At 50.9% G+C, this 568,876-nt stretch overlaps 7 protein-coding genes and 1 pseudogene across 26 annotated transcripts; 5 read left to right on the forward strand and 3 right to left on the reverse strand.

The window, feature by feature from the left end:
- The first annotated feature begins 48,086 nt into the window (after positions 1–48,086).
- YY1 (YY1 transcription factor) lies at positions 48,087–93,682 on the forward strand. The gene is made up of 5 exons (XM_030931020.1): positions 48,087–49,018; positions 72,524–72,686; positions 85,771–85,831; positions 87,561–87,719; positions 88,519–93,682. The coding sequence occupies exons 1-5, from the start codon at positions 48,340–48,342 to the stop codon at positions 88,699–88,701; spliced, it is 1,245 nt and encodes a 414-aa protein (XP_030786880.1). The 5' UTR covers positions 48,087–48,339; the 3' UTR covers positions 88,702–93,682.
- Positions 93,683–102,317: 8,635 nt separating this feature from the next.
- SLC25A29 (solute carrier family 25 member 29) lies at positions 102,318–116,513 on the reverse strand. Of its 10 annotated transcripts, none has more exons than XM_030931023.1 (6): positions 116,195–116,350; positions 109,989–110,032; positions 106,799–106,870; positions 106,109–106,194; positions 104,494–104,577; positions 102,318–104,232 (listed from the first exon to the last, which is right to left on the reverse strand). In XM_030931023.1, exon 6 carries the CDS (start codon positions 104,194–104,196, stop codon positions 103,483–103,485), a length of 714 nt encoding a protein of 237 aa, XP_030786883.1. In that variant the 5' UTR covers positions 104,197–104,232; positions 104,494–104,577; positions 106,109–106,194; positions 106,799–106,870; positions 109,989–110,032; positions 116,195–116,350; the 3' UTR covers positions 102,318–103,482. The 10 variants fall into 10 exon arrangements, with proteins under 10 accessions (XP_030786883.1, XP_030786882.1, XP_010351958.1 ...); XM_030931022.1 differs by having other exon boundaries at positions 106,799–107,188; XM_010353656.2 differs by lacking the exon at positions 106,109–106,194 and having other exon boundaries at positions 116,195–116,440.
- A 2,299-nt stretch (positions 116,514–118,812) lies between these two features.
- LOC104654455 lies at positions 118,813–119,193 on the forward strand (annotated as a pseudogene). Its single transcript, XR_004057355.1, has one exon. The product of XR_004057355.1 is annotated as a 60S ribosomal protein L23a pseudogene (transcript).
- A 15,585-nt stretch (positions 119,194–134,778) lies between these two features.
- On the forward strand, positions 134,779–142,229 carry SLC25A47 (solute carrier family 25 member 47). Of its 2 annotated transcripts, none has more exons than XM_010353651.2 (6): positions 134,779–134,878; positions 137,248–137,291; positions 137,617–137,688; positions 138,972–139,154; positions 140,535–140,853; positions 141,172–142,229. In XM_010353651.2, the coding sequence occupies exons 1-6, from the start codon at positions 134,851–134,853 to the stop codon at positions 141,450–141,452; spliced, it is 927 nt and encodes a 308-aa protein (XP_010351953.2). In that variant the 5' UTR covers positions 134,779–134,850; the 3' UTR covers positions 141,453–142,229. The 2 variants fall into 2 exon arrangements, with proteins under 2 accessions (XP_010351953.2, XP_030785564.1); XM_030929704.1 differs by having other exon boundaries at positions 134,785–134,878; positions 137,248–137,534.
- Positions 142,230–146,543: 4,314 nt separating this feature from the next.
- On the reverse strand, positions 146,544–194,878 carry WARS1 (tryptophanyl-tRNA synthetase 1). 5 transcript variants are annotated; one of them, XM_030929868.1, is made up of 12 exons: positions 194,333–194,379; positions 193,338–193,461; positions 186,553–186,726; positions 178,436–178,649; positions 177,281–177,389; positions 169,995–170,114; positions 169,236–169,418; positions 162,029–162,129; positions 160,192–160,304; positions 159,319–159,492; positions 149,289–149,429; positions 147,026–147,187 (listed from the first exon to the last, which is right to left on the reverse strand). In XM_030929868.1, the coding sequence occupies exons 3-12, from the start codon at positions 186,661–186,663 to the stop codon at positions 147,026–147,028; spliced, it is 1,428 nt and encodes a 475-aa protein (XP_030785728.1). In that variant the 5' UTR covers positions 186,664–186,726; positions 193,338–193,461; positions 194,333–194,379. The 5 variants fall into 5 exon arrangements, with proteins under 5 accessions (XP_010351948.1, XP_010351951.1, XP_030785728.1 ...); XM_030929869.1 differs by lacking the exon at positions 194,333–194,379 and adding an exon at positions 194,149–194,165; XM_010353647.2 differs by lacking the exon at positions 194,333–194,379 and adding an exon at positions 193,581–193,597.
- Positions 194,489–349,395, forward strand: WDR25 (WD repeat domain 25). The gene is made up of 7 exons (XM_010353650.2): positions 194,489–194,577; positions 198,928–199,765; positions 289,346–289,493; positions 302,364–302,494; positions 344,512–344,682; positions 348,167–348,307; positions 348,916–349,395. Exons 2-7 carry the CDS (start codon positions 199,730–199,732, stop codon positions 349,135–349,137), a joined length of 849 nt encoding a protein of 282 aa, XP_010351952.2. The 5' UTR covers positions 194,489–194,577; positions 198,928–199,729; the 3' UTR covers positions 349,138–349,395.
- A 6,939-nt stretch (positions 349,396–356,334) lies between these two features.
- On the reverse strand, positions 356,335–406,504 carry BEGAIN (brain enriched guanylate kinase associated). 4 transcript variants are annotated; one of them, XM_030929747.1, is made up of 7 exons: positions 406,387–406,504; positions 386,878–386,906; positions 365,587–365,748; positions 364,199–364,265; positions 363,085–363,192; positions 359,708–359,791; positions 356,335–358,508 (listed from the first exon to the last, which is right to left on the reverse strand). In XM_030929747.1, exons 1-7 carry the CDS (start codon positions 406,426–406,428, stop codon positions 357,162–357,164), a joined length of 1,839 nt encoding a protein of 612 aa, XP_030785607.1. In that variant the 5' UTR covers positions 406,429–406,504; the 3' UTR covers positions 356,335–357,161. The 4 variants fall into 4 exon arrangements, with proteins under 4 accessions (XP_030785607.1, XP_030785609.1, XP_030785608.1 ...); XM_030929749.1 differs by lacking the exon at positions 406,387–406,504 and adding an exon at positions 388,398–388,514; XM_030929748.1 differs by lacking the exon at positions 406,387–406,504 and adding an exon at positions 387,870–387,926.
- Positions 406,505–548,144: 141,640 nt separating this feature from the next.
- DLK1 (delta like non-canonical Notch ligand 1) lies at positions 548,145–556,395 on the forward strand. Of its 2 annotated transcripts, XM_030930571.1 has the most exons (6): positions 548,145–548,418; positions 549,680–549,743; positions 550,217–550,347; positions 553,320–553,461; positions 555,415–555,694; positions 555,914–556,395. In XM_030930571.1, the coding sequence occupies exons 1-6, from the start codon at positions 548,352–548,354 to the stop codon at positions 556,160–556,162; spliced, it is 933 nt and encodes a 310-aa protein (XP_030786431.1). In that variant the 5' UTR covers positions 548,145–548,351; the 3' UTR covers positions 556,163–556,395. The 2 variants fall into 2 exon arrangements, with proteins under 2 accessions (XP_030786431.1, XP_030786430.1); XM_030930570.1 differs by having other exon boundaries at positions 555,415–556,395.
- Positions 556,396–568,876: the final 12,481 nt, after the last annotated feature.

Below are 568,876 nucleotides of genomic sequence, written 5' to 3' on the forward strand. Positions count from 1 at the left end.
TGGGAGGCCGAGACGGGCGGATCACGAGGTCAGGAGATCGAGACCATCCTGGCTAACACGGTGAAACCCCGTCTCTACTAAAAAATACAAAAAACTAGCCGGGTGATGTGGCGGGCACCTGTAGTCCCAGCTACTGGGGAGGCTGAGGCAGGAGAATGGCGTAAACCCGGGAGGCGAAGCTTGCAGTGAGCTGAGATCCGGCCACTGCACTCCAGCCTGGGCGGCAGAGCGAGACTCTGTCTCAAAAAAAAAAAAAAAAAAAGATTCAGGAGGCCGGGTGCAGTGTCTCATGCCTGTAATCCCAGCACTTTGGGAGGCTGACACGGGTGGATCACAAGGTCAGGAGTTCGAGGCCAGCCTGGCCAATATGGTGAAACCCCGTCTCTACTAAAAATACAAAAATTAGCCGGGCGTGGTGGCATGTGCCTGTAGTTGCAGCTACTCAAGAGGCTAAGGTAGAAGAATCCCTTGAACGCGGGAGGCGGAGGTTGCAGGAGCCAAGATTGCACCACTGTACTCCAGCCTGGGCGACAGAGGGAGACTCTGTCTCAAAAAAAAAAAAAAAGAAAAAGAAAAAAGAAAAAAGATTCAGGAGCAGAGGAATAATCTAAAGACAGAATTTAATCATTAAAAGGAAAGCAGAGGCAGGGCCTGGTGGCTCACACCTGTAATCCCAACACTTTGGGAGGGGGAGGTGGGTAGAACCCTTGAATCTAGGAGTTTGAGACCAGCCTGGGCAACATGGCAAAGCCTCATCTCTACTAAAAATACAAAAAATTAGCCGGGTGTGGTGGTGTGCACCTATATAGTCTCAGCTATTCTGGAGACTGAGGTGGGAGGATCGCTTGAGCCCAGAAGGTTGAGGCTGTAGTGGCCTGAGATCACGCCACCGCATGCCAGCCTGGGACACCACAGTGAGATCCTGTCTCAAAAAAAAAAAAAAAAAAGCAAGCAGAGCAGGAGGATTTGGAGTACTCTCAGCCTGGCCATATAGAGGGTAGAAAAGTGCATTCAGGAGAGGAAACCATGGGTGTAGCCCAGTGAATATTTGCTAAAGAGATTAGCACGTAGAAGGAAGCCAGGTGCCATGCCTCGAGACGACAAAAGAAAGACACTGCCAAAGGCACGCACAGAGCCCTGGGGCATAGAGGCTGCCCCTCCTGTCACAGGCCCAGAGACCAAGGAGGCAGAGTGGTGTCAGGGGACAAGCCTGGGGGTGGGGGTGGCTCTCCAGAGGCTTGCTGCCCAGGGTTGCCTTGGGACTCTGTTCCCCACACCCCTGCACAGCGCTCCATGCTTGGTTCACCTGTGGCTCCAGAGGGCCCCAGGTGCGGCTCCTGTTGCAGTATCAGAAGGTACAGGTCGAAAACCTTGGCAGAGGTTCACACGGCACTCATTCTGCAGACTTTTTTTTTTTTTTTTTTTTTTGGAGATGGGTTCAGCTCTTGTTGCCCAGTCTGAGTGCAATGAAGTGATCTCGGCTGCAACCTCTGCCTCCCAGGTTCAAGCGAGTCTCCTGTTTCACTGCTTCAGCCTCCCAAGTAGCTGGAACTTCATGTGCCCACCACCACGCTCAGCTAATTTTTCTTTTTCTTTTTTTTTGTTTTTGAGATGGAGTCTTGCTCTTGTCACCCAGGCTGGAGTGCAGTGGCGCAATCTTGGCTCACAGCAACCTCTTCTGCCCAGGTTCACGCCATTATCCTGCCTCAGCCTCCCAAGTAGCTGGGACTACAGGCACCTGCCACCACCTCTGGCTAATTTTTTTTGTATTTTTAGTAGAGACGGGATTTCACTGTGTTAGCCAGGATGGTCTCGATCTCCTGACCTCGTGATCCTCCCACCTTGGCCTCCCAAAGTGCTGGGATTACAGGCATGAGCCACCGTGCCCAGCTTCATTCTGCAGACTTGCAAAACACAAGAGCTATGAAGCTTGGCAGCCTCCACCCAGATTGCAAAAGAAAGCCTGGGAACCCAGGAAGAGACTTGTCATAAAGGCAGAGCCACCATAGACAACCCCCCGTAGAGCAATGTCCAGAGGAAATGTGGGGTCTGAGCTGCAGCACAGAGTCCCCACCAGGCTAATGGCTAGTGTGGCCATGGGAGTGGGACCACTGTAGGCCCCCAGAACTACAGAGCCCCAGCAGCATGCCACATCCACCTGGGAAAACCTCAGGCACTGCACTCCAACCCAGACAGCCAGACATGCTTCCAGCAAAGCCATAGGAATGGGCTGCCTGGGCCTTGGGGCCCAACCTGTCCTAGTGTGTCCAGGGTGCAGGACATGGAGTCAAAAGAGATCATTCTCCAGCTTTAACCTTTAATGTCTGCCCCGCTGGGTTGCAGAGCTGCGTGGGACCTGTTCCTCCTTTCATGTAGCCTCTTCCTACCTTTGGAATGGGAGTGTCTGCCTTATGCCTGTGCCACCATTGTATCTGGAGAGTAGATAACTTGTTTTGATTTCATGGGATTACAGATGAGACTCTGGACTTTGGACTTTCGAGTTGGTGCTGGAATTAGTTATGGCATTGGGGCTACAAGGATGGAATAACTATATTTGTATGTGAGAAAGACATGATTTTGGGGAACTTAGGGGCAGAATGCTATGGTTTGAATATTTGTCCCCTCCAAAATGCATGTTCAGACTGGGCGTGATGGCTCACGCCTAGAATCCCAGCACTTTGGGAGCCCGAGGCGGGTGGATCATTTGAGGTCAGAAGTTCAAAACCAGCCTGGTGAACACGGTGAAACCCCATCTCTACTAAAAATACAAAAATTAACCAGGAGTGGTGGTGGGCACCTGTAATCCCAGCTACTCGGGAGCCTGAGGCAGGCGAATCACTTGAGCCAGGGAGGTGGAGGTTCCAGTGAGCCAAGATCGTGCCACTGCACTCCAGCCTGAGTGACAGAATGAGACTCTGTCTCAAAACAAACCAAAACAAACCAAAACAAATGAACAAACAAAATGTATGTTCGAATTTAATTCCCAATGTAGCAATAGTGAGAGGTAGGGCATTTAGGGTGTGACTGGGTCATGAGGGCTTAGTGTGCTATTGGATTGACAGGTTATCATGAGAGTGGGCTAGCATGCTCAGCCCTCACCATGTGATGCCCTGCACTGCCTTAGGACTCTGCAGAGAGCCCCACCAACACGAAGGCCCTCAACAGATGTGGCCCCTCGACCTGGGACTTCTCAGCCTCTGTAACTGTAAGAAATAAATTCCTTTTTAAAATAAATTAGGCAGGGCTGGGCACAGTGGCCCAGCCTGTAGTCCCAGCATTTTGAGAGGCTGAGGCAGGTGGATCACTTGAGCCTAGGAGTTCAAGACCAGCCTGGCCACCATGGTGAGGCCCTATCTCTACTAAAAACACAAAAATTAGCCAGGTGTGGTGGCACCAGCTGAATTCACAACACTGTACTCCAGCCTGGGTGACAAGTGTGAAACTTCATCTCAAACAACAAAAAAGAATAATTAGTATAAGTCACCATGCAGCTCCATCTCCATTTTGCTAATGTGAAAGTTGATCATACAACCAGGTTACTGTTGCTAGACCCAACTAAAACAGAGTTGAGAGGCCAGGAGGTAAAAGCACTGGGGTCACATAACATTGCTGCAAGAACGTCATTCTCTGCAAACCTGGCTGCTGAAACTGCCTGCTGTAACCTGACACCAGTTTACCTACTGCTCACTGGAACAACTTGGTGCAGCGCTTAAGACCAGTTTTGTCAGCTCCTCAAAACTTGACTAATAGCCATGACCTTCCTTTTAAAACAACGTGTAGCATTTCTTTTTTTTTTTTTTTTTTTTTTTTTGAGGCGGAGTCTTGCTCTGTCGCCCAGACTGGAGTGCAGTGGCCAGATCTCAGCTCACTGCAAGCTCCGCCTCCCGGGTTTACGCCATTCTCCTGTCTCAGCCTCCCGAGTAGCTGGGACTACAGGCGCCCGCCACCTCGCCCGGCTAGTTTTTGTATTTTTAGTAGAGACGGGGTTTCACCGTGTTAGCCAGGATGGTCTCGATCTCCTGACCTCGTGATCCGCCCGTCTCGGCCTCCCAAAGTGCTGGGATTACAGGCTTGAGCCACCGCGCCCGGCCTAGCATTTCTTTTTTCTAAAACCTCCAACCTTCTCTTTGTTCTTCAGACATACTGAAAACTACCTGGTCTGCTTATATGCCCCAAATTGCCATTCTTGCTTCTCAAATAAAATGTTTTCTTTTTTTTTTTGAGACGGAGTCTCGCTCTGTCGCCCAGGCTGGAGTGCAGTGGCCAGATCTCAGCTCACTGCAAGCTCCGCCTCCCGGGTTCACGCCATTCTCCTGCCTCAGCCTCCAGAGTAGCTGGGACTACAGGCACCCGCCAACTCGCCCGGCTAGATTTTTGTATTTTTTTTGTAGAGATGGGGTTTCGCTGTGTTAGCCAGGATGGTCTCAATCTCCTGACCTCGTGATCTGCCTGTCTCGGCCTCCCAAAGTGCTGGGATTACAGGCTTGAGCCACTGCGCCAGGCCAAAATGTTTTCAATTTAGAGATTTGTCTCCATATTTTATTTCACTTCACACTTAGAAATTTCTTCTGGCCAAGCAAGGTGGCTCAAGCCTATAATCCCAGTACTTTGGGAGGCCGAGGTGGGAAGAACACTTGAACCCAGGAGTTCCATACTAGCTTGGGCAACATGGCAAGACCCCGTCTCTACTAAAAATATAAAAAATTAGCCAGCCATGGTGGCGTGGACCTGTAATCCCAGCTACTGGGAGGCTGAAGTGGGAGGATCACTTGAGCCCAGGAGGTGGAGGTTGCAGTGAGCTGAGATTGTGCCACTGCACTCCACCTGGGCAACAGAGCTAGACCCTGTCTCAAAAAAAAAAAAAAAGAAAAAGAAAAAGAAAAGAAAAAAGGAGAAAGAAATTTCTTCTGCCAGATACCTAAATTAATTACTCTCAAGGTTGGCCTTCCATCAAGCCCTCCGGCATCTATGTAGTTCTACTCACATGCTAACCCATTAATTTATTAATCCATGAATGGATTAATCTAGTCTTTTATTTATTTATTTATTTGTTTGTTTGTTTATTTATTTATTTGAGAGGGAGTCTGGCTCTGTCGCCCAAGCTGAAGTGCAGTGGCACGATCTTGGCTCACTGCAACCTCCACCTCCCAGGTTCAAGCAATTCTGCCTCAGCTTCCCAAGTAGCTGGGACGACAGGTATGCGCCACCACACCCGGCTAATTTTTTGTATTTTTAGTAGAGACAGGATTTCACCATGTTAGCCAGGATGGTCTCAATCTCCTGACCTCATGATCCACCTGCCTCAGCCTCCCAAAGTGCTGGGATTACAGGCGTGAGCCACCGTGCCTGGCCTGTCTTTCTGTCTTTTTTTTTTTTTTTTTGGAGATGGAGTCTCATTCTGTTGCCCAGGCTGGAGTGCAGTGGCGTAACTGTGGCTTACCAAAACCTCCGCCTCCTGGATTCAAGCAATTCTCCTGCCTCAGCCTCCTGAGTAGCTGGGACTACAGGCACGCAGCACCATGCCCAGCTAATTTTCGTATTTTTAGTAGAGACGGGGTTTCACTATGTTGACCAGGCTGGTCTCGAACTCCTGATCTCAGGTGATCTGCCCACCTCAGCCTCCTAAAGTGTTGGGATTACAGGCATCAGCCACCGTGCCCAGCTGGATTAAACTAATCTTTAAAGGGAAATGCCTGCTGACATTCAACCCTAAGCAGGAAGCAAAAGACACTCCCCAAGCGAGTCAACTCAAAAAGAATGCAAATAAAAAGATGGCACAAGAGGTAACAGGCAAATGTGCACAAACAGAAAGCAGGGATCAAATTCAGGACAAAACATGAGACCAAGAAGAGCGCTTTTAATAATAATGAATGTAAGTCACAGTGACTTGCATTCATCATCTACTATGTACCATCATCTACTATATTCCAAACAACATGCACTAATATGCACCAATAACACAGTATCTGCATTTATACACCAAAAGAAATACAAAGAGAAAGAATAAAAACACCAGTGGTAAGAAATTTTAATTCACCTCTCACAGAGTATGTGTACAAAAAGTTAAGTAAGTTTAGGGAAGACCTAATAATATAATTATTGTGATAGATTTATTTATATCAAACCCTCTACTCTAAAAACAGACTACACCTTTGCAGATGGACAGTTCAACATTCAGAAAGATCAACTACATATTAAACTATTGTTTAAAAATCAATATATTCTAAATATATGTAGAACAGATTGCATTAATCACAATGCAAATCAAACTGGAAATTAATAATGAAACTAGAAAACAAAATGACCTAACTACCTGTAAGTTTAAGAATCGTCTCTAGGCCGGGCGCGGTGGTTCAAGCCTGTAATCCTAGCACTTTGGGAGGCCGAGATGGGTGGATCACAAGGTCAGGAGATCGAGACCATCCTGGCTAACACGGTGAAACCCCGTCTCTACTAAAAAATACAAAAAACTAGCCAGGCGAGGTGGCGGGCGCCTGTAGTCCCAGCTACTCGGGAGGCTGAGACAGGAGAATGGCGAGAACCCGGGAGGCGAAGGTTGCAGTGAGCTGAGATCCGGCCACTGCACTCCAGCCTGGGTGACAGAGCAAGACTCCGTCTCAAAAAAAAAAAAAGAAAAGAAAAGAAAAGAAAAGAAAATTAATGAACGATGCATCTAACTCAACAAGTTAGGGATAAAAAAAAACAAAAAAAAAATCAATGGAGACAAAAGGAAAGAAATAATAAAAAGTGTAAAATGATGATTTAGAAAAGAGGTAAACAACATAACTTCCCCGCCCCCCGCGAGGCAGAGTTTTGCTCTTATCGCCCCGGCTGGAGTACAGTGGCGTAAGCTCAGCTCACTGCAACCTCCGCCTCCCAGGTTCACGCCATTCTCCTGCCTCAGCCTCCCGAGTAGCTGGGACTACAGGCTAACAAAAAAGGCCACGCCCGGCTTTTTTTTTTTTTTTTTTTTTTTTTAATTTGAGACTGAGTCTTGCTTTCTTGCCAAGGCTAGAGTGCAATGGTGCAATCTCTGCTCACTGCAACCACTGCCTCCTGGGTTCAAGCGATTCTCCTGCCCCAGCTTCCTGACTAGCTAAGACTACAGGCGCCCACCACCACGCCCAACTAATTTTTGTATTTTTAGTAGAGATGGGGTTTCACCATGTTGGCCAGGCTGGTCTCGGACTTCTGACCTCAGGTGATGCGGCCACCTCGACCTCTCAAAGTGCTGGGATTGGGCGTGGCGGCTCACACCTGTAATCCCAGCACTTTGGGAGGCTGAGGTGGGCGGATCACCTAAGGTCCGGAGTTTGAGACCAGTCTGACCAACATAGAGAAACCACTTCTACTAAAAATACAAAAAATTAGGCGGGCGTGGTGGCACATGCCTGTAATCCCAGCTACTCAGGAGGCTGAGGCAGGAGAATCACTAGAACCCGGGCAGAGGAGGTTGCAGTGAGCCGAGATTGCACCATTGCACTCCTGCCTGGGCAATAAGAGCAAAACTCCGTCTCAGAAAAAAAAAAAAAAAAAAAAAGGCTGGGATTACAGGTGTGAGCCACCACGCCTGGCCAACAGAACTATTCATGCAAAATATGTATATGTGTGTGTATAAATCAATAGTTAATGTAACTAGTCAAGAAAAAAAATGAGTAAAATATAAAATACGACACTCGATAAAATGGTAACAGGCCGGGCGCGGTGGCTCATGCCTCTAATCCCAGCACTTTGGGAGGCTGAAGTGGGCGGATCACCTGAGGTCAGGAGTTTGAGACCAGCCTGACCAACATGGTGAAACACCGTGTGTACTAAAAATACAAAAAAATTAGCTGGGCATGGTGGCCATTACCTGTAATCCCAGCTACTGGGAAGGCTGAGGCAGAATCGCTTGAACTCGGAAGGCGGAGCTTGCAGTGAGCCGAGACTGCGCCACTGCACTGGAGCCTGGGCAACCAGTGAGATTCTGTCTCAAAAAAAAAAAAAAAAAAAAAAAAAAAATATATATATATATATATATGTGTGTGTGTGTGTGTGTGCGCGCGTGTGTGTATATTTATTTATTTATTTATTTATTTATAACAAGGGATAGACTTTTCTTCCCTTTTAGAGCTGACCTTCTCTGGGAGAAGCTATCACCAAGATAAATAGGTAAGGCTTAATTTCATGTCCAGTGTTTTCGGCAAAACCCTTGCTGCGCCCGCGGGGGTGAGTGGCCTTCCCAGCAGGCTCTGCTGCATTCTGGAAGAGCCTGTTTCCAGAAGCTTTATTTTGTGCATGTCTTGGCAAATTATCACCCCCCCACCCACCCACTTCCGAAGTGGTGGAGAGCTTAAGTTCAGATGGGGACAGGCTCAGGGCGCGGTGGGAGAAGTCAGGGGACACTTCTCGGCTCCCCAACTCCCGCGCCTCGCGGGGACCCCAGGCCTGGGCAGGGGCCTCTCCCTTTGCATCTCCTAGTCGGCTGTGGATGGTGATGGCCGGTGCCAAGTTCATGGCCTCAGCCTGACGAAAGGCGGCCTTTACCAGCCTCAGGACCCCCAACGAACCTGGGGCCTTGGCTGAGGAGGGGGCTCTGCCCAGGCTCTGCGTTCTGGGACAGTCGTCCCCAGATGACCATGCGTCAAGGCCCAGGGGCCTGTTTGTGGGCCCAAGAGCACGGGGGTCAGGGGTGGGGCTCGAGTGGGACAAGCTTCCTGGAGGAAGCAGCGTGAGCTCTGGGAGGTAGAGGTCAAGACCTCAAAACACGGGGGGACATGGGCGGAAGGGGCGTTTTGTAACTCCTACGTCCCTGCAGAAGCCCAGACCCTCAAGAGACTAGGAACTGAGGCCTGGCAGAGCGGGGTGGGCCAGCAACCACGCGCCAGGCCACACAAGGAGGGCCCACTGCCCCGGGGATGTCAGACGCGGGGCAGCCTCGGCGACCACGACACCATAAAAAGGTCACTTAACTTGGTCGTCCGGCCGTCCCGGAAATCGCTACTGCCCGGTAGCCGCGAAGCCTCCCCAACCGCGTCCCGGCGGCTCAAGTTGCCCTTTGTCGCCCCCTGCCGGCCAGTCTTCCGAAGGCTCCCGCGCGGGACAAACAGGCGGGCCAGGCTCCGGAATAGTGGTCATGGGTCCCTGAGGCGCGGGGATTGGCCGCTCTGGGTCATGTGTCCTCTGCTCGGGCCAACCAGAGAGGGAGGCAAAGTCTTTTTTTTTTTTTGAGACGGAGTCTTGCTCTGCCGCCCAGGCTGGAGTGCAGTGGTCAGCTCTCAGCTCACTGCAAGCTCCGGGAGGCAAAGTCTTAACCCACGCGTCCCGTAGCCCTTCAGCGAGCTGTGGGCGGGGCGTCAGGCCTGACACCTCGGCCAGAGGGCGGGGCCGGAGACCTGAGCGGCGCCGCTTCCGCTCTTCCGGGCCCTCGGACTTGCGCTCAGGTGCTCTGGAGCCGCTGCTGTTGCCTCCCTTCCCTACCTAGCGGCGGTGCCTCACACCCCGGAGTAGCTTTTTGGGGATAAAGACACAAATCCTTTCCAGGCCTCCCGCCAGACCCCCTGGCCTGCCACGTGCCCCTTGCCGGCCTAGATTCACCCAGACTGTGCCCTCTGCTCAGAACGCCCTTCCCCCTTTCCCTCCCCCTCGCTTGCTCGGACTGTTCTTTGCAATCCCCGCTGGGGTTGGGTTAAGGGCCTTTTGGGGCTTCTTCATACCCTGTGCACCTTCCTCCTACTGGGACCGATCACCCCACCCTGTGCTGCCATCTGCTTGTCTACCTACACCCACTGACTTTTCATCTCTGTATCTCCCCAGTGAGCAGAGTGGCTCACAGAAGGCACGTTAATACCTGTGTGTTGATATAAACCAAGGAGCGGGACGATGTCTAAGGAACTAACATCCCTGGGCATCATCTGAGTACCAGGCCTCTGCCAGGCACTTTAGAGGCTTCTTGATGTTCAGGCCCATGGCAGCCCTGGGAGGGAGGCACAAAGGCTCGTTTGTTCCTGGGGAGTCAGTGGAGGCCCCAGAGGCTGAATGACTGCCTGGGTCCCCCAGCTGGACTGTCTGGGGACAGGCCTGGGGAGCTGAGGGCACCCTCATACCAGGCAGCCTGGGGCCTGAAGCTCTGCTGGTGAAAACTGATGGGCAGGCCTCTGGAAGGGAGAGTCAGGGCTTGTGGGGGCGGGGGTGGGGGTGGGAAGGAAAGTGGAGAGGAGAGGTGAGCATAGACAGGCATTTGTGATGGCCACAAGCCTTCGCTGCTACCCTGATACCAGGGCCAAAGGGACCAATGGCAATCTGCAAGGCCCTTCAAAGCCCTGCTTCCGTCTCTGCCCATCTCTCGCTGCAACCCCCTGGTTCTCCCACCCTGTGCTCTATTCTCTAGCTACACTGTCCCATGTCAGCTCCCAGGCCATGCACCTGAGCCTTTCACATGCTGCTCTCTCCAGGGTCCATCCAGCCCCACCTCCACCACATTGCCAACACCAGGCCGCACTTTCCAGACTCCGTGTACTTCTCAGCACTGGCCCCACCACTGTGCTGAGGATCATCAGGTACTGAGACCTGAATTCAAACCCAGACCCTGGGTTCAGACAAGTGAAAAGGGCTTTCTGTTTCATAAAGGCTCATCAGGTTAATGTCTCCAACAGGCTCTTACATCAGCAACATCTCATAGCAGAAGGTGATCTGTCTTCAAGGTTGGAGGCTGGTCCGTAGACCCCAACTCCAGCAACAGGCCAAGGGCTGGGCGAGGCTGCAGGGTTGTGGCTATCCCAAGTATGAACTCAGACACACCTAGCTCTGAATCCTGTGTTACCTTGGGGAAATCACTTCACCTCTTTGATCCTTCATTTTCTTCCTTTTTTACTCACGTCTGTAATCCCAACACTTTGGGAGACTGAGGTGGGTGGATCACTTGAGGTCAGGAGTTCGATACCAGCCTGGCCAACATGGTGAAACCCCGTCTCTACTAAAAATACAAAAATTAGCCGGGCGTGGTGACCCACACCTGTAATCCCAGCTACTCGGGAGGGTGTGGCAGGAGAATTGCTTGAATCCGGGAGACAGATGCTGCAGTGAGCCGAGATTGCACCACTGCACTCCAGCCTGGGTGTCAGAGCAATACTCTATCTCAAAAATTATATTCAAAAAATATATATACAAACAAAACAAAACAAAAATAGCCAGACGTGGTGGTGTGCACCCATAATCTCAGCTGTTTGAGAGGCTGAGGCAGGAGAAATCCGTCTACCCGGGAGGTGGAGGTTGCAGTGAGCAGAGATTGCACCACTGCACTCAAGCCTGGGTGAAAGAATGAGAATCTGTCTCAAAAAAAAAAAACAAAAAGGTAAGTTTTACCAAAAAAAAATTTATTTGTTTCTTCACAGGGAGAGGAGAGGGAGATAGGAGGTTCAAGTCTTTATTTTTTAAATTAATTAATTAATTAATATTATTTTTACTAATTCCTAACTCAGAATGCAAAAAATAACTTTTTAAAAAAAATATATTGGCCGGGCGCGGTGGCTCAAGCCTGTAATCCCAGCACTTTGGGAGGCCGAGACGGGCGGATCACGAGGTCAGGAGATCGAGACCATCCTGGCTAACATGGTGAAACCCCGTCTCTACTAAAAATACAAAAAACTAGCTGGGCGAGGTGGCAGGCGCTTGTAGTCCCAGCTACTCCGGAGGCTGAGGCAGGATAATGGCGTGAACCCGGGAGGTGGAGATGGCAGTGAGCCGAGATCCGGCCACTGCACTCCAGCCCGGGCGACAGAGCAAGAGTCCGTCTCAAAAAAAAAAATATATATATATATATATATATATATATATATAGTTAGTCTGGGCAACATAGTGAAAACCTGTCTCTACCGAAAAAAAAAAAAAAGAAAAAAGAAAAATCTAAAAAGAGGCCCGAGCATGGTGCCACACACCTGTAATCCCAGCTACTTGGGATACTGACAGGGGAGGATAGCTTGAGCCCTGGAGTTCGAGGCTGCAGTAAGCTACAATTGTCACATTGCACTCCAGCCTGGGTGACAGATCGAGACCCAGTTTCAAAAAACAAACAAACCCATAGTAGGAAGGTGACATGCATATGTTATTGCAGGCAGCACTCCCTGCAATGTGAGCCCAGGGAAGTAGGACCTTTGTTTTGTTCCGTGCTGTGTCTCCAGAACCTGCCCAGCACAGTGTCAGGCACATAGTATCTGCTCAGTGATGACCTGTCGAATGCATGAAAGTTAGAAAAGAAAAACAACAAACGAAAACCCCTCCCAAATAGAATCACCATTAATACTTTCTGGTACATCTTTTCAATCTTTTTTTGTTTGTTTTTTTGGAGACGGAGTCTCGCTTTTGTTGCCGGGGCTGGACTGTAATGGCGTGATTTCAGCTCACTGCAACCTCCGCCTCCTGGGTTCTCCTGCCTCCCGAGTGGCTGGGATTACAGGTGCCTGCCACCATATCCGGCTCATTTTTTTGTATTTTTAACAAAGATAGGGTTTCACCATGTTGACCAGGCTGATCTCGAACTCCTGACCTCAGGTGATCCGCCCGCCTTGGCCTCCGAAAGTGCTAGGATTACAGGCATGAGCCACCGCACCTGGCCTCGATCTGTTCTTTTCTATGAGTACTGTGGGGAAAAGAAAGAGAGATCAGACTGTTACTGTGTCTGTACAGAAAGAAGTAGACTAAGAGACTCCATTTTGTTCTGTACTTGAGATGCTGTTAATCTGTGACCCTACCCCCAATCTTGTCCTTGCAAGAGACATGTGCTGTGGTGACTCAAGGTTTAAAGGATTTTGGGCTGTGCAGGGTGTGCTTTGTTAAACAAGTGCCTGAAGGCAGCTTGCTGGTTAAAAGTCATCCCCATTCACTTAATCTCAAGTACCCAGGGACACGTACACTGCCAAAGGTCGCAGGGACCTCTGCCTAGGAAAGCTAGGTATTGTCCAAGGTTTCTCCCCATGTGATAGTCTGAAATAAGGCCTCGTGGGAAGGGAGAGACCTGATCGTCCCCCAGCCTGACACCCGTGAAGGGTCTGTGCTGAGGAGGACTAGTATAAGAGGAAAGAAGGCCTCTTGGCAGTTGAGATAGAAAAAAGCATCTGTCTCCTGCTTGTCCCTGGGCAATGGAACATCTCGGTGTAAAACCCGAGTATGTTCTGTTTGTATGTCATATGTTGTATGTTCTGTTTACTGAGAAAGGAGAAAACCGCCTTAGGGCTGAAGGTGGGACTTGCTAGCACAGTGCTGCTCTTTATGCACTAAAAAGGTTTATGGAGATGTTTGTATATGCATATCAAGGCATAGCACTTTTCCTTAAACTCATTCATGTCACAGGGATCTTTATTCATGTGTCTTACTGCTGACCTCCCTACAATGATCCTATTATCCTGCCACTTCCTTTTTTCTAAGATGGTAAAGATAATGATCAATAAATACTGAGGGAACTCAGAGACCGGCATGGGTCTTCTGTATGCTGAGCGCTGGTCCCCTGGGCCCACTTTTTCTTTCTCTTTACTTTGTCTCTGTCTCATTTCTTTTCTCAAGTCTCTTGTTCCACCTAACGAGAAACGCCCACAGGTGTGGAGGGGCAGGCCACCCCTTCAGAGTACTTGTTATCTTACATTAGAATCACATTGTAGGCCGGGCGCAGTAGCGCATGCTTGTAATCCCAGCACTTTGGGAGGCCGAGGTGGGTGGATCACTTGAGGTCAGGAGTTCGAGACCAGCCTGGCCAACATGGTGAAACCCCCGTCTCTACTAAAAATACAAAAATGAGCCGGGTATGGTGGCGCATCCCTGTGGTCCCAGGTACTCGGGAGGCTGAGGCAGGAGAATCACTTGAACCCGGGAGGTGGAGGTTGCAGTGAGCCGGGATCATACCACTGTACTCCAGCCCAGGTGACAGAGAGAGACTCCTCAAAAAAAAAAAAAAAAAAAAAAAAAAAAAAAAAAAAAAAAAAAAAAATCACATTGCATATACTATTTCGTAACCAGCCTTCTCTCTGGGGACTTAAAACTTGATTATCTTTCTATTTATCCATTTCCTGCTCATGTTTCCCTCGGCCTAGGGGACCCAGTCCCAGGGCTACATCTCCATTTACTTAACCACAACCCCACTGCCCCAGTTCTGTGCCCCCCTTCTGTGGACACTGAGTTTTTTTCCAATTTGAGTGGAAACAACCCTGGGGGAGCATCTGAGTCTCTGGTTTATGACCCTGGGAAAGTCCTAGAAGTGGAATTGCTGGGCCGAAAAGTGCATGTGTTTTTAAGGTTTTGGACTCAAGAGTTCTTAAAATGAGCTTCACTTTATTCTGGGTTTTCTCTGCAGTTTGGGTGTCCTATCTACCAACTCCCAGTGGAGCTGCTCCATTTAGAATCAGGCTGTTTTTCTCCTGAGTTTTTACTATGGGAAGTTGAAAGGATGAATCGTAGACTTCAGTATCGCGGATTTCAGAGTATGAATTCAACATGGCCATTGTTCAGAGTCACAAGTCAATCACCAATCAGCATCCCATACCTAAATTCTGTGCCAAGGAAGCTCTATAAATGAAAGACACCCATGGGTGATGAAGTTTCAGAAGCATCCCTGGGTCACACATTGTGAAAACAGTTGGTCTACACTCACACAGAGTACTTCTGATACCACGTGTGTGAATTTTCCCCACTCTGACCAACACTGAGTGTCCTAGAATTCAATCCAATTCTGACACTATGTACCTGGAATTAACATCAGACTCCACAAGTTAAGGATTCAGTCCCACAAAACTGCCCCCATTTCAGAAGCCAAATGTAAATCCATCCTCATGTATTTCTGACTGAGCGACTGTAAGCTGGAGGTTTCCAAGACCACTTCCTCTGGTTCAATTATTGGCTAGAATGACTCACAGAACTTAAGGAAATAGGACCAGGTGCGGTGGCTCATGCCTATAATCTCAGCACTTTGGGAGGCTGAGGCAGGAGGACCACTTGAGATCAGGAGTTCAAGACCAGCCTGGCCAACGTGGCAAAACCCCGTCTCTACAAAAAATACAACAATCATCCAGGCATGGTGGTGCACACCTGTAATCCCAGCTACTTGAGAGGCTGAGGCACGAGAATCGCTTGAATCCAGGAGGTGGAAGCCGCAGTAGCTGAGATTGCAGCACTGCACTCCAGCCTGGGTGACAGAGCAAGACTCCTTCTCAAAAAGAAAAAAAAAAAACTTAAGGAAATAGAGCCAGGCAGGCATGGGGGCACCTGCCTGTAGTCACAGGTAACAGAGAAGCTGTGGGAGGATCACTGGAGCCCAGGAGTTTGAGACTGCAGTCATTGTGCATGACCATGCCTGTGAATAACCACTGTACTCCAACCTGGGCAACATAGTGAGACCCCATCTCTAAAACAAACAAACTCAAGGAAACAGTTTATATATGCTGGTTTATTATTATGAAATTAAATAATTCAAACCTAAAGCTATTGGAACTTTAAGTTATTATTATTATAGAGACAGGGTCTCACTCTGTTGCCCAGGCTGGAGTGCAGAGGTGTGATCATAGTCACTGTGACCTTGAACTCCTGGGCTCAAGCTATCCTCCTGCCTTGGCCTCCAAAAGCATTGGGATTACAGGGTGAGGCACGGCACCCAGCCAAAACGATTTTGAGCCTTGAAAGGAATGTGGCTATGTGGCCTGAGTCAGGTAGCAGCTTCTACAGCTTCTGCCTTTTCCTATAAATGATTAGAAAAAGCACTGTGGCTCCAGAAATAGATCCCCTCAAATCAGCACCCCTCCTCACGGAATATTAAAGCAATCTTCCTTGGAATGTGACAAGCTATAACCAATCAAATTGCCATAACATATGTACTGACCTTGCATGGAAAATGTTGCAATCCTGTTAACTGCCTATGTAAACAAAACCTTCCCTTCTCCCCTTTGGAAGCTGACCTGACCCATTCATTCTTCTGAAGTCAGTGTTCCCCAGGCGGACAGCCTCAAGCTTTGAGCTGGAGTAAACTCTTTTTTCTTTTTTCTTTTGAGACAGTATCTCACTCTGTCGCCCAGGCTGGAGTGCAGTGGTGTGATCTTGGCTTACTGCAACCTCCACCTCCCGGGTTCAAGCGATTCTTCTGCCTCAGGTTCCCGAGGAGCTGGGACTACAGACGCATGCCACCATGTCTGCCTAATGTTTGTATTTTTAGTAAAGACAGGGTTTCACCATGTTGGCCAGGCTGGTCTCGAACTCCTGACTGTCGTGATCCGCCTGCCTTGGTCTCCCAAAGTGCTGGAATTACAGGTGTGAGCCACCATGCCTAGCCTGAAGTAAAGTCTTAATTCAATCATAATTTTTTTTGAGACAGAGTCTCATTCAATCACCCAGGCTGGAGTGCAATGGTGTAATCTCAGCTCACTGCAACCTCCACCTCCCAGGTTCAAGCAATTCTCATGCCTCAGCCTCCCCAGTAGCTGGAATTACAGGCATGTGCGACCACACCCGGCTAATATTTGCGTTTTTAGTAGAGACGAGGTTTCACTATGTTGGTCAGGCTAGTCTCGAACTCCTGACCTCAGGTGATCTGCCTGCCTCAGCCTCCCAAAGTGCTGGGATTACAGGCATGAGCCACTGCGCCTGGTCCAATCATAATTTCTGAATGTCATTATTTAAGGTTGAGATTATAAAGGTGAACACCCTATGAAGAGGTGCATAGGGCAAGGTCTGGAAGGGTCCCAAGTGCAAGAGCTTCTGTCCCTTGGAGTTGGGGTGCACCACCCTCCTAGCACCCTAGTGTACCCCAATGGCCAATGACACAGCCAGGAAAAGTGAGGAAGCTCTGTGCTGTAATATGGGAAGATCTCCACTCCAGTGTTATGAAAAGCAAAGTGTAGAATATTACGTATGTTTCTTTTTTTTTTTTTTTTTTTTTTTTTGAGACGGAGTCTCGCTCTGCCGCCCAGGCTGGAGTGCAGTGGCCGGATCTCAGCTCACTGCAAGCTCCGCCTCCCGGGTTCACGCCATTCTCCTGTCTCAGCCTCCCGAGTAGCTGGGACTACAGGCGCCCGCCTCATCGCCCGGCTAGTTTTTTGTATTTTTTAGTAGAGACGGGGTTTCACCGTATTAGCCAGGATGGTCTCGATCTCCTGACCTCATGATCCGCCCGTCTCGGCCTCCCAAAGTGCTGGGATTACAGGCTTGAGCCACCGCGCCTGGCCTGTTTTTTTTTTTTGAGACAGAGTCTCGCTCTGTCACCCAGGCTGGAGTGCAGTGGCACGATCTCTGTTCACTGCAAGCTCCACCTCCCGGGTTCACGCCATTCTCCTGCCTCAGCCTCCCGAGTAGCTGGAACTAACTACAGGTGCATGCCACTACACCCAGCTAATATTTTGTATTTTTAGTAGAGACGAGGTTTCACCGTGTTAGCCAGGATGGTCTCGATCTCCTGAACTCGTGATCCACCCGCCTCAGCCTCCCAAAGTGCTGGGATTACAGGCTTAAGCCACTGTGCCCGGTCTGGATCATTATTTTTAAAAAGTCTTTATTGTCTTTTTTCAAAGGTAATATATGCTCATTATCAAATTTTACAATAATTCAGAAATATATAATACAGAATGTGAAAGTTCTCTGTCCATTCTGGGCAACATGGCAAGACCCTGTTGCTACAAAAAAATACAAAAATTAGCTGGGTGTCGTGTGCACACCTGTAGTCCCAGCTACTAAGGAGGCTCAGGTGGGAGCATCACTTGAGCTCAGTAAGTTGAGGCTTCAGCAATCCCTGATTGTGCTACTGCACTCCAGTCTGGGTGACAGAATGAGACCCTATCAAAAAAGAAAGAGAGAAGGAAGGGAGGGAAGGAGGGAGGGAGGGAAAAGTAAAAAGAAAAAGAAAATTCTGTTATTCCAGCTCAGATCTAAATGCATCATGTTTTTTTGAAAAATGAATAAACTTTCTGCCTTCTTCATAAGATGTTGGGTGAATCCAATGAGATAAAAGGTCTGTACCCATTGGGTAGGTTGGTGGGTATGGTTATTACCCAGGATCCCCATGCTGGGCTCTGGGGGCAGCAGGAGCTCTTCTCAGCCATCCTCCACACAGTGCTAGAGTATCCAAAGGCCTCTGCAGCTCTCCCTGTACACGTGCCCTCCTGCCCGCCAGCCCCAGGTATCCTGCCCCAGCCCAGCTGTCCGGCCTCAGTTGTCATTCTTCCTCCAGCTCTGAGGCACCAGGCAGCCTCACTCCTTTACTCCCAATCCAGTCTCCACTCCTGTGTCCAGGTTGTGTCCTCTACCTGGGGTGCCCTTCCCTCTCCCATCACTACCTTTCACACCCGAGGTCTGGAGGCTCACAACCATGGACTCTGCTCCAGGATTCTCTCCGCAGGAAACCGCCTCATGGTTCTCTCAACTTTACCTGCATGGGTAGAAGCAGCTTAACACCCACTTCCTGGTTTTGTGGCCGACTGGTTTTGTGTGCTATGCTGGAGGCTCCTGAGGGCCGAGCTCCCCAAGCTGAGCTCAGTTGTCCAAATGGGACTTACAGGTTCACCCCTCCGGCCTTTGGACCACTGTGTCGTCCTCCTCCCTTCCATCCTCTCCTGCATACAGGTAATTCCTACTGACCTTTAGGCCTCACCCAAGCAGCACCTCCTCTGTGAAGCCCTTTCAGCCTGCCCCAGTGAACCCCGCCCTCCCCTTCCCACTCCAGCTCACACCCCTGACGCCCCCACCATGCTGGGAGCATCAAGACAGTGGCTGTTCTCAATCCCCTGCATCACCGAGTCTCCTTTGGCTGGGGTGACCACGAGTGCACAGGGTGAATGAAATCAGAAGTGTATTTGTTTTTTGTCTTAATGATGACTTAACCATTTTAAGAAGTGTTATCACTCAAAGTAGAGTCCCCTCCAGAGGGCATGGGCTTATTCTCACATGTGGCCAACTCTCCCATCACCTTGGCCTCTGCAGAGGCCCTTTGAGCTGATGTACCGGATAGCAGTGTGGCCAGGGCCGGCTGGGTGGAACCCAGAGAACCTCATGCACCACTTGCCAGCTCCCAGACCAAGGGAGCTCAGCCTCGACCTTTCCCAGGGTCAGGTTCCCCACTGGTGAAATGGGCTCTTGGGACACGACCTGTGAGAAAGTATGCAAGACCCCCCTTGGGAGCATGGTTAGAGGGATTGGTGACACAGCCTTTGCTGTTGCCAGGGGAGGGAGCCCAAAGATGAGTCAGGCAGGGGAGCGCAAAGATGAGTCAGGCGGCTGCTGACTGCAAGGAGCTTAGAGAACATGGTGGGCATGACCTTTTCCATCCATTCAATAAACATGCATTGAGCACCAGTATTGAAATGGGCCCTAGTGATGGAGCAGCCCCAGCCCAGGCCTTGCCTAGCTCAGCCCAGCAGGAGGCCAGGCGTGAACACAAACCCCTGAGATCAACACACAGGCTCTGAGTGGAGCTGGGAAGATACTAGACAGCAAGAGAAGAGAGGAAACCCCATGCTGGGGGTGGTGTGAGGTAGGGTATTTTCAAGGAGACAGGAGGTTGGGGTCGCAGAGGGGGCAGGGGGCTGGGAAGGCCCAGCAGAGGGAAGAGCATGTGCAAAGGCCCAGAGTATGAAAACTGGCTTTGTGCTTGTCTTTAGGCAAACACCTGGGTCGGGGAGGCTCTTCCTCTCTGCCCCTCCCACTGAGCTCTTCACACCCTGTCACCTGGGTGGAGGTTCTTAACCTGGGATCCACAGAGAGAGGGGAGGGGAAGGGAGGTCAGAGGATAGAAGCCAGGGAGGTTCTGAAGTTGGGCTGAAGGAATGTATGCGATCTCATTTTCACCCACCTCTAACTGATATTAAATTCCCACCGTAGTAGGTGTTAGCTGTCCCTGTGACTTTTGTCACCAAGAGAAACCCAGATATATTCATATCACATTTCAGCTGTTGCAGAAATCTCTAAATATCATTTATACTCACTGGTATTTCAAAATCATGGTGAATATTAGACTTGCAACTTTAGTCTTGTTATTTAATGTGTGAATAAAATACATTATTACATGTGTGTTAAGAATTTTATTAACTGTGTTACTGTATTTCTTTTTCTCTCTTTCTTTCTGCAATTCTCACTCCGTCGCTTAGGCTGGAGTGAAGTGGCACCGATCTTGGCTCACTGCAGCCTTGACCTCTCTGGCTTAAGGGATCCTCCTGCCTCAGCTCCTGACTAGCTGGGCCCACAGATGTGCTCCACCACGCCCGGCAAATTAAAAAAAAAAAAAAAAAAAAAGTTTTTGTAGAGATGGTCTTACTATGTTGGCCAGGCTGCTCTCCAACTCCTAGTCTCAAGCGATCCTCCAGCCTCGGCCTCCCAAAGTGTTCGGATTACGGGCCTGAGCCCCGCGCCTGGTCAACTATTTACCATAGTAGGCTTCCTTCCTAATCTTGTTATTTTATTCACTTAAAAATATTTTGAAAAGGGCTTTGTAGGCTTCCCCAAACTGCGTCAGGGTCGGGATCTAGGGCGAGGACCAGGCTGGGGCGGGGGACGGCGTGTTCCTAACCGCAGGGCCTGAAGCGGGGCGAGAGGGCAAGGGCGCACACTACCCAGGCAGGGACGGGGACCCCGCAGAGCCTGCCAAGGGGCGGCCAAGCGGCCCACGGAGCCGGAGAGGGAGGAGCCTGGCCCGCGCCCGGCCCCCGCTTGGGTCGGTGTAGCCCAGCCCCAGAGTCCCAGCTGCCGACAATGAGACGAGGGCCACGGCCTTCGCCCGGAACAGCGCTTGCGTTCCCGCCGCCCTTCCCCGTGCCCACGAGGAAGCCGCGGCAGAAAGAAGGACGGAGGTGCCCCGAGCGCCTGAGACGGCCTGGCAATGGCCCCGCTACTCCCGCCGCGCACAAGCGGCAAAGCCCCTTCCCAGGCAGTTGCGGAGTTCGGGGCCCGCTTCCTCTCGGGCCGGGCCTTCGCCGGCCGCTGCCTGTACGGGTGTCCCCAGCTCCGTGACTGCGACTCTCCCAGCGGAGAGGGTCTCCCAGGAAGCAGGGGCGAGAAGCCCTCGAAGGCCCCGGGCGGCGGCGGCTCTCGGCGCGGAGGGCGGAGGGTGCGACCGTGGCAGAAGCGTAGCGGCGACGAGCTCGCAGGGTGCACCCGGCACAGGCCCCGCCCCGCTCTTCCGGCTCTCAGAGCCCCCGTGCCGTGCCCCGCCCCGCCCTCCTCCCCGGGCCCCTTGCCTCCCGCCCCCCGCGCCCGCCCAGCCCTGCCCCCGCTGTGCCGGATCCTCGACGCCCATCGCGCGGGAATCCCAAACCCGCCTAACACAGGTGGAAACAGGCGCAGAGAGGCGGAGTGATGAGCTGGAACCGCAGGGAGTTGGTGGCAGCGCCGGGAGAGCCCAGGCTCCGGACTCCCGGACTGGGTTCTGCCCCCACAACCCGAAAAGAAAGCAAGGGAGCCGGTGAGGGTGACACCCAGATAGGGGCGAGATGCACATTTCGTGTTCCCAAGGTGGTGTCTATAGTAAGGTAAGTGAAACTCGGGGCCCCAAATGAGGACACAGCCCAACACATATTTTTTCAAGAAGGCAGGGAGGCTCCGAGTCAGGCTGCTGAGTCAAAATCGAGACCCCAAGCATTCCTAAGTCGGGCCGGCTTCAGCCTCAGTGCCCCACGCCTCGGTTTCCTTATCAGTAAATTAGGGTAGTGTGTAGCTTGTACCTACTCAGGTAGATAATTACACGCCTTTTTAAAAGCAGAGAAGAAATGCTGTGATCCGTTAGCAGTGGGATTCTGGGTGATTAAAACTCGTTTTTCAGTGCTCACCTGTAGAGTGAAAGCTGTCTTATGTCCACTCACTGGAGAGCTCTGGAGACTGGAAGCTGGGAGTCTTGGTTATTGATGTATTCCAGCTCCACATGGTGCCTGGAGTTTCCTATGTTTTGTTGACAGAATAAGCAAATGATTGGAATCATATACCCATCCTCTCGGATCACTTACTTGAGTACTCAGGGAGTGATTCTAATTCTACCTCACAGCGGTTTTGATCATACGTGGAAACTGGGAACTATAGGAGACAGGGCCCTGCAGTTAAAGGGAAGGGGGCAGGCTTCCCGGAAGAGGTGGCCCTAGAGGCAGGAGGAGTCTGGATGGGCCACATATGGGCGGAGGCTCCAGCACAGGAGGCCCAGGCATGCCTCCAGTTCAGCAGGACACAGCAGAAGGGTGGGATAGTCAAGTGGTTTGGCCACAGGTGAGGGCCCTGAGTCTGACGGTAAATCTAGATTTTATCAGGGGACAGTGGGGACCGGTAGAGAGAGCTAGGATCAGGATGACAGGCTGGGGAGGAGGCCTGGGGCAGTGCCCCTTAGGGTGCCACCATGTTCCACTGGTGAGGTGGTCTGGTCTGGGAGGATGGGAGGTTCATGAAAGAACAAGCTCATCAGGAGTTGACCTTCCTGCAGAGCAAACTCCAGGCCCAGACGGCATCCCCCGTGAGTTTTAATATACATGTATGGAACAAAGAGTTCCACTTTTACACAAACTCAGAACAAGAAAAAGGGGACTGCCCAACTGGTTCTGTGAGGCAATTATAACTTTGACACCAACACCTGATAAGGGAAACATGAAAAAAAAAAAAAAAAGGACAGGGCAACTCATTCATGAAAAATAGACACAAAAATCCTACATGAGTAACAAACTGAATCTGGCAGCTTCTAAAAAAGACAATACAACACAGTCAAGTCTGTTTTCTCCCAGGAGCACAGGGTCCGTTCAGCATTGGAAAACTCAGCATCATCTATCACTTTAATGGAAAAAAGGAAAAGTCACACCATCCTGTCTAGGCTCGTAGAGAAAACTAAAAGATCCACTCATGAGAAAAACTCTTAGCAACCTAAGAATGGAAGGGACTCCCTTGCCCTGACAAAGGGTAGCTGTAAAACCCCATAACAAACATCACAGATAGTGGAGGAACAATGATAGCTTTCCCTGTGAGAATGGAAACGTGACAACGATGCCCATTGTCACCACTTCCAGTAGGGTGCAAATTGTACTGGAAGTCCAGGCCAGGGAAGAAAGGCAAGGATAAAAAAAGGATATAAAGATATGAAAGAAAAAAAAAAAAGCTGTCATTATTTAGAGATGATATAAAAGCCAAAGAATCACAAGGTAAGTTACCATGAGAGTTTCGTGAGCTTGCTAGATATAAAAATGCACACAAATTTACTGCATTTTCATTTTAAAATTTTTGTCTTTTGAGATGGGGTCTTGCTCTGTTGCCCAGGCTGGAGTGCAGCCTCTTGGGCCCAAGCAATACTCCCACCTCAGCCTCCTGAGTACCTGGGACTACAGGCACTCTCAGCTGCATTTTTAAGTTCTAGCTGTTAACAGTTAAAACATCCAGCAAGAAAAATCATTTATAGGCCGGATGCAGTGTCTCACACTCCCAGCACTTTGGGAGGCCGAGGTGGGCAGATCACGAGATCAGGAGATCAAACCATCCTGGCTAACATGGCGAAACCCCATCTCCTCTAAAAAATACAAAAAATTAGCCAGGCATGGTGGCGGGTGCCTGTAGTCCCAGCTACTCAGGAGGCTGAGGCATGAGAATCGCTTGAACCCAGGAGACAGAGTTGCAGTGAGCCGAGACTGCACCACTGCACTCCAGCCTGGTCGACAGGGTGAGACTCCATCTCAAAAAAAAAAAAAAAAAATCATTTTTAATAACATCACAGAACTCTTTTTTTTTTTTTTTTTTTTTTTTTTTTTTGAGATGGAGTCTCGCTCTGTGGCCCGGGCTGGAGTGCAGTGGCCGGATCTCAGCTCACTGCAAGCTCCGCCTCCCGGGTTTACGCCATTCTCCTGCCTCAGCCTCCCGAGTAGCTGGGACTACAGGCGCCAGCCACCTCGCCCGGCTAGCTTTTTGTATTTTTTAGTAGAGACGGAGTTTCACCGTGTTAGCCAGGATGGTCTCGAACTCCTGACCTCGTGATCCGCCCGTCTCGGCCTCCCAAAGTGCTGGGATTACAGGCTTGAGCCACCGCGCCCGGCCTAGACCTCTTAATAAAACAAGTACATGCAAAGATCTCAGGAAAGAAATAAAACAATTTTTTTTTTCTTTTTTTGAGACAGAGTCTCGCTCTGTTACCCAGGCTGGAGTGCAATGGCACGATCTTGGCTCACTGTAACCTCTGCCTCCCAGGTTCAAGTAATTCTCCTGCCTCAGCCTCCCAAGTAGCTGGGATTACAGGCATCCGCCATGATGCCCAGCCAATTTTTGTATTTTTCTAGAGTCGGGGTTTCACCATGTTGGCCAGGCTGGTCTCAAACTCCTGACCTCAAGTAATCTGCCTGCGTTGGCCTCCCAAAGCGCTGGGATTACAGGCGTGAGCCAGCACACCTAGCCAAGAAAATAATTTTTGCTAAAGTACAAAATCTCTATGGAGAAAATCAGAAACCTTGATTGTGAGCTAAAGAGGACATTGTAACTAGAGAGATATACTACCGCGTTCATGGATTAACATTAAAAGTCCACTTTCTCCATGTGATTTATAAGATCAATGCAATCCCAATTAAAACTCCAATGGTGCAAAGCTATAAAGAAATGCAAGGCTGTGAGTATCACAGAACTGCACTAGGACCTGCAGGGAGAAGAAAAGGTCATGGTCAGGCTGGGGCACAGCCTCTGGGATGCTGGCTGTGTTTATATCTTTACCTGGGTGCTGATTCATGATACAATTATTCTCTAACTTCTTTGCACAGTTTATGTATACACTTCTGTATACCTTTCTCACCAAATTGAAAGCAAAGGAATAAAATGTAGAGACGACCAAAAAAAGAACAGATTTGGTGACTCAATGTGAACGCAAGAGGGGCTTGAGGAGTCAAAGATAACTGTATAATAAAGGGCCATTTTATTTCTGGACTCAGAACTAAGGTTGAATTCCCCCTGCTTGCCCATGCTTCCAGGAGTGCACTCTCCTGATTTGATACAGCCAGCAGGGCTCTGGCCACCAGCCTTAGTGCTTTGGAAACAGGTCCCCCCACTTCTGCCCTTCTCAGTGACTCATCTCTGCTTCTTGCCTCCTGCACCCCAGCGCTGTTCTACTGGCCAGCCCGTGACCCTTCTGCTTGCCAAGTGCCAACCTCTGAGCCCCATCCTGAACACCCGTTGCAGCCCAGCAAAGTCCCCTGTGCCAGCTTCGATGCCTCATTGGAATGGGAATGGTCAGGCTGGTCTTGAACTCCTGACCTCAAGTGATCTGTCCACTTTGGCCTTCCAAAGTATTGGGATTACAGGTGTGAGCCGCCACACCCAGCCCAGTTGTGACTTTTTAGGGCACTTTTCATACATATAAATCTATTTCAACCCAGAGGGGACGCACCCAAGGTCACACTGCATTGGCAGCAGTGGTGAGTAGAATTCGGGTCTCCTGATTGTTGGCCAGTGCTCACCCCTCCTATGCTCTGCTCTGTGCTTCCACAGCAACGTCCCACTGCTTTTCATGGAAACACACTTAGGATATACCAGGAAGAAGGCACCAAGCTAAGGTGTTTTATATGTACCATCTAACTTAATTCTCACAATCGCCTTGAAAGCCAGGCCTGCTTCTCTGCTGGGGCTGAGAGGTTAGGTCAATTGTCCTAGGTCACACAGCTAGTAAGAGTGAGGACTGAAGCAGGAGCAGTTCTGTGTTCTTTCTATTCATTTCTAGCCCAGACACCATTTCAGATGCAGCAATAGAAGCAAGGAATTTGAGCTGAAGGGGGCAGGTGCTGGGAAGACACAAGGAGCACCAATGTTATGTTGCCAGTTTGTTCAAATGTCAAAGCACCACCAGACTCGGAGCTCTCACTCCCCAAAAGGTGAAGCCATCTGAGGCTCTAGGCCCAAGGCCCAATGGTATACAAGGCCATGAGCTAGTACAAGCCTAGGCTGCCGGGCCTTGTGTTCTTTTTGCCTGGTGGTGTCAGTTTCCTTTTCTTCATACCTCTTTGTCCCAGTTAACTCCTGTGTTTTCGTTGCAAAGTCTAAGGTCATTTTAAAGGCAGACACAGGGCTGGGTGTGATAGCTCACTCCTGTTATCCAAGCACTTTGGGAGGCCTAAGTGGGAGGATCCCTTGAGCCCAGGAGTTTGAGACTAGCCTGGGCAACACAGCAGGATCCTGCCTCTTTTTTTTTTTTTTTTTTGAGATGGAGTCTCGCTCTGTCGCCCAGGCTGGTGTGCAGCGGTGTGATCTCGGCTCACTGCAACCTCGGCCTCCCGGGTTCAAGCGATTCTCCTGCTTCAGCCTCTGGAGTAGCTGGGACTACAGGCGCCCACCACCATGCCCAGTTAATTTTTGTATTTTTAGTAGAGACAGGGTTTCACCATGTTGGCCAGGCTGGTCTCAAACTCCTGACCTTGTGATTCACCCGCCTCGGCCTCCCAAAGTGCTGGGATTACAGGCGTGAGCCACCGTGTCCGGCCAGGATCCTGCTTCTTAAAAAAAATATATGTGTGTGTGTGTGTGTGTGTGTGTGTGTGTGTGTGTGTATTCAAGTCATGGTCTCACTCTGATACCCAGGCTGGAAAGCAATGGCACGATCATGGCATATCTCTATTTATTTATTTATTTATTTGGAGAAAGAGTCTTGCTCTGTTGCCCAGGCTGGAGTGGTGGCGTAATCTCGGCTGACTGCAACCTCCACCTCCCAGGTTCAAGTGATTCTCATGCCTCAGCCTCCCAAGTAGCTGGAATCATAGGCATGTATCACCACTCCTGGCTAATTTTTGTACTTTTAATAGAGAAGAGTTTTCGCTGTGTTGGCCAGGATGGTCTCAAACTCCTGACCTCAAGTGATCCAGCCACCTCGGCTTCCCAAAGTGCTGGGATTACAGATGTGAGCCACCATGCCCAGCCTACCAAAAAAAAAAAAAAAAAAAAATATATATATATATATATATATATATATATACAAAATATATATTATATATATATATATATTTTTTTTTTTGAGATGGAATCTCGCTCTGTCGCCCAGGCTGGAGTGCAGTGGCAGGATCTCAGCTCACTGCAAGCTCCGCCTCCCGGGTTTACGCCATTCTCCTGCCTCAGCCTCCAGAGTAGCTGGGACTACAGGCGCCCGCCAACTCGCCCGGCTAGTTTTTTGTATTTTTTTAGTAGAGACGGGGTTTCGCTGTGTTAGCCAGGATGGTCTCGATCTCCTGACCTTGCGATCCACCCGTCTCGGTCTCCCAAAGTGCTGGGATTACAGGCTTGAGCCACCGTGCCCGGCCAAAATATATATATTTTAAAAATTAGCCAGGCATGGTGGTGGTGTGCACCTGTTGTCCCAGCTGCTAAAGAGGCTGAGGTGGGAGGATCACTTGAACCCAGGAGTGCCAGGCTGCAGTGAGCCACGACTGTGCCACTGCACTCCAGCCTGGGAGACAGAGTGACACCATGACTGTTGGAAAATAAAAAATAAAATACAGGCAGACACAGAATAGCTGACACTGGAGGCAGCTGCCCAGTAGGTGCCCCAGGAAGTGGGCTCCCCCACATCTGCCCTCACCTCTTCCAGCTCGTCCAGGAGGCTCTCCATCACCACGGAGCTTCCGAGACAGTTGCCCACTCCAGCAGCAGCCTTACTGCTTTCATAACTTTTATGATTTAAGGCTGAGTTGTTACTTTGCCCCCAAGGTAGGCCCATAAATCTGCCCTTAGGACAGAGTTACATCCATGACCCAGGCCCCACTCTGCTAAGGAGTTCTTTTGGTTGTTTGTAGGATCTGACCCTTGTAACTTGGTTTAAAGCAGGCTGGACAGTTTAAACTAAGCCCAAGCATACGCAATGTGTAAAATACAGGCTGAATTTACAGCAGGAAGTTGGTTCTCCTCCCGGGAGAACCAGGGCCCTTGAGTTTTGGGAACTGGAAAAACAGAGGCTCCCAGAGGGGAAGTGACTTTCAATCCAGTTCAGACATTGAGCACCTCTCTGTGCAAGGCTTGCGATACTAGCTGTTTGCTAACAACCACAGCCCCAAAGGCTGCTTTTAACTGGGCGTGGCCTCACTGCCTTGGCAGGCTTTCACTTCAGGAGCATTGATTGAGCCGCTCTTTGTAAGCAACAGTGGAATCAAGTAGCAACCGACACAACCAACAGGGAGAGATAACCAAGCACCCAAACCAGCACAGAACTGCAAACTGCGCTGCTATGAAAACACAGATGGGGTGAGGGAGAAGGAACATTGGTGAGGGTGGAGCTGCCCAGCTCGCGGTAAGCAGAGGCTCTTTGCAACGGAGATATTTAAGCTGAGACCTGGAGAAGAGGAACTAGCAGAGCAAAGAAACAGGAGAGCAAGGGAAGAGCATTCCAAGCAGAGGGAACCACATGTGCTAAAGCAATGAGGAAGGAGGAGTGTGGTGTGTTCGAGGAATCTGGCCTGCGTGAGGGGCATACGACAGGAGTTGAAGCAGGCAGGGGAGGAGTTACACCTTAAGCCTTGGTCAGGGGGTTCCATTTCCTTTTCAGTAAAACTGTCTTTTGAAGGGTTCTCAGCAAGGGAATTCCATGATTAGATTTGTCTTTAAAATGCCATGGGCTGAGGGGGTGAGTGATGAGCGGAAGCTGGGAGGCCACAGGGGAGCTCCGGGGGTGGGGCTTGGGGTGCAGATCTGATGTGGGAAATGTAGGAAATTACTCTCAGTATTTAAACTGACAAAGGTTAATACAGGGAATTAGGAGCTTATGGGGTAGGCTGAAAACAATGGGCTGGGGATCCAGGAATAGCTGACCTACCAAAAAGAGCCCAAGTCAGGAAGGTGGGATCAGGGGCCCTCCACTGGCATTACTGAGTTCAAGGGTGTGCAGCTGCGGGGTGACCAGGGGGTCAGAAAACACTGTGACCACTCCTGCAACAACTTCCTCCTGGCGCCCACAAAACCGAGGCACAGACACGGAATGAGCTCCATGTCTCCATGAACTTGCCAGAAAACAAGATAGGTGGAAGACTATTAATCCAGCTGACTTCAGCCTTCCAAAATTGGACATCTGATTGAAGGAGCCCAGTTTTCTCCTGGGACCCCAGTTCCCAGAGAGTTTGGGAAACAGTTTTTACCTTGCCAGTCTGCAGACCCAGAGGAAATGCTGAAGAGGAGGCCCAGCCCATCCCATTCCCAGCACCCAAGAGGGGAGAAGGAGAAACACCGCAGAGACCTGGCTTGTCTGTGGAGTAGGTGTGGAGATGCAGTCCGGCCCCCAAGGCTCTGATTTGTACAGTGGGTGGATGGGGGGAGGGAAGGAAGGAAAGATGACAGAGTGTGAGGGCAGGCTAGGGGTTCAGCTGTGGGGGCCCATGCAGAGCTTCAGAGGCTCTGGCCTTTTCCAGCCCTGTGGTTCAAGGGGACTGGGACGCAGTGCTTCTCTATAGATCACTGACCCACGGGGAGAGAAATCAATTAGAGCCTGTTTACTCACTGAAAAATAACTTAGGCTGGAATTTTTCAAGGGGGAAAACAAAGCCCCAAAGCACAATGCATCTACTGGCCACTGGCTCTATTAATAACACATAAAGGCACCGCCAAAAAACAGAGTAAGTGTGAAATACACACAGTGCCTCTATTAAAAGGGAGGAGGGGGTGAAGCAGGGTGGGCAGACAGACATACCAGGGACAGGAAAAGAAAAAACTGACACACCATGAGGAGGACAGGAAGAGACTGCAAGAGACCTACAGGGGAAGACGGGAGAGCTGGGTCACAGACAGGATGAGAACTAGTGAAGAGGCAGCTGCAGTCAAAGACACAGAGATGCAAGGAGGTGCGAGGAGTGATTTTGCTCTTTGTCCCCTAAGTAGGAGCTCTGTTTGATTCACTGTAAAGGCTATCCCATGCTTCTGGAAGCAGTCTAAATCCTCAGCTGAGTTGCTGACGTGACCTATACCAGCTGGAACAGCCTACATGCACTTCTCAATCCGCTTCCCAGTGACCCAAATGTGGCCACGTCTCCTAGCTTTGAAGGCTGAGCTCTTATTGCACACACTTACTGGGAGGTCAGTGGATGAGTTTCATCTTTAATTCTTTATTCTCTCCCCTGCCTTGCCTAAGTTAACCATTATTAACTAATGAGTGTGTATCTCCCATTCCTTTCTTTGTGCTCACGTAACATATCAACACAGCTAGCTGGACTGATAGGAGTGGCAGGTTTCAATAGAGACATACAAGTACAGTTCAAAGCCCAAAGCCATGTGTAACACACATACCATGCTGATCAGGGAAATACGGTCGCTCAAGAGGGAGGGCTTATGTCGGGCTGGAATGCTGGGAAAGTGGGATCTCAGGCGGAAGCTGAAGGATTAAGTGTCCAGAGGCAGAGTGTGGGGAAGAAGACATTCCAGGTAGAAGGCAAGGCAAGGAGACAGCTGGGACATGGCAGATAACATGGTGTAACTGCCAGGAAAATATATACAGAAGGGTGGTAGCTTTTGAGTAGAGGAAGATCAGGGCCAGAGAGCCAACTTAAGAAAACCAGCGTTCATTACGGCGCACTGAGCAACCAGGATGAAAGCAGAAAAAGCCCTTGCAGTTCAACAGTGGATCTCAGGACCGTGCTTACAGATCAAGTAACTGGACTAAATCAGCTCCAGGGTCTTTTTTCTTTTCTTTCCTTTTTTTGACATGGAGTCTTGCTCTGTCGCCCAGACTGGAGTGCAGTGGCCGGATCTCAGCTCACTGCAAGCTCCACCTCCCAGGTTCCCGCCATTCTCCTGCCTCAGCCTCCCGAGTAGCTGGGACTACAGGCGCCCGCCACCGCGCCCGGCTAGTTTTTTGTATTTTTTTAGTAGAGACGGGGTTTCACCAGTGTTCGCCAGGATGGTCTCGATCTCCTGACCTCGTGATCCGCCCATCTCGGCCTCCCAAAGTTCTGGGATTTCAGGCTTGAGCCACCGCGCCCGGCCCAGGGTCTCTTTTCACTCAAATTCTATGATGCCCACCAAATCAGTAAATCTAAATACCACCTCTTCCCACCTTAAAAAAGAGAGGTTCCATTAAGAGTGTCTTGGTACCCAGTTGGCTCATCATCACTGAGCTCTGGGTGCCCAGTGGTGGCTGCCACATGGGAGCACTTGATATTCAGTGAACTGAATTGGTTGCTTTTTTGGTCTCCTATATAGTTCACTGGGGAAACAGACTGATGATTCCGTTACAACATAGTCAGTACAATGAAGGAATGCCCAGACTATGGGCACACAGTGACTCTCCGGGGAACAGTTTCACAGACAAAGAGGCAAAGAAGGCCAACATTTTTTAGAGAATTATAAAGGCGGTGAGAAGTTAAACTTTTTAGCTATGAGGGAGGGAGGGAGGGAGGGAAGGAAGTAGGAAGCAGGTAGAGCTCTTGAATTCAGTTAACCACAAAACACAGTTAACCATGTCACTACACTATTAGGTTTCAAACAAGGAGACCAGCTTTCTGCTGTAATTTTTCCTTCTGGCAGGGAAATGTTACAGTTGGCTAAAGTAGCTGAAAGATCAGCTCCAAAATGAGAAATCAGGGAAAAAGCATAAACTCAAAATAGATGATTTGGCTTCAACAAGCTTTTATTTTTTATTGTTTTTTTTTTTTGAGACGGAGTCTCGCTCTGTCGCCCAGGCTGGAGTGCAGTGGCTCACTGCAAGCTCTGCCTCCCAGGTTCAAGGAATTCTCCTGCCTCAGCCTCCCAAGTAGCTGGGACTACAGGCGCCCGCCACCATGCCCGGCTAATTTTTTTTATTTTTTAGTAGAGATGGGGTCTCACCGTGCTAGCCAGGATGGTCTCAATCTCCTGACCTCGTGATCCACCCATCTCGGCCTCCCAAAGTGCTGGGATTATAGGCTTGAGCCACCGCGCCCGGCCGCTTTTATTTTTTTAATTTTTTTTTTTTTTTGAGAGACAGGGTCTCACTCTGCCCTAGACTAGAGTGCAGTAGCACAATCACAGCTCACTGCAACCTTGACCTCTTGGGCTCAAGGGATCCCTACCTCAGCCTCCCAAGTAGCTGGGACCATAGGCACATGCTACCATGTCTGTCCGATTTTTGTGTTTTTTGGAGACATGGGGTCTCATTATGTTGCCCAGGCTGGTCTTGAACTCCTGGACTTAAAGTGATTCTCTTGCCTCAGCCTCCCAAAGTGCTGTGATTACAGGCATGAACCACTGTGCACAACTGGCTTTCAGAGCTTAATTTTTTTTTTCTGAATATAAAACATATAAAAACTGTATACATATAGACCCACATTCGTAACAGCATGATTCACAATAGCTAAAACATATAAGCAACCCAAGTGTCCAATGACAGATGAATAAGCAAAATGTGGTATATACATACAATGAAATATTAAAAAGGAAGGAAATTCTGACACATGCTACAACATGGATGACCTTTAGGACATTAGGCTTAAGTCCTAATAAGACAGTCGCAAAAAAAAAAAAAAAAAAAAAAGACAGTCGCAAAAAGACAAATACTGTATGAGTTTACCACTATAAATGAGGTACCCAGGGTAGTAAAAATCATACAGATAAAAGTTAGAATGGTGGTTACCAGGGCTGGGAGAAGGAGGGAATGGGGAGTTCTTATCTAATGGGTATACAGTTTCAGTTTTGCAAGATGAAAAGAGTTCTGGAGATGGATGGTGGTGATGGCTACACAACAATATGAATGTACTCAAGTCATGTTGTACTGAACTGTACATTTTTTATTTTTATTTTTATTTTTTGAGACGGAGTCTCGCTCTGTCACCCAGGCTGGAGTGCAGTGGCCAGATCTCAGCTCACTGCAAGCTCCGCCTCCCGGGTTTATGCCATTCTCCTGCCTCAGCCTCCCGAGTAGCTGGGACTACAGGCGCCTGCCAGCTCGCCCGGCTAGTTTTTTGTATTTTTTTTTTTTTTTAGTATTGGCGGGGTTTCACCAGGTTAGCCAGGATGGTCTCGATCTCCTGACCTTGTGATCTGCCCGTCTCGGCCTCCCAAAGTGCTGGGATTACAGGGTTGAGCCACCGTGCCCAGCCTGAACTGTACATTTTAAAAATGGTTAAGATGGCCAGGCCTGGTGGCTCACACCTGTAATCTCCCAGCACTTTGGGAGGCCAAGGTGGGCGGATCACTTGAGGTCAGGAGTTCGAGACCAGCCTGGCCAACATGGTGAAACCCCATCTCTACTAAAAATACAAAAATTAGTTGGACATGATGGTGTATGCTTATAATCCCAGCTACTTGGGAGGCTGAGGCACAAGAATTGCTTGAACCCAGGAGGTGGAGGTTGTGGTGAGCCGAGATTGTGCCACTGCACTGCAGCTTGGGCGACAGAGACTCTGTATAAAAAAAAAATAGGCTGGGCACAACAGCTCATGCCTGTAATCCCAGCACATTGGGAGGCCGAAGCGGGTGGACCACCTGACATCAGGAGTTCGAGACCAGCCTGGCCAACATAGTGAAACCCCGTCTCTACTAAAAATACAAAAATGAGCTGGGTGTGGTGGTGTGTGCCTGTCCCAGCTACTTGGGAAGCTGAGGCAGGAGAATCGTTTGAATCCCAGGAGGAGGAAGTTGCAGTGAGCCAAGATTGTGCCACTGCACTCCAGCCTGGGCAACAGAGCAAGACTTCGTCTCAAAAAAAAAAAAAAAAAAAATACATAAAATGGTTAAGATGGTAAATTTTGTTATGTTCACTTTATAATAAAATTTTTTAAATGCATGTTTGATTACTGCACACATACGAAGTAAAAACCAATAAGTGCAGTGTCTCATATCTGTAATCTTAGCACTCTGGGAGGCCGAGGCAGGAGGACTGCTTGAGCCCGCCAGCCTGGGCAACATAGGGAGACCCCGTTTCTACAAAAGAAATTTAAAAATTGGCTGGGCACGGTAGCTTATGCCTTGAATCCCAGGACTCTGGGAGGGTGAGGCGTGAGGATCTCTTGAGCCCAGGAGTCCAAGACCAGCCCTGGCAACATAGTGAGACCCTGTCTCTAGAAAAAAAACAAAAAATTAGCCGGGCATGGTGGTGTGTACCTGTGGTTCCAGCAACTCAGGGGGCTGAGGTGGGAGGATCGCTTGAGCAAGGAAGGTCAATGCTGCAGTGAGTTATGAAAATGCGACTGCGGCCGGGCGCGGTGGCTCACACCTGTAATCCCAGCACTTTGGGAGGCTGAGGTGGGCAGATCATGAGGTCAGGAGATCAAGACCATCCTGGCTAACACGGTGAAACCGCATCTCCACTAAAAATACAAAAAAAAAAAAAAATTAGCCGGGCATGGTGGCAGACTCCTGTAGTCTCAGCTACTCAGGAGGCTGAGGCAGGAGAATGGTGTGAACCCGGGAGGTGGAGTTTGCTGTGAGCTGAGATTGCGCCACTGCATTCCAGCCTGGATAACAGAGCGAGAATCCATCTCTAAATAAATAAATAAAATAAAACACAACAAAAAAACATGACTGCACTCCAGCTTGGCTGACAGAGTGATACCCCAATCTCAAAAAAAAAAAAGCTGGGCAAGGTGGTGTGTTCCTGTGGTTCCAGCTACTCAGGAGGCTGCATTGCTTGAGACAGGAGGATCACATGAGCCTGGGAAGTCAAGGCTGCACAGAGCTATGTTCAAGCCAGCCTGGGCAACAGTGCGAGACCCTATCTCAAAAAAATAAAAATAACAAATAAACCCAATTACCGAAATCCTAGTTTGCAGAAGCAAACTACATTACATTATTGCTCATTTTATCATAGTCCCTTTTCATGTTAAAACCATTTATAAAATCTATGGTTATTTATATCCGGTGGATTGCACATAGGTAGCCCATAAAACTCCCAAGACAAAACACTTTTGCCATACAGAAGAGTTAGCTTCCCTTACAATGCCCCATCCCCCATTTCCACAGTAGTTCCACAGGGAACTACTGACAGTCTGATGTGCATCACTATCAGTTGGGAATAGGTCCATTTTGAGTTTCCAACACCTCTGTACAGTGGCTCACATGTGCAGCCCAGTGGTAGTGAGTTCATGATTGACAGTGCCTGAGCAATGACTGTCATTTTCTTAGCCTTTTCTTTAGGTGGCGGCCATCACCCTGGCCATCACACAGGTTTTCAGGCAGGCAAAAAGAGGGCTGTATTCTGACGTTCTATCTTTTTATTAGGGAAGAGAAGCTTCTCTAATAACACATTTCCCTTTACATTTCACTGGCCAGAAATGGGTCACATTCTCCCCCACTCTGCAGATCCATCACTGGCCGAAGGGAATAAGATTGCCTTGGTTGTTTAACCAATCAGGATTCATCTCTCAAGCTAAGGTAGATTCTTTCCCTCTCCTCAAGGGATCAGAAGATTTCTACTCCATATCTGAAAAGAAAAAAACGGAGGCTCTGTAAGGAAGGAACATTGGTTGTTGAAAGAGTAGTTGGGGTTGGGCACGGTGGCTCATGCCTGTAATCCCAGCACTTTGGGAGGCCGAGGCGGGAGGATCACGAGGTCAGGAGATCGAGACCATCCTGGCTAACACGGTGAAACCCCGTCTCTACTAAAAAATACAAAAAAACTAGCCGGGCGAGGTGGCGGGCGCGTGTAGTCCCAGCTACTCGGGAGGCTGAGGCAGGAGAATGGCGTGAACCCGGGAGGCGGAGCTTGCAGTGAGCTGAGATCCGGCCACTGCACTCCAGCCTGGGCGGCAGAGCGAGACTCCGTCTCAAAAAAAAAAAAAAAAAGAGTCAAGACACCTCCCCCCAACATCAATTAAGTTCATATGACAGATATATCCAATAAGATGAAAATATACACATTACATTTATTATGTAATACATAAGCTACTAAATTTGGACCCTAAAAGAACAACAGTCCAAACACAGGATGAGGAAATGTGATTTAAGAGTTACACATGTGTGAGGGCAAGCAGTGGCTAGTTTGTGACTCTGAAGACTGGAAGAGATGGGTACTAATGAATCTTGACAGCATGAACTCACTGCTGGACACGGCTACTTACTCCAGGTAGAAGCCAGAAGTGGAACAGTTCTATTCTCCATCTAGGAAGCTTTGCATCTAGAGTTTAAAGGTGTGAAGAAAAAAAGGGATGAGCAGAGTCCAAGGGAAATTACTACTTAATGGCTAGAAGAGGTATGTGTGAGCAGATCTATAAAACATCCCTAACTACCTGCAACACAAATTGCACACTGTTCCCTGCTAATGACTGGCTCCTTCTTTGTTGTGGTACTTGTAATACCATTTGCTTTCAGGGGGCTGTACGGAAGGTTGTGCCAGCTGAATCTGAGCAGGTCGAAATGATTTTCCCAAAACACAATCTACTTTACGGATTTCCGTAGCACTAACTCCTTCTGGAATATCCCTTTAAGAACATAATTAGAAATATGTATCACTTTCATGTAGTTTGGGGCAAGCAATTTTCTTTACCTTCATCACATTATAAACGAATTCCAAGACTGATTTTTCATTGTGTTTGCAATAACAGATTTTCTAGAATTATGTCTAATTTCCAGAAATTGTAGAGATTAATACCACTCGGGCCGGGCGCGGTGGCTCAAGCCTGTAATCCCAGCACTTTGGGAGGCCGAGGCAGGCGGATCACGAGGTCAGGAGATCGAGACCATCCTGGCTAATACGGTGAAACCCCGTCTCTACTAAAAATACAAAAAACTAGCCGGGCGACGAGGCGGGCGCCTGTAGTCCCAGCTACTCGGGAGGCTGAGGCAGGAGAATGGCGGGAACCCGGGAGGCAGAGCTTGCCGTGAGCTGAGATCCGGCCACTGCACTCCAGCCCAGGCGACAGAGCGAGACTCCGTCTCAAAAAAAAAAAAAAAAAAAAAAAGTCTTAAGGAGCAGTAAGCTAAAACTGAGTCCCCAGAGAGTCTGATTCCTTTAAGACTCTGAAGACACTGTTTAGCCAGGTTGAGAAGCATTTTCCTATCATCCCCCAACTCCCTGGCCTTAAGTGAACAACCATTTATGTAACACTTCACATGTTCCAGGCCCAGAGTGCTCAGAACCACAGTGAGCTACAAAAATGCAGAAGAAATATCCTTTTCCCCCAGAACCTTCCAGCCCAGTTAACTATCAAGTGATTAAAATAATACAGCTGACTAATAAATTAGAAATATTACATGCTATAGGGAAATAAGACCAGGAAAGGAAGGAGAAGAAATTCCTTTTAACTGCAGGATCTGGGCAAGCCTTTAGTTCAGGCAGGATCTGAACAGAGTAGAGGTAGGTGGATGTGAAGAAGGCATCCCTTAATGGAGGGATGAAAAATGGAGGGATATATTCACCAACAACGGAGTATCTGTGACTTCAGTGTGTGTGTGTGTGTGTGTGTGTGTGTGTGTGTGTGTGGCGGGTGGTGGAGACTGCTCAGAATAGTGCAGGAGGGAGGGAGAAAAAGAGTAAGAGATGAGGAAATGTATTTAGCACCTATTACATGTCAGGAGTGTTGTACATGTTATTTCAATCACACTTTATAACAATATTGAACAGTATATATTCCTTTTTTACAGATGAAGAAATTGGCCCAGAGAGATTCAGAAACTCCTCTAAGATCATTTAGCTAGTCAATGGACTAAACAGTCAACAAATATTCAGATCAGGTTTTTTTTTTTTTTTTGCCATACCATGTTTGCTTAAAGCCCAGCTAAGGATTCTGGACTACCCTACAGGCAATAGGTGGTGAAGGGGGGCAGAGGCAGTAGCATCAGCAGGTATCTCTGTTCAGGTGGCGCTCACCGTGTGTGTCCAGACTGGGCTGACTTTTCCCTCTGGACATAAGCGGCAAATGAGACACCATCCCTGCCCTTGAAGAACCTGAAGAACCTCCTGCGCTTTTGTGGGAAAACAGAAACATTAACGGACACAAGTATTACAATGTAAGTACACATGTATTATAATGTAAAATGACAACAATTTGGGGAGAGTGCTATGGAAACACCCTTTCAAGGAAAGTGTCCTAGAGAGGTCATCCGGGCTGTCTTGGAAGTTGAAGAAGGTGGGAAAGGATATTTTAGGCAGAGGAAAAGATCGGTCTGAAAACAAAGATAGGAACTGTAATGGTCCACACACCTCGAGGTAATAGGAAGGATAGGGAATAAGGCTGGAAGGCTTGGGAATGCCTTGCTAAGAAGCTGAAGCCCTGGGAAGCCCCTGAAGATTTTGACCAGGGCAGTGATATGGCTACATGTTAATGCTAGGAAAAGCCAGGGGTGCCTTGGGGAAGGAAGACTGGAGGCCGGTAGAGCAGCTGGTCAGCAGAGGTGAGGGGAGACAGCCAGAGCCCGTGTGAGCACAGCAGTCACAGGCATGGAGAAGAGTTGGGTTTGAGAGATACCTAGGAGGTAAACACATCAGGATTTGGTGGCTACATATGGAGAATTAGTGAGCAAAAGGAGTCAAGATGATTTCCAGAGTTCAGTCCTGAGCAACTGGATGTGACTGGTGAGAGCAAGTGCTGGAGCATAATTTCCAGAGTTCAGTCCCGAGCAATTGGATGCGACTGGTGAGAGCAAGTGCTGGAGCATGATCTCCAGAGTTCAGTCCTGAGCAACTGGATGTGACTGGTGAAAGCAAGTGCTGGAGCGGAAGCCGGTCTCCTGCAGAGGGGACGGGAAAGCTCAGGTCAGCTAGATTCAGCAAGTGTGAGATGTCTGTGGGACACTGAGTCTGGTGAACTAGAACAGTGGGACATGGATTGAGAGCTCTGGAAATACTCCAGACTAGACAGAGAGGTTTAAGAATGGTCAGCATGACCAGACACGGAGGCTCACACCTGTAATCCCAGTATTCTGGGAGGCTGAGGTGGGAGGACTGTTTGAGCTTAGGAGTTGGAGACCAACCTGGGCAACATAGTGAGACCTCATCAATACAAACAAAACATAAGTAAAAAAAGTAAAAAAAAAAAAAAAAACAAAAACGGTCAGCATGTAAGTGGCAGTTAATGCCACAAAAATGGATCAGACAACCCAGGAGATCATGCAGAACAAGGTGAGTGGCAAGAGGAGGAAAAGCTAGAAGCGAGAAAATGGAGAAAAATGAAAAAGCAGTTAAGATAGCCAAGGCAGGAGCCCCAGGGATGGAGCAACAGATAATATGAAGTGCAAAGAAAGGAATGCGGTTTGCTGGAATGTAGAAAAGACTGAGGTGTCTTCCTCTTTCCTTGTCTCACCACTTCTAGGCTGCTCTGTGCCTGAGGGCAGCTGATGAACCCCCATCATGAAAATGCCCTTGTGAAGTCTTCTTGGGTTTACCCTCTCTAGCCAAAGCACCTCTGCGTCACAAAGGAAAAAATACCAGTCAGACCCCAACAGCTGGATCATAGACATAGAAACACTTCCAAAACGAACTCCAACGTTGAGAAATTGACTGTCACAGAACACACTAAAACAGATCATTTGTTCCATTTTTAATAGTAATTCACCTTGCTCAGACATTAAAAACTTATCACTAATACAGCAAATCTCTTAAAAAAAGGGGGGGTCTGGCTAGCAATGTGTCCTCATCTACCTTAAGAAACTAAGTGGGCCGGGCGCAGTGGCTCACGCCTGTAATCCCAGCACTTTGGGAGGCTGAGACGGGCGGATCACAAGGTCAGGAGATCGAGACCATCCTGGCTAACACGGTGAAACCCCGTCTCTACTAAAAATACATTAAAAAAATTAGCTGGGCGCAGTAGCGGGCGCGCAACAGAGCAAGACTCCGTCTCAAAAAAAAAAAAAAAAAAAAAAAAACAAACTAAGTGAACACTGGGTCCTCTCTATAAGCATTAGTCTTGAAGTCAGCAGTGCCTGAATGCAAAGAACAAACACAGATGCTGAGATGTGAGTGGGCAGGCCAGTTCACCTAGGAACAAGGGTAAGGAAACAGAACCAGTCCTGGGGAGTACAAACACTATGCCCTCTTCCTTAATTTGCACACCTGATTCAGGTATTTTACTTACCCTTACAGATTTCTATAACCCCCTGAAGACTGGTATTATTATTCCTGTTTTATTTGTTTATTTATTTTTTGAGACAGGGTCTCATTCTGTCGCCCAGGCTGGAATGCGGGGGCGTGATTTTGGCTCACTGCAACCTCTTGGGTATGAATGATTCTCCTGCCTCAGCCTCCCAAGTAGCTGGGACTACAGGCATGTGCCACCATGCCCAGCTAATTTTTTTGTATTTTTAGTATAGACGGGGTTTCGCCATGTTGGCCAGACTTGTCTCAATCTCCTGGCCTCAAGTGATCTGCCCACCTCAGTCTCCTAAAGAGCTGGGATTACAGATGTGAGCCACTGCACAGTTTATTCCTCTTTTACAGCTGAAAAAATGACGAGTTGATTAGTTATAAGTTTTTCTGATAGTTATACAGACAATAAATGGCAGAACCAGGACCTGAACCCAAATTTGTATGACTCCACGTTCTGTTCTTCCCATTTACCAGTTTTGCAGCTAAGTACCTTTCTAATTTCCTTGGCAGCTGGTCTACCTTCCAAGGCCCAGAACTCCAAAACAATTTCCACTATCGACCCCCAAATTCAATGGGAACTTGGAAGAAGAAATGGCTTATAAAAAACAAGTAGGACCTAATGTTAATCAAGTGCTGAGAAAACCTCAGCCATCCTCAGTAGCAGTTTCACTGAACTAATTTGTTGATTTTCCAAGGCTAAATATAGCCCTTTTATACTGAGCGCTCTGGGTTTATTCCAGATATTTACAGATCTATCACCTGATTTATTTTACCTACTCCTGTTTCACACAGATATTAACACTAAAAAAAAAAAAAAGCCAAACATTGGGATGGGCACTTCATGTTCTGTTCAACTTTCAAGTCACAGTTGAAATGTCCCTTTCTCATAAAGGCCTTTACCTTGCTAGGCTAGGCTAGATTCTCTGTCTCTAAACTCTCACTTCTTTGTAGGACTTCTATAAATGAGTATTAGGTGTGGGCTGGGCGTGGTGGATCATGCCTGTAATTCCAGCACTTTGGGAGGCCGAGGCAGGTGGATCACTTGAGGTCAGGAGTTCGAGACCGACCTGGCCAACATGGTGAAACCCCGTCTCTACTAAAAACACAAAAAAATCAGCCGGGTATGATGGTGTGTGCCTGTAGTTCCAGCTACTCTGGAGGCTGAGGCAGAAGAATTGCTTGAACCCAGGAGGCAGAGGTTGCAGTGAGCTGAGATTGTGCCACAGCACTCCAGCCTGGGCAACAGAGTGACACTGTCTCAAAAAAAAAAAAAAAATTGTAGATATGTATTTGTGAACTCCCTGTTCACAGCTGAACTCCCTCTGGCCTGTAGACTTGGTGAAGACAGGCGTGCTTGTCTTGTTCTTGTTCACAGTTCTATCTATCCTTCGGATACTAGAGGATACACTGCAAGTGCAAGAAATGGTGACTGAACAGCTGGTCTCACCTAATTCCCTGTGGGGCGTCACTCCTTTCTGACAAACAGAAAAAAATTCCTATCAGAAAGGTTACTGCCCAGTTTCATAGAGAGGACAAGTTAACTCCCAAATCACATAAGCTCTTCCCACTCCACCATGCTCACCTGCCTCACACACACAAATACCTGAATCAACTTCCTGCATTTTCCACACTGCAGTAAATCTGCTTCTGTGAAAACAAGTGTGGCTATCAAAGCTACCATGGATTAAAGATTGGCCAGGCTCATGCCTGTAATCCCAGCACTCTGGGAGGCTCATACGAGCAGATCCCTTGAGCTCAGGAGTTCAAGACCAGCCTGGACAACTTGGCAAAACCCTGTCTCTACAAAAATGAGCTGGGCATGATGGTTCATGCCTGTAGTCCAAGCTACAGGGGGGCTGAGGAGGGAGGATCGCTTAAGCTGGGGAGGTCAAGGCTACAGTGAACTGAGATCCTGCCGCTGCACTCCAGCCTGGGCAATGAGTGAGACTGTCTCAAAAAAAAAAAAAAAAGTTCAACTCATTCTGTTTAATTGTGTATTCCGTATTTGTTGGGATGGGCAGGCAGTAGGAGCAACTGCAGTACAAGTAAGTTGATTTAGCTTCTTCTCTGGAGGGACGTTATACTAGCAAAGCAGAGAAAAGCAGAGGCTAATCTGTTACTAAAGATTTCAACTTTCTTTACATTTATGGGCAATAATCAGGTTCAATCATTGTAACAAACCACTTGGCCTAAGAAAAAGAATTTGGCTAAGATCTTATAAAAGGACATAAAATACTACATGAAGGGTATCAGCTTTATAGACGTGAGAATTCACCTATTAACATATAGTTAGGAGGCTGGGTGCCGTGGCTGGCGCCTGTAATCCCAGCACTTTGGGAGGCCAAGGCCGGTGGATCATTTGATGTCAGGAGTTCAAGACCAGTCTGGCCAACATGATGAAACCCTGTCTCTACTAAAAATAAAAACGAAATAGCAGGGTGTGGTGGTGCGCGCCTGTAATCCCAGCTACTTGGGAGGCTGAGGCAGGAGAATTGCTTGAACCCGGGAGGCGGAGGTTGCAGTGAACCAAGATTGTGCCACTGTACTCCAGCCTGGGTGGCAGAGCGAAACTTCATCTCAAAAAAACAAACCAAAAACCCCCATATAAACATACATAGTATATAGTCAGGGGTCGGGCACAGTGGCTCATGCCTGTAATCCCAGCACTTTGGGAGGCCAAGGCAGGTGGATTGCTTGAGTTTAGGAGTTCGAGACCAGCCTGGGCAACATGGTGAAACCCCGTCTCTACTAAAAATAAAAAAATTATCAGGGCATGGTGGTATGCACCTATAGTCCCAGCTACTCAGGAGGCTGAGTTGGGAGAATCACTTGAGCCCAGAAGACAGAGGCTGCAGCAAGCAGAGATCATACCACTGCATTCCAGCATGGGTGACACAGCGAGACCCTGTCTAAAAAAAAAAGAACAAACACAGGGTATTTCACCATAATTTAAACTCCAAATCTAATATATGAATTGATTTGGTGGGAAAAGTATCCCTTTAATAGCTCAGGTTTCAAAGATTCCACAACCAAGAAGGATATCTGTAGTTTAGACAGTTAAGAACATGTACATACCTAGTTTTTCATTTAACTTGGATCCAAACTAGGGGTAACTAATTTAGATGCATGCACAAAAATTTTCATTCTGATTTTTGTAAACATTTCATTGAAAACTGGGCATGGATGTGAATTGGAACAGGATCACACTACTGAAACTTACATAGGTTTTGCAGTCTCACAAAAGGCAGGAAAGTCAAGCTCTCGCTTTTCACCTCAATCACTACCTTTTTACCACACTGCCATGTGACCTTGAGAGCGTCTCCTCTCTTAGGTGGTTTCCTTGTCTGCAAAATGAAGTCTGGACTAGATGCCCCATCTGGCTCTAACAGTCTCAATACTGTAACTGATGCAGAGCACCTATTTCCTTCCTACTTGAAGGAACTGCAAAAGAACTAAACATTAGAACCAAAAAGCAATTTTATGAGGCAGCCAAATTAGTTGTGATAAGGAAAATTATTTAGCATGAGTTCCTGACTTGAATCAATCCCAATCTGTTAGAGATATAGCTGAATCAGATTTAATAGCCTCCCTGTAATCAATAAAGGAGAAGACACTGTCTGGAGTAGGCAAGGAAGGAGCGGTATCAGCATCTCTTAATAGCCTTTATTCTTCTGCTTACTCTCAACCCTCACCCTCCTTCCTTGAACCCAAGTTTGAGTATTTAATGAAAGTGTCAGAAAATGAATGAATGGGAAATGAGGGAGGTGAGGAGATGGCAAAGGAGTTGTCAGCTAACAGTCCACATCTTTGTCCTGCTGCTGTGCTGAGAAGATAGTCAACAGAATATTCCTTGTAGAATATTTGTCACTGCATCTCCTCAGCCATTAGTGAGCTCTGATTTCTTGGAGATTCTAGAAAGCTTTGCACAACTGTTGTGATATATCTACTATCATTTCTTCCATAGTTGTTGATGTTCAATTTCTTTTTCTTTTTTTTTTTTTTTTGAGACGGAGTTTTGCTTTTGTTGCCCAGGCTGGAGTGCAGTGCAATGGTGTGATCTCAGCTCACCGCACTGGGAATCGCTTGGGCCCAGAAGATGCAGGTTGCAGTGACCAAGAAATGGTCAAGCAGGCTGGGTGTGGTGGCTCACACCTGTAATCCCAGCACTTTGGGAGGCCGAGGCAGGCAGATCATGAGGTCAGGAGATAGATACCATCCTGGCTAACACGGTGAGACCCTGTCTCTACTAAAAATACAAAAAATTAGCTGGACGTGGTGGCAGGCGCCTGTAGTCCCAGCTATTCGGGAGGCTGAGGCAGGAGAATGGCGTGAACCTGGGAGGCAGAACTTCCAGTGAGCTGAGATCGCACCACCGCACTCCAGTCTGGGTGACAGAGCAAGACTCCGTCTGGGGGGAGAGGTGAAGGTCAAGCAGTATCACACAGAATTCCCCTCTAAAAGTTAAAGCACGTGGTGCTTTAAACTTCATCTTCTTGCATGAATCAAAAAGCAAGCAATCAGCAGGCATGGTGGCTTACTCCCGTAATCCCAGCATTTTTGGGAGGCTGAGGTGGGCAGATCATTTGAGGTCAGGAGTTCAAGACCAGTCTGGCCACCCATGGCAAGACCCCATCTCCAATAAAAATGCAAAAATTAGCCAGGTGTGGTGGCGCGGGCCTATGGTCCTGGCTACTTGGGAGACTGAGGCAGGAGAATCGCTTCAACACTGGAGGCGGAGGTTGCAATGAGCCGAGATCGCACCACTGCACTCCAGTCTGGGCGACAGAGTGAGGCTCCATCTCCCAAAAAAAAAAAAAAAAAAGCAAGCTTCATATACAAGGCATCACTTCATGTACAAGGCATTGAGCTGACAGACACAACCATGGCCTTTGCTCAAATAGGTGTTGAGAGACAATAATTATTGCCAAAATAAAAGGACTCTAGGAGTTCAGAGGGAATCCCAATGCATTTTGTACAAACAGAACAGAATAAAAGTAGGGAGGCTAGGTGCACTCCAGCACTTTGGGAGGTCAAGGCAGGAGACCAGACTGGGCAACAGAGCCCTTAAGACCTGATATCCAAAAAAAATTAATAATCAAAAAAATATTTTTTTAATTAGCTGGGCATGCTGTGGTGCACCTGTAGTCCTTAGTTCTTTGGGAGTCTGAAGTGGGAGGATTGTTTGAATCCAGGAATTCAAGGCTGCAGTAAGCTATGACTGTGCCACTGTACTCTAGCCTGGGAGACAAAGCTAGACCCTGCCTCAGAAAAACAAAAACAAAAAAACACAGCAGTTAAATTATCCTCACTTTTATTACTTTTCTTTTGTTTTTTTGAGGCGGAGTCTCACTGTTGCCCAGGCTGGAGTGCAGTGGCGGGATCTCGGCTCACTGCAAGCTCCGCCTCCCGGTTTGACGCCATTCTCCTGCCTCAGCCTCCCCAGTAGCTGGGACTACAGGTGCCCGCCACCACGCCCGACTAATTTTTAGTATTCAACGTGTTATCCAGGATGGTCTTGATCTCCTGATCTCGTGATCCACCCACTTCGGCCTCCCAAAGTGCTGAGATTACAGGCTTGAGTCACCACGCCCGGCCTTTTATTACTATTTTTTTTTTGAGACAGAGTCTCACTCTGTCACCCAGGCTGGAGTGCAGTGGAGCAATCTCGGCTTATTGCAACCTCGGCCTCCTGGTTTCAAGCAATTCTCCTGCCTCAGCCTCCTAAGCAGCTGAGACTACAGGTGTGCACCACCACGCCCAGCTTATTTTTGTATTTTTAGTAGAGACGGTGTTTCACCATGTTGGCCAGGCTGGCCTGGAACTCCCGACCTCAGGTGATCCACCCACATCAGCCTCCCAAAGTGTTGGGAATACAGGCGTGAGCCACCACGCCCAGCCTATCCTCACTTTTAGAATTTCATGATTCTGAAACCGCAATTTGACCTGTCCTTTTAAAATAATTTTTACCTTTAGCAAGTGCAAGCAGGCGAGAGTCACACAACACATTATCTTTGCATGGAAGACAAGAATATCTCCCACTAGAGAAAACTTAAGGCCTAACAGGTAACCTCCTATGGGGCAAGTTTAAAAAGCTATTTACTGGAGCAGGTACTAGGATGGCCTTCAGGAGCATCTTAGTGCTTTCTGACCTACCAGCGTTCCTCACAGCTTTGAATCCTTTTCCGCTTTCTCCACTTGAATGTGAACATCTACAGATCTACAGCTCAGAAGCCAGGATGCTTAAAGGGTAATTCCCTCATTTCTCTTGCTCTGACAATTGGTGTTTATGGGGATGTATCAACTACTTGCAATGCCATTTTCCCATCAATTACTAGAGAGTAGGGAAAGTGAAATTTAAAAAGCATTAAGACATGTAAAAGTTCTCCCACAACTGGTTTTCATTCATGAAATATTTATGCAGAGTTTATAAGCTATAAAGCCAGAAATGACTTAATTCAACAGATTTGACTTTTCCAAACTGTGTGGGTGCAGTACTCCAAGGAGAATTACTCAGGTTTCAAAGCTCAGATTCAAAGAGAAAACGATCTAATTTGTCACTCCTTCCACTAATATTCTCAAGAATCAAGTCCTATGCCATTTAGCAATAAGAAGGGGCTAGGATTTACAAAGTCGCCTTTTAATGAGAATGTATAGTCTACTTGTTTTAAGAAGTTGAGCCTAAGATTAATGTATTGCGTACAATTCAGAATAATCATGGGCCTCAACTGCATGAACACTATTACAAAACAGTAAATGTTGAGAATATTCAAGTTGAACAAATTCACAGAGGCGTTAAATCGGCCAAACGAGTACAACAAAGACACACCTGGCCAAATCTTCAATTGTCATAGTTTCCTTAAAAATCAGGAAATCTTTGTTTTGCTTTAAGGCAAACTGTCAGGTCGACCAAAAGGACAGATAAAAGCAAAAACACTTCGCTGCAGTATACCTCATTCAGGAAGGTTTAACTTGCTGCTAATCCGTGCCACAAAAAAAATAAATAAATAAATCTATGCTCTGTTGCAGGTATAATGGAGGACACGGCCGAAGCACTTTGCACTTTTCAACCAGACAAATGCAAAACCTGGTGGGCGTAAGAAGGAGCACATATGAAAGTGACAAATAGGGGAAACGGTGGGCAAGGAAAACAATGGCTGGTTGGAGAGCGAAAAAGGGGAAGCTCAGGAGGAAATTTTAGAAAGCCGCCAGGACCCTGTAGTTCTAAGATCTACGGGGAAACAGGCACCCAACGGCTGCGTCTCAGGTTTCCGCGGGTCACAAAAGAATAACGGACATCCTCCCAACGGTGGCCCAGGGGCTCCGCGGGCGCTTCCGCCGAGCTCGCGCCGACCCCGCACCCAGCCAGGCGCTCGCGGCGAGATGCGGGACGCTGCCCGCGTCGCCCGTCTTTGTCCGTTCGGCCCTCCACACTCACCCCGCGGCCATCGCTCGCCCGAAGACAGGCGCCAAGAGCAAACGCCGCCCGACGCGAAAAAGGAAGCACAGGCGTTTCTCGTCAAAGCAGACTTTATTGGGGCGACTGGGCCGCCCTGCACGCGCCGGCCGCTCCCCGCTCGGCCCCCGGGCCGCCCACCTGCCTCAACCCGGCGCCCGGTCGGCCCCTCCCTCCCTTCTCCTCAGGCTCCCGCCCCCCTGGTGCCCGGGGCCGCGCGGACCGCTCACCGGCTCCCAAGGCGGCGGCTGCAGCGGCGACGCCCCGCTCCCGAGTGCGGCCCCGGCCCGAGGCGGCGTGTTTTGTGGCTGTAGCACCGTGAAGGGCGGGAGCCGCGCGACTCCGGGCGGCGGCTGCGGCGGCGGCGCGCTGACGTCACGCGCCGCGGGCCAGCCTGCGCGCGTGCGAGCCGCCCCGCCCCCGGTCCCACCGGCCCCAATCCGGGAGGAGCCCGGCGAGTAGGCGGGGCCGCGGAGGCCAGCGGATAGATCGATTGGCCGAGAGGGAGAATCGAGAGGGCGAGCGGGCGAGTGGCAGCCAGGCGGGGCGGGCTGAGGCCAGCGCGGAAGTCTCGCGAGGCCGGGCCCAAGCAGAGTGTGGCGGCGGCGGCGGCGGCGAGATCTGGGCTCGGGTTGAGGAGTTGGTATTTGTGTGGAAGGAGGCGGAGGCGCAGGAGGAAGGGGGAAGCGGAGCGCCGGCCCGGAGGGCGGGAGGAGGCGCGGCCAGGGCGGGCGGTTGCGGCGAGGCGAGGCGGGGAGCTGGGACGAGCAGCGGCCGAGCGAGCGCGGGGCGCACCGAGGCGAGGGAGGCGGGGAAGCCCCGCCGCCGCCGCGGCCGCCGCGCCCGCCCCTTCCCCCGCCGCCCGCCCCCTCTCCCCCCGCCCGCTCGCCGCCTTCCTCCCTCTGCCTTCCTTCCCCACGGCCGGCCGCCTCCTCGCCCGCCCGCCCGCAGCCGAGGAGCCGAGGCCGCCGCGGCCGTGGCGGCGGAGCTCTCAGCCATGGCCTCGGGCGACACCCTCTACATCGCCACGGACGGCTCGGAGATGCCGGCCGAGATCGTGGAGCTGCACGAGATCGAGGTGGAGACCATCCCGGTGGAGACCATCGAGACCACAGTGGTGGGCGAGGAGGAGGAGGAGGACGAAGACGACGAGGACGGCGGCGGCGGCGACCACGGCGGCGGGGGCGGCCACGGGCACGCCGGCCACCACCACCACCACCATCACCACCACCACCACCCGCCCATGATCGCGCTGCAGCCGCTGGTCACCGACGACCCGACCCAGGTGCACCACCACCAGGAGGTGATCCTGGTGCAGACGCGCGAGGAGGTGGTGGGCGGCGACGACTCGGACGGGCTGCGCGCCGAGGACGGCTTCGAGGATCAGATCCTCATCCCGGTGCCCGCGCCGGCCGGCGGCGACGACGACTACATTGAGCAGACGCTGGTCACCGTGGCGGCGGCCGGCAAGAGCGGTGGCGGCGGCTCCTCGTCGTCGGGCGGCGGCCGCGTCAAGAAGGGCGGCGGCAAGAAGAGCGGCAAGAAGAGTTACCTCAGCGGCGGGGCCGGCGCGGCGGGCGGCGGCGGCGCCGACCCGGGCAACAAGAAGTGGGAGCAGAAGCAGGTGCAGATCAAGACCCTGGAGGGCGAGTTCTCGGTCACCATGTGGTCCTCAGGTGAGCGCCGGCCGCGCGCCCCGGCCCCGGGATGTTTTTGTTTTGAAGGGAAGCCATGTTTTATGTGTGTGATGGGCGCCGCCATCTTCTTCGCCAGGGCAAGTATGGCGGCCCCAAAAGATGGCGGGCCGTGCGGCGGCGGGGGCGCGGCGGCGGCGGCGGCCGGCGGCGGGCCGCGAAGATGGCGGCGGGCCGCGGGGGGAGGGGCCGGCGCCGCCCGGCTAGGCCGCAATGGCGTAGTTTCTCCGAGAGGGGGAAGCGCCGCGCGGGGCGGGGACGGCTGGGGGAGGGGCCGGCGCGCTCGCTCCCCGGCGCCCGCATCAACGGGCGCGCCCGCCGGCCCGTTGTGGTGGCAGCCGCGCGCCCCCGGCCCGGGCGGGAGGCGGGCGGGCGTTGGCGGGGCTGCGCCGCGGCCTCGCGGGCCAGGGATTGCTGCCTCCGGGACGCGCGCCCCCTCCCGGCGCTGCCGTTAGCCCGCCGGCCGCTGGAGGGCGCCGCGGGCTCTTGCCCCGCCCGGCCCCAACTTCCCCGGACTCCCAACTGCTCCCGGGAGGCACCTTCCAGAAGGGGGGTCGTGCCACGCGTGGGCGCCTCCGGCCTCCTTTTTCCCCGCCCACCCAGCGCCGGGCTGGACCCTGCCCCGGCGGTCACGCTGGCCCGAGGCGTCGTTTGCTGCGGGGCGGGACTTGGGGCTGCACGTAGGGCTCGCGTGTGCGGGCTCCGAGCGTCAGTCGTAGCCTGTCACCGCCGTTGCCAGCGAATTCCTGGCCCTTTAGTCTTCCTGCGGTACCTAGTGGGAAGGGCCTGTGAATCTTAGCGGATAATTCTTAGTCACTTACGTTTTGGGAAAGCTTTTTTTTTTCCCCTCAAGTATTTAGCTCTTTGTGAGTAGATTGGGTTAGTTTACTCAACTGTGGACATTTGCCCGTAAATAAAATCGGGTAGTTTAATTTTAAGCCTCTATGCTTTTTACTTTGTAGAAAGGTATCTATTTTCCCCACGAAAAGAAAGATTCTAGAAAACGAGTTTTTTTTGGGTTTTGTTTTACTGTTTTAATACTACTTTTAACGAAGGCCGGAAAACCCATCTACGGCAAAAGGATCCTATCTGCATGTGTAAAATCTTTGTTTTTACTTAACAAAGGCAATTATTCAATGCTGTTTTTTAGGGTGTTCTATTAGTATATTCATATGCTACCTAGCTAAATTGCTGAGATACTAAATAGACTGAGAATAATCCTGCCATCGTAGTTAATCTAACGCCTGTGATGGTTACGTTTAGTACTCCATATAAGCGGTGGAGTCCCTTCCCCTATAATTACTTTAAAGCTATTTCATAAATTCTCAGAACTGAATGGAGACTCAAAATATGGTGACCTTTGAGTATTAAAAGATCGTTAAAATTCAGAGGAATGAATGAAACAAATGAAAACGCTGGACTGAAAAAGCTAGATTGTATGTATCTGGTGAAAGCCTCAAGGTGAGACAACTACAGCTGGAAGGATCTGTGATTGAAAGAGGCCTGAGCAAAGGGACTTAGGAGCTGTCAAAATCTAATAGGAAGTGCTAACAGGCGCTGTCCTGCATCCAGTGGGTGCGTTGTAGAATTCATAGTAGTTTGAGTTTAGCAGAAACTGTGTTTAAATGAAGCATGAATACTTTAGTACTTAATGGTTATGAAAAGATAACTTCCATGTATTTTGGTAGCTCAAGAGATTACACACTGATCATGTTGGAACTGAAAGTCAATGGTTTTGGCAGGGCGCGGTGGCTCACGCCTGTACTTGGGAGGCTGAGGCTGGCGGATCACTTGATGTCAGAAGTTCGAGACGAGCTGGCCATCATAGTGAAACCCCGTCTCTACTAAAAATACAAAAATTAGCCGGGCTTGGTGGTGGACGCCTGTAATCTCAGCTTCTTGGGAGGCTGAGGCAGGAGAATCGGTTGAACCCAGGAAGCAGAGGTTAACAGTGAGCCGAGATTGCACCACTACACTCCAGCCTGGGCGACAGAACGAGACTGTCTCAAAAAAAAAAAAAAGAAAAGAAAAAGGGGGGGCATTTTTTTTTTTGTTATTAACAGTGAGTAAGGGATGGGGGTTTTAGTTACTGATTAATTTGCAGAATTCAGAATATGATTTGAAATTAGATATTTAGATAAAGATACATTAACCACTTAAAAATAAACTGATTTTCTTCTCATAGTGTGTGGAATTAGAGTAATTTAGAAAACCAGCATACTTTTACATGTTCTGCATTTTAACAAATTACTGGTCCACTTTTCCACATCCAGAGAACTTGGTAATGTGTGGCTTTGCGTGCTGAAGTGCTATGTGTTAGGTCAGCCAGTTAGGGGAGAAAGTCTGAGGGGCTTGACTGATGGAAGTCAATTTACAATTAAGTGAGCATTTTAAAAGTCATTACTTCCCCTGTGCAAGTTTTTTTTTTTGTTTGTTTGTTTATTTTTGTTTTTTGTTTTTTGTTTTTTTTGGAGGGAGTCTCGCTCTGTTGCCCAGGGGCTGGAGTGCAGTGGCGAGATCTCTGCTCACTGCAAGCTCCGCCTCCCAGGTTCATGCCATTCTCCTGCCTCAGCCTCCGGAGTAGATGGAACTACAGGCGCCCGCCACCATGCCCGGCTAATTTTTTGTATTTTTAGTAGAGACAGCGTTTCACTGTGTTAGCCAGGATGGTCTCAATCTCCTGAATTCGTGATCCGCCTGCCTTGGCCTCCCAAAGTGCTGGGATTACAGGCGTGAGCCACCGCCCCTTGGCCAAGTGGCTGCTTTTAAGGTGGCACAGTTTGGGGTTGTTTTCACATCCATTTCTTTTCTTTTTTTTTTTTTTTAATTTGATACAGAGTCTTGCTCTGTCACCCAGGCTGGAGTGCAGTGTTATGATCTTGGCTTACTGCAATCTTCACCTCCCAGGTTCAAGCGATTCTCATGTCTCAGCCTCCCAAGTAGCTGGGATTACAGGTGTCCACCACCACCCCTGGCTATAATGTCCATTTCTTTAAAGCGTTGGTTGTCTAGTTAGTGTGGTAGAGTATGCTGTGCATAAAGGTGGTTATAAATATTTGATGGCAGTAACATAGGATTGTCTGTTTGTCAGACATGTGTTTTGTGGTAAACTATCCCCCTTTTCCTTGTGATTTGGAATTATTACTAAAGAGAAGCTAAAGAGCTTATGGATAACTCTGCATTTCCCAAGTTCAAATTCTGAAAATGATTTCATCTTCAGAACTGAAATGACATGATATAGTCAGTATAATTCCATAACGTGGAGAAATGTGAAAGTGGGTTAATTGTTGGATAAATCTGTATGTGTGTGTACATACGGGTTGAGCATGGTGGGCAGCATTACTGCTTTCATGTATGATCTCATTTGATCCTAGGCATGAAGGTTTTAACTACACTATAGTTTCACTAAAATAGCCCCTTAGTTTGGAATGAACCGTGAAGTAACAGTTTTGCATAAGCCCCAAGCTGAGTTACTTGAAGTACTTATAAAAACAGTTGTACATACAGGGTATTCCCTGAGGGTCTAGTTACTTCTTAGACCCTCTTGGTTTAAAAAACAAAAAAATCAGGCTGGGTGCAGTGGCTCACACCTGTAGTCCCAGAACTCTGGGAGGCCAAGGCAGGAGGATCACTTGAGCCCAGGAGTTCTAGACGAACCTCGACAATATAGTGAGACTCCGCTTTGGGAAGAAAAAAAAATAAAAAATAAACAGAAAAAAAAAAATTAGCCAGTCATGGTGGCACATTCCTGTAGTCAGTCCCAGCTACTTGGTAGGTTGAGGTGGGAGGATCACCTGAGCCTGGGAAATCGAGGCTGCAAGTCAGCGGTGATTACACCACTGTACTCCATCCAGCCTGGATGAGAGTGAGACACTGTGTCAAAAAAAAAAAAAAGTGGGAGTCAGCATATTTCTGGAAACCAAATGGGTTTCTTTTGCTTGAATGCCATCTTCCTTTAATTTCCCACAGTAACAACACTCTGGCAGGCATCTTTTGAATGTAATATCAGCATAGGAATCTAATAGTTTTTTAGTAGTTTTAGGCCTTACGGGATCCTTAAGAGATTGGCTTTTTTTTTTTTTTTTTTTGAGATGAGTGTCTCACCCTGTCACCCAGGTTTGAGTGCAGTGGAGAGATCTTGGCTCACTGCAACCTCCGCCTTCCAAGTAGCACGTGCCACCATGCCCACCTAATATTTTTGTATTTTTGGTAGAGACGAGGTTTCGCCATGTTGGCCAAGCTGGTCTTGAATTCCTGATCTCAGGCGATTCACCCACCTCAGCCTCCCAAAGTGTTGGGATTACCCACCTACCTGCCCCTCGACATCTCCCGCTTTTTTTTTTTGAGACAGGGTCTCATTCTTTCACCCAGGCTAGAGTGCAGTGGGCCTCAACCTCCCAGGCTGAAGCAATCCTCCCACCTCAGCCTTCCAAGCAGCTGGGACCACAGGCTAATATTTTAATTTTTTTCAGGCATGGGGTCTCCTTATGTTGCCCAGATTGGTCTCAAACTCCTGGGCTCCAGCAATACTCTTGCCTCAGCCTTCCAGAGTGATGGGATTATGGGTGTGAGCTACTGCGCCTGACCTCTTTATTTTTTTCCTAAATTTTTAATTCTCACACAAATGTTTAGTTTCTTCTTTATTTGTTTATTTTTGAGACGGAGTCTCGCTCTGTCACCCAGGCTGGAGTGCAGTGGTTCACTGCAAGCTCTGCCTCCCAGGTTCACACCATTCTCCTGCCTCAACTTCCAGAGTAGCTGGGACTATAGGCGCCTGCGGCCATGCCCGGCTAATTTTTTTGTATTTTTAGTAGAGACAGGGTTTCGCCGTGTTAGCCAGGATGGTCTCCATCTCCTGACCTGGTGATCCGCTTGCCTCAGCCTCCCAAAAGTGCTGGGATTACAGGCGTGAGCCACTGCACTGGCCAGTTTCTTCTATATTTAACCTGAATGAATATGCTTAGCTGTTTAATGTGTCAAGAGAACTCTGTGCATCTGGGAGTTTTTTAGTTGTTGCTTTTTAAATTAGAGATGGGGTCTTGCCTTGTTGCCTAAGCTGGCCTTAAATTCCTGGGCTCAGACTATCTTCTCGCCTCAAATTCCTGAGTAGCTGGGACTACAGACACTCAGCTTCAACTATGTTTTGAATAATCTTAATCAGTTGCTTTAATGCCAGTGTTTACTTTGGCCTTTTTCACTATATATAATTAAACATTTCAGTGTTGACAGATTTGGGCACAGTACTATATATTTTTTCCGTAGATATTAATGCTATTACATAGGAGTAACAGTTGTTGTGGGGTTTTTTGTTTGTTTGTTTGAGGCGAAGTGTCGCTCTGTCGCCCAGGCTGGAGTGCAATGACACAATCTCGGCTCACTGCAACTTCTGCCTCCAAGATTCAAGCAATTCTCCTCCCTCAGCCTCCCAAGTAGCTGGGATGTGCCACCACACCTGGCTAATTGTTGTATTTTTAGTAGAGACTGGGTTTCTCCATGTTGACCAGGCTGGTCTCGAACTCCTGACCTCAGGCGATCCTCCCACCCCAGCCTCCCAAAGTGCTGGGATTACAGATGTGAGCTACCGCACCCACCCAGGAACAACTGTTTTATAACTTAGTTAATTATAGACTAAGCCACTTAACCATTGCATTTAATAGGGAAGATAATGATAAAAACTGAAATTTAAAACGTTTAGTTCAGAGATAAATCTAGGTGATTTTAAAATCTTGAGATTTCAGGTGGTGAGAAACTGACCCTCTCTAAGGCTGTTGATATTTTAATTCAGAGCATAAGTTGCACTGCCATGTGTATAAACTGCTACATAGATGTCTGGAATCCTGGGAACAAGCCAGCATGTCCATGGTCACCCCCACCCCGTTTCCATTTCCATACATGGGTTTTGTGAGGCGAGGCCAGCATGTGCATACTGCCTGCCCAGTGGCTAATGAGGATAGCACAGGTGTGGGGACAGTATTCCTCCCATTCTGTCCCCTGCCAGTCAGTACAGCTTGGGTTGCAGGGGCACCTGTGCCTTCTCAAAGTGCTGGCAGCTGAGTGGCACCTCCTTCACGCCTGGGAGTCAAGTCCCTCCCCTGGTGTGCCCAGGTCGGCCTCATGTTCCGGGTGGAGAACTCTTGCTTGGACCTTGTTGGGATATGGGGTGGTGAGACCTCACCTGAGCTGTGACCTTCTGAGAGCAGACAAATTAAACTGCTGAAGGAGAGGCAAAAATAATTATTATTATTCTGTTACACTGAATAGAGAAGCGGCTTGTGCTGGATTAAGCAAAATCTTTAAGACCAGAAAGCGATTAATATAAAATCAGTTAATGCAAGGCAGTTGAAATGCATTGAATTTTTCTCAATTTTATAGGTTCGGAAGATGCAGGTTTGCCAAAAATCACTAGTCATGACCGTTTGCCATTCCTCTGGGTTTTTCACACCCTCCCTCCCCGGTAAAAACTGTGCTATTTATCACTAAGTAGAGATGGAATAAACATGAACTTCCATGGAGCCAAGCTCAAAAAGCCCTCCAAAGTAATCACTTCAACCTCATGACCTACATAGGGCAGCCTAAGTCATAGATCTCGAATCCTGATCTGGTAGCTCTGAAAAGTTTAGCTTCCTAATAAAACCTCTTGTGCTGTCAGACTCTACTCCAGGTTAACCTTGCCTTTTCCCTGCCACTATCAACAACTGACTCCCCCTACTGGGCAAAGAAAAATTCATATCAGGAAAAGGTCAGGGTTCCTGTCCTATCTACAGTTAGAATTTTAGGCTTTTGGAAGAGGGTAAATTTTTTAAAACATCCATGTCGGGCTCCTAGGTGGATATTTACAAAAGGCATTCTATTTTGTTTTTGAAACCTGCTTAACAAGGTCAGTCTGTTTTAAGGCTGGGAAACTTATATTAGCAAAACAGTTATTGCAATGGATATTACTTAATATTTGCATTCTTTTGTTTAACTCTTGATCTGCTCAGGTGACCATTTTTATTCTCTTTGTGCTGTTACTACTTACAATAGAAAGAGTAAGCAAAAGTGAATTTTCCTTTTTTTTTTTGTTTTTGTTTTTGAGACAGGGTCTCACTTTCTCACCCAGTCTGGAGTACAGTGGCACAGTCTCAGCTCATTGCAGCCTCAGCCTCCTGGGCTCAAGCAGTCCTGCCTCAGTCCCGCAAGAGCTGGGACTGTAGGCAGACACCACCAGGCACAGGCTAATTTTTTGTAGAGACAGGGTTATCAGAATCATGGCTTGGATGTAGAAAATAACATTAATGTAATTACTGTAGAGTATTAGGAAGAGCCAAGGGAGATCTTAGAAGTTAGCTGACTGTTGGATGGGCTTGCACCTTTTCATGTGTGATGGACTTTAATAACAGCACATAAGGGGAGCCAAGCCATTTCCTAGTTCTACGTATCTTCTCAGTAGGTTCTGTTCTGTTTAACTTCATGAATAATTATCAAGAACAGAAAGCCAGCAGCATCATATTTCCTCTCTAGAGGGGACTGACCTTGGGATCTTTGTAAAATGAGTTGGGGTAGCAGTATCCTTATTCTATTCCTTTATGAACAGAACAATATACTCAGGCCGGGCGCGGTGGCTCAAGCCTGTAATCCCAGCACTTTGGGAGGCCGAGACGGGCGGATCACGAGGTCAGGAGATCGAGACCATCCTGGCTAACATGGTGAAACCCCGTCTCTACTAAAAATACAAAAAACTAGCCGGGCGACCTGGCGGGCGCCTGTAGTCCCAGCTACTCGGGAGGCTGAGGCAGGAGAATGGCGTGAACCCGGGAGGCGGAGCTTGCAGTGAGCTGAGATCCGGCCACTGCACTCCAGCCTGGGCGACAGAGTGAGACTCCGTCTCAAAAAAAAAAAAAAAAAAAAAAAAAAAAAAAAAAAAAAAAAAAAAAAAAAAAAAAAGAACAATATACTCAATTTCTTTCTTTCTTTCTTTCTTTCTTTCTTTTTTTTTTTTTTTTTTGGGGGACAGAGTTTTGCTGTGTCGCCCAGGCTGGAGTACAGTGGTTTGATCTGGCTCACTGCACCCTCTGCCTCCCAGGTTCAAACAATTTTCCTGCCTCAGCCTCCTGAGTAGCTGGGATTACAGGTGTGCACCACCATGCCCGGCTAATTTTTTGTATTAGTAGAGACGGGTTTTACCTTGTTGGCCAGGGCTGGTCTTGAACTCCTGACCTCAAGTCATCTACCCACTTCGGCCTCCCAAAGTGCTGGGATTACAGGCATGAGCTACTGTACCCAGCCTACTCAGTTTCTTAAAGCAAGCGTCTTCCATTTTAAGGTGACCTGGCAAATGAGATATTAGGAACCCTTGAGCAAAAAAATACATTTTTGAGACAGGTTCTTGCTGTGTTACTCAGACTGGAGTGCACTGGTTATTCACAGGTGTGATCATTGTGCACTACATCCTTGAACTCCTGGGCTCAAGTGGTTCTCCGATCTCAGCCTCCCTGGTAGCTGGGACTAGAGGTGTGTGCCACTCCACCCAGCTTGAATAAAATTTTTTTTTTCTTTTTTTTTTTTTGTTTTTTTGAGACGGAGTCTCACTCTGTCACCCAGGCTGGAGTGCAGTGGCGTGATCTCAGCTCATTGCAAGCTCCACCTCCCGGGTTCACACCATTCTTCTGCCTCAGCCTCCCAAGTAGCTGGGACTACAGGTGCCTGCCACCACTCCCGGCTAATTTTTTGTATTTTTAGTAGAGACAGGATTTCACCGTGCTAGCCAGGATGGTCTTGATCTCCTGACCTTGTGATCTGCCCGCCTCCGCCTCCCAAAGTCCTGGGATTATAGGCATTAGCCACCACGCCCAGCCACGTTAAATTCTTAATAGCCGTTCAGTTACTTTAGTTTTACACAGTGGTTTCAGATATGGTTAAGCATTAAAACAATATAAATGGTTATTTGTGATGGACTCTTTCTCGTGTAATTTTTTTTTTTTTTTTGTAGACAAGAGTTTTGCTCTGTTGCCCAGGCTGGAGTGCAGTGGCACGATCTCGGCTCACCTGCAACCTTCACCTCCTGGGTTCAAGCGATTCTCCTGCCTCAGCCTCCTGAGTAGCTGGGATTACAGGTGTGCACCACCACACCCGGCTAATTTTTGTACTTTTAGTAGAGATGGGGTTTCACCATGTTGGCCAGGCTGGTCTCGAACTCCTGACCTCAAGTGCATCAGCCTCCAAAGTTCTGGGATTACAGGCGTGAGCCACAGTGCCCAGCTTTCTTGCATAAATTAATTCCCCTCTTCAAATAGAAGATCTGTGAGTCAGGGAAAGTGGCTGCCATTGCTGTGCAAGAAGCTGTTGTTTGGTGTCAGGATCTGTCTTTTCAGGAGAGTATTGAACTTTGAATATTGAGTAAATGAATGGATGGAATTTGTACTGTAAGGCAGAATCAGGGCTTATGCCAAAATGCTATTTTGGTCTATTCCTGTATTGGTGGAAAAGAAGTATTAGGGATCGAGAGAAGGTGGAGAAGCGTACTGTTTTAGAAGCAGCATGGGCTTTAGAGTCAATTCTCAATTCAAATCTCAGCTTTGCTACTTAACCGCTTTTTTTTTTTTTTTTTTTTTTTGGTCTGAGATGGAGTCTTGCTGTCGCCCAGACTGGAGTGCAGTGGCACGATCTCAGCTCACTGCAATCTCCGCCTCCCAGGTTCAAGCGATTCTCCTACCTCAGCCTCCAGAGTAGCTGGGACTACAGGCTCCTGCCACCACGCCCAGCTAATTTTTGTATTTTTAGTAGAGATGGGGTTTCACCATTTTGGCCAGGCTGCTCTCGAACTCCCGACCTTGTGATCCGCCCACCTTGGCCCCCCAAAGTGCTGGGAATACAGGCACGAGCCACCGCACCTGGCCTTTTTTTTTTTTTTTTTTTTTTTGAGATGGAGTTTTGTTCTTGTTGCTCAGGCTGGAGTGCAGTGGTGCAATCTCGGCTTGCCACAACCTCCACCTCCCAGGTTCAAGCAATTCTCCTGCTTCAGCCTCCCGATTAGTTGGGATCACAGGCATTCACCACCACACCTGGCTAATTTTGTATTTTTAGTAGAGACAGGGTTTCTCCATGTTGGTCAGACTGATCTTGAACTCCTGGCCTCAGGTGGTCTGCCTGCCTCAGCCTCCCAAAGTGCTGGGATTACTGGCGTGAGCCACGGCGCCTGGCCTACTTACTGCTCTTTAGATACATTGCTTGTCATTTCTGAGGTCAGTTTCTTCAGCCAAAAACATAGGGTTTAATACCTTAAAGATAGTGTTTGGATTGAGAAATGTGATAGTTGCCAGAATGAAACAGGTACTTAATAAAGGATAGTATCGTTTCTTAAGGTCTTTATTAGTAGAAAAACTGGGAAACAACCTATGTCTGATTTTTACCTATTGCCTAGCAGTGAATCATAAATGTTTAGCTCTCCCCTATTTCAGTGAAAGGTCAGCTGATGGCAGCTGTGACTCTGTTTTGTCTTTTTTGCCAGAAGTAACCTAGAGTGGCCTAAGATAGGAGGTGTGGAGAAACAAAATATAGCCAAACACGTGCATGCATGCATACATACATACGTAGATAAATATGTCAGTTGGTGAAGGTGAAAATAGAAGATCGGGATCACAGGAAAAATTACCATCAACTCTAATGAGGTTCCTGGCAGTCAAGATAAAAAAGGAACTTATATTACCTTTATCTGATATTAATTCTGAGTAAATAAAGCATTTCTTAGGAATGAATTCCTTCGTGTATGAAGGGGGCCACTGAGTGGTAGTGCTGGCATTTTTCAGCCAACGTAGTGACAAATTTCACAGTGCTCTCTTAGAGATGCCTAAAAAATGTATTATAGAACATGACTGGGCATGGTGCACTTTGGGAGACTGAGGTGGAAGGATCTGAGGCCAGGAGTTTGAGACCAACCTGGGCAACATAGTGAGACCTTGTCTCCACAGAAAATTAAAAAAAAAAAACAAGCATGGTGGCATGTGCTTGTGGCCCCAGCTACCCAGGAGGCTGACGTGGGAGAATCACCTGAGCACCGGAGGTCAAGGCTGCAGTGAGCTCCACTCCAACCTGGATGATGACATAGTGAGATTCTGCCTCAAAAAGAAAAGAGAGAGAGAGAAATAATATATAAGGCCTTTGATTTTTCTGATTAACATACTGTGGTTGACTGAATGACGACTCCCAAGATGGCCAGATCCTAATTCTTGGAACCTGTGAGTGTTAACCTTATTTGCAAGTGTGATTAAACCAAGGCTCTTGGAATAGGGAGAGTAGCCTGGATTATCCAGGTGGGTACCAAATGTAATCACACAATGTCCTTGTATTCACAGGAAGGCAGTGGGAGATTGACTGCCAAAGAGGAAATAGGAGAGGTGCAAGAGGTTGGAGTGAGGTAAAGAGAAGAGGTCAAGGAATGTAGGCAGCCTTCAGAAGCTAGAATATGTGAGGGACCAGGTTCTCCACTGAAGCCTCCAGAAGGAACCCACACAATGACTTTATAGCTCTGAAACTGATTCTCACTGCTGGCCTCTAGAACTAGAAGAGAATAGATTCCTGTTGTTTCAAACCACCAAATTAGGAAACTAATACATGTGCTAGCACCCCCTGACCTTGGCAAGTCCCTATTAACTGTGCAAGGCGCAAGATCCTACTGTCCCCCCTTAAAACTAGGAGAGAGGGGAAGTGGAATAAATGTGCCTTTTTTTTTTTTGCACACTACTGAATTTCCCAGACATGATGGTTGACATTTAACACATTACCTTGTTTCAGCCTTGTAAGATTGGTGGTATCCTTCCTCCCCTCCCCCCTTTCCCTCTCTTTATTTCTTTTTTTTTTTTTTTTTTTTTTTTTTTTTTGAGACGGAGTCTTGCTCTGTCGCCCAGGCTGGAGTGCAGTGGCCGGATCTCAGCTCACTGCAAGCTCCGCCTCCCGGGTTCCCGCCATTCTCCTGCCTCAGCCTCCCGAGTAGCTGGGACTACAGGCGCCGGCCACTTCGCCCGGCTAGCTTTTTTTTTTGTATTTTTTAGTAGAGACGGGGTTTCACCATGTTAGCCAGGATGGTCTTGATCTCCTGACCTCGTGATCTGCCCGTCTTGGCCTCCCAAAGTGCTGGGATTACAGGCTTAAGCCATCTCTTTCTTTATTTCTTTGTAGAGAGCAGGGTCTCTCTTTGTTGCTCAGGCGGGTCTCTTAATTACTGGCCTCAAGAGATCTTCCTGCCTCGCCTTCCTAAAGTGCAGGGATTATAGGTGTGAGCTCCTGTGCCTGGCCTTATTGTTTAATAAATGAGGAAACCAGGCAAGGTTAAGAGGGGAGGCTGGGGCCGGGTGTGGTGGCTCACGCCTGTCATCCCAGCACTTTGGGAGGCCGAGACGGGCGGATCACGAGGTCAGGAGATCGAGACCATCCTGGCTAACACGGTGAAACCCCGTCTCTACTAAAAAATACAAAAAAACTAGCCGGGCGAGGTGTCGGGCGCCTGTGGTCCCAGTTACTAGGGAGGCTGAGGCAGGAGAATGGCGGGAACCCGGGAGGCGGAGCTTGCAGTGAGCTGAGATCTGGTCACTGCACTCCAGCCTGGACGACAGAGCGAGACGCCGTCTCAAAAAAAAAAAAAGAGTGGAGGCTGGGCCGGGTATGGTGGCTCAGGCCTGTAATCCCAGCACTTTGGGAGGGGGCGGGCGGATCATGAGGTCCATCCTGGCTAACAGGGTGAAACCCCGTTCTACTAAAAGTACAAAAAAATTACAGGACAATGGTGTGAACCCAGGAGGAGTAGCTTGCAGTGAGCCGAGATCTTGCCACTGCACTCCAGCCTGGGAGACAGAGCGGGACTCTGTCTCAAAAAAAAAAAAAAAAAAAACAGTGGAGGCTGGAGTGACAGGAACGAATGGCTTCTTGAAGGGAAGATACCTTAATTTGGATTTTGGAGAGTGGACTGGGCTTAGATAGGTCACAAGAGGAACGCAGGAGGGTAAATTGTATTGAGTACCTTTTACTAGACACTGAGAAAAGCACTTTGCTTGGAGCTTGGAGGGGAGGTGAGACTCCGTCTTTTTACTTCTCTGGACTTGTAGAGTGCTTCTCACCTTTCCATTTATTTAGTTCCTTAATTATATCTTTTTGACTGGAAATTGGAGTCTACAAACTCAGTCTTTTGCTTTGCTCCTCAAACTAGACTGGGAGTGATTATTGCTTTGGTAACATAGAAGGAAACTGAGCAGCTGGGAGATTGGGATGGGCCAGGGGTTTATTTATATAATACCTTCAACCTTTTGAATAGTACCATATGCAGAAATAGAAACTATTAAATGTGAGTTAATTGTCCTTCCCCATATATGACTAGTGTTGGCTAGATTTTGTTTTTCCACGCGTTGTATCTTAGGCCAATTTAGTCTTGGTCTAGTTGTTTTAGGTCATTGCATTTAGCCAGAGTATTAGTGAGCACTGTAGTCACCTAATGGACAGTTGTGGGTAGAAGTTCCTAACATGATGGTTGCCCACATCACCTTACCCCCTTGAATCAGTGACTTGTATTCTCAGCTTTTTCCAAATAGGAATTCTGAGATTTGGCTTTAATTTGCCTTGCCCAGTTGTGTTCTGGTAATTAACAATCATAAACTTAAGTTATATTGGTTAAAGAAACCCATTTCAGGCCAGGCATGGTGGCTCACACCTCTAAACCCAGGGATTTGGGAAGCCAAGGCAGGAGGATCGCTTGAACCCAGGAGTTCAAGACTAGCTTGGGCACCATAGTGAGACCCCATCTCCACCAGGAAAAAAAAAAAATCAACTGGGTGTGGTGGTGTGGTGCACCTGTGGTCTCAACTACTGGTGGAATGGGGTTGCTGGAGGAACACTGGAGCCAGGGAGGTCGAGGCTGCTTTGAGCAGTGATAGTGCCACTGCACTCTAGCCTGGGCAACAGAGTGAGACCCTGTCTCAAAGGAAAAGAAAGAAAGAAACCCATAGAGACTTTTAATAAGGGTTAATTATGTCCTGTGAAACAATAAAAGGGATCGTTAGGTCCTGTCCTCAAGGGAAACTCAGCAAGGAATAGATATACAACAATTTTTAATGACCTATAGTGTCTCCAGACAATTTTTAAAGCAGATTTAGATATTTGCTTCCTGAACATGTTTTACCTAGATGTACATTTGATAGTACCCCATTGCTAGTCAATAGAAATCAGTAACATCATAGCATAATTTGACATTCATAGTGGATCAGTAAACACTCTCCTCTATGTAGTAAATTTTTTTCAGTAGTAATTATGAAGGGAGAATGGTATTTTTAGTAGCAATGGAGTTTTGCCATGTTAGCCAGGCTCGTCTTTTTTATTTTTTGAGACGGAGTCTCGCTCTGTTACCCAGCCTGGAATGCAGTGGCGTAATCTCGGCTCACTGCAACCTCTGCCTCTCAGGTTCAAGCAATTCTCCCACCTCGGCCTCCCAGAGTGCTGGGATTATAGGCATGAGCCACCGCACCTGGCCGAGATATTTTTTTGAATAAAGAAATTTATGTGTATGTATGGCCTGTAATGTAATAAATAAAAATTACTAGCTGCTTTTGTAGCATCATAAATTTTTATTCTATCTGGTAGAAACTTCTGATTTTCTTTTTGCAAAAATTCGTAAAATGGCCAAATGATAGCAAATATTGATATTATTTAATATATTGCTTTACTGTGTGTCCAGCTTTTGAAAATGAGGCAGGTCAAATATTGTCCTTTTGGTTTCTTCTGGGAACAAAAGCTAGTGTCTTTTGTCGTTTCTCTAGAAGTCTTCTTTGCAGCTTGATTTTTTTCCTGTATGATTCATTTCTTTTCCTTTCCTATCCTGTCCTTTCCTTTTTTTTGAGATGGAGTCTTACTCTGTCACCCAGGCTGGAGTGCAGTGGCACACTTTCAGCTTACTGTAATCTCTACCTCCCAGGTTCAAGCGATTCGTTTGCTTCAGTCTCCCGAGTAGCTGGAATTACAAGCGTGTGCCACCATGCCTGCTAACTTTTGTAGAGATGGATTTTTGCCATGTTGGCCAGACTGGTCTTGAACTCCTGACCTTGGGTGATCAGCCCGCTTTGGCCTCCCAAAGTGCTAAGATTACAGGTGCGAGCCACCAGGCCCAGCCTATTTTCTTTTTTACTTTTTTCTTTTTTCCTTTCTTTTTTTCTTTTTTTGAGTTGAAGTCTCACACTGTCGCCTGGGCTGGAGTGCAGTGGTGTGATCTCGGATCACTACAACATCCGCCTCCCGGGTTCAAGCGATTCTCCTGCCTCAGCCTCCCAAGTAGCTGGGATTACAGATGCCTGCCACCACGCCCATCTAATTTTTTTTTTTTTTTTTTTTTTTTTTTTTTTGTATTTTTAGTAGTGATGGGGTTTCACTATGTTGGCCAGACTGGTCTCAAACAATCCTGACCTCGTGATCCACCCGCCTTGGCCTCCAAAAGTGCTAGGATTACAGATGTGAGCCACTGTGCCCAGCCAGCCTATTTTCTTACATTTTCTTGTTGACCCTCTTCACAATTTCTGTGCACTGGTCTTCAGAGAGTTGCTCTAGTTATCTTCCTTGTAGGAAACACTGTTTTTTAAGGAATAAGTCATAAACGTGATAATGTGTGTCTTAAATCTGTATCTTACGAGAACGTACAATAACCACAAAAATTATTTCAAACTTAGACCAACAAAAGATTTTTTTTTTTTTTTTTTTTTTTTTTTTTGAGGCGGAGTCTCGCTCTGTGGCCCGGACTGGAGTGCAGTGGCCGGATCTCAGCTCACTGCAAGCTCCGCCTCACGGGTTTACTGCCATTCTCCTGCCTCAGCCTCCCGAGTAGCTGGGACTACAGGCGCCCACCACCTCGCCCGGCTAGTTTTTGTATTTTTAGTAGAGACGGGGTTTCACTGTGTTAGACAGGATGGAAGATTTTTTTTTTTTAAGGCAAGAAACTGATATTGTTTACAAGTGTGGGAGGGCCAGGCATAGTGGCTCATGCCTGTAATCCCAGCACTTTGGGAGGCTGAGGTGGGCGGATCACCTGAGGTCAGGCGTTAGAGGCCAGCCTGGCCAACATGGTGAAACCCCATCTCTGCTAAAAATACAAAAAATTGCTGAGCGTGGTGGTGTGCCCCTGTGATCCCAGCTACTTGGGAGGCTGAGACAGGAGAATCGCTTGAACCCGAGAGGCGGAGGTTGCAGTGGGCCAAGATCGCACCACTGCACTCCAACCTGGGGGACAGAGGGAGACTCCGTCTCAGAATAGATAGATAGATAGATAGATAGATAGATAGATAGATAGATAGATAGATAGATAGATAGATAAAGTGTGGAATGTGGTAATGATCAAGAGTACACTTATTTTCAGCCAGTTTTCTTACGGTTTTAAAATTATGTACAGACCATACAGCCCTCTCTTGTCTGTGCTTAGGGCAGACTGCTTTTGCTGTATGCCACTTAGCACTTGATACATCACTGAGTACAATTTTCTTTAGACAGGACTAGTTGTCTCCCTACCTGTGGACATCTCTCTTCAGTCTCCTTTGCAAAGTCTTCCTGATTCTCTTAATACTAGAATTGTTCAGGTTTTGGTTCTAAGCCTTCTCTTCTCTGACTATGTTCTTTTTCAGTAGATAATCTTACAGTGTCTTTCTGTGGCTTTCAGTGCAGTCTGAGTCAGGCATGGTATTGTGGGCCTGTAGTCCCACCTACTTGGGACGCTGAGGCAGGAGAGTCACTTGAGTCCAGGAGTTTGAGGCTGCAATGAGCTGTGATCATGCCATTGCACACTCATCTGGTCAACAGAGCCAGACCCTGTCAAAAAAAAAAAAAAAATCTATATGCCAGTGATTCTCACAGATTCCCATATAATTCTCTGTAACCTAGGTTTCTTGTCCCCTATACTTGCATATCTAGTTGCCTTTTTGAGGTCTGCCCGTTAGATTTTGCACAGATACCTCAAACCAAAGAGGAACTCTAAATCTTCTGCACATCATCTCTTTCCCGCTCTTGTCCTCCGTCTCAGCAAATGACACCACCATCTTCTATGAATTACAAGCAAGAAACTCAGGTGGCATACTTGGCATCCCTGTTCCTCCCCAACCCATCTGATTCATTATCTAGCCATGTTTATTTCTCCATCCGTTAACAGATGGACAAAATGGTATGTATGTACAGAATATTATTCAGCCATGAAGAGGAATTGAATGTTGTTACATGTTACAACAGGTGGGTCTTAAAAACATTATGCTTAGTGAAATAAACCAGGCATGGATGGCAAATACTGTATGATTCAACTGGTATGAGGTACCTGAAATAGGCAAATTTATAGAGACAGAAAGTAGACCTGAGATTAGCAGGTGCTGAGGGGAAGTGAAAGTTCCTATGTAATGAATATAGAGTTGAGGAAGGAATGAAGAAAACATTTGGGTATAGAGAGTGGTGATGGTTACACATTCTGAATGTATTTAATGGCACTAAATTGTACACTTACGTATGGTTAAAATGATAAGTATTATGGTAATGTATATTTCACCACCTTTTTTTTTTTTTTTTTTTTTTTTGTGAAAACCGTGGAAATACAGAGTTTGGATTTGGCCAACTGGCTCTACTGGCTGATTCCTGATATAGGTCAAAGTCTTGTCAGCGTCTACTTTAGGCTTCTTTGGGTTTTTTTGAGTTTTTTTTTTGTTTTTTTGGTTTCTGATTCTGAATTATTTTAGTGGCCATCCTGAGGGTTCTTGATATTCTTCGGTGTTGATACTGTACGCCACTTGCACTTGATATGTCTCTGAGTTAAATTCTCTTTAGACAGAGCTAGCTGTCTCCCTACCTGCGGATATACCTCTTCAGTCCCCTTGCAAAGTCTTCCTCAGTCTCTCAATATTGGAATTGCCCACATTTGGGTTCTGAGACCCACTCAAGTATTTCCTCATTTGACTTCCCTCACTGGACTGTAAGTTCCTTGAGAGCAGACTCTTTGTTTCCAGCTTTTATTCCTAGTACCCAGAACAATGCAGGCACATATGAGGCCCTCAATATATGTAGAACTAATGAAGAAAATCATTTAGCCTGTGATTCCTTTATGCCATGAGTTCAGTCTTCTGTCTCAGCACACTTGAGACATGCCCTCTGGGGTGGACTGCATGTTTGTGTCTCTCCCAGATTCATGTGTTGAAATCTTTTTTTTTTTTTTTTTTCTGAGACGGAGTCTCGCTCTGTCGCCCAGGCTGGAGTGCAGTGGCCGGATCTCAGCTCACTGCAAGCTCCGCCTCCCAGGTTCCCGCCATTCTCCTGCCTCAGCCTCCTGAGTAGCTGGGACTACAGGCGCCCGCCACCTCACCCGGCTAGTTTTTTGTATTTTTAAGTAGAGACGGGGTTTCACCGTGTTAGCCAGGATGGTCTCGATCTCCTGACCTCATGATCCGCCCGTCTCAGCCTCCCAAAGTGCTGGGATTACAGGCTTGAGCCACCGCACCCGGCCATGTGTTGAAATCTTAACCCTCAATGTGATGGTATTAGAGGGTAGGTCCTTTGGGGGGTAATTTAGGTCTGAGGGTGGAACCCTAATGCATGAGATTAGTGCCCTATAAAAGAGACCCCAGAATGCTAGCTCTCTGGTCCTCTCTACACTGTGTGAGAAGACAGTGTGAAGATGGCTATCTGCAAACCAGGGAGTAGGCCTTCACCAAAAACACTACCATGCTGGCACATTGATCTTGGACTTCTAGCTTCCGAACTGTGGAAAATAAATGTTGCTTAAGCCACCCAATCTATATTTTTGTTGTAGCAGCCCAAATGGATTAAGACACTTTCATCAGTAGCTTATTCAGAGTAGTACTGATTCTCAACATTGCTATCATTCTGTATCAGAAACATGAAACATGTCTCACACCTGTAATCCCAGCACTTTGGTAGGCCAAGGCGGATTGCTTGAGCCCAGGAGTTCGAAACCAGCCTAGGTAACATAGTGAGACCACATCTCTACAAAAAATAAAATTACCCCAGCATGGTGGTGCCTGTCTGTGGTCCCAGTTACATGGGAGGCTGAGATGGGAGGATTGCTTGAGCCTTGGAGGTCAGGGCTGCAGTGAGCCATGATTGCTCCACTGCACTCCAGCCTGGGCAACAGAGCGAGACTGTGTCTCGAAAAGAAAAGAAAAAACAACAGAAATATAAAACATGAGGACAAATAGCTCCCTTGGCCACCAAAGTATTTTTGTACCACTTGAAAGTTTTGATGTAGAAGTAGATGTGCCCAGGCTAGAGGGATAGGCACATGAAAGGGGTGTCAGTAGGAGCAGGCAGCCCTGGGAACAGGAATGAAATTAAATAATTTGAGTCCTGCCGGGCACGGTGGATTACAATCCCAGCACTTTGGGAGGCCGAGATGGCGGATCACGAGGTCAGGAGATGGAGACCATCCTGGCTAACACAGTAAAACCCCGTCTCTACTAAAAAATACAAAAAAAAAAAAAAAGTAGCCGGGCGAGGTGGGGGGCGCCTGTAGTCCCAGCTACTCAGGAGGCTGAGGCAGGAGAATGGCGTAAACCTGGGAGGCGCAGCTTGCAGTGAGCTGAGATCCGGCCACTGCACTCCAGCCTGGGTGACAGAGCGAGACTCCATCTCGGGAAAAAAAAAAAAAAAAGAATTTGAGTCCTGACTTTGTGACTTAGGGTCAGTAACCACATTTCCTGTCACTTTTTCTAAATACATCCAGCTATTTTTTTCCTAGGCCCCACCATCCATCTGTGTGGATAGATAGTCTTCATCTGTGAATGGATAACCCTGGGTATATTATCACTAGTGTTTCTGGTTCCAAACAAGAGGCAGCAGAGCTTAACAGTTAAGTGTATAAATCTTAGGGGTAGACTTCATGAGTTTACATCTGCCACTTCCTAGCCAGTTAACCCTGAGCAGGTTACTTAACATCTCTGTGCCTGCACATTCTCCTCAGTAAAATGAAAAAATCTGTGATTCCTTGTAATGATGTATAATTATGTTTCCTAGAATGAACGGTGGTGGAATTTAGAGAGGCATTTAAAGTTTACAGTTGTATTCAGTGCTTTTGATTGCTGAGAGTTATTGAACTTGATAATGACCACTTGAATCAAATGGAACCTCCGTGCTATCTTGATCTTCCTCTCATACTCCAGCTTTGCTCTGAAGTCAGAAAGCTGTGTGTTAAAGCAGTTATATGTAGTTTTTGATGGTTGTAGATTTTGTTTTGGTTTGGTTTTTGGTCTTGATTTTTAACCCTGGTGGAAAGGTAATTCAAGGTAAGCATTGAAGCCAGTTTCCCTTCTGAACGATTTTATTTTACTACTTTTGGTGAGACAGACAATTTGTTTGAGAAACAAAAACTTGCAGTTAGCCTTGAAAATTGTGGAGTACCTGTTTCTAATTTAGGCATCAAAGGTAGAAGAAGACTTGTTTTTGGCCTTTGGGCACTTGTACTCTACCTTAAGAGGCAAGACCGGCCAGGCACAGTTTCTCACCTGGAATCCCAACGCTTTGGGAAGCCAAGGTAGGTGGATCATGAAGTCAAGAGATTGAGACCATCCTGGCCAACATGGTGAAACCCTGTTTCTACTAAAAATACAAACAATTAGCTGGGCATGGTGGTGTGTGCCTGTGGTCCCAGCTAATCAGGAGGTGGAGCCAGGAGAATCGCTTGTACCCGGGAGGCGGAGGTTGCAGTGAGCCGAGATTGCGCCATTGCACTCCAGCCTGGGTGACACAGTGAGACTCCATCTCAAGAAAAAAGAGGCAAGACCAACAAAAATTTAAACTAAAGTGATTGAGTCAGGAAATAATCTAGGAGCTCAAAGAAAAGGTAGGAATCAACACTGGACTGATAAAATCAGCACACCCTCAAATTCTCTGGAATTTGAGCTAGACTTTGGAGGGGAGGCTGGGTTGAGAAGAGAGGTGGTAAGAGAGAGCAAAACTCACACTTACTGAAAACCTCCTGCCATGCACTTGTGAATTTAACCCGTGAGAAAAGCTGGTTAGAATATAGAAGGCATGTGCAAAGGAGAAATAGAAGGTAAGACCAGGTATGTTGTTAAAGTGGGACCAGACAGCATCGGACCCAGAATGCCAGACTGAAATATATTTACAGCAGCATTGAAGGGATTATACCATAGGTGAGAATATATCAGCTATATTTTCTGTGGCAATTTATCCTTTGCAGTATCACTAGAGAACATAATTGTGAAAATCAATTAAGAAACTACTACAGTCATTTTGGGTTGCGATAATAGGAAATAAGTTGATGGCAGTGGATCAAAGAGAAGACTGGTGTTTTTTGGTTTTGTTTTTTGTTTTTTTGTGTGTGTTTTTTTTTCTTTTGAGACGGAGTCTTGCTCTGTTGCCCAGGGTGGAGTGCAATGGCGCAATCTTGGCTCACTGCAACCTCCGCCACCCGGGTTTAAGCGATTCTCCTGCCTCAGCCTCCCAAGTAGCTGGGCTTACAGGCGCCCACCACCACACCTGGCTAATTTTTGTATTTTCAGTAGAGTTGAGGTTTCATCATGTTGGCCAGGCTAGTCTTGAACTCCCAAAATGTGGGGATTACAGGTATGAGCCACTGTGCCCTGGCCGAGAGATCTTTTAAAGGGGATCAGTAGGAATTGGTGTCTGAGATGTGGAAAATGAATTATATGGAGTCTGAATATATGAATAAATATATATATAAATAATATATATACTTATATATTAAAAAAATATATGGTTGTTTTGTTGTTGTTGTTGAGACAGTGTCTCGCTTTGTCACCCAGGCTGGAGTATACTGGCACAATCTTGGCTCAGTGCAAGCTCCGCCTCCCAGGTTCAAGCGATTCTCCTGCCTCAGCCTCATGAGTAGCTGGGATTACAGGCGCCCGCCACCCCGCCTGGCTAATATTTTGTATTTTTAGTAGAGACGGGGTTTCATTGTGTTAGCCAGGACGGTCTTGATCTCCTGACCGCGTGAGCCACCGTACCCGGCGCCCTCCCCCCCAACCTTTTTTTTTTTTTTTTTTTTTTTTGTGGCAATCTTCCTCTAGGCCGAAGTTGCAGTGATGTGGTCACGTCTCACTATAGCCTCAACTTCTTGGGCTCAAGTGATTATCCTGCCTCAGCCTCCCAAGTAGCTGGGACTACAGACATGCACCCCATGCCTGGCTAATTTTAATTTTTTTGTGGAGACAGGGTCTCTCCCTTTGTTGCCCAGGCTGGTCTCGGAACTTCTGGGCATAAGTGATCCTCCTGTCTTGACCTCCCAGAGTGCTGGGATTACAGGCCTGAGCCACTGCATGTGGCCTATTTTTTGTAACCTGTTGGATTTGAGATGATAGTAAGTCATGCAAGTAGAGATGTTGTACATTTGTTTGAACATATGCTTGTTTATTTTTATTTTTTGTTTTGTTTTTTGAGACAGAATTTCACTCTGTCACCCAGGCTGGAGGGCATTGGCACTATCTCAGTTCACTGCGACCTCTGCCTCCTGGTTCAGGCAATTTCCTGCCTCAGCCTCCTGAGTAGCTGGGATTATAGGCATGTACCACCATGCCGGGCTAAGTTTTGTATTTTTAAGCAGATGGAGTTTTGCCGTATTAGCCAGGCTGGTCTCAAACTCCTAACTGCAAGCAATTCACCCGCCTCAGCCTTCCAAAGTGCTGGGATTATAGGCATGAACCACTGGCGCTGGGCCGAACATATTTTTATTGAAGGCCAGCTATCTGCAGATTTTGAACAAGGCTCTGTAAATCCATGGGATCAAAACCGACCAACCTCCATGTCCTTATGCAACTTACAGTCTAGTGGGAAGTTGACAAAAACCACACAGCTATAATTACAAATTGTAGTCAATGGAAATTGCATGAATAAACACCTTGAGGTTAGGGTAGATGGACCATGATACAGTTGAGGCGCTAAAGGGCCAAAATAGAGGAGTGAAGAGGAAGGAGGCTGGAGAGGTAGCAAGAGTCTAGCTAAGAGGTCTATGATATCATATTTGAATCAGTACCACAGAATTGGTAGTTGCCAGGAAATGTGTGTGGTGTGAGTAAAAAGCTGAAATCTAGCCTGGGTGTGGTGGCTCATGCCTGTAATATCAGGACTTTAGGAGGCCAAGGCAGGAGGATCACTTGAGTGCAGGTGTTCCAGACCAGCCTGGACAACATTTTGAGACCCTGTTTCTACAATAAATAAAAATAATTAGCTGGGTGTGGTGGCACATGCCTGTAGTCCCAGCTATTCAGGAGGCTGAGGTGTGGGGATTGCTTGAGCCCAGGAGTTTGAGGCTGAATGAGCCGTGATCATGATTGGGCCACTGCACTCCAGCTGGGTGACAGTGAGACCCATTCCCTAAAAAAAAAAAAAAAAAAGAAAAAACAATTGAGCTGGTGGCTAAAAATCACCCATTTAAGAAGTTACTGGTGAAAGCAGTTTTTGTAGTTTTTAAAATCTATTTACTCAGCTAAAGATAATCAATCTCATGATGTGTTTCAGATGAAAAAAAAGATATTGACCATGAGACAGTGGTTGAAGAACAGATCATTGGCGAAAACTCACCTCCTGATTATTCAGAATATATGACAGGAAAGAAACTTCCTCCTGGAGGAATACCTGGCATTGACCTCTCAGATCCCAAACAACTGGCAGAATTTGCTAGGTAAGTTATAAGAACTTTACTTTCTTTTAATTATAGAAAGTGCTTGAGTCTTGCCAGCTATGTTTTCCTGTGCCTAAGTCAAAATGGTGGTTTGTATTCTTTCTCTAGGGCAATTCCTGAACACAAAAGCAGTCCGCTTGGTTTGTTTGTTTTTTGTTTCTGTTTTTTTGAGATGGAGCCTCCTTCTGTCACCCAGGCTGGAGTGCAGTGGTGCGATCTCGGCTCACTGCAACCTCTGCCTCCCGGGTTCAAGCAATTCTAACAGTCAGTTTTAGTTTTAGTAGTAGCTATGCTATTAATGTAAGTGGCAGCATTTTAGATCCTTGCAGTAAGATGAAGCAAATAGCCTTTATTTATAGGCATTGCATGTGAGTAAATAAAATTGCCCGTAATTTGTTTTGGAATGGGTATCTTCCACACTGCCTTATGGCTTCTTTGTACACATTTTATTATTTATTTATTTATTTATTTATTTATTTATTTTATTTATTTATTGAGACAGAGTCTCGCTCTGTCTCCCAGGCTGAAGTGCAGTGGGCGCGATCTCGGCTCACTGCAAGCTCCGCCGTCTCCCGGGTTCACGCCATTCTCCTGCCTCAGTGTCCCAAGAACCTGGGACTACAGGCACCCGCCACCATGCCCAGCTAATTTTTTTGTATTTTTAGTAGAGGCCGGGGTTTCACCGTGTTCGCCAGGATGGTCTTGATCTCCTGACCTTGTGATCCGCCCGCCTCGGCCTCCCAAAGTGCTGGGATTACAGGCCTGAGCCACCGCGCCCAGCTTATTTTTTATTTTTATTTTTTGAGGCAAGAGTCTTGCTCTCTTGCCCAGGCTGGAGTGCAATGGTGCGATCTCAGCTCACTGCAACCTCTACCTCCCTGGTTCAAGCGATTCTCCTGCCTCAGCCTCCCAAGTAGCTGGGATTATGGGTGTGTGCTGCCACGCCCAGCCAATTTTTGTATGTTTAGTAGAGACAGGGTTTCATCCTGTTGGCCAGTCTGGTCTCGAACTCCTGGTCTCAAGTGATCTGCCTGCTTCCGCCTCCCAGAGTGCTAGGATACAGGCGTGAGCCACTGTGCCCAGCCCGTAGTACACATTTTAAATTTGGGTGTGTTGTATTCGTCTATGCTGCTGGAGACCTGAGTCTGTACTAGATTCATCCAGCTGACCACTGGAAAGGATTTCATAAATTTGTATTTGTCTTGTCATCAGTTAAGCTCCTGGTATGTTAATTTAAGCTGGCATGACAGGAGGAGATGAAGTTATTTATGGCTTGGACATGGCGAGCAGTGGAGACACTCTGAACCCATTGCTTGGGTGTGTTTGTTTTGCCTAAAGTGGGTTGGGTTCTTATAGAAGCCTACTTTTTGTATTACTTTCTAGTACTATTTGGCAGTTTGTACAAGGAGTTGAAAATACCCACAAAGATGTAAACTTTTAAATTAAATGAATTAATAAACTCTGGAGCAGAAAGCCTAATGCCTTTCCATACCTGAGGTTGAATGGAACCTGGAATAGCTCAGGAAATTTCGGCAAGGGCAGGATCAAGAAGAAAGAAATCCTTTTGATCTTGCACATTCTAAGAACAGAGTGAGTTGCATTCTTTTTTTTCTTGTGAGAGCAGAGTGGTAGAGGTGGAGACCCTTCAGTGTCCTGGCTTCCTTCTTGGCCCTGCTGAAAACAAGGTGGGCAATTCCTGCCACCTGGAGCTCGTTTCCCCACTTGTCAAATGGGCGTTAAGAATTCCATTGTGATTTGATACATGGGGGTTCTCAACCCTTTCTTCTCTCCAGTGAAACTATAGCTATAATTTATAATATATGCATTATTTCTAGTTTATCGTGACTTAAAACAGTGAAGACTCTATCCTTTTGTTAATGACATTCCAGCTTTTATTGACATTCGTATTTCAAATACAGTTACGTAAATATTAACTACCCTTTCCCCAAAAAAAGTAACAAAAATGGAATCTGTAGGGTTCTTAGTCAACTGTGAAGTTTTTGGACAGATTGAGTCAAGTATTATGCCAGTGTTTAATGTTGTCATGTGTTCTGTTTTTTTTCTTTTTTGAGAAGGAGTCTTGCTCTGTCGCCCAGGCTAGAGGGCAGTGGCACGGTCTCGGCTCACTGCAACCTCCACCTCCCGGGTTCAAGCAATTCTGCCTCAGCCTCCCAAGTAGTTGGGATTACAGCCGCCTGCCACCATGCCCGGCTAATTTTTTTGTATTTTTAGTAGAGACAGGGTTTCACCATGTTGACCAGGCTGGTCTGAAACTCCTGACCTCAGGTGATCCACCTGCCTTGGCCTCCCAAAGTGCTGGGAGTACAGGCGTGAGCCACCATGCCTGGCCTGTCATATGTTATTAACGTTAGTTAGTCAGTTCTTCATTATGTACTTATTGAGGATACATATGGAGATGTAACAGGAAAACTATGTGGAAGGGTGGCATTTGAATTTGATTTGGGCCTTGAAGAAAGTAGGAGTTTTTTGGTGTTTTTTAAAAACAGAGAGAGAGGTTCTTACTATGTTGCCCAGGCTGGAGTGCAGTAGTATGATGATAGCTCACTGCAGCCTCAAGCAATCCTCCTGCCACACCTCCCAAGTAGCTGGAACTACAGATGTGCGCCACCATGCTTGGCTCATTCTTAATTTTTTTGTTTTATTTTTTGGTACAGATGGGGTCTCACTATGTTGCCCAAGCTGGCCTCAAGCTCCTGGCCGCAAGTGATCCTCCTGCCTCGGTCTCTCAAATTGTTGGGATTACAGGTGTGAGCCACTGCACATGGCCCTAGAGTTTTTGTTTGTTCTGTTTTTTGAGACGGATTTTCACTCGACCCCCAGGCTGGAGTGCAGTGGTATGATCTCGGCTCACTGCAACCTCCGCCTCCTGGGTTCAAGCGATTCTCCTGCCTCAGCCTCCCAAGTAGCTGGGACTACAGGTACACGCCACCATGCCTGGTTACTTTTTGTATTTTTAGTAGAGATGGGGTTTCACCATGTTGGCCAGGCTGGTCTCGAACTCCTGACCTCAAGTAAGCCACTACACCCAGCTGACCCTAGAGTTTTGATAGAGATGGAAGGTTTCCTGGGAGTTAGGGCTCTTCCGGGGAAATGATTGGAGTTGAGATAAACTGGAACCAGATCATTACGGTCGATGAATCCTGGGCCAAGCTGTGCAGATATTTCTCCTATGCAGTGGGCAGCTACTGCAGACTTTGAGCTAGGGAGAAGGAGCTGTGTGAGTAGAGCTTTAACTTGGGAGAAGTCCTTTGCATCTGTCTGTGCAGGCTAGATTCCTACAGGCACGGGAAATGAGAGAGGTCAGTTGAACAAGAGTTAATGAAGGCCTGAGTTAGAATTGTGGCAGTCAGATAACAAAGGAATAAATGTGATAGAAATTACAAGAGACCAGCTGGGCTCTGTGGCTCAAGCCTGTAGCCTCAACATTTTGGGAAGCTGAGGTGGGATCGCTTGAGGTCAGGAATTTGAGACCAGCCTGGGCAAAATGACGAGACTCCATCTCTAAAAGCTCAGTTTGGTGATGTGCAGCTAGCTACTTGGGAGGCTGAGTGGGAGGATCATTTGAACCTAGGAGATCACGGCTGCAGTGAGCTCATGCCATTGCACTCCAGCTTGGGTGACAGAGCAAAACTGTCTCTAATAAAGAAAGAAACTGAGCCAGGCATGGTGGCTCACACCTGTAATCCCAGCACTTTGGGAGGCTGAGGTGGGTGGATCGCCTGAGGTCAGGCTTTCGAGACCAGGCTGGCCAATATAGTGAAACCCTGTCTCTACTGAAAATACAAAAACTTAGCTGGGCTTGATGGCGGGCGCCTGTAATCCCAGCTACTAGGGAGGCTGAGGCAGGAGAATCGCTTGAACCCAGGAGGTGGAGGTTGTGAGCCGAGACCACGCCATCGCACTCCAGCCTGGGCAACAAGGTTGAAACTCCTTCCAAAAAAAAAAAAAAAAGAGGGAGAGGGAAGGAAGGAAGGAAAGAAACTACAAAAGATAATGGAAAAGATTTAGAAACAGATTGGCTGTGTGCTTGGTGGGGCGCGTGGGGGAGGAGTAAGAGCATGCTTACCATTTTCATCATGCTTTTAGCCACTGCTCATTAGATGACTCTAGCCCCAGCTTATTTCCTGAAAACCACCTCAAGTCCAACATGGATGTTTTATTATTAACAGCATCTCAAACCAAATACGACTATGAGCCCCAAACGAGAACACTGAAGTTTTTTGAGATGGAGTCTCACTCTTGTCACCCAGGCTGGAGTGCCAGTGGTATGATCTCGGCTCACTGCAACCTCTGCCGCCCGGGTTCAAGTGATCTCATGCCTCAGCCTCCAAAGTAGCTGGGATTACAGGCACCGCCACCGCACCCGGCTAATTTTTGTATTTTTAGTGGAGATGAGGTTTCGCCATCTTGGCCAGGCTGGTCTTGAACTCCTAACCTCGTGATCCATCTGCCTCGGCTTCCCAAAGGGCTGGGATTACAGGTGTGAGCCACCGCGCCTGGCCTTTTGAAGCTTTAAATTACAATTGTGATTCTCCTCTTTCCACATGGCTGGGGAGGCCTCAGAATCTTGGCAGGAGGCGAAAGACATTTCTTACATGGTGGTGACGAGAAAAATGAGGAAGAAACAAAAGTGGAAACCCCTGATAAACCCATCTCATCTCGTGAGACTTAACTATCTATGAGAATAGCATGGGAAAGACTGGTCCCCATGATTCAGTTACCTCCCCCCGGGTCCCACCTACAACATGTGGGAATCCTGGGAGATAGAATTCAAGTTGAGATTTGGGTGAGGACACAGTGAAACCATGTCATAGGGTAAGAGAGCCCAGTGGCAGAGTAAAAGCATCATTCAGACAAGTAGAAGGAGACTCAGGAGGTACGAGAGAGGGGAACAAAACCTTTAGGTTATACATTGTGAAGGAGTTGCCGTGGAGGGGCAGAGGGCTGAGGGAAAAGGTTTGAAGAGAGAAGGAGTCTATGTGTGGTGAGCAGTGAGCCATTAGCTGTTGGTGACCCTTGGCACTGCTTACCCTCCTTGGAGCGTTGGAGCAGCTGATCTAAAAGTTTGTCCCCAGTCTTCTGAACAGAAAATCCAGGGACACATGTTACTGCGGGGAAGGTAACATGGCTACCTTAGACCAACTCCTTAAGAAGGGAACCACCGGCCAGGCGCGGTGGCTCAAGCCTGTAATCCCAGCACTTTGGGAGGCCGAGACGGGCGGATCACGAGGTCAGGAGATCGAGACCATCCTGGCTAACACGGTGAAACCCCGTCTCTACTTAAAAATACAAAAAACTAGCCGGGTGAGGTGGCGGGCGCCTGTAGTCCCAGCTACTCGGGAGGCTGAGGCAGGAGCATGGCGTAAACCCGGGAGGCGGAGCTTGCAGTGAGCTGAGATCCGGCCACTGCACTCCAGCCTGGGCAACAGAGTGAGACTCCGTCTCAAAAAAAAAAGGGGGGGGGACCACCCACAGAGACTGGCACCCGGGTACCAGCTAGCCATCCAAAACACCAACACTGAAGAACCTAAAAGTTTCAATGAGATAGGCCATCGACTAGAAAGAATAATAGACCTGAATGAGACTTTTCTTCAGTAGCAGAGGATAATTAGAGACAATAAAACAAGGCTTTGAGAGGAAAAATTTCTGTAAACATCATAGAGTTCTTGATCCAGCAAAGCTATCAAGTCAGATACAAGAACAAGAGATGACAATTTTAGAGTCCCAAGGATTTATGTTGCATGTACCCTTTCTGAGGAGGTAAGTTGAAGATACAATACAGCGAAATGAGGATGAACGTCAGAAGGAAGATTTCCTAGTGCACAACAACCAAGAGGACAGCTGTGCAGCAGGCTAGAAAATGTATTCCATTTAGAATAGAAAGTTGGCTGGCTGTAAGAATTTCTTAAGGAAAAGTCAGTTTCATTCAGTAGTGGGTAGAGTGAGTAAGAAGCTTGGTAGTATGGAAAAGGGTCTTCTGAAAAAGAAAAGGCAATTGGAAACTCCATGAAAAGGGGTGAGGGGGTAGGGCAAAGAAGCCATAGCCTAAAAAATAGGGCCTAATTTTGACAGTATTGAAAGAGAGAGCTCCTTTGACCTGACTGGGAAGATTCTCTCCTTGCAGCTCCTATGTTGTACTATGTTGCACTTGTAGTGCGATCCTAGCACACTGTTTTAATATTTGCATAATCACAATGTGAATGTAAATAGCATCTTTTATTAACCTGTTAAAAGATTTCATTTTTGTATAGAAGAGAATGAAATCTTGCTCGTCTTGACAGTGTAAAAAGTAAAGTTACAGAGTTTGGGCCCTGTGAGGTGGGTCAAGGGTTGGGCTCCCTCTCATCCATATTCTACATAGTAGCTCTTTTTTTTTTTTTTGGAATGGAATCTTGCTGTCGCCAGGCTGGAGTGCAAGTGGTACAATCTCGGCTCGCTGCAACCTCTCTACCTCCTGGATTCAAACTATTCTCCTGCCTCACCCTCCCAAATAGCTGGGACTAACAGGCGCATGCCACCACACCCGACTAATTTTTGTATTTTTAGTAGAGACAGGGTTTCACCATATTGGCCAGGATGATCTCTATCTCTTGACCTCGTGATCCACCCACCTTGGCCTCCCAAAGTGCTGGGATTACAGGCATGAGCCACTGCACCTGGCCTCTACATAGTAGCTCTTGAAGCTCATGTTCATCTAAACAAATCTCTGTATTTGCATAGTTGTGTTGGTGAGAACTGTTTGCACCTAGGTGCCCTCTTTTGTTAGATCTTCACATTTTGAGGATGTGTGTAACAGTTGAGTGGGATTTTCTGGAGGCTCAGGAATTGATGCTGGGGACTCTGAAAGCAGAAGATACAGAGGCACCAAGAGTTTTAACAAACTCTTGGGGACCAGACCACATCTTCGCTAATTACGGCCCATAGAACTTGTCCTGCTGGCCTCGAGTCTTCACCCTCCTGCACTCACAAAGTGGCATTAGAGCTGCAGCTGTTGGCTTAAGGTAGAATGTAAGCTGCTTTTCTGCCTCCTCTGTGCACTGGGGTGATGGCGTGCTGGACTGGACTTGAAACTGTCCAAAGAGTATTTCAGGCTCATGCCACACTCAACCTAGACTGCCTAGTAAACCAGTTACATATGCACGTGGGCAAAATATAAGCAATAATGACTTTAATTGGAAAATCTGACATTGGGAAGGTGGACAGGCTGTGGATGACTTTTTTTCCCGAAATGTCTGTTCAGTATTTCGAAAAGTGGTCAGTGAGTGGGGTCCAGTGAGTTCTGTTTCCTGTAAAGTGACCACCTTTGTATGTATTTCACTAAATAAAGTTAGACCTTTGAAAACCTTTGGTCTAGAAAGATTAAAATAGAATGGTTAGGCCAATCCCAAACTGGGTTTTTTTGTTGTTGTTCACTGCTTACCCTGAGACCTTCACAGTATTAACATATAGATAAAATGTGATAATGGAAATGAAAATACCTCAAAACTCTTAAGTATCATCACATGAATATTAATATTTAAGAGATAATTCATTGAACAAACTTTATTTATCTAAGGCAATATTACCTTTTCACAAAGAAGGGAGGTGAATCATGCTTGCAAATGGCAGCCGTATTACACAGAAACTTCTGTACCAACAGCACACATCAGAGGATGGTTCTGGTCTGGAAGTCAGCTAACCTCGTTTTGTATGGAAGAGGCTTATTTTCATTAAAGGGTCACTGTTCCAAAAATGTTTCATCTCCCTTTCTGGGATATTTGCAGATCTGTTGGTTAGAACTTCGGTTTACACAATGCTCTGCTGATACTGTGCCAGAAGTTTGGGTTCTGAAGTCCAATCTTTACAACGTTCTTCCCACGTATGCCAGAATGAGCTGTTATACATTGGGCAGTCATGTCATTAGGAGTGTATTCTCTCTCTTTATTTGACAGGAAACTTGAGTCCTTGGGTGCCTGACTCCTCCATGTAACAGGTACTGCTTTGAGGGGTGTGTTCCTCCTAGTGCCATGCTTTCTCCGGTTTCTCAGTCCTTTATCAAAGGGTGGTTAAGAATGAACTCATTTTTAGCTAGACCCGTTTAACACATAGCCAATGGTAATAAGAGCTATCATTTCCCAAGTGCTTAACATACATCTCTTAAGTAGGTAGCATTATACCTTTTTACAGAGTAAGAAACCGAGGCTGAGAAGTTACAGTTTGCTCAAGGTCATGAAGCTAGTAGAAGTCAGCTCCAAGTCACACATTCCATACTGCCTCATTCATAATGTCTATGCTGTTGTCATCATTGTCTCCGGGTTCAAAAGGACTCTCTGGGTTCAAAAGTGCTCAGCTGGTGAATGGAAGACTTAAATCTTAGTTACTTCTGAATAGTTGAGGAGGGTGAGAAGATGTTCTCAGTGGTAGTATATGATTTTTACTCTTTACTTGTAAAATGAAACACTGTTTTAACCTAAGTGTATTTTTGGAAAATGACCTTTTTCATTGTTGGCATTCAAATAAAATGTAAAAAGTACCAACGTGTACTGCTGCATTTGCCACTCTGTGTGAAGGAGGATGATTTGTGAAGGAGCTTAAGAGTGGCTGCATTTAAACCTTCCACTTACTCCTTAAATCCAAGGGTATTTGTCCAAATGCATTTTAAACTCTCATTCTAAAATTAAATATGTTTCTAAATACTAGCACACATTTTGAAAATGACATTTTAAGAAAAAATAATACCACTTATAATAACAAACGAAGAGTTGGGTAAATGGTACCTGAGACTTTTCTCTTTACTTTGGGGGCATATTTGAAAATTTCCATGATAAAATATCTTTTAAAAAATGAAGTTACTAAGAATAACTCTAGGAAAATGTATGGGGGACCGGGTGCCATGGCTCACACCTGTAATCCTAGCACTTTGGGAGGCCGAGGTGGGTGGATCACCTGAGGTCAAGAGTTCCAGACCAGCCTGGCCAACATGGTGAAACCCCGTCTCTACTAAAAATACAAAAAAAAAAAAAAAAAAAGCCAGGCATGGTGGCACACGCCTGTAATTCCAGCTACTTGAGAGGCTGAGGCAGGAGAATCGCTTGAACCTAGGAAGCAGAGGTTGCAGTGAGCCAAGATCGCACCACTTCACTCCAGCCTGGGCAAAAGAGTGAAACTCCATCTCAAGAAAAAGAAAATGTATGGGAGAGGACCCTTACTAAGCCATATTTACTAAGATTTAATTTGCATATGGTAAAGTCTATTCCCTTTTAGGTATGTATGTACTATTTTGTGAATCTGGACAAGCACAGTCATGTAGCCATCTTCACAGTCAACATAGAATGTTTCCATGGAGTCCTAGGCGGGGTGGATTGCTTGAGCTCAGGAGTTTGAGACTAGCCTGGGCAACATGGCAAAACCAGATCTCTACAAAAACAAAACAAAAATTTTCACAGAATAAATACTCTTAATTGGGAAGATTGAAACTTAAAAAAAAAAAAAAAAAAAAAGGGCCGGGCAGCAGTGGCTCACGCCTGTAATCCTAGCACTTTGGGAGGTCAAGGCGGGCAGATCACGAGGTTAGGAGATCAAGACCATCCTGGCTAACACGGTAAAACCTTGTCTCTACTAAAAACACAAAAAATTAGCCGGTCGTGGTGGCGGGCACCTGTTGTCCCAGCTACTCGGGAGGTTGAGGCAGGAGAATGACGTGAACCCGGGAGGCAGAGCTTGCAGTGAGCCGAGGTCGCCCCATTGCACTCCAGCCTGGGGGACAGAGCGAGACTCCGTCTCAATCAATCAATCAATAATAAAAAAATAATACTTGAGTGGAATAGAAACCTTTCATATCAATCACTGTTGTTTTCCAAACTGATGTAACCTCAAGGTGGCGCAGTGGCACCAAATTTTGTCCTACCTGATTTTGTGAACTCAGACCAAAACTCCAGGATTTATTTGTATTTAAAATAAGAAAGGCTAGTTCAGAGTCCTGTTTACAACAGGCACTTATGAAATACTTGCTAACTGGTGTTACAGGTTGAGCATCCTTTATCCAAAATGCTTAGGAACAGTAACACTTTGGATTTTGAGGTTTTGCATATGCATAATGAGTTATCTTAGGGCTAGGACTCAGGTTTAAACACAAAATTTGAAATTAATTTATGTTTCATTACACCTTATACACATAGCCTGAAGGCAATTCTATACTTTTATTTTATTTTTTTGAAACAGGGTCTTGTTCTGTCACCGAAGTTGGATTGCAGCCTCGAATTCCTGGGCTGAAAGGATTCTACCTCTTCAGCCTCCCAAGTAGCTGGAACTGTAGGCATATGCCACCACGTCTGGCTAACTTTTTATTTTTTTAGAGACAGGGTGTTGCTTTGTTGCCCAGGCTGTTATACAATATTTTAAATAATTCTGTACATGAAACAAAGTTTTGACTGTGACCCCATCACATGAGTGTGTCATGTTAGCACTCAGATAGTTTCAGATTTTGGATTTTGGATGTTCAAGGATGCTCAATCTATAATCCATTTACAAGAAAGGACAAATATCTACAGGGTTGGGATAGGGGAGGACACTGAATTGAAAATGTTCTCGTAGAATTTAAAATAGCAAATATGTACAGTCTCGAACCAACTCCATGGAGATAAGTGATAGTTACCAGATCTGTTGTTCCTCACATACTCCTCCAGGGCATGGAAAGTTGAACCAATGATTTCATGTGTTCAGGTTACAGATCAGGTAATCCTTTTCCCAGATTGTAAGTGAAGAAGGACGTTGTTAGGGCCTTCACAAACTTAAAAGATCACAGAATTAATTTTTTTTAAGGAGTTTTTTTTTTTTTTTGGTAACAAAAGAGTGGTAGTAAATTAGCTCTTGCTTTTAAGGATTCACTTAAGTGGGCTTTTTTTTTTTTCAACTTTGACTTTTTAAAAAATGTCAATAGCTTTTGGTGTATAAGTGGTTTTTGGTTACATGGGTGAATTCTGAGATTTGAGTGCACCCCTCACCAGAGCAGTGTACGCTGTATCCAGTATGTAGTCTTTAATCCCACACCATTCTTTCCCCGCTCAGTCCCCAAAGTCCATTGTATCACTCTGTATGTCTTTGTATCCTCATAGCTTAGCTCCCACTTATAAGTGAGAACATACCCCATTTGATTTTCCATTCCTGAGTTACTTCACTCAGAATAGTGGCCCCCAGCTAGTTTTTTATAGGTTTTGTTTTTGTTTTTGTTTTTGTTTTGAGACAGCATTTCATTCTTGCCTCCTAGGCTGGAGTGCAATGGCACGATCTTGGCTCATTGCAACCTCCGCCTCCCTGGCTTAAGCAGTTCTCCTCCCTCAGCTTCCTGAGTAGCTGGGATTACAGGCGTCTGCCACCACACTTGGCTATTTTAAATCCAAGACAGAGTCTCGTTCTGTCACCTAGGCTGGAATGCAATGGCACAGTCATGGCTTACTGCAGCCTTGACCTTCTGGGCTCAAGTGATCTTCCTGCCTTTAGCCTCCCAAGTGGTTGGGACTATCGACACACACCACTATGCCTGGCTGATTTTGTTTTTTTGTTGGTTTGTTTGTTCATTTGTTTTTGATAGAGACAGGGTTTTGTCCATGTTGCCCAGGCTTAATTTTTTTATTTTTTGTAGAGAGAGTCTTACTGTGTTTCCTAGGGCTGGTCTTGAACTCCTGGACTCAAGCAGTTCTCCCACTTTGGCCTCTCAAAGTGCTGGGATTATAGGTGTGAGCCACCACACCCGGCTGATTTAGTATTCATTAAATATGAACCATCATGGAGGGGTGTGAGATGGGTAAAGCTAGGGACAAAAAGAAAATCTGTTTCTGAGATTTAAATTTATTTTCTAGTTTTTTTTTTTTTTTAGAGATGGAGTCTCGCTCTGTCACCTGGGCTGGAGTGCAGTGGCCGGATCTCAGCTCACTGCAAGCTCCACCTCCTGGGTTCACGCCATTCTCCTGCCTCTGCCTCCCGAGTAGCTGGGACTACAGGTGCCCGCCAGTTTTTTGTATTTTTTAGTAGAGACGGGGTTTCACCATGTTAGCCAGGATGGTCTTGATCTCCTGACCTCGTGATCCGCCCGTCTCGGCCTCCCAAAGTGCTGGGATTACAGGCTTGAGCCACCGCGCTCCGGCCATATTTTCTAGTTTTTTTAGGAACCCTTAATTTCTCACCCCCCTGCCACGAACAGATCTATAGGGAGTATTTGGAGAGAACGTTTTGACAAAAGTCCAAAGCCTGATTCAGTGGCAAAAGCAGATAGGTAAGTTACCAAACCAGGAGGCTCTCTGGATAGTAATTTCACATAGGGCTCTGCCAGACGGTTACCACATTACCAGGACACTTGGTACAAACGAGAACTTCCAAGCCCCCATCCAGAAGCAGGGTAACAGTATGAGAATATGTGGTGTTCCCATCTGTCCAGCAGGCCCTAGAAACTCTTTCCCCAAAGTAACTGGTGCTAATGGTTTGTTGTGTGTCCTTCCAGAGATATTTGATATTTAATGTCTATAAATCTTGATTTAAAAGGACTCTTCTGTACCCTTTAAAATGATACATTTTAAAGATCATTTATGTCAGTACTAATTGGACCCATTCTGTGTATAGAGATGGATATTTTAGGACACTCCTGTGTTCACAGCTCCTTTTTCATAAGGCACTTCATCATTGCAGCAGCTGCTTTTGGATATCTTCCCTTGCCTCTCATGAGGAGATTCGTCTGTGATTGTCTGAGTTGATTTTTTGTGTTTTTTTAAAGGGGTTGGAGTTAAGAACAGGTATGTGAATCACACAGATCATAGTGCCATTCTAAGCTACACCAGCTTATTAGCTATGAGAATGTAGGCAGCAACTCGATGTTTCTGAGCCTCAGCATCCTTATCTGTAAGATGGGAAGAGTGCTTCACAGTCTTTGGTACTTAGTGAATGCGAGTTGTCTCATTCTTTCTCCTTCATGGAAATGTATCATTTTAGTTTGGGTACCTATAAGGAAAGTATTTTAGGGACTATATGATTTATGCCAGTTGAGTCTACCCACTCCTACAAATCTGTCTGTCTCTCTTTTTCTTTTGATAAGAATGAAGCCAAGAAAAATTAAAGAAGATGATGCTCCAAGAACAATAGCTTGCCCTCATAAAGTAAGTAATGTTAGGGGGAGAGTGTTCATTAAACTGTTGATGAAGTTTTAGAGAGTTTATAAGAAATTTGCACTTCTGTTTCTGCTTTTGATAATTTAAATGAAGCAAAGAATTAGAATCTTTGGTTTCTAAATCCAAGAGATGAAGTTTTGTTATTTAGTAAAGTCCACTTAAATTTAAATACTGTTAAATGGGATGACTGCAGGGAGCCGATGCTTGATTACTGTGTTGACTCTACTGTTAGCGTTTCATTTCTTTTTGGATTATATTAACAAGTCAGTCTTAAGATCCTGGGTTGTGTCTCACCCTTGACCTTTATGGGAATGTAGGCTTGTAACTGAAATTTGGAAATTATTTTGGATGTTGCTAAAATAAGCCAAATAAAGACTTAATAATAATTTTGTGTTATTAGAGAGGCACTTAATTGTTTTCAAATGTAGTTAGTCTTTAAAATAAAAGGATAACCTGAAAAGTACTTTCGAGGTATTTGTTGGGGGCTGTTTTCAAACTTAATTGGATATAAGACTAACAGAAAAATCAAGTATCACATAGGTACAGAGAACAAAGTAGGAGAGATTGAGTGGAATAAAGAATGTTAAAAATGAACAATTGGAGCAGGCTACATTTAGTTTCATAGTCTCATCCCTGTAATGACTGTGCACTTCCTGTTGTTTGTCAGCGCTCTTCATGTGGCGATTTGAAATGTAAGCCTATCTCCATCAGGGCCAAAATAACAAGCATTTGAGAACAGTTAGGCCGGAAGTACCTGCCATCCCTTTAGCTTCTCTGTATACTTCTTAGTTTTCTTTATAATGGACACAGAATACTTGTACATATTTATGGGGTACCATGTGATGTTTCAATGCATGTATACATTGTGTACCAGTTAAATTTTTAAAATTTCCATTTTCTAAATGGAAATTCAACCTAGGGGTCAAGGCGGAAAAACTGTGGCTTCCCTCTCCCTTCTGCCTGTGAGCTGTCTAGTGACTTGTGCTGTCCTTCTGTCATGCTGTCTTATCATTTCCCCATTCACTCCATTACTGGGCAACAACTGCAGAAGAAATTGTTAAGGACATGCTTCTCGAGCGCCACACATCCATCTGCCTTTCCCGCCCTGCACTGGTATCAATTTGCCTGCTTCTTCCTTTTCCTAGTGTCTCACAAAATAAATTTCTTCTGTAGTTGCCATTCCTTGGAGACCCTCTTGCTTCTTTCTCTGTCAAGAAGGGGAAAGAGGCAAAGAGAGAAGAGGGAACAGTAGGCGATGGAGAATGACAGTCCATTGTTGCAGCACAGAATATGGGGCCACCAAAGGTAGTGGTGGACTACCGTCATTTTAACTCCATTTGCTTAGCAGTGCTTCTGTTACTTCATTTTGGGGGACATAGTCGGGTGAGGCGGCTGTGGTATAGCTGGAAGCCAGGGTGTTGGGTTCTATTCCCAGTTTGGCTACTACTAGTAGTGTGACCTTGGGCAAGTCTACTTAAAGACATCTCTAAGCCTCAGTTTCCTCATCTGTAAAACTAGGGTTTGCATTAGATGACTTTTTCAGCTGTCTGTTTTTTGTCTTAAATGATATTAATGTTCTACCGTAATACTAAGTAAAATTAAAATGGGAGGTTGGGGAGGTGGTTTTGTTTTAATACGTCAGTAAAGGCTGTTAAATGGTTGAATCCTTTCTAACAGTTTGCAATGTGAACCTCTAAGCTGCTTTCTCTGTTTTAAGGGCTGCACAAAGATGTTCAGGGATAACTCGGCCATGAGAAAACATCTGCACACCCACGGTCCCAGAGTCCACGTCTGTGCAGAATGTGGCAAAGCTTTTGTTGAGAGTTCAAAACTAAAACGACACCAACTGGTTCATACTGGAGAGAAGCCCTTTCAGGTAGAGCCAGTTCCCTCTCTTCCCCACACTGCCGTGCCTGTCTGAACACTGCAAGTGTAGGATGGTGTGGTGATGAGGCAGGAGGTGCCAGCCCAGAGATTCGGGGTCTTATTACTCCTTAGTGAGAAACGAAACTCCTGGGGAGTCGCTTGGAAGGGTTGCCGGGGATCTGGACTTCCTTGTCTATAACCTCTGTGGTGCTGGGTACGGAATGTATTGGTGTTGATGGAGTACACTTTATGGCAGGAGGAGAACAGGATTGATCAGGACCATACCTGAAACTCAATTTCTACTTCATTCATTACAGGATTGAAGTCATGTATTTTTGGTAGTTAATAGTACAATTACTAATTGATAAAGTTTCTAAAATTTTGTTGTATGAGTGTCAGTATAGGTAATATTTTGTCTTGTTTTTAGCCCATAAATAAGTGAAAGAACTAGCAGTCCAGTTAGTAAATCTAACATGGTTCTTTTTTTGACAACTGACACCAGAACCCTTAATCATTTGTATTTTACTGTTGCAAATGTTTACAGCAGCAGTAGAACTCTAGCCTGCATTTAGGAAGATTTGCCATTTTGCCAAATGTTTTAAACAGTTCATGAGGGCTGTCCTTGGGTTTTCGGGGTTGTCCAACCTGCCTGCTGATTCTAAAATATATCTACAAAGTTCACCCAGGGCAGGAATGAAAAGTGTTTGGTAAAATAAATAGGCTGTTCTCTAGCAAAGCAGTGAGCTACTTGACTCCCAGGGTCTGGTCAACGTTGCTGAGTGGGTTCATCTCTGGTCTTTCCTCGACAGTGCACGTTCGAAGGCTGTGGGAAACGCTTTTCACTGGACTTCAATTTGCGCACACATGTGCGAATCCATACCGGAGACAGGCCCTATGTGTGCCCCTTCGATGGTTGTAATAAGAAGTTTGCTCAGTCAACTAACCTGAAATCTCACATCTTAACACATGCTAAGGCCAAAAACAACCAGTGAAAAGAAGAGAGAAGACCCTTCTCGACCATGGGAAGCATCTTCCAGAAGTGTGATTGGGAATAAATATGCCTCTCCTTTGTATATTATTTCTAGGAAGAATTTTAAAAATGAATCCTACACACCTAAGGGACATGTTTTGATAAAGTAGTAAAAATAAAAAAAATAAAAAAAAAAAAACTTTACTAAGATGACATTGCTAAGATGCTCTATCTTGCTCTGTAATCTCGTTTCAAAAACACAGTGTTTTTGTAAAGTGTGGTCCCAACAGGAGGACAATTCATGAACTTCGCATCAAAAGACAATTCTTTATACAACAGTGCTAAAAATGGGACTTCTTTTCACATTCTTATAAATATGAAGCTCACCTGTTGCTTACAATTTTTTTAATTTTGTATTTTCCAAGTGTGCATATTGTACACTTTTTTGGGGATATGCTTAGTAATGCTATGTGTGATTTTTCTGGAGGTTGATAACTTTGCTTGCAGTAGATTTTCTTTAAAAGAATGGGCAGTTACATGCATACTTCAAAAGTATTTTCCTGTAAAAAAAAAAAAGTTATATAGGTTTTGTTTGCTATCTTAATTTTGGTTGTATTCTTTGATGTTAACACATTTTGTATAATTGTATCGTATAGCTGTATTGAATCATGTAGTATCAAATATTAGATGTGATTTAATAGTGTTAATCAATTTAAACCCATTTTAGTCACTTTTTTTTTCCCAAAAAATACTGCCAGATGCTGATGTTCAGTGTAATTTCTTTGCCTGTTCAGTTACAGAAAGTGGTGCTCAGTTGTAGAATGTATTGTACCTTTTAACACCTGATGTGTACATCCCATGTAACAGAAAGGGCAACAATAAAATAGCAATCCTAAAGCAAGAATATGGCAGAACAAGATCTGTAAGCACAGTCTTATTTTCTTTTGTTGTCCAGAATACTTATAATTCTTGAGCCTCCCAGAAATTGGAAGCTAAATAAAGCAACTCAAGTTTCCTTTATTTTGCACTCAATTACAGTGATTATTGATGAAAGCGATGCATGGATATTTTAATACTTCCTACATGTCCTGACATCTGAAGGAGAGTAGGTAACAGGCATCCCGAGTTCAGGAACTACCTCAGAACACCCCAGGCCAGGTTGGTCATAGGCTGTGATTTTAGCCCCCGGCAAGTGTGAGTGAAGCATCTACCACTGTGCAGCCTGAGCGCCTGTGTGAGGTCGGGTGCCACCTGGCAGTGGGGCACACAGAGGGAAGGCCAGGCCTGTCCATCACCCTGCCGCCTTCAGGGGCAGCTCCAGCAGGGCCTTGGCTTGTGTCGCTGGTTATTTGGTTTGAGAGCCCTTGTTCCTCCATCTGGTGGAGTCCTTATTAAATACTAGCAATGTGGCAATTGAGTACCAGTAGCATAATTTCATGTTTCTAAATGGACACTGGGTGCAAATCAGCAAGGTGATTAGATTATTAGAAAATTGTGCTCAATGAGTACCTCTCACATTGTAACCTCTTAAATGTACAATTACAATGTTGGATCTTACGGTCAAATAACAGACTTGAGAATATTTTATAAACTGCCATGATACAGCAAAATCTCATTTATTCAAAGTGCAAACATACTGTGTCTTTCTGTTTTGTGTATGCTTGACTGCAAGACAAATGACAAACTAGCTAATATCCGAGATTTATTTACAAACGGCCAGGGACTCCATCAGGTGAAACACATAGCCCGATGTCTTAGAGCTTCTCCATTGGTCCCATACAGGAGGACTGGAGACCTAATAACAGTGACCCTGTGGCTCTGGAATTTTGAAGTGCCTTTTGTGAATCATGAATGAAACATTTAACTTGAGACCCTTTAAAAAGTTATCCAGAATCTGTTACCCCTTGGGTAGTTTGATGGAACTCAGTTAAGCAGAAGACCCCAGCTGTTTTCTGGGTAAGCCAGGCTTTGCTGTATCTGGCAGTCAGGAGAGAGGTCAGCCCATGGTGGAGGTCTTCAGTGCCGAGGGCTCGGATGAGAACGTGTAGTTCTTTGACTTCGGCCTGAGCAGGGGCTTCTATGGATGCCTGCTTTGTGAGCACCCACACCTTCCCTCCCCACTGTCGGGTTGAGTAGCCCCAGCGTGGCTGTGTTAGGAGTCCTTTGCCCAGCATTGTGATGCACTGGAGCTTGGCCCTGGCACTGTCCTCAGGACCTTGCCCAAGGGCCCACCGCAGAGCATACCTATGTTATGGGGAGCCCCGCTGGCAGCCCCGAGAGCCATGCCATGGCCTGCAGGAGCCCGGCTCCTGTATGGATGAAGTCCCTCTTCCTCTGTGCCTTGATCCCTTGGGGGTGCCTTTGGTCATCTCTTCTGTTCTTTCCTGTCTCTGAAATAGTCATCACTCCCCTTGACTCTCTCTGTTCACGTCTTCTCAGTCTGCAGAGTTAACTTCTGTAAGGAGTTTAATCTGGGGTTCCAAGAAAACAAGTTCCTTGTTAACATAGCACTGACTTTGCAACAATAGGAAACTAACAAATGAGCAACAATATAAAGAGTAGAGGTAGTTCTCACTGGGTGTAACTTCAGTCCATTCTGCTTGTGGTTAGAATTTATAACTTTGCTAACGATGTAGTTTACTAAGGTTTGAAATGGTGTTCTAACAGCGAGTCCATTGTCTTGAGGATTAATATGATTTATAAGTAATACTGATAGACATATTTTCGTATATCTGAGCAGAAATAAATGCATGTTTCTAGCATATGTAATATAAAAACTCCAGAGGATAAGTTTACACTTAACAAGATGTTGTTTTCTATTTTTGAATTTCTTATTATTTCCCCCTTTTTGGTAGTGGGGTTGAGAGGGGGAGCATACTATTTGTATAAAGAACTGTCACCCCAGAGTGACATTTATTTTCCAAGATGACCCTGAACTCATGCTATTGGTTACATATGGTGTTTGTGTGCTTTGCCTAGTTTCAAGGCCTGAGGACTTGAGGAAAATCGGGATTTTTTTTTTTTTTTCTTTTTGGTTTTCATGTAAAAATTCTAAATGTCATTTATTTTGCTAAATAAGACCCTTTCACAGGATAGTGTGCGCTATGCCTGTCCATGTTTCCAAGCAGAGTTCCAGTTGGTGGTGTCTTCACAAGTAGATGAGAATCACTTCCAGTCGGGGGAAGCCTGCCTGAGCAGTGTTTTGAGATTGCGTACATTGGAGAACTGCCCCCGTCCGTTTGCACTCTGCCTTGCAAAACTTACTATGGAGACGTGCTGCAGATTGGTCTCAGACCAGAGTTTATGTTTGTGGCACAGGAAAACCTGACCTCCTAAAGGAAGTTTTTGAATTGGAAACCTGATCATTCTACCCACCTCCCACCCCCACTATAGGCAGAGAGAGTTGATTGCTTCCAGGGTCTCTGACTTCTGTGACCTGGAAATCAGCCTGGCTTGGGAAATTCATGTTGTTGATCTTTAATTCTTTAAGTTTCTTCTATTTTCTTGACATCGGACCCCCAGCAAGAGTAAGGATACCAGAGGTGAAAACAGTGGTGAGAGCCAGGCTGCTCACAGACACCTACCTACTTGATGCCTGCTCTGCTGGCTTGCTGAAGCCAACTCTGAGTCACAGGGTTGCCTTAGACCCTAGGCTGTAGGGGGCAACTGTCTGGCTCCGGGCCCTTTGTCTTGGATCGGCTGACAGTAATGTGATCACAGCATTTCTTCAGAGTTCAGGCCCAGCAGGTCCTGGCAAGTGCATTCTACTCGAACTTTTAACCCAAGTGGTGGGGAAGGAAGTCGAAACCCCAACCTGCACTTTCTTGGGGTTCTGGCCATGCACTTCTTAGCCTGCTCTCTGACTTTACAGGACAAAAGGTACCCTACGCCTTCAGAATCATACTTACCTGCACGGCAGCATCTGACTGGATGGCTAGCTAGGTCTCATCCACCCCATATTACTGACCCTTGATTTATGTTGTTACTGCTCAGGTTATGCTCAGATGCCCTGGTTGCCTGAAGATGGTTTAAGTGCAGGCCCTTCAGACAAGTCACGTCAGGCAGGAGAGGGCTGGTGTCTAACCCACAAGAGGACAGATTTGTGGCCAAGAGGCTTCCTGGCATCCACCCCAGGCCCGAGGGATCAGTGTGGTGTCAGAGAGGATCTTTAAGCTGGGACTGTATTGAGGGTTAATGGGAAGTATGGGCAGCAGGTACTTGACACATATCACCCAGGGCCCTTATAAAATCTGGAACGGAGCCTTTAAGTTGAGCGTTAGCATCAGGTCAGCAGGCAAAGCAAACCTCCCACCTGGGTGCTGTAAGGTGGGAGCTGACACATGGAGAGCTTGGTCCTGGCTGAGCAGGCACCCAGCCCCATGTTCCCCACCAGCATTCTGGATGTCAGAGGAGAGTGTATATGATAGTGTCACATTCATCTGAAGCACACTGATTGATTTTCCACAGGTGTGGCAAGTTCGATCAAATTGACCGCTTTTCATGAGACACCCAGACGCTGTAAAAAAACCACTGGGATGTGTTGAGGAGGGGGCAGTTTGCTGTGCTCTGTTCTATCTGCTGCTATCTCTGGGGGCCGCATAATGTCCACGCACATCATGGAGGGGAGAAAGGCATCAGTACCAAACGGAGTAACCTCTTTTTTCTACAATGTCCATACCCGACATGTGAGGCTCTATTATCAACAGGTGGTGAGAAAAATTCTGTTTTTATTCGCTTTCTGGTAACTTCTGTAGGCCCTGGCTCAAGGACTTAGCATTTCGTCTCATGTACATCTTTTTCTTAAGTGTTCTTTGCCATTTCTGGAATTGTCCTTGGTTTTTCCTTAGCTCATAGGTCATAGATGCAGAAATATAGTATTTAAGGCATCCGCATCCAGCATCAGATGGCTTTGCATCCAGAAAAACATTGATAACTCAGTTTGAAGCACCAAGCATGTGTAATATGGCTCTATAAAATATAATAAATGCATAATGTTAAGCTTTTTAATGCCTGTGGTTCTTGTTTGTTCCTCAGTCCTCTAAGCTGCTTCTTTAGTGTTTCATTGCACATGAAACCAGGCCATGAACCCTTCCTGGTCTTAAGAGTTGCCTGAACTGCCTGGGGCAGTTCTTGTGGCTTGCTTTCTCACACAGGAATGGGAACTCCCAGGATTTGGTCTCTCACCAGCAGGCAATGCTTCTGTAACCTTTCAGCTCCAAGGTGGGCTCAGGAGCCAGAGGGTGTTTTAAAGAGAGCCTCACCTACTGTTCAGAAAGCACAGCCCAGTGAAATGCCCATGCAGCCAGACCTATGAGCCCATGTCAGCCCTGGAAGCTCCAGAGCTAACTGGGATGAACTCACAAGAACTGGTCCAAATACACTGAGAGCTACTTAGGATTTAGCCAAAAGCAAAATGCAGAGCAGAGCTTCTTCGCCCCGGCCGGGGCCTTGGTGTCTGATGTTCTGCAGAGCAAGGTTCAGAGCAAGGCGTGACATTCATTATTACTTGGATACATGTGACTCCCTTTTTGCTAGTGACAGAAGGGGCTGCTGACAGAATGCTGCTGAGGTGGCAAGTCACAGGCCTGTGCAAGCCCAGAACTGCTGAGTGAAGGCCCTAGGTAGGGCTGAGCTGGGCAAGAGCCTGGGTGGAAAATCTGTAGATTTTACATGGGAAGGAACTAAGGCTTTGGAATTGCTTTTTTTTTTTTTTTTTTCCTCCCAGGCTGGAGCACAGTGGCACGATCTCAGCTCACTGCAACTTCCGTCTCCTGGGTTCAAGCGATTCTCCTGCCTCAGCCTCCTTCCTGAGTAGCTGGGATTACAAGTGTACAGGTGTGTGCCACCTCACCCGGCTAATTTTGTATTTTTAGTGGAGATGGGGGTTTCACAATGTTGGCCAGGATGGTCTTGAACTTCTGACCTCGTAATCCACCCGCCTCAGCCTCCCAAAGTGCTGGGATTACGGGCATGAGCCACCGCGCCCAGCCTGGAATTGCTTTCTTTAGAAACCCCTAGATAAAGATGAAACCAGCATCTCTCCTTTATACTTGCCAGTGTCTCTGCCTGGCTGTAATTTTTTGTTTTTTTTCTTGGTAAGAGACAGGGTCTTGCTATCATCTAGTCCAGAGTGCAGTGGCACGATCATAGCTCACTGCAGCCTTGAATTCCTGGGCTCCACTGGTCCTCCTGCCTTGGCCTCTCAAGTAGCTGCGATTACAGTGAGCCACCATGCGCAGCCCGTAACATTTGTTGAGAATACAGATGGATCCAGTGCCCTCCTCCAAACCACCCTTTGATGAATTAGCTAGCAATATCACCATGCTGTGAGAGAGGAACAGGCTCAGATTTATTTGCAAAGTCCAGGCAGCCAGAATTCAAAGCCCAAGTCTGCCTGGCTTCCAGAGTACTCTGCTTGCCACTGGCTCCTTAGCCTGAATTCTCCTGTCCCCTTTCAAAAAAGTCCTGGCCCTTGTTTATGGAGCAGTGCATCGGCCTCCCTGGTGTGCGGCCCTTTCTGTACTGGCGCAGTGGTGCCTCCTGGCCTTGGAAGGGCCCTCAGGGCTCCCCGACTGCCTGCCATTGCGGCCGTTCCCCTCGGGCCTTGCTGACCTCCCCACACTGGGCCTTTCTGCTAACGGGGTCTCTCAGCACTTGATTTGAACTGCAGCGGTTCCCCACTTCCTACCGAAAAATCCAATCCCACCCACGCTCAGAGCCCAGTCCTGGCTTTATCTCATTTTTCAGCCTTTCCTAATCGATCACCTCTTGTCCTTTCCCTCCCCTCCCTCTTGGAGTTTTCGTTTCCAAAGCTTACCTCTCCACCTCCATGGGCACTGATGCGATCAATGCAGTTATGTGCCAGACCCTGTTTTAGGCAGGAATGGCATTGCCCTACTGGCACTGGCATGACATCTGGAGGAAGTAGGGTAAGGCTGTGATAAATAAGGGCTAGGGGCCAGGCGCTGTGGCTCATGACTGTAATCCCAGCACTTCTGGAGGCTGAAGCGGGCAGATCACCTGAGGTCGGGAGTTTGAGACCAGCCTGACCAACATGGAGAAACACCTCCCTACCAAAAATACAAACTTAGCTGGGTGTGGTGGCACATGCCTCTAATCCCAGCTACTCGGGAGGCTGAGGCAGGAGAATCGCTTGAACCAGGGAGACGGAGGTTGCCGCGAGCTGAGATCGCACCACTGCACTCCAGTCTGGGCGACAGAGTGAGACTCCGTCTCAAAAAAATAAAAAATAGGCCGGGCGCGGTGGCTCACGCCTGTAATCCCAGCACTTTGGGAGGCCGAGGCGGGCGGATCACGAGGTCAGGAGATCGAGACCATCCTGGCTAACACGGTGAAACCCCGTCTGTACTAAAAATACAAAAAATTAGCCGGGCGTGGTGGCGGGCGCCTATAGTCCCAGCTACTCGGGAGGCTGAGGCAGGAGAATGGCGTGAACCCGGGAGGCGGAGATGGCAGTGAGCCGAGATCGCGCCACTGCACTCTAGCCTGGGCAACAGAGCGAGACTCCGTCTCAAAAAACAAAAAATAAAAATAGGGGCTAGGGAGGGAGAAGAGGCAGGACGGGGTATGAGCACGCTCCTCAGGTGTGTGCATGGCTTCTTGCCTTGGCCTGCCACGTGCGTCTGTACCCGACTTTAGGAATATCCCGGTCGCTGGTGGCCATCCCTAGCCACTGCACGCCTGGCCTTTGCCAGCACTTAGCGCGGGCAGCCCCGCCCGCCCCCAGACCCTTCTGGGGTCTTGGGCCGCGCCTTTGCCCCAGCCCTTCCCTGCCACCCTGCAGTGCTCCATGGCCTGTCCGCCACGCTGCTGTGGCGGGCGGCGGGCGACCCCGGGGGCCTTCAGACCCGCGCCTGGGCCTCCGCCCGCAGGGTGCGCCGCCGCCGCAGGCCGCAGAAGAGCGCTGTTCCGGTCGGCCCCGGAGCTGGGCCGCGTCCGCTGTGGGGAGGGGCTGCGCGTGCGCAGCGCGGAGGGGCCGGACCTCGCCGGGACCCGAGGCGCGGTGGGGGCTGTCCAGCAGCCCTGAGTGTCGGGTTCCCTCGAGCCGCCGCCGCTTACGAGCGTCCCCCGCGCGGAGTGAGCTCAGCGCCACGGGGGCGCGGAGATTCAGGGCCCGAAAGACGCGGAAGGAGGCTGCGTGCACCCCGCCTGCCCGAGGCCTCGGGCGGAGGACACTCCCGCCGCCAGGGCCGCAGGGACGCGGGGCAGGGCGGTGCGGCGGCGACGCCCGAGGAGAGAGGGGCCACATACTACGAGGCCCCCGCTGAACAAGGTCCTGGGACACGCTCCCCCACCAACCTGATGGAGCAGCGCCCCCTGGAGGACGGGGTGGGCGAGGCCGCCGTCTTGGGATTAGGGGGCGGGCCCGGGAAGCGGTGAGACAGGGCCTTGGGGTGCCGGCCCGAAGGGACGTCCTGGAGCCCTCCAAGCTGGGGCTGCTTTTCCTCTCTCCTCATACTACAGATGTGGCGGGGGCTCCTACCATCACCTTGCCTGTAGGTGCTGGAGCAACTCCTGCCGCCCCAGCCCCTCTCCAGCCCATCACCGCTTCACCCTCTGCCCCCAAAGCGTGTTCTGGCCTCACAGTGTACATTGTCTTCCCTGGCCCGTCTCTGTATTGCCTGGCAAAACCCAACCTGGCCCTGTACTCAGCAGCCTCTGCCCTCACGCATTCATTCACTCATTCATTCAGCATGCTGACTTTGCACCCCTGGCTCTCATGGAGCTAAGGTAGAGGTTGGGGAGATAAACAAGAAACCGGCCAGTACTGTCACCACAACAAACAGAGCTCACCATGTTCCCGTGTCTGCTCTTTGTCCTGTGTCCTGACCATCCCCGAGGACATTCAAGCCAAATCTGAACTTACTCGTTCACCCAAACTTTGTGGGACATCATTACAGCTGGCATGGTGTCAGCTGGCCTGGCAGAGCATGGTTGGGGAGGGTGTTGCTTGCAGAGGGGCACTGGTGGGGGGGGGCTGGCATTCCCCACGAGCCTGGGGGAGGTCAAGTTGGAGGAGAGCGAGGCTGAGCAAGGAGCCGCTGGAGCACAGGCCCATTCCCTTCAGCCTCTGCCCTGTCTCTGTTGTGCCCTGATCAAGGTGGACACTGGCCCCACCAAGCCTTTCCCAGTTCCCTGGGAAGTGGCCTCTGGACCCAGCAATGCATCTGCCTCTCCATGGGTGGGTACCATGAGGTCAGGGGTGTGTGAGCAAGAAGCAGCAAGGAAGCTGAGACCCGGGAGCAGGGGTCCTGGACCCTGGCCCTAGCCAGGCCCCCTCTGGTGCTTGCACTGCCGCTCCAGGGTTGCCGGCCCCAGCTGATCCTGCTGAAGGGCGAAGGATGGACTGACCGGCTCCCAGCACTGGCTCCAGCACCAGCTAGCCGTGTGGCCTTGGACGGGGGTCCTCCCCAACTGGTATCCTGCACTGCAAAATGGGAGTGCCAGCACCAACCTTGTAGGGCTGTTGGGAGGATGAAGGGATGGGTGTGCAAAGGGCTAGGCCATCCCTAGAGTCACAAGAACGTGCCCAGCACAAGGAGGGCTGGTCAAGGTCCCAGGTCAGTGTGGCCTCACAGGTGCTTTTTATGAGAAATGACTCACTAAAGGCTCAGGCCGGTGATGAGAGGGGCACAAGGAGGTTTACGCTCCGTTTGCTCCGGACACCTGATGTCCAAAGGGATCAAAAGAAAAGGGAAGGGGAAGTCTGTGTGCAAACCTGGTGTGGGCTCTGAGATTGGAAAATCAGTTTCTCAGATTTGGACTCTCCAAAATGCCACTGCTTTGCCTGAAGTCTGCACCAAGGACCTGAGAACCAGCCCTCACGAGGCCTGTCCCCTTCTTTCTGCCCTTCCACGCTTTAAGCCTCCCTCTTTCCCATCCCAGAGACAAATGCCTTGGCAGTGCCATTTCGTAGCCCTTTCCCTTAAGGGGTCAAGGAAGGAGCCATAAACTCCAGATCCATGCGGAGTTCAGACTCTAGCTCCTGCCACATAGTTTTGCCTCCCTTGGGCGCACCCCCGACACCTCCAAGGGCTTCTTCTGCCGTTTATTCCCCAGAGTGGTCTCACTCACCTGCCACTGGACTCCCCTGCCCCATTCCTGGCCTCAAGGTGTCCTTTGGCTCAGACACCCTCATGGCCTCTGCCCGCCACCCTGGCCTGCCTCTTATTGCCTCCTAACCTCCTGTGGGGTCTCCAAAGCATAAATTGGATCTTGTCACTCCCCTGGGTAAAACCTGCTCACAGCTGCTGATACAATGAAATAAACTCAGTTCTGCATGGCGGCTGGTGGTGCATTTGGCTGCAAATGACAGGAACAGTGTGCTGAATGAGAGGGATATGACCAGCCTTCCAAGGCCAGGCTGACTCGGTGGCTTACGGCCGTGGTCTCTCCCACTGCACCTCCAGGCATCCTATCCCGTTTTCAGTGGGAGGCAGAGAGCAAGGTCAGAGATCAGAGGTCAAGCGGTGTGCCACAGTGTGTTTTACCTGTTTCACAGCTTTCTCAGAAGCTGTCAAGACATATGGCCAGCTCCGGCCGCAAGACAGTCTGGGGGCCGGGTGCGGTGGCTCATGCCTGTAATCTCAGCACTTTGGGAGGCCAAGGTGGGCGGATCACCTGAAATCAGGAGTTCGAGACCAGCCTGGCCAACATGGTGAAACCCCATCTCTACTAAAAATACAAAAAATCAGAAGGGCGTTGGTGGCTGCGCCTATAATCTCAGCTACTCAGGAGGCTGAGGCAGGAGAATTGCTTGAACCTGGGAGGTGGAGGTTGCAGTGAGCCAAGATGATGCCATTGCACTCCAGCCTGGGCGAAAAGAGTGAAACTCTATCTAAAAAAAAAAGACAGTCTGGGAAGGTGTTTTGATTGGACATACTGAAGCCCAGAACAAGTTGAGATTTCAAGAGCAGTTGGTACTTAGGAGGATCTGCCACTGTCCTCAAGGAACTGCCATGTGGCCCTGCTGTCCTCCAGGCCCTGCCTCGCCTCCCTTCCCAGCCCCCACTGACCCCTTCCACCTTGGGACCTTGGCTACATCTGCCCTTCCAGCTACAGCCTTGTGGTCCCTCTGCGGCCCCGTCTGCTGCTACTCTTCCTCTAAGACTCTGCTCAGACGTGTCTCCCAGTTACTTTCCCAAACCTGACTGGAAAAGCAAATCAAGCAAAGTTTATCCAGTGAAATATGCCATGCAGCTGTCAGCAGGAAGGAGGACAGTTCAGACACACTGATACAGAGCCCTGTTGAGGGTTGGATTGTGGCCCCAAAAAGATCCTTTGAAGTCATAACTCCAGGCAACTGAATTTGGCCTGATTTGGAACCTGGTCTCTGCAGATGTTTTTAGTTAAGATGAAGTCATACTAGCGTAGGGTAGGCCCTTAATCCCATGTGACTGGTTCCCTTATACAAAGAGAAGACATGGAGACACAGACATACAGGAGAAGGGGGCAAGAGATGGAGGCAGCGATCAGGGTGATGCGCTTGTGAGCCCAGGGAGCCAAGGATTGCCGGCCGCCACCAGAAGCTTGGAAGAAGCAGGGAACAGTTCATCCTTCAGAGCCCCCCAGACGAACCAACCCTGCCTGCAGCTAGAGTGTGGCCCTCAGAACTCCCAGAGGACACTTGGCTATTGTTTAGCCACAGTGTGTGGTGTTTTGTTACAGCAGCCCTAGGAGACGGATGCAATCTCCAGGATCACTGTCAAGTGAAGACAGCAAAGAACAGAACAGTCAGGACCTCGGCCACGCTTCGTGGGGGGTGCAGATGTCCCCCTGCCACTCCATGCTGGCACTTGCCCAAGATGTGTTGGATGCCTTCCGGGAACTGGAGACTGTCCTCGGCTCAGAAGAGGCTGGCCCCAGGGAGGTGGAAGGAGGTTTTCCTCTTCACTGCATAAGCCTGGGTTCTGGGGGTATTTTTAATCACCTTCATATATCACTTATTTCAAATAAATTCAAATCAGAGGCCGGGCGCAGTGGCTCACACCTGTAATCCCAGCACTTTGGGAGGCTGAGGCAGGTGGATCACTTGAGCTCAGGAGTTTGAGACCAGCCTGGTCAACATGGTGACACCATGTCTCTACTAAAAATACAAAAATTAGCCAGGTGTGGTGGCGGGTGCCTGTAATCCCAGTTACTCGGAGGCTGAGGCAGGAGAATCACTTGAACCCGGTAGGTGGAGGTTGCAGTGAGCTGAGAGAGCGCCACTGCACTCCAGCCTGGGCAACAGAGCGAGACTTCATCTCAAAATAAAAAAAAAAGTTCCAATCAGGGAGAAAATAAAATGTAAAATAAATTCATTAAAAACAACGGCTCCGCTCCCTGCCTGGCAGATGTGTTGGTCGTGTGAGGCGGCTGGACTGGGAAGCGTGAGGCGGCTGGACTGGGAAGCGTGAGGCGGCTGGACTGGGAAGCGTGAGGCGGCTGGACTGGGAAGTGTGAGGCGGCTGGACTGGGAAGCGTGAGGCGGCTGGACTGGGAAGCGTGAGGCGGCTGGAAGGCCCCCGCCCCTTCACCTTGCTCCTTGCCGCACCACCCCTCACTTCTGAGTGGCTGGCCTGTCTGTGTGCTGTCCCCAGAGGGCAGGCAGCAGCAGGGGTCATGGAGAAGACCCAGGGTGAGCAGGGCTGGAGAAAGCTTTGTGCTCAAATCAGTTCCTGACAAGGGTCACGTTGGGGCCTTTCCAGAGAGTGCAGATGTGTGGAGAGATCCAGGGTGATGGGGACCACAGCCACAGGCGGACCAAAGCTGCCCTGAGAGATTCAGCCACCCAGGCAAAGGGGCTGCCAAACTGGACATGGAGGAGCCAGGGAAGGGGCCCCTCTCTGTGCCCATGGCCAGGGTGTGTCCCTCACCCCTGGGAGCTTCCCCTGGTTTATTTCAGAGTAAAGAGGAGAGGCAAGGAGACCCCAGGGGTCAACAGCCAGCTTCCTCGCAGCCTCCTGCCTCCCTGGAAGGCACTAGGATTAAACAGGCACAGGCACTGGGGCCCCTCCCCGACTCTCCCTTGTCAGTGGGCAGAGCTTCTTGGTTCAGCAGTTGGGAGGGAGACCCTCCAGGGCTGGTGGTTGCAGAGGCTCAGGATGCTGAGGGCTAACTCCAGGAGGCTGAACAGAACTGCAGGTGAGGTGGGCAGTGAGACCCCCACACCACACCTTTGGCAAAGCTCCAGGAAGCGCTCTCTGACCTCCTAGGTCACGTTAGGTACAGTTGTGCCCAAGTTGCCCGGGTGGCTGAAACAGTCAGCTCCACTCAGACCTCCCCTCCTCCAGGAAGCTGTTTTTGGGACACCCCCATCCCTGCTGCCCCACCCACCAGTGTCCCTCACCACAGGCCTCTCATTGCTGGGATGATAGCAGAGGCATTTCTGCTGGATGGCCAGGCTGCACCAGCGTGTTCATAAGCTTTACATTCCAATCCTCACGCCCTGCATTAGCTTGCCTTACAGATGAGAAAACAGGTTCTCAGATGTATCCGCAACTGCCCAAGTCACATGGCCAAGGCCGCTGTCAGGATCCGAGGGCACACACACCCCTGAGCTGGCCCCTTCGACTCCAGGGCAAGGGTGTTGAATGAAGCCCTTTCCTCCACCATATGCAAAGGCAGCCTCACCACTTAAAAAACAAAGAAAACTTTATTCGCTTGACAGTTTCTGTACAGCGACACCAGGCTGTGCAAAGCCCAGTGTCGTCTTCATTAAGCATATTCCCCAGGATGCCTGGTACCGCCTTCTTCTGCCCCAGGCCCCAACTAGCCACCCCCGTGCCCACTAGCTGACCCTGTGCCTTCACAGGGATGAAGCCCTGGCTCTGAGAATGCCTAGGAGGCACCGTTTGCTGGGGAGCAAGGGAACTGACCTTTGGCTTCTTTGTGGCTGGAGGTGTTCCAGCCCTGGTGAGGGGGATCCCATATTGTTTTCTGCTGAGCCCTCTGCACACCGTGGGGGATCCTGGCTGGCGGTGATGGCTGGGCCAGAGACTCAGTTGTCCATCAGCTGGCCATGTCCCCATTTTACGTACAGGCAGCCTGAGGCTCAGAGGTGGAAGGATTTCTCCTTGCCACAGCTGCATCACACTTGAACTGTCGAGACCTCCACCCACTGGTCTGTCTGCTCCCCACTCTAGTCCCGTTGGCTGATATGGTGCCTCCAGCAGACTCCATGGCTTCCCGGAGGGTGGAGGGTCCCCAGTTCACCCTCCAGCAGGAGTGGCAGCAGCTGGGGTACCCCTAGCAGTGGCATGTGGAGAAGCTGGGGTATGCAGAGTATCCAGTTCTGCGACACCAGGAGGCACACCAAGTTTTCCTCTGTCCCTAACACAGACCAGAGGTGGCCCACCAACCTCCCGGGTGGAGGATATGTGGAGTCAGGTCCCTGGGCAGCCCCTTGGTGGGCCATCAGAGACCCCTGGGAGCCAGCCTGCAGGGCAGGAACACAGTGGCATGGCCAGGATCCCAGAAAGGGACTGGAGTGTCTGCCTCAGTTTCCAGGATAATGAATGGTGCAACAGCCTCAGCCAGGCCAGGTGCTGGCTGCCGCTCAGAATCATCTCTGACCTTCGTGACTCTACAATGTGGGTATGAGGGTCCTTATTTCACAGATGAGAACACTGAGGCAAGTGAAGTTCTCGGCCAAAGCCACCCAGCTGATCAGCAAAATTCAGCCCAGGTCTGAGAGTCCACGGCCCCGGCATCCGAGCAGGAGCACCGCAATCGACTCAGGGGCCAATTTATGTCTCAGGTTTCTGAGAAGGGGCCCTAGGGAAGGAGGGCGGGGTGAGCCTCACAGGCTGGAGGGCTGCGCCAGAGCGGGCCCCGCAGGGGCGGCGGGCACAGCCTCGCCCTCGGGCCCGGCCTCCTCGCCGCGCGCGTAGGTGAGCACCACGGTGACCGTGGCGAAGGTGGCGGCGTTGACGGGGAAGGCGCGCAGCAGCGTGGACGCCAGTCCCCGTGTGAAGACGCGCCAGCCCTCGGCGCGGTAGCTCTGGCGCACGCAGTCCAGGATGCCGCTGTAGCGCGGGGCTCCCCGCAGCCCGTCGGCCTGCAGCCGTGACTTGACCACGTCCACAGGGTAGGTGGAGAGCCAGGACATGATGCCCGACGTGCCACCTGCCAGCAGCAGCTTGGGCACCAGCAGGCGGTCGCCCGGCTCGCAGCCCAGCGCCCGCGTGAGCGCGTCGTAGGTGAGGAAGTAGACGCCAAAGCTGGGCGTCTCTCGCAGCAGCGTGGACACCATGCCCCGGTTGACGCCACGCAGACCCTCGTGCCCGTAGATCTGCACGAGGCAGTCCAGCGAGCCCTTGTAGGTGCGTGCCGGGCCCGCATCCTGCAGCTGCAGCCGCGTCTTGGCCAGCTCCATGGGGCAGCAGATGACGCACTGGATGGCGCCCGCCGCTGCGCCTGCCAGGAACTGGTTGAGAGGCGAGTCGTGGCCCAGGGCCCGGAGGGTGTTGCCCTGTACCCCAAACACCAGCGCGTTGATGAAGGTGAGCCCCATGAGCGGCGAGCCCAGGCCCTTGTACAGACCCAGCACCTGCGGGGGCAGAGACGCCATCAGAGCCGGCAACACGCACCTCCTGGGCCCTCCACGCGGAGAGGGGTCGGAGGATGGCAGCCCCAGCCCACCTCAGGGGCTCCTGAGGACCAAGCAGAATTTCGTTGGAACCTAGGTCCTGATTGGCCTCCTGGCCATCCTGACACCTTCCTTCCTGGCTCTCTGGTCTGGGGCGGTGGCAGCCTGGAGGCTGGTTCCCCATCCTGTGCCTCCCGAGCCCTACCAGCCCAGGCCACTTACACTCTCTTGCTTGATGATGGACTTGAAGCAGTGCAGCGTCCCGCGGTACTGAGGCTTCTCCACGCTCTGGACCTGAAGCCGCACCTGGAAGGAGAGGGTCCAGTGAGAGAGGCAGGCAGGCAGGGCCAGAGCACCCAGCTCCCGGGTCTGGCACTCAGGCTGCCTGGGAGGGTCTCCTAAGGAGGCTGGGCACTCAGGCACAGTCTAAGACTTTTGTAATTCCAGGGCAGGGCGGACCGGGTATCTATGCCTTTTCAGGATGGGGTGCCGGTGGGCAAACAGCTACAGGGTCAGGCTGCTGGAGACAGGGTAGGGGGTCCCCAAGATCTCACACCAGTTGAGGTTAAGCCTCCTGTTTACACTATGGCTGCACAGTGCACTGCCGGTGGGGCATGAACGACCTCCTGAGACCGGCCCGTTCTCCAGGTAATGCCTGTCATACTGCTGAGTGGGCGGCCCATGTCCCAGACCAGGCTGAAGGTCCCCTGCCCTAATGTCCCGTCAGACTGGCTTCGAGGCAATAGGTGCAAAAAGTGATGAGCCTGGCCGGGTGCAGTGGCTGCACCTGTAATCCCAACACTTTGGGTGGCCGAGGTGGGTGGATCACTTGAGGTCAGGAGTTTGAGACCAGCCTGGCCAACATGGCGAAACCATGTCTATAAAAAAAATTAACCTAGCGTGGTGGCACACGCCTGTAATCCCAGCTACTCAGGAGGCTCAGGTGGGAGAATTGTTTGAACCGGGGAGGCAGAGGATGTAGTGAGGTCACGCCACTGTATTCCAGCCTGGGTGAGAAAGCAACGCTAAATAAATAAATAAATAAATAAGCAATGACCTTGGCTCCAGGAGTTCCTGCCTGGTCTCTGCCAGTAGCCTTTAGTGAGAACAGCAGTTATGAGTTAACAGAGCAGTGGCAAGAGAACAGCCAACAACCTCCTTGGGGACCCACGTCAGCAGCGCTGGGGCCTGGGATGCTGCTCAGGCCCCGCCGCCTCCGAGCCCAGTGGCCCAGAACCTCTTCCATGTCAAAGCGCTCTTTGTTGCCTATGAGCTTCTCTCTGCTCGATAGGAGGCTCAGACTTGCAGAGCGGGGGGTGGGAGTAAACTAGGTCAAGTCACATTCTCAGGGGCTGATTCCCTAGGTCTGACTCAGAAATGCTCATTCTTACAGCCGGGGCCACAAAGCAAGTGCCTTCGGTACTAGGCAGCCTGGGACAGGGGAAGGCTTCACACTCAGTTATCTTGGCATTGGGACAACTGCCCCCATTTCCAAGATGGGAAGACTGAGGCTCAGAGATGTTTTATAACTTGGCCAAAGCTGTCTTCTCCAGGGACATGAGTGGCTGTGTTGGTCAGAGTGAGGGTGGGAGGGAGTGCTGGCAAGGGAGAGCCCTCATCGGGAGCAGCCAGGCTTCTGCCCAGATTCTGGAACCTTTTCCAATTCTCTCCACCAGAATAGGTGGGCCCTCTATTGGTGAATGCACTTACAAAAAATGTTTTGTTAGGAAACAAGTACAATCTCAGTACACCCAGGACCTCAACAGCTGGAAGCCAGCGCTTTAAGATTGGCCCGAAGCACCCCTCCCACCCTGGAGGCCCAGTTCTTGGCCAGCACCTTGATGCGAGGTTTGCTGCTTTCCCTTCAATGTTCTGGGGTCTCTCTCTGTTCCTCCTGCAGGCCCAACACTGGGACTAAGAGGGCTGTGTGAATAGAACCGATGTGACGTGTAGCTATTCCTTCCCAGGTTGGATACTCAATGCCACCTGGGTAGTGTTGTGAAGTCTTTGCAGGTCACATACACTAGTGAACGCCCAAGTCCAGATGCTCGGGAACGTCAGGCTCAGGTCAACTCAGCTTTTCCCACCAATGTGGGCAGAGGTCTCTCCCTACTTTGTTTCTGACCCCTCAGTCTGTGACGAGCCCTCGCTCTCTGGGAGAGGAACTGTGGCCCAGCATCCCAAGTCTTGTCATCTACAGCTCAGGCTCTTAAAATCTTGGGGTGACAGGCTCTCCTTTGAGGATTGATGGGAACGGACCCACCCCTGGGAAACTAGTCATTTGGACACAAGTTTAGGAAGCTCCCAGCTCCCCATAGGGCCAAGAGACCCCCACATGAGGACCCCCAATCCAGAGGGGGCTGCTTTTTTTCGACTAGCCCGAGCCCCCACCCCAGGATCTGTGCTGGGCCCAAGCTTGTCTCACACCCTCCCTATCCCCTGCTACGGAGGGAACTCTGGGGTTGGGGAGATGGGCACGACAGGGTGGGGTCCAGGCTGGGGTCTGGTTCACCTGGTCTGTACTTACTAGCGCTCTCCAGGGTGAGGCTTACGCCCATCTACAACAAAGTTACACTTTTGCTATGGATGGAGACAGCCCCTAGCTCAGAAAGTAAAGGCGGTTAAAGCAACACAAAATTTCAACATCACATCCAGGCACGGAGCCCCCACAGCCAGCCCCCACCCACCCTCCCCATCCCCTGCCCCGGGATAGCCGGTCACCCCCTCATCACAGGTCAAGATGACTGCTCCCTGATGAAAGTGACTGTTTCCTGATTATTGTTGTGTCCAAGGAAGCAGGACAGAAAATTCCCTTCGTGCAGAACCACGTGTGAAGGCCATGTGCTTCAGGACGGGGGCTGTGGTTCTGGGCGCTATAGAGGAGATCCAGATCTTGGATTCTTTCAGTCCCAAGGGTCTGGGGGAATAAACTGTGACTGTCCCAGCCGTGAGATAGTCTGTGGCCATGTGACAGTACAGACTGACATGGACTCGGGTAGCCCCTGATGATTCTAGGGTACAGCTGCAATTCTATTAAGTTCAAACCAGGCAAAAGGGGCCCGTGGTGTTGGAAGGGAGGACAGTGGGCCAGGCCTGTCATCCCAGCATTTTGGGAGGCCAAGGCAGGAGGATCACTTGAGCCCGGGAGCTTGAGACCAGCTGGACAACGTATCAAGACCCCGTCTCTACTAGTAACTTAAAAAAAAAATTAGCTAGACATGGTGGTATCTGCCTGTAGTTTCAGCTACTTGAGAGGCTGTGGTGGGAGGACTGCATGAGCCTGGGAAATCAAAGCTACAGTGGGCTACTGCACTCCACCTGGGGTGACAGAGCAAGACCTGTGTCTCAAAAAAAAGGAGGAAGTTAGGCCAGTGGAAGCCTCGGAAGAAGGGGCGGGAGGAGTTGATAGGAGCAGGAGTGAAGACTTCCAGAGGGCTGGCCATGTTCGGTTTCTCCTGGGTGGCGGCTCCCCACACCTGTGCTTTGCGATGACTTGTATACCTAGGATGTGTGCACTTTCTTTTTTTTTTTTGAGACGGACTCTCGTTCTGTCACCCAGGCTGGAGTGCAGTGGCGCGATCTCAGCTCACTGCAAGCTCTGCCTCCCAGGTTCACGCCATTCTCCTGCCTCAGCCTCCTGAGTAGCTGGACTACAGGTGCCCGCCACCACGCCAAGCTAATTTTTTGTATGTTTAGTAGAGACAGGGTTTCACTGTTAGCCAGGATGGTCTTGATCTCCTGACCTCGTGATCCGCCCACCTCGGCCTCCAGAAGTGCTGGGATTACAGGCGTGAGCCACTGCGCATGGCCGGATGTGTGCACTTTCTACATGTGCTGGACCTCAACTAAAAACAAACAGTAGCCAGGCGTGGTGGCACGTGCCTGTAATCCCAGCTACTTGGGGGGTTGGGGAGGTCTGAGGCAGGAGAATCACTTGAACCCAGGAGGAGGAAGTTGCAGTGAGCCAAGGTCGCACCACTGCACTCCAGCCTGAGTGACAGACACAGACTCTGTCTCAAAGAAAAAAAAGTTCAGCTTTTTAAGGTAGGTATGTCCAGATGTGATGCTGGAGTGACACAGTGGCAAAAAAAAAAAAAAAAAAAAAAAGGACCACAAATAGATCTTCTCAAAGACCACCCTCCAGACAGTGAAGTAGGGTCTGGGGAGTAAAATTTCATAGGCTGGAGAAACTCCTGTCCCTGAGTCACATCAGGGATGCTGCTTGAGGGCTCAGTGGCTTAGGACGGCGGAGCACCAGGACAAAAGTGCTCCCCGGCCTGCTGGGGGCTGCCTGAGGGGGCCGGGCAGGAGCCCAGCAGGTCTGGCCGATTCGTAGCTCAGAGAGCCTAGGCCTCCGCGGAGCTGGAAAGAGGAAGTGAACGCGAGAGGCATTCACAACACATGACGACGAGATATAAACACAGTGCAACGTGGACACTGCCAGGCTGTCCTGGGCTGCTGCGGCCTGGGGGAGGCCTCCCGGGTGGCCTGGCCAGGCAGCGCGTGGGCGCGGCTGGGGCCCGGGGCTGTGTGGGCCGACTCTGCACAGCCTCACTCTCGGCAGGCTGGTGCAGGAAACGTGGGGCCGCTGCCTGCCAAGAAAGCCTGGCCCTTCAGCCTCCTCCACACATGGGCCCACAGTGGATAGAAGAGTTGTGCTTTTCAGAGCTAGCATTTAATCCAACATAAATCATGCTGTTGAGCACTGGCACGATGACAACGTTTGAGCCCAAAGATACAGGGACCTACCCAAGGTCATGTAGAAAACCAGCTGGCAGAAGGGCCCGGACCTGCACAAGGCCCAGGGACAGCACTTTTTAAGGTCACAGCCAATGCATAAGGCTGGGCCCTCACTCTTGTGCTGGATGCAATCCAGCCTTATGGTAAGCAGTCACTGTCTCTGCCAACAAACACCTGGGCTCTCTAGAAAAGGAGACCGGAAGTCTCCTGCAAACCCAGCTCAGAATGCGCATCCTGCCTTCCTTCCCTCAGTGGGAAGAGGGGCCACGTGTAGTGCTGCCGGCAAACACAAGGCTGGTCTAGTGCCCGCCACTCACAGTTTGCCCTGGGGCCCAGGGAAAAGGGTGAGGAAGGGCCCCACTGGGCTACTTTCAGAACATACAGCCCAACCACAAGTGGAGGGTGGGGGATTTATTTGGGAATTTCCAGCTGGAGGACATAGATTTCCTTGGTTTCTGTTCTGGGGGGTCTGAGAACCTGGAACTCCGGTTTATGGAGGTGTGGGGTGTTGTCAAGGAACTGGCTAACAGAGCCCTTCCTCACGCCTCTGGCACCTGGGAAACTATCACGGGGACTCTCCGTAAGGGTGATCACCACTCCGTGAAGATCATGTTCATGGGAGGTTCTAGTTTTGGCTTTTTTGTATTTTCTCTCTGAACTTTTCTTTCTTTCAAGGAAGTGTTTGGGGGAGTTCCGCATGGGAACAATGTAGGTGCCCTTGCTCTGGGTGGGAGGAAACCTCAGCACCTCGGTCCCAGCTGGCCAAGCCCAGGATGAACTTGGCCATGAACCCAGAATGTGGATCAGCCCCAGCTGGGAGATGCCAGGACGAAGCAGCGAGTAAGGTTCAGCCCGGCGCCGTGTAAAAGCAGCTGCCCACCCGGGGCTGTCCATGGAAACGGGATTCTAGCCACCCCAACCCTGTGAGCCTCTTTCCAATGTATGCGCCGAGAAAAAAAAGCAGTGATGAGACTCACCTTGACTGTGTCAAACGGGTGTCCCACAAGCACGCCTGCCACACCTGGAGGAGGAGAGGGGGACTTGTGACCCACATACCTCAGAAATGCAGTGCAGGGCACTGGGCATGAGGGGGTGCTGGCAAGGAGGACTGGCAGGAGCTCCTGCAGGGGAAAGGGGCATTGCCCACGCACCTGTGGGTGCAGCAGGCAGATCCCATGAGCCCCTGGAATCCTCGTGTCCAGTGGGGGGGTATGCATGTGACATCCCAATGCCATGCCAGCATCTGTCCCATTGAGCGCTGGTGACCCATCTGCAGGCTGCTGCTCTCCACGGCGGACTGGTCTGGGTGCCTGACAGTGGAAGCTGTCCCCTGGGAGGCTGCACACACTATTTCTGGGATGTCCCATTAATCCAAACACCTGACATGGGCAGGACGCTCCAGGGATGCTGGACTTTGGGGTCAGACCCTCCCCAGATTTGAACTTTCCCCCTGCCACGCATCAGCCTGGCGTGCTCACAAATGACTCTGTCTCTAGATCTCACTTTCCTTACCTGTAAAGGTTTACCTCCCTCCCCCAGGAAGTGATGACCTCAGGTCCTGATGCAGTGGCTGACACCCCCGTCCCCTTCCCTGAGTGGGAGCCACCTCGAGCCCAGGGAGACAGCTTGTGACTGTGCGGTCTTCCTTGGTTATTATTTCAGGTCCTGCCAAAAATCCAGCCCCTCTTGAAGGACAAAGGTTCACCCCTCCAAAACGGCTCACAAACACTTCTCAGAGTCCTAAACACTGTGTAGGTGGCAACCATCTCTGACTCTTGCCACCACTGTGAGTAAGGCAACCTCATTATCCATTTCACAGGAGAAACAGGCTCAGTGAACTGACTCTGACTCCCTTGCTCCTCTCCCTGGAGTTTCACCTGGACATCTGTTCAAGCTCTCCCTTTACTGCCAGTAGTGTTTATGTATAATTAAAACAGCTAGCATCTGTTGAGTAACAAACTAACATTACAACCCATTCTCACTTTTCCACTTAATGCCTGTGGAAGTTACTATGCATCTCTACAAATTGAACTTTGTATCTTTACCTAACATCCTCTTCATCCTTTAACATTTTGGATCTGGCCAGGTGTGGTGACTCATACCTGTAATCCCAGCACTTTGGGAGGCCAAGGCAGACAGATCACTTGAGGTCAGGAGTTCAAAACCAGACTGGCCAACATGGTGAAACCCCATCTCTACTAAAAATACAAAAATTAGCTGGGTGTGGTGGCGGATGCCTGTAATCCTAGCTGCTCAGGAGGCTGAGGTGGGAGAATCGCTTCAACCCAAGAGGCAGAGATTGCAGTGAGCTGAGATGGCACTACTGCACTCCAGCCTAGGTGACCCACAGAGCGAGACTCCGTGTCAAAAAAAAAAAAAAAAAAAAAAAACCTTGGACCCTAAAATCCACTTGATATTAACTTTAACTTTGCCAATTCTGCTTTCTCTTTGGTTACATGTGACTGGTATGATTTTGTCCAACTTGTAATTTTGGTGTTTTTGTTGAGACAAGATCCCACTCTGTCACCCAGACTGGAGTGCAGTGGCATAATCTCGGCTCACTGCAACCTCCATCCTCTGGGCTCAAGTGACCATCCTGTCTAAGCCTCCCAAGTAGCTGAGACAACAGGCATGAGCCACCACACTCAGCTAATTTTTGTAATTTTGGCAGAGACGGGTCTTGCCATGCTGCCCAGGCTGGGTTCAAGAAAACTCAAACTCCTGGGTTCAAGAAAACCCAAGCCTCCCCAAGTGCTGCGATTACAGACATGAGTCACCATGCCCAATGTGTAATTTTGAACCTTTTCTTACTATCTTGTTTTAGATGTTTTTTGTAAGCAACTATAACTGGATTTTGTCTAAAGCAGTCTGATTTTGCTGGAACAACTGAGGGATCTGACATTTTTATGCCACTTTATTTTATGTGAATGGTTTATTTTACTCCTTTTTCCGTATTTTTGATGGTTTGGGAAAATTACTATTCATTCCCTTTCTTTTTTTGAGATGGAGTCTTGCTCTGTCACTCAGGCTGGAGTGCAGTGGCGCAACCTCGGCTGACCGCAACCTCTCCCTCCCAGGTTCAAGTGATTCTCCTACCTCAGCCTCCCGAGTAGCTGGGAGTACAGGTCTGCCTCACCACACCCAGCTAATGTTTGTATTTTTAGTGGAGAAGGGGTTTCGCCATGTTGGCTAGGCTGGTCTAAAACTCATGACCTCAGTGATCTACCTGCCTTGGCCTCCCAAAGTGCTGGGATTACAGGTGTGAGCCACCACGCCCAGCTATTTATTCCCTTTCTAATTGTTAATTTGTAATTTCAGCAAAGGGTTACTTCCTGTTTCTAATACTTCTAATCATTATATAGAAACAGGATAAGCACCGCCTCCCCCATGACTCTGTCTGCCTCCTTCTGTCCCACCCACCCTAGTAAGAGCTACCTGAAGAAGGCTCCCATCCCTGCCACCTTCCACTGACATTTTCCTAGAGACCGTGAGACTCAATTCACAATTCCCTCTCCTTCCATCTTGGGGTCTCTACTCATCAACTGCCATTTCATTAGAGCCTTTTTTTTTTTCTTTTTCTTTTTTTTTTGAGATAGAGTCTCACTCTGTCACCCAGGCTGGAATGCAATGGTGTGGTCTCAGTTCACTGAAACCTCCAACTCCCAGGTTCAAGTGATTTTTGTGTTTCAGCCTCCCAAAGTGCTGGGATTACAGGCGTAAGCCACCGAGCCCGGCTCAAAATCTATTTCTTAATCTGACTGGGAAACAGTATGAACATTCTGGAGTGGTGGAGAATCCTGGGCCCAGGCCAGCCTTGGTCCTCTGGCTTTCAGTGCTACAGATGAGAAATCTGCTGCCAATGTGTTTTTTTTTTTCAATTCTGTGGGGAGGTCGCTGAGATTTTATCTGTGGATTTCAAGAATATCACCAGGAGATGCCAAAGGTGTGTCTTTTTCTTTAAAGTAACCCTGCCTGGAACAATACCAACACTTTCACTGTGCAGACTCATGCCCTCTTCTGATCAGGGAAAATTTCCACTATTATTTATTCATCATATTCATCATCTCCAGACCTGCTCCCTCTTCTTCCGGAGCCTCTAACATTCACAGGCGGATGAAGCAACCACCAAGCCTATCTTTTCTTTTGTGGCTTCCATCTGGGTTTCTAGTTTTCTAGGCCTTTGTATCCTGGAAACAGGAAATCCATCCTCTTTCCCACTTCAGCTTTTTAATTTTCTAAATTTGAAAATCCTAGTTCCAGAACCTCTTTTCTTGGGCATATCTGGGTTTCTCTGGGTTTTGGAAACTGAACACTTGCCCAGGATGTGCCGCTGGACTTGACTTCTCCTTCCAGCGGGGGACGCCTCGAGGCCCCTCCATGTCCCCTGAAGCTAGGTCCAGCTGTGGGGTCCCCTTCCTGTGGGTGCATGGTCACGCCTCTGGCCCCAGACCTGCCCAGGTGACAGCAACAGCAACAGGGCAAAGGACGGAGACAGCAGAAAGACCCTTACCCCACTTGTCTCTGTTGGGAGGCCCCACTCAGGTCTCCCAGGACAGGCACTGGTTCCCACTTTCTCTTCTGACTTGTTTCAGCACCCTTCAGCAAGGGGCTTGGTCTCCTTCACCCAGAAGAACCCATCCTCAGGAACGGCGTGGGTTGTGAGGCCAGCCTCCATCGGACCAGCCTGCTCACCACCTTCCGGAGCACACGAGGCCTCCAGTCACACCAGAAGCAGAACCCTGTCTCCCAACTCCAAAGCCACTGTCTACTGTCCTCCCTAAGCTTGGCTCCAGGGGCAATCCCCACCCAATGGTCCTCAAGGGCTGGGGCGGGTGGGGAGGAACCACTGTCCTGGGGATGGCTGGCAGCAGAGGTGGTGGGAAGAGGCACACTCCCTTCTCGGGGTTTTCCTCTCCTCCCAGGTTCTCCCACCCCCGGCTGAGCTTTTCTCTCTGTGCCTGCTTCTGTCCATGCCCCATCCAGAGCCCAGTGTTCATGTGGCCTCAAGATTTGGGTTGATCCCCCAACAGGGGAGAGGGGGGAGGCATTCCAAACCTTCCACCATGCAAGGCCTCAAGGATGCTGTCAGTCAAAGAACTGGCCCCGCCTCCCTGAGAAGTTAAAACACGTGACCCACACTAAGCGAATAGTAGGGAGTGGATAGTCCCCCTCCCCAGCCACCAAGGAGAAGCACTGGTATCATCTGCCCTGAGCCTGCAGGTCCCAAGGTGGGGTGCCTCTGGGCAGGCTGTCAGGGACCTGGAGGCTGGGACACGGTCAGTTCACTGTCCTGAGGGCCTATCCTGGCCATCAGGGGAGCACGTGGTGTGACTTTGCTCTAGTCCCTCCACCTCCCTGGGCCTAGGTTTCTCCGATGAGACCAGGAGTGAGCCCCCAGGTGACTTCTGTCCTTGTCCACCTGGGAGGCTCAGGCTTACGCTTGTAGAGCCTTAGCTGGGTGGCCATTATGTGCCTGGGGGCTGCACGAAAAGTAGGGCCTGGGGGCGGAGGGGTGGCCTGTGCCCCAGTGCTACAGCACCAGACAGTGCCAGTCCTTGACCTCACCCACAAACCTGGGGCAGGGGGCATGGATATGATGTCTCCCAGGTGGGCCCATGAGGATGGACAGCGAAGGACATTCCAGGCAAGGAGGCGGAGGAAGGGCAGGCCAGGCAAGGAAGGGCAGAGGAGACCACAGGTGTGCCTGGAGGCGTCAAGCAGGCCTGCCTTCAGGGAAAGTGTTCCTGCCCCAAACCCTGGTGTTTCCAGGAGAGCAGCACCGACGGTAGCGCAACTGCAGAAGGAACTCTGCCCCTCCGGGGAAAGAATCCCCACTCCCCAAAGTCTGGAAGGAGGTGTTGGCCTGGGGACAGCCCCTCATCCCCCACCCACTGGAGCTGGAAGTGGGTGGGGAGCAAGGGTGGAGCAAATAGCGAGATGGGAAGCGGGAGGGGAAGGTGAGAATGGAATCTGCAGAGGACACGCCCCCTCTGTCTCCAGGGCACCCGGCACTAGGGAGAAACTCCCCAGCGATTAACAGCAAACTCTGGGCTTTGTGCCCCGCAGCTTCTGACTGGGTGACCGACCGGGAAGTTCTAACTCCCTTCAACGCACATCACTTCCCCAACACATTCCCTTTTCAACGAGTCTCTCGCCCAAGAAGAAGCAGGCTCCGACGCCACAGGTTTAAATACTTAAGGCCACGCTAGCCACTCCCGCCAGGGCTCTCAGCGCTGGCCAGGAGCTGAGGCTTTATTCAAGCTAAATTCAAGTAGATGAAGAGCGAACAAGGGCAGGTGCTGGGGAGAGAAGTGGGACCAAACAAGGACAACCGGCCGGTCCTCTCTGTAACTCCCGCCGCCAACCACCCTTCCCCCCCGCGATATCTAACCTAGCCTCCCGATGAATCCTGGTGAATAAATTAACCCTCAGGGTAAAAGCAGACAAGCCAGAGGCCCAAGAGAGAACTACCGTGCTCGACGCCTACGGCTGGGGCACGGGAGAGCCTGGACTGCACGCCCTCCCGGGGACAACGGCGTGGGAGAAACCCCAGGGCCGCGGCCTGGCCTCGGAGAAGGTGCCCCACACCGGCTCGCCCGGCCCACCTACCATCCCCCTTCCGCCCCCAGTAGCTCACAAAACCGCGTAGGAAGGGGCGGAGTTCCAAGGCGTGACTCGGCGCCTAGGGTCTGGCCAGAGCGGTTCAGTGCCCTCCAAGGCCAGCCGAGTAAGGGGTCGGCCCGGTAGCCCGAACCCCGCTGGACGGTTGCGAGGGACGGGGTGGAGTCAGCCCCCAAATATACAGCCGGGGGAGGGGACCCTGTTCCCAGTGCGCGCCGGACGGGGATGGGGGAGGGGAGGGAGATGAGCCCGGGACCTCGGCGCGGGGGGCAGTGGGGCATCCTCCCGGCAGTCCTGGCCTCCGCCCAGCCACGGTGCTGCCCCGGCGCCCCAGACCTCCCGTCCGAGCGTGCCCGGAGAGAATAAAGACACCTGCCACCGTGGATAGCCCGGGCCTGAAGTCAATTTACGCCCACGAGAGCCGCCCGAGGCAAGAGCACTGTGGTCCCCATTCACAGACGCGGCGACCCTCGCCAGCGGGAAGGCGCGAGGCCAGGGCGTGCTGGTGGGCCGGCCTCCCTCCCCGGACCCCTTGCCCCGGCCAGGCCCACCGTCTCCTTACCCCCAGCGCATCCAGCCAGGAAGTCCAGCGCCATGGCCGGGTCCCCGGCGAGGCTGCCCTTCCTCCTCGTACTCCCCCTGAGGCCCCTTGCCGGGCTGGGCGCCGTCGGGGTCCCCGAGCTCACGGTGCCGAGGCTGGGCCTGGCCGCCCCTCCTGGCGCGGAGCCAGGGCAGGCGCGGTCGGGGACGGTGGGGACGGCGGCAGCGGCGGGGTCCGCACTGGTCCCTCGGCGGCTGCGGACTCGCTGGATCCCCTCCGGCCGGCGGTCCCTCACCTCGGGCCGCGCGCCCCGCCCCTCGCTCCTGCAGGCAGGGCCGGGGCAGGGGCGCCGAGCGAAGCCAATGGGCGGGCGCGGCGCGGACAACACCCCGAGCACTGCGCTTCGCCGCCGCGCCTCATTGGCCGGTCGTGCGCGGGCGGGCGGGGCGCGGGGGACGTGGCGGGCGCGCGGGCGGGGCGCGGGGGCGCCTCAGACAAAGAGCGCGATGGGTGCGCTGGTCCGGCGGGAGGGGACGCGCAGGGCTGCGGGGTTGGGCCGAGGACCCCCCCGCAGTGCCAGAGGCGGTGCTGGCCCGGATCGGGCCGGGAACCGGACCCTGGGTTCGGAGTCCGGCGCCGCCGCAGAACCTCAGCGCCCTCGCCTGTGCCGTGCGGACACTGCCGCGATAACGGCAGTGGAGAGCCTGGACCCTCCGAGACCCGCAGGCTGGGACGCCGCTAGTTGTGAAACTCCGCGAGCGGGAATCGCCCCTGGGGAGCCTCCGCCCGTCCCGCCTGCGCGCCCGCTCGGCGGTGGCCTCCGGGGCTTCTGGCCTCCTGGCCGAACCCGCCGCGTTCTGAGGGTCGGACGCACACAGGCGCTTCCGGCGGGGCCTGAGGCTGGGATTTGGGCGGAGAGCCGGAAACCTTAAAAGGGAAAGGGACCGTGGGACAAAGGGTGCAGCCAGGCCTTCGCGCGACCGCTCCTTCCCGTGGACTGCGGGTCGCGGGAGCCACGGAAGGTTGTGGAGGGAAGGAGAGTCCTGGACAGGGCTGCAGGCAAGGCCACACTGTGTGCCACGTTTCCAGGTTTAGGGTCCCATGATTCTTTTATACGAATTCCAGTGGGTATGTACCTCCTGGAGGGGCGGGGTCGGAAAGGTTCTGTGTATTTGGTACCAGGACACACAGGTAGGTGGTGTCAGTAGTGCAGCCTGGTGCTAGCGGCAGGGGTCCCCACTACTCATATTAGTTTCCTTTTAGAGTCTAAGTAGAATGTTAAGCAGAGACCCAAACCCTAGGTCGGCTGACTCCTAGTCCAGGGCTCGTGATGGCTGGTGGGCCCTGAAGGAGGGGTCTGGAGGCCTGGGTTTGAGTATCACCAGCCTCTCTGACCCACTTGGGTGCCTCAGGGAGGCAGGTGGGGGGATGGGGGAGAGTGACCCATGGGCCAGAAAAGCAGTGGTATGGGGGCCCCAAGAGAAGCCCAGACCCAAAAGGACAGGAGCTGGCTGTGGGGCTACTCAGGTGGCTGGAGGCCTCCTGCAGACACGGTGATTACACTGGACAGCCTACATCTAATCACTTACCTTAGGAACAGGGTGTCCTTGGGATGCTGGAGGGCTCATGAGGTGAACCACAAATCCCTGCACATTCATTCCTGGTTGAGGTTTGGGAGGAAAATCCAGTACCTTAACAGCATGTGGCAATAGTGAGAAAATGATGGAAACCGATAAGGAGACAAGCATGACCTGTTTTGCTTTGTTATTGAGAGACTGCACATGCCTTTAAAGTTATGCTTGGGGCAGGTTGCACTGAGCTCTGAGTAACCTTGGGAAGGTTACTGGGGTCCTTGGGAAGGGGCCTAGTAGCCTGGTAAAGAGTAGGCACTCCATAGTTGAGCTTAGAAACCTCCTGGGGTCGACCGGGCGCGGTGGCTCACGTCTATAATCCCAGCACTTTGGGAGGCCGAGGCGGGCAGATCACGAGGTCAGGAGATCGAGACCATCCTGGCTAACATGGTGGAACCCCCGTCTCTACTAAAAATACAAAAAAAAAAATTAGCCGGGTGTGGTAGCAGGTGCCTGTAGTCCCAGCTACTTGGGAGGCTGAGGCAGGAGAATGGCGTGAACCCAGGAGGCAGAGTTTGCAGTGAGCCGAGATCGCGCCACTGCGCTCCAACCGGGGCAATAGAGAGCGAGACTCCGTCTCAAAAAAAAAGGAAACCACCTTTTCACAAGATGGCGCCGAAAGCGAAGAAGGAAGCTCCTGCCCCTCCTAAAGCCGAAGCCAAAGCGAAGGCTTTAAAGGCCAAGAAAACAGTGTTGAAAGGTGTCCAGCCAGACGCGGTGGCTCAAGCCTGTAATCCCAGCACTTTGGGAGGCCGAGACGGGCGGATCACTACGTCAGGAGATCGAGACCATCCTGGCTAACCCGGTGAAACCCCGTCTCTACTAAAAATACAAAAAACTAGCCGGGCGAGGTGGCTGGCGCCTGTAGTCCCAGCTACTCAGGAGGCTGAGGCAGGAGAATGGCATGAACCCCGGGAGGTGGAGCTTGCAGTGAGCCGAGATCATGCTACTGCACTCCAGCCTGGGTGACAGAGCAAGACTCCGTATCAAAAAAAAAAAAAAAAAAGAAAGGTGTCCACAGCCACAAAAAAAAAGATCCGCACGTCACCCACCTTCCGGCGGCCCAAGACACTGCGACTCCGGAGGCAGCCCAAATATCCTTGGAAGAGCGCCCCCAGGAGAAACAAGCTTGACCACTATGCTATCATCAAGTTTCCGCTGACCACTGAGTCTGCCATGAAGAAGATAGAAGACAACAACACACTTGTGTTCATTGTGGATGTTAAAGCCAACAAGCACCAGATTAAACAGGCTGTGAAGAAGCTCTATGACATTGATGTGGCCAAGGTCAACACCCTGATTCGGCCTGATGGAGAGAAAAAGGCATATGTTCGACTAGCTCCTGATTACGACGCTTTGGATGTTGCCAACAAAATTGGGATCATCTAAACTGAGTCCAGCTGTCTAATTCTAAATATATATATATATATCTTTTCAACATAAAAAAAAAAAAAAAAGGAAACCTCCCGGGGTCCTTGGGAAGAGGCCTAGTAGCCTGGTAAACAGTAGTTATTCCATAGTTGAACTTCAGAAACCTCCTTGAGGGTTCAGTGGCTCGTGCCTGTAATCCCAGTATTTTGGGAGGCTGAGGCAGGAGGATCGCTTGAAGCCAGGAGTTTGAGGCCAGCCTGGACAACATAGTGAGGCCCCATTTCTCAACAACACCAAAAAAAAAATCAAAAAAAAATCAGCAGGACATGGTGGCGCATGCCTGCAGGCCTGTAGTCCTAGCTACTCGGGAGGCTGAGGCAGGAGGGTCGCTTGAGCCCAGGAGGTCAGGGCTGCAGTGAGCTATGATCGAACCATTGTGCTCCAGCCTGGATGACAGAGCAAGACCCTATTTCAAAAAGAAAAAGAAACCTCCTTGCAGGGAGGGTCCTTCGGTGAGAGAGCTGAGGCAGGCCGTGTGAGGGAACAGTGGGATTGTGCCAGGCCTGGGAGATGAGTAGTGCGGTCCCTTAGCTGTGCACTTTGCAGGGAGAGCTTGGAGGAAGAGCTGGTTTGCGGGGAGGGCAAGGTTCTTGGTGTGTGTGTGTTTGGGGGGGCTGTTGCATTTGGGGACTAAGGTCAGCATGTGGGGGACAGTGGAGGACTGGGCTCTGGGACAGGTCTGCCTGACCTAACCTGCCGAGGGAACCTCAGGATGTGGGTGCCAGGGGGCTGCCTTCAACTGGAAGCACCCTGAGGGCAGGTCTGTCCCCTTCATCTTGGTGTGCTCAGGGTCTGCACAATTGACATTGGGTGGGGGACATCAGGGAGGGGGTGAGGACAAGCACTGGGAAGGGAAGGGGTCACGCGGGTGTGCTGCTGGGTTACTAAACTTTGCAAAGCCACATCTTCCTGAGCACCCTGTTTCCCTGCTGCCTGGGAATCATGTACTCAGCCGGCACACTGCCCTGTGCCCTGTGCCTTGTGCCCTGTGCTGGGGAGAAGACAGACACAAATCCCTGACCTTCATGTCAGAGCTGAGGAGAGACCAGAAAGGAGGAGTGAAAAAGTTAGAGCCAAGTAAATGAATCTGTGTGCCCACATCTTGGAGTCTGCGGTATTACATCAGCAGTTGGGATCAGTGTCTATTGTTTTATTTCATTTCCTGAGGATAAGGTTACAGCACAGAATGTGCTTTCTCAAACTCCCATGTTCCACAGAGCCCTGGACCTCCCATGCCAGAGGAGGCAGGGCCCTGTGCAGCCCTGAGGACCCCAGCCTTTAAGGGGCAGGGCAGGCCCAAGGCCAGCACAGGAGAATCACAAGGCCGGAGGGACTGTCACGGGGCACCAAGGGTCAAGCCAGCTCACTGGAAAGGGTGTGTTGGGAGTTTTCCTTGTGTACAGCTTTTATTCTTCTCACGCAAGACAGGTTCAGTTTGGAGAAATCAGAAACACCAGCAGGTAAAAAGGAAACGCAAGTCTCTGTCCCCACCCTGGAATCTTAGAGCTGAGTGACCCCCTGCAGGAGCTGTTTGGGCTGGGAATGGGGAGGGTGGCTGCAACTCAGGCTGCCAGAGGGTAAGTTGAGGGGGTGGGGATGAGGCACCAGCTGTGTATAACTTCCCAGGAATTAGGCTGTGCAGGGGAGAGTACACAGAAGGGCTCTGGCAGCAAGCACTGGTGTAGACTTGGGATGGGAGCCACCTGAGCAGGTTGCAAACTCCTGGCCAAAGATTGGTGGGGCGGGTGGGCTATCAATCACCTCCTGTCTCATATGGAATATGAGCTCAGTGCCATGGTGTCTGAGGCCCAGGGTAACCAGACTATAACCTCATCTCCCACCTTTCATGCCCTCTGGCCTTCTTATTGGAGCCTACCCTCTAAATTTGTGCCCCGCTCAGGACCTTGGCACTGGCAGCTCCTCTGAGTCCCTGGGGTTCTTGGAAAAGGGCCTAGTAGCCTGGGATTACAGGCACCCACCACCATGACTGGCCAATTTTTGTTATTTTTAGTAGAGATGGGGTTTTGCCATGTTGGAAGCTTCTGCCTGGCCTGTCATCGTTATCTCTAGAACTTGGGTTCCGGACGGGCGCGGTGGCTCACGCCTGTCATCCCAGCACTTTGGGAGGCTGAGGCAGGTGGATCATGAGGTCAGGAGATCGAGACCATCCTGGCCAACATGGTGAAACCCCTTCTCTACTAAAAATACAAAAATTAGCTGAGCGTGGTGATGCGTGCCCGTAATCCCAGCTACTTGGGAGGCTGAGGCGGGAGAATCGCTTGAACCTGGGAGTCAGAGGTTGCAGTGAGCCGAGATCACGCCATTGCACCTCAGCCTGGCAACAGAGGGAGACTCCATCTCAAAAAAAAAAAAAAAAAGGGATTTGGGTTCCTGCTCAATTCAATGCTTACCTCTTCAGAAGGGCCTTGGCTGACCTGCCATGGTCTGAATGTGTGTGTCCTCCCAAAATTCATATGTTGAAGTCTTTTTAAAAAACTTTTAAGTTGAGGGGTACATGTGCAGGTTTGTTATATAGGTAAACCCATGCCATGGGGGTGTGTTGTGCAGATTATTTTGTCAGCTAGGTATTAAGCCTAATGCCCGGTGATCCTCTCTCTCCTCCCTCCACCCTCAGGTAGGCCCCAGTGTGTTTTGTTCCTCATATGCTGAAGTCTTAACCCCCGAGGTGATGGCGTTAGAAGTAGGGCCTTGGCCGGGCGCGGTGGCTCAAGCCTGTAATCCCAGCACTTTGGGAGGCCGAGACGGGCAGATCACGAGGTCAGGAGATCGAGACCATCCTGGCTAACACGGTGAAACCCCGTCTCTACTAAAAATACAAAAACTAGCCGGGCAAGGTGGCGGGCGCCTGTAGTCCCAGCTACTAGGGAGGCTGAGGCAGGAGAATGGCGTAAACCCAGGAGGCGGAACTTGCAGTGAGCTGAGATCCGGCCACTGCACTCCAGTCCGGGTGACAGAGCGAGACTCCGCCTCAAAAAAAAAAAAAAAAAAAAAAAAAAAAAAAAGAAGTAGGGCCTTTGGGAGGTGATTAGGTTATGAGGGAATGGGATTGGTGCCTTGTGTGTGTGTGAGAGAGAGAAGGATCTCGCTCTGTTGCCCAGCCGGAGTACAGTGGTGCAGTCACAGCTCACTGCTGCCTCAACACCCTAGGCTCAAGCATCCTCCCACCTCAGCCTCTTGAAAAGCTGGAACCACAGGGGCAGGTCGCCACGCCCTGCCCCGCCAGTTTTGCCTCCTCCCAACCCAATCAAGGGGCGAGCAGGCAGCCTTGGAGCCCAGCCTGGTGAGGGGACCCAGACTCTGCTCTGTCCTGCTGCGTGGCCTTGGCCACAGGTTTCCCCTCTGTAGACCTCTGGGGTTGGAGTTGGCCAGTGGATCCCTCTGGGGCTGAGTCGCCACCTCCTTGGCAAACAGCTAGGAAGTCAGATTTCCAGGCCCTGCCCCAGACCTAAGAAGTCAGCCCCAGGGAGCAGGTGGAGATGAAAACTGCATTTAAACCACGCTCTTTAGTGGTTCTGAGGTGACTGTGAAACTGGGTTGAGACCATCTCTGAGGATAGATTCAGGAAGATCCAACTCAAACAGTTCTACTTTTAATTCTCAGCTGGAACGCTTCCTGGCCGTGCTGACCCATGAGCCTTCCTGCCTCAGTTTTGTCATCTGTGAACTGGGCTGGGGAGAATTCTAGGGGCTGGTCTATGCATGTGGGGGCCTCACACCAAGCTGGCACGGAGCAGGGAGAGTGCCCGCCCTGCTGTTGTAGGGCAAGATGCTCTGGCTGTCCACCCATAGCTGTCCACACCTTTGCAGGAAGTGGAAGGTGAGTGTGAATGTAATTAATCAGCTGAAGTCCTGAAGGCGTCTTCCTAAGGGCATCTTCGACTGTCTAGATGGGTTGGGGGAAATTGTGGCCCTGCAGTGGGGCTCCTGGCCCCAGCTAGCAAAGGACCCAAACAGCTGCCGAAGACCCGTGAACAGGTCAGGTGGCGTTGTGGCCAGGGGCTGGGGCCCGAGCTGTTGGTTTGAGGCCTGGCACTGGCAAGTCATGACTCTGCCTGACTGGTCTCTTTCTTGCTGTGAATAAATATTTGGCTCTGTCTCCAGAGTCCCCAGGCCCCTAAGCCTTTTGCCAGGGGCTGCTTCTGGATTACTCTCCAGCCTCTCAGCCACTCAGTGGGAGTGGCCCCTCCTTGCTAGGGGATGCCCTCTGGGCCTCAGAGGGTGAAGGGCTTGGGACCTCTTGGCACAACACATTCAGCCCCACAGTTGCCACCATGATGTGTGGGTTTCTTGTATTGCCATTGGTTGCAAATGTTTAGTTTCCCAGAGCTACTGTTTGGGCGAGTTGTGGGCTCTGGGCAGGCTGGGTGCCATTCAGAACCCACTTGGCCTTCAAGGGGGCCACGAAGCCTGAGGAGGCTTGGGCCAGATTATGAGAGGACCAGAAACTCAAGATGGGGAGTGACATAAATAACACATGGCGAGTGCCTCTGGGATAAAAATAGAGCTGAAGGAGGCAGGAGTGGGGGCAGGATATGCTCCAGAGCCAGAAGGCCAGAGGGATGGTGTAGCCACCTGGCCAGGACACAGAGGGGCCGGCAAGAGGAGGTCAGCCAGGCATCTGTGGAGACAATGTGGGCTTGCGGCCCTTGGCCTTCCTACATTGCCCAGGGCTCACAGAATTCAGCCTCAGGGCCAACCCTGGGCCGCTGCAGGGGCCTGGCTGTGCCTTCTCTCAGGTTCCCATCGTCACAGTGGGTATGGCTGGGTGAGCAGGCAGTCCCAGGCCTCCAGTTAGGGCAAACTGGGTTAGAGTGGTAGAGTGAGCTGGAGATGGCACCTGGAGGCAGGAGTGGGAGGGAGAGGGCGGGGCGGCTGGCAGAGAGGACAATGTGTGCTGAGCCCGAGGCGTGTTGGGACCAGTTACCTGCCCAGCACGTGCCAGCATCGGGCAGGGCTGCGTCTTCCTGGGGCAGCTATGCAGGGCTCTGCTACCTGCCCCTGCTTCGGGCTCTGTCCTCTGGAGTTCCCACCGCAGCCCAATTATTGAGCGCCTCTGCTGCTTGACTCTCCAGTGTCTGCGCCACACGTGGTAGCATGAAGACCAGCTGGGAGGCGGGTTCACCTCTGCAATCACTCGTTAACAGGCCTTGCTGTCCAAATGGAGGGTGGTAGGCAGCTTCCCGTTCACCCTGTCCATGCGTGGATTTTTTTCCTTTTTTTGTTTTTGTTTTAGAGACAGGGTCTCTGTCACCCAGGCTGGAGTTCCGTGGCCACAATCACAGCTCACTTCAGCTTTGAATTCCTGGACTCAAGGATCCTCCTACCCTAGCCTTTCAAGTAACTGGGGCTACAGCATGCACCACCATGCCCAGCTATTTTTTCTTTTTCTTTGTTTTTTTTTTCCTTTAGAGACAGGGTCTTGCTATGTTGCCCAGGCTGGTCTCGACCTCCTTGACCTCAGAGCAATCCTCATGCCTTGGCCTACCAAAGTGCCAAGGTTACAGGTGTGAACCACTGTGCCCATGCATTTCATAAGCATCTTTGTGTGCGAGGCCTGGCTAGCAGGGGCTCCTGGAGAACCTGCCTGCAGGAGGCTTCCCTTGGAAGCTGCCTGTCTTTTCCCCTCCAAGGCACCTCCTGCCTGGGATTCTGTCCTGTCTTCCCTCCTTCATCTGCCACTGCCCCACCAGGCTCACTGCCTTCCCTGGATGTGCTGTGCTGCTCCGACCTGGGAGCTCCAAGCCCTTCCCAGTCCTTGCTGGCCTGCCAGCCTCACCCCAGCCACTCCCTGCCAAGCACGTCCAGGTCGGTGTGCCCATTAGGCACGCACTCCTACTGCTGCCTGCGAGGACGTCTCCTTCCACTTTCCAAAGGGCTTATCTGTCTTCTCTTCGCTGAAACCTCCACAGCAGCCAAGACTGAGACAGGCTTCCAGGGTCCTTGCAGGGGCCTGTCACATTCACTTGTTTCCATTCCTGGCTCTTTGTGGTGACTTGAAGATATGTCCACAAGTCTTTAGTGCTCCCCCATTTCGAGAGGTGAAACCTCACTTCCCTCCCAGCAAGTGTGGGCTGGACTTAGTGACTCGCTTCCAGTGAATAGAAAATGGTGGCAAAGACAGTGCATTGCCTCTGAAACTGGGTCCTAAAAGGCACTGCAGCCCCTCCTTGCTCTCCTGGATCACTCATGCTGGGGGATGTTTGGTGCCATGTTGTGAGGGTGCCCAAGCAGTGCTATGGGAAGGTCGGCACTGTGGTGAGGAGCTGAAGCCTCCAGCCCACAGCCATGTGAGTGGGTCGCCTCGGCAGGGGTCCTCCCAACACAGCCCAGTCTCCAGATGACTGCAGCCTCATGAGAGCCCCTCATCCAGAGCCACCCTGCCAGTTTATTCCTGGCTTCTGGACCCTCAGGAGTTATGTGATCATAAATGTCTGATTTTCTTTTTTTTTTTTGGAAATGGAGTCTCGCTCTTTTTTTTTTTTCTTTTTTTTTTTTTTTGAGACGGAGTCTGGCTCTGTCGCCCAGGCTGGAGTGCAGTGGCCGGATCTCAGCTCACTGCAAGCTCCGCCTCCCGGGTTTACGCCATTCTCCTGCCTCCGCCTCCCAAGTAGCTGGGACTACAGGCGCCCGCCTCGTCGCCCGGCTAGTTTTTTGTATTCTTTAGTAGAGATGGGGTTTCACCATATTAGCCAGGGTGGTCTCGATCTCCTGACCTTGTGATCCGCCCGTCTCGGCCTCCCAAAGTGCTGGGATTACAGACTTGAGCCACCGCGCCCGGCCTCTTTTTTTAATTTTTTTTGGAAATGGAGTCCAGCCCAGGCTGGAGTGCAGTGGCACGATCTCGGCTCACTGCAAGCTCCACCTCCCAGTTCACGCCATTCTCCTGCCTCAGCCTCCTGAGCAGCGGGAACTACAGGTGCCCGTCACCATGCCCGGCTAATTTTTTGTATTTTTTGTAGAGACAGGGGTTTTACCATGATGGCCAGGATGGTCTCGATCTCCTGACCTCGTGATCCGCCCTCCTCAGCCTCCCAAAGTGCTGGGATTACAGGCGTGAGCCACCACACCTGGCCAATGTCTGAGGTTTAAAGCAGCTAAATTTGGGGGCAATTTGTTATGCAGTAATAGATTACACACTCTTCAGCCAGGCTGGGGCCACAGGTGGGCGACAGTGGCATCTCTGGCTCCCCTGCCCAGCGTGGGGCCTGGCATGAGAAGGTGCATGCGAGTGAATGCATGAAGGAATAACTGACAGAAGTCAATCCCTTCCTTTGCCCACATGAGGCTGATGTGATGGGCCCCAGGCCCTGCTCTGGGGAAGGCCTCCCTTTCCTCAGTCCAACCTGCCTGTGCATTGGATCCAGGTGAGAACCCTGAGGTCCAGGATAAGTGGCCTTCTCAGCCCTTGCAGCCAGTGGAATCCAGGTCTGAGGTTGCCTCCTGGTCAGGGCACGAAGGGCTGGAAAGTGGAAAGCAGGGAGAAATGTGGGCAGCAGGAGGTTCTGCAAGAAGCAGCCCCTCCAAAAGGCTTAGAGACCTGGGGACTCTGAAGAGAAAGAGCCAGGGTGTGGTGGGGGGCTCAGGAACGCCAGCAGCAGGGCCTGGTCTGACCTGCGTGGTCAGCCCTCTGACTTCACTTCTGCCTCTGATTGCTAATACCTTGTTAACCCTGCTGCAGCTGGCTGTTGTCCCTGTTCACAGAGAGGGAAACCGAGGGACAAGAGTTAAGTCCGTTGGCTACGGAGTCATCTGTGGCAGAGCTGGGCCTCAAGTTCCAGGTCATTTCCTGAACATTTTTTTTTGTTTTTTTGTTTTTGGAGATGGAGTCTCACTCTGTCACCCGGGCTGGTATGCAGCTGCACGATCTAGGCTCGCTGCAACCTCCACCTTCCAGGTTCAAGGGATTGTCCTGCCGAGAATGGCGTAAACCTGGGAGGCGGAGCTTGCAGTGAGTTGAGATCCGGCCACTGCACTCCAGCCTGGGCAACAGAGCGAGACTCCGTCTCAAAAAAAAAAAAAAAAGAGAGATTATCCTGCCTTAGCCTCCCTAGTAGCTAGGATTACAGGCACCCACCACCACGCCCAGCTAGTTTTTTGTATTTTTAGTTGAGATGGGGTTTCACTATGTTGGTCTGGCAGGTCTTGAACTCCTGACCTTGTGATCTGCCCACCTCGGCTTCCCAAAGTGCTGGGATTAAAGACATGAGCCACCACACCCAGCCATTTTTGTTTTTTTCCAGAGAGTCTCGCTCTGTTGGCCAGGCTGGAGTACAGGGGCACTGTCTCACCTCACTGCAACTTCAGTCTCCCAGGCGCAAGCAATTCTCCTGCCTCAGCCTCCCGAGTAGCTGGGATTACAGGCGCATGCCACCATGACTGGCTAATTTTTGTATTCTTAGCAGAGATGAGGTTTCACCATGTTGGCCAGGCTAGTCTTGAACTCCTGACCTCAGGTGATCCGCCTGCCTCGGCCTCCCAAAGTGGTGGGATTATAGGTGTGAGCCATGGCGCCCACCCTTTTCCCGAACTCTCATCGGCTGCTTTTGTCTGGGCTGCGGTGTCCTCACCTGTAACACAAGCAATGCCAATGGGCACAGGGGGTGGGGTTTGATGCCTGCAGTGAGCTCAGTGGGAAAGGTGGCATCTAGTGCCTCTTCCTGCAGGAGTGGGAGCTGAAGTTGGGAGGCAGCCCTACCTCTGCACCCTGTTTCCAGGGAGGGGGAGGCAGCACGAATGCCATGTGATAGGCTTTGTAGCTTGAAGGTCTGTCCCAGGGGCCACACAGGCTCAGAGACCCCAGGCCCAGGGCCCTCGCCTGTCAGGATTTCAGAGGGAGGCTAGAGTGTCTGGGAGGACTGAGTGGGGGCTCATCCCGCTCCACACACCAATCTCACCCCAGAGGCACACCTACTCCCTTCCATAGTGGGTGAGACTGCACCCACCCACTGCCTGGGGTTGTGTGGTCTGCAGCAGCCAGCTGGGCATTGTATACACCCAAGCAGACAGGGGCCAAGCCTGGAGCATATAGGCTGTCATGTCCTGGGCACAGGGCTGGCTTGTTTCATTTTGCTTATTTATTTATTTTGGGGATCAAGGTCTCACTGTTGGCAGGCTGGAGTGCAGCAGTGTGATCATGGCTCACCGCAGCCTTGACCTCCTAGGCTGAGGTGATCCTCCCACCTTGTGATGGTGAATACTGAGTGTCAACTTGATTGGATTGAGGGACGCAAAGTGTTGATCCTGGATGTGTCTGTGAGGGTGTTGCCAAAGGAGATAAACATTAAAGTCACTGGACTGGGGAAGGCAGACCCACCCTTAATCTGGCTGGGCACCATCTAATCAGCTGCCTGGGCAACATAGCAAGATCCCTGTCTCTACAAAAAATAATCCCACCACTGTAATCCCACAACTTTGGGAGGCCGAGGCAGGCGGATCACCTGAGGTCAGGAGTTCAAGATTAGCCTGGGCAACATGATGAAAATGGCAAAATCTGTTACAATAAAAAATAACTCAGGATTGGGTGCGGTGGCTCACCCTGTAATCTCAACACTTTGGGAGGCTGATGCAGGTGGATCACCTGAGGTCAGGAGTTCGAAACCAGCCTGGCCAACATGGTAAAACCCTATCTCCACCAAAAATACAAACATTTCCCCAGCGTGGTGGCGGGTACCTGTAATCCCAGCTACTCAGGAGGCTGAGGCAGGAGAATCGCTTGAACCTGGGAGGCGGAGGTTGCAATGAGCCGAGATCACACCACTGCACTCCAGCCTGGGCAACAAGAGAGAAACTCCGTCTCAAAAAAAAAAAAAAAGCCGTGTGTGGTAGCTCACGCCTGTAATCCCAGCACTTTGGGAGGCCGAGGCGGGCGCATCACGAGGTCAGGAGTTCAGAACCATTCTGGCTAACACGGTAAAACCCCATCTCTACTAAAAATACAAAAAATTAGCCAAGCGTAGTGGCGGCGCCTATAGTCTCAGCTACTCCGGAGGCTGAGGCAGGAGAATGGCGTGAACCCGGGAGGTGGAAAAAAAAAATTAGCCGGGCATGACAGCGGGTGCCTGTGATCCCAGCTACTTGGGAGGCTGAGGCAGGAGAATCGCTTGAACCGGGGAGGTGGCTGTTGCAGTGAGCCGAGAAAGCGCCACTGCACTCCAGCCTGGGCAACACAGTGAGACTCTGTCTCAAAGAAAAAAGAACCAGGAAAAGAAAGGAAAGGAAAGGCTAGTGCTGGCCGGATCGCTGCAGGTGGGTCCTCAGGCTGGGTGGTGGCACTTTCACTTTCCGTGCTGGCTCCATCACTTCTGTGTGGATGAAAAATAATCATAACCTGTAGTTATTCCTTTCGTTATAAAAATAAAAGGGTATTTTAGAATGTGTGGCCCAGCCAGCAGGGCGGGCAGGCTCCCTCCCGAAGCCCTCTGCGGCGTGCGGCTTGGTTGCTTGGGCAACGTCTGCCGCCCCCTAGGGGACAACGCAGCCTTCCCGCAAGGGCAGCCCGGGCCGCGCACAGCGTGGGCTCAGGCGCGGGTGGAGGAAGCCTGCAGGCAGCCTGGCTCTGCTAGCAGTCACCATGCCTGTCGGAGGAGCAGCCGGCTGGCTCCAGTGGACTCTCCCAGGCTCTGCCTCCTGCTGTCCGCCGAAGACCCCAGGTCCATCGACTGCTGGAAAATTCAAGACCCAGAGAGGTCATGCCACCGGCCCAGGGTAGCACAGCTGGGAGAGGCAGAGCCCCGGGCCAGACCCTAGGCTGAGGGCTCCTCCCCTCCACCAGGCAGGATCGATGAGGCCTGGAAGGAGGCTGGGCAAGGTATAAGCAGCTTCATTCTTGTTCACTGTTCTTTTACTACTTATTTTTAGTTTTGAGACAGGAGTCTTACTCCTTCACCCAGGCTGGAGTGCAGTGGCCCTTTTACTACTTTTTTTTTTTCTTTTGAGACGGAGTCTCGCTCTGTTGCCCAGGCTGGAGTGCAGTGCGCCATCTCGGCTCACTGCAAGCTCCGCCTCCCGGGTTCACGCCATTCTCCTGCCTCACCCTCCGGAGTAACTGGGACTACAGGCGCCCGCCCCCACGCCTGGCTAATTTTTTGTATTTTTTAGTAGAGATGGGGTTTCACCGTGTTAGCCAGGATGGTCTGGATCTCCTGACCTCATGATCCGCCCGCCTCGGCCTCACAAAGTGCTGGGATTACAGGCATGAGCCACTGCGCCCAGCCCCCTTTTACTGCTTTTTTAGTTTTTTGAGATGGGGTCCCACTCGCGATGTTGCCCAGGCTGTAGTGCGGTGGCTATTCACAGGCACAGTCCCACTACTGATCGGCACAGGAGTTTTGACTTGCTTCATTTCCAGCCTGGGCCTGTTCACCCCTCCTTAAGCAACCTGGTGGTCTCCCACTCCTGGGAGGTCACTATGTGGATGCTGACTGTAGCCTATCGGACAATCAGCCCAGCGCACTACAGCCCAGAACTCCCGGGCTCAAGTCGTCCTCCCACCCCAGACTCCTGAGTAGCTGGGACTACAGGCATGCGCCACCACATCCTGCTACTACTTTTTATCACGGACTGCAACAAAGGTCACATACTCATAATCTTTCTCCTTTTCTTCCTTTGTTTTTTTTACCAGACGATGTGAAATTACATTTCAGCCATCATGCCATTTTACCAGCATGTACTTCTGTTTGTGTCTCTAATATAGGCATTTTCTCACAGAACTTTGGTGCTATTATTGCACCTAACAAGAATAATAATGATTGTTTAAAGTCATCTAATGCCAGCAGGTGCGGTGACTCATTCTTGTAATTCCAGCACTTTGGGAGGCTGACGTGGGTGGATCACTTGAGGTCAGGAGTTTGAGACCAGCCTAGCCAACACGGTGAAACCCTATCTCTACCAAAAATACAAAAAAAATTAGCTGGGCATGGTGGTATGCACCTGTAATCCCAGCTACTCAAGAGGCAACTCACTGCAACCTCCACGTCCTTGGTTCAAGGAGAATCACTTGAATCCAGGAGATGGAGGTTGCAGTGAGCCAAGATTGCGCCACTGTACTCCAGCCTGAGCGACAGAGCGAGACTCCATCTAAAAAAATAAAAGTTAAAAATAAAAAAGTAAGTAAAGTCATCTAATGCCATTGGCTATCTCCAGCTGAGGACACCTGGGAGCGCAGGGCCTCCAGGTGAACACCTTCAGGGATGAGGAGGTGCTTGGTGGAAAGGATGGATGGGGTGATGGGGGCAGGTGGGTGACATCCTCTTGCGGTCCCTTTGATCTTTAGGGCCTGGCACAGTGTGGGTGCTGAGGATGTGGACTGACTGATGGGCTGTCCCAGATTCTGCAACACTGTCTCACCCCTTTCTTGTGGGGCCCCTGCCAGCCTGTCCATCCTTCCATCCATTTTTCTGTCCATGCCTTCATCGCTCTACCCCTTCATCCAACCACTCATCCGTCCGTCCATCGTCCACTCATCCATCTGTCTGTCCAGCCCTCCTCCCATCCATCCATTTGTCTACCTGCCCATCCCTCCCTCCTCCATTTGTCTCCCATCCATCCATCTGTCTCTCCAGCCCTCCTCCATCCGTCCCTCCATCCCTCCATCCATCCATCCATCCTTCCATCTGTTCACTGACTCATTTTCTCTCATACTTATTTACCTGGCCTCCCCAGGGTGCCCGCCTGTGCTGAGTGCCGTGGGTGTGGAGACAAACCCAGCAACACCCTGCCTGCCCAAAGCCCACAGCTGAGTGGGGAAATGTTGAGACCTGCACGAAGCAGCCTAAATGGTGGGGTGGCCTGTTTTCTATTTCTGCCTTGGAGAAGAGGGTCAAGCTAGGGCATGTTTGTTCAGGAGACAAAGAGCAGGTAAAACCTGGCTGCAATGACTGAGAGAACAGGCTTGTCTCAAATGTCACCTTCTGGGGCCTCCCTAATACCGCCTGCAAGTCTCCCTCTCCCCAAGACCTTATTTCTCTCCTGGCACTTGCTGCCATTGGGGGTACTCTGTATTTTGGCTATTCATCTGTTGACTGGCTGTCCTCCTCCCTGAGCATAAGGTCCACCAGGGCAAGGGCTTTTTTTTGTTTTTTGTTTTTTTTGAGACAGAGTCTTGCTGTGTCTGCCAGGCTGGAGTACAGTGGCCCAATCTCGGCTTACTGCAACCTCTGCCTCCCAGGTTCAAGCAATTTTCCTGCCTCAGCCTCCCAAGTAGCTGGGACTACAGGCATCCACTGCCACACCCGGCTAATTTTCGTATTTTTAGTAGAGATGGGGTTTCACCATATTGGCCAGGCTAGTCTTGAACTCCTGGCTTTGTGATCTACCTGCCTCGGCCTCCCAAAGTGCTGGGATTACAGGCGTGAGCCACCGCGCCCAGCCCAGGGCAAGGGTTTTTATCCGTTGTGTTTACTGATGTGTCTCAGTGCCTAAAGCTTAACAGGCAGCCTTGGTTTCATGAGTAGAGGGCATGGGCAGGGCAGGCTGCTGTCCGTGGGGTGATGACACGGCTGGGGCTGTGCAGACGGTGCCAAAGGGATCTGAACGTGAATTTAAGAGGTTGACACATAGGACTGGGGACTCTGGATGTGGGGTGGAGAGAGAGAGGTGTCCAGGGCAACTCCTGGACTTGTGGCTCAGGAGCTGTGGGTGACTGGCACTTGCTACATTAGATGCTCTGTAGGAAACATGGATCTGAACGGTCCCTGTTCTCTCAGTTAGACACCATACTTCAAACTCCCTCAGCACCCAAGGTACTGGCTTCTCGAGTGCATCATCAGCAATTGAACCCAAGTCTCAGCTGTGTTTGCCCTGCCCAGAACAGGCCAGTCACCTCCTTCCTTCCAGACTCTATGCTTCTGTTAATGCAGCCTTGGCATTTAGCTGGCCACTCTCACAAGGACACGCCCGGACCTTGCCCTGAGCAGTTGCAGATATGAGGCAGGTACTCTCTTCATTTCATGGATGCAAAAGTGGAGGCACGGAGTGGTCAAGGAGCTGGCCCATGGTCTCAGCTATGAGTGGCAGAGCTGGGCTTTAAAGTCAGGCAGCCAGCTTCTAACCAGACGCTAAGCTTCATCCCCTTGAGGACCAGGACTAGCATCAGGACTGGCCTTGGATGGGCCACTTCCTGCCCTTTACCCTCTGCCATAGCAGCTGGCACTGCTAACCCTGTGTCTCCCACTTGCCTACAAACTGTTGGGCTGGCAGGGGGCTGTCCCTCTGTCAACTCTCAGCCTGCTCAAGGCCAGTCTGCAGGTCTGGCCATTAGAGGACAGGAAAACAGGTAGACAAACAGCCTCCTGGCCCTGCCACCTGCCCCAAGGGCCACCCAGATGGGCTGCCTGGGCCTATGCGTCACTACCTGCCCCTCCCCTATCCTGCTGGCATTCCAGTCTGCGGGGCTCTCATTTAGAGTCTGTTGCTTAGCAGGTGTGTGACCGAGGCACCTGCACAGCCTCCCTGAGACTTGGTGTCCCCTGTGGAGATCTCACAGGGCTGTGGTGCAGGTCACGTGGGGCATGCACTGAGTCCCCTTGAGAGCCCACTGGGGCCTCCCCAGGTGGGCCCTGGATATCCCAGAGGGTGGGTTGTGTGAGAGCGTCTGGGAATCATATCCAGCCCTGTCATCCTCGTGGATTGAACAAGCCCGCTTTCTGGGTCTCAGTGGCCCCATCTGTGAAATGGGCAGCACTAATGCTGTGCTGTCTCCCTTCTGGGGCGGTAAGGAGGATTGTAGAGCCTGAGAGTGAGAGAAGCTTGGTGAACTGTACGGTGGGGTGCACAGGCGAGAAAGTCCCTGTTTTTACAGTGCCCAGCAGACAGAAGTAGCCTCTTAGTGGAGAGGTCTCCCCCTCAGGAGGGGCCCAGCCAGCTGGTTCAGAGGCTGAATCGGCAGAGCCTCTGTCCTCGGTTCATGCAGGCGTGGGGGCTTGGTGAGGCAGCCCTGACCTTGGCCTCTGGGTCCGGGGAGACGCATTCCCATGGAGCAGACAGCAGGGAACCGGGGCAGCAGGAAGGGCAAGAACAGATGGTGGGTGATGTTCCTGGGTTCAGGCCTGTTCCCCCGACCCCCTCCCTCCCTGACAACTGGAGCACCTTGAGGACAGGGACTGGCTGTCTTGCCTGGGTGTAGCGTCAGCAAAGGAAGTGTTTGTTGAGTGAGTAAGTGAGGGAGGTTTGCAGGTTTCCTGGGCAAGGGGTCCTGAGCAAATCCAGGGGAGTCAGGAAAGCCCAGGGGACACAGTGAAGGCTCGAGCTTGGACCTGGAGGGCGGGAGCTGTCACAGCCCCATCTCTGGACCTCCCCAGGAGGGGTTTGGATGTAGTGGGGCAGTGACCCTGCTCCCTGGTGTCTGCCACCTCCTGTGCTCTCTCCTGTGCTTTCCTGACACCTGGGTCCCGAGGGCACTGGGACAAGGGTCCTGGGGGCAGGGGAGGGAGTCCAGCTGTGTGCCACGTGGCCTCAGCAGGCTCCGCTTCCGGTCCCCTCCCCTGCCGCAGGTATTTAAGGTCTGAGAGGGGCCAGCTGGGAGCTGTTGAGGCCACCCCGGTGGCACCAGAGCCCTCTCAGGCAGGCAGACCCAGGGCCTCCCCACCACACCTTGTTCATGGATTTTGTTGCTGGAGCCATCGGAGGTAACAGACAGGATGGTGGGCTGTGCAGACACTGCTGCTTCTGGGGGTAGCAGGAGGAGCTGAGGCCCAGGAAGGTGCTGGGCAGCAGGGCGGGGGGCTTTGAGGAGATCCCCAGCTCCCAGGATCTGCCAGGACCTGGTGTGGGCCATGGGTGCCAGGAGCAGAGAACAGGTTCCTGGGAGACTAAGGCTGGATGAAGGGTGCTGCAGGGCCTCGGGGGCTGTAATGGCCTGGGAGGCTCAGACAGAAGGCTGAGGGCAGGCTGGGGATGGGGCTGTGGTCCAGGCATGGAGGTCGCTTGGGAGGAAGAGTTAGGGAGGCTGGGAGTTCTTGGTGTGGGGAGGGGTGATTGAATCACTGGAAGGGAAGGAAGACCCCAGGAGAGGATTGAGAGGGCGGGGAGATGGGTAGGGAAGATGGGGCCTGGTCCTGCAGCAGGTACTGGAAGGGGCGGGCAGAGGACGGTAAGGGACCTGGCGAGCTGGCTGCACCTGCCCCGCTGGCTGTGCGCGCCTGGCTGGGCGTCCGGAACCTGCTTCTCAGGCCAGACTCTGCTGGGGAAACCGTTGTCCCTCCCGGGGAAGGGCTCCTGGTGAAAGACTGATTCAGGGAGATAACCAGGCCCTGGGACACGGGCTCAGCTCCATCCCATGGGCTGTGGGGACTGTTTTGAGTGGGCACCCCTGGCCTTGCTGGTCTTGTGAAACAGCAGTGGGTGGCGTCAGTACTTCTGGGAACAGCATGGGGGTTGGGACAGCGGCCAAGCTCTGGGCCTGGGAGAAGGCAGGGTACCTGCCCCATTAACAGGCTTTCTTTTTCTTTTTTTTCCTTGAGATGGAGTCTTGTTCTGTCGCCTAGGCTGTAATGCAGTGGCATGATCTTGGCTCACTGCAACCTCTGCCTCCTGGTTTCAAGTGATTCTCCTGCCTCAGCCTCCCAAGTAGCTGGGACTACAGACATGCACCACCATGTCTGGCTAATTTTTGGGTTTTTAGTAGAGGCCGGGTCTTACCGTGTTGGTCAGGCTGATCTCAAACTCCTGACCTCAAGTGATCTGCCCGCCTCAGCATCCCAAAGTGTTGGGATTACAGGTGTGAGCCACTGCGCCCGGCCTCCATTAGCAGGCTTTCTGAGCCCCAGCTAGGTGCCAGCCTGGGCCATCTGCTCCCTTCTCAGGGAAGTTACTGGACTTGCCTGAAGTCACACAGCTGGAAAGGGCTCCTGAGTCTGGCATCTTTCCTCCGAAGCCATGGGGAGGCCTAGGTAAAGGGCTCTCACTCTGTGCCTGGCCCTGGGTCATGGGGTGTCAGCCCTGGGCCATGTCCTTGGAGAACTCCAGTTCTGGAGGTGGCGGTGGCATACAAGAGCAGCAAGGCCATATGACAAGGCCTCTGCTCAACATGTTCCAGGCACAGAGGCAGCCCAGAGTACAGAGGTCAGAGAGGGCTCCAGAGAGGAAGTGGTGTTGTGGCAGGGCTTTGATGGATGAGTAGGAGTTCGGTGAGGTGTGTGAGGTGTACGGGAGGGTTAAGAAGGGTCATTCTCTCCAAGCCACCTGGTCTTTTGCCTTACTTCATTTATTCGCTTCATTCTTTCATCCCGCATATTTACTGAGTCCTGGGCCACAGTAAATAGGGTACAGTCCCCATGTGCCTATTGTCTTCCATTGGCCTTTACCACTGACCCTCAGGGGAGAGAATGATCCCCCCAGGGACCAGCCTGTTTCCTGTCTGACTTCCCTGTGTCAGTGCTGGGGCTTGGATGTTGAGGCCTGGCACCTGAAGCCTCTGTGCAAGGTGTGGACTCCTGGCCCTTTCTCTTCCACACACACTTGTGATTCCTGGCAGTCCTGGCTCTTCACAAACCCTGGTGTGGGCTTGGGCTTCCCTCCTCCTGGCCTTTGCCCAGGCTGTGCCTCCCACTCCTTCCACCCATGCAGCCAAAACACAGTTACTGCCTAGCTCACAGGCAAACCCTCCACGGACTGACGGCTCGAGGGCAAGGTCTGCCTGGCTCAGAGACAGGGCCCAGCCAGGGTTGGATCAGACCTTCTCTCAGAACATGATGCCCGTGGGGAGGCCGGGGCATGTCTTTGGCTCAAGGCAGTGAAGATGAGGCAATCCCAGGCCAGGACTCAGGGAAGGTGAACTCGCTTGCAAAGGGCAGAAGTCACTCGGAGGTTCAGTTTCCTCATCTATAAAACGAGGGTGCCCTCAGGGGATGAGGCCTGGTGCAGACCAGAAGGGCCAAATATGGGTCTGCCCTTGGGGGAGCCCAGTTGGTGTGCACCTGCTTCTTCTTCCCTGCAATGGGGTTGAACTGCTCGCTGGCCCCACTCTCCTCACCGTGGGCCTCTGCTTTCCTTCCAGGCGTCTGCGGTGTCGCTGTGGGCTACCCCCTGGACACGGTGAAGGTGTGGCAGCAGCCAGCCCCCCAACCATCCCAAGGCCCCTGCACCCATCCATGGCCAGAAGACTTTCCAGAATGCTAAACAGACCCACCCCTTTCCTGCTCAAATGCCTTCAATGGCTCCCCATAGCCCCTGGGACTATGTCAGTCCCACTTTCTCGCCTCTGCACCTCAGGTTTCTCATCTAACACAAGGCTCCCTGTCCCTGCTGTGCCCACAGTCCAGCATGGCTGGGACAATCAAGAAGGTGACTCTGCCCCTTCCCCAAGGCCTGCTGGCCTTGCCCTAGGCCTGGAGCTACTCCTTCCTGAAGCTCACTTCTCCCGCAGGTCAGGATCCAGACGGAGCCAAAGTACACAGGCATCTGGCACTGCGTCCGGGATACGTATCACCGAGAGCGCGTAGGTCTGGGGCCAGGGTGTGGGCAGGGAGACAGGGAGGGGATGCTGGGCCTGCCTCCACTGCCCAGCAGGTGATGCTGGGCTCGCCACTGGGTCTCAGCTCTCTCACCTTCCACATGGGAATGGTTCTGCCAATCTCATGGGTTCCTCTGAGGACTGCAGCCAGGTCATCTGGCAGCAAGAGGGGCCTCAGAAGGAGGTTCCCACCTCCAGCAGAGGGTCTGGAGGTAGCGTTCAGGCCTTTGAAGGTCAGAGGAGGGACCCATGCACTGCATTTCTGTCTCCTTCAGGCCAGGTACCCCTTGAAGGCAGTGTTGGGTGGAGTCTTCAGGGTCTAGCTCGGAGACCTGTCCAGAGGCAGGACTTGGTGACATTCTCCAAAGTGAACTTGGGGCTTGGTGCAGGCCAGGAGCTAGCTTGTGAAAGCAGTAGAGGCATAACATGCTGTTTTTTTTTTTTTTTTTTTTTGAGGCGGAGTCTCACTCTGTCGCCCGGACTGGAGTGCAGTGGCCGGATCTCAGCTCACTGCAAGCTCCGCCTCCCGGGTTTACGCCATTCTCCTGCCTCAGCCTCCCGAGTAGCTGGGACTACAGGCGCCCACCACCTCGCCCGGCTAGTTTTTGTATTTTTAGTAGAGACGGGGTTTCACCGTGTTAGCCAGGATGGTCTCGATCTCCTGACCTCGTGATCCGCCCGTCTCGGCCTCCCAAAGTGCTGGGATTACAGGCTTGAGCCACCGCGCCCGGCCAACATGCTGTTAATAGTTCATTATCAGGCCCGGTGCAGTGCCTAACGCCTGTAATCCCAGCACTTTGGGAGGCTGAGGCGGGCGGATCACCTGTGGTCAGGAGTTCGAGACCAGCCTTGCCACCCTGTCTCTACTGAAAATACAAAAATTAGCTGGAGGTGGTGAGCAGGCAGCTGCTGAGGAGGCTGAGGCAGGAGAATCGCTTGAACCTGGGAGGTGGAGGTTGCGGTGAGCTGAGATCCGGCCACTGCACTCCAGCCTGGGCAACAGAGTGAGACTCTGTCTCAAAAAAAAAAAAAAAAAAAAAAAAAAGCTCATCATCATCAAGCAGCTGCGCTGGGTTTGGCCTGGTCCTCTGACTCTTCAGGTTCCCCCTCCGTGACCTCCATCTTACAGCAGAGGAAACGGAGGCCCTGAGGCCGTGAGCGGCCTTCCTGAGGTCCAACAGCAGAGTGCAGAGCAGGGCTGAGTGTGGGCTCCCTCGCTTGGCTTCCTTCTGGCGGGGCCCTGGCCTGACCTAGACCCTGTCTGCTAGGTGTGGGGCTTCTATCGCGGCCTCTCGCTTCCCGTGTGCACAGCGTCCCTGGTGTCCTCCGTGTCTTTCGGCACCTATAGCCACTGCCTGGCGCACATCTGCCAGTTCCGGTACGGCAGCCCTGACGCCAAGCCCGCCAAGGCTGACATCACACTCTCGGGATACGCCTCCGGCCTCGTCCGCGTGAGTAGGGGCAGCCAGGGTGGGGAAGGCCCAAGAGAGACTGCGGAATCTGTGAGGTTCTCCACCCTGGCAGGTGGGGAAACTGAGGCTTGATGAGGGCAGACACTGGAGGCCATGCATGGAGCCAGGGGCTGTGGGAGAGGAACTGGCATCCTGCCCAGGCTGGGCCCAGAACCCCTAAGCAGTACACAGATGAGGGGCTCACTGCTGTCCTGCCCAGCACGGCCCCCTGGGGAAGGGGGCTGTGACCAAAGGGACCCTCCCCGTCACGGTCAGAAGGTCACCTAGAAGCCACCATGGGGAGCTGAATAGGCAGGCCCTGGGCACTCATGGCTCCGGGCACAGAGATGCCTGAACACAGTCAGCTGTTGCCGGACGCGGGCATTTCTGCATCCTCAACTGTGCATGGAGCACCTGCAGTGCCCGCCTGCCCTCAGGGAGCCCTTGCTCCCGCAGTGGGGACAGACTTCTGCACACGGTGACAGCACAGAGGCAGCTGAAGCAGCCCAGTGGCTGAAGGCCTGGCCCAGGGGTCCAGATCACCAGGCCCAGCTCTCCGCTCTGACTCTCATGAGCTGAGCAACCTTGGGCAAGCAAGGGAGACTCTTGGAGCTTCTGTCTCTCCATCTGTAAGAGGCATGATGAGAATTCAGTGAGATCATGAGGGTAAAGCCCCCAACACACATATGTGGAGTCCGACATGAATGAGTACCCACGAAGTGGCAGCTAGTATGTCTAGTGATTTTTCTTTTTTTTTTTGAGACAGAGTCTTGCTCGGTTGCTCAGGCCAGAGTTTAGTGGCACCATCTCGGTTCACTGCAACCTCTGCCTCCCAGGTTCAAGCAATTCTCCTGCCTCAGCAGGAGAATTCTCCAATTCTCAGCTGGTCCCCTGAGTAGCTGGGACTACAGGCGTCCGCCACCAAGCTCAGCTAATTTTTGTATTTTTAGTAGAGATGGAGTTTCACCCATATTGGCTGGTTTCAAACTCCTGATCTCGTGATCCGCCTGCCTTGACCTCCCAAAGTACTGGGATTACAGGCTTGAGCCGCTGTGCCCGGCCATGATATTATTTTATTGCTGATACGTTATTAAATACGTTCTTGAACCTGGGTCACCGACATTTTCTTACCACCTCCCAGGAGAAGCCCGGCAGGCTGGCGCCTGGGAGAGATGTGGCTGCCGAGGAAGCATGAGCTTTGGCCTTGGGTGGGCAGAGCAGGCTTTGGACCCCGTGGACCCCCAGCTCTGGGCCAGCCTGCAGGGTCTCGGGGCCCAACCTCCTGAGGTCACCGTGGGCAACATGAGGCCGGTGGGAGGCCAGGTCCAGGCTGTGGGCAGAGCCACAGGTGGCTGACCCCTGCCTCCTTCTCTGTTCCAGGTGTTCCTGACGTCGCCCACTGAGGTGGCCAAAGTCCGCCTGCAGACACAGACACAGGCACAGAAGCAGCAGCGGCGGATCTCGGCCTCGGGGCCCTCGGCTGTGCCCCCCGTGTGTCCTGCGCCCCCAGCCTGCCCAGAGCCCAAGTACCGTGGGCCGCTTCACTGCCTGGCCACAGTAGCCCGCGAGGAGGGGCTGCGCGGCCTCTACAAGGGCAGCTCGGCCCTGCTGTTACGGGACGGTCACTCCTTTGCCACCTACTTCCTCTCCTACGCCATCCTCTGTGAGCGGCTCAGCCCCGCTGGCCACAGCCAGCCAGGTGAGCAGGGGCTGGAACCTGGCAGGGCGGGGAGCCCGGCAGGATGAGGAGGCCAAGGTGAGGTCTTGCTGCCCGCCAGTACCCGAGTAGGGGCTTGAACTCGGCTTCCTGCCTCCCAGGGTGGGCTCCTCAGTTCCCCCAACACCAAGAGTCAGGACAGACTTGCTGTGTCAGAGTCAGTGTGTGGCTGGGGACAAGTTCCCTTCCCCTCTCCCAAGCCACTTGCAAATGAGGATGGGCCGAAAGAGTGAGTCCAGGGCACACTGCCCTGGGCGCCCCGATCAGGCTCCCAGTCAAGGCACTGTGGTCTCTCTGCAGATGTTCTGGGCGTGCTGGTGGCCGGGGGCTGTGCGGGAGTCCTGGGCTGGGCTGTGGCCACCCCCATGGACGTGATCAAGTCGAGACTGCAGGCAGACGGGCAGGGCCAGAGGCGCTACCGGGGCCTCCTGCACTGTATGGTGACCAGCGTGTGGGAGGAGGGACCCCGGGTCCTTTTCAAGGGGCTGGTGCTCAACTGCTGCCGCGCCTTCCCTGTCAACATGGTGGTCTTTGTCGCCTATGAGGCGGTGCTGAGGCTCACCCAGGGTCTGCTCACATAGCTGGTCCCCACACCCAGCGGCCCACCCGCCGGCAGCTGCTGGAGGTTGTAGTGGCTGGAGGAGGCAAGGGGTAGTGTGGCTGGGGTTGGGACCCCACAGGGCCGTTGCCCAGGAAAACGAGGAGCCTCCCTGCAGTGAGTCGGCCGAGGCCTGAGCTTACCCTGCCCAGCTACTGACCTCAGGTCGAGGGGCCCGCCGGCCATCAGCCAGGGCTGTCCTGGGGTGGCAGGAGCCAGGGAGGAGGGGGCCTCTTTGATGAGGGCGTGTGTCACATGGAGTCAGTTGTTCATCCCAGCTTCCCCGTGGCCCCCACCTCCCATGTCTTTGGAGCAAACTTCTGGGGAGTCAGGTGTGTGCTCAGCCAACCTCTGTCCCATTCCCAGACCCTCGTCCCCACCACTGTTCTTGTCTTGACGAGCTGTCCCTTACAGGCAGGGGCTTCCCACAGGCTGGGGGCCTTGGGGCAGGGAGCATGAGCTGGGCTGGCCCACCATGACTGAGGGCTCCCGGCCCGGCTTGTTCCCCACAGCAGGCCGCTCCCAGGGGTGCTGCCGGGACTGCCATGCCCACCTGGCAGGGGCCCGGGTTGGCCGTCCTCACCCGGTTAGGGAATTTGGGGTGAGGTTCCTCAGGAGCCCACACTCTGCCTGTGGATGCTGCAAAGACCCCAAAGACTCTGCAAAGACCCCAAAGACGCTGCAAAGACCCCAAAGACACTGCAAAGACCCCAAAGACTCTGTTGGGAACTGTTGTCAATAAAATGTTTCTGAGGATGTTCAGGGCTGTGGCTCCGTGGCCATGGGCTGACCGTTCCCTGCCCCCAGCAGGTTTGTACCCTGTGAGGCCTGCCCACCTATCCTGGGAGGTGCAGGGTCCTGGTCCTGTCCTGCTCCCTTCCTGCTGGACAAGCCCCCTCCAAACCCAAGCTGCCAGTGCTCCCACTGTGCAGATGGGCACACTGAAACACCGCCTGGCACTCTGGCGGGCTCCACCCTCTCAGCCTTCTGGGTTGTGGGGCCTGGCCTATGGTGCTGAGTCCTGCTGCAGGGGGCTGTTTAGCAGGGTACTTGCTCTCCTCACCACCTCATCCCAAACCCACCCGCTTTCTGAGTGAAAGCTGGTTCCAGCCAGGCCCTCCCACCCACCCTGTGAGCCAATCCTCCAGAGGGGGGTGCCCGTGGGAGGGTGCTGGGCACCTTGCACAGCTCACCACAGCCACCGGATGCCAGGCGAGCAGACAGCTCCAAGAGGGAGGGGGCCTTGCCTGCAGTCACGCATCAGGAGGGGTGGGTGGACTGGAGCCCATGCTTCTGGGGCTCCAGCACCCTCCTCCTGGCATCATGTGGCTTCCACTGATGGGGGCTATCAGGGGCTAGGGCTGGCAGGTCCAGTGTAAAGCCATCGGGTCTCCACCACAGCAGCCCTCTGGCAGGGCTGGAGGCCACCTGCATTGACTATAGTCACTCACGGACACTGACCTTGACTGTGTCTGTGCACTGAACGCTGTCCTCTGTTCTGCCGAACAGAACTCTTCTGCTCCCAGAATAAGGGGTGAATCCCCCTTCCTGGGTCTGCTCCTTTTATGCCAGTCCCCATATGTGTGGTGCTATGGACACCTGATCTGATGCCCTGTGCCAGCAACACCCTCCCTCTGCTCTGCCTGGCTGGCTCCACACCCCAGGTGCCACTTCCTCCAGGAAGCTCTCCCTGCCTGACCACTGGGCTGCTCCCAAGCATCTCCTGCTCTGCTCCCGTGGGGACCTAGTTGGGTGTGTGGTCACTCTTCTGCCTCTCCCCAGCCACAAGAGCCTGCGAGCTGCGCAAGGACTCCATCTAGCTCCAGGGCTGCTGTACAGTAGCGGGTGTGGGATGAATGAGTGAGTGAGTGAGTGAATGGATAAGTCCTGCAGTAGATTCCAGGAAGTGCGTCCAGCTTAGGAGTTGCAGAGGCTGAGATGCTGTGGCCAAATGCTGGGAAAGGGCAGGTGCTAACCGGTTTCCATCGTTCATCAAACACTGACCCTCCAAATGCTGGGAAAGGGCAGGTGCTAACCGGTTTCCATCGTTCATCAAACACTGACCCTCCAAATGCTGGGAAAGGGCAGGTGCTAACCGGTTTCCATCGTTCATCAAACACTGACCCTCCAAATGCTGGGAAAGGGCAGGTGCTAACCGGTTTCCATCGTTCATCAAACACTGACCCTCCAAATGCTGGGAAAGGGCAGGTGCTAACCGGTTTCCATCGTTCATCAAACACTGACCCTCCAAATGCTGGGAAAGGGCAGGTGCTAACCAGTTTCCATCGTTCATCAAACACTGACCCTCCAAATGCTGGGAAAGGGCAGGTGCTAACCGGTTTCCATCGTTCATCAAACACTGACCCTGGGACCATTTTTGTTGAGAAGACCCCACCTGTTCGGCCTTGGCAGGAGGGTTCCTGGCAGCACTCCTGGCCCAGCTCTGGCAGCGGCTGCACTCTGGGAGGTGGGGGCCTTTGGCTCTCCCTGAGCCTGTGTCACTGAGCAGCTGGCTCTGCCTGTCACTGGGGAGGGGGTTTGCAGGAAGGGCCTCTGTCCTCACTGTCTTTACAACCTCTATGGTAATTATCAGAGAGTCCTGGGCCTCAAGGCCCAGCCAGCGTGACCCTGGGGAGGGCACAGCTGCTGGTGCTGCAGGCAGGCACTGGGGGCCAGAGGCAGGCCTGTTGCTTGCCGAGTGCTGTCCTGGAGCAGCAAGCTGTTCCACTGCCACCTGTGTGCTCAGCCACCCTCCTTTCTGGCCCTGCTTCCCCACCCAGTGCTGTTTTGTGTGCTTCTCAGGCCTCATCTCCTTTCAGGCAGGCTCAGCTGGTCTCTCCTCCAGGCTGGGGGCCACAGGGCAGAGAGGCTGAGCTGGGCCGGCCCCACATCTGTCTGCCAGGTAGACATCACCAGCTGGAGAAGGAGTGCTCTTCTGGCAGAGCCTATGGCACCACGGTGCTGCTGGCACCCAGCCTCATGCCTCATCCCCAAACACCCATGGGGCCACTGCAACCTGTCCATCCTAATCCAGACATGCCCGTGTCTTTCAGGGAACATTTCTCTCAGAAACCACTGGTTTTTAGCAAAATGGGGGAGGTTTGGGAGACATGCAGCTCCCCTGTGTCCTGACCAGCAGTGGCCTTGGACAAGTCACCTGAGTATTGGACCCAGGGCAACCCTCCTAAGACCCTAAACAAGAGGCATCACTGCTTTTTACAGGGGAGGAGATGGAGGTCCTGGGAGGTTAAGTGACCTGGCCAGAGTCACACAGCCGGTGAGGGGAGAAGCTGGTCGGTATTGGCTCACTCCTCCCTGGGGCCAGGGTCTCACCAGGGCCCTGCCAATAGATGCTCTGGCTGGGTGGACAATGATAGCAGCAGCTGTTACTGACGTCACTTGTCATCCCCTCACTGCACTTGCATCACAGGTGCAGTAGAGCTACAAGGAGTCATATTAGTTGCCCAGGGCAACAGGCTAGTGAGCTACATGGCCTCTGTGGGTGGCTCACCCCCACTGGCCATAGCCAGCCAGGTGAGCAGGGGAGGGCAGGGGTGGGGCCCAGCTCAGCAGGAGTTGAGACAGGGAGAGGAGGCCTAGGTGAGGTCATGGTGCACATGGGTACCTGAGTGGGACTCGAGCCCAGGCCTCCAGCCTCCCAAGAGTCAGGACAGACTTGCTGTGCCAGAGTCACCCTATGGTCTTGGACAAGTCATGTTCTCCTCTCCTAAGCCTCAGCTTCCCCACCTGCAAAATGAGGATGAGCCGGTAGAATGAGCCCAGGGCTCCCTTGCAGCTCGGCGCCTGCCCTGGGCCTCATGTGAACGGGGCCCGGCCTGGCTCCCGGCCTGTGCTGTCACTACAAAGCACCACCAAGTACCCCACGGCCAGCCCCTCCTCTGAAGAGTGAGGACAACCTCTGCTTGCGTTCTCCATCAGCTGCTGGAGATGAGAAGTGTGGTGTGAGAGGGAGCCCGCACCGGGATGCTGCTAAGGGCTCTCCCAGCACAAGCCCATTCCTGGGAGCTGTGACACAACACCACGGGGTTCCCAGGACTGTGCACTTTCATCCCCAAATTTTGACTCCAGCAGACTCAAGGTCATACACAGAAGGGTGAGGGGAAGGGTCTCTGCTCCCTCCTCAGACCTCCCAGACAGAGCACAATGACAAGAGCGGGAGCCAAGGAAGTTTATTTACTCTACTGGGTGACAGCAGGGCAGAGTGCTCCAGAGGAGACCCAGATACATCAACCAAGGGCTTCCCTGAGATTTGGCTTTGCTCTTCCAGGCCTGCTCATGGTGCGTGATGAAATGAGGCCTGCCTAGACACCCATGAGGGCCTCGAGGGCTGCTGCCTCGACTTTCTCCCTAGCTGTGTCCCTGGACACAGCCAGGGCACTGCTCTGTGCTGACTTCCACTGCAGCCAAGGGTCAAAACGAAGCATCTGCAAAGGCCAGGACTCCTTGGCATCGGACACAGTCAGGGGAAAAGCCACCCTGATTCTGCAGGACAGAGGGTCTAGGGTCATTTGGCGGGAGAAAACTGGTATGCCAAGGGAAGCGAGCTGATTTCTGGAGTGGAATACATGCATGGTCTGGAGTTCAGTAAACTGGACAGTTTCACCCCCAAGTCTCAATTAATCAAAATTGCCCAACTCTATTCAATCTTCAATCTTCATTGTTAAAAGCAGCTTTAAAGCTGGGTGATTTCTTAGTCAAATGTATAGCAAAGCTTTTACTTACCAATTTCTTTTGGGAGGGGGTGTGGGCTGAAATACATCTTGTGCTCAATAAACCTCCCCACATCGATGTTTCAAAGCACTTTCTAGGTTACAATAATGACATTTCAATTCCATATATGCGTACATAGAATATATATATATATATTTTTTTTTGAGACGGAGTCTCGCTCTGTTGCCCAGGCTGGAGTGCAGTGGCCAGATCTTGGCTCACTGCAAGCTCCGTCTCCCGGGTTAATGCCATTCTCCTGCCTCAGCCTCCCCAGTAGCTGGGACTACAGGCACCCGCCACCTCGCCCGGCTAGTTTTTTTGTATTTTTTAGTAGAGACGGGGTTTCACCGGGTTAGCCAGGATGGTCTCGATCTCCTGACCTTGTGATCCTCCCGTCTCAGCCTCCCAAAGTGCTGGGATTACAGGCTTGAGCCACCGCGCCCGGCTAGAATATATATTTTTAAACAGAGTGGGTCATAAGAGTATACTTGGAACCCTCGGAGTCCTCCACGGACCAGAACAGGGTGGCCCATGGACTTCCAGACAAAGGCGCCACTCTTTGGGGCTGCTCTGGGGAGAGACTCACAGCTGGACTTCTCTATCTGACCATGCAATGTTAGCCAGCACCAATCACCCACAATGCTTTGCCCAGAAGAGACAGAAATAATGGAACTCACAGGAAGAAACAGTATTGATAACATACACAGGCTTACAGAGACCAGGCCCAATAATAATCATGAGACAGAAGCCTACGGGTGGTGGTGCTTTGACTGGGCTGGGATTATTGATACATCACTTCTTTTATAAGCATATGTAAAACGAGTGCTACTGAAAGTCGAAGGACAGCTCCCGGGGAGTCATGAACTCTTTTGCTATCTCGTCCGTGACCTCCTTGCGCCGGGCCTGGTGCTCTGCGATCAAGGGCTGGAGAACCTCTATGAGTACCTTCTTGAGCTCACCGGTGAGCATGGCTCCGCTGGTGTAATCCTGCCCAGAGGGAGACAGCCATGTGAGAGATGGCTCCACATGTCCTGAGCGGCTCCTTCCTGCCTTGGGCACCAGCTCAGCCCACACCACCCAAGAAGAGGCTGGCATGTGGGTGGCACTCAGAAGTAAGATGTGTTGTTACCACAACAATAACCTATACCTTCAGCTACACTTTTCCTAAAACGGCTAGAAACCTGGCTCTGACGGTAGCCATGACTTGGTCTCTCACAGTGAAAGGGCCAATGGTGAGGGCAGTCCCCAACCCTACCGACGCTAGGGGCCGTTCCCCCAGGCACTAAACAACAATTCCTGGCAGCCTTACGGCTTCTGTAAAATCTTGCTAATTTTTTTTTTGAGACGCAGTCTCGCTCTGTTGCCAGGTCAGAGTGTAGTGGCGTGATCTTGGCTCACTGGAACCTCCGCCTCCCGGGTTCAAGTGATTCTCCTGCCTCAGCCTCCTGAGTTGCTGGGATTACAGGTGCCCACCACCATGCCTGGCTAATTTTTGTATTTTTAGTAGAGATGGGGGTTTCACCATATTGGCCAGGCTGGTCTCAATCTCCTGACCTTGTGATCTACCCGCCTCAGCCTCCCAAAGTGTGAGGATTACAGGCGTGAGCCACTGCACCTGGCCAAATTTTGCTGATTTTTTTCTCTTTTTCTGATTGTAATGCAGGCTCATTAAGGAAATTTAATAAAGTACCCAAACCACAAAGCCGCAGCAAAGTAAAGAAAAATCACCTACAAATTGCCCACCTAAACAGTGCCCAGAGGTGGGGCCTGCCACTAATATTTGGTGAATTTTTTTACATTTCTTTTCATGTGCATTTCATTTAAACATAGTTAACTCCTCCCTGAGTTTTCATTTGGTATCCTTTTTTCACTATCATAGGCATATTTTCCTGTGTCACTAAAACTTTTTTTTTTTTTTTAAAAGAAATGAGGGTCTTGGCTGGACGCAGTGGCTCACGCCTGTAATCCCAGCACTCTGGGAGGCCGAGGCAGGCAGATCACAAGGTCAGGAGATCGAGACCATCCTGGCTAACATGGTGAAACCCCGTCTCTACTAAAGAATACAATTTAGCCGGGCGAGGTGTCGGGAGCCTGTAGTCCCAGCTACTCGGGAGGCTGAGGCTGGAGAATGGCATGAACCTGGGAGGCAGAGCTTGCAGTGAGCTGAGATTGCACCACTGCACTCCAGCCTGGGCGACAGAGCGAGACTCCGTCTCAAAAAAAAAAAAAAAAAAGAGGGTCTTGCTATGTTCCCCAGGCTGGATTTGAACTCCTGGTCTCAAGGGCGCCTCCTGTCTCAGCTTCCCAAGTAGCAGGGACTACAGATGTGTGCCACCTTGCTTTGCATATGAACACTCTTAAAAGAGTTCATGCCTGCATAATAATCCACCCTGTAACAATTCTAATTTATTTAACATTTCCTCTGTTGTATCAAGCCTGTGTTGAACTTTTTGCTATTATCATTTTTAACATCTTTGTGTGGAAAGCTTTCTCTTATTCAGGATTATTTCCTTGGAAAAAAATCTAAGAATGAGAAAACCTGAGGAGAAGCTCTGAACATTTTTGGGCTCTTTGCACCCGTTACCAAACTGCTTACGAGGCTGTGCCGACAGACACTCCGCTTACGAAGCTGTGCCGACAGACACTCCGCTTACGAAGCTGTGCCGACAGACACTCCGCTTACGAGGCTGTGCCGATAGACACTCTGTTCACATGAGTGTGCCTTGAAGCGTCTGCTTCCCAATCACTGAAAACAGTCAATGGCAACACAAAAGCCCCTACTGATTCTGTACTCAACTGTCTTAGCTTTGATCACGTTAACTGATATTTCTCTGATGACTAATAAAGCAAGACTGTTTTGTGTGACTCCCAAATGAACAGTAATTTGTATCTGCTCTTTCGTGATTTGTTCATGAGGCTTCTGAGCCCAGGTCTAAAAACCATGAGGGCGACTCTACTCAGTTTTCACCTTGTTTCAGTTGAGCACTTCCCACCAACCCTTCATGCCTGGCTGCTGGAGCCTTCCAGGCCCCATGGGCAGGAGTGGCTGGCTGGAGGCAGCTGTGGGCCCTTGGGGCTCCCTGCTTACCTTCCTGATCTGCTCGAGCTTGTCGTCGTCCTCGAGGAAGAAGGTCAGGTACATGAAAGACACGTCCACATCACAGTTGCCCCCAAACTGCCTGTGCTCCTCGATGGTGTCTCTCCCTCCAGAAAATGCATGCTTATTGACCTGCACCAGAAGAGGACACAAATACGCTCGTCAGTCCTGCCCATCCTGTGCCTGGACGCTGGCTAGAAGCCCAAGTGCGGAAGTCAAAGGTGTGAGTGCTGCCAGATTCTGGACCACAAAAAGGCCAAGGCACACAGCTGGTGGGACCCACTGCTGTTCTTCCTGTGAGGCTTGGGTGTGAGCTGCCATGGGGCCCACTGCTGTTCTTCCTGTGAGGCTTGGGTGTGAGCTGCCATGGGGCCCACTGCTGTTCTTCCTGTGAGGCTTGGGTGTGAGCTGCCATGGGACCCACTGCTGTTCTTCCTGTGAGGCTTGGGTGTGAGCTGCCATGGGGCCCACTGCTGTCCTTCCTGTGAGGCTTGGGTGTGAGCTGCCATGGGACCCACTGCTGTCCTTCCTGTGAGGCTTGGGTGTGAGCTGCCATGGGGCCCACTGCTGTTCTTCCTGTGAGGCTTGGGTGTGAGCTGCCATGGGGCCCACTGCTGTTCTTCCTGTGAGGCTTGGGTGTGAGCTGCCATGGGGCCCACTGCTGTTCTTCCTGTGAGGCTTGGGTGTGAGCTGCCATGGGGCCCACTGCTGTTCTTCCTGTGAGGCTTGGGTGTGAGCTGCCATGGGACCCACTGCTGTTCTTCCTGTGAGGCTTGGGTGTGAGCTGCCATGGGGCCCACTGCTGTTCTTCCTGTGAGGCTTGGGTGTGAGCTGCCATGGGGCCCACTGCTGTTCTTCCTGTGAGGCTTGGGTGTGAGCTGCCATGGGGCCCACTGCTGTTCTTCCTGTGAGGCTTGGGTGTGAGCTGCCATGGGGCCCACTGCTGTTCTTCCTGTGAGGCTTGGGTGTGAGCTGCCATGGGGCCCACTGCTGTTCTTCCTGTGAGGCTTGGGTGTGAGCTGCCATGGGACCCACTGCTGTTCTTCCTGTGAGGCTTGGGTGTGAGCTGCCATGGGGCCCACTGCTGTTCTTCCTGTGAGGCTTGGGTGTGAGCTGCCATGGGGCCCACTGCTGTTCTTCCTGTGAGGCTTGGGTGTGAGCTGCCATGGGACCCACTGCTGTTCTTCCTGTGAGGCTTGGGTGTGAGCTGCCATGGGGCCCACTGCTGTTCTTCCTGTGAGGCTTGGGTGTGAGCTGCCATGGGGCCCACTGCTGTTCTTCCTGTGAGGCTTGGGTGTGAGCTGCCATGGGGCCCACTGCTGTTCTTCCTGTGAGGCTTGGGTGTGAGCTGCCATGGGGCCCACTGCTGTCCTTCCTGTGAGGCTTGGGTGTGAGCTGCCATGGGGCCCACTGCTGTTCTTCCTGTGAGGCTTGGGTGTGGGCTGCCATGGGGCCCACTGCTGTCCTTCCTGTGAGGCTTGGGTGTGAGCTGCCATGGGGCCCACTGCTGTTCTTCCTGTGAGGCTTGGGTGTGAGCTGCCATGGGGCCCACTGCTGTTCTTCCTGTGAGGCTTGGGTGTGAGCTGCCATGGGACCCACTGCTGTTCTTCCTGTGAGGCTTGGGTGTGAGCTGCCATGGGGCCCACTGCTGTTCTTCCTGTGAGGCTTGGGTGTGAGCTGCCATGGGACCCACTGCTGTCCTTCCTGTGAGGCTTGGGTGTGAGCTGCCATGGGGCCCACTGCTGTCCTTCCTGTGAGGCTTGGGTGTGGGCTGCCATGGGGCCCACTGCTGTTCTTCCTGTGAGGCTTGGGTGTGGGCTGCCATGGGGCCCACTGCTGTCCTTCCTGTGAGGCTTGGGTGTGGGCTGCCATGGGGCCCACTGCTGTTCTTCCTGTGAGGCTTGGGTGTGAGCTGCCATGGGGCCCACTGCTGTTCTTCCTGTGAGGCTTGGGTGTGAGCTGCCATGGGGCCCACTGCTGTTCTTCCTGTGAGGCTTGGGTGTGAGCTGCCATGGGGCCCACTGCTGTTCTTCCTGTGAGGCTTGGGTGTGAGCTGCCATGGGGCCCACTGCTGTTCTTCCTGTGAGGCTTGGGTGTGAGCTGCCATGGGACCCACTGCTGTCCTTCCTGTGAGGCTTGGGTGTGAGCTGCCATGGGGCCCACTGCTGTCCTTCCTGTGAGGCTTGGGTGTGAGCTGCCATGGGGCTCACTGCTGTTCTTCCTGTGAGGCTTGGGTGTGAGGCTGCCATGGGGCCCACTGCTGTTCTTCCTGTGAGGCTTGGGTGTGAGCTGCCATGGGGCCCACTGCTGTTCTTCCTGTGAGGCTTGGGTGTGAGCTGCCATGGGGCCCACTGCTGTTCTTCCTGTGAGGCTTGGGTGTGAGCTGCCATGGGGCCCACTGCTGTTCTTCCTGTGAGGCTTGGGTGTGAGCTGCCATGGGGCCCACTGCTGTTCTTCCTGTGAGGCTTGGGTGTGAGCTGCCATGGGCCCACTGCTGTTCTTCCTGTGAGGCTTGGGTGTGAGCTGCCATGGGGCCCACTGCTGTTCTTCCTGTGAGGCTTGGGTGTGAGCTGCCATGGGACCCACTGCTGTCCTTCCTGTGAGGCTTGGGTGTGAGCTGCCATGGGGCCCACTGCTGTCCTTCCTGTGAGGCTTGGGTGTGGGCTGCCATGGGGCCCACTGCTGTTCTTCCTGTGAGGCTTGGGTGTGGGCTGCCATGGGGCCCACTGCTGTCCTTCCTGTGAGGCTTGGGTGTGGGCTGCCATGGGGCCCACTGCTGTTCTTCCTGTGAGGCTTGGGTGTGAGCTGCCATGGGGCCCACTGCTGTTCTTCCTGTGAGGCTTGGGTGTGAGCTGCCATGGGGCCCACTGCTGTTCTTCCTGTGAGGCTTGGGTGTGAGCTGCCATGGGGCCCACTGCTGTTCTTCCTGTGAGGCTTGGGTGTGAGCTGCCATGGGGCCCACTGCTGTTCTTCCTGTGAGGCTTGGGTGTGAGCTGCCATGGGGCCCACTGCTGTTCTTCCTGTGAGGCTTGGGTGTGAGCTGCCATGGGACCCACTGCTGTCCTTCCTGTGAGGCTTGGGTGTGAGCTGCCATGGGGCCCACTGCTGTCCTTCCTGTGAGGCTTGGGTGTGAGCTGCCATGGGGCTCACTGCTGTTCTTCCTGTGAGGCTTGGGTGTGGGCTGCCATGGGGCCCACTGCTGTTCTTCCTGTGAGGCTTGGGTGTGAGCTGCCATGGGGCCCACTGCTGTTCTTCCTGTGAGGCTTGGGTGTGAGCTGCCATGGGGCCCACTGCTGTTCTTCCTGTGAGGCTTGGGTGTGAGCTGCCATGGGGCCCACTGCTGTCCTTCCTGTGAGGCTTGGGTGTGGGCTGCCATGGGGCCCACTGCTGTTCTTCCTGTGAGGCTTGGGTGTGGGCTGCCATGGGGCCCACTGCTGTTCTTCCTGTGAGGCTTGGGTGTGAGCTGCCATGGGGCCCACTGCTGTTCTTCCTGTGAGGCTTGGGTGTGAGCTGCCATGGGGCTCACTGCTGTTCTTCCTGTGAGGCTTGGGGTGTGAGGCTGCCATGGGGCCCACTGCTGTTCTTCCTGTGAGGCTTGGGTGTGAGCTGCCATGGGGCCCACTGCTGTTCTTCCTGTGAGGCTTGGGTGTGAGCTGCCATGGGGCCCACTGCTGTTCTTCCTGTGAGGCTTGGGTGTGAGCTGCCATGGGGCCCACTGCTGTTCTTCCTGTGAGGCTTGGGTGTGAGCTGCCATGGGGCCCACTGCTGTTCTTCCTGTGAGGCTTGGGTGTGAGCTGCCATGGGGCCCACTGCTGTTCTTCCTGTGAGGCTTGGGTGTGAGCTGCCATGGGGCCCACTGCTGTTCTTCCTGTGAGGCTTGGGTGTGAGCTGCCATGGGGCCCACTGCTGTTCTTCCTGTGAGGCTTGGGTGTGAGCTGCCATGGGGCCCACTGCTGTTCTTCCTGTGAGGCTTGGGTGTGAGCTGCCATGGGGCTCACTGCTGTTCTTCCTGTGAGGCTTGGGTGTGAGCTGCCATGGGGCCTCACTGCTGTTCTTCCTGTGAGGCTTGGGTGTGAGCTGCCATGGGGCCCACTGCTGTTCTTCCTGTGAGGCTTGGGTGTGAGCTGCCATGGGGCCCACTGCTGTTCTTCCTGTGAGGCTTGGGTGTGAGCTGCCATGGGGCCCACTGCTGTTCTTCCTGTGAGGCTTGGGTGTGAGCTGCCATGGGGCCCACTGCTGTTCTTCCTGTGAGGCTTGGGTGTGAGCTGCCATGGGGCCCACTGCTGTTCTTCCTGTGAGGCTTGGGTGTGGGCTGCCATGGGGCCCACTGCTGTTCTTCCTGTGAGGCTTGGGTGTGAGCTGCCATGGGGCCCACTGCTGTTCTTCCTGTGAGGCTTGGGTGTGAGCTGCCATGGGGCCCACTGCTGTTCTTCCTGTGAGGCTTGGGTGTGAGCTGCCATGGGGCCCACTGCTGTTCTTCCTGTGAGGCTTGGGTGTGAGCTGCCATGGGGCCCACTGCTGTTCTTCCTGTGAGGCTTGGGTGTGAGCTGCCATGGGGCCCACTGCTGTTCTTCCTGTGAGGCTTGGGTGTGAGCTGCCATGGGGCCCACTGCTGTTCTTCCTGTGAGGCTTGGGTGTGAGCTGCCATGGGGCCCACTGCTGTTCTTCCTGTGAGGCTTGGGTGTGAGCTGCCATGGGGCCCCACTGCTGTTCTTCCTGTGAGGCTTGGGTGTGAGCTGCCATGGGGCCCACTGCTGTTCTTCCTGTGAGGCTTGGGTGTGAGCTGCCATGGGGCTCACTGCTGTTCTTCCTGTGAGGCTTGGGTGTGGGCTGCCATGGGGCTCACTGCTGTTCTTCCTGTGAGGCTTGGGTGTGGGCTGCCATGGGGCTCACTGCTGTTCTTCCTGTGAGGCTTGGGTGTGAGCTGCCATGGGGCCCACTGCTGTTCTTCCTGTGAGGCTTGGGTGTGGGCTGCCATGGGGCCCCACTGCTGTTCTTCCTGTGAGGCTTGGGTGTGGGCTGCCATGGGGCTCACTGCTGTTCTTCCTGTGAGGCTTGGGTGTGAGCTGCCATGGGGCCCACTGCTGTTCTTCCTGTGAGGCTTGGGTGTGGGCTGCCATGGGGCCCACTGCTGTTCCTTCCTGTGAGGCTTGGGTGTGGGCTGCCATGGGGCCCACTGCTGTTCTTCCTGTGAGGCTTGGGTGTGAGCTGCCATGGGGCCCACTGCAGGAGAGGTGGGGGCAGATGAGCTTTGAACTCCCTCATCCTCACAGACACAGGAGAATAGAGTTGGGAAAGCAAAGGCACTGATTGAACTGAAACCTGGGGGAGACAAGTGCCTCAGGTGACAAACTTCAGAGAAAGGATGGGTAAGGCTGGACACAGAGGCTTGTGTACAGTAATCTCAGCATTTTGGGAGGTTGAGGGGGGAGGATCAGTTGAGGCCAGGAGGTCAATACTAGTCTGGGTAACTTAGTGAGCCCCCCTCTCTGAAAAAAAAAAAAAAAAAAAAAGGAATAGCTGGTGTGCTGACGTGCGCTTGCAGCCCTAGCTACTCGGGAGGCTGAGGTAGAAGGATCGCTCAAACTCAGGAGTTTGAGGTTATAGTGGACTGTGATTGCACCACTGCACTCTAGCCTGGGCGACAGAGCAAGACCTTGTTTCTAAAATAATAAAAACTAAAAAAATAAATAAATAAAAAAGGATGAGTAAGTCATCCTCAGAGTAAGGGAGATGGCAGGAAGGGCAGCCTCTCTTAGGGATAGGTACTGCAGTGTTAACAGGGACAGGGAAGCAGCGGCCAGCCTCCCACAGAAAGCAGAACAAGAAGGCACAGGCAGGGTAAGGCAGTAAGGGAAGGCAAACCCACGGGAACTGCGCGGGTAGAGGGGCCTGCAGGCAGGTCTCCACTTACAAATAGGCAACGCTGTCAGAGCTGAAAAACTCAGAAATGCAATGCGTTTTAGGAATTGTTGAAGATAATCACGGAGTAATTAGAGCTACTAAAAGCCAGAAAAAATAGGCAAAACTCCTTCAACATTCTTCCAGTGAGCATCTGAGAAACCTCCAATGCACAAATGTCACCCTAATTTTTTTGTTTTAGATAGGATCTCTAGACTGTTGCCCAGGCTGGAGTGCAGTAGTGCGATCATGGCTCACTGCAGCCTTGACCTCCTGGTCTCAGGTTTCCTTCCTGCCTCAGCCTCTTGAGTAGCTAGGAGTACAGGTGTGTGCCACCAGCCTGGCTAATTTTTTGGTATTTTTTGTAGAGGCCGGGTTTTGTTGTGTAGGCCAGTCTGGTCTTGAACTCCTGGGCTCAAGTGATCTGCTTGCCTTGGCATCCCGAAGTGCTGGGATTACTGTGCCACGAGTCACTGTGCTCGGCCCCTTAACTTTTTTTTTGCCACCATGCCCGGCTAATTTTGTATTTTTAGTAGAGACAGGGTTTCACCATGTTGGCCAGGCTGGTCTCAAACTCCTGACCCCAGGTGATTCACCTGCTTGGCCTCCCAAAGTGCTGGGATTGCAGGAGTGAGCCACTGTGCCCAGCCTTAACATTTTTTTATGGGAAAAAGGGTAGGCAGAGTCAATAAATTCTAAGTTGTTATGTTTAGTAAGTCTCCTCAAAAGAATTCCAGAGTAGCCGGGTGGAGTGGCTCACACCTGTAATCCCAGCACTTTGGGAGGCCGAGGCAAGCGGATCACCTGAGGTAGGGAGTTTGAGACCAGCCTAACCAACATGAAGAAACCCCGTCTCTACTAAAAATACAAAATTAGCTGGGCGTAGTGGCGCATGCCTGTAATCCCAGTTATTTGGGAGGCTGAGGTAGGAGAATCGCTTGAACACGGGAGGTGGAAGTTGTGGTTAGCCGAGATTGTGCCATTGCACTCCAGCCTGGGCAACAAGAGCAAAACTCCATCACACACACACACACACACACACACACACACACACACACACACACACACATTCCAGAGCAGATTCCTAACTAGGTAAGTTGGGATCGTGCAAAAGGAGCAGACGAGTGTTGGGGCAAAGGTGCCAGTCTCCATTGTGGCACGGCACTGCTGAGAGGCTGGGCAGGGAAAGCAGTAGTCACGCGAGAGGCTCAGGCAAGGCCCATGCGAGGGGCTGGCGCTGTGCGGCTGGCTGGTGGGCAGGCCTGGGGGGCTGAAAGAAAAAAAATAACGAATGGGACGTTTACCGTCCCTTTCCTAAAAAAAAAAAAAAAAAAAAAAAAAAAAGAAAAGAAAAAAGAAAAAAAAAGTTACAGAACCAAAAACTATGGAACATACTAATAAACAGGAGGAAGAAAAAACCACCTAGTAGTGGTGTCTCCTAGCATTTAAGTGCCTGATGGAGTCACTGCTGTGTGGTGGCCACAGCCCTCCCTGCTGGGCCTTGGAGAAGAAGCTCCAGTGTCAGGAAGAAAGTCTGAGAACACAGGTCCTGGGCTCCAGGGGCAGTTTGAAGAGGGTATTGAAAGGCCAGTTCCCAGCCCTTTATCTGAGAGGAGAACAAGGAAACTGGTGACTGCTGCACGTTTTTCAAGATGCGCTGGTGTCACCACCACCTGCACACTCCCCCTCTCCAGGCGAAGCCCCTTGTTCCATGGTAGGCACACAGCAGATGTGCCATCCATGTTGGCTGTTAGGGTTGTGACATGTATTTTATCCCCAACAACCCAATAACCTCTGTAGTGCTTTCACCATCTTACAGGTGAAGGAAATCAGGCCCAGAGTGTCAGGAACCTGCCATATGTGACAGGGACTGGCAGGACCAGGCTGGCTCCTGGGACACCAGGCTTCCAGGTGGAGCTCGAGAACTCAGTGGCTCAGTTCTGCCTCCTTGATGTGACCGGTCCTCAGTAATGCAGGAAGCAGCCTACCAGGCCTGACTTACAGGAAAACAGATGGAGGGACGACTTGGGAGTGGGTACGGAGCAATGCTGCCAGCAACTAAGATGATGGAAGCGGGTGACCAGTGCGACTTCTGTGCGACAGGAAATGATGCTGAGTGGACACGGCCAGCTAGGGTGGTAGTTAGATCACACAGGCTGTGATGCAGTTAGATCACACAGGCTGATTCTGTGCAGGTGGCAGGTACTCACTCAGCAAAGCCACTTGAATCGTCAGCACTGTGCTACTATTTTATTTTTTTTAGTTTTAGAGATGGGGCCTCGCTGTGCCACCCCAGCTGGGGTGCAGTGGCTATTCACAGGCACAACAGTAGCTCACTGCAGCCTTGAATCCCTGGGCTCAAGCCATCCTCCTGAGTAGCTGGGACTACAGGCACGTGCCACTACCCTGCCTGAACCTGTTATTTTTAGGAGGAGGCTGGAGCAGACGTGCCCTCTTCTCTAGTGTGGAGATTCTGATTTTGGAGCCGAAGTCAGGCATGGGGATTTAGAGTGAGGGCCTGGCCGGACCCTGTTTTTGCCCCACAAGAAGCCTGCAGGCCCAGTGACCGTCTGTAGGCCTCTGTGTTTCCTGACCTCACGCTAACTGCTCACCTCGAGGGCTCTGCTGGTCCCTAAGTGAATGATAAATGTCCCAGATCCATAAACAAGTTTTTCTCTTCTTTTTGTTTTTTGAGCCGGAGTCTCGCTCTGTTGCCCAGGCTGGATGGAGTACAGTGGTGTGATCTCACCTCACTGCAACCTGCGTCTCCCAAGGTCAAGCAATTCTCCTGGCTCAGCCTCCTGAGTAGCTGGGATTACAGGTGCCTGCCAAATTTTTGTATTTTTAGTAGAGACAGCGGTTTTACCATGTTGGCCAGGCTGGTCTCAAACTCCTGACCTCAGGTAATCCCCCTTGCCTCGACCTCCCAAAGTGCTGGAATTATAGGTGTGAGTCACTGCACCTGGCCATGAACAACTTCTCAGAAACAAAATCGAACAGCAGACTTTTCCAGTGGCACTTCCCTGCCCATTCTGCACCCTGTGCTCTGGAAGTTTTGGCTAGAAGTGAAAGGGAAAGAAAAGTCTCCAATTATACCAGCTTCCAGCTGAGTGGGGAGAGCTGGTGGAGGCCACGTCTTAGGAAGTTTTGACATGAAAGACTTCCCCATTGTCAACCAGAACCTGCCTGGGACTTTCCAGAGGGTCAGGGGCAGTGACTCAGAGGGCATGTGACACGCCTCAAATACAGTTCCCAGCATTTCCACTGCAATCTTCAAGCCTGCAAACACATACTTAATTCCAAAGAAAATGTCAACTGCTATGTGTAACAGTGAGGCAATTAAATAGACACTGGCAGGTGAGGAACCAGGCAACAGAACTGGGGCCATGCAAAATAAGGAAGCTCAAACTAACTTCTCCTTTTAGTTTCTCTAGTGATTTGTCAAATGTTTGCGGAATGCCTGCGGCGTGCATCCCTCCTGGGGCCAGCAGGACTGTCCTGTGGAGGGACTCTTCTCAATTCTGTGTCTCTCAGTGAGAACATTCTCTGGGAGAAAACCAGCTCCTAACCCCTGCTTGGCTGCTCACGGTCAGCAGAGCAGTGCTGCTGATTCCTGGTGGTGGACACTTGGTCAAGTGGCTGGGCTTCTCTAAGCCTCATCAACTCATCTTTAAAGGGAATAGCACCACCACCTCCCAGTGAGAATGAAACAGGAGAAAACATAAATAAGGCACCGGGTCCAGCCACTGGAACACAGCTGATGATCAGAAATATACACAAATCTTTTCCACTGTTTAATAACATCCACAGTAATTGTAACTTTAAGGAAGTTGCCATGACTTTGCTTCCAGAACAGTGCTGGTAAGAAAAGCAGAAAAGGAAAAAAAAAAAACCATTCCAAGTTTTACCTAAATGAAAGGACACAAAAGCAATCCACCTGACTCATGCGGGAGGGACAGGCGGCCTTGAGTTCTGCAGGGAGCATGGTTGGCGCTCCTGGAGTTCAGCATTGCTTCGGTGGCTGAGGCCCAAAGCGCTGTGCAGTGGTGTGTGTGTGCATGTGCCCCCCGGGGCATGTTTCTACTCCCACTGATTGCCCTCTGCCCGGGCCACTGCTCACCTTGGTTTTGATCTGCTTTGCCGTGTCAGTGAGGAAGATGGAGGAGTTGGGGTCGCTGGCACTCATTTTGGTCTGGGCGCCCTGCAGGGCAGGGAAGAAGGTGGAGTGCAGCAGGGCTGGTTTAGGATAGCCGATCCTGGGGGCGACGTCCCTTGTCATTCTAAAGTAAGGATCCTGTGGGGGAGAGTAAGGACCCTGATGAGGGTGGTTGGAAAACATGCCAGCTTTCAGCTGTAAGCAGTCCCTCTGAGCATCTTCACAGAAGGCTCTCATGCTTCCAGCTAAAGAAATTCACTCCCTCCTCCCCTTCATATCCTTTCCTTTTTTTATTTTGGTTTCAGTTCTGGGATACATGTACAGAACACACAGGTTTGTTACATAGGTATACATGTGCCATGGTGGTTTGCTGCACCCATCAACCCGGCATCTAGGTTTTAAGCCCCGCGTGCATTAGGTATTTGTCCTAATGTTCTCCCTTCCCTTGCCCCCCACCCCCCAACTTTCTTTCCTTTTTTTGAGACAGAGTCTTGCTGTGTCGCCCAGGCTGGAGTGCAGTGATGCGCTCTCGCTGCAACCTCTGTCTCTGGGGTTCCAGTGAGATGAGCAGCTGGGATTACATGTGCCCGCCACCACACCTGGCTAAATTTTATATTTTTAGTAGAGATGAGGTTTTGCCATGTTGGCCAGGCTGGTCTTGAACTCCTGGCCTCAAGTGATCCGCCTGCCTTGGCCTCCCAAAGTGCTGGTATTACAGGCGTGAGCTACCCTGCCCGGTTGCCTGTCATATCTTTCAACACTTCTCCCCTGCTGAAGAGTAAGAGGAACCTGCTGTCAATGCCCCAGACTTAGAGAGCCTTGGTTCTGCCTGCTGACCTGGTCAATGGCACATGGGATAAGGCACTGGATATCTGTCCTGTCTTGGAAGATCTGTGGGAATGAGTTGCTGAAGGAGGGAGCAGCCTGGATGGCAGGAAAACTGATCTTCCCTGAAAGTGAGAAAAAAATATTTTTACACGTGAGATGAGTTCCTGTTCTGTTTAGTTAATAAAGGAATGAACAAAAACAGGTTTTCTCCCCATTATAAAATAATCATTAAAGAAAATCTAAAAAATATGGAAAAGTAGAAAAAAGAATAAACTGTATAGTTGTAATGTGTCTCACTTCATCCATTTTGTTTATATATCTTACTCTATGCATTTTCATTGTGACTACACTATATTTGGTCTTTCCTTGGCTTTTTCTTTTTCTTTTCTTTTCTTTTTTTTTTCAGGAGTCTCGCTTTGTTGCCAGGTTGGAGTGCAGTGGCTCGATCTCGGCTCACCGTTACCTCCGCCTCCTGGGTTCAAGCGATTCTCCTGCCTCAGCCTCCCGAGTAGCTGGGACTACAGGTGCGTACCACACCCAGTTAATTTTTGTATTTTTAGTAGAGACGGGGTTTCACCATGTTGGCCAGCATGGTCTCGATCTCCTGACCTTGTGAAATGCCTGCCTTGGCCTCCCAAAGTGCTGGGATTACAGGCATGAGCCACTGTGCCCGGCCTTCCTTGCCTTTTTCATTGTAATGACTGTCCATGTTGTTACTAAGTATATTCTATCCTGTCAATGTAACATACTATTTAACCATTCTCTAACCACTGGGCATTCAGGTTGTTCCACCTTTAATTATCATAAGTTATGATGAATGTATTTTGCTATTTAAAAGTTTTCAGTGTTGTGGATGTTGTGGCTGTTATTACTGTCATTAGTATTTGCTTAGGCCTGCAGAAGAACTTTTGGCCTCTCCAGGGCCCCTGACAGATGGTGCCACGCCAGCCCCCACCGAGTGGCGGTACCCAGGCCCTTGGGTGAGCTCAGATGTTTCTGGACTCTGGGCACGCGGCTTGCCCAGCGTGACCCTGATGCTGTGGAGCACACACCACTGTGGCTCTGGCTCCAAGAAGGGCGAATGCTCCCCATGGAGAGCCCCAGCAGCACATCCTAGGGAGTTGTCTCGGCTGGCAGCTGACTGAAGGCCTCAGAGGCCTGCTAGGACTGAAGCCATGTGGCAAACATCAAGTAGAGGAGGGGATCAGAAGGCCCAGCCATAACTCTCAAGGACCAAAAGTCTAAAAGTCTACAAGGCCAATGCATCTGAAAGACACATGGAAATGTACGGAGAGGGCCAAGAAGGCATGCACGTGGGAGGCAAACCATTTGCACGTCTGCTGGGGTAGAGCCATGGAAGGAGAGCAGGGCAGGGATGGGAAGGCTCCAGAAGACCTCGAGTCAAGCCCCTCATCTTACATGTGGGGACATTGAGGCCCAGGGAGACAAAGACTCAAAGGCTCCCTCATGGGCAGCAGATCCAGCTGTCCTTCTCCATCACCCCTGGTTCCACCCAAGGGCGCCCTACACCGACTGGGGTCCCACCAGAGCTGTTGGAACTCTAAAATCATCCTTAGATTTTTCTTTCTTCTAAACCTTAAGATGGGTGACAGGAGGGGGACAGACTTACATCCTGAAGTGCAGCTTCACCCAACCCAGAGAAGCTGCTCAATGCATTACACTAGCTAGTCAGATTCCAGGACGATGATGACCAACCCATACCTGGGTGTCCTACTTAAAGAGACAGTTGCAAAAGCTAACATCTCAGAGATATTTAAACCAGACATGTGTCTCCTCCAGAACTCTGCTCCATTTTGAAAGGCGCAGGCAGCAGTGGGCCCCTTACCGATGCTGTCGCTGTCAGTGAAGCCGAAAATGCCTTTCACTTGGTTGAAGGTAACATGCTTTTGAATCTTCACCACATTTTTGTAGAAACCTGAGCTCATCCTGCAAAGACAATGGGAATGAAATCCCAAACTGGAGGGCGGCCTTCACCGAAGGCAAAGTTACAGTTGTTAAAATTGGATGCCAGTGAGTAGTGGCATGGGCCAGACTTGGGGCCACATTGTGGTCAACACATAAGTACCAGGAAGGTGCCAAGAAGTCATCTGTAGGCAAAGATACCTGCACCAGGCAAAGCAGACACACGTTTACCTGTGGAGTTGACTGGGAAAGGCAGAAACCAGTGTGAAACCAACGTGAAGGAGACATACCAAACAAGGCAGGAACGCAAGCAGATTCAGAGACTCGCAGCTAGCATGAAAAATTTCAATTCTGCCAGGGTCAGCAGTTCAGTGGGCTGTGGAGCTCAAGTCTGGGAGCCCCCGGGAGCTTCTTAGTTGAGACATACTGTGTTGCGGGAGACTATCTGCTTATTGTCAGATGAGCATATGGATAGAAATCCATGGCCCGAGAAGGAGGAAGGCCTGTCTCAGTGCAGCTGGTCCTCCTAGCCTCTGGCCACTGCTCCCCATTGGTGTTTGGGCAGAACTGACCCTATCCCCAGCAACAGGGCTAGGCCATAGTGGCTGATTCAAGCAACCCAACTCTCTCTTCTGGATGGTGAGGGGTGTGGGTACCAGGCCTGGATCTGTGGCAGCCATTCTGATACCAGAAGGAACTAGGCTGAAGACGAAGCAAACACAGCAGGGTGTAGGGGTCTGGCAGAACCCAGAGTGGCTTCTTTTTCTTTGTTTTGAGACGGAGTCTCACTCTGTAGCCTAGGCCGGACTGCAGTGGCACAATCTTGGCTCACTGCAACCTCCACCTCTTGGGTTCAAGCGATTCTCCTGCCTCATCCTCCTGAGTAGCTGGGATTACAGCTGCTTGCCACCAAGCCTGGCTAATTTTTGTATTTTTAGTAGAGATGGGGTTTCAACATGTTGTCCAGGCTGGTCTCAAACTCCTGACCTCAGGTGATCCACCTGCCTTGGCCTCCCAAAGTGCTGGGATTACAGGCGTGAGCCACTGCACCGGGCCAAGTGGCTTCTTATATTGCATCTTTGCATTACTATATTCAGTAGCTTTCCCTTTAGGCCCTACCATGTGTCAGACACTACAAGGGAAAAGGGGGAAGGCTGGTGTCTTTTAAGTATTTGCACCACGTGGCAGGAACTGTGTTAGGTGCTGCATACGTGTCAATACTGCCAAAATCCCCTTCAAAGTAGTAGCATTGCCTCCACCTTACAGTTAAAGACTAGGCTCAAAGAAGTTCAGGGTCATAGTCACAGGCCAGTGAGTACAGGCGCTGGGATCCCCACACGGATTCACCTGGACCCAAAGTCTATGCTTTTCCCACCACCTCTTATCCTGTAGAACAGTTTAGACCTTTGGGATAGGGAGGAGAACTACTGAATGTCTTTGTGCAGGTGGGGTGGGGTGTCAGGAGTGCAGGGATGGACTGTGTCTTTCGCCTAGCAGCTGGCTGAGTTTCAGGCCCTGTGGGGCACTGGAGAGGGCAGGTGCAGTACCATAAAGGGGCATGCCAGGAGAACCCAGCATCTGTGTCACCCACTCAGCATAATGGAAACAAGAGAGAGCAAGAGCATAGCCAACGACACCACCTGGGAAGATGCAGCCTTTGTCTTCCTGCTAAGCAAGCCAGGAACACCGCGGGCAGGGAGGGTCCCGCCTAGGCACCGCAGCAGGCCTCACAGCCATTAAGGACAGCAGCTGTCTGTCACCTGGGGAGATGGGCTGCAGCAAAGACTCCATGCGCCACTGGGATTGAGGCACCTGGGACACCCTAACCCCTACAAGGAGGGAAAGTCTCCCGTACTCCCAAACTGTGGCAGGACTGTAGCTCCACGGTGTGTGACTGTTATTTCTGAGTTAGAGCACGCTGCCCTTTCTTATAAGACTGGTCATTACTTGCTGCAAGCTGCTGCCACTGTGCTGGCTGGCTGCAGGGTGAATGCGGGCACTGCACCGTGAGCATGCGTGATCCTCCCCTCAAGGGACAGCTGTCCTCCGGCACAGCTGGGATGGACCCACCACGCAACAGCAGCCATGCCAGTGCCGGCACATGGAGGTTTCTCACTGGCTTCAGTGAACACACATAACTGTATACCACATGTGGATGAATGACCAGTTACTCCAGGGAGGACACCTGCCTTTCACTCTCAGACAGGGTTTAAAGTCCAAAGAGATTTTAGATTACAACATTTACTGAGCGCTCCCCAGGTGTCAGGCGTGGCTTGAAGCACTTTATATGCAGTGCAGGCACTATCATCTCCTGACCACGGTCTTCTCTAACCCTGCTCTTTGTCCCTATTATCACCATAGAACTCATTATCACCTGATTGATCACCTGTTAGCTGATTCTCCCCATTAGAAGAGAGGCTCTACACAGCTGCTGAGATAATGGTTTTGCTCCCTGCTGTACCCACAGCATGAGTCTGGCATATAGCAGATGTCCAATAAATATGTGTAGAACAAATGAGCAGAGTGGAGAAAGCAGGCAGAGAGGAGCTCCTCCCATGCCCAGGCCACACAGTGGACGGCCGTCAAGCAGAGCACTTGCAACCTCTGCTATGCCGTCCCCCACTAGCACCCAGCTCCCTTCCTCACAGGAAAATGGAAGCTCAGAGATTTAAGGACTTGCCCAAGGGAACAAGACCAGGCAGGGGCAGAGCTGCGTCTCGAACACAAGTTTTCAGACTCCCAGCTCAGTGCCTGTGCATCCCTCAGGGCCCTGGGTGGGAAGGCCTTTCTGGGGCCACATGCAATGTGCAGGGGGAACTGTACTGGCTTCCTCCCTCATGGAGGCCTTCCCACCTCCCCCCGACTAGAAGAGGGCGATGGCTGGCTTTGTTGAATTTCCAGCTCCTAAACACCAGGAAGGAGCTTTATTAAGCCAAAGATACAGATTTTGAGTTAAATTCAAGAAAGAAAAGTAAAATGCTCAAATGTTTACAAGAAACTCTTAAAGTAAAATGTTTGAATAGAGGATTTACCCTTTAAAATGTCTCTCCTCACTTTAGGTTCAACATAAAATGCCTTTCAAGAAAAGATATCATAGAGTCTTTTGGTTGACGTACCGTCTGGGTTTCATCTTTACTCCATGCTTGTAAAGAAAAAGGAAGTTCCTGGCCAGGTGCAGTGGCTCATGCCTGTAATCCCAGCACTTTGGGTGGTCGAGGCAGGCAGATCACTTGAGGTTAGGAGTTCGAGACCAGCCTGGCCAAAATGGTGAAACTCTGTTTCTACTAAAAACACAAAAATTAGCTGGGTGTGGTGGCGGGCGCCTGTAATCCCAGCTACTCAGGAGGCTGAGGCACAAGAATTGCTTGAACCCAGGAGGCAGAGATTGCAGTAAGCTGAGATCGCGTCATTGCACTCCAGTTTGGGCGACAGAGCAAGACTCCATCTCAAAAAAGGAAAAAAAAAAAAAAAAAAAAAAAAACCACACAGACACACACACAAAACCAAACAAACAAAAAGGAAGTTCTTACTTAGTGAAGGTGGAGGCTAATCAGGAGCTGCAACCGCAGTTGCCAAAGAGACAGCACGGGGAACAGCGGCCTCACTCCACATTGAGAGAGCGCTGACAGTGGGGTTGCTCAGGTGGTGGTCTTTTCACGTGGACTGTTTCAAAGTTCATCTACCCCATCACACATCTACTGGCTAAATCAGCTTCGTGGACTATTACGGGCAATTGCTCCTGCCTTGCCACCAGCATTTATATCCATCGAGGAAGGGGCTCAGCTTTGCTTCTGCTGTGTCTGTGGGGCCCAGTAGGGGATGGGCCACAGACGGCAAATTCAGGAACTGTGTGTCTTACTCAGCTAGCGGGGAGAGGGCCAAGCTGTACCAGATGTGGCAGAGGTAAGGCCCAGCGTGATGGAGGACCAGAGAGGGGCATCTAAATTTGGCTGTGGGGAGGGAAAGCTCCTAGGAAAAGGTGATGCTTGATCATGCCTTTGGAAGAAAGTGTTAATAATTGGCTGGACATGGTGGCTCACGCCTGTAATCCTAGCACTTTGGGAGGCCGAGGCGGGCAGATCACGAGGTCAGGAAATCGAGACCATCCTGGCTAACACAGTGAAACCCTATCTCTACTAAAAATACAAAAATTAGCTGGGTGCGGTGGCGGCGCCTGTAGTCCCAGCCACTCGGGAGGCTGAGGCAGGAGAATGGCGTGAACCCGGGAGGCGGAGCTTGCAGTGAGCAGAGATCGTGCCACTGCACTGCAGTCTGGGCGACGGAGCGAGACTCCAACTCAAAAAAAAAAAAAAAAAAAAAAGAAAGTGTAAGAATTAGCTAAGCTGGGGGTGGCAGGGTCAGGAGAGTGGGTGGGAATTCTGGGCAGCACAGAGCACGTACAAAGGAGAGGAATGTGGAACTGCAAGCTGTTCCACTGAGCTGGAGGTAGCAGTGACGCTGGAGAGGAACACAGGGCCAATCACGAAAGGGCTCATGTGCTAAGCGAAAGGTGAGAATTCTCACTATCATCTAAGGAGGAGAACTGGGAAAGACCCGCAGGTGGAAGATGAGATTAGCTCTGAGTTTTCGGGAGATCACTGGCTAGTGGGGGCAGCGGTGGTGTGGGAAGAGAATAGCAGCTACTGGGCAATGCCAGCAGCACTGCCTGATTGGAAAGGGAGGAGCAGAACTCACGGTTGTCTCTGCAGAGGTTCAATCAGTTGAATCATTGTATGGAATGGGGTGAGAACAAGGAAATAAAGTGACATGAAAATTATACTAATACGGCTGGGCACAGTGGCTCACACCTGTAATCCCAGCACTTTGGGAGGCCGAGACTGGGGGATCACTTGAGGTCAGGAATTCGAGACCAGCCTGGCCAGCATGATAAAACCTGTGAGTGAGACTCTGTCTCAAAAAAAAAAAAACAAAAAAAGAAAATTATACTAATGACAACACCTATGTTCTTGTTTGATCCCATTTCATGGACATGGCTGCTATGACACGCAGCCACTAAACCCAGGTGCCAGGATCTGGATCTCTATTTCCCTTCCTTCAAGGATGCCACAGGGCCTCCATGCTCACATGGTTGAACAAAGAGAATTAATTTTAAAAGATCTACTAGGTGCCGGGCATGGTGGTTCACGCCTGAAATCCCAGCACTTTGGTAGGCCAAGGTGGGCGGATCACAAGGTCAGGAGATCAAGACCATCTTGGCTAACACAGTGAAACCCCGTCTCTACTAAAAATGCAAAAAACTAGCTGGGTGTGGTGGCGGGCACCTGTAGTCCCAGCTACTTGGGAGGCTGAGGCAGGAGAGTGGTGTGAACCTGAGAGGCGGAGCTGGCAGTGAGCTGAGATCGCGCCACTGCACTCCAGGATGGGTGACAGAGTGAGACTCCGTCTCAAAAAAAAAAAAAAAAAAAAAAAAATCTAACAGGTAAAATTAGAAAGCTAACAGTTTTACTGGCTGATAGAAGGGGAAGATTTCCTATCAGGGCATACATTGCTCTCAATGGATATAAAACCACTACCCAGTTTTGTTTTCTTGTTTTTTTTTTTTGAGATGGAGTCTCACTCTGTCGCCCAGGCTGGAATGCAGTGGCATGATCTCGGCACACTGCAACCTCCGTCTCCCAGGTTCAAGTGATTCTTCTGCCTCAGCCTCCCAAGGAGCTGTGACTATAGGAGCGCGCCACCACAACTGGCTAATTTTTGTATTTTTAGTAGAGACGAGGTTTCACCATATTGGCCAGGCTGGTCTCGAACTCCTGACCTCCTGACCTTGTGATCCACCCACCTCAGCCTCCCAAAGTGCTGGGATTACAGTTGTGAGCCACTGCGCCTGGCTGCTACTACTCAATTTTAAGGTATTATAAAAGGGAACGTCCTGGGGATGGAGCTCTAAGCAAGTCCGCCTGTGCTCAATGCTCACCTGCCCCTCTAGTATCTCTCTTATCCTGCCTCAGCCTGCTCTCTGATGGTGAGCTAACATGGGAGGGCCTGCTCAGAGCCCAACCTGGGCTGCAGGAGCACAGCAATGAACGCACTCCTCCTGGGGAATCACCTTAGGGGAGGAGTAACACGTCTTAGGGGAATGGAGTACCTTGCCTTAGGGGAGTACCACGCCCTAGGGGAGTACCACGCCTTAGGGGAGTACCATGACTTAGGAGAGTATCTTATCTTAGGGGAGTACCACAACTTAGGTGCTCAAGAAATATCTGTTGAGCTAGATAGCATCCTTCTTGTAATGGTTGACCAAAGTCTTATCTTTCTAACACATTTCTTGGTATTCATTTGGGATGAAACCTGAAGGATTTTCAGAATGAAATATTTTGGTTTATTAAATGGCTGATTAAAAGAACTAGACTGAGGGAACTGTGTAACCACTGAGTCTTTTCTCTGTGAGGAAAAGGTGCGTTGAAAAGGAGGAAGACATAACTCTGGAAGCCTGACTATCCTTGGTGAGAAATGGCAAGGCAGGACTTCCTGGCACAAATGAGGATGAAAATCTGAGATGCCATCATGCTGCGGCTGAGCCCATATTTTAAATTTTTGTAAATGTAATAATGGAGAGAATAATTGAGTCTTTAAGATACTGATATCACTTAATCCTTTCTATTTATATACACAGCTTTTTACTTTCAAAATTATTGGCAAATAAAACCAATAAACCAGCTCATAGCTTTTTTTTCTTTTTTTTTCCTTTTCGAGACGGGGTCTTGCTCTGTCACCCAGGCTGGAGTGCAATGGTGCGATCTCGGCTCACTGTAACCTCCACCTCCCGGGTTCAAGCGATTCTCCTGTTTCAGCCTCCTGAGTAGCTGGGATGACAGGTGCGTGCCACCACACCTGACTAATTTTTGTATTTTTAATAGAGATGGGGTTTCACCATGTTGGTCAGGCTGGTCTTGAACTCCTGACCTTGTGATCCGCCCACCTTGGCCTCCCAAAGTGCTGGGATTACAGGCATGAGCCACCATGCCTGGCCGCTCATAGCATTTAATAAAGGAAGAAGAACATTTACCAGGTCTTAAGACCATTTCAGGTGTTTCGAATTTAGCTGTGGTCATGACAACTTGACATCCACCTCTACATACTGAAAAGGCAGCCAGATGTTTTCTCCTTACCCCATGTAGTCCAGGTCAGAGAATATGAAAGTCTTGTTGATGTCAAAGCCACAGGCAATGATGTCCTTGGCATTCTCCACTGCATAGCCATAGGCCTGGTCCAGGGTCAGGTCCTTCCACAGATACTTCTCGTCATCCGTCATCTGGATGACCAAGGGCACGTTAAACACATCCTGAAGCCACCTAAAGAAACACAGGGGAAGAAAGCTAATGTCTCATCCCCCCTGTGGAGGAATGCCATCGTGCATCTGAAAATACAGTTCCTACTTACAATGTATGTTAAAACTTCCTTGCCTACAAAATCACAATTTGAATCATGATATGAATTTGATTATGGATAATGATAAGGTCTACTACCACTTATTGACCAAGATGGCCCTGTATGCTCTGTGTTAGCTGCTCTACATACTTTGTTTTGAAGCCTTACAATAGTTTTATGAGGTAGATATCTTCACTCTCATCTTGCAGATGTGGAAACTTAGATTCAGAGAAGTAGCCGGCCCACGGCCACGCGGACAGGGAGCAGGATGAGAAGAGGAGCAGGCCTGGCTGACTCCAGAGCTTCACTCTCCCCATCATCCCATAGTCCTCTAAAGTGAGCCCAGGAACAAAGTGAATGGAAGCCAAAAACATGCCAACTCTTGGTATCTTGGTTGCTCAGCAAATGAACTAGCATGATCTTGTCAGTTCTAAACATGGTTTATAAGCAACATTCTCAATTCACTGAGAGTAAGAAAAGACATAAGATCCAATACTTACTTTGTGAAAATAAACGGAATGAGGTGACCCACATGCATGGCTTCAGAAGAGGGGCCCCGGCCTGTGTACAGATAAAACGGCTTCTTATTTTCATAGGCATCGAGAACCTGATTCATGTCTCTAAAGGAAAAAGGAGAAGAGGAAGACTGTGATTTTCTGAGAAAAATATCAAGGCACTAGTGTACTTTTGGAAATGAAAAATATAGACAGAGACAAAACAACATGAATAACTAGAGTCTGTTACCTTTGGTGCTTATGATATAAAAATGACAGGAAACTTCTACTGAAATAGTTTCTCCTGTGAGTGTTTTAAAAGATAACATGTATAGGTTTGCAGCCAGGCGGGGTGGCTCACGCCTGTAATCCCAGCACTTTGGGAGGCCGAGGCGGGCGGATCACGAGGTCAGGAGATTGAGACCATCCTGACTAACACGGTGAAACCCTGTCTCTACTAAAAATACACAGAATTAGTTGGGCATGGTGGCAGGCGCTTGTAGTCCCAGCTACTTGGGAGGCTGAGGCAGGAGAATGGCGTGAACCCGGGAGGCGGAGCTTGCAGTGAGCCGAGATTGCGCCACTGCACTCCAGCTTGGGTGACAGAGCGAGACTCCGTCTGGGAAAAAAAAAAATGTGTAGGTTTGGAATAATGTGTTGAAAAGATGGATCCAGCTGTGTAGTTACTGGGATTCTTGGAATCCCTCCAAACATCAGTGCTGACACACTGTGACCTTGGTACACTTCCCTGGGGACACTAGGCCAATACCATATGATCTTCGCTCAGAATCACCTAGCCCCGAGGACTCTCAGACCAAGACCAGGCAAACTGCATGGGACCAGACAGTCCTGGCTTAGTAGGGAAAGTAAGAATTTTCTTCTGGGAGTTCAAAGGTCATGTCCCCAGTTGGAGATCTATCTAGGCCCCTCAGCCAGCTTGGGACTAGGTATCCTCATCTGCAAGTCACTCTAGAGTCATCCCCCTCCCCACCAGGCTGCTTCCAATGACAGCTGCCTGCGCCCCACCTCCAGAGACTGATTCAATGGATCTGAGGCGCTCTCTGGGACTGTGTTTGTTTGTTTGTTTATTTATTTATTATTTATTTATTTATTTATTTAATTTATTTTTGAGACAGAGTCTCACTCCGTCATCCAGGCTGGAGTGCAGTGGCACGATCTCTACTCACTGTAACTTCCGCCTCCTGGGTTCAAGCGATTCTCCTGCCTCAGCCTCACGAGTAGCTGGGATTACAGGCACCCGACACTACGCCCAGCTAATTTTTTGTATTTTTAGTAGAGACAGGGTTTCACTATGTTGGCCAGGCTGGTCTCGAACTCCTGACCTCGTGATTCACCCACCTTGGCCTCCCAAAGTGCTGGGATTACAGGTGTGAGCCACTGCACCCAGCCGGGAATGTGTATTTTTAAAAAGCTCCATGAGGGGTTCCAATGTTCAGCAGGGTGGGAAACCAACACGCCAGGATGAATGTCCTTTGTTTCTGGGTAATGTGTCCCCAGATACAAGATGAATAACTACCTTTTCCAGAGGTCTGGGTAGGAGAATCTAGAGAACGGTATTCTGAAAGTGACTTCTCCTTATATTCCCCAAGCCAAGGGTCACCATTGCTTATCTCTGGACAGATACAATTGTGGGTGTTCTGGTTTTTGGGCTTAGTTTTCATTTTTTTCCCATGAAATACTCACATACTGCTTTTGAAATAAGGAGGCCGGGCGCGGTGGCTCAAGCCTGTAATCCCAGCACTTTGGGAGGCCGAGACGGGCGGATCACGAGGTCAGGAGATCGAGACCATCCTGGCTAACATGGTGAAACCCCGTCTCTACTAAAAAAATACAAAAAACTAGCCGGGCGCGGTGGCGGGCGCCTGTAGTCCCAGCTACCCGGAGGCTGAGGCAGGAGAATGGCGTAAACCCGGGAGGCGGAGCTTGCAATGAGCTGAGATCTGGCCACTGCACTCCAGCCTGGGCGACAGAGCGAGACTCCGTCTCAAAAAAAAAAAAAAAGAAACAAGGAAAGAAAATAACCTATAATTTTGGAAGGAAAGAATCTTTCTTTGGTTCTCACAACTAACCAAATTAAACTTTTATGGGCTTACAGAAGAGAAAAAAATGCAGTTGTCCTACGAGCTGCTTTTTTTGTGTTTATGGGGAGCAGCTGAGAACTCACTGTGTGCTTGGTCCTGGGGTGAGGTGCTTCTGACAAGTGTGCAGCAATTTACTGGGCTCCAATTTTGAGCTCCTGTTTTATGAGGATGGGTTCCAGCAGAGGCTCATTCAGCTACTGAGGGAACCCAGTCACCTGCCCACCACCTGAAGCTTGACTGTGCATGGTAGATCTCATTTAATCTCTAATTTTACAGATGACAAAATCAGACAGAGGAGCAGTATGAAATCTGAGAATGGGCAAATGCCTCAGGTCCTATGCTTTCCTAAGCCAAGAGGCTACAGGATTACTATACTGCAGTCAATAAATAAGTCACAAAGGCAGTGAGAAGAACCATGCAATGCTAAGATAAAAAACGTTGACTACAAACCAATAAAATTAGTAAACTTTGAACCAAAGTGACTGGGTGTGTGTGTGTCGGGGGGGTGGAATAAAAGAGAATACTCAAATTACCAAAATCAGGCATATAAGAAGGGGCATTACTACTGATCTTATAGGAATAAAAAGGATTACTGTATAAGGGAATACTATGAATAACTGTATGCCAATATATTAGATAATCCTGATGAAATAGACAGATTCCTAGAAACAAACTACTGAAACGAACCCAAGAAGAAATAGAAAATATGAACAGATCTGGAACAAACAAAAAGACTGAATTAGTAATGAAAAAAATTTCTACAAAAAAAAGCCCAAAACCCCATTTTCACTGGTAAATTCTATCAAATGTTCAAAAAAGAATTAACACCAATTCTTCCCAAGCTTTTCCAAAAACACTAAGAAATACTTCCCAACTCATTCTATGAGGCCAGTATTATTCTGATACCAAACCAAAGACATTAAAACTATAGACCAATATCCCTTATGAACACAAACGTTAAAATCCTCAGCAGCTCACAAACCAAATCCAGCAACATATAAAAAGGATTATACACCATGATTGAAAATCAATTTTTTTTTTTTTTTTTTTTTTTTTTTGAGACGGAGTCTGGCTCTGTCGCCCGGGCTGGAGTGCAGTGGCCAGATCTCAGCTCATTGCAAGCTCCGCCTCCCGGGTTTATGCCATTCTCCTGCCTCAGCCTCCCAAGTAGCTGGGACTACAGGCGCCCGCCACGTCGTCCGGCTAGATTTTTGTATTTTTTTTAGTAGAGACGGGGTTCCAACGTGTTAGCCAGGACGGTCTCAATCTCTTGACCTCGTGATCCGCCCGTCTCGGCCTCCCAAAATGCTGGGATTACAGGCTTGAGCCACCGCGCCCGGCCTATCAATTGATTTTTAACACCATGATTAAGTGGAATTTGTTCCAGGAATGCAAGGTTGATTCAACACACAAAAACCTATCAATGTGCTACACCATACTAATAGAACAGAGGCCAAAACCCACACGATCATCTCAACAAACACAGAAAATGCAATTGATAAAATCTAACATATTTTCATAATAAAACCACTAACATGTTGAAGGGTATATAGAAAGCCCACAGCTAACATTATACTAAATGGTGTATATTCGGTCTTCACTGAAAGCTTTTCTCCTAAGATCAGGAATAAGACAAGGATGCTCACTTTCTACACTACTATTCAACATCCTATTGAAAGTTCTAGGTTGTTGGCCGGTTAGCTTAGTTGGTTGAAAGTTCTAGTCAGAGAAATTAGGAAAGAAAAAAATCCAAATTGGAAAAGAGGAAGTAAAACTGTCTCTAATCATAGGAGATACAATCCTATATGTAGAAAATCCTATAGAATCAGCAAAAAGAGAAAAAGCATTAGAGCTAATAAACTCAGCAAAATTTCAGGATATAAGATTAATACACAAACATCAATTGTATTTCTTTCTTTCTTTTTTTTTTTTGAGACAGAGTTTCACTCTGTTGCCCAGGCTGGAGTGCAGAGGCACGATCCCCGGTCACTGCAGCCTCCGCCTGCTGGGTTCAAGCCATTCTCCTGCCTCAGCCTCTTGAGTAGCTGGGATTACAGGCGCTTTCCACCACGCCTGCCTAATTTTGTATTTTTAGTAGAGACGGGGTTTCACCATGTTGGTCAGGCTGGTCTCGAACTCCTGACCTCAAGTGATCCACCCGCCTCGGCCTCCCAAAGTGCTGGGATTACAGGCGTAAGCCACCATTCCCGGCCATCAGTTGTATTTCTATATAGTAGCAACAAACAATCTGAAAATGAGATTAAGAAAATGCCATTTACAATAGCATTAAAAAGATAAAAATTCTTATGAATAAATCTAACCAAAGAAGTGCAAAACCTATACACTGAAAATTATAAAACATCAAGGAAAGAAATGAAAGAAGTGAAAAGACATCCCATGTTCGTGGATTAGATGAATTAATATTTTACGATGGCAATACTCTACAAATGAGTCTACAGATTCAGTGCAATCCCTATCAAAATCCCAGCTGCTGCTTTTGCAGAAATGGAAAAGCTGAAATTCATATGGAAATGCAAGAGGCCTAGAATACCTAAACAATCTTGAAAAAGAACCATGTTTGAGTACTCACATTTTCTAACTCCAAAACTCACTACAGAGCTACAGTAATCAAGATTATGTAGTACTAGCATAAGGATAGACATGTAGATCAGTGGAATAGAATTGAGAGTCTAGAATGAAATCCTTAAATATATGGCCAACTGATTTTTGGCAAAAATGCCAAAAGATTCAGTAAGGAAAGAATAGTCTTTTCTTTTCTTTCTTTTTTTTTTTTTTTTGAGACGGAGTCTTGCTCTGTAGCCCAGGCTGGAGTGCAGTGGTGAGGTCTGGGCTCACTGCAAGCTCCACCTCCCGGGTTCATGCCGTTCTCTGGCCTCAGCCTCCCGAGTAGCTGGGACTACAGGCGCCCACCACCACGCCCGGCTAATGTTTTGTATTTTCAGTAGAGATGTGGTTTCACCGTGTTAGCCAGGATGGTCTTGATCTCCTGACCTCGTGATCCGCCCATCTCGGCCTCCCAAAGTGCTAGGATCAGAGGCGTGAGCCACTGCGCCTGGCCAAGAATAGTCTTTTCAAAAAAGAGTGCTGGGACAATTGGATACCCACAAGCAAAAGAATGAAGTTGGAGCTGTACCTCACAAATAACAAAAATTAACTCAAAAAGGATCAGAAACTGAAATGCAAGAGCTAAAACCACAAAATTCTGAGGAGAAACTATAGCTATAAATCTTCACAACCTTCGATTGGTCAGTGGTTTCTCAGATATGACACCAAAAACACAATCAATCAAAGATAAAATAAATTGGACTTCATGAAAATAAAAAACTTTTATACTTCAAAGGACTTATCAGTAGAGTGAAGAGACAACCTATATAATGAGAGCAAGTAATATATGAATAAGAAACTAGTATCCAGAATATAGAAAGAACTATTATAGCTAACAATAAAAAAAAACCACAATTAAAAAGTAGGCAAAGGATCTGAATAGACACTTCTCTAAAGATATAAAAATTATTAATAAGCACATGAAAAGATTCTCAACATCCTTGTCATTAGGGAAATGCAAACCAAAACCACAATGAGATACTATTTCACACCCATTAGGATGGCTATAAAACACAACGACATGGAAAATAACAAGAGTGGATGAGGATGTGGAAAAATGGGAAGCTTCCTATGTTGCTGGTGGGAAAGTAAAATGATACAGTTGCTGTAGAAAAGTCTGTCAGTTCCTCAAAGAGTTAAACATGGAATTATTATATAAGTCATTAATTCTATTTTGAGGTATATGCCCAAGAGAATTGAAAACATATATCCACCCAAAAACTTGTATTCAAATGGTCAGAGCAGCATTGCTTATAACCGAAAAGTGAAAATAACTCAAATGTCCATCAACTAATGAATGAATAAACAAAATATGAGGTATATCCATTCAATGGGATATTATCTGGCAATAAAAAGGAATCCAGTATGGATACATGCTACAACATGGAGGAACCTTGAAAATGTTATGCCAAGTAAAAGAAGCCAGACACAAAAGGCCACATGTTATATGACCCCATTTATATGAAATGCCTAAATCTAGATATAGAGAAAGCAGACTAATGGTTGCCAGTGGGGAGGGAGAAGTGGGGAATGACTGTTAACCCATTTACACCTAGTGTTCCATAATTGGAACGCTAAACTTGTGGGAGTTATTTATATCTTATTGCTCAAGGTGATTGCCAAGGTCTGATTTTTCACAAAAAATTTTTGCAACTTCTGGCATAAAGGGGTTAATGGGTAGAAGTTTCCTTTTGGGGTGATGAAATGTTTTGGAATTAGATGGCCATGATGGTCTCACAACCTTGTGAATATACTAAAACCCACTTAGTTGTATACTTTAAAAAAGTGAGTTTTATAGTATGTGAATTAAGGAAAACTTTTTGATTATAATCTGCCCAGAAAGTGGGTTGAGCAAGGCCTGGAGCTCTTTGCAGGTAGAATTTGAAGTGTTTGGGCAGACTGCTGGGCTCTGTCCTGGGGGTGTTCTCCTGTAACCGTGACGCGCCAGTAGAACAGAACAATCCTACCTCAGATCATAAATTCCATGGACGCAGCTTCAAAAATGGGGCTGCCTCAACCCAGATTAACTGTAGGTTGGGAGAGGCACAAACTCTTTTGGAACCTGCCCACATCTTGATGTTATCTGCATGGAATTTACGGCCTAAGGTACAGATAATCTGTTCCATGCATTCTCTGTTGGTTCGTCTTTTGATATTATTTATGAGCAAGTTGATACAATAGGAGGAAGAGGGTTTGGAATTTTAGGAAGCCTACTGTTTGTCGTGTGGGAAATGCTGAACTTGGACTTATTATTCTCTTTTGTTTTCATGACATTTTATAATTTATTCACAGCAAGTAATCTGGGAAGAATTTCATCTGCTATTAATATGATTCCCACCTTGTGAGGTAGGCAGTCTACAAATGAAAAAACTAAGAGCCTGAGGGTGAATGGACAAGCATGATCCCACAGTGGGTTACTGACAGGACAGAAGATGGGTGTCAGTCTTCCGACAGCTGGCCATCACTTTCCCACAGTACCAAGTGGCTTATGAAGGGAGTGTCTTGTGACTTTTTGAACTAAAAGAAGAGGACAGGTGAGAAGGCCTGTGGTGAAGAGCCCCTGACCTGTGTGAGAAGAAGATGCCTCTGCGCAGGAAGCGGTGTGGTCTTTGGCCGGTGGCTCTCTCTATTCGGTTTATTAGCTCTTTGTCAATTTTACTGCTTCCGAACCGAACTGGAAGAAAGGAAGAGATGACTTTCTTAGGTGGCAGGAGGTTTAGTGATTAGATATTACTGAAATGAAGGTGAAAAGTGAGTGATCCATGCACAATCTTAATGAACACAAACCTGTTTAGGCCTTCTGCTAAAGGTCCTTACCCCCAACATAAAGTAAAAGGTCTTTGTATTAAAACAACAGCTGAGATCAACACAACCAACAAAACAGGAAATAAATTACAACACAAAATGCTGTTTTGCCTGAGACTGGATTCTGATGGGAAACATACCCACAATGCAGTCCAGCTAGCAACTTTTGAATAAAATATAAACATATATAAATATGTATATATATATGTATATATATTTATTTATTAAGGTAAAATTTATATTCATTGGCAACCATGATTGCTCACACTCTTTATTTGTTGAACTGAATTAATGTCTGTCTTTAAGTGAATTTTCCCTCATTGATAGATTGATAGTCTATACTCAAATCATGGAAAATGGCTTTGACTTAGATGAAAACATTTTAGTTCTGTTTCTTCTCTGACAATTAGTAATGATCTCAGGCGAAAGACTTCAATGGAATGGCAACAGTCTTTCCTGAGCAGGAAGGCCCTCAAGGAAGGGCCTGATGTTGAGAACTGGTCCGCTGTGAGAAGTCACCGCTCTTAAGCTGACTTCCAGCCTTCTAGGTCCATAGTCAGTATCACTGGAGGTAAAACCTAAGTAATCTATGATTGACTTGTAGCTACTAAATGTTATAAACGGCCACTTCAACAGACCTTTCCCAAGTTCTGAAGTGCTCAAAAAAGGGGAAAAGCTTCTACTAAGCTGTCTACTATAGATCATTATTTTGAAATATATTTTGTTATTTTATTTTAAAATAATCCTTTGGGAATATAATGCACAATCAAAAGGTTTTAGGATCCATTTTTACTTGGCATTGAAGCTTCACTGAATTTATGATTACTTCAAAATTTAAAAACATCAACGGAATCAACTCAATGGGACCACTTCTAAAAGTTGAAGCTTTTTCTGGGAAGAAAGCAGAGGACGTACCAATGAGCTTATCATAGTCTATGCCTTTTGCACTGCTCGTCTGTACTGTCCATGGGTCCACAAAATCCTCTTCAGCTTCTGTGGCATCTGGGCCATGATTACTGGTAGGTGCTGGATTCCCTGGAGGACAGTCAGCCTTGTAATCCTCCCCCATGGCAGCTTTGTAGCTCATTTTTAACGACAGCAACATCTTTACTGCAGAATCAATTTCATCCTGAGAAAGGAAACAAAAGTGATGGCTAAAAACATTACTAATCGCTGATATTTGCTGAATGCCTATTCTATGGCAGGCACTATGTTAAATGCTTTCACACACGTTATATTAGTTAGTGTCACAACCCTACAAGGCAGTCACCATTGTCACCGTCCTTTTCCAGCTCAAGAATCTGAGACTCAGAGAGGTAAAGGAGCTTACCCATAGAATCACAGCAAGTCATCGGCTCAAAAACACGTCATTTTCATCTGTTATTCTAGTGCTACCACGAACACTTTGGGACAGTAGCAGTGACACAACATACACTGTCATTTATGACAAAGTTCATATACTAGAGATTTCTCAAACACCACTGATGCCAGAGAATGTGTGTGACAAGCTCCTTTAACTGAGTATCCTGGAGTTCTGCGTTGGAACTAGTTTTTACATTCCACACAGGTTGAGATGAATATTTATGGAAACTTAGCCAATGATGACACTAAGGACAGTAAGAGCAACTAAAACAGATAGAAGTAAGGACAAAAAATGTAGGCTCTCAGGTTATAAATTAAGGAGGGATTCATTGGGAAATAGTTATATCACCACATTTTAGAGTCTTACCAAACTATCTTGAAAAAAAAAACCAAAAAACCAAAGGTAAAATGTACCCTTGGGTAGTCTGGAAGTCTATTAAAGACTCTTTTGCAGGAGTCCATAGTGGCCACCCCTGGAAGCCTGGAGTTTAGAAAAGCAGGCCCAATTAAGCCCATTAGTCATGCTATGCCCTAAAGCTCTATTCTGGTAATTGGCCTTGCTGGATTAGATCACAAACAAAGAATATACACAGTCCAATTTGCTTACCAAGGGAAATACAAACATTTCCACTTATAGTTTATACAGAACATTCTTTCTTTTAAATCTCCTTAAATTCCTTTTACCATATACAGAATGTTCTATAAACATCAACCTCCATTCAGAGATAACAGTTCCATCAGATACAGCACCTGGGCCATACAGGATTGCGATTCTGGAGTGATCTGTGTTTCAAACTACAAAATTATCTGAGACTCATCATTAAAATGAGCCAGATTTGTGGAATCAGTAACCCAATAGATACAATTCATAGATGAGATGTTTGCCCAGGTTAGACAGGTAAGTATATTCCACCCATCTCACTTCTGTAGCACCTAGGCTCAGTACTTGCAAAAAGTAAGTTTAGTACCTATAATCTATCCAATTATCTATGGGAAGGCTTACCTTGGTTTGAAGTACACTGCGGTCAGTATCCCTTAATAACTAGCTTTGTTGACATTTCATAGTCTATCTGGTCTAATTCTGCTTGTAACTAGGAGGCTGTGCGAAAGTCAAACATTTAACCAATGTCCCTGCTCAAGGACCATCTGCATTTTGGAATAGCACTGAAATAAGACAAGCAGGCTCACCTTGTCTATTTTCTTATAATCAGTCTTAATCAGTGTCTGAACCAGGACACTGAAACAGGATTCAAAAGCTGATGTTAGCTGGGTGCAGTGGCTCATGCCTGTAATCCCAGCACTTTGGGAGGCCAAGGCGGGCGGATGGTCTGAGCTCGTAAGTTTGAGACCAGCCTGGGCAACATAGCAAAACCCCGTCTCTACCAAAAATGGAAAACATTAGCCAGGTACGGTGGCACACACCTGTGTTCCTAGCTAATCGGGAGGCTGAAGTGAGAGGATTGCTTGAGCCTGGGAGGCAGAGGTTGCAGTAAGCAGAGACTGTGCCACTACACTCCAACCTGGGTGATGAAGTGAGACTCCTACCCCCAAAAAACCCCAGAACATCAGTTTTTTTTTTTTTTTTTTGAGACGGAGTCTCGCTCTGTTACCCAGGCTGGAGTGCAGTGGCCAGATCTCAGCTCACTGCAAGCTCCGCCTCCCGGGTTCATGCCATTCTCCTGCCTCAGCCTCCCGAGTAGCTGGGACTACAGGCGCCGCCACCTCGCCCGGCTAGTTTTTTGTATTTTTTTAGTAGAGACGGGGTTTCACCATGTTAGCCAGGGTGGTCTCGATCTCCTGACCTCGTGATCCTCCCGTCTCGGCCTCCCAAAGTGCTGGGATTACAGGCTTGAGCCACCGCACCCGGCCTTTTTTTTTTTTTTTTTTTTTTTTTTTTTTTTAAAGACAGGGTCTCACTTCAGTCTCCTGAGTAGCTGGAACTACAGGCGTGTACCACCATGCCACCATGTCTGGCTAATTTTTAAATTTTTTGTAGAGACAGGGTCTCACTATGTTGTGAGTCCCAAACTCTTGGCCTCAAGCGATCCTCTTGCCTTGGTCTCCTAAGTGCTGGGATTATAGGCATGAGCCACAGAGCCTGGCCAAAAGCTGATGTTCAGAAAAAAAAAAGCCAGACACAAAACTATATACTACCTGATTACATACAGTTCAAACACAGGTAGAGCTACTCCTGGTGGGAGGAGTCATGGCAGAGGCTGAGGGGCGTGAGGGTGGCTTCTAGGCGCTCTATGCTTGCTCTTGATTTGGGTGATGGTTACACAGGTGTGGTCATTTTGTGAAAATTCAGTGAGGTGCCTGCTTATGATTAGCATATTTTTCTGTATGAATGGTATAGTTGGATTTTAGAAGTTACTTAAACAAAAAGGAGAAGAAAAAGGCTCTGCTTTCTTTCTTAATACCTAAGACCTAGCATTGTTTCTTCAGTCCCGTTCAAACTACTTCCCCTCAGATTCCGACTTATTCCTCCCTAGGAAACTCACCGCTCTAATGAGCTGCTGCTACTGAAGGACGTGGATCTTATTCTTTAGATACACGGGAGCAGAAAAGACCGTCGAGGTCCATGGCCTAGATAAACGGCAGGCCAAGGAAGAGCTGGTGGTGCCCTCTCAGAGAACTGGCACTCCCAGTGTGGTTCAAACTATTTTGCTAAAAGTTAATTTTTTAAATTTCCAAAACATCAAGTGCTTCTACTACCAAGACATTTCAGGGTCAGATACAAATGTACTTCTGAACTTTTCATCACTTAACTCTGGTGTCATTGTGTAACCTCTGATGTCTTTAATGTGTGCCAGCTAACTGCATTAGTCAAATGACACACTTGGAAGAGTTATTATAAAATGTATGGGCCGGGCGCGGTGGCTCAAGCCTGTAATCCCAGCACTTTGGGAGGCCGAGATGGGTGGATCATGAGGTCAGGAGATCGAGACCATCCTGGTCTACACGGTGAAACCCCGTCTCTACTAAAAAATACAAAAAAAAAAAACTAGCCGGGCGAGGTGCCGGGTGCCTGTAGTCCCAGCTACTCGGGAGGCTGAGGCAGGAGAATGGTGTAAACCCGGGAGGCGGAGCTTGCAGTGAGCCGAGATCGCACCATTGCACTCCAGCCTGGGCGACAGAGCTAGACTCCGTCTCAAAAAAAAAAAAAAAAAAAAAAAATGTATGAAGTTGACTAAAATAATGAACATAACTGCAGTCACTAAGAATTACAAACCAAAAACATTTACTAAGTGTTATTCAAATTTGATATTAATGGACAAAAATATCACTGTCAACTTCCCAAAATGATGGGCTTACATAACCCCACTGGGTCTTTTATTTATTTTATACTTTTGTTTTAAAACAACTTGGTTTAATCTTTTGAGCCCTACCTGGTGAGTAAATCTGTTTCTGTGAAAAAGTAACTTCTTTTTTTTTTGACATTACTTTCTGTCAGTACTGTTTATTTCCTTTAAAATATGAGCTGGGTGCAGTGGCTTGCATCCATAATCCCAGCAACTTGGTAGGCTAAGGTGGGAGCCCAGGGGTTCGAGGGCGCACTGAGCTAGGACTGCGCCACTGCAGTCCAACATGGAAAGAGCAAGACCCTGTCTCAAAAAATAAACACACACACACACACACACACACACACACAAATAATGGTTTAAATCAGGGTCCCAAATAGTCAAAGTAAACTATTGGGGACTGTGAGATGGTTGACACCATCTGGTGACAAGCAAGGTGTCTGAAAAGATAACAGGTAACAGGAGTTGAAAGTGATAGAAGCTGGGCTGGGCGTGGTGGCTCACACCTGTCATCCCAGTACTTTGGGAGGCTGAGGCGGGCGGATCACCTGAGGTCAGGAGTTCAAGATTAGCCTGGCCAACATGGCAAGACCCCGTCTCTACTAAAAATACAAAATTTAGCCGGGTGTGGTGGCGGGCGCCTGTAGTCCCAGGCTACTTAGAAGGCTGGGGCAGGAGAATCGCTTGAACTCAAGAGGCGGAGGTTGCAGTGAGCTGAGACTGTGCCAGTGCACAGCCTGGGCGACAGAGTGAGACTCTGCTTCAAAAAAAGAAAAAAAAAAGGGAAGTGATGGAAGTCATGGAGAAGCTGGGGGACCAAGGAGTGGAGTCACCTCGGAAGGAAATGAAATGCTTATGTTCTAGTTAAAGATGCATATTGATGATGATACTTCTGAAATCTACTACAACAAAAGCACAGACTTTTCTTTTTTTTTTTTTTTTTTTTTTTTAAGATGGAGTCTCGCTCTGTCGCCCGGGCTGGAGTGCAGTGGCCGGATCTCAGCTCACTGCAAGCTCCGCCTCCCGGGTTTATGCCATTCTCCTGCCTCAGCCTCCGGAGTAGCTGGGACTACAGGGGCCCGCCACCTCGCCCGGCTAGTTTTTTGTATGTTTAGTAGAGACGGGGTTTCACCGTGTTAGCCAGGATGGTCTCGATCTCCTGACCTCGTGATCCGCCCGTCTCGGCCTCCCAAAGTGCTGGGATTACAGGCTTGAGCCACCGCGCCCGGCCTTTTTTTTTTTAAAGCATAATCCCACAAGGACAAAGGAAACAAGAAGAGGACAACAGCAACAAGGTTTCAGAAGCTGAAGAGCTGATGAATGACCAGTGCCTAACAGCATGAGAGAAAAACAAATGCTAAGACACCGCGGAAATACCAGAACGAGATCGAGTATACACTGCTACGGAATCGCCCAAAGGTTCAGACCTTAGTGACCTCGGGCGCTTACAGGAGTTGGGGGAAAGCGGGTTATGAAAACAGGAGTGCTGGTTGAAGTCTCTTCAAGAAGCAGTTATTGAGACCCCCTTGGGAGTGTCATAGTTCCTCCTCCATTCCAAGGTTTCATGTCGAGAGAGGACAGAGTTACAGGTCCCCAGACTGGGGACAATCTGCATAGGTGGGGCACCGGCAGCACACAGAGAATAGGGAGCTTCAGGGAAGGATCCCACAGCCCAGCCCTTCTCTCCCACTCAGCTGTAGAATGCTGACTCACCCCCTCTGAACAGTGGACTGGGGGAGCTCTCTCTAGGGAAACTCACTTAACTAAAGAAAAGATCTAGGCCGGGTGCAGTGGCTCACGCCTGTAATCCCAGCACTTTGGGAGGCTGAGATGGGCGGATCACAAGGTCAGGAGATCGAGACCATCCTGGCTAACATGGTGAAACCCTGTCTCTACTAAAAATACAAAAAAATTAGCTGGGCGTGGTGGCAGGCACCTGTAGTCCCAGCTACTTGGGAGGCTGAGGCAAGAGAATGGCGTGAACCTGGGAGGCGGAGCTTGCAGTGAGCCGAGATGGCAGCACTGCACTCCAGCCTGTGGGCGACAGATCGAGACTCCGTCTCCAAAAAAAAAAAAAAAAAAAAAGATCATCTAAAGACCTTGACACGAAAGATTCCCCAACAAAAGGGGAGCAGCCTGATCACTCTCCAGGAAGTGGAACCCATGTTGATAAGCTCCTCCCCAATGAAAAGTACATCCAGCAGTTTTTAGTGCACCCCCCAAAACACAAGCAAACAGCCAAGAAACACCAAACATTTGAGAATTACCTCTAATATGAAAAGCAGGTAGGAAACAAATTAAGATGGAAGAAACTGAGATTATAAAGGATGTAGAGGACTTATGGAAAACTACCATTAAGATCTCAGAGAGAAAAGGGTGGCACTGTACTGTAAGTCAGGGCAGAGTGCTGTGAGGAAACTACAGGGAGCACACATGCTCCTGGAGGTTAAAAATGACAACAGAAATGGAAAATTGGAGGGTTAGAAAATCAGAGAAACAGTCTCCGAATTAAAAAAAAAAAGTCTGTGAAGAGAAAAAATGGAAGAGATCAAAGAAATCATGATTTCTGAGAATTAACGGTTATGAGTTTCTAGTCTAAAAGGCAGGCTGAGTGTGGTGGTTCACGCCTGTAATCCTAGCACTTTGGGAGACTGAGGCAGGCAGATCACGAGGTCAGGAGTTTGAGACCAGCCTGGCCAACACAGCGAAACCCCATCTTTAGTACAACACAAAAATTAGCCGCGCCTGGTGGCACACAACTGTAATCCAAGCTACTTGGGAGGCTGAGGCAGGAGAACTGCTTGAACCCAGGAGGCAGAGGTCACAGTGAGCCGAGACTGTGCCACCACACTCCAGCCTGGGTGACAGAGTGAGACTCCATCTCGCGGGGCGGGGTCGGGGGGTGGGGCGGGGAAGAAAGGCATACTGAGCCCACATGCCATGAAATTCCAGACCACTGGAACAAAGAAGATCCTGCCAACTTCCAAAAAGAAAAAACAAAGGAATCGCAGCTGACTTCTCTGCAGCAAGCCCAGAAGCAGGTGCCAGTAGATCAGTGGCTTCAGCATTTCCAGGGGAAATCACTTCCATGCTAGAACCCTACACCCAGCCTGGCTATCAATCACATTTTAGGTAAAATACATACACTTTCAGATGGGCAAGATCCCCCTAGAAATATTTCCTTTGCAGTATTTTTTCAGAAACAATTGGAAGATTTGCTCTGCCCGAAGAGTAAAGCAAAGAGGAATAAGACGCAGGAGCAGGAAACGGGGCACCCAATCGACAGGGGTGAAAGAAACCCCTGGGTCAACAGTGAAGAAAGACGCCAAGATGGGCAGTGTAGGACGCAAGAGTCACCAGTCCAGACAGAAGCAGGCAGAAGGTTTTGGGAGAGATCTCCTCAAAAAGATGAACCTGATAGACTAGTTGATGTGTGTTGAAAGGAGATTCATTGGACAGGGAAAGGGCTTGGAGATACATTATCATTAGTATCACTGCCATAAAAGTCAAGCAAACAGATATTAAGACAAATATTAACTCCAGAGAAAACAAAAGCTGGGCGAGAAAGTGCGAGTACTCATTCTATCCTTGATGGTTCAGCTGTCCACGTCTATTTCCATGGTCATAATAATGTCAGTGTACAGATACTGACCTAACTACAACCGCAATACAGACGGGGAGACTGCCTGGATGGCAAGTGGTTGTGGAAGTACGAATTCTTCATTTCCACCTGAAAGTTCCCAACTTGAAAATCAACAAGGAACAATACAATAAGCAGAATATTTACAGATACGGGGCGTACATAACCAAAAGATCAGCTAAAAGAATTGAGCAGGAAATAGGGAGAGGTGGGTTGGAGGGCCACTGTACTTCACAAAGGCTTTGAGAACCCCTGACTCTTTAGACCACAGGCATCCCAATGTTGATAAAGGGAAAAATACATTTAAAATGATAACCAAGGCTGGCGTGGTGGCTCATGCTCGTAATCCCAGCACTTTGGGAGGCCAAGGTGGACAGATCACCTGAGGTCAGGGGTTTGAGACCAGCCTGACCAACATGATGAAACCCCATCTCTACTAAAAATACAAAATTAGCTGGTTGTGGTGGCACATGCCTGTAATTCCAGCTACTTGGGAGGCTGAGGCAGAAGAATCGCTTTAACCCGGGAGACAGAGGTTGCAGTAAGCTTAGATTGCGCCATTGCACTCCAGCCTGGGAAACAAGAGTGAAACTCCTTCTCAAAAAAAAAAAAAAAATTATAACCAAAACACCTCAGTCATTGAGGAAACCACCTATTCTAGAGTAACACAACCCTACAGACTTGGGAAGCTCAGCTGCCTTCGTGGAGAATCCAGCAAAATCATGTACCTTTGATGCATTTCCCGCTTTGAGGGACCTCACGAGTTCCCCTTGTGTGGCGATGCTGTTGAACAGCTCCAGCGGAGAGGCACAGGGCTCGCTGTTGGGCATGCTTGCCATCTCTCAGGAATTACGTTCACGGCCGGCCTGAGGTCAGAGGCTTCGCTCAGCAGACAGTCAAGACTGGTGGTGGGGTGGGGCGGGGGGCACGGGGAAGGAGAGAGAAGAAAAATGAGAGAATAACAAAACATCGCAGTTGTTTTTCCTTTCCCGTAGAGTCCTTTTTTCCAAAAAGGTTGTGAGGTGAGTTACAATAAAGGACGTGGATAATATAATAAAAAGAGAAGCAGAAATTTGGGGCCATGAAGAAGAGGAAAACCATCAAATGCCAATGCTGAAGACTAAAGGAGTGGCTAGGATTTACTAACTTAAGGTCTGCAAAAGAGGGGCCTCCTAGTCAAGATCAAGTTTGCACCTGGTGATGCCCCCTGTGTCCCAACCAGTGCCCAGAGCACTGGAGGACTCTTGTTTGCTCAGGGTCTAAATACCAATATGTGTTTTTTTTTTTTTTGAGATAGAGTCTTGCTCTGTTGCCCAGGCTGGAGTGGGCAACTCGGCTCACTGCAAGCTCTGCCTCCTGGGTTCATGCCATTCTCCCGCCTCAGCCTCCCAAGTACTGGGACTACAGGCGCCCGCCACCACGCCTAGCAAATTTTTTGTATTTTTAGTAGAGACGGGGTTTCACCGTGTTAGCCAGGATGGTCTCGATCTCCTGACCTCGTGATCCGCCTGTCTCGGCCTCCCAAAGCGCTGGGATTATAGGCGTGAGCCACCACGCCCGGCCAATACCAATGTGTTTTAATAAACCTAAGTTCACTAGTGCCAAAAACTTCTGGCAAATTACTATTTTATGTTTTTTTTTTTTTTTTTTTTTTTTTGAGATGTAGTCTCGCTCTGCCACCTAGGCTAGAGCGCAGTGGCGCGATCTCGGCTCACGGCAACCTCTACCTCTGGGGTTCAAGCGATTCTTCTGCCTCAGCCTCCCAAGGCTGCCTGTCACCATGCCCAGCAAATTTTTGTATTTTTAGTAGAGGGAGGGTTTCACCATGTTGGCCAGGCTGGTCTTGAACTCCTGACCTCAGGTGATCCTCCCGCTTCAGCCTCCGGAAATGTTGGGATTACAGGTGTGAGCCAAGGCACCTATCCTCTATTTGCTCTTTATCTTAATTACCTTGGGAATGAATTCTTGGGCTTTTGGACCCATAACTAATATATCGCTGAGCAAATGTCTTCCACTGCTGGCCAGCTGCTCTCAAAGTGAGCTCTGGGGTGGAGGACAGGGCCTTACCTGTCCTAGGTTCCACATGGGGTAAGGACTGTCTCCAGTCTCCACATGCTGCCTTATTTAACTATAAACCTTTGGAGAAGGTGTGTCTGTACCTCTTATTAGTTATGATTCACTATTACCCTTGCAGAAGGTGAGGACAGGGCAGACAGAGACTGTGCTGCCATCAAACCCTTCTTGGCTCAATCATTTCCTCTAAGTGTCAAGTTTTCTCACCTATAAAATGGCACCGTCAGGAACTTCTTCCTCTACCCCAGGCTCTTATGAGAACAAAATGAGGAAAAAAGGCACGGTAGCACTTTGTAAACTGTAAAGCAAGATGTAACTATGTTACGAGTACTGTTATTAAATTTCTGTGTTTCTTGGGGTTTCAAAGACTGGCTGAACTCCAGCTTCATTTTAGCTCGCTGTAAAACCTTGGAGGAGAAGGAAAATGACAAAGCTAGTGCCTGAGCTGCTAACTTTGAACACCTCTGTACCTGTTATTGTTCTAAGCACCTTATATGTATGTATCAATTCACTTCGGCCTTGCGGCAGTCCTGTGAAATAGATTTCTTATCTCCATTTTAAAGATGAGGCACAGAGGGGTTAAAAAAAAACTTGCCCACGGCTGGGCATGGTGGCTTATACCTGCAATCCTGGCACTTTGGGCAATATAGTGAGACTCTACAAAAAAATGAGAAAAAAAAAAACATTAGCTGGGCATGGTGGTGGGCCTGTAATCCCAGCTACTTGGGAGGCTGTAGTGGGAGGATCATTTGAGCCCGGGAGTTTGAGCCTTCAGTGAGCTATGTTTGTGCCACTTTACTGCAGCCTGGGTGACAGAGTAAGACCCTGTCTGTAAAAAATAAAAATAAAATAAAATAAAAGCTTGCCCACGTTAACAAGGAAATGGCAGAGGTGTGCTATAAACTCTAGTAGTTTGACTCTAGAGCCTACACTTTCAACCATTATCCTACAAATGACTTATCTCTATGAATCAAACACATACATTTGTGGTGTCATTTATTTTACTCTATCCTATCCTTTGTTAAATATTTGCTGTAAAAGTATGTAAATTGGCCGGGCGTGGTGGCTCACGCCTATAATCCCAGCACTTTGGGAGGTCGAGGGTGGATCACCTGAGGTCAGGAGTTTGAGATCAGCCTGGCCAACACGGTGAAACCCCATCTCCAATAAAAATACAAAAAAATTAGCTGGGCATGGTGGCACACACCTGTAGTTCCAGATACTTGGGAGGCTGAGGTGGGATAATTGCTTGAAACTGGGAGGTGGAGGTTTCAGTGAGCTGAGATCATGCCACTGCACTCCAGCCTGGGTGACAGAGAGGTTCTGTCTCAATAATAAAAAAAAAAGTATGTAAATTGGCCAGGTGTGGTGGCTCATGCCTGTAATCCCAGCACTTTGGGAGGCCAAGGAGGGTGGATCACTTGAGGTCAGGAGTTAGAGACCAGCCTGGCCAACATGGTAAAACCCTGTCTTTACTAAAAATACAAAAATTAGCTGGGCATGGTGGCATATACCAGCTACTTGGGGGGCTGAGGTATGAGAATCACTTGAACCTGGGAGGCAGAGGTTGCAGTGAGCCGAGACCACGCCACTGCACTCCAACCTGGGCAACAGAGAGAGAGAGAGACTCTGTCTCAAAACCAAAAAAATCCCAAAAAGTATGTAAATCATGGGTGCCCTGAGAGGTGGCTCACACCTGCGATCCAAGTGCTTTGGGAGGCCGAGGCGATTGCTTGAGCTCAGGAGTTCAACAGTAGCTTGGGTAATGTTAGGCCTCTGAGTCCAAGCTAAGCCATTATATCCCCTGTGACCTGCACGTACACATCCAGATGGCTAGTTCCTGCCTTAACCAATGACACTGCACCACCAAAGAAGTGAAAATGGCCTGTTCCTGCCTTAACTGATGACATTACCTAGTGAAATTCCTTCTCCTTGCTCATCTTGGCCCAAAAGCTCCCTGGATGAGCATGTTGTGACCCCCGCCCCTTCCCGCCAGAGAATTACCCCCTTCGACTGTAATTTTCCTTTACCCACCCAAATCCACCCCACCTCCCTTCGCTAACTCTTTTTTCGGACTCAGCCCACCTGCATCCAGGTGAAATAAACAGCCTTGTTGCTCACACAGCCTGTTTGGTGGTCTCTTCACACGGACACGAGTGACACGAGTGAAAGGTAACATGGATAGTGAGACCTTGTCTCTCCAAAAATTTTTTATAAAAAAAAAAAAATTGAAAAAAAAGTATGTAAATCAAAATTTATTTAAGTCAATGAAAGTATAACACTGAACACCAGGATAGGACAGCAGCCAGTTTCTTTCTCTTCCTTGATGAGAACCACCTCAATTCCCAGAAGGGGAGGTTTGGTGAGATAACTGGCTCAGACAAGAAAGCATCCAGTTTAGGGAGGAATGCAGAAGTACCCTCTGCCTAGGGCTAGACAGGAGAACTCCCAGACTCTCCTGTTCCCTCCCCAGCAACAAGCTGAGCAAATCAGTCGTCATCCATTTCTCTCTAAGGTCTTTGCCCGTATGAAATAACAGTCAAACTCATGAAAATTACTTCTAGCCACAAATCATCAAACATCATGTCCAGATACTTATCCTGAATTCTCCCAACTCTCAAAGTTGGGTGTTACTCTATACACCCTGCAATAGCAGACAAGAGGCTGACGGCTCCACTGCTAGGGAGTAGCTAAGCAGAATCTGATTGCCAAGCCCCCTCGCTCATGTGCTTTCTCAGAATCCCTGCAGCTCCCTGCTGCCTGCCTGCCTGAATGTCTCACACCCTTCTCTGCCTGAACTCTGCTGATTCTTTCCAATTGGAACTCAGCTCTTCACAGCCTCTCCTGACACCTGTGCTTCTGGGACCAAGTTGGTTGCTCCATCCTCTGTGATCCCCAAACACTCCTTTAGTAACTTTATGAAAGTACTTACACTGCAGTTTAGTTATTCATGTCTTCCCCAGCAGACAGAAAAGGTAAGCACTGGGTTTATTCTTCCGTGTAATTCTAGTACCTAGCACACAGCTTATCAAAAAATATTTACCTAGTGAATGAATCTCCTTAGTCATCTAGTTCAACTTTTTCCTCTAAGGTTTATCTGTAGAATGTCTTTACTTGTTCCAGTTGAAGTCTGATTCCCCCAGCTGGACTTTAGTTGGCCTCTTGTTTAATGTACTGGTACTGAGTTGAGCCTTCCCAGATCTGTGGAGAGCCAGGCTGGTCTCCTGGGGTCTTCTCCAGGTCTCCCATCCCTAGTCTGGTTTCTTCACCCTCTGTTAACATCTGCCCACCATCCTGGTCACTATTTTTGGAATTCCTTTTGGTTTACCCTGTCCTTCCAAAAAAAGCAGTGCCCTGCATGGAAGGCAACAAAGCAGCAGCAGTAAGGTTTTGAAGTTAATCAAGTATAAAAATTATTCTTAAAAATTCCTGGAGAAAGTGCCAGGTAGAATGCCTGGGTGATCCCAGGAGAGCCAATCTCCCATTGCAATAGAATAGATAACTGTGTCTTTGCTAGAGGATCAGCTAGATAAACTGGACTTGCATTTAGGGTCCCTGTTGCAGGGAAAAACACGTGTCTATAAATATCAGAACTCCATTTAAGAAGCACATGGGACCGAGGCGGGCGGATCACGAGGTCAGGAGATCGAGACCATCCTGGCTAACACAGTGAAACCCCGTCTCTACTAAAAATACAAAAAATTTGCCAGGCGTGGTGGCGGGTGCCTGTAGTCCCAGCTACTTGGGAGGCTGAGGCAGGAGAATGGCGTGAACCTGGGAGGCGGAACTTGCAGTGAGCCGAGATCGTGCCACTGCACTCCAGCCTGGGTGACTGAGAGAGACTCTGTCTCAAAAAAAAAAAAAAAAAAAAGCAGCACATGGGAATGAAATTAGACTGAGGAAACAGCAAACTGATTATGATCACAAGGCATATATTTTGTGTGGGAATCATCCACACTATTGAAATCGTCTGTGTGTGTGTGTGTGTGTGTGTGTGTGTGTGTGTGTATGATGCAACTTTCTGTGTGGTCAGGGACAAGAAGAATGGAACTACCATCTTCCTCATTTCATGCATTTATCAGTTTATTCCATTTATTGTGTAAATGTTCTTCTTCCCCCTACCTATCAACATCCTCTTTTATTTCTTTGTTGACTTTCAGAATTGAGTTGAACTTCAGAGGTTTTTCAACTTGGAGTTCATGAACATCTGAAATTACATTAATGCTTGCAAGTACATTGGTATGTGCATGGTTTTGAGCAGAGTCTCCTGGCTTCGTTACCTTTCCAAAGGAGGCTGAGATGCCAAAAGGTTAAGGACCATTGTCTTCAGTGTTTACCAAATAAATTGCAAATAGAATATTAAGTGTTTGTTAAGAGAATTAGATTTACCTGTTTAACAAATACTACACTCTGAAACAAAGAAATGCAGTTATAACCAGTGAAGTACTCTATTATCTTCCCTAAACAAAAGTACTGGGCGTGTAAAGAGCAAAACCGCCTACTCCAAAGCAGATCACAGCAGACCTTCAAGGAGAAAGCTAAAAAGGCTCTTGAGAATTAACCCCCAACCCCCTTTTCAAGAACTTGAGTCTTGTGCTCATTGTGAAATTTTCCACTGTTGTGGAGGAGCATAATAGGCACTTAAAGAAACTGGGTATTGTATTGGGATGAGGAGTGGAAAGAATTACAGAATTGTTTAACAGAACAACATGATAAAGACTTGGGTTGCATCAAAATCATCTCACAGAGAAGATCACAACACACTGATTCTGCAATCTGGGGAAGGGTGGCATCAAGACAGCCAATTCTGGAGCAGCTGAGAAGAAAATGTAGCCCAGGAGTGTTTCTGAATCCCTGGAATATCACCAGGAGGTGGAGTACCATCCTTTACATCTTGGCCCCAGAGTGTAAGTGACTATGCCTTTGGACTGGCAAGTTCCCAGAGGACAAGAAAATGACTTCTTTAGAGCAAGGATTTCTTGACACCTTTTGGGACCCATTATGTTCCACTTTTTAAAAAAAAAAAAAAAAACACTAAAAGAAAGATTGCTTTCCCCTCCAAATAACAAACGAACATTATCTTAAAAGGCAAAGACATTAATTTATATGAAGCCGGGCACTAGACACTTTGGGGTGTCACAATAAGAATGACAATACGTTCTGATGTTGAGCACAGAAGGAGGCTGCATCAGTGAAAACTATGACAGACAGCATGAGAGTGCTGAGAGGCAAGCTACGAATCCAAGCACGCGACTGCTCAGTCAGGATCTCTATTCCCTATGGGAGCAGTGAATTACCTGAACTTTCAGTCAATGGAAGAAGTAAAATGCATAACACCCTAATCCTAAAGACACAAGACCTGACCCCCTAAACCAAGGTTTTCAGCACTTTGGTAAAAACACTAACAAGCTCTAAGCCTGGCAAAGATGGCAATACATACCCACGTTGTGGAAGACTCTGCAGAGGTGGCCACTGGTCACGCTGGGCAGTTGAGCAGTTGAGAATGCCCAGCCCAGCCAGAAATGGTCTTTAATATTCTTCCCCTCTTTCTTTCAGTTTCCCTTCTGAAAAAAGAGGCTTTTCTCTTTCTTTTTCTTTTGTTTACCAGTCCCCACCCTGCATTCAGCTAAGCTTTTCTCATAAATCGCCCTGATTCTCAGAAACACTTGAGCTCCTGACCAACCTTCTTGATGAGACTGTCCAATCAGAGGTGGGCTGCCTGGTGCCAGGCTGAGACCAATGAAACCCTCCTGAGAATAGAGCCATTAGCTGGGCATTGCATCAGCCACCCCTCACCCCCCGCTGGCCTTCAAATAACCTCCCCACCCTCTTCCCGTTCCCCACCCTCAGTGTCAGTGTGACTGATTTTGTGTAGTCGTGGGCGTTGGAAAAAGAAACCGTAAATTCCCCGCATCTGTTCACCCAGGCGGCGCAGTGTAGTGGAAAGATCGGGAGTTCTGAGGTCACAGACGCCTGGGTTTCAATCCCAGCTTGGACTTATTCGAAATCTTGGGCAAGGGTCACATTACTTTTCTGCTTCCCTTCGGTTTCCTCATCTGTGAAATGGGCATGGAGAAGCCTGCTAACATTACCATTGAGCGGACTAAGTGCAACACTAGGCAAAGTCTCTGGCACATAGCAAGCGCTAAATAAAAATGGGGGCCTCTCTTCTCGGGAAAAGGGAAGAGGTGGAGATGATGAAGGGTTGGTGCCGGTGGGAAAGGGGGACGGGGTGGGTCGGCGGCGCTCACAGGAAAGGAGCAAGAGGTCGGTGGCATGCTCCGCGCCCTTCACGGTGCCAGAACGCGGCGAGCAGCAAGCCGGGCTCTCAGGATACTGCCGGGAGTGCCAGGCCGCTGGGCGCCGCGCGGGCGTCCCTCCATTACTCCCTACCTTGTTCCCTCACTCCGCCCCGGCCTCACTCCCCTCGCTTACCCGGCCCAGCCGGGCCCGTCAGCAGTCCCGGCTCAGCCACGGGTTGTCTTCGGGGCGTCCGTGGAAACGGCATCCGGACGGAACAACTTCCGGCCCGACGGCACCATCATTGGTTGTTCACGCGGGGGCGGGGCAGAGGCCTCCACTGATTGGCTGGCGGCCCCGGGGCCGCGTCGGAACGTGATTGGACAGTGGTGTGCTAGCCGGTCTGCCTCCGGGAGAACCGAGCGCTTCCGGTGCGTGTGGTGAGTGGCGGGCCCCGGGCTGGAGGGGCCGGGACTGGGTAGCGTCCATAAGCGCCCCGCGCCTCTTAACGCGGTCTCTCATAGCCGCTCGCCTTCCTTTCACTTCCTGTTCCTTCAGAAAGCGCTGTGCCTTGGACCAACCTTACTTCTTACTATTGACAGCTCAGCTAACTCCTATTCATCTTTCAAAACCCATCTCTGGTCGTATCTTGTTTATTGCCTTCATCAGTCTGGGGCCTCTGGGGGATCTGTGTTTTGTGTTTAATTTCCACCCACACAAGACCCAGCATAGGGCTTGACAAAGAGTAGGTAATCAGGAAATGTTTGTTGAATGGCAATATCCTATTTCATTTACTTCCTCAGCATCTCCCCCTCCCACCTGTTTGCATTCCAGAAATATTTTTGGACCCTGGGCATTGAATAGTGAACAAAACACAGAAAGTCCTGTCCTCATGGGGCTGACATGCTGATAGTGACTGTCAGAGTCACTCGCTTCTTCCTTAGACTCTTCTCCAGTGTCCCTGCCTTCCCTTCCATCTGTCTCAGTTCCTCTTAGTTTAATCCCTCACCTCCTTCCAGAGGGAGCATGGGCATTCTGGTGATGGGAATCTGTGGGATCCTTTTGACAGCAAGGAGTCGGGTGCGTGGTGGGTGGTGCCTGGGCAGAGGAGTTGAGAGTGGCCTGGGGACCAGGTTTAGCATTTGGAGAACAGAAATGCCAATGCCAAATTATTTGCAGTGCACGGTTCCATTAGTTTATAATTAGTCTTTCATATTAGTTCCATCTGAGATGAGCTGGCTGGCTGGCTTTAGAAGTGTTTTTTTTTTTTTTTTTTTTTTGAGACGAAGTCTTGCTCTGTAGCCCAGGCTGGAGTACAGTGGCATGATCTCCACTCACCACAACCTCTGCCTCCCGGGTTCAAGCAATTCTGCGGCCTCAGCCTCCAGAGTAGCTGGGATTAGAGGCACGTGCCACTGCACCCGGCTAATTTATTTTTATTTTTTAAAAATTTTTAGTAGAGGCGGGGTTTCACCATGTTGGCCAGCAGGTCTTGAACTCCCGACCTCAGGTAATCCACCCGCCTCGGCCTCCCAAAGTGCTAAGATTACAGGCGTGAGCCACCGTGCCCAGCCATTTTATCTGAACTCTGGCTTTGTGTGTGGAAGTTGTTACCTGCCTGGAATGGGCTGTGAACAGGGGCGGCGTTACTAGAGGAGACTGACTACAGACATTTATGGAATGATGACCTGACTTGTAGACCAGTGGAACCTTCAGGCGAATGGTGCCATTTGGGGGAAAGGTGTGGAAGGGGTTGGATGGTTGATTCCAGGGGACATTGAAACCCATTGTCTAGCAGAAGAGATGGGTAATAGGCTGTCTGGAATGACTTAGCAAAGGACTTGGAGGGAATCTGTTTAATATGATCTGACTCCACTTGTTGGGAGATGGAGGCGGACCTTGGCCTGTTTGATTAAGTTTGGGTGCACTGGATTTTCTTGGAAGTTAGTCTATTGCCTGAGCGTTCTGTGCTGTTCCACCGCGCCCTCTGCTGTCCTGGGTGTGCCCAGCACCCTTCTTTTTCTCTGGATTGTACTTGGTGCTAACAGCATAGAAGTAAAACATTGATCCAGACCAAAGCACTTCTTTCTGGGAACTAATTGATAACAATGTGTTGTGCATGATGGTTCAGAATTTCAGAAAGAATTTTTATTTTGAGACTAAGTTTCACTCTTGTCGCCTAGGCTGGGGTGCAACGGTGCAATCTCGGCTCACTGCAACCTCTGCCTCCTGGATTTAAGTGATTCTCCTGCCTCTGCTTCCTGAGTAGCTGGGATTACAGGCGTGTGCCACCATGCCCGGCTAATTTTTATATTTTAGTAGAGACAGGGTTTCACCATGTTGGCCAGGCTGGTCTCGAACATGACCTCAGGTGATCCGCCCACGTTGGCCTTCCAAAGTGCTGGGATTACAGGCGTGAACCACTATGCCCTGCCCAGAAAGATTTTTTTTTTTTTTTTTTTTGAGACGGAGTCTCGCTCTGTCGCCCGGGCTGGAGTGCAGTGGCCGGATCTCAGCTCACTGCAAGCTCCGCCTCCCGGATTTACGCCATTCTCCTGCCTCAGCCTCCCAAGTAGCTGGGACTACAGGCGCCCGCCACCTCGCCCGGCTAGTTTTTTTTTGTATTTTTAGTAGATACGAGGTTTCACTGTGTTAGCCAGGATGGTCTCGATCTCCTGACCTCGTGATCCGCCCGTCTCGGCCTCCCAAAGTGCTGGGATTACAGGCTTGAGCCACCGCGCCTGTCCAGATTTTTTTTTTTTAACAAGTAGAAATTCACTGCAGCGTGAATCTGTGTTGGGAGTGAAACGGTTGACTTTGGATCATGCCCTCAGAACTGCTCCCTGCACACTTGGGTGGACCAACACCTTAGGCCTCCAGCTGGCTGCTACAGAGATGGGATATCTGGGGGAAGAATGTTCCAGGCAGAGAGAAAAGAGGGAAGGGCTGGAGCACAGGGAAAGGATGCAGAGGAGCGTGGCAGGCCTTTCTCACCGTGGATCCTAGACATCTTTTGATTTCAGTATTTTCAGACCTAACCTCGTTCATGTTGATGAGCATATGTTCTCACTGGTTGCTAATAAGCAGTGCAGCAGGTTTTCTTTATACATTTATCTTCATGGATTTATACAACTAGCAAAATATATGCTAGTATTTGTGTAGGATAGGGTTCTATAGTGGGGTTGGTGAGGTGAAAATGATGTGTTTAAACTTATAACACATATGACCAAAATGGACCTTCCAAAGGCATTTTTAAAGTCCTGTCTCTGTAGGCATTGTCTCTTCAGGTCTTCTTGTTTTTTTTTTTTTTTGAGACAGAGTCTTACTCTGTCACTCAGGCTAGAGTGCAGTGGCATGATCTCAGCTCACTGCAACCTCCACCTCCTGGGTTCAAATGATTCTCCTGTCTAGCCTCTCGAGTAGCTGAGACTACAGGTGCCTGCCACCATATCCGGCTAATTTTTGTGTTCACCATATTGGTCAGGCTAGTCTTGAACTCCTGACCTCAGGTGATCCACCGGTCTTGGCCTCCCAAAGTGCTGGGATTACAGGCATGAGCCACCATGCCCAGCCTAGGTCTTCTTTTATGTCCTTCAATAAAAGTTTTAGTTTTCTTTCCTTTTTTTTTTCTTTTTTTAATTTTACTTTTTTAAGACGGAGTCTCTGTCACCCAGGCTGGAATGCAGTGGCACAATCTCGGTTCACTGCAACTTCCGCCTCCTGGGTTCAAGTGATTCTACTGCCTCAGCCTCTCGAGTAGCTGGGACTACAGGCGCGTGCCACCACGCCTGGCTCATTTTTGTATTTTTAGTTGAGATAGAGTTTCACTATGTTGGCCAGGCTGGTCTCGAACTCCTGACCTTGTGATCCGCCTGCCTCGGCCTCCCAAAGTGCTGGGATTACAGGCGTGAGCCACGGCACCCAGCGCTTTTTTTTTTTGAGATGGAGTCTCCCTCTGTCGCCCAGACTGGAGTGCAGTGGTGCAATCTCAGGTCATTGCAATCTCCACCTCCTGGGTTCAAGAGATTCTCCTGCCTCAGCCTCCCAAGTAGCTGGGATTACAGTTGTGTGCCACCAGGCCTGGCCAATTTTTGTATTTTTACTAAAGATGGGGTTTCACTATGTTGGCCAGGCTGGTCTCGCACTCCTCACCTCAAATGATCTGCCCACCTCAGCCTCCCAAAATGCTGGGATTACAGGTGTGAGCCACTGCACCCAGTCTTAGTTTTCTCCACGTAGGTCTTGATCATTTTTTATAGATTTACCCCCAGCTATTCCATAGTTTTCATTTCAAAAATTTTGTCTTCTAACTAATTAGGCCTGGTGTGTAGAAAAGCTTTTGTGTGTGTGTGTGTGTTTATTCTTTTTTTTTTTTTTTTTTTTTTTTTTTTGAGTCAGAGTCTCCCTCTTGTTGCCCAGGCTGGAGTGCAGTGGCACAATCTCTGCTTACTGCAACCTCTGCCTCCCGGGTTCAAATGATTCTCCTGCCTCAGCCTCCCGAGTAGCTGGGATTACAGGCACCCACCACCCTGCCTTGCTAATTTTTGCATTTTTAGTAGTGACAGGGTTTCACCATGTTGGCCAGGCTGGTCTCGAACTCCTGATCTCAGGTAATCCACCTACCTCAGCCTCCTGAAGTGCTGGGATTACAGGCATGAGCCACCGTGCCTGGCCTGTGTTTATTCTTATGAGTGTTGAGTTGTTGGATTTCCTAGGTGACATGTTTTCTTATAACTACATACATATTCTTCCATGCACATTTTCTCATGCTTGACTTTGTTTGATCTTAGGTGGTTTGGCTTTGAAGGACAGCAAGAACTCTGTCTTTAATGGCTTCGCTGGTAGCGTATGATGATTCGGACTCAGAGGCTGAGACAGAACCTGCAGGAAGTTTTAATGCCACTGGCCAGATGAAAGACACTTCTGGTGTGGCCAGACCACCTGAGAAGGATTTTGCATCCGGTGCACTGGATGTGCCCAAAGCAGGGGTACAGCCCACAAAGCATGGCTCTTGTGAAGACCCAGGGGGCCATCGCCTTCCACTGGCTCAGCTTGGGAGAAGCGATCGGGGTTCTTGCCCCAGCCAGAGGCTACAGTGGCCCGGGAAGGAGCCTCAAGTCACCTTCCCCGTCAAAGAGCCTTCTCGTTCTTCCCTGTGGACGAGCCATGTTCCAGCCAGCCACATACCCCTGGCAGCTACACGCTTTAAGCAAGTAAAACTCTCCAGGAACTTTCCCAAGTCATCTTTCTATGCTCAAAGTGAATCTGAAACTGTAGGTAAAAATGACAGCTCTTTTCAGAAGAAAAAGTGTGAGGACTGTGTGGTACCCTATACCCCCAAAAGACTAAGACAGCTGCAGGCATTAAGCACGGAAACAGGCAACAGTAAAGAGATGGAGCCACAGGGGCCCCCTGCAGGGCGTGCCCCAGCCCCTCTCTATGTGGGCCCCAGAGTGTCTGAGTTTATTCAACCATATTTGAACAGCCATTATAAAGAAACCACTGGTTCCCAGGAAAGTGCTTTTCCACCTAAGAGGCCACAGGGGCCCTGTCAACACCATTCAGTGGTGTCCAGTCCTTTCTAAGAGCCACATGCTTCTCTCCACTTCTATGGATAAAACTTTCAAGGTAAGACTTGAGTGAAAACTTCTGCTTTCAGATACTCTTAGGAATACACTGCTGGAATGCCAGTGAAGTGGAGGGAGGTTATAGGCTGAACTTTTTTTGGTGTAGATTTCTGTGATTCTCTTTGTCACATTCGAGAAAGGGTCATCTGTGGTCAGCCCTGGGTTGTAGGTTCCTCCTGCCCCAACCCTTCCCTGATGCTGCCTTGCTCAGGTCACCAGAGGATACTGTTCCTTATCCCTCTCAGAGGCCGTGAGGGAGGAGGTCAGAGTGATTAGTGGGAGAAGAAAAACAGGCCCAGGACCAAGCCCTGGGGACTGGGGATGTCCTCAGTGACCCTGTGGAGCATTGAGCCATGCCAACTCTGTATCTGGTGCTGTGCTGGTTTCAGGAGCTGTTGGGAGAGGTAGGTTGACCCAGTCCCTGGTGTCAGGGCTTGCACAGTGAGGCAGGAGCCATGGAAAAGTAGACACAACCCTGGGCTGTGAGGACGGGCCCCCAGTAGGACACACAGGTGCTCTGGGAGCCCAACAGGAGGGGTACCAGCCCAGCCCAGGAGGGCTCGGCAAAGGCCTCCTGAGGAAGGGGAAGGTTCACTTGGTGATGGGGGCGGAAGGGTGTGTTTGACTGCAGAAGCCCTGTGTATGTGTTGACTCCAAGCATGAGGGCCTGGGAGCTGGCTTCAAGCATGAGGGACTTGAGGCTGGGGAAGCAAGGTCAGGGAGGGCTGCACGTGCCCTTCTGGGGACTTCTGGTTTTACATGGAAACTCCTTTTTGCATTGTCTTATTTATTTTACAGACTACTGGAGTAATAGTAATGCAGTCCCCACACTATGCAAGTACAGTGTGATAGGTTGTTGTGCCCACCGGGGACCTGTCTCCAGCCCTTCAAGCTGTGTACTGCGCCCCTCCTCTCTCTCCTCACAGCTAGCAAAGCACCTGATATGTAGCGGGTGCCAACTAAATGCAAGCTGAACAGAAAGCTCTTGGAAAGGAAATAACTTCAAGGGACCTGGCTTCACATCCAGCTTTGCTGCAGAGTAGCTAGCTGGTCGACCACTGGCCAGCTGCCTTCCTGTGGAGTCTGGTGTCTCATTTGTAAAAGAGCAAAATCATACCTGGGTCATGTGCTCATGTGAGAAAAATGCTGAAAAAGTGCCTTGCACAGAGCCAAGTACCTCAGGCGCTCAGTAAATGGTGGTTCCCTTGCCTTTGTTACCTCAGAGTTTTGGAACCAACTTTCCTAGATCTTTTCACTTGCAAATTACATTTGGAGCTTTTCTCCCTCGGAAGCATTTTCTTAAGTGAAGAAAGGAAGCTCCAAGTATAGAGATGTCTGAAATGAGCTGAATTGATGGGTGTCATTTTTAAGTGGTGAACTGAAGTCCTGAAGTGGCTTGTCTGTGCTCTTTTCTAGCAAGACTCAGAGTCCTGTGGGAGAGAAAGTCATATTCTCTCTTCAGCCTGGAGTTCCAGGATTTTTCACTCAGGTCTTTGGTGCTTTTCCTGCCACTCGGGGGCTGTGAAGTGTGCATGGAGGCTTCTGGCATCTCTGGTGTGGATCACAGCATTGCTGGGATTGATCTTGTGGCCCTGGGGCTTCTCCGCTCTCCTTCCCAAGTCTGCGTTGCAAGGGCTGGAGGGTGGGAAGCCTGTCCGGAGGGTTGTTGGTGGGCCTGTGCAGTGTCTGGCCGGCTCTGTAGTTCAAGTGGTGACCCTTGTCCTTCCCGCGCTCACCCTCCTGTTGAGGCCTTCTTTCCTCCATGCTTTTCTCGCGCCCCACCCTCTCGAGGGTCTCCTCCCTTTGCTTTCCTGCCTGTTAGGTTCCTGCTCAACAGCCGAGGCTCAGCCTGGAAAGTCATCTTCTCTGAAAAGCTCCCTGTTGGGTCCACTGAATACGTGTTTAGTGGGCTCTAGCTTTGTGTAATGTCCTGTTTTAGGCACTAGAGAAATAGCGTTGATCGAGACACACAAATCCCCCCACTTGAGAAGCCGGCAGGTTGGCAGGGCATCTTGATGTCCAGCCTCTCACCTCTGGGCGTCCCTCATGACTGTCTGCTGTTTGAATGTTCTGCTCCCCACTGCTGCCCATGGGCCTTGGGAGCAGGGCCAGGGGCCTCCTGCCCTTGTCTCTTGTTGCAGGGGTGACTGCAGCCTCGCCTCCTGGGGCAGCGCCACAGTGCAGTGGATGGGCTGGAATCAGGGTGAACAGTGGCATCCAAGGCACCCAGTCTAGGGGCTGGCACGCAGCAGGGGCTTTGTGGAAGATAGCCCTGGCTGTGGGGTGAGCCACTTGAGGGGCACAGGCGATCCTCTCTGAGGGACCCGGAGGGAGAGAGAGGGCAGCCTGGCCAAAGGCAGCACAGGCTAGAGGAGGACAGGGTTGCTATGGGCAGAGATGGGCGGCGTGTCCTCCACTCAGGGCACTGCCTCCTGGAGAGATGTGGGGACAGCAGGTGTGTCCTGGTGGATGACCACCTGCCTGCTCACCTCCAGAGTTCTCCTGATGGTGAGGGGCAGACCTGGGGCCCTGTGGGACTGGCCTCCGCCTGGTGGTGTGAAGCGCTCCCTGGGCCCTGCTGGCAGAGTGGCAGCTTGGGTCACTTTTGCCTGGGAAATTTAGATTTCCTAAACAGAAGCATCCCCACGTTAGTTTTTGAGCAGAGAGCACCTGAGTGGAGGCATTGATTTCTGTCCTTGTGGAGTAGACGAATATGCCAGGCACGGTGCCACTGGGGATGTGGGGGAGAGATGTTTCTGCCCCCATGGAGGGGAAACTGTGAGCAGCCAACTAACTGTGACACCTCATGACCAGAAGAGGGCGCAGCGGGCCCATCTTGGAATGGCAGTGAGGGTGGCTCAGACTGAGGGACTGTGGTAGGAATGCCCTGCTCCTGGGCAATTCAGAGACCTGGGTCCAGGTCTGTGGGGCTACCCTGGGTGGGGCCAGGCGCCGCTGCTGTGCCCACCTGTCCTGAGGAGACTGTGTGTGCTGCAGGTGATGACACTGGCACAGGCCCCTTGGGCTGCCAGGCAGCTTCTTGGGAGCCCCACGCACTGCACTGTGCACCCTGGGTGCCTTCCCAGGGCAGAGCACATCTGCTGTTGTGAGGTTGGGCCAGGGTCAGCATGGCTGCTAGGGTCGACGTCTCCTGACCCTCTTTTTACTGTGGTGTTGTGAACATTAGGGCTTTAATAAGCCATAGATACAAATGGTGAGCCAGGGCCCTCTCTCTGTTTTAAGATATTTGACAATTTTCATTGATGGGGTTATTTGGCAAACTGGTTTTGGGCAAATTGACTTTGAACAACTTTTCAGTGTGAAGAGTGTATGGCAGGGGCTGGAGGAGCCAGGATGGGAAGATGAATTGGGAACCGACGGGGAGCCAGGCAGGAGCTGTGACCAGAAGTCCTGGCTGAGGCCTCAGGCTTGCTGGGCCACCAGGTTTGTGCGTGGCCTGGCTGGGCAGCACATGGTGTTCTTTTCCCTCCTTGGTGTCAGAGGTGGGGCAGCATGGCAGATCTTGGGGACCTGGTGATCTGGGGAAGGCAGTGTGTGGGTGTGGGGCGTGGATCTGGAGTGGGGATGGGGCCTCAAGTGCAGGCAGGAGTCCTGGCTGGCTGCAGCCCAGTCCCTGGAGGAGAGGAAATGGTGGGCACAGCGGGGAATGAGCTCAAAGAGGTGGGTGCAGCAGTGTACCTTTTCCAGGGTGCTTTCCCCCTGCCTTTTGGTTAAAATCTGCCGGTGTCTTCTGGGCCCCTGCTGGATCAGGAAGGAGGGAAGAGCTTAGGGCTGGATGACAAGACCTGCTGGGGTCCTTCCTTTGCGGCCAGCCTCTTGGTTGTATGGTCTCTGGCAAGTTACCTCACTTCTGAGTATACTTCATTTGAGTATCTGTAAAGTGGAGAGAATTAAACATGCCTTGCTGGGTTTTTGTGAAGAGTAAACGATATTAGTTGTGAATCACGCAGTGCCTGGCACATAGCAGCACTTAGTGTGTGCTCGAGTTCCTGCTTTTCCCCAAGAATTTTCTTTCCTTGACTTGTGCTGATGTCTTATTTTACATATGTAGCCATGGAAGCATATCAGCTTCACCTAGCTAGACTTTAAGCTTCCTGAGCCAGAACCCATTTTTATATTCTCCAGCATCTGGCACAAAATTGTGTACATGTTAAGTGATCGATAAAGATTAAAACAAATTTTTTGGATTTTATCGCAAGCCTTTGGGAAGGGATTGTCTTTTGAGTGGATCAATCCTATTCACCACTAGGGGGCACAGTAAGACTTAATATAAGCAGCTCATCCAAGCTTCTAGAATGTGGAAGAATCCTTGATTCAAGGTAACATTTACTGAAAAATGATTTCTTTCTGATCAGGAGAAAAACAACACAGCCCAACTTATTAATCTAAAGAACATGGAGTGCCAGTTCCTTCATCTCCTTAAAATGTAGCTTTGGAATTCATAAATTTCAATTGGGCATATTACAGTGGAAAGATACTTATTTTAATATGTTCTAAATGTTCTGTGAGCTGTAAAATATGCTTTTATTAGTTTTGAAAAATTTACAGCTAGATAAATTAAGTAAAATAAAACAATGACTCATAATTCTGCACCACTGCTCTTTCTTTCCTGACGATCCCTTCTTGCCCCTGTCTGTGAACGTGCATGTTTTTTTCATAGCTGTGATCCCAGCACGGATACCCTTTTATATACTCTTTTCATCTCCCAGTGAACTCGTTCGGCTTAACGTGTTTGAACACCCACTGCACGTAAAGGTAGAAATTCAGACTTTGATGCCTGTTTTTGAAGGAAAACGTGTATATGGCCTGCTTTAACCAAACACAACCAGCCTTTATTGAATGCTCCCGTGTACAGAACCCTCTGCCAGGCACCGAGAGGGAGTCCCAAAGGAATAAGATGTGTTTTCTGCTTCCAGGGACCTTCTGTACCTGTATGAAAACCTGCAGTTCTAAACACAGAAGGTTTTTAAAGAAAATATATGAGTTAGATGTTGTTTATTTGCTTTACAGAATAATTTGCTCTAGAAATTCTTTCAGTAACAAGCTTCCTTAAAATACTTTTTTAAAAAAACCTTTTAATTTTTGATCATGAATGTAATAGATGCTTATTGTGAAAAACTCCGATGATGCGGAAATATGAAGTATGAAGGAGAAACAGAAATCATTGATAACTCCCAACCCCAAGTCAGTGCCTCACTAACATGAGGGGCCTCCCTGGTCTGCAGCCCTACATTCCTATCTGTTTACATAATTGGGCTTATTGCATAGTATGTGCGGTTTTGAATTCTTCCTCTGCTGCCCAATCTTTTGTAATGTGTAAGGGGAATTTTTCTACCTTATTAAAAACTTCTCCCCAAATATATTTTTATAACTGTCTCAAATTTCATACTTTGCTTCGTCATTTCCATGTTGCTTCCTATAATTTCCTGCTTTTGTTTAAAAAATAATCAGTATTGCAGTGAATATGGCTGTACATAAATGTTGTCTTTTTTTGCTGCCTTAATGCAGTTAAGATGGGCTTTGATTTACACCCAGGCATTAGCTAAAGCCCTTGTGTGTGGTGAGTGGGACCTGAGTAGACAGGCAAACCTTCAGTGCCACTGTTGTACTCCTTGGCTCCCATGCCAAATCTTCTGCTTGGTAGCTGTGTGACTTTGGGAAGATCGCTTAGACTCTCTGATCCCCTAGTTCCTCATTGGTAAAATGGGGATAATTGGCAAATAGCCACGAATTAAGGTTGTTGCTGTAGAGCTGTAATGAGAAGATCCAGCCTAGTGCCTGACAAGGGAGAGGCTGAGGAAGCATGTTTCTAACTCCCCTGTACCTGTATTGATTAGTTATAAAACAAAGTGTAGAAAAGACAAATCACCCAGAATCCTCCAACTTACTGTAACTCTTGTTTTTTGTGAATCTTTTCATTGTCTCTATGCATACATTTTTAAAGCATTTCAATCTCAGTGTTCTTGAGATAAATACTTTTAGAATCTAAAGAGTTTGAGGATTGTGTGTGCCAAGCCATTCATGCACTCCCTTTTCATGTACGGAACACTTGGCAGGTCCATGTTGGAGACCTGAGTCCCTGTCCCCAAACTGGTCACATTTAAAGCATCTCTCTCTCATCTGAGAGAATGGAGAGTGCTAGCCATTGCTGAGCCATTGCTGAGCGCTTACCATGTACTAGGCATGTTCTAAATGCTCCGTCTCCTCTTCATTACAGGCCTGAGAGGCCACTTCTGTCCTCATTCCCATTTTACAGATGAGGAAATTGAGGCACAAAGAGGTCAAGGGACTTATCCGTGGTCACACGGACAAGTAAATGACAGGGGCAAGCAGGGAAGCTTCAGACTCAGAGCCTGAGCAGAAAGAGCCACCACCCCCACGCTGCCCTCCTGCCTCTGAGAATAAGGGATGGAAAAGCGTATCCCCTTCACCCAAGTGGTGTCCCAGCTCCATCCCAGCTTCCAAATTTTATGGCTCTGTTAAGGGACGTATGGAGAAGAGATGATTTCTGGGGTGTTTGGATTTGCATTTTTATGTATTACAGGATCCTGTTGATTTATCATTGTTAGTGAATCTGATTATATTAAGGTATCTTAGATGTGCTTTGTAGAAAGTGATGTATTTCACATTCAAAGACAAGGAATTTATGGCTCCAAGTGCCAGAGTGAGGGTTTATTTCAGTTTTGAAAGAATTATTCTTGATGGATTTTACAAAATGAGACTGAGAAATGATTTGATGTGTGGAGTGAGGAGTCGTGGAGTATTATGCAGATGATTGGCAATTTATTCTAAGCACAAGGCAAATCTATTGGAAATGAGAGGCGCAGCTGGGAAGGAGGTTTGGGTGGTGGTAGTGGTCCTTTGATATTTGGGGAGTGAATGATTAACAGTGCATCCAGGGTAATTAGATGAAAGTAAGGAGAGAATGGGTGATGTGTGTGTGCACATGTGCGTGCATGCATAGCGTTCATCTGGTTCATTTGATAGAGGCCCAGAGAGGGGAAGACACTTGCCTGAGGACACGCAGTAGGTGTTTGGATGCTTCCTGGACTGGACACTATATCTGCTTTTCTTCTTTCCCACCTTCCAGAGGAAGTTCAGAATCACCTGAATTACCCCAGGATTGGGAGTGAGGGGCTTTAGACTGGTTGGCAGCAGGGCTGTGGAGCCTCTGGGAAGAGCCATGAGATTCAGAGCTGGAAGCTTCTTTTCGTGGGAAGTGAAGTGTTTTTGACACTCCTCCTCCCCCATGTGAAAGCCGCGACGTTTCTGAGGCCAACAAATGAGACATTTCCCAGTTCCAATTGCCTTACAATCTTGTGTCTTACAGAAAAAACCTTGGGTTGGAGAGGAATAAGAAAACTAAAGTGTAGCAGAACCCAAGCTGTGTTTTCTGCTTTTTAATAAGTTCATTCCGTTTAACTTAAACAGTTCGGTGTACCAAGGGCAGGGCCTTGTGCTCACCAGATGTTGACAGGAAGAAAACAGCCGTGTGAAGGTACAGGTTCTGTCCTCGGCAAGCAAGCCTCATTCACTCTCATCCCATGTCATTAAGGGAAGGATAGAGCAATTTGGAAAAATGCTTTTAATGTAATTGAAAAATGCAGATTGCAAAATTGGCGCACTTAGGGGTCGAGACGGTCTAGTAAATTATTTCTTGTTGCTTTTAAAACTTGGAGACAGTAGACTCTTAAAGGTGCCTGTCTAATGCCCAGTGATGGTCTGTGTCCAAATGAGTTGTTTTAGATTTAATTTGTTTTATCATAAAAGTGGTAAAATTTTGGAGAAAAATGCAAGAAGATGGCAGAAATTAAAAGATAAACCATAGACCCTTCATTCAAGCCTAATGACTGTGAACATTTTGCAAGCAGCATTTCCTTCTAGTATTTTTTCCCTACATATATCAACTAGTTTTAATCATACCGTAGGTACGTTGTTTTTGTAGCCTGCATTTAAAATCACAGGATGGTCATTTCTCCCCCAGATTGTTAGTATTTTTCCCTCGTAAGAGAAGGGTTAGGTAAGTCATTCCAACCTTTTAAGCTTTTCTTCTAGCTTCTGCTGTTTCTCATCAGGTGTTTTCTTTTGTCTAGTCTCCCAGATGGACACAGCTCTCATGCAGACCCATCATATATTGGGAGGAGTGGAGCAAGTTGGGGGACAGAAGCACTGAGGGGCAGTCAGAAGGTACATGTGAGTGAGACCAACTGTGTCAGCCCAGGATACAGCCTGCCTTCACCTGGCCTCCACTCTGGCAAGCTTCCTGAAGTTTCCTGAACTTGGCAGAGGATAGTGTATCTTGATCTTCCACATGGAATACTGTGATACTGGCTGAAATGCAGGGAGGACCAGAAGGGCTTTAGAAACCTACAACCAAAGCGGCGCTAGAACTCTGCTTTGCCAGGGCTGCCTTTCCTTGCTGGGAGTGAGGCATTGGGGACCTCGGCCCCCTATAGAACGAGGGCCATACAGAGTTGAGCGGCACCCTGGGGGGGCTGCTGCTGGTGAAGGTCGTTGACTTTGCGACTCTGATTGCTTGGGCACACTGAATGTCCCTGGATTGAGCTTCTGGGTTTCTCTTCTTTATTTCTTGGCCTTTCTGTTTTATTTTTCTGGGGAATTTCTTCCACTTTATCTATCTTTCAATGCTTTTTTTGAATTTGTATTTCTGCTGTCATAAACTTTTAAATTGAAGCGTAATATATATTCAGGGAAGTGTTCTGTTCTGTCATATTTTTACATTCCAAGAGCTGTTTCTTATTTTCTGAATGTTCCTTTTTTAAAATATAACATATTGTTTTTTATTGTATATTTACAAGGTCTTTTCTTAGCTCTTTGAGTTCTTTGAAAGTTTTCCTGTTTTCTGAAATGTTTGTCTCTTTCTTATCTCCTTTGGTCTTTTTTTGTTTTGGTGTCTGCATTCCATGTTAAGAGATTTCCTGCTGCTCATTCCAATTAGGGAGGGAGGCCCTAAAAAGCTGACCTGACCGAAAGCTGTGTGTGTGCACGCACACGCACTGGTGTGGGGGCAAAGGGACTTTGTTTGCAGCGGGCCGGATGTGGGATTATGAGGCGGCAGGCTGGCGCTCATCATAGGAACCCACTTGTGATTATTTTTATGTATTTCCTTGAGCCTGGTCAGCTTCTCAGGGAGGCGTCTTCTCTGGGTGGGCTCTTGGCCTGCTGCCAGCCTTCCGGCATCTGAGCTGGGGAAGAGGGTCAAGGTCTCCGTGTTTAGTGTGCAGACTGTACTCTCCATCCTGTCCTCCAGCTTGGTTTTCTCACTGTCCAGCACATCTTTTCCCACCAGTGTGCAGATCTGTGCCGCTCTTTTGGGGACTCTGTAGTGCTCAGTGTCTGACACACACCATCATTTCTGTGTGAAAGTGGCTGCGTCTTCTCACCCTCCACAGCGGTGGAGTTACTACCTTTTGAAAATGTCTGCTAATTTAATGGTGTCTTGCTTGAGAACCAAGTGAGCTCATTTACGTCCAACTCTTTTCGAACGGGCCTGGCACTTCGTTCATTCTAAACGAGCATTTGTTATCCTGGTTCTCGTCCATTCGCCTCCTGCAGTCCTAGCGCTTTTCTTATCTGGGCAATTTACATACTAACAATATTGACCTTTCATCATATTTTACCCTCTTCCCCCACCAGGGTGTTGTGTGATGTTGAGTGTTCATATTTCATTTATTTTTTTAACAGAGAAAACCTGACATTTTTCGTTGTCAAGTCTCTGGCCCTTTCCCTTTGTAATTGTCCGTGGCTCTAGAGCATGGCATGTCTTCCCCCACCCTGAGATCTGATAAATCGTCACCTATATTTGACCTTCATCTAGTAGTGATTAGCTTGAGCCAGTTTCAATTCTCGTCAGTGGGTTCCAGGCAGGCCTTGTGCCACATGATGAATGTGTGCGTGGTGCCAGGGATCGATGGGCATATTAAGGAGCAGCGCTGCGGTCCCCAGCAGCCGGCTTCATGATGCTCCCCCACACTGATGCTGGCGATTCATGATTTAAAATGACCTTCTTCTCATCCGGCTTATTCCGCAGGGCATGGGTACGCCACAGCTTCCCAAACCTTTCCTCAAAAAAGAAATGTTGTTTTTGACCATAAAAGAAATGCAATCTGGAAAGAACAGAAAGGTATAAAGAAGAAACAAATTGCCCATTTTCTCTCCGCCCAGAGGCAATGACTGCAGACTTTTTGGTATATTTTCATCCAACCTTAAAAAAAAAGATTCAACATAGTTGAGCTCCAACTATACATCTAATCTAAAGCCTTCTTTCCCTCCACATCCTGCAGTAGCAGTTTTTAATGCTGTAATTTATTGCTGTGGTTTTTACTGTGGTCTCCAAATCCCTGGGGGGCCTCAAGATCCTTTCAGGGGGTCAAAACTATTTTCATAATAATACCTAGGAGTTACTTGCCTTTTTCATTCTCATTCTCTCCTGAGTGTACATGGAGTTTTCCAGAGGCTATGGGGCATGTGCTTTTGCAGTAGATTAAATACAGACACAGCTTTGAGAACCCAGCTGTCTTGTATTAAGCCAGACATTAACGAGATCTGCAAAAATGTAAACAATGCCTTCTCACTAATTTTTTTTGGTCTTGGAAAATAGAGTTATTTTTATAAGAATATGTTATTTCTGTTAACATGTGGTGGGTTTGTTTTTACTTTTACATAAATTAATAAATATTTTAAAATGTCCTCAGTTTTCACTTCTAATATGCTAAGTACCCATAGCTATAATCTGAAAAAACAACAGCTCTTTGGGGTCCTCAATCATTTTAGACAGTGTAATTGGGGACCACTGTTTTCCTTACATCTGTAATTACATTTTGGGGGAATCTCACTATTGTGTTGGTAAAAACGGCAGCACATCCCAGCCCTGGGTTAAGTGAGTGGGTTCTTTTCCAGCCATGTCTCTGTCTTATTCTGCTTGGTTAGCTCTCCAAACTGTGTGATGAAAATGTGATCCCAGGGGTCCAAGCCTCTGTCACCCCCCGCCCCCTCTCCTCTGCCCTTCCTTTTGCCCTTTGTGGAGATGACTCAGCAGCATTTCAGAACCATAGGCAAAATCCCCCAACTCGACCATACACTGAAATTATGATTATCCTTTGAACACCCTGCCATCCATTTCTGGTCCATACGAGCTGTGTTTGTCAAGAGTGTGCGTGCAGCTCTGCAGCCTGTCTTTCCATTTAACATTCTCCCCCAGCCCTGCCTGCGCCACACCATGCCACCAGCCGCCTCCGCGTCTTTGGAGGGCTGTCAATTTTCACTGGTTCCATGACGCTCTATCGAGTTGATTAACTGTAATTTACTTAGCCGCCCTTGGACACTTAGGTGGTTTCTAATTTTTGCTATTAGAGATAATGCTGAAGTGGTTATCTTCATGCATGAAACCGTTTTCTGTTGGATTATTTCTTTCGGATTGATTCCCAGAAGTGGGACTGCTGGGTCAAAGGGTTGTACATTTTCATGGGTCCAGATACATCTCCTGTCAGATTGCTTTCCAAAAGGATTATACCAATTTGCACTGCCACCGCCAAGCTTGCGTAATAACCAACCATTTTGTTTAACTATCGTGCCTAGAATTTTCCCTTGAAGCCCCAAGGGGGCAAAGGCCCTTATCTAAGTGAATGTGATCTATAATTATTTAGACTAACACCAAAATTGCTTTCAGAACATTCTTAACCTGCTGAGTTTAGAATTCTAATGCACATACAAGCTAGCATTAAAAGTTTCACAAGTAGCAATTTCTCTCTCCCTACTCACAGTGTGTTTACACAGCCTGACAACTGTAGGGAAAATGAAAGAGCGTTTTATAAACAGAAGTGGTCTCTTTCTGAACTAGTTGAAGTGTTATTTTGAAAGGCACAAAAACACAAATTAAAACAGATTTTCATTGTAACCTTTGCTTAGAAAAGTTGTTTGTTTTCGTCCTGGCTTCTTTTCATGTTCTTTTCTCTCATTCAAGTGTGTTCTGATATGCTTCTGGTACCTGGGTGTCCTGGCGCGTTGCTGTTAGCCCAGGGACAGGGAAATGGTGGCTGTCATCAGGTGCTGGCAGGGCTGCTGTGGGAGGAGAACGGGGTATATTCAGGTTTGCTCCCAGGGCAGGAGTAGGACAGATGGTGGAAAGTGTGTGTGTCGGGGGGAGAAGTCAGCACGTGGTGAAGAAGAACTTTCCGGTGCTCAGAGCTGGGCAACTCGGGCAGTAGACTACTTGGAAAGGGAGTGAGGGCCGTTTTGCATGGAGGGGTGTAGTGCAGGTTGGAGCCCATGTTGCTGGAGGGCTGGGAAGTAGATGCTGGCATTGGGTCAGCCACTCAGGCCTCGGGCTCCAAGGCCCTTAATGGCTTGAGTGTCCTGTGGTCAGGGCCAAGATAGTGGCTGTGAGCTGCTCTGCCCTGAAATACTGCACTTAGGGCCTCGCCCAAGCGGAGCACAGCGCTCCACACACTGCATATTCAAAAGAGAGTCAGGCACATTCCTCTAATTTCTCTGAGCTTCAGCATTCTCATCTGTGATATAATTATCTCACAGGGCTGTGAGGATCAGAGGAGGTTAGATGTGTGAAACCACTCTGTAAACGGTAACGCTCTTACAAATGGAAGGTATTATCAAGCACTCCAAGCCGGGGTTTCTTCTGTGATTGCCTCCTAAGCCGAGTTCCTAAGCGTGTGAGGCTTGCAATCCAATTTGCCTCCAGTTGCCTTGATTCGTTGATCAAATAATCTGGTGTGCACCCAGTGACCCCAGCAGACTCTTGAGGAGCTCAGGTCCCTCTCGGTGTGGCTTCCTGTCTTCCGGCCCAGCAGTGTGACTTGGCTGGCGGTGGTTGAGGTGGTGGACTTGGGGGAAGGCTCAGCTGATAAGCCTTGGGACATCTCCATGAGCCAGGCTTCTGGACTTGCTGCTGTGTGGCCTGTGAATTCCTTGGGCCTTGCTTTATGCTGTCTCTGCTGTGAACAGAGAGGGCGCTCAGTGGCAGTGTCAGCAGGGCCGGTTCCTCACTTTTTTCTTCATTTGGTCATTTGCATGGCTGTCCAGCTATCAGTTAAATTCTGGCTCTTTGCCAGGCCCCAGGATCAGAGGGGACCAGACCCACTCTTGCTGGCAAAAGGTGAATGAGGCACAGACATCAAAGCAGATTTGAGAGGGATGATGAGAAAGGCCCTCCAGGGCTATCTGTGCTGGGAACAGGAATATACAGGAGAGTGGGCTAGGTCTGTCAGTGCTGGAGGCAGAGGACAGGAAGAGCCTCAGGGAAGGGGAAGGATGAGTTGGGTTTTAGAAAATGAGGAGCCAAGATTTCGGGACCTGCCTGGACAAAATGGTGATACCCATCTCCACAAAAAAATTAAAAAATTAGCTGGGTGTGGTGGCACATGCCTGTAGTCCCAGCTATTTGGGAGGCTGAGGCAGGAGGACTGCTTGAGCCCAGGAGTTTGAGGCCGCAGTGAACCATGATTGTGCCATGATTGTGCCACTGCACTCAAGCCTGTATCTCAAAAAACAACAACAACAATGACATTGATGAAGAGCAGCCAGGTGGGTGGGGAGGACAGCCCTGTGCTGTGCATGCTGTGGGGAGGGGACAGTGAGGATGGCCAGGTGAAGCGCTTGGGCTTGTGGTCAGCTTTAGCACTGGATGGTCAGTGGCCAAGGCCAGCTGGCGCTTCCTGTACTTGTGCTGGGTCAGGCACCACACGGGGTTTACGTCTAATTTGCCCTCAGCTGGGTAATCAGCAGAGCTCCGGGAGTCTTACTTTGGGGTTCAGCCCCAGCCCCTGTGCTTTCTGTGTGGCTTAGGGTAAGTTACTTAACTCTCTGTACCTTAGTTTCCCCATCATAAGTCAAGGATAATAACAGCATCCACCTCAGTCTTCTGAGGATTGAACAAGAGAACCCATGGCAGACTCTCAGGAGAATGCCAGGCGTACGGCAGGCACTCCGTAATGCAAGCTGGGGGCAGCGTCAGCATCCGTATGCCCCGTTTACAAATGACAAAACTGAGGACCAGAGAGAGGTATTGAAGGACATGTAGCTCCTAACCACGGGGCTGGTATTTGAACTCACCTTTGCTGCCTCTGCTTTCTGGGATTGTTCTAGTCACCTCCCTGCTTGGGAGCTCCAAAAGGGTAGTCGTGTAACTGTGCCAAGGCCTTTAATCTTTTTGTGTCTTAATGAGCTCATCTGTAAAATGGCAGGAGCTCTGATATAAGTTCTGTGAGGGCAGGGAATTTGTTTTCTTCCCTTGTTTTCTCCAGTTTGAATGCGTAGCACCTGCTCAGTCGACCATGCTCTTTGTGGGTCTCCTTGAATCTTGGGATGTGGAGAATCTTGGAGGGGTCCAACTGCATTCCCCCACCCAGCCCTCACCTCCAGTCTGTGCAGGAGGCATCCCTGTGGGGGACTGGGGATTGGTTAAATGTGGCCAGGTTTGCGAAAGGGCTTTGGAAATTTTGCTGGGAGCTAAATCAAAGTTATGATTGTTCCACATCTGTTGAAATGTTTGTATTTACACTGTCAGGTAATGGTCATGGGCTTGCAGCTTGCACTGTTTGTTTATTATTTATTTATAAATCATAAATCCAGAAAGGACTTGAGGAAGCCTACAATAAGAGATACAAACAAAGTGAAGCTATTAAAGCAAGACAGACCATGGAAAGCCACCCCAAAAGGAGAAGGAAGCCTGTCAGTCAAACACAGAACTGACCGCTCTTCCCAGCTGGTGCCTCACGTCTTGTTCTGCGTGCTGTGTTCTCGCAGACCCAAGGCAGGTGGCACAAGGTTGCCCAGTTCTTGCTGTCCAAGAGAAGCCAACACAAGTGGCCTCACATAGGCATGTGGGATGGCAGGACAGTGGTACTCAGAGGAAAGGCAGTTAGCTTCTTGTCTCAGCTGTCCAGGGAGGAGATGAAGATCATAGGAGAGGCCAGGGGAAATCTCTGTCCGAGTCAAGTTAAGGAGAGGTCACATGTTCTTTCTAGGGTGGGCTGTGGCAGGGCCACAGGTCCCTGGGCCAGACTGCCAGAGTTGTTTTGCTCTTTTCTGTGCCTCGGTTTCTCTCCTGCCAAGTGGCTGTAACAATACTTAGCTCACAGAACTGTTGTGAGGATAAGTGTTGTGGTTTTGGCCAGGGACCTGGACCTTGCAAAGTGCTTTTGTTAACCTGAACTGTATGGTCTGTGTTTCTCATGGTGAATGTTGTATTTCTCAAATGGCTCAAGTCCTTCACTCAGGTCCCCGAGTTCAGAGGAGGTGCCGCTGGAGGGGTGGCAAGATGGGGTCTCCCCTCATGCCCTTGGCTCTGTCCACACTGATGTCAAGTGTGACCTGTTTGTTATTGCCTAAAAACACTTAACGAGTTCAAAGCAAAGGGAACACACTTTTTAATTATTTCCCTGCTTGTCTCCAGCAATGCTGTTGTCAAGGAAACCAAAACCTTTGAAAAGGTTTTCAGCTTCTCGGTCGGAAGAGGATACTTGTACAGTGCTTATATTGTTGGTGGAAATGGACCTGTCGTTCTGTAACAAAATCTGTTTCTTTTAAAAGGGCTTACTTCCTTCACTTCTTACAAATAGACTTTTTTCGGCCTTTTAACAGAAGATGGAAAGTTGTTACTGGTATTTTCTCTTTAAAGAATTGCCTGCATTCTTGACATAGTATTTCATTCATTCAACATCTGTTGTGAGACTTGGGTGCTAGGAATGGGAGTGTGATACAGAGATGAATATAGCCTTTCTGGAAAGGCTCCTGGCTCATTGAAAGAAGCAGGTGGACAGATCATTATAGCACAGCGTCATGACTGCTCTGAAGGGTGGTGGGTAAGGTGCTCTGGGGCATAAAGAACAGCCTGGGACGGGGAGTGTCAGCGAGTCACAAGAGTCGTAGAGGATGGGTAGCCATTGCTCAGCAGCAAAGCGATGGAAGAGCATTCCAGCAGAGGGAACAGAGTGTGCAAAGGCAGGGAGGTGTACAAGAGCATGCTGCCGTCAGCAAACTGCAAGGTAGCTGGATGAGACTGGGCATCGGATGCATAAAGCATGAGGAGCAAGACAGGCTAGAGAAGACTTTTTTTTGTTTTTGAGATGGAGTCTTGCTCTGACACCTAGGCTGGAGTGCAGTGGTGTGATCTCGGCTCACTGCAACCTCCGCCTCCCAGACTCAAGCAATTCTCCTGCCTCAGCCTCCCGAGTAGCTGGGATTACAGGTGTACGCCACCACACCCGGCTAATTTTTGTATTTTTGGTAGAGACGGAGTTTCAGCATGTTGGCCAAGCTGGTCTTAAACTCCTGACCTCAAGTGATCCACCCACTTCGGCCTCCCAAAGTGCTGGGATTACAGCCGTGAACTGCCACGCCCGGCCCGGAGAGGACTTCTGATCACGAGTGGGGAGTGTGAAGAGGTTGCAATGCACACTCTTCAAAGTGCATTCCATTTCTGCCCAATAGAGCCTTGTTTCTTGATGTGCAGAGGCATGTCACTCCTTTTGTTCTCGCTTCAGAGGGAAGGGACACTGCTAACACACTGGAGTTTAATAATTTACTTTTGCTGCAGGAGTATGGCCTTCACTGTAATGTTCCAGCCAGCATTCCAGTAAAATTTTATGATAGTTAAGCCCTATCGGAGCATTGGTTTTATATGAAAAAGATAAATCATTGTTAGAAAAACAGGAGTCTTAACTTTTAAACACCCCTTGTTATTTTTCTCGTAAAACTTTAAAAAATAATTTCAGATTTATGGAAGAGGTATAAAAATAATACAGAGGGCCGGGCGCGGTGGCTCAAGCCTGTAATCCCAGCACTTTGGGAGGCTGAGACGGGCGGATCATGAGGTCAGGAGACCGAGACCATCCTGGCGAACACGGTGAAATCCCGTCTCTACTAAAAAATACAAAAAACTAGCTGGGTGAGGTGGCGGGCGCCTGTAGTCCCAGCTACTCGGGAGGCTGAGGCAGGAGAATGGTGAAAGCCCAGGAGGCGGAGCTTGCAGTGAGCTGAGATCCGGCCACTGCACTCCAGCCTGGGCGACAGAGCCAGACTCCGTCTCAATAAAAAAAAAATAAAATAAATAAATAATAATAATAATAATAATACAGAGAGTTCCTATGTACCCTTCACCCAACTTCTTTGCGTGGTAACATCTTGCATAACCTGGTGCATTTATTAAACTAAGAAATGAACATTGGTACAACTCTGTTAATTAAACTATGGACTTTTTTTGCATTTCACCAGTTTTTTCACTAATGTCCTTTTTCTGTTTCAGGATCCAATATAGGATGCCATATTGCATTTAGAGAGCTCTTGCTATCTAATAAATAATTTGTTTTTTGGGGAGTGGACTGGGCAGTAAGGAATGGACTGGAGCTTGTCCTGGCCACTAATTTTGAGTTCCCTGTTCTGAGCAAAGCCCGCACATCCTGGCTGATGTCCTGTATCAGGAGACCAGAGCCTTGAAGCTATAGTCAAACTCAGACTGGATGTCTTTTGGTTTTCAAGACTTGCTTCCTAGTTCAATCATGAACAAGACAAGCAGAAGGTTTGCACCTTAATGAGACTTAAAGAGCACTCACTTATAAAGTGCCAATAGTGACTTGTCCTTAATGGTAGCTGTTTAGTGATAACAGGTTTCTCATTCCTTTTTTCTTTTTTTTTTTCTTCTTTTTTTTCTCCTTCTGGATTTAACCCAGCCAGCCTTTTGGGCTAATGTTGACATTAGCTAGAATTTGGATTTAGACTGCTTACCACATTGACGTTTTTACACAACCTTCCTGTGGTTTATCGGATAATTGAGTGTGTCTTGAGGCAGTAACTGAGTTGAAATGTGTTGCATTTAATGAGTGAAACTAGAGCATTCTTTGCATACTGATAGATGCACATCTGTAGGTGATTTTTCCGACAAAAGTCCCAGCTTGGGACGTTTCTTTCCATTCCTTTCCCTTCCTTCTCTTGCATTTCTCCTCTTTTCCTTTCTCTCTCATTCTTTCTCTCATGTCTTTTTCGGTACTTTTTTCACTCTGCTCTCCTTTGGCCTTCCACCTGGTCCTGCCTCTGGCTTCCTTTTTCTCCTTTGCATTTCCTCCTTTCCATCCCCCTGTGCCCCTCTCCCTCTCTCTTGCCAATTCCCATCTTCTATGCCTTTCCCTGCAACAGGCCAGTGAAGCTGTTGCCACGGAAACAGAAGCCCAGCAGAAGCTCTGTTCTGCTTTCCGGATGCTTCTAACGATGATGACGCAGATAATGTTGATTTCTAGAATCAACTAAGCCCTGGCCTGTGGCCTCTGGAGTCCCTTCATTTTCCAAAGGCCAAGCTGATGCCACAGCTCATCACTCTGTTCAGTAGATGGTCATTTTTGATTTCAAAATTGAAACTTCAAAATTTTGAGTAATCTGCTTCCCTGTGGCTCCAGAAGACTGGTTGCAACCATGTGAAAAAGACTTACTTGAATTTACTTATATTAACTGAGGGAAAAATACCAGATGAAGGGGGTGCGGGTGCTGCAGGTTCCAGGAGTAACTTAAGTTACACATGGGAGAGGGTTAGATGCATTTGTTGAATTACTGGGCTGAATGACTGCTTTTAAAGGACTTGGGGGAAAGAAAAGTACAGTTGAGGCCTTAAAAAAGATACTTAATTGATGGTGGCAGCCTTGCTGCTCCTTTCCGGGTTTGACTCAGGCCCAGCTTGTTGGCATTAGCTAGGATTTGGAGTTTTGCCATTCAGCCAGCACCAGCTAATAGCCCAGCAAGGAAGAGTTAGTTCATGGATTATATTTAAGTTAGTACTTATTCCCAAAGGTAACTTTGTTTAATAAAAACCTTAAGCCCTTATTACTGTGCTTCTGGGTATCCTGGCTCCAGTGTGTAAAAGTAAGACTTATAAAATTCAAACATTATTTGTGAAAATGCAAAAACATTTTCATTAATACAGGGTGTGATAAAAAGCAAAAGGCACTTTCCATCTGTGGCTAAGTGGTCTTTCTCCACTCGGGTCTTTTTATTTTCATAATCACTTTGCACTGATTTAAATATTGCCCTTTCAGTAGTGAATTTTAAAGGGAGGAAGCTTTGGTGTGTGAATAATTTTACAGCTACCCACAGTATTTCTCTCCAGTTGCTATGACTTAAGTTGATAATGGACCCCACACAGTAGTCACTAATGTATGATAATCTAGGAGTGTTTTTGTTATTGTTTTTATTTTAGAGGAAAGGTTTGAAATTAGCATAGTAAATCTCTGTGGGATCTTTGCAAATAAAAGAATGTTCACGTTAAAAACAACTTTCAAGAAAGATGTATGGTAATGAATAAAACATCAGTGAGTGAAAATAAGCGTGTTTAATTATTCAAGTAGAAGTAGTAATTTAAACTAATTATTGCTTGCGGATTTCATAATTCAGTTTTTGTCTCACAATAATATTTCCTGTGGGCCTCCGGGGCGCGTCGGCGGCTGCTCGCTGTTCCTGGGGCGGGAGAGACCTCCCCCTCCCCGTGGTTGCAGCCTCTGCTCCACCGAGCCAGAGCCAGAGAGGCCCAGTTTCTGCTTCCACCAGCCTCCTTGTGGCCTCAGTCCACATTGATCCTCCTTGCATTGCCTCATCAGGCATTTCCTTGCTTATCACCTTCTCTGGTTGATTCAGGCATCTCAGACCAGTTCTGTCCACTGAGATCTGAGTGTTGGGGGGGCTGGTCCCCTGCCTCTTCCCCTGTGTCTTAGACTTCCCTGGCAGGGTGGCCCTGAGCACCTTGCCCATGTGCCCAGGAGGCAAGTCCTCGCCGTTCAGGGCTGCCTCAGGTTGGGTCCCCTCCAGGAGGCTCCCCGGCCTGGGGATTGGTCATTTCTTCCTTCCCAGCGCTTTGTACCAGCAGGTTCTGGTGGTAGTAAGAGAATTACAGAGAGAATTTGTTGGTTGACATTTTTCTTTTTTGGGCTTCTTTTTAGTTTGTTTCTGATCCTAAAGGAAGAAAAACATGTTCATACAGAGGAATGGAAAAGTACCAGAGAGTCTGAGAGGCAGTAGGGAGGACAATTCATCCCCTGGAACTTGCACCTGGCTTCTCTCCTCCTCGGTGGCTCTGCACGTGTCTTAGTTCTGCTCATTCTCTGTATGCAGGCACTTGCCATTTTCTCTGTGGAATTCGAGGGCTTGGATGTCATTTTTAGCATGGACACCTTGGAGGGGCTCAGTTACATTCTCCTTGGTGCACCTCCTGGGGTACAACAGGCGTTAGTAGGTGCTGATGAAGGAGTAGGAAGTGCTGAAAAGCACTTTTGCTCAATCGTGCGAGGCTTTTAAAACCCAGTTATTACTGCTACTCCCGTGAATGCCCATAATGGCACAGGAGGTTTTCTGAATCTTTCTTTATTGCACAAATGCTCCTGGAACAGATCTTGACAATTCAGGTGAATTATTATTCTACCCCTCAGAAGGTAAAGGGAAAGCTTTCTATTTGTAACTTTTTCTTCCCAAGTGTCCTCTGTCAAAAGGTAGTGACATCTTCTCTCCTGATATGTGACAGCCGTTATTACCTGGCTATAATCATGCACCATTCCGTCTCACACCTGAAAGCTTTCCATCCAGCACGTCAGAGGCACAATCTTTATTTAAGACATCCTCCCTACTTTTCTTTGTTATTACTTCCTCCTAAAAAACAAAAAACAAAAAAACAAAAAAAACAAAACCAAAAAAAACACAAAAAATCCCCTTGGCTTTAAAAGCATGATCTGGGCTGGGAGTGACTCATTCCTTTGCAAGGTTATTGACGTAAGCAGGGACAAGACAGGTGGGACACGGGGGTGGACAGAGTGATGTGCTGTCAGCCAGGGGCCAGGGGTCCACATGGGGTTCTGCCGTTTACCAGCTGAGCCCTCGGCAGGCCAGGCAATCTCTGGGTGTTGGTTTCCTCTTTTGGCAAACATAGAGGCTCAACTGTGTTCTCTGAGGCCCTTTTAAGCTGAGTAGTTTTGTGATCTCCAAACTAACTGTAGCTAAATGAGGTGATGAGAGAATTACATGTGTCCCCCGAACTCTTCCTGCAGAGTAGTTGAAATGAGCATTCATGATTCTGAATCGGTTTTCTCTCTCTGTGAGCTCCAGAGGAAGTCATTAAGCAGAGAAGAAGTTACTAACACCTCGTGACCACCATGGAGCAGAGCCAGGGGCATGAAATAAAATGCCATAGGGATGAGACCCGTGCAGCCAGCCAGCACTGAAGGAGATCTGCTAGGAGGACACCCTGAGGTTGTGAAGGGTCCAGCCCTCTCTGAGGGGTTGACAGCTGAGCTTCATTACATTCTTGACCCTGTCTTGCCGACCTCAGGGCTTCTGTATCAGCAGTGCCCAACAAATGGTTGTTGGGGTGAATTAAATTTTCTCTTGCGGATAGTGTCCTATCCTTTCTACCAAGTAGGCTTCCTCTCGGGGAAGAGACCAGTCTTTTTTATTTCTTTCAAAACTGATTTTTTTAAGAATAGTAATACAAATTGGTATTTGATGTACAGAGAAAAATGAGTCGTTTTCCCATGCTCTGGATCTGGAGAGGCCATATGTGGCTCGTCTCTGGATCCGAGGGAGCATCAGCCTTGCTGCGGGAAGCAAAGTGGGCCGGGGCTGCATTGAATTAGAATGACCTGGCTGCCTTTCCAACCAATGCACATATGGCCAAATGTTGGGGGAGTGAATTGGAGGCAAAAGCCTTTGGAATTATTGGGATTGTTGGGACTCCTGGGAAGGAACTGGGCAGACTTGTGTTTGAGCCGTGGCTCTTTCTACCCTAGGTCTGGGGAAGGTCCCCCGCTTCTCTCCCACTGTTTCTTGTAAAGTGGGGCTGGCATGCTTAGCCTGCAGGGCTGTTGTGCATGGTCAGTGAGATAGCGGCCTTGAGTGGTGCCCAGAGCTTAGCACAGAGACAGCAGTTCTGGTTCCTTTGAAGATGGAAAATGAATATGTATCATTTTGCAATGATAATGTGAAATCAATGTGGAGGTGTGATTCCATTAATAGATTGCTGATGAACTCAACTTTTTTTTTTTTTTTTTGAGACGGAGTCTCGCTCTGTCACCCAGGCTGGAGTGCTGTGGCCGGATCTCAGCTCACTGCAAGCTCCGCCTCCCGGGTTCACGCCATTCTCCTGCCTCAGCCTCCCGGGTACCTGGGACTACAGGCGCCACCACCTCGCCCGGCTAGTTTTTTGTAGTTTTTAGTAGAGACGGGATTTCGCCGTGTTAGCCAGGATGGTCTCGATCTCCATCTCAACTTTTTAGGAGCCCGTTTGTTACTTAGAGTGAAGCCGGCTGGATTGAGGCAGAATTAGAATGGCAGGCCCACTCTTCTAATTGAAACGCACATGAAGTGCTTGGCCCTCAGACTTCCATCGAGATGATTGCAGTGATCAATATTCCAGTTTGCTTGGCTGGCAGCTTCCGGGGAATAAGAATGGATGGTGGACCCAGGGAAAGTACTGCCAAACAGAGCATTAAGTTAATTCCTGTTTGCCTGGGTTCTGGCCTGCCTGATGAAGTGCCTTGAGTAGAATGAGGCAATGTTGATGCGGACTTTATCATGGACTCTACCCAGTATCACAGGAACTCAAGGTGGCTGCTCCCTGACATTCACTTTTGGTAGCAATTAGAACTCCCATTTGCTGAGATTCTGCCATGTGTCCAGCCCAGTGCTGGGCCCCATACACACATGATGGGTCCCTTGAAACCTCTGAGATGCCAATGGCACGCCCCAACCTGCGTCCGAGGACCTGGGGCTGAGAGGGCCTCAGGGCACGGTGCTGCAAGGTGGCAGAGTTGGGAATGGAGTCCAGGGCTGTTTGCTCCCTACGTCTACATTCATTCCACTTTCCCATGCCAGCCTGTAAGTGTAAAGCAGATGTTTGCAACCTGGGTTCTCATTTTCCCGTAGAATCAGTGTTACTCATGGCAGTGAGGGCCTGGTCCCAAAGCTGGGTTTACCACTGACAGTGACCTTTCTCATGTGGTTTTCATCTGGGCCTTACCACCATGGGAGGCGGAGCGCACACCCCTCTGGTGTTCCTGGCTGGGAAACAGGGGCCCCTACCTGTGGGCTGCGTGGGCCAGGAGGGTCAGCAAGGCCCTTGGGGGAAGTGCAAATGCATCCTTATCTCTGTAGTGCTTCCTCTCAGGCATAGGGTCCGCTGGAGGCCTGGCGTTCCCATGGGGCTCACTTCGTGTGCAAATGTTCTGTCCCAGTTCAGTCTGCTGACTGGGAGATGTTGACCTGACTCTGTTTCTCTAGGGCCATGATCCTGACTCTGAAAAGCCAAGTGTACACCCCTCGCTCCTCCTGCCTGCATTCCCCTTCTGTTACATGGGGCCACCCACCCCTCTCCCCTGCAGCTGTGGCCTCTGCTGACCCCATCCCTCCTGTGATTGACATGGTTATTCCTTCCTTGTATCATTGTCTGCACTTGGCCCTGGTGTGTTTGGGCCCCTCCTCTTAACCCTCCTACCTTGTGTCCCCATGCTAGTTCTGTCTTTCCTGTGCTCACAGAATCTGTCTGTCCTCTTGCCTCCACCTCAGAGGCTTCTTCCAGTCTCACCCCCTCATTCTCAGAAATGAATTTTTTTATCTGTGGAAGGTGGCAGCTGGCAGCCAAACGAGGAGCCTAAGTCTTGGGCAAAGCTTCAACAAGGACGCTGAGCTCAGGGGCCTAGGAATCCTCTCTCTGTCTCTTTTTTTTTTTTTTGATACGGAGTTTTGCTCTTGTTGCCCAGGCTGGAGTGTAATGGTACGATCTCGGCTCACTGCAGCCTCTGCCTCCCGGGTTCAAAGGATTCTCCTGCCTCAGCCTCCTGAGTACCTGGGATTACAGGCATGCACCACCATGCCTAGCTAATTTTGTATTTTTAGTAGAGATGGGGTTTCTCCATATAGGCCAGGCTGGTCTCCAACTCCTGACCTCAGGTGATCTGCCCACTTCGGCCTCCCAAAGTGCTGGGATTACAGGCATGAGCCACCGCGCCCGGCCTCTCTGCCCCATCTTCTAGGCACCCTGGGGCCTAAGGATGGGGCTGGGGTGCAGGGGATGGGGAGGGAGGCTGTGCCCCCTGGAGGATCGATCAGTCACTCTGTTATATGTCTTCACTATAATCTCATTTTGGGCTGCATTCTGCTTTTGTTTTCATTTGGGAGCCCTGCTTGGAGGCCAGCACTAACAGAAACATGCAAGGGCAGAAGCAGAGCTGGCCATCGGGAGGGGGGGTGGCCTGCAGGGCCTAGCTCTGTGGTATGTGGATTGGTGTGGCAGTTGCCCTTTCTGGCAGCAGCTCTTAGTGGTTAGGCTTGGAGGAGCCTTGGCTTTAGGTTTTCTTTGGGGAAGGGTGGATATTAGTGCTTAAGAAACGCCACTCCCAAGGAAACCCACCTGGATGTTTTTCTCTGTAACTGGCCATTTGGAGGCAGGGCCAGGCTGTGTGTAGGCTTTTGAGTTTCTCACGTACTTACATGGGTCTCAAAATGATGGTGCAATCAATCTGCTTCTTGCTTATGGGCCTGGGTCCAGCTCAGAATGGAGATGTGCTCCATGGACTTGCCTTCAGAGAAGATGGTTAGCAGGGTTGCGGGAAGGAATGTGTGGTGGACAGAGGTACAGGCTCCCCAAGGCTTAGAGGCTTCAGAAGCCCATGTCAGGCATGTGGGGCCCAGGTTCAAAGCAGGGGATGGAGAAGGGAGGGTTAAAGCCTTCCTTCTGACATTGATATGTGTGTCCCAGCACTGGGACCTGGAGCAGTTGGCTTCACAGGCCCGTTGGACTGTTGAATATTGATGGTGTGGGTTTGGCTGAGGAGCACAGGCAGATGTGTTTGCCATTCTTCTGTACTCAGGATGGGTATGAAGGGCAAGTCAGTGGCACAATTCGAGCAGTCAAAGTGCTGCTGTTACCCGAGCATTTGCTGTGTGCCAGGATCTTCACATGGACAGCGTCAGTTTTCATAGGAGTCACTTTTAGGCATTTTATCTCCATTTTGCAGTTGAAGCAGTTGATACTTAAGATGGTGGTGTCTTTGGTTAGTGTGAAGAGCCAGGAATTGAGTGGGGAATGCCCTTATGGCAGCAGGACAATGGCACCAGGTCCCTCCTAGGTGGCTTGTCCAAGGATCAGAGTCTAAGGCCACATTGCTACCAAGTAGCAGAGCTGGAATCAGCGCTACTCAGCCTCACACATTTTACTCCCTGTGCCTCTTCAGAGCTTTGGCCTGTCACATGTGTGCAGCTGTGGGAGCCCAGATTGTGAGTTGGTCAAGGTCAGGGCCACACCTTGCACTTCCCACCTTACACAGAGTAGGTGCTGGAGAGACATTTGTGTCGTGAAAGAACGAGTGAGTGAATGAAAGGTACACCATGGGGATAGAAAAATAAGGGGCAGGCCCCAGGGCAGTTGGCAGATGTGAAATGTGGTTTAAAGACTTGGCAGTAAATCTGTGGCTAGGCCCCCCTTCTCCTTTCATTCACTTCTTCCTTCCTTCTTGAGATTCAGAATTGCTCTCTGGGCAGAGGGCTATGGAGCAGGAGCAAAGCTGCAGGTGTGAGAAGGACCCTGCCATGCCAGGGCAGCTTCAAGGAGCTGGTTTGCATGGAGTCAGCAAGAGGGTGGCAGCAGTTTTGGGATGGAGCGAGTTGAGCCCCGAAGACAAAGGTCACTGAAGTCCTTCCAGGAGAAGAAGATCAATGCCTGGGCTGAGCCTGCAGTTAACATCTTAATAGTAACAGGAGAGTTTCTGAGAGATTAGGTGATGATATATACTCAGAGCTCAGACAGTTAATTTGCATTGTGTCCTATATTCCTGAAAAGTTGCTTTCAGATTCTTATTGATGTGCTCACATTTTTTGGGGTAATTGTCCTCCTTTGACATTAATAACCCCCCTGTTTACTCTCAGGCTCACATACCTCTCAGAGTCCAGGAGACAGTGAGGGAAAGCTTTTAATTCAAAGCCCTATCTGTCTTCCCAACTCAGGTGAGACGGGGACTAGAAAGTTGGTCTAGCTGAAGCTAAGCAAGGCCAGCCTTCTGGGTGCTGGGTGTCAGGTTCTGGATGGGGCTGGCAGTCATGGATGGGGCTCATGGATGGTTTTAGGCTCTTCTGCCCCCTTCTTCAGTGTGCCCTTGTGGGAAGCCAGTGCATTTCCAGGGGAGCTGCTGGAGGCTGCTTACGGCATGCAGATCAAGGAAGACCTGAGGACCACATGCACCCTGGGCGCTCTGGGTATGTTGTGTCTGCAGGTTTTGGAAGCAGCTGTCCCCCAAAGCATACAATTATTAAGAGCAAGGACCACAGTTTCACACTTCAGTGCCCAAACAGGCCCTGACACCCAGTTTGGCTAGGTTGAATCTGGGTGCCAGAGATGAGAGCTGGGATTGGAGACGTGGCCCGTCCCCACTCAGGAGCTGGTGGTGCTGAGTATGCTGGGCTCCCAGACACATATGTCACGGTGAGCTGTGGGAATGACCCTTGACTCCGATCCTGATGGGAATGAGAGAGGGTGCAAGAGCTGGTTCTGGGGACAGGGGAGGGTTTGTGAGAGCCAGAGCACAGGTGCCTGCATACCAGGCACTGGGGGTGGGGGTTGGGGTAGAGAGTGTGGTGATGGTAACAACCTATAGTCATGGGGCTTGGGGCCTTCTGAGGGATGTGGGTAAATCTGGAGTTTTTCCTATAGGAATGGGGAGCCATGGAACGTTCGTGAACTGGTGTGTAAAATTGAAGAGAAAACCCCTAGGGAGACCTCATCTGACACTCCTGTGATAATCTAGGCCTTGGGATTGGCAGATTGGGATGCTTGTGTTACCCCTAACTTTAGATTGCTCTGCCACTACTCCCCTCCATCACTGTAGATTCCCACGATTTGAGTATCAATGTAATTACGATTTAGGGGCTTAGAAACTCCTGAATTTATTGAGAACCTACTTAATTTACATGTACTGAGTTTCAACATTGCACAGCTCTGTGTAGAGGGGTAAGGGTGGAGGAGACCTGAGATGACAGAAGGCCATGTTCTCTAGGGGTGGTCTGCAGCCCTCAGTGCTGTCTCTTTTCCCTCCAGCGCCCCCTCCGTTCCCCCCTCCAATCCTTGCTCCCCCCAGTCTCTATAGCTGAAGGCCAAGGCAAACTGTGGGGTTGTGAATATTTACGCAGGCCAGCATAGGGCTCAGTGACGCAGCTGAGAGCCACGCAAGTGTTTGGTGACTCATCAGACCTTCTCCAAACACTTGTGATATTTTTCTCCTCTGAAGGGCTGAAAGCAATTAGCACTTAACGATAGTGTATGACGCCAGAAGAGTACGCAAACCTTCCGGCTCATCTTTTCTGTGCCTTTTGGCTGTTTTGTTTTTTAAAAAACTTATGTGAATTATTTTCCCTTTTGTAATGTTTCTTTTATTCTGATTATTAAAATAATGTATGCTCATTGTAGAAAATACATAAATGCATTAAATGGGAAATAAAATGCATGAATTATTTTTCTATTACAATCTTATTAGGAATGTTTTGCTTGTGCAAAGGAGATTTGGAGCGCTAGACTTATTTTATTTGAGGTGCTTGTCGAGATAACTGAGATCAGTGGGTTGCAGCCTGTGCTTTGGGGACTCCAAGGGCTTCATGGAAATTTCTAGAGGCTGCCTCCAGGGTGGGGGATTTGGGGAGCTTAGGACCCACCCCCAGGTTCCTCCCTCCAAATAGCTCTGCCGTTTTCTGCCTCACGGCTGGGCTTTTTCGCATGGCTGCCTCTGAGCGAATGACTCCATAGCTTATCAAATTGGAGACCAGTAATCTGGCTCCAGCCTCTCATTTTACAAGTGAGGAGTTGGAGGCCACTGGTTACGTGTGTCTGGTGCAAGGTGATGTGGTAACTTAGGGCTAGTCTTCATGCTTTCTAGGCCTGCATTGCCTTTTAGTGTATGAATCAGTTAGAAATATTGGCATTTTAACTTCAATGCCATTGTCACAAGCTATGTCACCATGCAGAGGACCCCCCCACCCACCCCAGGAAGCTGATCAAGGGTCTCTAAAGGGCTCTCTTTTGAGGGAAGGGGACATTGCAGAGCGACTGGCTCTTGAAAAGATGAAAAGTAAAAGCCCCATCATTGCTGTTAGGTGCACAAAGGAGGAGAAATTGCTCTGGGTGATCCCTGGTTGTATGAATAATGAGAAGAAATTAAGTAAAGGCTGTGTTTCCTGACACTGATGTATTAGAACATGGAGTAACTTTCTACAGGAAATTGGAACAGGGATCCCTTTAAATTGAATTTGAAGCTGTGAATAGCAAACCTGCATTTGGCCCTGTGTGTCCTAATGCAAGTTAAGTAAGCAGTTTCCTGGGTAAGAGTTAAGTACTTTAGGGATATGGGTTAATGTTGAGGCCAATGTGGCTCAAGTTAATAAATTGCCTCTCGCGTGTATTGTCTGTGAAGATGCAGAAGAGTAATTTGCTTCCTGCGGAGCTGCTCCAGAATTCTCATACTTAGTTTATTAGATTTTTGGCCCAATACATTTGTTCCCTCTCATTGGTTTTGTTGATAATAATTACTCACCCCCTTCCATGTCTCCACGGATTTCTCTTGGTTTTAATTGTTTTCAGTAGCCACAAAAGTTTACCATTTCAGAAAATAAGTGTTTTAAAATAAGAATACTCTGGCCAAAACCTATCTGAGTTTCCAGAGGGAGATAGTCAAAGCTCTATTGCTAAAGTGATTCTGGGGCAGTGGCCACTGAGATTAGGAGGAAGCCGGAGTTCCCTTCGTCAAAACACGTCAGTGCTGGTCCCTGGCCTAGGGAGCTCTCTGGGAACTGGCTTCCTTAAGTTTACATATGCTCTGGAATCTGGAGTGAAGGTGTATGCGGCAAGGGCCTCCCAGGGAGATGGTGGAGGACACAGAGGACCGGCCTCCCTATGCTGCTGGTGTTTGGTTCTTGACCCTGTGGGCTCAGGGGTCGGAGAGAACATTGAGAATTGTACCCGCCACTAGAAACCATGTGAGCGGCCAGCAATACCTAGCTCACAGTCTAATAAATCAGTTAATTAACAGGGTAATTACAAGTTGCAAAGTGGTATTTCCTGGGAAATAGAGAAACATGGCTGGGTGGGTAGGGGAGAAGACAGCATGCAAGCTGAGGTTGGAAGCCTGAGGAAGACATGGGTTTGTCCTTCCTCAGGGAACAGCCAGTGCAGAGGCTGAGAAGAGCTTGGTGTGGCAGGAGATAGAATGCAAGGCAAGATTTGTCTTCAGATTATTCCTTATAAAGAGAGTGTTCGCTTTATACTTGGGCCTTTAAGAATTTTCTTAAACTACAGGACGCTTACTTTTGGATGTGAAGTTTAAGCAGATTTTTTTTTTTGTTTGTTTGTTTTTTTTGTTTTTTGAGACACAGTCTCACGCTGTCGCCCACACTGGAGTGCAGTGGTGCAATCGTGGCTCACTGCAGTCGCTACCTCCTGGGCTCAAGCGATCCTCCTACCTTAGCCTCCTGAGTAGCTGGGACTACAGGTGTGCACCACCATGCCTGACTAATGTTTCAATTTTTGGTAGCAATGGAGTCTTGCCATGTTGCCCAGGCTGGTGTGGAACTCCTGAGCTCAAGCAATCTGCTCGCCTCAGCCTCCCAAAGTACTGGGATTATAGGTGTGAGCCACCTTGCCTGGCAAAGCAGATCTTTTGATACTTTGTCCAGAAAGTAATTTGTTTCAAATATTTACCCATCACACGTTTAAATAGTCTCTGGTAAGCCATTTAATGGTAGATCCATTCCTGAAGGCCATGTCGCTTTGGGCTAGGCTCGGACCCCAGCTTCCTAGCTCTGTGCGGCTGGGCAAGCAACCCCAAGGTGCCTCTGTTTCCCCATGTGTGAAATAGAGAAAATAGCACAGAGGGTCTCATGCTCTTGGGTCGCAATTCCCTCAGTGACACTGTAACGTTTTTCACAGTACTCCTAGGCCAAATCAAACAACTTAATTAACAGTCCTGTTTACTAAGGAGTGAGGACCAAACAGCTTAAATACTTCCGTTGTAACAACACCTGTTGGTTCGCAAACATTGGAAGTAGGTTGGATGCTGCCACTCTCATGGCCTGTTCCACATTGATTTTCACTTGATTTTTGCTTTTCTTCCCCTTGAGATAGAGTCTTGCTCTGTCGCTCAGGCTGGAATGCAATGGTGCAGTCTTGGCTCCCCGCAACTGCTACCTCCCAGGTTCAAGCCATTCTCCTACCTCAGCCTCCGGAGTAGCTGGGACTACAGGTGCGAATTTTTGTATTTTTAGTAGAGACAGGGTTTCACCATGTTGGCCAGGCTGGTCTCAAATTCCTGACCTCAGGTGATCCGCCCGCCTTGGCCTCCCAGAGTGTTGGGATTGTAGGCATGAGCCACTGTGCCCTGCCTGATTTTTGCTTTTTATCACAGCAACTATTGAAAACCCAGCTTTGCAGAGATACGATGTCATCTAAAGCAATGCAAAGGATCCAATGTTGAATGTAATGTTGAAACCTCAGCTAGAGTCTGCATGTTGTCTAGCAGATATTGCTGTTGCCCTTAGAAGGGTAAAATATCCCAGCCTGGGCAACATGGTGAAACCCCATCTCTACCAAAAATAGAAAAAATTTGCCGGGTGTGGTTGTGAGTGTCGTTGTAGTCTCAGTTACTCAGGAGGCTGAGGTGGGAGGATTGCTTGAGTCCAGGGGTTCAAGGATGCAGTGAGCCGTGATTGTGCCATTGCACTCCAGCCTGGGTGACAGAGTGAGACGCTGTCTCAAGAAAAAAAAAAAAAAGGTAAACTATCCCTTGGTGCATTATTTGGGAACCGTGGTGATGGTATTGACCTGTTTGGTTTAGTGAAGATGAAAGGAAATGGTGCATGGAAAGTGCTCAGGGCGGTGCTCGGTATTAGGTGCTCAGGAATCACTGTTGCCCTCAATCTCCAGGGTTCCCTTTAGTAGACCTAGAAACGTGTCTAGGAGTGGTGAAAACACTGCTCTTGAAGATGTCTAGGGAGAGGTGCATTTAATTTCTTCATGAGAGGAAAGCGGAAAAATACAGTATTTCTGCGTTTTATACTAAGTGATTTTAAGTATGAGTGTGCATCTAAGTTAATAAATTAAACATAAATACAGACATTCAGTTATTTCTTCAACATCTCCACATGTATTTGTATTTAAGTGTTTGTCTCTAACCTTTCTGTTGTGTTTTTAATCTTCTTGTTGGGAAAATGGGTAAAGTCTCTGTGGTTTGCCTTATATTTGGGATGTTAGCAAAGGGAAGAGTGTTTTGAGATGGGTTGATGCTACAGGCAGGCCAGATCACGAAAGACCCTTGTAGGACACAGTGAGCCTTAAGGTTTTGTTCAGAATGAAATGGAAAGCTGCTGAATGTGGTGTTGTTGTTGTTGTTGTTGTTGTTGTTGTTTTGAGACAGAGTCTTGCTCTGTCACCCAGGCTGGAGGACAGTGGCGCGATCTCGGCTCACTGCAACCTCCACCTCCTGGGTTCAAGTGAACTTCCTGCCTCAGCTTCCCAAGTAGCTGGGATTACAGGCGCCCACCACCAGGCCTGGCTAATTTTTGTATTTTTGGTAGAGACGGAGTTTCACTATTTTGGCTAGGCTGGCCTCGGACTCCTAACCTCAAGTGATCTGCCCGCCTTGGCCTCCGAAAGTTCTGGGATTACAGGCGTGAGCCACCACACCTGGCCTGAATGTTTTTAATTTTTGAAAAGGTAAATTAACTCTATGGAGATATAACTTACAATAAAATGCAGCCTTTTAAGTGCTCTGTCAGATGAGTTTTGACAAAGCTGTACACTTATGCAACCATCGCTCCAATCAGGGCACAGAACCTTTCCCCTGGCCCACAGTGTTCTGGGTATCCTTTATCAGCCCATCATTTAGTTCCACCCCCAACCTCAGCCCCAGGAAACCACAGATCTGCTTTCTGTCATTGTAGGTTGGTACAAAAGTAACTGCGGTTTTTGCCATTACTTTTTTTTTTGAGATGCAGTCTTACTCTGTCGCCCAGGCTGGAGTGCAGTGTCACAATCTCACCTCACTGCAAGCTCCGCCTCCCGGGTTTACGCCATTCTCCTGCCTCAGCCTCCCGAGTAGCTGGGACTACAGGCGCCTGCCACCACGCCTGGCTAATTTTTTGTATTTTTAGTAGAGACAGGGTTTCACTGTGTTAGCCAGGATGGTCTCGAATCTCCTGACCTCATGATCCGCCCACCTTGGCCTCCCAAAGTGTTGGGATTACAGGCGTGAGCTACTGCGCCCAACCTTGCCATTACTTTGGATGGCAAAAACTGCAATTACTTTTGTACCAACCCAATAGTTTTTCCTATTCTAGAATGAAATATATAAATGGAATCATGCAGGGTGTAGTCTTTTGTGTCTGACTTCTTTCACCTAACAGAATATTTTTGAGATTCATCCATGTTCAGCCATTCATCCCTTTTCATTGCTGAGTAGTATTCCATTGTATGAAAATACCAGAATTTGTTTATCCATTCTTCCGTTGATGGACACATTTGGTTTGTTTCTAGTGGGCTGTTAGAGGTAGTTCTTTTTTTTTTCTTTTTTTGAGACAGAGTCTCACTCTGTCACTCAGACTGGAGTGCAGTGGTGCAGTCTTGGCTCACTGCAACCTCTGCCTCCCAGGTTCAAGTGATTCTCCTGCCTCAGCCTCCCTAGTAGCTGGGACTACAGGCATGCACCACCACGCCTGGCTAATATTTTTGTATTTTTAGTAGAGACGAGGTGTCACTATGTTGGCCAGGCTGGTCTTGAACTCCTGACCTCATGATCTGCCTTCCTTGGTCTCCCAAAGTGCTGGAATTACAGGCATGAGCCACCACGCCCAGCCTAGAGGTAGTTTTTTTTTTTTTTTTTTTTTTTTGAGACAGTCTCGCTCTGTCAGCCAGGCTGGAGTGCAGTGGCGCGATCTTGGCTCACTGCAACTTCTGCCTCCCGGGCTCAAGTAATTCTCCTGCCCCAGCCTCCCGAGTAACTGGGATTACAGGTGTGTGCCACCACGCCCAGCTAATTTTTGTATTTTTAGTAGAGACAGGGGTTTCACCATGTCAGCCAGGCTGGTCTCGAACTCGTGACCTCAGGTAATCCACCCGCCTTGGCCTCCCAAAGTGTTGGGATTACAGGCTTGAGCCACTGCCCCCGGCCGCCTAGAGGTAGTTCTTAAATGAACATTAGTGTGGACATGTTTTCATCTCTCTTAGGTACATATTCGGGCGTGGAACTGCAGGCTCATATGGTAATTGTGTGTTCAGCTTTGTAAGAAACCACCTGCTTTGAGCAAGGGGGTGACACCATCTTATTTACATCTTTAAAAGGTCCCTTTATTTCTAGATGGAGAATGGGTCACGAGGGACTGGGGTGGCAGGGAGAGCAGCAAGGGGGCAGAGACAGCTGTCAGGTGAGCAAGGCCAGTGCTTGCTGAGGATAATGGGGATAGTGGAAGGCGCTAGCTCTCACGGGTGGTTTGGGGACAGAATAGCTGAAGCTTGGTGATGAACTGGATGTGATGCTAGGAGTCAAAGATGATTTCAGGTTTTGGCTTAAGCTACTAAGGATGAGATGGTGCTACTCACAGAAAAGAGAGGACCCTGGAAGCTTTGAGCATGTTAACTTAATTTCTCTGAGGCTTACTTCTATTCTGTCTAGCAAGACAGGCAAAGAAATATTAGTTTTGTTTATAAACTAACCAGAGAAGGGGAGGAAATGGCTCAGATGGGCAACAGGCAGTCTAAAGTCGTATATGTATGGGAGGTACGTAGGCATGCTGGTCGTATGTGCACAGTACCTGCTGGGACACAGTTCTCCATGGATCTGTCATATTTCTGCACAGTCTTCTGAGCAAGGCACGAACAGCTGATTTGCTCTGGCCTGTCTTTTCAAGGATGTTTGAATAGCATGCAGCCTTGGAGAGTGGAGATAGCATCTCTATCTGGAGCAGATTTATTTATATTCCAGGATAACAAAGACAATGTCTCCCTTAGGAGCAGAGGTTGGGCAGGTTTATCAGCAGCTGCTTATATAAGATTGGGGCATCCTAACCTCAGGACTCCTCTCTGTAATGCATCCCACTGTGTGTATAGGTAACACCTTGCTTTCATGGGATCACTATGGGAACTGGGGCTTCAGGAACTGGTGCAGCAGTGTTACCCAGGCTGCTACTACTGCTGTGAGTAATAAACTGTTTTCAGTCTCTGACCCAGGGATCTCATGCCTTCTGCTAGTATGTATGAAGCTGTGGCAGGCTAACTTGGTAGTTTGCTAGCAGAGTACTGTCTCAAAGCCCACACAGTTCATGACAGTGCCTCTGGTTGCCAAGCATAATTGGCACAGCTGGTGTCCTCCCTGCTCTGCCGCTGTCCTTCTTTTCTTCTGCATCTCTGTCAGTGCACTGCCACCGGAATCTTTACTGAGCACCTAGTAGGTGTCAGGTCCAGGGGCAGCAGATAGAGTGGGAAGCCAGATATGGTTCTAGCCCTCACAGAGCACATGTCATTCAGTCTCTGTGTCCAATCAGCCACTCAGTTGTGACTTCTCTACTTAGCTCATCTTTATCAAATTCATCTCATTCCTCGCTGCCGTTTAGTTTCTCCCTGTGAAGGGTATTCGTTTTCATGGTTGTTGTAAGAGTAAGAGGCAGTACAAGGGAAGTGCCTGGTATAGTTCCTGGTAAATAGTAGATGCCCAAATTGTGACTACTGCTGTTGTAATTTCTATTATTACTTATTCTCAACTCTGATTGTCATTCCTTGATGTAAAACCTTTGCTGTTTGCCCTCATACTACAATACAGGTTGCAGCCCAAACAGTACAGGATGCAAACCAACCTGTGTCACTGGCCCATTCACCCTGCCCTGATTTCTCTTCTTATCACAAGCTGCCTGCTGTGTGCCTTGAATTCTTTCCAGCTCTTTCCCAAACATGACACACCCTTTCAGGCCTTTGCCCTTTCCTTCCTTCTTTTCAGGCAAAGGCTTCCTTATCCCCTTGGGCTTGGCTTGAGGGTCTCCTTCTCTCTGTACCCATTCCTTGAGGTTGCCTTTCTCCCTGGTCTCCAGACTACATAAATGGCAGTGTGGCCTGTGTTGCTGTAGCATCACGTGTACCTGGGCTGTGACCCAGCAGTGTTCTGTCTTTGGGCTCACTGGGAAGGGAGCACTGGACCATCATCCCCAGATGTCCAGGGAGAAGCCTGGTGCTCGTTACTGACTGTAGGGTACTTTTCTCTAGCAGGTACTTGGGGCTCACTTGTGGGACCCAGTAACTTCACAGTCATGAGGTACTTGATTTGAACCGAGGAGAAATGTGTCAATACCTTTCCCAGGGAGAGTCACTCTCACAAACCTTGGTCTGGAAGGCCCATCTTAGCCCAGAGATGAGATCTTGGGTAGATGATTTAGAAGTCACAGTATTCCTGAAAACTGGTGACTCAACAGAATTATTTGACTTTGGGAGAAAGAGTCCCTCCAGGGACAATCCAGCTACTGCAGGCCAGGGGCCAAGCCTTGGTGAGCCAAGCCTGAGCCCTGCCCCTCCCTTCTCCGTGGGCCTAGGATTGCTGTGCTGGTGTGAGGCATGGCCGGAGTCCTCTGCTCATTTCCTCACCACCTGTTACCTGTGTGTGTCTCCTATGCCAGGCCTGGTGCTGACACTAGCTCAGGGAGAGAGGCAGCCGTACCTGGAGGAGCTGCTTAGCAGGACACTCGGCACATGCCACATGCTTTGCAGACTTCTCAGTCTCCCAGTCACTCAGGGATTTGTGGGACGGAGTATCTCAGGTTCATGGTGGTCAGGCGAGGGTGAAGGGCTAGAGATGGAGCGAGGTGTGGGGCTAGGCTCTTTCCCATGACCCAGGTGCCCCCTCCCACCCCCACCACCCTGTTAAGACCCTGAGCAGCCACACTGGTTGCTCCAGCCACTCTTCCCTGGTGACTCCCCCTTCCCGCTCTGAGGCTATTGAAAGTCACCTTCCTCCTCCAGGGAGGGAGAGAGCTGCCTGAGCGTTACCTCTGCTTGCGGATGGGGGTGCTAGAGACCGAGCCTTTTCCTTGTTGTCTCTGCCAGTGAGGCTCTGGAGAGTGAGTCAGGAGCACGACTGCACAGATCGCCCTTACTTTGATACTGTGTGATTGGTCTGCAAGACAGATACAGGGCTGACATTGCATTTTCTGCCCGACTTCTTCCTGGCTGCAGTGACCCTGAGCAGTTCCTAGCCTTCCATCACTTCTGTTGTGGACAGGCCACTTAGGCTCTTGTGCATGTGCTTGTAGGTTCTCATGAAGGTTGTTCTTGGTTTTCTTATGTCTTTGTTTTTTTTTTTTTTGAGACAGAGTCTCGCTCTGTTGCCCAGGCTGGAGTGCAGTGGCACCATCTCGGCTCACTGCAACCTCTGCCTCCCGGGTTCAAGCAATTCTCTTGCTTCAGCCTCCTGAGTAGCTGGGATTACAGGCGCCCGCCACCACACCTGGCTCATTTTTGTATTTTTAGTAGAGATGTGGTTTCACCATGTTGATCAGACTGGTCTCGAACTCCTGACCTCGTGATCCACCGCCCCCCCCTCAGCCTCCCAAAGTGCTGGGATTACAGGCATGAGCCACCGCGCCTAACCTTACGTCTTATATCCACACTGCCCGTGATTTTGTACATGATACACACAACATCACCTAGCACTGGCCTTTCTGACTTTCATGCAATTATTAAAAGTGAAAAAATTTGGCCAGGCGCGGTGGCTCACACCTGTAATCCCAGCACCTTGGGAGGCCAAGGTGGGCGGATCACAAGGTCAAGAGACGGAGACCATCCTGGCCAACATGGTGAAACCCCTTCTCTACTAAAAATACAAAAATTAGCTGGGCGTGGTGGTGCACACCTGTACAAGTCCCAGCTACTTGGGAGGCTGAGGCAGGAGAATCGCTTGAACCTGGGAGGTAGAGGTTACAGTGAGCCAAGATTGTGCCACTGCACTCTAGCCTGGCGACTGAGTGAGACTCCGTCTCAAAAAAAAAAAAAGTGAAAAATTTGCACAATGGCATAGTAGTGCAGCCTGCCAGTCTCAGCCACAAAGGTCAGGATCTATGCGAAGGTGAGTTTATGGGACATCCCTGGGAGTTTGGGGTGGCGGTGGGGGGGGGGGGTCCCACTCGGGCCACACCCACTCTGGGAGGGACCTGGCATTGGATCCAGGTTGCCAGGCAGGGGTGTGGAGTGTTCCCTACACCCACAATTCCTGTGACTCCCATTGCCTCACCTGGGACCCTGCCTTGAAATGAGGGCTCTGAGAAAGTTCTATTCCTAGGCTGGGCGTGGTGGCTCACGCCTGTAATCCTAGCACTTTAGGAGTCCAAGACAGGCAATCACCTGAGGTCAGGAGTTTGAGACCAGTCTGGCCAACACGGGGAATCCCCATCTCTACTTTTTTTTTTTTTGAGACGGAGTCTCGCACTGTCGCCCAGGCTGGAGTGCAGTGGCGCAATCTCGGCTCACTGCAAGCTCCGCCTCCCGGGTTCCCGCCATTCTCCCGCCTCAGCCTCCGAGTAGCTGGGACTACAGGCGCCCGCCACCGCGCCCGGCTAGTTTTTTGTATTTTTAGTAGAGACGGGGTTTCACCGTGTTAGCCAGGAGGGTCTCGATCCTCCTGACCTCGTGATCCACCCGCCTCGGCCTCCCAAAGTGCTGGGATTACAGGCTTGAGCCACCGCGCCCGGCCAATCCCCATCTCTACTAAAAGTACAAAAAAATTAGCTGGGTGTGGTACTGTGCACCTGTAGTCACAGCTACTTGGGAGGCTGAGGCGGGAGAATCGCTTGAACTCTGGAGGCGGAGGTTGTAGTGAGCCGAGATCGTGCCACTGCACTCCAGCCTGGGAGACAGAACAAGACTCCATCTCAAAAAAAGAAAAGAAAAAAAAGTTCTATTTCCTTTCTCCACAGGGATCTCTCTGTGGCTTCCTAGGGCCTCGCTCCTTCCGCCTACCTCTTTCTTCCTTCTGCTGTCTACCCTGTGATGTGATGGCCTTCTTGGGGAGTGTTCAGATGAACAGTGTTTAGAATTGTTGAATGCTCTGTTGGAAAACAGAAAAGGCTATTTCATGAGAAGATGATGACCTTATTAACTATAATTAGGCAATTCACAGAGGCTTCCAATATAGTCCAGCATCTTTTCTTGTTGAAATGGGGGGAAAATTCTATGGTAATGTCTTTGGAGATGTAATAGTCTTTATCACATTACTAGTTTAAATTCTTCTAGAAGGTTTGGCAGCCTGGTGTTCTCATTTAGAAAGCCGAGGTATAGTTTTACAGTTAGTCACATTAATATAATAATTATAATTTTGAGCAAGTAATTTCAGACACTGACATCAAGAGTTGTTTTTATAGCGGAGAAGGATCACAGGTAGGGAGGTGGAACCTCACATCTAATCTATCTAATCTGTCACAAATAGGATGACGTTGTGAACACAGGCAGTTCGTGCCTCTGGCCCATGCTTTATATTGTGGGACAGAGATGCAAATGCTTGGAAACTCTCCCTGTATTAAATCCTCAGAGAACACACACATTTGAAATTAATGGGAAATTGTCTTTTCTGAAGAATTTGGTACACAGGAGCACATGCTCTGGAATTTCTCCTGGGTTCTTTGTATCAGGTTGCCCCACTGCCTTGGGCTTATGTGAGAGTGGACCTGGGAGCGAACAGGCGCCCGCGGGGCCCACCTGGTGGTCAGTCTGTAACTGTGGCCATGAGCAGCCTCCCACCCTGTAGGCCCCTCACAAGGCCTAGTTGCCTAGATCTCCAGGGGCATCTGGAAGCCTGGAAGCTGCTATTTCCTGGGCAAGGAGGCTTTCACTGCCTCCACAGCCCCCATCTGCACATTGGCCTCAGGCCCTGGCAACCCCTTTCCCCACTTCCCTCCACTGGCTCGGGCATCCAGGCCCACAGCAAGTAACTTCTGTTTTGTGTTTTACCTTTCACTTGTGAACACTTTTTTTTTTTTTTATTCGTTCTATAGGGATTTTTCATATATCATTTTGGATACTGTTTTTAAAGCTCAGTATCCCTCTTTTTACAGCCTTCAGGATAGTCATCTTCTATCATGTGGTTGTACCACAATTTGCTAAGTTGTATCCCTGTTGCTGAACATTGAGCTTTTTATTCCAGCAGGTTTTTTATTGTTGTGTTATAGGCAGTGCTGCAGTGATCATCTTTATGTACATAATATTTAGCTTCTGTGCAGTTATTTTCTTAGGCTCTAGTGCTAGGGTTGGAATTGCTAGCCAAGACTAAGAACAATTTTTAAAAAAATATTAAAATCTTCATATAGTAATAATATTTGAAGAACAGAAAAAGGTAGAAAAAGGAAAATAAAGATGCCCAGCTGTCCCATCATGCAGTGTTCACCACTGTATTAGCTAGGAGTGTATGAGGCTGCAGATAACAGGAAACCCAACTCGAGTGGCTTCAACAGGTGGAGAGAGGCTCATTTGTCTCAGAGAACAGGAGGCTTGAGGGAGAGTCCAGGGCTGGACCCAGGTGAAGCCATGCTGTGAGCGACCCTGGCTGTTTGCATCTTCCTGTCCCACTGTCCTGGATATTGTTGGCCTTTGTCTACACCATGCCTTCCTCCTCTCAGTCTTTCTTTCTTACCTCTGGCTGGATGAGTCTTTTTATTTCTGTCTGCTGAAACAGTGTATCTCCTGCATTTTGGGTCATTATAAGGAGAGATATGATTATTTTTCCTGCATGTCCCTCATCTACAACTGCTTGTGTTTGTGACATTCCATTTGGCTAAAGCTGGAATTTTAACAGTGTCCAGACAGAGAAGAGGAAGAGTATGCATCGGGACTAGGAAAGAGCTCCTCTTTCTTTCTTTTTTTTTTTTTTTAGAGACGGAGTCTCGCTCTCGCCCAGGCTGGAGTGCAGTGGCGCGATCTCGGCTCACTGCAAGCTCCGCCTCCCAGGTTCATGCCATTCTCCTGCCTCAGCCTCCTGAGTAGCTGGGACTACAGGCGCCCGCCACCATGCCCAGCTAATTTTTTGTATTTTTAGTAGAGACGGGGTTTCACCATGTTGGCCAGGATGGGGTCTTGATCTCCTGACCTCATGATCCGCCCGCCTCAGCCTCCCAAAGTGCTGGAATTACGGTTGTGAGCCACCGTGCCCGACCAAGAGCTCCTCTTTCTTATTAATGGAATAATCTTTCATCCCTGTGTTTCAAGTTTGCAGAGTCCCTTGGGTTAGAAAATATCCTTTGCTCTCTGCTTGGTTCCTATGAACCAGAGAAGGGGACAGAATCGTCCTGGGCTTATTGGTCCCCCAGTCAGTCTTACAAAGGGAGGTTTATTGAGCACCTACCATATGCAGCAGGGGGTTGTGAGCCACAGTCATGGCCTTCCAGAAGCTCACAGAAGAGGGGAGGAAGCAGGCTGACTTATCCCTGCCCTATCACACTGTTACCCTTGTGTCAACCAAGCTGAACCTTGGCTGAGTAGAAGTGAGTGATTTGTGACCTATGTTAATCCTACAGAAAAGAACAAAAAAATAAAATAAACTTCCATAGACGCACCACCAGGTTTTAGTTATTAGCATTTTTCCATATTTATACTGGGTCCCTCTTTTTTGTTTTGTAAGGAATGAAATATGGCAGATAGAACTAAAACCCTACTTCATTCCCTTTCCATTAGTGGCCACTCTCCTGACGTTGGTCGGCATGCTTTTAAATGTTTCCTGCATCTGTTATGAATGACATAAACATATGCAATACTTTTGTATTTTAAAGGTTTATGTACATGTTATTACACTCTGTGTCCTTTTGCAATTTGCAAAGTAGTCAACATTATGTTTTCTGTTATCTGTCTATCCATCCATCCATCTATCCGTCTGGTTCATTCAATTTTCACTGGTGTGTGGGATTCCACTGTATAAATAAGCTGAAGTTTGTTTATTCATTTTCCTACTCTTGGAAGGAGTTGTTTTTACTTCTTGTCTCTTGCAAACAATATTGTAGCGAACATGTGTTTCAGTTATTTATTGCTGTTTAATAAGCCACCTCTAAACTTAGTAGCTTAAAACAATAATGTTTATTTTGCTTCTGAATCTGCAGTTTGGGCAGGGCTTGGTGTGGGCAGCTCATCTCTGCTCCACTTGGTATCATGTGGAGCAACTCAAAGGCTAGAAATGGAAGCATCTGCAGGCCTGTTCGCTCAGAATCCAATGAGTGATTCTGGCTGTCTGCTGGGACCCTGGCTGTGCTGTTTGCTGGAGTATTGCACGTGGTCTCTCCTTGTGGCCTGGGCTTCCTCATCCCATGGCAGCTAGGGTCTAGTGCCCTGAGAGGGTCTAGTGCCCTGAGAGGCCCCTATATTGAAACCAGATTGCTCTGTGACCCAGCCTCAGAGGCCAGGCAGCGTCTGTTGTCTTCATGCTGTTCTTTGGAAGCAAGTCATGGAGGCTGCCTCCCATTCAGGGCATGGGAGATTGGACTCCATCTTCAACGGGACGAGCCTCACAGAGTTGGTAGACCTGTTTTCATTCCAGCATTTATAGATGTACTTCCTTGTACGCCCCCATGAGAGCTTCTGGGGCTGGGACTCCTCATGGTGACTTGACGGGCCTTCGTGATGGCCCTCTTTGACGTAACCACGTGTTGCCAGCTTCCCCTCCTGCGTATTTGTTCCGTAGACGCCCACCAGCTTACTGAGTGTTCCCATTTCTTCACACCCTCTCCATCATTTGCTGTTAGGGATTTTGATTTTTTGCCCCTCTGGTGGGTGTGAAGTAGGATCTTATTGTTTTAATTTGCCTGCCCACTGGCGAGGCCAGGCCCTATGCTCCCTCCTGGGGGTGGTGTTTTATTCCCCTTCCAGCTGGGTGCCCTAAAGAAGACAGAAACGTCAAAGTGCTATTTTTTGGCTTATGATGTCAATTTTTCAGGATTGAGGTGGCGAGCATCCCACAGAGTTTATTGCAAACTATTATGAAGGTCTTGGAGTTACTGTTGATATGACTCATTTATGAAAAAAATATGATTTCAGTAACTGCAGGCTGTATTTGTAATGTGATAGATTTTCATTTAATCTCTCACCTCTCTATAATTTGCCCAATTTAAAAATGCCCTGAAGCTTGCTTTCTCTTTGTCTGGGAGCCCTGTTCTTAGTATGTGTTATTACAATAATAGTAATAAGAAATGGTGCCAATATGTGTCTCTCTTCCAGCTCTTGCTGTCTTCTTGGTCATTTAATTACTTCTGGTACTGATTTCCCCCAGCCTGATCTCTCCTGTTATAATAGCATGTGCACCAAGCTTCTGTGGAGAATGCCACTGAGGATGGAAGCTGTCGGTGGTTGGCAGGCCCCAGTGTGGGCATACCTGGACCCACGGGTATGGGCTGTGGCATGGGTATGGATGTGAACCCTGGCTGTGGGCTTCCTCCTTGGGCCACATAGCACCCACTTAGTCAGACACACCTTATTCAGATCATACTGTGAGGCTGTAGAGGAAAGTCCCTTCAGATCCTGGCACAAAGGCTGGCACTGGGGAGTGTTTAGGAAACGTGTTGAACCAAATAATTCAAAATGTTCAGTTATTATAATTATCAAGATAACCTGCTGAGTTCTCTCAGAAACATCTGGAAAACAGCCATGTCGAATCAAGAATTTTATGATGAATTTCCTTGAAAATGGAACTTTTGACTACTTTTAATTTAATCTGGTTCCGTCTGAACACTCTGAACACTATTTGCAGCACGCTGGAGGATATTTATCTTCTCTGCTTCCCTCCTAAGGGGCGTTCTGCTTCTTATCTGTGTTGAGAACCAGAGCCTGTGCTGCAGAAATGAGACCTTGTCTATGCACTGAGAGTCAGCCTAGGTCTTTTGCAGGCACTTAGGAAGCAGCATCTGCATCTTGAGGGGCTACTGTTCTGGATTATGTGGGTGCAGTGTGTCCTCAAAACATCACTGACACTGCTGTCCACACCTTGTGATGGGGCATGGGTCACTCCAGGAGTCCCAGGTGGAGCAGCTGCCCAGGATGGGCTTGGTGCTGGTCCCAGGGAGGCAGATGACACATGTTACCCTTTGGAACAGTGGGGACAGCCAGGTGTGCCACAGGCTATCTCACAGGGCCTCCCTGTACCAACCAGATTGGGTATAAACAAGGCATTCATTACCTGTTGTTTTAAGGGGAGGAAGGCACCTCGGGTGAGGCCTCCCAGGCTGGCTGGGTGAGTGAGTGTTCCTGAGCCCAGGCACTTCGATGCCCACACCACTTCCAGGGAGCTGAGTTTCAGAGCCTGTGTTGTTTTCACACCACAGTCTAGGTGCCAGCAGAAGTCTAACAAGGGGCAGGGCATTAGCCTCTGTTCCCGTGACAGACTGTTCACACCTCACAGTTTGCATCCTGTGTAAATAAACATCAGCGCCTGTTATCCTAATTAAACCTCAGACCTTGTTTGCATGTTAAGAGTTACCAGGACAATCCTTTGCTACTGGGGACCCGCCACTGACCCCAGGGCTTTCTTGTATCAAGAGGAACAAAATGGCATGAGGTTGGGACCTGGGAGCAGACCCCGCACCAGGTGTGACATGCCTGTGCTCAGCCAAGGGGTTTAACTGCCTGTGGGGTCTGGGGCCCCGGACCCTGCTGCCTGTCCAGTGTTTGGGTGGGAATGTCTTGGGCCTGGGGATCTGGAGCCCAGGTTCTGGGACCAGCCCTTCCTGCCCTGGTGTCTTGGTTTCCTAGAATCTTGGTGTGATTTGGTAGTTAGGCTGATCTCAGGGTTCCTTTCAGCAGCGGTGGCAGCCGTGACCACCTGGTGACCATCTACTATGGAGCAGCCTCTGCCAGGCACCCTGTAGTCTAGCAGAGTAAGAGTTTGATCATTCCATTCTACTGACAAGGAAACTCAGGCTCAACAAGACGATGCCTTTCCCAGGACACATGCTCCTCTTGCCCTGCCCGTCCTGGCATAATATCCCATTTCCTGCTTGGTAGCTTAGGCCTGTCAGTCACACAGCCCGTGGCTTCCCCGTGAAGCATCTCTTGGGTCTGTGTGTTTCTCTGTTCATCCACACCTTCTTGGCCCAGGCTACCATCATATCTTGCCAAGACAAGTGCAGCAGCCTCAGAAATGTTCTCCCCTGCCTCCCCTTCATGCCCCCAGGCAGCCAGGAGTTTTCTAAAAGCTGTACACCTGGGTGTGTCCCTTGCTGGCCCCATGGTCTGCAGGGCTCAGGATCAAGTCCCTCTTCCTTGATGTGGGTCCTGGGTCCTTGGAGGCTGGTTGTGTCAGCCCTTCTCCATCTTACCTCCCTTAATGTGCACATCCTGTCACCCCATGGGCCTAGGCTATGACGGGGCAGGGCTGTTACTTGCCCTGACCCATTCCAGTGCCTAGCACAGGGTTGGCACACGCCCAGGAGTAGCTGTTGGGTGGATATACAAATGTTGCCATAGGTTGCACAGCTAAAAATTAGGGAGGCTAGGATTTGGAACTACATTTGCTGTATTCCAAAGCCCCTGCTCTTTTTACTCCTTCCCCTGGATTGTGAAATATGTTTGATGGAGAAATATACCCAGGACAGAACCCTACTTGTGCACGTTACAGTAGAGGTCCCTGGTTTCCTAAACACTCTCTAAACACGAAGCCCAGCTCTCCTAAACACGAAGCTCATCAGGCAGCACTGTGAGACACTGACGATGGGGCCGGGCCCTGTGCTGACACAGGCTCAGCAGGCCGTTGATGAGGTCCTGGCAAGCTTTCGTTTTGAAGGAGTTCTTGAAAATGACAGGTTTTATTTCAAGGGTCTTTGTTAATCTAATAGTGTTCCCTGGCTGAAATTTGTGGACTGTTTATCCAAGCTCTGGCATGTGATGACCTAGGGACAGAATTAAAGCAATTTCAGCTTGGTTTCAGGCACAGATAGGCAGCCAGGGAAATCACCTGGGTCAAGCTGACCCTCAACACGAGGCAAGGGGTACTCAGTGGGGCCAGGGTGAGACCCTGGGCCTTGCAAGGGCACCGTCCTGACATTTACACCCCAAATGGGGTTTGCATAAGCCCAAATGAGTGCAGGGTTATTCTCTGCACGCCGTCATTGTGAATATGCGTTCCACAGCTTCACATGGGGTAGTTTAAAAAATTAATAGATATGTCCTTTATTTCTCTCTCTACAAGCCAAAGCTTAGAATTAATTTTTTCTGGCCCACTAACTCTTGTGGTTAAAAGTACAAATTAAGCTTTCCGGGAGAATCCATCACAAAATTATTGAAAAGTCAGTGTAGGGAAGATAATGGGCTCTATATTGGGTTATGTCTATAGGGTTATTGTTTTCTGCAATTACACTTTTCTTTGTTTTTCTTTTTTTGTGCTTTGGGAAATCAACCTGAGAATGGGCTTCCAACTCGGAAGAGTTATTGGCTACTTTTCCCAAATGGGATTGCCCTTCCAAAGAACAGTGGGCATCTATTTGACAACAAGTTATAAATTTGTGCCCCAAGTTCTCTGAAGAAAGCATGAATCTTCGACAATGGCACTGTGACACTGTATTTCAGGCAGGCGTGTAGAGCTGTCAAAAGTCAATAAAGTCCTCAGACGCCTGCTTGCGCCCAGCCCGCATTTGTCAAGTGTTCTCCGCGTACTTTGCGCAGGATTGGAAGGCGGATTAGAGCCGAGTTCTCCAGAGCTCTTCACTCTGCCCCTTCCCTGGGCTCCACAGCTAGAATGGGATCTGTCGGAGCCTCTGGAGCAAGTGCCCTGGTCCCAGAGTCCAGCTGTCCATCTTTCCCAGATGAGGAAGACTGCCGCCCCCCACCCCCACCCCATTTACTGAGGGCCTGCTAGGTACCAGGCATTGTGCAAGGCAACCAGGCACACAGAAACAAAAGATATGTCCCTGCCCTAGCAATGCTGCCTGGTGTGGGTGCTGCCCTGACATTGGCTGTCCCAGCCCTAGGAAACTGCCAGCTAGGGCCCAGTGTCTATTACTTGTGTGGTGGTTTCTCTAGTGGCAGCTGGTGAAATCTCAGGCAGAGGGTTTCATACATGAGCTTATCACTCGGAGGCTTGCTTAAAACCCTTCAGCAACTCCCCCTTGGTCTCCAGATAAAAGCCAGGTCCATCACTGTGTCTTCCAAGGCCTTCTGGAACCTGTCCCTGCCACCTTAGGGCCCTCGTCCTTCTCTCTGCTGCTCTGGCTATGTGGAGCCGTGCTGTCCTCCACCCTGCCTGGCCGGCCTTCACCTGTGCCTGTCCTCTGCCTGAGACATTCCTTCCTTCTACTGTCTTCTTCAGCTCCATCCTTCCTGACTTTGTGAGAGCCGTTTTCCCACGAAGCCCTCCATGCCCCCCAGCTGCATTAGATGCGCCCACCAGTGTGTTCCCACTGCCTCTCGATCTCCTCTCTTGCAGCACTTATCTGTCCTGCTCCAACTGTGTCCCATTCACCGTGGGGCCTGTGTGTCTTGCTCACTGCATTGTATCCCCAGCTTGATCACAGTCAGCAGGGCGCAGTAGGCACTTTGAAACATTTGCGAAGTGACACACGGTGCCTTGGAGGAAGGTGCCATCTCCGTGAGGCAAGAGTCCCAGTGCCGAGTAGGTACTGGCCTTGGAGGCCGTCAGCATGCTAATGGCAGGTGTCCAGGCAGGAGCCGGGGGTGACGTGTGGGTGAAGGATGTGCTATGGGATCCCGTCATCACTTGCTTTGTTAAACTGGTCATGTCACTTGACATCTTTCACCACTGAAGGAAAAATAGCTTGTTTTAAGGCACAAATTCAGGGGTGTCTGGGCTGTGAGAGAAATAGCTTCTGGCAGGAGTACTGAGTTGATGGGCATCTTTGCCACCACCCCACCCATTGCCCAGACATGAGGCCAGAGCCAGGGAGGGCCTGCAGCCCTGGCCTCCTGACTCTCAGTGTTGTGCTCCTTCCGTACCCCTGCTGTTTCTCCTGGTGATGTGGTGCTGGAGTGGGTTTATCTGCCCAGAACAGGCAGTAGAGGCCTTGCAGCGACTGCTGTGCCCTCAGGCTGAGGCTCCTTCTATGGGGCTACAGGCCTTTTCCTCCTGAGACCCCAACACACTCCCTTTCCTTTCCTTTTTGAGGGGAGCCGGGTTCCCTGCAGCAGGGCCTCATCACAATTTCCCTTGGAGCACTCACGCAAGGTCACTTTTCCCATCTGAGGAAACGTTTGTCGTGTGCTCTGACCAAAGCGTAGGCAGTGATGCGTCTAGAATTCTGCATGTGGAGTGGAGGTGAGATGCTAAGGCTGTGCCTCAGCCTGTCTTGGGTCCCCCTCTGCCTACAGGCAGTGAGTGTGACCTGGGAGGCAGGTGGCCCTGTGGGGTGACTGAGCTGGGGCATCGTCCTTTCCTCTTCCTGGTGTGTGTAGCGAGCCTGGTCAGAGCATGGCGTCAGGAGTTAGATGGCCTGGCTATGGGTCCTGGCTGTGCCACTCACCAGCCTGGTGTGGGCAGCCATTTTAGCCTTTCTCGGCCTCAGCGTCCTCCTCTGTGGAGGGGGGACAGTGCCTGAGTGCTGGGGGCTGCATACAGTGCCTGTCTCCCTGCATTCTTAGTGGTGGTGGCCCCTGTGGTGGTCCCTGTTGATGCCGCCCTGCTGGCCTGCCCTGTGCTGTCCAGGAGAGTACTGGGGCCTCATCAGCGGAGCCCCCTCTTCTCTGGTCTTATCCCTCAGAGGTGCCCTGCTGAGAGCTGCCCCTGTGAGGAGCCATTTCACTTCTTTCATCAAGTGGATGTATTTTTAAACATTTGATACCTTCTTTCAAAAGTGCTGTACCTTCGCTTTTATTCTACTTTGAATGTAACTTTAATTTAGTTGCACATTCATATTTAAAATCTCATATGAATTAATTTCATGATATTGGTTTGTTTTTCTTCTTCCCTTTCATGAAGCAATATCACTCACGCTCCTCTTGCGTCTTTGGCACCAGAGGCGTCATCCCCCGAGCCACTCTGAGTCATCTAATATGGTTTCCCGAGCGTGTCAGCTTCACTTCACATAAGTCATTTCAGACCCTGCACTTATTGAATCAGTGCATACTGCTGTCATTGGGAAGTTTCCACTGTGCCATGGATACTCGATTGTAACATTTTAGAACATTTTCTTCCATTTGGCACTTTGTGTTTTGTCCCCGGATTTTGATCTAGGCTGCAGAACAGGACCTGTCCTGACTCACAGTGCTGAGTGACCCTGAGCTCCACTGAAGGTGCTCCAACCACCTTCTAGAACTCTGACCCCAGCTTGTCACCACCTCCTCCTTTCCTTGGGAGACGGGGTGGTGCAGCAGAGGCCAGCCTGTCATGGGGAGGTGGGCTGTGTGTGCTTCCATCCCTATGGGGCTAACAGGAGACTTACCTATAAGCAGGCGTGCAGGACCTGTATGAAAGAAAGAGGAGAAGGAACTGCTTCCTCGGGCCAAGGGGTTGAAGTGGTTCAGGATATGTCTCTTCATCTTATATCAGAGTCCACTGTTCATCTGCCCTGAGGCCTTTAATAAACAAGATCCCAGTGGCTGGGGGGAGGCCTAGGCAGTCCTATACATACATACACCTTCTGAGAACTTCAGAAAATCAAAGATTCAACCCCATAATACAGGTGGCACTGCTTGTCTTAGTCTACTTGGACTGCCATAACAAAATACCCTAGACTGGGTGGCCCATACAACAGAAAGTTTATATTCTGTCAGTTCTGTAGATTGGAAGTCCAAGGTCCAGGATCAGCCAGCAGCGTTAGTGTCAGGTGTGGGCTTTCCCCGTGGGTTGCACACAGCCACCTTCTCTACTGTGTGCACACATGGCCTTTCCTTGGTGTGTGTGTGCTCCTGAGGTGGAGTGGTGGCGGTGGGAGGGAATTGGGGCAGGGAGAGAGAGGGCTCTTATGTCTCTTCCTATAAGGATACTAATCCTATTGAATCAGGGCCCAACTTATATGACCTCATTTAGCCTTCTTTCCTTAGAAGTCCCATCTCCAAATGCAGCCACCCTGGGGGGTTAGGGCTTCTACATATGAATTTTGGGGAAGACACATCCATGACACCCCTAGTATGCTGCCTGGCACATGGCAAGTGCTCAGTGAATGTTTGTTATATTTGAATCTGAAAGGTTCCAGAAAGATGAGATGGACTTGGCCCCAGAGGCTTTAGGCAAATCTTGCAGACCGAGGGGGCCTGGTGTGTAGGTGTGTGTGTGTGTTCCCAGGAAGGCACATCCTAAGCTTGGCCTGCTGGCTCTGGCTGGTGTGTTGGGTATAGGCTGGAGATGAGCTCCACCTCTTCCTAGCCAGTCAGAGCCACCTCCAGACCTCCTGCTCCCTGATCTCCTTGGCTCTTTGGGGAAATGGAGGAATTGTGACATTTGCCCTAGGTGATGGGGTGCTACTACTGGTGCCATATACCAAGAAGCTGAAATTCCTAGTCTGTTTATTCATAATAATACCTTACAGCTGAGTAATGAAAGCTGCATGAGAGCAGGGAGTGTGTTTTATCATCAGCACGTCAGATGGCATCTGCACAAAGTAAGTGCTCACTCATTGGGTGTTGATTTAATTAAAATAACAGCTAGTCTTGATGTGCAAAATGGCTTCATATACTGATAACCTTGTACCTTATGCCAGGCAGGACTATGGTCCCTGTTTGCAGATGAGCACACTGAGGCACAGAGGGAACCAGCGGCTGTTATAGGTGACCCAGTGAGGGAGGCTGCATCTCGATAGGCTCTGGGGAAGGGACAGTGGAGACGCAGGAGGCCCATGCTGACATGTCGAGTGGGCCTGCATAGATGAGGCTTGCTGTGTACTCCCCAACCTGGCATCCTGGACCTTTCTGGCTGTGAAGGAGAGGCCTAAGAGGTGCCCACTCCCCTCCTTGTGGGTCATTTCATCCACTAACTCCTGTAGTGCCAGAGGTGTCCTCTGGCCTTAGCCTGCAGGAATAAATAGCTGGTAAAGGGCTTCCTTCTGGCCTCATCGTTGGCTTCTATGTGGCCCGCCTTCAGTAGGTGTTTCCTGAGTGAGTCGATGGAAGGACACATTAACCACACTTACAGATTGAAATCAATGCCCTTTCTGCTCAGCTAGCTAACCTGTCATTCTCTTTGGCCCCTGACATTTATAATTAAGTGCGTTCTTATTTTATTAGGATGGCTAATTAATGGATGACATTAAAATATTGACATGAATTGATTTGAGTATCTGTATCCTTGGAACTTCACTTAATAAAATAACTTTTGATAAGACTAGTGGTTTTAGAACATTTAGACTTAATTATTTTTTCTTTCTTTTTTTTTTTTTTTTTTTTTTTGAGACGGAGTCTCGCCCTGCTGCCCAGGCTGGAGTGCAGTGGCCGGATCTCAGCTCACTGCAAGCTCCGCCTCCCGGGTTTACGCCATTCTCCTGCCTCAGCCTCCCGAGTAGCTGGGACTACAGGCACCCGCCACCTCGCCCGGCTAGTTTTTTTTTTTGTATTTTTTAGTAGAGACGGGGTTTCACCGTGTTAGCCAGGATGGTCTCAATCTCCTGACCTCGTGATCCGCCCGTCTCGGCCTCCCAAAGTGCTGGGATTACAGGCTTGAGCCACCGCGCCCGGCCGACTTAATTATATTTTCTAAAGGATTTCTCTAGAATCATATAACTGCCTGGCAAGGTACTTTAATTCCCTAGTTAACCAAAAGAAATTGGTTTTTCGTTTGGTTTTGCTAAATACAAATTAAAAGTAATATACATTTGATAAAAGCAGTTGAAGGATTATTTATAAAAGCCTCCTTCTTTATGTATTGGGAAATAATCCATAAGAGCTGAATTAATATTGAGGATGATATGCAGAGAATATAATAGTTGGAAAGCCTATCTGGCCTAGAGACATAGGCGTGCATTTCTGTTGGTAATTTCTTTTTTTTTTTTCCGAGACAGAGTCTTACTCTGTTGCCCAGGCTGGAGTGCAGTGGGCAATCTTGGTTCATTGCAACCTCCGACTCTGGGGTTCAAGTGGTTCTCCTGCCTCAGCCTCCTGAGTAGCTGGGATTACAGGTGCCTGCCACCATGCCCAGCTAATTTTTTTTTTTGAGATGGAGTCTCTCTCTGTTGTCCAGGCTGGAGTGCAGTGGCATAATCTCGGCTCACTGCAACCTCTGCCTCCCAAGTTCAAGTGATTCTCTTGCCTCAGCCTCCCAAGTAGCTGGGATTACAGGTGCCTGCCACCAAGCCTGGCTGATTTTTGTATTTTTAGTAGAGATGGGGTTTCACCATATTGATCAGGCTAGTCCCGAACTCCTGACCTCAGCTTATCTACCCGCCTCGGCCTCCCAAAGTGCTGGGATTATAGGCGTGAGCCACTGCGCCCAGCCTTGTTGGTAATTTCTTTTGCCATTCTTCCTCAAAGATGAGTGCTTTTCTTCCTGGAGTTTCGTCTGTGCAGTTGATGTGTTACACTTGTACATCCCAGTTTCAGCAACAGCAAGTTGTGAATTATGACTGGTTGAAATAGGAGCACCAAGGAGAATTCAGGTGTTTCATTCTCATCTTACGTGGGTTAGGAAGTCTGCCAAAGCTATCAATTTGAAAAGAAAGAAAATAAACAACATGAAAAGAAAGGAAAGGAAAATATCTTGTAGAAACACTCACTATAAAAATATAGTAAGTCAATGGGTATTATCCCACTTATAAGAGAGTCAATTGCTTTCATTCGTTGTTTTTAGAAAGCTTACTGTCACGATGCCTCAATCTTCCAAAAGTGTAGCCTGCTGAAAGAGACCTTGCAAATAACTCCATCAAGTTTACTAGCCTACAAAAAAATCCATTTTCTCACCTTTCTTCCCCTTTTTAAAAATGTTGACGTAATTTCAGACTTACAGATACTGCAGGAGCAATACCAAGTATCCCCAGACACTCTTTACCCAGTTTCTCCAAATGTTAACATCATTTTATGCCCCATCCCACATGTATAAGCATGCATATATACATATTTTTTGGTACCATATAAGAATAAGACTGATAGTCCTTTACTCCCAAATATTTCAGTGTGTATTTCCTAAAACAAGAAATTCTCTTATGTAGTCACAGTGTCATCATCAGCATCAGGAAAATAACATTGAAGCGCTAGTCATGTGTTACTTAACATTGGAGCTATGTTCTGAGAAATGCATTGTTAGACAGTGTTGTCGTGGGAACACCATGTAGTGTACCTACATGAACCTGATGGTACAGCCTACTACACGCCCAGGCTATATGGTATAACCCATTGCTCCTAGGCTACACAGCTGTACAGCATGTGGCTGTGCTGAATACTGTAGGGCATTTGTGTATCTACACATAACTGAACTTAGAAGAGGTGCAGTAAAAATACAGTCTAATCTTATGGGACCACCGTAGTGCAAGAAGTTCGTCATTGACTGAAATGTTGTTATGCAGCACATAACTGTATGATCTTATCCACTGCACACAGCTCACTGATATTTTGTCAACTGTCCAAAAATATCCTTTATAGCAAAAGAGAATTCATGGTCATGTGTTCCCTTCATCATTCTATCTCTTTAGTCTCCTTTAGTTTGAAACAGTTCCTCAGTTTCACAACACTCACATTTAGAGTACAAACCAGTTATTTTTTGACTTTCAATGTAGGTCTGTCTAGTGTTTCCTTGTGATTAGGTTCAGGAGCATTCTGGGTGATGCTGTGTCTCTCAGTGCTTCCTACCAGGAGGCACGTGTTGTTGGTTTGTCCTATTGCTGGCAGTGTTAACTTTGATCACTTGGCTGAGATGCTGGGTTTCTTCAGTGTAGTTAATATTTTACCTTTTGCAATTAAAAAGTGTCATATGGAGAGACACTTTGAGACAATGTAAATATACTGTTATTCCTCAACCTCTCATCAGCTCCTTTTAGCATCCATCCATGATTCTTACCTGAGTCAGTCCCTATGATACTGCTTATCACGTGGGGATTTCTCATCCTAACTAGAAAGAAAAGTTTTCATTTCCCCCCATTAGTCTGTTTATTTTGTATCCATGTGGACTCATGGACTCCTAGTTTCTTAGTTTAACAGTAAGTTATAATAATACATTTTTATCATTTGATAAGAGAAGTCTCTTCACGCCAGCTCCTGTCTCCATATTCTTTGAACATGACTTGACTTTTTGGCACAGCAAGATGTTCTGGGCTCACTTATTCTTTTCCTGCCCCAGTCCTAGAATCAGCCATCTCCAAGGAGCTCTGGTTCCTTTTAGTGGAGAAAGGCATTTAGAAACCAAGATTTTGGCCAGGCGTAGTGGTTCATGCCTATAATCCCAGTGTTTTGGGAGGCTCAGGCAGGAGGGTCACGTGAGGCCAGGAGTTTGAGACCAGTCTGGACAACATAGTGAAAAGCCGTTTCTACCAAAAAAAAAAAAAAAAAAAAAAAAAAACCAAAAACAAAACAAAAAGAGAGACACAGAGAGAGAAACCAAGATTTGGGATTTGGGTATTAGATATGCTCATTGCTTCATTGCTACCAGGGGTCATTGCTTCTCAGAAGACAGATCTTGGCAATAGATGTCTGCTTATACATGCACACATGCCTCTACTCACTTCTTTCCAGGAGAACCCGTGAGTTTACACTGATATCTCTAATCCTGATGCAGTGCTGCGGGATTCTTTCTACCCTTTTCCATTTCCATATTTGTCACTCCCCTCTCCAACAGTGAAACCTGGCTTCCTGGTTTTCACAATATATTTATGTATTTGCTTAATTCTAGAATGTCAAAAAGTAGTTTCAAAATTGCTAACCTCTGCAAAAAGAGGTCTAGTGATTAGAATTCAGTATTAGAGCTCTTTTCGGCTTTAGACTGAGAGCATATAGTCTACTTTTCAGGTGTTTCTTAGGTTTGTTCCCGGCTTCCCCCTTTCAGTGTGGTTGTGTTATTCATTTGAAATACAATTTGGTTCCTTTGTTTCTTTGTATTCTATTTGAGAGATTTCCCCAATTTCAGGGATTTTCTCTTCCCTCGCTTTTGTGTGAACCATGGACATTTCCAAAAGGCAGGTCTGTACAAAAAGTTCTATTCAGAGAGTTGCTCCCCCTCCTTCCCACTCCAATTCCTTTGTGCCCTCTACCCAGCTCCGACCCTGCCCTGTAGGGAACCAGTCTTATTAGTCTGTGCTTTTTCCTTCTATGTTTCTTTTTGCTCTAATGGGTAGTTTCTTATTCCCCTCTTTTTCTTCATAAAAAATAGAATATTCTCAATCCTCTTTCACAGTTTGCTGTTTCTCATTTAACAGTGTGCCCGAGCAGGCTCCATTAGTCCCGAGGGGTCTCTGATCCTTCCTTCTGCTCCTGAGGGGTCTGTTATGGTCTCCTTTTTGGCTGTTATGTAGATGCATGAGAACTGTGCAGTGTGTGCCTAGGTGCTAATGACAGCACAGCCCTTACCCAGCGTTGTGCGTTTTCCACCTGACTCTGGAAGACATGGGCAGAGGAGGAAACTGAGGCTCAAAGTAGTCCTGTGACCACATGTCACACAGATGTGAGCTGGTCCTAGAGGTTGAGGCCAGACTGTCTGGTGCCAGAGCTGAAGCTTGTGGCTGACAGGTCTACTTGCTCCTCCTGCTGGGGTTCACTGCATGCCTGAGATGCCAAGAGCAGGGCTCGCATCATCCTGGGTGCTAAGGATAAAGGCCCCAGGGAGGGAAGGATAACCCAGGAGAAAGGAGGAGCTATTCCCCTTATAACTGCTTTCCTCATCATTCTTTTAAAATTTGTTGTGTGTACATGTTTTGTAATGAGAATAATGTATCAGTAGAATAGGGTTTATGTACTCAAAGTTCTGTGCTCAGAACAAATTTTAAAAAATAATAGTGATATGTGATCAAAAAAGTTTGGAGATCACAGAAAGAGAAGCTCACTCAGCTGTTTTGAAGTGGAGAGAGCCCTGGCCTGGCCTTAACATCCAGAGATGAGGGCTTGTGATCCCACCTGCTCCTACTATGGGGGCAACAAGACATTCATTCATTCATTCATTCATTCATTCATTCATTCATTCATTCATTCAGTATGACTGAGCAGTGAGGTTAACACAGTGAGCAGGAGGGTGCTGCCCTGACCTCAGAGAGCATCTGCAAGTCCAGACAGGGATCTTCATGGCTGGAAGGACAGTGAGGCCTATCAGGGAAGGACACGGTGCCGTGGACCACCTAGGAAGGGCTTGTAAGTGAGGTCTGGGGTTAGATGTGACTTCCAGGGAGAAGAGTGATGCCTAAGTATACATGTGAGTCCTCTGGTGTGAGGCTTGGAGGGGAGGGAGTATAGCTGCTGGTCAGCACCGTGGAAGAGTTGACTCTGAGCAAATCATTTATCTTTTTAGGCCTTAGTTGTCTTCTCTGTAATGGGGAAGGATAGTACTATTGGCCTCTCCAGCAAGTTCTTTGCATCTGCCGAGGCCAGATTCAGGTATCAAATTCTCAGCTCTTCTGTTGACTAGCCATGTGTCCTTGGGATGTGTTATGTCTGAGCCTTGCTAACTTTCTCTTTCTCACCTTATCTGATTGAACCCTCCCATCCAGCATTTTTCATAAGAGTGCTTTGAGGTTCAGAGAGGTCAAGCACTTATGGAAGGCCCCACAACCAGTGGGAGCCGGGACGCAGGGATGATTGCTACACCTGGGCCTGCCTTTTCACCACAGACTGTATGTGCTTGTCATACTTAGATTTTGTTTGTACTTGAGAAAGGAGTTCAGTTTGCTTTAATGTCACTTTAATGCTTTTTTTTTTGTTTTTTTTTTTTTGAGACAGAGTCTCGCTCTGTCGCCCAGGCTGGAGTGCAGTGGCCCTGGATCTCAGCTCTCTGCAAGCTCCGCCTCCCGGGTTTACGCCATTCCCCTGCCTCAGCCTCCCGAGTAGCTGGGACTACAGGCGCCTGCCACCTCGCCCGGCTAGTTTTTTTTTTTTTTTTTTTTTTGTATTTTTTAGTAGAGACGGGGTTTCACCGGGTTAGCCAGGATGGTCTCGATCTCCTGACCTCGTGATCTGCCCGTCTCGGCCTCCCAAAGTGCTGGGATTACAGGCTTGAGCCACCACGCCCGGCCCATTTTAATGCTTTTTAGAATTCATTTCCTTTGTTTATTTTACAGCGGTATAATTTGCAATGAAATAGTTTTACATTGAGCTTACATATTTTAATGGCATCTTAATGTTGTCTCCGTGGATTTGCAGCCAGATACTTTTGTCATTCTAACTTCCCTATATAATAGCACTATATCGCAGAGTGGCCATGAACTATGGCCTGGATTTCCCTTTAGGCCGGCCAGGCATTCTCTGAGTTAGGTGTTTGGTGTCTCTTGGGTTGTGGAGGACTCTGCACACCGGGGACAAGTTTGCTGTGTGTCAGTATCCTGTGTAGCTTGGTTTTACTTTGCCATGTCATTGGGTCCTTCCTGGGGTTGTGTTTCACCTAGGAACGTCTGGCTGGGCATCATATGTACAGAAGAGAGGGTCTCTTCCCTCCAGCCCCCTGAGCTGTGGAGGGTACATGCACACCCCGGAAGCAAAAGCTCTGGCTCCCAGAGGGCCTCCATTTGCTAGGTTGGCCCTGCTTTCAGTTGCTGTCCTTGTGCCACACCATATGGTGAGCCATCTGTTCTGCCTTTTTGTTTTGGAAAATGTGGCACAACAGTTAGAGTCTTGCCTACAAGAGCACTGAAGGCCTTTTAGCACTGGGGCTGTGCCTTAGCCATTTGGGTCCCTTCAGTGCTTGGTGAGAGGCTGGAACTGGAGTAAGGGCCTGGTACTTGTGTGTTGAATGCTTGTGTGCATGTTTGATTATTGTGGCTGAGGGCTCAGGAGAGTGGCAGGAAAGGAGGAGGTGGAGCCCAGAGCAGGGACTTCTTTCCAGGGCCCAGCCCATACGTTCGTCTTGCTCCTGGAAGAGCACCTGGCTGTAGAGAGCCCGTCCCTTCTGCCTAGTCCCCCACAGCCCAGCCTTAGCCCCATTCTCTCCTCAAGAGACCCCACAGCTTGACTTTAGCAAGACCCAGAGCCATATCTGAGATTCCAGTCTGAGCACGCTGAGTATTGAGTCTCACTGTTTCAGTTCTTGGGTTTCAGTGCCCAAGAAGTGGTATTATAGCGGCATAAAAAAGCCACCCGAACCTGGGCTCATACCTTAGCTTTGGCACTTACTTACTAGTTGTGTGGCCTTGGGCAAGGTGGGTTGCTTAACTTCTGGCAGCCTTGATTTCCTTACTGTAAAGCAGAGACATACTGCTAAGCAGAGAGTGGTTGTAGGGATTTGGGATGACATGCACCCAGCACCCAGACACTTGGGCATTGGTTGCCATTATTATTAGTAGTATTATTACTAGTATTATTAGTATCATTATTAGTAGTATTACTGTTACTACTACTGATGTTACTGTCACCACCACTGTTAACTCCCTTTCTCTCCCTCTACCTCTCCACCCCTACTTTCACACACAGCACTGGTGTTATACACCCCCTTAGTGAAGAAGAGAAGAGAGGAGCCAGCTCAGAGCATTTATCTGCCCAGCTGCTCTGAGCCCTGAGCTGACCATCAAGGATGCTAAGGGGCTCAAGGAGCACTGCGCCTCCCTCTGTCCTTGCCTTCTCATCCTTTTCTCTCCTTACACACCATTGTTTTTGCAAAAGAAAGAAATAGTTGGAGTCTGGGAAAGAAATCCCCAGGGCCCTGTTTCAGATGATTGTCCCATTTCTAAACTTGAGTTAATAAGAATAAACAAAGTAGTAGGTAGATTTGCACAGGAGAATATTATTATTCTGATGATTATGTACATATTTATGTGTTCTGGCTTTCTTATTTTGTTGCTGGTGTCTAATTTCTGAGTCTTGTAATGAAGTGTAATTTGGAGAAGCTTTGCAAAGACAGGCACGCAGTGAAATAATTTGATTTGTTCGGTAAACTTGGTTTCAGTTATTCCTTTTCATGAGTTGTTTTAGAACCCCTTCAAGTTCTTTGTGATTTGACAACAACTTTTAGCCCAATGAAGATATGACTCTTAGGCATTGCCAGGAATTCAGAAGAGGTTTATAATATTGTCGCTTAATAAGAAAATGCGTTCATTGGCAGGATATAAAATTTATGGGCTTCAAATGGATTTCTGTTTGTAGTTTTAGCCCTCTGTGCTCCTGCCATTCTCGAGGCTATGAGTAAGGTTTTCTAATTAAGTCAAATTGAATTGAATGAGCTTTTATCGAACGCCCACTCTGTGCCAGACACCGGCTCCTTAACCCTTTCACTGCCCTGTAGGTGGCTGTGGGGAGCTGAGCCAGAGGAGGTTGTGCCCCATGCTCATGGTCATTCAGCTGGCAAACCTGGGAGGTGGGATTTGAAGTTAGGTTTGATTCTCTGGGCTTTTTCATCCAAAGCTAATTATAGGCAGACTTGATTAAGGAGAAGAGAGAGGTTGAGTGACTTTCATGTTATTTCATTGAATATTGTTTAGTCTTCTCAGCCGCCCTGTGAGGTTCATTACATTTTCCTTATTTTATATCTGAGGAAAGTAAGGCTCAGAGAGGTACAGTGATATGCTCAGGGTCACACAGCTGGTAAGAGGCAGAGCTGGGATTTGAACTCAGAACTGCCTGGCTGCAAGGCCAGAGTTCCTTCTAGAACCCCTCTAGGGGTCTGCACTTCCTTTAGCACATGGCCAATTGACCTGCCCACAAAAATGGCCTGGCCCTGGTGGTTAGAGCACCCTCCTACAGTTGGAGGTGAGGAGCAGTGGGGAGTGAGGCTGGGCATCGGTTTCCCAGGTATTTCCTAGCTCTATGCCCTGGGCAAGTGAAGTCCTCCTTTCTGACCTTCACTGCACCCACTTGTGATTGGTGGCAGAATACCCTCCTGGGTTATTGTTAGGATCACAGACAACATGTGTGAGGCACCTGGCACTTGGTGGGCACTCAGGAAGTGAAGGACCCTGCCCTTTGGGGTCTGTTGCTTGTCAGAATGTGTGGATGGCTCTGGCCTCGGTGAAGAAGCTGCTGTTACTTCAGCCCCCGGACTCCTGTGCATCACAGAGCTGATTCAGTGCAGACAGGTGACTCATCTGATGGCATTTTGTGTGGCGTTGTGCAGTTCAGTCTGGCACAGCACGCCCCGCCCACAGCAGGTATTCAAGAGCCATTAGTGTTTATGAAGGTGATAAAATTGCCGAGATGGAGGGAAGCCGTCAAAATAAGAGCCTTTGCCTGTCTCGAGAAAGTTAACTTACAAACCTAATGCCTGTGGGGCTGCTGAAAAAGCGTCACCTGGATTTCTTCTTGGAGACAGAACTCTCTGGAAGGACAGCTGGGCAGCCCCTGGTTGCCATGTGGGTGGGGGTGGATGCTTTTTATGTGACAGTGAGTTGGAGAAACTCACAGTGGTCTTCAAGGCATTGTGCTCAGCTTAACTCTTTGAATTGCCATAGCTTTAAAATGAATACTAGAAACAGTTATATATTTTTCACACTCTCCATATTTTCTTCATTCAAGATAATACACATTATCTTGGTTTTTATAGGGTTTTATAGCAAAAATTCCTCCCATTTGTAAAGCATGCTGTAGTGCATGGGAGTGAACTAGCTGGCAGCGCTCTCATGCGCTGTGGCAGAGGCTGAGGGAGTTGCCCAAACCCCACTTCCAGTAGGAGGAAGCCTGGGCCCTGACTTCCAGTGCATGTTCAGGTCCACTTGTCAGGGAAAGGATCCATTGTTAAGAAACAAATGTGGGAAACTGTCATGTGAGAGTCCCTAAAAGCAGCATAGTCATTTTCGAGTCACTCTCTGATAAAGATAGAACACTTCATTTAGGCACATTTCAGGATTTCAGAACATTTGGAGTAGTCCTGGGGTGGAAAACAGCGTTTTCCTTTTTCAGTTTCAACCTGACTCCATTCCTCTCTTTATGTGTGTCAGTCATAGCAGGGGAGTGTTTTCCTCTTGGATGCATTTGCACCTGGCAAATGAATGTGCAGGAATTCCTTGATTGCAAAATAGCTACTCTCAAAATGTAGACAGGCAGCCACACTCAGGGAGCCCTTCGGCCACGGCAGCAGGGTGGCGCCAGACACCTGGCTTTGAGTCCCGTGGAGGCATGCCTCTTAGTCTGTTCTGAGCGGCTGTTTACAGGCGGATAGAATGGGCTGTAGGATGGGACCCTCAAGGTTTTGGGGCGTGGGAGGGGCTGACTGTCATGATTCAGCATGCTAGCTCTCTGGGGGCTGTGCTGAGCACTGAGGGACACTGGGAGAAAAACACAGGCCCCTGCTTTGTCCATGTGGAAGGAGCCCAGGCTGCCCTGGCTGCTATACTCACCCTTCCAGGCAACCTTCACCTTCTGGTCTATTTAGTCTCATTCCCTGTTTTTATTCCCTTATTTTATTTAGGGAGAGCCAGAGCAGCAATTCTCAGGTCAGGATTATTTAGGAGATCCATATTACTTCTGATTATTTACGAAGGGACTGGCCGGGGGAGGTAACCAACTCGATAAATTCGTCAGCGAGGCAGCTGGAGGGATGTGTGACAAACAGACCAGGCTGTCATTTGGCCAGAGATTGTCTGCACTGGGATTGTTCCCCCAGGATAGTCCTGATGACAAATGTAATTGACATTTTTTATTAACCCTGAAATGATTAAAGATGCTGCTGCTGAATTTGTGTCAAAGTACCCGGTCCCTGGCATTTTGAGAAAGGGATTCTGTGTGGAGCCAATAAACAGCCTGTGTTTTCTTCCTGTTCATCACTTTAATCAACCAAGACATACAGAGCCCTTCCTGGTTTGGTCTTGAAACTGGGCCAGGGAGATAAGACTCTGCTTCCTGGCTTAGGTTTCCAGAACACTCTGATATGGACATCATGAGGGACACGTAGGAGGCACCCTGTTCATTTACCACGTAGTCATCAAACATCTGTTGAGCTCCTTCTGTGTGCTAGGTCCTGTGTATGATATTGGGCGCTGTCTCCTTGAAGGGTGGTCACTGTAGAATGGGGGCCAGAAAGATGTTTATGGGGATGATTGTGAGAACTGAGCACTGTAGGGGAAGACCGGGCCGCCCTCACTGCCCAGCGGGTGGGGTGGGACAGGGAAGGCAGTGCAGGGGGTGGTTTGCGTCTTACAGGAAGGGGGTCTCCTCTCCAGACAGGTCTTACCTCTGGAGCTCTCCAGGCAGAGGCTGGAAGTGGCAGTGCCCAGAGAGTGTGGGTCAGATTGCGTTCACACAGTGGGGCAGCAGGGGAGGGTGGAAGGCACACAGGAGAGCTTGGTTGGGCCCTGCAGACGGGCTGGGGTCCACGTGGAGCGCAGTATGGACTTTGCTGCTTCCTAGCCTGCCTGCTGAATTACTGCAGCTCTTGGTCTTGGTTTCCTTATCTGTGAAATGGGACAATCCTACTTTCACTTCTGTCATAAGGCTGCTGCAGGATGAAATGACAGTAGGAGGAAAGCCCCTGATTGGTGCTTGGCATACAGAGCCTAGTCAACAAGCATCTGCCGTGGTGATGAGATGGAGGAGGCAGAGGGAGGTTCCTTCCTAGATGCAGTCTCAGTAGCAGTGGCTAGGTAGTGAGCACCTACTGCATGCCAAGCGCTGGGCTGAAGGCCTTGCACTGACTCTCTGTTAGGTATTTTTATTCCCATTTTATAGCCGAGAAACTTCTTAGAGGGTAAAGCAGTTGCTCAGGGTCACACATAGAGAGAGGCAGAGAGAAGATCTGACACCAGGCTGTTGCTCCCAGGGGCTTCCTTTCAGCAGTGCAGGGGCTGGGAGGTGCCAGGAGGAGCAGGGCCATGGGGAGGGCCAGCTCTGACTGTGGCCAGAGCCATGCTTGAGCTCTTCTTTTGGAGGGATGGGCTTGAGTTGCAGAGGGTCTTACAGGGACAGTGTGCTTGTCACACTGCTCCTGGATGGACTGATAAATTGAACACTTCCTGAGCACCTGTTTTGTGGCCAGCCCTCTGCTGGGGGTACACACATTCCCTCAGCCACAAAGCTGGTATTTAGTAAGCACCTACTGTATGCCATGTGGTCCACCAGGTCTTGGGTAGATGGTGATGTACCAGAGTTGGTGTTTTCACCCTGGTGGAGCTCCCAGGCTGGCAGGGAAAGAAGGAAGGAAAAAGATCACACATCTAGCATTGTGGATGAGCAACATTTCAGCGTTGAAATAGTGGGTCTATGTTATCAACATTTTATATGCTAGGCTCTCCCTGCCACACAAAACCAGACCAGAACTCTCTCTCTTGCCCTTGAACTGCATAGATTTCAAAGGTGATCTGTCCCCTTGTATCTAGACCTGTTGCTCAGGAACCATTCCCATCAGTTTAATTTCTTTTTCCTTTTAATCCTGTGGCTGGCAGGATGTTGCAGGGGCAGTAATTTAATAAAAGTATGCAGTTTGTAAAGCAGCTGCTTTTCTGTGTACTAAGCACATTTGCCAACCTTTTCAGGGAAACCTCTAAGCTGTTCTTGGAACTTAGCGATATTGCAGGAAAAAAAAAAAAAACGTTCTATTTAATAACATTTCATCCTTTGGGTTCTGTGGCTAATAGAAGCATAAATGGAGGCCATGTCTGAAAGCCATTTCTTTATGTGATTCAGAGAATCAGGACATAGCAATTACACAGTGTATGGGATTTATGGTAACATTCATGCCTAACAAGAAGAAAACAGCTCAGTAAGTTATTTAATTTGGAGTCACAGGCCTGCTGGCTGGTTCCCCACTCAGACCTACCACACTGCTCGGCAGGCCCCACTCGCACACAGGTGCCCACTGCTCCCTGTCTCTGTGAGTCCTGACCCGGCTGCAGGTGGGGGCCTGGGCATGCTCTGTGGGGTGTGTTCACACCTTGGGCAATGGCAAGGTGGAGCTGGGTTTGAATTTTGCCCTTCTGACTTCAAGCCTGTCTTTCTCCACCACTGCATGTAACAATCTTGTTAGGTCTGTAATATGTGGCAGCTGCGTGACCTGCTGGGTAAGAGACACACATTTAGAAAAATTTACGTGCCACATGCTTTTCCTTTCTTTATTTCTCTTTCCCCTGAACTGAGATAAAAAGGAGAGTCACACACAAGCAGATGTCAGAATGACTGTCTTGCTTCACCCCCTCTACTGGAAGAGCCACCGATTGAATTCCTCCTGACACCATTTCTGTTTCTGGCAGATGTAGGGTGGGAGTGGGGGGTGGGGCCCTCCATTCTCTGCTTTCTGCACTAGCCGAAGCCGTAATTCAAAAACGAATTGAGTCCTTCAGCTGTCACTCGATTGTTCCCTCCGATTTTGGGGGATAAATATCATTGCTGCGGCCTCATGTCTCCTCTCTCTCCTTTTCCTCAAAGCTTTTCCCCCTTTATTTTCTCTCTCTGCCCAGAACTCAACATATCTCTGACAAAAGCATGCATTATTTAGAGCCTGTCGCCTCTTGAAGTTCTTTAATTACAGAATTAAACCAAAGTAATGACAGTTTAATTTGTTCTTTCATTAATTGGGAGCGCTCCGGGCTGATGTGAAATGAGCGCATTTGGAAGGCATGAGGAATATGCGCTGAGTGATTGGAGCATGAGTAATAATAATCACTGTCGTTTAGTGCCGGGCACTGGCTAGATGGTCCTCATGCGTATTCTCTGTTATGGTCCCCACAACCTTGAGGAGGAGATACCACCTTCTCTGTTTTGTGGCTTAGGATCTTGAGGCTCAGAGAGGTGAACCAACAGCTACCTGTCAGCCGGAGGGAGAGCCAGGCCTGGACACCAGGAGCCCAGCCCCAGAGCCCTGTCCTGTCCATAGCCCTACTTGGCCTTGAGACCAGCAGCTGTGGCCACAGGATTCTGCAAGGGGTAGCCCACAGGAAGATGGGCACACCAGGGGGGATGCCTGAGAAGCACTAAGTTGTGTCTGGCTGAATTTGGGGCTGAGAGGAAACATTTGAACCTGTGAAAATGGAAGGAAAGTGGCGGTCAGAGGGAGCTGAAGCTTCACTGGTGCTGCTGGAAATTTTGCTGCTTCAAAGGTAGCAGTTTGTCCTCCTGGGAGCCCTGCAGCCGCTGAGGGGCATGCCTGCAAGCATGTCTATGCCACTTAGTTGTGGGTCAGGGAGGCTGCTGCAGAGAACCGCAGCATGGGTGTCTCTAAAGCGTGTAGTGAAGGGTAGAACCCAGGCGTATGGGGCCCCGTCAGGCTTGCTGCCCCCCTTACCCTAGCTAAGGCCCATGCCAGAGCTGCTACCTTTCCATGGACACATCTGGGTCCAGGTGACTTCCTTCTTGCACTGGCCCCAGGCCCCACCATGCCTGGCAGATGAAGCGCCTCGGATGCCCTGCCACGGCCTACAGAAGTCCTGGGCTGGGCCTTTGGTTTCAGGCCCCTGGGACTATACAGAGGGTGGATGGTTGGTGCATTCACAGTACTAGTGGCTCATCTGGAGGACTGTGTCTAGAAGGAGGCAGCGAAACAGCTCATCGTTCTCCTCACGTCCCTAGGGACTTGAGCCTGGTGTACCAACACTGTGCTCTCTTGGCAGCAGGCAGTGAAGGACAGGAGAAGAACCAAAGTTGATAGTGCCTTCTGTGGCACCTTCTACTTCATCACTTTAATTCCCTTTAAGCTTCCCCACCGCTCTGGAAAGTAGGAGGATTAGCCCCATTTTCTAGCTGTAGAAATGAAGGCTCAGAGACAATGGTCATTCACCCAGGCCACGTGGATTGAAGGGGCAGAACAGAGTTAGGATTCAGGGGATGTCTGACCCTCAAGTCCCCCATGGAATTGGGCCTCCGTGTTCTTGCTGTCACCTCATATCCCCACCAGGCCCCCTCTCACTCACTCTTTTCATGTCTCCCAGCAACCTCAGAGTTTCACCTATGAGTTCTCAGACAAAACTTTAGAATTTATTATCAATGCATTTCTCTGCAGCAAAGTCTGGATGAATTTAGAATTAGAGGATTTGGTTACACTTTATTACTATTTGTCATTAAAAATCATGCAAATAAGCCATGGAATAAAGCAACTTGTGTTGTTTTGGACACCAGATTTACATGTTTACTGGAAGAAAAATGATGCTGAACCTCAAGGTGGTAATAAAATTTTGCCTCAGAGCCTTAGCTGTGTTGGTATTTTTCTATAACTTATGCCACAACTTACCAAAAAAGATTTTAAACTAGTTATCATAAAAACTCACACATGACAAGGGTTTCTTTTTTTTTTTTTTTTTTGAGACGGAGTCTTGCTCTGCTGCCCCGGCTGGAGTGCAGTGGCCGGATCTCAGCTCACTGCAAGCTCCGCCTCCCGGGTTTACGCCATTCTCCTGCCTCAGCCTCCCCAGTAGCTGGGACTACAGGCGCCCGCCACCTCGCCCGGCTAGTTTTTTGTGTTTTTTAGTAGAGACGGGGTTTCACCGTGTTAGCCAGGATGGTCTCGATTTCCTGACCTCGTGATCTGCCCGTCTCGGCCTCCCAAAGTGCTGGGATTACAGGCTTGAGCCACCGCGCCCGGCTGACAAGGGTTTCAAAACATCCTTTTTTAAAGGTGAAAAGAAGACCGAGAAGCCACATAGCCTGCAGGGTGGGAGTGGAGAAGGAAAGACTTGTTGCAGCCATGTGACTCACGGGCCTGAGAGGTGAACCAAAGCCTCCTTGTTGCCGGGCTGAGAGGGGGACAAGATGGCTTCTAGGCTTCTTATCTTTGGATTTTAGTGGGAAGTTTCCCGGCCTTTGTTCTGAAACCCCCAGGTTGCTTCATTTAGCTTCTGACCTCCCTGTAGGAGGAGGTGGGCACAGAACCTGTTTGGAAGCGTCTGGGAGAATAAGGACCAGGCTAGAAAGAACCTTTGTTCCACCCTGACTCAGGCATTGGGCCATCCTGTCAGAGCCCATTTCCACCACAGTTGGAAGAAGCAGTTGGGGTTTAGAACCCTGCGATTCCAACCCACGCTGCCCCTCCAAGAAGACACGGGGTGAGGCCTGGCGATACCAATGTTGAGGTAAAGGATCTGAGGCTGGCCATCCTGGTAAATGACAAGAGGATTCAACCCAGGATGACCCCAAGCCTTCGGGTTAACTGCTGAGTTTGGTGTTTGCCCCAGATATTGTACCCCCTGACTGTCTCAGTGCTGTGCTCCTGGCGTGGTGGGGAAGGGTAGCCATGAAGCTCAGTTGGAGTACAGAGAAGGAGCCTTCTGGCTTTGTGAGCCCCTGCCTCTGGGGTCCTGAGGTGGTGGTCACAAGTGACACAGAGCCATGGCAAGTAGCTTTGTTGATGTCAATGATCAGAATTAGTAAAAATGGGCTGGTCGTGGTGGCTCCAGCCTGTAATCCTAGCACTTTGGGAGACCAAGGCAGGTGGATCACTTGAGGTCAGGAGTTTGAGACCAGCCTGGCTCACATGGTTAGGCCATCTACTAAAAATACCAAAATTAGCCAGGCATGGTGGTGTGCGCCTGTAATCTCAGCTACTCGGGAGGCTGTGGCAGGAGAATTGCTTGAACCTGGGAGGCAGAGGTTGCAGTGAGCTGAGATCACAACACTGCACTCTAGCGTGGGTGACAGAAGAAGACTCTATCTCAAAAAAAAGAAAAAAAAGTAAAAATGTATAAATCACAACACATGGTAAGCAACACAATATCAAGCATAATTCACTTCAAAAGCAGCAGCTTGAAATTAATCAGCAGTTGTGCTATTTCTTAGAAATATCAGAAGCCACACACTGTATCTGAAAGCTTGTAAGAATGAGGAGGAGTGACAGGCAGATCAGCCAACAGATAGAGGGTTTCTGTGATCTGGGCGGGTGTTGCTGGTCACTCCTGGCTCTGTGGGCGTGGTTATGCCCTAACCCTGTGAGTTCTTGCTGCTGTCAGCACTGCACAGATGCAGGGATTCCTGACTGTTAGTTATATGGCCAGGCAGCTTCTGAAAATTATAGGCTGTGGCCACAGAAATCCTTGACTAAGTCCTACAGAGTCATCATTATTATCCCATCACATGATTCTTCTTAATCCTTTAGAATCACTTGTTAAACTTTTGTTGGTAAAATAATTTCGTGCTCATTGAAGTAATATAATTATACAGACTAATTCAATGCTATTAGAATTTTTTTGGGCTCCATTTATAATAACCGCTAATGCATTCTAAGTGCAGTTTGTTAGGGAACCTTGCATATTCAACCCAAAAGCACCCCAGGTTTGCGCATGAGCTTGGATGCCCAGCAGTGTTGAGTGAACTGGAGACTACTGGAAGCTGCTCCATTTGTCCTGACTTAGGTGGCTTTTTTAGAAGCGATTAAACTTGGGGATTGTTTCTCAGAAATGGACTGGAGACCCATAAATCTACTCCGATTTTATTTTTGGACACCAACCTGGAGCCCACAAAGACCATTTCCCACGAGTTAGCAGCAGTGCTGGGTAGTAGGGGGGTGCTGAGGTGTGGGGGTGCAGAGGCATGGGGGTGCCAGCCTTGCGGCGGAGGAGGGACTGCTCTTTGCCAAGTGTCTGCAGCTCTTTTCCGATCTCTGACTTGAACAAACTGGGGAGCCTGAGGTCACATTTTACTTGTGTTTCAGGAGGGATGTTGGGGTAATCTGGGCCAAGGGGCTCAGCCAGCTGTCACCCAGACTTGAGTGCTCTGTTTGGTGGCACCAGACGTGGTGAGGTAGGTGGTACTGAGCAGATGGGGGAGGCAGCAAAAGCCAGGCCTGCAGAATGACACTTCTGTGGCCTAATGATTTTCAAAAACCATTTGCGAGATTGAGGTAATGTATTTCCCAGACTTAAGCAATTTACTCCTTCCCACCGTGCTGAATCAGGCTGTTAAATCCTCTTGCTGTGTGCACAGAGCTATTGGCACCAGGGAAAAATGGTCAAGTTCAAGGCCTCTGCCAAATCTGTGCTCTTTTCTTTGGGAATTGATGAGTAACTGCACTTAAAAAAAAAAAAAAAAAAAAAAAAACGGGCTGGGTGCGGTGGCTCACGCCTGTAATCCCAGCACTTGGGGAGGCTGAGGCGGGCGAATCACCTGAGGTCGGGAGTTCGAGACCAGCCTGACCAACATGGAGAAACCCCGTCTGTACTGAAAATACAAAAAATTAGCCAGGCGTGTTGGCACTTGCCTGTAATCCCAGCTTCTCCGGAGGCTGAGGCAGGAGAATCACTTGAAGCTGGGAGGCGGAGGTTGTGGTGAGCCGAGATCGTGCCACTGCACTCCATCCTGGGAAACAAGAGCAAAACTCCGTCTCAAAAAAAAAAAAAAAAAAAGAAAAAAAGAAGATTTTAGGAACATTGGAAGCTGTTAAGTGAAGAAAGCAGGATGCCAGATTATACATTTAGTAGGATCTCAGGAGAAACAGTGTCTGCATAGAAAAATACTCTGGAAACTGCCAGCAGGTTGCAGGGTTTACCTGTGCTTGAGTGCAAGGATTAGATCCAGTGTCACCTCTGTTCCTTTTCAGTATCTTAGCCATTGCCCAGGGTGGTGACACCTGGTCCCCAGGTGAGAAGCACCCCAGAAAGAGAAGCACATGTATGCTGGCCGTGAGTTGTGGGCCTACTAACCTGCTTGTTGTATAACCTTGGGCAACTTCTTTCCTACTAGGAGCCCCATTCTCTTCATCTGTATAGTGGCCCAGTTACACTATCTCAGAGGAGTGAGGGGCACTGCCAGGACTCCATCACCTGTATAAACACCTGGCAGTGTGGGCATGTGGCAGTCTAGATAAACCATAGCCTTGTGGTGGTGAGGGGGTCATTATAAAAATGCACTGTTTCTTTCACAACCAGAAAAACATTACATGTAAAAGAACAGGGCAATGACTGGAGGTGGAGAAACAATGCAGTCTACCTAGCTGCATGGAGACCTGTGGGAACATCCGCTGGACCTTAACTTGGCTTACAGGAGTCAGGAGGGCTTCCTGGAGGAAGGGGTGTCTCATGGGAGACAGGAGAGAAGAGTAGGAGCCAACCAGTTGGAGACAGAGGAATGTACTTCAAACAGAGAGAAGGCATATGTAAGGCTGGAGGTTCAAGGAACAGAGTGAGTTTGGGAAACATGGCTAGAAAGTGGCGTGCAAGGAAGATCGTGATGGGAGATGAGGCTGGGCAGGTGAGTGGGGCCTCTGGTTTCAGCCACTGACTTTCCCACTGTAGCTGTTTACACCCGCCTAAGCCCCTGGGATGTGCTTGGCAAGATAAGGCCTTATGGCTAGAAGGCTGGGAGAGCACTCCTTACTGGGCTTCTGGATGGAATTTTTGGAGCAAAGGGTTAGTACTCATTTTTTTTTTTTTTTTTTTTGAGACGGAGTCTCGCTCTGTTGCCCAGGCTGGAGTGCAGTGGCGCAATCTCGGCTCACTGCAAGCTCCATCTCCCGGGTTCCCGCCATTCTCCTGCCTCAGCCTCCCGAGTAGCTGGGACTACAGGCGCCCGCCACCACGCCCGGCTAGTTTTTTGTATTTTTAGTAGAGACGGGGTTTCACCGTGTTAGCCAGGATGGTCTCGATCTCCTGACCTCGTGATCCGCCCGTCTCGGCCTCCCAAAGTGCTGGGATTACAGGCTTGAGCCACCGCGCCCGGCCGTACTCATTTTTATGCAAACTGAGAAATCTTGATGAAAACAATCACTTCCATCCCAACCCCATCAGGGAGGGCCAGGGAGAACCGTGGCTTTGGTAATGGTATGGGCCTGCTGGAGCCTGTCCACAGGGCTGCCCTAGGAGGCCTCCTTGGGGAGCAGAGACAGCCTGGTGCTGGCCTGTGGCGGTTGCCATGGCAGCAGGACCCGCGCAACCTCACTTTCTGAGAGTGGTCACCTCTATTCTGGGGCCCTGCCCTGGCTGCCTGTTGCATGATGGTAGGAGAGGCTGTCTCAGCTGGGTCTCTGGAAAAGCTGAGCTCAGGAGGTCTGTGTCCTGGGACATGGCTATGTGTGACAGCCAGGACACCCTGCCCAGACTGGGCCTTCAGAAGGAGTTAAGTTGGAGGCCATTAGAACGAAATCAGATAATGCTTCCAGGAGCCCCCACTCAGTAATTGCCAAGAGCATCCCTGAGTCCCCGCACATGGATGATGCAGACAGAGTGATTTTAATGCAGCTCCTTGTCCTGGCTTAGGTGACGTCTGCCCTCACTTCTAGAGACGGCCCATCATGTGGTCATAGGAATGAGGTGTCCCAGGTTCTGGCTCTCCCTGCCTCTGCTAGGGTGTGATCGGAAGGGGGCTCTCTCCTGCTGTTCCGCCATGTGCCACGACACACTGCCTTCTCCTCTGCTGCTCTTCTGCCTCACTCCCCTCTGATCCACCCGCAAGTCCCAGTGATTCTTCTCTAAACTGGGTGTTCAGTGCGTCCACAGTCCAGTGGCCCAGGCCTGCTCTGTCCCCTCTGCACACCCTCTTTGCTGGTCACCTTGTGTTATTCTGGCCTTTCCTATAGCAGCCGGTGTGCTCTTTAAAAACAAAAATCTGATTATCACTTTGCTCCAGTGCTTAAAAACCCATCCATTTTACATGGAGGGAAAAATTCCAAACTTTTGCAAGTGTCTGCCAAGGCCTGAGTGATCTGCGTTTTGTCCCCTCTTGCTGCTTTCTTCCTTCACACAGGGATCCAGCCACACTGGCCTTCAGTCCCCCAGGCTGTGTGACTATGCCTTGCTCAGGCCCTCTCCACCTCACCCCTTCCTCCGGAGAAGCCTGCCGACCTCACCAGTGGAAATCAAGGTGAATCCGTTCCAACTGCTATTGTCATCTCCTGGAGCCAGTTCTGTTCTCCACAGCACTGGTCTGAGTTAGAAGAGCTGTTTGTGTGTTGCTTAATATCTTTCTCTTCCACTAGACTCTCATGAGCTATTTTCTTCTCTAGCAGTTCCAGCAGTGAGCAAATTTCTTGGCAGATAGCAGACTGGCGTAAATATCTGTTGAACAAACCTAACGAGTGAATGAGTCACCCAATCACTGTAAGTCTCTCTTTGCCCATCTGTAAAATGGAGATGACAGTTTCCCTGGCAGCCTTGCAGGTTTGTGTAAGGGGCACATGAATGTGGAAAGTGATACACAAAAATAAAGGTATAACATTATTGCTACTCATTCTAATCAGGTCACAACCTCTTCTTCCTCCCAGTTATTGAGAGAGGGAGTATGTCTTAGGATAAGAGAGTAGGAGCAGTCCAGAGCCCCTCTTACTGTGTGCAGACTAAGCACACCGAGGAGGAAAGAGGTCTGTGGCTTAAGGGAAGATGTGACATGCAGCCCCCAAAGCACTTCACAGTCCCTACGGGTGAGGCAGGTATGAAAGAACACCTAACAATGTGAAAGCAGCTCAGGCTTTAGACCTCAGGGGTTCCAGCTGTGCCGATCCACGTTAGAGTGCTGAGAAATTACAGAGACTGGGAGAGAGCTGGGAGACTAGAGGTGCCCAAGCAGAAAACCCATTTTCCAAGAGTGAAAAAAGGTAGTTTTGGAAGCCCCATGTACCATAGTGACTGAGTTGGGGAGGGACGCTTATACTAGAGAAAGAGAAAATGAACACCAGGCAGCCAGTAGAATTCACGGCCTTGCAGGATTAAAAGACAGACATGCTTGTCAGGAGCCAGCATTCATTCGCCAAAACATTCGTTCTTTTTTTTTTTTGAGACAGGGTCTCACCTTGTCACCCAGGCTGGAGTGCAGTGGCACAATCATGGCTCACTGAAGCCTCGACTTCCTGGGCTCAGGTGATCCTCCCACCTCAGACTCCCAAGTGGCTGGGTCTAGAGTTGTGTGCCACCGTAGTAGAGACAGGGTTTCTCCATGTTGCCCCAGGCTGGTCTCGAACTCCTGGGTTCAAATGATCTGCCCGCCTCAGCCACCCAAAGTGGTGGGATTACAGGCATCAGCCACTATGCCTGGCTCATTTATTCTTATATGAACTATTAGACTTATAGGATCTATGTGTATTGAGGCCAGAGGCTGAGTGTGTCTTGATTTGGAAAGGTGCTGACATTCAGAGCCTCAGGCCTTTAGAGCCTTTGTGATTGCATCGCATCCTTGTTTTACAGAAGAGCAGGAACCAGCCTAAGGTCCTTGTGGTGCCAGAGAGGTTCAGACTGTTCTTGAGAAGGTGAGAGAGATAAAGAGGTATCTACCAGGTCGTACAGTCCAACTGGATGACCTATGGCTTGTTGAACAAGAGCACTCAACTCTGAGAATTAATTATTTACTCTCAGAATAGAAGGGGTCTCTCATGACTAAAGGGTACTGTACTTAGCATTCTTTTCCACAGCTTAATAATAAATAAATTGGGTAATGTTATAGAAGGGAGGTCTGCTTTCCAATCTGCAGATGACCCAAAGCTAGGATAGCCATTCTTTTGTCCACATGTTTGTCCATCTATCCTTCTGTCTATCCATCATCCATCTAACCATCCATCCTCCATTCATCACCCATCCCTCCATCCCATTCATTTGTCTATCCATTTCATTCCATTCATTCATCCATCCATCTATCCATCATCCATTCATAACCCATCCCTCCATGTCATTCATTCATCCATTCCATTCCATTCCATTCCATTCCATTCCATTCCATTCCATTCCATTCATTCATGTATCCATCCATTCCATCCATCCATCCATCTTTCCCTCCATCTATCCCTCCATCCATCCGTCCATCCATTTATTCCATCAATGCCATCACTCACTCAAGAGACACTGGACTTCTAGTATATACCAGACTCTGTTCAAGACACTGGGGGATATAGAAGCAAATAAAACAGATAATGAAGAGATAGTGTCTTTACCCCATGGAACTTACATTTTAGTGGGAGAAATAAAGAAACAACAAACAAGCAAATAAATAAATATGTTAGGCAGTAACATAATGCTTTGAAGAAAAGTAGAGCCAGCTAAGATGAAGTGGAGTGATGAGAGGAGCAGTGTTTAGATCGTGTGGTTCAGGGAACATCTCTCTGAGTAGAGACTTGAGCAAGCCCAGTGGCTGGGTAGAGAAGAGCACCTGGACAGAGAAGTAGCGGGTGCCCCGGCGCTGAGGGGGAAGGTGCCGGAGTGTGACAGGCCTGGAGGCCGTGCTGCTAGAGTGGAGTCAGGCCAGGTGACACAGGATTTATTCCAGGTGTGATGGGAAGCCACTGGAGAGTTTGTGAGGTGGGGGACTATAACTCGACTCTGATGCAGAGGTCTAGTCTGGCTGCTGTGTGGCAGCAGATTGTAGGGCAAGAGTGGAAGCTGAGATACCAGTTTTTTGTTTTTTTCTTTGTGTTTTTTTTTGAGATGGAGTCTCTGTCTGTTGCCCAGGCTGGAGTGCAGTGGCGCAATTTCAGCTCACTGCAAGCTCTGCCTCCTGGGTTCACGCCATTCTCCTGCCTCAGCCTCCTGAGTAGCTGGGACTACAGGCACCCGCCACCATGCCTGGCTAATTAGTTTTTTATTTTTTTCAAAAACGTTTTTACTGTGGTAAAATACACATAAAATGTACCATCTTACGTTTTCAGCATACAGTTGAGTGGTATTAGATTCATTCATAGTGTATCTATGTGTGGCCATCACTACCATCCTCTCCATAACACTTTCATCCTGTGAAACTTCAGACATCGGTTTTGAGGCTGTTGCAGTGGTGCTGAGGAGAGAGGACGGTGCTCAGAGGATGGAGCCACAGAAGCGCAGAGAAGTGGCTGGGTTGACAGAGCTGATGAGTGATGGGGAAGGGCGTAAAAGAGGACCTCGGCACTTTAGACAATCAAACTAGGAGACAGGGATTCAGTGGGGAACTCACCATGAGACAACCTAAAGGCTGGCAGTAGGAAGAGGGGTTAGTCTGGCTTTGAGTTGTATTTCTCCGGAGCACAGGATTAGGGCAGTGGGTTGGACCTTGAGGGGTATTGCAGGTGGGAGGTAGAAGAGCGTTAGTGGTGCTGGAGCCTGCAGACTCTCGAGCCAGAGTGCCTTGGTCCAAGTGCCTGCCCCACCTCTCACAGTATGGCCTGGGACAGGCAACCTCTCAATGCTTCAGTTTCCTCATCTGTAAAACAGACCTAATTTTATACTTCATAGGGCTGTGGTGAGGATTGAGTTAATTCAGTTAACTCGGTTCACTCAACTAACTCAATTGTAAAGTGCTGAAAAGCATGTGTGGCATGTAGTAACATGCTCAATACATGATGATTGTTACCTGGAGGCGGTCCTAGAATAATGCCCTGGATTAGGATGCTTTCAAATGTCCTGGATATGAAGTCCCAGATTATGATGCTTTCAGAAGTTGCACTGGCTCTTTCTGAGACCATTGTACTCCCACCATTGGACAGGCTCTGCACCTGCTGGGGGGCCGGGCAGGCTGTGGAGGGATCTTCCCACTCTGCGAGGCAGGTGTAGCTGATGGCCCCCAGAAACCCCTGCCTCCAGCTCTCCACACTCTCTTCAGTTCCCTCTGTGATATGTCTTGCTCTTAATCCTTTTTGCTTTAAGAAAACTCTTCTTTGCCCTTTTACATCTTCTGTTGACATTTAAAATTCTTTCCCTTTGTTCTGACCTTATTGAATAGAGAGAATAATTTCTTGGAATTCTCTGTATAATGAATGTTCATGTACTTACAGATTCTGATCGAGTTTCTCCTCAACCTTTACTTTGAGAGACCTTGCATCATTTGGTATAGAAAACACTTTAGGAAGCACTTAGGAAGATGGTGTAAAATGAAAATGCTGCTTTTGTTCTTGCTATTTCTGCAAATTGGAGCCCCTTGTAACCCAGATATCAACTTGGGTACCCTGCCCTTGGAGATGCAAATGAAATTGGCTCAAACTCCCATACCGTGTATCCTAGAAACCCTGAAGTGTTCCCAGGTTCTCTGCAAATTTTTGTGAAGCTGGTGGTGGTGGTGGTCAGTGGCTCACCCACAGAGCAAATACCCTGATCGCCTCACTCTCCTAAACATTCCTACCGGAAGGCTGGGTGTGGGGAAGATTTTGACTGAAGTAATGGGGTAATGGAGTACGTGTATGGCAGGTGTGAGGGTGGAGATGAGGAGGTGGGGTGAAGTATTACTTTTTAATTACTGCAAAACAGATGCTTAAAATCGAAAATTAGGTTTGGCTTCCAGTAATGAAGCAGTAGTTCCAGCAGACTAACCCTCCCACAGCTAACAACTATAAACTGTACAACGGCAACAACAACAAAACTACCTGAAGGTATTCAAGAGCAAAAAAAAAGCAGGCAGAGACTGGACAGAAGTCTACCCTCCGAAGAAGGAAATGATACTGGATGAGTTTCTGACTTTTATGTTTTTGTCTGTCTGTTTTGTCTAAGCATAGGCTCCAGTCTGTGCCAGACAGGCTGCTAAAAATTTGTATAGAAAACCTGTAGTGTTACTGGCTTGAAGAGCCAGAGGACAGAGTTTGGGGTAACCACAGAAGCTGGAAAGTGTCTCTAAACTCTATGCAAATCTCTGAATGCAGACTCTAAGCAGCTCAACTAAGGCAAAGAGAACTGAATAGAAATTTTTGCTGCTGCACACTGCAGGGGAAACAGAGTTTGAAATTTGAGTAGAGCCAGGTTAGCTGCCTGTTTTTTTTTTTTAAATCAATATTCTTCAGAGGAGCATAAAAAAATTTAGAGGTAACACACATTTTGTAATGTTCAGTATTCCATCCAAAATACCCAGATAAAGCAAGAAACAGGAAAAGGGGGCCTATATTCAAGAGAAAGGCCATCAAAGGAGCTTATCGCCAAGATGATCCCAATGTTGAAATTAGCAGACAAGTATTTTAAAACAGGTATTATAGATGTGCTGAAGGACACAAAGGAAAATATCTTCACAACAAGTAAAACAATGGGGAATCTCAGAGAGAAATAGAAGCTACAAGAAAAACAAGTGTTAAATTCTAGAACTGACAAATACAGTATCTGAAATTAATAATTCACCATTCAGATTCCATAACAGAGAGAGCTGACGAAGCCAGTGAACTTAGAGATAGATAAATAAAAAGTATTCAACCTTAAAACAGAGAAAAATTATGGAGGAGAAGAAGGACAGATACTCAGAGAACTGTGGACAATATCAGAAAATCTATTATGTAAATAATTGAGTTCCAGAGGAGAAGAGGGAGAGAATGGGAAAGAAAAATATTTTGAACAAATAATATCAGGAAATGCCCCAAATTTGGCGAGTTTCTTTTTTAGAAGAAAAACAATTCCAACCATGCAAATTGCAAACAGGAAAAACACAAAGAAAACCACACCTAGGCATATGGTAGTCAGACCAAAGATGAAGAGAAAATCTTGAAAGCAGTCAGAGAAAAAAGAATGTCACGTGGAGGAGAATAATCACGTGAAAAACTACTCACCTCTCACCAGAAATAATGGAGTCCAGAGACAATGGAATGGGATCTTTAAAGATAGAAAACTAAAAATGGTATCTTTAAAGTTCATACATACAGTGAATGAGATCAGTTTGTAGATCACTGCTGGCCTTCTTGTTATCTGTGACACAATGGCTCACCCATAAAACAAATACTTGGATCTCCTCACTCTCCTAAATATTCCTATCAGGAGGCTGGGTGCGGGGAAGATTTGACTGAAATGGAGTAATGGAGTATGTGTATGGCAGGTGTGAGGTGGAGTTGAGGAGGTGGGGTATCTTTGATGGCACCTTTAAAGATAGAAAACTAGGAACATGTCAACTCATGATTCTGTATCCTTCAAGAATGAATGTGAAGCCAGGCATGGTAGTGCATGCCTGTATTCCCAGCTACTTGCGAGGGTGAGGCAGGAGGATCACTTGAAGCCAGGAGTTCAAGACCAGTGAGACCTTGTCTCAAAAAGTTAGGTAGGCATGGTGATGTGCACCTGTAGTCCCAGCCACTCGGCAGGCTGAGATGGGAGGATTGCTTGAGCCCAGGAGTTCAAGGCTGCAGTGAGCTGTGATTGTGCCACCCAGGCTGGAGCACTCAGCCTCCTGAATTTACTGTGTCTAGTATCCAAATAGAGATTACAAAACATGCAAAGAAGTGAAAAAATATGAACCATGATGAGAAGAAAAATCAGTCAATAGATACAGACCCAGAAATGGCACAGATGATACAATTAGTAGACAAGAACTATTCAACCAACTATTATAAACATATTACATATATGCAAAAAGGTAGGGACTAGCATGAGCTTATTAAGAAGAGACATGGGCAATACAAAAAAGATCCAAATTGGACTTCTAGAGATGAAACAAAGTCTTCAGTGAAAAACATGGAATTACAGTACATGGAATTAACAGCAGATCAGAAACTATAAAAGAGGTTAGCAAACTTGAAGACATAGAAGCTATCCAAAATGAAATACAGGGAGCAAAAAGCTTGGGGGAAAAAAGAACAGATCATCAGTGAGCTGTGGGACAACTTCAGGTTCACCCAATATATGTGAAAGTGGAGTCCTCAAAGAAGGGGGGAACAGAAGAAATGTTTAAAGAAATAATGGCTGAAAGTTTTCTAAATTTGATGAAAATCATAAATCCATAGATTCAAGAATCTCAATGAAACCCTGGCACAGGAAACATGAAGAAAAAAGTTCACCAAAGTATATCATAATGAAGTTTTTTTTTTCTTTTCTTTTCTTTTTGTTTTTTGAGACAGAGTCACACTCTGTCACCCAAGCTGGAATGCAGTGGTGTGAACTCGGGTCACTGCAGCCTCCGCCTCCCAGGTTCAAGCGAATCTTCTGCCGAAGCCCCCAAGTAGCTGGGATTACAGGCGCCTGTCACCATGCCCAGCTAATTTTTGTATTTTTAGTAGAGACGGGGTTTCACCATATAAGCCAGGCTGGTCTCGAACCCCTGACCTCAAGTGATGCACCCACCTCGGCCTCCCAAAGTGCTGGGATTATAAGTGTGAGCCACCGCACTTGGCCTGAAATTTCTTATAACTACTGTTAAAGGGGAAAAAAAAAAAAAAAAACTTAAAAGTAACCAGAGAGGGGAACAAGGCACATTACATACAGAGGAGCAAAGATAAGAGTGACCCAAACTTCTCATTGGAAATACTGCCAGAAGACAGTGGAACACCATTTGAAAGCACTGAAAGGAAAAGCCAAAACCAAAACCACTATCAACCCCAAATTTAATATCCAGTGAAATACCTTTTAAAAAAGAAAGGCAGATTACTTTTTCAGGCATTTTAAAACTGAAGTGATTTGCCATCAGCAAACTTGCACTATAAGAAATGTTAATAAAGGGAGTCCTTGACACGGAAGGAAAATGATGCCAGAGAGAAATCAACATTTGCAGAGAGGAATAATGAGCACTAGAAATGGTAAATGTGTGGGAAAATGTAAGATGTTTTTTGTTCTTATTTAAAAATCACTTTTCAATGATGATTGACTGTTTAGAGTAAAAACATAATAATGTGTTGTGCCGTTTATAACATATGTAGATGTAAAATACACAGTAACAATAGCACAAAGGCTAGGATGGAGGAGATTGTGTATATTATTGTTATAGTTCTTATATTATAGGAAAAGCGATAATATTACTTGCAAGTAGTCTGTGATAAGCTAAGGATGTACTCTGTAAACCTTCAAGCAACTAGTAATAAAACAAAACGAAGATTTATGGTTATAAGTCTAACAATGGGAGATAAAATAACAAGATATTCAATGCAAAAGAAGGCAAAAAAATTACGAAAGAGGGAACAAAGAACAGATGGAATAAAAACAAATAGCAAGATTTAAACCCAAACCATATCAGTTATGGATGAAATGGTCTACCCACCCCATTTGAAAGACAAAGATTGTTAAGTTGGATAAAAAGTCAAGACTCAGTGCCTATAAGAAACCCACTTTAAATATAAAGACACAAAAAGATTAAATGTAAAGGGATAGAAAAAGATATATCATACTAATAGTAATAAAAGAAAGCTGGAGTTAACATAGACAAAGCAGATTTCAGAGCAAAGAATAGTACCAGGATAAAGAGACTCATAACAACAAGGAGGTCAGTTCATCAAAGGACATAACATTAGGTGTGTAATGTCAGCTGCATAAACATTACGTGCATAAATATTTACATAAATAATAAGAGAGCTCTAAAATACATGAAGCAATACTGACAGAAGCTGAATGAAGAAATAGTGAAATCCACAATTATAGTTGGAGATTTCAACACCCCACTCTCAATAATCAATAGATCAAGTAGACAGAAAATCAGTTAAGACTTACAAGACTTGAACAACACTGTCACTCAGCTTGGCTTAATTGACGTTTATGGAACATTCCATGTAACAACAGCAGAATATACGTTCTTTTCAATTGCCCATGGAATGTCCACCAAGAGAGACCATATAAAACAAGTCTCAGTATATCTAAAAAGATTGGAATCATTCAAAGTATATCCTCTGACTACTATGGTATTAAATTAAAAATCAGTAACAAAAATATCTGAACAATTTCTAAATATTTGGAGACTAACACACTTCTAAATAGCCCATGGGTCAATGAAGAAACAGAGTTGTTAGAAAGTATTTGGAATGGAATGCAAATGAAAACACAATATAAAAAATTTGCGCAACATTACTAGAAGAGTGCTCAGATAGTAATTTATAGCATTAAATGTCTATATTAGTTGGGAAGAAATTTTCAAATCTGTGATCTCAGCTTCTACGTTAAGACACCAGAAAAAGGAAAGCAAATTCAACCCAAATAAGCAAATAAAAATAAGAGCAGAAATAACTGAAATGGTAAATAGAAAAATAGTAGAGGAAAATCAGTGAAACAAAAAGTTGGTTCTTTGAGACCAATGAAAGGTATATTTAGCTTGACTCATGGGAAATAACAGAGAAAAATTACAAATTACTAATATTAGGAACGAGAGAAGTGACCTAATTATAGATACTACAGACATTTAAAAGACACTAAGGTAATGTTATGATCACCTTTATGCCAATGCCTTTATGCCAATGAATTCTACAACTTAGATGATATGGAAAAATTCCTTGAAAGACCCAAACAATAAAAGCTCATTGAAGAATAAATAGATAACCCCCAAAGCCTCATATTTATTTAAAAAATTGAATTCATGATTAAAAACCTTCCCACAAAGAAAATTCCAGTTGAAAACTTGCTAGTGAACTCTACCACTTAAAGAAGAATTATACCAATTTGTTATGGGATGAATTGTACCTACCCCCAACTCCAAATTTATATTTTGAAATCTTAACCCACAGTGCCTCAAAATGTAGCTTTATTTGGAGATGGGATCATGACCGAGGTAATCAAGTCAAAATGAGATCATTAGGGTGCGTGCTATCCAATTCTCTCTCTATGAATATCTATCTGTGAATCTCCCCTTTCTATAAGGGAGAACGCTATGTGAATACAGAGACAGCCATCTACAACTCAAGGAGAGAGGTCTGGAACAGATCCTTCCTTCAGAGCTCTTGGAAGGCACCAACCCTGCCAACAGCTTGATTTCAGACTTCTAGCTTCTGGAACTGTGAGACAACAAGATTCTGTTGTTTAAGCCACTCAGTTTATGGTACTGTAGTTATGGCAGCCCTGGGAAACGGATACACACACACACACACACACACACACACACACACTCTTCCAGAATAGCAAAGAAGGGAGACACTTCCCAACTCATTCTATGAGGTCATTATTACCCTGGTATCAAACCAAGAAAAGGACATCATAAGAGAAGGAAGCAAGAGACCAATATCTCTCATGAACATAGATACAAAATTTTTAAATAAAATTTTAGCAAATCAATCCAACTATGTATATGCATATCATGACCAAGTAGTATTTGTTCTGGGAATGTAAGCTTGCCTTAACATTTGAAAATCAATGTAACTCAGCATTAATGATTGAACTATAATATTAATGATTAATTATGAAAGAAAAACCATATGAACATCTCAATAGATGCCAAAAGAGCTTTTGACAATACCCAACATTCATTAATGATTAAAAAAACCCAACTTTTAGCAAACTAGAAATAGAAGAGAACTCCTTTGAACTGATAAGGGGTACCAACAAAAACATTAGCTCTAGTGTTGTTTGTAGCAGTGTAAGACTGACTGCTTTCCCAGTGAGATCATGAATAGGCAAGGGTGTCACTCTCCCCATAGTTATTTAGCATTCTGCTGGAGATTGCCAGTGTGATAAGACAAGATAAGAAAAGGATCCAGATTGGAAAGGAGGAAGTAAAACTGCCTTTGTGTGCAGATAACATGATTATCTATATACACTTCCAGGCTGCACACAGAGGCTCAGGCTGTAATCCAGCCTTTGGGAAGCTGTGGCAGGAGGATCATTTGAGGCCAGGAGTTTGAGACCAGCTTGGGCAACGTAGTGAGACCCCAGCTCTACAAAAATAAAAATAAAAACAATTAGCCAGGTGACGTGTGTCTGCAGTCCCAGATCCTCGGAAGGCTGAGGTGGGAGGATTGCTTGAGCCCAGGAGTTCAAAGTTTTACAGTGAGCTATGATCGTACCACTTCACTCCACCCTGGGTAACAGAGCGAGACCCTGACTTGGAAAGAAAAGAAAAGAAAATTGCACTGTGTCTATTTTAAAAAGCTTCTAGTATGAAAAAGTGAGTTTAGGAAGGTGGCAGAATCCAAGGTCAATATACAAAATTAATTGCATTTCTACATACGAGAAATGAACAATCTGAAAATAAAAGTTAATACCATTTATGATAGTGTCACACTATGAAATAATTAGAGATAAATTTGACAAAAGACATTCAAGATTCTTTCACTTAAAAAACCACAAACTGTTGCTTAGGGAAATTAAAGAAGACCTAAATAAATGGAGAGAGACATCTGTTCATGGATGGGAGACTCAATATTATTAAGGTGTTTTCCCAAATGTTTTAGAATCAATGCAATTCCAGCTTTAGAACACAAACATCATGGAGGATTCTCAAAGATTTGGCAAATGGACTGATCCCATCCATTTGGTAAAGGGTTAGGCACTGGTTGCACAGGCTTGTGCTGAGCTGTGTGAGTTTGAGAATGGTCTCTAAAATTATTTTCTGGGGCAACAGGGACTGTCAAGAGGTGGGATGAGGCCAGGAGCCAGGCCTGACTAGGAGGGTCTCTGAGATAAGAGTGAGTAGGATAGGGCCACATGGGAGGCAAAGGTTCACCAGAATTTTGACGGCTAGGTGATGGGGTTATGGATGACTCTTATTTTTGTTGTATTTTTATTTTTTTGGGGGCAGAGCACACATATTTCCAATGAAATCAGAGAAACAACAATCCTGTAGCTGTTTCCTATGGGATTTTGTTTTTGCACTTCTGTATAGTTTGAATAATTTACAAGAAGACTGTATTTTTTATAACCAAAAACAAAAGGCAGGCAGGCAGGAAGGACATGACCTGTGGCTAGATCAGTACTTATTCAATCTTTGGAGACTGTGAGGAACTTCTGGTGGGGCCATGTCTTGGTAACAAGGACACAGAAACCGTGGTAAATACAGCAACGACAAGTGACTGCACCATATTTTACTTGTCATGTTCTTTTCAAATCTGTTACTTTTGTCGGACACAAAGAATGTCTCTAGTTAATACATGAAATCATCTTGGAACATTTGACAGAAGATTTAACTCCTTAATTCTATGAAGGCAGTTTGGGATCTCTAATTACTTAATTGAAAAAAGGCCCGCACTTCAGTCTGCTTCAATGTTGGGGAATTAATCTTTAAAACCTGACAGTGAACATTAAATTCAATTAAGGAGACCGATTGGCAAAGATTCTTCCCTCCTTCACCCTGGGTAGCTTTGAGAGGTAGCTGACTGGTCTGCATTGATTCAGATGCTATCGTTGTCTGTGCATCTACTAGGAGAGCCAAGTGAGCATTTTTCACTTCAGGGGAAACTTGTCAGATGATTTACAGATTGATGGATCTTCCTTACATGTTTCCGTGGCTGATTCGGGAGTTCCCCTGGACAAGAATTCAAACATTCTGGTTTGCTGCTTTTGGCCTTGGATGTCATAGAGTTCAAGTTTTTTGTAATTTCTTCTTTCTTGCATGACTACCATGTTCTTCTTCCCCGCTCCCTCCTCTCCTCCTCTCCATCCTCTCCTCCTCTCCCTTCTCTTCTCCTCTGCCCGCTGCTCCTTCCTTTTTCCCTTCTCTTCTCCTCTCCCCCTTCCTCTCCCCCCTGCTCCTTCCTTTTTCCCTTCTCCTCTCCCTCTTCCTCTCCCCCCTGCTCCTTCCTTTTTCCCTTCTCTTCTCCTCTCCCTCTTCCTCTCCCCCCTGCTCTTTCCTTTTTCCCTTCTCTTCTCCTCTCCCTCTTCCTCTCCCCCCTGCTCCTTCCTTCCTTTTTCCCTTCTCTTCTCCTCCCTCTCCATTTCCCATCCTGTGTTTTTTTCTCTCCTCTCCCCACTTCCTCCATCACTTCTTCTCTCCCTTCCTTTTTTCTTCTTCTCCGCCTCCTCTTCCTCTTGTTAATTTAACCCTTTATTTTAAATATGAAGTGTTTTAAACATACTCAAAAGTATAGAAGGTAACAGATACCCATACACCTGCCACTGGGATTGTCAAATCCCCAGGTGTCTGTTCTCAGTGGACCCACCCGTCAGCATTTGACATGGTGACCAGTCTCTTTGTCAAAACACTCTCTTCTCTAGCCTTCCAGGACTCTCCTCTTCCGTTCTTTTTTTTCTTCCACTTCACTGGCCTCTTCTTAGACTCCTTTCTGGTTTCTCCTTCTCCTCCCCGGCTCCCAACCTGTGAACTTTGGAGTCCTGGGGTTGAAATGTGGGACTCCTCTCTGTCCTGTCTGCATTTGCTCCCTGGGAGAGCTCATCCTGCTCATGGCTGCAGCACCATTTCCACAATGGCATCCACAGCTCAGCCTCTGCCCTGGACCTCTCTTTTGAACATCACACTGGTATGGGATGAGTCTTTATACTGTCTGCTCTCTGTCATTCAAAACTGAGCTCCAGGTCCTCCTTCCCTCAAACTTACCCTTTCTGCAGGCTGACCCATCCCTGCAACTCCACCCCTTTCAGTGCTCGGTCCAGGAACTTTGAATATGTCCTGGGCTTTTCCCTTGTCCTCATATCCTACCTCCAGTCCAGGGAAATCCTGTTGGTTCTACCCTCAAAGGCAGGCAACTTCTCTATTGCCTCCCACTGGTCCAAACCATTTCCTCTCTCTCTGGATTCTTCCTGAAGCCTCCTGATCGTCTTCCTTCATTTCCCTTGCCCTTCATTCTCCTCCCTGCATGGCAGCTGGAGTGGTCCTATTGGAGTGGAACCAGCCTGCATTCCCTTCCATTCCACCTGCAGAACCCTGGGATGCACCAATGGCTTGTGGTTTTCCGACTTCGTCCCTTTCTTACCACCTCCCTGCCAATCCTGAGCCTTGTTCACTTCTCTAGCTGCAGTAGTCCTTCTTGCTGTTGCTTGGCCATGCCAGGCATACTCCTGTCCCTGCCTGGAAGCTTCTTCCCTCAATTTCTGCATAGCTGGCTTTCTCACCCCTTCAGGACTTCCTCCAAAGTCACCTCTTCAGAGAGGTCCTCTCTGGCCACCATTTCAGCCCCTTTCCTTAGCCTTATAGAGCCCTTTCCTGATTACTTTTTAATACATCAGTCTTCACCACTGCCGTAAGGACTATGGATTTTTATTTGTTTAGTGTCTGTCTCCGTCACTAGAATATAAACTCTGAAGGCAGAGATTTTTGTCTTATTTGTTTACTGTTGCACAATGCCTGGCTAATAGCAGGTCCTCAGGAAATCTTTGTTGAATGAATGAATAAATGAATGAGTTTCAGAGGAAACATTTGGGCATGTTTTCTTCAGAGCATTTCCATCTCTCCCTCTGCTCATCTCCCACACCCCATCTCATCACCCCAGTGCATTTCATCTCTCCTACCACATCTCATCTCCCTTCCCCTCCGCATCTCCTCTCCCCTCCCCATCTCGTCTCCTCTCCCCTCCCCATCACATCTCCCCTACCCCATCTCATCTCCCCTCCCCACCTCATCTCCCCTCCCCATCTCATCTCCCCTCCCCATCCCATCTCCCCTCCCCATCCCATCTCCCCTCCCTATCTCATCTTCCCTACCCCATCTCATCTCCCCTCCCTATCTCATCTTCCCTACCCCATCTCATCTCCCCTCCCCTCCCCATCTCATCTCCCCTACCCTGTCTGCTCTCCACTACCCCATCTCATCTCTCTCCTCATCTCATCTCCCCTTCTTGTCTCATCTCCCATAACCCATCTATTCTCCCCTACCCCATCTCATCTCCCTCCTTATCTCAACTACCCTCCCCATCTCCCCTTCCCTACCCCTCTCACCTCCTGCTCCCCATCTCATCTCTCCTCCCCATCTCATCTCCTTCCTCATCTCATCTCCCTCTTCATCTCATCTTCCCTCCCCATCTCATCTCCTGTCCCCCTGTCACCTCCCCTACCCCATCTCCCGTCCCCTCCTCATCTCATCTCTCCTACCCCATCTCACCTCCCCTCCCCATCTCACCTCCCCCACCCCATCTCATTTCCCCCTCCCCATCTCATCTCTGCTACCCCATCTCATCTCCCTTCTCATCTCATCTCCCCTCCCCATCTCATCTCCTGTCCCCATCTCACCTCCCCTACACCATCTATTCTCTGCTACACCATCTTCTCTCCCCTATCCCATCTCATCTCTCCTGCCTCATCTCACCTCCTGTACCCCATCTCGCCTCCCCTCCCCATCTCCTCTACCCCATTTCATCTCCCTTACCCCATCTTATCACCTCTCACCATCTCATCTCCCCCTACCCCATCTCACCTCCTCTACCCCATCTCACCTCTTCTACCTTATCTCCCTTATACCATCTTACCTCCCCTCCCCATCTCATCTCCCCTACCCCATCTCACTTCCCCTATCCAATCTACTCCCCCTACCCCATCTCACCTCCCCTACCCCATCAACTCTCCCCTACTCTATCTCACCTCCCCTACCCTATCTACTCTCCCCTACCCCATCACACCTTCCTTATCCCATCTCACCTCCCCTACCCCATCTCATCTCCCCTACCTCATCTCCCCTCCCCTCCCCGTCTCATCCCCCCTACCCCATCTCATCTCCCCTACCCCATCACACCTTCCTTACCACATCTCACCTCCCCTACCCCATCTACTCTCTCCTACCCCATTTCATCTCCCCTACCCCATCATACCTCCCTTACCCCATCATACCTCTCTTACGCCATCTCACCTCCCCTACCCCATCTCCCCTCCCCATCTCATCCTCTCACCCATCTCATCTCCCCTACCTCATCTCCCCTCCCCTCCCCTCCCTATCTCATCCTCCCCTACCCCATCTCATGTCCCCTACTCCATCTCATCTCATCTCATCTCATCTCATCTCATCTCATCTCATCTCATCTTATCTCTTTTACCCCATCTGCTCTCCCCTATCCCATCTACTCTTTCCTACCTCATCTACTCTCCCCTATCCCATCTCATCTCCTTTACCCCATTTCATCTCCTCTACCCCATCTCATATCCCCTACTCCATCTCCTCTCCCCTACCCCATCTCATCTCCCCTGCCTTATCTGCTCTCCCCTACATGCTCCACCCTCTCTTTGGAAGAGCTGCTGCTTAGTGTTCATAGCTTTTTCCTCTAGCCTTACCCCTCTCCCTCCCTTCCCAGGAGTGATGACCCTCCTCATGCATGTTTTTATAGCCTGGCTACAAATTCACAAATAAATGAGATCTGTTTTTTTTTCTTTTTTTTTTGTACATGTATTTTTAAAAACTGTGGCAGCATACACAGCATTAAATTGATCATCTTCACCGTTATTGAGCATACAGGTCAGTGGCATTAAGCACATTCACAGTGTTGTGCAGCCTGCACCCCATCTGTCAGCAGAACTCTTTATCTTGGAAAACCGAAATTCTGTCCCCATTAAACAACTCCCCATTCCCCCTCCCCCAGCCCTGGCCACCACCATTCTACTTTCTATCTATCTCTATGATTTTGACTATTCTGGGTACGTCATATAAGTGCAGTTATATAGTATTTGTCCTTATGTGTCTGGCTGATTTTACTTAGCATAATTTCTTCAAGTTTCATCCATGTTGTAGCAAGTGCCAAGGCTTCTTTCCATTCTAAGGCTGAATACTCTTCCACTGTATGGATAGAACACACATTTACCATTCATTCATCTGTCCGTAGACACTTGGATTGCTCCCCTCTTTTGACTGTTATTAATAATGCTGCTATGAACATGGATGTACAGGATCTTTTTGAGACCCTGGTTTCAGCTTTGTGGGCATTTACCCAGAAGTGGAATGACTGGATCATGTCGTAATTCTACATTTAATTTTTTGAGGAACCGTCATGCTGTTTTTTACAGTGGCTGCACCATCTGACATGCCCACCAGCAGTGGACAAGGGTTCCAGTTTGTCCACATCCTTGTCAATGCTTGTTTTCTGTTTTTTGAAATAGCAGCCACCCTAATGGGTACGAGGTGGTGTTTCATGTAAAAACTTAAATGGCATTGTACTTCATATATGCAGCTTGACTTATGTATTTAATATTAACTTTTTTACTGTTTAACCATGTGAACCCTGTAGATCTAGTTTATTTTACTATTTAAATAAAATTAAACTCATATTCGTACATATTTTTGGAAGGCAGCAGTTCCCTGTGCCCCATCTCCCTCCCATGAATTCTCACTCCACTTTGAAGTCTTCTGGCTGTGTCGTGTTTCTAAAAGTAAATACTGCTGTTTCTTGATTTTTTTCAGTTTGAGACCCCAGCTATTGACCCTTAGTGAGGAAGAAAGAAACCGAGCTCTCTTCACATTTTTTGAAGGCTACTCTTGACCTTTTGTTTTCTTAAGTGTAGACATTTACATAATCCCAGGAAACAAGGTTTCAGAGCTCTGATCCTTTGCATTCTGAGAACATTCAGGACTTGGCAGGTTGAATTTTCTCATTTTTAATGAGAAGGTTACCCCTGGGATCAGGTTTGTAGAAGTGCATGGGTGTGCTTTGTTTGGGTTTTTCTCTTATTAAAGAAAATGAAGCTTGGTTTTCCTAATGGAACAGGTCTGGAATCCACGTTCAGCCATGTGCCAGCCATTATGCCATGTGCTGTGTAGCCATTACCTCCTCAGCCTTTACCACTGCCCTTGGGGTGACGCCCTTCTTATCCCCACTTCAGGGAGAGGGGGACTGAGGCCCAGAGAGGCAAAGCCACTCAGCCAAGGCTGGAGGCCTGCCAGCAGCTGTATCAGGTGGGAGGCACTTAGTTCTGACTCCCACATGCTGGCTGCAAGTGCTCTTCTGCTCGGGTTCAGCCTCTGAGCTACCTGGGTGGTAGGTGAGAGCATTGCCCTCATCCTGCAGTGACAAGAAGGTAGGGGACTAGCACTGCTGAGTACCTCTGTGTGTCAGGCCCTGGGCCTACCCTGACGTATTCCGAACTCTGTGGCTGTTCCCCTGGGCTGCACGGTGTATTTGGCAGCATTTGCTGGGAGAGCTGGTGGAAAGCTAAGCTCAGGGGCTCTCACATGGTGTGGCCCTGGCTCTGGGAACATGCAGTTTTATACTTGATATCTTAGATAATTTTTCAGAAGTCATTGAGTGTAACAGGGTTTTCTCCCATGAACCTCATAACCTCATATCCTCATGGAAGGCCAGGGTGGGAAGGAGAGATAGCACCTTCTCTCCCCCAACAAAAGGACAGCTGCCTCTATGACAGATATTTGTACTTTGACTGGTTGTAAATACGAGTGTGACAGGTTCCTTTTTGGATCTCAGTCTTATAGCAGAACCATGAAAATAGCCTGGCCTTGGGCAGTGTCCATGGCAGGACAGATGCCAGGGATGCAGGTGAGCCTGATAAGATGCCAGAGATGCAGGTGAGCCTGGGATAAGATGCTGGGGATGCAGGGGAGCCCAGGATAAGATGCCAGGGACGCAGGTGAACCTGGGATAGGGCTGTGAATGCTGAGGGCCCAGGACTCCCTCCCAACCGCAGGGATGAAGCAGGTGGGAAGGGCTGGGTAGGTGACTGGCAGACACAGGAATGCTGTTTTCCTTTTTTCTTTTCTTTTGAGAGAGTCTCACTGTGTTACCCAGGTTGGAGTGCAGTGGTGCAATCATGGTTCACTGCAACCTCTGCCTCCTGGGCTCAAGCAATTCTCCTGCCTCAGCCTCCTGAGTAGTTGGGACTACAGGCATGTGCCACTATGCCCAACTAATTTTTTGTAGAGACAGGGTTTCACCATGTTGCCTGGGCTGGTCTCGAACTCTTGAGCTCAAGCAGTCTGCCCATTTTTGCCTCTCAAAGTGCTGAGACTACAGGTGTGAGCTGCCGTACCCGTCCAGAATGCTGTTTTCTTAACCCCAGAAAAAATTTGGGGAAATGATCCTCCCAACTTACCAATCCCAAGCCTTTACATTTCTGCAATGAAAAGTTTAACATCTAGATATAGATTTGATGGTAAAATAATGGGAATCTAATTCCACCGAGACCTTTTTCTTTCTACAGAGGGGTGGAGCTGAGTCCTGTAGATCAGGCCCTTGTTGTGACACCTGGTGCCGTCTGTGTTTGCCTACAGGTATGGAACGCCGTGGACTCCGGGCACTGCCTGCAGACATACTCCCTGCACACAGAGGCAGTGCGGGCCGCCCGCTGGGCTCCCTGTGGCCGGCGCATCCTCAGCGGTGGCTTTGACTTCGCCCTGCACCTAACAGACCTTGAAACAGGTGCGTTTCTTGTATCACCACCCTGAGGTGAGCTGGTAGCTCTCTCCCTGGGGAAGGTTCTCTGGTGGGCACGCAGCCACAAGCTGTATACGGTTGTGTGGCCGAGGGACAGGGGCCTCAGGGTGGGCTCGTGCTCAGTGAGAGGGCTTCCAGACTGCTTGCCCACTGGAACTGCGACTCCCCACAGGGGGTGGGCCTCTGTCAGCCAACACAGAGGACAGAGCCCCAAGGTTATCTGAGCCCCAAGCCGTGGGGCTGGATAAAGAGGTGGCTTTTTAATCTACTTCTGACATGCAATTTGTGCTGAAATAGATTTAACTTTATCACTGTGTCCTTTGGTTGGAATCAGGTTAGAATTCCTGTCAATTCATTATCGTTGAAAGGCTGTGAGAAATGATTCCAGCTCATAAGGAAAGTCTTCAAACAAGTTCTGCTTTAATGCCCACACTGAAAAGGCACTTGGGTAAGGTGGATTCGTGCTGGGTAAATCCTGAGGGGGCTTTTGACAAGCAGGGTGAGAAGGAGAGAGAAGTCAGTGGAAGGAACTTTCCTTACTGAACGCTCCTGTGCAACAGGCACTGTCAACACCCACTGCAGCCACGGCCCCCAGTGGGCCCTGTCCAGGGTTTACAGTGAAGACAGCCAGGGAGTGGCAGAGCTGGGATTCACACCTCTGCCATCTGACTCCCTTCTTCTCTTTCTCCTTTCCCCTCCCCTCCCCTCCCCATTCCTCCCCTCCCCTCCTCATCCCTCCCCCCTCCCCTCCTCTCCTTATCCCTCCCCCCTCCCCTCCTCTCCTTATTCCTCCCCCCTCCCCTCCTCTCCTTATCCCTCCCCCCTCCCCTCCCCTCCTCTCCTCTCCCCTCCCTGTCCCCTGTTCTCTTTCTCTCTTTCTTTTCTTCCTTTCCTTTTTAAAAATGTTTTATCCCCCTCCATAAGCAGGATCCAGCTTCTTTCAGCACCACACTTCCTCCTCCCCAGAGCTCCTCCTAGGTCCTGTTTCTGCTGGGCTCCACTGCCAGGAGCCCAGGGAGAGGCCAGACTTCACACCAGTTCCTGGGGCTCCCCTTGAGCCCTCAGGCCAGCATCTTGCCTGCCTGGCCCTGCAGTGGTGGGGGCTCTGGGGCCTGCCTCTCCTAGGGTCTGGCAAGACGGAGATGATAACTTGCTGGTCCAACCCCTGCTGCTCATGCCCAATAGCCCCGAGGAGATGCAGAGGGAAAATGGAGAGGGTGGTTTGTTTCCACCTTGAATGTGGGCGGCCTTGCAGCTCCTTGCATGCTTAGTAGGGGAGAGGACAATACTGATGGTCACAGGGTCCCTGCCAGGTGCTATAGGCTTTGCACACAGCATGTCTAATCTTCACTGTAGCTGCCGGCAGTGATTATTTCCATTTTAAAGGAGAGGAAACTGAGGCTTAGAGGGGCGAAGCAGCTTGCTCAGTGCCTCCCAGTGGTGCATAGCCAGCAGGGATTTGAAGCCATGTCTGTGCAACTGCAGATCCTGTGCCCTTCCCACCGTGCCATGTGTGTGGCGGTTTCTTCTCATGAAGCACTTCCCTGGTCTTGCTGATTCTCTTAACCCCTTGCAGAGTGGCCAGACTCAGGGAGTTTAATGCCACTTGATGATGTTGATGACTGGGCTGATGATGGCAGCACTTACTACTGAGCACTGACTATGTGCTGGGCATTCTTCTGCAGCCTCTATAGAGCATCTCGTTTAGGCCCCACTCACCTTTGAGACAGGCGCCGTCAGAATCAGCTGTACATACGCTGGCCAGGGACACAAACCAGCAAGTGGCAGAGCCAGGATGCATGCAGGTCTGCCAGGCCCCAAAGCCTGCTGCCTGACTGTTACACTGTTGTCTGCATGTCCCATAAGATATACTTGATAGGGGAGACAGAGCTGAACAAGACCCAGTGCCTACCCTGGAGAAGCTCCTGTCTGCTGGGGAAGACAGAAGTGCAGTCAATCCCAAATTGCAGTGATGGAGAAAGACACAGGAACTACAAGAACATCTAGCTTGGAAAATCAAGGAAGACTTCCTGGAGGAAGTGAAACCTGAGCTGAGCCACACATTAAGTGGACAGAGATTTAGGATGGAGGAGGTATGGTTGATGAGGAGGAAAGTAGGTTCTTGCAGATGGAACAAGGACAGGGTTGTCACAGGAACAGGCTTCCATGTAGTATGCATGGAAACCAAAGCAGGATGTAATATGGGGTCCTGGGACTGGAGGAGATGAGTCCGAGGAGTGCAGGAGGGGAAACCCCAGCCTGTGGGTCACATGAGCACATGTGGGTAGCACACTGCTCACAGAGTGACAAGCTCACTCACTCACACTGTTGGGTTACTCAAATCAAATTCATTTGATGGCATTGATGGGTTCATAGTGGCCCTTAAGCATTATTCTCTCAATCAACAGATGTTAAACAAATGCATGCAATTGTGTGTGTGGGTGGGTATGTGTGGATGTGTCTTGACAGAGGGTTCTGAAATTTTTAGACATTCAAAGAGGGTCCTCCTGCCTGACGAGTCAGGGACCACCATAGTAGGTGACAGGCGGAGGCCATTGCTGAATTTGAAGCAGGCAAGAGTCAGGACTCGATCTGTGCTTTGAGTAGACCTCCTTGGTAGCTCCTGCTGGTCCTGTGTGACCTGCGGCCCCTGGTGGAGAGTTGGAGGAGTGGGAGGTAGAATGCCTTCCCGAGTTGGTGATAGGACTGCATTCGGAGAACAGCTTGTCTGGCCCCAGACCCAATGTGCCCCTCTAGCTATGGTGTGTTGTGGGTAAAGAAAAGCATGGCCCTGCCCCCAGGGCATTACCATCCAGTGGGGGTGGTGATTGAGGACTTCTTCACTCCATCCCTCTGCTAGGAATGGCACCCACCACTGGGTTCATCTGTTGAAGGCCCAGTTTCATTCACTCCGCAGTTACTTACTGTGCACCCACTGCCTGTAGGACTTGGTGCTGAGGCCACAGTGGAGAGTATAGTGGGTCCCTGCGAAAGAATGGTTGAGGGGTTTGGACCTCACCCTTGGGAAAGCTCCCCACACTCAGACAGGGCCTCTTCTGCTGAGGGTGGTTGGTTTCCATGTCCCTCTCCCTGGCTAGCATGGGAGCTCCATGAGGATGGGGGCCTGTCCCGGTGCTCTTTGTGTCTCTATCCCCTGGCCAGGGCTGGCTTGGAGCAGCTGCTCAGTGCCTGTGTGGGTAAGATGAGCTGAGTTGGTCCTTGCCAGGTCCTCCTACCTGGGCAGTGAAGCCCATCAGGGACTGCCAGGGCTCCACCTATGTCTCCCCCTATGTCTCCTACAGCGTCTCTGCACATCCCACCTCCAGCCCCGGTTTTGGTAAGTGCTCTCTAGCCACAGGGGCTGCAGAGCCCACCCCAGTGGCTTTCGTCCCGCTTGGACTTATCTTGTCCTTTCTCTTCGCTGAGTCTGATCTCCCTTTTTACTGGATCTGCCTTTTTCCGCCCTTGGTGATTTGGCTTTTTCATTTCAATCTAATTAGAACTCCCTGCCAGGAGAAAGCAGTGCAGGGCGTTCTCACCGCAGCGCTTTGGGAATTAGTCACTCGGTGCCCATTGTTGTTAATGGGAATTTGGCGCCAAGGCCATTTATCCTGGTGTCCTCAATCAATACAGTTAAAAATCTGTGGATTCTAAAATGTCAATACCCGGCCTGAAATATGGAGGGCCAGCAACATTTTATCTCATTAATTTATGGTTCTGACAGGCTGTTGGCTTATAGAACAACCATGAATCAACACTTAAATAAAACCTGCTCGCAATTATTTTTGGTGCTCTTGTTTCAGTCTGTAATCTTCCTAACAAAACGTCTGTGGCACCTTAGGCTGAGGTGGCCTCAGGGAACGCTGGCTGACTCCACCAGGGCCCTGAGTGTCGCCTGTCTTATGAGTCAGCTGTGCCACACGCCAGCTCAGCCAGTCTCCTCAGAATCCCCCGGAGAGCTTGCTCAGTTCTAAGTGGTCCTGTCATGTTTATTGCAGACTCCAGGCCCTGAGGCAGGTGTCCCAGCCTGACCCTGGAGGATGCAGCTGTAGAGGCGTGCAGGGCCTCTGTCCTTTACCTTTGTTGGCTGCAAAGGAGATTCCTCTTCCTGGAGCCCTGGGGCCCTGGCTGGGCAGGGAACCCTGTCCTCCTTCCCGTGCATGGGTCAGCTCTCCTGATTTGAGCTGGCTTTTCTGAGCCATCTGTGCAGTGCCACCTGGTTCTACCTCCCAGATCCTGGAGGCAGCATGTACAAGAGGGCACATGGACAGGGTACAGGTGTTGGCTCTTCTGCCTCCCTGAGCCAGGCCTCTTCACCTGTTTCTACCACACCACCTGGTGCTGGGGCTGTTGAAGGAAGCAGCTGTGATAACACATATAGGGCACTTTGCAGAATGCCTGGCACGTGGTTGGTCCTCAGCAAGGAGCTCCTCGCCTCCTCTGTCACAGGCCATGAGGCCCTTGTTCTGCTAAGTTGTCCAGACGGTCCTTGTTGGTGGGCCATTTCCCCACATGGAGCTACTTTTTGATCATCATCCAGAAGCCCCTGCTCATACCCTCAGTGAGCTTACAGATGTGCTCTTGGTCCCATGCATGGGTCTTGGGGGCAGACTGGGAGGAGGCTTTGGGCCATCATGGGTTCTCCCAGCATCTCCTCCACATTTCCCTTCCTCCTGGTGATGGAACAACACGCGCCCTTTATTAGGGCTCTCGAGTGAGTATGCAGACCCCCAGCCTGCCCGTCCTGAACCTCTCCAGAGCCCGAGGCACTCATGGCTGCAGAAGGCCTATGGCCCTCTTCCTTCAGGTGCCATTGCCTACAGCTCTGCTGTCCCCAGCTTCTGGCTGGCTCCTCCTGCCCTGGGGTCCCAGTGTCTTTTGGTGGGAGTCATGGTGTGTGGAAGTGAGCAGCCAACTGGGACTGGGCTCATAAATGACCATTTCTCCTTGCTTTCCAAGAGGTGTCTTCTGGTCTCTCCCTTGTTTTTAATCTATGACCGGGTGCTTCCATCACAGAAATGCTACAAGGAAAAAGAGAATGACAGGTTATCAAACCCTTGCTGTGGGCTGGGCCCTGGGCTGTGTGCCCTGGGTTCCAACACGCTGCCTGGCCTGTGTGGAGCTGAAATGAGTGAGTGGATGGTAGACTCTTTGCTTATGTGACATTTTAGTCTCCCCACTAGCCTGTGAGAGGAGTGTTTTTATCCCCATTTCATGGACCCAGAAACTGAGGCTTAGAGTGGTCAGTGACTTTCTTGAGGCCACCCAGCCAGAGGTGACAGAGCTGGGGTCCAGTGCTGGCCTGTGACTAGTAGAGCTCCTGCTGTTGAGGCATGGTGTGGCATGCTCTCCCCACATCTGTTTCCCTGCTGTGAACAAACAGGGAAACAACGGGGAACCCAACTTAACCTGACTCCTGGGGAGCCTGTTGGGCAGCAGCTGGCCACCTGCAGAAGATAACCTGTGGCCTCTGGGAAGGAGTGCCCCAGACTGATGGGGACTGATCCCTGTAATTAAGTGGCCCACTGAAGGAAAGATGCCTCTCCAGCGATGGGTGGCCACGCTCCAGTGGGATAAATGCTAGCCCTGACGACTTCAGACCCCTTGGCATGGGAAGGTTGAGAAGTGTCCAAATGAAAACCATGGCAAAGAGCCCCAAGAGCTCCTGAGCTTTGGAGAAGGGGCCAGAGAAGGAGGCTTCTTGTGCTAAGCCTTTGAGGTGGTGCTGGCTTCTGCTGGTCCTTGGAGGAAGTGCCGCAGAGGGACCTGGGCTTCTCTGTCCTTTGGCTTTCTGGTACTGTGGCTGGAGTTTCCCTAGCATAGCTCAGGAGGGCTTGATTAGGTATCCCTCAGGCACCCACAGACCCAGAGGAAGTAGAAGGAAGCTTGTGGGCACATTTACAGAGCACCTGATACTTATATGTACATGCTCCTTGAGTGCTAGGGATTGTTGCCACTGATCCAGAAGTGAAGGCTCAGAGGGGCTCCATAGCCTAGCGAGGTCTGAGCTGATGAGGGTTCCCTGGCTGCCACCCTTCGAGTGCCTCCTTGTCCAGTGAGCAGCCGCCTACTTTCTTGCCCACTTGTGAGTGGGTCTATTTTCCAAGGCGAGTCTCTGTTCCCACAAATATCCTTCCTTTCTCACTCTGAAAGTGCTTCTCCTCTGTCTGAATCTTGTTTTCTCTTTCTCTTTCCTTACTCCTTTGGAGTGAGAAGCTGACCCTAGTTATGGATATTAAATCAAATGTTATTAAACTTCCTTACAACACCATGCCAGCCCTTAACTGCCACTTGGGAAAGTGCCTAGAGATCCTTCACATCTCCACAAACACAGCTCACGCCAGCCCTCTAGACAAAGAAAAGATGGTTTCTAATCCAAATTCTTGTTTTGTTCATGACCATGAGTGCGCAGTGGTGATGTCTGATGTGTGTGTGTTTGGTTGCAGCTGCATCACAGTTTGGTGCGCTTGTCAGGTAAGGCTGCCATTATTGACTGACTCTGGAGCCCAAACGTGGTTATGGCATGTTTGCTATTGGAATGGCGAGTTCTGAGTTTCAAAAAACCAACTTACTAGTAAAACACTGGGACACACCTTGTTTGCAAGTTGATAACTCTTATTATTTTTTAAATTTTTGAACATTCGATCTTGTCCAGAGAATTAAAAGCAGTGGCTGGCATTGGTCTGGGCAATGCTTTTTCAGATAGGACTTAAAGCACAGGCAGCAAAAGCAAATATAGGCAAATAGAATTTCATCAAACTAAAAAACTTCTGCACAGCAAAGGAAACAGTTAACAGAGTGAAGAGATAGCCCATGGATTGGGAGAAAAAGTGTGCAAATCATACATGTGATGAGGGGCTAATACGGAAGATACATGAGGAACTTAAACAACTCAACAGCAAGAAGCCAAATAACCTGATTTTTAAAATGAGCAAAGGATCTGAACAGACTTTTCTCAAAGGAAAAGATATGAATGACCAACAGATACATGAAAAAATGCTCGACATCTGTAATCATCGGGGAAATGCAAATTAAAACCACAATGACATATCACCTCAAACCTGTTGGAATGGCTATTTTCAAGAAGATAAATGCTAGCAAGTGTTGAGGATGTGGAGAAAAGGGAATCCTTGTACAATGTAAATGAATACAGCTATTTTGGAAAATAGTATGGAGGTTCTTCAAAAAACTAAAAATAGAATTACCGTATGATCCTGCAGTCCCACTTCTGGGTGTATCTCCAAAGGAATTGAAATTGGTGTGTGGAAGGGATCTCTGCACCCCCATGTTCATTGCAGCACTGTTCACAGTAGCCAAGATGTGGAAGCCACCTCAGTGTCTATCAGCAGATGAGTGGATAAAGAAAATGTGGTGAATATTCACAATGGAATACTCTACAGCCTTAAAAAAGAAGAAAATTCTGTCATTTTTGACAATATGGGTGAACCCGGAAGACATTACAATAAGTGGGATAAGCGAAGGCACAGAAAGACAAATCTCACTTACATGTGGAATCTAAAAAAGTTGATTTCGTAGAAGCATTGAGTAAAGGTGTTACCAGAGGCTTGGGGGTAGGGGTGGATAGGGTAAGTGGAGATGTTGATGAAAGGGTATAAAGTTTCAATTAGACTGAAGGAATAAGTTTTAATGATCTATTGCACTGCATGATGACCACAGTTAATACTGTGTATTTCATAACTGCTAATAGACTTTTAACATCCTAAAATAATAGACTTTTAACATCCTCTCCACAAAAAAATAAATTAGTGAGGTGATAGATATGTTAATTAGCTTGATTGAATCTTTCTATAATGTATATACAGATCAAAACATCACATTGTACTACCTATATATATATAAAATTATATTTATCAATTAAAACTAATTTAAAATGAAACAAAAAAGAATGGGAAGGAAAGAGCAGGTGTAAGTATGTTATTAGAAGACAAATTTTCCAACTTGGTTAAAGTATAATGAAAAAAAGAGGCAAATTTTAAAAAATGACTGCAACTACTACTATTTCTTCTGTTATTACTATTATTGCAATGCTACAGCTACTGTTTATTGGGCCCTATCATTTGTCTGGGGCTTAGCTCTCCTACCTACATTATTTCTAATTCTCATAACCACCTTTTGTGGTCCTGAGTCTACAGATGAGGATACCAGGGCTGGAGAGGATTGCTGGCTGATGCAGGGCCACAGCTGATAGGGAATGTTCAGCTGCAGGCCCAGCTGGCTCTCAGGCCAGACCCTTCCCAGGCCTTTGCCCGGATTGCCAAGATGGCCCCTGTTTCTGATGCACAGAGTTTGCTTCGAAAGTTAGTAAGCTTCTTTTCTTGTTAACTTTGAGTCAGGATGGTTAAATTTACAGCTGGCTGAATACTTCCCAGAGGATGAGTGTAACGATATTGATTTTGGCGAAATGAGTCATATGCCTACTGCCTGGGAACACAAGCTCAATTACCACAAGGCAACAGCATAAGCTTTCCCTTGTCAACATTTTTCCTACATGTTCATGAGTCTGTGGATGTGAACAAAGCACTAGGAGAAGGAAAGGTCACGAATAACTGGAGGGGATACAAGGTAGTGTGCTGAGACCTGGCCTTGAGATTAGACGGGGCCAGTCTCCGTCTCAGCGTGGCTGACTCATGTGGCTCTGGGCGAGTCTCTCACCTCGCTGAGCTTCCATTTCCCTGGCTGTGAGAGATGGGTTAATTACACCTACCACCCAGGTTGCCGTGTGATGCGTGCAAGCTCCAGACAGGCCTGGAGGTAACAGGCTCCTGATAAATGTCGTTCCCCCTCCTTGACTGTGAATTGCTTTGCCAGGTCTGCCTCTAAGCTCCCTGGAGAGGGGGGCATGAGCTTCTCTTTTCTCTCCTGGAGACCCATACTTGGGTTTCATGTGACCTGGATCAAATACCTATTATGTGCCAGGAACTAGACTGGGAGTCATTCATGCTGAATGGAAGAGGAGGGCCCTCATGGGCCTGGAGCCCTGCATGATGATAGGATTCCAAGCATAGATGTTAGGGTGGACAGGTGGTGCTGCCCTGGCCACATGGGTGGCCACCTTGGGGAGCGTGATGTCTCCACCTGAGAAAGGAAGAGGGGCAGCTTGGGGGAGCTACCATTCCAGAGTTCCCAGTGCCTCATCACAGTCATATGGGGGTGGAAGCACTGGTTGTAGAGTCGGTAGAACAAATGGAATTTCTGCATTGTGTTTTAAACATGTTTTTGCTTTAATGATTTTTTTTATTTGTATCATTATTGATTCAAGGAGAAAATAAGTGATTTTTCCTAGCTCCAAGAAGATCCAAACAGTTTTTATGCTGGTTGAGCTCATTATAATGAGATCAATAAAGTCAGTGCCAGTGGATTAAATATTTTAAAACTCAGTTTCCTATAATAAGGATACAGTGAATAAACAGAATTTTCTATAACAAACAGGTAAACAAGCAAGATGGTCTCAAGGTTAAAGGTTATGTAACAGCTAACCATTGCGCTGAAAGTAACATTGCCCAGGAGAGGATATGATAAACAAGCTCCTTGATTTATGAAAAGGTAGAGAGGAAGAGCCTGTCTGACAAGTTAAGACCTTCTCCTCTGGCATGGCTAGTGTTCATCATGTTCAAGATATTTCACTGATGAATATTTTCCAGACTTCACCCATATCTCTTTAACAAATGTAAAGGGCAGCCCAGGGCGTTGTATTTTCAAAGCCTCATGGGAAAAGCCCAAAAACATTAATCTCTGGAGGTTATTGCTATTTAAAAACCTGTATCCCAGCCGGGCGTGGTGGCTCATGCCTGAAATCCCAGCACTTTGGGAGGCCGAGGCGGGCAGATCACGAAATCAGGAGATTGAGACCATCCTGGCTAACACAGTGACACCCGTCTGTACTGAAAATATAAAAAAATTAGCTGGGTGTGGTAGCAGGCACCTGTAGTCCCAGCTACTTGGGAGGCTGAGGCAGGAGAATGGCGTGAACCTGGAAGGCGGAGCTTGCAGTGAGCCGAGATCACGCCACTGCACTCCAGCCGGAGCAACAGAGCAAGACTCCATCTCAAAAAAAAAAAAAAAACAAAAAACAAAAATGAACAAACAAACCAAAAAACAAACCTGTATCCCTTGGTTTTAGTTTGTAATTGAACCAATGATGAATTCAATAATTTGGGGTTTAATTTTGTAAACTATAATAGCTCCCTTTTGTGGATTGCTGTTTGCCATGCTCTGTGGAAGGCTTCATGCACCACGTTACATTTAGCTGTCATGACGACCTTACATGTGTAAGAGTATGAGACACAGCAGTGCAAGGCCCCTCTGCTGGAAGCAACAGAGCTGGGATGGGATCTGGGTCTGCGTGGCTCTGAACTCCTCAGCTATACCATCTCCTGCTTCCAACATTGTGCCAGATAATGAAGATAATGATGGCTATGGTCCTAATCTCTGAAACAAAGTCTTATTTGAGAACTTCTTAGTTAGCAAGATTTCTACCTTAGTGTTTTCACTAGGTATCTAGAAACTTACTAAAAAATTTTAAAAATCTTGTAGTTTTGAACCTTTTTAATAAAGAAAAGCAGTAAGGGCCTAGTTAATTGTAAGTAAAAATAGGAAAAATGTATAAACTACAGCTTATCTTCTAAATGAAAGTACTAAAAAAGACAGATTTTCAATGTCTTTAGGGGATTGAGGAAAAATAACATTCAGATTTTTTGTTTGTTTTAGCAGAAAAAGTTCAATCATCGTCTTTTAGCAATTCAGCTTTCACGTTTTCTCTCATCTTTCTTCCCCATTGTTGGCAAGACTGTATCACTGCACTTTTGAAAAAACATATGGATAATTCACTGTCATTTCTGAAATTAAGCATATGGTTATATGCTATGGTCCAAAAACAAGGGACATTTTTTTCTCCAGGCAGATAGAGTTTATGTTTCCTTTTGGATTTAAGGGTTGGCAGTGAATTCCAAGTGAGCAAGAAGCTGGCCACTGAATGTTCTCAGCAATAAGTGCAGTTTTCCCTGTGGGGAGAAAGAGTCTGGCAGTCCTGGGCCTTCTTGGTAGTGTGGGGACTGCAGTGGCATCCGTGTCCTCCTTTTCTGTCTAGGGGATGTGATGGTGGTCCCTTCCTGCAGTCTCCAGATGACCCCCAGCCACTTGGCTGAAGCGAGTGTCCTGGGGCCTCTGTGCTGCCACATTGCTGCTCTGAGTCCCTGGCATAGGCACATATAAGAGTATATTAAAATATATTTTAAAATATTGACTGTTTTATCCTCATATCATCCTTTAAAGTGTTCTATTTTTGATATTTTAATAATGTTTATAATATGTTGGTACAGAAGCACATTATACAACTTAAAACAAATATCTGTATATTGGTGATGTGTGCCTTAGGTTTTTCATGGATGGGATGTACTGTCAAACTATAATAGTTTGGAGACCATGGATCTAGGCAGATTGGGTCTGTGAAAGCCTCCCGCTGTGACTGTCATGAGTACTGATTGATGACTTTCATTTCTACACCTGGTGAGCTAGTAGAGGCCTTCACTAATGTGTGGGGGTCACAGAACACAAAGCTGGGCAACCTTTTGTGCTTTCTGAATTGAATGAGTAAGTGCTGCTTCCTGGGTTCCTGTGAGTGGAAATGATGCTTGAGACCTCGGTGTCTTCATGGTCTTCTTCGCCACCAGCTTCCCGTGTTCCTAAGTAGCCCACTGCTCAGTCCCATGGGGGAGTTTCTATGGGTACAAGGCAGTCAAGGTTCTTCCTCCTGTGCTGTGAGAGCCCTCATGGCACCTCTGAGCGAAGCCTGCTCCACGTTTCTGACTGGGTGGTGTGCGGCAGGTGCTCTGCCTGGTGTGTGAGCCCTGCCTGTGGGGGGCATATACAGGGGTGGCATTCAGAGACTCCCATGGTGAGAACACCCTGCCAAGGCCGGTCTGCCTTATTGATGCAGTTTCAGATGGATGAAGTGTGGACAGACAAGAATGACAGCCAGTGCTCTGGGACACAGGGGCTGCACTGGGTAGTGGAAGGAGGACCAGCTTTGACCTGCTCCAAATGATTGATGTTTTTGAAGTTTATATAGCTTACCTCTAAAAGATCACAGTGATAAAAAAAGACATTTTCCACACCATATGTGTATATATGTACACACACAGACACTTACCATAATGCACATAAATGCTTGACAACAGTTTATGATGTATTTATAAAGGACAAGGACTGCCTCATGTCCTGTAGAGCCAGTGAGACCCCCAATGGCCCACACCACTCTGTCCAATCTGTGCTTGGGCCACCCTGATGGCCACTCTCATTCATCGCCCAGCGTCTCAGGCCACCCCACCTGCCATGCTCCATAGCAGACCATTCATCCATTATTATAAGGTGGCTGATCCTGAAAAGTTATCACCTTAGAGCAATCCTGTTTTTCGTTTTTAGACTCCCAGGTAAATAATCTACTGTGTTAACTGTGGAGCCTTGGAATTGTTTCATGACCTCCCTGGGCTTGGTTTTTGGTTGTGAAGTGGGCATAGGGTCGTTGTGTGGTTTATATGAGCTAATGCATGTCATGCTTACAGCAAATATGAAAGGTGCACTCATTGATCCACCCATCTAAGCTCAGCCCAGGTGGAAGGGATATTCAGATAGTCAAGGGTGGGCTGGCCAGAGAATCAGAATAAGGGCAAATCTTGCTACTGCCACTGTCGTATTTCCAGAAAGTCTCCGTTGGGCCACATCGGACCCAGGGAAGCTGTGTTTGCTATGGGCCCCATACCAGATGGCATCTTAGTTTTAAGATATTTGTTTTGTGACCTAAGTTTTCTAACCCTCTCTTCTCTTTTTGTGTTGTAGGAACCCAGCTATTTAGTGGTCGAAGTGACTTTAGAATCACTACCTTGAAATTTCATCCAAAAGACCACAACATTTTTTTATGTGGAGGCTTCAGCTCTGAAATGAAAGCTTGGGATATAAGGACGGGCAAGGTAATAGCCATCTTCCTAACTTGGCCTTTCCACAGGAGAGCTTGCTTCGACAATTTGAATAATTAGGGGCAGGTCAGAATCTATATATAGGGCCCTTGAGGTGGAATAATTACCACTTAATATTTAATCAGTGCTAAGCATAATTTCTAGATGTTTTGAAAAAACATTCTTGAGTTGTCAGACTTAAAATATCATAGGTGCAATTTTATGCAGCATATTACTAAAAATATTTGTTGAACACCTACTGTGCACAGATGCTTCCAGATGATATAAAACGAATCTGCTAGGTTACTCAAGGGAATAATGTGTGGATACAGATAACTTTGGTACAGAGAATTGGTTTGTGTGTGTGTGTATGTGTGTGTGTGTGCACCTGTATGCATGCTTGTGAGAGAGGAAGGGAGGGGGTAAGTGCTTTTAGCTTGCTGTGGGAAGGCTTCTTAGAGGAGTCACTGTTTCTGGGTCTTAAAGGCTGGTTGTGATTTCCATACCCATCCTTTACTACAACCTGCTGCGCCTTTTACCATCACCACTTACTAGATGGCAGCTCCACCCTAGTTGTTCAGGCCAAAAACATCAGAATCAGCACTGTCTCTGCTCTTTGCATCATATCTCCATATGCAAACCATTAGCAAATTCTCCAAAACTTGGACACTTTCCCCCACATCAGCTCTTGTAGCTCTGCTATTGTCTCTCACTGGGATGGTTCGAGGAGTTTCCCATCTGATCTCTCACTTTCCCCCTTGCCCCTTGCAGGCTGTTCTCAACACAGCCACTACACTGGTCTGTTACAGTGTGACTCAGACATGTCACTCCTCTCATCAGAATCCTCCAGGCTCTGATCTTACAGTAAAAGCCAATGTCTCTGATGATCCACAAGGCCCAAATGTACCTCCCTGGCCTGGGGGCCATTAGTGCCAGCCCCACTAGGCTCCTTGCCTTCCCTGAACATACCAGCACATTCCTGCCTCGGGCCCTTTGCACTTGCCACTCCCTCTGCCTGGAAGGCTCTTCTGCCTGTTTCCTAGGTAGAGGCTTGCTGCCCCCTGTCGTGGGGCTCTGCTCACATGTTACCTCTCCATGAGGTGCCCCCTGCCCACAACCCACTAGCATCTCCTAGTCCCCTCTGCTATCTCATTTCTCTCCATAGCATTTACCATCACCTGACGTATTACGGATTTTATGTATTCATTCATTTGCCTATTTCCCTCCTCTAGAATGTAAGCTCTTTGAAGGCAGAGAGTTTTGTTTGCCGCTGACATCTAGCTTCTAAAACAGTGCCTGGCACATAGTAGGCACTGTGTGAATCATGATTGGCTGAATGAGTAAATGACGGAGGAAGAGAGTCATGCAGAGTGCAGATACAGGAGGTGGGAACACAGGATGCCTGTGGGGACTTGGCTGGGTGTGGGCTTCACACAGCGGAGGTGGCCTGGGCAGAGAGTTTTTCAATGCTGTGTGTCTTGGTCTCAACAGTGGGGAGCCACGGGAATTTTGTAAACATCTCCTGCCTTGGTCCTAGATAGGTGCAGCGTCCAAGCCGGTCTGTCCTGAGTAGAGGCTGTCCATGTGTTCCAGAGGGAGGAGGTGAGACAGAGCCCTCAAGGCCTAGTTTCCAGATTTGCCTTCCTGCTTCAGACTGGCTGGCACAGGAAGACCCTTTCCCGACAGGCAGTTGGAAGGGGCTGTGGGTTTTTTGAGGAGAGCCTAAATGCAGAGACTTTTCTTGACAGAGAATGGGAAGTTTTGTCTGTACATGAGATCTTGCTTAAAGTACTCACAAGTGGGAGCATAGATAGATGTGGTCTTTTAAAAAAATCACACATTTTTCTTTTACAAAGGAACTTTCTTATAAAAATATTTGGAAAAGAGAGGAAATTACCCATAAAGAAGTGGACACAGTGGTATTTAAAAAAAAAAAACCGCCAAAACACTTTATATTTAGGATACAAATACATGACAAGTGAAAGAAAACATTTGAACGTGCCTTGTGAACTGGAAACTCTTAGTCATACCATTTGAAGTGGGACCTCCTGAGCACCCAGCCACTCCTGACAACCACGTTCCTTATGGGTGCGCTTACTGTTTTTAGCCTCAAAGACCAAACACGTAAGAAATTACTCACCAAGGACGCCATCTGATTTAAGCATTTGTTAAAAATACTGGATTTTTTCCTAGGGCAGATGCCAGCTGACGAGCTCTGAAAATGCTGGGGGAGAAGCAATTAGAAGCAGATGTTGCTGTGACTGGTGTTGGCATGTTTGCGAGTCTCTACCAAGATCGTAATGTGGCTAAGGGATCTGTGCAGTATTTGTTTTTACTTCCTTTCTACCAACAATCCTCCCCCGCCGGGTCACAGGGCTCGTTCCATTTGCATCAGTTGGGCTCAGGGGACAACACTCTTTCCTGCTTTGACAGGTGTTGCCCATGTGTCTCAAATGAACTCAGCAGGAGGACCAGGGAGGAGGCACAGCCCTTGCCCTCCAGGGGCTCCCGCCTGGGGCTGCTGCACCCTTCTCATCCCCATGGGCTCCTGTGGCGCTGTCCCAGGTGCTGAACCTTCTGGCTCAGCCTGGGCGTGTATGTGAACATCCAGAAGTAAGCAGCTTGACTTTTTCCAGCTGCCTTCAGGGACTGCGGTGGGAACCGCAGGTGGAAGTAGGAGGGACACAGACCTTAGCTTAAACCAAGACAGGCCTTCCCTTTTAAATACAGTGGGGAAGGAATGTTTTGTTGTAAAAGTAATATGTAATCATATGACAACATTGGAAAATTCAGGTAAAGAGAGGAAGGGTAGTCCAAGCAGCCAAAGGTAAACATTAGCAACATTTTGATATTCTTCTTTCTTTTTTTTTTTTTTCCTTGTGGTTTTTAAAAAAATTATAAAAGCACTATTTGGTCTTATTTTTATACACAATTTTGTATTTTGCTTTTCATGTGGCATTAGAAGGATATTCTTTGTTAGAGCAGACTCTCATAAGGTCTTCAGTCATATTCCTTTGACTCAGGGTGTCCCTGACTCACTGTCTTGAGTCTCCCCAGGACTCAGAACAATGTCTGGCCTAGGCAGGAACTCAGTAAGTATCTATGGATCAAATGAATCAGATGAATGCTTTAACATATTAAACCATTTCCCTGTGTTAGACATGTAGGATATTTCAAAAACTTTTGCCATTTAAAATTAATAGATGGGAGTACAGAGATCAGCTGTCAGCAAACTATAGCCCGAGGCTAGTCCAGCTTGCTGCCAGTTTTGTAAATAAAGGTTTACGAAACAGCCACACTCATTTATTTATGTATCATCCATGGCTGCTTTTATACTACAGTAGCAGAGTGGAGTCGTTGCAACAGAGACCACATAGCCCACAAAACTAAAGATATTTAAAGATCTGACTTACCTTGGCATAGAGAGATGTGATTCTGACATCTGTTACCCTATTGATTGTCAGGACTAATCCTCCTGAGCTGGCTGACAAGGTGGGTGTCTTGCCCCGTTCTGTGTTCCTTGCAGAAACCAGGTGCTCAGAGAATGTGTTTTCCAGGTGGGAACTGTTCCTTCATTCAGGGGTATATAAGTTGTTTCTCTCTCATTACAATCTCTAAACAAACTATCAAGGTTGACTTTATTACACATTCCACTGTAAGAAACATCTTTGTGCATATAGCTTTTTCCACATTTGGGATTTATTTCCTTAAGCTTGAATCTCAGAATGAAAATTTCTGGGTCAAAGCAAGCCTACATTGTGAAGGTAAGGAGTAGGTTTCTGCCAGCAGAACTGAGGGGAGTGAGGCCAGACAACCTCTCCCTGGGATCTTAGGGCACAGTGAGTAGTTGGAACATATAACTTTTTAGTTACTTTCCAGTCATGAGGTTTTTTGATTCCTTAAACGTAGCCAAGTGATAAGTGTTAAGATTCTGGACTTCTGTAGTCTAGCCCAATTCATTACAGCAAATGGGCTGTTTGACTCCCTGTCTCCTCTTCTTGGCTGATCTCGGGTGATCTCTCCACCTCAGGTTTGATGCTTGTAGCACATCTCGTCACTGCAATGTGCCTGACTTCATCTCCAGAGGTCGGCAGGATGTGTTCTGCACAAGCCAGCTGTGTGTACTTACTCGAAGCTGGCTTCCTGCTGCTGCTGCAGCATCCTCTGACCCCTCTCCTCCGAGCAGTCTGCTTGAACATGGGTGTGGTCTGGAACCCAGGATGCCTGTGGTCTGACCTTTACAGTATTGTGAGGGTCAATTTCTGCAGAAGCCCCCTGAGCCTCTAGTGTCATTGGCCTGAGCTGCAGGAGACCTGGGCTCATGTCCTCCCTCTGTTACTCGCTTGGCTGGGTGATTTTGGGCACATTCCTTAAGCAAAATCCTCTCTGATCCACAGTTTTTAATTGGTATCATAAAGTGACACCTCCAAAGTAGAGTTTCTCAAACTCACACGTGTAGGAGAGCACCTGGGCTTTTGTTAGGATGCAGATTCTGTTTCAGCAGGTCCGGGTTGGGATGAGACCCTGCATTTCTAACAAGCTCCCAGGAAATTAAGGGGAGGATAGTATATGGACAACATTCTGAGAAGCTAAGGACCAAAGGGCCTCTGAACTTAGAAGTCCCTTGCTTCTTTCATTTGAACCTTATCTTCAATTAGCCTGTACCATCAGTGACCTATCTCAGGGACAGTGATCACTTTTGATCTGTGGGCACTTTTATCCACAGGTGTTTATTTACAGCCGCCTGGTGTGGGAGCCTGAGTCACCTCTGTGCCTGGCATCCCCGACAGGGCCTGGACCAGAGGAGGTGTTCAGGATAACCTGGAGTGAGCTGATGGGGTCAGCCGCCACTGTCATTGTGTTAGAGACCTGCGCCACCTGCCCACAACCTCAGGGGCAGTGGCCACCCTGGGATCTACATAGAAGGCATGACCCCTCTGACAAATGGGGTATGAAGGCTAGCTGGAATTCAGCTGCAGTGAGTCATTCCAGAAGTGTTCACAGAGGCAGGAGGACTTGGGAGAACCTGTGTTAGATGAGATATGGTGTGGCCATCAAGGCACTGTAGTTCTCCACTAAGGCTGAGCTCCTCTGCTCTCCAGTGTTTGGTGGATAACAGAGTGATGCGTCTCTTGCATTTCCAGCTTTGCGCTACTGTGGCTCTGTGCCCAGCACAGAATGGAAGCTGTAGAATTGCAAGGGAAGCCCAAGACACGGACTCAGCTGTACTGGGCCCTCTAGCAGTGTGGGGAATGTTCCAAGGTAGCCACCTTCAAGTTCACTTTAAGATGACTACGTATTTTGAACCAAAAGTTAGGATAAATAATAAAAAGAAATTCTCCTTTTGTAACATGAATCAGATTTGTTAAGAAAGCTTATACAGCAAATTTGGTGAATCACCTTTTTTGCAGGACTACATTATGGAACCCCAACCTCAACAAATTACCTCTCAGTTAAGGCAAGATTGAATACTGGAAATTGGAGCAGCCCTAGAAAATCTAGGACATGTGGTTCCTGCAGCTGGCAGCCTGGACTCTGCCCTAGTTCCTTCTCTCTTTCTATGTGCAGGGTGACATTGGGCAGGCTAGTGGTCGAGTGGTTCTTTTGTTGTCTAGCTCCTACTCTGTGCCTGAGAAAAAGAGTTGCAGGTGCGTTCAGATCTGCCAACTTTGCTCCTCCGGGGAAGGCTGCACACCTCTAAAACCCCAATTCCCTGCTCGCTCTGGGACTCTCATGATAAAACCAGCTCTGACAAGCCAGCTCACTTTCTCCAGCACACCCTGGTGTCACATTGACACCAATCGTGAATATTTCATGCTTGTTCTACATCTTTTCTCCCTACTTTTATTATTATTTTTAAATTTGTAAAGGGACATCTTGACTTCCAGATCTTGACTTGGTTTCTTGACCTTCTTCTCTAACTTTGTCCCACACCCTCTACAGGCACGTGTCCTAACGTGCAGATGACAGGGGAGTGGGTGGCTCACCCTTGGGCCTGTGTGGATCCTCAGCTCAGCTTCCTATGAGCCCAGCCCATCACTAGTATGCTGTAGTGTTTTGGTGGCATGTGGATTCCCTGAGGGAAAGAGTTGTGCCTCATTTACCATGGTATTCCCAGCATCCACCATAGTGCTAAGCACATAGTAGGGAGGGAGGGGAGGCGCAGACTGTCGCATGAATGACTGATAGCTCTAATCAAGACCAATTCTTAAAATCACAAGTAATTAACCCAGCCAGTTGAATGGAGGCTGAGCCGCTGTCATTAATTTGCTTATCTCCTTCCCCTCCTGTGGGTATCCTTCCTTGGATGGGAGTAATCTCAGGATGGTAGTAATAGGAGCTGGTAAAGCAGCAGGTGATGGCTGGGCCGGCCTGGCCTGACTGATCTAGGGCATGGGCCAGAGCTACCCAGGGAGCATTAGAAACTATTGCTGCCCAGGGTGGCCTAAGCATCGAGGTTTTTGAAAACTCTGCAGGTGATTCTAATGTATAGCCAGAGTTGGGATCCATGGTATAGGTGGTTTCTGTGGGGCTTCTGCCCCAATGGGTGAGGCCATCTTTGAGATTTGCACTCCTGTGATGGTGGCCATCCAAAGACGGCTTCACCTACTTAGCTCAAAGTGCCATCAGTTTTGTGGCATTGTAGGCAGGTTGCTTATTTGCCCTAATGAGATTTTGATTACTATCCATTTGTCTCTTTCATCTGTTTTATATTAAAACGGCTTTTTATTTGGACTTTTTGTGCTTTCCACAGTCCTGACTAAGCTTTGCTGCAAGCTAAACTTTGTATGCAGATGAGAGTAGGAGCCTAATGGTGGCAAAGACATAGGACCCAAGGCTGTTCCTTGTCTTTCCTGGCTCCCGTTTCCTCATCTGTCAACTGTGGCGTGGTGGGACGCCTGATGATCGCAAGAGCTCCTTTCAGCAGCCAGTGCTGGCCACAGTGCACCTCCTGTGGGCATCACGCTGTGCATGCTGTGTGTGCGATGGCTCGTTTCCTTGTGGCCTCCTGGGAGGTGGACTGGGTGCTGCCGCCATCCCCTTCCTCTGTCAGGGCCCTGAGGCTTGGAAGGACTCAGTTATACACCACAAGCACACGGCCAGTTTGTAGTGGGGTAAGACTGTGAACTGGGGTGGTTTGATGCCTAAACCCTTACAGATCCTCTTGTTTACAGTGTGAATTCAGCTTTGGTCTTGAATGAACATACAGTCATGCACCACATAATGATGTTTCGGTCAATGTCAGACCACATATAGGACAGTGGTCCTGTAAGATTATAGTGAAGCTGAAAAATTCCTATCACCTAGTAATCACCTGCAGTGTTCAGTACAGTGACAAGCCATCCAGATGTATAGCCTAGGAGCCATAGGCTAGACCACTAGCTTAGGTGTATTGCAGGCTATACCGTCGAGGTTTGTGTAAGTGCATGATGTTCACGCAATGACAAAATCACCTAATGATGCATTTCCCAGACTGTATCCCTGTCGTTAAGCATCACATGACTGAATCTTTATCAGTGAGGACTGTGCATTTTGTTCTTGGAGAAGCCTGCATGGATAGCCCTGGCATTCACATGCTCACTGAGCACTGCTGCGTGCAGCTCCGCACCTGCTGTCAGGACCTGGCCATGGATGGGACAGTGGCGGGTTTTGTTCTGAGGGACCACAACCCTGTAACCTCAGGCCTGAAAACAGAACTCAACATGTCTGTGAGAGCAGCCTTCCTGCCCCCACAGTATTGGCAAGGAAACTGGTTCTGAAAGGTTCAGCTGTCGGTGCAGGGCAGGCAGCCATTGAGGGGTTTGGGTCTGAACCCAGGTCTTCCTCTATTTTCTGCTTTTCCTTATTGCAGGAAGAGGACACATTTCATTTATCCATGTCACAAACATTTTCTGAGCCCCCACCAGAAACTAGGCATTGTCCCAGGGCATGGGGCAACAAAATCCAGTTAGACAGTCCATGTTTTAAAGCTGTAGAAGGGACTGCTGAGAACATCTGTTTCTTTCAGTATTCAATGGATCTACCAGCTTCACTGACTGCCTTCACACAGTTGGCTGGGGAGTCCCTGTGCATCCCCTGGGTTGTCTAAAGTCTTAGGCAGAAGTGGGCAATTGGTTCCCAGAATCTGGAACCTCAGAGACCTGCCCTGCAAGCCAGTCCTCCTCTTCAGCCTCCCTCTGCACCACTTTCACTGGGACTGGGTAAGAAGACCCCTGTTTAAAACCCACACATGAGCTGCCAACAAGCTCAGTGGATGACAGTGGGAGGTCCATGGCACTCAAGAGGGCGATGTTCCAAGACTTTAATTAACACCCATCCCATTTGATAACTTTTGCCCTTAAAAATGGAGCAGGCAATTTCAGAAAATATAAAGCAGGTTCTTTGGACCTGTGCTGATTCTATAAATATGATGTTTCTGTAATTCTAATTTATAAATCTTCTATAATACATGTGGCCACTAAAATAATCTCTGTGCTGCACTGAACAGGCTTCTGCTTAAGATTTTTAAAAATTTATTTTTTTTTGCTATTGATTTACAATTCTTTTACTTGAAAACTTATTTTAGCCTTGCCCTAACTAATAGCGTCCAAAAAATCATGGGCTTGATGCCCTAGTTATTTTTTGTCTTAATACACTTTAATTAAAAAAAAAATTTTTAGAGACATGGTCTCGTTCTGTCACCCAGGCTGGAGTACAGTGGCGTGATCATATCTCACCACAGCCTTGAACTCCTGGGCTCAAGGGATCCTCCAGCCTCAGCTTCTCTAGTAGCTGGGAATATAGGCACCTGCCACCATGCCTGGCTAATTTTTAAATTTTCTGTAGAAAAGGGGTCTCACTATGTTGTGCAGGCCGGTCTTGAACTCCTGGCCTCAGGTGATTCTCCTGCGTTAGCCCAAAGTGCTGGGATTACAAGTGTGAGCCACCACATTGGGCCAAAAGTAAACACTCATTAAATGTTTTCTGGTAACAGCTTTATTCTGTGTTGTACAACTCACTCATTCACTCATTCACTCAGTTCCTGGTATATTTGCAGAGTAATGCAGCCACAGCAGTTGAGAACATTTTCATCACCCCAAAAAGAAACCATGTTTTTTAGCAGCCACGCCTGTCCCCCACAATTCCCCAGCCCCTGGCAACCATGAATCTACTCTGTCTGTATAGATTTGTCTGTTATGGGCATTTTATATAAGTGGTCTTTTGTAACTGGCTTCTTTCACTTAACATAATGTTTTCAAGATTCATTCACATTGTAGCCTATATCAGGACTTCACTCCTTTATTTTATGTTTTTTTTTTTTTTTAATTAGACTTTATTTTTTAGAGGAGTTTTATGTTCACAGAAAATATTTTGCAGAAGGAATAGAGATTTCCTACTTACCCTCTGCTCGTGCTTAGGCACAACCTCCCCGTAATCATTCTGCATCAGAGTGGTCCATCTGTTACAGGTGGTGAACCCACCGTGACACATCATTGTTACTCAGAGTTTGTAGTTTACATTAGGGTTCACTTTTGATGTTTTACATTCTATGAGTTTGGACAAATGTTTAATGACATGTACAATATAGACTGAATGTTTATGTCCTCTCCAAAATTCATACGTTGAGACACTAATCCCTAATGTGATGATATTAGGAGGTGGAGTTGCTGGGTCGAAGGGTGGTAATTAGGACATGAGGTGGAGCCCATAGGACTGGGGATAGTGCTCCTATAAGAAGAGACACGAGAGAGATGAATCTCTCCACCGTGTGAGGATACAGTGAGAAGACAGATGACTGTTGGCAAACCTGCAAGAGTGCCTTCACCAGACACCCGATCTGTTTCTGTTGAGATATCCTCAAGCTCAAAGATTCTTTCCTCAGCTGTATCCCTGCTACTAAACTCATAAAAAGCATTCGGTTTTTATTTCTTATTTTTGGAGACAGGGTCTCGCACTCTCTCCCAGGCTGGAATGCAATACTGTGATCACAGCTCACTGCAGCCTCAAAGTCCTGGGCTCAGGGGATCCTCCCACCTTGGCCTCCTAACAGTATTAGGATTATAGGTGTGAGCCCCTGCACCCAGCAGTCCATGTTCTTTATCTTTGTTACAGTGTTTTTGATCTCAAGCAGTTATTTTTGGTCTTTTCTTAGAATTTCTGTCTGTCTGCTTACAGTGCCCTTCTGTTCTTCGTGTTGTCTACTTTTCCATTAGAGCCCTTAGCATGTTGATCATAGTTGTTTTAAATTTTCAGCCTGATAATTCCATCATCACTGCCATATCTGAGTCTAGTTCTGGTACTTGCTCTTCAAGCTATGTTTTTTGCCTGTTAGTATGCCTTTTAATTCTTTCTTGCTAGTCAGACAAGATGAGCTAGGTAAAAGGGAGTGCTATAAAAAGGACTTAAGTAATGTGGGGTAGTGTTGGGGGGTGGGGGAAGCGTCTTGCGACTAGGTTAGTCTTTTAGAGTCTGCTTCTGGACTGTGAGCTCACATGTACTTCTTAGTCCCCTCTCCCCTTTAGATAGGACAGGACAGCTAGAATGGGCTGGAGCTGGGTGTTTTCCTCCACCTAGAAGGCTAGAGGGGCAGGAATTGGGTTTTTCCCTTCTCCCATGTGAAAGGCAGGAGCCAGTGGGGGTTGGGTATTCCCCTTCCCCCAGGTCAGCTAGTCTGTGATAAACCCAGCAGGTTAGACTCTAGCTAACTAATTTATCTGCAGGACAGACCTCATTAAGAGCAGAATGCACTTTGGGAGGCCGAGGCAAGAGGATTGCTTGAGGCCAGGGGTTAGAGAGCAGCCTGGGCAACGTAGCGAGATCTTGACTCTACAAAAACAAACAAACACCATAGCAAGATCCTGACTCTACAAAAATAAATGCATAAAAGAAGAACAGAATGCTCTGTTATATTTCAAAGTAGTTATGGCTGGGCGCGGTGGCTCACGCCTATAATCCCAGTACTTTGGGAGGCTGAGGTAGGCAGATCATAAGGTCAGGAGTTTGAGACCAGCTGGCCAATATAGTGAAACCCTATCTCTACTAAAAATACAAAAATTAGCTGGGCGTGGTGGCAGGTGCCTATAATCCTGGCTACTTGGGAGGCTGAGGCAGGAGAATCGTTTGAACCCTGAAAGTGGAGGTTGCAGTGAGCTGAGACCGTGCCATTGCACTTCAGTCTGGGTGACAGGGTGAGACTCCGTCTCAAAAACAAAAACAAAAACAAAAACAAAACAAAGTAGTTCCTTTTCTCCTTCTGCTGGAAACATAAGGGGATTTTCTCCAGTCTTCACTATGAGAACCTGGTAGCTCCTGGAGGTAAAATGCACAAAATTTTGGGGGCCACTGATGACCAGGTCTTCCAGAGTTTTTAATCTGTCCAACTTGTCCACAATGAGCCTCTAGCAATTTGTCAATTATTCGGTTTCCTGGTCCTGGTTCCTGTGGAAATTTCTGCTCCATTATGTTGTGATTGTTTATTCACCTGTCTGTGTCTCCAATTCTGGGGGCAGTGGTTTGCCCTGCGATCTCATTTCTTTTATGGATCTGAGAAGAGTTTTACAGTTTGTTCTTTTTACTTGTTAGGACAAGTTTGATTTATAAGCTCCTTACATGCCAGACCATTAACAGAAAGTCTTCCACTTCTTTTTATGACCAAATAATATTCCATTGTATGGATATACACATTTTGTTTCTCCATTCTCTAGGTGATGGGCATTTGCATTGCTTCCATTTTTGGACATTTGTTTGTAAGTTTTTGTGTGCATATATATTTTGATTTCTCGTGGTTCTTCCTAGAAGTGGAATTGCAAAGTCATATGGTTGGTAGCTGTATGTGTAACCTTTTGAGAAACTGCCAGACTGTTTTCCAAAGTGGTTGCACCGTTTTATATTCCCATCAACAATGTATGAGGGTTCTGATTTTTCCATATCCTCACCAACACTTGTTCTTACTTGTCCCATCCTAGTGGGTACAAAGTGGTATCTTGTTTGATCTCTTTGAGGTTTGATATAGAACTATTCAGATTGTATATATCTTCATGAGTGAGACTTGGTAGTTGCATGCCTCAAATAATTGGTTCATTTCATCTAAGTTGTGAAACTTAATGTACATAAACTGATTTGTAATATTCTCTTTTTCTTTTGATATTTTTAGAGCTTGTAGTGATATCTCCTCTTTCATTCCTGATAATGGTATTTGTGTCTTTTTACCTAGTCATTGTGACTAGAGATTTATCAATCTTATTAATCATTTCAAAGAAATACTGATTTTCTCTATTGTTTTTCCACTTCCTTAATTTCTGTTCTAATTTTTATTTTCTTCTGTCTGCTTGCTTTGGATTTAATTTGCCCTTTTTCTAATTTCTTAAGGAGGCAAGTTAGGCCATTGATTTGAGATCTTTTTTAATATAAACATTTTAATGCTACACATTTTCCTCTCAGCACTGCTTCATCTATATCCCACAAATTTTAATCATAATATGCTAGCTGTATTTTAATTTTAATCCAATTACAAATACTTTCTAATTTTCTTTAGACTTTCTCTTTGACATATGGGCTGTTTAGAAGTGTATTATTCAGTTTCCAAGCATGTAGAAACGTGGAGATTTGCCAGGTTTTTCTTTTTTTCTTTTTTTTTTTGAGACAGAGTCTTGCTCTGTCCCATAGGCTGGAGTGCAGTGGCGCGATTTTGGCTCACTGCAAACTCCGCCTCCCGGATTCAAGCAATTCTCGTGCCTCAGTCTCCAGAATAGCTGGGACTACAGGCATATGCCAGCACGCCCAGCTAATTTTTGTGTTTAGTAGAGACGGGGTTTCACTGTGTTGGTCAGGCTGGAAGATAGCTGTCTATCATTAATTTCTAGTTTAATCCTGTTATAGTCAGAAAACATACTTGGTATTGCAGTTCTTCTAAATTGGTTAAGGTTAGCTTTATGGCCCAGAATGTAGCCTGCTGTGTTGAACGTTTCATATGCCCCGTGCATTTTGCTGTTGTTGGGTGGAGTGTTCTATAAATGGCAGTTTGGTCAATTGGTTGATGATGGTGTCTGTTCTTTTACACCCTTGCTGTTTTTTGTTTTTTTTTTCTTAATCTACTTATTCTTTCAGTGACTGAGAGAGGAGTGTTGACATCTCAAGCTATAGTTGTGAATTTGTGTATTTTTCTCTTCAGTTCTGTGATTTTTTACTTCATATACTTTGAAGCTGCCAGCACAACTCCACTAGAGTCCTCCGCTCGGGTCAAAGCTATTAGAGAAAATAAGAAAAAAGAAACAAACAAAAAAAAAAAAAAAGAAAAGAAAAGAAATCAGGCTCCCACCTCCGTACTAGTCACTTCTCTGAGTTTCTCTCTCTCTCACACAAGCCACCTGCTCTTGTTTACTTTTCGAGTCCTCAGGGAGTTGCTTTTTGTATTTTGTCCAGAATTTCAGTTTTCATCAGTGGAGAGGTGGGCTGCAGGAGGTGTGCTCCCATTTAGCCTCAGGTCGATTTTGAATATATTTTTCTTTTTCCCTTGAATTTCCCTTCTTTTTGACTAGACATCACCTGTCCTCCAAGTCTCCAGTGATATCTTCCCTCCAGGAAATGTTCCCTAGCCCGACTGGATTGGGTGTCCCCCTGCCCCGCCCGACTGGATTGGGTGTCCCCTGCCCCGCCCGACTGGATTGGGTGTCCCCTGCCCCGCCCGACTGGATTGGGTGTCCCCCTGCCCCGCCCGACTGGATTGGGTGTCCCCCTGCCCCGCCAGGTGGCGTTGCTTCCACAGCCTGATAGCCTGGGTTGTAGCCCCTGGTTGTCCCCCACTGGGATGCAAGCCCTGTGAGGACTGGGAGACATGATGGTCTCTTCCAACCCGGTATCCCCAGACCTTGTGTGTGCTGGCACCTGGTCAGCAGTTCAGTCACTGTTTCTTGAATAAGTGATTGTACCAACCTCCATGGACCTGCAGTATAACTCTGCAAAGATTGTATGACTTTAGGAAAGTTCGTGTAATTCAATTTGTGCCCCAACAAATAGATTCCCAGTTTTAGGAGGGTGTTGATGGCTATGTGGTTTTAAGCACACGGATGTTCCATGTACTCTGTCAGTGGGCAGGCTTTCCTGGCAGCCACAGCCTTTTCTCATACCCCTGAAGGAAGACTGCTTGGTGCTTCTCTGCAAATCCGGCGCGGAGGCTGTGGAGGGGGATGGATGTGCTGAGAGGAGACCGAGGGCCACGTCCCGTAACGAGTGGGCCATCGCCACGCCCAGTTCAGAAGGGAGATGAGGAGTGGATAGCTCTCCTTACCCTCTGCATGCCCCCTTTCCACCAAACAGATTTCTTGGTTTTGAATTACAGTCTTTGTCTTGATTTTTTTTTTTTTTCCCAAAAAGGTCTGGTTTTCTGGCTCGCCTCACTCATTTGCTCATTGAACACTGTTTAGAGGATTCAGGGAAGCTGCGGGAAATGTCTCTTGCCCTGCTGCTGGCACCACTTCCACCCAGTTGCTGGCCCAGCCAGAAACCTCTGCAGCAGCTTTAGGGCCCTTCTCCATCACCCCAGTCCCTGTGTCCTCCTCTTCTGGGGTCAACATGTGCAGGCTGTCCAGTGCAGAGAGGCTCCTTGCTGAGGGGTAGGTGGGGTCTGGATTCTATTCCAAGCCCTGCTGGCCAGGCCATGGCCCTGATTTGGGATGGTTTCTACTTGAAGGGATATCTTTCTCTAATAGGAACCAAGGTGCCATGTGGGCCACTGGCAGCCCTGTCCCTCCCCTTCTGTCTCTTACTTGGCCTGAGTGGGGCTGTGAGCTGATGAGAGGGTTTGTCGTGGGGACTCCTGTGACTTGGGTGCAAGCAGGATGTAGGGGTAAAGGCAAAAAAGGGTCTTGGAGACCTGGAGACCCAAGTGCTGCCCACGACTTCAGAATGGAGGGTGAGGTGGTACTTCTCTAGTTGTTCGTTTTGATTAGAAAAGGAGTGTATGGTCTTTGTTGGCTACTTGGGAAACGAAAAAAATGTAAAGAAGATAACCCGTTAAACTTCAACCCAGCCATAACCACCATTGACAGTTTGTATCCTTCATTCAATTGTTTTATGCATATATATTTACATTTTTATATCATTGTCCTTCAGCTTATTATAAAATCATTAGCATTTCCCATATTGTTTAACGGTTTTTGGATGCATAATTTTTAATAATTACCCAATATATTATACCAAGATGTATTTAACCAGCTCTCTATTGTTGGGTGTTTATAAGATTTCCAGTGGCTCCCTTATTACAACATTAAGGCAAACGTCTCTGCACGTAAATTCCTAAATGCAGAATTAATCGAAGGGTAAGCATGGTTTTTACGTTCTGGAAACCACTGCCTGCTTCCTTCCAGAAGGAGCTGCCAGCTAACCCTGAAGAATGGGGTTCATTTGTTAGTTTGCTTGTTTTCAGCATAGGTGAGACTTAACGCATGTTCACCTCCATCCTGGAGGAAGGCACTGGTGCAGAGAGATGGGCTGGAGGTGAGGTGGTGGCTGAGGGTGGGTGTAGGGAAGAAAGCCACCTCCTTCTCAAGGCAGGAAGGAAGTGGGGCTGGGAGATAGGGCAGATGGGCCACAGGAGGCCTCCTTCCTTCCAGAACTCCTGTCCTGGGCTGTGGAATGGGCCCCCGGGGGTGAAGTTCGCTGTGTTCTGCTTTGCCCCCAGTCCTGGCTAATTAGCCCAGCCAAGCACCTCAGAACTCAAAGGAGTGACCAGGATTCACTGCACAGCTGGTGAATGTAGAATTCAGTGTTTGGAGTCAGGTGGGATACAAGGACTGGAAATTGACGGTTGGTGGGGAGACAGAGCTGTTGCCGAGATGGGGGATGGTACAAGCGTTGGGAAATGGGGTCCTGCTACCTGCCTGGCCCCACTCCACCCAGAGGTTCCCTGGGATCTGGTTGCTGTCTTCCCAGAGGTGCCACAACCCTCCTCCCCTACTTCTCTCTTACGTGCCGCATCCTCTCTGCGCACCAAGGAGGAGGGCGAGCCTGACTGGATGGAGCAGCTCTCTCCTAGTGCATTGTGTGTGCTCCTGGTGTGGACACTGGAGGGGCCTGAGAGTAGGGTGGCTTGCTCGCCCTCACTTCTCTCCTGCTGTGGTTCTGTGTGGTTCAGGGCCTGTGGGGGTCCTGGGGGGGGGGCCCTGCCCTAATTCAGTGGCCTGGAGGCAGGCCAGCTCACCTCTTCTGCTCCTTCTTCCAGGCACCTGAGGAGGGTGAAGTGGCTCTGGCTGTGGAGGACAGAGATGGTCATATGGAGGCATGCTGGGCACGGGGCATTCTCTGTGGCCCAGCCCAGGGCCAGTGCACCACAAAGTGGCCTTTTTTGGTCCCTGTTGACCCTGTGCCTCATGAGAGAGATAGACCCCTCCCCTTAGTGCCCTAGTTAGTTTCTCTGCGGCTAGGCAGGGCCTGGGGTTTTGGGGCCCCCCACAGTTTTGACGCTGGCTCAGCCAAGCGAGCCTCACCATCTCCATCTCTGTTCAGAGTAGGCCTGAGCCTCTGTCCATTGTCCTATGTGGCTTCTTGGGGGTTGATGGTGCAGGGAGGAGGCAGCTGCAGGTGGTGCTGCAAGGCAGGGGCCTGGGCTTTCCAGAGTTGGGCTGTCCTTGGGGGTGGCTGCATTGTTAGAGCCCACTTTTAATTCGTGGCTCCACTATAAACTGACGAAAACCAATTTTTCACTTGAGAGGATCAGCACACAGATACATGTGTAATTGTCTATTTCTGCTTTTCTTCCTTTCCCTTGTGTTTTGTATCTGTAATTTAAAATTTCAGTCTTCAACATGACAATTTCTCTGTGGGTATGTTTAGATTCAATTCAAATTTAGCAAACACTAATTGAGCAGCTACTGTGTGCACCGGGCGACCTGGTGTAGTACATGGTACAGAGGGGTCCGGCTCGAATGTCAGGCCACAGAGTTGGTATGGCAGTGGCTCTGCCTCCACCTCGCTTCATGATCGTGGGCAGGGCACTTCACCTCTCTGACCTCAGTGTCCTCAACTGTACAGTGCAGGTGGCGAGCCCAACTTCCCAAAGTGGTCACAAGGATTAAGGAGGTCACATGTAAGGCACCTAACAAGATGCATGGCACTTAGAGTGTTCAATAAATGCTCCTGGCTATCTTGATGTCTTCAGATGATGATCACAACAGGGTTGTGCCCTCCATGAGCTCATGATAATTGGCCATCAGGAGCCGTCTTCAGTTTTGCTAAAAGTGGAGCAGAGATTGTACCTTCCCCCAAGCCGGGCAGCATACCTGGCTAAAGTGTCAAGGGCCTGTGCTTTTGGCTGAAGATGTTCTAACCCAGTGTGATAACACCGGTCATCTCAGGCTGATTAGAAGCTCAGATACACATTCTCCTCTGTCTTTGATTAGTTTTTTAAAGGGAGAAGTGAATTAATTATTGCTGAATAAGGATGCTCAGGATGTGGGGGAAAGAACCTAAAATGGGAACTTAGGAGCTGTCACTGTGGGAACCCCTGCCTAAGGCACCCCAGGAGCTATCAGAGGCCCTGTGATTCCCACATGGCAACAAGCCAGTAGATACCCTCCAAGACAGAGAAAGGTACAGCTCAGCCCTTCCTGACAGATAGAGAACCTGAGGACCAGAGAATGGGGACACTGCATGTGGGGGCTCACAAGGGCCATTTGGACCTTTTCCTTGGGGGAGGATGCTGGGAAACAGTCCCTTAGGCAACGCAGAGAGGAGGACTGTGCAGTCTGCCTGGAGCTGTGCAGCCGACAAGGGCCAGCTTCATCTCACTCTCCAGGAGCCCCAGGGAGCCCTCCTCCCCTGTCCCCTCCTACCACCCTTTGGCGGATCCTGTTCCCCATCCCTCCCCTGGTCCAGGCCCCGTGACCTGTCCCCAGACAGCTCTTTGGGCTGTTGGATGGGGCTAACCCCTAGGAAGGCTGTCCTTGGAGGACATGTTCTGCTTCTGCTTGAAAGTGCCTCAGGCATGGCCCCTTGATAGTTGTGGGAGGTGCAAGCAGAGCCCCCCACTGTGCTGGCCCTTGCCCTCCCACTCAGCTCTGAGCCTGGTGTCATCCACCTCTCTACATTGTCCGAGGGACAGTTTCACAACCTCCCTGCTTAAGGGGAAAGGCCCTAGGGCTCTCATGAGCTCCCCACATTCAGTGTTCTCATTCCCTGGTCCTCACTTTCCCCATCAGCCAGGAATAGGCCAAACTCCATGACCTAACCTGTGTAGAGCAGAACCCCTGGTTGTTAGCTGGGAATGACTCTGACAAGGCCTTCCTGTTGCCAGTAGTCAGCTAGCTCTCCTGGAGTCGGGGGAGCTGGGGGACCCAAGACACTCACAGGCTGCTCCCCACCTGCCAGCTCCAGTTCCACCAGTGTCCTGGAGCTGCTCACTTTAGATGTCTTCATTAAGAGTCCTATAGACACTTGCTGAATTAACCGCCGCGTGGCCAAATGGCCACAGCGTGGGGGAACATGAGGCCCCTCCCTGCATGGCGAGGAGAGGAGCCAGTCTCCACAGAGTGCATCGTGGTGGGAACGGCTGTGGGGGCTGATAAAGACTGACAGCTAATGATTTTGCTTGCCACTTTGGGAGGCTTGGCTGGCGGAGGGTTTCAAAGGATACATAGGAGTTTTCTAGGCAGCAAGTCAAGGTAGGCTATTTTAGGCATAAGGAATGTATAAAGGCACATAGGCACTAAAGGGCACAACGCATGAGGGAATGGTGAGGGTTGTCGCTGGAGAACACGCAGTGTGTGTGTCTGTATGTATGTGTGTCCGTGCATGTGTGTGTGTGTGTCCATCCATGCATGTGTGTGTCTCTGTCCGTGTATCTGTGTGTGTGTGTGTGCGCCGTGCGCGTGCACACATGCACATTCAGAGGCGAGTTAGGAAACAAAGTCAGCTTGGCTGCCCATAGTGGCCAGTGCAGGGCCTCCACCCTAGCCATTTTTAGGTTGTGACCCAGAGCTGAACACCCCAAGGGAGGCTTTAGAGATAAGGGAGACCTCCCCAGACATGCCGTGCATGCTGTCACCATTGCCTTTAAAGCGTGTCCCCTGGGAGCCTGAGCCAGCTCATCAGTTACACCTGAATGTAAAAGGGAAAGGTGTCCTCCCCCTGCCCCCCGCATGTGGTTATTAAAGCATGCCATCTTTAAGCCTCATTAAGGAGTGTTAAATGCTAATGAATTTAGACAGAGGGGTGTCTTGAGGCCTCTGTTTCCTTGGAAACATTTGAAAGCAGGTGCTTTATAATGAGCTGTACCTATTTAAAAGTGAGCTGTGAGGGCCACTTTGATAGGCTGGATCTCAGATGCTGATGGGCAAGTGTGAACAAAGCCAGTGGAGGCCAGTGGAGATGCTTTGTGCTCTGTGAAATATCATTTCTCTGGTGGTTTCTATAGAAACCTAGGTAGGAGAATTGCTGGGCTCCCTGGCTTCACTTACACAACACAGCCTTGTCCCCAGCCCCAGCCGCCTCAGCCCCGGTCCCTGAAGGCGGCTGTATTCCCCTTGGCAGAGGGGTTGGGTTCTGGACAGATGGGACAGATGCGCTACCACAGGTGTAATTGGCTTTAATTGTGTCTGTTCTGTGCCCACTGCTTGATTCCAGTTGGTCCCAACTCTGCTTATCATTTCAGGCCCAGCTGATAAGAAGAACTAACATTTGTGGAGCTAATTCCTCCCCTCAGAGCACTTTAAAAAAACTTTTTATTATTGAAAAATCTAAACATATACCAAAGTAGAAAGACTAATTAATGAACCTTTATGCAACCAGCATCTTGTTTTAACAATTATAAAATTATGGCCATGCTTATTTTATCCATAATCCTACCCATTTCCTAACGGTCTCTACCCTCCTCACCCTCAGCACTGATTATTTTGAAGCAAATCCCAGACATCCTGTCATTTTATTTGTAAATACTTTTGTTTCTTTAGAAGATGTGGGCTTAAAAAACTATTATTCCATCTAGTAATTTAGCAATAATTCCTTAATATCATCAATTCTCTAATCCATGTTCAGATTTCCCTGGTTGTCTCATAATTTGCTTTAGACAGTGCCTTGTTCAAATCAGGACCCTAACATTTGATTGCTAAGTCTCTTAAGTCTATATATTTGTTTCCTACTTTCTTTTTCTTATAACTTATTTATTGGGTAACAAATCAATTCTTTGTCCTATATCTTTCTGACTGTATCCTTCTGGTGTAATTTAACACATTCCTCTGTTCCTTCTGTATGTCTTATGAACTGGTAGTTTCATCTTAAAGCAAGTCACTGGGGGAGCTTGTGAGTCTGCTGCTGCTTCCAAGCCTCATCCCTATTGTATGTATCAGCATTCCTTGTTGCTGAGTCATAGTCCGTTGTATGGACATACCACAGTTTGTTTATCCAGTCACCTGTGGATGGACGTTTTGAATTGTCTCCAGTTTTTGGCTGTTATGAGTAAAGCTGCTGTGAACATTCATGAACAGGTCTGTATGTGAATATACATTTTCATTTCTTTGGGTAAATAACTGAGAGTGGAATTGCTAAGTGGTGTAGTATATATATATTTAAATTTTTAATAAGTCACCAAACTGTTTCCAAAGTGCTTGTACCATTTTGCATTTCCATCAGCAGTGTGGGAAAGTGTCAGTTTTCTCACATTCTCACCAACACTTGGTGTTGTCAGTCTTTTTCATTTTAGTTATTTTAGTGGGTATGCAGTGGTATCTGATTGTGGCTTTAATTTCTTCTCCCTGATGACTAATGATGGTGATCATCTGTTTGTGGGGCTTATTGACCATTTGAATGCCTTCTTTTGTGAAGGATCTGTTCAAATTTTTAGCCTACATAAATTTATTATTATTGAGTTCTAAGAGTCTTTATATATTCTGGTATTTCTCCTATTACATAGATTTTTGTGTTCTAAGAAATCTTTACCTATCCTAAGGTTGCAAAGATTTTCTCCTATGTCTTCTTCTAGATGTTTCATAGTTTTTGCTGTACATTTATTCAGGGCTATGGTATATTTTCAGTTAATATTTGTTTATGGTGTGAGGTAAGGTTGATGGTTATTTATTTCTTTTGCTATGTGGGATACCCAGTTGTTTTGGCATCATTCGTTGAAATGACATTATTTTCCTCATTAGATTGTTTTTGGAGCCTTCATGGAAAATCAGTTTGCCACATAAGGATCTCTTTCTGGCTTGTCAATTCTGTTCCATCGATTGATGTGTCTATCATTTTACCAATGCCATACTTTTTGGTTACTGTAGCTTTATAATAATTTTTGAAATTGAGAAGTTTAAGTCTCAAACTTTGTTTTTCTTTTTCAAGATTTTTCTGGCTATTCTAGGTTCTTTACATTCCTATTTCAGTTTTACAATCAATTTATCTTTTTCTACAAAGATATTGATTGTGTCCAATCTATAGATCAATTTGGGGATAATTGACATCTTAATAATGTTGAATCTTCTTATCCATGAATGTAGTACATCTCTTCATTTATTTAGCTCTTCTTTAGTTTCTCTCAGCAGTGTTTTGTAGTTTTCAGTGTTTGATGTTACACATGTTGTATTAATTTATTCCTCAGTTTCTCATGTTTTTAGATTCTAATTTGAGTGGAATTTTATTTTTTATTTCATTTTCCAGTTGTTTGGTGCTAGTATATAGAAATACTATTAACTTTAAAAAAAAAAATAATTTCAACTTTTATTTTAGATTCAGGGGATACACGTGCAGGTTTGTTTCCTGGGTATAATGCATGATGTTGAGATTTTGGGTATGATTGATCCCTTTACCCAGGTACTGAGTATAGTACTCAGTAGTTAGCTTTTCAACCCTTTCCCCTTCCCTCCCTCTACCCTCTAGACAACAGTGTCTATTGTGCCATCTTTATTTCCACGAGTACCCAAAGTTTAGCTTCCACTTATAAGTGAGAACATGGGTTTTTTTGTTTGTTTGTTTGTTTGTTTTTTGAGATGGAGTCTTGCTCTGTCGCCCAGGCTGGAGTGCAGTGGCGGGATCTCAGCTCACTGCAAGCTCCGCCTCCCAGGTTTACGCCATTCTCCCGCCTCAGCCTCCCGAGTAGCTGGGACTACAGGCGCCCACCACCTCGCCTGGCTAGTTTTTTGCATTTTTTAGTAGAGACGGGGTTTCACCGTGTTAGCCAGGATGGTCTCCATCTCCTGACCTCGTGATCCGCCCGTCTTGGCCTCCCAAAGTGCTGGGATTACAGGCTTGAGCCACCGCGCCCAGCCAAACATGGAGTATTTTTGTTTTCTGTTCCTGCATTAATTTGCTTAGGAAAATGGCCTCCAACTTTATCCATGTTTCTGCAAAGTACATGATTTCATCCTTTTTTATGGCTGCATAGTATTCCATGGTGTATATTTGCCACATTTTCTGTATCCAGTCTACTGTTGATGGGCACCTAGATTGATTCCATGTCTTTGCTATTGTGAATAGTGCTGTGATGAACATGTGAGTGCATGTGTCTCTTTGGTAGAATAATATTTTCTTTTGGATATATACCCAGTAATGGGATTGCTGGGTTGAATGGTAGTTCTGTTTTAAGTTCTTTGAGAAACCTCCAAACTGCTTTCCACAATGGCTGAAATAACTTACATTCCCACCAACAGAGCGTAGTGTTCTCTTTTCTCTGCAGCCTTGCTAGCACCTGTTATTTTTTGACTTTTTAATAATAGCCATGCTGTCTGGTGTGAGAAGTTATCTCATTGTGATTTTGATTTGCATTTCTCTGCTGATTAGTGATGTTGAACATTTTTTCATATTTGGGGGCTGCCTGTATGTCTTCTTTTGAGAAGTGTCTGTTCATGTCTTTGGCCCATTTTTTAATGGGGTTGTTTTTTTGCTTGTTCAATTGTTTAAGTTTCTTACAGATTCTGGATATTAGACCTTTGTCAGATGCCTAGTTTGCAAATATTTTCTCCCATGCTGTAGGTTGTCTGTTTACTCTCTGGATAGTTTCTTTTGCTGTGCAGAAGCTCTTTGGTTTAATTAGGTCCCACTTGTTAATTTTTGTTTTTATTGCAGTTGCTTTTGAGGGCTTAGCAATAAATTCTTTCCTAAGGCTGATGTCCAAAATGATGTTTCCTAGGTTTTATTTTTATAGGATTATTCAAGTTTGAGGTCTTACATTTAAATATTGAGTTAATTTTTGTATATGGTAAAAGGCAGGGGCCAGTTTCATTTTTCTGTATATGGCTAGCCATCTATCCTAGCACCATTTATTGCATAGGGAATCCTTTCCCCATTGCTTATTTTGGTTGACTTGGTTGAAGATCAGATGGCTGCAGGTGTGCAGCTTTATTCTGGGTTCTCTATTCTGTTTGATTGGGCTATGTGTCTGTGTTTGTACAGTACCATGTTGATTTGGTTACTGTAGCCTCGTAGTATAGTTTGAGGTCAGGTAATATGATGCCTCCAGCTTTGTTCTTTTTGCTTAAGATTGGTTTGGCTATTTGGGCTCTTTTTGGGTTTCATATGAATTTTAGAGCAGTTTTTTTCTAGTTCTGTGAAAAATGACATTGGTAGTTTGATAGGAATAACATCGGATCTGTAGAGTGCTTTGGGCAGTATGGTCATTTTAATGATATTTATTCTTCCAATCTTATGAGCATGGAATGGTTTTCCATTTGTTTGTGTTGTTTATGATTTATTTCAGCAATATTTTGTAGTTCTTGTAGAGATCTTTCACCTTCTTGGTTAGTGTATTCCTAGGTATTTGTGTGTTTTTTTAAATGGCTATTGCAAATGGGATTGCATTCTTGATTTGTTTGCAGCCTGAATGTTATTGGTATATAGAAATGCCACAGATTTTTACACATCGATTTTTTTATCTTGAAACTTTACTGAAGTCACTTATTAGTTCCAGGAGCCTTTTGGCATAGTCTTTAGGGTTTTCTAGATATTGAATAATAGTATCTGTGAAGAGAGATAGTTTGACTTCTTTTTTTCCTATCTCGACGCGCTTTATTTTTCTTGCCTGACTCATTCTACAAAGCCAACATCTCATACCAAAACTTGGCAAGAAAAAAGAAAACTACAGGCCAATATCCCTGATGAACATAGATGCAGAAATCCTCAACAAAATACTAGTAAACCAAATCCAGCAGCACATCAAAAAGTTAATTCACCATGATCAAGTAGGCTTCATTCCTGGGATGCAAAGTTGGTTCAATATATGCGAATCAATAAATGTGATTCACTACATAAACAGAATTAAAAACAAAAACCATATGATTATCTCAATAAACACAGAAAAAGCTTTCAATAAAATCCAACATCCTTTCATGACAAAAACCGTCAAGAAACTAGGTCTTGAAGGAACATACCTTAAAATAAAAAGAGCTGTCTATGACAAACGCACAGCCAACTTCATATTGAATGGGCAAAAACTGGAAGCTTTCCCCTTGAGAACTGAAATAAGACAAGGGTGCCTACTCTCACCATTCCTAATTCAACATAGTACTGGAAGTTCCAACCAGAACAATCAGGCAAGATACAGGACTTTTAAAATATGGACTGTGTATCATGTGACCTTACTAAAATTCACTTCTTAGCCCTTGTAGCTTTTTCATAGATTACTTAGAAATTTTAATTTACATGATCATGTTGCCTGTACTATTTTATAGCTTTCTTTCTAATGCATGTGCAATTGTTGATTTTTCTTGCTGTATTACAATAACTAGAACCTTCAGTACAATGCTGAATAGAAATTGTGAGAATGGACATCCCTGTCTTGTTTCTCATTTTGTAGGGAAAACAATCAGTCTTTTACTATTAAGTATGATGTTAGATGTTGGTTTTTCATAGATACCTTAAGTCAGTTCAAGAAAGTTACCTTCTATTCTTAGTTTTCTGAATTTTTAAAAAATAATATATTGGTGTTGAATTTTGTCAAAAATGATTTTACTACATCTATATGTTTTCCTATATTCTGTTAATATGTTGAATTACATGGATTTGTTTTAAAAGTTAAACCATATCTTTTCTATTTGGTTTTATGATATATTATCCTCATATGGAGTTTAATTCAAGTTGCTAATAATTTGTTAAGGATTTTTAAAATCTATGTTGATGACGATTATTGAGCTATACATTTTTTCCTATATTCTGTGTCTCATTTTGATGTGAGATTAATATTGACCTCAGAAAAGTGAATTGAGAAATGTTCTCTACTTATGTTTTTGAATGTTTGTGTAAGATTGGTATTATTTCTTCCTTAAATGATAGAATTCAGCAGTGAAGACATCTGGACACAAGACTTTCTTTGTAGGTAGATATTGAATCACAAAAAAAATTAAGTATATATAACATGGTCCATTCAGGTGTCCTATTTCTCCTTTAGTTGTTTTTGTTATCTTTTATCTTCTAAGGAGTTTTTCCATTTTATCTAAATTGTCAGATTTGTTGCCCTACAATTGTTTTTTACTTTATTTTTTAATGGCTATAGTGTCTTCATTTCTTCTTGTTGATCTGAGTGCCAATCTGGTATCATTACCCCCCAGGCTGCAGAACTTCCTTTAGCATTTCTTATAGTACAGGTTTGTGGTGGGGAATTCTCTGTTTTTGTTTATCAAAAATGTCTTTGTTTTTCCTTCATTTTTGCCATGTCCTGCCCTTTTTATACTTTTATGGAAATATAATTGACATACAGTAAGCTGCACATATTCGAAACATACAGTTTAAGTTTTGACATATGTATACATCCATGAAATAGTCACCACAATCAAGATAAATAATGCATCCATTACCTTCCAAAGTTTTTGTGCTGTGTTTACTTCTAGAAGTTGTATAGTTTTAGGCTTCATATTAAAGTCTGTGATCTATTTAGTATTAATTTTTTGTGTATGGTACAGGTATGGATGTAGTTTCATGTTTTTGCCTATGGATAATCAAATTTCTGCAGCATTTGTTGAAAACAATATCCGTGCCTTTACATCTCTGTGGGAAATAAATTGGCTAGGTAGATGTAGGTCTATTGTTGTACTCTCTCTTCTGTTCCATTGATTTCTTTTTCTTTTTTTTTTTTTTTGAGACGGAGTCTCGCTCTGTCACCCAAGCTGGAGTGCAATGGCCAGATCTCAGCTCACTGCAAGCTCCGCCTCCCAGGTTCACACCATTCTCCTGCCTCAGCCTCCCGAGTAGCTGGGACTACAGGCGCCCACCACCTCGCCCGGCTAGTTTTTTGTACTTTTTAGTAGAGACAGGGTTTCACCGTGTTAGCCAGGATGGTCTCGATCTCCTGACCTTGTGATCTGCCCGCCTCGGCCTCCCAAAGTGCTGGGATTACAGGCTTGAGTCACCGCGCCCGGCCAGATTTTTTTTTTTTTAATTAAAAAAAATTTTTTTGTAGGCTGGTTACAGTGGTTCACACCTGTAACCCCAGCCCTTTGGGAGGCTGAGGTGGGTGGATCACTTGAAGTCAGGAGTTTGAGACCAGCCTGGCCAACATGGCAAAACCTGTCTCTACTAAAAGTACACAAAATAGCTGGGTGTGGTGGTGCGTGTCTGTAGTCCTAGCTACTTGGGAGACTGAGGCAAGAGAATTGCTTGAACCCGGGAGGCGGAGGTTTCAGTGAGCTGAGATTGCACCACTGCACTCCAGCCTGGGAGGCAGAATGAGACTCCGTTTAGAGACAGGGTTTCGCTATGTCATCCAGGCAGTGGCACAATCATGGCTCCTGCAGCCTTGAACTTCTGGGCTCAAGCTATCCTTCTGCCTCAGTCTCCTGAGTAGCTAGCACTATAGGTGTGCACCACCACATTCGGCTAATTTTAAAAAAATTTCTTTTGGCCAGGCACAGTGGTTCACACCTGTAATTCCAGCACTTTGGGAGGTCAAGGTGGGTCGATCACCTGAGGTAAGGAGTTCAAGACCAGCCTGGCCAACATGGTGAAACCCCGTCTCTACTAAAAATACAAAAATTAGCTGGGCATGATGGCGGGTGCCTGTAATCCCAGCTACTCGGGAGGCTGAGGCAGGAGAATCACTTGAACTCGGGAGCCGGAGGTTGCAGTGAGCCAAGATTGCACCATTGCACTCCAGCCTGGGTGACAGAGCAAGACAACATCTTAAAAATAAATAAATAAATAAATAAAATAATAATAATTATATATATATATATATATATATATATATATATTTTTTTTTTTTTTTTTTTTTTTTTTTAGAGACAGGGTCTTGCCATGTTGCCCAGGCTGATCTCAAACTCCTGACTTCAAGTGATCCTCTTGCCTTGGCCTCCCAAAGTGCTGGGATTACTGGTGTGAGCCGCTGCACTGGCCCCATTGATTTATTTGTCTATCTTTATACCGTTGTTTTCATCATTGTAATATTATAATGAGTCTTGAAATCAGCTAGTATAAGTCTTTCACCTTTGTTCTTTTTCAAAGTTGTTTTGACTACTCTAGGTTCTTTGCATTTACATTTCAATTTTATAATTGCTTTGCCAATTTATGAAAAAAAGCTGACTTGAACTTTAAATGATATTGCATCTCATCTGTAGAGCAATTTGGGAAAGAATTGCACTGTTAACAATTTTGTTTCTTTAAACCCATAAGCATAGTATACTTCTCTATTTACTTAAATCTTTGATTTTTCTCACCAATGTTTTATAGTTTTCATAGTGTAGGTCTTTCACATTGTTTTGTCAGATTTATCCCCAAGTGTTTATATTTTGATGCTATTGTAAGTGGTATTTTAAAATTTCAACTTCTGGTTGTTCCTGGTTAGTATATAGAAAAATTGTGGCTATGTGAATATTCACCTTGAATTCTGTTACTCTTCTAAACTCATTTATTAGTTCTGGTTGTTTCTTTGTAGATTCTGTTGGATTTTCTATATAGATAATCATGTTGTCTGTTAATAAAATCAGGTTTAGTTTTTCTTTTCCAATCTGGACACTATCTGTCTATCCATATCCTCTCTCTCTCATCTATTTTCTCTCTTCATCCCTCCCTCCCTTCCTCCTTTTCTCCTTCCCTTCCTTCCTTCCTTATTGCACTGGCTCATACCTCTAGAACAATGTTGTCTAGAAGTGGTGAGAGTGTGCATCCTTGCCTTGTTTCTGATGTTAGAGGGAAAGTATTCTTTTTCAGTTACATATGATGTTAACTAGTTGTTTTGTACATGTCCCTATCAGTTTGAATACACTCCCTTTTATTCATAGTTTGCTGAGAGTTTTTTAAAAATCATGAATGAATGTTAGATTTTGTCAAATGCCTTTTCCTATTTATTTCAATGATCATATGTTTTTTTTTTTTATTCTGTTAATATGGTGGATTTTGTCAATTCAGTTTCAAATATTAGAACCGCCTTGCATTCCTGGGATAAACTTCACTTGATCATAATATATTATTCCATTTATATAATTTGGAATTATATCAGCTAAAGTTGTGTTAGGAATTTTTGCATCTATGTTTATGAGGGTTATTGATCTGAACTTTTTTATTGTAATATCTTTGGGTTTGCTATCAGGGTAATTCTGGCTTCATAGAATGAATTGGGAAATGTTCATTTCTCGTCCATTTTTTGGAGGAGTTTGTATAAAAATTGACATTATTTATTCCTTAAATGTTTGCTAGAATTGACTAGTGAAGCCACCTCGGCCTGAAATTTTCTTTGTGGGAAGATTTGAAATTTTAAATAAAATCTACTGAGTAAATATAGAGCTATTCTGATTTTCTGTTTATTTTTGAGTGACTTTTGGTAGCTTGTGCCTTTCAAGACATTTGTCCATTTCATCAAAGTTGTCCAATTTTTTTGGCATAAAGTTTTTTATAATGTTATTTTAAAAAATCGGTATAATCTGTAGTGATATCACCTCATTTATCTCATTGCTGATATTGGTGATTTTTGTCTTCTCTCTTTTTTACTCTGATCAGTCTAGCTAGAGGCTTATAAATTTTATTGGTCACGTATCAGATTTTGGTTTTATTGTCTTTTACTCTTTTTCTTTGCTTTTTACAGAAGTCATTAATTTCTTTTGCTATCTTATTTCCTTTCACAAAAACCTTGAATTTAGTTTTATTTTCTTTTTCTAGTTTCTTAAAGTAGAAGTTGAAGTCATGGTTTTGAGACTTATTCTTTTCTAATATAGATGTTCAATACTACTGATTTTTCTCTAGGCATTTCAGCTGCACGACCCAAGCTATTGATATATTGCATTTTCATTTTCATTCAGTTCAAAATACTTTCTAATTTCCTTTTGATTTCTTCCTGATCCATGATTTGTTTAAAAGTGTGCTTGTTAGGTTCCAAACACTTGGGAACTTTTCAGATGCCTCTTTGTTGTTTTTCTAATTCAATTCCATTGTGGTCGCAGTACATACATTGTATATTTGAATTCTTTTAAATTTATTTAGATTTGTTTGATATTTTAAAATATGGTCTATCTTGGTAAGTGTTCTGTGTGCACTGAAAAGAATGTGTGTTCTGCGGTTGTTAGGTGCAGTGTTCTATAAATGTCAATTACATCAAGTTGGTTGATAGTGTTATTTAAATTTTCTATATCCTTTCTGATTTTTCTGTCTATTCTACAGGAGCTGTGCTGTACTTTGAATGTATGTATCCCTCCAAAATTTATATGTTGGAACTTAAACCCCAAAGGGATGGTATTAGGGGGTGGGGCACGTGCGGGGTGATTATGTCATGAGGGCTCCACATTTGTTAGTGTAGTTAATGCCTTGATAAAAGGGCTGGAGGGAACAAGGTGGGCTCCTTTTGCTCTTCCATCTCTTCTGCCATGTGAGGACAAGCAAGAAGGTGCAAGCCCTCACCAGGTACTGAATCTGCTGGCACCTCAGTCTTGGACTTCCCAGCATCCAGAAATGGGAGAAGGAAATTTCTGTTATTTATAAATTGCTCAGTCTAAGGTATTTTGTCCTAGCAGCAGGAATGCACTAAGACAAGGCTTGCAATTTGTGTCTATAAGAGTGGATTTGTCTACTTCCTTTTTAAGTTCTCTTAGTTTTCCTGCATTTGTTTTGAAGTTGTTACTAGGTGCATACACAATTAGGATTATTATGTTCTCCTAATGAATTGATTCTTTTATCATTGTGAAAGGACCTCTTTTTTTTTTTTTTTCTTGTTTTTGAGACAGAGTCTCACTATGTTGCCCAGGCTGGTCTTGAATTCCTGAGCTCAAGTGATCCTCCCGCCTTGGCCTCCCAAAGTGCTAGGATTACAGGCATGAGCCACTGCATCCAGCCATGAAAAGACCCTCTTTATCCCTTTATTCTTTACTTTGAAATCTGTTTCGGTATTAATATAGACATTCCTGACTTATTTTAATTATTGTTAGCACAGCATATCTTTTTTACTTTTAACCTATTTGTATCTTTATATTTAAAGTGTGTTTCTTTTAGGCAGCATATAGCTGGATCTTATTTTAAATTGTCTAACAATCTCTTCTTTCGAACTAGGGTATTTGTCCTGTTTTAATTTATTGTGATTATTGATATGGTTGGGTTAAAATCTACCACCTTGCTATGTTTTTTTATTTGTTTCATCTCTTCTCCCCCAACCTTTTTTTTCCCTTGGATTAACTTAGTATTTTTATGATTTCATCTTAATTTTTTTTGTTGCTTTGTCATCTGTGGCTTTGTGTTGTGGGGTTTGTTTTTTTTTTAAATGATTGTCTGCGTTTAAGTCATATTCTATCTCTTTTTCTGTAAGAATGTTATAGCAATATACAGATTCTCAATTTCTCCCCTCAGGGTCTTTGTGCTGTTGCTGGCATACATTTTTAACTCTTACATATGTTACAATCTCCGTAATAAGTTGTTGTTATTTTTGCTGGAAGTAGCCAATAATTTTAAAATATTTTAATAATAAAAAGGTATTATCTATTTTCCTACATATGTATTATTTCCATTGCTTTTCATTTTTTTGGGTGTAAATTTAGATCTGGTATCATTTTCTTTGTGCCTTAATAATTTCCTTTAACATTTCCTGTATTTTTGGTCTGCTAGTGATAAATTATTTCTGCTTTTATTTGCCCAGAAAAGTCTTTAGTTTGTCTTTTGTCTAAGAGATATTTATGCTAGGTAAAAAATTTGGGGTGGATGATTTTTTTTTCTCTTCCAGTACTTTAAACATGTCACTCAATTGTCACTAGCTTGCACTGTTTCCAATGAGAAGTCTGCTGTATTTCTCATCTTTGCTTTTCTGTATGTAATGCATCTTTTCTCTGTCTGCTCTTTAAGATTTTTCTCTTTACCATTGGCTTCAAGCAATTTAAACAATGGGCCTTGGTGTAATTTTCTCTATGTTTCTTAGGCTTTGTTTAGTTTCTTTTTTTTTTTTTAAGACAGAGTCTTGCTCTGTCGCCCAGGCTGGAGTGCAGTGGCCGGATCTCAGCTCACTGCAAGCTCCGCCTCCCAGGTTCACGCCATTCTCCTGCCTCAGCCTCCCGAGTAGCTGGGACTACAGGCGCCCGCACTGCGCCCGGCTAGTTTTTTGTATTTTTAGTAGAGACGGGGTTTCACCATGTTAGCCAGGATGGTCTTGATCTGCTGACCTCGTGATCCGCCTGTCTCAGCCTCCCAAAGTGCTGGGATTACAGGCTTGAGCCACCGCGCCCGGCCTTGTTTAGTTTCTTTTATCTATGTGTTTATAGTTTTAATCAATGTATTATAGTCTTTTATCTGTGGGTTTATGGTTTAATCAAATTTGGAAAATTTTTGTTCATTTTTTTTCAATTTTGTTTGTCCCTGAAACCCCACCCCCATCCCCGTCTCACTTATATTCATATTCAGGTTTTTTGGATTTATTCCATTGCTCACTAGTCCTCTGTTCTTCTATATCTTCAAATTTAGTAATCATATATTATGCAATTTCTAATCTATTAGTAGCAGTTTTTTTTTTTTTTTTTTTTTTTTTTTTTTTGAGGCGGAGTCTCGCTCTGCAGCCCAGGCTGGAGTGCAGTGGCCGGATCTCAGCTCACTGCAAGCTCCACCTCCCGGGTTCACGCCATTCTCCTGCCTCAGCCTCCCAAGTAGCTGGGACTACAGGTGCCAGCCACCTCGCCCTGGCTAGTTTTTTGTATTTTTTAGTAGAGACGGGGTTTCACCGTGTTAGCCAGGATGGTCTTGATCTGCTGACCTCGTGATCCGCCCGTCTCGGCCTCCCAAAGTGCTGGGATTACAGGCTTGAGCCACCGCGCCCGGCCACAGACATTGTTTTATATCACTTCTACATGTTTGATTTGGGCCTTTAAAAGATGTCTTTCATGTGTATTATCCTTAACCTTCTCATACTATATTCTGCCTTCTTGATCATACAGTATATAGTTATAACTGATTTATTGTTCTTTTCTATTTATTATTATTAGTATTTTCGAGACTGAGTCTCACTCTGCCACCCAGGCTGGAGTGCAGTGGCCTAATCTTGGCTCACTGCAACCTCTGCCTCCTGGGTTCAAGCAGTTCTGCCTCAGCCTCCTGAGTAGCTGGGATTACAGGCACATGCCACCACACCTGGCTATGTTTTTTTTTTTTTTTTTTTTTTTTTTTTGTATTTTTAGTAGAGATGGGGCTTCATCATGTTTGCCAGGCTGGTCTCGAGCTTCTGACCTCAGGTGATCGACCTGCCTCAGCCTCCCAAAGTTCCAGGATTACAGACGTGAGCCGCCATGTCTGACCTCTTTTCTATTTATTCTATCATTTGTGTCACTCATGGGTCTGTTTCTATTGACAGATTTTTTTTTTTTCATTATGGGAAGCATTTTCTTACCTCTTTCCAGATCTGGTAACTTTTGATTGGATGCCAGACATTGTGAATTTTACTTGTTGGGTACTCAATATTTTGTTGTCCTTTACATAATTTGAGAGATTTTTTGGATGCAGTTGTATTGCTTGATAACGGTTTGATTTTTCTGAGGCTTGCTGTTAGGCTTTGTTTGGTGGAACCAAAACAACCTTTAGGGCTAATTTTGCCTCATTTCTGAGGTAATACTCTTGTGAGTGCTCTATCCAATACCCTGTGTATTTCAAGGTTTTCCCCCTGTAACTGGTGGGAAAATGAAAGATTCCTAGCTCTGTGCGAAACTTGGCAATTGTTTTGCTTATTCTCTTTTGGTGGTTCCTTTCCTGGTTTGTGTAGTTTCCTTACATGAATGCACTGATTAATATTTGTGTTATTTATTATAAAGAAAGGAGTGTTAATATCTCCAGGTAAAATTGTGGACTTGTATGGTTTCTCCTTTCAGTTCTATCAGTTTTTGATTCATGTATTTTGAAAGTCTGTTATTAGGTATATACATATTTAGGGTTGTTATGTCTGCTAGATGAATTGACACTTTTACATTTTCGTTGTATTCCTCTTATTCCTGGCAGTTTTACTTGTTCTGAAGTCTACTTTGCCTGCTGTAAATATGGTCATGTCAGCCTTCATTTGGTTATTTTTAATATGGTGTATTTTTTCATCCTTTTACCTATAAGCTATGTATTTTATTATATTTAAGGTGGCTGCCTTGTAGATTAGATACAGTTGGATCTTTGAAATGTTAATTTGAAAGCCAATTGGACAATCTGTCTTTTAGTTGGAGATTTTAGACAATTTATATTTAATGTAATTATTGCTATGGTTGAATTTGGCCTGTCATTTTATTATTTTATTATTTGTCTCCTCTGTTTTTTTTTTTTTTTTTAAAGGAGATGGGATCTCACTCTGTCACCCAGGCTGAAGTGCAGTTGTATGATCATAAATCACTGCAGCCTTGACCTACTGGGCTCAAGCAGTCCTCCCACTTCAGCTTCCCAAGTAGCTGGGACCACAGGCATGAGCCTCTGCACCTGACATATCTCCTCTGTTTTTATTCTACTTCCTCTTTTCCTGCCTTCTTTGGATTATTTTGACATTTTTATTATATCATATTTTATCTATTAGCTTTTGGGCTATATCTCTTTGTATTATACCTTTAAATTGTTGCTGTAAGGACTACAATATACATGCCTAATTTTTCACAATTCTACTTATTGTTAATATTTTACCACTTCAAGTAAAACATACGATTCTTCTAGGTCAGGTGCGGTGGCTCATGCCTGTAATCCTAGCACTTTGGGAGGCTGAGGCAGGCGGATCACCTGAGGTCAGGAGTTCGAGAGCAGCCTGACCAACATGGAGAAACCCCGCCTCTACTAAAAATACAAAAATTAGCCAGGCGTGGTGGCATGCGCCTGTAGTCCCAGCTACTCCTGGGGCTGAGGCAGGAGAATCACTTGGATCCAGGAAGGGGAGGTTGCAGTGAGCTGAGATTGCACCACTGAGCCTGGGCAACAGAGTGAGACTCCGTCTCAAACAAAGTAACAAACAAACAAACAAACAAACAAGCAAACAAGACAAACATATGATTCTTCTAACCAGATAAGCCTTTTTACCCCTTACCCTGTATGTTAAAATTGTGATATGGGTTACATCTACATACATTGAAGATCCCCTTCCCAGACAATGCTATATATATATTTTTCAAGAGTCATACATATTTCATATAACAAGTGGGAAAAAATGGTTTTTTATGTTTACCTAATCATTTACCATTTTTTGTTGCTGTTCCTTCATCCCTGAAGCTCCGTTTTCCTCTGGCATTATTTCCTGTCAACCTGAGGAACTTCCTTTAGCATTTGTTTTAGATAGATTAGGTCTGTTCATGACAAATTCACTTAGTTCTTCATTTGTAAAGGTCTTCATTTTATCTTTATTCTTGAAAGATATTTTTGCTGTCTGTACAATTTTGGGTTGACACTAATTTACCACTTTCAGTATATTCCACTGTTTTCTGGTCTCCATAGTTTCTAATGAGAAATTTATGGTATTTCAAATTGTTCTCCTCTGTGTAATTCTTCATTGTTTTTCCCCTGGGCACTGTCAAGGTTTTTTCTTTGAGGTTTTTAGCAGTTTGATTGGGATATGCAGAACTTGGTTTGTATTGTGTTTTTTCTTTTTAATTTATCCTCTTTGTGGTTGCAGAGCCTCTTGACTTCGTAAATTTGTGCCTTTAACCAAATTTGGGAACAGCTCACTCAATACTTCCTTAAATATTCTTTCTTTTGGGTACTGCTGTCTTCGCCTTCTCCTTTAAGAACTCTGTTGATGGCCAGCCGCGGTGACTCACACCTGTAATCCTAGCACTTTGGGAGGCCGAGGCGGGCAGATTGTCTGAGCTCAGGAGTTCGAGACCAGCCTGGGCAACATGGTGAAACCCTGTGTCTACTAAAATACAAAAAATTAGCTGGGCATGGCAGCGCACGCCTGTAATCCCAGCTACTCAGGAGGCTGAGGCAGGAGAATCGCTTGAACCCGGGAGGCAGAAGTTGCAGTGAGCCAAGATCGTGCCACTACACTCCAGCCTGGGGGACAGAGCGAGACCCCATCTCCAAAAAAAAAAAGGAAAAAGAACTCTGTTGACAAAAATATTTAAGCTTTTGATATTATTCATAGATCCCCATAGCTCTGTTCTTTTTTTGTTCAGATTGATCATTTGGGCAGAATGATGGATTTATTTCAGAATGTTTGCTGTCCATGCCCACTATGTACTGCCTTAATCCAGTCAGTCTTTGGGTCAACATCAGGAGTTAAAACACAAAAGTGAATACCAACTAGGAACCTCATCTGCCATACTGGTCTTTATTCAAATTTTGACTTCCCTTCCCAACCCACCTGCTATTACTGACTTTTCAAAGTCTTCAGGTAGTTGCTTTTAAAATTTTGTCCAAAGTTAATTTTTGTAATTTATAGGAGAGAGAGAGAGAGAGAGAGAGGGAGAGAGAGAGAGAGAGAGGGAGAGAGAGAGAGAGAGAGAGAAAGAGAGGCATAGTGGGTTTACTCCATTTCAGGTTTATATTAGATTTGTTCATTTTAAAATTTAGAATTTTTTTCTATCTGGTACATGTGCATAATTTTAATTGCTATGTCTTCTAGTTTACTAATGGTTTCTTTTGCAGTGTCTCATCTGCTGTTAATCCCATCTAATGTATTTTTCATCTCAAATATTGCATACTTCATCTCTAGAAGTGTGATTTGGATCATATATGTATATATGATTCATTAAAAGATATTATAACTCCATAACATATGTTTAAGAAGGTAGAGGAGGGCTGGGCACGGTGGCTCAAGCCTGTAATCCCAGCACTTTGGGAGGCCGAGACGGGTGGATCACGAGGTCAGGAGATGGAGACCATCCTGGTTAACATGGTGAAACCCCGTCTCTACTAAAAAAATACAAAAAACTAGCTGGGCACGGTGGCAGGCACCTGTAGTCCCAGCTACCCGGAGGCTGAGGCAGGAGAATGGCGTGAACCCAGGAGGCGGAGCTTGCAGTGAGCTGAGATCCGGCCACTGCACTCCAGCCTGGGCGACAGAGTGAGACTCCGCCTCAAAAAAAAAAAAAGAAGGTAGAGGAAAGACTGACCCTGGTAGTAGAGATATGGAAGACTACCTCTATATCTACATATAGTCTTTGTATCATTTATGTAGTCTGTATATATACATATAGTCTCTCTATATAAAATATATAAAATCATATATCCAAAGACTACATATATATGTGTGTGTATATATATACATTCTCTTCCATTCTCTACTTACCATGGTCACTCTCTCCTCTACCTTCTTAAACATATGTTATGGAGTTATGATAACTTTTCATGTCTTGGTCTATTATCTATGTCACTTCTGGTCAGTTTAGCTGGGCTTAGGGACTATAATCTAGGTGCAGAGTTTGCTGATTGTTTCCACACTCCTTCTGTGGACAGAGCTGGGAAATATTTTCGTTGTGAAGACAAAATATATTATTGTTTATACTGATTTTTCCAATTCAAATTTAGGATTACAGAATTTTCTTTACTTTTTGTTTTTATATTTTTAAAATCTCTTTTATGCTAAAAATTTTAAATTTCCATCTGCCTTAACACATTTCTTTTATATATATTGACACTAACAACGAAACGACTGAAAACACTTTAAGATTTCTTGCAGTTCTCTTTGTTCACAATGTGTATCTAATTAGGCTTTACCACCATATTGCCGTTTTCTATTAATAATGTGTATTCAACTAAGGATTTACCATTAAATTACTGTGCTTCAGGTCTTTTAAAAGAAATCTTATTTGTGCAGTTAAGCTACCAAATCAATACGTGGTTAATTTTGTTTGCCTAATTTTGCTTTCACATTTTAGAGATTGCTTTTTAAGTTAATTTTGTTGCATAATTTAATAAAATGTGTACGTGGGTCCAGAGAAAGGATTGGCAAACTATGGTTGATGGGACTTATCTGGCCTGTGACCTGTTTTTATATGGTCTTTGAGCTAAGAATGGTTTTTACATTTTTAACCAGCTCCAACAAACACACAGACACACACACACATACAGAGAGAAAGAGAGAGAGAAAGAGAAGTATATATAACAGTGACTATATATGGCCTACAAAACCCAAAATATTTACTGACTGGCTCGTTACAGAATTCTGGAGTCAAATCTGCAAAACAAGGTACATTTCGAGAAATCATCCATGTTCCACCTCTAACTCTGTCTCCCCCAGTCTGCTCCCCTCCCTTCCTCTTAAGGCAATCTTATTTATTTACTTATTTTAGTTTCTCATTTGTCTTCTTATTGGTTCTTAGTGGAAGCAAACACAGACACATGTTCATATCACCTCTTCTTACTTTACACACTTTTTTTCCTCCCACTTTGGATTTTTTTTACTGAACAATGTGTCCTGGAGATCACTCCATAGCAGGATAGGTTCCTCATTCTTTTTTACAACAGCATAGTGGTCCAGAGTATTAGTGTACTGAAATTTATTCAGCCAGTCCTTTCTTGACGAACATTGGGTTGTTCCCTGTTTTTTATTTTTACAAATAGTGCTGCTTTCAGTGGCATTGTGCTTATATCTCTTTGGGATTTTGCCAGTGTGTTTAGGATTAGTTCTTAGAAGTGGGGTTGCTGGGTCATGCGTATTGCTGAGTAAAGATGCATATGTTATTTTGCTCAAAGTTGTGTAAATCCTTTCTGCACAGGGCTTGTACCATTTGCAGTTCTGGCAGCCATATGTAGATACCTAACACCCCCAGAGCCACATAACAAGGGTGTTGCAAAACTTTTGGATTTTGTTAATTTGATAGGCAAGTAATGGTATCTCTATGTGATTTAAATTTGCATTGCTTTTGTTATGAGCAAAGTGGAAGGACCGTTTCCTTTTTTCTGAGCTCTGTTTACTTGCCTGTTTTTCTGTAGAGCTATTGGTCTTTTTCATCTATTTTTAGGGACCATCTGTATATTACAGATAGTGACCTTTGCCTGTAATAGAAGTTGTAAATATTTCTCCTACTTGTCTTTTTTGCTTTCCTTATTTATTTAAGGAAATTTGCTTTCCTTATTACTTGCTTGCTTTCTGCCATCCCAAAGTATTTTTTAAAAAAATTATTATTGTTTTTATATAGTCTAATTTATTCAACTTTTCTTATTGCTTCTGGCTTTGGAGTCATAGCTGGGAAAGTTTTCCCTAGTCCCAGGTTGTAGAGAAATTCAATCATGTTTTTTCTCATAGTTATGGTTTACTTTGTTTAATGTAAATGTCAATTGCTTTTGATAGCCACCATCCTATGTGATTGGCAGCCTCTGCTTTTGCGAGTTTAAACCAAAGCAGTGGGCCCTGTGCTACCTTTCCACTTTGCCTTGCATCTTGGCACTGGAAGAAGACAATACATCTGTTATTGAGAGTTGCCCAAGAACTCACAGTTCCATCCTAGGGACTCTAGCTCTGGCTGGCTGGGGAGGGGAAGGTTTACAAGCATCAGGCTCATATGTGTTGGGCATTTAGCTGGGCACATCACCCTTGCTTCCTCAGCTGGAGGTCCTGTTGTTACCCCTACTTTACAGGTATGGAGACTGAAGAAGAGAGACGGAAGTTACTTGCCCCAAATGATGCAGCCAGTAATAGGCTGCCAGGCTCAGGTCCCCCGGGTGTCTGCTTAAACTTGGGCCCTCCCACTTGGCATCTCACCCCTGCTCATCCAAGGGCCAGGAGAGGCCCCACCCACCTCTGGGCTCTTGTGAGGCTGCAGCATGGAGCACAGTCCAGCTGTGCTCCCACCTCCCACCAAGGTCTTGGAGCAGCTTTCCTTTGTCTCCAAGTCTGAGGGGCAGGGCAGGGGCTGGCTCAGTCAGGGCCATGGGAAGGACCTGTGAGTGAATGCCATCTCACCTGGGGGTCCTGGGAGAGCCAGTGGCAAAGGCTTTTGTGTGTTGCCTTAGCCCTGCGTGCTAGGATGTTGCTGGGAGCCAGAGGACCCTGGATTGCTTCTTTTAAAGTAGTTGACCTTTTGTTCATTCACTCATTCATTTATGCATCCACTCACTTATCCAGCATCAATTTGACACACCTTACTGATGCCTGCAGGGGCAGACCCAGTGCTAGCCAAGGGTGACCCAGAAATATGGGCAGCAGGGCATCTGTGCCAGGAGCTCACAGTCCTGTGGCTTAGGCAGGTGGCTGAGGTGGGCAGCTAAAGGAGCACAGGGCTGCGTGTGAGCCCAGAGCAATGCCTCCCCACCTCCTGTCCTTCAGATCTGCATGCAGAAGACTGGCAGCATGGGGTGAGGGATAGCTGGGTGCATCCGCCAGTCCTTTCTGAGGACCAGGAGTACTTAGAGGCTCAGAGGTGCGGTCGGGCCGCTCATGTTGATGACTCAAAAACTAGGCCCAGGGAGGGAATGAACCTTCCCCAGGCACATAGTAAATCTTAGTGGGCCAAGATTGGAGCCCAGTGACCATCCCCAACCGCGTGCACCCTGGAAGTGGCAGGAACCCAAGATTGCTCTGGATGGGTCGGCAGCAGCCCAGCGTCACCCAGGTTTGCTGGCAGGCCAAGTAGTGGGCAGATTGTAGGGACATAACCCCTGCATGTGTCATGATCGATCTTCTGCTTTCCCCAAGACCATGTCCCTGCTTCTCCACCAGGGGCCCGCAGTTGCCAGAAGAGTCTGAGTGAGGCTCCCTTTTGGATCCAGCTCGTTAGGCTCGGGTAGCACCGTCCCATGCCAGCTGTTGGTGTAATTAGGTTGCCATAAAACCCACCAACTAGACACACAAATGGCCCCTTTGCTCTTTCCTGGGGCACGAGCAGTTGTGAAGGCGAGTAAATCATGTTCGGCGGCGATCACTTCAAAGGCCAGCCTTCCACTTGCAGCCACATTATTGGCGGGGGTCGCCCATAACACGGCTTGTTTCCCAGCCATTCACTTTTATGACACTCTAATGAATTGGGCCATTTCCATCCATTCTCAGAAAATGTACGGAACAACTGTTTTGGTTCTCCTCAAAAACTTTGTCTTGGGAGGCAGGTGGTGCATTGGCAGGGACACGCAAGTGGTTCTTGGCTCCTGGGCAGGTTGCCTGTCTCTGAGACTTCATGCCCATCGAGAGAAGCTACCTGTGGGGCTCTTGTCATGAGATAACTTATGTGAACCCCCAGCCAGGGGCCGGCACCTAACGGGCACTCAGCGAGTGGCAGGGAGGGCCGTCATCTTCCTCATTCTTTCCCTGGGTCCGCCTCTTAGATATCGAAGTGTTGAGGCTGGTGGGGGCGGTGATATCAAGGCCACGTGGGAGAATAGAGCAGGCACGGGCATGCAGAATCCAGTGCGTGGAGGAAGGCAGGCAGCTGTGCCGTGAGGGGCAGCTTGTCTCCCTGTCTTGCATTCAGAAAACTGTTTTTCCACCCCTGGATCATTGCTTAGGCTTCAGGGAGCCCTCTCTGAAATCTCCCTAGTTGAGGGTTGCTTTGGAAGAGGCTCAGAGAAGAACAGTCATCTGCTGCCCACCCTCCCTGAGGAATTACAGAGGCAGGAATTGGCCAGCAGGAGAATGAACTGTGGGTCCCAGGGAAGCCGTGGGGGGCGGAAGAGGCTCCACCATGCCCCGGCCATGTGCCCTTGAGCACATCCCTGCCTCTTTCTGGGCCTCAGTGAACCTCATCCAGAGAATGGGTCTCAACCTCCTCCTCCTCTAACCTAAACTGAAATTATGGAGTGCCACATTTAATGTGAATTTGACGTATACATTTTAAGGAGGATGATAGAAAATATGTCTGCAAAATTTGAAAGGTGTGAACTCCAATTAAAAAGTCAAGATGGCTCATTTTTGAGCTGATGGGGCCCAGGGACTGAACTGTTTATACTGCAGCCACATGGTGGCGCCCCAGGAACTGGTAAAGGGACCGGCTGGCCCCTGTGACCAACTTGAGACCTTGCTGCGCTTCCGTGGTGGTGAGTGGGTGCCCAGCGTGTTATTTCTATATTGTAATTAAAGTCCTGTGCTCTGTGAGTTTGTTAAGTGGAGCTACTTGCTAGTCCTGGTACTGGGACCCTTCTCCATCCCCCCACCAGAGCTGGATATTTGAGAGCAGAGGCTGAATGTGATAAAATCCTCTAAGAAAGGAAAAACAACTGCTCGATACTTAATAAAGTCAGTTTATGAGACAGGAGACTGTGAAGTATCGGTGATGATGCTAAAACAATACAAAGTGTCGTTAAAGCTAAAATATGTCCTGTGATTCTGGCTTTATGGTCTGTCCCTAAGCACACTTGTTCCTGCATTACTATGGCTCCTCCAGGGACAACAATCTGGGACTTTGCAAGCTGTGAATTATGTGACATCTTCAGAAGCAAGACCCACTCAAAACATGACCCCAGTGTTGATGGATGTCAATATGCTCTCGAGGTGCCCTTGGCGAGTGACGGGCCCTTCCCTTAGCACTTTCCCTGGGATCCTGCTGCTCTCAAGGGGTGGTAGGAATGCCTTTCTGGGCCCATGTGGCAACAGAGCAGGGGGGCTGAGAAGTTGACAGACACTAGCCTGGGCGTGGGGCGGGAGGGTCCATGATTCCACATATGGCTTGGGGATGCTGCTCAGCCTGGGTGTGTGTGACCCAGCATAGACTTCACTAAACCTGCCTGCCCGCTGAGTCCTTGGCCTTCCCTGGGCGGGAGCCTGTCCGTGCTCCCAGGCCTGCCAGCATGACTGGTGTCCACTCTTGCAGGTGATGAGAAGCTACAAGGCGACCATCCAGCAGACCTTGGACATCCTGTTCCTCCGGGAAGGCTCCGAGTTCCTGAGCAGCACAGATGCTTCCACCCGTGACTCGGCTGACCGCACCATTATTGCCTGGGATTTCCGGACCTCTGCCAAAATCTCCAACCAGATTTTTCACGTAAGAAATCCCATTTGGCATTGCTGTCAGTTTCAGCCACAGAATGTATCCGTGTAATTCTGATCTGTCTGAGGTCCCAGATCCCTTCTATGGGAGGAGACTCACTTGACTGAAATCTCCAGGATGGGGGTAGGCAGGTCTTGGCCTGCCACACACATGGAGAGCTTGCTGTGGGCTTCCAGATGCAATCTCCTTCTGCTATTCTTGTGCCAGCACAGCCACCCCACAGTGTAAGGGTCGGGGCAGGGGGCAGTTCAGTCCAGATCAATGGGGCACGTGGCAGTGCAACCTGAGAAACCCCACCCTCCCACTGCCACCACAACCAGCTACTCAGAAGGGGTTTCTGGCCCTCAGTGGCGTTGGCAGGTGATGTAGGCCAGGAGTTCAGAGCAGGGGCCCCACAGTTAGAATACCTGCATTAAGGTTCTGGATTCACTAGGACCTTCTAAGGCGGAGAGCCCTGGACCTGCTATTTAGCCTCTTTGATTCTCACTTTTTTATTAGAAAATAGTTTTGAGAATTAAGAGAGAGAGAGAGAATGCTTGTAAAGGGTATATATAGCACAGTGCCAGGCACAGGGAGTACTTCTGTACGTACCACCATCAGCATCACTGTCTCTATACCCACCACCACCATCATCATTGTCACTACCACCACTCCTGTCATCACCACCGTCATCACCACCATTATCACCAGCACCAGCACCATCAGCATCACTGTCTCTATACCCACCACCAGTGTCATCACTGCCACCATCAACAGTATCACCGTCTCTATACCCACCACCACTGTCATCATTGTCAGCACCACCACTCCTGTCATCACCGTCACCACCATTATCACCAGCACCATCAGCATCACCATCTCTATACTCATCACCATGATTGTCACCACCACACCACCATCACCGCCACCACTATTATCACTAGCACTGCCACCATCAGCATCAGCATCACCATGTGTATACTCACCACCATCACCACCACCACCATCACCACCATCCTCTTTATCTCCCGTACCACCATCATCATCACTGTCACCATCACCACTCTCATTCTCACCACCACACCATTTCTATCACCACCGCCATCACCATCATCCCCACTGCCATCTCTGTCACCTTCACTGTCACCAGCATCTCTATTGCTGCACCACCACCATCATCACCACTCTACCACCACCATCTCTGTCACTACCACCAATTGTATCACTACCACCACGATCACTGCCATTACACCACATCTCTGTCACCACTACCATCTCTTATCAGTACCACCACCACCACCAACACCACACTATCTCTATCACCACCACTGTCACCACCATGATTGTCACCACCACCATCTCTGTTATACCATCATCACCACCACCACCGCTACCATCATTGTCACCACTAACACCGCCATCATCATGATCATCATCTTGAGATTTCAACTAATCCATGACTAATCTCCGAATTTAAAACTATATGTCATGTATATGATATATGTGGGTGTACATGAAATATCTATCCTGTATACACCCTCTTTTCCTCCCTGCCTTTTCCTTGTTCTCAATGGGTTCTAAGTGGCCCTGAGCAAACCTGCTTCTAGACATCCACTGCAGGGTGTCCCAGGGCAACCCACTGGGCAGGGCAGGCCCTAGTGGGGAGCTGGAGGGGCACATCTGACCTCTGAGGGTGTCCTGCCTCCAGGAGCCCAGGGGAAGTGAGGCAGATGAAGGTGCCTTGTGCCTGAACTATAGTTACACTGCACGCTGTCTGTGCGGAGGAAGCAGGTGCTCAGCCTGGCACCGTCACACCGGCAGCTCGTTGTCTGACCATGGCAGCCTCTGTGCCTCTGATGGGCACATCAGCCTGCAGCTGTGCTTCCTGCTGCTCCCCACTTTGCCCTCTGAGTTTGGGCTCACTTAGAGAGTGTGGCCTAGGGAGAATAGTTAGAATAATGTAAAGCCAGCTTGAGGGGGCAGTTTAGGGGTGCTTTCTGTGGGACCATGTCAATGAAGCAGTGAGATCTCGTGCCCCCTGTGTTTTGAGGTTTGTGCCTGCATTTCTTTTCTCATTTGGCCACTTACCTCCTCACTTACTGTGCATTTTGGCTCTGTGGGTCCCTGGGCTGGGCTGGGCTGTCCCTGAGGACTCACTGTGGAGGTGGGGAGATGGGCATGTAGATTCCTTTTCTTTTTTTTTTTTTTTTTGAGACGGAGTCTCGCTCTGTCGCCCAGGCTGGAGTGCAGTGGCTGGATCTCAGCTCACTACAAGCTCCACCTCCCGGGTTTATGCCATTCTCCTGCCTCAGCCTCCCAAGTAGCTGGGACTACAGGCGCCCGCCACCTCGCCCAGCTGGATTTTTTGTATTTTTTAGTAGAGACGGGGTTTCACCGCGTTAGCCAGGATGGTCTCGATCTCCTGACCTCGTGATCCACCCGTCTCGGCCTCCCAAAGTGCTGGGATTACAGGCCTGAGCCACCGCCCCCGGCGTAGATTCCTTTTCTATCCTTGTGTGACAAATTACAGAAACTTGGTGGCTGGAAGAACACAAACTTATTCCCTCACAGTTCTGGATTACGAATATTGAAGTTCGTAATCAATATTAAGTTTGATTGGGCTGAAATCAAGTTGTTGGCAGGGTGTGCTCCCTCTGGAGTGTCAAGGGGAGAATCCCTCCTGGCCTCTTCTGGCTTTTGGTGGCAGCCGGCGTTCCTGGCTTGTGTCTGCGTCTCCCCAGCCCTCCAAGCCAGCGTCTTCACACCACCTTCACTGTGTGTCACATCTCTGTGCCTTCTCTTTGTTTCTTTTTTTTTTTTTCTTTTGTAGAGATGGGGGTTTTGCCGTGTTGCCCAGGCTGGTGTCGAACTCCTGGGCTCAAGAGATCCGCCCTTCTCAGCATCCCAAAGTGCTGGGATACAGGCGTGAGCCACCACGCCCAGCCTTGGCTTCCTTTCTCTAAGGCTGCACGTGACTGCATGTAGCGTAACATAGGATCATCTCCTTATCTCAGAATCCTGAATTATGTCTGCAGAGACCCTTGGTTTTGACCCTGTAAGGTAACATTCACAGGTTTCAGGAATTAGAACATGGGTATATTTTGGGGGGCTTTTTCCTGCCTGCCACAGGGACACAGGCAGGTTGTAGAAGCTGGGAAACATGGAGGAAATTTGTGTCCCCTCTAGCCTCCAGAAAGAAGTGCAGCCCCGCCAACATCTTGAGTTCAGCCCAGCGAAGCCTCTTTCAGACTTCTGACTTGCAGAACTGTGTGATGTGAAACGTGTGTGTTTTGAGCCACCAAGCTTGTGGCGATTTGTCATGGCAGCGATAGGAAACCAATGGAGACACCCAGCAAGGGTCTGGGAGCAGGCCCCAGGTCTACAGCACCTACTGTGTGCCTGTCTGTGGGAGGGGAAGCTGGAGCTGAGCTACCCCTCAGAGCAGAGTGCCAGGTAGGGGGTGTCTTCTCTGACCCATTTGTGGCTCTGCTTTTCTCAGGAGAGGTTCACCTGCCCCAGCCTCGCCTTGCACCCGAGAGAGCCCGTGTTCCTGGCACAGACCAATGGCAACTACCTGGCCCTTTTCTCCACTGTGTGGCCCTACCGGATGAGCAGACGGCGGCGCTATGAAGGGCACAAGGTACTTCTGTCCTTGTCTCCCAGGCGAATGCTGAGCCCCAGCCCCAAGCCTCCTGGCAGTCCTGGATATGGGCCCCGGGGTGCATGGAGCCTCTGTCTGGGCGGATCCTGCTTTCTGTTTCCTGGTTGAGTGCATGCCATGTGGCCTGCTGTCTCTTCAAGTCCCTGAGCCACATCTGGTCCTCACCCCAGGGCCCAGGTACTGGGCAGGAAGCAGTAGTTGGCTCACACAGACAGGTCTCAGAGGTGGGGGGTGGGAACAGGACAGAATGGTCATGGGTGCCATTTCTGCACCCTCCCCTTTCCGCAGTGAGGCCATCCTTGATGGGGTGGAAGGGGTGGGGGCTGGGTGACTGTCCCTGAGGCCGGACTCCTCAGCTGGGCTGGAGCTGATCCCCCTGGATTTGCTGAACTGGCCTTGGGATGTGAGCCCGCATTAGGGCTCTACAGCCTCATGGGTGGGACTTGGGCTTTGACCTCAGGGAATGGGGTGTGAAGCCCAGCTCTGCTCTGTCAGCTCGGGGCTTTGGCCTGTTCCTCTGTAGAATGGGCGTACTCACCCCAGCTTGACAGGTGCAGCCTACTCACCCGCTGTGTCCCTCTCTGCAGGTGGAGGGCTACTCAGTGGGCTGTGAGTGCTCCCCAGGCGGTGACCTGCTGGTGACAGGAAGCGCCGATGGCCGGGTCCTGATGTACAGCTTCCGCACGGCCAGCCGGGCATGCACGCTGCAGGGGCACACGCAGGCCTGTGTCGGCACCACCTACCACCCCGTGCTGCCCTCCGTCCTCGCCACCTGCTCCTGGGGAGGGGACATGAAGATCTGGCACTGAGCTTTGTGTCACTGAACCTTCCCGTTGCCAGCTGGGCTCTGGGACTCCCCTCTTCCTCAAGGGTATATGAGAGGAATGAGCACAGAGATTGGCTGTGGGTCCTGGGTACCACCCTCTGAGCCTCAGTTTCCTCGTCTGTAAAGTGGGGACAAAAGTCTGTTTGCCTCAGGAGTGTGAGGACTACAATAGTGAAAGCGCCTGGCAGGCGGCCGGCGATGCCTAATAAATGTGTGTTTTGCTATTTGTTAAGTGTTTTCAGCAATAAGTTTGCATTAGCGGCTTCTTCTCACCTCCCTCCTCCCAGGCCTGCTGGAGCTCTGGAGACAGAGAGAACTGTGCGAACTTGAGATGGGGTCACCCCGCTCTGGGGGTCCCAGCAAGGGAGTCCTGAAGTGGGGGTAGTCTGGGTCTTTGGTCTGCCCTCAGGGATTCTGTTGGAGCTCAGTGCCCCACCAGCCTCACAGGCCCCAGCCGCTTGCACTCCCCAGGACTGTGGCCAACTGGGCCCCTGGTTGGCCCAAGCCCTGGGCCCCTTGGGCCCCCTCTTGCCCCACCAGTGTGCGTGCTGCACACGCAGGTGTGCTCGCCTGCTGAGGGAGCCTCGTGGAGAAGTGAGGGACCCCTGAGGAGCCTGGAGGAGCTGGGCTGGGAGGAGGCCTGGCTTCCCAGGTGCCTGCACAGGCTGACTAGATGGAAACCCCAACAGAACTGTAACTGAGGGGCCACTCCAGGAGCCCAGGGATCTGCTGACAGGTGAGGGTGGGGCCCACCAGTACCTTGGAAGGCTTCCTGGAGGAGGCAGACCTCAACTTGGTGAAGATGGTGTCCCTGGCAGGGGAGTCAGTGGAGAAAGGCAGAGAATGTGAAGAGGCCGCCCATGGGCCAGAGCAGTGGGGGACGCAGGAAGAGGTGGGCACTTGGCTTCCCCTCCCCCTGATTCTGTCCCCGCTCCACTGTCGCCATAGCAGAGGCAAGGCAAGGCACCACTCCTCTCCCAGGTTCATCTCCGCATCTGTAAAGTGGGGCATCGGAAGAGCCAGCCTGTAGGCTCACAGCTAGGGTCAGAGAAGGTCAAGTCTGTTGGGGGTGTCCCAGGAGGGGGCTGAAGCTGGCCTGGAGCCGGTGGGTGAAGACCTGTGTGTCAGTGTGTCCAGGGGGTCCTTGGGATCCCTGGGCTCCACTGGAGGAGTATCCCAGACGAGGGAGGAGCAGTGCAAAGGCCCCGAGGTGGGGCTTCTGAGGGCTGAGCCCTCCTGCCCCACAGTCACCACAGAGCCTGACACATGGCAGGCATCCGGGTCTACAGCACCTACTGTGTGCCTGTCTGTGGGAGAGGAAGCTGGAGCTGAGCCCTGGGGGTGCTGAGGGCATGGCCCCAGTGTCCCCTACTGTGCCCTGAGGACAGGGTGAGTGGGATCCCTGGCCCACGTGGGGGCAGCACCCTCATGATCCACAGTGGGAGCGCCTTCTGTGTATTTCTTTCAGGCTCAAGAACGGCTGTTTTGGTGAAAAGAGTTGCACCCTGTGCCCGGCGAGCTTGGTCACTGGCGAAAGTGAAGATTGCCACTGGCCTGAGCAAGGCGGTTGGGGGTGGTGGTGCTGAGGCTGGTGTGGGAGATGGGTAGTCTCTGCCCTCTGCCCCATGTGGCTGCTGGGGCCTCCCTCTTGTCACGCCTCTGGCGTTGGCCCTTTCTCCTCCTGCTCTGAGAGGGGAGCTCCTGTGACCTGTGGGGCCCATCCCATCACCCCCACCCAGCAGGCTGATGGTGCCTCAGGGCCTTTGGGCCCACCATCCCCCTCTCCCAGCCTCCTTCCCTCAGTACTTGCTTGGGTGGTATCTTCATGAAAGCTTCCCTCACCCACAGCCCCCTTTCCCCACAGAGCCCCCAGCCCCGCTGATGCCCTCCACCTGCATTTGCAGTGGAGCACATGCCCCAGGCTGGGGTTCCTGCTCCTTGCTGGTGCCTGAGCCCGGCACGGAGTGGGCCTTCCACAAGAACGTGGCCTGTCAGTGTCCTTCATCGCTGTGTGGCTTTGGGCAAGCTGCCTAGCTCCCCGTGCCTCAGTTTCTCCTTCTGTGAAACAAGAACACATAACGTCCATCTCGGGATCGTGAGACCGTGTCTGTGTGTTTCCTGGTAGGGCCCGTGTGTCACAGGCGCTCAGAAGTGGTGCTGGGACTTAGTGTCAGGCTGACCACTTGACGCAGGAGCTGAGCCAGTTTAGGGTAGAGGGCGGATGTGGCTCCCTTCTCAGACCTCGCCACAGTGGACCATGGGGTGGTGGGCCCTTGTTCCTACCCTTGCTGTCCCTGTCACTCTCTGGGCATTGGCCTTGTCCAGGTTCAATCTAACGGCAGAAACCACCAACTGGGGCTGCCGCCCTCATTCATTCCCACTGGACGCGTCCAGGGAAGGACTCAGGTTGGTTGACTTCTGTCACACCTATGCTCCACACCCAGGCTCCTTGGGCAGGTGGGGTGGGAACTGTGATTGGTAGCAGGGAAAGTGATCTCCCCAAGTGCAGGACCCTCCTACAAGTATTTTCATGAGGGTGTGTCTCCCCAGCTCCAGGCCTGAGCAGGCCTCAGCACGTGTTTGTGGAATGAATGGATGCTGTGCGAATGAACCCGGACACATGGGGAGGGAAAGCTGCAGTGGTCGGGGTGGAGGGAGGCCTGGGCTTCTCAGGCCGTTTCTCCTTTGCCTTTCCCATCCCACACCTCACTGCCAGCCCCAGACCTTGGAGTCTAGATGCTCTGCTTCCTGACCCAGTGCAAACCCCAGTGGTTTTCCACCTTCCTGATGATGATTTTGTGATTGAGAATTTCATCGCAGCACTTGGTGATTGTTCCCTACCGTTGTATGTTCATGTTGCCACTGATTTAGTGTGAGCATCAGTCACAGATGACACTGTGTCAGGCTTCCGAGGGCTGGGATACAGCTGCTGAAAGGCCTCCTGTCTACCTGGGCTCCTGGCCCCGCTCCTGTGCTGGGCACACACCACTGCCTGCCACCTGTGGGACTCGGAGCCAGGAGACCAGCTCACGTCCCAGGGCCATTTCCTGCTGGTCTGAGACCTTTGCAGGGGCCTTGCTTATCTGAGCCTTGTTTTCTCATCTGTAAAGGGGGTCTGTGGGGATGAGGAGAGACATGGCAAAGGAAAGAACTTTGCAGATTGTCACCCAACTTCACTTGGGACAAACGCCTTCCACTTCTGTGCACCTGAAGTCCGTTTATTTTCCAAGCTGGTGGCCTTGAACCATCCCAAAGCTCTGACCCTTCTGGGGCCACGGGGCCACCCAGGGCTTCGCAGAAAACCCACTGTGGTGGTTTCTTAGCTCCGCCCTCTGTGGGTTTGATTTCTCAACACAAGCCGCTGTGGGTGCCAGCTGGCTGCCAGCCCCTTCCCTTTTTAGGTCATTTTATCGGGAAGAATGGCAGGTGTGCACCATGCTTTTATCTATTTCTTTTTCCAAATACTTTCTTCCAAAGAACATTCTTAAAGACTGACTTTGATCCTCAGCAAGGTGTCAGGGAGTTCACTGTTTGCAGTTTTAAAATAAGAAAGCTAAATTTAGAAAATGCGGAGCAGGAATGAAAAAGGAGTGTGGTCTCTTCCCTCCACCCACCTTCCTGCGGCTGAGTGTTCACCTTCATCCTCTCCTAGAAAATCTGAGATGCCAGATCCAAAGCCATCGTGGAGAAAAGCGGCTTCACCTCCAGATGCCGTGCAGACTGTGCATGCTGGCTGCACTGCTGTGTGCCAGGCGTGGCCGTGACTTCTTTTCTGAGTGCAGCTGGTGCTCACAGCTCCTGACAGGGTGTCCATGATCCCCACTGTCCAGCAGAGGAAACTGCTGCCCTGAGGGCAGGGAGCCGTGCCCAGGGCCCTCTGACCCCAAGCCTGTGCTCTTTTTTGCACCTGGGATCCCTTCCCAAATGGCCTCCTGTGGGCACCACCTCCACCTCACTTTGGCTTTCTGTACGGTGGGAGACCCAGCTACCTAGAGGGTCCCTGGAAATTCCATTTGTGAATGTCCTCAGGCTCCATAAAGGGAAGCAGGCCAGGCAGGCCTGGGTCTTGCCCAAGGTGACACTGTCAGCTGGTGGCAGAGCTCAACCCTGCATTGCCGTACTGAGAGCTGAGGCGAAACATACGTGGATGTGTGGGTGGGTGGTGGATGCGCAGACAGGGCCTCCCTGAAGGCAAGGCAGGATCTCAGTGCAGGGAGAGGTCAGGGGTGGAGCAGGGAACCCCGTGCCATGGCCAGCTGCCTGGGTAGATGGGGACTGCCCAGGACTTCCCGTCCAGCTGTGGGGACAGTCCAAGTGCAGAACGTCAAAGGGCAGATCCAGAGGGAAACTGCCAGCTCCAGAGCTCAGCCCCTTGGGAGCCCCATGGGAGCACTGAACAGTTTCTGGAACTCTCCAGCTGTCACAGATCTGTGCCTTTTCATGGCTCTGTTCCATTTGCCTAAAATACCTGTTGAACTCCTATTCATCTTTCAGCACCCAGTGTGATCCTCTCCTCTGACCCATTTCATTCATCCCCCTGGAGCATGAGGGCCCTCCCTTCTCAGATGCCCACAGGCCCTGTGTTCTGGAAGCTCTGAGCTGAGTGTTACACTGTCTGCCTTACTCCCCTACCTCTGAGTTCCTTGTGGGCAGAGCCAGGTCCCTGAGGCCATCATGAGGCTGCCAGCTGACAACAGCACCAGGGAGAGGAGCGGGGCACTGAGACCCAGCCCGAGGGATCCTGCGAGAAAAGAGTCACCAGTCAAGCCATCGGTGCTCCTAAGTCTCAGGGCCCTGCTGAGCCAGCTTTGAGCCATGAGAATTGGGGGTGGTGAACCAAGGTTCCCCAGCCTCAGCACCACAAGGAGCAGTGTCCTGACTACCCCTGGCGCTGGGGGTGTCAGCCTGACCCTGCTGCTGCAAGCCGTGTGGACCCTCTCCTTCCTCTTCTCTCCTGAGCCGGAAGGCTGCCTGGCTCTGCAGCCAAAGTCACCGTCACTACCCAGTCCTAGGCAAGGGTCTAATAGTGCTGGCTGCTCTGGGAACAGGACACCTTGCAGGCCCGGCTGTGGCAGGCATTGCAGCCCAGGCAGGAGAGCCCTGTGAAGTGCAGAGGCCATCTCGGGGGCTGCAGGCACTGAGGTGGCAATGTGGGGGCCAACAGCCTGTATCTAGCCCTCCAGATCTGGGCCAAGGCTGCCACCCAGGGCAGGTACGTCTGATTCGGTAGCCCCCAGGAGAGCTGGGCAGGGCCTTTGTCACCTAGAGGTGGGAGAGCCAGAGCGCCCCTCTTTCTGACCTCAGCTTTCCCATGTCTGAGTGACAGAAATCTTGCAGCTAACACTGGGGCAGCTGAGGCTTGGGTTCCCCTCTGGGGATGCCTCTGCCCACCGGGTGCCAGTTATTTCTCTCTCCTGCCCTCCTGGCTGCCCCCAGCTCAGTGAGGACTGTGGCTCCTGTTCTGTCCACGGCCCCAGAGAGGAGACCAGAATCCCAAACCTCTCCAAGCTTCCTCTGGCTCAGGGATGCTGCTTCCTGGGGCGGCACTTATGGCTGGAGAAGACACAGCCAGGCTGGTTCTGGCTTCTTCTGCAGAGGAAGTGGAAGGGCAAGGATGCAGGGAGCCACGGCTGGTGCCCACTCTCCTTGGAGTCGTCTGACCAGAGACAGAGCAACGCTAGGGCTACACACAAAGCCAGGTGTGCCAGGGAACCTCTAGGCATGAGCCTGGGGTGAGGTGCTCCCCACTGGGACGTGCCCCCAGGCACCTACAGGGACAGCCATAAAGGCCCCCTTGGGGAGGGGCCTCCATCCTCAGCCTTGAACCTACACATGCACATCTTCAAGGGCAGGGATGAGTGTGTGTCCAAGATGAGAAGGCGTCCAGAGAAACAGGGCTGCCAGAGCAGGAACCACGAGGAGGCCTGCACAGACCACAAGGTCCAGTCCCAGACCAGCTTGTGAAATGGTTGTGCCCACCATGTTGACAGAAATAAGAGACGAGCTGGAAAATATCTCCAGGGAATGGGAAGCTAAGAAAGTGGCACTGTGGATTTGTAAAACAACCAAGTAGAAACTCCAGAAATGAAAAACGTGAATAACTGAAATGAAAACCCCAGTGGCTGTGTGTGGTGGCTGAATAGACACAGGAGGGAATTAGTGAGTTGGAAGACAGATGATGCACAGTGTAGCAGGGAGAGCGCAGCAGCCACAGAGGGTGTGGGGAGGGACGGCAGGGCCCGCTGCAGTCCTGGGGTGGCACAGGGTGTGGAGAGGGGCGGCAGGGCGTGCTGCAGGCCTGGGGTGGCACAGGATGTGGGGAGGGGCGGTAGGGACTGTTGCAGGCCTGAGGTGGCACAGGGTGTGGGGAGGGGTGGCAGGGACTGTTGCAGGCCTGGGGTGGCACAGGGTGGGGGAGGGGTGACAGGGCCCGCTGCAGGCCTGGGGTGGCACAGGGTGCAGGGAAGGGTGACAGGGCCACTACAGGCCTGAGGTAGCACAGGTCTGGGAAACAAACCCGGAGAGAGAAAACAGAATGGGCAGAGAAATGTTTTAAAAAAATAATAGTTGAGAATTTTTCCGAACTGGTGAAGTACACCAATCCACGGATATGAGACTCCCTCAGAATCCTACGAAGGATTCCTAAGAAGGAACTCCATACCCAGACACACCTCAGGGAAACCGCAGAAAGCCAAAGTCAAAGAGAAAATCTTACAGAGCTGGAGAAAAGAAAGCAATTTTTTTTTTTCTAACCAAAGGAGCGTTTCCTGGACTGACAGCCAGTTCCCAATACCAGCAGGAAGGCAGAGCAGAGTGGCAGCATCCTGTGTGCCCAGGGAAAAGGCTGCCTGCCGACATTCCGTCTGCACCCCCGGTACCTCTCAAGGAGCAGAAGCCAAGTCTGAGACACGAGGATTAGGGGCCAGGAAATCGGTGGGGCAGCGCACAGGAGCATGAGATAAAAGAGCTGTCATATCCGGTGGGTTGGGAAAAGCAGGAGAATCCACACCCTCGATAGGAACTTGGATGCCGGGGTGGGGACCGGGTGTTATGGGGATGGGGTGTGAAGTGGGGTTAAGGGGCCCAACTTGGCTGCAGAGAACAAGACTGGGGAGGGACACCAGGGGCCCTAGGTTCCCGAGACCAAAAGGCAGGAGGTGGAGAAACAGCCCAACCCAGATTCTTTCCACCAGCGTCTTTTATTAATGAATGCAAAATACAGTACTAACTGACAGGGCATGCATCAGAGACAACAAGAATGCAAGCTACAGAAACCAGGAGTGGAGGGCCTCATCATGTCTGAGGTAGAGTAGACGGTGTCAGGGGGTGGACCCGGGGGGCGGAGATGAGCACCGGCCGCACTGGGGCATCATCCCGGCCCACCAGGGACTATGGGCCGTGGGAGGGCTCAGGGCGGTGTGGTGGCCACACTGCGAAAAATGGATTTTTAAAACACTTCATAGCCCCGAATTCGTTTCAGCTCCCTCTTCATGGACACAACTTCAGGGTTCCCTTGTCACTGGCTGGCGGGGGTGGTCTCGCCACTTCCTACTTGCAGAGTCTGGTCTCCACAGGACACCGTCCTTCCCTTCCCTTCCAAGGGGCAGGCCCCACGCACCCTCACCCAAAAAATAAAGGAGCTTTGTGTTGAAAACGCCAAGGCAGCCGTCCAGGGAGCTGGAGGCCAAGTGCGTTAAGAAAGACCCTTTTTCTCTATAAAAATAGTTTCGCTTTATAAAAGGGGGGATGCTCCTCTCACATGGGGGAAGGACGTGTGAAAAACGTTCTAAGTGGAGTTCCACGGGGCGGGGCTGGGTGGACGCCGCGGTGTGGGGGATCCTCCTCTCAGGCCTACAGGGTTGGGGAGGAGAGGAGGTGCTGGGAGGAACAGACTCCTCCTTGGCAGGGGCGGGGGAACAGCGGGGGCTGGGGAGAGGTGGGGCCGGCCCCTCTGGGGCCCCGTGGGCTGGCGGGGAGGGGCCCACGGCCAGGCCTGCACGCAGGCGCTCAGTTGAGCAAGGTTCCGTAGAGCTGGGCCTTGGTGAGGCTGTCCTTGCGGCTCAGCCCCGTGCCACCAGTCCGCGGAAAGGCCTGCTGCGGGCTGAGGCGGGCGGCAGGGTGCATTTCCGGGGAGGCCTCCATGGAGCTTGGCTCCAAGGAGTCCCTGGAACCCTGCTCGGGCTCAGGGCTGCTGGCGGCCCCACACAGCTGCACCCCGAGCCTGTCCCCGTCCCCCCCCTCGCTGGGTGCATAGCCGGGCAGTGGGTCAGCCGAGCGGCCGGGGCTGAGGCTCAGGTCGCCGCCCGCCCGCAGGAAGCAGGGCTCTGCCAGGTGGCCCTGGGAGAGGTCGTCCCCCTCCGAGAAGCTGTCGGCCTTGTAGCTGGCGTAGAGCGGGCTGGCGCGGCCGTCGGCCTTCTTGCCCGGGCTGCCCCCGGCCCCGCCGTAGTAGCGTTCAGAGAAGCTGCAGGGTGAGGCCCGGCCGGCAGCGCTCACGGGGTAGGAGTAGGCGCCAATGTCCTCCACACTCAGGGGCCGCCACTGGCTCCTCATGTCCTCCCCGGGGAGCCGGGCGGTCCCCGGCTTGGCCCGCAGGCTCCACAGGTTTGGGGGCATCAGGGCCTGCTGGGGACCCGGAGAGGCCGGGAAGCGGAAGGTCTCGGCCGGGTACGGTGACATGGTCCGCCCGAAGCCCGGGGCCACTTCGGCCTCCAGCGGGGCCGCCACCGCGGCCGTGGCCTTGGCAAAGCGAGGGCTGCCCTCATAGGTGGCGGCGGGTGGCTTGCGGTCGAAGAGCTCGTCGCGGCTGTTCAGGTAGATGGCCTGCTGCGAGGCGGTCAGCGTGCTGGCCTGCGCGTGCTCCTTCTCCTCCGACGTGGCGCTGAAGCTGGAGTAGGAGCTGGACGTGGGCAGTGAGCCCGCGTAGCTGGGGAAGGCCTCGTGCTGGAAGCCCGCCGGGAAGGCCGCCGCCTCGGCCTCCTCCTCCTCCTCGGCCGCGCTGTCGGTGGAGTTCTGGGTCCGCAGGAAGCCCACGTCGGTCACGGGCGCGTCCACGCTAGGCCGCCGGTCGCGCCGCCGCTCCTCCGGGCAGTAGAGGGCTGTGTCACTGCAGTAGACGTCTCCCTTGTAGGGGGGCCGCGGGCCTGGTTTCTCCACCCCGTCGCAGAAGGCCAGGTCGCGGGCCGAGGCATCGGACAGGCGCGAGGACAGGCTGGTGGGGTCCGGCTTCTCCAGCACCTTGGCAATGACGCAGGTGGGGACGCTGTCAGCGTAGGCCGGGTGGCAGAGCGGGGATGGCAGGCTGCAGCCGTGCTTCTCCATGTGCAGGCTCACGCGCTCCTGGAAGTCCGAGGGCAGCTGGAACGGGTAGGGGGAGCGGGAGGGCAGGGACAGGGTCACTGTCAGCATGGCGGCCCAGCCCTGGCCCTGAAGCTGAGGACTGATGTTAGCCATGACCGACAGGCAGACAGACAGACGAACGGGGCCTCCCGGCTTCTCAAATCACACCACGGGGAGCCTGGATCCAGGACTCTGTACTGAACAAGCACCCAGGGGTGTGGGTGCTGTGAGTGCCTGGGATCCTGGGTCATCTCTCCCCACCCCATTCCGATTGCACCCAGGACAGCCCAGAAGCTGCAGTCGCCTGGAGAAGCCAGAACCCAGGTCTGATTCAGGTCCCACTCAAGGCTGCACCCACTCCCAGCCCCACCCCACCCATTTTGTGCCCAGCAAGGGGTTGACTTGCTCTCCCAGGCCCATGGGTTTATGGGTTCTACTGGGGGCATGACCCGCTCCCCAGCCCCCCAGTCACGCTGCCGGAGCATTCCTGAAGCAGACAGACTCTTCAGAAACAGATGCAACAAAGATTGCGGGCCAGGGCTGGGCATGCCTGGTGCCGCGTGGGGTGTCACGCTACTGTTTGATCTATTTTGTGAGTGTCTCAGGCATGGCCCAGGACCAGGGGAAAGGAACACAGGCCTGGCTGGAAGATTGCATGTGAGGGGAGGGTTGGGGGGCAGGGTGCGCAGGGTGCAGTGGCCATAGGCAGGCCGGTGTGGGCCACTGGCCCATCTGCCCTGGGCATCGGGCAGGCCTGGTTCTGGGTCCTGGCTCTGCTACCTGCCTGCCATGTGGCCTCAGTCCCGCCCTCTTTCCTGAATGTTTTCTTTCTGAAATAGGCACCGTCAGTCATCGTGCCCAGCCACAGGCTCCTGCAAAGTTCCGCAAAGGTCACTCTGCCGTGTCAGTGCTCAGTGGAAGCAAGGACCTGGAGCAGCCCTCGAAGGGAACAGAGGGCAACCAGCAGCTGGGGTGGGCCAGAGGGACTCTGGTGAGGGCCAGGGGCTGCCCGGCTGTGTGAGGTGGGGTGTCTCTGGCATCCCCTCCACCATCAGGAATGTCATGGCCCCACAGGAGCGAGGGGGACAGAGGAGGCTCAGGCTCAGCCGGCATCTTCCTCCTCAAAGATATTTGGGGAATGGCCTTGGGGTGGCACTGGCACAAAAGGAGCCCGGTGGTCCCGGGGCGGGGTGGGCCTGGCTGCGGGGCCACGTTACCTCAGACACCTTGTGGACCCTGCCGTAGGTCTGGCTGCACTGCAGCAGCTGGGCCGCTAGATTGCAGTCCTTCCTATAGAGCTCCTAAAAGACAAGAGAAGGCGTTCGGCGCCACTCACCCCAGCCAAGGCCCCGCCGCCCTGACCAGCGCCGAGTGGCCAGCGGGGGCAGTGGGGTGCACAGGGCCTGCTGTGCGCCTGGCAGGACAGGGACCCATTGCTGGCTCCGGCCCTCTCTGGGTTCCACACTCTTGCCTGCAAAATGAGGGCCTCATTCTGACCTGGGGCTGCCGGAGCATGGAGGGCCCTGCTGCTGCCCTAGCCGGTGCCCTCGGGACCCTGCCAAGATGGGAACCTCCCATAAGGTGGGGGGCAGTGGTAGAAGAAGGAGCCCTAATGGCCCTGAGCTCCTGGGGGCCCCCCGGGCTCATAGAGCAGGCCTGGTCTCCCTCTACCTGTCCCTCAGGCTCCCAGAGTCCTTCCAAAGATGATTGGGAGGGAGTGCCAGGCAGGAATGGGAGGCAGGATGAGCCCCCAGCACCTTCCACCCTGTACTTCAAACTTCCTGCTCACACCCCCCTTCCCAAAGTGTGGCCTGGAAACAGTATGGCTGCAGGGCTGGGCAGGGACCGGGCAGGTGTGTGACCCCAGGCCCAGGCGGGCACTGGCTCAGCCTCCTGAGCTGAAAACAGATGCAAACAGTAGGACTCAAGGGGTGTGGCTTTGCTACTGAGAATCTCCGTTGCATGTGCCTGTGTTTGGGGCTTGCATTCCCACCCCACAGGGGTCCCCACTGCGAGGACTCTGACAGCTAGCCCTGGGGTGGCCCGGAGGCCCTGTGACCCACCTGAGCTGCCCCATGGCTGCTCCTGGCAAGGCTGGCCAGTCCCAACCCAACCAGCACCAGGCGTCCTGCTGTCCAGGGAAGGCTCTCTCTGACACAGGCGCTTTTCTGTCCCCCCACTACGGCCCTGGAGCCTCCCTCACTGAAGGCTGGTGCCCCTAACTTGGCCTACACGGTGGAGGGAATTGGAGTCACCAAGCCCCTGTCAGTGCCCTCCTGGGCCTCCTAGGAACAGAACAGCACGGAACAGAACAGCACGACTGCCTGAGAGCTGAGAACTGGCCCCTTGTGTGACCCCAGTCGATCAGCTGCCCCTGGCACCAGAGGACTGCAAGCACTGCCCAGCCAGCCCAGGTCTGCCATTGAGCCCCACCAGCCACAGCCAGGAGTGGCTGCCACTGGGAAGCCGGTGCCATGTCCATAGCCCCTGGCGCACCTGGCTGAGTACCCAAGCGCCTGGGCTATTCATGTCTGAGGTGGCCATCTCTGGGACAGCTGGGAGCCTTTCCTGAGCAGCTGCAGCTGTTGGCTTGGGGAGGAAATGCTCATGGGACATTCTGGCAGAGCAAGCAGGTGGAGGCAAGCGCTCTGGCTGCCCAGGGCCCGGGGCTGCTGGAGTCAGAGTCCCGAGGTTGAGTTCTGGCCCCGTCTGCGAGCGACCACCTGGGTTACCTGGGAAACCACTGAAGCTGGCCATGCCTTAGTTTCCTCGTGTGCACCATCCCTGCAGAGAGGCCCCCGGGACTAGTGCCCACTTACGTAAGGGGCCTGGCCTTGTCACGTTAAGAAGCACTTCCTGTCCCGAGCCCATGTCTTCCTGTCCTCCTCCTGTTAGAGCCACACTCCTTAGAAGGGTGGCCTGTGCCTGGAACCACTGCTCCGCTCCACCACCGACCTCCAGTTCCCCAAATCCCAGTGCCTCTTCTTGGTCCTCTGACCTGGTCTCTCAGTAGCTGGCAAGTCAGCTGGCCAGGGCATTGACTGCAGCCCCCTTCTCAAGTGGCTGTCGGTGCCCCCCAGCCTGCTGGCCACTCCCTCCCAGGCATCCTTGCTGGTCCCTACTCCGTCCTGGGGCCTCCCTGCTTCTCATCTGCACGCTGCCTCGGCAGTCTCCACTGGCATGCTGGCCTTCACGCTCAACTCCAGACCCGGACCTCCTGCTGCCCTGGTGACATCTCCCCTCTAAGGGCTCCTATGCATCTCCCACCCAGCTCCTGCCCCTCCCCAGCTATCCCCAGCCAGGAAATGGCAGGCAACTCCTTTTGTTTGGGCTCTGAACCCTGTAGCTGGGTTGGGCCCAGCTCTTCTTCTAACAACCCACATCCTAAATCTTGGTTAGTCCTGTTGATTCTATTTTCAAAACACAACCAGAATCTCAGCCCTCTGCCCAGTTCCACCATTGCCTGAGCCACCAACATCCTTTGGACTATGGCCCTGGCCTCCTCCTGATCGTTCTGTTCCTGCCCTCATCTGTACAGCCTGTTCCCAGCATGGCAGCCATGTGAGCCCTGGGAAGCTGCACATGCAATCATGTTGCTCCTCTGTTTAAGAACCTTCCATGGCTCCCCACTGCACTCAGAATAAAGCCCAGGTTTCTGAGAGGAGCCTATACAGCATTGCCTCCTATGGTCTTTCTGACCTCAGACCCTGGCTCCCCCTCCCCCTGGGCGCTCTTTGGCCTCTTTGGGGTCCTCCAAGTTAACCAGGTACAGCTGCACACCACAGTTTTCTTCTGCCTGGAAGCAACGCTCTTCCCACAGATGTCTGCATGGCTGGCTCCTTCACTCCCTCAGGTCTTGGCCCAGCAGCCCCTTCCAGAAGCACCCTCTTGAAATCTGCAGGCCCCGCAGCTGGCGACTCCCTGGTACCGTTCCTCACTTTGTTTCTCTACAGCATTTCACACGTCTAACATACTCCAGAGTTTGCCCCACTCAGATGTGAACTCCACGTGGGCAGAGGTGTTTTTTTTTTTTTTTTTTTTTTTTTTTTTTTTTGGCCTGTGTTGTTCACACCATCATCTTGGAACCTAGTAGGGTCTGGCAAGGAGTAGAAGCTAATTCGTGAATTCAGAGGCAGCTGTCCGGGGTCTGTGGGGGGCAGCTGGGCCCATCTCACAGGGTACCTGAAATTAGGCCCCATGGGCAGCCACATGGCTGTGATGCGACCCTGGAACAGGCCAAGGGCAGGAGTCCTGAGTGGCCGTGACCCCGCCCTGGGGTCAGGAAGCTTTGCCTTGAATGGGATAATATGGCCCCGCATCCCCTAGCTCAAGTCCTTACAGCAGAGGGTCTGTTTAAGGACGCCCTTGGCGTCCTCAGCGAGGCAGCCCCATCCTTCCCCAACTGCACTAGGTCCTTCTCCAAGCCCTGACCGGCCTGTCCATCCTGTACCCTGTGCCAGCCCCTTGAGGCTGGGGTTGAAGCAGCTGAGCTCAGTCCCCTTCAGAGTCAGACTGTGGCTCCCAGTGCATCCTGGGAAGCCCCCGCCTGGGCCCACCAGCAGCCCTCCACGGGCCAAGTGTGCGTGGCACTCACGTTGTCCTCCGACAGCTTGTCGATGGTCACCTTGGCTTCCAGCAGGTGGCTGTTGAGGGCAACAATCTCGTGGCTCAGTGCACGCTTCTCCTCCTCATAGTGCTGGCCCTGGGGGTGGGACAGTGGGAGGAGGAAGTCTGTGGTTGGCTCCTGGTGGGTCAATTGCACCCCGTGTTGCCCCTTGTAGCCATGAATGACAAGACACTTGAAGGGCCAAGGGGTGCGGGGTTAACGAGCACAGACAGACCCTAGTTCAATTCCTGGGTCCAACACTGCCAATCCAGACAGCCTTGGGGACGTCACTGCCACCCTGAGCCTCAGTTTCTCATGTGCAACACAGAGGTGACAGCGTCCTGCCTCAGCAGCTGGGAGTGGGGACAGAGGACAGATGACTTGCGCCTGGCATAGAGCCCAGCCCACCTCACTAGACAGATTGAGAAACTGAGGCTCAGAAAGGAAAGGGCCTGTGTCCAGGGACCCAGGCAGAGCCATGCCCCGTCCCCAGGCCTGCCACCCCGCCTCTCTGACAGCACCACAAAGGTGGGCAGGTTGTTTCAAAAACAAAATGAGCCGGTCACCAAAGTAGAAAGAAAGGAAACCTCTTCATCCTAGTGAGGGAGTGGCACCAGAAACCCACACCCTGTCCCTCTTGGACATGTCCCAGTGGTGCGGTCACAGACAAAATGGCAACCCCACTGAGGTCATCTGCAGGTGGTGTGAGGGTCCCCATGAGAGTGGAGTTGGGACCCAAACCTGCCTCTGGCTTACCCAGGGCCTGAGTTCGGCCTCTCTATCGTCCTGGGCCCAGGTCCTTGGACTGGCAGGCTGAGCTGGGGGGCCGGTTCCCAGTTTATGTCCTCCATCCACAGCCCCTCTTACACGCCCCCAGGCTGGAGTGCTCCCACCCGCCGCTCAGGCAGCACGGGGGAGCCCTGGACCCAAGTACGCCCTTTGCCGGAGAGCACCCACCCGGCTCCACATGTTCCGTGGAGAAAGGGGTGGGACCAGCAAGACCTGGGTCCCAGCTCCTGAGTGGACCAGGGGTGTCAGCTGGGTGGCTCCCCCAGGGAAGGAGGTGAGGGGTGGGGGAGTGGATGCTGCTTGGTGGCCTCACCATGCGGTACAGCTTGTCCTCCAGCTCCTGGTTGATCCTCTGCAGTGCCATGTAGTTGCTCTGAATCCTGGCGCAGGAGGCAATGGGGTCACTGTCATGCTAGGCCTGGCCCTCCCACGACCCTCATGGCTGCACAGCCTGCTGAGCAGGGTGGCGCTGAATTTGGACTTCCCGAGCTCACCCCACCAGCCTCACCCTGGTGGAATCTGTGCCCCTCTGCACAGAGCAGAAAACATCCCATTAAAGCAAACTTTGGTAGAAGCCTTTCCTAGGCCAGGGCCCAGGACTCTATTTCCCCCTCCACCCCGGAACCCCCTGAAGGTGAGAAGCGAAGGCTTGTTATTCACAAGAGACTCTGTCCCATCTGCACGTGGAGCCAGTTTACTCACATTTGACCCACAATTCTTACAAATCTGTTATGGGGTTGACAGTTCAAATGCAAATGAGCAGGGAAGAGACTTAACACTAACTATGTGATAGGCCCTGGGGTAAGGCTGGAGACCTCACAGTGAACAAGACTCGGTTCTGCCAGGATGGAGGAGTGGAGCCGAGCGTCAGGCAGGAATCAGGTGTTTGGAGATTCCATTGTTGGTGGGAGGGGCTTGGGGATGGTGTCCAGCCTCAGACAACCTATGTGTTGTGTTATGGCCCTTATCTTGCCAATAGGGAAACTGAGGTGAAACTTTAATTACGTAAAGCAGTAACAGGCAGGGCCCAGACTTTAACTGAGGTCTGACTGCACTGCCCAGACTTGGTTTCCATATGAATGGAGGGTGACATCCAAAACACCCAGGAGGTGGGGCTGTTCAGAGAGGGACAAACCCTCTCCCTATGGCAAGTCCTCCCTGGGGGCAACAGGGAGGCAAATAAAGCCAACAGCAAAGGTTGCTCGCTTCTTTCATTTTCTGTTTCAGTAGATGGGAAAGTGCATATTACATTTCAGAAAAACATCCATTTTCAATGTGCACAAGAAAACTGCTTTTCGAAAAGTGTGGTGTTTGAGGGAGCCCGGCACACCTTGATCGACACTTCACTAGCCCGCACGCGCTCAAGGGAATGGTTCCTAAACTGGTTCATCTCCGGGCTAGACACAGCTTTTCCCATCAGGACCCAAGGGACCATGGCTGGGCCCCGGGTGGACCAGTGTGGGTCTGGACATCTGCCGGGTTCAAATCCTGGCTCGGCTGCTCCAAAGTGTGACTTTGGAGGAAGAGCTCCCACTGCCAGAACCTCTGGACTCCGCATCTGAGTGGGGTCAACAGCCAGGGTGGGAGGGGAGCACCACGTGCGATTTCCCGGGCCTCGCCCCCTGCCCTGGCCCTCGCGCCCCGCCCCGGCCCGGCCCGGCCCTCGCCCCGCCCCGGCCCGGCCCTCGCCCCACCCCTCACCTGCGTAGCTTCTCCGTGACCTTCTCCAGCTCCTCCTGCGCGCGCCGCAGCTCGATCTCCAGGTAGTGGCGCGTGGAGTCGAACTCGGTCTCGAGCTTCTCGAGCTTGTGTGTGGTGTAGGACAGCCGCTTGCGCAGCTCGCCCTTCTGCTCCTGCAGCGCGCTGCAACGACATGGCGGCGGCGGGCGGGGCCGCGGCGCTGAGCGGGGGAAACTGAGGCCCGCGGGCCAGCCGGGGCGTGCCGCACTAACACGCGAGTACCTGCGCGCGCGCGCACACACACCCACAGCCACACACACACACACACACACAGCCTCCCGGGCGTCACTGGAGACCACGGCGCCCCAGAGTTAGGGACTCTGACCCTGTGCCAGTCTGGCCCCAGTGGTCCCTCAGACTCCACCAGTGCCCCTCTCAGGTAAATCCCAGGTGGTGGCTGGAGGAGTCGTTGACCCCAGAACCTGGCCAGTGTGTTGGGGGCGGTTTAAAGGACCCCGGTATAAAGAGCGCCCATCAGCACCCAGGCTGCCTATCACGGAGCTGGCCCTTGGTGACGCAGGTGACCAGGGCCCTCACTCCTGCCCCTCCACAGCGCTAGGGTGGGATGGCTGAGGCCCAGAGTCAGCAGTGCCATGCCCAAGACCAGACCTGCTTTCCCCATAATGGTTGTGTGGCCCCGGGACCCTGGGTCACTTCTCTGGGCCGGAGAGAGGTTTGGTGGCAATGACCCATGCCCAGGCAGTGTCCACCACCATGGCCAGTGAGGCTGCATGCAGCACAGGAAACCTGGCAAGGTCCCGGCCTGTTCAAGTTCCCCTTCCTCCAGGAAGCCTTCCAGAAACCCAGACAGCTCTTGAGGCGCTATTTTCTTCCCCCAGAATGGGGTCTCCTGGGGGGTAGGACCCCAGGATGCAGAGCCCCATATGCTCAGGAAACAGAGACCCACCGTGACCCACTCTTCCGAACCGCCTGCCAACGATTCACCTGAACTAAAGCTGTGCAAAGGCAGGAGGATAGTGTGGGGGCCTCCAACAGGGCGGGCTCTGAGCTCCCCGAGGCAGGGGCTACACTTCCTTTTGGCTGGGTCAGAGCGGGGTCGCAGCCAGCAGTTCTTTCCTTGCGATGGGTGCACAGCCCAGGGGCTATCTGGGACCAACATCTTTTGGATGGTGTTGCTGTGAGATGGGGGCGGGACAAGACAGAAGTCCTGGGTGTCATGCAGGAAACCTGAGATGTGGGAGAGGGCCTGGAACCCTGACTCTGTCTGGATGTGCTGTGGGACCTTGGGCAAGAGCCCGAGTTCTTACATTCCCGACCCAAACCCAAGTGCGGGGAGTAGAGGGCAGGCAGGAGGCTCCCAGTCCTCCTGGGGCCACCACTGTCGCCCAGCCCCGAGCAGAGGCATTTTCTGTTTGGACCCTGTGAGTAAACCACATGTGGCACCACGGGCACACACCCAGCAAGCCTCCAGGAAGCACTCTTGGATTCCTGCCCAGGACTATATTTTTAAAAATAAATAAAAATAAAGAGTTGCTTACGTTTTTGAGAAAATCAGAGAAGGGCAGGGCGGGTCTTCCCGAGTCAGTCCCCACAAGAGGATGTAGAGTAACAAGCAAAGAGGGAATCCCTGAGGCAAAGTGCCACAGCTGCCCACACGGGTCTGCCTCCAGGAGCGCTCTCTGGGACAGTGCTCAGGCTTTCTTCCACCTCCTCCAGGCAGCCTTCCGTGGACACCCCACTTCTAGCACTTGACAGCTTCAGGTCCCAGGCTGCTTCCCAGCACAGGCCTGTCCTCCCCAGGGAGGTGGTGAGCTTCCCGGGGACTCCTATGCCATCCAGGGCTCCCAGGGCAGGCACAATGGCTAGGCAGCAGTCCCTGAAGTCCACTGTTCCCTGCAGGGCCTCCCGGTGTGCCCACAGCCCTCGGGAAGAGGCGAGGGCATCATCCATCCACCCACATGGCCACCTCAGCCCCGAGTCCTCACCCCTTCTCCAGCCACACCCCAGGCCTCACTGACCAGCCTCAGGCCCTCGCTCTTCTGAGAACTGCACCCCCAGCTCACTGTGCCCCCTCACCCAGCCCTGCCCCTCCTGGGCACCCTGAGGCCCCTACCCTAACCTCTCAGAGCCAGCAACCTGTCTGAGACCTCACGGCCAGGAGTAAGACAAACCCTGCCCCTGCCTCGGGAGCCTGCGGTGCAGAGGGGAGGCAGACAATGAGCTAGGCAGGGATTCTCCAAGGGACAGGTGTGGGAAGGGAGGACGAAGGGGCTGTGGGGTGGGCTCGGGGCAGACATCTCACAAGTCAGGCAGCTTCACAGAGCCTCAGTTTACCCCGGCCTTTGGATGGCCTTCCAGATACAGCAGTTGACTCCCTGCTCCACCAGCCCTTAAATACTGCTCCCCCCTCCCCAAGTCCCTCACACCCACCTGCTACACCCAAACAATCTTTGGGCCAGCAGTGCCCCTGGCGCCTGGCTCTCGCACCCCTCTCTGCCTCAGTGTCCGCTTGCTGCAGGCACCTGGCCATGGACACGCACCCCATCCCCAGGCATAGCTGATGCCCCGTACTTGGCCGCCCCAGGGTTCCTGCCACATCTTTCCCCACCTCTGCTCGTCCGGCGGTAACATCACAGGCCCCTCCTGACCTTGCCCGGGCTGTTCCCTGAGGCCCTGCTTTGCACCTGCACCCCTGTCCTGCATGTTCAGGCCGAATCCCCTCTAAGCCAGCTGCACAAGGACCCCTCCCAGGCTTCCATCCAACCAGCGGGGTGTCTGTCAGGCTCCATACCCCCAGCACATCCAGCCACCCACCTATGGCCCTCAGGCATCTCAACACCCAACCTGTCCAATGCAGCCACATCCACCACACCCTCACTGCCCTCCACGTTCCCCACCCTGGGGGTGGGTATGGTGACCCCTCTTTACCCCTCACAGCCCTGTCACCCAGTCCTGGGGGTTCAGCTTCTCACACCTCTGAACGTGTCCCCTCTGCCCGGTCCAGGCTGTGCACGTAGGTTCTGCGGTCGCCTAGACAGTACCTCCTTCCCTGTCCAGTGTCCCCCACACCAGACACTAACCCGAGCCCTGCCGGGCCACAGCAGCCTCAGTCTCCACATCTGCAGAACGGGATGGTGCGCCCAGACACAGGCAGGGCTGTCGCTGGTTCACATTCTACATAGTAGGACCCTCCACACAGTGGACAGTGTCAGAGGTGGCACTGTGTGGGGTGGGGTCACCAGGCCACTGGCAGTCTGGGGCAACCTGCTGGAGGCCTGTGGCTCAGAGGCCTCTGCCCCTTGCCCTGGGTGAAAAGGTGGCCTGGCAAGGGCTGAGAGTCCCCAGCATCTGGAAAAAGCTCAGCAGACACACAGGGAGGGGTGTGGTGCCCAGAGCAGCCACGGCCATGTCCTCCAGGCTGGGGTCACCCTTCCAGGTCTGGCGACCTGGGGGGGGGCCCTGCTGGGCTTGCTGCCTGGTGAGTTACACCAGGATCTGGGGCTAACCGGCAGTGCGTGTGCCTGTGTGTGTGCGTGCGTGCGTATGTATGTGTGTGCATGCCCATATGCTTCTTGGCTCCCTCCTTGCCTGTGGGAATTCCCTGGTCGGGGATGAGTGCCCACCTCCCCTGGCACATGGTGAGGCCTTGAGGGATCTCCCTTCTGCCTTCCACTGGGAGCCCCTTCTGGCCACTTGCAGGGGGCCCAAGTCCAAGGATGGAACCCTTGGCTGGGCTGCTGGGGTGAGGGCTGAGGCTGTGCTGCCAGCCCACGCCTTCATCTTCACCTTCTGGGCCTCTGCATCTGTCTCGGGGAGTTGGACACAGACACGGGACAGATGTCTGGGGACAGACACAGAGACACTAGGGAGCCAGGGGAGACAACAGGTATGTTACCTGTCCCAGATTGAGGGCGAGGACCTGGCCAGCCGGCCCTGCAGGACTCGGGGCTGCCCGAGGCACAAGGGCACCCAGGGGCTGCGCAGCCTGTGAGCAAAGAGGACAGAGCTGCTCAGAACAGGTCGGGGTGGGCAGGGCTAGGGGCCATGTGTGGCCCACCATCAGGGGCACAGCCACAGCCACTCGGAGGCCTGTGAGACCAAGAGAGATGGGGAGTTGGTCCCCACCCCCTGCGAAGAAAACTCCTTGTCATCTGCAAAGTAGCAGGGGTTGGGGACATGGGTACCCAGAGAAGGGGGCCCAGCCTTGCACCTGCCAGCCCTCACTCCTCACTCTGAAGGGTCCCAGCTCAGCGGTGGCACTGAGTCCCATCATGGCAGGGTCACTGGTCACTCGCTCAGTGCTTCTTTTGAGCATCCTTTCCCATCACTGCGGGGGTGGGGAGGGGCAGCGGCAGCCTCTGAAGTCAGTTGTTCCCTGCAGGGCAGCAGATCTACCCTCAGCCCTGCCTCACAGGACACAGGCGGGGTCTGGTCCACTGTCTCAGCCTCAGAGGGGAGTGACGGGGGCAAGTTCCCCTTCCCTGCTAGCTCTGCATCTGGCGGGTGCCTGCATGTCGTAGGGCTGGGTTCCTGGTGTGCAGGATTGGCGGGTCAGGAGGAGGCCCCGATAGCTGATGTATGGAGTGTCCTGTGGGCTGTGGGACCTGGCAGATGTTAGGGATCCGGGGTCCACTTCACCCTGCCGTGGGGCCCCTGCTCCTCTGCCTCTGCCTCTGCCTGTGGCCTGTGTGGGCTGGACCGATGGGTGTGAGGAAGGACACGTGCCTGCCCCGGCCCTGCTAGGGTGCTGGCCTGCTTGAGGACACAGCGCCCAGACGAGCACCCACTTGGTTGTCCCCCTCTTGGGTTCTCTCTGGGGATCAGCTGGCGGGCTCACGGAGACGCTTGGGCAGCCCTGCTGACCCTGCGCCAAAGCGGGAGATCTGACCTTTGCCTAGAGGGGTTGGTTCCATCAATAAGGCTCTGATGCTGCCCCAGAAATCAGGCTTTCAAAGAGTGCCTCAAGACTCAGGCAGACGGGCATGCTCAGAAAAAGAACTGTATAATCCCATTGAAAAAATAACTGCATACGGACAGCCACAGACAGTAATGCAAGCAAAGAAATGTTAATGTTGTTATACTTGGCTGGTGAAATGCTAGATAATTTAACATTTTTCTTTTATACTTTTCTGAATTTGTCATATTTTCTACAGTGAGGATCAAAAATCAGGAAAAAAATTGCTACAGATCAAATTTTGGTACTCCCACCCCAGAAGTCACCATTAGCACCCATGGGTCAGGCCGAGGGGGCAACAGAGGTCAGGGGAAGCTCTTGGCGCTGGCCACGAGCCACACATTGATCACCGGATTCCTGAGCTGCTCTACAGAAGCGGGCAGGGGTCTGATGCCCCAGCGCATGGTAGGGAAGGTGAAGTGGGTCAGGGCGGTGGGCTTGGCCTCTGGCTGGACTGGACTTTGGAAATCCGGTCCCAGGTACACCCTCAGCAAATGACCCCAGTGCTGCTGAGCAAACAGAAAACAGGATGGGATGAGTGCATTCGCTTGAGGCTGCCAGGAACAACTGCCCTGTCTCCGAGGCCCGACCAAGGCCAGCGACTCCCATGAGGGTCCTCCTTCCAGCCCTTGCCAAGGAGACCCCACTGCAACAGGTCCCCTCTGAAGGGGCCTTATGGTAGGTGGGATTGCTGAAGAATGAAGGCGCTCAGAGTAGAAAGGCTAGGACCCAGGGGAAACTGAGGCCCAGGAAGGGGCGGGGCTTGCCTGCAGGTGCAGTGAGTCAGTGAGTGGGGGCACGGTTGTGACCTGACCTAGGCTCTGACTCTGGTCTCTCACAGGACATTTACTAAGCATCAGTGGCGACCCGCTCGGGTTCCGAGCCAGGTAACAACACTTGTTTGGAAATTCTCATTCCCAGCCTGTGGCATGTGGGCCATCTCATCCTAGAGATGAGAAATCTGGGACCCAGAGAAGTTAAGTAAGAGGCCCAGGATCACAAAGCAAGGCTCGGTGAGGATGAGGTAAGAACCAGGGCTGTTGGGCCCTGCTGGGGCTGCCACCCTCCCCTTCCTTGAACTCCCCTTCGAAGGAAGGGTGGGCAGGGGCATGCCGCTGAGAGCCTGGCACAGGAGGGCCGCCCAGCTGAGAGGCCTGCCGAAGTGTTTTGAGAGCAGGGGAGCCATGACCTGTGGGACCGCGGAAGGGGGAATGAGCCGCCTCCCACTGGTTTCCCGGCCCGGCTGTCAGCAGAGCCAGCGACGGCCCCAGGGGGAGCCAGTAGAGCACGCGGGCCCCGGGGACGACGTGTCTCAGTGTCACTTCCAGCTGAGTGCATGGAACCACGTTCCTGCTCCTGCTGGCAGAAGGACCTGGTGACTGACTGGGGGTGGCCTGGGCCACCGAGGCTGACCTGCCAAGAGACCTTGCCTTTGTGCTTCTTGGCGACCTTTGTGGACACGGGTGTGGTCACGTGGGGAGCAGCTGCCACCTGGGCGCTGTGTGTGTCAGGATGAGATGACCCCAGGAAGCCTGGAGCCCTACAGGAGACTGGGCAGGTTCTGTCCATGTCTCCAGGGCATACCTCCTCTTAGGGCTTGGACCCTGGGGGCAGCACTGTCAACAGATGCCTGTCTTCCTCCCCCAGGGAACGGCTTGAAGGGGCTGCACAGCCAGCTTCAGGTCCTTGACGGGTGGGGAAGGAGAACGGGACACTCAGGACGCACCAGGCATGAACCACAAGGTGCACGTGTCCCGTTCTCACCTGTGAGATGCCCCTCCCACTGCATGTCAGCCCTGAGAGGGATGCCACCATTGCCGTCATCCTACAGATGCAGAAAAGCCTGTGGCCACCTGTGGGACCTTGTGACTGCCCCCACCCCATTCCAGGGCAGAAGGATGGGAGGAAGATGGTGACAGCCAGGTCTGGCCACACCCCAACACCACACTCCTGGCCCCCAGGAAAAATGACGGGACATTTTGCCTCAAGCCAGCCAGGCCTGATGCCTCTTCTCGCCCCTGCTAAAAGGCACAACTGTCCCCTGCAGGCCTTCAGATTTCCCCCAAATGTGGCTGCCCCCACACCCATCCAGACCCTTATTCATGCTGTCCTCTCCCCTGGACATGTCCTCGTCTCCATTCTCTGTGTCCTCAGATCCTCTCCTCTCTTGTGAGGCTTTGCTCAGATGCCACCTCTTCCAGGAAGCCTTTCTCGGTCCCCTCTGCTGAAGGTCCCTCTCTTCCTCTCCAGGTGCCTCCCCTCACCTTGGACGTCCAGCCTGTGCTGGACACAATCCTCCTGCTGGGATACTGCTTCCCTCCTCTGCTCAGCTAGGCCACTCCACAAGACAGCCAGAGGGCGCTTCCAAATAGGTGGGATGCTCTCTGGCTCCCCACCACCCTGCAAGTCAGACAGGGTGACTTCAGTGGAGCAGGTGAGTGTCCACTTAGGGTCAGGGCCGGAGCCTCAGGGCCCTGCGTCTGTCATCCTGCTGTCCTTCCTCTATCATGCCAGGCCACCGGGGCCGTGCCCTTCCTGCTCCCCGATGCCCACGGGGCCCTGCCGGGCTGGGGGAGGATAGTTACATGAGCTCCAGGGCCCCTGGTGTCAGGAGGAAACCCTTTTTAGCTCCATGGTGTGCTGGGGACACGGGAGCCTGGAGCTCAGAGGGCGCTGAGCAGGTTCCTGGAGGCTGCGGGGGAGGCCTGGCTCCCATCCTCCCACTTGACGTCACAACAATGGGGTGGGGCTGGGCTGCGGCTGTCACTGTTGCACAGTCAGCCGAGGGCCCGAGAGCCGTCTCCGCCCTGTGCCCCTGGCATGTTGTGGGATCCCACCATGCCCTGGGCACAGCCTCTGTCTTCCCTCTTTGGTCGTGGCTCTCAGCCTGGCCCCACAGTGTCATGCTCCAGCAACACTAAATTGCTCCTCCTCCCTTCCAGGCTGTAGGCAGCCAGGATCTCATCTCCGTGACTTTGTCCCCGTGTCCGCTCTGCCAGGATCTCACTCCTCCCTCCTGCTCCACGTTAACTCCTCCCCATGTAGCACCTGAGGGGGCCTGAAACCCCAGCTTACCCCACCCTGCCCTGGACGAGGTTGATTGCTGCCTCTCACTCCCCACCAGCCCTGTCCTTGAGACTTGCAGTGCCAGGTCTCCTGTTCTCACCCTGGCCCCCCAAACTGTAGTCCCCCCCAGACGGCTCATTTCTAGACCCAACCAGACCATGTTCTTCCCTGGCTCAGAGCTCCCCCAACTCCTCTCTCTGTACCAAGACTAAAAGGCCAGTTCCTCACCCCAAATTCCCATCCCCTGGGACCCGCCGCAGCCCCATCCTCGCCATTGCTGGCACCCCCCACCTTCCCGCCAGGCGCTGGCCTTCGAGCTGTGCACATGCCCCTGAGAGCCTGCCTTCGCACTCCACAGTGCCTAGAGCAGGACCAGGCCGAGCAGGGGGTCACACACCCACCCTTTCAGCCTCCACTGAGTTGATATCAGCCCTGGGAGGTCTTTGTCCCCAAAGCTGCTCTGACCCAGGCTGGCCTTTCCCAGCAGAACCTCCAGTTGGCCCTGGAGGAAGCCCACACCAGACCCTTGGGATGCCTGCTGTGGGCCCAGGGCCGAGTCCTCGCAGAGCTCCTTCTGCCCCCCGCCAAGGCCATCTGGGGTCTCCCTGCAGAAGACCTCGTGCCCCAAGCCTTCCATTGGGGAGCAGCAACAAGGCCTGTGCGAACCCGGGCTGAGTGGGCAGAATCCCTTGCCCCGGCAGAGCCTCTCCTGTGCCGGCAGCCTCTCCTGTGTTCCCTGCGCCCATGGCCACCTTCTTTCCTCATGGCTCAGAAGAGCCTTTTCTTCCCCTCCAACTTGCTCCTGCTGCACTGACTCTGTCCTTTGTGTCGCCTGGAAGCCGACAGCAGACCACTCCCAACAGAAGGTGGGGGGCACCCCAGCCCCTGCCCACCGTGTGCACCCATTCATTTAGTCCTCAGACCCCAGAAAGCGAGGTGTGTATCCCATCCCATTTTCCAGATGAGGAAACTGAGGTTCACAGCGCTCAAGGAACAGGGCCTGTCCAAGGTCACACAGCCCGGCTGGGGCTCCATTCCAGGTCAGCCTCACATTGAGATGCCAGATTTTAATGCAATAGCAGCGCTTTAGCCATCCTGGTGCGTGTCTCTCACACAGCGAGACAATTATGATGAGCTGCCCTCTGCCCTCTGTGTGGCTGGAGGGTTGACCACAGTGGCCCCGGAGTCCAACAGGACAGCCTGTCACTGCTGGCACTGCTCTGGGCTCAGCCGTGTCCGTCCAGGCCTGGACAATCCCGTGGCTGACCTCTGCAGCGATACCGGGACTCCACCTGCACAGAGGACTCTGAATGTCATCGCCACGGCTGCTCGCTGTTGTATGACTGCCCCGGGGGAAAGACACATGCATGCCTGTGCCTGTGTGTGTACGTGGTGTGTATGTAGTGAGGAGGGGACTGTCACGGTGCTGAACTAGGGCCCACAGCCAGGAGGCGTGGCCTGGAGAGGAGTGAGCTTCGGTCATCACCAGCTCAACTGGGGCCACCCTGACAGTGTGGACTTGGGCTCAAGACCTCCCGTCCTGCTCCCCCGCCCTTCCCTCCCCGCTCCTTCACCGGCCCCACCTCTCCCTTTGGACCCTCCGCTGTGGGGTGACCTGGCCAGCCGCCGCTGCTGCCTCCTGCCTGGATGCAGCAGGAAATGTTTCATCTCGCTTCATCTTATCGGGCAGCCGCAGCCCTGCCCCGCTGCCCCCCTCTCTCTGCAGAACCACGTGCTGGGAGCTGGTACACCATGTCCTGGGGAGCCCTCGGAGGGTGGGCAGACCCAGGGCGTGCCCAGGGCCAGGGCAGAGCAGGCCAACCCAGGCAGAGAGATGGGGTGGCTGCAGAGTCACCCCTGAACCTTGGCACAGGCTGCCCCCTGCTCAGAGCATGCCCTTCCCTGCACTTGAGTTCACTCTGTTCACCTCCTCCAAGAAGGGCTCCCTGACCTCCCCCCTGCGTCAGGAGCCCTTTCTCCATCCTCACCCCAGCCCTACAGTGCAAGGGCATGAGGGCTGTCTCCTCCTGGTCAGGGCACAGGGGCTGTCTCCTCCTGGTCAGGGACCCAGTGCCTGCTGCAGGACTGGAGGTGCCCCAAGAGAGCCCAGCCAACTCTGAGCTCCCAGCTGCGATTTCAGGAAAGGCCTGCAGGGTGAAGGCCTGGGGACTCTGTCCCTTAGTGAGGGGACAGCTGAGTGTCCGAGGAGGGTAGGTGGGGCAGAACCACCTGGGGCAGCAGGCTATGTCCCGGGGCATCCCTCCATGCCCCCTCTCTGCAGGTCACAGTCCACTGCTGTCCCCACTGATCCTTATCCAACCTGAATTTTAGACGAAGAGCCCAGGCCCTGGGTAGCCGCATGGCTGAAAGCACCACACCTGAGTCAGGGCAGCCAAACCCAGGCCCCCAATCCCAGCGCAGGCTCTGCCGGCCTCTTCCAGCCACACCTGAGTCAGGGCGGCCAAACCCAGGCCCCCAGTCCCAGCGCGGGCTCTGCCAGCCTCTTCCAGCCACAGAACCTACAGAGAGGAGACGGTCGGGGAGCACACTGGCCTGCAGAGCCCAGGACTGGGAGGAGGGATCGGGGCAGGGAGTGTGAGACCCTGGCACTGAGCCTAGTGGGCAGAAGCGCACAAGCCATGCTTGCTGAGAGATGACTGCCATGGTGGGGGCTGCACTGCTGGAGGTGGGAGGGGAGTCAGGCCCAGCTCCCAGACCCTCTGTGGTGCCCACTGTGCTCCACCCATGCGGACCCCTGTGTGTTCCCACTTCTGACACCCCCTCTCTTTTCAGCTCAGGCCTGAGGGTGCCCCTCACTCCATCAGTGCCACTGGGGGCTCTCACAGCCCCTCACCAGCCTTGCCCTCAGTTGGCAGCCAATGACAGCATTACGGCCTCCTCCCCATCACTCTCCTCCTTGTACTAAGGGTGCCAAACCCACCTCTCCATCCACTGGGCTCCTATACCCACATGGATGGCAGGAGACAGCGGCGGGCCGACGGCCTCACTCTCCATTCATCCACAGACCTACCCAGGAATCCTAGGCATGCCTGTGCCATTCCCCCTGGACTCTCCTGGAAAGTGACTTCACACCTTCCCCCCTGCCTCCCAACTCCCCAACACCTCCTCCCCATCCCCACTCAGGCTGATGACCTCGCTTCCTTTTCTTCCCTTTCTGCTGAGAAGAAACCTTCCAAAGGGAACTTCCCAGATGTTACCTCCACGTGCCCCACCTACCAGCATCTGCCCAACACCTGGTGACACCCGCCATTACCTACAGACCAGCCAAGGCAGCCCTTCAGCTGGGCTGGACCATGGCCACCAGCCTCTCCCAGCTGCAGGTGGGCTCCAGGTAGTCTCCCTTGCTCCTGAACCATCCGTTTCTCCCTCATTTCCCAGTCATTCTCTGGCAGGCAAACTCGTGGTTGCTCTTCCCATATTGAGAACAACCCTCTCTTCACCCTCCAGGCGCAGTCCCTGTTCCCCGCTCGATGGAAGTGCCTGATCTTGCTGCTTCTGCCTCCTTACTCCTAGCCTGCCAGGACAGGACCAATACCCGCCAGGATCTTGTCTCCTCCGTGTCACTGAACTGGTCCTGTCTCAGCTTTCACCTGACCTGAGCCCTCAGCAGTCAGGGACATGCCACCTCTCCCTGCTCCCACACCTCCCACCCTCACTGGGCTCTCCGGCTGCCCCTTCTCAGGCTCCTCTGTGGGGTGCTCTTCATCTCCTGGCCTCCTGGCACCAGTGCGTCCCAGAGATCTGGCCTCTGGCATCTCCTTCCGTGTGTGCACTCAACAGTGGCAACCCCAGCAAACAAATACCATCTCTCTGCTAAGGCCCCCACATTTGCGGCTCCCCAACTCCACTGCCTCACCTTTGTCTCATGCGCAGCACAGATCTGCACGGTGCAGCTGAACTCCCATCGCCCCAACAAATCCACAGCTTCCCCCAAATCCTGCAGCAAGACAAGTCCTCTCCCGTGCCTCGATGCATCCTTGATCCCCTTTTTCTCTCCCCATCCTTCCAGGCCAGCAGCAAACCCCAGGCTCTGCCTCCAGAGTATACCAGGAGCCTCGCCTTCTAGGACCACCCACCACACCAGGCCCACTCCTCTCACGCGACTGCCGCACAGCCCCGCTACAGGCCCCAGCGCCTGCCCTCATCTGCTGTCAGCCTGAGACCTTTTTGAAACCAACGTCAGACCCATCCATGGGGAGGTGGGCCATTGTGTGCAGGACACACAGCTGGGAGCATGCCAGTGGGGCCAGGGCGTGTCCCTGAGATGGGTGTGGCCAGAGCCTGGGGCCTGGGGCCTGGGGGTTGTGGGGTGGGGTGCAGACAAGGGGTGGGCCAGGAGTCAGCTGGCAGAAGGCCCTGAGCATGTGCTGAAGTGTCTGATCCTCTTCCTGGGGGCCTGAGATGCTCACATCAAGGAGCTCGGGAAGTTGGCTTGGGCTTGGGGCCGTCTCTCTGGTGGGAGAGCAGTGCTAGAGCAGGGAGCCTCAGTGGGGCTGTCTCTGAGAGCCAAGGTGAGCTGCACAGTGGACCCAGGAGGCTCCTTGGCACCCCTGCCTGGGCCCCTCTTTCCCAGCACCAGCCTGCACCACCATCACTACTCCCTCGTCTCTCCCTTGGGAGAAGATAGGGTTGGCCAGAGGGTGGGGCTGTACACACCTTGGCCCTGGAGCCCCTGCCTCACCCCCCCAGTGTGCAGGGGCAGCATGAGCAGACAGATGGCCATGGGCTGGCCCCACAGCCAGGAACCAGCTCCTCGTGGGACTCCCGAATGAACCTTTCAGCGCCTGCCACCCACCCTGGTGCCCAGGAGAGAAGAGGCTGCGATTCAGCACTCCGATGACTGGCTTCATTACTGGCCACCAAGGAACCCACAATGGCTTTGCTAATTTGACCACCCCACCAGCCTGCTCACCACTGCAAACAGACGTGGGCAAACTTATTAATTGGATCAGCAGGAGGCCTGTTTTCTGGGATTCCAGGGATCACAGAACTAATCAGAGCGGCAGACACTTATCAGTAACCCTGGACTGCAGGACCTGGACCCCTGCACGCCCTGGGCCTCTCTGGGATGCTCTCAGTACCTGGCTGGTCCCACTCCACGTTCGCCTCTGCATAGGTGTGCACACACACACACACACACTCACACTCGAGAGGCGAGACTCAGTCTCCAAGAAGAGTCTGCAGCTATGGGGGAGGTTGTCAGCAGCAGCAAGGGCTGGAGGGAGGCCCCGGGGCCAAGGAGAGAGCTGGGGGCACTGGTGGCATCTGTCCTCCCTCCCGAAGCCAGGCCCGGGGCTCCCTAAGCCTCCCTTTGGCGGTGTCTAGGATCCCCCAATCCCTGCACCAGCCCCGGGGGCTGAGCGGGTCCTGTGGACTATTGACCCTGCTGAATGGTGTGGGCGGGAGAGGGTGGGTGGCTGAGCAGGCCCCAACCTCAGCAGCCTCTGCTCTGCCACAGGCCACTGGGAGTAATGAGCTTGGCACTCAAGCTCTCAGAGCCTCCGTTTCCTCAAGAAGGAATGGGGGTAGAAGCCCCAGCCAGCCCCCAGATGCTCCTGAGATCCAGGGATCATTCCGATGGTCCCACCGCACTCTGAGCTGACACCCGCAGAGCTGCTCCAAGTGAAGGGTGACTTGGGCCCAGCTCTGTGTCTTGGGTTCTCCTGTGTCCCCAGCAGCACCACCTGCCCCTGCCTCTCTTTTCCTTCTCTCTTGCTTGACAAAGCCCTGCCCAGGGAAGCCCAGCCATGTGCCTCCTCTGGCCCTCACTGGCGATCCCCCAGACACATGGCTGGGGCCTGTGGGGTGTCCAACCTCAGCAGCCTGAGGTGGTATGCGGCCAGGGCAGCCTCCCCTCCCTGAGACGGCCATCCAAATGCCACCACTGGTCCATCGCACTCCAGCCAGACCCCTGGGACACACAGACCCAGCAGTGGCTGCTTCCCCAGTCCGGCCAGACCCCCAGGACACAGAGACATGGCACTGGCCACTTCCTGGCAGACCCCTGACCATCACCCGTGCTAGTGGCCACGAGGGGCAGAGGAAGTGGGGCTGAGGAGCCCAGAAGACCTGGTTCCCAGGCCCTGCTGCATTCGCCAGACAAGCATCCCCTGCCCCATCTCCCGCTTCCCATCTCAGGTCCTGCAACTCAGTCCTGCTGCTGCTCAGGACAGACACCTCAGCTTCCCTCCACACGAGCCCCAGAGCCTTGGTGGGTCCATCAGGGGATAGGGCATGAGGCCTCTCTCAGGTTGCTCTGCAGACACAGGGGGGAACCTTTCAGAGACAGGCAGTCCCCAGTGCAGAGCTCAGGCCCAGAGGCCTCCAGCCCTCTGAAGGATTTTCTGCCTGTGGTAGCTGGGGGTGGGGAGGGGGAGCCCCATGCAGGCCTGACATGGAGCCTTGAGAAACAGGTACATGGCATTGCCTCCTCTAAAACACCCAGCCGCTGCCCCGACCATCGACGGCCCCCGGAAAAAGTGCAGACAGCCTAGGGTGCAGAAGAGCTGGCCCTGCCCCCAGCTCAGAGACCCTCAGAGGGTCCCATGCTGCCAGGCCCTCTCCTTCACGGGAACGATGTCACCGCCCAAGGGATGGGCAGCAAGGCCCAAGCAGGGCAGAGCCATCCGAGACAGGCCACAACAGCAAAGTCCGGCCCACCAGCCAAGTGCATGACCCCAGACTGCACTGATTCCCCTAAGCCACCTTCTTAGGTAGATGCTTTTACTACCCCCATTTACAGATGTGGCACTGAGAGTCAGAAAGCTTCCAAAATCTGCCCAAGGCCAGGCACAGTGGCTCATGTCTGTAATCCCAGCACTTTGGGAGGCCGAGGCAGGAGGATCACTTCAGCCCAGGAGTTCGAGACCAGCCTGGGTGACATAGTGACACCCTGTCTCTACCAAAAATACAAAATTAGCCCAGCGTGTTGGTGTGTGTCTGTCTGTAGTCCCAGCTATTTGGGAGGCTGAGGTGGGAGGATTGCTTGAGCCCTGGACTGCACTCCAGTCTGGTGGACAGAGGAAGACTGTCAAAAAAAAAAAAAAAAATTTGCCCACGGCCACACAGTCAGTAAGTGATGACAGACCTGGGATTGAAACCTAGGTGTGTCTACCTTCTTAACCACGTATCCCATCAGGGAGGCCTTGCCGAGGAGTGGGAACTCAACTGGGCTGTGGGGACAAAGGCATCCTAGCCCCACCTGTAACCCCAACCCCCAAGTTGACACCATTAGAGCTGCTCCAGATTAGGAGTGACTCCCAGACTCATACCACAGCTTTCAGTGTCTTGGGTTCTCACCCCCTGAGCCCCTAGCTGCAAAGGGAGAAATCAAAGTGAGGCAGTCATTCACACCTTAGTGAGAATTAGTCCCTAAGACTTCCTCTAGTAGGATCAAGTTTAGAAGTGGGATAGACAGCCTTGAAGGACCACACTCAGGGAGGGGTGTGGCCTGCTGGGGTAGTGGGTGGGTTAGAGGAGGCAAGAGCTGGAGAGCAGGGGGCCTGGGGGAAAGGGACAAAGAAACTCAACCGCCATCCTGAAGGTGGGTGCAGCCCCAGGACACCTCTTCCTCAGTTGCTGGGCCCAGACCACAGTGCAATCACTTCCCCACCCTCAATGAGCACCTACCGCATGCCCAGAGAACCCAACCTGGATGCTGTCTAGGACAGGGGCCTGCCCAAAGCAGGTGTGCAGCAGGGGTTTGCTAAATAAAAGGGGACACCTCAAGCCTGTGTGCCCCCAAACCCGCTCCTCCCCCACAGCTGTCCCCACCTCAGGTGAAGAAAGTCCATCCTTTCTTTCAGTTGCTCACACCCAATGCTCTGGAGTTGCCTTTGACACCCTCCTTTCCCCCACACCCCCTGTCACACCCATCAGCAGACCTGGTCGCTCGAGCCTCCAACACATCCAGAACGCAGCACCTCTGCCCTCCTCCATGGCCACCAGCCCTCGCTGTTTCCTGCAGGCCACCGGTACACCTGCTGCTCCATCTGCCTGGACCTCCTGGTGCCTTGACCTGGTGGCACCCGCCCAGGGCCTTCCCCGAACTACGCTGTACAGGTCACCCACTCCCCGGCCCCCAACTCACTGCCTTCCTTTCTTTTTGTCCCCGCAGCACTTGTCACCGTGATATTTATTTAATTTAAAAAGTTTTCTGTTCCCGCCAGCTAGAAGATTCTGCCTGTGCGGTCACTGCAGTGTCCTCAGCGCCCACAGCAGCCTCTGGTGCTCAGTTAATGCGTGTGGAATCCATGATCGTGAACAACGAGAGCAGCAGGGATGGCTCGCGGGGCCCAGGTGGGGGACCTGGGTGTGAGAGGGTGCCCCCTTGGCAGAAGACGTGGAGGGGCAGGGCGGGACAGGGCCGGGACCTTCGAGGCCACCTGCTGTCCATCTGTCTGCATCCCTGTGACATCAGCCTGGCATTTCCACAGAGCGTCTCAGCCTGGACAAGTGTCTGACATGGACAGGACCACACGCACCGGTCATAGGAGTGAAGGAGAGAATGTGGCCCAAACACCTGGGTGTCCTTGTGCAAAACCAAAACCAAAACCAGAAAGGAGCTCAACCTTGACCTCTCACCACAGGCAAACCCAAGTTCAAGCGGATGAAAAGCCAATAGCCTCAATTCTTCAGGAGGGTTCCTTAAACAGGATACAACGCTTTAATCAGAATGTGAAAAAAAAAAAAAAACCCCAAGACATTCAACAAAATTAAAATTAAGAACTTCTGTTCATCGAAGGACTGTGTGAACAGCGAGAGCTGGCGTCCCCCAGGAGGTGAGACCCGGCGTCCCCCAGGAGGCGTGTCTGCTGCAGGTGTAACTGACGATGTGAAGAGCTCCCGCAAATCAATGAGAAAAACACACACATCTTGGTAGAAAGTGCACACGGCCTTCGCCAGTGAGGAAACCCAGCGGGTAGCAACCCAGGGCAGTATAATCTGCGCTATGCCCACCCCAACAACGCTGGAGGGATGGTGATGGGCAGAAGCGGTTTTGAGAGTCTGTCCCGATCTTCCAGAGCTGACCCTATGCGCACTTTGGCCTCGGAGGTTGCACTGAGGGTGCACGCCCAGAGTTGCAGCCCGCATCCCCAGACACCCACACAGGAGGTTCCTAAGTTGGCCCAGGCTGCACACTGCCCAGCAGTCTGCCAGGGAACAAACGGATTGCAGGGAAGCCACCAGGAAGACAATTCACCATGACAACAGCAACTTGTAGCTCCACCTACCACCACAAGGGACCCTCACAAACAGAAAAGTTTTGGTGAAAAAAAGCCACCCTGAAAGCACAGGCTGAAGGAATCCAGGTATGCGGTCCCAAAGCAGGCCATACACAATCACCGCTGCTGGGCATGCCCTCTCAGGTGGCAGAACCATGAGTACACCAAGGAACCACTGAGCACAATGTCGGCGTCCCCGTGACCGCTCGGAGTAGGATGGGGCTGTCTGTGGCGAAGGGTCTCAGGGGATCTCGGGGGCTGGCCAGGAGCAGGATGGGGCTGCCTTTGGGGAAGGATCTTGGGGATCTTGGCGGCTGGCCATGTTGAACTCCTTGACACAGGTGGTGGTCGCCAGGTGGTCTTTCTAAACTTAACCGCTGAACTGTGTGGATATTTATTAATGTCTCTGCAGGCCTATCACAGTTCATGACTTTGAAAAGTTCTATTTTGGGGGGAAAATGTGAACACCAAACAGGAGTAGCTCTGGGCACCCCAGGAGCCATGAGAGGCGACTGACCCACTTCTCTGTTTGACAGAGGAGGGAACCGAAGCCAAATAGAAAAAGGGGCTGCCCAGCAGCACGCTGCAGGAGGCGGGCAGGAGGGACCCTGTTTGGAGGGAGAGGAGGGGATTAATTTGAGGGATTAGAGGCGCAGCGGCTCTGAGCACACAGAACGCCAGCCGGGACTTGGTAATATCTATAAATATTTGAGTGTCACAAGAATAGTTTTTCAAGCAGTTGGAGGCAGGATAGCTGAGCATGGCTGAGCAAGGGTCAAGGGACAAGAGCCAGGCCATCAAATGGTGTGGCTGCATATCTACCGTGTGCCCCCCTGGCCTGTGGGAGCCCTACTGTGTGCCAGCCTCTGCCAGGCACTGGGGCTGCCAGAACACCAGGGGCCAGACCCAGGCTCTGTTCTCTGGGATGCCCATCTGGGGACCTGGGGAGGACAGAGGACACCCCAGGTGTCAGTGGGAGCCCCACCGAGCTCCACTCCCCATCCCTCACCTGTCTTCCCTAAACACATCTGCTCTGGGCAGCCCCCAGGCCTTTGCGCCTCTTGGAGGGCAGCCTGTCTGTCCTTGGAAACTCCTACTCATCCTTCATGCCTCAGCTCAAGTGTCCCTGCTTCCTGGAAGGAAGCTCTTCCCAATACCCCAGGCCAGTGTTCATAACCTGGGACCCCAGCGCATTCCGGGCAAACCCTTTCTGTATTCTGTCCACTGGCCTAGGAGGATCTGTTGTGGGCCTCTGTCCCCGGCACTGGGGTCAACCTGGGTCTCTTCAGAGCCGGTACCCAGAGGGGGCCGGAGTCCCCTTGGGAGGGAGGGGCAAGAGTGTCATGAAAACCCCAGGGAAAAGGCGACAGGGAAGACACAGAGTTTGTCATGTGGACAAGAAGGTGGGGCAGGGCATTCTCTACAGCGGCAACCGGGTAGGCAAAGGCAGGGGCTTGAAGGTGGCTGCTTGTGGGGAACACGGAAGCAGGGCGACAGCATGAGGGGGCAGCCGGCCGGAGGGGCCAGGGAAGAGAGACCCCTCAATGTATACCTGCCCACCAAAGGGAGCCACTGAGAGCCACAGTGCCACCAGGTGACATGGTCCTTTTGCTCTTCAGCAAATATTTACAGGACTGTCCCGTGAGTCAGTCCCGGCTCCAGGCCCTGGGGGATCTGGGAGAGAAGGGGGCCAGGACCAGCGCTCTCAGAGCTCAATCCAGACCCATAGACCCAGACTGTGATGTGCAGACCCCATACTCCAGGGGCCGGGAGGCAGGACCGATCATAGGGTCATCCCTCTGGACACCCCAGGACCCCTTCACTATGACCACTGTGTGGTCTGACGTTCCCCAGAGACCTTCTACCTGGGCCTGCTCTGGGCCAGGTCCCAGGAGAGATGCTTCCGCCACAGGGGCTCATGGCACCCAACATCCCTGCAACCTGGTTGTGGTTAGGACACCCACTTTAAAGAGGAGAAAACTGAGGCCCAACTAGGGCCAGGACTTTGCCAGTGACTGGGTCTGTGAGACCCCAAATCCTGCACCCTTCCCTGCAGGAAGCCATGCTGACCGACTTCCCTTCCACTCCCCTGGGCTTTTGGTTCTGAATCCCGGGCACCAAATGCAGGACAGAAACCCACTGAGACAGCCCTGACACTGACCAGGAGGGAAGATTCTGGAAAAGCCCTTCAGGCAACTCTGAGAACACTAATTGGGTGAGAGGGAGAGGAGGGTAGGACCCCTCCCCAGTTTAGGATGCCTTCCCCAACACCACCCCTGGCAACTCCAGAAAGGCCACATGGCCCAGTGCAGCCCCGGAGCCCAGGTCCTGGCCACTGCCTCCAGCCTTTATGGCTTAGCCCAGGGAGGCCTCAGCCCGCCTGGGACAGCAACACGGACGCCATCAGCAGCTCAGGCAGCAGCTTCGCCCACCTGGCACACCTGCCCACCTGTGCACCCAGCCGGGCGGGGTCATGCCTCTGTCCTCAGTGCCTGGCACACAGAACTGGGTGCCGGAGAGCCTTGGCCGGGCACAGGGAAGGAGGGAAAGAGAAAGAGAACCACCGCGGGGAACCCCCAGGCTGGCCTCAGGGCACCCCATGAATGCTAAGTTTTTCCTCAAGTCTCAGCTGAGTTAAGCAGTGCTCCCTCCCCCACAAGCGGTACAACCCAGGTGGTGAAATGACAGCCGACGTGGGGCGCCAGGGAAGGGCCCTGGCCTGGGCCAGAGCCTGGGTTTGGGCCTGATGTCATCTGTGTGACCACAGCCAGGGCTGTGGCTCTTTGAGCCTCACTGCCCACACCTGGACCTTGGCCATGACAAGGTGGGCCTGGCTGACGTGTATCAGGTATTTGGGGTCTGAGACTGTACCACCTCAGAGACTGGACCCCTCCTCCCAGCACAAGACATGTCGGTCCTGTCCCTGTGGGACCCACATTGGGGGCTGCACATCAGCTCTGTGGGTGGCCCAGGAGATTGCTCTGCTCTGAGAGTCCACCCTGGGTCTCTGTGTGAGCCCACCTGTCCCCAGGCTCCCATCTGGGTATTTCCAAGCCACTCACCCACGGCACTAAGGGTCAGCTGGCAGGGCCCAGGGCCCCTCTCCCCTAGACCTGGGCCCAGCCTGGGCTCTGCTCCTTGAGGGAGGGGTGCTCCTCTACCTGGCCTCCTCCCCAGGATGCCAATTCTGGCCTCGGGAGGGAGTGGTGAGGACACAGACCCTGTAGGCCAGGGGAGACAGTGCTGGAACCCAGCAGCTAGAGCTGGGCCTGCCGCCCACACAACGCCTCGGCTCAGGCTCCGGAAGGAAAACACGGGAGGGGTGTTCCCAAAGTAGGGGTCAGGGTGCCAGGGGAAGTCGTTGAGGAAGTGGCAAACATTCAAACGGACTGATCCTAGGCCTGCCCTGCAGGTGGCCCCGTGAAGTCTACCGAGGCTTAAAGTTTAGCATCGGGAGGGAGGGAGGCCGCGGGGACACTCCCCAGAAGCTGTCGCGGGATTCCCCCAAAATGGCTCCAAGACGCGGCTGCCTGGTCCAGCCGCGAGGACTCCATCCCCCACCCCCGCCCCCAAGAGGCGGACACTTAAAAGCTCAGAGCCAGGCAACTGGCAGCGGGGTGGGGTGGGGGTGGGTGGGGGGCGAGCCAGCACCGGGGCGGTGCGGAACAGCACGAACGGAGCCCGAAGGGTCCCCGGGGACCAGCGAGAGTCCAGGGCAGGGTGCAGAGGCGCGCTGAGGCCCTCACGGGACCAGGCGGCCCCGGGTTGGGGGCGGCTTGGCCCTCAGTGACGCTCGCCCCAGGCCCCGCCGCAGCGGCCCGGGCCGGCCGAGGAGCCCCCGCGCGGGGCTCCCCATTGCCTAGCAGCGCGCACACACGCACCACACACACGCACCTGGCCCAAAGCCCCGCCGAGGCCGCCCGCGGGCCCAGGGGGTGCGCTCGGGTGGCGCCCCCTTCCCCCGCCTTCCCCAGCGCCCTCACCCCCGGCCCCCGCGAACCGCGGCACGGGAGACGCTCCACTCACCTGAGTTTCTCCATGTCTGCGGCAGAGGCCTGCGAGAAACCAAAGGAGAGGGTCAGCAGGCAGGAGGCGTGCGCTCCGCGGCCGCACCGGGCAGAGCTGGCACAGCGGGCACGGCCGGGCAACCCCGCGGGGCCCCGTCCGTGGGAAGCCCGGCCCTGCGCGTCCCCAGCCCCTAGTCCCGGCCGCGGCCCCCGTGACTCAGTGGGCGCGCCGGGCCGCGGCCGAGTAACAGGTGAGCCCGCCCGGGCCGCCGCGCTCCCTGTGCCGAGTTACGCCCCCCGGGGCGAAGAGGGGACCGGCCCGGGATGGCCCGGCCAGGGGCGATCTGGGCTTCGCCTGGAGTAGGGGGACTCGGCCCGTCCCCGTTAACTCTCCGGCGGCCGCGGCCCCGCTGCTCCCCGCGCCCCGCCCGTTAACCCTTCCTGCCCCGCGCTCCCTCCCGGAGGAAGAAGCCGAGCCCCGGAATCTCAGAATCGCCGAGTCGGAGAATGTTGGGGAATTCGGGGCCGTGCAGGATTGCAGAACCTGACACTCACACAATCCGAGGCTGATGGCATTTGGAGCCTCGACTCCTCAATCAGGGACCCGCTGCCCTCAAAGATTCTGGGGTTCTGGGCCTGGCTCGCCCCTCCCGGGCCCCAGGGATTAACCCGTGAGCGCCCGGCTCGCCGGCGGGGCTCCCTGCCAGGCTTGCGCAGACCCGCCCGCGCGCGGCTTGGAGACCCTCCCCGCCCAGCCCCGCGCAGCCGGGCAGCCCCTCCGCGCGCCGGGCTGGGGGACCCACCGGCCGCCGTTAACCTTGTGGGCGCGGGCGAGCGACGGGGACCGCGAGCGGCCCGGGCGGGATCGCACTTCCTGCGTGGAGCGGGGGGCACGGGGCGGGCTCTCCATCACCCGGGAGAGGCCGCTCCCCGGGGCTTTCCCCGTCTTTCTGTGCCGTGACTGGCACTCAAGGGGGACGGGGGTCCGAGCTCAGGGACCACGCGACAGACCTGGGAAGACTGATGACTGCCCATCCCGGCCCCTCGCGCCAGGCGCCGCCGCCGCGTCCGCCGGGAGCGCGCTCCGCTCGGGTCCGGGCCCCACGCCGCCTCCCCCACCGCCCCGCCGGGCGAGGGCGCAGCCCGGCCGCAGCGCCAAGCTAGAAGGCCTGGCCCGGGGGCCTCGGCCAGGCTCGGCCACCAACTTCCCGGGTGCTCGGGCCGGCCTTCCGGCGCTCTCCCGGCCTCAGTTTCCTCACCTCAAAGCTGGGGGGAAGGGGGAGGCAGCCGGACAAGGCGCTCCACTGCCCTTCAGCACCCGCGGGCTGCGGAGCGGCTGGGGTGGGGGAAGGAATTTCAGGGGAAGGGATCCCCAAGGCGCCTGGATGGCGGTTCCCCTCCCCAGACGCTCTAAAAGTTGTCCAAGACCACGAGCCTGGACCCCTCCATAATCCCTTCTCCTGCAAGACAAGGAGTTTGCCGGGAAGACTTTACCGCCGGCCAACGCGACCCCCACACCGCTCTCTTCCCCAGGCCCACCTTTCCGGGTCCCCATGCTAGGTCCCAGCATACAGCAGGCGCTCAATAAACACGGACAGTGCATGCCTGGATCTCAGGGCACTGAAGCCTGTCTTTCCCGGCCCTTTCCCCTCCTGGCTGTGAGCTCCCGGGCAGGAGCCCTGTGTTCTCACCAGGACACCCCCAGCACCCAGCAGGCTTGGCCTGCGCTGAGCCAGCGCAGGGTGGGAGGAGCCGTCCACTCAGAGGGTCAGACCTGAACCAGGATCAAACCAAACCCAAGAAATCCAAGTGTTCCTCCATCCACCAACAACACCCACTCATTCACTGGCTCTGGGCTAAGTTCTCCAGCAGAGAGGGGACAGCAGATGAAGCAGAGAAGGGACAGCAGAGGAAGCAAGCTCTGCTCTCCAGGGGCTAATGAGGAAGACCCCCACCCCCTCCTCTGGTCCTGGGAGGCCACCCTCAGCAGAATGGCCACGATAGTCATAACAATAACGTCTACCGCCCCTTACACATCACAGCGCTCCTCACCACAGCTCTACTGTGAAAGCCCGGGACCTCCCATGGAGGAGCAAAGCTCCAAGAGAGAAGAGGCTTGCTGGAGATCCCACAGGTGAAGGGGCCCAGCTGCACCTGGACCCCACTGCTCGGGAGACTTTCCCACCCAAAGGCTGTCTCTGGTTGCCTCAATCACTCACGGCGAATGACCTGCCAGGGAGTTTGTCTATAATTAATATGAATGCATTAAAATTTAATTTAAAAAATCTAGCATTAATTATTTATATTGAATGTTTCAGCCCTTCTAAAAGGCCTGTATGGGAATTCCCCCCATGCCTAGAAAGGAACTGGGGGGAAAGGTGGGGGAGGTTGCTGAGCTGCCCTGGTTAAGTGGTGGGGGCTGGGCAGGGCAAGAGACAGCAGGGAACAGGCAGCCCCTGCACTTCAAGCCTATTCCGGAGGCTGAAGCCTGGCTTTGATGCTACTGTGGCTCAAATCCTCCTCTGACCCATTGCCTTCGGGGCAACCACGGCCTTCGGGACAACTACTGCCCTCGCCCTTGGAGGCTGTGTCCCCGATGCGGCTCTCTGTGGGAACTCAGTGGAGTCACTGAGTTCACCACCACACCTGACGGGACAGGACTCTGTGTCCCAGCTCTGTGTCCCTGGACCAGCCCAGCATCTGGCAGGGGCGGGGGGACTAAAAAGCGGATTGTGCTTGACGCTCTCCATGCAGGAGTGACGCAGGCATCTTTGTGGGTGGCTAGGGAGGAGACACCAGGGAAACTTCCCCAGCCGACGTGCTGTGCCCTCGGAGACAGTCTCCCACGAGGCTTCTGCACCGGACCAGCACCCCGGGTGCAAGTTTTGATTCAGCCGTTCATTGACCACAGGACTGGATGATTTTCTGTGAGGCCCTTGCTATGGGTGAGCAAACCGAGGCCAGTGCATGAAGTGGCTTGCTCAAGTCCCCTGAGGTTAGTCAAGGCCTGCCTGATGGGCTGGAGCACCGTGGTGCTGCCTGGGTCTTGGGCCAGTGGGTGGGGACCATGAGGATGAGGAGTCTGTGGCGTGTCCAGGGTTCCTACTGTGAACTGAGGGGGCAGGATCTCCCTCAGGGAGACTGGGAACACAAGGTGCACACTGGGTGCTCTCGGGGGACAGTCCTCAGGGCACAGTACTTCCCCACCTCTGGGCACTGTCCCGCCACACTCATACCCACTGCCTCTTCCTGCAACACACCTCTCCCCAATGTCTGCCTTAAGTCCCTACCTCTTTCTGGTGGTCCAGCCCAGCAGTCACCTTTATCTCCTGACCCGTCACAGAAGCCCTGCCTGTTGGCCACTGGCCCCTGCTCTCTCCTCACTCCCACCTGTGGACGTCTGGGTCCTGATGATGTGCCCATCCCTGCATGGGCTGAGCCCTGTGGAGCTCCTGGCTGCCTCCCTCCCACCTCCTACTTCCTTTTCTTACCAGCGTCGGGAGGGCTGCCTAGGTCAGAAACATGCCCGTCCACCCTTTCCTCCGCTGCTCTGTTCCCAGGGTGGCCTTGGGCCCAGTCACAGAAATCAGTTCCACTGAAGTGTCCAGGAGCTCTGCTGGGTGAGTCTCATCAGCTGTGCATTTGCAGTTTATAGGCAGGAGCCTGGGGATTTGGGGCCAGGGCCCTCGCCATCCTCCCTGCAGCACCTGGGCACAGAGACTGGCACACAGTAGGGCCTCCCCAGACAAGGTTGAGGAGGTGACTCTGTGCCACCTGTCAGGCCTCCATGAGGGGTTTCTCAATACTGACCTGGCCCTGCCTAACCCTGCGACGCCCATGCCCAGCAGCCTTCCCTCGCTAGGCACGCACTGGCCACACTGGCTGCCTTGCTGGCCCCAGGCTCACCAGGCCCATCCCCGTCTTAGGGCCTTTGCACTAGTTCCTTGCATCTGGAATGCTCTGCCCTGACTGCACGGCTGGGGCCTGTCTTCCCTGACTACCCGTCTAAAGCATCGGTGGCGCCCTGACAGCAGAGTTCCTCCATTCTGCCGCTGCATCTCCCTGTGTCCAGGGCCTGGCGTGGAGGCCCTGTGGCGAGCAGGTGCTGTTGGCCTGAACGAATGCAGTGCGTCTTAATCCCCAGCCAGAGGCACCTGCTCCCCAGCCCTGGACAGCATCCTTCCTGCTCTCACGGCAGGGTCCTCGTCATTCTCACACCATCCGCGTCCCTTCTTCAAGCCTGCCTTTGTGCCGGAGGGCATGGAGCCCCTTGGTACCTGGCATAGTATCTTCGCAGAGCTCTGCCCTGGGAAACCCCTTTGTGGACGAGGGTCAGTCCTGCTGTGGCCCCCATAGTGGAGCACATAAATCCTCTGCCGGACCCTCTGGCCTCATTGCACGGCTGCCCACTACCCCCTAAATCTGGCTGATTTGTGACACCATGAAGAGGAGAGTGAGCCCACCTCTGCAGGGGGCCTGCCAGGTGCTGAGGGCCATACTAAGGACAGAGGCCTGGGTTCCTGTCCCAGTTCTGCCTCCGACTCAGGCCAGCCCTACCCTCCCTCAGGGCATGGGGCTGGCCTCTCCGACCCCAACCCCAGTGCTTGGCCCCCCGGGACTCCTTACACACATGCCATGCTGGGCTCTAGCTTCCTGAGTTTCCCCTGAATCTTGTTGCCCCTACCCCTCCTTGAGGGAAGGAAATGAGCCTAACATGTGGAGGGCAGAGATGAGGCCTTGGGGGCGGGGCCTCCTCCACAGCTGTGGGACCTTGGGCAGGGCTCTCAACCTCTCTGATCCTCAGTTACTCATCTAGGAAGGAAAGATGGAAAATCCTTCACTGGGAGCAACAAGGTGGCTGTGTGTAAGGGACCATCCTGGGGACAGGGCTGGGAAAGGGGTGCGGCTGTTCTGAAGAGTCAGCCTTCTAACTGATCACTTGGGGTGGACAGCTTTCTAAGATGTTTTACATGGTACCCTGGCTTGTGACATTCATTTGGCAACATTTACTGTGGGCAGAGCCCTGTTCTGGGGGATTCAGCACTGGTCAAACGATGAAATTCTCTGCCGTCACTGTGCTGATATTCTCATGCAGGGAGACAGACCTCAAGAAGGAATCAGTAAACCATCCCTCCCACCCTGTGCGTTCGATGGGGATATGTGTACAGAGAAGGATGGGAGGCAGGGTGGGGCAGGGAAGGGGTGCAGTGATGAACACGGAGGTCCAGATGAAGTGAGCTGAGCCCAGGAGCAGATGAATCCCAGGGGATCACTGGAGGAGGGGCGGGTGAGTCCTGGGACAGCAGGGCGGTGGGTGGGGGCGGGGAGTGGAGGTGGTGGGGCAGGGAGCTTCCGGAGGAGGGGCGGGTGAGTCCCCAGGGAACCACCAGAGGAGGGGCGGGTGAGTCCTGGGAGGTCGCTGGAGAAGCAGCCCTGGGGCTGTGTCTGGTGAGTTTGGGAAGCATCCCAGTCACCAGTGGGAAGGAGCGGTTGGGGTGCGGGGCCTTGTGTGCCCTCATCAGGACCTTGGCTTTTGCCATGAGATGGATGGGAGTCCCTGGAGGGATGAACGGAGGCGTCTCCTTCACACTGCTGTGTGGAGATGGGCAAATGCAGGACCCCAGGGCGTCCAGCCAGGCCCACAGGGCCTGGGGTGGAGGTGGGAGGGATTCTTGGATTCCCAGGCAGTCTAGAAGCAGACACGAAAGGAAGAGAACCCCTGAGGTGACAGAAGCATTGTGACCTGAGCAGCTGGAGACAGGCGGGGGAACATGGGGAATTCAGGTCTGGTGGTGCCCCTTGGCCATCCCAGGGAGACACCAAGGGCTGGGAAATGGGCTTGGAGTTCAGGGGAGGCTCCAGGAGACGTGAACCTAAAAGTAGTCAGATCAGAGTGACACTGGGGAGGCCACCGGGGCAGCCACGGTGGAAAGGGACAGAGGCTGGGATGGAGCCTGGGACTCTGCCACTGTCCAGGGTCAGGAGGCAAGCAGGACTAACCAAGGAGACTGGGAAGGGGCAGGTGGGAGATGGGATGAGAGTCTGCAGTAAGGGTGGGGTGGTCCTTCCGGGGCTGTCTCAAAGAGGAGAGCGGATCATCAGTGTCACGGGCTGACCCACAGGTAGGATAAGGACGGAGAGCTGCCTGGGTCTTGTGAATCCCAGGCCTCCTCAAGGGCCTCGCTGGCGCTGGGCGCACGGTGGGTCTCCCCAGAGCCTCTGCTGCAGTCCCAAATGAGCCGCGGGCTTTCCTGGCCTTATCCGATCAATGGGAGAGGGAAGAGCGCTTGCCTAGGGTTATCCAGCAAGTTGAGGATCTGAACCCGGGCCCTGGCTTGGGGTTGCCCCACATGGGGCCAAGAATGTCCGTCCCCTGGGGAATCCGGGCACCTGGCTTCAGCTGCAGAGGTGACCCTGTCGCACCCGAGCCCTGGGTCTTGTCTAGGCTCTGTGTGACTTCACACAGGGCCTCCCTTTACCCAGCTGTGCCCTGGTGCCGCTGGGCTAGGCTGGTGACAGCGAACTGGCCTCCCAGAGCTAAATCTGGCCCACCGGCATGTTGTATTTGGCGTCCACAAGGCTTTTTTTTTTTTTTTTTTAACATTCGAGCCAACATTTAAAAATTGGGAGTTTACATTTTAAAATCCGTATTTTTGGCTTCTACTGAAAATTTTGGAAGATCTGGCAACGTCGGCCCACATTCCCACATGGCAACAGTCAGCGGGGCTGGGAAGCAGCTGCCCCCTCTCCAGGCACCTCGGGGGTCCCCATTCAAGAGAGGCGCCATCCACATCTGAGCTTTCCCTATCATCTGGAGGCTGAGGCCAGGAGGGCAGAACGGCTTATTCAGGGTCACTCAGCCGGAAAGCCTCTCAGACAGGATCCAACTGCAGCCTTGGGGACTGGCATTGGGGGTGTTGTCACGACCCCACCCAGGGCTATGCCCCTGGCCCTGTGCTTCCTGCTCCTTCTTGACTTTTGTTCTCAGATAAACATTGGATTGAGTCATTCACACTAGTATAAATGAGGCTCAGTCCCAAGTCTGTGATAACCGGAGGTCCCAGAGACCTTCTACAGCAGCCTCCTCAACGAAGAGGAGGACGAGAGACTCACCCACGGCCACTCAGCCAGGCAGGACAGCACACGACAGGACTGAAACCCAGAGCTCTCCTGGGGCAGCGGCTTCCTCCCAGAAGTGATTCATGTTGGAGCCCCAGGCATGGTCTCTCAAGAAAGGGTTTGCAGGTTGGTGACTGGAAGCCAGGGATCTGCCTTGCTTCCCCAGAGCTACCCCCTCCAGAAAGCATTCTGGGGACACAGGCTTGTCCAGGCCAGGAAGGTACAAGGCACATAATGGATACTCAAATCAACAGACAAGCCCCTGTGAAGGGCTGGCATCACTATCTATATCACCACTATCATCCCGGCAGCTGAATCCCTACCTTGTGCCAGGGTCCCTCCTCAGTTATCTCTAAGGTCCCCATGGAGACACTGGGGGGAGTGTGACTTCAGCCAGGGCACAGACCAACCAGGACTCTGCTGGACTCAGCTTTCCGGGCCTCAGTGCCTGCTTTATGGAACAAGCCTGACCCTACGATCACTTTCACGGGCTTGCTGTGTTTGATTTGAGGCTGGAGCTGGGGGGTTCAGAGTTGGCGCCCATCATGAGATACGATCCTGGGGGACTGGTGGGAGAATGTGGGGTGCAGCAGGAGTTAGGCCTGGAGACCGGGGCCTCCGAGGCCAAGTAGGGTCCAGCCCCTCCTGCTGAGGCTGATGCCACCTCTCGCTTCAAGGAGTCAAGCTGGGCTCCTGGGTGGGGCCACCCTGGCCAGGCCCCAGGGTGCAGCCTCGCCCCCTGAACATACTGTTGGGCCCCAACAGGCCCTGAGGCCCCGAGAGATATGTGCAAGAAGCCCTGGGATGGAATCCTCCAGGGCCCAGGCGGCACCAAGACTCCCCTGGGGCTCAGCAGTCCCCAGAGGGCGGTCTGCATGGTAAGCGGAGCCAAGAGCAGCAGAGAAGAGGGGCTCCCAGCTCACCACCCCCTGGAGGAGCAGACGGGGACACAATGCTTATTAGGTGCCTGTGACCATGACTGACTTTTCACTGCTGGGGAAACTGAGGCACAATGAGGCGGGGTGACCGGGCCGGAGTCACACAGAAGGCCACGGACCCTCGAGAGGCACTTCCGCCCAGAGCCGCCTGGCCCCAGCTGGCCATGCAGACCTACAGGGAAAGGGCTGGCAGGGCTTCAGATCACCAGAACTTCCCACCCACCGGCCTGTCCCTGGCCATCCCCGGACAGAGCAGGTGACCTGAGGGCCAGCAGCACACAGGTGGCAGAGGTGCAGAGGTGGAGGGCAAAGTGCCTGGGCCCAACCCGGCTCCTCCACCTCCCTCTTCCTTTGTGCACTGGGGACATAATGATGGCGCTGACCTCCTGGAGTTGCACCCAAGCTGGGGGTCAGAAGCTGAGAACACTAGTCAACGCTCCGCGAGTATCAGTCACCGCACTCACCCGCAGTGTGTCGCCAGAACAGACCCCCTCCCAGCAGGAAAGCCTTCCTGGGAGGCTACAGGTTGATATCCCACAAACCCAGCCCACGGCCTCCGCCTCCATCCTGTGTTGGGAGAAGGTGGAACTGGGGCACCAGCAACATCCAGGCAGCCCAGGGGTCCTCCCTGGCCCACGGGACACAGATGGTGTAGGGCATGGAAGGTCAGCACCAAGGTGGGGGTGCCAGTCCCTGAGTGAGGTCCCACCTGCCCGATGCTCTGCACAGCTCCGTCCCTAGGACAGCTAAGGAAATCTCACCACATCTTTTGTCCATCTGCCTGAGGTCAGAGTGCATATGTGGATGGGGTACGAGGAAAGAGCTCTACAGCCCAAGCCAGGACTCCCTGTGTCACCTGGGGCAAGCGGCAGCCCCTCACAACCTCAGTTTCCAACTCCATGTAATGGGGACAGCTATGAAAGCTCACCTCCCTGCCTGACAAGCCTGTGGGACAGCCTACCTCATGTGGGGTTGTCTCAGGCTCAAAAATGTAAAAGGATAATCACAGGAAAGCCCGAGGTAAACCACCAAGGCTCTGCCGCAGTGGGGAGGGGATTATTATAATTGCTATCATTACTGTTCACGCATGTGCATTCCATACAGAAATAGTCTGCCTGCCCCAAAGTCAGAAATTTCACCTTAGAGATTCATTCCTTTGGCAATTAAGACCTTTCCTATTACAGATATTATAAAAGGGGTGTGGGGAGGGAACTTGGAGCAGGTCAGACAGGACCTGTGGAGAAACGGCACATGAGGAGGGAAGAGACCTCTGGGGTTGAGACTCACCCGACCTGGAGGCCTCCAAGGGGAGGCAGCTCGCCCTCCGCGCTTGCCACTGCCCAAGCAAGGTCCACTAGTTCCCACGGCCTGGCCTGGTCCCACTCTGCTTGCAGCCTCAGCGGCTGCCTCTGAAGAAAGCTGGGAGCTCAGGGCTGGGTCCTTCTCCCCTGGGGCTGCAGCTCCTGCAAGGGCCTCCTGGGCCAGGCCTTGGCCTCGATCCACTGAGGAGGGCTCTGGGCTGCGGCCTCTGGGCACCCTGAAGGCCTCCAGGGTCCCAGGGTCCAGAACCCGCACAGTGACCTCATCCAGGAACCTGGAGAAGGGCAGTCTGGCCTCCCGCCGGCGGCCCAGGCGTGCGAGGGAGCCTGTGACAGCCCGGCTGCCTGTGTTCAGGGACTCTGGGGAGGACGGCCGGACTGGCGACACCTGGGCCGTCTCCTGGATGGGCCGAGCTGCCCAGCTGGGGCAAGATGATTTGCCCTCAGGATTTCGACCTTGGCTGGGGCTTGGCATGTGGCTTCGAAGGTCCTGTCTGTGTGCTTCCTTGATGGGGGCTGCTGCCCTGGGCTCCAGGAGGGAGCTGTAGCCGCCTTGCCTGGGACAGGCAGGGTTAGAGCCCCGTACCTGGGAGCTGGCCCCTGAGAACATCCTCCTGAGTCAGTCCAAGGTCTGGGCTCCCCAAGAGCGCTGTGACCCACTCCTCTCCTCCCATGGGGCTGGGATCCCTGTGCCCTCTTGGGGGCTGTGCCTCCCGTCCTCACAGACCAGGGCAACCAGCCAGATGCCCGCCTGCCCATTGATCCAGTGGCAGGGCCTCACGGCCTCCCACCCCCAAATCGATTCTCACTAAATGGAAGCTGAGCTTCAGGGCTTAGAAAGTGCTAGAGAGGAGAAGGTCATGTCCTGGGCTCTGCCTGGAGAGGTAGCCCGCCCTGAGTGAGCTCCTATGGTACACAGGGCCCTGGGCTGGGCCTCCCTCTCTCCTACTCTGACATCTCCTCTGCCAGGTGCAGTCCAGGGTGCAGGGGCATAGAGGACAGGCAGTGGACAGATGGCCACGATGGTCACCATGACAGTGTGAGCACTGGGCCTGAAGCAGGGCAAACTGGAACTGCAGCAAACCAGCAAATGGGAGGGGTCAGCAGAGGCCGCGGGCAGCCCACTGTCCTCCCTTGCATCCTTATTACAGAGCCTTCATTCTCTTTTGAGATACAGGGTAGTTAGCTAAAAGACCACCTTTCCTGGGCTCCTACGCAGCCAGGCCAGGAGGTCACCAATGAACTATAAACAGAAGTTGGGTGTGACTGCTGGCAGAGCTCTGTGAAAAAGATCAGACAGCCAGCCTGTGTCCTTTTCCCATTCCCCATCCTCCTGCTTCTTCTCTAGAACATGGAAGTGGCTGGAGCTGTGGCAGCCATTTTGCACCATGAGACAAACTTGTGGCAAAAGCCATGTATAAAAGGTGGAGGAGCAGAAAGACAAAAGGAATCTGGATCTCCCATGACCACTGAATCATCACACCAGCCCTGCATCATCTGCGTCTGGTACTTTTTTTTTTTTTTTTTAGACAGAGTTTCACTCTTGTTGCTCAGGCTGGAGTACAATGGCTTGATCTCAGCTCACTGCAACTTCTGCCTCCCAGATTCAAGCAATTCTCCTGCCTCAGCCTCCAAAGTAGCTGAGACTACAGGTCCCTGCTACCATGCCTGGCTAATTTTTGTATTTTTTGGTAGAGACAGTTTCACCATGTTGGTCAGGCTAGTCTCGAACTCCTGACCTCAGGTGATCCGCCTGCCTTGGCCTCCCGAAGTGCTGGGATTACAGGCATCAGCCACTGTGCCTGGCCTTCCTCTGGTACTTCTTTAACTTGAAAGAAAAATAACCCCTTGTCTTTAAGCTATGGTTAGTCCATCTCTGTTGGTAGCAGCTGTGTGCAATTCTCCAATGATATACAGGGTTAGGGTGAGAAAACGCGGTTGCTAACGCTATAAGCAAGAGCCTTTGGCACATGGAGGCCTGGGGTGTAGTTAGGTGGGAGTGGGGTAGGGGAGATACACTTAGAGAAGGGCTAGAGCCAGACCTGGACCCTCCATCCTTTGTGTGAAGGGAGACACACCTGCCGTTGCACCCCACGCAGAGATCCTTCCTAGGATGCGGCTTTGGGGTGCTAGAGTGAAGGAAGGCTCTCCAGGGGTGGCAGCCCAGGCCCTTGGCCTGGCATGCATTACCACCATCCCTGGCCTGGCCTCTGGTGTTGCTTGGAGCGAGGCTGAGGCCCTGTGTGGCATGCTCATAGCTGTATACCCGGGCCCTGTATGGATGCCTCCATCGGGTGCTGGGGACCCCTGCTTTTCTGAGTTCAGCTGGATGCCTCTCTGGATGCCCAAGGCACCCCTGACTGAGTCTGCAAAACTCAATGCATGGCCTCACCATGGCCTCAGCCACCCAAGACAGGAACAGGGGCTCCTTCGACTCTTTCCTCCCCCTCTTCCCTGTCCCCATCCCTGGCCGCTGGGCCCTGGAGATTCAGCCTTTCTCAGGCCTGGCCACCTCCCTGCATCCTCACCATCACTTTGCAAGTACCACACACAACCATGTCTCACTTGGACACCTGCGAGCATCCCTTCCTGCGGCTCCTGAGTCAATGCAGATCCAGCCCGGCCCATCCCACAAACATGGCCAGTATGACCTTTTAAAATCACAGACCAGGCCGGGCGCAGTGGCTCACGCCTGTAATCCCAGCACTTTGGGAAGCTGAGGCAGGCAGATCACCTGACATCAGGAGTTTGAGACCAGCCTAACCAACATGGTGAAATCCCATCTCTACTAAAAATACAAAAATTAGCCGGGTGTGGTGGTGCCCACCTGTAGTCCTAGCTATTTGGGAGGCTGAAGCAGAAGAATCACTTGAACCCGGGAGGCAGAGGTTGCAGTGAGCTGAGATCACACCACTGCACTCCAGCCTGGGTGACAGGGCAAGACTCCATCTAAAAATTAGATACAGAAGGCCGGGCGTGGTGTCTCAAGCCTATAATCCCAGCACTTTGGGAGGCCGAGACCGGCGGATCACGAGGTAAGGAGATCGAGACCATCCTGGCTAACACGGTGAAACCCCGTCTCTACTAAAAAATACAAAAAACTAGCCGGGCGAGGTGGCGGGCGCCTGTAGTCCCAGCTACTCGGGAGGCTGAGGCAGGAGAATGGCGTAAACCCAGGAGACGGAGCTTGCAGTGAGCTGAGATCCGGCCACTGCACTCCAGCCTGAGCGACAGAGCGAGACTCCGTCTCAAAAAAAAAAAAAAAAAAAAAAAATAGATACAGAAATAAATAAATAATAAATAAAACCACAGGCCAGGTGACTAGACAACATCACACCTTCATACACACTGCAAGGCCCTGACAGCTGCTGGTGTCTTCTCTCTCTCTGCTACCCTCCCGCCCTGTGCTCCCCACTGCCAAGGAACGTCTCTCAGGTTCCTGAATGTGCTAAGCTCTATCTGACCTCAGGGTCTTTGCGCTTGCTTTCCCTCTGCCAGAAACACTCCCACTCTCTCCCTTCCCTCCTTCCCATCATCTAATTCCCAGCTGACCTTCAGGTTCCCAGTTTCACAGCCTGTCCCCCTCTGTCCCTCAGATTAGATCAAGCACCCCTGCAGCAGCCCCTTATAGCCCTGGTCCCGAAATGTAATTAATGTTTGCAATTATTTATTATCTGTGTGTGTGTCCCCCCACAGAATGGAAGTTCCACTGTATCCCAGCTCTTTGCATAGGGCCTGGCACATAGTAGGTGCTCAATACATAGTTCTTGAATGACTGACTGAATAAACGGCATAGCAGGTTCAGGCTGTCAGTTCACAAACATCCCCAGCCTGGTGTGGGCCTACTCTGACCGGAAACAGGATGAGAATATAGGGGAGGGATCTCAGGCTCTTGGGAGGCCACAGTATCCTCCTCCCACCCCGTGGTCCCCAACAGTCGCCCCTCTACACCTGAACAGCCCTTCCCCAGCAGCAGTCATTCAGCCCCTGCCCTATCACCAGTGGGAAAGAAACTTCAAGGCTGGCAGATCCAAGTTCAAATCCCTTCTCCAACACTCCAACAGGCCCATGGGCAAGTCACATCCCCTCCTCATCTGTCAGGTGGGCATGGGACAGTACTCAGCCCACGGCAGTGCTGGGAAGTGGCGCCAGCAAGGGACTTCAGGACTCATGAGCACTGGGGCTCTGATGTGTCCATTTCACTAGCATGCATGGTTTGAGGAGTGTTCTGGGGGCCCTGGCCAACCAGTCCTCTGAGCTGCTTCCAGAGTTTCAGGCTGCATCAGGCAAGTTTCCGTTGTCATAACAACCTGCTGGCTCTCAGGCGCCTGGGCCTGAGGCTCTGAGGATGCTGCCGGCTGCCACGGGCTCAAGGCCTGGGCCGGTTCACCTACCAGCAGCCTGGATGACCTCTCCTGGAGGGGCTTCCAGCTCCTGGCACTGCAGCCCCTGCCTCTTGACTCATCTGATTCAGTCCTGCTTCCTAAGCCCCTCCCGCGTGCCAAGCTCCGTGCTGGGCATGCGTCATCACCTCAAATCCCCACCTGCCCCTGTGCAGCACGATGGCCAAAGGCTCTATTTTCTGCTAAAAGGAGCAGAGTCTCAGAAAGGTGCAGTGACCTGTCAGAGGTCACATGGCTTGGGCATGGCAGGCCCAGGACGGAACCCCAAAGGTCAGGCACTCACACACGCTTCCTCTCCAGATGCCCAAGCCCCTCTCCTGCTGCCTGGCACACACTGCCCCTGTGGTCGGAAAGCTGGCTCCTGCCAGCTCCGAGAGAAGGGGCATGAGGCTGCCCACTGCCTGCTGGGACTGGAGCAGGAAGACCAGGCCACAGGATGTCGGGGGGACCCTGCCGTGTGGGCAGGCACGCCAGGCTTCTGCTAACAGTGCCAAACATCACCTCGCTTCATTGTTACAGCAGGCCTGCAAGCTAGGAACAGCTACCCCGCTTCATGGAGGAGGAAACTGGGCTCTGAGGGGCCTCAGGTAAACCCCCATGGTGCGGGCATGCACCAGGGGCTGCAGCATAGGCCAGCAGGGGTGTGGTCACTTTCACTAACCTTCCCCTGGTCCCAGCACAGAAGTTTCTTTTTTTTTTTTTTTTTGAGACGAGTCTCGCTCTGCTGCCAGGCTGGAGTGCAGTGGTGCGATCTCGGCTCACTGCAACCTCTGACTCCCTGGTTTAAGTGATTCTCCTGCCTCAGCCTCCCAAGTAGGTGGGATTACAGACATGTGCCACCACACCCAGCTAATTTTTGTGTTTTTAGTAGAGACGGGGTTTCTTCATGTTGGCCAGGATGGTCTTGATCTCCTGACGTTGTGATCGGCCCAGCTCAGCCTCCCAAAGTGCTGGGATTACAGGCGTGAGCCACCGCGCCTGGTCGGAAGTTTCTATTATTATCCCCCTTTTGCAGTTGAGGACACTGAGACTCTGGGAATCTGCACACTTGTGCTCCTAATCACTTGCCCTGCTGGCCCTGGATTTTCCACGCTGGCCTGAGAATCCCCAAGGACAGCCATGGTCTTGATGTCTCCAAGTCCCCAGCACCCAAGCACAGGCTGTGCCATCGGCACATGAATTCTGCCCCAGCTCTCCTTCCTCAGACAGGACATGTACACAGCTGTCCAGGCCTTCCAGGGAGATCCCTGAGCACAAACGCCCCTGCAGGAACCCCGGCTGGCCGCTGACCTTTAGAAGAGGCCTCACTGCTGCTTCCTCATTCCCTGAGTGTGTCTTCCAGGGCAACGCGGGCCTGGAAAGGCCGAATGGCTGTTAGTTTGGGTTGGCTTTTCTCCCACCAAATACTCAAGGTGGAGTCAAGTCTCCATGTCCGATCAGTCCTCTCCTGACCCTGCGCCTGCCTAGTATATGTCTCTGAAGCAGAGGGACATGGGGGTCTGTGAGCAAAACACTGGCATCGGGGAAATCAAGGCACAAGTGACCTGAAGCTCCACCCATTCAGCCAACCATCCTCCACTATCCACCTGTGACCGCTCACCCACTTACAGGTGCCATCCACGCACCAACACATCCCTCTATGTCTGTGTCCATCACCCGCTGACAGGCACTCATCTGCCCACTGGTCCTCTCACTCCCGTCTCCATCCATCCGCCCGCCCATCCCTCCATATGTCTGTCCATTCCTCTGTTACTTGTGTCTCGTATCCATGCATCTATCCATTGCTTTGTATCCATTTGTGCACTGAGCTGCCTTCTCAGGCCTCTATCCACATATCCGCCAATATACTCTCGTCACCTATCCATGGGCTCTTCCAGTGTACATTCATCCCTCTATTCATCATTCGTGGACATGTATTCAAGTATTCATCCACCCATCCCAGCATCCAGGCACTACCTGTATCCATTTATGTATCCATCCCTTCACCCATCCATCCAAATATCCTCCCATCCATTCATCTACCAATCTTGCCTTGTGTATCAGAAGTCTCCCCCTCCCCACCCATGTATCATCCATTGATATTTTGTTCTATCAATCCAGTCCTGTATCCATATCAACTTTTCCATCTGTCCACCCATCCATCCCTATCTTGCTACTTACATCCATCAACCTCTCCTCCCATCTATCTTTCCCTCTAGCTTTCTTTTTTTCCTTTTTTTTTTTTTTCTTTGAGATGGAATCTCACTCTGTTGCCCAGGGGCTGGAGTGCAATGGCATGATCTCAGCTCACTGCAACCTCACCTCTGCCTCCTTGATTCAAGCAATTCTCCTGTCTCAGTCTCCCAAATGGCTGGAACTACAGGTGCACACCACCACACACAGCTAATTTTTTTGTATTTTTAGTAGAGATGGGGTTTCACCATATTGGTCAGGCTGGTCTTGAACTCCTGACCTCAGGTGGTCCACTCACCTCAGCCTCCCAAAGTGCTGGGATTACAGGCGTGAGCTGCTGCACCCGGCCTATCCCTCTAGCTTTCTACCCATCCATCCGCTGCTCTATGCTGCTAGTGCTTCCCTTCCATACAGCATCATCCACCTATGCGTCCCCTTCATTATGTCCGCGTTGCTTCTCCACCTCATACACCTCTTAATCCCAGCATGCACCTGCTGCGGGATGACCAGGTTTCCAAGTCTGGCTTCCCTAGGCAAAGCCCAGGCCTGACTCATCTCCATCCCTGACTTGGGTTCAGGGATTGCCGATTGAACCAACGATTACAATTCCCCTACTTGGCTCAGAGCTGGGCGCTGGCTGATCCCCACCTCAGGCAGACCCCAGAGGTTGTTGTACTGTCCTACAGACTCATGGCCTGCTGAGGCAAGGGCCACTTTTGAATTCCCTTCCTAGCTAGAGGGGAGAGAAGAGCCCCAGCATCTCCGGACTCCTGCCACACTGGCCAGGGTCCATGTCTCCCATCAGACTGTGGACTCATGGAGGGCAAGGTCTGTGTCAGACTCACCTAAGTGAGCCCAGTGAGCAGAGAAGAGTGGGTGCTTAGGGTCAGCATGTTAGGTGAGTGTAGAATTCATCCACTTATTCATCATTCATTCATTCACTCCTATAATGATTAAAGCAATAGAGATACCTCTGGCCAGCTTCTCCCACCACAGGCTACAATCTGGTGCCGCTCTTAGGACACAGTAGTCACTCCCCTGACTGTAATGGGTGTTAAGATTCTGATACGGAGCCCTAGAGAGGAGACGGTGAGTCAGCGGCAGAGGAAGAACCAGAACCTAGGGCTGCAGACCTCCGTCCAGGCCTCTCCACTAAGGCTAGTGACCAGCTCTGCGGCAGGAGGGGGAGCCGGGAGAGAACCCTGAGGGGTGATTTTAGACCAACATGGCAAGTCCTAGGGTCACCTTCCGATCTGTCCCAGGGACCCTTACCTCCCTTGGGGGAGCAGCCACACCTCCCCACCACCATGGCCTCCACACTCCAGCAGGGCACAGCCTTTCTAAGTCTTGAGACTTGAACACTCTACACTCTCCCCATCACTTTCAGGCCTTGGGCCAGGCTCTGGTAACACGCCTTGACCCCTTCATCTGTTCAGCAACTACTCAGCCCTTGGGCCCCACCTCCTCTGACCCTGTAATGATTTGTGGACTGTGTCCAGTAGTCATGGACTCATGGGCTGCAGTCAGTCCCTCCCATCCCTCCCTTCCATCCATCCATCCATCCCTCCCTCCCTCCCTTCCATCCATCCATCCCTCCCTCCCTCCCATCCATCCCTCCCTCTCATCCATCCATCCATCCCTCCCATCCATCCATCCATCCATCCATCCATTCATCCCTCCCTCCCATCCATCCATCCCTCCCTCCTCTCATCCAACCATTCATCCATCCCTTCCATCCATCCGTCCGTCCATCCATCCATCCATCCATCCATCCATCCACATCCATCCATCCATCCATCCACCCATCCACCCATCCACTCTTCAACATCAGGAGTGCCTGCAGGAGTAGGGAAGCTCCTTCAAAGTGTTGCCGTGGAGATGATGCGTGGAAATGCTGATCCAGGGCCCAGCACATAGCAGGCGTTCCATAAATGGCAGCTATGTGGGCCAGACCCTGTGCCCTAGTCTTGAGAGAGTGGATGGAAGATCATCCAGATTGCTTAGGGCTCATTTCCTCTCCCCAGCCCTGGGCTCTGACAGGTGTCCCCCGACTCCACTCCAGCCCATGGAAAACTCATCCTCCAAGCTGAGGACCTAGGCAGCCCTCCTCCTCACTCAGCTCCCAGGTGCGAACAGTTCCAGGTTTTGACGACAAACGGAACGCGGAGCGTAGGAATCTATAAATATGAGACAAAAGCTGGGGAGGGCCCTGGGCAGCAGCGCAGCCGCCCATCGCCCCGAGCCCGCGTTCCGAGCCCAGGCAGAGTCGCATCTGCCACGGTGCTTGCTTTTCCAAGCCGCCCTGATTATAGTGAGAGTCGGGAAAATTAAGGGTTTGCAGGATGCTGCTGGGGCCCTTGTTGCTGTCTCCCCGCCCTGCGTGTCACAGATGCCAGGCAGAGCCACCCCCAACGGCCACTTGCCTCAGCTGGCAAGACCAAGCCCAGCCTGGCAGGGCTGCACACCGCAGTTTGTTAGGGGCTTTTGCCCACAGTCCTCGTGGGAGCCTGGCCCTGGGAGTGGTGGGGGTCACTGCTGCTCTTGACAGGCAGAGGAACTGGGGCCCAGAGAAGGAAAAGGACCTGTCTATGGCCTCCAGAGAGCCAGAGCACTGGGGCCTCCGACGGAGCGTGGCCGTGGAGACCCCGCCCCACCCATACCCCCAGGACTGGACCCCCAATGTGCACTGGCCCGACCTTGGCCATGCGGACTCTGCACGTGCAATGCTCCCTATCCATCCGGCCCCGCTCCCGGGTGCCCACTCTGCTCCCATTCTGCCGGCTCAGGAGACTCCAGCGCGTCGCCCACGCTGTTCCTGCCCTGAGGAACCACATTGGGGATGGGGTGGGGCACAGATGAGGAAGGAAACACCTCTAAACCAAGCAGGAAGCGGAAACGCTGGGGCAGAAATTCCCATCCAACGTGCTGGGGCTCAGGGAGGGTGAGCGCGCTGGCTGAGCCGCTCTGGGCAAGGCCCTGGCCTCCCTGAGCCTCAGTTTCCTCGCCTGTAAAGGGGCAGGAGGATAGTACCTGCCGCGAGGCACTGAATGGGATGGTGGTGTCCGAGGCTCGTGCGCGCCCACGCGCTGCAAACGCTCAATGAGGCGGCCCCGGGTCCAGCCTCCTTCCGGCTCCCGGGCCTTTCTCCGGCCTCCGGAGCAGGGGCTGGCCCTGCCCCCTGACGCAGGCGGGTCCAGGCCTGCCGGCACCCTCGCCACCTGCCTGGGACAGCGGGGCGTCCCCAGTCCTCCAGCCGCGCCCTGGGTCCCCAGCCCCTCCCTTCCTCCCCCCGCAGGGGCGCGCGTGTCAGGGCGCAAGGACCCCGCGTTCGGACCCGGGCGCTCTCCGCGGCGCGCGGAGGCCGGGCATCCCCGCCCCACCCGAGAGTGCCCAGTTCCAGGAGACCCGGCCCGCTCCTCCTGGGCCAGTGAAGCCGTCACGGCGGGGGCGCCGCGCGGAGGGGAGCAGGGCGGGGGGCCGGCCACCTCCAGCGCCGAGCAGGGACCGCCCCAGGCGTGGGTGGCGTCCGCCCCGCCTCCGCGCCCGCGCCCTGCCCTCCCGGCTCGCAGGTACTCACCGCCCGGCGCAGCCGGCCCGGCCGGCGACCGCCTGTCCACATGGCCCCGGGGCAGCCGCGCTGCTCACAGCCGCCGCCGCGCTCGGGTCCCGCCGCCGCGGCCGCTACCGCCGCCCCCTCCCCTCCGAGGCCGAGCGCGCCGGGAGCCGGCGCGGCCGGGGCTCCCCCACCCCGCCCGGCTTCCCGCAGGGAGCGCCCGCCCCCCGCCCCCAGCCCGGCTCCCCGCCAGCCCCGGCCCCGCGCAGCCGCGGCTGAGCCCGCACTTCCCCCCCGCAGCGCTTGGCCAGGGCGCACGTGGTGGGCGCAGGGCCGGGCAGGGGCGCGGGGGTGCGGCGTGCGCGGGGGCCGGGCGAGGAATGGCGGAGGGGCAGGGAATGAATGAACCCGCGCGTGCATGAATGGCAGAGTGCATGAATGAATGAGTGCGGTAGAGCCTGCGGGAGGAATGAATAAATGAGGGAACTAATGCACGGGCGCGAAGGTGAGTGACAGAGTGAATGGGCCCTTGAAACCCAGAGGCCGTCAGTAACAACCTGCCCAACCTTTTCATCGGTCCATCCATTCGATCCCTCAACATTTATTAGACGCCTACTGTGTACCAACCAGCCTTGTTCTAGGCCCCAGGGGGTACAGCAGCCAGCGAAACCAAGCTCCTGTCCTCGCAGAGTCACATTTTACAGATGAGGAAACCCTGGTTCCCAAGGGTGCCGCCTGGCCAAGCTGCCCCCGCTCTGCCCCAGCCCCCAGTCGGTGGCTTCCAGGGCCTTCTTTCTCCCCAGGGAGCTCTCAGGAAGGAAAGGTGGCTTTAGGAGGACCAGTGTTGCCCCCTGCCTCTCCCCCTAGTCTGAAGCATCCCATCGACCTGCCCGGGTAGAGCCCAGGCTGGCTCAGTCCCGCCCTGGTAAAGGTGCAGTGTGAATCCTCTTTCCTCCCAGAGCGGGCAAGGGGCAGCCCTGAGGGTGCCAGCTACATGAGGGTCTTCCATCCCAGCCAGCCCAGCAGCAGCCAGCGTGGGAACCCCGGGAGGAGCACTGGCAGCCGGGGAGGGTCCTGCACGGTGGAAACAGAGCTGACAAAGCCCGTGTGCTTTGCTCATATCCTCCCTCTGGACCTATGGGCTCATGGTTCACACATGCTAGTATCATTTCCAAGTACATGGCAGATTAGAAGATGCTGCCAATGAGTACCTTGTACATTTTTGTTTTTTAATTGTGGAAAACATGGAAAACATAACATTTACCATTTGAACTACTTTTAAAGTGTACAGTTTGGGGACATTGAATTCCCACTGTTGTGTTACCATCACCACCATCCTTATATGCTGTATGTTGTATGCTTTGCAGTTTCTACGCTCTCTCATTTAATCTGGGGAGTAGGTTGCTACATTCAGGCAGTGTCGGTGCTGAGAAAAGGCGCTGATAGCAAGGCAAGAGGGAAAACCCAGATAAAAAGGAGACAAGAAAAAGAACCAGCAGCTGACTGGAGCCATTTAGTGTCAAGCAAAGCCCTGTCTCTGCTCACTCTCAGGTCCCAGGGACACGATTGGGTAACCAATGGACAGAGGGAGGTGCCTCCAAGTGCACACCACCACAGTCAAGACAAAATGAGAGGTAGCAGCTCAGGGCCGGGCTCTCCCCGTCCTTCGAAGCGTGAACAGACTTCTTCCAAACCCAGTCCCTGGTGTGCACCCCTGGACTAGCCTCTTTGCTCAGGGCGCCTTGGTTTCCCCAGCAGGAGTCAGAACAGGTTCCCTGACCTCCACTCTGGCCTCTCAGGTTCTGACACCATTCAGGCAGCACAGCACACAGCAGTGGAGGCAGCCTGTGAGAGGTAGTGCGGGCCCAGCCTGCCAGCTCCAGTATCCTTTCCTGCCCCAGTCCCTAAGGGGACAAACACCATTGGGGGATGTGGAACCTGGGGTACAGGCAGGGCTCTGCCCACATTGCCTCCTCCTGGGCTGCGGCCCTTCCCCAGAGGCTGGTCCTGCTCAGATGGTGCCAGAATGTTCACCGCCCGCCCTGGCACTGCTGCTGCCAATGCCACAGATGGCTGGGGAGGCGGGGGAGGGGCGGGTGGGGTGGGGGCGGCTCCTGCTTCAGCTCCAGCAGCTTGCAGGCTTCAGCTCAGGCCTGCCTGGGAAGGCCCCAGGAGAGCCCCTCCTCCATGCTGCACGCACCTCCTGTCCCCACCCTCCCTGCCCTCTCTTCCATCCTTCCCACTCCAACCCCTCATGCTGGGAAGGCAGAGAGAAAGCAGGCACTGGTTTTGGGTCTGGGAGCATCCCTGTAATGCCCCTGAAGGGGAAGTGGTACTAGCCCCCTTTTGCAGATGGGGAAACTAGTCAGTGCAGCACAGCCTGGGACATCAGGCAGGCTTCCTGGAGGAGGTGAGGTTTCATCTGGGTTGGGAAGAAGGGATGAAAGTGGCAGGACTTGGAGGTGATGTCCAGGGGCTGCAGAGGACCCTCTCCCCAGGCCCCTGCCCTCATTCAGACCTCTACGAACCACTCTGTTTGACATCACCACCCCCATGGCTCAATCCCACTGCCCTGTTTTGTTTTTTGTGTGTCTCTTACTGCATTCCAGAGCTATCTGATCTGTCTGTTGGTGTGGACATCAATCTTTCCCCCGGGATGCATGGTCCTCTATTGTGGTGGGGGAAGCAGGGCAGGAAGTGGCACCACACTGGGGCTCATGATTAAATGTGCCAGAGAATGGATGGATGGATGGGGAGAGGAGGAATAGGAACAGCCCGGTGTGATGCCAGGCTTCTGGCCCTGGTGGCTGAGTATAAAAGAAAGGACAGCACATCAGGGAGGTCATTGACAGTGAGGTACCTACAGACAGCCACATACAGGGGCCCAGGATGCGGCATTTTCTTGGGCTCCAGCATCACCTAGCCATGTTGACCAGTTCCCTGCCTAATCTTCCAATTTCCACCCACAAGAACAGATTGAACAAGGATTCTGACTATGAGCCCTAGAGACTCTGGGAAGGTGAAAGGTGTCTTCCCACTCTCCCACAAACAACAGGTGCTCCAACTGAAACTCTGGGGTCCCGAGCAAAATCGGGCTACAGCTGCCCTCCACAGGTGGTGAGAAGGCCCTGAATTAGCCAGAGTGTGTATCTAACAATGACCCCAACTGCAATATTAACCCAAATTCCAATCTTATATCAAATGCAAAACGTAACTCTAATGGAACCCAAAACCAAAATGAAATTTAAACCCACCCCAATCCTAACCTGACCAATAACAGTAACCCCAACCCTAACCCTAAGTCTAACCCCAACACTATTCTGCCGGAAAACAATGACCTTAAGCCACACCAAACCCTAAAGTTAACTCAAAGTCCAATCCAAAACCAAATCGCAAAAGCAACACTAAACAAAACCCCCAAAGCAACACTTACCCTAACACTAAGCACTGCCAACAACAACCCCAAAACTAAACCCAACGCTAAACACTGCCAACAACAACCCCGACCCTATCACTAACCCTAAACACTGCCAACAACAATCCCGACCCTAACCCTAAACGCTGCCAACATCAACCCCAACCCTAACCCTAACCCTAAACACTGTCAACATCAATCCCAACCCTAACCCTAACCCTAAACACTGCCAACAACAATCCCCACCCTAACCCTAAAGACTGCCAACATCAACCCCAACCCTAACCCGAACCCTAAATACTGTCAACATCAACCACGACCCTAACTCTAACCCTAAACACTGTCAACATCAATCCCAACCCTAACACTAACCCTAAACACTGCCAACAACAATCCCGACCCTAACCCTAAACACTGCCAACATCAACCCCAACCCTAACCCTAACCCTAAACACTGTCAACATCAATCCCAACCCTAACCCTAACCCTAAACACTGCCAACAACCCCACCCAAACCCTAACCCTAAACACTGCCAACAACAACCCCAACCAAAACCCTAACCCTGAACACTGCCAACATCAACCACAACCCTAACTCTAACCCTAAACACTGCCAACATCAATCCCAACCCTAACACTAAACACTGCCAACATCAATCCCAACCTTAACACTAAACACTGCCAACATCAACCCCGACCCTAACCCTAACCCTAAACACTGCCAACAACAACCCCAACACTAACCCTAACCCTAACCCTAAACACTGCCAACATAAAGCCCAACACTAACCCAAATCCTAACCCTAAACACTGCCAACAACAACCCCAACACTAAACCATATCCTAACCCTAAACACTGCCAACATAAAGCCCAACACTAACCCTAACCCTAACCCTAAACACTGCCAACATTAACCCCAACACTAACCCTAACCCTAAACATTGCCAACAACAACCCCAACACTAACCCAAATCCTAACCCTAAACATTGCCAACAACAACCCCAACACTAACCCTAACCCTAACCCTAAACACTGCCAACATCAACCCCAACACTAACCCTAACCCTAAACACTGCCAACAACAACCCCAACACTAACCCAAATCCTAACCCTAAACATTGCCAACAACAACCCCAACACTAACCCAAATCCTAACCCTAAACATTGCCAACAACAACCCCAACACTAACCCTAACCCTAACCCTAAACACTGCCAACATCAACCCCAACACTAACCCTAACCCTAAACACTGCCAACAACAACCCCAACACTAACCCAAATCCTAACCCTAAACATTGCCAACAACAACCCCAACACTAACCCAAATCCTAACCCTAAACATTGCCAACAACAACCCCAACACTAACCCTAACCCTAACCCTAAACACTGCCAACATCAACCCCAACACTAACCCTAACCCTAAACACTGCCAACAACAACCCCAACACTAACCCAAATCCTAACCCTAAACATTGCCAACAACAACCCCAACACTAACCCTAACCCTAACCCTAAACACTGCCAACATCAACCCCAACACTAACCCTAACCCTAAACACTGCCAACAACAACCCCAACACTAAACCAAATCCTAACCGTAATCCCAACCCCAAACTTAATCCTAATCCCAACCCAACCCTAACCCTAATCCCAAACCAAATCCTAACCCTAAACCTAATCCTAAACCTAACCCTAACCCTAATCCTAATCCCAACCCTAACCCTAACCCCAACCATACCCTGCTGCCCTGTTCCTTCACCGGTTTGTCCTAGGAGCATTTTCTAAAATAAATTGAGCAACTGTGGGGGTGCCTGGGACCACAGGAAGTGGGCAGGGGCAGCTGGGAGCCTCATAGGTGCTCTGTCTGAGGTAGGTCCCAGGCCCAGGGGTCCGGCCCACTGCTCCTCCTGGGGTGGTGCTCTGAGCCCCTTGGCCTCCACCCCACTTCCTGCCCTGCTCTGTCTCCATGCGAAGCAGCAGTGGCCTCCCTGGGGCTCGACCCCATGTCAGGCCTTTCCAGCAGGTGGAGGTGGTTTGGGCTTCAAAACTGTAAATAGGGGAAACCATTTTCAAACAAATATTTACCAAAGCGAAATCCCACCTCATCTGAGTGTGACTGGGCTTGTCTCTATAGGCACTGGGCCTGGATATGGAGGGCACCATCCTTGGCCTCCCATGCTTGGGCCTGGGCAAGGGGAGGGGACACAGAGCAGGGGATGGCACCGAGGTGGCCTCACTGAGACAGAAACTGCCACTGGGTGTATGATGCTGCTGTGGACAGTCAGCAGGTGTTCACCAAGACCACCTGGGGGCCTGGGCTCCTTCAGGGGCCCCCCTGCTAGGTCCTGGGCCAGGCCTGGCCCTGCTTCCACTGTGGTGCCCTCCCCAGCCAGGCTGAGCTCCACCTACATCATCCCTGTCCATACCTTCTGTTTCTGGGTCCTTGCACACGGAGTTCCCTCATCCTGAGATGCCCTTTTATGGAGTGTCCATGTGGAAACCTCCTCATCTCAGCTCCCAAAGTTGCTTCTTCTTGGAAGCCTTCCCAGGCTGCTCCCAGCTAGCCCTCTCCCACCTACCCCATTGCTGACGCCCAGCAAGGCTCATAGTCAAATCCATACATCAGGCTAAAGGAGGCATCTAGCCTCCTCACCCTCAGGTGATGAGAAATTCCCTGAAGAAGGCTCTACAGTTCAACAGTGGCCTAGAAAGTTCTGAGCTACAATTGTGGCCCCACAGGGGCAGGGCTAACCCCCTCTGCCGAGGCAGGACAGTGTTTCAGGGAGCTGGAAACCACCAGCGCCCTCCCGTCTTCTCCCAGCCATTTCTCCCAGTCCCTTCTCCAGGACACACATCAACCCCTCCAGAGGCCCGGACTGGGGCCCCACCCTGGATGCTGTTCAATCCCATCAGCCCAGGCTGGGAGGCAGAACATGGGCCCCTTCCTCGGCAGGGTCTTCACCAAGCTTGCAGGGGACAGCTACAGCAAAGGACCCCCAGGGGACACTGGCACACGCTGTTCCTCAGCATGGAGCAGCCTTCCTTGTCTTTTCATCTCCTGCATTACAGCTAGGCCTTTTGGCCTCCATTCAGGCACCCCCTCCTCCAGGAAGCCCTCCCCGATCCCTAGTTGGTGTGTATCTCTGTGTGCCCTTGAGCTTGGTTCTGACCTCAGTTAGTGTCCCTGCCCAGGGATGTCCTTCTCTGCCCCACCATGGGCCCTCCAGGCAGGACTGGCCCTGGTTCCAGGTGCCTCCCCAAACCTACAGAGGCTTGTTGCCCAGAGCTGAGACCACTGAAGCTGCGGGCAGAGATGAGCGAATGAATGAATGAATGAGGGAGGAACGGAGTGACCGTGGGAACACCAGAGAGCTGAACCCCAGCGTGAGGGGGAGTCAGTTGGTAGGGCTAAAGAAAGTTCCCCAAGAGCCTCGGCACACGGCAGGCCATACCGGAGAGTGGAGCCAGAGGCTGGCACTGATCAACTCCTCTGTGGTTGATGCAGTAGGACCACAGGGAGAACACACCTGCCCTCTGCACTCTGCCCCACAGGTGTATGTGGCATCCGGACAGCGGCAGTGCGGTCAGTGCCTCTGGGCAGGACTCCAGGCCTAGGGAAGCCTTGCCAAGCTGGTGGAAGGAGGAGCGTCCTGCGGGGGCCTGGACTCTAGGGCAGCGAGGTGGATCCCAGGCCTCTAAGAGCCTTAGGTGGCAGGAACATGGCAAGAAGCAGTGCCTGAGGTCAGGGATGGCCACAAGCCAGGCTGCCTGGAGGCTGGACACCAACTCCTGCTGTGCTTGCCTGACACTGCCTGGAGTGGTATGGATTGGAAGTGGAGACCAAGGCAGTGTGGAGTTGGGATGCTGGCCTGAAAGGTGGAAGCCGAGGGTGCCCAGAGCCTGGCAGACCCTCACATCCCCCATTCCCAGCCAAGAAACTCCCTCCTCCTTCTGGGTATCCCCATAGTCTCCTGCCTGCCCCTGTCTCTGAAACCTGCCTTGTATCTGTTCCAGTATCCTCTCACCCTGTCCCTCCTCTGCTCAAGAACCTGCCATGGTTCTCACCTGCCTGCCTGCTGCATCCCATTCAGGCACTCAAGGCCTTCCATGGGCTCATTGGTGTCTCTGATGTGACTCATCCTCTTGGCAGATGCTGAGGCTCTCCTGCCCCCTCATTCCCCTTGCAGGCTGCCCTCCACCCCGTCCACCCACAGGCACGCACACTCAGCCTCCTTTCCCCTTGTCCCTGCTCAAAATGGGAGGCAACATTCCTATAAAAAAAGAGGCTCCATCGGGTCCAGTGCCTCACGCCTGTAATCCTAGCACTTCAGGTAGCCGAGGTGGGAGGATCACTTGAGCCCAGGGATGGGAGGATCACTTGAGCCCAGGAGTTCGAGACCAGCGTGAGCAACATAGGGAGACGCCATCTCTACAACAAGTAAAAATTAAAAAATTAGCCTGGCATGATAGCGGGTGCCTGTGGGCCCAGCTACTGAGGAGGCTGAGGTGGGAGGTCAAGACTTCAGCGAATTGTGATTGCACACTGCACTCCAGGCTGGTTGACAGCAAGACCCTGTCTCTTAAAAAAGGAATTAAAAAAGAGACTCATGTGATCCAGGGTCTCTGGAATGGTGGGGGGAGGGGCTCGGTCTGTGCCCCCCACCTCTCTCCAGACCACCATTTCTTGGCCCACAAGATGCACCTGTCTTCACCACTCCATCCTTTAATGGCCCCACATGCGCTCCTCCCAGCCTCTTAGTGGCCCTCGCGGGTATGCCCGCTTCTGCTGCTCTTCTGGCTCCTACACAGGACAGTGCCAGTCAAGGCATGGATGACCCGTACATCCCCCAGATATCCACAGGGCCATTGGCCTGGCCTCCTGCCCAGGGCCCCAGGAAACCTTGGGCCTGCCTGCCCACGACTGCCCCGGGCAAGACATTCTCCTCTCTGTGCTCAGTTTCCTTGTCTCTTCTTCTGTGGACTGGAAACGCACTGCCAGCCGTGTTCCACTTCTCACATGACTAGTCAGAAAACCTGCCCTGTGAGGAGGGGGTGAGGCGGCAAACAAGAGGCTTGTCCAGGAGGCATTTGCAGTTTCGGTCCTAGGGGCAAATAACTGGGAGACTCTGATGCTGGGGCACCCTCTGTGCCAGACACCGAGCTACTTGTAAAGGGACGCGAGGTGGCAGGAGGGCTGCTGCAGGATGCCCCAGGCTGCCCTTGTTGGAAACGGGGCCACAGAGGTGGCCATCAATTTGCCTCACTCCACTGGGCAGGAAAATTATTTCCGCTACTCCTCTATGTTCCAGCCGCTTCTAGTGCCTGCAAGGGATCTAGGGGCTGCTCAGCTCATGGAATGGTGGCCGCAGCCAGCCTCAAAAGCACAGTGTGAACAGGGACATCCCGCTCCAGCCAGGACTGGAGGACAGGAGGCAGGAGGCAGGAGCCATCCTGGCCCAGGCCTGTGGACCGAGTCTTCTTCCACCAACGTCTCCGGCCACCTCTGGCCTTCTCAGGTGACAGGGCTCTCCCAACACCCCCCCATCCCATGATCGCCTTGCTCTGGGCTTTATGCTGGTGACGCCCAAACCAGGCCAATGTGTTCCCTCTGGGGTCCACACATGGAAAGTGAGGGACAGGAAGGAAAAGTTCATGGAGCAGCTTCACGTGGCCACCAGAGCGCCTTCTGCATCACCATGGGTCCAGCTCCCCTGGGATCTCAACCCCACCTTACAGGTGGGGAACGGATGTGTGGGACCATGGGGTAAGTGTGCTCCATGGCAGTCAGGGGCTGGGGTTTGAACTGGGATCTGCTGTCACAACAGGAAGGCAGAGGCTGGACAGGCCCCATTGTCCCTCTGATCTCAGAGCCTGGCGAGTGTCACGTGCCTCCCTATCCATTTGGGCTCCTTCCTCACCAATGGAAGCCCTGCAAGCCTAGTGGAGGAATGGGGCCAGCCAGAGGGTGCATTTCCCAGCCACCCTTGCAGCCAGGCACGACCAGGATCCTGTGGAAGAAGTCATTGAAAGAGACTCTTTTTGTCGTTTTTTCACAGCTTTATTGAGGCATAATTGACTTACAGTAAACTGCTCATAAAGTGCATCATTGGATAAGTTTTGACATGTGCACACTCTTGAAGCCATCACCACCATCAAGATAACGCGTATTTCCACCAATTGCAAACGTTTCCTGGTGTCTCTTGGTAAACCATCCCTCCCTCCACCCCGTTCCTAGGTAATCACTGATCTGCCTTCTGTCATTAGAGATTAGTTTGCATTTTTCTGGATTTTATGTGAGTGGCATCCTACAGTATGTACTTTTTTTTTTTTTTTTGCAGTGGGAGGGGGTTGGTCTGCCTCCTTCCACTCCGAATAATGATTTTTGAGTTTCACCCATGTTGCTGTGTGTATCAATAGCTCATTCCTTTTTATTGTTGAGTAATACTCTACCATATGAATATGCTATAATTTGTTTAACCATTCTTCTAATAATGGATATTAGGGATTTTCTAGTGTTGGGTTGTTATAAACAGATTCTCTGAACATTTGTGTACAAGTCTTTGTGTTAAGACACAGTGTTTTAATTTCTCTTGGGTAAGTACCTCAGAGTGGAATGGTTGAGTTGTATGGGAGATGGTTGGTCTAACTTGCTAAGAAACTGCCAGACTGTTTGCAAAGTGATTGCACCATTTTATATTCCACCAGCAGAGTATGAGAGATTCAGTTACTCCACATCTTTGCCAACACTTGGTATGGTGCATCTTGTTATTTAGCCATTCTAATAGGTGTGTAGTGACAGCTTGCTGTGGTTTTAATTCTAATTTTCTTAATGACAGATGATGCTAAAAACCTACTTTAGTGAACTGTCTGTTCAAATCTTTTGCCCGTTTCTTCCTTTTTTTTTTTGAGACAGAGAAAAAAAAAAGGAGAGAAAAAAGAAACCTTCTTGACCTGATAAAGGGCATCTAAGAGAAGTTTAACAGTTTAGTAGCACATTACACTTCATAGTAACGGACCCAGAGCTTGCTTTCTAAGATAGGGAATAAGGCAAGGATGTCTGTTCTCACCGCTGCTGTTCAATATTGCACTGGAGGTCCCAGATATGCAGTAAGACAAGAAAACAAAACAAAACAAGATGAAAGCCTGTTGCCCAGGCTGGAGTGCAGTGGTGCGATCTCGGCTCACTGCAACCTTCGCCTCCCGGGTTCAAGCAATTCTCCTGCCTCAGCCTCCTGAGTAGCTGACATTACAGGTGCCCGCCACCACGCCCGGCTAATTTTTGTATTTTTATTAGAGACAGGGTTTCACCATGTTGGCCAGGCTGGTCTCCAACTCCTGACCTCAGGTGATCCACCCACCTCAGCCTCCCAAACTGCTGGGATTCCAGACCTGAGCCACCACACCCGGTCTGCCCATTTCTTAATTGGATTGTTTGTATTACTGGTATCCAGTTGTAGGTGTTCTTCATCTCTACTGGATGTAAGTTATTTGTCAGATAAATGTTTGATAACCTACAGGTCACATTTGGCAGGCTTCCGAATTAACTGCCAGGGAAAGTCTTCCGATTCATGGCTTACACTATGTTCCTGAGCAAAGAATGTTAACGTGAGTCCTTCAAACTGTTGACCTACCAATTAATACGTAACCCACCGGCGCTAATAAGGACATGGATTTGTTTCTAAATCGTGAAGTTTTGCTGAATGTCTTGCACATGGAACGTGTTAGCCTATATGTTGTCATCTGCAGCCAATGATTGTAACCTCTGTATTAATACACCCACCAATGGAAAAGGACAACTCCGGCCAGGCACGAGGGCTCACACCTGTAATTCCAGCACTTTGGGAAGCCAAGGCAGACAGATCGCTTGAGCCCATGAGTTCAAGACCAGTCTGTCTGAGCAATATGGTGAAACCTTGTCTCTACAAAAAAAAAAAAAAAAAAAAATTAGCTAAGTGTGATGGCACACGCCTATAGTCCCAGCTACTCAGAAGGCTGGGAAGCGAAGGTTGCAGTGAGCTAAGATCCTGCCACTGCACTCCAGCCTGAGCAACAGAGCGAGATTCTGTCTCAAAAAAACAAAAAAGGGCAACTGCAATATGAGAGCCCTCCTTCCTGCTGCTACATTTCTTATAAAAGCATTCCAACCAGTAACACACTTTGGAATATGCCCAACTTTGTTGGTGAGTCTTCCCGGGTTGAGCCTTACATTTAGATTCCAACAAACCTTGATCAAATTATTTCTGCCTCAACAGCCTTAATTTCAGCTGACGTGTTTTATAAATATTTTCTCCCAGCCTTTTACTTGCCTTTTAATTTTCTTAAAAGTGACTTCCAAAGAGAAAAAAAAGGTCTTAATTTTGTTAAAGTCCACTTCATTGATTTTTCTTTCATAGTTCGTGTTTATTGTGTTAAGACAACTTTCCTCACCAGTTGTTTGTTGCTAGTATACAGAAGTCAATGGGCCCTGTATCTGGCAATCTTTTGAGTCCTATGTATTAGTACCGGTAGGTTTTTTGCAAATTCCTTAGAAATCTTCATACAGATGACCATGTCATCTTCGTGTAAGGACAGCTGTGCTTCTTGGGTTACAATCTGAATGACTTTCATCTTGTTTTGTTTTGTTTTCTTGCCTTACTGCATATCTGGGACCTCCAGTGCAGTGCTGAACAACAGCAGTGAGAACAGACATCCTTGCCTTATTCCCTATCTTAGAAAGCAAGCTCTGCTCCATTACTATGAAGTGTAATGTACTACTAAGCTGTTAAACTTCTCTTAGATGCCCTTTATCAGGTCGAGAACACTTCTTTTTTCCTTTCCTTTCCTTTCCCATTTTTCTTTTTTGAGACAGGCTGCAGTGCAGTGGTGCAATCTCAGATCACTGCAGCCTCAACTTCCGGGGCTCAGGTGATTCTCCCACCTCAGCCTCCTGAGTAGCTGGGACTACAGGTGCATACCACCAGGCCTGGCCTCAGAAAAGCCCAAGTTAAAAAAATAAAAAAATATATTGTGATGGGGGTCTTGCTCTGTTGCCCAGGCTGGTCTTGAACCCCTAGGCTCAAGACCACTCACCTTGGCCTCCCAAAGTTTTGGGATTGCAGTCGTGAGCCACCATGCCCAGCTGAGAAAGTTTCTGTATGTTCCTAGTCTGCTGAGTCTTTATTAGAAATGGAAGTTGAAGTTTATAAAAAATGTTGTTTTGCATCTACCAAGATGATTGTGTTTTTCTTTTTAGCCTGTTAATATGCTGAATTATACTGATTGATTTTCAAATGTTAAACCAACTTTTTATTGCTGGGACAAACCCCATTTTGACATAATGTCATTCTCTTTATATTTTGTTGGATTCAATTTGCAAATATTTTGTTAAGACTTATTGTGTCCATGTTCATGAGAAATATTGGTCTGCAGCTTTCTTCTGTGATGTTGTTTTCCAGTTTTGGTATCAGGGTAATGGCAGGCTCAAAAAATGAGTTGAAAAGTTCTCTTCACTTCTATCTTTGGGAAGAGTTTCTATAGAATGGATACAATATCTTCCTTAAGTGCTTTGGTGGAATTTTCCAGAAAAGCCTTCTGGGTCTGGAATTTTCTTTGTGAAAGGTTTTTAAACTATAAACGCAATTTCTTTAACAAATGTGTGGTTGTTCAGAGACCTATTAATTCTTGAAAGAGCCTCAGTGGTTTGCATGCTTCAAAGAATTTTCCAGTTCACGTAGGTTGTCAAATTTGTTGGCAAAAAGTTGTTCAGAATATTCACTTGTTATCCTTTTCATGTCTGTGGGATCCATAATGATGCCTCTCATCCCTGACATTAGTAATATGTGTTTTCTCTATTTTTCTCCTGATCAATCTGACCAGAGGTTTAGTCATTCTATTGATTTCTTAAAGAAGCAACTTTTGTTTTCATTGATTTTTCTAGTGTTTTCCATTTCACTAATTTCTGTTCTCTTTATCATTTCCTTTCTTCTGCTTAATTTGGATTTTTCTCTTCTTTTTTTCTAGTTTCGTAAGGTAAAGGCTGAGGTTATTGATTTGAGACTTTCTTCTTTATAACATAAGCATTTCGTGCTATAACTTCCCTCGAACCATTGCTTTAGCTGCATTTTATATGCGGTGTTCTCACTGTATTCAACTTAAAACATTTACTAATTTCCATTGTGATTTCTTCTTTAGCTCATGGATTACTTAGGAGTTTATTGTTTTGTGTCCAAAGGTTTGGTGATTTTCTTGGCATATTTCTGTTATTGATTTCTAATTTAATTCCATTGCAGTCAGAAAATATATTTGGTAGGATTTCAGTTCTTTAAAAATTGACTGAGACTTGTTGATTGCCCAAAACATATTTTCTTTTGATAACGTTTTTGTGTTCTCTTAAGAAGCGTGTGTGTATTCTGCTGTTGTTGAGTGGTATGTTGTATAAATGTCAAGTTCATTGGTAGTGTTATTCAGATCTTCTATATCCTTACTGATTTTCTGTCTGCTTCTGTCAATTACTGAGAAAGTAGTGTTGAATGCTCCAACTACAGTTGTGTATTTGTTAATTTCTCTTTGCAGTTCTATTGGTTTTTGTGTCACACATTAAGATTATTATGAACTCTTGAATAATTGACCTCTTTATCATTACAAAACTACCCACTTTGTTTCTGGTAATATTCTTTTCCCTTAAATCTATTTTGCCTGATATTAGTCTGATAATAGACACTCCAGCTTTCTTTCAGTTTTAATATAGTTCATCTTTTTCCATGTTTTTTACTGTTTGTCTATCTGTGCCTTTACACTTCTGTGTAATGGGTTTCATGAAAGTATAGTGGGTTTCTTGCAGGCACTGTATAATTGGGTCTTGCTTTTTCTTCTGTTTGACAATCTCTATCTTATAATTGGTGAATTTGCACAATTTACATTTTGATTATTAATTTTGTTCAGTTTAATTCAATTGTCTTAATATTTATTTTCTGTTTGGCCTGTTTGTTTTTAGTTCCCTTTTTCTCTTTTCCTTCCTTCTTTTTGGTTAGAATAATATTTATGATTACATTTTACCCTTGTGTTGGTTCATCAGCTATACTTCTTTGTTTTATGTGTATACGTGTGCTATTGTTGTTTGGTGATTACTTTAGGTATACATATTTCACTTAGGTGTATATATTTAACTCACTTTAGTGGTTTATGTATTTAACTTATCACACTCTCCCTTCAAATAATACGAGATTATTTCATGAGTAATATAAGAACCTCATCACAATACACTTCCACTTTCCCCTACCCTAGATTTTGAGTTATTTTGTTATACATTTTATTTCTACATGTAAGTCCCGAAATACATTGTTACCATTTTTGCTTTAGAAAGTTACATATCTTGGAAAGAGATTTTTTTTCTTTTTTCTTTTTTCTTTTTTTGAGATGGAGTCTTGCACTGTCGCCTAGGCTGGAGTGCAGTGGTGTGACCTCGGCTCACTGCAACCTCTACCTCCTGGGTTCAAGCTATTCTCCTGCCTCAGCCTCCCGAGTAGCTGGGATTACTGGCACCTGCCGCCATGCCTTGCCCCTTTTTTTGTATTTTTAGTAGATACTGGGTTTCTCTATGTTGGCCAGGCTGGTCTTGAACTCCTGACCTCGGGATCTGCCCAACAAAGCCTTTTATGTTTTCCTACATGATAGCCATTTTTGGTGTTCTTCATTCTTTGGGGTAGATTCAGATTTCTTCTGGTATAATTTTCCTTCTACTTGAAGGACTACCTTTAACATTTCAATCTGGACTGCTGGTGATCAATTCCCTCTGTTTTAAAAGGTCTGAAAAAGCCTCTATTTCACCTCCATGTTTGAAAGATATTTTCATTGAGTGTTACGTTTTAGGTTGATTTTTTTTCCTTTCAATAAAGATGTTGCGCCATTTCTTTTGGCTTAGGTTATTTCCAACGTGAAGTCTGTTGTCATTCTTTTCTCTGTTTCTCTACATAATGTGTCTCTGTACTCTGCTTTTATGCGTTATCAGCATTTGGTTGTTATGTAGCTTGGTGTAGTTTTCTTCCTGTTTCTTTTTTTCTGCTTAGAGTTCATTGGGACTCTTGGATCTGTAGATTTATCATTTTCATCAAATTTGGAAGAAAATTTGGTTATTAAGTCTTCAATTTTTTTTTTCTGTTCCCTTCCTTTCTCCCTGCTCCCTAGGACTCAGTTACACATGTGTTAGACCACTTGATGCCCCACAACTCAATTATCCTCTGTTCATTTTTTTCCCCAGTAATTTTCCACTGTTACTTTTTGTATAGTTTCAATTGCCATACCTTTATATTCACTAATCTTTCCTTTTGCAGTGTTTAATCTTCTGTTAATCCCATTTAGTCTGCTGTTAATCTTATCTAATCTAGTGTATTTTTTACCTTACACATTTTATTTTTCAACTCTTAAAAGTTCAATTTGGGCCTTCTAAAATACATTCTATTTGTTACTTTTTCTTTTCTTTCTTTTTTTAAATTTTGAGATGGAGTCTCACTCCGTCACCCAGGCTGGAGTGCAGTGATGCGATCTCAGCTCACTGCAACTTCTGCCTCCCAGGTTTAAGCAGTTATCATGCCTCAGCCACCCAAGTAGCTGGGATTACAAACATGTACCACCTTGTTAATTTTTGTATTTTTAGTAGAGAGAGGGTTTCACCGTCTTGGCCAGATTGGCCTTGAATTCCTGACCTCAGGTGATCCACCCGCCTCAGCCTCCCAAAGTGCTGGGATTAAAGGTGTGAGCCACCATGCCTGGCCCATTTGTTTCTTTTTCATACTTATGATTTCTGCTACCTTCTCGAACATATACCTATTTTACCACCTGTTTTACTCATTCTAACATCAGATCCTTTCTAGATTTGTTTCTATTGATTTATTTTTCTTCTTCTTATGGGCCATGTTTTCTTCCTTGTTTGCATGCCTGGTAATTTTTGATTGGATGCCAGACATTGTAATTTTACTTTGTTAGGTGCTGGAGGTTTCCTTTTCCTTTAAATGTTTTTCGGCCATGTTCTAAGACACAGTCAAGTTGCTCAGAGACAGTTTGGTCCATTCAAGGTTTACTTTTAAGCTTCGGAGGCAGATCCAGGTCAGCATTTAGTCTAGAGTTAATTTGACCCCACGACTGAGGCAACACCCTTCTGAAGACTCTATGTTCTATCATTAGGAGGTCTTTTTACTCTGGCTAGTGGGAAGATAAACTATTTTCATTTCTCAATAAGGTTGTTCTGCCTCTTCTTTTCTGATTGCCCTTTCCTCAGTCTTGGCAGTTTCCTCAAGCTCGTGCACTGATCTGTCCTTAGCTAAAGATTGGAGTAGAAAACCTCTGCAGATCTCTAACACTCTGTCAGTGCAGCATTCTCACCTCTGGTGTTCTACATTGTGAATTGTGGGTGTCTTTTGTTCCCTGAGCTCTGTGTTCCAACTCAGAGAGATTGTTGGGCTCTCTTTGGATTTTTCTTCCTGGGAATACTGCCTGGAAATTCTCTCCAGGGGCAGTCAGAGGGCTCACCTGGCTTGCTTATGTTTGCTTTGAGCTCATTCTTCTGAGCTACCTTTCATCCAGTGTCTGAAAACCGTAATTTCGTATGTGTGTGTGTGTGTAGTGTAAGGTTGGGGGTGTGTGTGTGCGTGTGTGCGTGCCGTGTGTGTGTGTGTGTGTGTGTGTGTGTGTGTAGAGTAAGGTGGGAGGGTAAATCTGATCCCACTTACTCAGTTTACCAGGCAGTGGAAGTTCTTAGCTTGACTTCTCAGAAGGGAACAGACAAGTAGGCCAAGCCTTCTTTGGCATTCCCCCTTTTCTCCTTCCTGCTATCCTGAATGAAGATGTAATAGCTGGAGTTCCAAGATCTTTCTTAGACCAGAAGGTTTTTTAAGGGATGGAAATTATACGCTGAAAATGTGGGAAAAGACAGACGGGTGGAAGGATCCAGGGTCCTTGATGATTTGCCACCCCAGTCCTGGATGGCTGATCTCCCAAGTTATTTTACTGGAGAAAATAAATCCTTGTGTGTTGAATCCTGTGCTATTCTATGCCTCCTGTTTTGCAGCCAAACCTAATTCTAATGGATGCAGAAGCCCCCATCCCAAAACATCCTAATTTTTCTCCCCAGTGTCCAGCCAGAGAGTGCCCAGTGGATGATGACCCACAGCAGGGAGTGACAAAGCTGGCTCAGTTTCTGTGATGACCCCTTCCCCTGCTCAGCTAGGACTTGATGTCAGCAGGTGGCAGCTGCCACTGCTCTCCAGGACCCCTCCCACTCCTGCTCTGCCCGGCTTTCTTCCTCCCTGTTGCTTCCCACCTCTCATTCAGCTTCCTCCTCTCTGAGTGGTGGCCCCTCCCCTGGCCAACTCCATGGCTGAGGTCTTGGCATTCTTCCTGATGCTGGCTCACAAGTGGCCTTTGCTCCCAGTCCTGCCTCTCTATCCTGCCCGTGCTCCTCAAATACCATTTCCAGCCTTGGTCCAGCCCTGCTAGGCCCACACACCTTGCAAGGAGCAGTGGTGGGGATAGTGCAGTCAGTAGCCCTGTGGGATGCAGTCGCGGGTGGGGGCAGTGGCGTGACTGGTGCAGGGGTGGAGCCATCGGAGTGGTTTGGCAATTTGGTGGGTAGTAGAGGCAGTGCAGAGAGTTCTGGTGGTGGGGTGGGGTGCAGTGCAAGGGTGTGACTTTGGCGTGGACGATGAGACTTCCCTCTCACTTCTGCCTCCCATAGACTGCTGTCCCCCTGGCAAGGGTGGCCAACCTGTGGGGTGTTGCCACCTGATACTCTTCTCCTCACTCCCTTGCCCATCCTTCCATCTGGCTAAGAGAACCCTGATGTGCTCTGATCACCTGGTTTCTTGCACATGGCCACCAAGCCAATCATGGGGCCATTGGTCTTGCCAGCAACGGTTGAGGATGGGGAAGGAGGTGGCTGGGGCAGAGCCGAGGAGACGGGAAGAAAATGTGCCAGGGAACTTGAGGTAATGTTTCCTCACCCATCAAAAAGACTCACAGGACAGACTGTCACTGCGTCACTGCTCCCTGAAGGTGTGTTAACATGTGCAAGCGATGTCTGGAACCAAGGGCCACCTTGGGACATGTGGGATGGAGGCCGAGCCACCAAGGCTGGGAGAGCAGATGAGGGAAGGACCCAGGCCCTGATTGAGCCACCGAGGTGCTGAGATATCCCCACCTGCATCCCTTCCTTAGGAAGCAGGCCCTCCTCATCGCTGTGATGCGGGGATGAGAGTCACCACCTGCCTGTGTCATCGGGAGGAGCAAAGGGCTCATGGTGGGGGCTCCCGGGACAGGCTGTGGACACACTATGCGCCCCAGAAGGGCTTGTTTTCCTTCCTTGAAGTGGGGGTGGAGGTGGCAAGAGAATATGGGTCCCAGATGGTCCCCACCTCACCCCGGGGCACAGAGACTTCAATATTATTTGTAGTGTTTCTATATTTTGCTCTAAAAAAGGGAAAGAGTTTAAACAATCGGGACAGAATGCTAGTGATTGTCCTTTCTGTGTGGCGGGCGCACAGCTGTGCGCGCTTTGTTCAGCGTACTGTTCCGAAATGAAATAAAACGAAGTGCAGAGCTGCCCGCCCCCCACCCCCCGTGCCCAGTCTGCAGGCCTGCGGGTGCCGCATGGCGCAGCGGAGTGTCCTCTGCTCTGGTTTCAGGATGGCTCAGCCCAGCGTCCTCCTCGTCCCTGTCCTTGCCAGCGTTGCCAGCTCACGCTCCTCCCTGCAGCCCTCGTGCTTGGAGCAGAGGAGCAGATGGCGGCTCCGAGGGCCACCTGGGTGCCCTAGACACTTCTCCTTTCCCTGCACCATGCAGGGCCTGTGGTCTGCCAGCAGCTCTGGGTGCGGCTGTGGAAGCTGCTATGGGCTGAGAGCTGGGGAGGTCCTGGTCTCCACAGGGAGGAGGGAATCAAGGGGAAGGTTCACTCTCTTTGCTTCTCTCTCGCAAGTAGCTTTGCAGCCCCCTGGCTCTGTGAGTGTTGGGGAAGAGGGGTGCTATCAAGAAATCCAGTGTAACCAGGGGTCCCGTCCTACTGTTTGGGCTTCAAGGGATGTCCTCAGCAGGGCCCCAAAGAGCAGCCATCAGGCCCAACACATGCACAGTGTCAGGAGGCTTCCACCCACCCCTGCCCAGTAGGTCTCCCCATTCCAACCAGTGTCCTGGGTCTCCCTCGGGCCTTGCTGCTTGTCTCTCTGCTATTGTCAGAGCCCGGGAATTCCCACCCCTCCTGGGTGCTGGGTCCATGAGGGGACTCAGCAAAGGGTAACTTGGAGCCAGCTCAGGGCAGAGGGGCTGGGGGCTGGGGGTGCGGAGGGATGGGGTCTGCAGGGCAGAGGGGCTGGGGGCTGGGGGTGCGGAGGGATGGGGTCTGCAGGGCAGAGGGGCTGGGGGTTGGGGGTGCGGAGGGATGGGGTCTGCAGGGCAGGGGGTGGGTGGCCCAGAGTGTGGGTGGGAGCAGGTTTGAGGAGGGTGGGTGCATGTCGGAGGGGGAAAAGGAGAGCTGGGTTTGTCCTGCTCTGGGTCTCAGAAAGTCTGAACGACTTGAACGAACCACACTGTCTTCCAGCCTCGGGTTTAGCCTTTTGTAAAATGGATGTTATGGAGGACTTGGGGTTACTGAAAGAACACAGGACACCCTGGTGCTTTATTCAATAAGTGCTTCCCCTTCCTGCCTCCGGGGCAGGCTGGTCACTGGCTCTGAGCACCAGGCATTCAAGAAGCCTTGTTGCTGGCTCTGGCCATGTACTTGCTCTCTATTTGGGCTTATCTGAGTGAGGCCTTGTGGCCACCAGACCACCCACGCACTGGGCAGCCCGCCACCCTGAAAGCTAGGCTCTGGTATGCCGTGTATATACTTTCTTTGTCCTGAACCTCCTGCCCCAGCCTGTCAGGAGCGCCGGTTAATGTACTGGTAAGGTGCTGAACGCAGGATGGAGATTTCACTGTTGTTACGGAAAGGAAAACTCGGCAGTTCTCACCCCCATCCTCCTTGCCAATGTCTCTGGAGGCACGAATGTGTTAACTGTGTTAGGCAAAGTTGGAGATTTCTAAGCTCCACAAGCCCCAGGCCGCCCAGCCTCCACCTTCCTCCCACATGCCTCTCTCCCCCGCTGCAGCTCCCCAGCGAAGAGCGACTCCCAAGGTCTCCAGGCTTTGCAAAGTGATCATCGTGGGCTGCGTCACCGGAGGTTTTCTTCACACTGAAATTATCCAGAGGGAAGGCGAGAGCCCCTGCGTGTCCTGTGTGGGCGTGCTTGTCAAACGGATGCTGGTGGAGTGGGCCCATGTGTGTGGATAACGCCCACCTTTTTGCTGCCCTCACCTTGCCTCTGGGGCCTGTGGTTATAACTGGAGGCCTCTGCCTGCCTAGCCGACCACCTGGTCATTCAAGGCACCTCTGTGGTGTTCTCAGGGCGTCACAGTAGCTGAGCCAACAGTGACTTTGCTGCAGCAAGAAGCAGGAAGCCAGCTGAGCTTCTCAGCCTCCTCTTCGCCCACCCACTGGCTCCAGACTGGAAAGCGCTTGTTCTTCCTGTCCATTCAGGGAATCTCATATTTTATATTCCCGCTCTCGGGTCTCAGGCAACCAGGGAGATGCCCTATTTGTCAGGACTCTTTAGGTTGCAAAAATAAAAAAAAAAACAAAGAATACAACTCCTGGTGGCTTCCACATAAAGGAAATATATTGACTTATGTAAATGAAGAGTTCAGAAGCTTCAGGTAAGTCTTGATCCAGCAGCTCAAAAAACTGTCACCACAGACCCAGCTGTATTCTTTCTGTCTTCATCCTTGGGATCCAAATGGTGCCCCCAGCATGCCCAGACACTCCCCTCTTGGTAGTAAAATGTCTGCCCACACTGCAAGTTCATACCCTTAGGTCTCCTCACTACTCCTTTCTGGGGAAGAAAGGATCAATTTCAGTAACACCAGACAATCCTGAAATTGCCTCCTTTATTGGCTAAAAGTAGACCACATGCCCATTCCTAACCAATCCCTGTACCCAGGGGTGGGAGGTGCTGATTGGCTTAAGCCAAGGGTGGCCACGCTTAGAGTGGAGTTAGAGTCAGTTTTGGAGAGTCGAGTCTCAGTTGGCCAGAGAAAGAAGAGGTGACCAACGAATGTCCACTAGAATCACCTAGCCCAGGCAATACACTGTCATTTATTGAGCACCTATGATGTACAGGATCTATCTGCTGCCCTCATAGGTACAATCCCATTTAATCTTCATGACAGCCCTGAGAGAGGAGCTCTCCGGACTTCATCTTACCAGCAAGGAGGCTAAAGCTGTGATGGGTGCAGCCACGTCACCACACAGCCACACAGCGATGGCCCCACAACTTGAACAGAATTGAGGTGGGTGCCCAGGTCTGGTTTTCCATTTACAGCAGGGGCTTTGTGCAAGTCCGGAGCTAAAAGCCAGCATGAGCTAGGTCCTCAGTGTTTCCTGAACTATGTCCCCTGCCCACCCCGGAGGGTACTGGGATTTGTGGGCTTCTAATGCAAGCACCTACATTGTCCTGCTGAGGGCTTCTCTGGTCATGGCCCTGCACTTAGGCTTGCAGACACTGGGCAGGCTGGAAGTGCCAGAGGTAACAGCCCTGGAGCAAACCCTCAACTAATAAGGGGCGGGAGTGGTGGACAAATACCCTAGCCTCCTTGCTCTGCAGTGGCACAACTCCGGGGTACGTTCTGCACCACCGCTTGGAGGGTCCTCAGCAGGCTAAGCCCCGGTTGCCACAGAGTTAACCTGCTCACTAACACCCCCATCCTGTCTCACTTCCCCACTTCTGCACATGCTTCTGCACACGCTTCCTGGAATCACCTCCCACATAAGCCACTGGTACCCAAATGCTAGTCTCAGGGCTGACTTAGGGGCTTCAAACTAAGACAGCAACATTTGGGGCCTGACCTTCCTGTGTCCAGGTACCATGTGCTACCAGGCACATTGAGCATTGACTTTTTATTTAACCTCTGCATGAGTGTTCTCTGTGCTGGCTCAGGATCTGTGGGGAGGGCAAGGGGAGGAAGAGAGGGCCTGGCCCCCCAGGTCTAGCTGAGGCCATAGGCCAGCACACAGTACCTGATCTGGTGTTTGATGGACACTTCCTTACACTCCCTACTTGATGCCTAAATACTCTCTACAACTTTCCTACACCAGTCATTCCACTCCACTTGCATGCCCCTAGAGATGGGGAGCTCACTACCGTTGCAGCAACCAGCTCCATCTACAGATGCCCCTGACTGTTTGAAATATATTAGCTACTTAACAAATACTGCATGTTGAGTAAATGACTAAACAAAATAATAATAATAATAATTATTATTATTTTCTTTTTTTTTTTGAGACAGAGTCTCGCTCTGTAGCCCAGACTGGAGTACAGTGGCCAGATCACAGCTCACTGCAAGCTCCGCCTCCCAGGTTTACGCCATTCTCCTGCCTCAGCCTCCCGAGTAGCTGGGACTACAGGCGCCCGCCACCTCGCCCAGCTAGATTTTTGTATTTTTTGGTAGAGACAGGGTTTCACCGTGTTAGCCAGGATGGTCTCGATCTCCTGACCTTGTGATCCACCCGTCTCGGCCTCCCAAAGTGCTGGGATTACAGGCTTGAGCCACCGCGCCCGGCCCAAAACAATTATTTTAATATCAAATCTCCAAGTGGAAGATTGGAGATAGCCAGAAACACACACTAATGCTGGGAATGAAGGGAAGGCTTGCATTTAGGGTGCCTTCCGTAACCTAATTCAGCGGGCCAAATCCGGGCCACTGTCTGTTTTTGTCCATCCTACAAACTAAGAATAGTTTCTACATTTTTAAATGGTTGGAAAAAAAGAAGAAGAATATTTCATGATATGTAAAATTATATGAAATTCAAGATCCAGTGTCCACAAATCGAGTGCTCCTGGAGCCCAGCCAAGCTCACTGGTTCCTGTCCCGTCTGTGGCTGCTCTGACATCTCAGTGGCAGAGTTGAGGCAACAGAGGCGGCTTGGCCCGCAGAGCTTAAGATATTTACGATCTGTCCCTGAAAAAGTGTGCTGACCCCTGGTCTGGCTCAGCCTCGCCAGCAGTGGGACCCGCCTTTACATGTGAGGAAACTGAGGCTCAGCAGGGTCAGAAACTCAGGCAAGGATGTGAGGGGCCCTGCGCCCAGGATGGGAAGTGACCCCAGAGCCAGGGGACCTCCCTCAGCCCGGTGCTCAGACCCTCTGAGAGGCGGGTCCTCCCTCCCATGTCCTCGCTGGTCCTGCTGGGCGGCTCTGTGCCACGCAGGGTGGCTGCAATCAGAGGCTCATTGATGCGCCGGCCTTGCGCGTCGGAGAATCAACGTCGCTTCCCTGAGCAGCTGGTGAAGGCTGAAAAGTGGGTCAGGTCCCGGGAGGGGCAGGTCCGTTTTTAGCTTTCATTAGGACTTCATTCATTAATTCCTTCATTTAATATTTACTGAGCAGCTACTCAGTTCCAGCTCCTGCCATGGGGGCTGAGAACACGGGCGGGGCTCGATGGAGTCGGGGTGGGGGTCCTGGCCCTGAAGGGGCCCGCAGTCTGGCATGTGTGGGGCAATTATAGGAACAAGTGTGAAGTGGGGGTGTGATCAGGTGGAGGAGTAGCCCCCCCATCACCCACGTTCAGTGGCGCAGATGAGTGGAAGATAAGAAGGGCTCCTGACATCTGAGTGTTTGTGGGATGGAGCGGCCAGGAAGGCTTGCCAGGCAGAAGGACCTGGGCATGCAAAGGTGTGGAGGGGTGAGGGTGGCGGGGAGGGCTTGGGCCAGCTGACGCCTGTGTGATGTCAGGGGCTGGGGCTGTGCAGGGCAAGGAGGCTGCAGAATGGGTGGACATGAGGGCTCCTGGGGGAAGAAAGCAGGCCCCATGTGTGGTAGGGGAAAGTGCCCAGTGACGGCTTTGGGATGGGGTCCAGGGTCAGGCCTACCACTTAGGAAGGTCACCTTGGAGCCACAATGCGGAGGGGTTCCTGGCCAGGCAGCAGGGACAGAAGGGATGGAGGGGACGAGGGAGAGAGAAGACTGAGTAGAGTGGGTGAGCGGGGGCTGAGGCAGCAGCAGGTCGCAGGCTGGGAGGCTCCTGAGGCCCCTTGGAGTGGTTCTCTGGCCTCTGAATCCAAGCACCCCTGCTCTCTGCTCCTGCCCTTGGGCTGGGGCAGGGCATGGGTGGGGGCAGAGGTGGTGGTGCTAGGGTCCTCCAAAGATGCATCGCCAACAGCCATGTGCCCTCAGCCTCCCCACCAGCTCCCTCCTCTGCCAGGATCCCCTGTCCCAGCCCTGCCACCTTGGAGAGGCTCCGCTGTTGTGCCCTGTTTTCTGACCCGCAGTATCCATGCCTTCCCAAGAACTTGCCCCTGGGGACCTGGCAGGCTCATGGATCCCCCATCTGATTCTAGACCAAGGCTAGACGCAGGCCCCATTAGAGGGCAGCCTGGTATGGTCACTGCCATAGCCTTCACCGCGGCACCGGCTGGCAGAGGAGCATGGGGTGCTCAGGGTGGGCCTTTGGGCCTCTGGGGCTCCAGGCATCACAGAGCATGTCCTCGGAGCCTCCCTAGAGCCCTGGCTGTGTTTGTACCTTCTCTGCCCCACAGTTCAGTCAATGCTGCGGTTCTCAGTCCTCATGCCCTTGATGGTGATTAATGGTTGACATGTGCGTTCTCCCTGGAGGCTGGGCCCTTGGACGCAGTTACTACCCTCAGCCCTGTGAACCACCCCTCCTGTGTGCCCAGAAGCCTATAATGGGGTTACCAGACAGCCAGGGCCACATGAACTTGGGTGACAGGCATTCTGGGGTGACCAGCTGGGCAGAAAATGGGCCTCCTGGAGCCAGGCCAAGGAAAAAACCACCCCATTGGCTTTGGGATGAACCCAGCCCAAGGCAGGGCCCAGGGAGCCAGGTGCATGGATGGAGCAGGCAGGGGTGGATAGAGCAGTGCAGGGGCCATGGTTTTTAGTGGCTGAGGAAGGGGTGCTAAGGGGAGCAGGGGTCTCGTGGGGGCGGGCGCCGTTGAGCTGTGGTCACTCTCTCAGATGACAAACAGCGCCAGCCCCTGCCATGTCTCAAAGCCCCTCCTCACAATCCTGGGTCCCAGGTGGACTTTCCAGGCCCCTCAGACTGTGCATGGCCCCCTCAGTAGCCGTGAGCCCCAGTTCCTGACACCGTGGTGCAGGGTCCTATTGTGCAGGGTGGTGGCCCTCAGCTGCCCGCTGCGTCTGTCCTCGAACCAGCCTCCCTCTCCCTCCCAGCCCTGTCCGCCGGGCTGTCCCTCCTGAGTGTGGCCCAGTGCCTTACTGGTGGAGAATCACCGTTGTTCCAGCTGTAAACATATGGTTGAGCCTGAATCATCGCTGCCAGCTGCCGTAGGGGGTAATAAGGGAGCGTGTGTCAGGGTTTCTAAGTTCTGCTGGGCGGGCGCACCTTAAGGAGGAGACACAAAAGCCGTGGGGAAGGCCTGCTCTTTTCTACCTGGCCTGCGTCGGGTAGGCGGGGTCCTTCTGGCATGGGAGGGGCATCGTGGAGCCCCTGCTCTCACTGCTAGTCACAGTCAAAGCATCTGGTTTGGGGGAGACATTCCTCAGACCATGGGGTGAGCCTCATTGTCGCCTTGGAGAGTGAGGCAGGTGCTAACTCCAGGGGTCCCCCAGAAGTGGCTAGGCCCTCTAAGGTGCATGCCTCTGGAAGACCCTGCCTCGGTTTCCCTCCAGTCACGGGCTGGTGGATGTCTCAAGAAGTGTCTTGGCCAGATGCGGTGGCTCGTGCCTGTAATCCCAGCACTTTGGAAGGCCAGGGCAGGAAGATTGCTTGAACTCGGGGGTTCGAGACCAACCTGGGCAACATAATAAGACCTCATCCCTCTCTTAAAACAAAAATGTGTCTGAAAGAGTCAGCCTCTTAGAGGGAGTGCCCAAAGTCCTTGCCTTCCCGGGTCTTTGTGCCAAACCAGCACCGCGGCCAGGGCTTCTCCTAGGCCCGCTCCTTCTCTGGGGCTTCCAGGAGTCTACGGTGCTCTAAGGTTGAGACACAGGGTTGGGCAGCCCCTTCCCACCTCCCGCAGAAGCCTCCAGATGCTCCTGTCCTCATTCATGCATCCTGTGCCTCCAATCATTCATTCAACAATGATTTTTTTGCACACCTACTGTGTGCCAGGCTTTGCTATGAGGGCTGGGAACACAACAGTGAACAAAAGCCCCTGCCCTCACAGAGCTCACGTTCTAGTGGGGAAGACAGACAGTAAATCAACAAACAAGGTGGGGCGCGGTGGCTCACGCCTATAATCCCAGCACTTTGGGAGGCTGAGGCGGGCAGATCACCTGAGGTCAGGAGTTCGAGACCAGCCTAGACAACATGGTGAAACCCTGTCTCTCCTAAAAACACAAAAATTAGCCAGGCGTGGTGATGGGTGCTTGTAATCCCAGCTACTTGGGAGGCTGAGGCACGATAATCACTGGAACCTGGGAGGTGGAGGTTGCAGTGAGCCGAGATCATGCCATTGCACTCTAGCCTGGGCAACAAGAGTGAAACTCTGTCTCAAAAAAAGAAAAAGAAAAAAATCAACAAACAAAGCAATAATATGTCTGGGCATGGGGGTGTCTCTCTTGCCACTGTATTTGGACAAGGAGACTGCAGATAGGGAAGGTGTCCAACACACTAACCACCAGCCACACGCGCCTGCTGAGTCCTTGAGATGTGGCAAGTGCCACTGAGAATGGAATTGTACATTTTATTAAATTAATTTGATTTTACATAAACACGTGTGGCTGGCAGCTGCCGCAGTGGACAGTGTGGCTCTAGGGGAGCACATGGACAGGAAAAGCTGTCACAGCCAGTTGGAAAGTACGATCTGTGGTCCTCAGTAGTAAGGGGTGGAGCCCGAAGTGACCCTGAGGCTACAGACTCCATGGTACTCCCCACCACCGCCACCCCGTTCACTATGGCGGAGGCCGTGAGTCAGATCAGCGCCTGGTTCCATCTGGAAGCTTTGGACTGGGAGATAGCTCTGCAGTAGAGCATTTGACTGCAGAAGCTTCCGATGCCCCAGTACAGGCCATGGGCAGGAGCAGGTCTGAGGCAGAACAGGGGCTGCCATCACTTTGGCTTGAAAGGAGGGGAACAGGAGCTGACTCCACCTGCATCCAGGTAGCGTAACTCTCAGGACTCAGAACTAAGACCACTCATCAACCTGCTGTGGCCCTTTGTTCTAGGAGATTCTGGTCCAGGAAGATGAGACTGTAAATCAGCAACTTGCTTCCTTGTTTGCCCTGGACGCTCTTTTCGCTGTAGTCTATCCTTTTCAAAAAGACTGACTGATTGATTGATTGAGATGGGGTCAGGCTCTGTCACCCAGCTGGAGTTCAGTGGCATGATTTTGGCTCACTGCAACCTCCGCCTCCCGCGCTCAAGCAATCCTCCCACTTCAGCCTCCCGAGCAGATGGGACCACAGGTGGGTGCCACCATGCCTGGCTAATTGTTTTGTATTTTTATTAGAGACAGGGTTTCACTTTGTTGCCCAGGTGGTCTCAAACTCCTGAGCTCAGGCAATCCAACCCGTTCAGCCTCCCAAAGTGCTGGGATTACAGGCATGAGCCACTGCGCACAGCCTATCCTTTTTGAGACAGGGTTTTGCTCTGTTGTCCAGGTTGGAGTGCAGTGGCACGATCACAGCTCACTGGGACCTAGAACTCCCGGCCTCAAGCAATCCTCTGTCCTCAGCCTCCCGAGTAACGGGAACTATAGGCATGCATCACCATGCCCAGCTAATTTTTGCATTTTTTGTAGAGACAGGATTTCGTTATGTTGCCCACGCTGGTCTTGAACTCCTGTCTTGAAGAGATCCTCCTGCCTCAGTCTCTAGCCTGTCCTTTATAAGCATGTCATGGTGCCACCCACACTTGAGGGGTGGGCATGACACAATAACATAAATACCAAAAGCCACAGGGTGATGTATAAAAATCAAGTTATCAGCCAGGCACAGTGGCTCATGCCTGTAATCCCAGCACTTTGGCAGGCCGAGGCAGGTGGATTGCTTGAGGTCAGGAGTTCGAGACTGGCCTGGTCAACATGATGAAACCCCGTTTCTACTGAAAATACAAAAATAAGCTGGGCGTGGTGTTGGCGCCCACGGTCCCAGCTACTTGGGAGGCTGAAGCACGAAAATCGCTTGAACCCGGGAGGTGGAGGTCACAGTGAGCCAAGATGACTCCAGCTTGGTGACAGCAAGATTCTGTCTAAAAAATTTTTTAAATCAAATCATCTCTGCAGTGGGTTGCTCGAACTGCCCCCTTCACAGGACAGTGAGTGCCCATGGGGACCAGCCTCTCGGGTCAGTGGTTCCCTCAATGGGGTAACTGCTCACTAGCAAAATGGGACCAACTCTAAGACCCACCCTTGGTGCTGAGTCTACCCACCCTAAGCTGTGTCAAAAAATGAAACACAATTATCATGTGGTCCAGCAATTCCACTTCCGGGTATATATACACAAAAGAAGCAAAAGCAGGCATGCACCAACACATATTGGTACATCTAGGTTCACAGAAGCATTGTTCACAACAGCTAAGAGGCAGAAACAAATGAGTGTCTGTTGAGGGATGGGTGGATAGACAAAATGTGGTCCATCCATACAATGAAATATTCAGCCTTGAAAAGGAAGGAGATTCCGACACAGACCACAGGGTGGACAAACCTTGAGGACATTGTGCTAAGTGAACTGAGCCAGTAACAGAAGAACAAGTCCTGTATGATCCCACTTGTAGGAGGTACCCAAAGTGGTCAAATACATTGAGACAGAAAGTAGAATCATGATTTCCAGGGGCTAGAGGGAGAGGGTAGAGGGAGCATTGCTTTACAGAGACAGAGGTCCTTCAGCTTGAGGAACCTGAAAAAGTTGATGGTGATGATGTTTGCACAATGTGAATGTACTTTTTTTTCTTTAGATGGAGTCTCACTCTTTCACCAGGCTGGAGTGCAGTAGGGCAATCTCGGCTCACTGCAACCTCCACCTCCCTGGTTCAAGCGATTCTCCTGCCTCAGCCTCCCGAGTAGCTGGGACTATGGGCACACACCACCATGCCCAGCTAATTTGTGTATTTTTAGTAGAGATGGAGTTTCACCATGTTGGCCAGGATGGTCTTGATCTCTTGACCTCATGATCCACCTGCCTTGGTCTCCCAAAGTGCTGGGATTACAGGCGTGAGCCACCGCGCCTGGCCAAAATGTGAACATATTTAATGTCACTGAACTGTACACTTAAAAGTGGTTAAAATGGTATCTTTTATGTTATATATATTTTACCACAATTCAAAAAAATTATTTTTATTTTTTCGAGATGGAGTCTCAATCTGGCACCTAGGCTGGAGTGCAGTGGTGCGATCTTGGCTCACTGCAACCTCTGCCTCCCGGGTTCAAGCAATTCTCCTGCCTCAACCTCCCGAGTAGCTTGGATTACAGACGCCCGCCACCACACCCACCACCAGCTAATTTTTGTATTTTTAGTAGAGACAGGGTTTCACCATTGTTGGCCAGGCTGTTCTTGAACTGCTGACCTCAGGTGATACTCCCGCCTTGGCCTTCCAAATTGCTGGGATTACAGGCGTGAGCCACTGTGCCTGGCCAATTTTTAAAAATTGTAAGAGAAAAATACAAAATAAAAAACCTTTGCCAATCTCCATATTGAAAGGCCTGCTTTGAACTTCTCCAGCCAGGCCCCCAAGCCCTGGAAGTGCTAGCCCTGCCCTCTCCTCCTGGGACCTGACCCAGACCCTTAAACAGTAGTTGGCAGGAGGTAGTCAGCTCCGCCTTGCCTCGGAGCAATGGTTCTGTTGGTCTTTTTGGGGGAATAAGCAGCGTTTACATGGCTACACACTGAGATATTGTGGCCTGGGATTTCCATGTGGAAGCTGCTTTCTGAGTCAAGACGGCCCAGGAGGTCGCCTGTCTGCCCTAGGGTATTGGACACCGCGTCGCCAAAGAAATCTTCCGCGATTGTGCCGGCCAGTCCGCAATGCGGTCGCTCCACGTAGAGGCTGGACCAGACATACGGGAGGACACAGGATTGAAGAGCCGGCCGGAGTGGACAGGGCTGCAGAAAAAGATGGGGTGCACAATGTTGGGGGACCCTGGACAGCACCTGTGGATGTAGCCGCTGCTCCTGACAACTTCTGGAAGCTTCCACAGACCCACGGAATGATGGCCAGCAGCACACATGGAGGTGGCTGTGCCAGTTGGTTGATTGGCTGGGTCTAGAAAAGAATTTCACCTTGCCCAGAAAGGGTTCAGGTCTTTGCTTTCAACTCCTGGGAGGTGACCTCTAGGCCCTTGGACTGTCCTGCCAAAGAGTGTCTTCTCCCTGCAGGCTTTGGGCCAGACCAGCAAGTCTCACAGGGTGATTCGAGGTGGGCACTTTGAGTCACATGGTAACATGGTGTCAGCTGGACGTCTGGGGGGCTTTTGACTGGGGTCAGTCAGTTAGATGATTGACGGTGGAGGCCCCAGGGAAGATCCTGAGCTGAATGCTAAAGCTTGGGCGAGCTTCCCTAGTTGACAAAACCCCATGTCACAGGAAGTAACCCTGTCCATGACTCCACAGGGAGAAGACAATGGGAAGCCCGTGCCTGGAACTTTCCTGAACTCTGCCCCATGTACCTCCTCCCTCGGCAGAGTCTAATCTGTCCCTTTCACGGGCTCACTGTGAGCACAGCAGCTTTCAGTGAGATCTGTGAGTCCTTCCATCACATTTTGAAAAAGCGTGGTCTTGGGAATCTCCACACCTGCAGTTGGTGTCAGAAGTGAGGGTGGACTTGTGGACTGTCCCTCATCTCACAGTGACTCTCTGATTGGCAGATGCCCATGCAGAACAGAGTGCTGGATATGTTGGCTGTCACCTTGGTGAGCAGGATTTTGAGAAAGAACAGTTGATGTCTGTCCCCTCTTATAGGTTATCCTTGTGTAGTTGAGAGAGAGACAGTGAGCGAGAGAGAGAGAGAGGAGGCTTCCTGCCTCAGCTCAGAGCTCACTGGGTAGCTGCTTCCTGGCAGATCTGTGTTAGGGTGCCACCCCAGAAAGTTGGAGTGAGGGAAAAGGGGAGTGGGGGAGGGTGTGCACAGGAGAGCGCAGTAGAAGCACAGCCTTTGTTCTGTCTCCTGGGATGACTTCAGAGGCTGCCTGAAAATCTTATGTGGAGCATGTGTATGGGTGGTGGAAGGGAGAAGAAATGATCCCAAACTCCTGTCTCTTATTGGTCAAAATAACTGGGGAGATCCCTAACTGCTAGAGAAACTGGAGTGAGGGATGCTGGTTCCCCTCAGTATGCATGGGAGGGAGGCAGCCTGGGTTAGAAGCTGCGTTTTGTGGGAGACCTGCCAGGCTGGCCTGGGCAGGGTTTTCTGGGCAAGAACTCCTGGGAGCACCCGGCTTCCTTCCAGCTGTTGAACTTCCTAAGTGAACATCCAACACATCCTTCTTATGAGGAAGACAGGAGCCTTAAGGACTTTGGTCCCTGGGATGGAACCAGAAGCAGTAGAGTTTGAGCTAAAAACAAAGACCGCCTTAAGGAAGGCCGGCTTTTAGAAAGCCTCACTTGTTTGGGAACCTTCCTAAAATAACACTGTTCGAAAGCTAAGACAAGAGCTCAGTTGTGCAAACCATAGGGAGTTTTAATCTGTGTGCCTGCTTGCGCCTGCCAGCTCGGCACGTGCTCAGAATCGGAGGCCTGTCTCTGGAGGGTTCTCTGCTGGGGTGGTTTGAATGAGGCCTTCATGTAGAGGCAGAACCCGCCCCCACCCTGTCGCTTCTCTGAAGGACGATAGCAGGCTCCAGGACCCTGAGTGGGGCACTGATCAAACGTGTGGGTCCTTCTTAGGATCTTTTTAACGGGCAGCTCCCTTTTAAATGATGCTCAGTTCTCAGCGGGCGTCTCTGACCTTCTGAAAGAGGAGCTGCCTCCTGCCCGCCCCCATCCTAGACAGCGGCAGCCAGGGTCCTGGCACCGGGGAGGGAGCTGCCACTGGCGAGGAGGGTCTCTTCCTCTGAGCAGCTGCGGCTGGCTGCCCAGAGCTTGCTGGGGAAGTAGGATCAGAGCTGTGGCTTTGATGGGGTTTTCTCTGCCCTGGGGCAGGGGTGAGAAAAATGAAGAAGTCAGGTCACCGCTACCCTTCCTGGAAGGAGATTGGGGGAGGCATTATACTGTTTTGGCTCAAATCCTCTTTGTGAGAAGGTTCTGCGAGCCTAGAAAGGTTAGGGTCACCATCTGACTATCTGACTTCTTTTTTTTTTTTTTTTTTTTTTGAGACGGAACCTCGCTCTGTCACCCAGGCTGGAGTGCAATGGCTGGATCTCTGCTCATTGCAAGCTCCGCCTCACGGGTTCACACCCATTCTCCTGCCTCAGCCTCCCTAGAAGCTGGGACTACAGGCGCCCACCACTTCGCCCGGCTAATTTTTTTGTATTTTTAGTAGAGACGGGGTTTCACCGTGTTTGCCAGGATGGTCTCGATCTCCTGACCTCGTGACCTGCCTGCCTTGGCCTCCCAAAGTGCTGGGATTACAGGCGTGAGCCACCGTGCCCGGCCACCATCTGACTTCTAAGGGTGATTGGACACTGGGTGCCAATAGAGCCTCCCAAGATTCTGCTGCCGGGGAGGGTGGTGGGGGTCGGTCACATCAGGAGCTGACATTTTCTGGCAAATGCTGCCTTGTTTGTCATTGTACCCAGAAAAATTAATGGTGGTAACAGGAGCAGTTCCTGCCAGCCAGGCTCGCTGCTAAGCACTTGAACGCCTTTAAGCCTCACCGCAGCCTTATCCTCACTTCCAAATGCACCGTGCTCTAAACATTGAAAACGTTTTCCTAAGCTTGGCAGCACAGCCAGATGTGATTCGACACAAGGCTATTTGTGGTCTTTATTGATCCCTTGGAGTGAATATGCACACATCGCACTGGGAGATATCGATGTTTGATTAGGAGGTGCTATCCTCGCCCCTGGGGGTTGTTATGTAATAGATGGTATAAGTGCCATGTGACCTGTCTGAGAGCCACACAACTGGAATTTCTAGAAGACATCTGGCCTTGAGGCTTCTGGAGAAGGGACTCGGGACCTATATTCGCCTTATTTTATAGAGGGGTCATTTGAAGCGTTGGAGTCAGAAAGGGAGGCTGAAGCTGGGATTTGCTCCCAGCTCCATGGGACCTGAAGCTGGGGCACTTTGCAAGCCCTCAGTGCACAACCCACTCTGGCTCTGAGGTACAGGCTCAGTTTGCTCAAAGGAAAGATTTCTCCAGTGTTGCCTGGATTTATGTGGCCATCAGAAGAGCACAGGGTGTGTCAAGTTCACCCAGTGCCACCAACAATGAGCAAGTGAACACTGCCACCACAGTCACGGTTGCCATGATGATCTCGCCTGAACCTTACAGCCCTGGGAGTGGGTGGCGTCACCCCCATTTGACAGGGATACCCAGGACCCTGGTGACAGGCTTACAGTGACCCTATTGGGAGGGGAAGTCAGGGATCCAGGCTTTGCCCATGGTTTGCGTCAGTTTCCCCTACACCCCAGAAGGCAGGGGTGACTTATGAAATAAGACTAACTTGGAAGCTGCTGGATAACTAGAGACAGGAGTGACCTGGGCCCTGCCCCCAGGGAGCCCAGTCAAGTTCAGGAGCAGAGCTGCAGCAAGCGGAGGGCAGAGATCACCTAAGACAGCACATCTCCAGGGACCCCTCCAAGTGCTGTGAGCCCAGGGGACCCTGGCTGGATGCTGGGGGCGCCTGTGGCCTCTCTCCTGTGCACCCTTCCTGTGGCCCTGAGCCCTGAGGAAAAGGCTGGTCCAGGGAGGCCTTGCCTGGGAGGGGTGGAGAGGAAGCAGCTAAGGTTGGTGCTCTCCTGCCAGGAACTGTCAGCACCTCTGGCTTCCAGGCTCCCCTGCAATTTAGGGGAATGGCTGGGACTGGTTTCTGCAAGTGCTAATTTTCAGCTCTTGCGTTCATGTGGAACCTAAAATTAATTAGCTCCGACATGAGCTCCAGCCTGAGTGCATAAAAAAGATCCTCGTTAGGAAAACGTCTCCCTTTGGTTGACAGGAGGCTGGCAGCTGGAAGTCAGATCTATGGAGCAGTAATGGTGCAGTGGCTCAGCCAGGACAAGTCCCACTTGCCCCTAACCCTTCAGCTCATGCCTGCCTCCCCGAGAAAACTGGGTGCTTCCAAAACTCATTACCACCCCGCAGGTGTCCCTGAGTGTGGTCCTAATCGCAGGCTTTGAGGAGCCCTGGGCTATGCCGTAGGAAACCCTAGAGGATGTCATTTGGACGGGATGTCAGAGAAGACCCATTTAAGGTGACTTAGGTAGTGATATTTAAGGAGGAACCCACAGTAGGAGTTAGCCAAGCTGGGGACAGAGGGAACAGCTCTCCAGGCAGGGGAACAACCCTTGCAAATACCATGAGTTGAAAAAGAGCCTGGCAGAGAGCCAGGGTATCTGGAGCATAGAGAATGCAGCAGAGTGTGGTGGGGACCTGAAGGTGGCAAGGGACGGTCTAGACCAGGCTTCGGAGGCCGGTAGGAGCGTTTGAGCTTTATTCTAAGAACTGTAGGGATCTAGAAGGGTTTGGGCAGGGAGAAGACTGGCCCAGGCACCTTCCAAAAAGACTCCCTCCCCCACTGCTCTTTCCAAAGAGGGAAGAATCGCCCCAGCCCCTTCGCTGCCCCGCCAACAGCATCTAGCTCCACTGCCATCATCACTGTGGGTAATTGCTAGGCGTGCCGGGCAAGTGCTTTCTCTTCTGCTGAGCTGGCGGCCGGCAGGCGATAATCACAGCTTTCACCATCCTCCCTCCAGCCAGCCTCCACCCCCTATCCCCCGCCCTCATATCCTTATTCGGCAGAGCCCCGAGGAGGCTGCAAAAAGGCTCAGGACCCAAGAACTGAGAGGGTCCTTGGAGGCTGCTGAAGAGGTGACAGGCATCAGGCCAGTCCTTCCAAACATAATAATAAATCATGTTGCTGTCGTTTATAATAAGAGTGATAAGGAGCCAGCATTTGCCAAGCCTTTCCTATGCTCAGGCATAATTGCTTGAATTTCCTCATTGAATCTTATCTTTTTTTTTTTTGTGACGGAGTTTCACTCTTGTTGCCGAGGCTGGAGTGCAGTGGCGCGATCTTGGCTCGCTGTAACCTCTACCTCTGTCGATGAACAAGGAGGCCTCCTGCTGTCGCCCCACCAGCCCTGCCTCCTGGCCTGTAGACTGCTCGTGAGGTGAGAGACCACCGTGTCGAGGGTCATCTCCCTGTGACGCTTATCTCCGGAGACCCCATAACTGGCCGCTGAAGGCAGCTCCTAGCTGAATGCGGTGTCTGATGTCTCTGTGATAGCTCCCTTTATACACAGCAACTACAGATTCTGCCCCTACGCTCCCAAGAGTAGCACCAGGACTCTTGTAACAGCACTGTGAGGAAGGAACGGTCAGCCTCATCTTCAGGACGCATCATCCGCATGTCTCATCCTCAGGCTGAAAAGGGAGATAAGAATGAGTCCTCAAGGACGCGGATGAAATGCAGAATGCGAGTGGGGCTTCTGGCACAGAGCAAGATCACTGGAGGTTGTTCACTCCTGATTCCTAAGAACCCTAATGCATCCATCTCTGACCCACAGACCTCACTGTCCCCTTCCCTGCCCGACCTCCCACCACCAGCTGTGCCGCATCTAAGTGGTGGGGACACAGATTTCTGTTTGGGGGATTCATGTGTATTTTAAACTTTGCCTTCACACTGATCAAGAAAAATCATCCCACTGAATAAACGATCACTTGCCCCCAGAGTTGGTGAGAAGGGGCAAGCAGATTGATTATCTGCTGCCGGGCGTTGTGTGTAGGGGGTCCTCTGTGCCACTGTGGCATGTCTATTGATGCCAGGCCGGCAGGAGCACCGGGTGGCTAGGGCAGCCGTGGGGTGGAGGCTGTGATGTCCCCCACCCAGGTGGGGGATGCTTGATTGCAGGTCTGGTCTGGCTGATTGTATTGCTTTCGGCCGAAGGCCTTCTCGAGGCCACTGGGGAGGGTTGGAGTTCAGGGCAGTGAAAATTTTTGGTCTTTCAGGGGTGATTTAACGAAAGAAAACTCAGTGCATCTTGGGTTCATTTAAGCGTGGAGCCAACAAGGACAGCAGCCCTGCTTCCCTGACCCCCCACATCAGGCATAAATGGATCATGCTGGGGACCAGCTCTAGCTCACCCCATCATGACCCTGAGGCTATGACAGCATATAAGTTCCCAGGAAAAGGGGGACCTCCACGAGAGACTATTTGGAATTACAGAAAATAAAGGCACCTGCATGATTTTCATGCCAAGCTTGTGTCTGCCTTTTCTACATCACTATGGGGAGGTGTCCTGGTGAGCCACAGCAGCTGCCTCTTCCAGGAAGCCCTCCCTGATGTGCCTTCCGAGACTCCTGTGGCTCACTCCTTCCCTGCCCCTTCTGCTCAGTCCCAGCTTCTGGGTGTTGGGTGCCTGCATTTCTGGCTCAGCCTCTCCCAGCAAAATGTGAGCCCCCACTGTCCAATTAAGTTCTGTATCCCCAAAACCTGCTTACATACAAACTTGCTGGAGCAACCAGACTTGGTCACCCATGGCTCCCGGGAAAGCCCCTGCTTCTACCCTCCATGCTTTTGCTCCAGCTGTAGCCTGCACCTGTGATACTGTTCCTGAGTCTTGGCCTCCTCAAATCTAACTCATTTTCAAAGACTACGTAGGTCATCTCCTCCTGAAGGTTGACTTCCTCGCGGCTGTAGGGGAACGGCTCCACCGTGGTGCTCTGGCAACCTGTACTTCTCCATGTCAGCCACATACACATGGTTCAACCCACCTGGTCTTGGCAGAAAGCCAGAAGAGCACCGGGACTTGCGAGGAGCTGCTCCACGGCCATTTCTCTTCCTCTTCCCTTCTTCCAGGCTGGCGGGTGGGAGCCTGGGTCCCATCCCTTCCCGGTTTCCAATGAAGCATGAGGCCTTCTGCTTTGCCCCACGGGCTAGAGGGAGAGGCTACAAAACTGCTTCCCTGCACAGGAAACAGGCTTCTTAGCAATGAGCTGTCCTGCATCCATGTGGCAGTTGCCCGGCCCCTTTTGTTTTTGTGTTGCCCTGCTTCAGGGAGACCCGGTGTCACTGGCTCTCCTGCTTGTGTGATGTAAGTAATCGGTTTTCTGAATCTAAGAAAGAACCCTTTGATTCTTTGCCTGCTAGGTCTCTTAACTTCACCTGACACATTCTGCTCCCTCTTCTGGGATCCCAGGACACAGCACTGTGTCTGTTCCTAAGTTTGTGACACTCCACATCTAGGAACCCCGAAGACATAATCATGGTGAACCACAGAGGCTCCAAGGCGAGGATGGTGGTGGTGGCGACGGTCATATTGATGGCCACATGGGAGAGCTGAGGATGTGCCAGGCGCTAGAGGCCTTGAAGTGCAACCCTGGGGAGTTGGTACCATTGTCATTTCCATTTCTCTAACATGGCAACAGAGGCACAGAGGGGCTTGATAGCTTGCCCAGGGCCGTGCAGCAGTGAGTGAGTGAGTGAGTGAGTGATGGAGAAGGGATTCAGGCTCAAGAGATGTGACTTTGAACCCACACTTGACCGGAATGTGTGTCCATTGTATGCACTCATTTTGGCTGATTCTAAATTCCTTTTTCTTGAAACCTGAATGTTGACCCTTGTCTTAGTCTGCCTGGGCTGTCATAACAAAATGCCATAGGCTGAGGGACTTAACAGACATTTGTTCTTCCTGGTTCTGGAGGCTGGAAGTCCAAGATCAAGTTGCTGGCTGATTTGGCTCCTGGCAAGGACTGTCTTGCAGATGACCACTGACTTCTTACTGTATCCTCAAAGCAGAGAGACATGTATATATGATATACAGAGAGAGTGAGAATGAGAGAGAGAGAATGAGAGACAGAATGAGAAAGAGAGAATGAGTGAGAGAGAGAGAGGGAGACAGGGAGGGAGGAGAGAGTTTTCTGGTCTGTGGTGTTGTCATCTAAGGGCACTAATCCCATCGTGGGGCCCCACCCTCATGACCTCATTTGACCCTGATCACCTCTTGTCTCAGTATGGGCTGCCACAGCAGCCATCTTCTCCTCATATCCTCCCATGGCTGAAAGAAAAATGATCTCTCTCCTGACTCTTCTTCTAAGGACACTAATCCCATTTGTTAGGGCTCCACCCTTATGACCTAATTCCTCCCAAAGGTGGTTATGGTTTGAATGATGGTGTCCCCTCCAAAATTCATGTTGAAACTCAATTCCCAATGCAACAGTATTATGTTATGTGGCCTTTGGGAGGTGATTAAGCCATGAGGGGTCTGCACTCATGGATGGGATTGGCACCCTTATAAAAATGTCTTGAGGTTGAAAGGAGCATTCTTTTGGCCTTCCATCCCTTCTGCCCTGTGAGGACACAGCCTTCCTCCCCTCCAGAGATGCAGCCACAAGGCACCATCTTGGAAGCAGAGAGCAGCCCTTGCCAGCACCTCAATCTTGGATTTCCCAGCCTCCAGAGCCATGAGAAAATAAAATCTAATTTTTAGCAATTGCCAGTCTCTGGTATTTTGTTACAGAAGCACAAGTGGACTGAGACAGACCCTGTCTCCAAATACCATCACACTGGAGATTAGGACTTCAAAATATGACCTTTGAGGGGACACAAAACATTCAGTCCATAGCATCCCACCCTTGGCCCCCCAAATTCCTGTCCTTCTCACATACAAATACATTCGTTCCATCCCACAGCTCCAAAAGTCTTAACTTGTTCCAGCATCAACTCTAAAGTCTCTCATTCAAAGTCTTATCTAAATAGTATCTAAATCACATATGGGAGAGACTTGAGGTACAATCTACCCTGAGGCAAAATTCCCTCTGACACTGTAAAACTAGACAAATTGTGTGCTTCCAAAATGCAGTGGTGGGACAGGGATAGGATAGATATTCCCATTCCAAAAAGGAGAGACAGGAAAGAAGGAAGGAGTAAATGCAAAACCCAAGTAAATGCAAAACCTAGCACAGCAAATTCCATCAGACTTCAAAGCTCCAGAATCATCCTGTCTGGTTAGATGCTCTGCCCTCCAGGCCCACTGGAGTGGCAGTTTCAAATTCATAGTTCAGTGGGGTGATGCCCACAGCTTGGGCTGGGGACTGCCTGACCTGTTGAGATGGGAGTACTGGCTCTCATGATCTCTGAATGGCCGTCAGGGCCATTCTTCCATTTTCTTGAAGAAAGCTGCAAGTTTGCCACCAAATAGCTTTATCATTCTGTCCTATAAAAGCCAAAAAGTCCCACAGCCTTTCTTCATTCCATCCAGTCTCTGTCTCCTTCAGTTCAAACTGGTAGTGTTTCTGCTGGATGGCTGATAAAGTCTGTGGTTCATACTTGCACTAATCTTCTTATCAAATAGTCAGTCAGCCACACACTTCGTATTCTATTCCAAACGTACTTTCTCATTTTTTGCACTATGAATAGCCTGAGAATTTCCCAAATATTTAAGTTCTGCTTCCTTTCCGCTTAACACTTCTTCCTTCATTTCTGTGTTCTTATATTTTACTAGAAGCAATGAGGAGGAACCAAGCTACGCCTTCCACACTTAGCTTAGAGAGCTCCTCATGTAAATATCCAATTCATTGCTTATGGCAATTTCATCACTCACAAGTTCTGCCTTCCACAAAGCAATAGGCCAGGAACACAATTCTGCCAAATTCTTTGCCGCTTTATAAGAAGGATCATCTTTCCTCCACTGTCAGATAATTTATTTCACATTCCTGTCCAAGACCTCATGCAGAATCTCTCTTAAATTTCATATTTTTACCTATATTCTATACATACCTAATTATGTATTCTCTAAGAAGACAGGCATTTTCTCTACAGCTCTCCTCCTTTTTTTTTTTTTTGAGATGGAGTCTTGCTCTGTCACTCAGGCTGAAGTGCAGTGGTGTGATCTTGGCTCACTGCAACCTCTGCCTCCTGGGTTTAAGAGATTCTCGTGCCTCAGCCTCCCAAGTAACTGGGATTACCGGCGTGCACCACCATACCCAGCTAATTTTTGTATTTTTAGCAGAGATGGGGTTTCACCGTGTTGGCCAGACTGGTCTTGAACTCCTGACCTCAAGTAATCTGCCCACCTCAGCCTCTGAGAATGCTGGGTTACAGACGTGAGCCACTGCAACCTGCCTCCTCTTCTCTTTGAGCTCCACCAGAGTCACCTTTAACAGTCCTTTCAAGGCAATATTAGCTTTTTCTAGCCTCTCAAAACTCTTCCAGTCTCTACCCATTACCCAGTCCCAAAGTTGCTTTCATGTTTTTAGGTATTTATTACAGCAGCACCCTGCTTCATGGTATCCATTTCTGTCTTACTCAGCTTGAGCTGCTGTAACCAAATACCATCGACTGGGTAACTGAAACAATCGGTATTTATTTCTCACTGTTTTGGAGGTCGAGAAGTCCAAGACCAAGGTGCTGGCAGATTTGGTTCCTGGTGAGGCTGCCCTTAGGGTCTGCCCTCTTGCTGTATTTTCAAATGGTGGACACACACACACACACACACACACACACACACACACATACACACACACACAGGGGTGGTGGGGTGGGTAGGGGGAGAGAGAATGCTTTTCTGAGGGCACTGATCCTATTATAAAAGCTTCACCCTCATGATTTCATCTAAACCTAATTACTACCCAAAGACCCCATCTCCAAATGCTATCACATTCAGGAGGAGGGCTTCAGCATATGAATTTGGGAAGACACAGTTGTTCAGTTCATAGCAGCCCCATCACCAATGCTTTGTCCTGCCTGACTTTGAATTTTGGCTTGGATTGGCTCCCAGATGTTCCCCAACAAGGACAGAAAAGATACACATGAAAAAATATACATGATAGACATTGTTACTCCATCGTATGGATGAGGAGCTGAGGCTCAGAGAGGTTGGGAAACCTACTCAGAGTCACACAGCAGGTGTGCAGAAAGACAAGAAGCAAAGTCCAAGGCCCACGACCTCTTGTCTCCCAGGATGCTGCTGGAGTTCTCCACGGTGGCCCACTTGCTGCATTCCTGATTTGAGGACGGAGCCACAGAGAAGAGGTGGCTTGGATGGCTGTCAGTATCTACTAGAGCTGCTAAAAATCTCCCCAGATCTTTCAGAATTGAAGCCCTGTGAAGGCAGAGGAGGAATGCTCACACCTTTCTCTTTATCCAGCCTGGAAGGAATAGCAAGATGAAAGTGACCACCGTCAAGCAGGTCAGCCAGTGACACTCAGCAGAAGAGGCCATGGCTCCTGCACAGAGGTTGGGTCCCAGCACACACAATCAAGGAAAAGCCCCTGGGTTAGTCTCCCCACCCCATCTCCCATTGTCCCCACTGGCCGGAGGGCCCCTTGAGTTTGGAGCCAGCCCTCAGAGGCCAAGTCCCTGACGCCCACCAGTCTCTGGCCCCTTTACTCCCTTCTGTGCCCCTCCTGGTGTCTCCTTTGCACAGAGGTTGGGTCTTCATCCGGAAGCTCATGTCTCATAGGACAGGTTCCCTGAATTGAGGCCTCATGGGTGAGTGCTCTATGAAAGGGATGCTCCGCAGAGAAACTGGTGAGGGAGCAGGAAGCAGAACAGGGAAGGAGAGGAGACCAAGCAAAGAGTGATGGCAGGGCATCCCCCAAGGACAGCTCCAGCCTGATTCCACAGGCAGCCCTGGGGCATAAGGTGCACCCCAGCCTGTCCTGACCCGGGCCAGAGCTTTCACACTCCTGCGCTGGCCAGTTGTTGGCAAAGTGCTGCTCTGGGAGGCTGTAACCGCCCTGCCATCCGGCTCTCTGGGACCATAGCCAACACAGCTTCAGGAGCTGAAGCAGAACCCCTCGGGGAGGCCACTGAAGCAGAAGCTTGCTGGGGCTGCGGACGGGGTATGCAGGATGGAAGGGATCTGCCAGGACACTGACAGGCCAGGTCTGCTCCAGGGTACCATGATCCCACAGCCCCACAATCCCACAGATGTTCTGCAGGGTTTGACCAGCCACGTGGAGGCGGCGGGTGTCTGCCTCCTAGGAGGCAGAAGTCACAGCCTTCTAGGTTCTGATAATAACTGCAAAGATGAATAGCAACCCTCCCACCGGCCGGGCCCTGGGGCATCTGCCACGTCTGCAGCCAAAGGTGTAGGGACAGGCGGCCTCATGCACCTTCCCCCCGCCACCACCCCCCCTCCCCGCTCTCGGCAGCACAAGAATGGGCGTTGGGCCTGGAGCTCTTCCTTCCCCAGGATAAAGGGGCCCTCGCAGCCTGTGTGGGCCTTGTTGCTGTGTGTGGGAAGACCTTTCCCTGATTCAGGCTCCGTGTCTTCCTTTGCCCTGCTAAAACCTGTGCATCATACGGCATCTGGCCAGCCCCCCACCACTGCGGGCAGCAGGGCAGGTCTCTTCCGCTGCCACCCAAGAGAGATGACTGCTGGCCAATGGCCCTGCCTCGGCTGCTGGGAGGGATGTGCTGGCCATGGGGACCAGTGCAACTGATCCTGCCCTGTCCCTTCTCCATGTGAATAAAGCCTTGTTCCAGCCAGTGCCTCACTGTGTGTTTTCCTTGGCGACTTGGAGAAGGCAACGGATGCCTCCTGCTCGACGAAAGGGTCATATCAGACACCATGACTTGGACAGACACCAGGACAACCCTTCCCCAGCCCCCACTGCACTCTCTTCCCCAGGGTCAGCATCTCCCACCCTGTGTCACAGTCCCCCTCCCTACATATCACTGAGGGTGTGGGGCATGTGACCTGGCAGGCAGATTCCACGGCTCTCCCAAGACCTTCGGCCACATCCTGGGAGCTCCCGGCTTGTTGCGGCCTCTGCCCTTGAGCCCTTAAAGAGCTGGGCCTTGGTGCTTTGGCTGCACCCAATGCACTTCCAACGCAGCAAACATCAAATTTACCCAGAGCCTTGTGAGCACCTGGAGCAGGTCCCCAGACCAGACACTTGTGAAATATGCAGACCCCCTAGGCCCCACCCTCTGAGACCCAAATTCCAAAGGCTGTTGGTGGGCAGGCACCCCAGGTGATTCCAGTTCAGGGGTCTATGGGCCTCACTTTGAGAAACACTGAACTGGGGCAACATGGAAAAGTAGCTGAAGACAAAGAAAATGGAGATGGCTACCAGGAGGCCTGATCATAGGTGACGAAATGCAACCCAGAAGACCAGGACCTTCTAGGGGCGGCTTTCAGAGGAACCAGGAGTCTGGAATTCTCCCTCAAGCCGTACTGAGACGGCCCTATGAACTTTGATACGTCTCAAAGTCTGCACCCTGTAACAGGAGCTCATACTTCCTTTTCTGTCCTCATGGGGCATTTATGATCATTGACCACGTATAAGGCCACAGAGTAGACCTCAATAAATATCAACATGCAGATGCTGCCAAGGCCTCGTTGTCCACCCACGACACAACAGAAATAACAAAACCAAAGACAGTGAAAAAGACTCTAACACTCCACTACATACATCTTGAGTCAAAGAAGATGTGAGCATTTCAGATGCAAAATACTTAAAAAATAATGATCTTGAGAATAATGCTTACAGGGTATAAACAAAGCAGTATTACCACCGGCAAATTCATAACACCAAATATTTTCAGCTGCTGGGTGCAATGGTTCACGTGTGTAATCACGAGTGCTTTGGGAGGCAAAGGTGGGAGGATCACTTGAGGCCAGGAGTTCAAGATCAGCCTTGGCAATGTAGTAAGACACTGTCTCTACAAAAAAGTTTAAAAATGACCTGGGCATGGTGGTGTGCATCAGGAGTCCCAGCTACTCAGGAGGCTGAGGCAGGAGAATGGCTTTGAGCCCAGGAGTTAGGGGCTTCAGTGAGTCATAATTGCACCACTGCACTCCAGCTTAGGTCATAGAGAAAGACCCTGATAAAATAAAATAAAATAGCCCAGGTGTGTTGGCTCACGCCTGTAATCCTTGCACTTTGGGGGGCTGAGGTGGGTGGATTGCTTGAGCTCAGGAGTTTGAGACCAGCCTGGGCAACACGGGGATTACAGGCGGGCACCTGCAATCCCAGCTACTCGGGAGGCTGAGGCAGGAGAATTGCTTGAACCTGTGAGGCAGAGGTTGCAGCGAGCTGAGATGGCTCCACTGCACTCCAGCCTGGATGACAGAGTGAGACTCCGTCTCAAAAAAACCAAAAACACCAGAATCTACAAAGAACTTAAACAAATTTACAAAAAAAAAAAAAAATCAAACAACCCCATCAAAAAGTGGGCAAAAGATATGAACAGATACTTCTCAAAAGAAGACATTTATGCAGCCAACAGACACATGAAAAAATGCTCATCATCACTGGCCATCAGAGAAATGCAAATCAAAACCACAATGAGATATCATCTCACACCAGTTAGAATGGCAATCATTCAAAAGTCAGGAAACAACAGGTGCTGGAGAGGATGTGGAGAAATAGAAACGCTTTTACACTGTTGGTGGGACTGTAAACTAGTTCAACCATTGTGGAAGACAGTGTGGTGATTCTTCAAGGATCTAGAACTAGAAATACCATTTAACCCAGCTATCCCATTACTGGGTATATACCCAAAGGATTATAAATCATGCCACTTTAAAGACACATGCACACGTATGTTTATTGCAGCACTATTCACAATATCAAAGACTTGGAACCAACCCAAATGTCCATCAATGATAGACTGGATTAAGAAAATGTGGCACACATACACCATGGAATACTATGCAGCCATAAAAAAGGATGAGTTCATGTTCTTTGTAGGGACATGGATGAAACTGGAAACCATCATTCTGAGCAAACTGTTGCAAGGACAGAAAACCAAACACCGCATGTTCTCACTCATAGGTAGTAATTGAACAATGAGAACACTTGGACACAGGGTGGGGAGCATCACACACCAGGCCCTGTCATGGGGTGGGGGGTGAGTGGAGGGATAACATTAGGAGATATACCTGATGTAAATTAAGAGTTAACAGGTGCAGCCACCAACATGGCACATGTATACATATGTAACAAATTTGCACGTTGTGCACATGTACCCTAGAACTTAAATTATAATAATAAAAAAAAAAAACAAAAACAAAAAAAGCATAAAGGAAATAAACGAACTACATACAAAATTCAAAAGATAGAAGAAGACACAAGAAAAGAAATTCAGTTGGAAAACAGAGGGGAAAGTGGATTTGGGTTTTTTTGTTTTTTGTTTTTTGTTTTTGTTTTTTTTGAGACGGAGTCTCCCTCTGTGGCCCAGACTGGAGTGCAGTGGCCGGATCTCAGCTCACTACAAGCTCCGCCTCCCGGGTTTACGCCATTCTCCTGCCTCAGCCTTCCGGGTAGCTGGGACTACAGGCGCCCGCCACCTCGCCCAGCTAGTTTTTTTTTTTTTTTTTTTTTGTATTTTTTAATAGAGACGGGGTTTCACCGTGTTAGCCAGGATGGTCTCGATCTCCTGACCTCGTGATCTGCCCGTCTCGGCCTCCCAAAGTGCTGGGATTACAGGCTTGAGCCACCACGCCCGGCCGGAAAGTGGATTTGATAAACACATTTGAGAATTAACTCTTCCAAAAACTGAATACTCATTCATTACCTATTTGGACCATGTCAACAGCTCTGTTTCACAGATGAGCCCATGGAGGGTCACGGAAGGGAACCCGGGCTGCTGAGGGAGGTTTTGGGGAGCTGGGTTGGGAAGGCAGGTCTTTCCGACTCTCACCCTCTTGTTTTCTCCATACAGCTCAACACCTCCCTCCCAGCGTGTTTTAGTTTCCTGGGGCTGCCATAAAAAATTATTGCAAACTGGGAGGCTTAAAGGAACACGCATTTAGTCTGTGGCTGTTCTGGAGTCTAGAAGTGCAGAATCAAGGTGCCAGCAGGGCCACGCTCCCTTGGAGGCCTGCGTAGAACCCTCCCTGCTTCTCTTCAGCTTCCAGAGGCTCCTGGCCTTCCCTGGCGCGTGACTGCACGGCTCCAATCTTTCTCTGCATTGTCACATGCGCTTCGTCCCAGTGTGTGTCTCTCTGTGCCGCCTCCTTTTCTTTTAAGGACACCTGTCATCAGAATGAAGGCCCATTCAAGTCCAGTAGGACCTCAACTAATCGCATCTGTAAGGACCCTACTTCCAAATGAGAGCTCAGTCGGAGGTTCCGGACGACGTGAGTTTTGCAGGGGTGGCGTTATTCAAGTCGATACACAACCTGATCAGCGTTTGGGACCAAAAACCGCCTCTTCCTTTCACAACCCAAAATGACTCCTTGGCAGGGCAAACCTGTGGATGCTGACGCTTCTCCTGGTACCCTCCCACCCCATCCCTCATTGCTCATCTCTGTAGCGAGGGTCATGTGACACCCACTCCAGTGCAGGGGACCACCCGGGGCAGGCGCCTCCCTGGCTGTGTGTGTGTGACTCCCTGCTCCCAGGAGGAGGCAGCCCCCACCTCCTCCCCAGCTTCAAGGTGAGTCCACCACGCTGAGGCTCCACAGGGCCAGCGTTAACTCAGCAAGGTGGATTTTTAAACTAAATTGGCCAAAAGTTTTGATGACCTAAAGACAAACTGTAATTATAAGTCTAGAATCCAGTGATGAGCCCGTGGGTGCATTTTATTTTTAGCAATGCATCACCTTGTGTCTATGCTTTTTGGGGTACTTTCTGAGTGCTCATTTGGGGCTAGGATCTTATCTTGCCACATGTAATTGAACTCCCTAATAATCCCATACAGCGGACGTCACTATCCTCATTTTACAGATGAGGAAGCAGGGCCCAGACAGGGTAATTGGCTCCCTCGGGCTTTGTAGCTACGAAATAGCAGAGTTCAGCTTCGAACCCAGGACTTTGTGACTTCAACGCTTGTGTTCTTGCCCTCATCCTACAGGCAGGGCAGGCTACAGAGGATTTATTTATCAGACAGCGAGAGCGTAAGATGCATGGAGTTTAGATTAGCAAGCTAAGCTGAGTGAGCCGTGTTCTTGATGGAACTTGGGCTGATTTCACCTGGGGACAGTGCTCTGATCCTGCCCACCCACCGGCAGCTGCTCCTCATTAGCTGGTCCCCACAGCTGGACGCGGCCGAGTCAAAGCATTGTTGCAAGAGCTACCTGGGCAGGCCAACTCTTGCCCAGGGCTGGTATCTCAGCAGCCAGGCAGCCGCTCTGAGCCTGGCAGAGGCTTTCTGGAAGTGGGTGCTCAGGAGTGCAGATTGCAGCACCAGAGTCAAACAGCAGAGCCGGCTGTGGGCTGCAAGCCCCCAGGAGCCCTCCATGAACTAGTGATATGCTTCTTTCCATCCTGCCTCTGCCATTCAGTGCTCCAGCCCACAGAGAGGATGCTGGGACCTCCATATGTCAGGGACAGGGCAGCCAGCAGCAAAGCAATGGTCCCCTCTGAGGGCAGCTCGGGGACAAGCACTCTTCACAGGTGACCCCAGGCTTCCCTAGCAAGTGAACTGGGCTGGCCTCTGTCTCCCTGGGCTCTTCCAAGGCCCACCTGTAGCAGCAGGTGTTGGAGGTCAAGGAGCATTTCCTGGGGGCAGCGGGATTTACACTGAGGAAACTCTGACTTTATCTTTTTCCCGTGAAAATAAACTCCCATTCTTCCTTTTTCAATGTTGGCCAAACCCCAGCATTCTGCAGGAATATGGTTATAACCTGGGGCGCATCCTCTCCCCACTCCTGACTGAGGGTCAACAAGGGACAGAGACACCTTCAAAATCTCGTGCATTTGGTTTATATCTTGGTATATCAGAAAATGCTTCTCGCCTGGTCTCCATCTGTGATCTCTCTTGACTCCTGTTTTGAACTTTTGGGATCAAGCCTATATTAAGGTCCACATTTGGGTCAACAGATGGCCCTGGGAAGAAGCAGAAAAGAAGCTGGTGGCCTCAGCCTCTGGATGCTCATTGTCCTGGAAACAGAGACATCCTCTCTGGGTCTCTGCGGGGGCTGAAGGGCACCTGGGGCTGGCTGTTCATTCTCTGGCATGGGATGTCCATTCTCTGGTCCCAAACCATCTTGCTACTATCAAATGAGGCCAGCGGATCTGTTTGGGGTCACTGGGGCAGAGGTGCCAGCTCTTTCTAAAGTGTGAACTGTTATCCAAATGTGCCAGCAGCCACCAGGGGTGGGCCAGACGTCACCTGCCCTAACACAGACAGACAGGCTCTGGAAATTCACATTGCAATCAGTGGTTCCTCTGTAGAGCAGCAGGCTCTGGGGTTACTGTCCCGCCCTGATCCCGGCCCAACCTGGAGGTGTCTGCAGTGAGCCTTCCACAGAAACCACCTTCTGTCCGCTTTCGTCGGGTGCTGGCTGGGAAGCTTGAGCAGGTTATGTGCAGGAGTCAGGAGACATGGGAGAGTCATTTATCTCTAAGAGCCGGAGCTGCTGTTCTGCTGGCCCCTGAGTGACAGGGGCTATACTTTGCAGATCACCATGATGAAAGGTCACAATTGGCCTCTTGGCTTCTGAAGGTGCGGATGACTCAGCCAGAGCTGGGTGGATTCTCCAGTGAAATCATCCCCTTATCAACTCTGCTGTTGACATAGTGTGCCCAGAGACACCCCCAACACACACACACACACACACACACACACACACACAGCATCCCCTAAGCTGGGGCTTTGTCCTGGTCGTGAGCCCTGGAACCGGAATGAGGCAAGCCCATCATTCCACAGTGGGGAAACTGAGGACCAGAGAAGGAAGATGACTTGCCCAACACTGGGGCCATAAGGGGCACAGCACCTGCCCCTAACCCAGGGTGCCTGCTCCAGGCTCAGGGGGTGGTGACTGCAGGGATAACCTTCTGCCTTTGGAGAGGGCTGTGGGTGGAGGCTGGAGGCTGCTGGTCTCCCCTCCTGGATGTTTCCTTGAGGGTCTTCTAGGACTCTTTTGAGCCTGGAGAGAAGCAGAATGGGGGTCCACAAACTGCACCAAGCTTGGCAATCCCCTGACCAAGCCTATCTACTCCGTCATGCCGGAATGAATTGTATGGGAATGAAGGAATGCAAGTAAAACTAACAACAATAGCTAGCTCCTCAAGCTTTCCCCAGTGCTGGGGGCCGCAGTGACCAGGGGGCCCTCGGCTCCCCTCCTTCCCACTCACATCCAGGCAGGAAGTGGCCCCGTTGGCTCTGCGGATCCTAGAGCGGCTGGCAGAACGTGTTCTCTGTCTGTGTCCCTAGCATGGCCACCGAGCGCTCAGAATAGGGCTAGTGTGACTGAGGAACTCACGTTGCTTTCTCATTGAATTTTAATTAATTTAAATTAAAAGAGCCACCTGGGGCTAGTGGCTCCCGAATTGGACAGTGCAGTTCCAGACTCGCCAGAAGCCGACTGCCTCTCCCGGCCTCCGTGATGCCTGCCCTGTCCTGGCATGGTCCTCTGCCCTGTGGACCACTGCAGGTGGTGTCCTGCACTCCGGTCTTCTTGCTTTGGCCTTTGCCAGAGGAGGCTGATAAAAGTACATCTGCTCAGAGGCTGTGCAGGGCCCCGGCCAGGTCCTCACATGGCCTGTGGGCCCCGCTGTACCTCCAACCCCACTCCCTGCCCCTTCCTCTGCCCTGGGCCTCTGCACTCCTCCTCCCTGCGTGCACTTGTACCCCTGCCTCAGGGCCTTTGCACTGGCTGTGCCCTCTGCACCCCTGCCTCAGGGCCTTTGCACTGGCTGTGCCCTCTGCACCCCTGCCTCAGGGCCTTTGCACTGGCTGTGCACTCTGCACCCCTGCCTCAGGGCCTTTGCACTGGCTGTGCCCTCTGCACCCCTGCCTCAGGGCCTTTGCACTGGCTGTGCCCTCTGCACCCCTGCCTCAGGGACTTTGCACTGGCTGTGCCCTCTGCTCAATGCCCTTTACTTAGACACCACGTGGCTCACTGTTTCTCTTCCTTCTGACTCTGCCTGAATTCCACTTTCTCAGAGAGGCCTTTCCTAAAAACGTGTAAGAGGACGTACATTAGCAATGCAGCCCCCTCTGTGTCCCCCTTTTGGCAGATGTATTTTCTTTCAAACATTTGTCACCACCTGGCATCATATTGCTTTTGAATTGGTTGTTTATTTTCTGCCTCCCCTGACTCGAATGTAAGTTCCACGAGGACAGACACTTTTTTTCTTTTGTTTTGTTCACGGATGCATCCCAAGCTCCTGAGATAGCTCCTGGCACATCCCAGGATGTAGGTGCTCCATCAATGCTGATGGTTTGGGGGAAAGATTATCTCAATCAATTGTCGCTGTCATCCGAGGGGAAGGTATCCTGATCGCCAGGCTACAGGTGAGAAATCTGGGGCTGAGGGTGAGCTTTAAATGAGGTGCACTCAACTTAAAAATTCACAGGCATAATCACCACCATGTCTCAGCCATGAGACCTCCTCAAAGGCTATGTTTCCTTGTCTATAGAATGAGGGTCACCACCACCTACCTCAAGGTGGTATTGTGGGCATTCAGTGCCAGCTGCTGGGCAGTCAGTGAACTTGACCCCCCTTCCCCTTCTGAAAGCACCTATCTCTTGGTGTCTCTGTGTAACGTGGCAGGGTCTGCATGGGCTCTGGGCCCAGGGGGGACTGACCGTAGCCCTGGATTAGGGGGAAAGTTTGCCTAACAGTGGAGGACAAGGATGTCCTGGCAAACTCCTCTCTGGGCACACGAGAGGAGGGAGGTGTGGGGCGTGGCCAGTGGCAGGGCTCGGGGGCTGGTCCTAGGAGCTGGGAGGTGTCCTGGGCTTCCCACAAAGCACAACTTCCTCCCTGCCCCTAACTTGCAAGCCGCAGCAGCTTCCCTCATCGCATGCTGCCATGTGTCTGTGGAGGGCAGCACTGATGCACCTGGGGCCAGGGCAGATTCCCTGGCCATGTTTCCTGTCGTATGCTTAGGAGCTGGATCTTTGGAGGTGGCTGGATGGGGGATGGCAGGGAGGAGTGGCACCTCACATAAGTCCCAGAATTCTGAGCTTGGCCTTCGAGGCCTGGCCTCAAGCTCCTGGCTTTGGACACCAAGCTGAGTTCTAGAGAACGGAACAGAGAGGGGCAGGCCTCAACTTTGCACCAGCTGTGTGTGATGCCTGACACATGAGGCCTTTCGTGGGCCCTCTCACTTAGTTTTCACACCTTCCCTGCAACCTGGCGTTATTACTGTCATTCCCTCCCTCACTCACTATGTGCCAGGCCTGTGCCAGTTGTTAGTGGCTGAACCAGTCCTCATATTTGAGATGTGTGCAGAGGCGGGAGGTGTGAGGATACAGGGCTGCGGGGGTGGCTGATTTGGAGAGAAAGACACTCAGGGGATGGACTTGGGTCCCATCTTGAAGAAGCAGAGCCAGGCCCCAAGCCCACGCTGGGGGCTCCCAGCCTGTGCCTTCCCACCCCATGGTCTGGGTGGATGTGGCCTTGGCGTCGATGCCCTGGAGCCCTGGGTACCAACAGCCCTGTCTTGTCCCAGCAGAAGGCCTGGCCTGCCCCTTCCCTCTCTAGGTTTCATCCGAGGGTGTGAGCTCTCCTGTTGGGGAACGGTGTGTGTTTGTACCAGGAAACTCCTGCCTGGTTCACCTGTGGGGAATTCCTGATTGTTCAAGACTCCTCGGCTCAGGGAGGCCTGTGGGTCCAGGAGAGGCCCAGGCCTGCAGGGCGCATGGCCTGCTGTGTTTAGGGGCATGGTGCCTGCTGTCAGGGCCTGCTGAGGTCCCCAGGCTGGCCCCACCCACCCACTCAGCCCTCCTCCTCCCAGCCAGGCCTGACTGGAGGCAGGGTGTCCCTGCTGTCCCCTGTTCCCCTTGCCCTGACCCCAGCCCTGGGCACACAGTCCCCGCTGCCTGCTGGGCCTCAGCCTTGGTCACTGTTTGTCTCCAGCCCCTTGAGGCAGGGCACTGCTCTTGTCTGACTTGCCCCCTGCAGACCTTAGATCTCAGGAAGATGCCCCTTCCCTGAAAATTGTCTCCGCCATTGGGAGACAGCTCAGGGTTTGGAGTGAGCTCAGGGTTTGGAGTGAGGCAGGCTTGAATTACAGTACTAAATGGTGGGCCAGGTATCGCCCCTCTCCAAGCCCGGCTTCCCCACCTGTTCAGGGAGTGCAGCCATCCCTTCACCACAAGGTCATTCCAAGGATGCTCAGAGAAAGCTCACCTCCAGCATCTGGCACAACCGGGGGCCTGGCACCTTCCCTGGAATACTTCTTACAGGGCAAGGCTCCTGTCTGACCTGGGCCTGGCTCACAGAAATGCACTAAGTATGCATGAATGGATGGGAGGACGCCAGGGGAGACAGGGGCAGCAGTGCCGGGGAGACAGGGGCAACAACGGCCCCTGGCCCTGAGAAACTGAAAGTCCAAGGGGAGATGATGTGGGGCGAGACAGGTCCTGTTCCCTGAGCTCTGGGCTGGAGCAGAGCTGAGCACAAGGGATTGTGGTTTGCTAGGAAGGAAGTTAGGGAGGGCTTCCCAGAGGAGGGCACCCCAGAGAAGGGCACATTGAGAGGGCATTTGGGGGATGCAGAGGAGTCTAAGACAGACAAGGTGGAAATGAGCCTTCCAGGGAGGGTGAGGCATGTGAGGTTGGGACAGAAGAAGGGCCCAGGAAGTTTGGGAGTTGACCTCTTTGCTGGGAGCAGTGGGGATCCATGAAGGCTTTTAAGCAGGGGCACGACATAGTGGGAGTTGGCTTTCTATAGCTCACTGGCTTCAGGGTGGAGGATGTGTTGACCAGGCTGGTGGGGGGAGTGGTGAGGATCTGCTGCCGGCTGTGAGTAAGGCCTAACGCGCAGGGTTTGCCCGAGACGCCTCCCTCTGCCATCCTGGAGACCCCACCTGAGTAGCTCCATGGGGACTTCCCAGGACTTGGCCAAGTTTCCAGAACACTCTGGAGGCTTCTAGGTCAGAGGCTCCATCTCCCAACCCCAATCATGCCCTCGATTCTCAGTGGTACCCACCCCCCACCAGAGCAAGAATCCTCAAGGCTGAGCCATACGGCAGAGGGCGCACTGTGAGAAAGGGAGCGGGAGGGAGAACGCGCTGGGGCATGTCTCGGAAGGCAGGATGTGGGTTCTACCTGCATGTCCCCGAGCCCAGGCAGAGCCTGACGCAGAGGAGCCCCTCAACCAACTTGTGAACGTCAGAGTGAGCACACCTGGTGACGGGCACTGCCAGGGTGCGGGCCGACATCCAGAGAGGAAAGAACATCAGGGATGCCCCTCTGCCTTGCAGAGGCCCCTCCGCTGCCTGGCTGTCTCCTCCTCTCATTGGTCACCCTCTTTCTAGCTGTTTCTGCCTCCAGGGAGTCTTCTAGGGCCCCCCTGCTGTGGGCTTCTTGTGCCCCACATCTCCCCGGCTGACTTCGCATGTCATGAATTAATGAATGGGGCAATGACTTGCTTATTTCTGTCTCATCCACTGGACCTGGGTCTATTCACTTCTGTGTCCCAGTATGTGGAGGGGATGCCTGCCCCACATAGGGCCTTGACAAGCTTTTGTTGCATAAAGGAATGAGTGTTCAACAAAGATGTAGATATAAACAGACCGTGGCTCGCACCTGCACTATGGTTAAAATCGCCGGGTGGCACCCTGGTCGTGGGAGACGGTGCCCTGCCTCTGCACAGGCTCCTGGCCACCAAGCCGATGCTCTGGGTTAAGTGGATCCCGGCCCACAGGAGGCCATCACAGCTGCCACCGCAGGCTCCCCGGGTCTCCCTGATCCCTCCTCTGAGGGTCCTGGCCGCTTCCCGGGGAAGTGGGGATGACGGAAATACAAATCCCTGATGGGGGATGCTCAGTCAGTCCTGGGCTGTCCTGACACGTGCATTCTTCCAATGTGGGCCCTGGAGAATGTGCTGTTCCTGCAATATGGTGTCTTCAGAACGTGAATCACGAGTATGAAAGAAAACAAGCCATGGACCCTGCTGAGGAGGCCTCTGGAGTCAGGATGTGGTGGGCCCTGGCAGGCCGGGTGTTGAGAGCATAGGCTCTGCTGTTGGGGGATCTGGGTTGAAGTGTCCGCCCTGCCACTGCCTCCTGGCAGTCTGGGCTGTCTCAAGCCTCTGCTTCTAGTCTGGTTCGTGGGGGCTGGAATCCTAGTCCTGCTCTGAAAGCCTGGGTGGAGAGGACACAGTCCCGTGTCTGGCATGCAGGAAATGCTCAGCACTCCCGGGACTCTGGGCCGCTCACTTCCTGTGCTAGTCAGTCTCCTCAACTGTAGATGAGGAAAATGAGGGCTACTCCCACAGGGTGCTGGGAGGATTTAATAAGGTAATTAATAACAAACAGTAAGGGAAGTTGGTAACACTAGTTAAGAACTTAACAAGCACCAGGTACCATTCAAATTGCTGCTTTATCCCTATTTTACAGATAAGAAAACTGAGGGATGAGGCTTTAGTGAGCTGCACAGGATCCCTTCCCAGAGATGTGCGGCTGCTGACTTTGGCTCTGGCCAGTTTGGCTCTGAGGCTAAGCTCTGGGTGGCCACGCCCCCTCAGTGGCCCCATTCCATGGCTCAGTGAGGCAGTGAGGCTCAGTAGGTGGGCTGGGATCCCGCCTCCCACCTGGCCCCCACACTCAGGTGTGGCTTTGCCCCCTCCAGGTCACTGCGACTTGCTGGGCCTCAGCTCTCCTTCCCCTGCGTCCTCTGCCTCCAGTCCCTGCTGCGTCTCAGCTGCTGGCAGCGCTGCCTCTATTTGGATGTAGTGCAGATTGGCCAGGTCCTACCTGCTGGGCATGGGGGCCTCTCTGGATTGCTCTGCTCCCTCCCCAGCCTGCCTTCAAGGCCCTCAGTGCTGCAGACAGACACACCTGACTATTGGCAGTGGTTCTGCCTCCAGCCATTGCTCCTGGACACCCTCCTTGTTCCTGGCTATGTCCAGCCTTCCCATGAAGCCCCGGGGAGACCTTCTCTGACCGCCCCACGCTGTGCTCCTCAGGCCCCCTCGGCCCCGCAGCACCCTGTGCTGTCTCTTTACAGATGAGCTGCTCCCACTGGCCTCTGGACAGCTCCAGACTCATCCCTGTATCCTCCTCACCAAGTCACCATCCCAGGCCAGGCGAGAAGCGGACTGGGAAGGAGGTGAGGTGCGGAAGTCATCATTATTTAGAAGCCAGGGGGCATTGAGGTCGTGGGCCTGGGTTCAGGATGAATGAGGACCAGAGTGTGAGAACTGAGGGGACAGGGGCCGGCTCAAGGTGGAGGGGCATGAGGACGGTGTGGGGGGCCCAGGGCAGAGGAGGAAGGGCTAGGAGGTAAACTGATCTTGATAACAGCTTACACTTTTGGAGCCCTTACCTGGGCTGAGGCTGGTGATAGAGAACTGGGCCCCACTCCAAGGAGCTGACCCTGAAGGGCAGACACATAAGCAGGTAACTTCAATCCAGGGGACCTGGGACATGGATAGACAGGCCTGGGGGATACAGGGCATTGCAGATGTCATTCAGTTACATGAGGTCATACCAGAATAAGGTGGGCCCTAATCCAAGGACTGGTGTTCTTATAAGACGAGAGAGGCTGGGTGTGGTGGCTCACACCTATAATCCCAGCACTCTGGGAGGCCGAGAAGGGAGGATCACCTGAGGTCAGGAGTTCAAGACCAACCTGGCCAACATGGTGAAACCCCATCTCTACTAAAAATACAAAAATTAACCAGGCATTGTGGTGGGCACCTGTAATCCCAGCTACTCGGGAGGCTGAGGCAAGCGAATCGCTTGAACCTGGGAGGCAGAGGTTGAAGTGAGCTGAGATTGCACCGCTGCACTCCAGCTTGGGTGACAGAACAAGAGTCCATCTCAAAAACAAAACAAAACAAGAAGAAGAGGAGCAGCCACAGAGGCATACCTGACCTGGGGAGAAGCCATATGAAGACGGAGGCAGAAATGGGAATGATCTGGCCATAGCCAAAGGTTGTCAGCAGTTACCAGACTTCAGAGAGTACAGTTACCAGACTCGGATGCCAGACAACATCCTCCCCTAGTGCCTCCAGAGGAGCGTGACCCTGGTAACACCTCAATCCCAGACTTCTAGCCTCCAGAACCCCGACTGAATAGATTTCTGTTGCTTGAGCCCCTCAGTCTGTGACACTTCGTTAAGGCAGCTGCAGCAAACTAGTACAGACACCCCAGGGCTCCTCTGATTCTTAGCCCTGGGAGGGACCAGGGGCAGAGACAGGGACTCCAAACCAAGATTGAGAACAGTGTGCAAAATCAACATGAAACTCCATTTTAGGAAAACAAAGTAGGTAGCATTTCCGGTGCGCCTGAGGTTGTAGACTGAGGTTTGAGGCTGTTGCGGGGGCCTTGTGATTTGGGCTGGAGGAAAGGTGTGCCCTCTTGGGCCCTGCTGGACACGTCTCCAGTTCCTGGGCTAGCGTCATCTGTGACTGCTGGGGCAGTATTGAAGGGCCAGTATGTGAGTGGCCACTGTGTCTGCTGCCCCAAATTAATATTTGATGGTGTTGAATCACTTTCTTCTGAGACAGAGAAAGAGGCCATCACACATGGGTAATAAGATGCCCTGGGCTGTACAGCACAGTCGGGGCCTGAGGAGGTTGACGGTGCTGTGAATAATTCATCCACCTGTAATGATTTTCTAGCCCTTGCGTCCCTCTTGGCCAGAGAAAGCCTGACCTGCCCTCCCCCGCCCTGGCAATTGCCCGCCCAGGCAAACCAGTGCCTGATCACTCTCGGTCACACCAACCTGAGTGTGAGAGGCACACATTTCCCCTAGCTGGGTGGTTTGGGACTTGGCCTCGGTTTCCCCAGTTGCACCAGCAAGAAAGCTGTGTGCCTTGCTCCTACACAGGAGGTGCAGAGAGGCCAGGTTCTGTGGCACTGACCCTGGAGTTGGCACCACCCATGTGCTGTGTGACCCTGAGCACCTCTCTGGACCTTGGTCTTGTTACTCTGTACAATGGGGACAGGAACACTTGCCACCCTGCCTCACAGGGTCTTATTTCTGCTGTTTTGGTTAAACATTCCTGGTACGAGGTATGGTGTCAGCTGTATTCATCTAGTCTGTTTTTGTTTTTTTGAGATGGAGTCTCTCTCTGTCACCCAGACTGCAATGGCACAAACTTGGCTCACTGCAACATCTGCCTCCCAGGTTTAAGCGATTCTCTTGCCTCAGCTTCCCGAGTAGCTGAGATTACAGGGGCAGACCACAATGCGCGGCTAATTTTTGTATTTTTAGTAGAGATGGGGTTTCATCATGTTGGCCAGTCTGGTCTCGAACTCCTGACCTCAAGTGATCCACCCACCCTGCCTCCCAAAGTGCTGGGATTACAAGTGTGAGCCACTGTTCCCGGCCTCATTTAGTCGACCTCAGTGGGCCGGTCAATGCTGTCCTCACTGAGCGAGTGGGATTCCAGTGGCGGAGACAGGAAGGGGCAAGGGACTGACCAGGAGACAGATGTCTCCACTGTGAATGAGTGAGAGCAGCCGGGAAAAGCACAAGAGGCTTGGGGTGGAACTGCAGAGCAAAGAGGAGGTGATGAGCTTGGCCAGCGAAGGTCTGAGAAGACTGCCTGGAGGAGGGAGCTGTAAAACTAATGACTGTAGGAACAAAACATGCACAAGGTGTTCACAACAACAGCAATAGCAACAGTAACATGCTGCAATACAGCACTAAATGGGGTGCAATGTCTCCCACGTTCCCCCATCCTACCAAAGGGAATCTTCACGTTTTAAAAAATGTTTTTTATGCATATTTGGATGAAACCCCTCCAGGGACTTTCTACTGACTTCAAATAACATCCACTCTGGCCTGCAAGGCCGCCATCATCTGTCCCTTGTCTTTTCTCAGACCTGTTCTCTACCACTTCCTCCTCCAGTTTTCCTGGAACTCCTAGTCTTCTTCCTGTTGCACAAAAATGCCAGATCAATGCTCACTTTGGGGCCTTTGCCATCGCCATGTCTGCACCAGGAATGATACCTCTGCCCCAGTTGTTCCTTGTGCTTCTTCAATCTCAGCTCAAACATCACCTCCACACAGAGGCCTTCCCTGAACACCCCCTAGAGTTGCTGCCCGCTCCCAGCCATGGCCACTGCGTTGAATTGCCCCTTTAATTTTGCTTCACAGCTCTTAACACTATAGGACATTTTCTCGTGCAGCCACATCTTTGCCCGTGACACTTTGCCTAGTGTCTGTCTATCCACCTAGGTTGTCAACTTGCCAGGGCAGAGACCATGCCCCTTTGATGGCTGTATCTCAGGGTGCAGTGACTGGCACACAGTGACCTCTTAAGAAGGACTTATTGCAGTTGAAATCATTCTAAGCCATGCCCTAACTTCCTGGTTTTCAGCTCAGTGTAGCAGCGAGACTCAAGACAGGAGACAGAATCCACACAGTAATCCGATCAAGGAAAGTTCGTAGATTATTGATTATAACAGGGATCTGCAGTAATGAGGGACTGGGTAGTAAGGAGTGAAGGAAATGTGAAAGAACCTAGTGATTGCAGGTATAAGGAGCAGCTGCTACCCCAGCTCTGAGACAGAGCAGCCAAGGAAGACCTTCCCCCAACCAGGACTCAGTGGGGAGGCCACAGCTGTGGCTTAGTGGATGTGGCTGTGGGCTGCACCAACAGAGCTTGCTGGGAATCCACCCTTTAGGTTGCTGGGGAGGCTGTTTATGGGGAGATATTTGCTACAAACCCACCCTAGAGAGAGCAGAGGGAAGCTGCCAACTGCGTTCACCGCAATGCTGGAGAGGCCGCCCACACTGCAGGAGCCTGCCCAGTCAGCACCCAGAACCGGGAGGGAAAATCCCTGCCTGCTGTCCTGTCTCTCCAGCGCCCTCTGCTGACAAAGCTTAACGTGGTGTCGGCAGGCAAAGAAAATCACAAAGGCACCAGCTCACTTTTTAATACAACAGCCAATGCAGGGCAGATTTGGAGCTGGGAGACAATACATTGATAACTGGCATGGTCCACCCCTTTGGCTACTCACTTTCCATGTGTACTACACACATTTGGACTCCTGTACAGCAGCAAAACAACTTTATATCTCCATCTAACAAGATCCAGCTACAGATCTTACACGTGACAGTTTCTGCCCTCTCCCTGAAATGAGGAGACGTGCAGTCCGGCACCCATTGTTTCTGTCACTGACTGTGTGAGTTACTCCTCAAATTCATTTGCATTTCCACTAAATATTTTATTACCTACACACTAAACTGTGAAGTTAATTTCCAACAGTTTGGATATAAAATAAAAATGGAAAGGAGGGGGAAGAAAATAATTAGTCTAGGCTGGGTGTAGTGGCTCATGGCTGTAATCCCAGCACTTTGGGAGCCTGAACGAGGTGGATCACTTAAGCCCAGGAGTTCAAGACCAGCCTGGACAACATAAGAAGACCCCACCTCTACGTAAAATTTTAAAAATTAGCTGGACATGGTGGTACTTGCCTTGCCTCAGTACAAGCTACTTGGGAGGCTGAGATGGGAGGATCACTTGAGCCTGGGAGGTTGAGGCTGTAATGAGTGGTAATCATGCCACTGCACTCCAGCCTGGGCAACAAAGTGAGGCCCAGTTTCAAAGACAAACAAACAAACAAACGATTAGCCTATACAGATAAGTATGCACATAAAACAAACAAGTTAGAAAATAACTACTATGGGACTCATTTCTGTAAGGTAATGGTGAGGCTAGAATTGATATCAATGGCTTCCCATTCTGCATTTCCCCTGTCCTTAGCCAGAACCTCAGCTGGCCTCTAACAAGTGGAGTGAACCTAGTCTCCCTTCGTGAAGGCTGTGAGTCCTCTGTCACCATGCACGTTTTTTGTTGCTGTTCTTTTCCATTAACCATTTGCTAGGACGTGAATGTTTGCAAAATCCGTACGTTAAAATCCAAAACCCCTAGGTGATGGTATTAGGAGGTGGGGCCTTTGAGAGGTGAGCACTCCTCATGGGTATTGGTGCCCTTACAAATGAAATCCAGAGAGCTAGCTTTCCACTCCCACCATGTGAAGATACAACAAGAAGATGTTGTCTATGAGGAATCTAGACCTTTACCAAACACCAAATCTGCCAGCCCCTTGATCTTGTACTTACCAGCCTCTAGAGCGATGGGAAATACATTTCTGTTGTTTATAAGACACTTAGTTTATGGTATTTTGTTATAGCAGCCAAGATGGACTAAGACAGAAAATTGGTATGGAGAAGTAAAGGTGCTGTTGTAACACATACCTAAAAATGTGGAAGTGGCTTTGAAACTGGGTAATGGGTACAGACTGCCAAGAGTTTTGAGGTGCATTCTAGGAAAAGCCTACATTGCTGTGAGTGGACCACAAGGGGGAATTCTATTGAGGGCCCAGAGAGGGAGGAGCAGAGCTGCAGAAAAAGCCTCAAGCTTCTTAGAGAATACCTAAGCAGTCATTAATAGAAGGTTGGTAGAAATATGGATGGTACAGGCCATTCTGATGAGGCCTCAGACAGAAGGAGAAATGTATCATTGGACAAGGAAGGAAAGGCCACCCTTGTTACAAATACAGAGAACTTGGCTGAATTGTGTTCATGTTCTAGTGTTTTGCAGAAGGTAGAGCTTGTGAGCAATGAAATTGGGTATTTGATGGAGGAAATTTCTAAGCAAAGTGTTGAAGGTGTAGCCTAGTTTCTCTTGACTGCTTATAGTAAAATGTGAGAAAACAGAAATGATTCAAAGGCAGAATTGTCAATCAAAAGAGAAGCAGAAATTAAACATTTGGAAAATTTTCATCCTATCCATATTGGAAAAAATGACAAAACATATATGAGAGAACAAGGATGTGGCTAAATGACTGATAAATAGATAAGTGTAGGCCAGGCACGGTGGCTTACACCTGTAATCCTAGCACTTTGGGAGACCAAGGCAGGTGGATCACCTGAGGTCAGGAGTTCAAGACCAGCCCAGCCAACATGGCGAAATTCTGTCTTTACTAAAAATACAAAAATTAGCCAGACATAGTGGAACATGCTTGTAGTCCCAGCTACTCAGGAGGTAGATGCAGGAGAATTGCTTGAACCTGGGAGGCAGAGGTTGCAGTGAACCAAGATCGTACCATTGCACCCAAGCCTTGGTGACAGAAGAGAAACTCCTTTTCAAAAAAAAAAAAAAAAAAGAGAGAGAGAGAGAGATAAGTATGGATTGGCCATCTCAACAGAAGCCAGGAGCTATTCATTAAGACAACAGGGAAGATTAGTCAACCATGTAAACCAGGGGTGTCCAATCTTTTAGCTTCCCTGGGCCACATTAGAATAAGAACTGTTTTGGGCCACATATAAAATGCACTAACATTAACCGTTGCTGATGAACTAAAAAAATTGCAAAAAAAAAAAAAAAAGAAATCTCACAATGTCTTAGGAAAGTTTATGAATTTGTGTTGGGCTTCAAAGCTGTCCTGGGCCACATGAGGCCCATGGGACATGGGTTGGACAAGCTTGATCTGAACAGAAGCCAGAACCTGTTGTCCAAAATGATGGAAGAATTGGGGGCTGTTCTTTCCCTCACAGGCCCAGAGTACCAGGGCCTGGACGGCAAAATGATATCAAAGAAGGGGCCACCACCACTGCCATACTGCACTGCAGCCTCCATTTCCCTCCATGCACTCCAGTGCTGAGCTCCTTATCCACCCCAGATGTGGCTTCTGCAGGCCCTAATGTGGCATACACTGTGCCCAGCAAAGCTGTAGAGGCTTGGCTGCCTCCCTCCAGATTTCAAAGGATGCTCCAAAGGGCCTCAGGGCCCAGAGAGAGAAACACTGCAGGGACAAGACCATCATAGACAGCCCCTACTAGAATAATACCCACCATAGCCAGTGGGTGGGACCATCTCCACAAACCCAGACCAGCAGAGCCATTGGAATATGATTCTAGCCTGGGAGTGCCACAGGCATGAAATCCCAACCTGTGAGAGCTGTAGTATGGGGTGTGCCCAGCACAGCCATGGAGGCAGGACCACCACCACTGTGTGTTCAACAGGCAGGATCCCTACCCCAGTGAGCCTGGAGGGCAGATAACCAAGCCAAAGAAGATAATTTTTGAGCCTTTAGGTTTTTGGTCTTGGCCGGGACCTGTCACTCCTTCCTTCTTTCCTATTTTTCTGTTTGGGAATGTCTATCCTATGCCTGTTCTACCATTGTATTTAGGAAGCACATAACATGTTTGATATCACAGGCTCCCAGCTGGAGAGCAGTTTGCCTCAGAATGAATCATACCTTGAGTCTCATCCATATCTGACACAGATGATATTTAGATGAGACTTTGGACTTTAGACTTTTGAGTTGATGCTGGAACAAGTTAAGATGTTTTGGGCAACTGGGATGGAATGAATGCATTTTGCATGCAAGAAGCCCATTAAATTTGGGGGGCCAAGAGAAAAAGGTTATGGAGTGAATGTTTATGTCCCTCCAAAATTCATATGCTGAAATCTTAACCCCCATGGTGGCGGTGTTAGGTCATGAGACCTTTGGGAGATGCTATGGTTTAAATGTGTCCCCCAAAGTTTGTGTTTTGGGAACTTAATACCCAATACAACAATGCTGGGAGACAGGGTCTGATAAAAGGTGATTAGATCATGAGGACTCTGCCTTCATGAATGGATTAATGTCATTATTGTGGGAGTGAGTTAGCTATCATGAGAGTGGGTGTGTTATAAAAGTGTGTTTGGATCCCCTTCCTCCTTCACCTTTGCCCTTGCTTTTCTGCCTTCCACCTTGGAATGACACAGCACGAAGGCCATCACCAGATGCTGGCACCATGCTGTTGGACTTCTCAGTCTTTAGAACCTTGAGTCAAATACATTTCTGTTTATAATAAATTACCCAGTCTGGAATAGTCTGTTATAGCAACACAAAACAGACTAAAACAGGAGATTAGATGATGAGGGCAGAACCCTCATGACTGTGATTAGTGCCTTTATAAAAAAAAACACAAAAAAACCCAGAGTGCTCTTTGCCCCTCCCACCACGTGAGAACACAACGAGAAACTGCTATCGATGAGGAAGCAGGCCCTCACCAGACACTGAATCTGCTGGTGCTTTAATCTTGAACTTTCCAGGCTCTAGAACTGTGAGAAATCAATTTCTGTTGTTTATAAGCCGTTTGATTTGTGGTATTTTGTTATAGCAAACAGGCTAAGACACCATTACTATTGGTCATGGGAGAACTAGGAGAGGGGCCCTGGAGAATCCTGAGTTTCAGATATGTTCCTCTCTGTCCTCATTGTGTAGCAGAAGCCCAGTTTCCCCTTGCTAATCAGGATCAATCACTCCAGTGAGTAGAGTCATTTCTTCTCTTTCCTTTTTGTGTTGATTCAGTGGCTTAAGGAGTCCAAAACAGCCAGGTGATAGCCTCATCTTCCAACTCAGAGAAACCATTGCTGTGTCTGCTGGTGGCAGCGTTCCACCTGACTTCTGAACAGTACAAACCGGGAAACTCCACGGAGTGTGGTAGGTATGAACACCTCTGCCTCTTGAAAGTGACATTAATCTCTGAAATTCCCCTGGGAGAAAGTATAGCTTCTGGTTCACTCACTTGAATGGGAGTGGAAGTTTCAGGGATTTCCACTAAGTCCTTCTTGTGATAATGGCCCTCATCACATGGGTCACAGAGCCAATGTGGGGATGCTGACAGTTGCTAAGTATGTCTCCTCCAATTATACATGTAAGAGCTGGAGAGATAACCACTGGTGGGGGTGGGGCCCATGGACCAATTGGGCCCACTGTGAACCAGACCTGAGTTAAGAGTCTATCTATCATCTTCCCACTGTCCACCTCCTTTTAGATTGCTGGGGCATGGTGGAATGTTGGGCCCTCAGGAATTAGTATTGGTTCAGAACCACTATCTAGCAATCCTCAAACCATCTAGGCATTTCCTTTCCCTGTTGCACACTCCCTGTAGTAAAAGGCCACAGGTCCCCGTGGACATGGCTTGGAGGAAGGTGGACAGTATGCACAGCCATGCTGGCCTCCCCTTCAACCAAGTCGCTCAGGGTCTATGAATTTGCTGAGATCTGGAAGTCGGGTAAGAGGCCACGATTCTTCATTGCAACAACTCAAGTCAGACTCGAGGCTACCAGGTCTGTGCTCCCCCGGTTGTGTTTCCTATCTAAACCAAGGTTGTAGCAGGCTGCCCATCTCTTTCACTCCCGGGGACACCATGATGAATTCGCCATCACCAAAGATCTGTGTGGGCCAAGGCGTGTTGATTGCTTCTGCATCCCTGCTGTCCTTGATGCTGGATGTACCCACGTTGTCTTCGGCAGTGAAGTGATGATGCCACTTGGCTTCTGCCACTCTGCAATCTCATCATTCTCGTTGAAATCAGGGCACGCAGCTCGGTGGCAGCATCTCCTGCTGTCATGCCTGGCCTATAAAGGACTGCAACCATAGAGATTTTCAGGGATGCAGACGTGCCGCTCACCACCGTATTTTTCAGTTCCTCGGTGAAGGAAGTATCTCCTGGGCCCTCTTGCAGAACACAGTTGAGGGATGGGTGTGCAGGTTTCACTTGATAGATCCAGCCCAGCATTCCTATCCACTAAGCATTTGAGTTCCCTCCTCCGCCTCATGCCAGGGAAGCTCTACCATCTCAACTTCATTACCTGCAGGTCACAGGTGAGTCCAAGTTTTAGTCAAGAACCAACCAAATAATCGGTTAGCTCCACCTTCTGCTGGTGGCAGGGAAACTTCCAATGATCCCTGTCTCCTGCTATTCATTCCTTTATGTAACTCCCTTCCTTTCAGTATAGGTGGGCTTGTGACATGCTTTGAACCAACAGAATATGACCGAGCTGATGGGTGGTCACCGGTGTGATTAGCTTCTATAAGGTGGTAGCAGGCTCTCTCAGTTGCCTTCTCAGCGTGCAGGCTTTGATAAATAAGTAACCATGCTGAAGAGGTCCATGAGGGCAGCCTTCAGCCAGGCCACTCAGTAACTGAGGCCTTCGGCCCAATAGCCTGCAGGGAACTGACTCCTGCAACAACCTCGTGTGCCTGGAAGTGGGTGGTTTCTCAGGGAACTCTTCTGATGAGACTGTAGCTCTGGCTGACACCTGGATTGCTGCCCCATGAGAATCCTGGCCCAGAGGAGCCACTTCAGCCATGCCCAGGTTCCTACCCCATAGAAGCTGTGAGATTAAAAGTGTGTGCTGTTGTAAGCCTTGAAGTTTGTGGTAATCTGTTACGTGGCAATAGATGATTAATGCATAGTTACACAAGCTAGCACTTTGAATTCAGATTCTCTCGTAAGTGCAGCTATGCCAAAACATGTGGCCTGGTCTGATGTTGTATTAATATTCCTCCCTCCGTGGTCTAACACCCATAGAATCCACTCTGCATGTGGTACCCAGGTTTCTGCCCACATATAGAAGCAAAGTCTTGTAATTCTTTTGGTGGTAAAGTGTGTACTTGTCCCTGCAACATGCTGGGATTGGAGCCCAGCTGTGGGTCTAGTGACAACAGGGTAGCTGTGATGGATCTTGAGATGAACGGGCACCTCCTTCCAGGGCATCTGCCCTGGGTGAGTTTATCCCATGGTTTTCAAGCAGAGGAGAGCCAGTCTCTTCTGACATGAGACGGCTAGCCACCTCCACTTGCAAGGGAGGCTCCGTGTGACTTGGGGACTCAAGATTGACAGTCTCATTTGGATCCAATCAGATGTTTTCATTCCAAGTTTTGAGATCTGATTCTTCACTAATCAGGGCTCTAACTTTCACATGAGAAACTTGTTGAGAGCATGAATTCAATTGTTATACCTCAGCATCCTGCACAATTAAACTTGTATCTGATTTTCATCAGCATCAGCCCTGCAGCTAAATGAAATAAGAGCTTCTTTTACAGCTGTCACCGAAGCTCGCTGGTTCTCAGACTGTGACTTGAGCTGAAGGCTAACTGATCCAAGCTTTCCATTTTCTCTTCGTAAGAGCTTGCGTACACTCAAAAGTATCCACACCTCACTAAAATCTTTATAGTCATCATTACTGCCGTTATGGTCAAGTTCAGGAGCCACGTGGGTTCCTTAGATGGGAGCCAGTTCATCGCAGTCAACAGCAGGTGATAGTTGATTGATGGCAATGCTGAGCCATATAGGGGTTACTAACATCCCATTTCCCATTGGCAAGGAGCTCAGCTCTGTGTTCAAGTCCAAAGGCATGACCAAACCCATCCCCAAATCCCATCCATCACCTGGAACCACTGTTGGTACCAATTTTGTATCAGTCAGGGTACATGTGCCCACTTCCTACAGCCTTTAGCTAGGGGTCCCCTTGCAGCCTGTGGGGCGTGCAGGAGATGATGTGGCCCCCTGTGGATGAGAAAACGGAGGCTTGGGGAGGGGAAATAGTCTCCAAGATCAGCCAGTGAAGACACCTCTGAGTTGGAGCTTGAACTCAGGTCTCTGGGCTACAAATTCGGCGCTGTGGCTGCTGCGAGACACTGCCTCCTGGTGGCCGCCCCAGCCACAAACAGCTGGAGATGAGATTCTTGGATGGCTTCAAGCAAATTTCCCCGGGGCAGCCACATCCCATGCAGCACACACACCAGCGAGCCTCTTCTCACCCTGGCTCCCCGCTCCTCTAGGAGCAACTTGGGGGATTCCTACACATTTAATCCCTACTGTGCGCTAAGTACTGAAAATGGTCGTTCCGTGTTACCCTCCTTGCAACCTTGCAAGGTGGGTGCTATCACCCCCAGCTATGCAGGGTGGGGGTGACGGGAGAAAACGAGGCTTAGAGAGGCAAAGAGACTTGTCCAAGACCACACAGTTGGAAGGCACCAATGTGGGAGCTTGAATCAAAACCGGAGGAAAGATACGCCAAACATTCCCGTCCTTTGGCTCTGGGAGCCCCCGTGGAGGCAGAGATGAGGGCAGGAGGGGGTGCAGAGGTTGGCTGGTCAACAGAATGCCAGTCCAGGCTGGGCAAACGAGGGGTGCTCTGGAGGTGGGCAGTTTCCCTCCTGCTGTGGAGATTCCTGAAGGAATTGTGGTGGGAAGCAGGGGTTCCCCTTCAAGGGGACAGGGGAGACACTCTGGAGTGACATTTGACACCCACCCTTCTGTAATGATCAGAGTGGGAGTAAATGGAGCTGGGCCTCAGAGTAATTGGCCGGGGAACCCTGAGTCTCGGCTCGGCCCAGGGTTCCAAAGACCCCGGAGTGAATGAAGCAAACGCTCCCCACAGTGTCAGAGGCCGCCTTCAGCATCCCTGCAGAGGACGAAACTTTCAGCAGCCGCTTTTCAAGGTTCCAAAAAGAAAGAAGGGGGGGCAGAAAAGGAAGGCGTTGTTTTCATGCCTCTTGCTTCATTTGCATAAGGTGAAAAAATGTTTCCATAGAAACAGCCAGAGTCTGTAATTTTTGAATAACGATTTCTGCACACAGCACAACCTGTCTTTTTTCCAAAGGGGAATTAAGAAATTCTCAACAGCGTTTCTCACCACAACAAAAGGCAAAGTTTCCCAATTCTAGGATTGCTGCTCCAGAAGGGAGGGCCTTGGCTCCAGCCCCTGCCCTCTCTGGGCCTGTTTACTTCTCCTGTGAAATGGGGCGAGTGAGGGCAGAATTAGGCAGGGATGAAGCCGCCTGGAAGGGGAGGGCGGGCGCTGGAGTGAGACGGGAATTCCTGTGTCAGGGCTGGGAGGCAGCAGGGCTGGGCAGTGCTGTAAGGAGCTTTCCAGAAGAGGCGGGGGCAGGGGCTGGGGACCCGAGGACCACCCAGGCCACACAGAGAGGCCCCTGCCCGACCCTGCCCCCCGGGGTCTCCTCTGCAGTGGAAAGCGGGCGCGCAGGACCCCAGATCGCAGCCAGCGGACCCGGCTTACCAGAGCCAAGGCTGCAGCCTCGCTGGGCGCCTCTGCCCCCTTGTGGCCTGAGGCCACCGCAGCACCCACTTGCCCGGGGCACTGACCTGCGACGCTGGCTCCAACAGGGCCTGACCTCCCTCCTGGTGCCTTTGCAGAGGGGGAGCAGCCACAGGGTCTGGGGGTGGAGTTGGGCTGGGAGAGGGACCCCAGGATCCTCTGGCCACCTATCCTCCTCCCAGGCCTTGGCACAGGTGGTTCCACGGAGGGGCTCCCTGGGGCACCTTGGGAAGTGCAGATTCCCAGGCCTGCCTCTGCAGGTCTGACTCAGGAGGTCAAGAGACGATGGCTAAAGTGGACAGGACCAGAGTGAGGCCTGCAGAGGGTAACGTGGGGGACTTGTCTGCTCCCCCATATTACAGATGAGAAAACCGAGGCCCTGCGTGGCGCTCCTCACATGTCCGTAGCTTCCCACCAAGGAGGCCCTGCGTGTTCTGCCCATCCTCTGACTGCACAGTGACCAAGGCAGCTGGGTGGTCTGGGTCTGCGGAGGACGGTAACTGGGGGCTGTTGTCCTTGGGCTCCTGGTCTGCCTTTATTTATTCCTCTCATTTAACTGAGAGCTGATTGCTGCACTGGAACTGGAGCTGGGCAGGCAGCAGTGCCTGGTATATCTGGCTTAATTACAGCTGGAGGAGACGGGAGCAATGAGGCGTGAGCCGCTGGTGACTCCAATGCAGGAAGCGAGCCTGCAGACGTCCTTCCCTCCTCATTTTTAAGAAATACATGTACAATGCCTCCCCGATTAAAAAATAATGACCCCACTGGATGGTGATTTTTGGGGGGGCAGCAGGGTCTACCCTCAGCCTAACTTCTGGAACCCCTCCTCACTTTGGTGCTCTCCCCTTTAGCCTCCATCTCCCGACCTCCCCCAGCAGGCTTCTGACTGTCCCCTGGGCTCCCGGTGGCAGGGATGGGTTTAGAGAGGTGGCACTGTGAGGTGTGGGGAGGCCTGGCTCATGCTGGTGGGTCCTGAACAGAGGCTGCCATTAGGGTTGCAGGCAAGACAGATGGGCACAGATGGGCAGACCCAATGGCTCTGGAAGTTCAGGGGGTGGCCCAGGGCGGCCCACCCTGCTGGGGCTGCAGTTTTCCTGGGCAGCCGGATGTTGGCTGCCAGCACTGGGCACAGAGGAGACAGAAGCACAGAACCGGAACCAGGCGGCCCAGCCCAGCCCTCTGTGACCTGCGGCAGGACAGCCTCCAGTCAGGTAAAACAGGGGGTTGGCTTTGGGGCTTGCACAGACAGAATATGTGCCATGTCATTGGGAAGGAGCTCACCAGGAGAAAGATGGAGCCTTGGGAAAGTGGCTTCCTGCTGTGGAGCCTCAGTTTCCTCATCTGTGACATGGGGCTTTTGTGAGGGTTGCTGCGAGAACGAAGAGGAGTGATTTGTGAACAGCCAGCTCACGGCTGAGTGCCCCTTGGCTTGGAGGTGAGAAAGAAGATGGGGCTGTTCTCTTCCCTAGCTGGAGTCTTGGAGGAGAGCAGCTGCCCAGGGGGAATGGAAAGTTAGGTCCGAAGGCCGCTTTGAAATGGTTGGAGGCTGGTTACCGTGAGCCCAGCTCTGTGTTGGCTGCTATCAGCTGGCTCACTGGTGAAAACCTCAGTGCTTTTTTTTGGTGGGAATTAGAGCCTATGAGGGGCGCATGTATTTAGAAACCATAACACTCCATCGGCACATGTGAGAGTGGTTTGCAATGGAACTCAGTCCTCACAACACTGAGGAAACACAGTTGGGAAACTGAGGCACACGGAGACGGTGGCTCACCCAGGGCCACACGGCGGGGAGGTGTGGCAGCTCTGATGGGGGCGTCTAGCCTGGTGGCATCTCAGCATATACAGTTAGGGGTTCCTCTTAGAGAGAAGGAATACCAATTCCTGTGGCAGTGGATATTCCGGCAGCAGTGAAATCCCAAGAAAAGGCCCATTTTCTATCAGGCAAATATTAGAGATGGCAATGCAGCCAGGCCCTCCCTGCCAGGAAGGGTGGAAACCCTGAAGAATCAGCACCCACTGTCACTTGAACCCAGGCCTGGACTCCTTCCCCAGTGCTCTTTCCACGGAAGCAGCTTCCTCGAATGCACCCGGTTTCCTGGGAGTGAGCTTCTTTGCCACCGGAATGAACGAACAATCCAGATGAGGATTTCAGGATGGTTCCGCCCTGCCTGCCTCACAGCGCTCTTCCCAGAACAGGCGGGGGAACGCGAGGCAGGGTGGTTCTCGCCTGGAGACGGGTGGGTGGACTGGGGGGCAGAGGCAGGCTCTGAGTTCTGCACCTATTTACATATCCCCTGTGCACTGTCCGGAGCACTCCTTCCCTTCCCTGGTTCCTCAAGGCACAGCTTCCCCAGACAGATGAAAGCTGAATGGAGTTTTGCGACATGAAAGTCAGTCAGAGGAAAGAACCTTGAACAGTTCTGCGTGAAAGAGAGAGGCAAGTGCCCGAAATTATTTTACGACAAAGGCAACTCTCTCTGCCACAAAGGCATGGAGGAGAAAGGAGCCCTGGAAACAGGTCACTTCTTTCATGGAAAAATGGAAACTGCTCTGAAGCATTTTGGGAGACTTGCTGCGAAGTAGGTGACATCAGAAGATGAGGACACTGGGGGCTCCCTGCCAGGAGGTGCAAAAAGCAACTCCTGTTCGAGGGTCAGAGGAGCCTGGACGCTAATGTCTCTTGAAGGTGACTTAGAGCCAATTGCCGGAAAGGCCACGCCCTTAGGAACACAGGTAGGTCCCAGCTCAGGTGAGCCTGAACCTTCTGCCCCATCAGGAGGTTCCTGTGGGAGGAGCTCAGGCGGGGAAGAGTTGGAAGTCAGGATTTCATGCCTCCCTTATTGGTTTTGGGGTTCCCTTTAAGGTGGACACCCAGTGTGGGCAGTGGGAGGTGAGGGTGGAGCAGAGGACAGCAAGGGTGGCGGTTCAGGTAAAGTAAACCTGCAGGGAGCAAATGCCTTTGTCCTGGGTGTGAAATGGTAAGGCCCCATTCTAGGTCATTTTAGGTCATTTATTCATTCAACAAACATGGGTTGAACTGTGTCTTGGGCAGGCCTCAGAGAAGCTCAAGAAAAGTAAGATGCTGTCATTGCCCTGAGGAGCCACTGGCTGGCATGCAGGTCAACTGTGACAGGCTGTGGTCCAGGTGAGGGTGAGGTCTGGACAAACCAGGGGGTCCACTATGGATAAGCCAAGGAATGGGGAGAGGCCCCAGAGACGGGCCATCGAGACAAGTCTTAGGGCGTGAACTGTAGGTGGGGAGGGGAGGGAGAACCTTCCAGCAGGAGGATGCACCTGTGGCTAAGGCTTGGAGGTGCAGGGAACGTCCCCAAGCACCTGGGGCCAGGGTGCAGGGTGTGGCCAAGACAAGAGTCCTGGAGCTGGACAGCCTGAGGGGCCACATCGTGCTGGGCTCTGTTCCCGGTGGGGAGGAGTGGGACAGTCCCTGTGGACAGTAGGGGGCTACTAGGGACCCTGGGAGTGGCAGTGAGGGCAGATACAGGATGTGGCCAGGTGGTGCTGGCTCAGGTAAGTGGAATGGGGAGGGGAGCAGAGGCTGCAACCAGGAGGGCAAAGGAGAGGTAGCTAGGCCATGGAGGGGAGGAGAAGCGTGGGGAGAGGGACACTGGGGGAGCTCCAGAAGGTCCCTGGTGTCAGAGCAGAGGGCAGACCTGCTCCTCCTCCTCCCTCCCTCTCTGCAGCTGCCTTGACTCCTCCCCTCCAACCCAGGTGACTTCCGTGCCTCTCTATGCCCTCCAGGGTGCTGGGCCCCTGGCCAGCCTGTGGCTCCTCCATGCCCCTGAGTGTGTGGGCAGATCTATGGGTTGAGAGGGCATCAGGGCAGGGGCCACCCTGAGCTAAGTCCAGTTGTCATGGATTTTTCTCTGTTTGTTCCGTCTTAGGGTCAGACCTAGCACAGCGCTGACCAGCCCAGCAGTTGTGCCAGCTCAGGACATATACAGGAGGTCACATGTGTGGCCCGAGCCCACCCTGTCTCAGTCCAGGGCTAGGAGGCTGAGGGTCTGGCTCTGGGGGCAGCGTTCCTGGGCAGTGGGTGTGGCCGGGGGCTCCTTGCTGGGGGACATGCCACAGAGCTCCGCTTCACCACTCAGGGCTGTCCCCGTCCAGTTGCAGTGGGACCTGCTTGAAGCCAACCCCAAACTCATGGGGAGTGAAGTTTGATGGGTCTGGGTGGGAGTCACTTGGCATAAAGGGGGCTGGCTCCTATGAGAATTCCCAGGAGGATTTGAAATCCCAGGAGCTTGCCAGACTTCTGCGAGCTGGGGCCAGGGCACTGCCGTGGCTCCTCAGTTCTCCTGCTAGGGAGGTGGGGCTAAAAGTCTTGCTCTGCCCACCGCGGGGGCTTCTTGGGAGAATAAAACGAGGCCAAGCGTCTCCAGAAAGCTTGGGTCTTCTGCGATGAGGGGGCTGGGATGGAGGCCCCACAGAGCTAATATCAGAAGAGCAGGGCAATAACCCACATTTCATAATCCTTGAACTTGGACAAGCAGACACTGGGTTCCATGTCAGTAGGCCCAAGGCCGGAAGGGTGGCTCCCTGCCTTCTGAAGACGGGGCTCAGAGGCCCAGACGGGGATTCTGGGACCTTCGCATCCCAGCACCATGCCCGACATGAGAAGATAAGCTCAGGCCTCCGCTCCCTCTAGGCTGGTGGGTGGGAATCTGGGATGGGATTTGTGGGAGGTGAGGAAAATTGTTTCCAGTTCCCTCCTTATGGGGCCTGAGCTGGGCCCCTGTGTCTACTGCTGGGGCAGGCCTGGGCCCAGCGGTGGACAGCTGCCATGCCGGCCACTTCACCTCTGGCTCTGCCAAGCCTTGTCCCCATGGGGCCGCCCTCCACCCTGGCTCTATTTTACCGGAAAGGAGGCCCCGGAGGCCAGGAGGCGCCTGGTCAGCCCACGCCAACACTGGCCAAGCAGACGGGAGGACTTTTCACGTGGGAAGCCAGACCAAATCTCTGGGCTCCATTTTCCTGCTAAAGGGAAGAAGAAAACCTGGAACCCATCAGTTGTCATTAGGGATGGAGGGGACAGAAGGGAAAAGGCCACCCCCATCCTGTCCCTCGAGACCTGAGACAAAGATGTATAAGGTGTGGAGCAGGCAGCAGGACCAGGTTCACTCCCAGAAACCCGGGCTTGGTGAACTAGGGGAGCCTGAGGCTTCGGGGTGACCAGAGAGAATGAAACGCCATTAGAGAGCTTCTGCACAGTGAGGCTCGCAGCAAGTGCGTGGCAAATCTTAGCCCTGCGGATGACCTCCCGGGGACTCAGTGGACCCATCTGGTCAAAAGAAGAAGTCACTCAGAGCATTGGTTCACCCAGGTCCAGGGTGCTGAGGGGGGGCTGTTCTAGGGGCCTCTGGGTCCCCCATGCCTCTCTTCAACCAGGGAAACTCCCTGAAAATCTATTCTACGTTTTGGGACTTCTGGATAAGTATTCATGGGAATAAAGGATCCCACAACTAAAATACATTTTGTAAAATGCTGGTTTGCAGGCCCATGTGCATACAAAGAGCAGCACACAGCCCTCCTGCTCCAAGCCTGCTGGTGGAGCTTGAGCCCAGGCAGCCTGTGTGTGAGGGGAGGGCGGCCTGGCTCTGTAGGAGATGGCTGGTTTCAGGGTGACCTTGACCTTGCTATCATGGAGCTCAGTGACCTCTTTGCAGACCTGCTCTGGGCTCAGCTGGGATTCCAGGGAGTATCAGCAATTACAGGGGAGTGTCCCTCCCCACTGAGAGAGGTGGAGAAGGACAAGAGCAGACAGCCCTGCAAATGACTCATCCCTGCCCTCTGTGCCTCAGTGCCCTCATCTGTGAAATGGGTATAATAGGAGTGTCCCTCTTCATAGCATTGCAAGGCTGAAATGAGATAATGCATCTAGAGCTCTTAGTGTGGGCAGCCTGGCATGTAGTAAGTGATCAATTAATGGTGGCATGAGTCACTGTTACTCATATTATTATTCATATCCCCAGAGCCTCACCAGATACCCTTCGGCTTCTTCAAGAACATATACTGAGCTGGCCTCACTCCAGAGTTGTTTACTTGTGCTTGTCTTCACAAGGTAATTGGGAAGAGGCCCAGAGAGTGAGAGCCTGCTCTCCGGCTGCCTGCTTCCCAGGCCGGGCTGTTTCCTTCTCCAGGGCCACTTCTGCAAACTCTTCAAAAGAAACAAGGTCACACTCCCTAGTCTAAGCAAGGGAGGAAACCAAAGGCAGCTTTGATATGTCAGCTTGGGGAACAAGCTGACGGCACGGATCACGAGCGCTGCTTTCTGCCTGAGCAAATGGCTCTAAATGACGTACTTCAGGCTCTCCTCTTAATGTGCTGGGTGTTTATGATTTTTTAAAAAGTGCCTCATCAAAAAAAAAAAAATGCAATAATGATTCTCCTAACTTAACAGCAGCATTTTAGAAGAGATGAATTATTCACATCAGAGATGAAACAGGGACTCGACAAACTGGGCCAGCTGAAGCAGTCCCTTTCCCGGGAACTATTTTAATCTTTTTTTTACAGTCTTTCATCTTGGGAGACACACGGTTCGCAATGGACGGGGAGCCCATTGCTCAGAGCCCAAGCTGGCAGGATGTCAAACCTGAAGTACTAGGCGTCTTGGAGCTTCTGCCTGGAGTACGAAATCTGAGGAAACTGAAGTGTGGAAAACGGGGCAGCAGCAATGTGAATGAGGATGATTGAGGGGTGCTGGGGACTCCCTGTTTCTTAACCTTGGAGGGCTCTCAGAGGCATGCTTCTCCATCGTTGACCCAGGGCACCATGGAGCTATCTTGCCCTTTCTTTTCCTGACATCGAATGATTCCCCACCTAATAATGCGTGGAGCTCTTGGGAAAGAGTATATGGATTCTATACGGTGTGCATGGAGCAGCTGGCCCCGAGGAAGGAAGGGATTTCGTTACTGCAAGGCTCAGGGGCAAGGGTGGACCAGCAGGGTCCGACTCTACAGGCCTTGACAGTCCAATATTGTCACACTCAACACTTGCCCATTTGCTTTAAAAAGCACCCTAGGCCTGCACTGTCTGATATGGTAACCATGAGCCACCTGGGTACTGAACAGTTGAAATGCAGTTCGACCAAATTGAAAGGTGCTGTGAGTGCGAGCAGCACACGGGACTTCAGAGACTTAGTACAAAAGGAGAACGTAAATGATCTCACGAATATTTCTATATCGATTATACATTGAGATGATAATATTTTGAATACATTGGGTTAAATGAAATATATTGTTAAAGTTAATTCCACCTGGTCAACAGCCAGGTGAAATTTACTTTTCAACATGTCGCTAGAATTGTGAAATTACCTATGTGGCTCACTTACAGTTTGTTTTTCTTTCTTTTCTTTTCTTTATTTTTTGAGACAGAGTCTCACTCTGTTGCCCAGGCTGGATGGAGTGCAGTGGTGTGATCTCGGTTCACTGCAACCTCCACCTCCAAGGTTCAAGCAATTCTTCTGCCTCAGCCTCCTGAGTAGCTGGGATTACAGGCACATGCTACCACACCCAGCTAATTTTTGTATTTTTAATAGAGGTGGGTTTTCGCCATGTTGGCCAGGCTGGTCTCAAACTCCTGACCTCAGGTGATCTTCCCACCTCAGCCTCCCAAAGTGCTGGGATTGCAGGCGTGAGCCACTGCACCTGGCCTCACTTTACATTTTTATTGGACAGCACAGCTCTAGAAAGGGAGCTAGGAAGATAGTAACTAGTGGCTGACTCTTGGTGGTGGAATTACAAAAGCCTTTCCCCCTTCCTTTCTTAAAACTATTTTTTCTGTGTTTTCTGAGCTTTGCAGAAATGCCAAAACTAGCCATTCTTGCTTTATATCTGCAAAGGCACAACTGCTATTATTTTTAATGACTTTCAGAGCTTGCCGGGAAATGGGACTGAGTTAAGCAGCTTCCTGGAAGGATCAGTGTCAGCAACCACCCTATGGGGAGAGTCAGGGAACAGCAAGAGAGTCTTTAAGGACTCCAGAGATTTTAACTGGGCTCAGGGTTCAAGAGCTCAGGTCGGAACGAGAGCCCCAGTGAGGGGTGATGGGGAAGCTTATCAGTGAGACATAGGAAGTGGCTCCAGTGATGGCTTCATGGCTTCGACCTGGTAGGGCCTCTTCCGGTGTACAAGGCAGGAAGCTGTGCTCTTCCTGCTGGATGTCAGCTCCTATCTCTCCTGCGGAGTGGAGGCTGTTCTGGAGTGGGGCCAAGATCGGGAGGTCCAGGAGAGAAAAGTTCATGCAATCCACCTCCCAGTCAACAAGATGCTATAATAAAAACATAGCCAACAGTCACTCAGTGCTTATTACGGTGCCAGGTGCTGCTTCACATACTTTCCATATTTTAACTCATCTATTCCTCAATTGCAATCTATGAGATAGGAACTATTATTGTCCCCATTTCAAAGATGAGGAAACAGGTGCAGAACCGTGGAGTAACCTGCCCTGGGTCTCCAGTAGAAAAACAGGCCGTTGGTGAGATGAATTTACCCGCTTCGGCCACCAGGGGCGCTGTTTGCGCAGCTTGAACTCGAGACCACAGCAGTCCAACGGAAACCGAACGTAAGCCACATTTCTAAAAAGTACCCAAGAAAAGTGAAATTAGTGTTATATTTTCTTTAGCTCGGTATATCCAAAATAGTATCATCTTGGCATGTAATCAACACGACATTTATTAGATACTTTACATTCTTTTTTGTTAGACTATGTCTCGAAATCCAACATGTTGTTTGTACTTAAAGGCACTTTAGTTGTGAGTTCCATTTTAGGCACCCGGTAACCGTATGTGGCTTGTGGCTACTGTATTGGACAGTTCAGCCACTAAAATCAAAGAACTAGCCCAGGATGGCGAATTGGTCCGTCCAGTCTACCAACCTTGATTGTTGGTGTTGGTGCTTGGAGGCATGCTGTGATTGATTAGCAATGTCTGCTGTGAACATGGAAGGGGGCCTGTGGGAGGGTCAGTATGTGAGCCATGCCTGCACAGTGAAAAGCGACCTCTGTATTCCTGTGGCTGGGTGCACACCAAGGGTTGTGGTGACCTCCCCCTCCTCTGCCCTCCTCCTCCTCTGCCCTCCTGTGGTTTTTACTGTGTGTAGTGGGCCAGGCTCCAGGTATACTGATCCTGGGTCTTGTGTTCACATCCCTGTGCCTCTGTTTTCTGGCTGTTACTCCAGATGAGCCACTATACTTCTGCGAGCCTCAGCTTCCACATCTGAAAAATAGGCATAATAACCACTACTTAGCAGGACTGCTAAATATATGAAGAAATGGCACACAACAGATGTAGAGTAAGTGGTGGCTCCTCATTCTTCCTCCTGCTTCCCCCTTACTCCCCTCAAGACACACTCAAAGTCTGTCCTCACCCAAAACCCTCTCGGGAGGCAGACAGCTCCTTACTGCGCCTGCTTGGCAATCTCTCTGCCCCATCCAAGGCTGAATAAGGCCTCCTGCTCGCTGGCTTCCTGCAGTGCCCGTCTGCCTGCCCCTTCTGTCAAGGCCAAGGACTGCCTCAGCCCTCAGCAGGCTAGCGCAATAGCCCCCCATCTCTGGCTGCACAGCTGGGCTCCAAGTGGGCTCTCACCTGTCAGACAGCTGATGACACTGAGACACTCTGCTCGTCCCATGGTTTTTTTGTTTTTGTGTTTTTGAGACAGAGTCTTGCTCTGTCACCCAGGCTGGAGTGCAGTGGCTTGATCTCGGCTCACTGCAACCTCCACCTCCTGGGTTCAAGCGATTCTTCTGCCTCAGCCTCCTGAGTAGCTGGGATTACAGGCATGTGCCACTACGCCCGGCTAATTTTTTTGTGTTTTTAGAAGAGACGGGATTTCACCGTGCTGGCCAGGCTGGTCTCAAACTCCTGACCTTGTGATCCACCAACCTCGGCCTCCCAAAGTACTGGGATTACAGGCATGAGCCACCACTGCACCTGGCCCTGGTCCCATGTTTTTTAATAACCACTCCCCTCGGCCCCTATAGACAAGGACATTCTCTTCCTGGCCTCCCATTAGAACACTGGCTCTCCTCCAGCTCACCACGCAGAGGCCTCCCGTGGCCTGTGCCAGTTAGCACCTCTCCCAAGACACCTGGGGCCCCCTTCTGGGGAGGAATTTACATCAAGCAACATCTGGCGGAGAGTGAACTGTAAATGGTGAACGCGCTGGCGAGGCAGCGACTCCAATTAGGAAACAACTAGATTTCTCTAAGTATGACGGGAAAGTAATTCTCTGGCCAACAGAGTTTAATCAGAATGTTTTATGCAAGACGTATCCCTGACCCTGACAAATCTTCCCCTTCTTGCTGGAAATTAAACAAATATATTGTCAGCGCGGATTCCGATGAGCGCATAAACAGATGCTGGCTGGTACAATCATAAAATTGAGGATTTTCAACAACTGAGACGAGCAAGGAACAGGCTGGAAGCCCTGCTTTGTCCTCTAGGCTTTTAGCCACTCCTGCTGTGTGCTGGGGGCCCCAGGAAAGAAAAGACTTTCTGCCTTTTCTATGGTGTCTCTGCACACCCAACCCCCAAAGAGACATCCTTTTCCTCCTTGTGACCCTGCAGTCTGAATGGCATCCTGAATTCCCTTGGGTTCCAGCTCCTGCCACCCTGTCCTGGGAGCATTTGCCCCAGCATCTGTCTCCCCTGGCAGGCCATTCTAATGTGTCTTCACAGCCCTGGCATCCGGGACAATGCCTGGCACACAGCGGACCTTGAACAACTGTTTGCGAGAGGAAGAGAGGGAGGGTGGGAGGGTGAAGTCTGGGGACTGTGCCTTCCAGGAGGTTCCGTGATCAAAAGCTGACTTGCTTCTGAGTCTGTGGAGCTGAGCTGCAACTCAGCCAGGTTGCAAGTCTGTGTGAGGCACTGTTTACTGACCAGGAAAGTGGGCAGAATGGCAGGTGGTTGCTGTGAGGATTACTCAAGGCAGTTGACTCATCTGGCACAGAAGAGGCATGAGCTGGTGGTGGTGGCAGTCGGTGGCTCACACTCCACAGGAAGCAACACTCACTGTGCTGAGTGCCTTAGTGGCAGTGTCGGGGCAGAGACAGAGGGAAGGCGGGAGAAAGACCAATGGTTCCATCTCAGAGGAGAGTGCTACTGGGCTGGCTCTTGAAAGCCCAGAGAGGTGACTCACCTAAAATCTCTCAGAGGGGACATCCTCGGGGTAGCCAGGCTTCCCCAGAGCTTTCCAAACCTAAAGCCCGGCTTTCGCCCTTGCACTTTCCCAGGTGCATGTGGTAGCATGTAGACTCATGGACCCTTATCCAGATCTCATTGGCTGTGGAAAAATCACCTGGAAAACTTTAGAAAATTCTATTCCCCCAGCCCAGCCTTGAAAGTTCTCATTCAGAAACAGCAGGATGAACCCTGCCTCAGGGACAAACTGCCCAGGTGTGGACCATCCATTTAGTAAATGACTGTAAATGGTAGTGCTTTAGTGACTTGAGCATTCAGTGGGATCCGGACAGACAGAGCAGGTAAGGGAGGACTGAGTGGGTCAGAGCCAGCCTGGCTGAGTCCCTGCTCTCAGTTTTCCAGCCCTTCTCACTGTGTTCACCTGGGGGCAGGGATTTCCATTGCACAGGGAAGGAATGTGCTGTGCCCAGGGACACCTCCCCCACAGATCCCCATCCAAGGACCAGAATGCTGCCTGGCCCCTTGCTGCAGCAATCCCGTGTTTTCCTTTCTCTTTGAGTTGGTACTGTTATCTCAACAGCCTTGGCTTTCTGGGTGAAGGTCAGCAGCCATCCAGACAGGCATTGCAGAGTGATAGATTCTAGGGTCAGACAGGCTGGTGCCCTCCTTATGTTATTGACAAAGAAGAAAAAGAGCTCAGGGTCAGAGTGGACCCCCTCATCATTCTGGCTTTGGAGATGTGAGACTGTGCCTCTCCTTCTCATGAGACACAGGAAGAATTCAGGGAGGTAAGTACAGACTATGCCAGTAGCTCAGACGGTCTTGGCCTGCATCTCCAGGCATCCAGGGGGTTGTGAGGTGGGCAGGGCTGGTGAAAAGTGCTGAGGTCACCCTCATGCCTCCCAGGCCTACCTCAGGCATCTTGGAGATGGGCTGCAGAGAGCTGACTCCTCAGGGGAGCACCTGTGGTAGTCCCCCAGCCCTCAACCTTCACTCCCTTGGCCCTACCTCTCCTAGGCTCTTGGCCCCCTCTCTCCAGCTGCCCACATGACCGTGGCCACCATCATGGGTCTGAACAGCACATGGCCTTCTGAGAGGTGAGTGGGGTTTGAGTCTCTTCAGTTTTACAGATGAGGAACATGAGCTTGGGGAGGCAAAGGACAAAGCCAGGCCTGCAAGACATTGAACTTCACCTCTACCAGGAGGATGACCTCATCCTCATTTCTCAGATGAGGAAACTGAGGCTCAGAGAGATGCAGTGGCCCACCAAGGCTGGGGGCAGGAATGCTGGGCACCCACTCTGGGCTCTGCATTGCTCTCGTTGCCTCCTGGGCCATTTTGATCTGTTTTTTGCATTTGGGGCAAGCGTATGAGAGCATGTTTGGAGAACTGTGCTTTACAGCAAGAAGGTTTGAAGTCACCAGACTCAGCCTTTCAGCGTAGGAGGGAGAGCAAGGCTGGAGATGGCGAGGCAGGAGGTTGGCTCACATGCAGGGCCGGGAGTCTCCCTGGGCAGCAGAGGGTCTGGGCAGGACACGGATGTCCACACGGTTATTAAGAAGGGGTGGCTGGGCACCCTGCCCGAAATGTCCTTGGTCACCCACTCACGTTCCAGGAGGCAACTGGGCATTGGGGAGTGAATTCTCCAGGCCTCCTGAGGAGCTTTCATTAGCCACGCACACAGATGGAGAGCAGCGGTGCCCGGGAGGCCGGAAACGGCCCCTTGCTCCTCGCCAGTGGATCAAATGTTCCCTGGCTGGGTGGATATGGGTATTAGCCCTCTCTTGTCCCCCAAACACTGACGCCTGGTCTCATCTCGAAAAAACTGTCTCTGTGGCAGTGCCAGGCAGCTGGGCTCTCACGGAGGGGGCCGCTTGGCCTCAGGACCCAGAGCAGCCGTGGCCAGATTTTCCTGTAGTCCATCCAGCCTGCCCTGACCACCCGGCCAGTTGTGGCCACACCTGGGACACCAGACGTGCACGGTGGGCCTGGCCCGGTGGCTCACCCCAATGCTAACTTGGCGGCTGGCTGGGGCTGGAGGCGTGAGAAGGGGCAGTGGTCTCCGGCCTCCTGGATGGAGTCTGAGAGGCAAGGAGTGCTGAGAGCCCTGTCCAGTGCATGGGGAGATGCACACAGAAGACAAAGAGGAGGCAGACCAAGATGGATGGGAGCAGCGGCAAGGGGTGGGCATGAAGGAAACTTCTGGAAGCTTCTGGGGAAGGGAGGGGGTCAACTGCTGGCTCTTCAAGAGACCCTGCTAGAGCTGACCTACAAGCTATAGACCCTCCAGCAGCCTCACACCTGCACATGCGTGCACGTGTACTCACATCATGTACCCTCGCACACACCTGCGCACACACTCATACGCTCCCCCATGTACACACGGGCCCAGGCCATGCCCCTAGAGGAATGGACTGTGTCCAGAGCCACTGGGGGCAAAGTCCAGTCAGCACATGTCGGGGAGGCAGGCAGGCTTCCTGGTGCACAGCCATGGAGGCAGCCTTCCCTGGGCTAGAACGCCTTGGAAGCCCCACCCTGCACCCAGGCATAATGAGGCCTTCCCCTGGCACAGCACAGGCTGGGCCCAGCAGAGCTGAGCTGGACAAAAGTGATGCCCAGTTCTCTGTGGTCTGCTCCATTCATCTGGGCTGGGTCTCAGGATGCCCCATCCCCCAAGTGCCCCTGTGTCTGGGGTTCTGCCTCTCTGCCTCACGGGGACAGAGTGGCCCCATGAGGAGGGGGTTTTGATTGGGGGTCTGGCTGTGACTGGTGCTTTGCTTGGTTACTGATCATGGGACCACCAGCCTCAGCCTACTTGTCCTTCCGTGCAGGCGACTCCTCTGCACCCAGTTCCTGGCAAGTCAGTCGGGTGAACTGGCTGCACAGGCTGGGCTGAGGCTTCTGTGCCCACGTCTGTTCTAACGACATCCTCTAAAGAGGTTCAGGCTGGCTGCAGACTCCAACATGAAGGCGTGTCCTTCTAGCAGGAGGTCACTGGGGGACTGTGTCTTCCTGGGGTCTTCATTCCCACATAGGCCCCATCCCTTGAAACAGTTAATGGAGGCCTGCCAGGTGCTGGTGCTGGGCTGGCGTTGGGGCCTTCACACAGGAGGGTGAGCCTGGGACCCTCTGACGCACTCCTCCTTGCCTGAGCACAGCTCCAGTCAGGGGGATTGAGGGAAAGCTTCCCAGAGGAGGTGACCCTGGCATTGGGTTCCTGGGGGTGAAGAAGATTTTGACAATCAGCAAGGAGAGCGTTCTAGACGAGCAAGCTGCGTGTTGAGGTGAGGAGGAAGGCACGGCCCACAGTCCTGGAACTCTGGGAGTTGGGACTCTTCTTAGGAGGCTCCTTGAGCACTTTTAAGCCTGATAAGAGCTATGATTCCAGAGGGCTGAGAGCACTTAGCTCTTATGCCCGTGTCCTCCTACGGAACACGGTGCTGATACCAGTATCAGTTGAATATGTGAACATGCAAACTGCCCCCCACCCCCTGTTCCAACACACACACACACACACACACACAGACACAGACACTCTTCCAGAAACAGAATGCTCAATGCTGGCTGACACACAGTGACAGAAGAACAACTGGCGGGAAATACTCCTTCCCACTCAGGATCTTTGCACACACTGTCTACCTGACAGGGACAGCTATGCCATGTCTGCTCCCACTCCGTTCTCGGGACCTGCTGTGTCTCTCTTGTTCCCGCAGCGTCCCTCCTGCCATGCACGGAGTTGTCCCTTGGCAAATATTTATTGCTTGAATTCATGTGCTCCAAACACAGAAATATATGCTCCATACCATTTAGTACGTGAAGTTGCTAAAGTGAACATCCACACAGGGCTCCTGGCTGATGACAGAAGACTAAGACAAGAAAAGGGGAAAAGTGAGGCAAAAATGCACCAGGCTTCTATTCAGCAATGTGTATCCACTTAGAGAAACGGCCGCTGGCTGCCTGTCTAAGCCACTACTCCTTGCTCAGAGAACAAGAAATTCCTTACCTCTCTGCGCATGCAGAGCAACCCTGCAGCCACAGTTTCCCCATCTGCAGCATGGGGACAGTGATGAGCCTACAGTGTTGTTGTGAGGATGGGTCATAATAACATGGCGAAAACACTTAGCGTGGTGCCTGGCACAGAGCAGAGCCCTGGAAGTGGGGATGGTCACAGTGGTAAGGGCCACTCATCTGGAACCCAGAATGTGGCTCTTCCAGGGATGGTGGCAAGCCTCTGGCCACCTTGGCAGTGTTAAAACACCAGCCTTTGGTCTCCAGCCAAAATCTGCCTCTCCAGGGCCCACCCCATGCGTGGTATCCTGAGCTTGCTCTTGGGCTACTTGGAATCAACCTGATCCCTCTTATCTACCCAGACTCAGTTTCCCCACCTGGTAAATTGGGGCCAGTTGAACAGGCTGACATTCCCTGACAAACAACCTGTCGTTCTATTGTCTCCTGCTACAAGTGCACTGTTCACTTTCTGCAAAACAAAACAAAACAAACAAACAAACCCCCCCCCCAAAAAAAACTCTGCTGCTTCCTGACATTCGTGGGCTTGTTCATCCAGGGGTGGACTGAGGGCGGGCCTCTTTTCAGGGATGCCGGCTCTGTGACCTCCCCCAGGGACCATCTCCATTGGGGCAGCTAGAAGGGGAGAAGCCGGCTTGACTTCCCACTCCTCACACGCCTGCCACTTCCAACACAGAAGCAATTTGCTTTCATTATGAAGGCCACGGCAGAGTCTGTTTGCAGAAGGACTCAGCTTCTCAGCTGCCTGTACTGTGGGGAACATTTTCCTTAATTATTTTTTTATAGCCTAACTTTTGTGTGAGAGGGTTGGTTATTATCCCTGCCTCACTTGAGAGTCATAAGCCCGCAAGAAGAACCATAAATAAAACTTTACTTAATATTCAAAGTCCGCACGATGGGATGATGGATCAGGGGTGGGCAGGCGGCCCCCCCACGTCGGCGGAGGTGCACCCGGCTTTCTGCCGGAAGGCAATTACTTTCAGCTCCTTGTAATCAGAACCGCTTCCTACCTCTGCATTTTGTTTTTCCAACTTTCTCATTTAAAACCAGAATGGACGACATTGTATCCCATTTGTATTGCGTCGAGGGAGATTACGTGGGGCACTGCTGTGCCCAGGGCCACTGGGATGACAATATTTTACCTGAGAATCCACCTCTGAAACATTGAAGCGCGGCGGTAGCGAAGGCAGGGCCATGATTTGATCCCCAGATTCTGAAGCGTGGGGGACAAATGCCTGGCGGTGGAATTAATTTTTCTTGAGGAATAGGAGAGCTATAACTTTCCTTCTGTTATTTCAAAACCTGGAAGCTGACTCTCTAGGGACCTGAGCTACCCCAGATAAAGTAGAAATGGAGGGGCTGTCGTGGAATATGCCAGGGTTCTTGATTCCTCTTCTGCAGGGATGTGCTGTGTGACCTTCTACAAGTTCCCGACACTCTCTAGGCTGCAGTGTCACCTTATTCAGAAAATCGAGAGGCTAGACAAGAAAAATGATGCTAATATCACCCCTTTCCGAGCTGGCATTTTGTTGAGCACCTACTAGGTGCTGGACATTTTGCTAGGCCCTTTGTGCACCCTGCCGTGAGAAATCTACAGCAACCCCAGAGATGGGCTCATCAATAATTCACCAACAAATACTTCCTGAGGCCCCACTGCATGCCGAGGATGGGCGTAGATACTGGGCACACCTCGATCCTTACAAGGGAGGTAGGGATGTGAATCTCCTAGACCTTTCTGTCTAGAAGAGGAGTTGGAGGATAAACGTGGAAACAAGCAAGATCATTCTGGAGAAAATGCAATCAGATCATGTGCTAGATGGTAACGGAGAGAGGTCGAATGAGAGAGGGCCGTGACAGCCTCTCTGAGAAGCTGAAATCCAAGCAGAACCCGAAAGACGAGGAGAAACTCAGATACATAAAGACTGGGAAAAGGATCCAGGTAGAGGGAACAGTGCATGCAAAGGCCCTGAGTGGGTGCAGGAGATGCCACAGGCCTCCTCACTCGAGACCACTCCAAGCACCTCCTGCCCTCTCATGCCACAGAGCTCAGAAAGCTAAAGCAATGTTCCCCAGAGGTCCCGTGGCCAAGGTCCCGCATGGGCCTGGGTGACCCCTGCAGAAGCTTCTGAGCAAGACTGAGCATGAACGAAAAGCAATGTGGGAACACCACCCTCCAGTGAGCATGGAGACAGAGTCTCAATCTGGCGTCCCAGGTGCTGAGCAGAGTGACGGCAGCAGAGGGGCTCCTTAGGGCAGCTGGGGGCCCTGCCTGTGCCCTCGCTCTTTGCCCTCGCTGCCCTCTGGTCTGACATCCCATTGGCATCACACACCATGCCTCCCCGAGGCACTCTTGTGCACAGAGCAGGTCAAAGTGCCAGAGAATTAGATCCTGTCTCTTGGGAACAGCTCTAAGCAGTGAGCCCTCAGGAGCATGCTCCAAGCTGTGCCCACCCCAGGTCCAGAGGCCCTGGGACGGAGTGCCATTGTGGAAGCAGTGACAGCTTGATGAAGCTCCCCGGGCTGGCCCCTTCCTCCCTGCCTTGTTCCCCGTTCCCTGCAGTCCTGCAATCACCTCCCAAGTAAGCCACGTGCCCTTGCTGGAATCCTTGTCTCTGGGTCTGCGTCTGAGCACCTGCATGGCACAGGCTTGTGTGTTTCTGTCAGCTGATTTTATTTCCACAAGGGCAGAGTCAAGCTTGGTTTCCTGGAGATCTCACAAGGCTTCGGGCACCCCCTGAGCAGCCCCATTCTGATGAAATTCAAGATAGGGATCCCGACGTTGACAACTAAGACCTGCTGGATACTCTAGGTGTCTACTCTCATCCGCCCCTTTCTCCAGGCGAGCTCATGAGACTTGGAGATGGTGCTGTCATGGCTCTCGGGGTGATGGATTCTCAGGCTCCTGCCTTGGTCCTGGGCTGGCCCATCTGGACCCGAGATCCCTCATCCTTTGGTAAATGTGCTCTTTGCAAGAACTGAAAAGGTTAATGGGGCTTCTGCAGGCTCCCAGCCAGCTGCTAGGTAGCAGCTTGGACAGCCAAACGATGTAGCTCATTAGGTAGCTGATTACCGATGAGGACGGCAGCATATCTCACTCCTCAGGCAGAGAGGCGGCCACGAGCCGGCTGCCCTGCCAGCCTTCTGATGATAGGGTGGCATTGTTTGCTTAGCTCAGGCAAACATGCTGCTCTGTACCTGGCCGGGGGTTGGGGGTTGGGCTCAGGGACTCAGAGAGGAAGCAGCTCAGCCTCTCTCCAGGGGCACCCAGCAGACAGTGAAAGCGGCAACCAAAGCCCCTGGTAACAGGAGACAGAGGGCTCCTGCTGCCCCGACCGCCCTCGACCCGCAGATGCGGGGGTGGGAGCCCACTAACATCCTGCAGGCAGTGAGAGTTGGGAGGGAGAAGACCGAGCCCAGGATCCCCAGGGCTTCATGAAGCTGTGGAACCAACACCAGCAACTGTCCACCTCCAGGCTTCTCGCTAAGTGAGAAAAAAAAAGTCTCGTGTGTTTAAGCCAACGTCGATTGAGTTTGCTGTAACTTGCCTCCAATATCATTCCTAATTTATAAGCTCATGTGCTGGCCCACAGAGGCAATATGAACAAATTCTGAAAGTTTAAATCACTTGAGTCATGTTAAAATCAGTGCAGGGCCTCCCTTATGTCCTCAGTAAGTAACCTCCTCCAGGCCCCCAACCCAACCTTGGCCGTCCCTTGGTTAAAGCGCTTTACCACGTTGTCATATACATGAGCAGCATGTGCCGTGGACTGTGAGCTCTTGAGGCCAGCCCAGTGCCTGGCACAGAGCCCAACTTGGGGAGATAGTCAGATGGTGTTTGCTGAATGACTGAATGGTGTGCATGAATGAGTGAAATGGGATTCTCACGAGAAGGGCTGATTCAAGACCCTTTCCAATTCTGTGAGCCCACAATTCCTCGCTGAATTTGGGGCTAGTGAGGGAAGAACTGGGAGTTGAGTTGGTGCTGAACTAAAGCCCTGGTTTGTGGTGTTTGCCAATTTCCTGGTGTACATACTCCCACCATGGCTAGTTCAAGCTGCCAAATGTTTAAAAAACAGCTCATAAGATCTCTTGAAAATTTAACAACGGGTTCTTACGAGCCAGTCAAGCCATCTCCAGCCCTGCGTTTACTTCTACTCATTTTCCTTCCTTCCGAGCAGGAGGTGCGAGGGAGTCCATCTCTGCAATGGAGACTGAGGGGGAAAGGGGCCAGAGGGTGGGCATGCGGATGTAGTAAGGTGCTTAGAGTTTGTTGTAAGGGCAATGTTATTTATTTTTAAGTGTGTTCAGATTGGCATTTTACTGTGCTCCTGAGTGCAGAGAGGAGGGGATTAGAGCCAAGTTGCCATAGGCAGGCAGGGGAGCTGGGACGCTGCTGATCCTGTCCCAGTGGAGGAGTGGGGGATTGAGAATTGCTGAGAAGTGGCCATGCTGCAGCCTCATGCTGGCCTGACCGTGGCTGGCCCGGGGGCTGTTACAAGAGGGTGACCCAGCTGGGCCACTGGATGAGTGCTGGTGCCATTTTCTGAGATGGAAAAAAAAAAAAGAGAGGAAGAGTAAGATTTAGGGGAAAGAAGAGGAAACTCTTGAGTGCCCGCCCATTTTCCTCCTGAATTCTCCCCTTTGGGGAGCTCTATTCTGGGGCCTGGAGGGCTCTTGCATAAGGCACAGCCTGCCGTTTGGTTAGTACGGGAAAGGGTGGAGGAATGGATGAGAGGTTAAGCAGACAGATACTGACTACAGTTGTGTGTGTACAGGGATTTCTGGAGGGTCCTGACATGAGGGGATGCAGTGAGGACACCCCACAGTGCCCGCTGCGGAAACAAGGGACCCAACTGGAGATGTGCAACAGATCAACCCTGAGAGGACCTTGAACGCCAGGGAGAAAAACGAGTGTGACGGCAAGCAACCTGCGGTCCCCCGGCTGGGACCCTGGCTGGGCTCTGAGATGCTCGCCACTGGGTTTGGGGGGGCGAAGGCCAGCTCAGGGCTTTTTCTGGGGGCACACGACACACCCGTTTCCCAGGCCAGACAGGTACACAGGATTAATAAGGCCAACGCGCTCTCCCGGGGGTGTGCAGCTGAGCTAGCCTTGCTCCAAGCGAACCATCAATCACTCCCCTCTAATAGCTCTGCAGGCTGCCACTCTCCCCGCCGAATTTAAAGCGAGAATCCAGGCTGCCGGGAGGAAGATGCTGCAGCCCTTAACCACCGTAATTATGAAGGCTTGGTGGGGAGAGATGCTTATCTTTAATGTTAAGTGAACAGAGCAGGAGACCAAACGTCCTGCCTGCGTGTGTGCAGCCGTGTGCAGAAACGTCTGCCTGGAAACAGGGCTGCCTGAGACCCTGTCACTTTCAAAGTGGGGAAGGAGAAATGGGCCGGGGGCACTTCTTACCATTAAAACTGCAATTAGTAATATTGATACCTTATTCTTTTATTTTAAAATGTTATCTTTTCTCTTTACCTTAAAAGGAATCAGTTCACTGTGAAATAGGTGGGAAATATATGAACACAAAGAAGGAAATTCAGACCCCATAAGACCCTGCCGCAGGCAGATGACCAGGGTGGGTGTTTTTGTTATGGGTTTTGCCCCATGGCTACATGCATGCACATTTGCTTCACACTGTTGTTTTTACATAGTGGAGATGATTCACTGTATTTTTAATATGTATTTTTAAGTAAGCGACTAGTCCCAGGAGTGGGGTTGAACTGAGAATGCATATTTTGTTAATTTGACCAGTAAATCCGATTTTCCAATTCCCCTTACAGGGAGAGAAAGGAGAATATTTTACTCACTTTCAGTCATTATCGACTATCCCCCAAAAGCCGGCAATATTGACCCTGCCTTCTAGCACACTTCCGGAGCCTGTCCAGCACACGGGGTTGATGCTGGGTGCTCCAAGGGGGCTGGAACCCGACTCACACTGGCCTGAGATGAAGAGGCAGCTACAAAGTGCTGAGGCTCAGGTGGTGTCCCTGGAGGAGGCCTCTCTGTGGTTCTTCCAACTGTGGTTCCCTGTGGCTCAGAAAGTCAGAACTAAGGTTGGTGAAGCTCTGTCCTGGAAAGGCATTGTGGGTGGGGGAACAGCCTAAACAAACGTGGGGGAGGCAGGAGCGCAGATGAAGAGGAGGCAGTTCAGCTGGCTGGGAACGCAGCCAACTTTTCTTTGGGTGTAGTCTTTTGTGACCGGGTCATCCTGAAGAGTTACTTGGACTCTGAAGAGGCTCCCTGGTTACTCCCCACTTTTCCTCAAAGCTCCAGTGCTGCTTGCTTCCTGTGGGAAGCCTTCCATGGTTTCTCTGACGGAGGCACTCCCCTACTCCAGGCCTACAACACTCACCTGCATCTCACACTGCAATGCAAAATTTGTGTGATTAATGGGATCCAATGTGCCCCCCTCCCCTGGACTTTACAGGGTGCTGGGGCTGCTGACTTGCTGTTCCCAGTGCCAAGCCCAGGGCCTGGGTGCTCAGCCATATGGAAGGAAGGTGCTCACAGTCTCCACAATCTGTCAAACCACACTGCGGGTGGAGGGACCATGACTGTGGCCCTCACACCCCTGTCCCTCCAGCTCCTGCCTGGCTGGAGCACTGGCCTGGACCTGCTTGGTCTCTCAGCTACTTTGTTGCGAGGTTCTAGGCATGGAGATGAGTTTCTAGTGATTCTGGCTTTTTTACCTCTCTTTTTTCCTAGTGACCTTCCCGTGTAATTAAAAGACAGCTATTCGGCTGGGTGCGTGGCTCATGCCTGTAATCCCAGCACTTTGGGAGGCCGAGACGGGTGGATCACCTGAGGTCAGGAGTTCGAGACCAGCCTGACTAACATGGAGAAACGCCGTCTCTACTAAAAAGACAAAATTAGCTGGGTGTGGTGGCAGGCGCCTGTAATCCCAGCTACTCGGGAGGCTGAGGCAGGAGAATCGTTTGAACCCGGGAGGTGGAGGTTGAGGTGAGCCAAGATCACACCACTGCACTCCAGCCTGGGCAACGAGAGCAAAACTCTATCTAAAAAAAAAAAAAAAAAAAAAAAGACAGCTATTCTAGGAGACGAGCAGCCAGAAGCAGAAACGCTGCTCTCTGCACACGTGTGTGGAAATTTATTGTCCAGAGTACAGAATTCCACTTGAGGCTCCAGTGTCAAAACAGACTCTGTGGTGAAGACCCGGCCCAGCCTCCCTCCTCAAGCCTGCTCTGCGCCCACCCTTATCCACATGCTAGGCTTCCCGAAGCTCTCCCCACCCCATGGGGTGAGGTGACAGCCTCCATTCCTAAGGATCACTAACTCTACCAGTTTGGTAACATCCACAGAATCTGTGTGCCTCACGCCAGGGGGCAACCCTGGCCGACAGCCATGGTGTCCGCCTGGAACCTGCCCTGGAGACGTTGGAAGTTGGGAAGCCCATACTCCTTCCACCCGACATGCTGCTGGCGCTGGGTGCCCCGGGGAGCGCAGCAGCACAGCTCCCACCTCCCTGACACAGAAGCCCAAGCCCGTACTCCTGCCTGGCCTGGCCGTTTGAGAGGCCCCTTCCTTCCCCTAGAACCGGAAACTCCAGGCAATGTCAAGGTCATGCCCAGCCTGGAGGAAGTGCCTGTGAGCGGCCCAGCCCAGAGCATGGCGGGTGCAGCCCCCAGCAGAGAGAGCAGGGTTCAACTTCCAGTACCCACTCACTGGCCGCATGCCTCTAGCACAAAGCCATCTTTCATCCCACTCTGGTCTACAGAATCCCAGGAAATCTATTTCCTGGTTGGAAATCCTTTGTTAGTTGGGCCTTCGTGGTACTGGCATGTGTGAGCCCCTTTCGGCACCTCTGGGAATGGCACCCCCCCAAAGTCGCTGGGTCCCAGGGTGGAGGGTTAGGAGGCCTGGCTGGCCTCGGAGCCTCTGCCTGGCCAGGCCTCCGCCCCTTGGCTCGCCACAGCCCGCAGCTGCTGAGGATAATGCACACGCTGGCTGGAGCCCAGCTCCCCTAAGCCATGGAGAATTGCAGTTTAGCAAGTTTGTCAAATCTGCCTGAGGCAGGAGCCCAGAGCCGCATCTGCAGCGTCCAGGCATCCCAGCGGCTTCCTTATCATGTCCGCCTCCACCCAGGGCCTCTTCCCACAGGCCTGGATTAGGCCCCCGGCAGCTGGGCAGGGGGTTGGGGCCAGGAGAGCAGGGGATGCTGAGCTGGGGCCCAGGTCCCCAGCCAGAGGGGCCCCGATCTGCTCTGCCCCAACTTCCTTGTGTGGCCCTGAGGAGGGAGCTGCAGCCTTCTGGGTGGATGGGTCCTCCTGCCCATCCATGGGGTCCTGGAGGTGACAAACCCACACCCCCAGGCCAGGAAAGAGCAGCTGGACAAGGCTCACGCTGAGGGACCCAGGGTGGCTCTGAGGGTGCTGGGAGAGCTCAGGCCCCTCAGGAAGGGGATGGGTAGAGGGGGCATGGGCAGTGGGCCCTGTGCCAGCAAAGCACAGCATCTGGAGGAGGGTAGAGACAGGAATGCTGTAGGGAGGCAGCAGGCAAGGTCTTAAGAACTACCCTATGTCGGTGACACTGGGCCTGGTGAGCTGCTGGGCTGGAGCAGGAAAGCCAGGAGGAACCTGAGGCCTTGACAGGGTGCAAGAAGTCCCCTCCCCTGCATTCCCAGCCTGGAGCCCAAGGATGTGGCATTCAGAGGTACCTGCTTGGACCATCAAAGCATCTGTGAGGTCTACCAGGAACTTCCATGGCTGGAGAAACATCAGTGGCCCCTTCCCCAAGAGGAACACTGCAGGCTGCATGAACCACGGGGCCGAAAGGCCCAACCACTTCCTTTAGCCCCTCAGGGTAAGCCCAGCCAGGTTGCTGGGGCATTCACAAGGTCCCAGATGCCCACCCAGAGACTTGCTTACCTCTGGGACTAGAGAGCTCACTACCTCACTGGACGTTCATTCCTTTGTGGAGGAGCTCTCATAGCTAGGAAAGGGCTCTAGGGCTTTCTAGTACTGTTCCTGGGCCACAGCACATCTGGAGGTGGCAATCATGACCTTCTGGGCCTCTTTCCTCCAAACCAAGTCTCAGGGCTTCTCCTATCTGTTCCTTGCAAGACCCACCTCAGCGCCCTTTCCTAAACAGGCGTCAGTTGTCATTTTCTCCCAGAACTGAGTGTTAGTGCCTAGGTACAGTCTGCAGCCGACTCTCACCTCCCCAGCTATGAATACCATGCTCCCGTTAATTGAGCCCTAGGTGATCTGTGGTGTTTTTTTTTTTTTTTTTTTCCTGATTGATCCATCACCCCGTTGAGTCTTGCAGAATGGTGTTGGTCTTTCTGGTGGTAATTGTGAATGAAGCAGGGGGACAACACATCCAGCTTGGGGAAACTGAGGCCCAGAGGGACAAGGCCTGGCCCAAAGTTACACAGTTCATGGCAGGGCTCAGGGGAGAGCCACACCTCCTGACCTCTGCCAGCAGCCTGCCAGCGAGCACACGGTTCCTCCATCTAGTCCAAAAGACGGGCCTATATCCACTCTCCCTCCTCCCTCTGCCCTTCCTGAGGCCCTCTCAGCCCTCAGCCAAGTCAGGGAAGGTAGAATGTGAGCGCCCCGTGGGTCCTCAGATGGTCTTGATTACCGACAGAAGGAGAAAGGCCTTTGCCCTGTGTCTTGCTAACTGTTCCAGGGAATCCAGTGCGTCCAGAGGCCTGGGGGCCAAGATCTCACACAGCTGACCGCGCCCAGCACGTTCTGCAGGCTCCGGGTGTTTCCAGAGATCGCTGGGCCTGCACATTCCTTCCTGCTGAGGGAACTCCCCAGCAAGGCGGAGAGGGGCGGCCAGCTCCAGGAGGGCTTTGTGGTGGGAAAGGAAAGAGCTCGTGTCCACAGGGCGGCTAATGTGTACCAGGTGCTGGCGAGGCGAGTGTCTCTCTTGTGACACAAGAAAGTGGGTGCCACGCTCTTCTCTTGCAGAGGGGAATGTGACTTGGAGAGGAGACAATAATGGTGGCCTCCTTACAGGCTGTTGACAACTGACTTTGTTTATGTGAGAGCTCAGCTCAGAGCCTGGGACCATAGTGTATTCACCAGGAATCTTACCACCTTTGTCCCAAGTCACATGGCTAGGTGGCGGCAGACCAGGGATTTGAACCTGTGTCCAGTAGACAACCCAGGGTTGCTCCTTTGTGGTAAAGGCCACGCTGTTTGGGGATGGTCCTCCCTTCCTGCACTACCACCAGCCTGATCCCCAACCCAGAGGCTCCCGAGTGTTCATGACCTTGGTTCGAGTGTCCTGAGGACCGGTGGGTGCGAGGTGACAGCCCCTCCCTCCAGTACCTGCTGAGAACGCCTGTCTGTGGAAGGCTGAGGATGACCACCCCTGAACTGGGGTCCCCTTCTCTCCGCCTCCCCCCATTGCCAGAGGCCACGTGGGTGTCCTGTGGGCAGGGTTCCGACACCACCACAGAGGGCTGGCCAGCAGCCTGCAAGTTTCCACCAACTAATAAGTTTTACAAACCTCCAGCCTCATAAAAAAGCTCACAGTGGCCTGAACAACCATGGCCAAGAATCTTGTGGGAAAGCAGATGGCCTTGAGGCCAGGCACAAGCGATCTCGGCCAGAGGCCACTTCCTGCCTCTACTCAGACCTTTCCTAAGGCTTCAGATGCGACCATGCCCCTGAGGCCCCCTGGATAAAGGCTATGCTCCTCCCTCAAGGGACGGGAAGAGGCCCTCAGCCCTGGCTACTGTGCCCCAGCCACCCCACACCCTCCTGCTGCTGGTGAGCTGTCTCTGCAGTCCTGCTGCTGAGCGCAGGCCTTTGCATGGGCCTGAATGTCCTCCCTGTCCCACCATGAGGGACACAGAGATAACTGACACGTCCTTATCTCAGAGGGCTAAGAGCTCAGAGCCTGGGACCCCGGGGGAACACGGCATGTGATTGGACAGTGATATTACAGGCTGTGACTGGGACCTGGGAGGGAGCGGCATGGGGTCCACATCTGGCCTCTTGTCCAAACGTGGGCCAGGGTAGCAAGGGAGCACCCCGGCTGCAGGGAACAGCAGGCTCCAGGCAGAAGGATCCATGAAACACCCTGAGCAGCCCGCTGGGGACCGGAGGAGCTGATGTGGAGAGTGCCCGGAGCAGAGGCGAGGGGGCACAGGCGGGGCAGTGGGCTGAAGGAGTGCGTGGGTTGTGGCAGAATTTTCAAGAAGGTGGGAGGTGGGGGACACATACGTGGAGGCTGAGCTTTCAGGAGAGAGGGGCGCTGGGTTTGTGATTCTGGGGTGGGCCTCTGGGTATGAGCTGGAATTTGGGCACGTAAGAGCCTTGGGCACATGGGATCTTCAGTGCTAGGAGGGTGAGGTCACCGGTAGCATGGCCGGAGTGGAGGGCATGGAGCCAGGACTGGCCCTCAGAGTGGCAGCTTTCAGAGGCAACGGTGAGAGCCAGGCCTTCGGAGAAAGTCTGGGAAGGGGCCTCCAAAGAGGAAGGGGGACTCGGGTCCCAAAGCCACAGGAAGAGGTGTTTCAGCAGGAGGGACCAGTCGGCTGCCTGGGGTGGCCATGAGAGGAGCCGGGGGGAGCGTCATCTGGCCTGGCAACCTGGGTCCTTGGCATCCTTGGGAGTGGGGGTAGAAGCTGGCAGGGGGCAGTGGCATTGGGTGTGAGCAGCTATGAGAAGATGGGGAGGACTGACTGAGCTGAGGGGAGGTGGGGGCGGGGAACTGCCTCCTGCCCCGTGACCCTGATGCTCACAGGGGCACTCTAAGGGGGGATGGTTCACTCCGTCCCCTGCCAGGGTTTGTCTGTGGGGTCTCCGGGGCTCTGCAGGACTTTGATGGACTCCCGGGGAGGCAGCTGGGGTTGTGGAGGGGATGCTGCTGCCCCCGGAGCTGAGTTCAGTCCCCATGCCCTGCTCATCTTGCTGCAAGCTGCCTGGGCTCCGGCTTGCTCATCTGCACTGTGAAAGTGCCAATGGGAACGTGCCATGTGCTCTGGGTTGTGGAGAGGACTGGAAGCCAAAGGTCCCCACAGGCAGGTTTCTCTGTCCCCGAAGTAGGTGACCGGAGTCTCATAGCTTCTGATGGAGACTTAGCACTCAGCCTGGACGGACCTTGGGGAGTTGAAGTATGAGCCCGTCCCTTGGCAGACTCGGAGCTGGCCCTTCTGTAAATGGGCATTCAATCACATGAAAAGTGCCCAGGTCTGAGGAATCATCTGTTATCTGAGTCTCTTGGCAGCCATCTCTGCTCAACGCACTGGAGAAGCTGGGAACCACAGAGGGGCTGACAGGGGCAGGCTAGCCTCCAGGAGGACCATGGCTTTGGTTTTCCATCTGTAAGTGGGACTGTGGCTACGTGAAAGCAAGCCTGGAGGGCCCCGCCCCCTGAATCCTGATGAAAGGGTCTTCTGCTGCCTGACTATGGGAGGGAGGGGCCATGTTGACCTGGAGCATGTTGACGCTGCCAGGAACTTCCAGCTGGACACAAAGGCCAGTCTTTCCCTTTGCAAGAGTCTCCCTTCAGCTAGCCTCAAAGGGAGGCTTTCCAGGACCAGAGGGAGGGAACAGGGAGAGCCAGAGCCCACCTCCTCCCAACTCTGCACACATTGCCCACGGCACCTCCATTTCTCCTCTGGAAACCTCTCCCAAGGATTGAAGAGAAGCTGGACCCACCCAACTCCACACACACTCTGAAGATACACTTCCTATCTGTGCACACATGATCACAGCAGCATCACCCACAGCAGCCGGAAGGTGGATACAGCCGAGTGGCCACTGAAGGGTGGGTGGAGAAACAAAATGTGGTCAGTCCACACAATGGAATACTATTCAGCCCTGAAAAGGAAGGAAATTCTGGCTCAAGCTACAACATGGGTGAACCTTGAGGACATTATGTTGGGTGAAATAAGCCTGTCACAAAAAGTTAAATATGACTCCCTTTGTATGAAGGAGTCAAAATAATAGAGACAGAAAGGATGGCGGCTGCCAGAGCTGGGGGAGGGGGAATAGGGAGCTAGTGTTTAATCTTTTGGGGTTTCAGTTTCACAGGACGAAATGAGTTCTGGAGACAGATAGTGATGATGATTGCACACCAGTGGAAATGTACTTAATACCACTGAACTGTACACTTAAAAATGGTTAAGATGGTAAAGATTCTCTTATCACAATTTAAAAATCAAGATTTAGGCTGGGTGTGGTGGCTCACACCTGTAATCCCAGCACTTTGGGAGGCCAAGGCGGGAGGATCACCTGAGGTTGGGAGTTCGAGACCAGCCTGACCAACATGGTGAAACCCTGACTCTACTAAAAATACAAAATTAGCTGAGCATGGTGGTGCATGCCTATAATTCCAGCTACTGAGGAGGCTGAGGCAGAAGAATAGCTTGAACCCAGGAGGCAGAGGTTGCAGTGAGCCAAGATTGTGCCATTGCACTCCAGCCTGGGCAACAAGAGCGAAACTCTGCCTCAAAAAAAAAAAAAAAAAAAAAAAAAAATCAAGATTTGTATTTCATTAAGAGTTCATTAAATAAGTATGGTTCACAATAACTGTGCTTTGCTGTCAAGCTATTACGAAGGGTCTCGTCAGAAGCCTGCATGTCACTCTCCTCTTCCTTTCTTCCTTACCCTCATGCTTGTTGGCCAGTGCCCGCCCTTAAGGGACGAAAGCCCAGGGCTCCTGGCCTCCAGCCCAGAGCTCCAGGGAAGGGGCCAGGCATGTCTGGGCTGGGGAAGAGGCTGCAGAAGATAAGGGTTTTGGGGACACACTCCAAGCTAGAAAGCCACTGTAAGGCTCCCTGACATCTGCCTAGCCGGACAAAAACAGACAATTATGGGATGAACCAGAGTCGTGCAGCCCCTTTGGCCCCTGCAATATCAGATGCTTCAGAGACCTGACTGCTTCGCTGTTCGGCTGACACCGGACTTAGAAGAACAAGCAGGTCGGAGGATGGAATTAATTTCCTAAAATTGAATGTCATGTTGAAAAGTCATCTCAGGATTTCTTGCCAGAGGGAAAGAGAAATGGCCATTTGGTCTTTGCTCTCTCAATAGTCTGTTGCAGCCTGCCACTTACATCTTTAGTTTTGGGTTGAACCGCATGAAAGTGCCATTGTGTTAGGGCAGGAATCATAGAAATAAGCACGTCTATGTAGCGTAATTGAATACAAATAGCCGTGAAAAGGTGGTTCCGGAGATGAAGGGAAGAAACCAAACAGACCTCGGCTCTCTGTTTTCTGGGAAAGTACTGGTACTGAGATATCAGATCATTCTGCACGTAATGACACCCCAGTGCTGTGATGAAATTGTCACCAAGGCAGCGGAGGACTTGAAAGTGATACAATCGGAAAGCACATAGGAAGAGTTATCAAAGGCCAGATGCCCCTTGTTAAGCAGTCCTCCTCCTGGAGATGTGCTTCTAAGAAAACCACCTTCGGCTGGGCGCGGTGGCTCACGCCTGTAATCGCAGCACTTTGGGAGGCTGAGGCGGGTGGATCACGAGGTCAGGAGATCGAGACCATCCTGGCAAACACGGTGAAACCCCGCCTCTACTAAAAATACAAAAAAAAAAAAAAAAAAAAAATTAGCCAGGCATGGTAGCAGGCGCCTGTATTCCCAGCTACTCGGGAGGCTGAGGCAGGAGAATGGCATGAACCTGGAGCTGGCAGTGAGCCAAGATCGCGCCACTGCACTCCAGCCTGGGCCACAGAGCGAGACTCCATCTCAAAAAAAAAAAAAAGAAAACCACCTTCAAAGAAGGGAAAAGTCATTTGCCTGAAGGTATTCCAAGTGGTGTGAGTTTGACCCTGAAAATCGGAGGTGGCCTCTGCCCTGGGTAACACCAGGACAGCTAAACCCATAATAGGCGCCAGAGAAGGGGTGACAGGAACCCTTCCACAGAGAAGGGAAAATCAGACCAGCGTGGTGCCCAAGCCCCCGGGTGAAAATGCCACTCGTGTTGACCCTGTCCCCGGAAGAGTTTCCAATTTTACTTGGGTTACTTGCATTGTAGCTAAAATCTGTCAGTTTCATCACTGGGAAGTGGAAGCTTCAGGGGTGAGACCTCTGTGTGTGTGTGTGTGTGTGTGTGTATGTGTGTGTGTGTATATGTGTGTGTGTGTATATGTGTGTGTGTGTATGTGTGTGTATGTGTGTGTGTGTGTGTCTGTGTGTGTGTGTATGTGTGTCTGTGTGTGTGTATGTGTGTCTGTGTGTCTGTGTGTGTGTGTATGTGTGTCTGTGTGTCTGTGTGTGTGTGTCTGTGTGTGTGTATATGTGTCTGTGTGTGTGTATGTGTGTGTGTGTGTATGTGTCTGTGTGTGTGTGTGTGTGTATGTGTCTGTGTGTCTGTGTCTGTGTGTGTGTGTGTCTGTGTCTGTGTGTGTGTGTCTGTGTGTGTCTGTGTATATGTGTGTGTGTATGTGTGTGTGTGTATGTGTGTGTGTGTGTGTATGTGTGTGTGCTTTAAAAACCTCCAACAGGCCGGGCACGGTGGCTCACACCTGTAATCCCAGAACTTTGGGAGGCCGAGGTAGGATTGCTTGAGTCTGGGAGCTCGAGGTCAGTCTGGGCAACACAGTAAGAGCCCGTCACTACCAAAAAAAAAAAAAAACAAATTAGCTGAGCATGGTGGACCTGTAGTCCCAGCTACTCTGGAGGTCGAGGTGGGAGGATCACTTGAGCCCAGGAATTCAAGGTTTTAGTGAGCTATGATCACACCAGTGCACTCCAGCCTGGGTGGCAGAGCGAGACCCTGTTTGGAAAGAAAAAAAAACAAAAAACCCAAAACAATAAAACCCTCAAACAGAGTCAGCTAATGAAACAAGACAGAGGAGCAGGCAGAGATCAAATCCGGCCGTGCCTCTGGCGGCGGCAACAGAACGGGGAGGCTGGGTGGGGCGTGGGGTCAGACAGATGCTTCCTCACTTTTTGTCAGAATGGCCTTAATGCTTAAGGCTCTCATCCTTTTTCTAAAGGTAAAAACAAACAAACAAACAAAACAACAACAACAAAAAAATACAAGAAAACTGCACCTAGTCTGTGCTCAGACTTGTGGGATTGGTTCACATTTCCTACCCGGCCAGGTGTCCTCTGGTACCTCCTGCACCCTCCCAGAGACTTGAGGGAACCAGACCCTTCCACCTCAGCCCCTCCACATCAGCCCCACTTCATCTCAACCCCCCTCCACCTCAGCCCCCTCCACCTCAGCCCCCTCCACCTCAGCTGCACTTCACCTCAACCCCCCTCCACCTCAGCCCCCTCCACCTCAGCCCCCTCCACCTCAGCCCCCTCCACCTCAGCTGCACTTCACCTCAACCCCCCTCCACCTCAGCCCCCTCCACCTCAGCCCCCTCCACCTCAACCCCCCTCCACCTCAGCCCCCTCCACCTCAGCCCCCTCCACCTCAGCCCCCTCCACCTCAGCTGCACTTCACCTCAACCCCCCTCCACCTCAGCACCCTCCACCGCAGCCCCCTCCACCGCAGCCCCACTTCACCTCAACCCCCCTCCACCTCAGCCCCCTCCACCGCAGCCCCCTCCACCGCAGCCCCACTTCACCTCAACCCCCTTCACCTCAGCCCCCTCCACCTCAGCCCCACTTCACCTAAACCCCCCTCCACCTCAGCCCCCTCCACCGCAGCCCCCTCCACCGCAGCCCCACTTCACCTCAACCCCCCTCCACCTCAGCCCCCTCCACCTCAGCCCCACTTCACCTCAACCCCCCTCCACCTCAGCCCCCTCCACCTCAGCCCCACTTCACCTCAACCCCCCTCCACCTCAGCCCCCTCCACCGCAGCCCCCTCCACCGCAGCCCCACTTCACCTCAACCCCCCTCCACTTCAGCCCCCTCCACCGCAGCCCCACTTCACCTCAACCCCCCTCCACCTCAGCTCCCTCCACCGCAGCCCCCTCCACCACAGCCCCACTTCACCTCAACCCCCCTCCACCTCAGCCTCCTCCACCTCAGCCCCCTCCACCTCAGCCCCCTCCACCTCAGCCCCACTTCACCTCAACCCCCCTCCACCTCAGCCCCCTCCACCAACGTCCCCCTCCACCTCAGCCCCCCTCCACCTCAACACCCCTCCACCTCAGCCCCTCCACCTCAGCCCGCTCCACCTCAGCCCCTCCACCTCAGCCCCCTCAACCTCAGACCCCTACACCTCGGCCCCCTCCTACTCGGCCCCCTCCACCTCAGCCCCCTCCACCTCAGCCCCCTCCAACTCAGCCCCTCCACCTCAGCCCCCCTTCACCTCAACCCCCCTCCACCTCAGCCTCCTCCACCTCACCCCCCTCCACCTCAGCCCCCTCCACCTCAGCCCCCTCCACCTCTGTCCCCCTCCACCTCAGCCCCCTTCACCTCAGCCTCCTCCACCTCAGCCCCCTCCACCTCAGCCCCCTCCACCTCAGCCCCCCTCCACCTCAGCTGTCCTCCACCTCAGCTGCCTCTGCTGCCACAGTCCCTTCAGGGTCCCAGGCAGCTTCACCAGGTGTGGGGGGTCGGACAGGACGGGTAGAGGAAGAGGGGAATCCTCCTGGCAGGAAAGAGCCACTTAGCTGAAGGGGCCTGGGGGCTGCCTGGGGCTCACCCCCATCTGACCACGCCCACCATCCCACTCTCTCCACCACCCTCCCCAGGCCTACAAACTCCTTGCACAGAGGAGGAGGGAGAGCCTAGAGAGGCAGCCCCGCCTCCTGGTCCAGGGGTCCCAGGCCCCCTCTTCTCTCCCTGGTTGCCTTGGACCAGTCATTGTTCTGGAGCCCCAGAGCAAAGGCGATCTCAGACAAATGCTCCATCCTGGGGCCTCCCTGCTGGATCTGACATTTGGGTTGTTTTTAATTCTTGGATAGACAGATTTGCCACAGGGAGAAATGACCTCTGCATGGGCTACTCCTGGTTAGGCTGCCCAGGATGGAAGGGAGCGAGGCAGGAGAGACCATCTCTGTTTTACAGGGCTCTCCCGGTATCTTCAGGGAGTCCAGGGAAAGGCCTGCCTTAGTGCCGACAGCAGAAACTCCAGTGGCCCAGGCCAAGCCTGGGATTCCTGTGGTGCCCTCGGCTGGCAGCTAGCATGGTTTCAGAGGACTCATGTTGCCTCCAGGACTGGGAGCCCATGCAGAGGGGGTGAGTGGAGAGGCCAGGAGGTGGCAGGTGGAGAGGCCGGGAGGCGGCAGGTGCAGATGCGTGTTTGAGGATTGCCTGCAGGGAGGGCAAGGCGGGGGCCCTTGATCAGTTAGGATCTGTCTGTTGTCAAATGCAGGGAATGAAGTGGCTCTCTCTCTTTCAGGCCGGTGCCAGGCAGATGGAAAGTGTTTCCAGTGGCCTTCCTGTGGCCTCGATGTGGCCAGTTCCTGGGCTGCTTCTGTGGCTAGCTCCAGGACCTCTCCAGGCGCCACATCCCTGGCTCCATGGGAACCTCTCCAGGCCTGGGACTAGCAGGACCCCTGGAGATGTGCTCCTCTTTCTCTGGTTCACACAGCACCATCAGCTTGGCCCCCAGCATGTCCTCAGCCACCCCACCATCATCATCTTTCTATCCCTCGGCCATGGTCCCAGTTGAGGTCTCATCCTACCCACAGGGGCCCTACTGTGCCCCAGGTCCCTCTGCCACCAAGCTCCAGTCCTCATCTCACGTTCACTCTGAGCCAAGGCAAGCTGTCTGGATTTCCACCCTGACCATGCCACTGCTGTGCGCACAGCTGGAGCCCGACAGCCTCGGGATACAGCCCTTCGTCCCCAGTCCCAGCCGCTCCACCGGGCCTGCCTCCCTCCAGCCATGCAGCAGCCGTGCATGTGGCCCCTCACTCCGGCCTTGGCACGCCTGTTCCCTGTACCGGGATGACCCCACCGTCCCCACCTCACCCTCTGCTTCCTGGCTAGCTCTCTCCTCCTGAAGCTCCTCTCCTCCTCCAGAAAGCCCTCCCTCACTACCTCCCTCCCGGAACTTCTCCTCCCCTTTGGCGCTAACTGTCCCTTCCTGGCCTCCACCCCCAGCCCAGTCTAACTGGAGTGTGGCTGGAGCTTCAGTCAGGGCAGTGCAGGTTAGCAAATGACTGTGGATGAGTGCCTGTGGGCATGCACAGGCTTCCAGTTGCCTCTGTAGGACTTGGGTTGGGGAGGAGGTGCAGCCCCCTCACCATAACACCGACCTTCACCAGCCCTCTACTTCCTGGTGAAAAGCAGACCTGTGGCCTTGGGCATCTGCAGCAAGGCCTCAGCTTGGGTCGCTTCTCTTTTGTCAGCGTGGGCCTAACTCATGTGGCTGCTGTGGCCCTGGCGGCTCCAGTTTGGGGGGAGTAATTGGCCTGTTGCTGGAGGCAGGCAGAGGCTGGACAGTGGGTAGACAGAGCAGGTGAGGGGGACCCGAGGTCTGAGCCCCTGTGTTTGTGGGGTGAGGGCAGCATCCCTGGAGGGAGGGGGTGCTTGTGGCCATAGGCGATGGTCCCTGGTGAGTGCCTCCGCAGTGACCCATCCACAGGGCAGCCCACATTAGTATTCTCTGCACAAGAATTTGCAAAGGAATGACTCACACACTGGCTGACTAATTTGAAAGTAAGCTGCTTTGCTGCAAGAAGGTTCAGTGAATCTTAAAAAACTACGCGATGGAGATTTTATTCCTCATCCTAGAACTTTCCTTCTGCTAGGAAGGTGGCTCTGGCTCTGTTTATGCCTTTGGTTTGCTCACCTGTGGCAGCTGTGGTTGGGGGATTGTGGGCAAACTGAGACTCACAGGCTTGGCTTGCTTAGCGCTTGCAGGTTGCATGCCCTCGGCAAATCATTGAACCTCACCGGACAGCGAGGTGCACCCACCGCACAACACACACATTCGGTGGAATGGGGACCTAAGCCCTGCTGAAGCAGGTTGAGGACCTCCTCCCACATGGGGTGGTGGGCTTCAGAGAGAGAGGTACACGAGGGGAAGGATTATTTTCCCCTTTTATAGACAGGTAGCCCAGAGGTGCAGAGAGCTTAAGTCATTCATCTGAGGTCACACAGCTGCTAGGTATAGAAAGTGGCATCATACTCCGGGCTGGTCTCCGCCATCAACCTTCCCAGCTTAGTTCCCCACCCTGAGTTACAGCAGTGGACAAGGGCAGAGCCTCAAGCTTGAGGGGATGGCCCTTCCCTCGCCTCCCCTCCCCTCCTCTCCCCTCCCCTCCCCTCCCCTCCCATTCCCTTCCTCTTTTTTTTGACGGAGTTTTGCTGTTGTTGACCAGGCTGGAGTGCAATGGCGCGATCTCGACTCACCGCAGCCTCCGCCTTCCGGGGTTCAAGTGATTCTCTGGCCTCAGCCTGCTGAGTAGCTGGGATTATAGGCACGAGCCACCACGCCCAGCTAATTTTGTATTTTTAGTAGAGACAGGGTTTCTCCATGTTGGTCAGGCTGGTCTTGAACTCCCAACCTCAGGTGATCTGCCCAGCTCGGCCTCCCAAAGCGCTGGGATTATAGGCGTGAGCCATTGCGCCTGGCTGAGGGGATGACTCATCTGTGTCCTACGGGAGGCGAGTTGCTCTGGAAGCGTCTCAAGCTGGGAAGTGGGCAATCAGGTCTGAGCATCCATCAGGAAGGGAGGGAGCCCTCCAGGGGGCGCCGCAGGTGGGAGGTTGAGAGTGAAAGGTTCTGAGCTGTGTGGGGGCAGAGGGCGCACCTTGGAGGTGGACCCCAGCTCTGGTGTTGATGGGGGAGCAGATGAGGGAAGGAAAATCCTAAAAGGGAACTCCCGAGACCCCGCATAGAACAATTCATCTCCTCTAGGGCCTGGCCTCCCTTGACCCCCTACTTTCTTTCTTTTTTGAGACAGGGTCTCGCTCTATAGCTCAGGCTGGAGTGTAGTGGAATCATCTCGGCTGACTGCAGCCTCGACCTCCTGGGCTCAAGCCATCCTCCCACCTCAGACTCCCAGGTAGCTGGGACTAGACGCGTGCACCACCATGCCTGGCTAAGTTTTCATTTTTTTTCTAGAGACAGGTTCTTGTAATGTTGCCCAGGCTGGTCTTGAACTCCTGAACTCAAGTGATCCTCCTGCCTTGGCTTCCCAAAGTGCTGGGATTACAAGTGTGAGCCACCGCACCTGGCCAATCCCTGCTTTAAATTGTCCATACCTCATGGACTGGCCACCTCCCCTCCACAGCTTTGGTTTTCACCTGAGCCCTTATCACCAACTGACACACTCTCTAGGTGTATTGTCCGTCTGCAGCACAGACAGTGGACACCCTGGGGCTGGGTGAACAGTGTCCACCTTCCTGCAGCAAAGCGTTGCCCCCCAAGTCTCCCCTTGGGCAGCTGCTCAGGGTTCAGGGGTGTTTTGGAGCCCTGAGGGAGAGTGACCTCTGCAGCATCCCCTGAGCCTTTGCCCAACTGACCTCAGGAAGGGAGGGGATGGAGGTGGTGGAGGCCACAGCATGAATTCCGTGCACCCGGAGCCCTCAGGCTGCGCGGCTTTGGGAAAGGTAGTTGCACATTCCGTGCCTCAGTTTCCTCACCTGCACATGGGAATCATCATATGGGCTGGTCATCATGTGGTTCTTACTCTGCAGCACTCACAGTAGCCAGCTTTAAAGATGGATGTGATGAATAAATGGATTAGTGCGCGCTGGGCACCTGGGATGGGCACAGAGGGAGTGCTGGATAACGATTTGCTGTGAGGCCTCAGTTTTCTGACTCGCTGTGTTTCTCTGGGCAAGTGACTCTGCCTCTCTGAGGCCCAGCTTCTTCATCTGCAAAGCTGTGATAATGCCAATGCCTGTTTCCCAGGGAATTTGGGAGGTCTTGATGAGGTGGCTCATAGAAGATGCTTGGCATGGGGCCTGGCACCTTTTAAGTGCTCCCTTAGAGCTCACTGTGATGATTATGAAGTAGCAGTGCTGGGACTGGCGCCTGGCCCGGGCGGGCTTACCCGCCTTGCCGCGCCGGCCTCCTCGGCAGCGACCTCACCTTCCACGGGAAGTTGTTTCTCTCTGGCTGCAGATGATGGGCAGAAAATGGAAAAACCTAGTCAGAGTCGCATATTCGTTTCCTAGAGCCCCCCTCCTTCCCATCACTGTAACACAAGCCAGAGATAATATCCTCCCAAATAGGTTTACTGAAGTCAACCCATTACAAGTGCGGACACGCTTGGAGATAACAGAAGCCTGCGAGTTCTTAATATCCTGCCTGGCATGCGGGAGGAATAAATGAGCGGCGAGGCCAGACAGCCCCGGCTGCAAATACTCTGCCACGTCCCTTGGCCATCCATCAGCCCGCGTGTCAGGTGGTGTCTTTGGCCCCGGGTTTGGGAAATATTGTCACCATAGGGATGGAGTCAAGTGCCTCCTTTCAAAAATAGATCTGCTTAAAATTTATTAACTTAGACAACTGCACCAGAAGAAACAATCAATTCCTTGAACTCTATAATCATGCACCTCGCATGGCTCCCTTCCTTAGTGCCAGTTCTGGTGATAAAGGCGGTTTGGGTCCAATGGGGAGGTAAATGGCCTGGAAGGGGAGGTACGAGAGGGTGCGAGGTGAGGTGTCTGACTGTGATGTTCTGCAGCAAGCTGAGACCCAATTACTTTCTGACGCACTAGTCTCCGGAGCCAGTCATTCATCACACCAGCTGGGGCCAGGGGCCTCCTCAGTCCCTACCCGGCGTCGGGCTGGGGCCAAGAGTGTAGAGAAAGCAAAAAGTGGTCCTGCCCCCAAGGAGACGCCATTAATTGAGAAGAGACAGTGACAAGCGTCTGGGATCACTCTTGGTGATGTCATCCTGAACATGGCTGTAAATTCCACTCATGCTCTGATGAGTCCTGAATTTATGTTGGCAGCCAGGACCTCTGCCTTGAACCCCAAACCCTGTCATCCAAAAATCCTCTCCATACCTTCACTGGGATGGCTAATGGGTATCCTCACGCACCCCTGCCCCAGGCAGAGTCTCCAGTCCTCCCGGCGGCCTGCTCCCCTGCAGCCAGCCCCATCTCCCACAGCCAAAGTGGGGGTCCTCTTTGACTCCTCTCCTTCCCCAACACCCCACAGCCAGCCTGTGAAGAAGGCCTGTGAGACCTGCCCTCTGAGACTAGCAGGTTCTGGTCATGCCTCGTGGCCTCCGTGGATGGCCGGGGCAGCTCCCACCTGGCCCCATGCTTCCACCCATGCTGTGCCTTCCCATTCATCTCGACCCAGCGGCTGGAGGAACCCTGCACAGGCCTGAGCTGCACCAACACCTCCTCTGTCCACAGCCCGCCAAAGGCTCCTGGGTCACCCAGCCAAACATGAGTCCTCGCCAGAACCTCTGAAGCCCTGGCCCTCTCTGGTCCTTGCGCCTCCCTGAGCTCATTTCCTACCGCTCGCCACCCCTCATTCCACTGCAGCCACATGCACTTCCCATCTGCTCTGCAAACACACCGGCCACACTCCTGCCCCAGGGCCCTAGCCCTTGCTGGCACCTGGGTGTTCTTCTCTGGGTCTGCTCCCTGGGCCTGAAACTGCACCTTCCCCTGAGCACATTCCGCTTTCACTGGCTCACTTGCCTTGTTCGAGGTCTGTCTCCACTGGCAGAAAGTGAGGCTGGGGTGAGTGAGGTCTGTGCGGTCATTGCTGAGCACCCAAGGCCTTACTGGGCACATGCTGGGCACTCAGAAAGTGTGTGCTGAATGAGTGAATGGGTGAATCAATGACTGAATGACATGTAGCTCTCCCTGAGTGGGCTGCCCACCCTCCCTGCCACTTCCGAGACTTCCACTGTGGCTCTTCCACGGAGGCGGCATCCTCTCCCCAGTGGACAAGCTGGAACCTGCCCCTGCTTGGTCCTGCCCCTGCCTGGCCTGCCCCTGCGTGGCTCTGCCCCTGCCTGGCCTGCCCCTACCTGGCTCTGCCCCTGCGTGGCTCTGCCCCTGCCTGACCTGCCCCTGCTTGGCTCTGCCCCTACCTGGCCTGCCCCTACCTGGCTCTGCCCCTGCGTGGCTCTGCCCCTGCCTGGCTCCGCCCCTGCCTGGCCTGCCCCTACCTGGCTCTGCCCCTGCCTGACCTGCCCCTGCTTGGCTCTGCCCCTACCTGGCCTGCCCCTACCTGGCTCTACCCCTGCCTGACCTGCCCCTGCTTGGCTCTGCCCCTACCTGGCCTGCCCCTACCTGGCTCTGCCCCTGCGTGGCTCTGCCCCTACCTGACTCTGCCCCTACCTGGCTCTGCCCCTGCCTGGCTCTGCCCCTGCCTGGCCTGCCCCTGCCTGGCTCTGCCCCTGCCTGGCTCTGCCCCTGCCTGGCCTGCCCCTGCTTGGCTCTGCCCCTACCTGGCTCTGCCCCTACCTGGCTCTGCCCCTGCCTGGCTCTGCCCCTACCTGGCTCTGCCCCTGCCTGGCTCTGCCCCTACCTGGCTCTGCCCTACCTGGCTCTGCCCTTGTCATGGACAGTGTGGATACAGGCTCAACGCCCCCCAACCTGCCCCCACCTGAGTCTGCAGCGACAGTGATGTCTCTCGAGATCACTTCATCTTTGCAAAGACCTTCTTCCCTCCCTCTCCATGGCCAGAACATCTTCCTCCCTCCCTCTCCATGGCCAGAACATGTCAGCCTCTCCCCTATGCTTCCCTTCTGGAATGTTCCATCCAATAATTCCTCTTCCAACTGCCTGTCCCTCTGGAAACCTCAATTCACAATTAAAACCTCCCACTCTCTGGACCACCCCTAGCCGGCTCCTCCAGCATCGGTCACTGCCCCATGACCTGAGTGGAAACCTGGGGTTCCCGGTGCCTGCCCGGCCACCCCCTGCTCCCCTGCCCCCCAGCCCCCTTCTCTGCAGCTCTTGAGTCTCCACACCCCGTCCACCCCTCCTGTGCACCCACTCCTCCTGAGCAGCGGATGGTGAGGCGGGGACCCGGCCCTGCAGCCTGTGGGGCACAGCAGGCCCCCAAGGGAGGGTGAGGCTGGGCAGGTCAGTGGCCAGCCCTCATGCTGGAGTAAAGGGGTGCCACTTATGCATGCGACGAACCCCTTGAAGATGAGTCACACAATCCCGGGCCTCTCGGAAGCTTCCAGGCTGTGTGCCCTGCGTTCTCTGTTGATACAGTCCGGTTCGATCCACTTAACAAACATTTACCCAGGGCACATAGAGCAGGGGCGGCCTTTGGGAGGTGCCCTTCCACCCCACCCCTCGGAGCCGACTGCCTCTGCCCCTTCTCCTCTCCTTCTGTCTCATCCTCCTCCTCTGAGCCCTCTCCTTCTCCTCTCTCCTTCTTCTCCCTCCTCCCTATCTCTTTCTTCTCCTCTGCCCCTTCTGAAGGCTCCTCCAGAGACCCTTCCCCCCACCTGACTCTCAGGGTCTCACCCTCTGCCTCAGCCCTGAGCTCCTGGCTGCCCTGCAGGGCTTGCTCTGAAGGAGGGATGGGGCGGGGAAGCAGGCTTCCTTGGGTCCACTTTGCATACGGCTGCTAACATGGCCAAGGAAAGGGAGACCCAGACAGAGGAAACTGCCTGGGCAAAGGCACATGGGTGGGAAGAAGGTGGGCTTCCCGGGACCAGAATACACAGCAGTCAGAAGGCAGCAGCAGCCATGCCTACACACACAACAGCGACTGGGGCCAATGCCGTGTTACGCTCACGCCTTCTTGAGGGAGCGTGACTAGGGCTGCTCCTTGGTGGAGGGGCCAGGGGCATCTGAGTGGGCTTGCAGAGATGGGCCTGCTATGGGGGCTAAGGACTGGGCCTGGTCTGGGACTGGCTGTAGGCGTTACTGCAGGGAGGATCCTGTCCACTCATCTTTGCGTCCCACAGTTGGGCCTGGGTTGTGGAAATGCTGGCAGTGGTCAGCTCCAGCCTGTGCTCACTATGTGTCCGGCGTCGATCCAGCATATTTGCACAGATGTAAACTACCAAGCCCTCCCAGGGTCCCTCCGAGGAAGATGCTGCTATTATTCCTATTTTACAGGTAGGGGAATGAAGGCACAGAGAGGTTTAGTAGCCTGGCCAAGGACACACAGGAGAGCAGGGATTCAAAGTGCGGAAGTAGGTGACCTGCAAATGCTTGTAGCAATGACAAGTGACCAGACAGGCTGACACTGTCACCACATGCCTCTGACAAGACAGAGGGTAACCACAGCCAGGCTCTGGGCCAGGTGAGCCGGGGTAGAGACAGATGGTTTTCTTCTCCCAGCTTGTCCCTTGGCCTGGTGATGGGGAGAAGTGAATTCTCTTAGCTGACTATGTTCATTCATTTGCTCATCCGCTGATTCATCCATTCATTTATTCATCAAGTACTAATCAAGCACTCAGGCCCTGGGGAATCAGGGGTGACAGACACAGCGCCTGTCCTCCCTGGTGTAGTGGCCTGGCCAGCAGGAAGACATCTAGATGGGGCTTCACAAGAAGCAGCATGGTGTGGTCAGGGAGTGGTCCCCGAGGGGCCTCCGGGGATGAGGAGCATGCAGGCTGAGCTCATGCAAGGAAAACAGGCCGGGTCTCCTCTGTTCTGTCTGGAAGGCTCAGTGCTCTCCCACTCGCTTGGCGGGGCACGGACCTCCTGCCGCCCGGAGCCCTCCTGTCTCTGACTTTGTTTTCCTTCATCTCATCTTTCTCGCCCACTTCTAATTTATCTGTCTGCGCCGGTGTCACTTCCTAAGCCCCCCTAAAGCCTCTGCAGAATGAAGTGGGGATAAATAACATGAACGCCGCCAGCAATGGCATGTTGGGACGGCCAGAGCTGCCCAGAAGGTGACCAGAAAAACTTCAAGGACTTAATTGTTCCGATTGACTTGATTTTTCTATTCTAGCCAAGAGCCTCTAAGGCCGAAACGGTGCCCCTGTCTACACCTCCCCTCTTCCACCCCCAATATTCTCTAAACCAAATTAAAAAAAATATGTTTGTGTGGCTTAGGGGGGAGGGGTTCCTCTGAAGTTGTTGAATGAGAGTATTCGGCCTTGAGAAAGTGGCCTCCAAGTCAACCAGCTTTGTAAGTCACTCTTCATTTAAGATAAAAAGTGAATTTGTTCATCTTATCCATGTTTTGTCCTTTGTTCTAAGACATTTTTTTTTCCCTGAACTCTCTCTGAACAAAAATAGCCATTTGACCATGAGTTAGAAAGCCGGGCCCTTCCGGCCCCTGCTAGCCGCCCCCGCTTACATCTGGAGAGCACAGCCACTTTCAACACCCCTCCCTGTTTTCATCTGGGTTTCTCTAAAAGATGAGGGTTCTAAACGCTGTCAACAAAACCGATCACCTGCTCACCCTTCCTCATGGGGGCAAGCGCCCTGGGATGAGGCGTCTTCAGAGCACCGCACTGTGGCTGCTGACAGATTCAGCAGGAGCCAGGTCAGAGAGAGGGTCTCATCTTTTATGGACCTATCTCATCCACATTCTTTTACAAAAATCTGACTCTGTTGAAAATTCCTTTCCTAGTTATTTTATCATCAAATAAACATGTCTTCAAAATCACAGCCATAAACATGACATCCAAAGACCTAAAAAAAAAAAAAAAAAGGAATCCACATCACCAGCCTCCCTGTTAATCCAACATAAAGGAGTCAACCGACGTCACCACCAAACTGGTTGGTCAGGAGTTGAATGGAGGTAACTGAGGGCTACTCTGCAGCTCTGTTCTTCTCACTGACACGTTCAGCCTTATCTGATGTTGAAGGCTTGAGGCAAGTCCCCTGGCTGCACCATCTTCCTCCGAGATTGTGGGAAGGCAGCTGGTCTTTGATCTCCCCGTGTGATTGTGCACAGACTGCGCTTTCTACAGGACTGATCCCAGCCAGGCACGCTCTGCACTCAGTAGCAAAACCCTCTGGTGCTGCTCCTTTGGAACATGCATGAACAGCGTGTAAATATCATTGCCAGGGGCTTGTTTCTTGCAGTGGCGGCTCAGAGTCCTCTTGTCTGAGATCCTACCCGGGTTTCAGCAAGCACTGGGTTCATTTCCCAAGGATGAAACCCACATTTCAATCCAGCATCCAAGAACACCCACTCCTTTTCAGGTGGCTGGATGTGTTCACCTCTGGATGTGTTCACTGTGCTGGGGAGAACGGGTCCACGTGAGCTGGCACTTACACACCCCATGGGCCAGGCCCCATGCCAGGTGCCATGCAGGAAGGAACCCAGCTGGTTCTCACGGCACCCCAGGAACGAGAGACTAGTTCTTATATTGAGGTGAAATTCACATAACAGAAAATTAGGCCGGGTGAGGTGCCTCCTGCCTATAATCCCAGCACTTTGGGAGGCCAAGGCGGGCAGATCGCTTGAGGCCAGGAGTTCAAGACCAACCTAGGCAACATGGTGAAACCCCATCTCTACAAAAAATACAAAAATTAGCCAGGCATAGTGGCACACGCCTGTAGTCCCAGCTACTCAGGAGGCTGGGGTGGGAGGGTCCCTTGAACCCAGGAGGTGGAGGCTGCAGTGAGCCAAGATCATGCCACTGTCTGTCTATGTTGTGGCCTGTATCAGACTTGATTCCTTTATTTATTATTATTATTATTTTTTGAGACAGAGCCTCACTCTGTCACCCAGGCTGGAGTGCAGTGGCGCGATCTCAACTCACAGCAACCTCCACCTTCTGGGTTCAAGCGATTCTCCTGCCTCAGCCTCCCAAGTAGCTGTGATTACAGGTGTCTGCCACCACGTCTGTCTAATTTTTGTATTTTTAATACAGACAGGGTTTCACCACATTGGCCAGGCTAGTCTCGAACTCCTGACCTCAGGTGATCCACCCACCTTGGCCTCCCAAAGTGCTGGGATTACAGGCGTGAGTCACTGTGCCCGGTCACTTCATTCCCTTTTAAGACTGAGTTGGGTTTCTCCATTCATCCTTCCATGGACACGTGGGTTGCCTCCACTTTTTTGCGGCTGTGAATAAGGCTGCTCTGAGTGTACATGCACATGTACCACTTTGGGAGCTATTGTAATCATCCCCATTCCGCACATGAGAAAACTGAGGTCCTGTGGTTCAGTGGCCTGTCAAACCCTTGTGGAGCTGGAGATTTTGGGTGTTGCAGTAATCACGGAGACAGGGAGAGTGTTGAACTTAGTGGACGTCAGAAGGTAAACCAGGGAAGTTGTGGACTTCCTAAATCCAGTCTTGTCAGTGCCCTGTGTTATTTGCATGTGTCTTGTGGACAGGGCGGGATCCTAGCACTTTGGGAGGTAGAGGCAGGCGGATCACTTGAGGTCAGGAGTTCGAGACCAGCCTGGCCAACATGGTGAAACCCCATCTCTACTAAAATACAAAAAGTAGCTGGTCATGGTGGTGGGCACCTGTAATCCGAGCTACTTGGGAGGCCGAGGCAGGAGAATTGCTTGAACCTGGGAGGTGGAGGTTGCCATGAGCTGAGATGGTGCCACTGCACTCTAGCCTGGACAACAGAGCAAGACTCCACCACACACACACACACACACACACACACACACACACAAATGTAGTAACCTATTAATCCTCCCAGTAGCCCTATGTGAGGGTGTCTCCAATGGGTTCCCACAACAGACCCTTAGCCTAGGATTTGTGTGCAAGCTGATGAATGAGAAATGGTTCCCGAGGCCCACCAGGGACCGGGAGGAAGCCAGGCAGGGCTCTCCCAGACACACCTGGGCTCAGGCTCATGGCTCACCTGGGGGATCCTCACACGTCAGTCAGGGGCTGCAGAGGGCTTAACTTCCCAGGGTCTTTAGCTTCTTCCTGGGTGGGCACAGCAAGGGATGGTCTCTGAGGAATGCTGTGGGTGATGCCTGTTGGGAGAACAGCTTGCTGGAGGGGCGGGGGAGGGTGGTAAGAGAGCCTTTACCATCACCCCAGCACGGGTTACACAGCTCACCCAAGGTCACACAGCTGCTGCGGGGCAGGGCTGGGAGGGGGCGGCTGTGGCTGGAATTGAGGGGCTTTGTGGAAGCCAGGGGCTTTAGTGGGGAACCTCAAGTCCCAAAGACACTGGATCAGAAGATGACAAGCTTGTTTTTCAGGAGCCATGTGAGCCGTACAGTCCCGGGGAGAAGACTGAAGGCTGGGTCTCAGCCGAAGCCCTACTGGCCACTGGAGCACTGGGCGCCGGAGGCTTCACCCCTCAATGCCTGGCCACACGCACATCATCCGATCCCAACAGCCCAGGAGCTCCTAGGCCTCAACCCTTAGAAAGGCAGCATTTCACAACCTCGCTCCCCACCATGAGTCTTCATGGGTGCGGCTCCGGCTCACCCCGCGGCATTGGGCTGCAGCTCCTGGCAGTGTTTCTCTCTTCTCCTGGCTGCAGAGGGCCAGGGTCTCCCAGAAAACCTTTTCCATCCCTGCTAGTCAAATTTGTTGAAAAACAGCCTTTTCAGAGATGGAGTTTATACATCATAAAGATCACTCATTTTAAGTGTCTAATTCAATAGTGTTTAGTGAATTTGCAGAATTGTACAACCCTTACCGCAATCTAATTTTAGAATGTTTCCATCACCAAAAAGAAACCTTGCGCTCTGTTAATTTGTTTTTTTCTTTTTCTTTTTTTTTTTTTTTTTTTTTGAGACGGAGTCTCGCTCTGTCGCCCAGGCTGGAGTGCAGTGGCCGGATCTCAGCTCACTGCAAGCTCTGCCTCCCAGGTTCATGCCATTCTCCTGCCTCAGCCTCCCGAGTAACTGGGACTACAGGCACCCGCCACCTCGCCCGGCTAGTTTTTTGTATTTTTTAGTAAAGACGGGGTTTCACCGTGTTAGCCAGGATGGTCTCGATCTCCTGACCTCGTGATCCGCCCGTCTCGGCCTCCCAAAGTGCTGGGATTTCAGGCTTGAGCCACCGCGCCCGGCCCTCATTTGTGTTTTTCATATCTTCACTGCGGGGCTCCCCTCCCCGCTCTGTGAACGGTAGTGGATGCCTGTGCACTGTGTCCCCTGCCAGGTTCTGATCCAGGGCTTTCTAAGCACATATTCACTTACCATCCGGGCAGCCAGGTGGGGCAGGTCCTCCTATGATCTGAGGCCAAAAGTGTCGAAGTACCCGCTTGTAGTGGGTGAGTGGTGGCCCCCAAAAATCCATGTCCACCTCCTAATTCCCAGAATCTGTGACTGTGACCTTATTTGGAAAGAGGGTTTTTGCAGATGAAATTAAGTGAAGGATCTCAAGCTGAGATCATCCCGAATTATCTGGGAGGACCGTAAATACAGTGACAAGTGTGGAAATAAACAAGGGCCGCTCAAATGAGAGAAGCGGAGGCCATTTATCCAGAGCTTTCTGCGGACTGGACTCAGTCACCACTACTTGTGTTGGGCAGAGACTCAAAGGTGGGAAGAGGAGCGGGAAGGCTTTGCAGGGAAAGCTGGAGCTGCTTTGGGTGTGCTCTGACCGGAGGCTGTGGGTGTCGGGGAACCGGAGCTGCCTACCTAGCATTGGGGCATCACCTGGGATGGGCTAGGGTGCATATTTGACTCTCTCTGGTTGGCCATTAGTCAGAAGTGGGGACAAAAATAGGAAGCTGTCAGTTAGGAGTCAAGTCCTGGCCATTTGGGGTTAATTGTCACAGAAGCCACTGTTTAGCTTCCTGCATTGTCACTAGAGATGGCTATCTGGCCTCCTGCAAGCCTGGCTCACTGCAGACTAGCTTCCTCCACTGTTTCTGGTGGATACAGGGTCAGTTTCCTGGCGGGTTGCTGCAGGTGTGGGTCAGTGTTCTGTTTTCAGCACAGATCCCCGTGGGTAGGCCACAGGGAGGGGCACTAAGCTTCCTGGTGGCCAGTGGGAAGAGGGGGTAATGGCAGAGTGAGATAGAAGCAGAGTGTGGGCTTGGGGTCTGTCCGGGAACAGGCAAAAGCACAGTTGGGTAAGAACAACTTGAAAAGGGACAGCAAACCTCAATGGTATGGCCACTGTCCCTTTGGATACTTAGTCTCTTGCAAGTGTCCTTAGACACACAGAGGAGGGACGCAGGTTGTGTGGAGACAGAAGCAGGGGTTGGAGGGAGGCTGCCACAAGCCAAGGAGTCCCTGGAGGACCAGAGGCTGCAAGAGGCCTGAGAGGACCCTCCCCTAGAGCCTCTGGAGAGAGCACAGCTCTGCCCACACCTGAGCTGTGAACTTGTGGCCTCTGGAACAGTGAGAGAATAAATTTCTGTTGTTTTTGGCCACCAAGGTGTGGAAATTTGTAATATGGCAGCTGAAGGAAATTTGCCCAAGGTGACACCGTTGGTGGATGGAAGGACTAGGATTTGAGCCCAGGCAAGGTTCTGGTGGGGAGCAGGAGTGGGGCTTGCCCATCCCGCCACAGCGAGGCAGGTGGATACAGGCTGCAGGAGGGCAGGAAGGGCTCTGTGGTTACCAGTTTGCAGCCCTAGGAGGACCCACACTCCTAGTGAAAGCCAGGCCACGAGGCTCTTTGCTGGTTGGAAGCGGGAAACCTCAGGTCTCATTCATTCATCCAATCAATCGTTCGTTCATTCCACATTCACCCAGATCTGAAGATGGCCTTGATGGCTCATGAGTCATAGTTCTGAGCAGTGCCCTGGACCAAGCTTGTTCTTCAGATCCATCCTTGGCCCCATCAGGGGTTGGGCAGGTCAATGCCCTGTGCCCACAAACCTGCAGGATCCCCTTGCAGGCTGTCAATCCTGAAGCCCCAGAACCGTGCAGGTTTCCTTCTGTGTTAATACTCTAAAAATTGAAGAAAAATCCATCTGTCACACAATGTCACTGTTGATGGCCTTGATGTTATTCTTCCTTCACTCTGCTCCAGAATGGCTTTAAAGTGGCTTATCTAGTGACACCCACTCAGCCAGTCAACTTAGAACGAGGCTGGGATGAGGGCAAACCGGGCAGGGGGAAGGAAGCTGGTGAGGCACACAGAGGCCAGTGTGAAGCTGCACAGACCCTGTGGACAGGCCACAGGGAGGGGCATTAAGCTTCCTAGTGGCCAGTGGGAAGAGGGGATCACAGCAGTGTGAGATAGAAGCAGAGCATGGGCTAGGGCTCTGTCTGGGGCAGGCAAAATCGCTGTTGGGTAAGAACAACTTGAGAAGGGATGGCAAACCCCAGGCTGAGCCCCTGTCTCTGCTGGGCTGGCCCGAGTCTGGCTGGGAGGTGGGAGGCATATGTTTTGGTTTTGTTTTCTGGCATCTTCCCCCTTGAGAAGCTCTCACTGTCTTGTTTGGGCACACAGTCCATTCAGCCACAGTGCCCCACCCCATCCACAAGGTGGGACGTGACCTGGAGCTGGCGACGGGGTGGATGGGTGGTGGGAATTGCTGTGAGCTGGAACAGAGAGATGAGCTGCCATGTGCTGGGGGATGGTGAGCTACCGTGACAAAGTGAGCAGGAAGGGGCTGTCCCATCTTTCGTGACATCGTGGAGGTGGTCATCTGCTTCAAGAAGGAATGAGGCCAGGGCCCAAGGGAGAGCAGGGCTGAGTAGAAAGAAAAGGTGGTTAGATGAAGAGAGAACCCTGATAAGATCCGTCTGCTCCTGGATACAGCCATGCCTGCCATCCTAATACTTTCCCCAGACCCTTCAGTTAAGTGAGTCCACAAAGTACTAACAGATTGCTTTAAACAAATTGCTTTTGCCAGGAACATCTCAATCATGTAGGTATCTAATCTGAAAAGGACAGAGTGGGAAGGGCCTGGGGAGGAGGAAGAGAGGAAGACTATTTAGCTGGCTTTAAATCCTGTTTCTCTCCTCTGTGCCTTTGGTGGCCTTTGGGCTGAGGGGAGGGGGCCCAACCGTACTCCCTGAAAGTGGGATCGAGCGCGTAGGGATAACGGGGCTGGCCTTGGCGGTCCCATGCAGGCCATTTGCTGTGGCTGGCACTGTGGAGGTACGTTTTGGGGAGTGGAGACAGACAGGTACCGATCCACAGAGCTCACAGTCTACTGGGCAGGTATCAACAGAGGCCCCCAAAAGAACATTGCGCACCTCTCACCCCTGGAGTCCAGCCACAGGATGCCAGCTAGTGCAGGAATAAGACTTTTTTTTCCCCTTAGAAAGTATTTTGTTTCTTCACCAAGACACAGAGAAGGAGCTGCTCCTGGTATTTCTGAAGCACGAATGCTTTGCTTTTAGCCATCTGGGGTCCTTCTCCTGGGGCAGGGCTTCTGACCTTGGCCTTTGGGGCTGGGTGATTCTTTGTGGCGGCCTGTCCTGTGCATCGTGGGGTGTTCAGCAGCACCTCTGGTCTCTAGTCACTGGGCTCCAGCAGCCCTTTCTCAATTCCAGTTGAGACAACCAGAAATGCCGTCAGGCATTGCTAAATGTCCCCTGGAGGGGGAAAAAATCACCTCGATTCAGCACCAGTTTCCTGGGAACGTCAACCTTCATGAGTTGGACACAGAAAAGAGTAAACAAAGAAGTTAATTCTTCTTTCTTTCTTTCTTTCTTTTTTTTTTTTTGGTGATTTAAAATATTGTAGTAAACTTTATATAACATAAAATTGATGATTGTAACCATTTTAAAGTGGCACTAAGTATACTGACATTGTTGTAAAACCACCATTATCTATTTCCAGAATGTTTTCATCATCCTAAACAGCAACTCTGTTTCCATTAAACAATAGCTCCCTCATCTCCCCTCTCTCCAGCCCCTGGTAACTACCATTTCTACTTTCTGCCTACAAGTGTGACTACTTTGAGAACCTCGTATACTCATACGGTATTTGTCTTTTTGTGTCTGGCTGATGTCACTGACCATAAAGTCTTCAAGGATCATCCATTTGCAGCATGTGTCAGAATGTCCTTCCTTTTCCAGGCTAAGCAATACTTCACTGTGTGCACACGCCACATTTTGTTAACCCATTCATCCACTGATGGACATTTGGGTGGTTTCCACCTTTTGGTTTTCATGAATTATGCTGCAATGAATGTCTATGTTGTGAAAGGTGTACAAGTATCCACTGGAGACCCTGCTTCCAGTTCTTCTGAGTGTATACTCAGCAGTGGAATTGCTGAATCATACAGCAATTTGGTGTTTAACTTTTTGAGGAGCCTCCATACTGTTTAGAAATTAATCCTTGATGGTTTCCTTTCAAAATAGGCTTTTGAATTCCTGTGCTGAGGTGGAAGGAGTGCCATGGGCGGATGAGGAGGGCATGGGTACCCTGGGTCTCTGAGACAACACCAAGGGCCTGGTGCCCCCAGCAGCTGCCTGCTATGCTAGCCCAGTGCCGGGAAGAGGAGTGTGGGGAGTGAGGACAGGGGACCAAGAGTCAGCTCTTGCCACCCCCAGGATGGTCCTTAGAGGAGCTGAGTTGTAGAAAAACAAAGTCGCCCATCTGGCACCCGAGGCTCTGCTCGAGACTGGCCCTGTTTGCTGGGCCCCAGCGCTCCTCACCATGGAGTGTGACCATGGTAGTTTTAGCCTGGAAATATCAGCAGGATGGGAGTGGCCCAGCACCTACACAGACCATAAAATTATTTTTATAAAGCAGCCATAGAACACCTCTCTGGGAACACCGTGAGGGCCTGTGAGCCCTCCAAGATCAACACAGCCCCCCGCACCCGCCAAGGCCCCAAACAAGGAGGGCTGCTGTTGAGGCCAGATGGGGCTGCCGTTCGGAGCTGCGCATGTCTACCTGGAACAAGGCCTGCAGTCTCAGCCTGTCCATCTGCAGCCTTCTCTCGTGGGGCTGGTCAGTAGCAGGACCAGGTGTCGGGCAGGGGTTGATAAAGGCTGTCTGTCTGTCCGTTTCGGCCCCCTGTTGATCATGGCTGGACTTCAGTAGTGCCCGAGTAAAGGATCTGGTCTCAAATACTCTTGAGTTTCCCTCAGCAGTGGGGCCTGCACAGTCCATGCTCCTTCCCAGAACCCTCCCTGCCTGCATCTCCCAACAGCTGGGCACAGAAGGCAGCATGCTGCCCAGTTTATGGATGGGCTTAGAGGCCAAGACTGAGGCAGCAGGACCCATGATCTGAATCCTGGGTCTCCATACCCAGCCCAGCCCTCGGCCCTCCCCAGCTCGGTTCCTGCACTTGGGGATCCTGTTTGCTTACTTCTGGGTTGATTTCTATCAGTGTCACCACTGCACAAAGAGGACAGGGCAGACTAGGATGGAGGAACAGGCCGCTAAGGCTGGGGAGGGGTGGACTGCCAGCTCCTGAAGACCACAGTCCACCTGACCTCTTAGGCGAGTGGGTGTGTGGTGAGAATCGGCTGTCTCCCTCCTGGCAGCATGACTTGAAAGGGAGGTGTCGATGCAGGAATAACAACCCTGCAACTGTAGGTTTTAGTCTGGGCTCCCCGCTGGACTGGCCTGTGTACCCTTGGGCAAGGTCCTTAACCCCTCTGAGCCTTTTGCCTTTGGACAAAGGGGGACATGTCTATAAGATGGGGTGGTTGTGAGATACAATGTGGTAATACGGGTCCAGTCCATAGCACAGTGCCTGACGCAAGGTTGGAGTGTGCAATAAATGTCCACTGCTGCTGGTGGAGGTGGCAGCCGCTGTCAACATTGAGGGTGTGAGTCTGGTGCTGGGTTGACAAAGGGCGGAAAGGATTCTGTGTGGCTCATCAAGAGGAGAAGTAGGACCCTTGACAGTTTTCCAGAGCCAGACCTCACCAGAGAGAAGGGACAGGATGGGGCGTGGGCACCCTGAATCCCAGTGGGGGCCCTGACATTGCTGCTCCTGTCCCATGTGGGTGCCCCCTCCAGTCACCCTCTTCTGATGTGGTCTGGTGGGTATTGAGCCAACCGAGCTGGTCCAAGGGACAATGGGAGCAGGAGTGGTGAGCACATGTCCACCCTGGAGCCCAGATGTGAGGGAGCTGGAGGGCAGGTGGTGCCAACAAGAGGCAGAGCCAGTCTTGGTCCAGGTGAGTGAATCTAACCCATGTGAGCACTGACCTGGCTGAGGAGCTAAAAATTCCAAAGTGGACTGCAGATGCAGAGGGCTGGCTGGGTGTTGCGATGGAAGTGCTTGGTCTGGATGGATTTCAGCGGTCCGGGCCAATGTCCGTGGCAGGGCTTTCCTCACCACAGGGTGAAGCCACATGGTTGGGTCGAGTCTGTTTAAAAAGGCGAGGTGGGGACCTCAGGGAGCCGGAGGTACATAACAATTTCCTGCCAGTCCCTGGCTCTCAGATGCCCACACAGTTCCTGGCACCTATACCAGGGTAGGGAAGGAGGAGGTTTTGAAATAGCATTTGCAGGGCTGATTGGGGTGTGGCTACGCTGGCCTTCTGGAATGCCCCCAGCTACAGAGTCTCTGGGAAACAGGGACTCAGTGACAGAATCTCTTTCTTCTTATACAAAATGGACCAGCGTGGACAACAAAGAGAGACCCCGTCTCTATGAAAAATGAAAAGCTTAGTGGGCATGGTGGTGCTTACCTGTGGTCCCAGCTCCTCCAGAGCCTGAGGCTTGGGGGTCGCTCGAGCCCAGGAAGTTGAGGCTGCAGTGAGCCTTGGTCATGCCACTGCACTCCACTCCAGCCTGGGTGACAGAGCGAGACTGTTTTAAAACCAAACCAAACCAGACAAAATGGGGAACAAGAGAGGACCTGGCACATGGTGGGCACCCTTCCTCCTTCCTGGGAAGTTAGGACAACCCACTGCTATGCCCACTAATAGAGGGTTATCGGCATCGACTTGTAAAGAGGCTTTATTAGCAGTAAAGTGCTATTAATAAATAAATCCCTACATCATTTAATAAGCTACAAGTGCTTGAGGAAAAATAAAGTGGGAATGGGGATAGGGATACAGGGATGGGCTGGTGGGAGGGGAGGACCGTGGAAGACCTCGCTGAGAAGGTGAATTTGACCAAGACCTGAAGGAGGTGAAGGAGTGAGCCCTGGGCCACTGGAGAGGACTGAGCAGGCTGTGCACCCGGCTCGGGGCAGTAGCAAGGGGACCAGTGTGGCTAGTGGGGAGGCATCGGAGAGTGAGCGAGGAGAGAAGGGGCATCAGGTAACAGCCAGGAGCTCGGGGACAGGATAAGGAAGAGGGAGGCTCCATGGCAAAAGCCCCATGGTGAGGTGTGAGGTGGCGTGGCTTGGAAAGGCCTGCCCTGCACAGGAGAAGCAGGGCGGCCAGCTGCAAGATTGTAGCCATGATCCAGACTAGAGCAGCTGTGGGCCTCGAGGGTGGTAGCATCCAGAGACGAAGTGGTGGGATTCCAGGCATGTTTTGAAGATAAAATCAGCAAGTCCTGCGGGAGAAGGAGAGTGGTCAGGAGGCCTCCAAGGTTTTTGGCCTGAGCCACGGAAACACTTTGGGGAATGCTCTCCCCCTGGGCCCATGAAGGTGACAGGGCTTGGGGAATCAGGATGTGGAGACACAGTGTCAGTAGGGACCGGGGCCGAGGTGACCTCCAACTTTGGGGGCAACAGCAGCTCTCATGGCTGCAGTTAGCATGTCTCCCTACCTCTAAACCATGAGGCACTGTCAGGCTTGGGGAAGGAGAGCTGCCTCGGGGCCAGAAGTGAAAGAGGGCAGGCTCGACTTGCAGGCAAACAGAGGGCGGCTGGGAGCCCGGGGAGCACTTAAGAAATGTTGGTGAATGGCCGGGCGCGGTGGCTCAAGCCTGTAATCCCAGCACTTTGGGAGGCCAAGACGGGCGGATCACGAGGTCAGGAGATCGAGGCCATCCTGGCTAACACGGTGAAACCCCGTCTCTACTAAAAAATACAAAAAGCTAGCCGGGCGAGGTGGTGGGCACCTATAGTCCCAGCTACTCGGGAGGCTGAGACAGGAGAATGGGGTAAACCCGGGAGGCGGAGCTGGCAGTGAGCTGAGATCCGGCCACTGCACTCCAGCCCGGGCGATAGAGCGAGACTCCGTCTCAAAAAAAAAAAAAAAGAAATGTTGGTGAATGAAGCTTGAGACAGTTTCCTTTCTCCATAGATGCGTGCATGCACACACTGATACACTGACACACACACACTCTCACACCCTCACACACACTCTCACACCCTCACACACTCACTGACACACACACTGACACAACTACACTCTCACACCCTCACACACTGGCACACACACATATTCACACCCTCACACACACACAGTCAATGACACATACACACCCTCATACAGTCAGTGTAACACACTCATACACAGTCACTGACACACACATTCACACCCTCATACACACACTGACACAATGACACACACTCTCACACCCTCATACACACAGTCACTGACACACACACACACCCTTATACACACACTCACTGTCACAATGACACACTCACATACTCACGCACACCCTCATACACACTGACACACACACAGACACTAACTCTTATACACTCACATCTGGATCACAAATATATCCATATTCATGAGTTTATTGACAACTTGTGTTTTTTTCTTTATACTTATCGCTAAGTTTTCTAAAATAAATACATATTACGTTAACAAACAAAATCCCTTTTTTCTGTTATAAGATTTCTATTATCTTAGAAACAGAGATTCTACTTTTAAAACACTGTTGAAAAGGGATTAACCTGAAATATGGGAAAATCGTTAGACAACAATGACACGATGACAGACCTGCTTCTCCTAATCAAAAGTAAAATTTTAAATCCTAAATATCCCAAGTAAAAGATTAGCAGCCAGCTGTGGTACCAGCCACTTCACGAAATGCAGCCATTTATACTTTGTCTCTGCTGAATTTAGATAAACAGAGGGAATGTCTTCTGTATAAGAACCAACAAGAAACAAGATCATGGAGACAGAATGATCTCTGGTGTGTAAAACAAAACTGAAGGGAAATGAACAGAAAAAAGACTGGAAGGAAATACCTCTGTGTCAATGTTTCCTACGCAGAGGAACGATGGATGATTTATTATTTTGATTTTTCAGCCTCCCCTACATTTTCTTTAAATAGCATCTGTTGTTTTCAGAAAGAAAAACAACTCATTTTTAAAAATTCTACTCAGCCTTAAAATCCCACTTGAAAGACCAGCAGCTTGGTGGGATGTCTTCACTCCCTGCTCAGGGGCACCCCTTAGCCAGCAGGCATTGCTCACCGCCCTCAAGGGGCTTTGGGTTCAGACTGGCAGCTGGGGAAGCAAATGCGGTACCACCCTGGGCTTCCTCCGAGGGCTGTGGACATGCTGGGCATAGACAGGAGGTGGGAGGGGTGGAGTTGGCCTCACCTGGCCCACCAGGTGAGGGCTGGCGTCAGTTACCGACCAAGGCCTCTGGGTGGCTCCCGCTCCCCTTGGCTGGGACACCACCCCTCTCCTGCCCCACACCCTCCCTGCTCCTTCTCAAATGTCCACCTCCCTGGCAGCTGAGGGCCAGCGAGCAACTGGGCCAGGAGGGCCTGGAAGCGCCTCTTCTCCTCATTCTACTCAAGATGGCTCTGGGCACAGAAAAGGACCCCTCTGTGCCCCAAATCCCCACATGTTGGGAACAAGGGCAGTGCTGGAAATAGGCTCACATTTGCACGGGGGTGGGGAGGGGGTGAAAGGTCTGGGCCGTGTGTCACCTGGGGGCTGGGCCAAGGGGGGCACATCATGCAGTGACATGGTGAAGGTGGGCAGGGTAGACCCGAGGCTGAGGTGGGGGAGCGGGACAGTGGGCTCCTCCTTCCTCACGTCCCACACTGTGCGGTGGCCCCTGACTTGGCCCCCTCTCCCCGGCTCTATACTCCCAAACATCATGATGCGCCCCTCCCATGCGCCCTCCAGCCAGGGTGGCCCGGCCTTGGCCATTATAACGCCAGGGGAGCCGTTTGGCCGGCTCGGCCTCGGGTGATGGGAAGTTTCACTGCCCGGCCCTGTGGTCTGGGTTCTGTCTAACGCAGCTGTCTGTGCAGCTCCCAGGAGGGGTGAGAACAGCCAGCCACCTGGCTGGACTTGCTGGGAACCGACGTCAGGAGCGGTCGCCTGGTTGCAGTGGGCCTCACGGGGGCCTGGATGGGGAGAGCGGCTCCGTGGGCCCTGGGGCCTTCCCTCTCCACGCAATTGCGATCCCTGTGATGGGTGGGACAGAGACCCCCGTTGTCCCTATCACCGCTCCCGCCTCCACCGGCCGGGCCTGAGGACAGTTGAAGGGCTCTGCGAGCCCTGGGCGCCCCCCCAAGCCCCACCCTCCTCCCTGCGGCCCCGCCGGCCCCCAGGCCTCCCCTGGCCTGGCCTTCCTTGCTGCGGGGACGGGCCAGCGGGAGGAGGTCATCCGCTGTATTGTCGTCTTAATGCCTGTGCGATGAGGTGTGAAATTCTATGTTCCCAAAATTTGTTATCAGCCTCGCTCCCGTCCTCCGGAGCGGGCTGTGCGGAGGCAGCCGGGAGAACAGGCCGCTCCGGGGACAAGAGTGATGGGAGCGCCCCGGCCCCGCGGAATCCATCACTCCGGACGGAGCCTTCAGCAGGCTTCATTAGGCTCGAAACGATCATGAATATCCTCCCCACACCTGTTCTCATTAATAATGGCTCCCCTCTTATCTTTTCTGCCACACGTATCATTCTTTTAAGAAACGTACACAACCCGGGGAGAAAGCCCGGCGGCTGCCCGGGAGCCCAGCCGCAGCCTCTGCGCCCCGCCCCTCCTCCCCAACGCGCGCCGGCAGGGGGCGCGGCGGGCTCGCCGCGGAGAGCCGGAGCTGGGGCCGCGCAGGGCGGGAGTCCTGCCCCTCGGTTGGGGGGGACACGTGGCTGGGACTGCGGCCGGGTAGACCACCAGGTAGGTGGGGAAAGTCAAGCCTTCTGGAACCTTCCAGCCCCGCGCAGCGTTCCCGATCCCCTCTGGCTGTGCTTTCCCCTGAGACAAATGCAGGCCTTCTCTAACCATTTGCCTTTTTCGCTTGGTTTTATATTTTATTTTATATTTATTTATTTATTTATCTATCTATCTATTTATTTATTTATTTTTGAGATGGAGTCTCTCTCTTTCACCCAGGCTGGAGTGCAGTGGCGCAATCTCAGCTCACTGCAACCTCTGCCTCCCAGATTCAAGTGATTCTCCTGCCTCAGCCTCCAGAGCAGCTGGGATTACAGGTGCCCGCCACCATGTCTGGATAATCTTTGTATTTTTAGTAGAGAGAGGGTTTTGTCATGTTGGCCAGGCTGGTCTCAAACTCCTGACCTCAGGTGATCCGCCTGCCTCGGCCTCCCAAAGTGCTGGGATTACATGCGTGAGCCACTGCATTCCGGGCCAGTTTCTTTTTATGTTAAAAGTGGTTTCAGTTATAAAATAGATGGCCCTCTCTTTTGAAGTGCAAAGCAGGTCATCTTCCTGTTGGGGTTCCCCAGCCACTCCCAAAGCCCAGCGCTAGTCAGTTTCTCCTGTGATCCCCGGAAGCGTCTAGGCGTGTGCAAACAGATCAGTAGGAAAGGGGATCTCATATGTCTTCTTTCTCACTTTACATGCATGAGTTCGTTTTACACACACTGTTCTGCAACTGCTTTTTGTTAACCTCACAATCAATGTAGGAGATATTCCAAACGTAATTTTCCCTGTTTTCTGTGGAAAGCTATGTAGTGAGAGCCTAGGGGAGTGAGGCTTTGGAGAGACAGGGAGAAGTAGCCTGCAGCTTCTCCTCCTGGCTTTCTTCCTCCTGCCCCTCCTCCAGGCCCCCAGGCCCCCATTTCTGCCTTCCTTGCTGCTCCGCTTGGCCTAGCCATGACCTGTGTGGTCGTCAGTGTCTTGTGTTCTTGCTTCCGCCATGGCCGCTAGAGTGACCGCACTGCAGCTTTTTGAAGCTCTGACTTTGCCTTTCGTCTTCTCAGAGCCTGTCTGAGGGTCCCCAAAGACACTGCCCAGCGGCCTGGCATTCAGGACCCCAGCTGAGCAGTCCTGCCAACCTTCGGCCTCCTCAGGGACAGCTGCTCCCCTCACTCTGCTGGGCCTTGGACTTGTCTCCCAGAATAGCCAGGCGCATTGGCGCTCTAGCCTTCCCTGGCTCAAGCTTGTCCTACTGCCGGGAAGGCCTCCCCCTCCCCTGTATTTGGCAAACTCATGTGTACCCTTCAAGGCCCATCCCCAAGGTCACCTCCACTGGGAAGCCTTCCAAATGCTCTCAGGCGCTGCCTGGTTCGCCTTAGCAGTCCTGCAGCTCAGCTGGCGGGAGAGGCCCCCTGGGACCTGCCTGGGCTCTGTTCGGCTCTGGGCGGCTGTGCTTGGACCTGGGGCTTTTGGTCAGATGTGCTCTGCTGTCCTTCCTCCTGTGCCTGTCAGCTTCCACTGGGCACTTACTAGGGCCCGGTGGACCTAGGAGACTGGTCCTATATAATTCCCACGCTACAGGCACCACTGCAAAGCTCAGAGAGGTGCAGGCAGTGTGCCCTGGGCCCACAGGCCATCTGTCTGTCTGTCTGCTCTTCCACATTAGCCTCCTTTCACTAAATCCCAGCTTCCTCCAGCAGCAAGAAGCCCGCTCCCCAGGGGCAGTGCCAAAGGAAGGCATGCCTGCCTGAAATCTGTCCTCATCCCAGGCCGGCTGGGGCCCCAGGGGGAAGTCTCGGGTTTGGTAATCGTGTTCCGGCCTTGAGCTGCTGCTCTTCCTGTGAATGTGCCAAGGGGCCTCTGCCTTCCTCAGGAGAAAGAGGTGGTGTGGACCTCTCAGTACCCAGACTGCCCTGGAAAACAGGCTTGTGTTTTGACAAGTGACAGGGTTGAGGAAGCTCCTCAGGTAGAGGGAACAATAGGAACTGAGGCCTTGAGGCCTAGAGGGGAGTGGAAAATTGGGGAGTGGTCAGCCCCAGAGTCAGGAGGGCTCTGAGACTGAGAGGGTACATGGAGAGGGGACAGACGTCCTCACTGCAGGACGCTTGGCTTGGGCAGACAGGGAGAGGGCATATGTGACCCAGGTGTTAGGACTGGGTTGTGGGAGGGGAGCAGGCACCAGGATCCAGGCCAGCTTTAGGTTGGTGATAATCACCTCCAGAGCCAGAGGGTGAAACTGAGGCCTGAGTGGGAGGGAGGTGCAGTGATGTGCCCAGCAGTGGGACAGGGCACCTGGGTGTCCCACAGGCCTTCTCCCCACTGGCCCATGGGTTCCTGGTGGGCTGTCCCCAGACTTCGGTCCCTGCCCCAGGGCCACAGAGGCAATGTGCAGGAACACAGCAGCATCTGGGCCCTCCGGGGCCCTCGTGTCACTTGTTCCACAGTCATTGTCTGCAGACTTGCTAATTAGTCGGTAACTACACACCCTGAAAAATGTGCCTGTCCCGATGACACAGTCTGCCCTCCGGCACTCTGTGTTGCCTCTTTCCGGCAAAGCTGGGGGAAGAAAAAACCAGCGGCCTCCCTTCTCTGGAGGAAGAGTCACCTGCAGGTGTTTCTACAAAGTCGGGGCCAGAGAACATAGGAATAAATGCCACGATTCATGTTTGCAAACCCCTCCTGCCAGCTTCTGTCTTGACAAGCAAGGAGGGCTGGAGAGGAGGCAGGCAGAGGTGGAACCTGGGAATGCGGCCAAGGGCTTGGTTTGAGGCAGTGTTCCCTATCACAGGCAGAACTGTGCAGTCCTCATGGATATGCACAGGTGGTCCAACTGGCCACCCATCACCTGGCCACCCCCAAGCAGGTGGTCTGGGTCCCCAGGGCCACCCAGCAACGAGGCACCTCCATCCTTGAGAGAGGCTTGGTGACCTTAAAAGCCAGTGGGAACATTCCTAATTCCTGTAATAACCATGACTGGGACAAATGGTGATAACCAGGTGTCGCTGCTCTGCTGCCAGGCTGTCCTTCCATCCCCAGCCCACCACGGCCATGCCAGAGCTCCGAGGGGGTTCTTCTCAGGGCGAGAGTCCTTAACCCCATCTTACAGATGTGCTCACTGCAGTCGGGAGAAGTTCAAGAGACCCCTTTAACCAAAGGCACCAGCCAGGTGGTGTGGGCGAGACTGGGTACTGGGTTCCCCACCGCTGACTTGGACTGAGGCTTGGCGTGGGGGTTGGTGGGACAGGGAGTAGGTATTTTCAGGGTTGGGGGAATCTCTGAGGTCATGTGTAGAGGATAATCACTCCTCCGGTTTCTGGCAAAACCCAACCCTGTCCAAGGAGGTCTGGCAACCTACCCTCCTCTGTGTGTGTGTGTGTGTGTGTGTGTGTGTGTGTGTGTGTGTGTGTGTGTGTGGAGTCTTTTTGATATTTATTAAGCATCTACTTAAGTATCACTGTGGAATACTCTGCAGCTCCTCCCCCTTAGACTCGTGCTGAGGAGAGGAGCACTCATCCTCGGAAGCACCCAGCCGCCTCCAGGGACCCTCCCAGGGCAGAAGCAGGAGGAAGAGTGCAGGTCCAGGAGGGGCTGGATGGAGCCTGGGGGGTTGCGGAGAAGTGAGACCAGAAGGCAGGCCTGGGGCGCAATTTTCTCAAGACCTTCTCTCAAATGAGGAGCTGATGGAGAGGTTCATGCTGGGGCTCGGAAGCGGGGCCACGATCATGGAGAAAAGACAGGACTGATGGGGAGACAGAAGGAGACGCAGAGGGAGAGACTGCTGACCCCTCCCAGGGCCCTGGAAGAATGGCTGCTGTGCCCTCCGCACAGGGGCAGGAGAGAGAGAAAGTGGAGCCGGATATGTGAGAGCAGGAGAGGACCGAGCAAGGGACAGGTGGAGATCTAGGCTGAGCAGCTGTCACTGAGGGTGGGCAGGAATGGACCCTGGCCTGGTCTCAGGCACCACAAGGAGGAGAGTGCTGCACATCTGTGAGGGAGACTTCCTGGAGGAGGTGGCAGGGTCTGGGATGGGGCCAGGCTCCGGGGAGGTGCATGTGGGGTCCCTGCTGCAGCCCCTCCATGTTGGGTCATGAACTCCCTGGTTTCCAGATCTGGATGCATTGCTGCCCTTGGCTTCCAGCGTGGAGCCTGCTCGTGGCCCCAGGGGGAAGGGCCCTCCCTTGGGATGCAGCCAGCTTTCCTCTGCAACCTCAGAGTGGTGTTTTAATTAGTCAAGTCCTCAAATCATTGTTTACTGCTCTCCACACACGGAGGGTTTATTAAAAGCTGGGCCAAGTTAAAAATACTGGCAACAAGGACATGCAGGCCGTCGGAGCCGCTGAAACAGGCACCCTGAACCACGAGGAAGCCGTGGTGGCTCCTCCCCAGGGAATCCCTGCCCACGTCCTGTTGGTGGCCCAGCTGGCAGACAACCCGTCAGCCACGTGGAGGGAGACAGGGCAGCCCCTGGCAGCTGTGCCAGCACTGCTCAGCCTGTGCCGAGCACCAGCACGTGACCAGGTCTCACCTCCCTGGGTGCTGCAAAGGCCTGGCAAGGTGGAGGTGGGGACCCTCCTCACCCCACTCCACCCCTCCAGGAGCTTCCAGTCCCTGGGAAGTGTGTGTGGTTAGCCACACCCAATCACCCAGCCACCAGCCTCAGAAACCCTTGGGGCCTGACAGCAGCAAGGATCATGGTGGACAGCTCTGCCTGGCAGGGGTGTTCAGGGAAGACCTCCAGGAAGAGGTGGCACTCAGCATGGGGTGGGCTCGCCATTGGTGAACTGGGAAGATGGCATTTCAGGTGAGTCACAGAAAGATCGCTTAGGCCTTGGAGGCAGGGAGGTGCCGTCCTTCATGCTACGGGCATGAGGAGGGTGGTGGAGTCAGGGAGCCCTGTGGGAGAAGCCTTCGGTACCCTGCCTGGAAATGAGCCCTGCAGACTTGCTCTGCCCGGATCTCCAAGAGGACTCTAGAGTCAACAGGTCCATAGGAAGGGTGGGCCACAGAGCTGACAGCTGCTAGCCCCCACTGCCTTTCTCAGAAGGAGCCAGGAGAGGGCTGCTCTGACTCTTGTGGGGGCCCTCTATGTTTGAACAGTGGCAAAAACTGAACTGTGACAAGCATTAGGGCTTCTGAAGATCAGCTGCCATGCACAGCTCTGGGTAAGAGTCCTTTGCTGGGCCTCAGTTTACCCATAGTACAACGAGAGAGACAGCTTTCCTATAGCACCACGTCCATCCATCCATCATATACTGACTCAACAAACACTCCCTGGACCCTTACTGCACGGCTGGGGCACAGAAGGGAACCCGACATAAGGTGGGGCCTTCGGAGTCTTCCTTCCACCCCGCACAGTGCAGAGTGTCTCCCTGGCCACTAAGGGCAGAGCCTGATGAGTTTGGGGTTCTGAGGAATAAATAAAATCAATGTGAAATCACTTTGAAAGTTTAAAGGCACAATTAAGGCTTGTGCTCCTCCCGTGAGGACAGTGGCGTCGTCAAGCTGCCTACAGCCTGGGCTGCTCAGAGCCTTTCTCTTTGCTGACGTGCAGGAAGGGGAAGCAGAGTCACAGAGCATCTGCTGCGCCCCAGACGGCTGCGGGCCACCTCATCCACATGGGTGCAGCTAACTCAATTTTATGCATACAGATTAGTGGAGGTGTCGGTTCAAATCCTCGTCTCCCTAGCAGACCAGGAACCACAGAGGATGGAGACTGTGTTCTCCTCATTCAATTAATCAATTATACCCTCGCTCAGCATCTGCAGCCTCTCAGGCTGTAAACACCCTAGAGTCTCTCCTATATTTAAATGAAGACACACGTACACACTCACACTCACACACATACACACTCCCTCACGTACTCATATACACACACACTCACCCATATACACACAATCACACACACACACCCTCTCTCTCACTTTTGCATCCTGAAGCCCTTTGCTAGCGAAAGCCCCCTCTCCTTGTTGCCTCCAACCCAGACCCCCCTGCTCACTCCCTGGCCTGTCACTCTGCCTGTGACTCCTCCTCCCACTTGCCCTAGAGGCATCCCCCTAAGGCCCCGGTGACTTATCTCAATCTTTATCGTAACTGATTTCCCTGTGGGCATTTTGGACCCATGGCTACTCCCTCACTCTTTCTTTCTTGGAGTCTGGAATTCCTCTCTGTTTCTGTAAAGACAAGGGTTTTCAGAGTGTTTATGGGCATCGAGGAAGGAGCCAGTGCAGTGACAGGGGCTGGAAATGCAGGACCAAGAGAGGACAATGGGGCAGTTGACCAAGAGGAGATCCCCCAACCTCTGCACCCACCTGTCTCTGGGCAGCTGCTTCTGTCTCCCTTGTGCATTCTTCTTCTGTTTGCTTTGTGCATTCTTCTTTCCCAGTCCCATTGCTGTTCCATTGCAGGGTTTCATTCCCACCTCAGTCTCTTGAGTCACCGTCTTCCTGGTCACCCTTCCATCACCACCATCACGGTCTCACCCTAAATGTCCTCTGCCTGCAGACTGTCCCCCAGTCCTTCTCCCACCTGGTCCAGGGATACCCCATCCACCAAGGACATTACAGCAACAAGGCTATGTCTCTGCCCCGTCCCAGCAACCAGGTGTTGGGCACAGGTAAGAAGTCAGAGTCAAGGAAGATCAAGTGGGGAAACTGAGGCCCAGAGATGGGAAAAGCTTTGCCCAAAATTACCCAGGACTTTACCCACATCCTGACACGGGGCCTGTAGTGGCTCTTCCGCCCACGTTTAGCTCTTGCAGATGTCACCCCCACTGAGTGTGGATCTCTGCTGTCTAGTGGCTGGGGTGCTGCCCACCTTCATGGTCCAGTAAGGTTCCTCTCATCACAGGAGGCCATGTGGCTGTGGCCACACCTGGCACTCAGCAGCCCTGGGTCCTGGCAGGCCTGCCTGAGAGAGGCCCTCGAGGAGAAAGGAACACCCACCTCAGACTGGCAACCTCCTGGCTGAGCAGTTCATCAGCACAGCTAACTCTTGTGGCCCACCCAGTGTGAATGTCACTAAGCCAACCGGTTCCCAGGGGGAAGCTGGAACCTCTTCCACGGCCCAGCACTACTTCAAACTGACATATACCCGAGAGCAGTGAGGGTCAGGAGCCTGAGGCCTGGGCTCAAATCCCAGCTCTGCCACAGAGAGGCTTCTCTAGCTTCAGTTTCCCCTACTGAGAAGGAGACCACTGGGTTCGGTGAAGCTCTGGGTTGCTCACATACTTTTCCTTGGGTCCTTTGCAGAACCACCCTCTGTCTTCCACCCCGTCTGTGCATGGGGTGGCCTGCCTAGATCGTCTGTATCAGCTGGCTCCAGCCAGGTGGGGCTACAGGAGCCCCAACAGATCAAGGGAGGGAGGAGAGCAAGGTCAGGTTCCCTGCACAGAGACTGGAGGCTCCCCAACCAAAGGCCACACTCATCCACCCTCTCCACCTGACTCTTGCGGTTTCTGGTTCAGGTGATTGCACTCTTCTCTCGAGCTGCAGGCCTACGGGGTAACGGGGCCTGCTGTTACCCCTCTGGCTTCCTTACACCCTGCCCACATCTCTGTAAATAGGCCCTTTATTCAACGTTCTTCAAATTAACCATCTTGTGTGCACCATCTGTTTCCTGCTGGGACCCTGTCTGAGTCACACAGGCCTCACCATTCCTGGTCTCCTTGTTAACTCAAGCCCTCAAGGTGGGAGAGAAGAGGCTGGGTACAGATCCCCACGAGTGGTCCATGACGACCTGTGGAAACCATTCCTGCCCAGGGCAGTGGCAAGGCCTCGGGGCCAGCCTAACGGGCTGTAGCTACCAGCCCTGGACCCAGATAACAGCTGGCCTGAGCACCCCTCTGCAGGTCTCCCAGCCCTTCCCCATCCTGCCAGTGTCACCAGCATCCTCGTCAGGATCAGGAGCAGATCCCAAACACATACGAAGCAACCAGGACTGGGCAGGAGTGTCCCATCCGGGCTGTCCTCTCCCCTGCATAGCTCCTCCAGGTCAGGTGGTCATCCCACAGGGAAATAAGCAGAGAGTCTGAACCATTTCCCCAAGCCCGGCTGCCACCCACCTACTGCCTCCCTTCACCCGCCCTACCTCCTCCTCCTGCTACCCTGCCTTGCACAGAAAAAATACTGAATATACTGAAAATACTTTTCTAGTGAGCAGGACTCTCCCCCACAAGAAACCACGGTGAGGATGTGCTCGCAGGGTTCCCACCGTGGCATGTGTGGATCAATTGGGACCTTGTTGCTGGCCACAGACAGCTAAGTCTATTGCCCAGCGCTCATGGATAGAGTGAAGAATTGGGTAAAACACAATCAGAAATAATTGGCTGATCCGAGAAAGGCAGGAAAAAGCCACTGAAAAGCAGGATCTAAAGGCTGAGGGCGAATCTTTGCGAGGAAGAGCATCTCCCCAGGCTTTGGGAGACCATTTCCAACCTCCACGTCGCTATCCCGGCCAAATACTTCCTTACCGATTCCTTGATACGATGGTGCAATTCAATCCCACAAATACTTAATGAGAACCTACTGTGCACCTAATTCTGAGCCTGGAGCCCAGGGAGAGCTGAAATGAGTTTGAGAAGGGCACCTTTCCCTGCTCTTCCTTCCTCTCCCCTCCCCTCCCTTCCTTCTTTCCTGCCCCCTTCCTCTCTCTTTTCCTTCTGCGAAGGGTTTAAGTAGCAGGTTGCTCTGGATAGTCATGCATCTAGAAAACCTCCCTCTGACCCCTGGCCTGTAGCCGAGAGGATGGGGGAGACAGGAAGACCCAGGGTTGATACAGCCATTAGGGAGACAGGCTTGGACCAGGGTGGTGGCGAAGAGAATGGGGTTATGGAGATGGACTGGAGAGCGACTGGGGAGCAACAGTCCCTGGTGCTTGGGGCCTGTTTACACAGAGAGAGGGCAAAGCTACAGGAGCCAGGAGTCTAAGCCCTCACTCACTGGGCTGACTGCAGGGTGGTGGAGGCCCTGGAGGAGGTTTGAGGGGGGCAAATGGGAGATGATGGTTTCAGAGAGACCTCCAGAGGGGATACCTGGGAGGCCGTGGCACTCTAATCCCGGCCCCAGCTCTAGAGTGATGAAGGTAGAGAGAGCTGGACCTTAGTGAGCACATGTGCAGGCAGATGGGCAGACCAGCGTCTAGTGCAGGGAGAAGGAAGGAAGGAGAAAGTGAAGGTGGGGAGAGGATGTGACCAGCCTAGGAGACAGTCCTGCTGTTTTCCCAAATTCTCTGAAGCAGTGAAGTGGCAGCACCCGCTGGGCTCCAGCTTGAACTCTATTCTTGCGACACAGTTTCCCCTGTTTTCAGCCTGTGGGCTTTTTGGCCAGACCTTGGAGAGACCCGTTTAAACAAAGGAACCTGAGGGTTCCTCAAAGGACATTTTATGGTCAACTTTTATAATCCTCCTGCCTGGGCACCACTCCCCAACATTCTAGTCTTGCTCTGCCACTTCCTTGCTCTGTGACCCATGGAGAATTGCTCAGCCTCTCTGCGCTCCAGCATCCAGCTCTCTCTGGCTGAGAGGAGAGTCCCCACTGCTAGAGTGGGGAGGAGAAACACACAGACCTGGGCAGGGATCAAACTAGGGCTCATTACAAACAGAGCAAACTTGAATTTGGGTACTAAGCAACCCCGGGTGGCGTGAGGGGGCGAGGGGATGAGGGGAATGGGGTTCCACTCACACTGGGCATCCCCTGCCCTCCGTCCCTAGCCGGATCTTGGCTGCAGACAGTCAGGTTGGGCCTCTGGAGGTGCAGTGTTGCCATAGGAACAGGCTCATGAAGAGCGTCTCAGAGGAACCAGGTGCTCGGTGGTGGTGGGCAGGGGCAGGTGGTAGTAGGGGGTGCTGGAGAGGATCTCGACACAGCTGCTCCCCACATTCCTAGTGAAGGAACTGAGGGCCCTGGTGGGGAAAGAACTAGGTGGAGGCGTCGCTGCAACCCTGAGGGCTCTCCTGTTTGCAAGTCCAAGAGGGCAGTAAACCCCTGGAACCCAGAGATCAGAGGTGGCAAGAGGACGGGTGGTAGGGGAGGGCCACCAGGCCGTGGACAGTTGCTAGGACACAGGATCTTTCTGAGGGGCCCATGGTAACCTTCAGAGAACACTTTGTGCCTCATTCATTTATTCATTAATTCACTTAATCCATAAACACCTCGGGGGCAGCGCCACAGGCCTCTGGCTGCGGGGTGCCTGGCTGAGCAAGAAGTGTCTGGCCTTGCTAGGGTCAGACACACGTGCGAAATCCATTAACACCAGGCAGGAAGATGTGTTCAGGGCTGAGATGATGCCCAGGGTGGCTGGGAGGGCCAGGACCCTCAGTGGGCGGGTGAGTGGGCGGGAGCCAGGGGACTTGGCAGGCATGGGATTGGGGGAAAGGCCTTGGAGGAGGAGGTGAGACAGGAACAAACCTCTATCCCTCTCACCTCCCACCTGTGCCTGTCCCCTCCTTGGGGACCAGGCAATGTCTTCCTTCTCAGGAAATCCCTAACGCCTTGAACATAGCAGGACACCAAAAACTTTTTTAAAAAATATAATCGAATGAAAATGCTGATGCTTCCTTACAAATAAGAGAATAAATATAGAACGTTCCTTACAAATAAGAGAATAAATATAGAACGGGAACATCTTAAATTCCTCGAGAGCTCTGTGTTTTCACATCCCTAAACTTGACTGAGCTGCCTGTCAACAGGTGTGGCGGGCTGTGCCGCACCACTCATCCTCGCTTTCATCCTCGCTTTTACAGGCACAGCACGGTGAGGTTATGATTCTGCCACAGTCACCCCACAAACTCCTAAGCAGGGGCCGGGAGGAGGGCTCCCCCCAGGGGATCTGGGCTTGAGAAAAGGATTTCTTCTGTGGCTAAAGGAAATGTCCTGTTTATACGTCACCACAGGACCTGTTGCCTGTGTCTCTGAAGGTCTCCATGAGCTGGACCCTACTGGGGAGGTGGGTGGTGGGGGCTGGTGCCCCACTGGACAGGAGGGGTTGGGTGGCCCAGCCTGATTCCCAAGACATAGCATCAAGTCTGGGCATGACATGTTCAAGGGTCAACTCTGGTATGAGAAAAGAGGGCTTCTTGTTCCATGGACTGTTTGCCAGGGCAAAGGAAGCTGCAGAATATTCCAGAATAGTTAAGAGATTTATGTCTAAAATGTTGAAAGTTTTGCAACATTCTGCCTCATTCTTCACCATGCTAACTTTGCCCTCACTAACGGAACATCTCATGTGCGTGCATACACACACTCATATCTCATTCACGCATCTGTGCCTGTACAGCTCTCTCTGCCTGGAATGGCCTCCCCACACTCTTCTGGAGAACTTCTGTGTACTCTGCACACGCAGCAGAGGACTAACCCTCTGAGAGATGCATGCTTGCCCTTCCTGTGTGTGGCCAGTCCCAGCATCTACAACCCTGCATCTCAGAGGGTGTCTGAGCACTGAGTCTGCACTTGAACTCTCTGAGATGAGCAACCACCTTCAAATCCGTCATGGCAACCCTCTTCCAGGGACCCCGCCGAGCCTTGGCACCCAGTAGGAGCTCAGTCAATACTGGGCAGATAAAAGGCTACATTTAAAGAGGTGAACCTCTGTTTTATGGAAAATTAACTTCTGGGAATTTTTGATGAATGAAGAATTCCTGCATTTTTGGCCAAAGCCTGCGTGGACAAGCTGAGTGATGAAAAGGCTCCTTTTTCCTCCAGCCCCCGATTTCCTCCCTCCTGGGTGGGAATGAGTCTGCCTATAAGCTCTGGGGGTGGGGTGGAGAGTTGTTACTAACCCCTCCAAGCCCCTGGGAGCCCCCCACGCACAGCATGACTCAGTGGTGCTCTTTCAGAGGATCATGTGATTGATGATGCGGACAGTTACACTGTGGACTTACATCCCTGTCGATTCCAATGGCAAGGGAGGAAATGAGAAGTCTGTTTTTAAATCCTATCAGCAATGACAATAAATTGGTTCTGTCTGGGGGAGAGGTGAGACCCCACAGAAGCCAACTCTAAATATGGACCCAAACCAATGAGTCCCCTCTGCACCCCAGCTCTCTGGTATTTTTCCTTCCCGGAAGCTTGCTGTGAGGCCTGGGGGAGTCATACACAGAACTGTTTCAGGGACTCAGGGATACGGGCTGGCTCTGCGCCCCCACTCACAGCCCCCTGCGGCCCTGGAGAACCCTGGAGTGGGCCTGGAATTGTCATACGCCTCTTCAGGCCCTGAGCACAAGGCCAGGCTCAGCATGTGCCCCTCTGCAGCTGCGCTCCCAGCTCGGCCGAGCACGATGCCACTTCACACTGAAGACCTTCTCTCTGATTGAACTTGAAACCAAACCTTCATGTTCTGGAAAATGCACCAGGGTACGTCTTTCATTTCCCTCCACGCTCTGCCCCCAGGTCCCCTCTCCTCAGCAGAAGAAAAGAGAATTTGTCTCCAAAGATGGACTTTAGGTTTGGAAAAATGCTCTGAAAGGCGGCAGCTGTGTGTCTCTTCAGTGCTTGCACGAAGCTCTCACGGCCTCCTAGGTTGTGAAGCTGCCCCCCTCCACCCAAAGAGGGGAGGGCAGTCTCCTAGGGGAGCCCATTCTCCTCCAGGCTCCATGCACTCTGACCACTCTGCTGGGCTGGGCAGACAGCCTTGCACTGGGATTCTGAGTAGACCCGGGTTCAAATCCCAGCACTGCTACTTGTTAGCCATGCACCTCTCTCGGGCTCCCCCAGACTCAGTGTGCTCATCTCTGAAATGAGCCTTGCATTTCCCACCTAGCCCAGGCCGTGAGGAGGCTCTGATGAGACAGGGTTAAATTAGAGTCTAAATCCAAGGTAGAAGTAAGGGAGATGCAGAAAGGGCAATACCTACTTGCCTATAAGCCCTCAACCCAAGGACGGTGGCTTCTTGGTGGGGGAGACTCCTGCCCAGCTGTCTCCTGGATGTTCCGGTTCTAGGACTGTAACTAGGCCACCCGAGTCTCTGGGCACTGGTCCTCCCCTTGGTCAGTCCCTTGGGGAGGAAGAGCAGGCAGATCTGGAGGAGCCCACCCTCCTCCTCTCCTGGAGGGAGGATGGAGAAAGTTGGGTGTGGGGACAGGGGACAAAGGCATCTCTTGTCTGTAGGATGCCGACTAGGACTGGATCAGTGGGGGCTCAGACTGCCCCCAAAAAATAAAAACCTAGTCTAGGCAGAAGCAAAGCCTCAAGGCATGGAGAACCCCACCAAGGCTGTGTGGGTGGTATGCAGAGCAGAACGTGAAGGTGGGGTGAAGGCCCCTCACCGGCAGCCCCTGCTCTCTCTCTCCCACCCCTGCTGGTGCCCAGGGCTAGTGAGTCTCAGAGGCCCCTCTAGCTCCACCCAGCTGAGCTGCCCTGATCAGTGTTTCTGCCTTTAATCAGGGGCGAAAGTGGTCTGGGGCTGGCTGGAGGAGGAGTTAGTGTTTAGAAAAGGAGGAGGGGGAGCAGACAGGAGGAGAGAGCAGAGGAGGGGAGAGCAGAGGAGTGGGGAGGAAAAAGGCTGGAGACAGCAGTTTTTTCCTTCCCTTGGAAAACTTTCACTCATCACCAGCTCCCCTGCTGCCCCAGGGAAGCCCAGCAAGACTGCTTCCGGACAGGTTCCCCTTGCTTTCCGCTCTTGCCTGTGGGGCGTGGGGCCACAGGCAGAGCCTTAGGCTTGACTACAGGGAGGGAGTCCAGCTCATGAATCTCAATCTGGCCCCAGAGTTGGCAGGTTCAGTCCCTGCAACCTGTGTAGATCGCCTGCCACACCATTCTGTGAGGACCCGTGGGCTACTGGCCTCATCTTTGTGATCTCGGGGGCCTGGACACGGAGCATGGCTCTTGAGAGAAGAGGAAGGGGGAGGAGGGGAGGGATGCACAGATAGAGGAGGGGGCGTCCAGCTCCTCCAGCCCGCCGCTCCGCAGCCCCCACGGTCTGCTTGCAAACAGCAGACTGTACTGCTTCTCCCCAAGGGACTACATTGGCATTTTCGCGCCTTCTGTGCAGACTTAAAGTCTGTGACAGTCACCAACCTCCCCTCCCCACCGCTCCTAAGCTACCCTTTCTCAGTGTCTGCTTGCTGAAAAGAAAGCTCCAGCCTCCTGAATTTACAAACGCTTTATTGAGATCAGAGCAAGGCAACAGAAAGCTTCTTGGCTTGTAGGTCCCGTGAGACAGGAAAGTCCCCTCCCGTCCCTGAAGTGTCCCTGCAGGGGGCTCTTGAAGAGGGCCTGGGGCCAGTGGAGCCTGGTTGCCCGCTTGGAGATCCTCTAGCTGGCTGGGGCAAAGGCTCTGCGCTGCAGCTGTTGGAGGAATGGCTGGAAGGGGTTGTGACCAGGCCCTGTCAACACAGTGCTTTTCTGCTTACAAAAACCCGAGTTCCCTTCAGAGACAGGTGGGACATCTCTGTTTATGGGCTAAGAAACAGGGCTCCCAGAGGGAAGTGACTGGCCCAGGGCCCAGGACCCTTGGTGGGCATGAAATGGAGATAGGATTAGACAGCAGGTGCCCCCCAAGCCAAGGCAGTGCCCTTTCAGCATAAGCCTGTGACATTTGGACAGACTCCCTTGGGTGAGAATACCCTCCTCTGGCCTCCCTCCCTTTCCTAAACTGGGGAGGGCTGCGGTGGAGTGGGGGTGGGTCCGGGGAAGAACCTGGTTTGGGAAGGGAGGAGTCTAGGTGTGCTTGGGGGTGGGGAAACTCGAAGTCCACTGTGGCCCCCTAAGTGCTCCATGCAGTCCAGAGATTCTCCTCTCTGCGGGACTTCGGCAGGAGCCTGGGAGGCCCTCGCCCCGGGGTTACCCAGCCCTGAGATCCTCCACCCCTCCTTGGCTTCTGGCAGAAAACTCAGCTCTTCCAGGTCTGCCTGCTGTTGGGATGATTTTGGAGGCTGAAGTCAGGGGCCTTGGAGGGAGGGAAGAAAGGAACCCTGGTCAGGAAGACCTTGGCAATCACCATGCAGTGGACATTGGCACTTCCAGGGTTGGGTCTGTCAGCCACTCTCATTCTAGGCCAAGGGCCTTGGGCAAAAGACCTTCCATCACTGGAGTTGGTTTCTTGACTTGAGGAAAGAGTCCACGGAAGAGAGTAGCGTCACAGGAATGCAAGGGCATGTGGCAGGCACACAGTGGGCACCCCAGCTGCTCCCTCCAGACTGTCCCCAAAGCCATTCCCAGCAGCCCCTACCCATCTGGGCGTTCTGCAGATAACATCAGGGAAGGGACACCTTTCACCAGGGTCTGGGAATTTTCCTCCAGCCTCCTTGGAGCCAGCCCAGAGCAGCTCTGGTCTCTGTCCATCCCTGTGCCCATCCCGAGTGCCTTACTGGAGCAATTGACTTAGGGCTGGTAGGCCTGGGGACGCCCATGGGCCTGCCTTCCCACATCTATGGCTAGGATGGGAAACGTGTTCTCAGACCTGCCAGGGCTGGACTAGAGGGCCAGGAGGCCAAAACATCCAGCCTCCAGGTTCAAAGTGGCAAGATCACACCCCACTGCAGCACTGCGAGGAAATGGAGGCTGGGAGCTGGGTGGGCACCCACTCCCTGCCTCTAGGATATGTATTAATTAATTATGCAAATTAAGTATTGTAAACCACCCACCCAAAGATCAGGATGCCTGGGACCCTTTCCCCAGGAGGTTAAACATCTTTAATCCCTTCCTACCCCTCTCCCTCCCTATCTTTCTGAGCCTCCCCCATACAGACTGGGTCGAGGGGTGCAGAGCTTTCCTCTACACCAGGGCTCTAAGCCTAGGCTGGGGGTAATGGTGAGGAGGGGTGCCTGAGGAGCACCCCCTCTCCCTGGGAGCTCTGCAGAGGAAGAGGGTCTCTGGCAATCGGCATCCTCTACCTGCACCTCTCCGGCTGGCGACCCCTCAGAGAAGTTGTCCCAGTGGGTCTGGCATACGTGCGGAGTGCCTGGAGTGCTATTGTGTGTATGTGAGAGCACATCGGTGAGGCTGCCCACGCATGCCACTGTGGACAAAGACAGATGCGATCGTGTGTGTGTGTTGGGGACTGCGTATGCATTTTTGTCAGTGTGTGACCACGAGTCGGCTGGGTATGTGTGCTTGTGGGTATCAGGTGCGTGGCTGTGCGTACCATGTGTGCGTATGAGTCGGTGCATTTGTGTTTCAGCGCAGCTAGGGCCCTGACTGAGATGCTGTGTGTGCGGGGGTGGGTGTGACTGAATGCAGGCACTAGTGTCCGTCTGTTTACAAGTGTGTTTGTGTGTTTGGGTGTGCAGGTGGTTCTGCCTACTCATCTGTGTGCAGGGGATTGGCACATGGGAGAGGATGCCCATGGTTGGGTAACCGAGGGTCCGCTTGCCCCTCTGCCGCCCAGGACTGTGTCTATACGCCGTCTGGCCTACAGTGTGTTTGGGTTGCCGTGTGCGTTTGCGTTGTGGGGTGTGGGTTGCCACAGGGGCAACTGTATTTTTCTGCGTCTTCATGGCTAGGGGTACTGGGGGTGTCGGGCTTTTTCTGGGTGTTTTTCTGTGTGCGTGTGTGATTATGTGCTTAGTTCACATCTTCATAGTGCGCCTTTGTGTTTTCCTGGGTATCTAACCATTGTACGTGTGCCCGGGACGTCAGCAATAAGTGTTTCAGTGTTCCTGCGTGCGGACTTGTGCTCTCCGGGGAGGTCTGCGGCCCAGGTTCGATTCCTGCGACTTGTCCTAGGCAGGCCTGTGTGTGCGCGGCCGCATGCTGTCCTGTGGGGGAGAACGTGTGCCAAACGCTCGCGGGGTACCTGTGCCCGTCTAGCCAAGAGTGCACCCGTGTGCGCGAGCGGGCTTCCGGGACGCTGCAGTGGTGGGGGGCGGCCCTGCGAGGGGCGGGGGTCACCGGGACTGGCCGGCGCCGGCCCCGTGTGCGCGGAGGCGGGGGCGGGGGGCGGGGGCCGCGGGGGGGGAGGCGGTACGAAAAGGGCGGCGCGCGCGGCGGCGGCGGCAGCTCCCCGGCAGCGGCGGTGGAGAGCGCAGCGCGCAGCCCGGTGCAGCCCTGGCTTTCCCCTCGCTGCGCGCCCGCGCCCCCTTCCGCGTCCGCAACCAGAAGCCCAGTGCGGCGCCAGGAGCCGGACCCGCGCCCGCACCGCTCCCGGGACCGCGACCCCGGCCGCCCCGAGATGACCGCGACCGAAGCCCTCCTGCGCGTCCTCTTGCTCCTGCTGGCTTTCGGCCACAGCACCCATGGTGAGCCCCCCGGCGGCCCGGCTCGCGCCCCCTCTGGGGAAGCCTGCGACGCCCCGCCGGCCGCCCGGTGCCCCGCACGCCCCGTCTCGTGCGCCCGAACTCCTCCCGTCCCGCCTAGCCCTAAACCCCGCGCTGTGCCTGTCTCGCCTTCCCCGCCACCCTCGCTTGCCAAGGCCCGACCATGGGGTCCCAGGGCGCAGGGGATGTGTGAGACCCCCAGCCCCTTCCCGCCCCGCAGAAGTGGCGCCAGAGGGGTGTTGGTGCGCTGAGCAAGGAGGTATGGAAAAATGAGGTGCCGTTGTGGAGTCTTCTATGAAAATACTCTGGGGTGCAACTTTGGGGTGTCCCTGTGTGAGCTTTCGGGAACAGGTCTCGGGGCGGGGGTGGGGGGCGACTTTGCCGTCTTAGCCCCCAATTCCCAGAGAAGCCCAGCCTGAGCCCTTACTGCGTGGCGCGTTTCTCTAGGTGAGGGGCTGCGACACTTCTGTCTGCAGCGGCCATCTGTCTCTGACAGCGAGAGAGTTGCCCCCTTCCCGCAGCGCCCCCCCACTCATTGCACCAGTGGTTGTGAGGGGGCTGTCTAGGAAGCTGTGGAGCTGGTTGAGTAAATGCACACAGTAGGTGCCTATTAAAGTGTCAGAATCTCTAAGCAGTGTTGCAACCTCAGCCCGCTAAGCAAAAACCCTGTGTCGTCATCGTTTTCTTAATGCGAAGAGTCTGGGGTAGGGGAAAGGGGGAAGATTTGACCTGGGTGCCCAGCTTCACAGGGATGAACCTTAAAAAGAATCCAGACGCCTTACTGGGGAGCCCACCAGGTGAACCTGTCTGGGCTTTCCCAGAGCTGAACACCTCAAAATCTGCTCCCCTATTCAGCTCAGGTTGCAAAAGTGATGGTCAGGGTCAGGCTGCATGCCCGGGGGTCAACATATTTCCCTCCACTGTCCCCATCCCCACTGTTAGGAGGACTTGAGGTGTCGTATTTGCTTTTGGGGGTCGGGAGAGAAGGTGTTTCTCATGCTCCTAAGAACTAGGGAGTGTACTGTGGTCATTTCATCGCTGCGAACGTGGCAGAGATTTTTCTCCTGCGTGCATTGAGCCCCATCCATGCTCGGATAGGAAGTGCCTACTGTGTGCCAGACTGGTAGGACCCAAGAGGGCTGTTGGTGCCCTCGGGGACAGTGGTGGGCTGTGTGGGAGAAGACAGGCTTTGCCTTGGCTTGGGGCCTGGTGGGGTGATTGTATAACCTTTCTTGTATCTCAGGGGCTGAATGCTTCCCGGCCTGCAACCCCCAAAATGGATTCTGCGAGGATGACAATGTTTGCAGGTAATAGAGTGGCTCCACAGAGGCAGCTTGTGGGGGCCACGCAGAAGCCTGGGGAGTCATGAAGTCAGGCAGAAAAAACAGGGGGCTTGGCCACTGCGCTGCAGCAAACAGCTTTCTGGCCCCTTCAGAAAACTGGTGGGGCAAGCGGGGGAGATGAGGGCAGGGGGTGGGGGCAGCCATAGCTCCTGTCTGCATTCTCAGAGGTGGGGTGGCAGGTGAGACCTCTGCAGGCCACTGCGGCAAAACACAGCACTCCCCCGGGATCTCGGGGCCCCTCCAGGTCGGCCCCTGAGCTTGGCGTGCATTCTCTGTCAGTTTTCCCATTCAGGTGACTGACGTTTCCTTCCCAGAACCACTGGCTGGCACTGTGCAAAGACCCCCAAGGGTCCTTGGTTCCACAGAAAGTAGCCTGAGCTCCCTCTCTACCCCTGCCCTCTTCATATGTCCCCACCTTTCTCCCCCACCCCTTGCAGGTGCCAGCCTGGCTGGCAGGGTCCCCTGTGTGACCAGTGTGTGACCTCTCCCGGCTGCCTTCACGGACTCTGTGAAGAACCCTGGCAGTGTATTTGCACCGACGGTTGGGACGGGGAACTCTGCGATAGAGGTTGGCACTCGCCTTTGTTCACCTCAGCCCTGCGTCCTTACCTGCCTGCCCTGGCCCCCACCACCTCCTCCCGGTCTCCTGTTGCTGGCGGCCCTCACTTTCTCATTCCTGCACACCTCGTGCTGTGTATTCTAACGATCTGTTATAAATTTCCTGCGGGTACCGAATGCCTCCTCAGAGGTAGGGACTGTATTTTGCTCTCCTCTGCACCATCAGCACCCAGCACCTAGAGAAGATATGGGGTGGGGGCCAGGGAGCTGCCTGTTGAATAAAGAGTCACAAAGTACACACACAGCTGGGCCGGTGGGACCACAGACCCCAGGCTGCCTGTCCAGGTCATGGAAGCCCGGAGATGGACAGGGCTCTGGGGATCTCGGAGCTAAGACTCCCTAGAAAAGCACACGCAAGACCGTAAAGAGGCTGCAAACAAACAAATGGGGTGGGGGGTGGCCAGCACTGCTCAGGGGTTGAGGGGCAGGTGCTGAGTCAGGGCCAGGAGGACAGGGCTGGGGGGCCTGGACTGAGCGGGTCAGGTATAGGGGGAGGCTGGGGTTGGGAAAAGCTGAGAAAGGGTTAAAGTGAAGATGGGTGTTATCTGTTGATTTCATTAATTTATGCAATCTTTGCCTCTGTTACCCCAAGCAATTGAGAGTTGGCTGTCACTGCATTTTCAGGCTGTGAAATGTTCGTCTAAGCCCATTTTCATTTGGCAAAACCTGCCCTAACGTCTGGGCAAACTGAAGTTCACAAAAAACTCCCAGCCGCGTAGCAGCCTGCCCTCAGGGCCTCTGTCCCTCGGTCCCCAACATTAGTAAAGAGGTACAGATAGGGAAATGGAGGATCAGAGAAACACAAGTGTCTGCTAAGTGATATGAAAGAAGTTGGGCGAAAAGCCAGCTACAACCCTTTCCCCCAGCCCCAGAAAGAGAGTTCATTTTTGTCTTCGATTGCAACTAACATCCTCCCTTAAGGAACACTTAAGAGTGTTTTGTTATGGCCCCTGCCCTGTACAGGCAGGGCAGCCGTGGTTCTGAAGCTGAGCTCCCTCACACTCTGAATTGTCTCTGGTCCTTCATTCCTGCCCCCCTTAATATGGTGCAAGGTTTCCCCGTGGCTGACTCATGCTGTGGCCGGCATCTCTGCTGCCCCTCACAGAAGCAGTGGCAGCAGCTCTGAGTTGTTTGGGGATCTGGGGGATTCCAGCAAAGTCACCATTTGGGATCAGGGTTAGGGTTTTAGCCTGGAGCCCATCTTCTTTGGTATCTAAGTGCAGTAGGCTCTTGCTGAAATTTTCCAGACAAATGCCTCCCTTCCCATGGGCCCTTGGTATGTCCCCTCCCCACCAGGTTGACAAAGGCAGCCAGCTTGGGGATGGCCAGAGAGTCTAGGGTCCCAGAGAGGACACAGCCCTCCCTCCCACTGTTTGCCCCTCTTTGAGGCTGCCGTGGCCACAGCTGCTGTCCTGGCAGAGACCCCCAAGCAGCCTTCTTCTCAGAGCAGCTTAATTCACCCCTGCTTTGGGGTTGGAGACTCAGGAGGGCTGATCCAGGATTGGCGTAGCAGGGAGAGCTGCAGGGACAAGCTGAGGGTGGTCGCCAGCTTTTTGGCTTAAATTTAAGATTCTGAGTGACAGGAGAGCCGGTTGCAGAGAATTAGGAGCCTGATGTGGAGTTGCCGCGTGCTGATGCCTCGCCGGTGCCGTCCCGTAAAGATAAATCCTCTTTATGTGTCCTTGCACCAGGCCGGGCTTCGGTGGAACGCCACAGGGTAGTCCATCAACGCGGCGTTCAGGCTTTTCCTCCTTGACTGATTGCAGTCTCCCCTCCACGAGGGTGTGGATCTCTCTGAGAGGGAAAAAAAATACGCACGTGTGTGGCCTCAGCACGGGGGATTTCCTCCCCCCACCCCCACCAGCCTGCCTTAGCTTGCTGTGTCTCTCGCTGGCCCTGGCTTTCTGTTTGGCAGGTGCAGCAGCTCAAATTATAGAAAATCAAAGCTGAAGAGTCCCTCAGAGATTGGCCAAGGAAAGACCCTCTTTTTATAAGTAGGGAAACTGAGGCACAGAATGGGGAAGAGCTGAACTCTGCTGCCACATAGCAGCAGGCTGGATACAGGGCAGGACAGGGGTCCCTTCCTGGCTCCACTGGGGAGCTGGGGTCTCCACCATCACAGAGCCCCTGGCGCAGGCCCTTGTGTTCAGCTCCTCCCTGGCTTGCTGAACATGAATAATGAAGTGTGCCTGATGGGAGGTGTTAAAAGATGGTGGGAATATTCCAGTGCTCATGGAAACCTGCACTGATAGGAGAGTGCTCAATAGTTCTAATTTTCCTGGCTTTAAAAGATGCAGCCTTTTTACCAGGGACCCTTTGAGTTCGGAGCCTGAGTGCAGAAAGAGACCACAGGGACACGTGTATTGCTGGGGCTAACAGGTTTCAGGTTTCTTGATTCCTGACTGAGGGGGGTCTTTACATCTCCATCCCCCTCACTACCCCTCTTTGACGGAAAAGTATGAAGAGTTGGTGGTTTTTCTGAGGGTTGGGCTGTATTCGTTCCCCAGCTGGCCAAGACCCCTCCCCCAACAGGAGAGGCTGGAGGTGCGTGCAATCTTGTCTGGTAGAGACAGGCCTTAGGGAATCTCAGCTAGGCATGCTGTTGCAGGGAGGGGCATGATGTCCACAGTGAATGTCACGGACATGTTGCTGGATATGGGGTGACCTGGTGCCAGGCAAAGGGAACAGCTTGAGTACCAGTGGCCACGACTTTCTGATCTGTGACCTTAGACAAGGAAACCCCATTCAGCTTCCTGAGCCTCAGCTAACTCACTTCGTGGGATTTTTTGAGGGAGCTCCCTACACCGTCTTACTCCAGACCCCACTTGGTGGCCACAGAGCCATTTTAAAGCCCACCGGGGTCCGCATCACGCTTGTGTATGGAGAGAAAACTAAGTTCTTGTCTTCTCCGTCACCCCGCAGATGTTCGGGCCTGCTCCTCGACCCCCTGTGCTAACAACGGGACCTGCGTGAGCCTGGATGATGGCCTCTATGAATGCTCCTGCGCCCCTGGGTACTCGGGAAAGGACTGCCAGAAAAAGGACGGGCCCTGTGTGATCAATGGGTAAATATCCTTCCCGACGATGTGTGATCTAATAAATGCTGCTTTTCACGCACCCCCTAAAGACCCTTTCAGCCTAACCCTGTTGGACCTGTCATCTGACAAAAGATGAAGTAAGCGCTCATCCTGGCAGCCCGTGGGGGACAGCCCTAGATGGGGGTATTTAGGGGGGAATGTGTCATCGCCGTAATTTTTTCAAATGATCCCGAAGGCGATTTCATATTCCCCTGATGTTCGCAAGTCCTGATGCGTGTGACTGACAGTCGATCGGAATGGTGAACTGACACTCGGAGCTGCATAATTTTCTAAAGGCAACATAATGAGAGATTGGAGCTCCGCAGGGCTGAGGCTGTTTGAAACCCGCTTGCCGTATCTCAGGGGTGGTTTTGGGGAACTGGTGGGCTCTGCAGTTGGATTTTCTGGGATGTCTGTGGAGGGAGTTGCCAGGCTGAGAGGTGAAGCGATTGGGTTTCTGCCAGCACAAGAGGAGGTGGGCCAGCTGTCAGCTGTCCTCAGTGGGGAGGGAGGCTTTGGGACTCCTGGACAGTGGATGTAACGGAATGGCCACTGTCTTCACTTGGACCTCTCTGAGCAATGCCTCCCAGCGGCTCAGCCGCTGTCCACCCATTATCTCTGTGGCGGCCCTGAGCCATCCCTCCTCCCCATCGGATGGGGCTTAGCCTGAAGCCAAGGGAGATCTTGACAGAGGCAGAGTCCGAATATAAGAATCCAAACTTGAACCCAGTCCTGGGCCTGTAGTTGGGGGACAGGGGTGTCCCTTTCCTCTGAAGAAACAGAAACTAACATGCAAATAAGCTTATCTTGACCCGACATTGCGGGGTGGCAGAGACCCCGGTAGTCTGTAACAGCTGTAAGCGGACATTAACGAGGCTTCCGAAGATCAGTCTTCAGACGGGGTCAGAGTGGGGGCCGGTGACAACTGAGCTCAATTTCTGCTTATTAGCAAGAAGGATAAAAAGATAATGAGAGCTTTAAAATATTTTGTTTTTCTCGATAATGGACTTAAACCAGTGTGTCAAAATAGAGCCTGAGGTCCTTGAAATTCCTTCAGAGCCCGGCTCCCATGGAGCCCGCACCCTGAAGCAGCAATGCTGATTTCTTGTGTTTACTGCCCCTTCTTCCCCGGAGTTTTGGCATTTATCAGATGACAAAGGGCTCGCTCGTTTAAAAACACTTACATTAAATGCTCCTTGCGCTCTGCTTTGAGCAAACAGCTTTGGTTTGCAAGCTGCACTTGGGTGAATGGACCACTATTAAACAGCCTGGCACAGACACCGGCTCGTGCCAGCATAGACAGACCTCGTATTGCTTTCTCTTTGAGAGTCCCCAAGCGCTTCCTGCACAATAGCCTGTGGATCCACTCTGCTAATGATGATGATAATAATAATAATGAGGGTTGGCGGCAACAGTGGCCATAGGCAGGAAGGACGACAGTGGGTCCCGGGATAGGGTGAGGGGTGCCCCTTGCTTGGTTCTTCTGCCCCAGCAGCCCAGGGATGGAGCTAAGGGAAGGGGGCTTGCTTCAGTCCTGGGCTGTCACTGACTTTTCCTCTCCTAGCCTCAGTTTTCCCAGCTGGCTAGTGACTAACCAACAGTCCTCTGGTTGGAGAGGTGCAGTAAGAGGTGGGAGAGGACGTGAGCGTCCTGGCATGGGAGGTCAGGTGCGTCTCAGGTTAGCATCGAGATGGGGGTGAGGTGGGCACCCACCCACCCCCAGAGCTGCTGGTGAGCCTCTTGCAGACGGGGTCATGACCCTGGGCACCTCTCTGTGCCTCCCTGGCTGGCGTTCCCTCCTTCCCTCCCTCATTCACCTGATGTGTTTTGAGCATCTGCCCCTTAATTAGGCCAGAGACCTTCTGCCCTGAGCCCTGTGCCCTGCAGCGCTGTCGTAGCCCAGCCCCCAAGGCCCTTTACTGTGTCCCTGTTGTGTTGCAGCTCCCCCTGCCAGCACGGAGGCACCTGCGTGGATGATGAGGGCCGGGCCTCCCATGCCTCCTGCCTGTGCCCCCCTGGCTTCTCAGGCAATTTCTGCGAGATCGTGGCCAACAGCTGCACCCCCAACCCATGCGAGAACGATGGCGTCTGCACTGACATCGGGGGCGACTTCCGCTGCCGGTGCCCGGCCGGCTTCATCGACAAGACCTGCAGCCGCCCGGTGACCAACTGCGCCAGTGGCCCGTGCCAGAATGGGGGCACCTGCCTGCAGCACACCCAGGTGAGCTACGAGTGTCTGTGCAAGCCCGAGTTCACAGGTCTCACCTGTGTCAAGAAGCGCGCGCTGAGCCCCCAGCAGGTCACCCATCTGCCCAGCGGCTACGGGCTGACCTACCGCCTGACCCCTGGGGTGCACGAGCTGCCGGTACAGCAGCCCGAGCACCGCGTCCTGAAGGTGTCCATGAAAGAGCTCAACAAGAATACCCCTCTCCTCACCGAGGGCCAGGCCATCTGCTTCACCATCCTGGGCGTGCTCACCAGCCTGGTGGTGCTGGGCACCGTGGGCATCGTCTTCCTCAACAAGTGCGAGACCTGGGTGTCCAACCTGCGCTACAACCGCATGCTGCGAAAGAAGAAGAACCTACTGCTTCAGTACAACAGCGGGGAAGACCTGGCCGTTAACATCATCTTCCCCGAGAAGATCGACATGACCACCTTCAGCAAGGAGGCCGGCGGCGAGGAGATCTAAGCAGCCCTCCCACAGCCCCCCCTAGATTCTTGGAGTTCCGCAGAGCTCACTGTATGCGGTCTGTCCTAATCTTTGTGCTGGAGTTCGCTCTCTCTTGTGTCAAATGTGGTGAACGCTACGCTTACGTATATTGTCTTTGTGTTGCTGTGTGACAAGCGCAATGCTAAAACAATCCTCTTTCTCTCTCTTAATGCATGATACAGAATAATAATAAGAATTTCATCTTTAAACAAGTAAGAGAAATAAGTATGTTATTCTAAACTCTAAACTTAATGAAATATCAAAAAAGACCAAAAAAAAACAAGGCAACAGAACCAGGGCTCAGTGCCGACGCCCCTTCCCCGGGGGCCTCGGCCACGGGGTCCTCGTGAAACCGTTACGAGTGCTGTACATGACCACCCACTGTGAAAAGGGCTACGATTACTTTCGTTCGTTAATTCTCACACACCACATCCGACTCGCACTCACATCCAGCTCAACATCGCTACCTTTAGATCTTTCCGATTGATTTCAGATTTAGCGGAGTGCAGCGGCTGTGTGTCAGGCAGAGAGAGCCCCAGGTTGGCTGCTGGGGGGCTGGGTCCCTGTCCCAGCCCTGCCACTAACTCGCTGTGTGATCCTTGGCGAGTCCCTATCCCAATCCTGGGCCCACTTTCTCGCCCCTCTCGAGGGAGGGGTTTGAACACCGACCATCACAGTCCTCTCTGGCTCTAAAACTCTGAATTAGGAACGAGGGGGTATGAACCAAAACACTTCCTGACCCCACAAATTAGGATCTGATGAAGACTGAGTCTCATCCTGGGATCCGAAAGGTTTTGGCCTATCCTGGATGAACACTTGATGTGGAAATTTCTCCTAACTGCGTTTCTCAAAGTGGGGAGCCTCCTGGCCCACTTCCCATTTGGGAAAAAATAGCCCCTTTGAGTCATAATGTGCCATCTGGAGTTGCCACTTAGGCAGCCAGCCCTCTCCTTGCCCACCCAGATCCCCAACGCCATGCCTGCCCCTACCCTATCCCTTGAGACTTGAATGCACTTTGAGCCGCAAGTGCCCCTGGCAGAATCTGAGCAGCAACACAGCCCTCACCAAGGTTTTCACAGGGATTAGTGGAAATTGTCACTTGTGGGGCGCTTACTAGTTCTGTGGCAAATGTGGTCCAAGACCTGGCCCACACAGTCACGGGTTTACATTTGTGTTGCTGAGTTAATAATTCTCAGATCTCAAAAGACCTAGCCAGCTTCTGAATTTTGAATTTGACTTTTTTTTAACAAAGAGCATCTATTTTTTTTGCAAAAATAGAATGAAATGGGACAGAGCTCTGTTTAGCTTTTCAGCTTTTGAGGTTGGGCAGCTAAACAGCCCTTGGGTACCAGATAGGAATATTTTGCTTCTTAGATTATGTGGATAAGAATCTATACTCTTAGCTTTATTGAGCATTGCCTGCCGTGTTTACCTTGCTCCAGGTGTTTGTTTCTAAGTCATCATCACCTTCGTCATCTACAGTCACCCACATCAGTCACCCGCACACAACTCACAGTCACCCACCCATTGGTCACCTGCGCCATCGTCATGACACAATATCGACCTCATCACCTCATCATCCTCCAACCACCACCCAAGGCCCCTCATCCTGACTCAAAGCCCGACCAGCATCTGCCCAAACTCCCAACACCCCACCCCTCCCCCACCCACCAAGCCATTGGTCTCTTCACACCCGGTCCTTTGTCATCCTGATTCCAAGCCCCTCCCTACCCTCACCACCTACCTTATCTGCACTCTGCAGAGTCCCTCCTACCCGACTCTGTCCCCACCAGGCCCCTCCCTACCTTCAGCCCTGAGTCTCCAGCCCCTCCCAGCCTCACCCCAAAACCCAGTAACCTCCTGACCACTGTCATCACTGCCAAGCCCCTTCCCCTTCCCCTCCAGCTCCCGTCCCCACCACCCCTCCTGTCTCCCCCATCCTTCCCCTCCTGTTAGCCCACCCCTCCTTTCCTATCACCCCCACCCTTCCCCTCCGGTCCACCTCATCCTTCCCCTCTGATCCCCCACTCTTCCCCTCCGATCCCCCCACCCTTCCCCTCCCATGCCCCCTAGCCCTTTCTATCACCCCCACCCTTCCCCTCCCTTCCCTCACCCCAAACCCCTGGGTCCTCCACCCCAATCTCTGACAACCGCCCCAAGTCCGTCTTCCTCTCCCACAAAGTCATTCAAGTCACCATCTCATCTCATTTTGAGTTTGTTTTAAGAAATAAAAAATTTTAAAAGACAAAAAAAAAAAGAATTGTTGGCATGTGTCAGGCGGGCGTCTGGTACCCCGCCTGGCCTCTCTCAGCGTGAGACCTGGACTGAGTCTGCTAACGATTCTGTTCCTCAGTTTCCCCAAATATAAAATTCTAAGATTGGTGAGACGATCAAATTCTCTATGTTTTCGATCTTGATGCTGTAGAGAACAGCCATGTTCCCCTAATAACAAGAAAAAGACGTCCACGGTCGAGGTATCCTTGATCAACTCCCCATGCATTCATTTGCTCACCGTCCACAACTCATCTGATCAGGAAGCATTTCCAGGCACCTGCGGAGCACTAGGCAGTGTGCGGGAGCTGCGGGGCAGGCAGGACGAGGGGGCAGTCTGGAGGGGGGCGGACACACAGCTGTCCCCAGGGAGCCTAGCGCGGTGCTGGTCACATGCCGTGGGAGTGGAGGGTCCTGAGCAGACGCCTCCCTTGGAGAAGGGCCACCATCTCACCTTCCCACGCAACAAATTATCTATTACCAGCACACGATGAGGCCGCCCCTCCCAAATTCCACAGTGCCCACCACTCGCACCACCCCCCTGTGCCACAGGAGCAGCATCAGCAGCCTCGCCACGGTCTTCACGTCATGCAGAAATGGTCATTCCATGTTCTATGGCCACCAGGTTCTGCTGAGAGTGTTGGGATCCTTGACTGCCCGGCCACACCTTGTGTGTGTCTGGTGTAGTATGTAGTTTACGAAACGAACGGAAAAGCTCAAAGACAGCGACCCAAGACATAATCACTAATTCGGTCCCAAATTAGGACAGGAGGAGGAGGAGTGTCAATTTTGTCACCAAAATGTTAAAAAAAATGTCCTGGGCGCTCTTTTTAGCTTTCCCGTTTACTACCGGTCCAGACATGCAAAAAAACCTTGTTTATTGAAAAATAAACAACAAGGGCTAGTCTTGTGTCTGTGTCGTTGATTTCGCGTGTGCCGGGCTACGCTGGTGCCCTCCCATAGAGGCCTCAGGCTCCGGGCAGGGCGGGCAGGGCGGGCAGGGGTTCATGCTTTCCAGGGCTCTGCTTTGGCCTAACACCCAGCCCCTCTCATGTGGCCAGGAGGCCGCAGGGCTAAGGGGTGAGCCCGCCCAGGCCTGTGCACGCCCCTTCTAGACCACACTCTTGGAACCTGGGAGTTTCCGGTTCAGAGGGTCCTGAGATGACCTCCAAGGCCCGCATGGGCCTTGTGCCTGTCTGTTTCCTGAGGTGACTCTTTGTGGGTGGCCTGGATGGAGCTGGGTCATGAAGGTGACAGGTGCAGGGAGGGGGGTCCATGTGGGAGCATGAGAGTGACCATACTCAGGGCCAGTTCCCCCCATGCACCAAGGTCCAGCGCAGAACTCAGAGGGGAGTCCAAGTGCCCCACGCTGGTGTGGGGCCTTCCGGGGCTTAGTGAAGGGGCAGTCGCCCAGGAGAGGGGCTAGGACATAGTCTATGTGCTACTTAGTGAGGGGGTCTTGCAGCCTTTCAGAACTTCCCATGGCAGGTGGACGGGCTTCCCTGGCTCCTCAGACAGGTCATGTACATCCCTCCCAGCGGGAGTGCGCTCAGCTCAGGATTCCAGTCCCAGAATGCCAGAGCCAGAGCGGCCAGCTGAACCCAGGACAGAGGAGCCCAGGTCTCATTCCTTGACCCTAGTGGCCTGGGAGGCAGCCCAGGGTTTGGGTCCCCTCTCCACTTCCCCAGGGCCCACCCTTCCTCTCTCAGACTCTCCCTGGCCAGGCTGCTGCCACCCCCTCCAGCTCTCCAACCCTAGGTCCTGGGCTCCCCTGACACCCGCCTCCCTCCTTGGCCACCATGCCAAGGCCATGGTCCTGCCTCCTCCCCATTTCCTTCTGCCCTCTGCCCTCACAGCTGGGGCTCAGACCCACTCCGCCCCTCAGTGTCCCTCTGGTCTCCCCACCCAAGGTCCTCTGTGGCTCTAAAGCCCTGAATTAGGAATCAGGAGGTATGACCCAAAACACTTCCTGGCCCCCAAAATTAGGACTGATGAAGACCAAGTCTCATCCCGGGATCCGAAAGGTTCGGCCCCTCCTGGATGAACACTGGACATTGAAATTCATCCTAACTGCATTTCTCAAAGTGGGGGGCTTCCTGGCCCACCTCCTGTTTCAGAAAAATCAGCCTGTTTGAGTCATAATGTGCCATCTGGAGTTGCCACTTAGGCAGCCCGCCCCGTATCCCTCGATCTCACCCACCTACCCTCACCCACCCAGGGCCCCGACTCCACACCTGCCTCCCACCCTCAATGCGGCAGAGCCCACAAGACGGACAGGCAGGGGATAAACGCCAGACACGGATGCTGTCCTGAAACCTCTAGGGAAATAACATGACCACACTGAAGATTCCCGAGTTAATAAATGCAGAAACATTGATGAAAGGGATGAGTTTTCCAGGAAAATATTAATCCTCCAAATTCCTCAATGCAGCCAGCAGGAAGAGAGTGATCCCCTGGGGGAAGACCCCATGGCAGGCAAGGCCAACCTGGTTTGGAGGCCACATTTGACCCTTCGAGGGAAGGGGGAAGGGTCAGGCTAGAGGAACTGTTCCACAGCAGACAAAAAGAAAAGAGGAAGGCCTTCCAATTTCATTTCCAGAGCTAGGAGAACCTCCAGGCTGAAACCTGACAAAGGTCACAAAACTTGAAGTCACTGTCCTCACCCCTGAATAGAGAAACAAAGTTTCCAGTGAAATGACAACACAGCAAGGCAGCTGCCCTTTTTTTGTGTATTCGTTTGTGGGTTTTTTTTTTTTGGTTTTGTTTTGTTTTGTTTTGAGACAGAGTCTCACTTTGTCATCCAGGCTGGAGTGCAGTGGGGCGATATCGGCTCAATGCAACCTCCACCTCCTGGGTTCAAGAGAATCTTGTGCCTCAGCTGGGCACCACCATGCCCAGCTAATTTTTGTATTTCCAATAGAGATGGGGTTTCACCATGTTGCCCAAACTGGTCTCGAACTCCTGACCTCAGGTGATCTGCCTGCCTCAGCCTCCCAAAGTGCTGAACCACCGTACCCTGCCTGCAGCCAGGTATTTTTTTTTTTTTTTTTTAATGTGTGATCATGTGTAGCATTTTCTAGGAAAGCAGGTTTAATTTAACATTAGGAAATGCAGTAGTTGTGTTGAGCCTGGAGTGGTCGTAGAAGGAGGGGACAGTGATGGTCACCTAGAGTCCCTACTATACAACCCTGGAGCCAGGCTTGGATTTGAGAGAAGAAACCCTGATTACAGGCCCAGTGGCCAAGAAGAGCCCAGGGGTGGGGATGGTCCAGAGGCAGAGGGTGAGCTTGGGGTTTAAGGGATTACTGCTGTGAGGGGCCTTTGCACAGTGCCCTGGGCTAGTGAGCAGCAGCAGAAAAATCCCCAGTGAACTCCACATAGAGGAAGAGGCCCCATGCAGCACCTGGAGCAGGTGCATGGAAGCTTCCTGAAGGAGAGCTGAGAAGGAGGGAGTGGGGAGTGGCTGTGGAGACTGGGGATAAGACAGAGAGGGGGGCTCTATGGGAGCCTATGGGACCCATTGGGGCTCTATGGGGCTCTATGGGACCCATTCAGACCCCTGACACAGGCTAACAGCTGGGCAGCTTAAGGCAGGAGCTCAACTAACTGGGCCCCTGGGCCTGGGGGTGCCTGTCAATCCACACTGCAGGTGATAGGCTTTGGGTCTTAGGCCCTGTGGCTTGCTTTCTTCAGTGACTCTCTCCCACAGCTGAGGAAGAAGAAAACATTGGCTCTCCACGTCACCCAGCCAAGACCCTCATTCAGTGAATCCCACATATCCTGTTCACAGGAAGGAGAGGGCCCAGTCCCGACTCACAGCTGGGGAGGAGATATGAAGATCCCAGGCTCACTCAGACTGGCTGGTGGCTCAGCTGCACCCAGAAGTGCATCTGGCTGTGGTCACTGGGGCGCCGTGGCCATGACAAAGATGCGAACACAGGAGTTGACCAAATTTCAACTCAAACACAGGTCACAGGAAAAAATACATGATACCAATGCAATAGGTGCCAGAGGGAATCTGATAAAATCCAAACAAATCCCAGCAAACTAGGAAAAAAGTACATATCTCCTTAATGGTCAGAAAGAGCATCTGTCTTAAACTAATGTTTACTATCCTATTAGTCAGTAAAACCTAAAGGTAAGTAAGGCCATGGGTTATACAGCAGTTAAGGGCACTGGCTTTACGTGTTGGCTCTGTCCCTTGGGCACATAATATCTTCATATTTGCTTCCTCACCTGCAAAGGAGTAGTCATGGAGAGCAATGAGTATCAGTGTTGCTCTAAGACTTCTAGCCCATGTAATAAGACAAGAAAAAGCAAAACATGGAAAGGAGATTAAATGATGATGATGACTGTCTACCAAAAACCTTAAGAGAATGACCTGAAAGAACAATACGAGAAGTCAGTTGGTAGGACACAAATGCTACCTACACAAACCTAAATACCAATAGCAATCCATTGCTAAAAAATAAGGATTTGAGTAATTAAAACTTACGATTATAAACTTGTCAATTATCCCCAACATTAATTTATAAAATTTTAATGCTATCTATTTACATTAGGTCCTTAGACAGTAGAATTCTGAAGTTTATCTGAAAAAATGAGATAACAAGAACAAGCAAGGAAAAAAAGTAATGAAGGGGCAACTTGCACCATCAGATATTAAAACAGAGAGCTAAAAAAACATTTCGTGTCTCAGGACTGATACAGAGTCAATACTTAACATTGGTTTTCTAGGAATGAGGGGATAGATGAAGGAATGCAAGAATGATAGCTTTTGAAGGCATCTAGATCCCCTGCTTCAGCTACTTATTTACAAATGCAGAAACTGAGACCCAAAGAATGACCAGCCTAAGCTTCCCAACTGAGGACAATTTTTCCCTCCAGGAGACATTTGGCAATGTCTGGGACATTTTTCTTTTCTTTTTCCTTTTTTTCACATGGAGTCAAAAACTCCATGACACGGAGTCAGAGACTCACTCTGTCACCCAGGCTGGAGTGGCGTGGCACAATCCCGGCTCACTGCAACCTCCACCTCTTGGGTTCGAGTGATTCTCCTGCCTCGGCCTTTCAAGTAGCTGGGATTACAGGTGTGTGCCATCACACCCGGCTAATTTTTGTATTTTTAGTAGAGATGGGGTTTTGCCATGTTGGCCAGGCTGGTCTCGAACTCCTGACCTCAAGTGATCTGCCCGCCTTGGCCTCCCAAAGTGCTGGGATTACAGGCGTGAGCCACCACGCCCAGCCTTGGAGACATTTTTCATTGTCAAAACTGGGTGGCATCCAAAGGATAGAGGCCAGGGATGCTGCTAACCAGCCTGCAAAGCACAGGATGTCTCTGCAACAAAGAATCTTTGGTCCCAAATGTCAATAATGCCCAGATTGCAAAACTCTGGTGTAAGCTTGGTGATAGGGCAGTAGTGGAGCCGTTAAGAACAACAGTACACAACTATGTCAGGCTCTGTGCCAAGTACTCCAAATGCATAATCTCAGGCAGTTCATTCAACAACCTACCAGGTGAATAATATTGTCTTCTGTTCCTGATGATGAAATTGAGGCTCAGAAAAGTGAAACGCATGTTCATGCTCACCTGGTTAGGAGTAGTAGGGCTGAGCCCAGTGTCCAGACCTCCAGAGGGTACATGTCAATTCTCTCTCCACTACCTGATGCTGCCTTCTGATTTTTAAACACAATTTATTCCAAATTTTCTTAGAATCTGCAACTGTGCTTCGCTGGGAGCTTCAGGGAAATAGACCATCTCAGGCAGCATCACTTCCTGCAGGTCATCAGTAAGAATCCCAGGAGAATGAGGTTCCATCCTTGGTCACTTCAGGGTGGAACTTCTGTGAGTACCTCCTTTTCCACCCATCCACTCATTGTGGAATAACCCACTCTACTCTGAATGCCCCCCTTCCCCTGCCTACTGGAGTTAACATGTCACTTTGCCAAGTTGAAGATAAGGATGGAATCAAGACCCTTTGCTGCAATTAATATCAATCATAACAACACCCAGTTTTGTTTTGTGTTATTTTGAGATGAGATCTGACTCTGTCACCCAGGCTGGAGGACAATGGAACCATCACAACTCACTGCAACCTCCACTTCTAAGGCTCAAGTGATCCTCCTCACTTCAGTCTCCCCAGGACCTGGGACTACAGGTGTGTGCCACCACACGTGGCTAATTTTTGTATTTTTTGTAGAGACAGGGTTTCATTATGTCGTCCCAGCTGGTCTCAAGCTTGTGGGCTCAAGCAATCCACCTTCCTTGGCCCCCCAAAGTGCTGGGATTTCAACCACGAGCCACTGCACCTGGCCCCAGTACCTTTTTTAATGCTAAGGCACTGCAGTTAGCACTTTATTTTTTTTTAATTTAATTTAATTAATTTATGTATTTATTTTGAGACAGAGTCTCGCTCTGTCGCCCAGGCTGGAGTGCGGTGGTACAATCTTGGCTCACTGTAAGCTCCACCTCCCGGGTTCACGCCATTCTCCTGCCTCAGCCTCCCGAGTAGCTGGGACTACAGGTGCCTGCCACCATGCCCGGCTAACGTTTTGTATTTTTAGTAGAGACTGGGTTTCACCGTGTTAGCCAGGATGGTCTCGATCTCCTGACCTCGTGATCCGCCCGCCTCAGCCTCCCGAAGTGCTGGGATGACAGGCGAGAGCCACCGCACCAGGCCGGCACTTTATCTGACTTTTCAGGGATTATTAGATACTGGCTTTGAATTACACTGATTTCTGAAGATCTAAAGCGTCGCTGTGGTCCATCAGTCAGAAAAGGGGCTTTGGAAGTCATCAATGGAGTGATCAACGGAGTTTTATTCAAATCTGTCTCACCATGGGCCTCGCGGGTCCCTAAACCCACCCCAGCTCTAGAACTCAAAATCAGGATGGACACACTCGACAGCTGGCAGAATCTTCACACTGATTCTTTGACCCATGGAGGGGGCTATTATGATAGCAAGGGCCAAATGGAAGAAGCTACCAGAACGGCTCAACCTACAAAAATAGCACACGAGAAGTAATACTGTATTCTTGGAGGGATGGCAGAGATCAGCGCCCTCATCAAGGAACTTGAAAAATGAAAGGGTGGGGATTCCTGTAATATCTTCATCCAACCCACCTATTTGGCCTGAGTAGAAAACAGATGGATCTTAGAGAAGTTAGAGTAAATTATTATAAATTTAATCAGATGATAATTCCAATTTGCAGCTGCTGTTCCAGATGTGGTTCCGTTGCTGGAGTGAATCAACACATCATCAGACACGGGGAATGCTGCTGTTGAGTTGGTGAGTGTCTCTTTTTCTCTATACCTGCTAGTGAAGAGCAGCAAAATAAGTTTGCTTCCCAATCGTATTGTTGGTAAGGCCAGCAGCTCATCGCCACCATCCTACCAGAGGGGCAAGCCATCTCTCCTACTCTACGGTATAATCTACCCCCAGGAACTTTGATTGTCTTTCCTTTACAAGAGCATCGCACTGCTTCATTATTTTGAAGTTATTCCGCCGACTGGACCTGGTTAGCAGGACGCATTGGTAAGACACTTGCATGCCAGAGGGTGGGAAATAAATCTCACAAAAATTCGGGGACTTTCCAGCTTAGTGAAAATTCTAGGCCTCCAGCAGTTTTGGAGCATGTTGAAAGATTCTTTCCAAGGTGAAAGGAAAGTTGCTTCATCTGGTATCTCCTATCAGCGTGAAAGAGACACAGCTTCCAGTGCAGCTCTCTGGATTTCGGAGGCAGCATATACATAGTCATGCATCGCATGATGATGTCTTGGTCAGTCACAGACTGTGCATATGAAGGTGGTCCCATAAGATTAGAACGGAGATGAAACGTTCTCTTGCCTAGTGACATCATAGCTGTTGTGATGATGTCGTGGTGTAATACATGACTCGCATGTTTGTGTGGTGGTGCTGGTATAAACAAACCTACTGCACCACTAGTTCTATCAATCTACCAAATGCAGCTATGGACGGTACAAAATACTTGATAATGAGAATAAATATGTTACAGGTTTATGCATTTACTCTATTATACTTTAATTTTTTTATTTTATTTTTATTTATTTCTTTCTTTTTCCTGAGACGGAGTCTTGCTCTGTCACCCCGGCTGGAGCATAGTGCCGCGATCTTGGCTCACTGCAACCTCCACCTCCCAGGTTCAAGCAATTCTCCTGCCTCAGCCTCTTGAGTAGCTAGGATTACAGGTGACTGTCAACACGCCTGGCTAATTTTTTGTATTTTTAGTAAAGACGGGGTTTCACCCTGTTGACCAGGCTGGTCTTGAACTCTTGACCTCATGATCCTCTTGCCTTGGCCTCCCAAAGTGCTGGGATTACAGACGTGAGCCACCGCACCTGGTTCTATTATACCTTTAATCGTTTAGAGTGTACTACTTTTACTTATAAAAAAACAAAGTGGGGCCAGGCACAGTGGCTCACGCCTGTAATCCCAGCACTTTGGGAGGCCAAGGCGAGAGGATCATGAGGTCAAGAGCTCGAGACCAGCCTGGCCAACAGGGTGAAACCCCGTCTTTACTAAAAATACAAAAAATTAGCCAGGCGTGGTGGTGTACGCCTGTAGTCCCAGCTACTTTGGAGGCTGAGGCAGGAGGATTGCTTGAACCCAGGAGATAGAGGTTGCAGTGAGCCGAGATCGCACCATTGCACTCAAGCCTGGGCGACAGAGCGAGACTCCCTCTCAAAAAAAACAAACAGAAACAAACAAACAAAAAAAAAAACAAAGTGAACGGTGAAACATCCTCAGGCAGGTCCTTCAGGAGGCATCCAGAAGAAGGCACTGTTATTATAGGAGATGGCAGCTCCATGCCTGTTACTGCCCCTGAAGACCTTCCAGGGGGAAAAGCTGCAGAGGTGGAAGGCAGTGATACTGATGATCCCGACCCTGGGCAGGCCTAGGCTCATGTGTGTGTTTGGGTTTTCGTTTTTAAGAAAAAAGTTTAAAAAGTAGGAAAAAAAATTTAATAGAAAAAAGCTTATAGAAAAAGGATGTAAAGAAAAAAATATTTTTGTACAGCTGTGCAATGTTTGTGTTTCAAGCTAAGTGTTAGTACTAAAGAGTCAAGAAGTTAAAAGCGACTAAAGTGTTTACAAATTTAAAGAGTTGTAGTAAGCTAAAGCTGGTTTATTATTGAAGGAAAAAAGCATTTTAAAATAAATTTAGTGTGGCCTAAGTGTTGGGTGTGTATAAAGTCTACAGTAGTGTGCGGTCCTAGGCCTTCCCATTCACTCACTCAGAGCAACTTTCAGTCCTGCAAGCTCCACTCATGGTAAGTGCTCTAGACAGGTGGACCAGTTTTTATTTTATTTTATTTTATTTATTTATTTATTTATTTTTATATTTTGAGATAGAGTCTCGCTCTGTCATTGCCCAGGCTGGAATGCAGTGGTGTGATCTTGGCTCACTGCAACCTCTGCTTCCTGGGTTCAAGTGATTCTCCTGTCTCAGCCTCCCGAGTAGCTGGGACTACAGGCACGTACCACCAGGCTCGGCTAATTTTTGTATTTTTAACAGAGGTGGGGTTTCGCCAAGTTGGCCAGGCTGGTCTCAAACTCCTGATCTCAGGTGATCCACCTGCCTCAACCTCCCAAAGTGCTGGGACTGACATCCCGCCTGGCCACTTTTTATTTTTTATACTGTATTTTTACTGTACCTTTTCTGTGTTTAGATACACACAGACTTACATTTTGTTACAATTGCCTGTAGTGGTCAGTACAGTCACATGCAGTACAGGTCTGTAACCTAGGAGCAATAGACCATACCACCTCGCTCCGGTGTGTAGAAGGCTGCACCATTTAAGTCTGTGTGAGTGCACTCTATGATATTTGCACAACAACGCAATTGCTTAATGATGCGTTTCTTAGAACATATCCCTTTGGTTAAGTGAGGTATGACTGTGCTTCACTGGGGCGTGCTATTCTGACTCATTTACTGAGTGATGTGAAAATCTGCCAATTTTGAGTGAGACCCAGAACAAAAGACGGCTGCTCAGCAGATCCAGGCTGCCGCGCCAGTGGCTCTGCCTCTTGGCCCATATGACCCAGCAGATACAGTGGTGTCTGCAGTGTCAGGGGCACTTCACTGGGGGGCTGTTTCAAGCTTTTGGCACCCCCTCCCAGGTGGATCACAGTGTAGACCGTTCACATTTTGGAGTGAGGTGCTGCCCTCTTTTGTGGAGAACCGCTCTCTGCTTGGGTGTCATTGAAAAACCACCTTTGACTTGCTCCTGGGCTTCCATAGAGATTGAATGCTTTTTTTTTTTTTTTTTTTCCAGACAAAGCCTTGCTCTGTTTCCCAGGCTGGAGTGCAATGGCGTGATCTCAGCTCACTGCAACCTCCAACTCCCTGGTTCAAGCAATTCTCCTACCTCAGCCTTCCAAGTAGCTGGGATTACAGGTGC

The sequence above is a fragment of the Rhinopithecus roxellana genome, chromosome 5, assembly GCF_007565055.1.
Source record: "Rhinopithecus roxellana isolate Shanxi Qingling chromosome 5, ASM756505v1, whole genome shotgun sequence".
In the NCBI taxonomy this organism is placed as follows: Eukaryota; Metazoa; Chordata; class Mammalia; order Primates; family Cercopithecidae; genus Rhinopithecus; species Rhinopithecus roxellana.

Bases quoted from the DNA above. Each gene is read 5' to 3' on its own strand.
- YY1 (XM_030931020.1), top strand. From the start codon at position 48,340: ATGGCCTCGGGCGACACCCTCTACATCGCCACGGACGGCTCGGAGATG. The intron at 72,687-85,770 runs GTAAGTTATAAG...TCTTTTGATAAG, and splicing joins CAACTGGCAGAATTTGCTAG to AATGAAGCCAAGAAAAATTA. The intron at 85,832-87,560 runs GTAAGTAATGTT...CTCTGTTTTAAG, and splicing joins CAATAGCTTGCCCTCATAAA to GGCTGCACAAAGATGTTCAG.
- SLC25A29 (XM_010353654.2), bottom strand. From the start codon at position 110,235: ATGTCACATGCATACCCCCCCACTGGACACGAGGATTCCAGGGGCTCA. The intron at 110,033-110,162 runs GTGCGTGGGCAA...CTCCTCCTCCAG, and splicing joins TCTGCCTGCTGCACCCACAG to GTGTGGCAGGCGTGCTTGTG. The intron at 104,233-104,493 runs GTAAGTGGCCTG...CTGCCCCCGCAG, and splicing joins CCATCATCAAGCAAGAGAGT to GTGCTGGGTCTGTACAAGGG.
- SLC25A47 (XM_010353651.2), top strand. From the start codon at position 134,851: ATGGATTTTGTTGCTGGAGCCATCGGAG. The intron at 134,879-137,247 runs GTAACAGACAGG...CTTTCCTTCCAG, and splicing joins TGTTGCTGGAGCCATCGGAG to GCGTCTGCGGTGTCGCTGTG. The intron at 137,689-138,971 runs GTAGGTCTGGGG...CCTGTCTGCTAG, and splicing joins ATACGTATCACCGAGAGCGC to GTGTGGGGCTTCTATCGCGG.
- WARS1 (XM_010353646.2), bottom strand. From the start codon at position 186,663: ATGGCAAGCATGCCCAACAGCGAGCCCTGTGCCTCTCCGCTGGAGCTG. The intron at 162,130-169,235 runs GTAAGGAGAAAA...TTGTCTTTGCAG, and splicing joins TCTGACCTGGACTACATGGG to GATGAGCTCAGGTTTCTACA. The intron at 159,493-160,191 runs GTCAGCAGGCAG...TCTCCCCCACAG, and splicing joins TCCCATGTGCCATTGACCAG to GATCCTTACTTTAGAATGAC.
- WDR25 (XM_010353650.2), top strand. From the start codon at position 199,730: ATGCTTCTCTCCACTTCTATGGATAAAACTTTCAAG. The intron at 199,766-289,345 runs GTAAGACTTGAG...GTTTGCCTACAG, and splicing joins CTATGGATAAAACTTTCAAG to GTATGGAACGCCGTGGACTC. The intron at 289,494-302,363 runs GTGCGTTTCTTG...TTTGTGTTGTAG, and splicing joins CCTAACAGACCTTGAAACAG to GAACCCAGCTATTTAGTGGT.
- BEGAIN (XM_030929747.1), bottom strand. From the start codon at position 406,428: ATGTGGACAGGCGGTCGCCGGCCGGGCCGGCTGCGCCGGGCG. The intron at 365,749-386,877 runs GTGAGTGGAGCG...ATGTCGTTGCAG, and splicing joins GCAGACATGGAGAAACTCAG to CGCGCTGCAGGAGCAGAAGG. The intron at 363,193-364,198 runs GTGAGGCCACCA...TCCCACCCCCAG, and splicing joins AGGACAAGCTGTACCGCATG to GGCCAGCACTATGAGGAGGA.
- DLK1 (XM_030930570.1), top strand. From the start codon at position 548,352: ATGACCGCGACCGAAGCCCTCCTGCGCGTCCTCTTGCTCCTGCTGGCT. The intron at 549,744-550,216 runs GTAATAGAGTGG...CACCCCTTGCAG, and splicing joins GAGGATGACAATGTTTGCAG to GTGCCAGCCTGGCTGGCAGG. The intron at 553,462-555,414 runs GTAAATATCCTT...GTTGTGTTGCAG, and splicing joins GGGCCCTGTGTGATCAATGG to CTCCCCCTGCCAGCACGGAG.